This window comes from Indicator indicator, chromosome 1, assembly GCF_027791375.1.
Source record: "Indicator indicator isolate 239-I01 chromosome 1, UM_Iind_1.1, whole genome shotgun sequence".
Classification (NCBI taxonomy): domain Eukaryota; kingdom Metazoa; phylum Chordata; class Aves; order Piciformes; family Indicatoridae; genus Indicator; species Indicator indicator.
The window spans coordinates 72,522,746-73,005,239 of NC_072010.1; the positions used below are offsets into that span (position 1 = coordinate 72,522,746).

The 482,494-nt window shown below is 39.0% G+C and overlaps 1 protein-coding gene across 1 annotated transcript; it reads left to right on the top strand.

Annotated features, from left to right (window-relative positions):
- Positions 1–7,806: 7,806 nt before the first annotated feature.
- GABRG3 (gamma-aminobutyric acid type A receptor subunit gamma3) lies at positions 7,807–315,982 on the top strand. Its single transcript, XM_054399109.1, has 10 exons — positions 7,807–7,859; positions 11,393–11,541; positions 26,483–26,550; positions 171,551–171,771; positions 174,053–174,135; positions 266,351–266,488; positions 301,682–301,834; positions 309,450–309,646; positions 311,119–311,148; positions 315,704–315,982. The coding sequence occupies exons 1-10, from the start codon at positions 7,807–7,809 to the stop codon at positions 315,980–315,982; spliced, it is 1,371 nt and encodes a 456-aa protein (XP_054255084.1).
- Positions 315,983–482,494: the final 166,512 nt, after the last annotated feature.

Here is a 482,494-nt window from a genome sequence, read left to right on the forward strand (position 1 = left end):
TCTTGCTAGGAATCAATCTACCAACAGCTTTCTATTTCTGGTCTTACTGAAATAACAGATGTGATGCAACTCTAGTAACATCAGTGACACAGCATACTGCACCAAATTAACTTTCTCAACCAGGTGTCTGAGGATGATGGGTGGGCTGGTGAGGATGCATCAGCAGATAATCCTCTTGGTGATTTGCTCTTTTTTTTTAATCCTATATGTACACATGCTACCATGTTGTTGGCAGGTATGTATCAGTACCTGTGAGCTCAATTATCTTCTCAACTATTCATACAGCATACAGGTAGCACAGGCTCAAGCTTTTTTATCACACATTATGATATATGCAGTATTTGCAATTGCACATATGGATTCTTGACACTTCCCCTTAGATACCAAATATTCAAGTTACATGAAAAGGATGGTGGATTTAGGTTTGGGGTTTAGTTTGTTGTTTGGGTTTGTTTTCTATGGGAAGATTAAGTACCTGAAACAATTATTGAACAATGACATTCCAAAGATTAAGGAGCTGATTGTATAATCACTGACTGAAACCAGGTTCTGTGAGTTCTAGCTCAATCTAGAACATACAGTCTTTGCACAATTCTCTAAATAGACAGAAACTATATTAGGATCCTGAGATCTGATTGATAGAAGCTAAAGGAGTACTTCGGAAGAATATCATACATATGTGTGTTTTCACTCTCATTCTTCTGAAAAAAAGATCTGCTTCTGGCCACTTTGACAGGATGGATACTGTAGCAGACCATACAGCTATTTAGCAAATGTTCTTCAACAGAAGACTGGAATACATGAATGCCTAATCAGACCCTAAGCCACAGAATACTTGTGAAAAGTGGCATTAAAGTGCTTCGGGGACAATATGGAAGCTGTACTTACTACACTGATGAAAACTATGAACACTCTGCAAATATCCAGAGGACACCCAGCATTGTAAAAGGATGTCTGAATACTCATGAATACCAAAACAAGAAAGATAATCACAAAAAACTGATCTTCACTTTCCTCTGATTTCTCCAAAAAGCCTCCAGTATGAAGAACAATAAACCAGAGGTATCTTTCCAGCTTCTTCTCCAGAGCCATCTTGTCTGCCCGAGAAAGTTTTCTATGCTTTATTTTGTTTGTTTACACCCAAGTGTAACTCTCATCCTGAATAGCTCAGCTTTATTTTTCTGTTCTCTATTGCAGGAATCACAGTCAGGACCTCTAAATCTGACCTATTTTACTTACATGGAAAGTTTCCTTGTCTTCACTGAATTTGGAACTACCTGCAAACAGTGGAGATGAGTGGTTGCAGGATCAGGCTTTTTGCTTTATTTTAGTAAACTATCAGAGTTCTCTTCTATACATAAATCACTTCCAATTATGTTGACTAGGTTTTTTTTTGTGTGTTTGAAGGTAAAGGCAGAAAATAATAATTAGTGCTCATTCATTGTGCATTTGCTAAAACAGATTGACATTTCTGAAGAAAACATCTATCTTATAGTTCTCAAAGAATCCCACTCACTCCTAATCCATGTTGAGGACTGAAATGATAGAAGAAGAAGCAGCAGCAGCCACCTCGCAGTGTATGCTCATGCCTGAATGGCAGGTACTGTCCCAAAGTTTTTGAGATGCTTCAATAAGCCAATCAATTCCATTCTGGAATATTTAAATACCACTGTCTTGCACTACACAGCACCTAACACTTTAAATCTCTCCACAATCAGTGGAACTGTTTGTGTGGGAGACCATTACTCACTGATAGTATCTGAACTGTGGGAGATGGGAGCATTTCCCAGATCCTGACTTAAAGTAAATACCTTGTCTTTGTCCTGCTCCAGCCTGGGGCAGTATCTGGATGGGTACCAATCTCCACTGGTTTCCCTTGGAAGAAGCTCCGGCATTCAGGAGGAGAGTGAGCTGTGTCACTGTCCCCAGTATGGGTGAGTGGGACCCTGCAGGGCACTACTTCATAGCTTAGTCACAGCCAAAGACTAATAATAGGAGTTGCTTGTCATAGGGTTTTTCCTGCATGCTTTCATGAAAAAGAGTTGAAAAGTGAATTACAACAATTCAGCACTGGAGAGTGTGTGCAGTTCTACTGCCAAATTCCCTCTCTTGTGCCCACTAAGAATGAAAGAACAAGTCAAATACAATGGAAAAGGTTTTTTATTTCTGATATTTGAGCTGTACCAGCTTACTCCAAGGATGAATTTAGGTAACAATGTATTTTCTAAAGCTTAGACCTCTTCTGTTACCTTGAATTATGTTCTGCTTTTTTTTCTAAACAGAAAATGTCCTCTGTGGAGTAACTAGACATATTTGTACAAATCAAAAAGGAAATAATTTTATGAAATAATATTCTCTTTCAAAAAAATCTTGCTCAGCATATAAATTAAACTTTCAAGAAAACTGAATGAAATTTCTTTGCTATCCAGTTTATGCAGACAAATGAAAGTAGCACTTGCACATCTATTTGTTTTTTAAATCTGGAATGTTCTTTATAATAAGGATATATTTCCCCTAGCACCCTTACTCCTTGGATTGGAATTGACACTAAAGTGTTCAGAGGAACCTGAATTATTCTAAAAGAGTGTTTGATTGAATTCTTCTAATTCTTTCTGTCTTTTTATAAGTTTTTATGTTAGTATAAACACTTAAATATGACCATCTCATGGTGACATCCTCACCTTACTAATTTCCTGTCTTCTGCTATTTTGTTATGGACATTTGTGCAATTTTGAGAAAGACAGAAAGAATGGAAATTGGATTTTATGAAGCCTGAAGGACTTCTGGAGAATCTTCCTAAGATTACCACTAATTTAGACTCAAGTCTAAGTGTCCCATTCTGTATTGTGTTATTTGCCTTTTCATTGCTATCCTCAAAAGCAATTATCACTTCTCACCATCATCATATCTTAAAACTCACTGTTTAATTTGCCCTAGCTTTTCACAAAGTGAAAAGGAAATTAGGAATAGTATCGGCTAATTTTCATTAGAAGAATTAGGAGAGTTTTTGAGAAATACAAATAGATTGCAATGCACTGAACTGACAATGATAGGTTGCATTTGTAGGTGGTAAAATTTGATGTACTACACATAGGACAATACTGCATAATTTCTCACAAATGTAACAAATACTGGAAACAGCCATCCACAGCAGTCTTGGCCTCAGTGGATGTGAGCTCAGTTCTTCATTCAGTGTAGGCTGGTGTTGCTGACATTGTCAGAACAGCTGCTCAGGGGTTGCCTGGCCCCAGAGGACCAGGCCTGTCTGCCCTCAATGCCTGTGCTTCTGCCAGGAAGCATACACAAAGTTGCTAAAGAGCTTCAGCACAGCAGTGTTGGGAGGGATTCTTCATATCCTTTCTATGGGCCAAAGAAAGCAGTGAGTCCTGTGCTGAAGGACAGAGCTGATAGCGTACAGAAAGTGTCTGGATCTCTGAAGCTCAACTTCCTACCTCAAAGTCAGTTTAGTTATTTCTACAAAACAGAATGTTTCCAGCAGGTGCAACACTTCAGCCAGGATAAATTTGCTCTAATAAATCTCTAATAAGCCTTCAGCTGGAGGACTTCAGGAGCTGTAGGGAGGCAGGATGTAGGAGACAGGATGCAGCCTCCTTTGCTGTTTGTCTTGGAGAAACCCCAGTTCCCTCCTGTGCTGCCTGTGCTGTAGATGGCAACTTCCATCACTGGAATGCCAGGAAAGCCACCAGTGAAGGCTCTCCAACATTTAATCACACAAAAGTTCAGGTGCCAGATTTCAGGAACCTGTTCGAGTGCAAGAAAAGAAGCACACAGTTTCAGCAAGTGAGACATTTGATCTGAGAGCCCCATTCCCTTCCTCTGTATCCACACTCCCTCCTCACACCCCACCCCCCCCCATATATTCTAACCTTGCCCAGCGGCTTTCAGAGGCTCTTGCTTCCTACCCTCTGCACAAGAAATACCACAAAGGTATCCCTTTTGTATCTCTCAGGTTGAATAGTCTTCCTCTGTGAAAATGAAACGAAAGGTAAGTTAAAATGTGGATCCATTTTATTGTACTAGAGAATATAAACAGTTCAGTATCATTACAGGGTACGATAAAACGCTGCTTTGTTAAAACGTGTGCTGGATAATCATGATCCTTACCTGCATACACAATTTGAAAAGACTCATCAAAGGCAGACAGCGTGTTTTTAAAACCCCACGTGAATATGAAAAGTAGAAATAACCAAGGGATGAGGTATAACGAAGAGTGGTGCTGAAGTAACATTTGGCATTAACACATAGCTCACCGAGGAAAACAGAAAGAAAATCTTAAGCTTATCATCTTTTTTTTCCTTACAGCCTGAAGAGATGGTGCCAGTAATTAATTGAACCATAAATCTCCACTTGAGCCTTGGGGCTTGCTATCGCAATGCAAGGGAAGAGGTGGGTAGTCAGCCTAACACTGCGAGGGTTTTCCCGGAGGGCTGGGTGACTTGATGACCACGTACAGCACTGGTAAGGACACACGGTCACCGAAAAAGGGTATCGGGTGGCCGCAGGTGTGACAAGGGGCAATCCGATCCCGCCCCTCCGTCCTTCCCGGAGCAGCCGCCAGAGGACCCCGCCGTCGCGGCAGGAGACGGCGAGGGCGGGAAGGGACCTGCGGGCGGAGGGAAGAGGGGGAGCGGCGCTGGGCGGAGCCGCTGTAGTGGGGAAGCCAGCCCGGCGGGGATGTGAGGGAGCTCGGGATTCCTGAGGTGCTGGGTGGCCTGGAGCGCGGCTCCCCGGGTGGGGGAGACGGCGCTGGATTCAGGCTACCCACCACTCTTTGCAAATCGTCGCCCGGTGTGGTTCTCCTCGGCATATTTCTGCCACAGTATCATCAGGCCTACTTGTGCCGCCCATCCGGGCAGTAGCAGAGGCGGCCCCTGCTGCGGCCCGGCCGCTTCTCTCCCAAAGCCCTGCCGGCAGACCACTCCCGACCGGGATCGTGGCGGCCGCCGCGGCAGCATCTCCCTTGCAGGGCGCCGGGGACGCTTTTATTTATTTGACTTGGATGTGCCTGTGTGTAAATATATGCATTTTCATAAACGTGGCCAGTGCGGGGGTAGCCGGCGATGGCGAAACCACTCTCTGTACGCACGGCGCTAGCTGTCCTTGCTCTCCAAAAGCGCTGGCACTGTGAACCGGGACTTGGGTAGCGCGACCTGGGAGCCCCGAGTGATGTTTCCATAAGCACTACCCTTCAGAAAACTCTTGGTTGCCTCAGAACGGTGGCGGCTCAAGCGAGCTACCGCGCGGCAGTGCCTCGTAGCTGAGAGGCGGTGGCTGCGCTCGCCCCGTCCCGCCTCCCGCAAGACCCCCAGCGCTGGTGATTCTCCAGACTTCAGCGTATCAGCGTGCTGCTCAACAGGCCAGCGCCTGACGAAAGACGCGCTTTCATATAGCTATTTCTGGCGAAATTCAGGCAATAGAGTCCTTCCCCTTCCCCTTCCCCTTTTTCCTTTCCCCTTCCTCCTTTTCCTTTCCCTTTCCCCTTCCCCTTTTTCCTTTCCCCTTTTCCTTTCCCTTTCCCCTTCCTCTTCCCCCTTTTCCTTTCCCTTTCCCCTTCCCGTTTTTCCTTTCCCCTTCCCCTTTTTCTTTTCCCTTCCCTTTTCCTTTCCCCTTCCCCTTTTTCCTTTTCCTTTCCCCTTTTTCCTTTCCCCTTTCCCTTTTTCCTTTTCCTTTCCCCTTTTTCCTTTCCCCTTCCCCTTTTTCATTTTCCTTTCCCCTTCCCCTTTTTCCTTTTCCTTTCCCCTTTTTCCTTTCCCCTTCCCCCTTTTCCTTTCCCCTTCCCCTTTTGCCTTTCCCCTTCCCCTTCCCTTCAGTCTGGAGTCCACCTGCACTTCTCTGCTGGCAATGGAAAAGAACAAGTCTTACAACAAATGATTATTAGCAATTCACAGTAACTGCAATTAGCCAAAGTCAACAAGAGAAAACTACTCTATAATCTACTAAAGAAACGGCTAGGTTGAAAAAAACCCCAAAACTCTAAAGTGCATGACTGGTAATTAATTGCCTGGCTTGTAGCAGATTTTCCCTAAGCTGCCTCATTCCTTCAACAAATAACTTCAGGAACAACTCTCTTTCCAGCCAGCTCTGCTAGGCATCATGTAGGAGTTATTCTAAAAGCAAGACTGCATCTTCCAGCAGATTTAAAAAGAAATATATATATATTATAGTTTAATATTACTCCTTCAGAACTTGGAAATTATGTTTAACAGAGGAAGAAGAAAAGATTTATGCTTCGAGATTTTTGATCACAGTAGTTACTTCTTGTACCTCCAGCAGATCTTTTTTGTTTCCAGATGACTATCATGCAAGTAAAATTTTGTGATTCCCATTCTGAAAGCAAAGGGGAATATTCTTATTATGCTAATGCTTGGTGCAAAGCTCCACGTACCTGGAGAGAATTAAGTCCATAAAAATCACTTCTATGCTGTTCTTAACAGAATAGAAAGAATGATGTCCAAACCTAAACTATTTTTGCCCTGAATACATTTGGCTGCCATCACATTTCTGAGTTCTTACAGCATAAAATCCTCATTTATTCTAAAGTTACCCATATACACATAAATTCATGTAGCACGGTCTACTGCATCTCTCTTCTCTGTGTACACGTTTTACAGGTGTATCTTACACATGTGCATGTGTAGCTGTAGTAGTTTTAGGCTATGCCTTTAAAAACTTCCACATACATCCTAGATCCGGAGGCATACAAACACGCTGTATGGTGTATGTTTGTTTATCTGTCTGTGCTGGACTGTACGGTAAGCCCCTCTCTGTAGCCGCATTGATTACATGGATCTGTGTCTGAATGTACATCGGGATGTCCGTGGTTCCGACCACTTCGAGACCAAAAGCAGAGCGCATCCCGCTCTCTCCGTCTGAAGGGAACACCTCCAGCGTTCTGGAGGGCCCATTTGGCAAGTAAGTGTGGCATTGGGGGGTGGAGGCACCCTTCAAAACATCGGGGGAATGCTGCCACCGGGCGCCGCAGCCCCCTCGGAGCCGCTCCCTCGGGGGCACCGGGCTGGTGAAGGCAGGGAGACATCCCTGCTGCCGGCTGCCGTCTGACTGCGGCGGGAGAGTTGCTGCTCCCCCTCTCTCGTGCGTGTGCGCCCGCCGGGGCGGGGGCAGGGTGCACTTCCCGGCTCCCCGCCTTGTCAGCGAGGCGGGTACCTGTTGGGCAGGGAGCGGGGACAGGGAGCTCCTCGATGCGGAGCAGTCTCCGGCAGCGTTGCGGTGCCACGCTGTGGGGCCGGCCGCGGGCCAGGCGCTCCGCGGGGCGTGGGGGGCGAGGTGCGCCCTTTCCCCCCCGCCCCGGCCCGCCCTCCGCCCGCCCCGGCCCACCCCTCCCCGCGGCTCCCGCGGCCCGGCGGGGCCCCGGCTCCGCCGCGCTGTGTACATCCCGGGGGGCACGGCCAGAGCCATCCGGGGGACCGGGAGAGGCCGCGCCGCTGCTCCCAGCAACTGATTGCCAGGAAGGGGGAAACGCCGCGGCTCCGCTCTCTGAACACCTGTCAGCCTGTGCAGCCTGATTTATACCTGGCCGCGGCAGCCTCTCCGCTGGGGGGTTCCCCCTACGTCCCACTTTTTTTTTTTTTTTTTTCCCTGTCGTCTCCCTCCTCCCTTCCTGGAGCGGTGTGAAAGCGGGTATTTTCTTCAGGATATAAAGCTGAGAATACAGAGGAAGAGAAGCTAAGAGCTTCACCTCATTGCCTCATTTTCTCTTTCATGTGAACATCTGCATCATTTCCTTCGTCCTGCCTTGCCTTTCACCTGGCCAGCGCTGCCCAGATCATGTCCGCTAAGCTCCTGCCGGTTTTCTTCCTTCTCTCAGTGTTTCACGCCTGGTAAGTCCGCACTCCCCTCGCCTGCCCCCCACTCCCTCTCCTCTCCTCTCGCACCGGGGCTTGAAGGATCGAGTCCCGCTCGTCGGAGTTTGCGAAATGTTCGGCGCCCGGGAAGGACAGCGGACTCTTCCCCACCCCGCGCTGGGGCTTTATTCCCAGTCGTGGCTTCCCCCGCTTCTTCACCAGGAACCTCCTGCCTCCCCGGACAGCTGGGACCCCTCTGCGGGCGCGGCAGCGGCCCATGTCCTTCTCGGTCCCCCATGAAACCGGAGGTCTCCCGCCACGCTCCGTCCCGAGCCGCCCCGGCAAAAAGTTTTCGCGCTCCGCGGCTGCCAGGGCCAGGCTCCCGGCGGGACAGTGGCTAACGCTGCCCGGGCGCCCCTCACGGCGCTGGGCTGTCGGCAGCTCCGGTTTCTGTCTCCGTCCCACTGCCGGGAGCACCGCGGACGGAGCCGGCATGACAAGAGGGCAGCCGCGGGCAGCGTGAGCCCAGAGACCGAGACCAGCTGGGGCGCCAGGAGGAGCCTTGGTGCCTGAGCAGTCTGGCGCGGGGCGTCCTATTACCCGCCACGCCCTCGGCCTGACGGGCGTTAAGCGCCGTGGAGGGGTCCAGGATGGGTGCGTGCGGCGGCCCAGGCCGGGGTACCCCTGGTCCTGCCTTAGCGGCATGAAGGGTCTTTCCGACAGGGCTCTGGCAACGACTGGCGGTGGGGGGCTAAAAGGGAACAGTCGGCAGCTGCAGCCGTGGTCTTTCGGACTGGTCTCACCTTTGGTCGCAGTGTCTGTCCAGGGTACTAGGAAGGGCCTCCACTGCATTACCAAGGCAAAGGAGTCAGATCAGTGTCATCCCTTTGTAGGATCCACTGCATCCACTGGGATACAGACATGCTCGGAGACCTTTCCCTTTCCCTTTCCCTTTCCCTTTCCCTTTCCCTTTCCCTTTCCCTTTCCCTTTCCCTTTCCCTTTCCCTTTCCCTTTCCCTTTCCCTTTCCCTTTCCCTTTCCCTTTCCCTTTCCCTTTCCCCTTTTTTCCTTCTTGGCAGCCTGCTCCATACCCAAGTGGCATCTCTCTCCCAAATCCCTACAGGAAATAGACGCTTCTTCATGCCAATGCCCAGAGCAAGTTCCAGACTCACATGCTGCTGGAAATAAACCCTTTCCCCACAGTTTATGCACTGCTTCATCTGTTTCCTCACACAATTAAAACTAATGGCCCCCAAGGAATTTGGAAAAGGTGTGCAACCTTTCTTCCTCCTCAGTTTGAGAATGTCCTGCCATCGTCCTGCACTTGTTTCTGTGGATACAGGAACATACTAGGAACTGACAGTTGCCAGTAGGGCTGTAGGTGAACATACAACCTCAGGTGCCTTTAAGGAGCTTAATTGTGTAGAAGCAATCAAGGGAAGTGAAATAAGAAACACTTTAAACTTCTTGTGTTTTCTTCCTTAAAAATATGTCTGGTATGTTATTCTGATTCACGGTGAAACCTCACTCACCCTCAATCTTGATCTAGAAGCTAGATAGGAATTCACATGGTTTGGAGTTACTTTCTAGGAATCAAGCTGCTAGACAGACCCTGTAAAGGGTCTGTCAGTGCTTAGACTCTTGTTTTAAATAGGTGGCTCTCTGAAACGAGAATCAAGATCTTAGCTGAACTCAGTTCTCATTTTCACATGCAGTCTAAATACTTCCAATAAAGTTGTGATGGGTGTGGCAGAAAAAAGATGTGGTTTGTGCTCTTTTCTTGTCAGAAATTCAGCACCACTGCAGTGTTTCAGCTCCGAAATATCAATCATGTATGTTTGGAGATGCTGCCTCCTTTGAGAGTGGTTCGGTAACTGCAATATGAAAACACAGGACTTGTTATGATCTGAGATAGAAAAACACACTCGCCCCTCCCCCCCAAAAAAACTCCACAAAACCAACCCCCCCCAAAAAAACAACAAACCAACAAAACCCCAACTAAAACCAAACAACAACCCCCCCCCCAAATCCTCTTGGGGTTTTTGAATGCTCATTAGGTGAATCATACAAAAAAGATCAACTCTTTAAAAAATACAGCTCACTAACAGAGGAGGAATAGGTTATCTATTGGAAATTCCCCTTAAGTTTTTCTCTACTTTTGTAACTCAGCTATATGAGCTCTCTTTATAGAACAAAGTTCTCAAGATCTAGGTTTGAAAATTATTTTGATATTGAAATTGTACCCAGAGCACTTGCAATTTCTGAGGACCTGTTAAGCGATTCATGGATAATCCTTAGGGGCATACTAGCTGTAAAGCATTTTAAATGAAAAGTTCATTAAATGCTTGAATGGTGGTCCATGAGCAATTCTGAGGGCTGATGATGCTCTGTAATTAAATTTTTAAACTTGCCTTCGTTTTTTTTTTTTTTCTGTTACTGTAGAATGTCTATCAAGTCTTCTGGACAGCTGAGCTATTACTAGTGTCATTATGGAGAGGAGAGGGAGAAAGAGAAAGGAGGTTGCACTGATGTGTGTAGCACATCTCATGAATAAGCAAAGCTGGTGCTTCTGATCCTCCATTGCTTTGCACCTTGCATAATTATTGACATTTGTGTAAAAAAGTTGTGAAATGATACTGCATCACTAGGGTGATTGCAGGTTGATGCAACAATCTGAATACTTCTGTAGCTTCCACCACTGAGGTTTTCTTTTCTGATGACTTCATCTCAGCTTAACTGTCAGATTTTCTCTAGGGAGAGACATCAAACTGATTTGGTTTCTAAGATACCAAAAGATACATCTTCAAATCAGCAAATTACTGTTTGTGCACATAAAGCCACACAAATTAAACTAGTCTTGTGTGAAAATAGCTTTAGCTGTGATTTCTGGGTGAACTATCTTTTCACCACATTTGTATTAGGACACTTCCAGAAGAAAAAAATTCACCTGTGAAAGAAAGAAGTTGAGCTCTTAGTGTATTATTGTTTTGAATAAAGTGCCATTAAAACTGCAGGGAAATTCATATTAATTTATGCAATGTATTTGTGTGCTTGTGATAATCCGTCTTAAATTCTTGGAGCAAGCTCTTAATTCTAAGCCTTGTAACACATTAAACTGAAATTCAGGCACTGAGAATATAATAATTTATTAATAGGATAAAATGATCAGGAAGTATTAAAAGATCTGAATTTTTAATACTCTTATTAGCCTTTGTGCAAGAGATGAATCAGTTGTCTTGATGTAGTAATAAAGATGTTCAGTCTTTGTAACAGTGTATTGTAAACTAACTAGTTGGCATAGGTTGGTTAAAATACAGAATATAAAATGCTGCTCTGATATTTGTATTAACTTCCAGAGCATAATTTTTTGAGAGACTGGCAGAAGATAAATTCTAGAAAAGTCTCAGTCATAACTGTTAATAGGAACACCCTGTTGCACGAGCAGGATAGATGCAAAGCTAAGTGAGATATCTAAAACTTCTTCAGATGAGTGTGAAGATTTACCCAGAATGTAAATTCCGGTATTACTTATGTAAAATAACATCTATTTGTTTGGTTTCTTATTGCAGTTCTAGAAAGGTTGAAGAAGATGAATATGAAGATGGAACCTCTAACCAAAAATGGGTTTTAGCTCCAAAAACACAAGACACAGATGTGACTCTTATACTAAACAAGCTGTTGAGAGAGTATGACAAAAAGCTACGTCCAGATATTGGAAGTAAGTACTCCTTTCTGCACAAGTGAGGAGAAGCACCTCTAAGTGCAGGAAAGACATTCTGTTTTATTTTGGTTAGTATGCACTGTCAAAGTGGAGATTAAAGAGGTTTTTGGCTGAAATTCTTTCCCAGGTTGATATTTAAAGAATGCTAATTCTCATGGTGAGATACGGTGGCAACTTAGGGTGCTAAACACAGGTTTGCTTGCACAGAGTTTGCTCTGAAGTATTAGGAACATACTTATCCCTTTGGTCATCCAATCCATGTGTATGAAAAACTTACACTCTGAAAAAGTGATCAAACCCCCAGCATATTAAAAACAAAAAGCAGGACAGGACAAGGGAAGACTCTGCATCTGCTCCCTTCAAAATGTGATCACCGAAGTTGTGGTTCCTTTGTACTGAGAAGAAGACAACTGTGATTTGCCCATGTACAGGGCAACTCTAGAGGTTTTCTTCATCAGACCATCAGACATCTCTAAAAGAAATCTAATAGAATGGAAGCATCTTGTGGGTAGTACTACTACAGATAGGTATAAAATTTAGAGAAGAATCATTAGATACCTGCATATGATCATTCTGAGCTATTATCCTTTTTTTTAATTAATTTGTATAATGAGATTGTGTGTTTCAAACGAGTATTTTTTTACCTTTTATGGTTATGCCCCATTTGCCTTGTTTGCATCCTTAGATCAGAATGGCTACAGCACAACTGTTGCTAAGCTTGCTAACAGCAAGGTTCTAACACAGAAATCAGACAATTTGTAATTTACATGTACTGCACCTTGTGTATCACCTTGCATATACTTCAGAATGGACTGGGAAAATGGAGTGCTCAAAATAACCATCTGATATAATTAGCTTGTCCTAAATTTTTGTGGAGATTAGAGGGAGAATTGCTTCCACTGATTATAAGTGAAACTACTGTTTGCTGATGGCCCATGTGTTGATATACTTTGTATGCAATCCCTTTGAGTCATCTCAGAGGGAAATAAGAGCCACCAGCTCTGTGTAGCTATGTGTCTCATAGCTACACAGCAATACAACAGTTCCAGAAAAAAAAACAAACCCTATGTTATTATATGAAAGTGTTTTATTTGTTGTTTGTTTTCTCATAGCTGTTCCTTTGATTTTCCATAGTATTTACAATGCTCATATTTGATAGATGTGTCTGTTTTATCTCTTTCTTTACTTAGTTTGTCATACTGGATTTAGCTGATCTCTAATATTTGATGGAGGAGTGCTTTGATGTGGTTCCCCACCCATGTTGACATCTGGAGGACATTCTTGGACAATTATTTTTTTTTTAATTTTTCACAGAGTGTCCTCAGATCACTAACTTCAGGCAGAGTAAATTATGTTATGCCTATGTGGGGCAAAATAATCATTCAGTGTCCCCATGTCAGCTGCTATAAAATCAGTAGAGGTCAGGCATATCTTACAGCACTGGAAAATCATTGTTACTGAAATAATTCCTTTTGGTTCTCCACAAACTTTCATAAATCCTGTTTTAGGGAAAGGAGTTAAATTATACAGCTGCTCATGTATCGTACTAAACAGAAATTTTATGATTTTCTACTACATCTGTCTATTTCTATCAACTATTTCAGTCCTAGGTCATTTTTCTCTTTGATAGGAATCTGGCTATTTCAGAAATTGAGCTGAGTGTTGCTCAGATGCTAAAGAAGTTAGCTCACCTCTACTTCCTTCCACCTTCCTTCCTTCCACCTCTTCTTCCCTCCTCTTTTACCTTAGATGCAGATAAATAACATTGCCCTTTTGAAACTGAGGAGCTGCTGCATTTGTCAAGGAGAATACAAGGGGAATGTTAGAGAATCAGGCATTATATCTAACTGCCCTGAGTTGCTGGCTCGTGCCTTCACACAAAAGCACATCTTCCTTTCCACCTGGGAGAAGATTATTCTCCAAACCAGATTGTGGACTTGTTCTGAAATGGAACTGTGTTGCTGCCCTGAAGGTCCAGTATTAATACATTTGTGTTCATATGAATCAGTTAATGGATAATGCGTATCAGTTAAAACACTAGGAAATGCAGTAGTGGACCAGGTAACACGGAGCATACGAAAATGGACGGTTTTGATATTTTTAGGAAGTGTGGAATGAACTAGTGGAAGAAGAGGGAAGTAATTCTCAGAATTAAGCAGAAGAGCAATTAAGGAAAGATGCTGAGGGTTAAATCCAGGACTAACATGTAGTCCCCTACTCATCAGGGCCTTTACGTTTGTGCGATACTGCCTCTACAGCAAATAGGCTGCTCCAGAGGGCAGAGGACACTCAGCATTTCATTATGCTCTTCGCTCAGTTTTCCAATACTCCATTGCAAAGCCACTATTCCTAGCAGTGGATAACTTTGGCAGTGCTTGTGAGGAAATGGTCTTCTGTCAGAATGCAGTCAGAAAAGCCTAGGAAAATATTGACTTCTTTGAACTTTTCAAAAGTTAAAATTACAAATTTTAGATCACTTCAGAGCACACTTTTGCAAGCCAAAGACCATGGGGAAAAGGAGAAGGCTGTGGCAAATAGAAGGTAGTGAAGTGCGTGCTGGCCCAGGCAGCGACATTTCTGTGATCTTTCATCCTTTCCAGAACAGCTGGTGTTTTGGTTAACTCAGGTAAGTCCAGGTACTGCCTGGCACTTTACAGGCATATTCTTACCAAACTGTGGGCAATGAGTTCTTGAGTAGTCATGTCACCTCCAGATCAGGAGTATAGCCATCAGTGAATGACCTCCTATGGACAGACACAGCCATTGTCCTTCCTCCCTCCCTGCTCAGCTCAGCTAAACCATCATAAACATGTAGGTTAATGCTGCAAGGCCAGGACTTGCTCTTGCCTTTCTTTTTTTTTCCTCATACTGGCCTATACTCGGCCTAGGCTTTCATGTAAATTATTATTGATCTGATCACATGTTCAGTCTACATGCAGCAGTGCAGGGATAACCTGCCGGATTCCCAGCTGGGGTTTTGAAAGAGTGGATCGAACAACCTCGGTGTCAGGCAAAATAGTTACTACGAAGGCTATAAGCAGTGTGACACCTTAACCGCACCTGTCTAGATGAAAGGGCCTTTGGTCCTTGGAAATAAAGCAGTGTTTTACCAGCAGAGAAACGTTTGACTGCATCCCCTGTGGCAAACACACTTGGCAGTGTTCTGGTATACATAAATATCACAGCTTGTGAGAGTTTTCATTTTAATGGTGGCATCTGGCAGTTTTTCATTATACCACAGAGTGTACACAGCTTTTGGGATGAAAAAAAAACAAGAACAAAGAAAAAGTAGGGACTTCACACTGAACAGCTTATACCATTGTGCTGTTTAGATTTTAAAAAGTATTTTACAGAGACAAAGCATATTTTCCATGGACTTTTTGCCAGCTACAATTATAGAGCTGAGAATGCTTGGTCTGTTGCATGTTATAAAAGGTACAAGTCCCAGATAATAAATAAAGCTGTTTTTAATCATTAAGGTCTTAAAATCTCTTCCATAGGCAGGTACTCTGGGGTTTGTTTCAAAGCCCTTTGAAGTAAAGATTCATTCAATGGATATGCAACATTTTCTACATGCAGTTATACTTACTACCTTGCAAGAGTGGCTTTTTTAATCCCCATGTCACACTGGCTTAAGTCTTGACAATTAGTAGGTCTAAGTTACTTCCCTTTTGATAATAAAAGAACAGAAATAATTGGCAAATCAAGAGGCCACAGAGCAGAACGATCATAGAATCATAGAATGGTCCAGGCCAGAAGGGACCTCCAAGGGTTATCTAGTCTGAACTCCCTATAGTCAGCAGGGACATCCCCAACTAGACCAGGCTGCCCAGGACCTTGTCAAGCCTCACCTTGAATATCTCCAGGGAAGGGCCCTCAACCACTTCCCTGGGCAACCTGTTCCAGTGTTCCATCACCCTAATAGTGAAGAAGGTCTTCCTTATATCCAATCTAAATTTGCCCTTCTCTAGTTTGAAGCCATTGCCCATTGCCCTGTCACTGCAGGCGCTTGTAAACATTCTCTCCCCATCCTTCCTGTAGGCTCCCTTCAGGCACTGGAAGGCTGCTATCAGGTCTCCCCCGAGTCTTCTCTTCTCCAGGCTGAACAACCCCAGCTCCCTCAGCCTATCCTCATAGCAGAGGTGGTCCAACCCCCTGATCATTTTTGTGGCCCTCCTCTAGACCCTCTCCATCATGCCCATGTCCTTCCTATATTGAGGGCTCCAGACCTGTACACAGTACTCCAGGTGAGGTGTCACCAGAGCAGAGCAAAGTGGTAGAATCACCTCTCTTGATCTGCTGGCAATTGAATCTTTTGATGCAGCCCAGGATGTGATTTGCCTTCTGGGCTGCAAGCTCACACTGTCTGCAAGCTCACACTGTCTGCTCATGTCCAGCTTCTCATCCATCAGCACCCCCAAGTCCTTTTCCACAGGGCTGCTTTCTGTCACCTCATCCCCCAGTCTGTGTTGATAGTGAGGATTGTTCTGGCCCAGGTGCAGGACCCTGCACTTGCTCTTGTTGAATGTTGTGAGGTTCATCTGGGCCCACCTCTCCAGTTTGTCCAGGTCCCTCTGGATGATATCCTGTCCCTCTGGTCTATCAACACCACCACTCAGCTTGGTGTCATCTGCAGACTTGATGATGGTGCATTCGGTCTCACTGTCTATGTCATTGATAAAAATATTATGATGACAAATGCAGCTAGAAAAATATCAGTCCTATTTAGGTTTTCTTAATGAACCAGGTTTTTCACACTGCTCTATTTTTGATTAACTGATTAAAATTTAACTTGCTTTTCAGTGGGTAGCTGGTTTGCTTACCTCCAAGAAAATATCTTTTTCCCTTTTGTTCATTAAGAAGCAATAAATAACGTGGGCCAAAATTTCAGTAATGACAAGGCGATTGTAAGGTTAAGATTGTTTCCTAAGCTGAGATAAACTCCAAGCTTCCCTCCTTATCTCAACCTGCTAATGTGAAAAGAACCAAATCAAAGCAAAGCAGAAATTTTTAGAAACAAAACTGTTCCCTGAGCACCTCTAGCAATCAGTCAGGTACCTCAGCACTAATTTCAGTGCAAAGGATATTCTAAAACACACAACCTGCAGGCCACCCAGGTGCCTGTCATTACCTGCCCTTTTCCCCATCTCCTGAAATAAATTCCCCAGAACACAGAAGGATTAGTAGAAGAAATACACACACTTGTTATGTACAAACAGATAGCACTGCTGTTTACTACCTTTCTCCGTGGTGGTCACTGGGCACTGAAACAGGCTGCCCAGGGAAGTGGTGGAGTCACCGTCCCTGGAGGTGTTTAAAAGGGATTTGGATGAAGTGCTTAGGGATGTGATCTAACAGTTGTGTACAAGGAGATGTTAAGTTAAGGATAGACTAGATGGTCTTAAGGTCTTTTCCAATCAGGTGATTCTATGATTCTATGACATCAAATCAGACTTTAGGCAAGAGCATTATGGGAGAAACAGAACAGTTGTGAATAATACTGATTTACTGATACTATTCACTGAAAGGGCAGAAGAAAGCAGGATAATTTGTCTCGCATGTGTGCATCCTCTGTTTCCCAAATGTATCCCTGTGTTAGGGAAGTCTATCAATTGCACATGTTGAAGAAAGCTTCAACAGCTTGTGTTCACTAATGCCTGCTTTTTCCCCTTATGTTACTATACTGCAGTAACAAGATTCCTCTTAGATCTACTAGAGAATTGTACAGCCTCTAGTGGTCCTCTGTATTTATTGTGTGTTTGTAAGCCCAAATAAATTAATTCTGAAGTATGAAAGTCTGTATGTGTATATATATGTGTATGTGTGTATATGTGTGTATATGTATGTGTTTGCACATGCGTATACACCCTGTAATTTAATGGCTATATACTTTCCAACTCTGACAGTTCTAGCTGCCTTGAGACATATTTATTTGTTCCTCAAGTATCTTCATAAGCATTAGACAGTTTTTTGAGAATGTGAGCAATCTCACAAACAGCTGGACAGATCTCAGTACCTTGAGTAGCTTTTTACAAGTGTAACTGGTAGAAATATGTGGGCTTCTTTGTGCATGCAAACACAGGAGAGTAAGTTCTTTCTGACATGCTTCCCATACTGGCTTGGCATAATTTAACAGTTAAAGGTTCTCTCTGTAACTAATTTAGGCAGTTTCTCAGTGTATGCAAGATCTGTTGGGTGAATGAGCACAACTTTGTTGCTTTTTAAAGGAGATGTGTATTTTCAAGCACAATCCTGATGAAAACCTTGAGTTCTGAGCCTGTATCACAACCTTTCTGCTGTTTGACCTGTCTTTCTAGCAGGCCACACAGAAGTGAACCCTGAGGTGCATCACAAGCTGTTACTACTGTGGCTGTCAAGTTATTTTTGCTAGCTATTTGCTATATTTGCTATATATTTGCTATATATTTGCTAGCTTATTGCCACACCTGGTACTCTTTAAATTAGTTCCAGAAAGGTTTCCCCATACGTGGTGACAGAAGGTTGCTTATTGCCTCACGGAGCAAAATATTTCCCAGGTCATAATGCAGAGAAAGCTGTGAACTGTCATGCAAGGTCTAATTACTATGTTCGGCTGTAAACTCTTTTTTGTGCTAGCCTACCAGAGACATTGTCAGACATCTTATAACAGGAAGTAGTGAGAGACAGTCGTCACTTAAGGACTGATTACAGACCAGTGCTTAAACCAGTGCTGTAATCAGTCGTGGTGGGATGGAGACAGGGAGTAACTTCTGTTTGTATTATGGTAGCACTTAGGAGGTGAAAGATTTAGACTTGGATCCAACTTCTGTAGTATTGGGCACTGCAGAAGATTGTGGAGATTAGTCTGATTTAGATTTATATGGAAGAAAAAACTTGAATAACCCAGTGATTATTCACCATTGGTGAGGGGTGTGCCTAAGACTCAACTAGGAAACAGGGCTCAGGAGCTGAAAAAGATCATAGGGAAAAAAATCAGAAATGTTTCAGTTGTTGTCATTGATATTTCCTTTTTCTGGTGAGGGAGGGGAAAGTGGATGATCTTTGTTTCAGAAAGCTTTGGTTCTGATTCAGCCACCAGACTGGTAATCTGTTAACTGTCCATTTCCATGAGCAAGGCAGTAAATATGAAGGCTATTTTTGTGCCAGTAATCTCCCATGCATTATGTGTAAGCACACCTATGCAAGGAGAGGAGTACTCCTGAGGAAAGAGGTGCTATTCAGTGCAAACAAGAACAGCCTCTGTTCTACGTGGGAGGACAGAAGGGATTTCTCAGTTGTCTGCAGGTGTTCTAACACTCTAACATCTTCAGTAACTGATGCTTTCTTCTGCACACTTTGCCATCAACATTTCTAGAATATTAATGCAGGGCTAATAAGTGAGGAATAAAATACTCTATGGCTACTTCAAAGTTCCAGTTTTATATTTTGAAAACTGTGATTTGTGTTTGAGTTTTAAGGCATGACATGAATGCATAGATTCATTGCACCTAATCCTTGTTTAGTGCTAGTATAGTGCATCAAGTATAGGCACTTGCAAAATCTAGCATAGGAACATTTCTAATGGGAATAGGCTATTGATAGTGAGGCTTTTCCAGGCTTACATTCTGCTTTTCTAACTGCTTAATCTTGGAGATGAGTAAAGGGGAATTTCTGACGTTGGTTTTGGACCTGGCTTGATTCACAGCTTCTCAGCTGTTGTAGGGGAAGCACCTGACTTTTTGCTCATCCTTATCTCAGGTAAAACTCTTGCTGTGTCATACTAAAAGTATATATAGAGAAAATTTATTCCAATGTAGTGACCCTGAAGCCCTCCAATTTAATGTTTCTACTTTAAAAAAGAGAATATATATATATAAAAAAATATATAAATATATATATTATATGCAATATATATAAATATATATAAATATATATATGAATATATATATTATATATATATAATTTAACAGGTTGGGGTTTTTTTCTATTTTTGTTGTTTTTTTTTTCTAGAGCACCTATTTTAGATCAAATGCTGGAAAGCAACTCCTTAATTTGAAGCTTACAGTACTTAAATATATAGAAATATTTCAGTAATTCAAACAGTTTTTCTGGAAGTAACCGTAATTTAACCCATGTAATAAGCCACTTGTGTCTCTGCAGTACTTAGGTCTTGGAAGTAGTCAGTTGGATTGACAAAGATGTACTGGTTTTGTGTTGGAGACAGAGGCCATTTTACCCAAATACTTAACACCAAGGTTCCTTACTACGCAACCTTCTCTTTGTGAATATAAATAATTAATTTACACAGATAACTCTTTATTTAAAATTGTATTTCCTGAGAGTGATTACTTGCTGAAATGGCTTGATAGAAACTCAGACTTGAATACTTTTCCTGTGTGGTATTGTATGTAGGAAAGTTTGGTTAACAGTTCGCCAAACTCTTCATCTAAACTGTCAGACCAAAAAAAAAATCAATGTAGCAGCCCCCCTAGTTCTTATTTTCTTTTCTTTTCCAGAGCTTCACCTAAGAGATCTGAGAGGAAGTCTGGACTATAGCATACAGACTTGTGGGATGCAGGGGACTGAAAGTTATGTAAAAGTCAGGAAAATCTGAGATATTAATTGCCTTTCTTTTCTTTCCTTTCTTCTATGTTTACCTAGACTATGGTAGCTCTTCCAAGGGTAGAAGTGTATTAAGAATTTTTGTTGTTGCTGTTTTTTCTTTTTTCTCTTTTTCTTTTTTTTAAATTAAAGACAGTTCTGAGCAAGTATTTGTAAACTGAGAAAATATGCAGTGCTACAGCTGCCATTTTGAAGTTGTGGCATGAACTAATAAATTATTTTGTTGTCTTTGAACAAGGAAAAATTTCTTTACATACTATTGAAAACTATTATTGCGGGAGGCTTTGCTGGCCGGGAGCTGTTTTCTTGTTGCGTAGTGGCGCCTGGTCCTGGAGGCGTAGTCCATGGCTGATTCTGGTTTTGTATATACTCCTTAAACCTTACTGCTTTTGGTACTTTTGTTTACTTTTGTAAATATTACTAATAGTATCTTTCAATTCCTGTGCAAGTGTTTTTATTTACTCTTTTCGGGGTAAATCTACATTCTGTCCTGAGCTGGAAGGTCAAACCAGGACACAGTCTTATGATATCTCATAAGAACTCCCTTCTATGAATATAAGTCTAAAAAGCAAGGAACGTTAAGGCGTTGATTGTAAAACCAGCTTAGTCATTAAGATGTACAGTGTTCATTCCCAAACAACACATTACTGGAAAAACTACAGGTTATGCATTAGGGAAAGGTAAATGAAAGATAGAAGTGCTGAAGGTTGATTGATGGTGATAGTGGGATATGAAGAATGAAAGTGATTTGTAGTTAATTGAGGGAGTCTTGTTTATGTGCACACTGTCATTTGCACTCCTGGACAGAATGGCTACAAAAGTGAATAAAATGCCCTGTTCTGAAGACTGTGTTCTCATCCTAGTATTGCTGTCATCTAAACTTTTTTTCAGGTTTTCACCTAATCTTTGATTATTCTTTTGATTTCCGTTTATGGTCCTGTTTTTCATACTTTGATCCTAAACCACAGGGATGTCAGTCCTTTCAGAGTTTCTCTGGCTCTAGCAGGTGAAGGATTTTGACCTCTATATGCTGTTCAAGCCCATTCTCTTCTGTCCAGGAAGAATGATTTTTTTTTTAATGCTATTTTTAAAATTAGTTTCTTCACTGATACCTCTGTAGAATCATAGAATCATTAAGGTTGGAAAAGACCTCTAACATCATCTAGTCCAACTGTAAACCTTACACTGCCTAGTCTGCTACTAAACCATGCCCCTAAGTGTCACATCTCTCTGTCTTTTAAATACCTCCAGGGTAACACTTCCTATTACTATGTGTTTTTTCATATGTGGCAATTTGTCCTGAAATATAAACATTTTAGCTGAACAGAATTATCCCTGAGAAATGACTTGTTAAGCGTAGCCTTTTTTTTTTTTTACAGGAACAAACAGGTGATTAGGTGTCTCCTATAAGGTCATGATGGAAAATATTAACAGTCGTCACCAGTAATACAAAGTAAACATTAACACTATCATTGCTACTACTGTGGTTACCAATAACTGTGTAATGATTACAGCTATGTCCCAATTTAAGAATAACAATTTATTTGCTAATGAGACAATGTAAAATATCATTATAAAGTAATTAAAAAAAAATCTCATTACTGTAGAGCCAATCTTGTTAGTCTCTTGTGTTCAGAAGTCTTGTGGAACTTAGGCAGAGTTTAAGTGGCCGTATATTTCTGGAACAGAGCTCATATTGTCTTTATTATGTGGCTGCATGCCTTCTAGAAATCTAGTGCTAATTGCATTGCTTGTACAAAAACGTGTATATTGATCCGTAACATTTTTATCACCACTGTTTTGGGTCAAACCAGAATAACTTACACCTAGGAGTTGCTTCAGCAATGTATGAAAGGTTAACTTTCCACAAAAATGAATTTTAATTTTATTTTAAAGCTTATGAGAGCTCAGCTAGTTCTACTGGTGTTTAAATAAGCTTCCAATAAAAATATTTTTAAACAGTACAACTTAAAAAATAATTCTAAATATTTATGATTTGTGCAGGAATATAAATGTTGTCTGGACAGACTTGAAACATAGAGGAAGATTTCTGTAGGAAGCAGATAAAGTGGTTTCATACATGGAATAAGCATCAGTTCTGAATAGTGGAGGTCTATAAAAATTAAGATCTATTTTTAAAAGGATAAGGTAATTTATTGTACTAGTAAGCATAATAAAATGCCAGGAATTTATTGCACATGAGTTGTGAAATTGTATAACAATCCCTTTGTTTATTTCCTCAAAAGTCTTTTACAGTTCTCCTGATTATCTGTCACAGGTTTTACACAAAAGATCAGCCTGCATATTTGCAAGAGTAAAATCTTTACAGGTTTTAGTAGCATTCATTCAAACTTGGGCACTTTTTATTTCACCAGTGTAAATCTATGAAGCAGGACTACACAAATCCTATAGTTGGCCTGCATGGGTATTTGTGATCAGGGAATTATTCTAGCTGTTTCTGTGTTTTGTTGTCCAGACTTACCTGACCTAGCTTTACACTAAATGTCTAAGTGTTCACCTGGCTTGTTATGTGAGCTATGCAGGCAGCATTGAACTCATGACTCCTGTGGTAGGTGTCTTTTGAACTGTCTAAAGTTTTTGGACAAATTTCACTTGGATATGTCTTTGCAATGTAATAGTCCAAAGGCTCACTGGAATATAAACACTCTGTCCATCTCAAAGCCATGGCATTTGGATCAGGTGGCAACTGTTGGGTAAATATTGGCCTAACCTTAGTTTTGCACATATTTTGATTGGTTTGATATATCCCCTCCTCAGTTAAAAGCAACATGTTTGAAGATGAAATGATTTGATAAGCAATTAGCTAACCATAGATAGCACTGTGTAGCAGTGTAACATTGCAATTACTTTTATATGCTTACATTGTCTTTTAGGGGAAGTTAACTACTATGCATTAAAGAATATTTCAAAGAACTTTGAGAAGGTTGGTACATTTGTTAACAAACTTTAATCACTCTCCTGCTTGTGCTATACACATGGCTTTGCCAGTATTTTTTCTGACAGCTCTTTAGAACTATTTTTGGCTGATACTGATATCAAAACAATCCTGGAGCTGAGTTATCCATTTGTAATCTCATTGCTAACTTTTGTTGAGGTATTAACACCTCCATTTTTCAAGCAACAAAACTATGAGGACTTTCTTAGTGCAAGAAGAAAGGCTCCATCCCACAAAGACGATTAAGGGAGTAAAACATCACGCTTATGATGAAAGGCTGAAGAAGCTGGGTCTCTTTAGCTTGGAGAAGAGGAGACTGAGAGGTGACTTCGTTAATATTTATAAATACATAAAGGGCCAGTGTCAGGAGGATGGAGACAAGCTCTTCTCAATGATGTCTAATGATAGGACAAGGGGCAGTGGGTGCAAGCTGGAGCATAGGAAGTTCCACTTGAACATAAAGAAAAACTTTTTCACTATGATGAAACATTGTAACAGGCTGCTCTAAGAGGTTGTGGAGTCTCTTTCTCTGGAGATACTAAAAACCTGCCTGGATGCATTCCCGTGTGAAGTACTCTAGGTTATCCAGCTCTGGTAAGGGGGTTGGACTAGATGATCTTTCAAGGTTCCTTCCGACCCCTAACATTCTGTGTTGCTGTGATTCAAATCAGTGTTTACAAGTGCATGTAATATACAGAAAAACTGAGAAGGCCTTGAAATAATTGTTAATGTAATTCTTAACATTTTTGCATGAAATGAAGTTTATTTTGAAGATTGGTAGAAGACGAGTTCTTTCTAATAAGACACGATAATTTTAAGATTCAGTTATTTTCTTTTTCATAATGCATTATGGATGAAGTAATCTTAACATTTTTGCATCATTATGGTTGGTATTTTGAATTAAAAGCCTATGGTAACAAGTCTGAAATTTATACCTGAAGGTTCTCCCAGTTTATATCTGTGTATATCCATGAGGGACCACATGCAACAGAACTGTACTCTACTGTCTTTTTTTCAAAACCTAACCACATATTTGCCATACAAACATATTACAAATGTATTTTCTCCCTCTGCCAAGGAAATAAAAATATGACTCAAAGGAACCTTCAGTCTTTTTTATCGTAGTAATATAACAGCTTATCTGTATTTTTTATTTATATTTTTTACATTTCAATTTCACTGGAAATGTCTGATTTAATTTCACATAAGATGTGCCTGCTGCTTAATTTTCTCCTGTTTCAAGATTAGAGCTTTAGCGTAAGACCAAATTCTCTTTAGCATTTACAAGCAGTACTTAATTTTAAATTTTTTTTTTTTACCAGAAGAAAATTTGGCCCAGCACACTAAGGAGAAATTACCATCTCATAATCTATTTAAATACTTCAGTGATTAATCAAAAAATGGATTGCAAGCACTGTGTTCTGGTCCTGAACTTTGTCCTTGATTCTATCAAGATTCAATTGCATGCCAATTTGCTTCACTAAGTCTAGTCCTATTAATGTTCACCAGAACTTGTTAGTGTTGAACTTTCAGCTAGGTATATGCATAAGCCCTAAAAAGAGCAGAACTCTTTATTCCATGTATGCTATCTTGGTAAAAGAGCTAGCTGTAATTCTCTGCTACTACCAATTTGTATGTAATGACATTTACTACTGCATTTTGAGGCAAGTCTCATTACCAGAAGCTGGTAGACTCCCATTTAGTTGTTAGCTGGGTACAGTTAGAGTTGCATTAATGAGTTGTGCTTGTTCATCTGAGTGCAGATTTTCTTTTGCTGTAGGGAAGATCAGAGTTAAGTTTACTTCAGATAAGTTGAAACTAAGACCTTAAATAGTCGTGGATGTTCTAACCATATGGAGTGAAAGAAATGTGTAATACTTAATGAATTTGAAAGAATAGCTGTCATCTTTAACCACTGTTTTTACTCACTTTAATACCTGTCTTTTGCAACATTAGATCTAGTCTTCCTAATGATGTGTGCGTACCAAAGTTTTACATGACAGGCCAGCCTGCCTGTTTTTTCACAAACATCTAAATTTTCAGGTACTTTAGAATTACTTGGCATCTCAGGATTTAGCCTGAAATGTGAGGAATGCAGGAAAAGTATTCATATTTACAAGTGAAGTTTCCAATGTATCTTCTTTTTTTCCCTAGAGGCTTCTTAAGCTTTAGACAAATTAACTGTTGTTACTCATCTGAGATAAGCTTCCCACAGAACTGTGGTGTTTCACTGTTCCTCATTTTGCTCTGTAGCTTCCCAGGGAAAGGTCTATGAGTTTTGAGTGGCTGATGTACCTGCATTTCCTCGTTCTGGAGGAGCTTGGAGATTACTGCAAAAATGTTCCAAGTTCAGCATAGTTCCCAGACTTCAGTGGTTTGAATTGCTCTGTGAAAATTTTTGAAGATCATGGAGAGGGAAAGGTGCCTTTGTGGTAAAGGGAGATGTCTAACAGAAACTCTTGGCCTGCTAGGGCCAACCCGTTCTGACTACACAGATTAGAACAGCTTTTATACTCAGTTTTGGGTCAGCTAACCATGGGGAAAGTGAAATACTAATTTAGAGGTTAATGTATACCCTGCAGAGGAGGGCAGCATGTGAAAGAAAGAAAACAATATGCCTTTCAGTGTAAGAGTGACATTATTTTAGAGTTAGGCTATGTCACTAGTAAGCTATCTGAATTATGAAAGCAGTTACATGACACTAAAGATGCTAAAAGGAAGATAAATCCTAGGGGCATCAGCTGAAGAAAGGAGCATAGAGCTTGTCCTGGTCTATTAAATTCTGGAAGTCTGAAAACATGGAAGATCTTGTGAGACACTTGCACTGACTAAACAAAATCTAATTTAAAAAAAGCTTTGGATGAATGAGTGCAAAATCAACATGAACTGAAGAAAACGAGTGCAAATTGAAAGGAGAACAGTTCCTTATGTTTAGCAAAATGGATTTTTTAATGATTTTATTCCATGTTTGGGTGATTTCAGGGCTGACAAGGTAAGAAAATCCAGGAAGATGTGTTGGAACAAACATGATAAAGGACTTGCGTGTTGAGACAACGGGAAAAAGGGAAATGCTGTGTCATTTCTACTTTTGTGTCAGTCATCATAGGTTTTGACTTTGAGCCACTATGCTTAGCACTGAAAGTTTCTTTTATAAATTGCTGATGAAATGAATGGGATCGTGATGGTAAAGTGGTACAGGCTGTAGTATATAGCAATCTTTGTCGGATAGGAGGAAAAGAATCTTTTCTGGTAAATCTCTGACCCATATTTTTCAGGAGTTCTACCTGAAAAGTAGCCTTTATAGTTATTGTGAAGAAAATTTTTAAAGTGGTTACTTATGTTTACTCCAAAATAATACAAAATTATTTCTTTTTTCCACAGTAAAACCAACAGTTATTGATGTTGACATTTACGTCAACAGCATTGGTCCTGTATCATCAATAAATATGGTAAGTGACTGGCCAATGGCATCAATACTAGCTTTTGAAAAAGATAATAAATACCATTGGGATAAGTTGTTTTGATTACTGATTTACTTCTGTTTTCAGCTATAGCTCTGTTTTTCAGATGACTCTTTTGTATGACTTTAAAAAAAGAACAAACCTACAAGGAATATTGTGCTTTTTGTTGTCTGTCACAAAATGCTGGTAGATCTTGAATGGTAAAATATCCAGCTTAGGAAAAAATAAGTATGAATCAAAGCTATTGTCATTAAAATTCTTGAATCAATGTTTTAAGAGCGAGTTGAATATACAGAGCTTCATAATGTGGAGTTAATGAGAGTCATACATATACTATCTATTTATTTGAAATTCAGTATCACTTTGATGGTTATTTTTCTTTCACTGAATTATCAACAATCTTTAGCCTTAAAATATGTTTCAAGAAGCTATATATATATATATATGTACTCCATGTGTAAAGGAAGAGAAACTGAAAGAATCTGTATGTTAGTGTGACAGTAGTGAATCTCACAGGACATAACAATTCATCAGTTGTTTTGGTCTTCCTAGCTCTAGGACTTTGTTTTTCAGTAACACATTCAGATAAATATGAAAGTGAGATGAGTTTGTGTAGCTATGGAGGTATGGATTACTCCAGCTGCTTGTGCAGTTTCAAGTTTTAATTCAGCACAGTAGTTGTCTTTGTAAACTAGATTGAGTATTATACAACTTGAAAACGGAGGACTTTTTAATATCTTAATTTAGTTAAAGCTTTTACACTAACCTCTTCAAAGTGATTACTTTCTCTGATTTACAAGGACATTCAAAGGCTGCTGTGTAGAACGATGATATTAGAATCTAATAAATGCACTGCATGTATGTTTTGTATTTTTGAAGCAAAGGTTCCTGAATTTGGAAGATAGTCGTTCATCCTGTTTGATTTTGCCTATGTATATGGGAGAATGTAAATGACTGTGTGTTGGTTACTGGGTGGTCAGGGACTCCTATGCTCCCTGACAATGGGAAATCTGGCAAGTAAAGACAGAACAAATTATGTACTGGGAACAACTTGGCCACAGACTCAAAGAGTGTGAAATGTATTGGTCATATGTCACGTGAAGTACTGAATGTCAAGCAATGGGAGTACTTGCTCCATTCTGCAACTAATAAATAGCTAATTATCTTGTTCTTCCCCAGCTACTGACCAAAAAGACTTGATGAGGTAATGATTTAAGAAAAGATTTATTCTACTTATGATCCTATGGTTTGCGTCTATCTATCTATCTATCTATCTATCTATCTATCTATCTATCTATCTATCTATCTATCTATCTATCCATCCTCCAAGAAAGGGTATTCTGTTCAAAAGCAATGGTGACAATGGTAAGGATGCTTACTTTTCAAAGTCTTTTTAATCTTCTTGCTCTTTACTCCTCTGAATTAGCTTGTAAGTAGCATTTTGGGATGCTGGAAATAAATGTGGAACAATAATTAAGAAAGTGTTTGATCAGAACACCTTTAGGTAGGAAAGAGATAAAAATAATAGAAGGAACCAGTGGTTCTTGGGAGATTATGATGGCACAGTCAAAACATTACAGTTTACTTATCCCTTAACTTTGAGTTCAGGATATCTTACGGTACCAAGATGGAGAGATGTGCCATCTTGTTTCAGTTTTAAAAATGCATACTATATCTCGTTGATAGTCGATGGTCTTAATAGGATAGTTAACGGATAGGACGGTGCAGAGAGATTTCTTGGTTACAGCTGATAATCTGTAAGGGCTGAATGACAAATAAAATGATGAAATATAAAATGTAGATATGTGAAGTATTAAGGACTCAAGTCTGCTTAAAGCTGTATTTAAACTTTTGAATAGAAGTGGATCTTGTTTCAAATATGCTTATGGACAGTACATCCCACATAAACTGAATCAAAACTATTTATCAATACAAGAGATTTACATTAGGCACTCAAATGTAACAAACTTGTCCAAAAGCTCCATTTCTCCTCTGATACTTTGGAGTTCATTCAAACTTACATGAGACAGCAGAAATGAGCTTGAAGTCTCGATTTTATAGTGAAGATGGGAAGTCCTTTTCACAAACCTACAAGCTGTGTACTAGCTTGACTCTTCAGTGGCAGAACTGATTGAGGAGATACTTTCCCCCCATTTGTGTTATTTCAACTGTTTGACTAGAGTATGCAGTAGCTCTGTGGTGCTCTACAGGAAAAAAACTTTTTTTTAAATAAAAAAATAACTATTGGAAAAATATTTAAATAAGTAGTTTTTCATGTAGCCTGTAAGCTGCTGAAGCATGGCTACACAAACAGCTGAACAGAAACAGCAGCTGAAGCTTACTTGTAGCTGAAGAAGAGGAAGTAAGGGACCATCTTCAGTCTGATTTCTGTCATATAACTGAATTGTCAAAGGAAGAGGAGTGAAGAGTATTCTAGTAGAAAAAAAAAAGGAGTATTCTTGCAAGAATCTGCATATGCTGTATTTCTCATCAGGATAGGATCTTTTAGCTTTTCTCTCCTAAATTATTATTAAAAGCTGAGCTATTTTGTGAAGACAGCTCGGCTAGGTGGTCGTTGATTGAGCAGAAAGAAAGATGATTGCATTGATTTTGATTTCTTCTATTTAAAGTGTGAGATCATCAACATGTACAAGGAGGACTTCCCTGCTGTGTACTTCCGAACTTAGCCCATAGGTCTGTCACTTTTATCTTAATCTGTAGCACTTACGAGAGAAAACCATGTGGAGCTTCTCTAAATATCAAACTATTCAGGTATATTTTCTTATAACTTTTCATCAGCACTTTTCTTCCTGTGGGTGAAACCTAGAAAGTAAAATAATTTTGTTCAATTATCTATTCAATGGGTATTCAATTGAATGTTCAACCCCATTTTGTACAGCAAAGCTTTTCAGATGCCAATAACCTTGTTGTAATTATGATTACTCTTGAGTATGAATATTAATATCTCATTATTTCTTTAACAGTCAGGGAAAAGTTGCTACCAAACGCCTACCTACCGCAAAGATAACCTCAGATGAATTGTATGTGAATACTTGTGGCCTCTTAGACTGAGGCTAGAAATGCCACAAGGGGAAGAAATGTTAGGGATGCCTTCAAAAAGACTTGCAGTCAGGGGAAAGTTAATGTTCTCTGTGACAAAGATGCCATAATCCACAGGAATATAGAACTGACCTTGTATTCCCTGCAGAAGGTTTATGCCACTTATCCTAAAGGCCTTACTAGTGATTCATTTCCTAGTTGCTTTAAAAATACCTGCTTAGAACCTCTGGATTTCTGCAAAAAACAAGAGTGATGGTGAGAAGGTAATGTAGATGCTCTTCTACTAGAGACTTATCATTGTAATATCGTTATGATGCCGGTAGAAACTTCTTTTCTGGATAGGCAGTGATGAATCTTTCTGTGACATGGAAGATGTCTTTGGGGCATGGTCTGAAAAAAGCTAGAGTTAAATAGTGAGAAGTAGTAATTGTGTAAGAATAAAGAAATAAAATGCTGAATAATGAACTGAGGTAGTATAGAGTGGCAGTAGCTTTGAAGAAGAAAGTAATTTCAGCATTTTGAAACCTTTTTGTTATGAAAGGATAAAAATTATTGATGCTAGATGAGTATCATGAAATTTACAAAATTTATCTGTTAAAAACCCTTCTATTGTACAAGTATCTTTATGTCTGTCCTTTATAAAAAACTCCATAGGATGTGAGCTTGGACTGATTTAAAAGAAACATAAACTGGTTGATTTAAAAGTAAATGACACATGGATGTTCTGAGCCAAATTCAATCTTTCTGTGTGTATACTATATCCCTTTGTCTTGGTTTTCATCTCTTCGTATTTCATTTCATATTGCATTTCATAGTATAGTGTCATCAGAGATCCTGACTTGCAGTATTCACCATATTCATATCTATCACAAGATTTTATTTCAGCATTTTCTGTATTTAAAAACTTTGTTATATCTGTAATCACAACAAACATGCTTCAGGTTCTGTTAAGAATATTCTAAGTGGGATTTTTAAATTTGAAAATTCACCTGCAATCTCAATTTCCACCCCCCCATTTTTTTTTTAACAATTCCCATTCAAAATGGTGTCCAGGAAGAATATGTTTTACATTCAAATCCATGCTCCAGTTTTTGTCAACAACCCAGTTCTTGTCAACAACAGCAAACATTTGTAAGTTGCTTCCTAATATGTGGATCTTAACGTGGCTTAAGGTAGCTTTCTACAGGTAAGTAGTACTGGCTTGTGTATAAAAGAACAGAAAGAGTAGAGACCCGTGTCAATATGCAAAGTTTGAAATTCCCTAGAAAAAAAAAATGAGACAGGAATGTGATCACTGGGATTATGTAGGCTATTAAATTTCAGTAGCATGTGTGTTTGTGTGTGCACATGCAGAGTCTTAACTGAGTAGGCATGGGAACCTAAGACCGCAGCACAAGTTGCTGGTGAAGAAAGAATTTGATACTTGTACAGTTCTAGTGACTTGAATCTCATTTTAATGGAGCTGTGCAGGAAGTATGTTGAAAAGAGTTTTTGAGAAACAAGATTATAAACTGTACTTACCTGTTGATAGAACTGTTAATTGGTTATCTGCTGGATATATGTGCATGTCTTTATTCTCAGGTGATCTGAAGAGGTAATTCATACAGTGTTTCTTTTGTGTGTTTCAGCACTTTATTCTTTTTTGTCTGCTCTCCAGGCTATGTCATACATCTTTATGGATGCCGTATTTCCCTTTTATTCATTTAAGTGTTGTAGAATAAAAGCAATCTTTACTCTTTTTTGCCCCTTAATGTACTGATAGACTTTTTTGAACTTCAGGTTTAAAGTCCTCACATGCTCATTTTGCTTTTCCACTAGACATGATAGATATTTTAAACAGTAGACTTGATGTGAAGACTTGTCTAAAATACTGTTTAGAGCTTATAACTAAGTCTGAATTTTTTGCACATTTCTAGTCTTGGTGTCTGTTTATTTGATAATCAAAACTGTTATTGGAGCATCTGCAGTTACAGAAACATAACCTGATGAATCATTCCATAATAAAGCAAAGCTAATTTAAATCCAGATATAAACTGGTTTTCAGTCCACTGTGTGGCCCTATATATTTCCTTTATGGGCTTCTTCTCCAAGGTAATGCAAGCCACTATTTAAGAACAAGCAGTTCATGGCTATTCTTCAGGGACAGTTCCTCATACTTTATCCATTTCCTGATGTAAAGGGCAACGCCTCCACCCCTCCCTCCTCGCCTGTTTCTTCTACCAGGTCATAGTTTTCTCACTGCACAGTAAGTTCCAGCTCCTCCTGTTTGTTGCTCATGCTGCATGTGTTCATGTAGAGGCGCTTCAACTGTATCACTTTCTTAGCAGAGCTCCCCTTGATTCTCTTGAGGTGTCTCATGGGAATTTCCTTGTCAGGAGCCCGGAGCTCACCTCTGCTGGATTTTTACTGCACTGCGGTGTTCCCAGCACGTCTGGTCAACAGGGTCCATGCTAGGACCACTTCCCTCTAAACATTGTAAGCTGACCCTCTGTTTGTCACAGGCAAGCCTGATTTCATCCCCCTTCCTCTTCACATGTAGTTTAAAACCTTATCGATGAGTCCTGCTAGTTCCTGGGCAAAGATCCTCTTTCACTTTTGAAAAAGGTGACTCCCATATGATGCCAGCATGCCTCGTGCTGTGTAGGCTAACCCATTGTGAAAAAAAACAAAATGCTGGATTAAATTTTAGTTTGAGCAGGTCTGTTTGTTTTCAAAGACTAAGACACTAATCATGCATTTAAACATTTTGCTAGATTATGATTGAGTTACTATGCTTGCCTCTAGAGTTTATTTATGTACTGTCATTAAGTTTGGATCACTCATGATGAAAAAGGTATGAATTATAGAAAACTTTAAAGCTGCATGGATTTTTGCTGATAAATCAAAATCACCATTCATACAGACTGATTCTTTTTGCTTCAAGCTCTGACAGCCAATGCCTCACTATGAAAATGTTTCTGGGAGGTAGTAGTAATATGCAGAAACTTAAGTCTATTTATGACCTTTTTCTCCACTGAATTTGTGAGAGGCTAATATAATCTCGAAAGTGATACTAAGTGGAAAGGAGGAAGCTGGAGGGAAAAAGTGAGCATGGACGGATTTTTATTTTTTTTTTCACATATCATCTTGGCAGCTTCTAATTTCAATCTGCTCTACAGCCCCACTTTGTGTAACTGTTATGGGACCTACCTGATAGACACTTGGATAGACACTTGGATAAAGTCCCAGGCAGCCCTAATCTGAGGTGCAATGGGATGAACTAGTGTAATGATAATTTTCTGTGATGAAGCTTGTGTACTGTGATGTGTAGCAGTAAAATATTTACTACTATAATTTACTATGTTGGCAGGAAATCCTGTTTGCTTCTTGGAGAAATTATAGCTTCTATCACAAATCTATGGTAATGAACTGATCTGTCTGCTGGTCTGTAATCTCTGTAATAGTTCAATCAAATTATCAAGTAGGATGATTTAGCCTTAGTGTTGTCTCAAAAGGTGCATAACTAATGAACACTTTCAGTAATATAGGATAATGAAATGTCTTGTCTGCCCAGTAATGAGCATTGAAAAAAGATCTGAAGAACAGCTGGACTGAATGCTTTTACCATAGCTGAATGGTGCTACAGTATCTAACAGGTATCTCGTCTCTGAGCGATTGAATTGGCCTTTTTACGAAGTGTGGAAAGAAACTACCTTCCAGCCTGATCACAGTTCTTAAGCTTTGATTTCTCCCAATTCAATAACCCTTTTCTTGGGCCTGCACGACCTAGGTTTTAGAGTAAGTGTATGCACTGTTAACAATTCCTTTAGACAGGAATAGTTACCCTCCTTGTCTGTCTGGTGCTACAAAGATTCACTTCTTTATTGCCAAGATTTGGGAAAGTTAATTTAGAAAAGCTAAATTGCTTCAAAGGGTATTGAATTACTTTAGGATAAATTGAGGGTCTCTTTGTCTAAATCAGCTTAGTTTTTGAGAGCTTGGTCTTCCTTAGTTCTTTTACTGAGGGATTTACCCAAGAAGCAAATGGACGTTGATGATTTGTTTTGTGAAAAATAGACCAGTTCTAATGACAACTTTTTGTAAAAACTCATGGTATAAAGTTTTGAGAATGCAGACCCAGTAGCTGCGGCAGGCATGGAGGGATTCCAGTGGCATCATAAATGTCCTTGTAGTTAGGAAGGAAAATCTGTTCAGTGTGAACCAATAGAATCCCTAACTGGGTCACAGAAGTCTTCTTGTTTCTCTAAGGTCTTTTTGTGGTTGGTAAAGAATGAATACTATTTATATCAGTGTCATTTAAATATCAGAAAAATGCCTGTCTTTTTTTTCAACCATTCTTACAATGAATAAAACTGTGAAGAACCTATGTAGATTAATTTTTTTTCTACAAGACAGCTTGTCATTAATCTATTTGGATACAATTTCCTTTAATGTCTCAGTGTTGAAAAACAAGTTTTAGCAAGTTTTTTTTAGAGAATTTACAGATCACAGGATCACAGGATGTTAGGGGTTTGAAGAGACCTCTGGAGATCTTTGAGTCTAACCCCCCTGCCGGATCAGGACCATAGAATCTAGCACAGGTTGCACAGGAAAGTATCCAGATGGATCTTAAAAGTCTCCAGAGAAGGAGACTCCACAGGCTCTCTCGGGAGCCTGTTCCAGTGCTCTGTGACTCTCACAGTGAAGAATCTCCTCCTCATGTCGAGGTGGAACTTCTTGTGCTGTAGTTTGCATTCATTGCCCCTTGTCCTATCACAGGGTACAAGTGAGAAGGGGCTGTCCCTTCCTTCCTGATACCCAACCCTCATATATTTGTATACATTTATTAACTCCCCTCTCAGTATTCTCCTCTGCAGACTAAAAAGCCCTAGGTCTCTCAATCACATGCTCCAGTCCCTTAATCATCCTGGTAGCCCTCTGTTGTACTCTCTCAAATAGATCCCTGGGGTGCCCATAACTGGATGCAATATTCCAGGTGGGGCTTCACCAGGGCAGAGCAGAGAGGGAGGAAAACCTCCCTCAGTCTCCTGGACACACTCTTCTTAATGCACCCCAGGATCCCATTGGCCTTCTTGGCCACAAGGGCACATTGCTGTCCCATGGATAACTTGTTATCCACCAGGACTCCCAGATCCTTCTCCATAGGGCTGCTCTCCAGCAGATCACCTCCTAACCTGTACTGGTGCATTTTATTATTCCTTTCTGGATGCAGGACTCTGCACTTATACCTGTTTAACCTAATTAGGTTCCTCTCTTCCCAGCTCTTCAGCCTGTCCAAGTCTTGCTGAACAGCCACACAGCCTTCAGCTGTATCAGCCAAGCCTCCCAGTTTGGTATCATCAGCAAACTTGCTGAGCAGACACTCTGTCCCCTCATCAGTGTCATTGAGGAAGATGTTGAACACGACTGGACCGAGCCCTGATCCCTGTGGGACTCCACTAGTTACAGCTCTCCAGCTGGACTTGGCACCATTGGCCACCACTCTTTGCACTATTCTATTGTGTAACCACTTCCTAATCCATCTCACTGTCTGTTCTTCTATCCCACACTTCCTGAGCTTTCTCACAAGGATGTTATGTGAGACAGTGTCAAAAGCCTTGCCAAGAGCCTGTTTTAGTGAACTTGGTGTCCCTTGGCTTACCAGTACTCTCAGACATTATTTTCCTGGTACTGACACTGCTGAGTGACTACACAGAAATGAAGAACAAAATAAATGCTTGACATCTAAAATGAAAAAAAAAAAAAAAAGTCTGTGTGTTTTCATAGGTTTCTTCCTCAATGCTGCCTCCAACTCTGTCTTCTTGTGTACCTGCTTTTTGTTAGAATTTTAAGATACAGGTAGTCTGCTTCATACTGTGCTGGACAAGCTGTTTTCTAATCTTAAAATTTCTATTTTCTCCAGAAACTTGTGTCTTTCTTCCTACTTCCACAAGTTACATTTACAGCCCTCAAAGGCAGGAGAAATTTGATGAGATGAAGGTGGTTTTGTAACTATTATCAACTCTTTGTATATTATACAGAAGCAGACAATTTTGACCATAGAGTTTTAGATATGTTTTAGTTAAACATCTAAGGTGTTAGTGGAGTCAATCCATTAAAAATAACAACATATATTTCAATGTTAATATAATAATTTTCTTCAGTTATTTTAAGAGTTTTAAATGGTAGAAATAAGAAAACTCTTCAGAGGTCTGGGAGATGAAATTCTCAAGGCTGTTGTAAGATTCTTAAACCAAAGAAACTGCTACCTTCCTCTCTGGGTGTTTTTTTTTGTTCTTACCCCAAGGCTACTTGTGTATGTTCAAAGCTCATCTAGGGAACTCTGTTCCCTGGGAGACCTGGGAGCAAGGATAACTGATTCTAGCTTCCTCTGACTTACTTTGACATATTTTGCAAGGAGAATTTTCAAAAGTGCTTAAGGAACTTAGTCATGGGAGATTTTAAATATCTATCTATAGTAAACTGATGCAATTGTCATACCTATGACTTGACCAATTTAGGGCTGTTTTTACAAAGGTATGAAGGCATCAAGCTTTTACAGTGCCTAACTTGCTATAACTGACCATGGTTGTTAAATACTTGAATCGGTTTGAGTACCACTGATATTGTCCATGCATAGAAAATGAATACTTGATTTAGGTGGAATCAGAACTGTAACAGAGGAGAAAAGACAAAAGTGGTTGGCTACTATTTTGAGAACATTTCATAAGACAGTTATGCTATTTCAGACCTTCCAGTCCTCATTCCTGAGAGAGATTACTAAAAACTTCAAAAAACGAAGTCTGTGAACTAAATTTCGTAATTTTGTTGAATACAGAAATGAACAAGCTCAATAATGGTATGGAGTTTGTCTCTGTACAACTTGTGCTTCCAGTAAACTCTGCAAGTGGTAACTACTTGCCACCTTTCCTGCCTGTTGCACCTTCTCCTATTCATACTAACCTTTAACTTGATTATCAGTTGATTCATGTAACTTATTTTTACCCAGAACATACTCATCTCAACAGGCTTGAGGTTTGCTACGTATCACAGTATCACAGCGTATCAGAGGTTGGAAGGGACCTCAAGAGATTATCAGGTCCAACCCCCCTGCCAGAGCAGGATCACTTAGGATAGTCTACACAGGAACGCATCCAGGTGGGTTTTGAAAGTCTTCAGAGAAGGAGACTCCACAACCCCCCTGGAGAGTCTGTTCCAGTGCTCCATCACCCTCATTGTAAAGAGGTGAAATCTTCTATGTTCTAGTTTGAACCCATTGTTCCTTGTCCTATCACTGTGAGCCACCAAAAAAGAGCCTGGGCCCCTTCTCCTGACACCCACCCCTCAGATATTTATAGACATTGATCAGATCCCCTCTCAGTCTTCTCAAGACTAAACAGCCCCAGGGATCTCAGTCTCTCTTCATAGGGGAGATGCTCAAGTCCCCTAATCATCCTCATGGCTCCCTGTTGGATTCTCTCCAGCAGGTCTCTGTCTCTCTTGAACTGGGGAGCCCAAAACTGGACACAGGATTCCAGGTGTAATCTCACCAGGGCTGAGTAGAGAGGTAGAAGAACTTCCCTAGACCTGCTGGACACACCTTTCTTGATACATCCCAGGATTCCCTTGGCTCTCTTGGCCACAAGAGCACATTGTTTTTCCATGGAGTACTTGCTGTCCACCAGCACTCCAAGGTCTTTCTCTGTGGAGCTGCTTTCCAGCAGGGCAGCCCAGAAAAAGGGCATGTGTTCCCATAATTTTGTAATTTTTTTTCCCAGCTGCATGGTTTAGAGTAAGAATCAATTACCTGTTTTCAGACTTTGCCTCTTAAAATCATTCCTAAAACTGGTAGTTAATGGACTCAACTGATAGTGGAGCTTTGACTAATAGTTCATATTTGGTAAACTGTTAGCTAACTGCAAGAAAGAAGTCACTGCCATCTGCTTACACACACTCCATATATCAGGCTCTGCTAGATCTGTGCTTTGAAATGGCTTTTCATATGGATATTTCTACAAGCTATATTTGCTGCACTGTGTGCATTATCTTTTTATTCGCTACCTGGAATGCCTGTGGATTGAGGATGAATCACAAGACAATCAAAATTGTGAACTGTAGAAAGATGTGACCTTATTCTTTCAATTTATAGAGATTATTATATTGTAATAAAATATGTTTTTGTTTAATGATATCAGTTACTTAATTTTACTGCTTTTAGTAATTGAAGAGTTGTGATCATCAAGCTGTTTGCAGGTATTCCCTGATGCAAATGCAAATGAAAAATTTCCTCCTGTATTCCTTATCTGCTTCAGTCTTGGTCTTTATTTCTCTGGATGAAATTGTTACTTGATGACATACTCACTAAACATCTGGCTATCTTTAAGGCAAAGCAGTTTCAATTTTCCTAAATTGGACTTCATGCATTATGCAAACATCACTTCATTAGACACTGAGATAAGCCATCAAGCTATATTGTTTGGTCAGAATAATGTAGGCTTGCCTTTCCTCTCAACTCTGGTTTGAAATCAGACTAACAGTTTTGGATAAATTCAGTTCATGCAATCATTCTTGCTTGTGATTCAATTAGAACGTACATAGAGATCTAGATGAATATAGTCAATGATTTTGTGTCTGTTCCTGACTTACGATGATACCTATGTGCAATGTGTGAAGCAGCATAAACAATAAGAAACCTAAATTAATCTCTCACCAAGTAAATGTAACTATACCAGGCACAAGTCTGAGCCATATTCTCCTAAATTGTTCCAAACTGAGAGGCTAATGGTCTCCGAAGTAACCTGAAGTTCCTTTTAGCGGTATCACATACTGGATCCTCACTGCGTTCTGTATTTTCTTTTAATTTGCACTATTGTGGAGAGTGCAAAGTGAAACGCCAGTCAGTTCGCCACACCTTGAGTATTGTGTTCAGTTTTCGACACCTCAATACAGGAGATATGTGGAGGTGTTGGAGTGAGTGCAGAGGAGGGCAACAAAGCTGGTGAAGGGTCTGGAGAATAAATCTTATGAAGAGCAACTGAGGGAGCTGGGACTGCTTAGTTTGGAAAAGAGGAGGCTGAGGGGAGACCTCGTTGTTCTCTACAACTACCTGAAAGGATGTTGTAGGGAGGCTAGTGTTGGTCTCTTCTCACAGATAATTAGTGATGAAACAAGAGGCAATGGCCTCAAGCTGCCACTGGGCAGGTATAGACTGGACATTAGGGAAAATATTTTCATGGAAAGAGTGGTCAGGCATTGGAATGTGCTTGAGGTTGAGTCACCAACCCTGGATGTGTTTAAAGGTCATTTGGATGTGGTGCTTGGGGCTATGGTTTAGGGGTGAACCTTGTAGAGTAGGGTTATCAGTTGGACTTGGTGATCCTGACAGTCTTTTCCAACCTGAGTATTTCTGTGACTCTGTGACTCAAGAATTTCTTCTGTGCTCACTGGGGACAAATAAACAGGTGATGTGAGCAACAGTGAAGGATTTGCCTGGTGCCTAACATTGCAGTCTGAATTAACATGGAGTCCCAGGTTCTCACCTGACATAAATGTCTGACTGCATGAATATAAATGGAGATGTGCCCATCTATGCTAGTCCATAGGCTTCTACTTTCATATATATATATCTTTTTCCTTTAATTGTTTCCAGATTGAAAGGTTAGGTATTAGGAGAGGTTTTTTGCATAATACTATAATGTATGATATCATGATTTTGTAGAGTGCGTTTAAAAACACAGGCAATGAAAGAAACCACAGACTGCAAGATTGTACAATTCTACTTACCTGAAAGCTGCTGATTTTTGTCTTAATTATTTTTCCTGCAATGTGTTCTCTGACTCTCTGGAGTCTGAGACTGTATTTATGTAAATACTGATGAGTGTTTCTGTGCCATCTGGATGGTAATGTAAGAATGGTATAAAGAAAGGAAAGTGAAAACAAACATAAGGAGCCTAGGAGAACACCTTAAAAAGATAAAATTAAACCTATATTTTGGGACCTGCCCAACTCGACTAACACACAAAGCTTTAGATAAATTGTAGCACAGCTATGTTAGGCAGCTTCAAAGAGGCAAGTTAAAGGAATTATTTAGGAGTTTCCTTTGGATTTCCAAAAAAGTCAAACAAACCAGTAATAAAAACCTTAATTAAGTAAAAAAAGAGACATGTCAAAATCGCTCAGCTTCTAAACAAATAACCCGATTTATGCCGAGTATCGCATGGAAACCACAATCCGGAACTGTATATATGAAAGTGCTTCTCTTTCATTCTTTTAGTGTCTAATTGAACTTTACAAGGCTCAGCATCCATTTTCATGCAGAATTTGAAGCCCTTTCATGGACTGAATCTCCAACTGTTTTAACTGAGTATTTTCCAGGCTGAGAGGCAGGACAGGATCAGTTTTACTAAGAAAACTGTGGATAATTTTAGCCTTAGTAATTAGTTATCTAATTGAATGTCTGTGCAACATTTTCCTTTATAAATACTGATTTTCAGCTGAGTATTTTAAAGATTTGGGGAAAAACTTTTCAACAGAAGGTATCCATCACAAACTTCTGTTTACCAGAAGCATTCAGACAGTAGTTTGGCTATTTCTGAAACAAAACTAGGAAGAATTATTTTAACATTCAAAAGTGAGTGAGCGTCCACCTTTCCTCAAACATTATTATCTCATGCTTGTTATAAAATGACATTAAGGTTTAATGTTTTGGGGGGGAGGAAAGAGAGACAGAAAACAGTGCATCTCCTGTATGTCAGAGATGCCTTCTGTTGTCACTGAAAATCTGCCTCCAAGGCTGTTTGCACATACTCTGCAGAGAAAAACTATTTTAGCATCTTAAATCTCATATCCACCTGTGTTGCATATGTTTCATTGTGAGAGATTTCCTGGAGAGCTTACATTTGAGCTACTGCAGCTGATGTGAAGGAACTGTGCTGTGAGCTCCTAGTGATCTTACTGCACCATAGCAGCACAGAGGAGAGAGTTACCTGATTGCAATGGACAAGGGACTAGGGGTAGTGATGGGTGGTGGACTGCATGAAATAGATGTGAGAAGAACTGATGGAGACATGGGCATGCTGAAGAGCGTGAAAGACTGAGGAATGGCTGAGTGTAATGAATGAGTGTCCTGAAGATTTGGGGTACAGAGAAATCAGGACTGGACATAAAATGAGAAATGAGAGTGAAAAGACAAGAGGCATGCAAGGGGAATAGATAGGAAAATCTATTAGTAGGGCCTAACTCTACTAAAATCTAAGAGGGAATTCAAGGTCCTGCTTATATTCCTTTTCATACCTATGTTGAAGCTTGGATATAAGCATTTTGTTTGTTGTATTCATATTACCTATGGGGATGGGTATCAACTATGAACTAGTACCCATCTATTTGGCCTTATCTTGGTAGGTAATTGAGTCACTCTGAAGGTGGAGTGAGGAAGCAGGGAAGGCAAGTGTATAGCTGGGAAGATGCCCACAGAATCTAGGTTTAGGCCTGGATATACTTAATCTGTAGCCCCAGATTCTCTACAATTCTTAATATTAAACCTTTGTGAAACACAGTGGCAATCTTTCCTGGTCCTTGAAAGGGATAACAAGCAATAGTTTATACTTACTGAGAGCTGAGATGGTGTTTCATCTCAAACAGAGCTCACTGTGATGGAGCTAATATTTTGGACTCTACTTCCCTACAGAAATTATGATAAGGTGACATCTAATAGGTTATTTTATGTGTAAAAAGCTAGAAGAGTATTCATGAAACATATTTAAAGACTTTTTGAGGTTGAAAAGTCAAAGTTATTGTTGGTTTTTTTACTCACTTGCTCTTAAGCATGATAATACACTCCTTCATGTCTTGATAATCCACCACCTTTCTGCAGAATAGTTCCTTACCCCCCCAGCTGATTTGGAGAATTATCCCCCAAAAATGAAAATTGCCAGATCCCCCTGGACAGATCCAGGGGACCTGTTCACCTCCCCCCCTTCTCCTTCCTGTTACCTCACACAGTAGTCAAAACAGAGATACCTCTGGCAAGGCCACAGGAGAGAGGGAGAAAAGTTGCAAGCGACAGAAGAAATAAAAAGAGAAAGAACTGCTTATACCTCTGATCTATATTCCCATTAGGAATCCAATGAATTATATAGACCTTATAATTATTTTCCTTTTACATCCAATGGTAACTTATTTTATTTCTTTGCAGTCAGGGACTGGAGTAAAGTTCCCCCTTTGAACTGGGAAACTGTAACAAGCATTCACAAAGCTTCTCTGGTCTGAGACTCCTTGCTTGTTAAAGAAGATTTCTCTTTATTGCAATTGCAGTACTAGCAGGTGTTTTCAGCAAGACAACAGGAAGGCTCTGAGGTTGAAGCATCACAATGCTGCTCCAATAGCACTGGATCCTGCCTTCACCAAAGAAAGTTTGGTAGAATGTGGGACATTTTTAGTGAACTTCTCAAAATGGCTGCTAGTTGGATGTTCCTTACTTTATTTGATGTTTTGTGGCCTGATATGCAGCAGTGAACTACATGCTGAGCTGATGAATGTTGAATAAATCCTATGGCATTAACTATTACTTACTAGAAAACACTCAGAAAAATACCCAATAAAACCTTGTTTTGAGCATCAAAAAATTCTGTGAACTTTTGACTTAGTCTTAGAGGTGGAGGTTGTGATGAGACTTTGCTGAAACTCCTTTTCTGAGGAAACACCTTGGAAGGTGTCTGTGTGTTGTAACAGTTCACATGAGTTTCTTGTCGTGTTTCTTGGCATCCACTTAAAAATAAGTGGATGGAGAGGACCTTGGTGACATTCTGGATTTTCCTTATATTTCTCTCTTTGCTATATCCTTAAGTGCCTGTTTTCTTACTATAAATTTACATCAGCTACAAAATTCATGGGCTGTTACAGAAGAACTAGAAAACAGGGGCTTCCACTCAGTGTTACTTTCATACACAACTGAAGACCACTTTGTTTTTTCTTCATTTTGCCCTCTACTTCTTTCTGCAGCTGAGAGGTATAAGTTCTTCTGCAGTGAGGCAAGATTTAAGTAAAGCTTAAAATCCTCCTGCTGTTTAAAAAAGTGATTTTATTTCTTTAGTAGCTCAGTCCTGGATTTCTGTGATGGCCAATGAAAGCAGCTTTGAGACTACAATTTTTTTTGGCTCTGTTTTCCTTCAGATAACCACAGATGATAGATTTATCAATCCACAGCTTAAAGGCAGGACCTGAAATACAATTTGAAATACTGCTTCTTTTCTGCTCATTCTCTCAACAGATTATCAGCAAATCAGTGTTTTTCAGAAAGCTTCTGAAGTAAATATGATGATGTTATTTTTATTTTCTCTAGAGGTCAAGTGTGTGGTAAAGCTACTCTCTCCTTGACGTATCATTCCTTTGCCTCGCTTCACTTTGCCTCACCTCATTTTTTTCATGAGTAGTTTCTCTGTATTAGCCATAGCATTTCAAGCTGTTACATGTAAACAATTGTCTATTTCCTCTTCTGTGGAGGAAAAGGTAGGGATTTCCAAGGTTAGACCATTACTATCTTGCTCTCAAGGAAACGATACCATTTGATCACATTCCCATATGTTTACATGCTATGCTAAACGTGCCAAACAGATTCGCTGCTAAAAGGAGGAAGAGCGATCTGATTGCTCATGAATCTCCCTGCTTCTGCTCTTAATAAAGAAAATTGACATATTTCCTGGAGTTCTTAGGTGGTTTTGAATCTTTAGTGTGTTTGATTTTTTTTTTTTTAATGTGTTTCAACTCTGCAGGCCAGTGGCTTGAATCCAGTTTTTAATGGATCAGGTGCATGGCAACATGGTCTTTTCTGCTTCTATTATGCTGTAATTCTGTTAAGCTAACAGACTCCAAAAGCCCTGCCAAGAGGATTTGTTTCTTTGCCTGTGGATGTTGGAAGGAAATGACAGAATCACTTTGTATCTGCAGTCTTCCATCTCGTGTTGTAACAAGAAATTTTGTGATGCCAATTATTCCCTCTATAGGCTGTGGCCATAAAATTTTGTCAGACCTTTTCTTCAGTAATGCAAAACTCTTGGGAACATTGAGGCTGTTGTTATGTTAGGTACTCAAGACACAGTACAATCTTTTTACATAATTCAGGTAGGGAGGTGCCACTGCTGACTGTGAGAAGTCTGCACACAAAAAGTGTTGCTTGTTGTCCTAGATGATGGAGGGAATAAAAGATGTTTCCTAGAAGAGACAGTATTGCCATTACTGTGGGATTGCTAGATGTGTCTTCAGACCTAAAGGATATTTGTGCACCTGGAATACTCTGATCGTCTCAGCTGGCTTTGTGACCAGAAGGAGCTTTCTATGTCATGCTCTTATAAAGATTGCAAAGCTGTCCTGGCACTTGCTATATAGACATTGGAATCCTATGTTTGTTTGTAGCAGCTGTTTATTCATTTGCTAGATCTTTGTTCTTAGTGAACACTGAGGTGAAAATGCCTGTGCTTTTTGCAGTCCTTGCTACACTGAGAATACAATCCTTGCCTGAGATTGCTTCATTTGAAGAGAATAAAACAACTCTGCTATGGGCAAAGAATAATTTTGAATCTGAGAGGAAGCATTAAGCATGTAATGGCAGAAACTAAAGCAAAATTAGTTAAAGGGAGAAAGAAATCTGCCAAAGAAATCTGGGACAGCTGGATTGTAGACCAGACAAATGGACAAAAAATGGACCAAAGTTATCCTCTATGTCATGGTGGTGTAGCAAGCCATTTAGGCTAGCCTTTTTGTGTATTCTTCTTTAGTCTTCTTACACCTAAACAATTGCCTTTTTGCATCTGTACATTAACTGATCAGATGAGATCTGGACAGGATGGAGAGCTGGGTGAAGGCAAACCTCATGTTAATAAAGATAACTGAGTCCTGCCTCTGGGGAGGAATAACACCAGACACCAGTACAGGTTAGGCGTTGTCCTGTTGGAAAGTAGCTCCATGGAGAAAGGCCTTGGAGTCTTAGTGGACAGCAAGTTATCCATGGGACAGCAAAGGGCCAATGGCATCCTGGGGTGCATCAAGAAAATTGTGTCCAGCAGGTCTAGGGAGGTTCTCCTCCCACTCTGTGCTGCCCTGGTGAGACCACACCTGGAATCCTGTGTCCAGTTTTAGGCTCCCCAGTTCAAGAGAGACAGGGATCTGCTGGAAAGACTCCAACAGAGAGCTGTGAGGATGACTGTGGGACTTGAACATTGCTCCTATGAAGAGAGACTGAGAGTATTTGGGCTATTCAGTCTTGAGAAGAGAAGGCTGAGAGGGGATGTTGTCAACGTTATAAATATCTGAGGGGTGGGTGTCAAGATGAAGCTGATGGTCTCTTTTTGATGGTGACCCACGATAGGACAAGGAACAATGGGTACAAGCTGGAACACAAGAGGTTCCACCTCAACATAAGGAAACCCTTCTTTATGTTGAGGGTGACAGAGCACTGGGAACAGGATGCCCAGAGAGGTTGTGGAGTCTCCTTCTGTGGATACTTTCAAAACCCACCTGGATATCACAGAATCATAGAATCAGTCAGGGTTTGAAGGGACCACAAGTATCATCTAGTTCCAACCCCCCTGCCATGGGCAGGGACACCTCACACTAGATCAGGCTGGCCAGAGCCTCATCCAGCTTGGCCTTAAACACCTCCAGGGATGGGGCCTCAACCACCTCCCTGGGCAACCCATTCCAGGATCTCACCACTTTCATAGGGAAGAACTTCTTATGTGCAGCCTGAATCTCCCCACTTCCAGCTTTGTTCCATTCCCCCTAGTCCTGTCACTGCCTGATATCCTAAAAAGTCCCTCCCCAGCTTTCTTGTAGGTCCCCTTCAGATACTGGAAAGCCACAAAAGGGTCACCTCAGAGCCTTCTCCTCTCCAGAATAAACAACCCCAACTCTCTCAGTCTCCCCCTGAGGCCTGCCCTAGGTGATCTTGCTTTGGCATGGGGTTGGACTTGATCTCTAGAGGTCCCTTCCAACCCCCAACATTCCATGATTCTGTGATTTTTCAGTTAACACCTCCTTCTTTTGCTGGGCTAGTGAAGAAGCACATTATGCACAGTGTAGAACGTAGAATGGCTTTTCTTTATATTTTATGTATTACAGGAGAGTGTGAAATCTAGGATTCCAGATGCAGTGTGCTGAGTACAGTAAATGAACAGAAGAAGAGGTGATCTGTATCCACAAAATAGGTGCGGAGAAGCTGAAGGGATAATTAGTCACTTTCTGAGTTTTAGTTCATATACTCTGTTATTGGCAGAGGTTGGAAATAAAACTCACACAGCCTGGCTATCTATTTTGTCTCTCTTAAAGGTGACTGCTGCAAGCTGCTGGCATTACATGGCTAAATGTAAATATGGTTATATTTAACAGAAGAGAACCACATAATGAGAATACCAAGTAGAAAGAGTGAATGAAAGAGCTGCTGAAATCTATTGCTCATGGCCTATTACAAAGGAAAGGTTCTGCTTTGTGTTCTTCTCTTTCTTTTCCCATCAATGGAATTCCCTTTTACTCCATTTCTTTCTTAATTTCTTACTCTCCTTTCTCTTGAAAAGTTCTCTTTCCTTTTCTTTCCTTCCCCTGTAACTTACCCTTTTAACTTACACCACTCCACATCTTCATAGCCCTGATTTCTCCTTTCTGGCAGAACCATTGCACAATCGACTACTCTTCCATAACTCATTCTGTGTAAGATTTTGTGCCTTCTTTCTGCCCTGGTTCTGTCATACTTGCCAATTCTTTACTACACGGAACATTTATGACAGTGTGTACAGCAGAGCTGTAGTGGATTTTACCCTTTGTATAATTGCTCTCTAATAAATATGATTAATATTAAATGCCTACTGTTAGCCTAATATACAGTCTGTACCGAAATTAAAAATTTAAGGGATACTTGTATAAATGTCAACTCTTACAGTTCTAGTATTTTAAGATTGCAAATGTCAATGTATGCTACGTAATAGTGTTTGCATGTGTGAAGTACATTGTAAGCACTTATGGATGAATCTTGAAATTCTCCAAAGTTCACAGAAGTTAATTTACCTAAAGTTTAGATATTTTTACAGACTCCTGATTTTTTCCAGTGTGAAAATGAAATGGAAATCAAGTTGTATAAGGATTAACTAAGATGCTGAAGCAGTCGGGCTTCAGACTCCAAGGAATCTAGGCAGTAAAGTACAGCTTATGATTTATGACTGAAGAGTCTCATCAGTTTGGATGTCCTTATGTGGTCTTGGAAAAATATTAGCAGCAGAGGCCTCTCATTCATTATACATTTAATTACAAAAATGGTGTGTGAAAGGGATCGGGTCGGGGCGGGTGGGGTGATTTTGATTAATCAGTGAGCTAGCTGAAAAAGGCTGTGATGAAATTCGTGTTTCCCATATTTATCTGCTCAATTTCTTTCTTAAATAGAAATCTTTAAATCATGGTTACATGAGCAGTCCTTTCCACAGGCAATATTTTTTGGTTTTTAATCTTGGGCTTTTCAAGTGATAGACTAAATATAGAAAGCATTGAAAAATCATGGTTAAAGCAAACTATGTATTTAATGATTACTTTAGATTTGAATGGTAAGAATTTCAACACTCAGCTTCTCTTTAGTCAGAAGGAGGGGCCTGACCTGAATCGGCAGAAGTGGACACCTGGGTGGTGTTCCAGTCTAGCATACAGGCTGTTTCAGTTGCAGGGTCAGAATTAACACCTTGCTTGTTGTTTGGCACAATGCCCTCTTTTTTTGGACATTTGATTCAAAGAACGCATGAATGCACATTTATACATGTCCAAAAGCAATTTGTGCTTTTGGTTCTACGTTGAATAGTAACAAGTGATGGTTAAGTTTGAATGGTTGTTATTAAATAAATTGTTGGCATTGTTTTCTTTTTAATTAACCATTAGAAATGATTATGCAGATACTGATATGGAAAAAAAAAGTAAGAAAAAAAGTAAGAAAAGTCATTCTATATTCATGCTTAGAATCGTGGAATAATTTAGGTTGGAAGGGACTTCTGGAAATCTAGTCATCTGATTACCTGTAAATCCAGTCATGTAGTCAAGCCCTCCACTCAAAGCAGACTCAGTTATAGAAGGTGGCTCAAGGCCTCAGCCACTGCACTTTTGAGCATCTGCAAGAATGGAGATTGAAGAGCCTCTCGGTACAACCTGTTTGACAGTATGTTTGACCACTGCTGTGGTCCTGGTGGCCCCCTGCTGGACGTGCTCCGGTATGTCAGTATCTTGTACTGAGGAGCCCCATTATGGCACAATGTTCCAGATGCAGTCTTTCAAATGCTAAACAGAGGGAAACAATAATTTCCTTCAACCCACTGGCTATACTCTTATTAGTGAAGCTCTGTGTGTGGTTGGCCCTTATCTCCATATAGCAGTATACTGCTGATCCATAGTCAACTAGTCCACCAGAGTCCTCAAGTCCTTTCCTGCAAAGGTTTTTCCTATCCCATTAACACCCAGCCTATCATGTTGCATGGAGTTACTTCATCCCAGTTGAAGAACTTTACATTTGTCTATTTTGGTTCATTTCTCCATCTTGTCAAAGCACTTCTTAATAGGAACCCAGTCCTTTGGCATGTTGATCACCTGTCTCAGTATGATGCACGTTTTCTGGGAGTGCTGCATGTCCTGTTGCTGAAGTGATTGATGAAGTCGTAAAAGAAAATTGGATCGAACTATTGATTCCTGAGGGATGACACTAGTGATTGGCTGCTAGTTGAATTCTGTACTGCTGATGGACACCTATATGAGCTCATCCACTTCATAGTCTGTTTGTTGACTATCAATCTCACCAACCTGGCTGTATGCGTATTATGCGACACCCATTCACATGGTGCCTCTTAGAATTTTGTTTTCCCCATTTTGGTTATTCACATTGCTATTAATCAGGGTTTTACTATTCCTTTATTCTATAAGAGACTGACATCAGTCAGATCAATAACACATTCTTAATATGAAAATTGACTATATTTGAGTCAGGCAAGTATGTAATGAAATTTTGTGGCATAGTTTTAATCTAGCAATGTGTGGTTCATTATTGCAGGGTGATATTGACCAAGACATGTAGAACAGATATGGTTTGTCTTTTTTGGACTCTATGCATAGGGGACAAAAAATGGATGGGTGCCTCTTCCTTTCTTGATATTTATAGTGGTTGATTGCTGTTATGGAAGGGCACATGTTTTGATTGATATCCTTTAAAAATTAATTTGAAGTTTGGGAAGAGGAGTGGGAAAGAGCTGCATGACAGGATGTCAGAATCTCTTGCACTAGATGTTATTCAGAATTTTCTTTTCTGTAGCCTCCTAATGTAGTGACTGATCTTGCTTTTTAAGTTGGTAGCAGAAGTGAAATGTTAACTGTGCAATACCTTACTGGTTGAACTAATCTATAGATGAAAGAGTACTTTCCCATTAGGGATATACTGATGTAGCTACCTGTAATTGCAATATTGTCTCAGCTCCGATTGATTTAACTTAGCAATCGGACAAAACAGCAAGAAAGCTTCTTCCCAGCTTTTCTGAGTTTTGAATTATCTTCTCCTGGCTGGCTCAAAGAATGCTGACTATCTAATCCACGTGTTGAGCCTGGTCTATTTTTAAGTCTGTGTCTCTTTGTGTCCAAGGCAACTGTTTGAAGCCAAGGAAATCCTAATATCTGCAGAACATATTCCACATATGCATGAATCCAGCTACAGCAGACTACTTCTCAGGATCTGCCAGTTTATCACCAGAAACATATAGCAATGAAGACATTGGAGATTTGCTGTTTCCATTTGCAATCACTTGTTTAAAAAAAACAATTTTTTTTTTATTTCCTGGGGTTTAGCTTTTATTAATACATTGGCCATATTAATTACAGAGCTATTCCAGCTTTCACAAAATATTTTTATAGTTGAGCAAAATGGAAATGTACATGCATATATTTGGACTAATGTGGCAATTCAGTGCTTCAGTCCTGATGCTAACCATGGCTTCAGATCACCAAAATAATGTCAGTAAGGTGTTCTAAATGCGTGTTTGATACTGGCAAACTATGGCAAGAAAGAATCCACAAACTCCTTGGTGAACTCCTTATAAACATTGTGAAGTACCTGCTCTAACAGGCTAGAAGTCATTCACAGACAAAGCAGTGTGGCAATGTACTTCTCCACCTTTTTTCCACTTTTCATTAAAAAAAAAAGAGAGTGCAGGTATATACTTATGTTAATTAAGGTTCACAGCAATCCTCCATGATGTTAAAAGGTTTTAGAGGTGTGTACACTAGTACTCATGAGAGTTTCATGACAGAAGGATGCCTCAAGATACTTTCCAAACTTAACTGGTGAGATGAAGGGAAAAGACCCCAGCTTGCTTTGTCACTTATTATTATGTACCTTGCAGGTAGATGGTAGGTGACAATCTCCCATTTCTCATTTTCTTCCTCTTACCAGCTGCTCAGAAATGCTAAATATATTAAAATATTTCTAAAGTAAATCCCCCAGGTGCTTTCCGGTTCCAGTTAACACTTTGATCACATCGCTTCAGGTTGGGAGGGAACCTCAGCTTGCATCATCTTCAGCATGCTTTGGTCTTCAAGGGAAGAAGGTGGAGTGCGTGGACAGGAAGGGATCTGAGGAAGACTGCATCTTTGCTTCGTTGTAGGGATGCAGTCTTAGAATCTGTAAATTTGTGTGTGGAATGGTGTTTCCATGTCAAGGGGACTTCAGCTTGGCAATATGCTTGTGTTATGCTAAGGAGCTAAAAAAAGTAATCATTAAACTGTACCTAACCTACAGCAAACAGCTTATTACTCATTGTTGCAAATGTTCTTATTTGCAAAGCTTACTTTAGGTTAGAACTGATGGAATGTTGTAATTAATATCATGAGATGATGAGAGGTCTCATGAAAAATTTATTTCCAGAAATCACCCTGAGATTTTTCTGTTGAATTCAATAGAGCACTGCTAAGTATTGATATGGTAGGGAAAAAACCCAACCCAAACCAAACCAAACCAAAGCTTTTTCCTTTTTATGTTGCTAGGCTGCTTTTCAAACATTGATGGTAGCTTCCAAAGAGGTGATGGCTATCTGCCTGTTTCTATGCAGTCAAACCTCTCTGGAAACATTAGAGACCGCTTTGGGGGATACTGAGTTGTCCTAGTGAAAAGACTGGGAAGTAAATTCAATAAATAATTAGAAAAAGTAGAAGGGCAAGGGTGATGATTACTCAACCTGTTCTGAATTTTTGTTATTCAGATAGCAATTTATTTGAGTTGATTCTTATTTGGATAGAAATTACCTCTTTCAGATACTCTTTTACTTGCATTTGTACAAAAAGAAAGCTTTCTGGTTTGGAAGTGGCTCTTGCATCCATCTAGCGTTTTCTTTTTTTCACTATTAATGACAGCATAGTCAAGAAAGTAGGAATTATATTTGATTAATTATATTTATCTTGTGTTGAATTAATGTTGAAACACGTAGTGTGTGGTATTAATGTTCTTCTATTCCCTCTAGTTTCTGTAAGCAGTTTGTCCACAAGTAGTGTGGGTTTGTTTCATAAATAAATAATAAAAATAATGTTTGATGTCTTACACTCTTTCATAAAAACACATAGCATTTTTATTTTTCTGTATGCTTTTGCCAAAGCAATTGGCTTCTCTCTGAACTTTTGCCACTGCATTGTGTTAAACTGTGAAGATCATAATTTTGTTTAAAGTAATAAGAAATAATAATCCAACATAAGCTCACACCTGCATGCTGCTTGTTAGAAGCTGTTCACGATCCTTGTTCTTTCTGCTACTCTGTAAGCCAAGTCTTCAGCTGAAGATAGATTTTTTTTGTTGTACCTCAGTCCCAGAAGGGTTGTGTCAAGAGGGACCTATCTGAGAAAGTCCTTTCAGTTTAGCTGCCAAATATTAATAGCTTTCTAAAGATTTTAGCATCAAGCTAGTAAAACTAACATATTCTTATAACATTAGGTGTGACTTTCAAGTCACTGCCATACTAAAGTACCAATTTTAGTTAATCAGGAATATTGAAAGGACTATTATTCAAATAAAAATGGTGGAATTTGGCAGATTTGACTTTTATTTCCTTGTCCTGCATACGACTATCCTGAATCACCCTTAATAGTTCATAAAGATCTTACTCTTATTACCATGCAGTGAAAGAAGGAGTTTTAAAAAAGATGGTAGATTTATTTCAGGGTGGGACACAGTGATGTGGCTTATGAATGTATAAGAGTAGCCTGAAATGCTGGCAAAGCCTTCTGGACTGTATCCAAATTTCTTGAAACCTGCTGAAAGCAAGGCTTTTAAAACTTGCTGGATATCTACTGGTATTATTTTAAAGATATGTTCAACTAATGTATGCATATTTCTCTCAGCTCTATTTCCTTTTTATAGTTTCTGTTGCTTGTGTCTGCTCTTGCCTAAGATTACTTTGCTTTTCTTAAAACTTATTTTACACTTGCCTTATCAATCTTTAAGTGGAAAAATTAGTCTTGCTTCTTGTGTGGATTTAGAAAAATCTGCAAGTCTAATAAGAAATTTCACTGAATTATCAGCATAGAAACAAATTGGGTAGATAACGGACTACAAGATACTAAAAGCTGAAATGTTTTTATTTTTCTTTAATGGATTTCTGAGACTTGACTTTCATCTTAAAACATTCTAAAATTTGCAGGTTAGCTTGCAAGTGTTGCTGTACTGCTTTAGCAACATAATTAGGCTTATTTTAACGTAGTAATATTGACTCATGTTCATCAGAATTCCAAAAACTGAGAAGTACTTTATGAAACATGAAACTGTGTTGAAATAACTCACATAAACTGGCTAAAGCTGTGGTATTTTTACTTTGATGTTTGCAAACCCAAGTATTAATATCTGAAAGTGCAAACCCAAGTATTAATATCTGAAAGCTTTTTACTATAATCTTGACCTGAGTGTGGAGAATGTTCAGTCTAGTTTGAAATTTATCACACCAAATTGTGATGTGGAGTTGAGAAGAGAGCATTGGAAAGGGACTTACCTCTCCTTAGAGGTGAGTAGAGACAATAAAGTGTAGTTGTGACAAACTTGTTTCCTGTACATTTACCCAAATGTCCCACCCAGCACATCCTGACACTTGTGCCTGGTACTGTACAGGCAACAGGGCTCTCCCAGGGGCATTATAGTCTACGTGCTTGCTAATTGCTTTTCCCATATTGCTCTCTGGAAAAATCCAGAGAAAGTGTTGCAGAAATGTTTTTCTGTATAAAAGGAGAATATTTATAGGTATTTGCATACACTGAATGCCAACAGATTAGGATAGTGTGTTCTTTGGCAGTTAAACAGATTGATCCATTGGCTGCCAAACGTTTTTTCTCCCTGAGCTGATCTGACCAGCAGTTTCATGTTCAATATTTAATCTTAGCAAATAGGGTTCTAATGGGATTCTATATACTGTATTCTGAAATAAAGAGGTAATTTTGATTCTTGACGTGCTAGCAGGGATCTGTATAAGATTTCTTGGAATATAATGCTGCTGTATTACTTCTGTTAGGAGGAAAGAAAGTGTCTTAAACTGAGAAGCCTGAATGAGAGAGGTCAGCAGATGAAGGACTTGAAGAAGATTGTCTTAAGTTTTTGGATAACTGTGGGACATACTTGTACTTGTGTCTGATGAAAGGATGTCTGATATATTCCTAGGACTGGATTTTATTGTGAATAGAGGTTTTTAGAATGCTGTGGGAATTTTTTCCAGGAATGGTATCAATATGTGAAGTTAAGGTTTTCCATAATCATAATGAAAAACTTGCTGAGAACTTTTCAGTAAGCTTAAATACAGTATTTGGTATAAAACAATACAGGCAATTGCTTGAAGAAACAACTTGAGTGCCAAATCATTGTTTAATACTATTTTTAGTTTTTGTAAAGAGAAGATGGTACGATCGTATTTGATTGCTTTTTTTGAAAGTCAGTTGCCAATTTAGATAAATTAGATAAGATTTCTGCCTGTATATGTAATTTTATTATTAATGTTCTTCGAAATAATGATTACTTTTGATTTTAAAGGTTTATTTTTTAGACTCTTACTTTCATTCTTTTTCTCCACCTTCTTATCAGTGTAATCTGTTATACCTGTTATGGCTCTTTACCATCGCTACCTGCACTGTATAATTAAGTTGTTCATTTAAAATAATTTTATCTTCTTTTACAGAAAAAGTCTGGTCACTTTTGAGCTTGTAATTTTCACAGCTAATGTGTGAAGGTTATTAAGTTCAGTTATTCTTGCATATGATAGCAATCTGATTTCTTTACTAAATAATTATTGAGTCAAAAAATGTGATGTTTGGTTTTGTAAGCACTGGAAAAAAATCCCTCTTAGGTTAAAGCATTACACATCAGTTTAACTTTCACTTCAAACTTGTTTTTCAAACAGTTGATTTATTTTAAAAAGCAAATTTTGAGAAATTTAAGGGAGTTATTTAATCAAGTCAGGTTGATTGCATAGCTCAAAAAACGTAACATTAAACAGTCCTGTGCTTACTTCAAAGTTCTAAGACTGACTTTCATGCCAAGAAAAAGGAGGAGTGGAATGAAGCAGAAAAGGATAATGAAGGAGAGGGCTATGGAACTAGGTAAAATGGACTTAAGAGTCAGGAAAGAGCCTGTGAAGAATGGCAAGCAGATTAATCAATGAAAAGCCAGCCTGTTTATCAAAAGAGCCTGAGGATAAAGTAATTAAGAATGTAAAACATTAAAACTCCTGGTACTTTAGCTGCCAAATACAAATGATTATATGGGGGCTGCCAAATACAAACATGACAGCTGGGGCTGTTCACTGGCAATGTGGTATGATCCCAATACTAAATGAATACCTGCTGAGTTGAATGACAATGTTGTGTAAAGGAAGAGTAGCTGAGAGGAATGAAGGAAGATAACAACTGTGAAGTACAAACATGCAGTTGGATCAAGGGACTAGCCACTTTCTACTCAGTGCATAAACCTACAAATTTAGCACCAGCATGTAGGGCTAGAGATACTGTGCAAGGTGGATGAGACTTTAGCTGAAACTCTTTAAGGAAGAGACCAGAAGATGGAAGAGATACAGAGAAGAGCTACTAAAATCATGAGGTGGTGGGGGGGCGGGTGGGGAGGCTGGGGAGGGATGGTGGTGGTGGTGTAGATTTTACTTTCTAGGAAAAAAAACAACCAACCATAACAGCTATTGTTAGAGAAGCCATTCTGGCTGCAATTGAGTTTGGTTGGGTTCTACACATGTGATGCTTATGTGTCATCTAACCCATTTCTGTCAAAAATCCTCAAGCAGAAGAATAATATAACTGATAAAACTGGGAGAGGAAATGATCTGAAATATGCCTTCTTGTTTGAAGAAGCAAGGAAGATGGAAGACCTCCTCAAGAGAGTCCAGAGGTGGGCTGCAAGATGATCGATAGGCTGGAACACTTCCCCTATGAGTACAGGCTGAGAGAGTTGAGGTTACTTAGCCTTGAGAAGAGAAGGTTCAGGGAGACCTTGCAGCAGCCTTCCACTGCTGACAAGGGACCTTGCAGGGAAGATGAGGAAGGACTCTCCATCAGAGAATGTAGTGACAGGTTGAAAGGTAACAGTTTCAAACTAAGAATGGGGAAATTTAAATTGGATGTAACGGAGAAATGCTTCACTGTGAGGGTGGTGAGGCACTGGAACAGGTTGCCTAGAGAAGTTGTGGACACCCCATCTTTGGAAGTCTTCAAGGCTAGGCTGGATGGGGCTTTGAGCAACCTAATCTAATGGAAGATGTCCTGGCCCATGGCAGTGGGGAGGTTTGGAACTAGATGATCCTTAAAGTTGCATCCAATCCAAACCATTCTGTGATTCTATGATCTGAATTTGATTTTAAAGTTTAAGTTACTGCAACTTCACCAGAACCATACAGCTGAACAATGTAAACAGGTTTGACTAATTTACTAAAATGATGTTTGATTGCTGATCATGCATACTCTCGTGAAGCTAAACCCCAGGGATGAAGAAGTTCAAAGGACAAGGTTAATGCAAATATGCAGTTATAGATATGTAGTAATTATTTTTTGTCAGAACAGTGAAACCAAAATGATCTTCTCTAAGGAGAGGTAAAAGGGTTTCAAGATGAGAATGTTAAGAGATTATATATTGTTGTCTCAAACCACAAAATTGGACTAAATTTGATTACCCAATCCCATCATTCCAGGTGACAAAACCAGTCACAGAATCACTAAATTACTTAAAATAATGCATTCAACTCTATTATCCATTTCCAGATTTACAATGTAATAATGTACAGTATGGTGTAAAAAGGTTCTTTTAACTTCAGATTGTTTCCAATTGAAAAATATGGCTTTTAATTTATTTATTTATTTATTTATACCTCAGCCTATCTGGTCCATTGATGTTGATCTACAGTCATCTGCTAATAAAAGTACTTTGAAGAGAATATTTAGTCTGCTCCTAGAAAAACCTACTTTTCATTGGAGTTGTGACAGATTCTTAGGAATGTTCATACACCTTCAGTAGGATTTTAATCAATATGATTTTCTTTAGTATTTCTTTTGTGACTTTGCAATATAGGTATATCGAAATCACAATAGTAGATAATGAATTTTAATTGTAATTTAATATTGATTTGTAAGGATTTTCAATGTAAAAAAATGAGTGTATAGAAAAATACCATACGGTTGGACTCGATGATCTTAGCGGCCTTTTCCATCCTTAATGATTCTATGGTTCTGTAATTCTAAATTGCTCAGACTAGTCACAACAGAAGTATATGAAGGGTCTCACTGAGAAGTCTTGTAACCATCTGTCAAATCATTCCTGTAAGCATCAACAGTTAACCCCTTGGGTCATCTGCATGACTGAGGTAGTTGCACTGGTCTAAGTTAACAGACAAACCTGGTAGCAGGATTGCTTGAAACTTCAGTGATGACAAGGCTGCTCCCAGACCAGGTCAGGACGTTAACCTGCAGGTCAGGGTCAGGATTGGTGATATCTGTGGCCACATAGGGACATCACTGCAATACAGCTGGAGACTGGCACTCCTGCAAGATTGCTGAGGCAGGGACTGATTGCTTGGCATGGGCTGAAATCAGGCCTCTGGGCGTGTGGGCAGGGATTGAGGGTGTGTTGCCAGGACAAATAAGGTCTACTAGTGCACTTGTGGTGCTGACATTGAGGTATCACGGATTCCTTAGACTAAACATCTATCATATGGTTGAAGAAGTGCTGGAGCAGCACTGAGAACTAAGGCACAATAATCAACATTGGGTTTGTGCTACCGTTAATGATGGCATTTCTAGTACTTGTGATTTGTGGTCTCATTTTATATAGTGCTGTCTTTATAATGGATCTATTCTGAGCCTCCTTACAGTGAAAGCAATGTTCTAATGTAAAAAGTTTCATTCAGGATCTCTGACTGACAATGATAGCTTTTTTTGTTCATTACATGCTACTAAGTTGTGCTTAAGACCTTACCATTTTTACATGGTTGCTAACAGTTGCTCTGATTATGCAACTGTCTTCCCGCTGCATTGTGGATTTCATAACGTCCTATTAGTGCTCTGGATACCCAGCAGATACCTTGCCACCAGCTGTAGGAGAACACTTTCAGAAAAGTGCACTCCCAGTGGAAGTTATTCAGATTTTAATGAGCAGGATGTTTTATGATCTTTGCCAATGAAAATGAAACTGGAAGAGAGCACTCTCTTGCCAGAATGTGTTCTACTCCATATTGCCAGAAATTTAAGGCTATACATAAACTGTTATAATTCCAGGCATATTCTGTCAAAATATGAATATGTATTATTCGGTTAAGTGTTACAGTATGACCATATAAATAGTAATAATACTTTGTACTGAGATGGGAAATCGCATCATGTATAATAATATTGCCAACAAAATAGAATACTAATGCATCTCCTTAAACATTCAGTGAAAAATAGTTATTGACCTCCCTGCTCAGCATCTCTCTTCAGGCAAAAGACCTAAGCTATTTCAGATTTTATACCTTTCTGCCTCAGCCCCTGAATTCCCAGAGGAACAACATATATTAAGACCTAACTGCCTACATTTTGTGGGCTTACAAAATATCACTTCATTTTTTTTCTTCATGACAGACAAAAGTTATTTGAAAGCCTTTGTTCACTTAGAAATAGCCTGAACAGTTAATGGTTCTTTTAAACCATGTTCCTGAATTGACAACCTAAATCAAATGCTAATGTAAAATTTAGTCTGGATGTTGAAAACTATATCCAGCTAATAAAGCAGAAAAACAATGTTTGAGATAGAAATATATTTCTTTTCTGCCTTGCCTTTCCCAACCCCAAGGAAAACATGTTTAAAACAATTCTAATGTATGTGCTAGGGTCATATTCCCAGATTCTTTCTGAACAGTGTTTGATTGATCTTGCTGTTGGAACTGAGACCTGAGTCTGTTTTGTTTCTTTGCCATACTGCATCAGGAAACAGCAAACTGGGATATGGGAGAACAGAGGTCATGGTAGTTAGCCTAGTAAGGTGCTGTGCTATCTTAAATCTTTCTTTACTCTCATTCTATAAAACATAGTATATTATCTGTCCTGGAAAGACATTTTAGCCTGCCATTGGTATTCTTCAGTAATATCTGTCTTCTTGTTTTGATAAATGACAACCTATTATTACCTGGAAGAGTTTTTATGATGTTTAGCGTGCATCAAGATTTTAATAAAATACCTTGCAGCATTTTGTACATTATATGTTTAGGTTAGGACAGTTATACATTTTAGCTCCTTACATTGTTGCCTGGTAGGTACCATGTATTATGCAGCAAGTATCATGTGTTACCTAATAATCAACAAGGCATTTGACACAGTGGATGTAGGATGGGTACAGTTATGGTGAGCTATTCAAACAAGTCATATTACAGTGGTGATCATCATAATCTGCCAATAGTGGAAGAACAAGAGTAAGAATATTTGTAGCTAATGAGATGTGTTATGTCTTCACAAAGGATCTGTTCATAAGGACTCTGGTGTTAGCCTAATGCTTCTTTCAATCTATTTTCCTCTCCATCTGTTAGCTCAACAGTGATAAAGAGAACCAAATTAAGTTTAGGACCTATCATTTGGCCACAATTCATTGATCGATGTCTATAGTACAATGATACACAAGGATTGGCTTCTTAACTGAAGGACTACTCTGGTAACACATTGACTGGATGTATTTTTTAGAGCTTGGTTTGGTTTGGATTAATGTTTCAGTATATCCTTTTCTTAGCAATAGACATTATATTTCAATAGTCCTTATATTTTGTTGTGATATAGTAGTCCATACAATGTTTTCTGGTCATGTGTGAAGGCTGAACTGTTTTATTTTATGGTATCACATAGAAGAAACTTCATATGAAATACCAGGATGTAAGATCTTCATTCTGAGGACACTAATGGTGTGGATTAAAAGAGGTAGCAAACAGATGCATTTTTTTATTACTATGCTTGAACGTAGGACTGAGAGCTGAAGGAGTCTAATATTTAGGCAACCATCATGATGTTAGGATTTACCTCCAACAGTAGAGCTGACCTAAGACTAGAATTTATTTCTGGCTTTGCAGTACTTTTCAGCTGCAGAAATCCCCTGCATTTGGTTTTTCAGGGTTTTTTTTTTTAGTGCAAATACATACCACGTTTCTACATATGGACAGAAGCTTTTATTCCCATCCACAATTTGCTTCCAAGAAGCCAGACCTAGGTAAATGTAACAGATTAGATAATCTAATGTTAGAATAAATGGATATGCAGTCAAACTTTTGTCAAAATCACATCTTACTTGATATGCTTCACCATGGCGGCTCTGGGAACTTAATTGCTTTCAAATGATTTATTACATCTTTGTTTAATTACACTTGTAATCAAAACTGGACTAGTAGCTTGCCCCACATTAATTTTTCCTAGGGACTTCTCTGAGCTGGAAATAGAGAGACAGAACTGTGGAGAAGGTGTTTTGTTGTTTCAGCTCTTGCTTTGATCCTGTACAGAGAAACACACTTCTCTGCAGGTGGGAGTGTTGTAGTCAGGAACTTTGTTCTTTTATTTAGAAATCTTCTCCAGGTGATGTAAAGATAAGTCCAACTGATCACAGGTCTGTGGCTGACTGTGCTTCTGAAGTGGTATTGGTCAAATTATCCCTTTTCAGGGAAGAAACCAACTTCAGTTCTTCACTCAAAATGTACAGTCTGCAGGAATGTGTGTATATGAAAATCACTTTCTCTTACTATCATGATCATGTCTAATTCTAAAGAATAGGGGGTTCAGACTTGAATCCTTTGATGGCAGTCTTTATGTAGACCATCTGTTAGCATCCAAGGAGAAAAAAAACCTGTGGAATATATTTAATAGCGTAAGTCAGGACTTATCTATCCAAAGTGTTAAGCAAGTGAAGGTACAGGCATATTGATCACTTGCTTTAAATTGAAACTCTGTTCCTAATGGAAGTCTTTTAACAATGGCAGCTTCTCTTCACACCAGCACAGATTACAGACATGGGAAGAGAGAAGAGGGAAGGAGTATTGAAGTTTTTCATTGCCACATAAGGCTGAAGCTAAGAATAATGGAATTTCACAGAAATAGAAGAGAGAAGAAAATGTTCTAGATGCAAAAATCATTAAACTATGAAGGAATTGTTTATCACGGAATTAGGACAGAAGAAAGGAGCATGTCATGTAAAAGAAGAATCCAAGCTATAAGGAGGAAGGAAATTGACTGAACAAGAAATGGCTTAATTTATAGAGGTAACAGCTATATGCCTCTCTGCAGAGGAAAAGAATGTGAACATCTTGGAGTACCTCTGAAGACATTATGCTCAAGAATTATTTGGGAAATCCTGCAGTGTTGTTTTCACTTTGCCAAGAGCTACCTTTTAGCTACAACAATAAAACTGGGGAGGAATTTTAATGGAAAAATTCCGTTAGATTTTTGTCTCGTTTAACTTGTGACAGCTACCTCTCAATTACTAGATAGAAAAATAAGTATTTCTGGGATTAGGCATCATGTGGTCAAACAAACATGTAATTTAGGAGAAGACAAGTTGCACACTGCAAACATGTATTTTTCTCTGTTAATTTTCAAGGGAAATAGTCTTTCAGTTCTGTGAGTCTATCTCCTTTTAGAAGCTGTGTGTCCTGGAAGAGTGAATTGTAAACCTAGACTGAGGATGGAGTGGAAAACTAATTAAACTACTGAGCAGTATGGAAGGAGAGTGAGTACTTAGGAAGGTGGGGAACTAGCTGTAGTCCTGGTGGCCTAAAGATTGCATGGGTTCATTTCCATCAAAGAAAAGCACAAGAAATTTGTGCCCTGAAAAATGTATCAGAGAAGCCTATCAGAGTTTGCTTCAGCTTTGCTGGATCTGAACAAAGGAAATAGAAGACTTGATGCATTTCTGTTCTCGGGTTCACATTTGAAGGCTGCTTGTGTGTGTGTATGTGAGTGCATAAATCTCTAGTAGAGGAGAAATCTGCCAGGATCTGCCAGAACAGGTTATTTTAAACCCTTCTCTGAAGACTTAATGCCCTCCACCGCTGAATATTGCCTATACTTACAAGTGGCAGAAATACCTCAATTGTCCAAATCAAGGGTTTCTTCAGATCATTTTGTGGCTCCTCTCCAATTCAATTACCTTGGTCCATTACTGCAGAAGCCAAGACCAAAGGGTTGAGAATTGGTTTGCACCTGAGTCCTCTCTCAGAATGGAGCCAGAAGAAAAGCACCTGTACCTGAACATGGGCGTTGGAATTCAGCGATTCTTGGCCTACCGGTGTCAGCTTAGCCATGGTGACATGAATCCTTGACTAAGTAGGTCAGTAATTCCATAACAGCCATGAAATGCTCTTACATGACTTAACTCACTGTAAGATTTTAGCAAAACTATATACTTACTGTAAATTAAAATGGATAAAAAGGTGTTGATTCAAATGTCTTTTCTCCTACAATTTTTAGCCTTCTAACATCCCTTTGAAACACTGCAGGCTTCATGAACAATTTGTGGTATAAATGATTTCCCAAAGCGATTACAGTAGGTATTTTGCAGTAGGTCCTTTACCCTGCACAAGCAGGCTTGATGTGCCATAGAGACTGCACTGAAGTTGGGGCCATTACAGAACAAGTCCTGCTGAGATACATTAGAGTCTCAAAGCAAAAACTAAATCAATGATTCAGGATCTAGCCAAACAGGAAAAAGTCTGAGTCTTTAGTTGAAGACAGGAACCTAAATGCAACAAAGGGATATTGAAGAGAAGCAAGTTTAGATTTTTTTTTTTTTATTTAAACCCTTATCATTATATTAGTGCACTGTGAGCATTTTCAGGTCATAAGCAGGCTATATAAATGCACCAGATGCTATAAATTAACGAATTTTTACAAATAAATGAAATCGTTTTTGTTAGTGTTATTAGAATGGCCATCAACATAAAGCTCCCTTAAACTGACTTCTTGAGTGTCACTCTTAGGTTGAGAGTCTTGGAACAGTAAACCTGTCAGTGCAAAAGTGAGTAGCTTTCAGTGCAGGTGTGTGCATAAATATTTAAAGATTAAATGGATCAAATAAGCAACAGAGAATTCCTAGAATGGATATATGTGCCTAAAGCAAGAAAGTTATAACACAATAGGTTTTAAAATACATTTTTGAAAAGCCTGCTAACAAGCTACTTCAATAATTTCTTTACACAAATGAAGTAAAGAGCAAGCCCAGGAAAACAGCTTGAGCTACACTATTGTGACATGAAGGACCCAGGAATAATGAGCCCAGGATAGACACCAGATGCCATGACTTCTGCCTTATAGCCACCATGTCAGCAGAATCAGAGGAATGATGAATGTGCAGAGATCTGACATTGCTCTAATAACTGGCCAATTATCCTAGGGAAGTGAGAAGCATGAAGGGGCTATGGGAGAAAAAGGTATTTCAGCACTGCAAAGCTGTATTGAATGTGTATGTTTACAAATCCTGTTTACTTATTTATCAGAAATTCAAACCTTATAATCCACAGTATCCTACATCCATTACATTTGTAGGTCCTGGACATTGCTCATTGTACTCTAAAGCTGTCTTCACAACAGTTGTCATTGTTTGACTGGCTCTGGATAACTGCTAGTGGTGTTAATTTACCTTAACCTTTCTCCATAGTTTAATTACCTTGGAGGCCTGCAGTCTTTCTAGATATCATAGAAGAGGAGTGCACTTGGGTGGCATGATTCTCATCAGATCCAAGCTATTTATAAAACCTTTAGATGTTTGATCTAAACTAGTTATCTTGGTTCTTTGTAGAGTCAGTTCAGAGAGAGAATGAAATTCTCTCAAGGAGTCCATTTTAGACACCTGTCTTTAAGTATTTGCAAAGAACGGTATTTGCTAACCTGTCTCTTATTTCATTCACTAAGAAGCAGATAGGTGCAAAATTATCAGACAGCTGGAAGAAATTCACCCTAGGCTCCTACTGTTTATTTTTGTAAGTAGAACTTGCAACAACAAGCAATTGATTAATATTCTAAGTAATGTCCTTAAAAAGAGCTTCTTTCTTTCCGAAAAGAGGGCCTAAATGTTTTAAGGTGTAAAATATGAAAAGCTCTGTATGCTTTTAAAGGTTTAAACATACTTCAGGTGAACATGATACTAAATACATTGCCATCTCTAATTCTTGGCTAATAAGCATTTTAATTTATGCAGACTTGTACACGTAAACCAGCAGCAATGATGCTGTGGTTTAAGATGAATAATAATTCCTTTGTGTTTGAGTTAATGTTTAATTATATAATAACAGGCTGGGATTTGCTTAACCTTAAACATTTAGGAGTACTACAGCAGACAATGAATGGAAACAGTAATGCACTTCTCTAACTGAAATCAAGACCACGCCCTGTGGCCATATAGGTAATTAGAAAACTATAAATCTAAAAGAGAGATTGAAAACATGATGAGAAATTCAAGCTGAAATCCTGAAACTACAGGGAGACCATGTGAAATATGAACAGTGTTTCTTTCTTAAAATAGATTGTTCTATTAATAGAAGCCTAAAGTGATGCTTCCACACTGAAATGCTTTGGCTTCACATCAAATGTAATTGCTCTTTGACATTGAGAAATATCTCAAATATCTCAATGTGATGGTAATGCTTAGGCTTAGGATGCATTATAAATTTTTTTCACTAAGGTGCTTCTGGTGTATTCTTTTTACTTGTTACCTATGAATCCAGAGAAGAGAGTATTATGAATAATAAGTAAGGCTTTATATTAATTCCTGCATTATTTTCTTCCTACCAAGAATATAAAAATGTATCGTGAGACATCAGACTCCTACAGAACACATTTAATTAATTAATTTGTAAAATTACCTACTACTGTTATGTTGGCTGAATGTATGGCATGTATCTGAAAATACAAACACAGCTGTGTCTGAGTCTTTCTAAAATGATTACCTTAAAGTTTTGTGATGGAAATGATAGATGCAAATGATGTTTTCCTCCACAAACAGAAGTGAGCTTTCACTTTTTTTTCTTTTTACTGACCTCTTCTAAAAGGCTCTTGAAGATAATAGGTTCAAGTCTGACAGTTCTGTTTCTTCTACAGTCCTGCCAATTACAGAGGCATTTTGCTAAATAAACTCCTATTAGGTTGAATTAAACATTTTACTAGAACGAACTTGAGCTTTGGGTGACATACACCACTTTTACATTCTTTCCCATTACTCTCTTTAATGAGGATATTTGTGCCTCTGTAATGTTTTTGTTTTACAGCAAAGAGAAATACTGATTTTTTTTTTTTCTCAGATACTGGAAACCAGTGTTCCAGCCATGTGTTAATTTTCACAGAATCATGGATCACAGAATGATAAGGGTTGTAAGTGATCTCTGGAGATCATCTAGTCTAACCCCCTGCCAGAACAGGTTCACCTAGAGCAGGTTGCACAGGACAGTGTCCAGGAGAGCTTCAAGTGACTCCAGAGACAGACTCCACCACTTCTTTTCCAGTGCTCTACAACCCTCAAAGTAAAGAGGTTACTTCCTAGATGGAACTAGGAATGGATGGAACTTCTTATGTTCAAGTTTGTGCCTGTTACCCCCTGTCCTGTCAGTAGGCACCACTGAAAAAAGACTGGCCTCATCCTCCTGACACTTACCCTTTAAGTATTTATAAACTTTGATAAAAATCTTGGTAACTTTTGATATGTCCAACCAAACCTTTTACATGCTGAGTGTACTGATCTCCATCAAAGGCATGGATTGCTGAAGACAGACTTCAGGATGTTATGCCATGACAGCTGTGTTACAGGTGAAATGTTTAAATAATGTAACTTTTTCACTTCTGAGGGCTTCATTGACAGTGGAATGAGACATACACATTGTAAGTGTGGTGTTCAGGCTGACGATTAATTGAAGAATGCAAATGGTGTGGTTTTGAAGCTCAATTTTACTTTCTATTTATTATGACAGTCATTGTCTGGGGCTACTAATTGAGAGAGGCAGCCCTTTGCTAATTTTCTTAGTGCTATGAAAAGCACTGTGCCAGAAAAATCTCTTGTTGAAGTTTGAATCAAATTTAGAGGTCTTTTAGAAAATGTACTGAAGACTCTAGGCTGTACTGTCTTTTGGTTGTGCCAGGAAAAAACTGTAGATCAAAGTTGACCAAGGGCACAGGTTCTTTGCTACAATGTCCACATCTATTGTCACTTTTTTTGTTCATAATGGTAGAATACTCCCCCTATTCTCGCCATACTTTTTTTTTCCCCTCGAGTAACATGGAGCATCAGAGAATTAGGATGATGATAGGAAATCTTGGCAAATAAGGGTATCAGAAGACACTCAGATACCTGCTTCTTTCAGGACTATTATTCCAAAAATAATCCTTTGGTGATATGTGCCTGTTCATGTCTACTATTAAATCCAGGTCACTCTACCTAGAAGCTATAGGGGATAAAAGATTTACTGCTAACATAAATTAGAAAAAAAAGGCATTAAAAGTGACTTCTAGACCTTTCGCTACCAAATTAATGCTAAGTAATTATGACCAGTAAAGAGAACATAATCCAGATTTATACTACATACTGCCCTGTTTGTGCCTTTTCTAGAAATCTTCACACTGTTAAAGATCTCTAACAGAGAGAATTAGGATTAGATCAAGCATGTTTTCCATTAGCACCAGTGGACTTGGAATGTGTATGTGTTAAATTCTGTGTGCATATCTACAGCACTTATTTACATACTGTGTAAAGCCAGTGTTACGGTGCCATTCTCTAAGCACTACAATGGGAAATACCAGTTATGATACATATTAGTTAAACTCAGTTTAAGCTTGATTGAGCTGTTAATTTCCATGTTAGTGAGAGTTGGATTTTGTGTTATGTTCTTTGATTGCCAAGACTTCTGGCCTTGCAAGACACTGTTACTAAATTGCTTCCTATTTTCTTTTTCAGAGAGTCTAAGTATTGTTGAATTTGGAACTATTATACTTTGACTCCTTGTATTTTCTCTACTTTCTGACTGAAGTGCCACCTGTGTAAGAAACCTGCCTGAAAGTGTAGCCTGTAGAGTTTCCTATTGATTACAAGGGTAAAACTGGATTACCTCACCCTTGTTTTGTCAGCAAAGTTTTTCACTTTTGTCTTTAATCTTTGCATTCTGTTTTCTCTGGCTTGGATTTCCTCTGTTCGAAATCATCTTATTAGGAGGCAGGTGACAGACTATCAAAGCATTTTGTCATGCTTGTTTCCATCTATTAAGCATTTGGTTTGAGTTAAATGATGAAGTATAGATCTCAGTTAGTTGTCAATCACTTCTCATCCCATGTAACTCTCCACAAAGACCTCCGTGATAATCACCAAACCTTAGAGAAATTGACAGTAGGAAAGTGATTGACACAAATCTCATTTTGGAAAGCTGCTTATGTGAATTAGTAACACTTGTGAGCTGTTTAGAGAATTTATGTTCATGTTATTTGTAGGATTGGTATCAAGCATCTTCAGTGTCCAGGAAAACCAAAGTGGTTCTGAGAGATTCAGTTCCTGAGAAGAAAGATGTGTTCCTTTTTAAATTTTTTAATAAAGTTTTTCCTTTCCTGTTACTGTTAGGGATGAATGCATGCAAATTATACCTGATGAAAATGGAAGTCTATGCCATAGGCCAGTAGTCTGTCAGCAGATTAATTACCCATGTTTGATTTTGAGGGTTGAATACTGGTAATTATCGGAACGTAATGGCCAAAGTGTTCACTTGCAAAAATGACCAATAGCCATAATTAGGATCTGAAATGTCTAGCTTATGGCTGTGATATCAAAAAGTCTGAAAACTTCATTGCTTAAAGCTAGGGGTGCTTTAAAAAACTGAGACAAATAGCTCTGTTTTCTTTCCCTTTTAAAAAAATAAAATGCAAGATTTTAATTAAATATTGATGTATTGCTCAAACTGTTTTCTTGTTTGAATTTGAAATCAAGACATTGAAAAGAATTGCACCTCCAAAATGAAATTCTGTATATTAGAACATGAAAGTATGTCAGAAAATAAATGTGTAATATAATACAGAGAGTTGTTTTGAAAGTATTGTTTTCCCAGGCACTGTTATTTTTATTTAGCTTGTGACATTTCTTGGAAATCTGTTTATTAGAATAGGATTGGACTGATATTTATTTTTCAATACCTAGAAGAATATCAACTTTTCTTTCAGATACTGTTCTTTCCTGGTGTGTATAACTCTTGACTTGGGCTGCAAGGAGCATATGATAGTAAGAACAGGTCTGAAGGCCTTGACTTTTCTGATTCTAAGCCCAAAGGGCTTAACATCAATTTGCTGATGAAATATTAGCAGTGAGTCAATATCTTCCCAAGGGCAAAAGAGTGAAAGAAAGAAGAACAATAATGCACACAAGTTAAAGTATTGTAGGATTGGATTTCTTGCTCGTGCATGAAGGACACTGCTTATCAATAAGTTTGAGACCTTAAACTGTCTGAGGCTGGATAAAACCTCAGCCAGTGGGCTACAGCTAGATGAAACAATATTAAGAACAATTCTCATGAAGAATTTAGAATTTTATAAAACATCTACTATATTCTTCCTTTTCTTTCTAGTGGAAAAAAATTCTGATAAGTATGTGGCATAAAAAAATATTGGCATGGGAAAAGACTGAGTGTTTTAGAGAAGTTAAACCATCAAAACTTCCTGGAGAAAAGATAAACTGAGGACAACAAATTATTGAAAGAAAAAAAAAATGAATCAAGCTTTATCCAGGGAAATTCTGAAAAATATGAATGTAGAATGTCACAGAAAATCCACTGGAGAATCCTTATCTCTTCATGGTCTGGCAGCTATTTCTGAAGTCTTACAGCTAAGTGTGAGTACAGACTAGGGAGAAGAAAATTTGCCATCTAAAAGCATGCTTTCATTGTGGAAGCTGGGGATTCTCACTAAAAGGGATCATCCAGTCCTGTAAATGGCTTTGGGGAGAAGGTTCTGCCCTGTCTATTCATTGCAGTTAAGGATTCAAAACAGTTGAATTTCTTTGAATCTTCTGTTATTCAGCCACCAGCCAGCACAGAATACATCACATACCGTCTACCCTGTTGAAAAGAAGATAGAGAACTCATCAGAGAAGTTAATTCTTAACGACTTCACTGTCTAAAAGCAATAAGGGTGTCTGAACTGGGACTCCATCTTTTTCAGCTGATTTGGTCTAAGCCACGCTGTGACTGTGTGCTGTAAAGACCTAATGAAGGCAAGTTATGATTCCTACTCATCCTGTGTGGATGGTTTTCCTTTCACAAGACACCAGGATTTACGCAGAAGACTCTTATTTACTTGAGTCCTGCCCTACTGTGGGTGAAGGTAGGATATATGCCCACAGCCAGAAGTTTGGAAGCATTTCCAAACACTCAAATTTACATCTTGCTTGGATTTATTATCAGACAATCAATAGTTTTTCCCTTCTAAAACCCAAGCCAAAGAAGAACAGAGTAATGAAGATTTTGCACAGCCCATTTTTGGGGAATTTTGGCTATAGTAACATTATTAAAGGAAACAGAGTGGCAGTTTAGCTGAAGTAGAGAATAAGAAAGAGATGAGAGAGAGTCCTTGTTCCAGAAAAGAAGCCATTAGCAGGAAAGGGACCCGAAGATGGAGACCTTGACTGATGGAAGTGTGTGAGCTATATCTTAACATGTTCCAAAAGACATGAAAGAAACTGAGACAAGCAATGGTACACACATTCTGTTCCTTTTCCTAAACTGAAGCCATTCTTCTGCTTCTTGTCACACTTCTGGCAAAGATGTCGAACTGTGTGTGCACCAAGTATGTGTTTCATAGTGCTTACCTGCAAATTTAAAGAGGGAAATGGGGTGGCATCTTAAAATTTTCACATTCACTTTTCAGGCTCTTCCATTTATTTTGCAGAAAATTCAGTGCAGTCTGTTAAAACAGCTCTCACATTCTCCTCTTCCTCTTTCCATTTCAGTTTTTATCCTGAACTTCGTGACAAGTTTAAAAGTCTACCTTGGCAAGACAGTTACAGAATATTCTAGTGATCTGGTGAAAAATCACGCCTTCAAATGTCACTGGTGCCCTAGTATGCTCATCAGCAAGTTTCCGTGTGAAATAAAATAGGGTTTTTTTGTTTTGTTTTATTTTGTTTTGTTTTGTTTTGTTTTGTTTTCAGGAAGTGGGCTTTTTTAAAGCCTAGTTCTTAGGTATTTGCCATATTCAGCACAAATTTGGTATAGGCTGTATTAGTGTACTAGCCCAGAATGTTACTGTGTGAAGGAGATGCTATTTTTAATCTCTAGTCTTAAGTGGTATTTCTGTTCCATTTCTGCTATGGTATACTGTAAGACTTGCTTTAAGAGTGTGTAAAATTGCATCTAACAGACACAACAGTAAAATTTGAGAAACACAATTGTAGGAATTTATCAATACAATCCTATGCTTATAGCAGGAAATATAATCAGTGTACTGTATTTTTCAGTGGCATGTCCAAGGAGATTAGCAAGTTAACTTTGTGTGACATTAAACTGGAGATGAACGTCCTTCCTTGCACAGTGATGCTGTCAACTGCTCTGTGTCACTGAAGTAAGCCTCCTGAACTTAGGCATGTGGAGACATGCACTTATTTAAGTACTTGTGCACTTTTCCACAATAGTGACATTTCTTAAAGTGCTCAATAGAAATATGTTGAGAAACTTCTGTAGGTTGTTTTTTTTTCTCTGCATAAATCTTAGGCTCTGTCTCTCCCTGTGTTAAGGTTTTTTTCTTCTTTCTGTAGATAACAGAAATTGAGATGGTAGAGTATAGTAACTAAACTAATCCAAATAATTTCTGTAACAACATTTGCAGTTAAAAAAAGCTTTTTCATTAAATTAGAGACATTAATTGCTTTTGGCTTTTCAGCTGACAGCAATCTGGAATACAAAATCTGAGATAATTCTTAATATTTATAGCAATGGAATATTTCTCTGGTTGGGGTAAGATCTTCAAAATTTTCTAGCCTTCAGATTCTAAATAGCTGAAAATAAGTTCAAAGGAAGAATTGAAAATTGTTTATAAAAAATTCTGTAAATATCTACAAATGGTTTATCTAACCTCTAGCATAAATAAATAGCCTATATTTTTCCACAGAGAAAAAATATTGACAACTTTGTTGATCTGGTAAAACAAAGCAAACCTGACCCCTCCTACCTCAACCCATTTCAGATCGAGTATTATCTCTTGTCAAGGATTTTGTCCTATCATTTCCATTTTGGTGCCTCCTCCTTTTTCTGATTGATGCATTTATCTAAAAGAATTCTTTGAACTTCCTTTTTTTACCCTGTTCACATAAAATAAAAAGAAACAATGTGTTTCAAATGGGATGGAGATGCATAGTGCTTCTTCTTCCTTCCCAGTATGAGAAAATCTACTAGTGTCACTCAAACATGTTTAATGGAAGTCAACTTTCCAGCAATTTTTTGTCAACTGCCATTCTTCATTGCTTTAGTTTTAAGTTCTCTTTGGTTTACCAGGAGACTAACTGAGTTTCTGTGACAAATATCAGGAGCAAGAACGATTGCCTTGTTCAATATAAAGCTGTAATAAGCAAGAAGAAATCAGATTTGAAATAGAGTTGTGTTTGAAGCTCAAAATGCAGATCTAGGAGTGAAAAATGCAGAAGCCTTGAAAACAGTTCAGCCTGTTTATTGGGGAAACTAAATCCTCCTTTAGTTTGGAAATGTTCCTGCATAATGCATTTAATTGTATTTTGATCAATGCTTGCTAGTTAAAAAAGATTGCTCCTGAACTTCATCTTCTTGCTGAATGTAATTGTAGCTTTGGAACATTTGCATTTTTTATTAGTCGGTGATATATCCAGCAGCATCAAGAATAGCTAAAATTGAAGGAAAATGGCTTAAGAAATAAATATGCTTTTAGCAGCTCTGGTAGTTGAAGCTTTTGAAGTATAGAGTGACTTGAAATTTTTTTGAGCTCCAGAGACTACACTTTATTTATTTGTTTTCCCTTTCTCCCTAAGTGGGTTTTTGAAAGAAGACAATGTTCCAGAATTACATCTTTAACCATTAAACAGACATTTAATGTTTGCACCCTTGTGGTCCAGAATACAACTTTTAGATGCTTTCTTTTATCACTGAAAGTTAATATTGAATGAACCACTGGCAACAAGATTACACTGCTTTTGATTTTTTTTTTTTTTGGTGGGTAGGGCTGTTTTTGATGCTCTGACAGTCTTGTGGCACACTGGAATGTGCTGTGAAAGAGATTTCTTACCTCTCCTAACTGTCTAAGGTCCAAATTCACCTTTCCTAATTTTTACTTACATGTCTTTCCTCATTTATTATCCTTATATTTTTTGTTCTTCATCTGCATGTTCTAGATTTACATACTTGGACACACGTATCATCACTTCAAGTTTACTGGTCCTAGGACACTATGGAGTTAAAAAAAACAAACCTATTTGATTTTTAGCAGAATCCTCCAGAATGTTGTTATTTTAGCGTCAGAAAACAGCTGAATGGTGCATCTAAGTCATCACTAAATCTGAAGTCAAAGAACCCTGCTTTTCTGGGAAGCGAGGGAATTTATCACTGGGAAATGGTTTTGCTCTTCATGTCAGGAGCAGTGCATGTCATTGTGGATAAAAACTGGGCAACTGACATGAGCCAGTGCTAGTCCCTTTACTGCATGAAGATCTTGAAATACCTCATACGATGACCTGGGGTTTGTGTGAAGAGATCCTACTTTTGAACACATTAGAGGTTTTATATGGCTGTTTCTCCCTCTCTTCCTGTGAAATGGGCTCAAAATGCTCATTGCAAATTAATATCCCTGTTAGTTGCTCTGATCATCAAACTGATACTGAAGCCTCGCTTGGGCACGCAAATTTATTAAGGAGCAAGTTGAGATCTCTCAGACTCTCCTACTTCACCAACTGAATATGCAGCTGAATATGCAGTGTGGTGCCACTGGCTTTCAGCAAGGAGAGACAAATGAAGGCTTCTTCCTCCCTCCAAGTGCCCTTACTGTGAGCTAGTGCTACTAGCAATCAGCTCTGCACAGTAGGTGTTTATTCATTAACTTTTACCACAATACTCTGCATAGGACAGAGTGATTAATTCAGCCATAACAGGAGCATGCAAAGAAAAGAATAAAACATGGCACAAAAATGGGAGAAGTATTTAGGTTATTAAAAGTTAAAAATGGGTTATAATTGTGTTATGAAAATAAAAGTGTATTTGGTAATAATAGTTAAGCACTGGTCACGGAAAAGCATTAACAAACTTTGGTGCTTTTTGGTTTTGTTGTTTTTGTTTTTTTTTAAATTGGAATCATAGTTTTCTAGATATTTTTGGTTTCTGATGAAAATACTCTCTTTCTGTATCTAGGTAAAAATCTTTCATAGGTTCCTAGTAGGACTTCTGATACTGTGGTAGATTGACAAATATGTAGACATACCATTCTTTAATTATGAAACTTCAAGAGCTTCTAATCCTCCCAGGACTGTAATCAAGAAGTGTTGCAATCAATTTCTGTTGTTCTTGTAATGATACATGAGATATTAATTTAAACAGGTAACTTGTCCCTCCAATCACTTGAAAGGGAAGCTGGCAGCACGGTCAATTAAATTCAAACTTCTGTAAATGATTTTTATTGCTCAGCATTCATGCAGTAGCACCTTGATGTACACAGGCAATATCCTGCTAGGCTTTGGGGATGTGGATTTTAATCACTGCGAGTAGACAAGGAATTTAATGACTTAATGACAAGTCCACCCATTTTAATGTGGACTTTGTGCTAATTAATTTGCAGAGGTAGTTTCTCAGCTTTTTAAGAAACATTGATAACTATCCTGCATTTGCCCTTTGGAACTGTGAATAACTGACTAAGTTTAACTTCCAAATCAGTTGAATTAAGGGAAGTGGAAAGATTGCTGCAGATTAATGAAATTCTGTGATTTTTCTTTTATTAAAACAAAGCCTCAGAGCTTTATGTTCCGTTGAACAAAAAATCCTTCATTTAGTCAAATTCAAAATGCTTCATTTCAGGTATTAACTTAAAACCAGAAGTGAAGTAATGAGAAACAAAATTTTAAGTTTATTGGACCTTTGGAGAGCAGGAAGCCACCTTCTTATTCTCTTTGTCTAGTAACTGGATTGGAAGTAATACTTGTGGCAATCCTCTTCCAGGATGTAATGGCTTTTGCAAGTGGAATGAGGGAAGATTAACTGCCTGAAATGAAACAGGAAAATTCTGGTCTCTGAACTTCTTCACCAGGATTTAGAAACATAGTTTGCAGTAGGCACAAAACAAAGTAAAATTGTAGCTCTTCAATGAAAAAAAAAAAAAGGATTCACATTTTCGGTTGCCATTTCTACATACAGATGGGTGGAGATCTACAGTTTTATTACTAAATACATTGGATTCTGTACAAGCTCCCTTTGATCTGCTTTGTATGTTTTTCTTCTTTATCCATGTGCTTGATTCCAGCATATCTGAGACTAACATTCTTCATCTTGACTAAGATGTTTTTTTTCTTTCTGGAGTTTTTCTTTCTTTCACAGAATGGTTTGGGTTTGAAGGGATCTTCAAAGACTATCTAGTTCAAGCCTTCCTGCCATGGGCAGAGGTATCTTTCACTAAATCAGGTTGCTCAAAGGCCCATCCAAATGGGTCTCAAATCTCTTCAGCTTTGAGACTTGAATGGGACTTCAAGTTTCCTCAATTTTTTTGGGTTTGTCCATGAATCCATTCATGGATTCATACTTTCCATAAGGATTCCATGGTGTTTGTCTACTGAAAGTAAGGTCAGGGTGAACATACCAGCACTCCAAGGGGTGAAGAACCCTAGCACTTCTGTATATGGTAGGGTTGTTCTATAAAAGGTGCTTTATGTTCGAAGTTTTCATTCTTTACAGTTTTTTCCAAGAGACATATTTTTTACATTGTTGCTATGTTACTCTAATACTGACTTGACTGCAATTGAAATCAGTAGGAAAAAAAATCTTACAATTTAGAAAGACATTACAAGAACAGTAATTGGTTTTAGGGTAAGTTTGGCAAGAGTCTGAAAAGCTGAAAGCTAAAGTCAGTTGTGCTGTGAGCTGTTCTTCAGCTTGTTCTGTTTGTAGCTTATTTCACCGCATCACTTTTAAGATGTGCTTGTTCTTCATGCAAATCTCATGCAAGCATAAATAGTCAATGCTTTAGGCTTACTTCTATAATAGTTTGTCATTCAGTACTGCAACAAATGAGGATATCTATGATGTAGCAAAATATAAGCTGAAGTCATTATTCTTGGAACTATCTCCTATAGTATTTATTAAATATTTGCAAATGGCATCTCGCTTGTGGGTTTTCTTCTTGTTTTTAGATCAGAATGGGAAAGCAGAGGGGAAAAGAATCTGAAGGCTTTTTCAGTACTGATTGTGCATAATGTTTTTGATGGGCAGATAAAGCCTATGTTGTTGAGAGAACTTTCCCTATATCAGGTAACAGGATGCTATTTGCCTTCTGGACTGCAAGCACACGTTGACTGCTCATGCCCAGCTTCTTGTCCATCAGCACCCTCACGTCCTTTTCCACAGGGCTGCATTCTATCCCCTCATCCCCCAGTCTCTATTCATAGCGAGAGTTGTTCTGTCCCAGGTGCAGAACCCTGCACTTACTCTCATTGCTTTCCTTCAGTACATGCTGCAATTTTCAGGTTTGTTCTGAACTCTCATTCTGTCCTTTAGCTGCTTAAAGCTACTCTTAGATTGATGTCTTTTTTTTTTTTTGGGGGGGGGGGTTGGGACGTGGGGTGTGGAGGGGTCAGGGTATTTGTCCTGTGTATTGTTAGTAAAACTATTAGATAATTCTGGATCAAGCTTAGACCCCTATGCAACATTACCTGTTTCAATCAGAATTTTTTTGGTCATAATCTACTAAGAGGCAAATATATTTAGTAGTTTTCCATTAAATATTCTTGTTATCTTGTTCATACACTTCATAATCCACTGTAGCAGAGGAAAAGTAAGTGTGTAAGGGAAGAAGGTTCCTTGATTATGCAATCTATTTCCTTCTCAATTAAACCCTCTTAACTCTCTTCTCTCAAACCTCCTATAGCTAACAGAGGATGCTTAACAGCAAAGCACACTTGTACAATCTTTTAAAAGACTGGAAATGTAAACTAAGGGAAAACATTCTTTTCTCTTTTCAACATGCTAAATCTATCTGGGAATTTTTTTCTTGTAGTAATTTTTTCAGAATAACAAAAAAAGCAAAACTGTGTATTTGTTTTGAGACTTACTAAATGGAAGCTATTTAGCAAAAACATTTCAATGCAGAAGGATTTTCATTTGGCTAACACTTCCACTGAAGTGGAGAAGTCAATACAATGTAGGAAAAGAGACTTTAACGCCTACTGCACCCATTAACTGTTGCTAACAAACTTGTCTGTAAGACTTCTCTCAATGGGTAAATGCATAATAAGCCACTTGCATAATTCTCTGCACTATGTATGGTTAAATTCTATTCATATCATAGTAGTGTGCCAGTTGCCAAAAAATCTGAGATGCTTCCAGGAAAGCAATAGCAATATGATCTGCCATCTGACAGATTTTTGCTTTCTTTTTGTTTTCTTCAGAGGAAGAAAGTTAAATGTGAGATGTATTTTAAGGGAAAAAAGTGTACCGTATGCTGAGTAAAAGCAATTTGTGTCCTCAACGAAGACTAATGCAGTTTAATGCAGTTCTTGCCTAACTTGACTTGTTATAAGTCTGTATATAGCGTTAGGGTAGTACTGAACCTTCATTTATCAAAAGGACAGTGTTTGGCTTGGTTGGACTTAGATCCTTCAAATTTAATAAAATAAGTTTTCTTCTTTACTTGAGCTGAATATCATATGTGCTTCTCGGGCTTAATAATGAAAATCAGTTTTGTATAAGATTCTCAGCAGGGATACATGTGTCCAGGCTAGTCCCTGGACATTCCCAACACTCAAATTCTTTTTCTTTTAATACATCTATGTCCTTGAGCCATACAGTCTGTTTAATTGATGAGTCAACATGCTTCTTCAGATGGTCTAACTGCTTATTTTTACTCAAAGTTTTCAATTATAGCTCTTCTCTACTGATAGAAGGAAGTAATACATGACATTTGTGTTTCTTTAACAGTTTACAAAAGACAATCAACCTTCTAATAGCATCATGTGATAAACTAACTAAGCTAAACCAGGCAAACACAGATACAACAAATGCTTTTTGCTGATGCTACTGTGGACAGATTTTTACCCAGCCTCATTATTCTCTCTCTCCGTTTGCTAGGAAACAGACCAAAATGCAAGCTCACCATTATTTATTTAGTGCCTCAAACGTAGTTGATTTGATCCTGTGTATAAACAGTTGATTTGGGCAGTGTGATCCTGGTTTTGTTCAGATTCATGGGATAGAGTGAGGTTTTAAGAAACTGCACAACCCTCCATACCCCAGCAATGTACTGAACTATGACTTTGTCTTCAAAAATAGAAATATAAGCATGACACCTCTGTTGACCTTGCATTTGTTAGAAAGAAATGCTGAGTAGTTTATAAAACTCTTTCCACATCCCTGATACTGAGAAGAAAGTTTTCGAAGTCATCTCAGCTTCTGTGCTGTTTCTCTACACTAGGGGGAATTTTTACTCCTCTTTTGGTTTTGGGCTAATCATATTAGTTGAGGACAATGGTAGTCTTCTGATAGCCTGGCCTGTAAATGGAACATTACTGAGATTTACATGAAACTGTTGTCTTATGCAACTCAGATTTATGTGTGTTTATTTTAAGGTGTTTTAGTTAAAGCAGGAACACTGCTTGTACAAATGTGGTTTGTTTCAGGGTTGCTACAAAATGGTAAGAGAGAGTGAAAATCAACTTAAACCTGCTCCTGTATTTTATGAATGTATATAGTTCTCAAACTGAAGCAGATCTTTTCCTTTTTATCAATTATCTGTCATTTCCAGATGGCTCACTTGAGCTGCTGGTGGGGTTGCTATGTTCTGCAGTGCTGGGGAGACTTATTTGGTGGAGATTTTTCCACATCTTAGTGACAGTGAGAAGGCAACATAAGACAAGGCAGGCTGTTCCCATGCCACTTTAGTTACAACAGAATTCTGCCTGGAGGAGTTTTGCTATACATAAAACCAGTCGTGTTTTGTGAATGGGGTCAGAATCTGTGGATAGCTAAGGGCTTTGTATCTGCAGGAAAACTAAGTGCACTATATTTATGAAATAAAGCCTCTACAGTGATCCTGAAACAGTAATGTGATCCTGAAACAGTAAAGTGTCCATATAAAGCATATTCATAGAATCATAGAATGATCTGGGCTGGAAGGGACCTCTAAAGGTCATACAGTCTGACCCCCTCTGCAGTAATCAGGGACATCCTCAACTAGATCAGGTTGCCCAGAGCCTTGTCCACCCTCATCTTGAATATGTCCAGGGATGTGGCCCAAACCACCTCCCTGGGCAACCTGTTCCAGTGTTCCACTGCCCTCATGGTAAAGAACTTGTTGCTAACATCCATTCTAAATCTACTCTTCTCTAGTTTAAAGCCATCACCCCTTATCCTATCACTACAGGTCTTTGTAAACAGTCTCTCTTCATACTGCTTGTAGGCCCCCTTCAGGTACTGGAAGGATACTATTAGGACTCCTGGGAGCCTTCTCTTCTCCAGGCTGAACGACCCCAGTTCCCTCAGCCTGTCTTCATAGGAGAGGTGTCCCTGATAATTTTTGTGGCCTGGTTTCTTGTGGATCTTTGTTCATATTTGTTGCGTTCTTGCCTGTAGACTGTCCACCAATCATCTGTGACAGCATTCATCTCCCTTTCTGCTTGCTTGGTAGGGCAAGAGCACTGACCTTTCAGACAGGTCCCTCTCATACAGATTTTGAGATTGATAATGATTTATGTACTAATTCCCAGCAGCTTGACTTGGAATCAGATCAGAAATATAAAACTTGTTTCTTAAAACCCAGGAGTCACTGTCATCGCTCTTGTCAGAAGTAGGACATGGCTATGTGTGGCTGCTGCATTCCCAGGCAAAGGATGAAAAATACTTAAAAAACCCTCACTACGACTGATTGTTCCTCCTTTTCTCATTATCATTCTCATCATAATTTGCCCTTGGTTCTAACTAATATTCCATGCTTATTGATGGATGTTAAATGTGATTCTTGAAAGAAACAGGCTAAAAAGAGTGGCAGGTAGTTGGGTTTATATTGATATAATAAAAGCAATTACACTTTAAAGATCCAAAGCATTGAAACGGCAACTGAAGCAGTAGGAAATTCAAATGCCCTGTTTTGGTTTTAAGGTTTGGATAGAGTTCTTTAGAGGAGTGGATTATAAATGGGTTCTATTGCAAAAGCAATTAGAACGAACTGGTCAAATAATTTGGATGTAATGACATAATTATAAAGCTGATAGTTTTTGTTCCTAATGGTCAGATGCAAGATGAACAATCATGGTTTAGCATGTCTAAAGAAATAAAAGCTATTGCAAATTAAAAGCTGAATTGATGTAACAGGATTTAGTTAGGCATGTAGGTTCAAGAGGGCTGTGCTTCCAGACTGTGAATGTAAATCACTAAGGAAGGGTAAATGCTTTAGATCTTAAGCACTTTGGTTTGTGGTAAGTAGTCTATGACTTGGAGCCAAATTTTAAAGGTCTATGAGTTCAGAAAGCAGAGAAGCACCAAAATGAATGACAGTGTCAGTAGGTTTCCAATTCCTAATGTTTCACTGACAGTTAGGCACTATAGCCTCTGAAAGGATTAGTGTGAATCTGCATCCCTTTTTCAGGATCTAGGTGAGAGCAATTGGTAGACACCAGATCACACTGTGTGTGCAGTATCAAAGGCATCATGCTCTTACCTAATGGCAAATCTTAAGGCTTTATATATATATAAATATGATAATGGCACAAAAGAGGGGTACCAATATCAGGATTTTCCTATTAGTTGTAGCTTGGATGATATTCACAGTGCCTAGAATAGGACAGAAGTTATGACATAGCATATCTTGACTCAGCTGCTTATCAGAGAGTTATGTGTAAAGTAAACCTAGGTAAATGTGCTGAGCTGAAGAGAGTTCCCAACTCAGTTTGTAAGTCTGGCATTGCCCCAATGTGAGTGCTTTTCATTTGCACACTTCTGCTTTTGCAGACACAAGCTTTCAACGCTGAAATCATGAAGTGGTGAAAAAAAGACTATTGGGCAGTGAATCCTGCAGAAAAATCAAACCCCAGCATCCTCACATATACTGCTCTGTTTGGCAAACCCTGTCCCCGGTGGTTTGCAGGTCTGGTTGCGGTATGCCCAGTTTCAACCACGTCAGGTTCCTGTAGGAACATTAGCTGTTCACATGCAAGGGAGAAGAGCATACTGTCACCTTTTGCTGCTCTTGTAGTTTCTGCCTAAATGCTACGAACCAGGACTTTCTCCAATCTTGCTCAAGTAAGTTTTATTTTCTGTCTCAGTACTGTCTGATTTTTTCTTTTCATGTCTCCCACTAATCTTAGCACAGGCTTAAATGCAATGTTTTTGTTTGCTTCATTCTTTTATGGGTATTTTTAGCCCCCGTAGATATTTCTAACTGATTTGTCTCTTGGAATATAGCTGTTAGGAAGAACAAGAGAAGCTTCTTCAATTTGCCTCCCAGTGTCAAGAGAAGCAGAGGCACTCTTGCAGGGGCAGTTGCTCACCAAGAACAGCACTGCTGCCACAGATGATAAGTAAAAGTGAATTCATAGTTACTCCTCAAGGATCACTACGAGATGCAGTTTACCATAAAAATGCCAAATATAGTTCCAATGTTCTTTGAAAAACTCTATTTTGTTTCATTTCACTCCCAGTAGAAATATATATGTGTAATCTTTTGTAAAGTAGCTTTTTTACTGCTTTAATACTAGCATGTGAAATTAGTTGGTTGTATGTGTAATTTATTTTTTTCCCAGTACATTAGTAAATTAGAATGATCCAAAATATTAAGGACTTTTTTTCAAGCTGATCTATAGGTCAATATCTGCAGCAGGGCAGAAAGGAGATTATTGGTGCTTTTATTGGAGGGAAATTGGGTCTTTGTTTGTTTGTTCTTTAATCTGATCTGTTAGAACATCTCACAGAGCAGGTTTATACAGGACGAATGAAAGCATTAAAACCTAGGCAATATCATTCTTGGTGTTATTCCCATGTGATGTTTAACTCCCCAGAGAGTGATGCTGCGAAAAGCAAGCATTTGCTGAAATAGTACTACAGATTGAGGGAGCTGGGACAACTTCTTTTCTCCTGATATTTGGATCAATCAACAATTTAAATGTCTTTTAGGACTTCTCAGTTTTTAGATCTAACAAAAATATTAGACAATTTTTTTCCTAGTGTATACTAGACCTTACACATCAAATCTCAGGGTAATTCTGTGGAACCTATGCCAGTGCAATGGCACTTAGAGCTGCATCAGAGCGTGGTTGTGCTTTGGGGTAGCATAGGGAAACACCCAGTCCTCTCCAGAGCTATCTCTTGTGAATCTGTGACTTCAAAAAGAACAATCCCACTGAAGTAAAATTATGCCTGTGCTTAAGCATTTACTGAATGGAAACTCAGTGTTCTAGACCAGTAACAGTATCCCAGTAAAATGATGACTTTTTCTTTTCAAATGCATTCACTCAGCTCAGTAGGACTGTCTATACCTTTATCTTTGGCAGCCCATTTTTAGAATGACTTTATTGAGCAGTAGATTTTTATGATATGCTCATTGTTGGAGAATATGTGCTGATTAGAAATATGTGATACTGCTTCTGGGCTCTGTTCTAATACAGGGTGTGAATTACACTGAGTTGAATGCATCTGGAGCTCCCAGTTTTCCACTGAAGTAAAATTAACTTTTGGTCTAATTCTTAGGGCCTTTCATCAGTGGATGCCTATGTCCCTATATTTGCTGTCTCCAGAGATAATTTTTGCAACAAACATTTAGGAAGCTTTTGTGTAGATGTACTACTATTATTATTATTATTATTATTATTATTATTATTATTATTATCATCATCATCATCATCATCATCAATATGTTGGTTCTGTAGTACTGTACTTGTTCTTCCAGGTTCTGTTGAACTCCTTGTGTTGACTGGCCAAGTCACATACCAGGGCAATGGCAGTATTTTGTCATCCTCTCTCTTTCCTTGGTAATACAAGCTTCTGGGAGAAGTGTGTCTTCTCCCTGCATGTATTTAAGAAGAAACTAGTGTCTTAATCTAACATGTCTCCAAATTTTGTGGTGGGATTAGTCCAACTTTGACATCCAGAATAACAAACAGTTTTATATATGTAATAATCTCATTTCAGCCCTGGATATTGCACCAATATGCTTTTCTACAAAAGCCTCAGAATTACATTCTTTGTTTCAAGCAAGTGCATGTACTGTCTGAGTCCACTGCCAGTGTTTTCACTTACAAAGCTACAGGAATCTGTTATATTCAAGTTTCACTGACTTTCTCATTTTTTATCTGTATTGAAATACATATAAACTCAAATGAGCAAATTTATGATGTTATTTTTTAAAAAATTAACTCAAAACTTTCCAAGGCTCTTTTAAAACGAGAGAAGTTTGTATTAGTTCGTGATTCTGTGTTTTGCTTTCCTTGTTTTCTGGGAGCCTTTTAGCAGTCTCATTATGAAAAACATTTCCAGCTTGTTTAAAGGAAGAATTTAAAACCAGGAAGAACATAAGCCAAGCCACCAACCGACCAACCAACTAACCAACCAACCTTTTTAACCATAGACTCACTAAGAATGGAAAAAAACCTTTAAGATCATTGAGTCCAGTCCTAGCCCAACTACCATGACCACTAAACCATATGCTGAAGTGCCACATCTACATGCTTCTTGAACACTTACAGGGATGACAACTTCACCACCTCCCTGGGCAGCCTGTTCCAGTACCTCACTACTCTCTCAGTAAAGAATTTTTTCCAAACATCCAATCTAAACCTTCCATGGCAGAATTTAAACCCATTTCCTCTCATCCTGTTGCTAGTTATGTGGGAGAAAAGACCAACACCAGCTTCACTAACACCTCCTTTCAGGTAGTTGTAAAGAGCAGCATAATCTCCCCTTAGCCTTCTCCAGACTGAACAACCCCAGCTCCCTCAGCCCATCCTCGTATGTCATGCCCTCCAAACCCCTCACCAGCCTCATTGCTCTTCTGTGGACACGCTTCAGGGCCTCTACATCTTTCCTATACTGTGGTGCCCAGATATGAACACAGTAGTCAAGATGTGGCCTCACCAGGGCTGAGTACAGGGTCACAACCACTTCCCTAGTCCTGCTGGACACACTGTTTTTGATATAGGCCAGGATGCAGTTGGCCTTCTTGGCCACCTGGTCACAATACTGGCTCATGTTCAGCTGGCTGTCCACCAGCACCCCCAGTAATGTTTCTATTTTTGTTTCTATTGTTGTCATTTTGTTTTAATTGAGTATCTCAAAATCAAAGAATGTTTGAGGTTAGAAGAGACCTCTAGAATTCATTTTGTCCAAACCACCCTGCTCAAGCAGGATCACCCAGAACTGGTGGCTGAAGACCATGTCCAATGACCACTGAGTATCTCCAAAGATGGAGGCTCCACAGTTTTCCTGGGTAACCTGTGCCAGTAATTGGTCACTCTCACAATGAAAAAGTGTTTCCTGATTTTTCAGAGGGATTCTTTTGTCTTTTGGTTTGTGCCCTTTGCCTCTGGTTCTGTCACTGGACACCACTGAGCACAGCCTGGCTGAATTTTCTTTTCACCCAGGTATTTGTATATGCTGATAAGATCCCTCAAGCCTTCTCTTCTGCAGGCTGAGCAGACCCGTCTTTCTCAGCCTTTCCATGTATCATTCATGCTCCAGTTTCCTAACCACCTCAGTGATTCTTCGTTGGCCTCTTTCCAGTATGTCCACGTCTCCTTTGCACTGGAAGCCCGGAACTGGGCACCAGTGGTAAGCAAAGGAGAAGGATCACCTCTCTAGACCTACTGGCAACATCCTCCTGATGCAGCCTGGGATACTATTAGCCTTCTTTGCAAAATGGGCACATTGGTTGGTGCTCATGTTCAACTTGGTTTGCAGGACCCCCATGTCCTTTACTGCAAAGCTGCTTTTCATCTAGCTGGACCCCAGCATATGTTGTTCCACAGAATTGGTCCTTCCCAGATGTAGGAGTCTGCATTTCTCTTTGTTGAGCTTCATGAAGTTCGTGTTGGCCCATTTCACCAGCCTGTTAAGGCCTCTCTGGATGGCAAAACGACTCTCTGGTGTATCTGTCGCTCGCGGCAGTTTTCTGTCATCAGCAAATTTGTTGAGGGTACACTCCACCCATCATCCAGGTAATGAATGAAGATGTACAACAGGATTAGACCCATTACTGACCCATGGAGTACATTGCTAATTACTGGCCTCCAACTAGATCTCATGTCACTGATCAATACCACTTTTCTACTACTAACTACTTCACTGTCTCCTTATCCAGCTCATTCTTCATCAGCTTCTCTTTGAGGATCTTAGGGGAGACAGTGTCAAAAGCTTTTCTGAAGTCTAGATAAACAATATTCATTGTTCTCCCCTCATTTACAAAGCCAGTAATGTCATCATAGAAGATTATGAGGTTGGTCAAACATGACCTCCTCTGTGTGAACCCATGCTGACTGCTTCAAATCACCTTGTCTTTCATATGTCTTGAAATATTTTCCAGTATTAGCTGATGTATCATCTTCCCAGGGATCAAGGTGAGGCGAACTTGTAGTTTCCTGGTTCCATATTTTTGCCCTTCTTGAAGATATGAGTGCCATTTGCTTTCCTCCAGCTCCCAGGCACTTCTTCCAGTTGCCACAGTTGTTCAGAGGTTATTAAGAGTTGCCTCCTGATAGCATCAAGAAGCTCCCTCAGCATTCATTGGTGCATTCCATCAGGGCTCTGTGGGTCCAGTTTTCTTAAGTATTCTCTGACCCTGGCTCTCCTTAGCTCTGAGTCCAACATCTGTGGATGCTTTGCATCAGCTGACAACTCCCTACTTGAAGAATTCAGAAATTTGTTTCATCTGTTCTAAGCCATAAGGCAAAGATTGAAGGGAGTTTATGATACTGTGCTGATATCTGGGCTGTAGTTTGTCCACAGTGTGTCTTAAGTGGGAGAAAACAAACACAGGATTCAAGAAAGGCTATTTTCATGGATAATATTTTGTACTAAAAACCCACACTCTAAATCTGCTGAAGTACAAGCTAGGATTTCAATAGTTTTTATACAGTAGGCAGAAACATATCATCATCACAGAATAGCAGAATTGCCTAGATTGGAAAAGACCTTTAAGTTCATTTAGTCAAATCACTAACCTAACACCAACAAGTCCTTGGCTAAACCATATCCCTAAGCACTATGTCTACATGGCTGTTAAATACCTCCAAGGATGAGGACTCCACTGCTGCCGTGGGCAAGCCATTACAATACCTTTCAGTAAAGAAATTCTTCCAATCTAAATTGGTGCAACTTGAGACCATTTCCTCTTGAAGAAATACCTGAGTTCTAATAATAAAACTGAAAAGCTCTTGAGAAGGCAGTATTACATTTGGAAAACTGAATTTATAAAGCCATAGAATAATATTGGTTAGAAGCAACATCAGGAGGTCTCTAGTTAGCCTTTAACTCAAAGCAGGATCTGCTATGGGAGAAGATGTTGTTCAGGGCATTCCATTCAGTTCTTGGAAACCTCCAAGGACAGAGGTGAAACAACCTGCCTGGGAAATATGCTCCACCTCTTGACTGTCCTCACAATGAAAATGTTTTTCCTTATATCCAGTTGGAAGCTCTCATTTAAACTTATGCTTATTGTCACTTATCCTCGTGCTACATGTTGCTAAAAAGACCTTGGTTCAGTCTGCTTGCTAACCTACTGATAGAACCTGTTAGGTCGTTTTAAAGATGTATCATTTCCAGGCTGAACAAGCTGTTTTCCCAGCCTCTCCTCAAAGGGGAGGTGCTTTAGACCCCTGACAGTCTTGACACCGCACCGTTAAACTTGATTATGTAGATGTGGGGGTTGAAAATTGCCAGACCAGCCCAGTTGAAAGAAAATGAAGCTGTATGCTGGACCTTGTTTTCACCAACAGGGAAGGGTTTGTAACCAATGTGAGGCTCAGGGACAGCCTTGGCTGCAGTGACCATGAAGCAGTTGAATTTAAGATTCTCAGGGCAACCAGGAAGACATATTCTAAGCTTACAACCCTGGACTTTAGGCATGCAGACTTTGATCGCTTCAGGGATCTGTTGGCCAATGTATCATGGGACAAAGCCCTAGAGGGAAGAGGGGCCCAGGACAGCTGGTCAGTGTTCAAGGATCACCTCCACTGTGTCCAGGAGCAATGTATACCAGCAAAGAGGAAAGCACAGAAGAATTCTAGGAGGCGTGCCTGGATGAGCAAGGAGCTGCTGGGCACACTATCACTCTACAAGGAGTGGAGGAAAGGACAGCTAAAATAGGGGCTTATAAGGAAGCTGCCCGAGCAGCAAGAGACCTGGTTAGGAAAGCCAAAGCACAGTTTGAATTGAATCTAGCCATGGAGATCAAAGGGAACACTAAGAATTTCTACAGGTATATTAATGGTAAAAAGAAGACTAGGGAAGGTGTGGGCTCTCTCAGAAAGGAAACAGGTGACATGGTCACAAGTGACATGGAAAAGGCTGAGGTTCTCAACAACTTCTTTACCTCAGCCTTCACTGCAAACACCTCCAGTCATACTCCTGGAATAGTCATGGAAGCTAATGGCAGGGACTGGGAGGAAGAACTGCCCATCGTAAGTGAAGATCAGATTCATGATCACCTGAAGAACCTGAAAGTGTTCAAGTCCATGGGACCTGATGGGGTACATCCACAGGTACTGAGAGAACTGGCAGATGAGGTTGCTAAACCCCTCTCTATTATATTCCAAAAGTCTGGTGAAGTCCCCACTGGCTGGAAAAGGGAAACATAACTACCATTTTCAAAAAGGGTAAGAAGGAAGACCCAGGAAACTACAGGCCAGTCAGTCTCACATCTGTGCCTGGTAAGATCATGGAGCAGATCCTCCTGGAGGCACTACTGAGACAGAAGAATAATGAAGAGGTGATTTGGTACAGTCAGCATGGCTTCACCAAGGGCAAATCCTGCCTGACAAACCTGGTGGCCTTCTATGAACAGGTGACAACATTAATAGATGAGGGGCAAGCAACTGATGTCATTTACCTGGACCTGAGCAAAGCCTTCGACACTGTTCCACACCACATCCTGGCCTCCAAACTGGTGAAATATGGGTTTGATGGGTGGACCATGAGATGGATAAAGAACTGGCTTGATGGCTGCACCAAATGGCTCCATGTCAGCTTTTTCTCGTACCTAGAAATGTACTTCAAGTCTAGTATTTATTTTATCTCAGAATAACTTTCAACCTACTTGCTGACACCTGAAGTAAGAAAACAGTGTAAATGTTTCAAAGATTTAGTCACTCTCATGTATCCCATAAAAAATATGGAAATGCAGAGAGTGTATAGAGTATCCATAGAACTGTCCAGATAAGAAAATAACTTAACTGTATTATTAGCCACTAAAGATTCCTTAATACAAGTATTCAAAAACTCTGCAAGATTATCACCTTGAGATTCCAATCACTGCACATGTGGATTTATAGAGAAAATCAAGCTTCATTAGCAGCACAGGAAACTCTTGGAAATAAGAGGTGAATATTTCTTTGGATAAAAGCTATGAAAGTCTTTCAATATTGTTAAACAGCCTTGTCATGGGTTCAGATAGGATAGGGTTAAGGTTTTGGGTTGGGATTCTTTTTCCTCCTCACAAGAATCTGGGATGGACCACAGCCAAATTGCCACCTGAGCCAGCCAATGGTCATTCGATATCAGGCTGATGTGGTGCCTGCTATATAAGGAAAGGGCTGGCTGAGAGAAATCACAGAATCATAGAATCAATAAGGTTGGAAAAGACCTCAAAGATCATCGCAGTGCAACCTGTCACACAAGACCTCATGACTACTAAACCATGGCACCAAGTGCCACGTCCAATCCCCTCTTGAACACCTCCAGGGATGGTGACTCCACCACCTCCCTGGGCAGCACATTCCAATGTCTAACAACTCTCTCCGTGAAGAACTTTCTCCTCACCTCCAGCCTAAACTTCCCCTGGTGCAGCTTGAGTCTGTGTCCTCTTGTTCTGGTGCTGGCTGCCTGGGAGAAGAGACCAACCCCCTCCTGGCTACAACCTCCCTTCAGGTAGTTGTAGACAGCAATGAGGTGGGTGCTTTGACCAGATGGCTGTGGTGTGGCAGTCAGGATCAGGAGGACAGGCTTGGCTGGGCCAGGCCAGTTCGGGTCATCAAGGTCAGTGCTCTGTGTACTATTTTATTGCTGTTATTGATTTCCCTGGTTCTTGTTGTTATCTCTTTGTGCTATTCTATTAAACTTTTCTTATCCAAACCCACAAGATTTTGACATTTTTCTCCCAATTCTTCTTCCCATTCCACCAGGGGGTGAGGGAGTGGGGACAGCTGTGTGAGTGCTGGTCTCTTCTTCCAGGTCATTAGTGATAGAACAAGAGTGAATGGCCTCAAGCTGTGACTGGGTAGGTTTAGACTGGACATTAGGACATTTTTTTTCATGTAAAGAGTGGTCAGGCACTGGAATGTGCTACTCGGGGAGGTAGTTGTGTCGCCAACCCTGGATGTGTTTAAGGGTCGTTTGGATGTGGTGCTTGGGGCTACGGTTTAGGAGTGAACCTTGTAGAGTAGGGTTATCGGTTGGACTTGGTGATCCTGAGGGTCTTTTTCAACCTGAATGTTTCTGTGATCCTGTGAGTGGCTTCAGAGGGCTCTGCTGCCTGATGGCCCTGAACCATGACAACCCTTTTAATTAGTTGTATGTAAACATTCTTGGGAATGATTTTCCCACAAGAATGGTTCTGAAAAGCAAAAGTTTCTAATTCTTTGGTGTGTTCGTGGAGAGATTAATGATGGGAGTACCTATGCTGCCTCTTCTGATTTTTCCACCTTCTTGTAGAGAATTTACCTGATTTGGAGTCAAAACTAATATGACACATGCAGAAATCTGAGCATTTGGCAAACATGTATAAATAACAAAATCAATGAAAATAAGGCTGTTCTTAGAGGGAAAAAAATCTAAAGTAATTGATTATATACAGGATTACAGTAACACATGTAAAGCAGTAGGAACAGGTTGTTCTGCAGTTACATTAATGATTGTTCTGAAAGTTAGTCTCTCTCTTAGTGGTGGCTTAAAACTCTTGGTCTTATCACTTATTTGTGTGCAGGATTGATGAAATACAAATGACAAAAGGCTATGAAGAGAGCACCTAAAGTGCAGGATAAGGGAGCCCCAGTCAGTAAATGAGCTTCAATGGAGCACTAACTTAAATGTCTCTACACTAACTTAAACGTCTCTACACTAACATATGGAGCATGGGGAACAAGCAAGAAGAGCTGAGACATGCACATGGTGCAGGACTGTGATGTCATTGGAATTACTGGTGGGATGGCTCCCATGACTGAAGTGTAGGATTAGGCAGGTATAAGCTCTTCAGGAAAGACAAGCAGGGCAGAAGGGAAGGCGATGTTGACCTCTACATCAAAGACCAACTGGAGTCTGTGGAGCTCCATCTGGGGACAGATCAAGAGGTGACAGATATCTTGGGTGAGGATTAAAGGTAAGGGAAGGGTGAGTGACATCGTAGTGGGGTTCTGCTTCAGGCCACCTGACCAAGAAGACTGAGTGAATGAGGTGCTCTGTAAACAGGAGCAGCTTTGTGTTCACATGAGAGATTTCAACTGCTCAGATATTTGTTGGAAGGACAACACAGTAGGGAACCATCAATCTTAAGAGGCTCCCAGAGTGCATTGGTGTCCTCCTCCTAATGGTAAAGGAACCCACAAGAAAAAGTCCAATGCTGGACCTTGCTGTCACCAACAAGGAGGGGCTGGTGAGTGTTGTGACACTCAAGGACGGCCTTGGCTGCACCAACCACAAAATGATAGAGTTTAAGATCCTCAGTGCATCAAAGAGGGTGTGAAGCAAGCTCACAACTCTGGATTTCAAGAGAGCAGACTTCATTCTCTTCAGGGATCTTCTTGGCAGAGTGTCATGGGATAAAGCCCTGGAGGGAAGAGGGGCCCAAGAAAACTGGGCAATATTCAAGGACTGTCTTCTCCAAGCCCAGGAGCAGTACATCCCAAGAAGGAAGAAGACAGGCAAGAGTGCCAGGAGGCTGGCATGGATAAATAAGGTGTTCCTGCACTTACCTGGGAAAAAAAAGGAGTCTATAAGCAATAGAAGCAAGAATGTGCCACATGGGAGGATTACAAAGAAGTTACTGAGAACTTCAGTCATTTTCCCATCTGTTGTTACTAGTTGCACTTCTTGCTCATCAGGGAGGGTATGTTTGCTTTAACTTTCCTTTTCTCATTGATATACCTGTAGAAGTCCTTCTTGTTATTCTTCCCATCCTTTGCCAAATTCAGCCCAGACATGTGCTGGCCGCCTTCACCTCATCCCTACACAAATGGGCAGCATCCCTGTACTCTTCCCAAGATACCTGTCCCTGCCTTACATTATTCTGGAAACCTGTTAGCTTTGAGGACACAACAAGGCTTGAAGTGCAAGGACAGAACAAGAGTTGAAGCAAACGACAAACAAGTCAAGGCACAGAAGACTTACCTAATACATAGTGCCATGGACTGAGAAATTTTACAAGAAACACTAGCTTATGTTTCTGTGCCCAGTAATAAATGACCTTAAGTATTTCCAATGTTCTGGTAAAGATCACCAATAGTAGCTTTTGGTAGCTTTTACAGTTTTCAAAATGCAGCTTATACCCAAAGATATTCCATTCCTTGTAGCTTTTTAAAGACCAGTCTGAAATATGGGCTGCAGCCCTTCCTTTTGATCCAAAAAGGTCAGGAAGGGATCCAGGAGTTATCATTAATTTTCTCGAAATACCTCATATTAAATGAGCTGTTAATTAAAGAAGTGTCTGGAGTTACCAAAAACTATCAAATCCTTGAACTATTTGTATAAAAAGTTGCCTTCAAAGATGGATGCATGAAAGCTATTGGTGCTTCTTGTGTTGAAGATGTATTAGATATTTTATTACCTTATTTCTGGTGAAATGCAAGCATGCTTTATATTACAATCTGCTAGTGAAGGAGAAAGAAACTATGTGTGTGAAACTAGATGAAGCTGCTAGATAAATCAAAATGGCAATGCTGGAACTTCTGCCAGGCAAAGAATCGTGAAGTAAGAGGAGAAGATGAGTTCCGTTAAAATAAGCAGTGCCGTACTTTCTGAAATGCCTTCCAAACCCCCTGCTTGTATATACATTTCTCATGCAGATTTCAGGTTTTGAAAAAGCTAAAATTTGCTAAAATTACAGCATAGTAATTTATCGTTGTAGTCGAGGTAAAAAATGCAAGAGCTTTTCGGATTTTTTTTTTCCTTTGAAACTTGTAAACATAGGTTGGTATTGCTTTAAAATGCTTTTGATCTCTCTGAAGGGTTAGCTTACTAATGCTTCTATGTAGTCCATTAAACCTAAGAAAGATTGTTCAGTTGTTATAGGAGACTGGAAATGCAAATAAGTCATGGAAATAGTCTACATTGTGAGAGGAGTGCTTAAAAATTGACGAGAGAACAGGTTTTTGACTGTGTCTTCTAAAGTGAGCAGTCGGAAAGTGCCTCAGCCTCTTGTAGGCAATATGAAATCCATTGATGTGGAAAGCAGCAAAGGCAGAAAATTGAATATGTCATAGATTGTAACAGAGTGAAGTTCAAACACCCTGTTTGGATGATGGACTGCCATAAATACATCAATGACATGGAAAGCATGCCAGCTGAAATTATAGAGGATTTTCTTATTCTAAGAAATGCTTATTCCAAAGATTGTTTCTAGTCTACTGCTTTCTATTCCAGGAAGACTTAGATAGTGAATTTAAAATATATTTGCAGTTCCATCACAAATTTGAGATAGAATATTTAGCATGGGCTATTCAGAGAGATGCTATCTCTTTTTATACCTTACTCTTGTCCTTTCTGTCTTTCTGTTCTTTTCTCTGTCTTTATTTTAAATTATTTTTCTTTATTTTTAATCTGTCTCCTTTATTTTTTGGATTTTTTTAATGTGCTTTTAAAAGGTGAATTGAGGAAGGGTCCTTGTAAAGATGAATTAGGGCATTACCTCTTTATCTAAATGCCAACATTGAAAATTGGAAATGTAAGCTATTTTCAGTTTAAATTATTCATGTTTTCTGTCTATATGAACAATTATTCTCTTCCAAAATCAACTGAATATTGTCACTGACTAAATCAGCAATCTCTCCTTTCACAAGTGAGCCTTTCAGTAGAAATAAAAATTAAAATAGGAACATTTCTGCATACATTAGTATAGTCTTTAATCTTTCTCATCAAACCTTGTGCATGTCTTTGAATTAGCTATGACTTTTCAGTATTGTATTTAAAATACGGGAACAAATTAGTTTTCTTCAGAGACTCAGATGGGGTAACAACAGTTAAATGTCACATGCAGCCTTCCAACAGATATATTTGTATTTTCTAATGGTGAAGGTTGTTGGAAGTAAGTAACACAGCAACCACTGGTGTTTTATGTTCATCCTTTATGTCTGAAGTGACAGCTATTACATTTACTTCTGGGTCTTTTAAGCAATGTTCTTTTTTTAATTTTAACTTAATTTACCTCTTTGCTACAAAAATTGATTTAATGTAACACAGATTTCTATGCTGTGATACATTAGATTTCTACCTTAATTGTGTCTGGGCAAAGAGCAGGACCTGCCTGCAGAATCCTACTCCTGCAGATGTAGTGATATGTCCTCTTCATAAAGTTTTTGCGTTAGCTTGTCCTTCTTTTCACTGACACACTCCTTGAAGAATACTGTACAAGGACAGAGTTAAAGCACAGCCTTGACCATTTGAAATGCAAACATGATTTTTTTTTCCCCAGGGTAATTTTGAATTTCTTTTTGCTATAAAACTCAGCATTTGGATTTAGTTTATTTGTTTTTTGATTCATTAGATGCAAGATGCATTTATTGCCTAGTTTATTAACATATATTACTACCTATATACTGTAACATGGTGGTAAGCAAAACTGAGCTTGGATCTCTAAATACTGCTAGAAGACAAAAATATATTAAATTGATTGCTTTTTAAGAAATCATTGATGGATGACTGTTTTTGTAGTTAAGTAAAGATACTTACCACCAGAAATGTGCATGCACACATATATGAGTTGAGTTGCCTCTTCTAGAAGAAGATTACTTTTCACTCATATGGGTTAAATCTTCAGACAGACTTGGATCATGCAGGGCTTTGTGGAGGACCTCCCTGCACGGGCAGGCCACTCTGTGCTTGAAGCGATGTCCTTTAACTGATACTGCTTTGCAGGGGGCCTGCATGCCTGCCATGAGGAGCCACCAAGTTACAGCTACTGTTAACACATAATGTAACAGAACAGGCTTTTTAGTTTAGGCTGTGACAAATTTAAGGTGCTACTGAAGTGCACAGCAATTAGTTTTACTTTGACTTCAGCCTTCTCTCAGCTAATAATGGCTTTGTCACTAATGATTTGGTGCAAATGATTCTTTTTTAAAATAATACCTGTCATCCAGAAGCATTCCAAAGTTCTCTATAGCCTAATTTACTGATTACTCAGAAAGTGCTTCCTTCACTGGTTAAATACAGATTTCAATAGAAGGTGGAAACTGTGTGCTACAGCTCAAAATCTACTTGCTAGAAATAGATGGGAAACGAGAGTTGTACTTAGTAAGGTCCAAGGATAACTATTTAGTCCTGGTAAGTGAGAGTTTAGCTCCAGCTAATATGTTTGTAATATGTGCTGTACAAACTTCTACATAAGAAGGGAGACTTTAGAAGGGGTATGTGGAGAGACATGACAAAGCTAAGGGAAGATAGATCTGCACATAAGGATATCTGGGTTGTGTAATGGGAAGCTAGGTTGTAAATGCTGCTTTCCGAGGGAGATCATATCCTAGCAATTAAAGAGGTTTTCTCATGAAGGAAGTCATAGAGATTACTGCTCATTTAACTTACAATCGTTTTCAACTTGCAGATTTTCTAATTGGAAGATTCAAAAGTAGAATTGCACAATGTCTGAGGAAGAAAGCCACAATGTAAATATTTAAACTTAAAAATTTCTTCTTTAAAAGAGTGGGAATTTAACTTTTTTGTTCACCAGGATGTGATATTTTGATGCCAGTACCCTCAGGACTCATGGATGCTTCTCACTGGCTCCCATGGACTTGTGCATCTTCAGATTCCTTATATGTTCTGGAACCTGATCTTACTCTACAGTGAGCAGTTCTTCATTCTCCCAGTTCCTACCATTGCCTTTTGCAACTTGGGTGGTGAGGCTGCAGCACTTGTGGGTAAAGATTGAGGCAAAAGAGGCATATAGTATCATGCCCTGGGTTATCAAGACTCATTTCGTTATAGAGAGGGCTGACATTTTTCTTACCCATCCTCTCATCATTGATATACCTATAGAAGCTTGCTTTCTTGCCCTTGATGTCCCTAGTTTAATTTAATTCTGTTAGGGGTTTGGCTTTCCTAAGCTGATTCCTATCTATTTGAACAATTCCTCTGTATTTCTCACAGGGTAACTGTCCTTGTTTTCACCCTCTCTGTCTGAGTTTGTCCAGGAGCTCCTTGTTTATCCATGAGGCCTCTCAGCATTTCTCTCTGTCTCTTTGTTGGTGTGCATTGCTCTTGAGCTTGGAGGTGATCCTTGAATATTAACCAGCTTTCTTGGGGCCTTATTCTCTCCAGGACTTTATCCCATGGTTCTCTACCAAGAAGATCCTTGAAGGGAGCAAAGTCTGTTCTGAAGTCCAAAGCAGTAAGCTAACCGAGCTGTGTGCTCTCCTCACTGCCTAAAAGTCTTGAACTCCACTGATTCATAGTCACTGCAGACAAGGTTGCCTTTGAGCTTCACATTCCCTGCTATCCAGCCTCTCCTTATTGGTGAGAATGTGGTCCAGTGCAGCACCTCTCCTCACTGATTCCTCTGTCACTTGGAGAAAGAAGTTGCCATCAATGCATTCCAGTAACTTCCACTTGATCTAGTGATAACAAGTTATAAAAGAAGTCATTTCAAACCCAGCAACTTGCTAGATATTGATATGATAATAATTTGTGTGTATGTGTTTGTTTTGTATTTTACATACTTATTTTTGTTTCTGGTGTTGTTGGGTTTTGGTTTGGGTTTTTTTTGACAATTTTTTTTTTTTTTTAAATATACTGTCCCTGATGGATGCAGAACCTTGATGTTTCCATTTGGCATGTATTGATAGAATCTTGGGATGGCTGAGGCTGTAAGGACCCTCTTGAGATTGTCTGACCCCAGCCCTTGCACAGGTCATGGTCAGGTAGAGCAGATTGCACAGGACCGTGTCTAGTTGGGCATCTAATATATGCACAGATGGAGACTCCACAGGCTTTCTGGGCAGCCTATTCTGGTGTTTGACAACTACTGCCTTAATAATGTGTTGATGGAATTTCAACAGTAATCTCCATCACAAAGTAAACAAACATATTCTTAAATACAGTATTGCTTGGAAAGATGGAAAGGTCAAGTGAATGCAAAGATTAATTTTTAAAATTTTTACTCAAAACTGAATGACTTTTTTGGATGAAATTGAAAAAGTTGTTCTAGGACATAAACCCCACAAAAAGTATTTTAGACAAGATTTCAATTGCTGAAGAATTGAATTCATATATGAGTAACTTAAAACACTATAGGACAAGACTGAATTCTGGTGTTCTTGGGAAGTAATTAATTCTGCAGGAGGATAGATAATAAAAGACTTTTCAACAGTGTTCATATGTGGAGTCTTCTCTGAGAAATGATAAAATTGTTATTGTTTAGATACTGATGAAATTGTTATTGTTTAGATACTGGCTATGCCCGTTATATAAAAGGAGTGTTTGCAAACCTGCTGAACTGCTTTGGAAAGTACTAGGAACCAAATCAGATATTTGTTTTCTATGAAATGATAGAGCTTTTGCAAAGAAATCCACTCATTTAGTTGCCTGAAAATGCATTATGGATGCTAACTGCAGCTAGCAAGTTTGTTAATATTAGTTTGTGTGAATTTTATTTTTTGACTCATACATTGGTAGAAGATTGTTCGGAGCACAAGTTTTAGTGCCAGTGACGACAACAATGAAAGTAATCTTCAACGAGACCTTGATTTTACCTTGTAAGCAAGTGAAAGAGTTCATGAAAATGTGTGTGGTAAGAAATCATTGGGTGATGGACAAGAGTGTGAGAGATAATTTCATCATAAACTGATTCAATATCAGTGTCAAGGGAAAGATCATATCTGACAAACCTACATCTGAATGAATTTGGAGTGTCAGGGTGATTCTACTTCTTTTCTGTGTCCCTGGACAGCACTCTTTCAAACTGAATTACCCACAGTTAGGCCTATTTAGACAAACACAGAAGATAAGTAGCATGATTGTTTGAAGACTTTGAGCTGTATAACTATTGTAACTGAGTACTTTTCATCATATTCCTCCTGTTCACCCTCATCTGTCCCATAAACAGTTGGTAGAACTCCTCAGACAGGGCATTTATTCAGGGTTCACAAACAGTTTATTTATTTAGTGTTTACCTAGGTTTTGAAATTATGAAAGGGAAGATAGATTTACTTAAAGAGAAACCCAAACCCCCACACCATCTGGACCGAACTAGGAATTTGTCAGTTTTACCCTTCTGGAAAATTATTTTTTATGTCGCTCTTAAAACTTGTTCAAAGAGAAACTGCCCTTTGTAGAGACACCAATTATGTTTAGAAACCTGAGCCAATATTTACATGCTCTAATAGTTCCTATTGTTAAAAAAATATTTTGGAAATATTGACCCTTCTGTAATGCACATCAACTGTGGGATCTCAAAGGCTTCATATTGACTTGTAACAGCTGAAGTTGCACAAGATTATGCATTCTGCTGATTTTCATTATCATATTTTATGTGGGTGTTTTTTCCCCATGAAGAAGACCAAGTAAATGAAACCCAAAATAAGATAGATTTGCACACAAAGTATGGAGTGCTTTGGAGTGGTCATTTTAAGTTCATAAGTAAGTAAAAATTCCTTCTAATTTTTATGCAATACAAAACCCTCCTGAGTTAAAAAGCAAAGTGGATTACACTTTTCTAATGTGTTTTTTTTTGGGTCACATTTAAAACCTGTTTCCTTTCCTGAATGATGCATAAAAACTATCAAAATACATCTTCTAAACCATGAATTTCAATAGCTTTGCAAAGTTTCAATGTTACAGATTCAGATCACCCTTTGCTTTGAATGCAGATTTAGTCAGTGGTCTTGAAGGATGTTGTTACTCTTATAGAGAAAATGATTTTTCAAAACAAGGGTTTAGAGGAATCTTTTGTGATCTCAGCAGTGACATTACTTAAAGACTTGTATTATTAATTCTTCCTTTTGAATTTTGTTTCATGATACTCCAAGTCAGCATGATATAAATGACTGAAATCTGGAAAAAGCATCAGGAGAGTTCCCCAACTAAACCTGTAGCTCTAAACCAATAAGTGTAAGCCCTCTTCATTTTTTCTTCTCTGAGGGTCTGGAATCTGTTTAGGATGGTTCTAGAGAGAAATATTTCCAGTATTCATCGTCAGTGTGTTTTTTACACAAAAGTTTCCATAAACACTGAGAGAAACTAATGAGAGGAAGGACAGTAACTTGCTCATGCAAGCTCCTAGAGAAGGGACCCTGCCATTTTTTTCTTTGGAGTATTATACTTCATCCACTTTCCCCACTTTCCACCCTTGGCAGGAGAGATGGAACCTAAATGAAGAAGCCAGCTTTGGAAATAAAACCTCTTTTAAAATGAGCTATGGATTGTAGTGAAAACGTGATGCATAGCTATCATATAGAAGTTGCAGTGAAATATTGTTTCTCAGGCTGTTGCCTTCACCATACCATCTCCATGCCTTTAGTAATGACTAGCATCTGTCACATGCTTATTCTTTTCTCTAGACCCCATGGGAAAGAGTGTGTGCAGTGAAATATTTTGTTTGTTTTATTTTATTAAATTTATCCTGCATACATTTGTGTGTTATAAGAAACAGGGTCAACAAAATGTTCTTTGATCTCAGAAGCTCAAATTGTTACTGCTTTAGTCCACTGAAAAATCTCTCCATGACCTTCAACCATCTCTAGAGTAAACTCATCTTTATCGAGGACAAACTTTAACCATCAGGGAAGACAGTTCAATTGATTTTTTAAGATAAGAAATACCTGTTTGTATCAAATATTGTAATATTCAGTGAAATGACTGGGAATAGCACAAATGCTCTAGCCAAAAGGATTAAAAAGACTGCATTGCTTGGTAACTCAAATGATATTTATGTAAGTACAACTGTTAATATAAACAAGCTCCAAATTACTCTTAAAAAAAAAGGCAGGAGAAGGAAAAAAATGTATTAATATTGGAAACCATATTCAGCAAAATATTTCAATCAATACTACATAAATATTTTTTCTAAAGTCATGTTTTTGAACAGTATTTGGTATTTAAAAGAAACATTTGTGCATCTGGAAAATTTTCAGCACATAGATACGCAAGTAAATTTATAAACACCACTTTAAATACCTGATTTCAAAGAGTAATTAGATAAAAACAAATAAATCATTATAATTATATTAAGAAAGCAAAACTCCTAGGAATTCTGTTCATAACTCATGCTAGAACGAAGAGCTAGACTTTTCTCAAAATATTAGTATGTGCTGTAATTCTAGTGAAACTGAAAAATATTGCTGCTGAAAAACTAATGGGTACAATTCTGTATAACTCCTAGTAGAGCTGCTAAGATGACAGAATCAGAATAACATCTCCATTTCTCCAGGCTTCATCAAAGAAGCAGTAAAACTGTTTGAACACACACTGTCAGTAATAAAAAATAGTTGCTATTCAAATAAATGTAGTCACATCCTGATAAACCATTAAGGTGCTACAAGGTATGAAGCAAAATGGAGGTTTTCTGATTCCTTTCATGATAGCTAATGATTTATATAGCAATGCTGGTGGTTTAGAAGGTATGGAGTAGAGAGAGATTTTTCTTTTAAATAAGTATGAAATAGGACCTACTCCTAGGAGAAGGAAGAAAGCTGTCCAGTGAACCACAGTAATTAAGTCTCTCACTCAAGTTTCAACTTAGTATCAACAAGATATTAAAAAGCAATGTAAGTCAAAGAGGTTCACACGCAGGCCCTGGTCTTGTGAAAACCTCAGTCAGAGTTGGTGGTTTCTGGACATTAATTGGTGTATTTAATCCAGCTATCAGTAACTTCTAAATAACAGAAGCATGGAGAGGAAAGAAAGGACAATGGTGTTCCCCAGCAATCAGTACTGGGTCCAGTTTTGTTCAATATCTTCATCAGCAACCTGGATGAGGGGATTGAGAGTATCCTCAGCAAGATCACTGATGAAACAAAACTGGGGGTCAGAGGGGGAGGTTGGCTGACACCTGTCAGGCTGTGCAGCCGTCCAACATGACCTGGACAGGCTGGAGAGCTGGGTGAAGGCAAACCTCAGAAGTTCAATAAAGACAAGTTCAGGGTCCTGCATCAGGGGAGGAATAACAACAGGCACCAGTACAGGTTAGGGGCTGCCCTGCTGGAAAGCAGCTCCACAGAGAAAGACCTTGGAGTGCTGGTGGACAGCAAGTTCTCTATGGGACAGCAATGTGCCCTTGTGGCCAAGAGAGCCAATGGTGTCCTAGGGTGCATCAATAAAAGTGTGTCCAACAGGTCTAGGGAGGTTCTCCTGTTCTGCTCTGCCTTTGAGAGACCACACCTGGAACACTGCATCCAGTTTTGGGCTCCTCAGTTCAAGAGAGACAGGGATCTGCTGGAGAGAGTCCAAGAAAGAGCCATGAGGATGATTAGGGGACTTGAGCCTCTCCCCTGTGAAGTGAGACTGAGAGACCTTGGGCTGTTTAGTCTTGAGAGGAGAAGACTGATCAATGTCTATAAATATCTGAGGGATAGGTGTTCAGTGGAGGGGGCCAATCTCTTATTGGTGGTGTGCAGTAATAAGATACAACGGGTACAAGCTTGAGCATAGGAAGGTTTCACCTCAACATGAGGAGAAACTTCTTTACAGTGAGGGTGATGGAGCACTGGAACAGGCTGCCCAGGAAGGTTGTGGAGTCTCCTTCCCTGAAGACTCTCAAAACCCACATGGATGCATCCCTGTGCAGATCACCCTAGGTGATCCTGCTTTGGCAGGGGGGCTGGACTTGATGATCTCTGGCAGTCCCTTTCAACCTCTGACCTTCTATGATTTAAGAGGCTCCAAAGTGCACTTCAAGCATTTCTTTTTGCTATTCATACTGAACAGTTGCTGTTACACTGGTGGAAAAAAATGATAGACAAGATGAGAGAGATTTCTGAACCAAAGTAATTTGCCCTGCCCCAGAAAAAACTCTTGCTGGTTGACTACTTATCCCAAACTGAGCAAAAGCTTCTCCAATAACTCTAAGGCTCTTTGCATGGGACATAAAAAGTACAGAGGATGGGCTGATAGGTTTCTTGCAACATTTTTGGAAACTAAAAACAATTGTTTTTAATATTATTCAATGACTACATTGTCATATGTAAGCATGTAAGTCATGCAGTCATTAGGATGATTTTTTGAATAGAGCTTTGATGTTACTTTGTGACCTCAAGCTTTTAGTCATCCTCAGGCAATGAGCCTGAAGATGTGTGGAACATCAGACCACATTAAGTGGGTGCTACTGTGCCATTGGGATCTGAGGGGTAAGCAGCGCTCTCCTTGCTGACATCTTTAACAGATATGTTAGCTAAGAGCAAGCATGATGTGGACTGAAATGGGGCAGAGAACAAGCTGATACCTTTGGTTAATATTTGATGAAGATAGGGGATAATTTCTATGAGATTATTGGCTGCTTCCTTTGTGTAGCAACATCACCATAATATTACTAGTCCTTCTGGGGATGAGTTTGCATGATTTGGCTTTGCTTTACCAGAATCTCTCACTTCATTTGAATGCAGACAAATTTGCATGCCCTTTGCAGCCAGTGGAGGAAAACAGGCACTTCTAAAACATAAAGCACATTGATGGAAAAACTGGAGACAATAATCAAGAAACTCAGTCACAGTCTTAAGTTTTTTGAGTACAAGAGTTCATATCTTTTTGCTAATGTCAGTGTGTGACTACAGTGATACTTGAAGCTTGCTACCTTACCTGCTTGTGTTAATTAGTCCTATTCCTGCCAGTACCCAATCTGTTTAATTTCTTACTTCTATTTTGCTGGGTATATTAAGAAGCACTTCAAAGAAGCTGTTTCTTTGCTTTCAAAAGATTCCTTTGAACCTGTATAAAACATAAACTTTTAAGTTGAAGACTTTGCACATAAAGCCACATTTATAGAGTGCCTAATCTTTGCTTTTGCACCCTTCAAACTACTTATCTATCATGGTTGTATCATACATAGGCTTCCTTTGATGTGATGTTGTCTCAGGTTATTAACCTTTTCTATTGAATCTCCCTCAGTTTTTTCCTCAGGTTGTTGCATAGCATAATACGTAGAAAACTGTGTGCAAAATATATTGATTGCTGTAGGAAACTAGTTGCACTTATCCTTCAAAACTTAGTTGTCATATGTTTGGAAAGGAAAAGTCTAAAGATTATGTTTGTCTCAAAGTTTTCATCAGATCTCTCTTTGCTGATCTCATTCTTTTATTAGAAATTTTCAATAATGATTTATAACATCAATTCCTATAGTTTTCCCATCAGTGAGGAATTGGTACATAGTGTTTTCCTGCAGATGGACCCATATTAATGTAATTTTTTAAAATATATATCATTGAAATGGGCGTGATTTCAAAGCAGCAATGGTCAACGCAATGAGAGAAAATATTTAGTGAAGAATTGGTTATTTCCATCTGCCCTGCTTCAACCCCTTTCAGCTATGGAAGGGCGTAAGAAATGTGCCTCAATATTTCTTAATTTTCATCTTTTAAGATGATGTTGTGGGTTGAAATTAGGCCCCAACATAAAATTTCCAGACCAGCTCAGTTGGAATCAAATGAATCTGTATTTACAAGCAAAACTACAATCTAGAAATATGGAACGCAATTAATATGTACAAAATATACATTTACATATATGTAAAATTTATAAACAAAAGAACCCTCCTGGACAAAAGCAGGGGGTTACCAACAGCTTCCCACTCTGCAACCCTCCCCTTCTCCCCTGTGCGTGGTACAGGTGAAAGAGAATAGCAGAGCTTGTTAGTACTTAGCCACAGCAGAGAACCTCATCCAAGGTCAGCAACAGCCAAAAGCAAAACCCAGCTAGTATCTGCCAGAGTGAAGGAAGCTGAAAAGAGAAAGAGTTAGTGTACACAACTAATTTTGTGTTAGATATCAGACCAATGGGATCATATAGACCTTATAATTATTTTCCTTTTCACATCCAATGGTAATTTATTTACATTCTGCCACTTTCTGTTCAAGATCTGTGGAAAATTTCCTAGGTGCAGCCTAAAACTGCCACAGATGGGAAAGAAACACATGGAAATCAAAACAACTTCTTTGCTTCCAGGATGGTATGAATTTGCTACACTGTACTTCACTTTTGTGGTACATTCAGTTTCGGATTAGACAAAAGCCAAGACTACCAAGTTTTTGACACAATGATACTCTGCCCCATATCTATTATATGGACTGGCAGAAATGGACAGTTATTGGAAGAGTGGTTGATCTCTCTCCCTCTCTCATTATGCTCTCAAGAAGATCACAGGCTTCTTCTGGGTGCTTTTACTCTGTAAAGAGCTCTTTTTTTCTATGTCCCTCCTGAGAGACAAGGACTTCTTAACTGGACTGTCCCATAGTACTTAGTTCAGTGATGAACTAGTTTTTTAAATTGCCACAGATACAAAATAACACCAACCTTCAGTATCTGCTGCACTACCCTTGTGCCTCTTCTGCTATGCTTCTACCTGGAAATGGCCCTCCTGATGGACCTCTGCTCTCCAGCAGGAAGAAATGGAAAGCAGTTTACAGTTCTCCTCTCTCCTCTGCTTCTGCTCAAGAACGAGCAGATACCCTTGAAGAGAAGTTGAGTGAGGATGTAGTACTCACAACTTCACCCTAAACCACCTGTCTCTTTAGCCTGGAGATTTATTAGTTTTGTGGTATTTAGATCTGGTGTTCTGTTTTGAGAAGGGTACTAGGTCCTAGTTGAGAAGGATACTAGGCTTACTTAGTGATCTTTTCCAGTATGCAAATGAGTGCTGCTACTAAGTGAATTTCAGCCTAACGTGAAGATACAGCAAAAGAAAAGAAAGTAGGGGAATGTCTTTTCATAGCACAGTGAGCCACTGTACATCCAGCAAATATCACTGAAGAGCATTTGTAGGTAGTATGGCCAGATCACCAAGTTCATCACTCTGGTTGCTTTCCAGAAGATGACATGCAGCTGATGTGCTTGTTATAGCCAGAGCTGCCAGAGGAGCTGTTCTTTACTAGCTGCATGTGTATAATACAGGGATAATACTGGGGCATAATTTTGGTCTCTATAACAGTAGATCTTGTGCCAGTACAGTAATTTCCTGGCCAGCTAAAGGAGGTAGGAAGTGCTGCCCATCTCTGTCATTCTGTGGAAGCTTAGGATCAACTGGGAAGCCAGAAGCACCTCCCAGTTGCTGGTTTGGCTGTCCAATACACCAATTTAGGCCCTGTTATTGCCCAAATGAACAGTCTATTGCATCTGAAATAATGGGAATATTGTGGAAGAAGGTATTGCTAGTGATGTAAGGACAGTTGCAGCAGTTTTTTATACTAGTTTCATGCTTGCTTGCTAGTTGCACTTCTCTGTTGAACTATGCATATTCAAATTAAAGTTAATAATCAATTGGAAGCGTTGCTTAGCTTCTTTATTATTGTTTGTTTTGTGGATGTGTATAATAGTAAAAAATCCCTCTAACCTAATGTGCCTACATCACGGTAGAATTCACACTGATTTAAATAATTGATAAACTACTAATTTATCACTTTGCATTTAGTGAAAATCCAGTTTGTGATTTTACTATTACTAATTTTTTCTTTATACCTTGGTTACAAGAGTTGTCAGATGGGGGGAAAGAGGCTGAACTGAGAGAGATAGCTTACAAAATCATAGAAAACTATGATTTTAAAAACAGTTTCTACCACATTTAAAAGATATTAAAGAGGAAAGAAGTGATGATAACTACTTATGCTTCAAAACTATCATAGTGTAATAAAATATTAATGATATATGAATGCCATTTGCACATAAAGGTCTTTATAAATAGATCAGAGATATAGGAAGAAAAAGAAGGAAATGCTGCTAACTCAAGGGAAAAAGCAATGTGGGTTTTTTTTTCTGTTTTGCTTAGCAAGTTCTGGCAAACGTATTTGTTACTCTTTACACACTTTGAAAGATATTTTATCTCCCAACTAAGGCATTCAATTATTTTTGAGTGATGTTGCAAGATGGGGAACAAGCAGAGTGAAACAACAAAGAATAGGGAAGATGTGCCATGAACCAGGCTTGTGGCAAATAAAACAGGTATATGTTCTGTAACGAACTCTGTTTATAAACCATCTGGCACCCAAGAGTTTGGTTGTCTCTGTGCTTTGATCTCCACAGCAGCACAGACTCCAAGCGAAGGGATTTAAGACAAATGAAGGGCATGTTCTGCACACAGCTAATTACTGTTATTTGCAAAGAAATAAATTTAAATGTGTCCAAAGTACAGTTACTTTTAAAAGCACTAGAGAGAAGAAAAATGAACTTCTTAGGATGACAAGGAATAAAATAGTAAACACTAATTATGTTTATACTCATGCACATGTTTCCTAACGACTGGGAAGAGGATATATGTACAACTAGGACAAACTGCACCCCACACTGTGCAAAACAAAAGTGTGTTTTGTTTTCTTGCTTTTCTCAAATGCTGCCTTGCTGCACAATGCCAGAAACTGTACAGGAGGTATGGGCAAATCTTGGCAGGATTTGACCCAGAGGAGAGATTGTGGAATTGCTTTCATTGCAAACTTCTGTATCTAGAATGAGAGGAAAACCCAGTGAAAATGAAAGTTCCTAGCCACAGAAATGGGAACTATTTCACGATAGTTAAGACATTGGCTTTACAAACTGCATAAAAGGCAGGTGTTTTCATAGTAGTTGTATTAAGAAATAAAAAGATTCACTTCTGAGAGAGCTTTTTATTTTTACATTTTATTCTAGCCACCCATGAGAGCTGTAAGGAGACCTCCTGTGCTAGATCTTTTGAAACTGTTTGTAGAAGCAGGTTGTAATTTAAAGAGAATAAACCTGCCAAAATGTTCTGATGCTTTGGCTGCTGAATATTGCCTACTCCTGAGTCCCCTAAGGTCTCTGGGCAGTTGTAAGAACTTCTAATGCTGTTCTTCCATGCTCTTTTGGAAGTAATGCTGTTGATAAGCTATGAATTGCACAGAAAACTCTGGTTCATGTCACATAAAGCCACTGATAGAAATGAGTGACTTGCAGTCTGAGTCTGTAAAGATCTATGCATGCTCTTAGACCTTGAACCACAGTGAGAGTGCTGGCAGTGACTGAGCTGTTTTTTATTTGAAGTTGTGCATTATGTCATATTAGATGCTAACCTCAATACAAGACACACATATTCTTGCTCTGTAGTGTTATATTGGTCTTGAGGTAAAAAAAAAGATGTGAGGAAATGGGCTAATTTTTTCTGTTCCTTTTTCTGATAATAAATGGTCCAGCAGTTTGGGCTGGCAGCTGAGTGTTAAGGTTCACAATCAGTGCCTCCACAGTAAATTTTGTCCTGGCATTTTTGAATTACCCTGCAGCTATTTGAAAAGAGAATATTTTTCATGACTTTTCATTTGGATATTTTTTATTTTCTGGAGGCTGTTTAGTGCAACTTGTGTTTGCATGTTTGCAAAGAAGACATGAATGTATTTAGGAAATTGCAAAAAGCAGAGGAAAGGGAAGGTTGCACTGTAATATGAACAAACTCCATGGCTTTCAACAGGCACTCAGAGAGGGAGAATTTGCTAATGTCAGGGTAATTTTAAGGATAGCATGTAATTTTACAATTCACAATTTGAGGAAAACCAACAAACACAAATATGCCTAGTTCAGAAACCAAACTACAATGACTTAATGGGGCTTCAGAGCCTCTTGACAAAAATGGCTGTGGCAGGACTTGTCAGCTCTGAAAATAAAACAATACAAAAAATGTCTGCTTGAGCATTTTGGCAAAGAGGAAAAGCTGGTGAAAAGAAGTGTATATTCTAAAAATGTTAAAAACCTTTCTAGTTGGCAGGAACAATAATTTAAGCTATGAAGGAGTATCTCCTGGCTTTACTGACCCCAGTTAGAGTTAATTGTAGATTGGACTGTCTGGTTTTGTGCTATGATCCTGACTACAGTCTTGATTAAGGACAGCTGGAAGAAAGCCTGCTTTAAGTCTTGACACCAATTTTTTGAGCTAATATATTCTTCCCTGTTGTTTTTATAGAAATGGGTTGTGTGTTTCAATTTGGCTATCTATTTTACTAGCAGCAGCTTTTTATTAATATGATACAATGTCAGGCATTTCACACTGAATGTGCTTTGCATATGCTATGCCCTTGAATTTAGGCTTCCATCCTTTTCCTAAGAAATAGAAGAAAATCACTACACAGCCCACCTCTTGTTCTGAAAAACTCTTTTCAGGAAACTTGAAAAGCTTTTAATTCTGCATGGGCTCTTTCCTCCCCCCTTTCTTTAATCTCTTCTTTCATAGCTGTTAATGCCACATTGCTCCAATAAGTATTGCTAAAAATAAAATCTCCAAATTACAGGCCTTGGTTTACCACAGTGTTGCAAACTGTCATTAACAAACAGTTTGCAAAACCCACTGGCTTTGCAAGCCATGAGGTAGCTTAAGTCCATGGAACTGTATTGTTCTCTTCCAATGCTCCCAGTCAGTGTTGATTTTTTTTTTGTTGTTGTTGCTTGAAGATGATGTCTTGTTTATCACTCCATTCATATTCCAAAGAATATACTACTTAAAGCATGAATAATCCCCAGGACACACTTTTAATTCAACTTCAATGAAGTTTTGGCATCTTGTGCCTGCTGAGATTTAGTGCTTAGCTTCATATACAGAGTAATGTAGCAATGGTGTGTTCCTCCCCTTGTCCCATACTATGAAATTCAGGGTGGGATGAAGTGTAGTTGGGAAAGAGATCAGAAATATGCTTTTTAATGTGCTTTCCTTCTCCCCACCCTGTATGTCATTCATATGCAAATTGTTTGTAGGCCACTTTTCAAAGCTTCTCTAATAAAGTTGGCTGACTGAACTAATTTTACTTGTCTAGGTAAAAGTCTGGGTGTACTTGAAGAGGTGATGTGGGTTACTTCGAGCTAAAAATGACTTTGTTTTTATAAGAACAGGGTTTAAAACCAGTCCTTCCAAACTTTTCTGTAGGCAGTGCTGGTGAAACTGGTCCTGTATTATAGGAAGTGGGGGTATCTAACTGAAGAAAGTTCAATCCACTAACTGACCAGGTTGCTTCTGGGTATAAAACCAGAGATCTGACACATTCCTCCCAAAATGTATTGGATATCAGATGTGGTATGCTAGACCTGGCACTGACTGCAAAACTTGCCCATGGAAGAAAAGAATACACTTACGTTTTACGGAGATTAAAAAGCACACCCCTAAAGTTTCACTGTTTACATGTCTAATTGTGTTACCTACTGAATCAAAAATGTTAATTAATATTTCCCATCAAAATTATATTCTTCAGTTTACCATGAGTACGGTGCAGTCATGGTCATTGAAATATGGTAGATTTTAATTTTCATTATGATTATTCCTGTACTTTTCTAGCAGTATAAGCAGCAGGATAGTTTGTCTCAATAATTTGAGAGGGTGGAAAAGGCTCACTAGTCCATGTATTCATTGGTAGCTTCCTCATGTGCTCATGGAGGACCGTTTCACTCTGTGGCATTCTGAAATGAACTCAGTTGTTTTTCTGCCTTTCCCAATACAGCTGTCATGCATCTCTCTTAGAACAATAGGTGAGCCAGGCACTTTTGTAGGCAAGTAGCTTGCAAGGCTGTCTAAATCTCTTTGAAAGCAATGAGAATGTTTTGCAAGGGTTTAGGGTAATTCCTAAAAGTATAATTGCATGTGCTCATATACCTAAATACATAATTTACTATATCTGAATTATATGCATATTTTCCAATGATTTGTGCAGTGATGTGAAAAAGGTTTCAGTGATGCAGATTGCTGAAAGTATAGACAGATTCCTTTCTTGTTCACTGATGTTCATTTTCTGGAAAAGTGTATCTACAAACCAGTAGGTACCTAGAGGAAAAAAATATCATGCTAAGTTGAAACAAAAACTCTCGCTACTCTTTTCACATTATTTCCTCCTCGTACCAGTGAATGTAAATTTATAAGCAGCTTTCAAAGCTCGTAGATTTAGTTTTCTAGAACTGATTGCTTTAACAGTGTGGTTTATATCAGTCCAATTTTAATAAAGGCTGCTTACTGTAGTTACAGAAATAAATCTATCAGTGGCATTGTGTTAGTCCTCTCAAGGAGAACAGTATTGTAGTGATAATTCTCCAATTAATGTGTCTGACCTTTGAAATTTCCCTTTATGAGAGAGGAAACTGTTCAAGGTGAGTAATAATTATGATATCATGCATTCTTATGCATTTGTTGCTCACTTGCTAGGAGAGAAATATCCAGCATTCTTATTTTGGTTTTATACTTCATTTTAAAAGAACATAACTTAGGCACTATCAGTGATAACTTCAAATGGTCTATCCTCTCTGCTGTCTTTCAGTTGTTACTTATTTTTTTTTTCTGCAGAGTGGCAGAAAAAGCCACCTTTTGACTAAAAGACTGTTAGAGCAAGGCAAGGGGTTAGCTCTTTTTCTTTTCATTCTCTTTGCAGTTGCTTCAGTCTTTTAGATCACAGTTCCTAGGATCACACTGTGTGACAGGTGGATCTTCATAGTCTTGATCCCCAGGTTATCTGTAACAAGAGACATGGGCCCACTGATGCAATTATACTTGTTTTTGCAGACTTCCTGGAGGTGTTATGTTTTTCATCTCATCTGATGTATAGTTAGGACATTGCCGCAGGTTACTTTTTGAGGCCATGTTCATGCAGTGGATCTTAAGTCCTCTTTACGCTATCCAAGCATATCAAAGCTCATACAGCTCCTTCCCAACCCCTCCGATCTGTGAACATCAATAGAGCTTTTAAAATATTGGAAAATACTTTTTTTTTTTTTGTAGCAGTTTTTCATTGCTTATTTCTGTTCAGAGTGGTTAGTGTGCTGAAGAACTGTGCTGCTGGCAAGGAATTCTGAAACTAGAAACCGGTGGTGGTGGGTGGAAATTTTCCAAGAGGCAAATTGTCAAGTGTTTTCTGGTATAATATTTCAAATCCTAAATAAGGGTAGAAGAAGTTCAGGGTAAGTAATGTCCATATGGTAGTATATACCTATGGAAGTGTATTTACTTATCTGGTTATCTGGATAAAAGAAGAAAAATAAAAAATACAGTGACATAGACTTAAATGTGAAGGCTGTTGATGTGCTGTGTCATGACAGCTCTCAGAGTAGCTGCTTCATGGTTATTCAGATCTTTAGAATTGTTTATCAGAAATTAATTTTGTTAGTACAAAATCCCACAAATGCTGTCTGTATGCTGTAGAACTTGAATGTTTTGGTATCTCCATTTAAATCCATTGAATTACTTATGCCGGAGAAGTTACCCACAGGTATGCATAAGTGGAATCAGGCTAAAGTCTGAATTGCCAAAGGAAAAATCTGTTGACAAAATGTTTTGACTGAGTAGAGACCCAAGAGAAGTTCATTTGAGAGGCAGAGGCTGTCATTAACATGTCAGTGTGGGAAGAGCCTCATCCACAGTGATCCATAATATGGCTTTTACAAGCTAAGCAAATGCAGCATACTCATGAATAAAGGAGACACACTGTGGCTACTGCTTCCAGTAGCAGTTTTAGTTTTGAGATGAATGGTTGGAACAAAACACTTCTGCACTAATGAAGACTTAGATCGCTGGACATCTGTTTCCAAGGTGCACCTTGTGCACAGTGAGAAGGACAGGCGTTCTTGATGAGCAAATGGATGGACATTGCAGGTACTTCATGTGGCCACAGTTCCATGCACTGATGTGGTTTCACAGAAGTTATCCATAAATATATAGGTCTGCATATGCTCACATATCTGTGTGTATAAACATCACAGATGAGTCTTTGTCCTTGCCCTTGCCCTTGCCCTTGCCCTTCCCCTCCTTTATTCTCCCCTCTGACACTTTCAGTATCTGTAAAGGGCTTTGGAAAAAGTAACAGCAATTATATTTTCTTCTATGATACGATTTTGTCTACTACAGTTACTGAAGAAGTTATGCTGGGATTTTGTTTAAGAAATCCAAATCCTTCATAGACTTTAGTGGACATCACTTCATTCAATGTTCTGTGATAAATATATTCAGGATCTCTTAAAACTCATTACAAAAGCAGGTACACTTGACCTATGTTAGTGTCTCTTCATTATGAAGGACAACATGTATTTTTTGCTCCATTTATAATTAGAAAGGGTACAAGTTTTCAACTTCTTGTTTATTTTTTGGTATTACTTATGGAATGTGTCCTTAGGTTTCAACTAGTTCAGCTAATACTTAGAATAATAAAGTTAACCACATCAGTTATACCTACAAAAATGTAAGTGTTGTTTGAAGTGTGGCAGCAAAAATTGAAAGCTTCCTTCTGATGCAGCAGCCCTCTACTGACTTTGAGTTTGTGCTAGAACAAAAGTTTTCTTTTAAGACTTCAGTCCTGCAATATTTAGATACTACAAAAGGGTCCTTTTTTCTTTCTCTTTTAAAAACCTTTTTCTCCTTGTTTACTTTCAGTCTGTGAAGTTGTTCCTTTAACATTTTTGGCAATCAACGCAAATTAAAGTGGTCTCAGTATCTCAAGAAGGTCAATTCAAGCATGTTAAATAATTTAAATCTGTGGAGCTTTTACATTGCTTGGTATGAGTCTGACAATCCTGTTGAGATTGAATATCATAAGCTTTTATCTAGTGGTTAGATTTTAATTTTAATTTTTTTAAGCTATAATATTTCAGATCATGATATTTTCTTGCAAGATTTTCAGCATCTCCTGTCCTGTAGAGCCTGGAAGACACAAATTTGAGGAAGGAAGGAATAAATTCACCTTTTCCTTGTCAGCCTTCTCTCGCATGCTGTTATTGGGCAAATGGCAATAATTTGGCTTTTTTACAGACTTAAAGAAAATATTTCCCAACATGCTTTGAGCTGGGGGTTGTATAACACTGCACATTTTGTTCTAGGTTGCTTAGTATGAATAGATCAATGTCTACAAGCCTTCTGCCAAGTGGCTGCTATCCTTATGTTTTAACGCTGGAAATATTTTTGGTGCTACAATCTGATAGCAATTTCCAGTCAAAATAGCATTGCCTTCTGGATGCTCTTTTGTCTTGTATATGTTGTTCATATTTACAGAACTGGTCCAACAGATCTCAAGCAAGTGCCACCTTCATTCCTCATTTGCAACACGGACCAAAGTGTTATCTTCTGGTTGACTATAGATGTCTGCTTCCTGCTCATATGAAAAAACCGCAACAAACAAACAAACAAACCCCAATTAGCCTGTAGTTAATTTCTGGTCATTTAAATCAGTAAGTTCAGGGTTCTTTTTTCCGTAGAAAATGATAAATGTGAAATGATAGAGTGGTTCTGTATTTTTAGTAGTCACATAGGAGTCCTGGGGTTAATGAATTTTTTTACCTTTTCTCACCCTGACATACACATAACTTCCTTCTGAGAACGCTCTCAAACACTGTTTGGAAATGTAAACCCATCTCAACCTCATTATCTGTGGAAAAGATGTACTGGCTTTCTCAGCGTTATGCTAATATGTCTAGTGCAAGTTTGGATGAGTTTATAAATCTTTCTTTTTATGATATGGATGCTGGCTCTATCCTGGCTAAAACCTGGGTTTCTGTATAGGTCATCAGTCATTTAGCAGTTGCATCTCTTTCATGCCAGTACAACTTTCTTTGATAGTAAAATGCTCTTTTTTTCCTGTTGCTTTATCTTCTCATCAAGATCAAAACATTAAAAAAAGCTCCAATCTGTGCTGTGCTATAGCACTTCTTCATTATGTTACAGGAGCCAGAAAGGGGAATTTGTCCCAAACACTTCATTAATATAAAAGTGTACTCTGGTTTTCTGTTTTTCATTTTATGCACTTTCATTGCATTTGCTGTAGCAGTCATTTCATTTAAGCTTTGTTCCAAGAAATGTCAGTCGCACACAAATTTTTAATCAGTTCAAATCATTGCAAGTAAAGCAAGAGCAGCAAAGTGTATTTCTGTCTTAGTGGTTGGTTAGACAGCTAAGTAAAGCTCCTTAACTTAGCTTTCACTCTCATCTCAAAAATAGGTGACTTGTACAGCTCTGTGGTTATTTTCCTCTTGAGCTAGAATGGAACAGAGTACTCTTAATTCAAACCTCTGGCATGCCTTGTATAAATTCTTCCTAACCACTCTTGTAAATGTAAATTTTATGCTGCTATTCTCTGCTTCTTCCAGAGTGCTTCTGTTTGGAATACGAATTAAGTTCCTACTGACTGTACTCTTAGCTAACTCTAGGTGGAAATAACTAAGCACAAAGTCCCATGAAGCGTATGAATAAATACGAAGGAATAAAAGGCTTTTCCTTCTCTGTTTTAGTAATTTCAGGTATTACAAATGGAACTAACCAGCACACAGTTTTAATCTAACTATGGTTGCTAGTATATAATGCTCTTTTAAACATTGCAGTCTTTATTTTAAAAGAAAAGTAAAAAAAAGTCTTAGAATGCTGGAAAATCTAACTGTTTGGAGGAGCAGTAAAGTGCTTTTTCTCAAAGACACTGAGAGTAAGAGACTGCAAAGCTGTACTTGTAAATATGTAACTTTTCTTAGAACTGCTGCAATGGATGTGAAACTTCATTCTTTAAAGAGTGTGAACAGACAAAACCAATTAGAACTTATTTTTAGAGGAAATAAAGTAGATCCACTCAATAAACTAAAATCGAGTTGAGAACTATATCAGCACTATGTACATTTGCTGTCCAAGTTAAAGACATGAATGGTTGTCCAGGTTGTCCAGGTTGTCCTGGACATCCTGGTTAAAGACAGCCTGCTCTCACAAATAAGCCTCCCACACAAAGATCGGGAGGGAGAGTAACATGAAAGGTCCTAGGTTGAGATAAAGAGTTTAATGGAAATAATACAATGCACAATTACCTTAGCTGTTTCGCAGAAAATCAAAAATAGAAGCAGCAACAGAAGTCAGACATAAAATGAGCATCCCTCAGCCCCCAAGCCCACAGTCAGCCCAGTGGAAAAGACCAACACCCCAAAACCAGAAACCAGAAGCAGCAACCAGAAACAGAAAGCCTCTCATGCTGCAATCTGAACTTCAAGCCTCATGATACTTTGCTCCAGCCAGTGCTTTCATTTTAAAGCTGGCATGGAGGCAGCATGGTATTGAATACTCACCAACAGATTCAATTGCTACAACCGTGACAATAGAGCATATTGGAGAGAGAGGTAGAACAAAAAATATTTGGAAGAACAGAGCACACTCATACTGCATAGAATACGTAACATTAAGAACTATTAGTTAAGGTTTTAAGACTGGAAGAGAACAGGTAAATGTATTTCAGTACTTATTGCCTGGAAACGCTACCATGTAATGTCTGTATCTTACAGGGAAACCTGATACCAACATTGTGTCAATCATGGTGGCAGTTCATTCTCACGTTCAGCCATGTTATTGGATCCTTCATAATGCAAAAACTTCAGTGCTGGTTTTGTCTAGAAACAGTATTATCAACAAACTAGAAAAATGTGTATTTTCCCTTCTTTTTATTTTTTTTTCCTTACTGAGACAGATTTACTTCCTTTCTGACTCCTTTGTCTATATTTTCCCCACAGATATATTAGGAGGAAGGGAGGAAGGTGTTTTGTGATATCCATGCTACGTTGTCCATTTCACATAGAAGATGTCTGTGGAATGGTCTGCTTTTTCAATTTACTAAGGACAAACTTTGTTTTTGCTGAGACAAAATTTTGACCTCACTATATTGATAAACATATGACCCTGAGGATCATGCTTTCCACTATTAAGTGTTGCAAGGCTAGACCGTCTCATTAGACAAATCTTGCTCCACTTTACTCTAGTTAAATTGGCAGAAGGTTAAACCTCTGCAGGTTTAGAATGACCTTGATAAAACATGTCTGTATATCAAGTGCTTGACAATCAATTGGCTATTGCAGTGAGTATGTAGGTTACCTTGAATATAACAAAAAATGCTACCCTGTTCCCTGCAGGATAACATAGTAAAATAGCTGAAACGGCTCAAAATACAGCAAAGGCAAAAAACGCTTATTTGGAATTTGAAGATGACCAAACCAATTACCACAGCCTGAAAGTGAGATGCAGCAAACCTTAAAGGTTATTCTAATTAGTTATTAACAAAACAATACGAATGCCTGCATAGATGCAGTATGCAGAGCTGTTAAGACATATTTTGATGCCAAAGCGTATTTTGGTCTCTGAGAATTATGCAGCATATTTGTATCTCTTCCAAGATATACTTATTAGGAAGATGAAATTCTCCCCCCTCCCCCCCCAAAAAAAACCCCCAAACCCAAAACCAAAACCAAACAAACAACCCCCCCCAAAAAAAAAACCCAAAACAAACAAAAGCAACTTCTCATAATAAATTTAAGATTGTAAAAGTATTTGGCTAAATCTATGAACAAATTCAAAGTGATCCTCTGTATAATACTATGTTTTTCCTCTCATTAGCAACACTATATGCATCCCAGCGAATCATGCGTCTGATTTTTTCCCAAAGATTGCAAGTGTAGATACTGTTGCAGTGCAAATGGTTTTAAAAACTTCTTTTTCTCCAGTGTACTCTAGCTGATGTGTGGACAGATGCTTTGTAAACAGCTAATATTGAATAAGATGAATCCTGAGAAATTTAGTTGCAGAGATTGGTCGTCTTAATCTTCTGATTGAAATCTACCGCTCTTTCTGTCTTGATGGTGTTTCAGTATTCTCCTTTCTTTTGTTACTTTAAATGGCCTTGATTTCTTTGTCCTTTCCCACTTGCTCTCTATACTGTTATCTCTGGTCATTTGGTTGTTCTCTGGGAGCACAAATAATGTCCTTTGCATATTCTTCCTTAGTTGGAAGAAATTCACTGATGTACATTGTTTCTGTGTGTATCTGGGCCACTGTCAGCAGTAGCAGAAGAGCAGCAGCAGGCTAGCTGGTAAAGTTGGATGGAATCAGAGGTCTAGCATAGTAACTTGGGAAATAACCTATGCAGCACATGCCTTTGAACACTCTCTTTTGAATTCTCTTTACCAATAAATTACCTGCTGTTTTCACATTTACCTATGTTGTGTAAGAAAGTATATTGCTAAAACAGAGGCCGAGTCAGATTCCCTGATGGGTGTATTTTCAGGGTGTATTAACTTAGAGTGGAGTCTCATGCACAGAACATCTTTCAAATGACTGGATGCGCATGGATGCTTGGCAATGTGCTATGTGTTGATGAGACATTATTTGGCCTGGGGTAATATTCTGATCCACTTGTGCAGGAGGTTTAATTTTAAACCTTTCTCAGTGTGGTTACATACCAATCATGGCTTTTTGCTGTCATCTGTGATTAACTGCTACTTTGACTGCAAATGTGCACAAAATTGCAATCACAAATATCTGCCTACATTGCTAAGAAGTAGAAGGAGGGTGTTGCTCAAGGAGCTTTCCAGACAGCAGTTAATAGGTTATTGCCCACTGGTGTAACATCAAAATATACTGTCCCAGCATAAAAATCTTTGCTGAGAATTTCTAGATTGTCTTTTCAAGGCACATCTTTCCCTTGGAGGTTTTTCAGGTGTACAAGCTTTTCCACTCTGAATATAAATTAGCCAGCTACTTGCCTTTGTCAGAGATTGACAAGACCTTCGAAGTTCTGTCTAAAAATACCCCTACACTGCAAAGGAATTTTGTCCTACCCTTTGGCTTGCCTTTATACCTAACATTTATATGAATTACATTTTCTCACTGTTGCATGGAAATAATAACATTATTTACTCTGCTCAACAATGTCATAAATTACATCTTGCTTTCATAAATAGTTTTGGGAGGGAAGGGGATGTCTACTCTGGACATAGTTAGTTGGCTTTGGTTTTTGGTTTTTTTTTTTTTTTCCATAAAAAATATGGACAGCTTCAGATACAAAGACATGATAGAAACTGTCATTCAGCATAGTTTTATACTAACTCTTCAATTACAAGTTTCACTTCTCTTTTGCTAGCAAGTCTTTGATATATCAACATCTATGCCAGCAAGTGCTATCACTAACTCACTTTACTATTCTTTTGACAAATACCTAGATATGACCTGCATGTCCTTACCTAGCATTATAATACCATCAACTTCACAATCTGAATTCATGATTCGTAGTCGGGCCTTTTTATGTATGTAGGACATTTTTCAGTTTAACAAAAAGGGTTGTAACTCATAAGTTTAGTGATATATGTGGTTGAGTAAGAATGCTAACCATTTCTACATTGACTTTTAAGCCGCAAGCAAATACTCTTGCTTTAGAGTTTTTTGCTTTTTAAATTAGCTTTTTTTTCTAAAATTCCAAGGACTATCACTTGGGTCTACTCTTCAATTTGCCTTAGTACAGTGTCTCCACTCACATTTGAGATATTCAAATTGGTATTCACTGTGTAGGTGTTGACACAAATGAAAATATTTACATATGAAAGTTGGTACTTGAGTAGACCAAGACCTTCTACTTCAGCATCAACTGACACACTATAGCAAGATAATCAGTGTGTATATATTTGCACTTCATTATATATTCCTCATTTTCATTGCCTGTTGTAACAATATGGTCTTTTATCTGAATGCGTTATGAAGATGCTTGTTTAATTGGTGATACATTGGTAATTTAGGCTTTGGAAGCACTTGGACGCCCAGTTGCTATTCATTGGAGTACACCAGCAAAATGCTGTGGACAGTATCATGTGAAGAAAAAATAGCTCAGATTTTTAATAATTTTTTATTTTATATAGATATACATGGCTAAATACTGATGTAAAAGTGTGTAATATTACAGATGATAACTGCATTTGTTAGAGGTATTAGACATTGTACTAAAATGAGTAACTGCAAACTGTTACACTCTCATTTAGTCTGATTTGTGGTCCTTGCTTGCTTAGATGTGAGATTATGTAATTGACTGAAACACTGGATTAAGCTCCTCATGGATGTGTCTTTTATCTTGTCTCTCCCAAGGAGAGAGTTCGGAAGCCAACAGACACTATGTGTGAATTTTGTAAAGAGAATTTCCATCGCTTTAATAAATAAAAGAAAATAAAATCTCAGTAGGAATTTGGGGTTTTTGAGTCCCACTGTGAGGTGGGACTAATTTATACTCCCAAGCTTTTGAGTTAATTGTGTTGTGATAAAGTACCACACCTTTAATATAATAGTAGTGATTTAGGTGTATGGTAAATGTGAAATGCAAATCACTTACTGTGAATGTTTTGAAACTGTGTTCCATCAGAAGCTTTAGTGAATTGCAGCTATCATCCAATTCATAATCGCTAACGAAGGTTAAATTAAGGTTTGGAGAAGCATGTTCAAAAATCATTCTGCCCATGCTACCACCTCTGCATTTTGTAGCTACATATCATAATGGCTTGGAAAGTGTGGTAGTTTCAGGCTCTACCTTTAACATTTTCCACAGATGTTGAACAGAAAGTGGTAAATTATAAATAAATGACCATTGGGTGTAAAAAGGAAAATAATTACAAGTTCTAAACAATCCATTGGAGAGATAATGGAATCAAACTAGTTGTACAAAAATGATCTCTCTTTTTGCTTCTTCGGCTCTGGCGGATGCTTCTCCTGGTTTTACTGACCTTGGCTGCACTGCTTTTGTTGTGGCTGGTATTAACAACAACAACTCTGCTCTTCGTCTTCTCCCTTTTGTGTACAGGGGAGTAGGGAGAGGAGCAGTTTTTGGCCAGGGGGTTTCTTGTGCTGTTTATCAATTGTAATTACCTGTAAATATTGTAAATACTGTGTATTTTCTACATATTCATTGCATTTCATTGTAGATTGTAGTTTTGCTTGTAAATACAGCTTCATTTGGTTCCAGCTGGGCTGGTCTGGCAAATTTAATGTTGGGGGGAATTTTCAACCCACCACAGAAAGTATTCTGTGAAGGTGGAGGAAGTGGTTAGGTACTAGTAAGGAACTGGGATCTATCTCAAAGCTAGCACAATTTCACACCACTCTTGTCCCCAGTTTTCCTGTTTCTGACATACCAGTAAACTGCTGCTGTAAGGTCTGTGCATTACAAATTCTGTGGAAATGGCTGACTAAGGAAACTTAGGAAGGGTTCTGTAAATCAGGAAAGGCTTAATGGCAAATCTGGGATCTACGTAGGAGGGAATGCTTATGGAAGGGTATATGTTATGCTATTAACCTGTCTATAGTCTGTTTTCACTTTTTAAATTAAACTAACATTTGGAGGCTGCTCGTAGCTCACTGAGTTGCTTTTGTTTTCTAATTGTTATATACATTGTATTTGTTGCCTTGGTTGGACATTCAATCAAATAATGATTCTTACATTAACAGAAGAATTTTTAGATCATCCAGCTGACCTCAGGTGTCACAGTGACCACAGAAGCAATGTGTTTTCCAGCACTTAATTTAAGGAATTAATACAGAAACTACTAGTTCCAGTTTACAAGATATGCCCTGCACTGGGATCCTGAAAACAGGCTTTCTTCTTTCATTGCTAGTTTCTCAAATCAACTCATATGGAATATTTATCGTGTTTAAAGCCAAAGTTTAACTCTCTGGAACACAGATGGACTTGGTTATCACAGTAGATGCTCATAAGTTTTTAAATGTAACATTAAAAATCACATAAAATATTAGTGCCTAGGGTATTATAACGGTGCATCATCTTGCTGTACTTATTTTTAAACCTAGCTGTAAGGAAATATTCAGGGACATCTGCAGTGATAAAAGCACAGTGATAGCCCAGGAGACTGCTCCTTCAAAATAGAAAATATTTTCCTATAAATATTAATCCATTAATAGTAAAAATTGCCAAAATATTTCCAGTCCAACAGCAGCTGTTTGGGGAATTTATTTTGTCATACAGCAGGAAAAATGAAAGACATGCAGGATAGTATTGTTTATCTGAATATTTTTATATCAATTTTAATTATGCTTTTATAATCTGACATTTGGAATAACCTTTATTAAATGTAATTTTTTACTTTTCTCAACAGCAGGTAGTGATTTTATTGTTACTAATAACAAAACTATAATTCAATAATTTCTTTCCCTTACCATGTAATTTGAGTATTTTCATTTCCTTCCCATTACAAAAGATGTAGGCAGATACTCTTACTGGATGGAGAAATAGATACTTATGATTAATTTTCACTCACTAAGGTAGTCAATATTAAACTTAATTCTCAAATGGGCAGCGTTAGTTGTCTGGTTTTGAGTATTAATGTAATCACTTCTCTGTCCTACCCATATAGTTATAAGAGTAAAATGACTGAAGTTATGTGTATATTGTGGTTTGTCTTATTTTTTCATGATGTGAATAAAGATTATATTGCTACCCATTTAAATTTCTAGTTAGACAGTGTAAGTCAAAACAAAATGTTAGATGTCCTGAAACTTGCTAGTGTTATTTTTAAGTCCCTTGGGCAACTTGCATTTGGGTCCAGTACGTGAAGCAAGCTGAGATGAACAATGCATTTAGAGTGTAGGTTTCTCAAAACCCGTGAAAAACCTTCTTAATGGTGTTTGGTGGGGAATGTAGTCCAAAAGCAATAAGGCTTTTGAAAGATATTGATAGTTCTTAGTTGTTTTCATGACTTTGAGCATGTCTTTGAAAATGTTGTCACCTGGCCATGTGTGTGACACAGTATATAATTTCAAATAAGAATGCCCTATCTCCTTCTCCCCAAACACCAGGTTCAATATTTGATCTTTTGAGTAACTGACTTCTGTATGCTCAAGTTTAGCTTTTTTTTTGTTTATTTGTGTGACTATATTTAAAATCATAGAAAAAATTAGACTTGAAGGGAGCTCCAGAGGTCATCTAGTCCAACCACATAGTCAAAGCAGGCAAGTCCATCAGGTTGCTCAGGACCGTGTCCGGTCAGGTCTTTAACACCTACCCAGATAATGGTTCCACAACCTCTCTGAGTCCCTTTCCTAGTATTTGACCAACCTCAGGGTTAAAAATCTCTTTGTATCTAATCATAATTCCCATATTCCAGCTTCAGTCCTTTCTCTCTTGTCCTGTTGCTGTGTACCACCAAGAAGAATCTGGTTCTGTCTTCTGATCAGGCAGTTGTAGACAGGGTCTTTCCCCAACCCTTCTCTTGTTGAGGGTGAACATAATCATCTGTCTCAACCTCTCCCTGTGTATATCATGTGCTCTGGGCTCTGATCAACTCACAGCCCTCTACTGGATTTGCTCCTGTGTGCTAACACCTTTCTTGCATTGCTGAGCCCCAAACTGGACATAGTTTTCCAGACATGGCCCAACAAGACCCAAATATAGGGGAAGAAACGGATCCCTGCCACTGCACCACATTAGAAATCATACTAGTGCAGTTACACATTATTAGAATCTCTTTTTCCAGCTAACCAGATGCATTTATTTCCATGAATTGACTACAGTTCAGTGGAAGAAACAATACATTAGAGCATTTTTGGGGGCACCTTGATGGCTAACAGATGTCTCAACTATTCATCATATGTGCACTCAAAGAAAAAGCCACAACATTCCACACTAAATTAGATTTAAAATTATTTGTTCTCACACTTGCAATGTTATGCCAGGCAATTCAAAACTAGAAGAGAACATGTTCACATCCAGTGTGTTTTGAAGTGATGTTGTTCTATGAAAGTGCAGTGACTGATTTCAAATATTTGTGTCAGATTTTCCAGATAGACTGTCATACTCTTTGTTATCATTATATGTTTAGAGTAACTTAAGAATGTATTTCTTTTGTGCATTGAGCAGAAGTTTTTTTCAGTGGGTTATTTAAAAAAAAAAACATTCTACCATTTGTGAGTGTTCAAATGTGACTTCTAACGGTTTTAAGAGCTTTTAAGATTAAACAATGGCACAAATGTACTGACCGAGTTACTTCTGTCCAATGTGAGCATAAAAGAGTTCCAATTGCAGTAGCAGCTTTGAGCATTGCTGTAATTATACTTCATGCTAGCAGAATAGCAAAAGACATGGCAAACACAGTAATTAAACTAGCCTTATTTTCTACGTGTGAATTATCTACTGTCCGCTGTCAGACATTGCTTTTTTCATGGAGTTGCTGATTATTTTGATCTTTTTTTTTTTTTTACTGTAGACTATTATAAGAGCTTCTAAGTTAACTGAGGAGTAATTTTGCTTGAATACTAATGTGAAGTTTTGTATAAGACTTGATGCTTTCCCTGATCTTCTGTGCATATATGATCACTTCCAGGAAACTGACTGCTGGTTGCTTGTGGCTAAGAAGAGTATTTGTGCTTTCTCAAAGGTTGCATTCAGCTAGGATGTGACTAGAGTGACTAATGTATGATGGTCTCTGGTCTGGGAGATAAGGCATAAGGTGGATGGTGAGAAGAGTGCACGACTTCTTGTAAAATCTCTTCTGGGTCATCCTGAAGAGTGCTGAAGATCCTTTTGTTATTGCGTTATTGTCTTACTTATAAGGGGGAGTCCTTCTTTCCATTCAGCTTGCAGATCCCTAAGGCTCCCAGGAGTCTTGATAATGTATTGTTTGGAATGCAGTGCAACTAATGATCATGCTGTTCTTTTCATAGTTCTATTAATTTTCTCTTCAGTTTTAGTGAACTTACACTACTTGAAACACAGTATTTAAAAAAAATATATTTATTCTTTGAAGACTGAAAAATCCCATCTGTGAAGAGGGTGGCTGAAAATTCATATGCGTCATGTGGATTTTTTCTCATATATTTGCATAGTCTACTTTCAAAGATGTCTTGTAAATTATAATGCATAATAATGAAAAGTTGCATACAAATATCACATATATATGTGTCTGCTTTTGATCTTCATGAATACATTTAAAAATTAGGGTGGATGCATCCTGTAAATTCCAGGAAATTATTATGGACAATAGCTAGATAATGTAATTACCTAGGTCTATAGCTATACTCATGAGTTACCCAAGCAATCTCATAATTGTGGGAATACCTGCAAGTAGGTATCAGTGCTTTTGTATATATACTGTCCTTCTTGATAGGGGAATTGTAATACCCCAAGTAGTAAATTCAGTTATTACTATTAAATTTAGTTGATACACTCAGAGCTTAATTCATATGCTCAACATTGGACTAGATCTTGTAACTTTAATGCTTTTCAAAGTATGATTACATTTTCATCTGTTCTCCAGAGGTGTCCATTACAGTCTGACTCTAGAAACTTATTACTATTTGGCTTTCTGTTGCTTACCTTTGTTGAAATTTACCTTTTTGGTTTGACTACTTTTTATGGCATCTCCCTACCTAAGGAAAAAACGCTATTTAAATTCTATTTTTGACTGAACATACTGGACACCCAAGTGTCCTTTGATTATGCCAATTTTCTCTTTGCCGTGAGATGAGACAGGAAAGCTGAAGCCTCATTTCTCATCTTCAGAGAAGCTACAACTAGAACACCTGTTGAAAGTGAATGAAAATCAGTCTCATCATACTTATTCCAATTTTTAGACTTAGATGTTGTTATGAAGGGGCCATAATATTCCTCACACAAAATGTTGTGGATCAATCTTCTCACATACTGAGTAAGTCTAAGTTGCTTGAGTAGTGCCAAACTCTAATCTCAGTGAAGAATCAATATTGAACTCTTTGGCTTACAGAAATTCAGTGCTGCTTCTGCATCAAAGTCCTTAAGCTGTACAGTCCAACTAACTCACTCTCTTCAAGATCTTAAAGCTTAGTTATGTCTTTCCACTAATACGAAATTGAATTATGATACATAGAATCATAGAATCATAGAATCATGGAATTGTTGCAGCTGGAAGGGACCTCAAGGATCATCTAGTTCCAACTGCCCTGCCATGGGCAGGGACACCTCCCACTAGATTAGGGTGCCCAGAGCTACGTCCAGCCTGGCCTTAAAAACCTCCAGGGATGTGGCTTCTACCACCTCCCTGGACATGCATAGATCTGTGGCTGCTTGGTATGGTGAACTCCAGTGACTATGGAGGTAATCTTAGGCTAGGCACATCATTTTGCATTCAAACTGTACTGTGTTTCAGTCTACCTGCTATAATCAGTATCTTCATGATTAGTACTTTATTGCCTCCACCAAAAGTAAAGCCCAGCATTCTACCCACTGAAAATATTGTATGCATTGTTGTGTCTATTTATGCTATTTTTCATTATCCTAATAGAAATAGGAAGTGAATGTCATGTGTTTCTCCCAGCTTCCTCCCCCAATATACAGCACATAAGATTCAAGTGAGTACAGAAGGTTTCCAGAGGAAGACACAGGGGAGAACACATGAAATTAAAACTTTGCATATTGCTTGTAAGCATTTCCACTTAAGAACTACTTTGGGGTTTTTTTAAGTGGGCAGAAAAGGTAGATAAAACCCGATACTTTTCAGGGTCTGTGTGCTTTACCCTGCGCCCAGCTGTCTCCATAGTGCTGACAGTGAATATTAGCTATGCCTCTAAACTATCCCATGAATAAATTTAGGGCTTTTAATATTTTGCATGATTCATATCTCAATGAAGTGACAAAAAAGTCCATATCCACAGAGGACTAATAAATTTCCTTTAATTCACTCTACACTAAATTCCCATCTTTGTTTCCCAAAAAATACAATCATTGTTTTCTAGGAGGCCATTTTCTCTCTTTTCAGTGATTCCATTACAAGATCAATATCATTAGAGAATATCTGCAATACCCTGTAATTTCTGAGATATTTTCACCCCATTCAAACTTAATGAGAAGTTTTGACACTACTTTTGCACTAAGCTATAAGGAGAATTAGCCTACACTAAATTTTTAAGGGTCTTGTATATGGAAATGAACTTTGCACACATGAATGAAACTAGAGGCATACTAAATCATGAAATTAGCAGAGATAATGGATATCTTTGTATAAAAGAGTAGGTCAACAGGTTGTTATGTTAGCAAGCTTTCTAGATAGAGCCTCTGCTCTAGACTGCTTTTTACACCTCATCTTAAAATTCCATTGATGTTCTCTGATTTCATATTGACTTCATATGGACTGGGTGTCTTCCAGCACCCCAATTTAAAGGCTGACAGGTGGCTACAGATGAGGTCTTTTCCATCTCTGGGGGTTAAAAAAATGCTGTGGTGTGTAGAACACACTGTATCCTGGGTCTGGGAAATAGTTCATTACTGATGTCTCCTGAGCTTTGAAGCAAAGCCTTTGAGCATAATCATCACAACAAGCGTGTATTTGAAGTCAGTGCCAAAAAGATGCAGCTGCAGATGAAGGCAAAGGAGTCTATACTGGCTAATAAGAAAACTAGAGATGACACTTTACTTTCTTTTACTACAGAGAACAAGGTATGACCTTGCTCAGACGTAATATCAATTTGCATTTTATTGAGCATAACATCAGATGAATGAAGCCACTAAGGTCTTCAGTAGTAGCCATAATATCAGCAAGGCATAGCACTCTTCAACAAAACAAACACAGGACCTCTTGAAATAAAATATCTGCACCTAGCCCAAAACTTTAGATACCCTAAATTTAATTTTATCACACTGAACTCTTATCAAGTGTTTTTATATCTGTCTTCAAAATGCCACCATAGTGTTTGAACATTATTTAGTGGTTATTTTGCTGAATACAGTCGTGATCAAATGGCTTATTCCCCCATTCCCACCTGACATTTGCCACAATTCCTTTTCTTGCTTCACATCCTTCTTAATCATGATGCTTTGCTGCTATTCTTGAAATATTCACTTATCCCTTCCTCCCCTCACTTCCAGATGTTGTTTCTTTCAATTGCCTGCTGCAGGGAACTTTCCTTGTGCTTCACATCTGAGGGGCAGCCCTGCCACTACCTGTCATCTCTCTTTTGACATGTCACATTTAAAAAATAAAAGCCACGTACAAAATACTGTGACAAGCGAGTAAAGCATAAAACCAATTTGTCCAATGCACTGTTAGGAGATAGAGGTTTCATTTTATCAGATGCAGTTTGTGATACAGTCTGAAATGTATTTTGAAGAATTTTTATCATTCCCTGTGACAGAGATTTAACTGTTTTACCCAGGCACTTTTTCCTGGAATCAAAAACATTCAAAACAGTCATCAAAAGCATTCAAATAGTAAACAAACTGACAAGGATACACATGTAAATGCATTCAGGTAGTAAGGAAGCAGTAATGTGAGTGAGAGCATTCTCTGAACTCCTAAGGCTCCAAATAATTATTGTGAAACTCCATTTCTTTCACAGCAGACCTTCTGCAGCAAACACAGAATTAATGTAAGGTAGAGTGAATGCTCTCTTTTGGATCAATGAGACTGGAAAAAGTTGCATCCTTATTTTGTTTATGTTTGTCCTTTAATCCTTCGGTTGCTCTTAAAGGAGGGGCAATATTCAGGTGAATAATACTAATTCACCTCCTGTTGAGCTTTCCCTTAGATTCTTAAGTGGACATTTCCTCTCTTTTGGTCAGAAGGATCAATGACACATCATCTAAAGGGAAGGCAGTCATTAAATGCATGTGCAGCTCTTACATTTTTTCTTTCTGTCATCCTGTTTCTGACTCTGTTTTTGCTAAAAATCACAACATGAGATCCAAAATAAAACCCAATTGCTAGCAATCTGAACAACTTGCTTAATTCCCTCACTCAGCCATTCTAGCCTCTTTAAGATGTGGAACATCATGACAGTCTGAAGAAGCAGTCAATGGGAAAGAAATCTTGACCAAGTCATGCCCATGGCAGGGGGGCTGGAACTAGATGATCCTTGAGGTCCCTTCCAACCCTAACAATTCTATGATTCTATGTCATTCATGCAAATTATCAGTTCTGGGAGAAGACTTAGAGTTATGCCTACTTAGAATTCAGATAAAATATTTTATTCTGCCTTAAAAACAGGCAAACACCAGCTATTATTTGTAACTTTCCTTACCTGAGCCTCAAGGACAGAAATTTGATTAACTCATTGATGGCTGGAAAATCTGGAGGGAAATAAAATGCAAAAGTTGTATATTTGGAGAATATCTCTTTCTGTGGTCAGTAGATTGAAGAGAACTTAACGATAGAGGAGATACCCAGTTGTGAAAAGAATTAAAGTTTGAGCAAAGGCAACCTTACCTTAGCAAATGTCCTCCTATGAAATGACAGACCGCCTGAGAAATTCCTGTGTTTCACTTCTCAAAAGTCTACAACCAAAGAGCAGCAGCTCATACCAAGAAGTCTTAGCCACACCTCCTCTCCCCTGCTGACTGTTATGTCAAAAGAGGATATCTCATTAGCTGTGTCATAACATTTATAATACACTTTCTGCCTAATCCTCAGCATTTGAGCTCATGTGGAGGAGGTGTACCTTTCACCAGACCCTTTCTTCTGTCAAGCCAAAGAGAAGCTTACCATAGCTCTCATCCTGACATATACCTGGGTTTCCTTCCAAATGAATTGGGAGTCATGAAGTTATTGCATGGCTATTATGACTATGTCTCATCTTGTTATCCAGTTATAATATGGCCAGCATGAGCTACTAGGGACCAGACAGTGGAAGGCACTATGGATTGTAACTTATGTTAAGTGAGATTTTTCTCACTTATTTTTATTTCATGCTGTTTTACACAGTTTCTGTCATAAAATAAGGCAGAAATTTCTCTCTAGTTCCAGACATGAATAGAATACTGCATAATAAATGCATTCTCCCGAATACATGCTCTGCCATGATATTTAGATGGCTCTCTAATACAGTCCAGTTGGCTAGCAAATAGCCTCATCAGCCAGCACAGAAGAGCTCTGGAGGACTGCAGAGTTTAAGCTCCCTTAGTAAGCACCAATGTCTTGGAATTAACCCACCCTGGATATTATTTCATCTGGTATGCAATATTTCACTCTGAGTTAATTTGTGCAATCACCCCAGGCTCAATTTAGAGAAAGGGAAAAAAAAAAAAAAAGAAAAAAAGAAAAAAGCCCTTTCTATTTCTGGTATCCCAGACTGGCCCAGGCAATATGGTTCCATAACAGTCTGAATCAGATGAGGAACTGCTTTTAGCCTATAGCGAGTATACCTTTTCATGTCTTTATCAGGGATGTTGCAGTAATCTCTCTGCCAAGAACAAACTTGTTACCTTTTTGGCAGAACCAAAGAAGGTGTGTCCATTGCCATCTAAAAGCTGTTTCCCCAGATGGTTAGGAAAGCTCTCATACCAAATTCTGATAACCTAGCAGATGGGTGATATCCATGGATAACTCCAGACTTAGACCTGCTGTCGTGATAAAACGCAGCTACCTCTCATAGTTAGCCAAGACTGGGTAATTTACTTCACTCAAGGCTTCTTTTATACGTCTGGAAATAATGTTACACCAAGAGCAGCTGAAATTCCTCTGCAGATGGCTAATTCTTTTCCTCTCCATTTCATGGTTCCTGTCTTTCTGCTTCAGTGGACAAGTTCTGCAGTATCTGGTCCTGGTCTAGGGCTGGACTTCCATGCTGAAGAGGTGTTGCATGCTTCTCCCCAGACAATCACAGTAATCATGAATGCAGTGCATTTTATTTCTCTTGGTTAAAGATGCATAATTTTCAAATTTCTACCAATCACTGTGAACTAACTAGATGTTTCAATAGGACTGTGTGCAGAGCACTAGCAGAATTTGAATGTTAGACTCCCAACACTATTGTTTTTGCTGGGTTTAAGAGGCTTCTGATGTTTGTGTTGGAAAATACTGTGGGGTAAAAACACATACATTGCAAAATGCCATTCTGAAGAGAACAGGACAGGGATACCCATTCACAGGGCTGACGGCTCACTACTATAAAATCAATGATTTGGACTGAAGTCTGGTTATTTGGGCAAGTGTGTTCCAGAACATCTGATATGTTAGTCTTTCAATCACAGGTTGCTGTGGGGCCACCTGAGCCTAAGGCTTGTAGCTGAACTGTTTTGGCAGTGACTCTTGGAATTTTTCCACATCATGATTCTCCAACCTCTCAAAGGTGATACAAAGCAGACAGAAGAAAATGTGTGTGTTCATTTATGCACAAATATATCTTTTGACTTGCTTTCTCTATAAAGATCTCATAAAAAAAAAAAAGAAAAGAAAAAAGAGGATTTACTTATTAGAATATTGAAAGATCTTTCTCCTAATAAAGTGACTAGTTTGGAAATAATCATGTTGTCTTAGATAATTTTGTACAGAATAAACTTGGTTCATTTCCTGGTTTAGCAGTGCATGCTGTGATTACTGGTGTCACTGTTTTCTGTTGTCATAGCATGCTAACCAGTATTATATAGTAAAAAAAATAATCCTGTATCCCAAAAGCTCTTTCTATTTCTAGTTTCACAGTGAAATGCTGAGAATGAGCTGCATGTTTTAGAAGTCTGCACCGATTTTTACATTTCTTGTGGTATGCTGAGCCTTGTCTCCATTCCTTTTTATTTGCCTTTATTGTCTTCCCAGTGGTACCAGAAGCACTACTCTTTATGTTTCATTGCTGTTCATCTTTATTGTTAGACAAAACCGCAGGCTTACACTTGAAAAAAACCCCAAAGAACACTACAAGTATGATCACATGTACAAGAATAAAGCCAAAGAGTCTGAGAAATTTAAAACTTCAGCACCTCTAAAGAGAGCCAACGTTGCAACAGAGGGTAGAAAGCCAATCTCACTTCTAGAGATCCTGGATGATCCAGTGGCTTCAGCAAGCTGTTCTGAGGGAGTGCAAGTATTAGAATCGACACCACTGAAAATAAATAAAGCATGAATAACGCAGCTGAGCATCACTGTTTGGAGTGAAGCAATCTAGATTTAGCAAGTCTGGCTAGCACGCCTGTAAACCTGGTTGCTTTAATAATGGCTGGAATAACACCAACTATATTGTGATTTGACAAATCACATACTGCATAGCATTTTTGTTTTGAGTCTGTGGGTTTTTTATCTCTTTGCTTAACACCTATTATTTCATTTAATCTTTTGTCTTGACTTCTGTGGGGCAGAATCATAGGACAACTAGGGTCTGCAGGCCATTAGCAATTTCAAGTCAGCTAGGGCAACTGGCCTGATTTGGCTCACAGGTGTATTCCATACCATAAACATCACAGGAGGAAGGTTGCTAAGGCTAAGAGGGCTTTCTGTTTTGGCTCTGACTCTTCCTGTGGACTGCTTTCCCATTTATTATGGCCACTGTACATTTGCTGGGCTGTGTATAACTTTGTATACTTATATTGGCATTAGTTTGGCTGTTTCATTAAATCTGTTTCCATTCCAACCCATGGGTCTTTTCTCCTTTTTTCCTGATTCACCTTCTCTGCTGGAGAGGGGGTCATCAGGTGATGAAACAACTGCTGTAGTTTATCTCCACATAGGGGCTAAATGTAGATGTGTTTCAAGTAATGTGTTCCACAATACAGATGTAGCTTACCTTGAAAGTTTTATCTGATCTTTCAACTTGTGATTCCTTTGTTATTAGACTCAGGATTCTGGCATCTGTTAAAACTAAGTTAGGAGAACAAGTTGTCTGTGGGTTTAACGGAGAGCATGCTGAAAGGGTAAATCTTTTCACTATTGCTAGGCTTTATTAAAAAAAAAAAAAAAGCCAAACTACAAAGCTGCTGTTACCAATTTTAATGATGCACATAAAGAAATTCATCATTCAAGGCATTCATTTGTTGAGAGAAACTTTGAGCTGCAAAATGTTAAAAGCCCTGGAAAGAAAATCTAGCAAAATAAAAGACAAAGAACTTGTCTCACACTGTGGCAGAATGGTAAAGGTCAGGTTTGAATTCAAAGATAAGGAAATGAACAAGCCTCACAGGTAAAGGACAGAGAAATAAAGAGAAGCTTAAAGTTAGGGAAAAAGATTGTAAAGAGCAAGCAACTAGAAAGCTTAACAAACACTGGGTAGAATAATTCCCTAGTAGGCTCAAGATGTAGATAATTACTCCTTTCATCAAATGATGGTTCTTTAGTTGGCGTATGCTGTGATGAAAGCTGCCAACCACCAGAATAAGTGAGTAGCTGGAATCTAAAATTCTTCCTGAAATTCTGATGCTTGCCTGCATTTAAAGTTAGTGAGGAAGATGTGGCTTTGAGTCTGAAGGGGTGTTTCTGAATCTGGAAGAGATCTCACTATTTTCAGGGCTAATAACAACAGCTGCTGGGCTGATCCCTTCCCTGGGGCCATGTTGGCTTCTGTGCACCACGATCCTGCTTGTTCTGCAGTTTGGCCACTTCTGTTTAAAACATTTGATGTAGCTGTACTAGTTAACAGAGAGATCTGTGTAAATTCCTGCAGTTGCCTGCTGCTGTATTTAGTGCTGCATCATCAGTATTGTGAGACTACTGAGTGTAAATTTGCAGTAATCCAAATCCCTATTTTTGGAGATTAGAAGAAAAAGAAATAAATTATGTCAAATCTTTGCAAGCAGCAAATTTCCAGTGTGTGGGTTTTCCTCAAAAATAGCAATAACCCCACAAGTCCCATATGATGCAGTGGGCTTGGTTTCACTTACTTGATTGCATCCTTTTTTAATGCATGGAAATATTTCCTTTCTAATTATGGTTGGAATTGTCAAAATTGTTACTGATTGTCAGCAATTGTCAGAATTGCTGTACTGAAGCAAGGTGTACCTGTTTGTCAGGACAAATGCCAGAGGCAACAGACCTCCCACACTGTGTGTGCTGAGGTAAAGTCACGAGTTCTGATCTTTGCTTTATGTCTCAGGAAATGAAACCGAGTCAGGCTTTAGAAACAAGGACTGTTGCACTGTTATCTATCTTCATGCTTCATTGTAACACTTGCAGTTGAACTTGTTTTATTCTTCACATGAATGAGCAGCTATGCAAATCACTTGCTATGTGTTATTGTCTTCTCTAGTCATTTCTTTTTCAATAGCAATGGTTGATGCAGGCCTGATGTGTCTGTAAATCAGTTGCCTGCCAACAGAGCAGTGGGAAATGACCGCAGAGAGTTTCAAATCTCTGTCAGGAGGATTTCCTCTGAGTACAGAATAGTATTTTGGCCTGTACCTTTGACCTACCATACACAGCTTAATCTCCAAACAGAAGGGATTAATTAACTTTCACATGCTAAATTGTCTTCCCACACACTACAGTAGTGTATTGTTTAAACTGGAGAATGTATTATAAGTTGCCTGAACACAAAGCTGGCTTTAGGCATGTTTTTGAAACTCTTGCTCATATAATAGAGCAGTCTGGAAGCTGGCTAGATGCTTTGCTTATCTCATTCTTTGGTATATTTAATGAAAATAAATTTATTTGCTAAGCAAATGGCAAGTGTTTACTCTTCCATTTAATAGAATTTTCTTCTCTTGCCATACCTCATTGGAGGGGCAGCGAAGGTTGAGGGAATTTTCTGGTGTGTGTTGTTTGGGAAGAAATACAAAGGAAAGGTTAAAAGAACCAAGAATGGATCTTTGCACAGAGATTACTTAATCTTGGGGTGGCAGATGTGAAATGATTTCATTGGCCACTTATAATTAAGTTAGTGCTATGCTGCTTCATTTTTGAGAACCTGAGGGTGCTCAAGGTCAGTGACAGAATAACCAGCAATGTAGTTTTTGGGCACTGACCTGGAACAGGAGGAGATGAGCTCTGTTCATATAGTCTTCCTAATCTTTTTATCTCCCTGAAGCTTTTTGACATGCTGTTGCTGCTGGCTCACAGTAAGTATCCAGATCTCAAAGCTCAAGCCACGCTGTCCTGGAATCGTAAATGTCAGCTACACTTCTGTAATTGGACTATTCCAGTTGCAGTCTTCTCCCTGCCTTGTCCATCCTTATAAGTGATCCAAATTCCTAGCTTTGCTTCCTAGGATTTTCCTGAATTCTGCTGAAGTTATGCCTTGCCTGTAATTAACTTTAGATGATAAGAAAATACTTTTTCATGGATTTAACTACTCAAAGCAGATTTCTGAAAGGCAAAGGTGATCCTTTTCTTACCTTATTTCTATCAATGAACCCATGCAAATTTTGAAGGCTAAACCCAGCTTGTTCTTTGTTAGCATTACCCTATTATACAAGTCCTTGGAGGAACCTGGGACTTTGCTGTTTGTAAAACTTCCCAACTTGGATTTTGAAGGCAAACCATGTGCTTTGATTTTTCATATGCCTTACAGGATGGAGACAAACAATTCTGAGAGTACTTCCCTTGACTGGTGGAGATGTCAGTGATGAGCTGAGCTCAATGTAGATCTCTGTGTGTTCCCAAGGACAAGATCATAGCACACATTAGGAATCTGCTGTCCTTAACTGCACTTTCATGTGTGGTGCAGTCATATGATTCAGAATGAAACATAAGGTATTTGAAAATTTAGTTAAAGCCCAAGAAATGCATATGTTCACACACACAAAGTGTTCAGCTCATTCAGGAGGCATCTTAAACAAATGTCTGAAGCTCAGGGAGCTATGTATTCTGCAGTGAATGGAAGGAGGAATCTTCAAGAAATAAGAAGGAACAGAGAGACACTGTAACAGATGAACATCCTAATGACAGAGTACATGAATCTAGTTTTCCCATATTCTAGTTTGGTACTCTTATAGAATTGTTTCAGTTGGAAAAGACCTCTAAGATCATCAAGTCCAATCATTAACCTAAGAACACCATGGCCATTAAACCATGTCCCAAAGTACTATGTTCCCACATGTTCCTCAGAGAAACGAGCCAAACTTTTTCCAATGTACTAAACATTATACTGTGGGGAAGGAATGGAATTATATATAAAACAAATAGCTCATATTAGGCAGCAATTGTGGTGGATGGATATGACTCACAGGCTATCATCTGTGCTGATGGGCAGCAGAGTACAGTGTGATAGCCTGGCAGGGGGGCATAACGGGGAGTTGCAGCCCTAATCCTGAATTTCTTGCGTTTTGTGGGTTTAAACTGTATGTAGACTCACCAAATTTCTGGCGGGTATTTTACAGTCAAACTATAAGCCCTGAAAACAAGGAACGGATTACCTCATAACCACGGTACACGATTCTTGCTAGCATAGTCACAGGCTTACAGCTGAGTTTCAAATGATAGGCCAATGTAGGCATGTATTTTGCAATTCACTGTCTTTTACACTGGACCTTAGGCAAACTGAAAATGTTGAATGGCTTTCAGGTTTAGAAATAGGAAAGTAACATTATTCCTTTCCTTGTTTTCTGCTAGAATACATGAGGTTTATCCCTAATGTGGGAATAGCATGAACAAGACAACTTTATTATCACAATTCAAATGCTGGTCTTGGTTAAGATTTTGGTGGGTTTTCCTACTTAAAGCCTGTGTTATGTTAGGGCTCAGACTAACTCCTGAACCCAGGCTCCATATTGCGATCATCTGTCTTGCCTCTATCTTGGCTTTTGCACTCTCCCACACAGGCGAGGAGACTGGGTCCAATTTTAGAAATGCTCTGAAGATATCCGAGATGCGACTGGTGTTCTTGGAGGGAAAGGAGAGGAAGTAGGATGAGACTTACTATAATAAATAAACATCCCTTCTTCCCACTCTCTATGGTTCATTACTGAGGACGTTAAACTCTTTTTTGACCTCTCATCGCATAACTCAATTATACTCTTCTGTTGCCTAGAGGCCTCCAGAAAGCCCTCTGTTGTTCTGTGATCCATAATAATTACAAAGCCTGTGGTAAAGACATAGGCTGATAGGTTCAACAGACCAAACTGCTTTGCAGTGTCCTTTTCACAGATTTCATTTGTGAAATGTATATCTCTCATATTCCTGCTGATGTGAAAAATTAAAAGGTACAGGGCAGAAAGTGCAGGGGACTGATTATTTGTTTGCCTCGAGAGTTTTATAAAAGAGAAATATATTAATGGAGAGAAAAAAATAGGACATTTACAACCTTATGAAAAGGAGACAAGCAAAAGAACTGCTCACTAAAAGCAAAGGAACAGGAGGACATAGCAAAAAAAAAAAAAAAAAAAAAAAATCTTATTTGCTATTCTCATTTATAGGTGAGAGAAACATCAACAGAGCAACTGACTGGAAAGACATCCACAATCACCCTTAGTAAATTTACCAGAGCACTTGAAAAAGAGGCATTTTTTAAAATCCTTCTTTTTTATTTTTTTTTTTAAACTGACTAAACAAGTGAACTGGAATTATCTTCAGCTTACTCTCATTATTTTCTAATGAATTATGTTTATGTTTTAATACAGGAGTGATAAACAAATAATAGATTGTTTGGTAAATACTGATTGCTAATGCTGCTATCAAGAGACTGGAAAGCAGGAAATGGGAGGAGTTGGTAAACAGGAGAATTAATTGAACACTCTATGCAAAGCTGGTTTCAGATATGACATTGGGGTGAGGAGACTGTTTTGTTCCTGCAGTTAATCTAGACAATGAATAGTATTTGATTAAGGGCTGGTCTACTGCATATGAGCTGAGGAGCAATGCACCTAGGAGATAATGGGGGAATATGCCAAGACTTCTATCATCTGGGGTCAATGAAATTCATGGCCAAAGAAAATATACCTGGAGACCTAAGCAGGCCTCTTTGTGTCAGCTAGGTGATGTTGAGGCTTTCTTCACTGTCAGATACAGGAAGTATGTGGTGTACTTTGTCTTGTTCTTCCTTCACAGAAGCTCCTTCAAGTCCTAGTCTCCCATATTTTATAATTCTCTACATATTTTTCCCTTCACATGAATGTGGGTCATCGATTGTGCTGATATTCTCTGAGGCCCCAAATGAGAATAAGCTTGGAGCAGAAGAGCATCTGAATAGAGCATAAGATATTGGGAGACCTTACCAAAACTGTGTCTAAAGGCAGCATTGGAACCATGGAGCGAGAGGATATTCCAGATCCAGAGATACGCTGTATAAAAGCTGTAGTAATATTTGGGAATTGTTACTGCTGTACTTCACTGGAAATAGATGCACAAAATGCCTAGAACTATTTAGCTACATGTTATAAAATTGAACTTTACTATTTACAAACAATAAGACTTTCATAAATACTAGTTTGGAGGTCAAAATGTGAGAAATGAGGAAGATGAAAGAAATTAAAAGGTTCTGTTCCTAGACAGCTTTCTGTATTGATATCTCGAGATGCTGACTGTAACCTAGATTCTGGAGAGCAAATGGGTTATCTGGCACTTAAAATGGTAACATTTTTTCCTAGTGTATTAAATTTCTGATGTGTGAAGAAAAGACATTGAGATAGCTCAGACTGAAACTAATCCAATGGTATTGGTTTCCCTAGCAGGACTGCTTATTTTTGCATAGTAGTTGTCAGTAGGACATGCTGTCCTTACATAAACCATGAGTGAAAGACTGGCTTGCTCTAAAGAGTGGAGAGTTAAAGCAAAAGATATTAAGAAACAGAAACTTCAATGCAAATCCGACGTAAACAAGATAGACAAGGTAGATTGCATATTTATATATACATTGAATAAAATTGTCTAAGATATCTAAAATACAATTATCTAAAAAATTTACATGACTGAACTAACTAGAAACAACCCAGCTGAGTCTGAGTAAACTCATAATGGAATTAGAGAAATAGAATGTCATCATAACCCAAACCACATTGAAGAAAGTTGCAGTTGAACTTCTGGAAGAAATGATGATGTTATCAGATGAGAAAGTTGATAAAAACAGTGGCTGTGCCTAATGTTTTTTTCACTTACTTTTGGTTGTCAGGTCTTTGTAGAGTATGCACTGCTTAGCAGGTTGTGCTAGTCCAAAAGTCTTGAAAAATAGTCTAAGCACAGCCTTTGTACCTTTGTCTGTATCAGAGGTAGGATTATTTTCTCCAGCATTATTGTTTGCCACATGGACACCCATGCTCTGTTTCTGAGTGAGGAAAGATGGATAGAGTGACTTCATAGTAGAGAAGTTGGTGGCTTTGGTGCATTGTAAATGTGATTTGTGTTCACACATATCCCAGTTGTGAAATTGGATGGTCTAACAGCATTAATATATTTTTTCCTAGTTTCTATCTGGTTTCTAGGAATTAATTAAACTCCGAGAACCGAATTTGCTAATGCACATAAATCCTGTTCCCAACAAAAGCTTAGCCTATTTGCCTCAGCAAGCTGCTTGGTTTTAAATTGAAATGAGCACACGGCTGGGTCCTCCTGTTTAGCAGGATGGTGCTGACTGGTGTTTTCAGCTAACCAGTTTGACGTTCGTCTGAAATGGGATAGAAACGTTGTTGCATTTGATTACGACAGAGAGGTAATGAGAGAAGCTTCTTGTGTTGTATGTTAGTGTTCTTGCCCACCACTTGTAGCCAGTGTTTGTACTTCCCCATGATAACTACAATGCATTCTCACCATTGCATCCCAGCAGATCCCAGTCTGTGACCTGGGATGGGAAGCAGCCCCAGCTTGGAACGTTGTCAGTGGCTGGTTTCTGTGGTGCAAGAATGTCACCCAAGAGGCTTCTACACCTAAATCAAATCAACCACAGAGGGTCCTCCCCAAGCCCAGCTTTTATTCTCATGCTAACATGGCTTCTGAGGCTATGTGAACAGTGACACTTAGTGGCAACTGCCAGAACTATATCTTCTGGAGTAGAGGCTGTTTGATATGAAAAGTAAATTGCAAAGTTTTAATAATTCTAATTGAGTGATATATCTCATTAGTCAGGTCAAGAGTATCTAGTCAGCTTGTTCACACAGTGAATTCATTTATGCACCAGTTAAACTCTGTCACAAACAGGGAAAAATAAAATGAAGGAAAAGAGAATGCTGACTTCTGAGTCTGAGTAGCATTAACATAGGTGATGATGTATGCAAAGGCTGTTCTCTCTATGCTGCATATTAAAATTATTTGGTATTAGTACCTGAATGAATTGTAACATCCTAATACAGAGACCAGATTCAATTCTAAACTCTTCTGTCTTGTCTGCCCATTTTGGTTCACCTGACCTTTTTCACACTTTATAGCTAGTGTTTTTATTGGCTGCTTTACATAAGATAATGGTTGAACAAGTATATTTGCCTAACTTGCACTTACAGAACTGAGAGGATGAACTTTCAACAAGCCATCTTCCATTATTCCTCTGAAGTCTTGTATTTTTTGTTTTCCTCCTTTCTTCTTTATTTCTCCTGTTGACTCTGTGTTACTCTTTTACTGCAGGTCTTAAAGCAGTGCCACTTATGAACAATTGCTTCCTTCTCTGAGAAAACAAGTCACTTAAATTGATGCCTGTAATGCACCAGTTTGTGCTGTGCAGGTTTTCCAGCTGTTAGTGACCTCTCTTAACTAATAGTAGACAGGTCCATGCAGATTCCTGGCATTTGTTTCATACAGCTCCCCAATGTTCAGGTTCTTCCCCCACTTTCAGGATCTTATCTCCAGTGAGGATCTTCACCTGCTTTTAGACACTGACTTCCAGTTTTCCCAGAATCACAAGGCATGAGCAAACTATTAATTGGTGGTACTGTCTCATGTCTCTGTTAATTGGAGGATTCCAGATACAGCGCTTCTGCTTAGACCTAGAGTTAGGAAAATCTACAACCAGCCCATACCAGCTGCACACAGCAAGTTGCACATGTGGACTTGACTCTTTAAAAGTTCAGTTTTGAACGTTTCTCTCCCCTTCATACATCAAATTATCTATTTTCTTTATGCATTCACAAATTTTTTTTTTTCCTACAGCAGTCTCAAAGCATAATTTGCATTTTGAGATACACCCTCCACTTGCCTTTCAACTGTGGTTAATACAGTTCTTGCCAAATCTTTTTGACTTCGCAGCTTTGGAGTTTGTGAGATGCACAAGAACTTCAAATTCATGTACAAGAATATTTAATCTGTAACTTTCTGGAGATTTCTGGAATTGCTAGGAGAATGTTCTGGTTCAGCTGAGGTGAAAAGATTCAAAATCATAAGGGTTTCCTTCTGGGGCAGGTGAGTGTCTCTGTAATACCAGTACGGACACACAGAAGTGACATAAATGTACATTTTGCGTAACTTGTGTTCTTCTGGGGAAAAGTAAGAGCAAAGCCACATGGAAAGCAGTTATCCAACTTTCTGCAAAAGAGATATTTAATTCCCTACTAACAAAACATGTTTTGCTCTTGGGATTTTACTTCAGGAATAAAAAGGATCTGAGTCCCCAAATCCTGATGACTCATTCACATTACATTGTACTGAATATTCGGACAGACTTGTACAAAATGCTTTTCTGGGGCCTGAAGAATGCCAGTCAAATCTTATATTGGCTGATTGAATGTTATGATTTGTAGTGATCCTAACAAGAAACAGTGAATTAATTCAAATAATTGATTACCATAATAGATATATCTCCAAATAAAACATTTATTATCAGAGGCAAAGAGTTCTGCAAGACAGGAGAAAAGAGTTTACCAGGACTATTAACAAAAAAGACCTCAGAATCCAACACAGAAACACTATGAATTAAGCTTATGTTATGGTTGTGATTTTCTTCATATTGTTTGAAAACCAAATCTTCTTAGGATATCTCTAATAAAAACCACAACATGGAGGTGTCACAAATCAGTAGTTACTTTGAAAAAATGTAGCTTTTAAATTAAATTAATTATTGTTTTAAAGGAAAAACAGTCAAGACAGTAGATCTACTTGAATTCTGAAGGAATAGTATTCTGTAGAATTACAAGTTTTTGTTGTAATCACAAGTAGTAAATTTATTTGGCTTTTGGTATCATAGGAAACTAGAAAACAAATTCCAAGTTCTGTAGAAATGTCACATTTTTTCCTACTGTTTGCTTTTAAAACCCCCATGTACTTTCTTTGTTCTGAAGCCAGCTTCAGTTATAGTTGTGTCTAGCTTGTATGTAATAACCTCATTGTAGAATTACTACGTAGTCTGGAAGGGGCTGCTGGAGGTCATCCAATCCAACCCACCATTCAGAGCAGGGACAATTTATATCAGATTTCTCAAGCTGTTGTCCACTCAGATTTTTTTATTATCTCAAATGTCACTTTGCAGATTGCCAGTGCTTGACACTCTCATGATCATTCTAACATCTAACCAGAAACTTTCTTAAAGCTGCAACTTGTGCTGATTTGTCCTTGTCCTGAAGCTGTACTTCTCTGAGAAAAATCTGGATCCATTTTTTTCCAAACCCTGACATTTCTTTGAAGACATTAGAACACTTCACATTTCCTAAAGAAAATATTTCTGTTAATAAAACAAAAATGGGAAGATTTCTGCTTGCTGTCTATGAGACAGATTTCCTTTTGTCATTCCTCTGGATAAAAATATGCATTCCTGATGGTTTTTTGTGTTGTTTAACCCCAGTGACTGAGGAAGGAACAAACTTAATACAAATCTTGAAGAAAAAAAAAAACAAATTCTGAGCTTGCAGACTTTGTTAAAGACTACCAAATTGGTAGTACAAAGCCATGTTTGAAGGAAGAACTTTAAATGTAAACATTTTGCAACCTGGATAGAGGTATTTTATTTCAGAACATTTCTAAAATTACTCAGTCTTGGAAGGGGTAAAAGTGTAATAATATGAAATTCTTCTTTATTTTTTCTCTCCAAGTTGTATATATTTTTACAGAAGAATGGGTGTGGTTAAATGATTCATCATCCCCCATTCTTTTTTGCTGAGCTTTTCCACAAATGCAGGTTCTTCATAATTTTTGCAAGGCAAAATCTGAGAGCTAGTATATGTTTTGAGTTCCTGACCCTAAAGGATAATCATTAGATTCTTGCTGTTCAACAAAATAGCACTACTTTTCAGCTCCGAACTCACTATCTGTGTTGTCTCTGTGCAGTTTCCCGTGGAACACTGCTTGCTTTCACTTCCAGGTATTCTGGTAATTGTGCCTTCCAAGTGCAGTACCATGGCTTGATGTGATTGCTTCTTGTGATGTTTGATTACAATGGAAGTGTGTTTCCAGCTACATCGCCCCATTACTCTGCATTCAAATTCAACTGCATTTGGAGGGAGCTCGGCCATCCCTTGCCCGTCATTTGCTATTGTCCTCCTTCTGTTGATGTTCTGATTGCTAAAGGCATAACGTTTCATTTTGAAAAGCCTCTTCCTCTGTAAACGCCTCAGGGTATTTTCAGCTCTATTTAGATTTGTGCATTACAGTTTTAAATTGCTACTTTAGGCTCTATTAAAACAGTTTTCAAAAGAAAATATCGGTGTGCACAAACAGGTAATTTTAAATAGCACTGCCTGGGAACAAGTACGATTTTCCTGTGGATTTCCTTAGATTTTGTTTAAAAGCACAGCATTAGTATTATGCTAGTGGGTTTACTTTTTGTTTAGAGCAAGTGCTAACCATGATAAAATGTTGTTGCCTTGGGTAGCTGTACAATGCTTGTTAACGTATCCATTTGTGCATGAACAAATGACCTGTAGGAGTTGTGGTGCACACAAGTAAGGAATCCCCGGTAGCAGTCCATTAACCTTAGGAGTGCAGTTTCCATTAATTTATAAATGTTCATTATTATTTTACAGTATAAAATAATGCATGTAAAAAAAAACTTATAATAGTCTAGTGTTGCCTGTGAGGGGTGAAATAATATTAAGTATCCTATAATAATTTCTTTTTTATTTCTGGACTCACAAAAATAAATCCTTCAACTCTGGCAAACTGTACAGACTGCATAGATAGTATCTTGATGTCTTGTGCCTTTTGAAATAATTTATACCAGTGCAAATCATTGTCATAGACAGCCAGGCTGTAAGGGACCTCAAGGTCCAATGTTCCTTTGGAGAAGTACAGTCTAGAGAAGATAGCCCAGCACACTGTCCAGCTGAATCTTAAAAAATGTGTGATCTTGGGGTCTCCACCTCTTCCCTGCAGAGATTATTCCTATGGTGACTGATTGTCCTTGTTGTGAAAAATGTTCCTCCTGTGTCCAACTGGAATCTCCTCAGAAGTAGCTTGCACTCACTCCCCTTGTCTTTTCCGTGTGACTCCTTGTGAAAAGGGAGTCCGTCTTCTTTATAACCTCCCTTTAAATGCTGGGAAATATATTTTGCTAAGGTCTCTCCTAAGCTGATTTCTTTTCAAACAGCTGAACAAACCCAGTTCTCTCAGCATTTCCTCACATGGCAGCCTTTGCAGTCCTTTGATCATCTGTGGCCTTTCTCTGGATCCATTCTGGCCTCTCCATGTCCTTTTTTTTTGTATAGCAGGGACCAAAACTGAAGACATTATTCCAGGTGTGGCCTGACAAGTACTGAGTACAGTGGGATAATGACTTCTTTATCTCTGCTTGTGACGCCTTTGTTGATGCAACCCAGCATAGTGTTGACTTTCTTTGCTACAGCAGCACATTGTTCACTGATATTGAGCTGGTTGTCCAGGTCCCTTTCCACAGAGCTACTGTTCACAAAAGTAGATCCCAGCCTGTGCTGCACTCCTGGATTGTGTTTTCCCAGGTGCAAGACTTTATACTTGTCTTTTGTTGAACTTCATCAGGTTCACCTTAGCCTGCTCTTCCAGCCTATCCAGGTCTTTCTGCAGAGCGTGTTTTCCAGTCTTGTTCAACATGTTTGTTGGTGACATTGGTTTGTTGGTGGCACTGAGTCTACCCTCAGCAAGTTTGCTGATGACACCAAGCTGTGTGGTACAGCAGACATGCTGGAGGGAAGGGATGCCATCCAGAGGGACCTTGACAGGCTGGAGAGGTGGGCACAAGCCAACCTCATGAGGTTCCACAAGACCAAGTGCAAGACCAAGTGCATCTGGGTTGAGGCAGTCCCAAGCACAAATACAGGCTGGGCAGTGACTGGCTAGAAAGCAGCCCTGAGGAGAGGGACTTGGGGGTGCTGGTGGATGAGAAGCTCAACATGAGCTGTCAGTGTGCACTTGCAGCCCAGAAAGCCAACCAGATCCTGGGCTGCATCAAGAGAAGTGTGGCAAGCAGGTCAAGGGAAGTGATTCTCCCCCTCTACTCAGCTCTGGTGAGACCCCACCTGGAGTACTGCGACCAGTTCTGGAGCCCCTATTACAAGAGGGATATGGACATGCTGGAAGGTGTCCAGAGAAGGGCCACCAGGATGATCAGAGGGCTGGAGCACCTCTCCTATGAGGAGAGACTGAAAGAGTTGGGGCTGTTCAGTCTGGAGAAGAGAAGGCTCTGAGGTGACCTTATTGTGGCCTTCCAGTATCTGAAGAGGGCCTACAAGAAAGCTGGGGAGGGACTTTTTAGGCTATCAGGTAGTGACAGGACTAGGGGGAATGGAATAAAGCCGGAGGTGGGGAGATTCAGACTGGACATGAGGAAGAAGTTCTTCCCCATGAGAGTGGTGAAAGCCTGGAATGGGTTGCCCAGGGAGGTGGTTGAGGCCCCATCCCTGGAGGTGTTTAAGGCCAGGCTGGATGAGGCTCTGTCCAGCCTGATCTAGTGTGAGGTGTCCCTGCCCATGGCAGGGGTGTTGGAACTAGATGATCCTTGTGGTCCCTTCCAACCCTAACTGATTCTATGGTTCTATTCCTTCTGAAGTGTCTGCTTCCCCACTCATCTTGATATCACTGGCAAATTTCTTTAGGGTATACTTGATCCCTTCATCCAGATCACTTATGAAGATATGAAACAGCATTGGTCCAATATAAATTCCTCAGGCACCCCAGTTGTGACATGTTGCCAATTTGAAAAAGAGCTTATTCCAAACACCCTTTGGGTGCAGCTTGTCAGTTGGGAACTGTATAGAAAGCCCTGGAAAAATCCAGGTAGACAGTTGTGATGGTTTGAAACTGTCTTTTTAATTTTTCCTTGCAAAGTTCAGAACAGAGAAAGTGAAAGAGTGTAAATAAGTCACTACTGGGTGTAAGAAAGCAAAATACTGATTGTTCTAAACACTTCCATTGGATAGATAGAAATGTTTAAGAACTATTACCCAAAACAAAGTAGGCATTCTGCACATTCTGCGTTCTGCAGTGGGGGCAGTTGCTGGGCTGTCTGGCTGCTGTTTTCTTCTTCTCTTCTGGCTGAAGATAACACGTACTGACCTTGGCAGCTAAGTTAACAACTTTCTGTTTAACTAACTCTGCTTCTCTGTCCAGGGGGGTCTGGGGGGAAGCTCCTGGGAGAGAGAGAGGCCCCTTTGGGAGGGTGCCCTTGGGGGGAAGCAAAGGGAGATCGGTTGCGCTTTTCTGTTGATTGTATATATTTGTAGATGTTGTGAATTTTGTATATTTGTACATATTCATTGCATTTCATTGTAGATTTTAAACTCTGCTTGTAAATACAGCCTTCATTTGCTTCCAGACTGGGCTAGCCTGGTTACTTGTTGGTGGGGGGCGGAATTTCAGCTCACACCGACACAACAGTGACCACCCTGCATCAACCAAGCAGACTGCTTTGGCATAGAGGTGAAAAAGTTTTCATGCAGAACTTGCTTTGACAAATGTGTCGAGAACCTCTAGCTTTTGAACATTGCTGGTATTATGCATCATTTTATTAACTTAGCCTCACTTTGCCTTCCTGTACCACCTGTGTAAATTCTATACAAAGCCCAAGATATTCATTAGCTTCAGTGAGAGCAGTCTAGCTGAAGGTCATTGAGGGAGCTTATAGAGTTGTCTATGACATTATAGATTAAAGTTTCTTTGATGGATTTTTTTAGTAAAATATTACTACTTTCACCTTCAAAACATTATTACAAAATTGTTACAAAACATTGTTTTTTAAAAAAATCCATTAGGACTGAATTTGTGTTTCATCACTAATTTTGTCCTGGAGCTAAGAAGGCTCTATAATTCTTAGGCTAGCATTTTCTTATTCTACATGTGGTATTGACAGGATGAATAAATAGACATCAGTGCTTTATTTATTAATTTCAATAGGCCATTTTATTTCTTATACAAAGAAATTAAGGTCTACCACAAAGCACTGCAGACATTTAAAGCACTTTATATCAACCAGTGCAATGCAGTTTTCTCTGTTACATAAAATGGCATAACTGCATCATTCTGCAACCTAATATCTTATTTACTCTTGGTCAAATCACCTCCAAGTCTTTGTCTCAGAGCAGATGTATCTGGAAGCAGCAGCGTACTTTGGTAGCTAGTGGCCTGCACTATTTCCTTGAGTTGTCACATTCCTCTGTGAATAAGAAAATTCTGTGTATAGTGAACTTGTAAAATAATAGAAAACAAAGAGCATAATGAAGTAAAAAATGCTGCAGATGGTGCCAGGAAGACTAAAGGAAGATTGAGGGATTTCTATTGACTTAAGCATTTTGGGAACCAAAGTCAAACTGATTACATCATTCTGTGGCATTAAATAGATCAACTCTGAGCTATCTTGATAATATCACCCGTGACAGGCTGAAGGCAAGCACATTCTCAACGGCTCATCATCAGTTTATTACCTTAGAGATTGTTTGATGTTTATATACTGCTGAAGTGTCCCTTCATTGGTTGAAACTCTTGGTCTTAAAATAGTTACTGCTGGTAAGATAGGTTGATCTTTGGAAATCTAAGTAATTGAAATGGCATTCATTTCTCATCAGTCTTCATTCATGGGTGTGTCCCAAAGAAGCAACAGCTACATTTTGGGTGTGTCTGACTCAGGGACCTTGGTTGTTCCTATGTCCAAGCCAATGCCTAGGTAAATATTTTGTCCCTCTCAGCTGGGCTGTGATCATTCAGTTTGTGATGTTCAGTTTACTGCATCCACATGACTAATGGGTTAAGGTCTGTTTGGCTTTGCTGGAGAGCAAATCAGGAGCACTTGTTTGGTCAGGCAGAGCTTAGAGGTAACCAAAGAAGTGATGCTATGTTGCTGTTTTGCCGCTACCATCATCCTTCCTACAGGGCTGACTGCCCAAGTGATGTCCCAGTAGTAGTGCAGGCTCTCCTGGCACCTCTACCCACTCTCAAACCTTCCTCCTGACAGTCTTCTGTGTCAGGTCTGAGGGAGCTGCAGCATCAGAAACAGTCAACACAGTGCTGCATGGAAAAATGGTTCAAAGCACCTTCTTCACAAAGCAGGTAGGCTTTCCTTACAATAGAGGCAGCAAGGTAGAGACAGTGGCTATACTCATATTATAGGTAGTATAAAGTACCCAAAGTGTTCCAAAGTCCTTGTATACTGAAATTATAAACAAATAAATAGAAGCCAGAAATACATTCACAATGTATAGCTATAGACTCTAGTGCAATTAGGGGTACAACATGCAGGGAACAGTCTTGGAGCATCTAGATAGTATTATTCTATGCATAGTAATATCGTAATTTAAGATGTGATTTCCTCAGTTTTATTCTTCTCCTAAGCTATTACTCATCTTGACTGTATTGTGTATTATGTACGAAGACAAACCTAATCTTTGTGGAATGAACATTAGCCTGGGATTTCCAATGTCCAAAAGTGCATATTGTTTAGCAATGTGTTTAGACAACATCAACTTCAGTCTAAGAGGATTTTGTGTTGGATTTTTCTTGTGGTGTCTGCTATTTATGACACAGAAGCACAGTGAAACATGTGTACAAGCAGAGCAACAGCACCTCTGTTTTATTTTTTATATGGAGATAACGAAAGCTTTTTCAAAGGCAATATTATAAAATATAAAAGTGGTTCAAGAGAAGCAGAAGGAAAATATTTAAATGTAACTATATCAGTTTCTACTACCTAATAAGAGAGTATTTTCCTTGCTTTCTTTAGTGGGAAAATAGATCCTGTAACACTTGTTCCTGGTTGTTTCTAGTGACAGAATCCTCAAAATCATCTTTATACTATGAAAAATAACTTGAGAGTACAGTTTAGAATTGGAGCTTAATCAGAGTTTTCTGTCCTGAGGAAAACTGTTAACAATCTTGAGGGATGAGAATTTAAATTGCATGGAACATTGGATTCTTCTAGTTTTGTAATTGAATGTTTGTTTGCTCCTGCTAATGAGGTGAGAAATGGCAAAGGCCATCCTCCCCAGCCTCATAACACCAGTCAAAGTTAATGATGCTCACCATGCATTTATTTGACTCCACAGGTGCTACATCTGCCCATTCCTTAATTTTTCCTTGCTTTAGGTGCAACAGAACTCTGGTTTTCCTTGTGGTCTGTGGTTTTTCTCAGCACAGACACAAGGGAGCTGAGCCTGACTCTGGGGTAGATGAGGAGCGGCACAGCTCCCTTCTGGAGGTAGGAACCCACAACTCTTCCCCTCTACCACCCTGTCAGCATCCCCTTCTGTGCCTGACAGTTCCTGGTAATCATCAGCCCTTTCTTCTTCTACTCTGCAGTCAGTTTCTCTTTCCTCAGCTGCTCCTACAGCCAAATCAGCAATGAAAGCACATCCCTTTTCTTACTTTCTTGCCCCCAGATTCCTTCTTTTTTATTTTTTCTCTCAGCTCTTGTTCTGTAATGTACATTGTTTTCCTCTTTGGGAATTTTTCAAGTGTCTCACACTCTGGTTGTCAGATAAGAACCAAAATGGTCAGACCGTAGGGTTCATCTAAACCCTGAATATTTCTCTTACCTTCTGTCTTTTATCTATGGGCTCATCTTCTGGACAGAGTGGGGATTAATTTACAAAGGACTTGGCTGATTCATTACATGTCGAGATATTAAATATTGAGCAATTTTGCATAATTAACCAGAATTCCTAAATTGCAGGCAAACAGGTTCCTCAGCAATTCACAGCTGATTATGCTTCAGTTACTGATGAACTGAACACTAAAAAAACTGATCAGCTTCTTCCCAGGCTTGTTTTCACAGGCAAGTCTGTCTCTTATGATGCAGCCATTCCAGCAGTGTGCTTATTTAGCTGCTCAACTGATTTTACACTCAGAGCTGCAAGATGTTGTCAGAATAGTTCACTCATTTCCCACAAAGTTTAATTCAAAAGAATGATATTAGTATATTTTAATATCCTCTTGCATAACAGGTTTTATTACTCTTTATGGTTTGTGTTGTTTGTTTTTTAAATGCACAAGTTAATAAATAATTATGAATAATAAAGGTCACTCCCAAAAGCTGAGGGGGAGAAATGATATTGAGTTGTTCTGTTCCTGGAAAATCAGAGAGAAGTGTTTGAGCAGCGAAAGCCTCCAGGGTAAAATATGCCCTCCGCTCAAAATCTCTGACATGCCGCCAGCTATTCAGTGAAAGAAACCTCTGAGGTTGTAACCAGTTCTGAGAGGTCTGTTATCCAGGCATGCTGTTGTCCTCTGTGGTTGGAGCCTGCAGACACTTGTGCAGCCCTAGTGAGGAGCCAAGAGTGATGCTTCCTCCCTGTGCCCTACCTGCTCTGTGTTCAGACCTTGTTCCTAGGGGCCATGTTCCTGGGAGCAGCTGCTGGCAGCTGTACCTGGAGAAAGCTAGGGCATTACTAAATCTGTACATCCCTCCTCTCTGACAGGGCTTGCAAGAAATATAATTCCTGACTGAAAGATTTAAAAACAATCAGAACAAATGCCTCACCTCTGCATCACTGCTTAGAAAATGTTTTTACTTCCAGTGAAACTGCTGCAGGAGGCTTCACTGCAGGATAAGATTACCTTTCATTTTCTTAAGTGTGAGCAGTGTTTTCTACTCAGACTTTACACTTGATAGACAAGGACCAGTCTCCTGAGATGCCCTTCCTGACTTCTGTCATTCAGCAGAGCCAGCTGTGTCCCATTCCCAGGGAATGAATGCATTCCATTGTGATTTGACTAAATATTTGCTGAGGGAGCCATTTGGAGATATGGAAAGCAACCTAAGAAATTCTGATACTGAAGAAAACCCCCACAAAAATCAATCCTCTTGATTGTGCAAATTAGCATGTGATGTAACCACTTGCATTCAGACCTAAATCTGGAATAAGTATTTATTAATTTAGTAATATTTATTAAGCCAGAATTTAGTTTGAAGACAGCTAAGAAAATTTGAATTTGGCTGCTCAGGTTGCTTCTATTGAGTGAACTTATGCTTGTCATCTTTTTAGGAGTGTTGAACTTTAAAGTTTCTGCTGGTGTCTACCATGATACTAGCATGTGTTCAAATCAGAAATAAGTCAGTAGGATAAAAATAAACCAGGCTATTTTCTTGTCTGGAATATTGTAATCACGGTATAATGTTATTCCCATCTCTCTGTTAGAGATCTGAATTATCCATGACCCAAAGGCTTTTTTATCCATTAAAATAATTGGTTTTATCTTTCTGTTCTTTTAAGGCCAGTGAATTTAAAATTCTTGTAATTTTGAGCAAATGAAAACATATATTATGCAGTAGGGGAAAAGATGCATATATGATTAGTCTATGATTATCTTTCTGTTAAAATAAATCTAAACAAATGGGATTTTTATTGTTTCAGTGCAGATTATCTGGATGATAAATTATTCTAAATTGGTCATAAGCCATAGCCCATTCAATTCTGTTCAGAGAGCTTAAGCAAATGCATACATTTTATCATTTAAAATTATAGTTAGGGTTTGTTCATTCTTAATTACTTTTTTTCTGGTTATAGGTGACAAATACAGCTCTATATTACTGCTTTGTGTACCTGTTATGTTGGTATGGATTCCTTTAAAGCACCAATGGTACTATTTGATTTGAATTTTTAATAACTAAACACCTTGCTGAACCCACTGTAAGTAAATGATGACTGAAATTAGATAGACACATAAAATGAACTTGGTGTCAATTTGTCTTTGAACTCCAGGTGCCTACTTTAAAAGGCAGCAGTGCATATCCACAGCATGAATAAACAGTGTACACTCTTTTAATGACAGAGAAAGAGCAATGCATATATATCTGTATATATGTCTATATATCTATCTATCTATTTGCACAGAGAGATTCACTACTACTATTCTGAGAAAATGTGAGTACGGATTTTTCTGAGTTGACTTTGGGACATCTTTTCTGGGAAACGTGAACCAGTGAAGATGCAGTGATATTAATTTCAGCCATCTGAGTTGGATCTGGTACCACTGCTCAGCCTTCCAGTAGCTGCTGTGTCCAGACCTAGCATGGTTCATGCATCATGTGTGAGGCAGTCAGTGTGTGGTGGCCTAGAGTGAATGAGATCTGCATTCTTCCTTTTTGCAGGGACGTAACCTTGTAGGAGCAGCGTTGCTTTTCTGTTAAATGACCTGAACTAACTGGATCCCCTTTATTCAGTTGCCAGTGTAGCAGAGACTTGCTCCTCAGTTAAAAAACCTGAGTGGACACAAAGCAGCAGATCTGAGGTCAGGTGACAGAGGATGTCTAAATGTGACCTAGTCCAGACCTCTGCAGTCTGTTCAATACCTTAACCATATAGTTTAATCTAGTAGAAATGATAACTAGCTGCTTGCTACTAATTGTGCAGGATCTTATGATGCTTCTATGGCCTAAGATAAACATATAACATTGTTTAATAGGTGAATTAAATACGTGTGGGGTTGTTTTCACGGGGAGATGAAAACATAGCATATAGAACTCATACGGTGTTCAACTGGATGGAACACGTTTGTGCATGCATAGAAGCTGGTTAACTTAATGCCTCAAAATGCCCCTCTGCTGTTAGAGGGGTTAAAATAAAGGAAAATAGTTTCCCCAGTGTGGAACTGTGGACCAGTTAGCAAAATATAATAGCTCATATTGTGCTATAGAAGTACAAAACTGGGTATTCAGTGTTAAAATTCCAGGCTTCGGAATTATTGCTTTCTTCACCAGACACTAGGTGGATGGGGTGGAGGCATTGTCTGCTATCAAGTATGAGTGTCACCTGTACAGTCAATCCTGTAAGGTTTGGCATAGTGATTACAATAGGCCATGTTTGTAAATGGGCAATATTTTGTCCTATTATATAGAAGATATTGATCTTTCTCAGTTCTCAGGTTTGCTACAAGTGACATTGTAAGGTTTTGTTTACTGAACAAATAAGTTAATGACTTTACTTCCTAATGCCGTGAAGAAAATTTTCTCATAGAAATGTTTACTACTTGAAAATGCTGATAACTAAATCAAGACCTTATGATGGAATACAATTTAAATTAAAAAATGTTTGTCAATATATTACCAAAGTTATCAGTGTTCTTGACAGATTTTTAGTGTATCAAAATAAGATGCATATGGATAAACTATTTAACTAGTTCTAGAAGGTTGAAAAAAATTAGAACATTTCATTTTGTGAACAATTCTGATATTTTGATTTTTTTCTGATTTCACTGATTCACAATGAATATAGTGTTTAATATCTTAGAGTTTTGAAATACATGGACACTAATTATGAAATGTGATGAAGGTATTTTAGAGGGAGCATTTTTATCACCAGGGTACTACTCTGAGGAAATTTCAAAGTGTGGCACATGGCCTCAGCAGGCCAGACATGTATTGCTGCATATTGCTACAGCTCTAGCAAGTACAGTGAAACTTGGAATTACACTTCAGTGAAAGATTTAATACAGATGTTACCTCTATTGCCTTGGGAATTAATGTGCTATGAAAAATTGTTGGATTAGGCACTAATATAGAACTGCTCTGAGTTGTGTGTTTTGGTTTTGTGGGGGTTTTTTTGTTTTGTTTTGTTTAGGAGGACTTACATCAAGGGCTTGACACAGGTTTCTTTGAGGGCCATTCTATTCTTCTGTGACAGTTAAAATATGATCTTCTCCAAGTAATTTTCTCCCTGCTGTTGTCCTGCAGCCAAAAAAGCTTGGATGGGCTTCCTCCTGCAGCAAATGATCCTGCTGTGAATTAATTCAGCTGTTCCCAGTCATGAGTTAGTGTTGGTGACATCTATGCCAGTGAGCAGGATTTCTCTTGTTTCTAGGCTGTAACAGCTCTCCATTGATTCTCCCACTTTCCCCACAGTGCTGTTGTTCCTTGGAGAGCAAGGGAGCTTCTGGCTTATTATGTTTTATTTCCGTCAGTGGAGTTCTCTCTAGGAATTTTCAGTGTTTTATCATCTGGTCTGTTTCATGTGATTCACTTGCCACCTCTAAAATGTATAGAGTTCTGCACTATTTATTAGTCCAGCTGAGAGCTATAACCCAAGTAGTAAAATGCCTGGATGCTGTCTAGATTTCTGCTTGTATTCCACACAGAGTAAAAACAGTGAAGAAACACTGAGTGACTCCACGTGTTAATTCCATGTTAGACCAAAAAGTATGAAGTTGGGTGCCCAGACTTTGTCACATCACATCATATTTATGCAAACAGATACATGGTCCAATCTTCAAGAGTATTTACCCCTTTTTATCAGTTATCAGCAATTGTTTCTGATGTGATATGTGGATGCCTCACAAGTCTGAGAAGCAAGATTCTTTCATGGTGCATAACATGCTATAGGACTGACATACAGGCAGGAAAGCCTGAAAATCCTGAGTATGGATTTGCACTTAAAGATTTTCCAGGAGCTTGTGGGGAAAATTGTTTGCTTTGAACAACAGTCTTACTCTATAAATACATGAAGAGAATATAAGCATTAACTTAGTTAAGCATTTGTGTAAGGAAATGGCAGCATTTGAAGTGCAACCTCAGTAATCATTCTCTTTTCCTAGTTTCAGTGTGGTAGTACGTGGTTCAACATCTTCTCTTCATGTAACTTTCATACTACTCCAAGGCAATACAAAATACCAATTAGCTCAGTGCCATGAATACTTCCAATAATTTTTCTCTTCCTCTCACATAATGACAATTTCTCCATCTCTATGGACAGAGCTGTGTTTAAATCTGTGAGAATTTCAACACACTGGTCAGGAGATGTGTTTTAGGAATTTTCACTCAAGCAGTGCTTTGCTAAGGCAAAATCTGAGTGTGGGTTTTTTTGTAGACAGAAAAAAAAGTTCTGCTATAATTTAGAAGAGAAGACAGATTGCAATCGAGTTATACAAATCTAAGAATGCATTTGGGTGTCCAGCATGCATGGGAATTTTTAACTGACTTCAGAGAGTTTCAAGGCCTGGCTTGACGGGGTGCTGGGCCATCTCATTTAAACTGTATCCTTACCCTGAAAGGCTGGACTAGATGATCCTTGAGGTTCCTTCCAACCTGATATTCTATGAATTCTGTGATACTCTCATACTATTGGTCTGTGTCACGTTTGAACAAGTAGAATTTTTGTCATACCTGTACGATGGGGAAACAAGAACACATTTGTTCTTGAACACATGAGAAGAACTTGTGATGCTATAAGCAAATATGTTATTGTGTGTGAAAAAAAAGGTAAAATTTTGGAGTTTTGGTCACAAATGTTTTTATAGTAATCCATTTGGATTATATTTCTGTTCGTTTGTCAGAACAAGTAATCACACAGTGTTGTTAGTAATTTTGTAACATTCATCCCTGCTCTCAGCTTTCATCTACCATGCACAGCTGGCAACTAGTGCTCAGGCACTCTATGCAGTGAGGTGCTCTTCAGCCACAGTTTTCAGAAGCATAGCATTGCTATTGAAAAAGTAATCGTGTGCAGAGTAGTATTTCAAGGGCTTCTAACTGAAAAAGAACTAATTTCACTGTGTCATTCATAACCATTGTGAAAGCAAACAGAAGGGAAAAGAATGCTTAGTATATAAAAGACAAAAAAGAATAGCAGCACTGCTGGGGATCACAGATTTTAAACATATTTATAAATTGTATAGCATCTTTCTGCAGTAGTTCAGAGACAGAAAGTGGATATGTCCAGTAAATTTATAGAATAGAGAAATACTCTGATAAAAATAAGAACTGAGCACAAGAGGTTCAGAATGAAAATTCTAAATAGGTATCTTAAATTCTGAACCTCTAGTGATTTATGACTATCGGTTAAGAAAATAAAAATAATATTTAGTTTATGCTGGGAGAATTAAAGGAAAAAATCTGAGTAAATGTGGAAGGTTTATGAATAATGGAAGCATCAATTCAAATTATTTTCATCAAACATGAAGTCTCAATAGGTTTTGCAGATTCAAGAATGCTTTATAAATGTCTTAAGTAACTGTTGCTCTTTTGGTAAAGCTTAAAGAATACACATTTCCTGATTAAAATGCAGGTCTCACTAAATCAAAAATTGCTACCATTTTTCTCAGAAACCTCTTCATGTCCTATCTTTATTCTTCATTTTCTAGCATTTATCAAAATTATGTAAATATTTTATGTAATTTATCAGATTAATCATTTTATTGCTATAAAAGTCAGTAGTTACCTGCAACTGCAGGATGGTATACATATAGTTTGGAATACCTATCCATGCCATATTCCACTGTAAATAGCAGAGTGAATATCCTCTGAAATATGTGGTGCAATGCAATGCTCTCAGTGCAACTGTGTAACTCAAAAGTCAGTGGAAATTCTTTGACTTAAGTTCTTTTCCCCCTTTTCCCTTTATCTGATTGAGAGAGTTGCAGTGAAGTTTTGCTACATTCTACTAAGTTGTAAGTGGGACAAGGGAAGTTCTCTCTACTTTGCTGTAGTGAGGCCACACACCTAGAGTACCATGTCCAGTCCTGGGCTCCCCAGTTCAGGAGAGGCAGAATTACTGGACAGAGTCCAAAGAAAGGCTAGAAAGACAATGTAGAGGCCTGAAGTATTGCTTTTTTGATGAAAGGCTGAGAAAACTGGATCTGTTTAGCCTGGAGAAGAGAAGACTGAAAGGACATGTTATCAATTCTTGTCAATATCTAAACAGTGTCAAGAGGACAGCGCCAGACTCTTTTCAGTAGTGCTCAGTGATAGGTCAAGGGGCAATGGGCAAAAGCTAGAACACAGGAGGTTCCATTTGAACATAAGGAAAAATTTCCTTTACTTTGAGGATCATGGAGCACTGGAAGAAGCTGCCCAGAGAGGTTGTGGAGTCTCCTCCTCTGGAGACTCTCAAAACGTGTCTGGGTATGTTCCCGTGCAACCTGGTCACAGCTAACCTGCTTTAGCAGGAGGGTTGAATACTTTCAGAGAGATTGATCCTCGGAGGTCCCTTCCAACCACTATGATTCTGTGTAATCTGAAAGAACTGTCCTCCACTGCAAGTGGAAGAAATGAATGCACAGATCAGAAAAGACAGGATATTTGCTTTTTTTTTTTGCTCTTGTAGCTAAGGCCACAACAACAACTACAAAGAAATTCTTGTGTACTGCCAGCAAAGTTGGTTATTTTGGAGAGATTCTTTGGGAAAATTAGCTTCAAGGATCTAGAAAATGTCTACCAAGAACATACAGACTGTGATTTGGTTTGTTGTTTTCCTTTTTCATTTAATCACATTTTGGGCAGATTTTCACTGTAGATAAAGTTACATTTTCCATCACAAAGCTAGCCTTCTGCAACTTGAGCTCTTGATCCAGGTCCCAAGAACTTCTCTCAAGTTTACAAGATTTTTTTTATTTTTATTTTTTAAATAGCTAAGTATAATGATGTTGCTATCATAACTTCATATTCAGAAATGGTTGTAATTTTTTAACTGAAAAACAATAATTATGAAGTCAGTCTGAGTCATTTACTTGACGCTGGTACTGTGTGTGACATATTTACTGAAAATAGATTTCTATGATGGGGCATGTCATATCCCGTAACATCTGGTGACATTAAGAATCTGACCTGCAATATACTAAAACTATTTCCATGTAGAAGCTCTTAATCACATAATAGAACTGTGTTTGCTAATTTATCTAAACTAAACCTTCATTCCAATATTTGGGGCTGTTACCATTATAATTCTGGGAGTATAATTTAGACCAAGCTCATACTGACTTGTCCCTGCAGTTTCTAATGTTCTTTATAAGCTTTCCTTATCCATCAGTTTCCTGAATACATGTCACTTCAGCACATAAATGAAAATATTTCTAGCAGGAGTGGGGGATTGTTTGTGATTAATGGACTTAAATATTTGGATCTCTGATAGGAGTGGAGGTGATTCAGATTATTAATATACATAGATAACATAGATGTCACCTATGGCAGCAGGTGTTACACTTCAATCATTTGCTTCCATTTGCCTGCTGTTCATCTTAATCAGTTTAGGCCATTTGACATTTAATTATGTTATCTTTTGATCTACTTTAAAATTCTCACCCGTGTAAATGTATTTTTATGTCACATCAGCTTGGTGCCCGTATTTCTAATCTCTTTAATTTTCTCTGTAGCAATACAATAGAACAGTATTGAATATCAGGTTTTACTCAACTGGCTAGAATGGCTAGGCTTTGCTATAAGAAATAATTGTTTCTAAAATAGTAGGAAAACTTTCAAGGTATGGTGTAAATGTGCCCTTTTCCTGCTATGTTGCCCGATCCATTTCAACACCTGTCAAACTGAAGTGAGAGGTCTTCAATGCTGTGGCATTCATCCCAGACTTGGGCATTCATCACCTGTCTCTGTGAATGTAATCCATATGCTTAACTGCTTCCCAGCCCACCCAAACATCAGGGAAGTTCTGAGATTCATTCCCATCTCAGAGTTTCTAACGGACACTCTTCTGAGTCCTGGGGTATCTAAATTAAGAAAAAGTACATTTGTTGGAAGAGGGTGTGCTTTGAAGCACTGACTTTTGCATGGCCCTAAATACCTCTGTGAATCTGGAAGCTGGGGACAGAAAGTGCTTTCTTAGAGAGTGTTGGAGAACTAAGGTAGAAGACCAAAGCTTTACAATTTTTTTTTTCTTTTTTTTTTTTTTTTAATCCAGTAGTAGTCTAAAATGAAGTGCATAAGCTCTTGCTTGTCTCCCACTCTTCAGATAACTTTTCAAGTAACAGTAGATTGCAAAATGACCTCTTCTCTTGTTCTCCTGGCTCTGTGAAACATTTTTCCGGTGACACAGCTTCAACAGGAGGGATGAAATGTGCAGCCATCCAGAATATTATTCGCGTTCTGCCTGCACCAAACAATATTCTGTTCTGGGATGTGGGAATTCAGTGTTCAAATACTATCTCACTTCAGGCCCCTCCAGCTATCTCCTGAGGTGGTTCACCTGTTGCCTCAGCTAAGAACGACTCCGCTTAGTTTGTGCCATAGCATATCTTTATGCATTTATGATGTCTAAGCACCTCAGCAAATTTAGTAAGCACTTCCCTAAGTTTTTCTCCTGACCATAGGCTTCTTATAGCTGTTAAAAGAATGGTATGTGTATAGAAATTTTTTAAAGAATGTTCATTTGCTTTTGCTTACCCTCATCTAGATAGATTGTCATGCTTTACATAAGACTGTCAGTTGTACATTTAGACTTCATTCTTTAAGACACACTAATGGCCAGTTTTCTTTGATTTTAGATACCTTGATCAGTACAGCACTGGCAATGGTCCAGACTGTTCCCTTAAAAATCAACCAAACAACCCCCCCCAAAACCCATCAAGAAACCCCACAACCCAAAACAACCAAAACTTGTGTAACTTTTTTTCTCACTTTCGGAATAGCGTTGGCTTATTATCAAACAACATAATATCAGGTAGAAAAATTCCCATGTTTGCTGTTGTGATTGCTCAGCCTCAATCTCTGAAGCACTCCTAAGTCTGTATGTCATAATCAGAACAAGGTGAAAAGAATCTCAAATGAAGGTTCAGATGAACAAATTCTTTGGTTTAATATTTGATCACTCATTTCTCCCAGACTGGTAATGTCACTTTAATTAAGAAGGTCACTAAATTCAGATGCGTGAAGTTGCAACAGGTGGGTATTTTTCAGCTGATGAGTGTTCTTCTTTATGGTTTTAGAGACAGGGATAAATTGCATTAGGACTGCTCCTCAAGTTTTGATCACTCTAATGATAGCTGAATTATATGTAGGTATTTATCAACTACAGCTGACGGTTGCTTTTTTAAAAAAATGCATAATTAAAATTTCAGTTTTTCCATGGCTGCTTTCAAGAATTCTTGCGTCCCTGAGTTCATTTTTCACACAGTTATTGCCTCCAAAATAATTTCACACATATTTCACAAGGCTTTCATTACACATTTTAAGAATGAGAAAAATCTGTTTAGAACAATTTGTACTTTGGGTCCCTTGTTTTCATTCTTACTGTTTATGCCAGAACATTAAAAAGTAAGGTTAAAATGCAGGGTTTCATTAGCAAAAAAGTATGTCCACTTCTTTCATGTTGTTCACAATGGACTAGTTTTTGATACTGAAACTGCTCTAGTAACTTTTCCCTTTCATAGGTATAATGGTTTAGCACAAGGGCTAACCTTCCTGCTCCCTCCACACAAAAGTGAGGGGAAAAGTAACACACAAACCTCGGGGTTGAGATGAAGAGATAAGAGTTTAATATAACATATCATAATGCATAATTACCTTAGCTAATAATCTAATTTATAATACAACGTGTGATTACCTTAGCTTAGCCTATTTGCAGGAGAAGTGCAGTGAAATACAGGAAACCATCATAAAGCAGAAAACCAAAACCAATGCTACTCCACTCCCACATGCCTCACTGCCATCCCTTCCAAAGAGAAACCAACACCTAAGAACCCAGAACCCAGAAGCAGCAACCGGAACAGGAAGCCTCCCATGCTGCAATCTGAACTTCAAGCCCCATGACACTTTGCTCGAGTTAGCACTTTCATTTCTGAAGCTGGCATGACTGCAGCATGGTATGAATAACAGCAGCAGGTTCAACTCGATCCATGGCAATAGTCAATTGAAATATATATTATGAATTGCTTAAGGAAACACTTTTAAAGTAAAACTTCATAACTAGGCATTATAGAATATGTTTTGGAGAATAACAGTGAAATAGAAAATTGCCATAGAAAAGAGATACATTTTTTCCCCTGTATTGTCAGAAGTCATATAATTGGAAATGAGTTTTTCTTTCCTGCTACAACAGCAAAAAGGCTGGAGATGCTCAAGTGAAGAAAAGTGTGAATGTGTATTGCTATTAGGTAAAAATGGAAATCAGTGTCAGGCCTTGCACTTCCATATGTCTTTTTACTGGCCTTCCATTTGTCTGCTACTTAGACCAGGAAGTATTTGTCCTATTCTTCTGGGGAAAGGAGCTTTAATAAATGGGGAAATTTTAAAGTGGTTAAGAAAAGAGCAGAAAAATTATGCTGGAAACCTTTCTAAGTTTATATTCTTTGCAATGGAAAATATTCAAGGCTGGAGAATTTTTTGCAAGATTCAGAAAGAAATATGTTAAGACCCTCAGCAAAACACTCATTTTCGTCTTCCTTTTTACTGAAATTGGGAAAAAGAAAAACAAAATAGAAATAAAAATAAAACCTTTACCAATTTAAGAACAGTATTCAGAAATTTAATAAACGCTGATTGAATAAGCCAAAATACTTTGAGGCAGAGAAGTGTGGCTGGGTCAGTATTATGATTTCTCTTCCATACAAGATAAAAAATACTGGCAAAAAAGACTGCTCTGGAGTTAATTACTGGCGGCATTCACTACTGGGCAAAGGATCAGCCTGAGTCCATGTGCCACAGAAAGAGACTTACAAGCATTATACTAACCCTATGACTTTCCTTTATAGTGTATACCTGCAAAAACACATCCAAAGGAAACAAACAGAACCTCCACAGCCTCTTCTGTTCAAAAGATACAACTACTTACCCCATATCTTCCTGGTTAAATTTACAGCTGTGTGGTGCCAGTGACAGTACATGTCCTAAGCCCATGGCCAAAGGATGGATGAATGTCCAAATGGAGATGCAGGGGTGGTAGAAAGGGGACTGATGTCCAGTAGTTACCACAGCAATGGGAAGAAGACCTGCAGAGTTCGGGTGGGGGGAAGAAGGCAGAGGTGGGAGTGTTACCATGGCAATAGATGGAGTGCCTTCCTCACTAGGGTTGGACATATAACTGTCCTAATTACCTAAGTGGTGCTGGGGGATTTAGGCGCAACATATCAAGAATGCCTATGTTATTCCCTACATATATTAACCTCTTTCATTCTAGTTAGAAAAACTGCACTGGAAATAAAGTGCCTACACAGGCTACACCCATTTTAATCTCTTTTGATTGATGACAATAAAACTGGTTCACAAGTAATAGCAAAATTATTTTTTATTCTTTCTAATATAATATAAACATCTCTATATTCCAGTATCAGTTATTAATCCTGCAGTGCTAGAAAAGATGCTGTGTAAGAAAGTGAGCTTTTCTTACACATCATTACATGATAATTTCATTTTCCCTAATGAGCTTTGCAAGATAGATCAACAATTTCTTGTTTAGGTTCTTTCTTTCTTTCCCCCCCCAACAATATTAGATGTTGAAAAATTCTGATAGGCTCCTTTTTAATTTCCCCATCTGGGGAGTGATGGAATTTATGCGTTTAAGAGGAATATGCTCATATAAAACTAATAGGAACATCACAAACTTCTGAAATTGTTATCATTGAATGACCCAGTGAATGGCAGTCAGACATCTGCTATTTCATGTGGTGTCACTTTTCCCACAGACTAGGGAAAATGAAATGAAATTTATGGGGAGCTGGAATTTTATTAACTTTGTCTTGGAAAGTAGGGTCTTAGAGGGAGACAGAGCTATTTCGAGTGCCAAACCACCTAACACAAGAGGGCTCTGAATAGGTGAGCTGTGAACCAGAATATCCTCAGCTTGGAAATAAGGGACAGCTAGGCTTTGCCTGCTGAAGGCAGCCACCTCAGTCTTGGGGGCAACATTTTAATGTTTAGTCTTGGCCTCCCTTCAGTGTCTGCTTGCAGTAATACAGAAGCATAGTGGCCTGGTTTTGTCTGAGCTATTTGTTCAGAGTGATGCAGGGCTTCCCCAGCTCCTCTGGAGCCAAGAACAGGAAGGACCTGAGCACAGCTGAGGCTCTCCCTACAGAATGTCTCTCTGTGCCTGCATGGCAAAACAGTCTTGTTCTCAAGACTGTTTTAAGAGCTTTTACAAATAAGCCTTGTCCATTGCTTTGTGCACAATTGGCTTATTCATGCATTGCTTTGTTTAATGACAAAAACACCTGTTCACATCCTATGGATACAGCATATATAATCATAGAATTCTCCAGGCCAGAAGGGACCACCAAAGGTCATCTAGTCTGACCTCCCTGCAGTCAGCAGACACCCTCAACTAGACCAGGCTGCCCAGGGCCTCCTTGAGCCTTATATAACTCCCCCAGTCACTTCCACTTCATTTACATGATTTCTGTCATCCAGTGCTTTAAGCTCCCTCTTTGGATCTTATCTGTGTTGTGATGAATTTAGTCTTTGTGACCTAAGTATGTCTACTTTGCTAAATCAAAGACATCCAGAGACCAGTACTTGTCCCCAAGACCAAGTGGCACCAGTGGTTCTAAGTCTCCATTTTTCAGTTTTAGCTGCCTCTGTGGCAGTTTTAGCTTGTGTCCTAGTTTAGAGCGGGACAGTTTGCTCTATTGCTCCAAAAGGGGCAAAAGAATAATGCTCACACAAATGGATTGTATAGTAATGGAAAGTTTAAATGGAAAAGCAATTAATATACTACAAAAACTACAAAGCATAGTGGTGAGCATAGCAAAGCATATAAAAGTTCGAAGAAAATTCCCAGTCTAAACTTAACAACTTAACAAACAAGTTCCTTTACGCCAGATCAAAAAAAACCCAAAACTAAAATTCCCCTTCTCCCAACCTAGAGTTCACCAAAAACCCTAGGGTTCACCAAAATTCCCAGGGTTCATTCTTCCCCTGACATTACTAGGATGGTTTCAGGCTGGCCAGGCTTGAACTGCTCCCTGCCTCCCCCCTCACCTCTTCCCCCCCTCCACCTCTCACCCCGCTTTTTACCCTGGCATTAGGACCAAACAGGACAAGATTGCACAGGAAAAAAAATTACTCAGACCAAAGAGGCTTGTGATACTCCCCCATTGTTACCAGATGAGAGAACATCTATCTCCCACAGGAGCAGAGAGGGCAGAACGAGAAAGACTGTAACTTTGCAGCCAGATTCATATGGGTGCAGGATTTATGGGTAGAAATACACTATTTCCTGGGTCCTGTTCCAGTTTCCACTGGGCTGTACACTCTAGACACTGGAGGACTCAACTTTGAGGCTTATTTTTTTGGAGTCACCCAGCCTAAACGACCACATCTTGGAAATAACAATGTAAAGAAGTCAGCTGGTGAATGACTCGGTGTGAGATGCTTAAGCAGTTTGTAGATTCCCTGTGTACTCCAGGTGTAGAATGCATTCGCTGAGCTGTGTTAAGGAATTGCACTTAACTAATAAATGATATGGCAAACAGTTATTAATAAAAATACTAGTAACCCTTTTATTAATATGAAAAATTGCCAAAACTCGTTAAATAGGATCGTTGTATGGTTGGAATATATATTTACAATAGGAATGCACAGTCTTTGGGCAAAATACCACAATAACGCTATGCAAACCAGGAGGAAATAACATGGAAAGAGAAGGTCCCCAGGAGCAGGTAGCGCTCAATCACAGTGGGGTGGAGACTCGATAAGAACCCTTAAGTCAAGAGGCAATTAATTAATTACTCACAGCTGATTTCACCCAAGTGGACAGTGCTCTTGCTGTGTATGATCTGTGGAGGCTTTTGGGGTGCTCTCACACAATGTTGGCACAGCAGGCTGCCGGCAAGAAGAGTGCCACATTGTCCCAGGGCTGATCTGGCTTCAGCGGATGGCAGGCAGTTAACTCCGCTTCTCGTTATGGGCACTTGCTTGTCCTGGGTAAACTGAGGCACAGCACAATTCTGGTGGCAAGGGGAAGCAGGCTAGGCTTGGCTCCAGCTTCTGCGCTCGTGGTTTCTCTGGCTTGCTGTGTGTGGGCTTGTGGCTTTATCCCAGGCTTCAGACCAGGCACTCGAGGCAGGGCAAGGCAACTCAAGGCAGCTTTATGCAAGATGGGTACAAGAAGGCAATTCAAGCACGGCTTAGGCAAGGCAAGGCTTGAAGGCAAGGCAAAGGCAACTACATGTCAGCCTGTATATATGTCTTGCCCAAGATCCATTTGGGCCAATAGGGACAACTAAAGCCAACACAGAGTGATCCAATGGAAAGGTGTTCTGACAGGCTGGAACCATAAAAGGCAGAAACAAAGGCTTTGTTTCTGGGGGAGCAGTGGTCAGCACACCTGCTCTTAACCCAGGTAAACAACTTGTTTACCAGACATGGATGATCCTGTCCCCTTTGTTCCTTTTTCTACGTTGCCCTGACTTTCTGCAGGAAGGAGAGGGAAAAGGACTTCGCCCAGACATCTTAGGGACTGTCTGGGTTTGTGCTGGATCTGTTTTGGCCCTTCCATGACAAGTTGGTGTTTATTTTAAGGAAAAGCACAACAACTGCATTTATTTTGACCCTTGAAAATGTTCGCTGCTAGGTAGCAGGATGGTTTCAAATGGGAGAGAGTTTGAAATTATGGGATTTAAATCACTGGTGAACTGTAGCTTTCCTGTGCTACGCTAGAGTACACATTGATGACTTCAATAGTTTCAGAAAAAGAAAGATAAGGCTATAACTGTGTTTTCCCCATCAGAGTGTTTTAAAGGATAAGATAACTTTTTTTGGACAGTTGGGTACTGTAATAGAGTGGTATGTGGATTCTTAAGCTATAACAGCCTTAGGAGACACTCTAAAAATGATATTGTAGGGGAACAATTGGAAGAGGACTTTTACCCATCTGATTTGCCATGTGCCTCCTTACCATCTTTCCTTTCGTTCATGATTCTGTGTGAGACCTTCACTGTGCCTCTTTTTTTTTTCCCATCACTGCCCTGTCTCCCATTCCTTTACAAGGGTTTTACTGTGCTGAGTGACAAGTACACAGAAAAACATGGTAACCTCTGCTCTTCTAGATTGACAATGGCATAAAAGATGCTTCAAAATATATTTCCACCTTATTTGGCCAAAACACCCTCTCTCCATCATTAAAACAAACTCTTTAATAGAAAGATTATATGTGCATAAATTTGTATCGTGCAGTCTTTGAGAGTGCATTTCTTTTTATGAACATGGTAGTTTAGCTTCTGTTTTGAATAAGCTAGTGCCTCAAGAAGTATGATAATAAAGTTGGTACATCTTTTGTTGTAATATGTGAATGTCTCTAAAAATTGATGTAGACTTTTTTTTCAGATATCAAGTATTCTTATGAAACCTTAATATTGTACTTTATTATATGAAGTACAGCAATTAACAAATGTTCACAGACTTTTAATTTTCTCTTTCTTTGTTCCTTCTCTTCAGTGATTAGTCATTTTTACTTTATTATTTCCACAGGAGTTAAGCTTACCCTTGTGCATTTGTCTTACTAAATTCACAAGCTAACAACCTTGGTTTCTTCCTATATCAAGTTATGCATTTGGCATGTCTCTCTCAAAAGAACCCCAACCTCTCTGCTGTCTTAATAAAACCTTAAATTACAGGTCAGAGTGGTATGTGGATTTTCTCTGTCTGTACCAACAATATTTTTCCTTCCACCAGCAATTATTTCAAGTTACATTATCCACAAGATAACAGGGACCTAAGGTCTGCCCACTGACATGTTATTACCCACCTCTACTTCCCCCATGATTTCCTTGCATGCTTTGGACATGCATTTTTCTAATGAGGCCCAATTTAAGAGCATGTAGTTACGACTCATCCAATATAGAACTTTTCATCAGGCTTTGTCTGCAGCAGGACATAAACCTTAGCCTTCTTGATACACCAAGAAAAGAGGCTATGAAAAGTGCAGTTGTGGCACAATTATAGCAACTGGGATGTCTTTGGGAATGGTCTTAGAGAAACAAACCTACAGAAGGGTCCCAAAATAAGTGGGAAGCAGCACTATTCAGCAAGAAAGAAAAGGTTTCCACCAAAAGGGATGGAAAGAGAACAGATCTACAATTGGTTTTTGAAAATGAGCTGCATCCTTTCTAATTTCATGCTGTGTTTCTGATTATGGAATGGTTGATTCAAACCAGAAGAGATAATTTTTCAGTGCAGAGTGAGAAAAAGACATGAAGGGATCTCGTGGGGTGGGCCAAGATAAACATCTCCAGTCCTTCCTTTAACTGAGTGTGAGAAGTGATCTGGAATACAGCAGGACTGGAGCTAGCCTCCAGGAAGGCAAAGCAGGTGCAGTGAGACAAATAAATATTTTCTTATGGAAAGGAAATGCTACATGATAATTGCATGTTTTCGTTTTAGTGTTTGGTTAGCCGTCTTTCACTCTTTATAATAGCAAGAAATCAGTCTCCTAAAGCAGCCAGTGGGCAAGACTGTAGTGAAGAAGGTAAGCTTCAGTCCTTGTTGCTCTGAAACTCCTGCTGAGGCAGCGATGAGAAGAGCTTTTTATTCTCTGACTCAAAGCATTCAGCTACAGAGACAATTGTGGCTGCTTGCTGAAATATTTTGCCCATGTTAACATGAATAGACATCATATTGGTAACCATAATGCTTGCAACTTTCTGAAAGTATCAAACAAATTCTCACAAAAGATCAAGTTATTCAAAGTATTTCCAGACATAAAAGTTTGGAAAGTTTTCAGAGTTACATATTTTACTACCACACTAAACCTAATCATTCTGTGTTTTGGTTTGTATATTTATTTTGGAAGTCTTCTAAGGTACAGCCTCAGTGATGCTAAAAAAGTAAATTCATGTTAAGAAAAAAGTTAAAGAGTGGGCAAGTGTTTCCTGAGCTCTTTCACCTCTCAAAGACTATTAGAAAGAAGGGTAGGAGCTGGAGGGAGAGTAGGAGTAAGAAGAGTGAAAAGAAAGGAGGCTTGTGGAAAATGGAAAGGTGAGCCACAATATGCCATGGCTTGAGTCCCCAAACCCAGTGGTGTATGTTAGTATGGAATAACTCACGCTGAGAAGCCTTAGAAAACAGGAAGCTCCAGGCTAGCAGAGAGATACTTTAGGGCAAGTTACAGGTAGCCCTAATGCTGCTGCTCCATTCATCCCTTGCTGTGCTGAAAGCAAGACAAACTTTCAGGGCACACATGTGAGAATTACTGTCCTCAGTGAAGGCTTATATTGGTCCTAATGACACTACAAGAGTTTTGAATATACACAGCATACAAAATACATTTCATTTTACCAGATGTCCTCCAGAAGACTTCATTTATTTCATTCTGCATTATTTCCACAATATGATTCAAAATGACTTTGCTGGAAAACTGCATTCAGTTTCTTTCCCATAGGATATCACAGTTTTTTAACCAATTTTTGAAACTAGAATGCAATCTTCACACAGCATGCAAAACCAACCAGTATCTCTCAAGGAGTAGTGCTAAGGTAACTTTTTTAGCCTTCCAGGGATGTCTTGGAATAGCCATAATTCCTGTCTTTTTATACTATATACAACACACAGCATAGGGAACAATCACCACACATCATGCAGCAATTGCTGTGGAAGCATTTATTTCCATTGAGACCAAAACTAGCTATGAGAGTGGCCTGTACCTCTTAAAATGATGTCATGGGTTGAGTTGAATCTCCTGCTGATATTTATTACCATGGTGCCCTAATGCCAGCTCCAAAACAAAAGTCCTGGCTGGAGCAAAGTATCATGGGGCTTGAAGTTCTAGTTGTGATATGGGAGGCTTCCTGTTCCAGTTGTTGCTTTCATTTTCTGGGGTTTGGGTGTTGGTCTTTTCCACTGGGAAGGCTGTGGGTCAAGGGGTGAGGGGAGGTCACTGGCTTCAGCTGCTGCTGCTTCTACATTGTGCTGTGCTTTTCTGCAAATAGGCTAAGATAATTGTGCATTGCATTATCTAATTTCTATTAAAGCTATCTATCTCAACCCAGATTATTTTTTATTTTTTAATGTGTTACATTCCCTCCCTTCTGTGTTTGGGCAGGGGAGGCTTGTGAGGGCGGACTGTGTTAAACCAGGACAAATTATTAAAAGCCTGTTCAGAAGATGTTACAGCACACAAAGGGCAATCCTTCTAGCCCAGTTACCTAGGGTAAGATATGATGAATCAGGGAAGCTAAAGGTAGTCTGTGCTCCCCAGAATTACTCTTGTTTTGTTATCAGGTGTGTGAATGTTGTGGTTCAGGAAGAGGAAACCACTCATCTCACATTTCTGGGATTATTTCTTCTTTCCCTCATTTGTCACACAATTAAAGGGGAGCTGAGTCGATCACAGAGCTCTTTAGAGGATGTTCTTTGGCAATTCAGTTGTTGATTAAACTTTCCTTTGAAAGATGAACTGAACTGGAGAAAATATTCTTTTGTTGAAAATGAACTTCAAACTCTGGAAAGATGCTCCTTTTTAAATATTCTTCAAATGCACCAAATTGCAGACTAAACAGACATCACAGGGTCTCTTTAATGTTTTGGATATTTTCCATGAAAAAAAATAAATTCTCAAAGGCTTCTCTTTGAACTTTTAATTGAAGCATGGCAAGGACATAAAGAAAGAACATTTCTAGATGTGTTCACCTGTGGTCTATGGCTGAGTGCAGAAAGAAGAATAATCCTACTCTGCAGAGATTTTTACTCTCATTTCTCTTCTGTTTCCCAGAAAAGCCCTATCCCATCTCTCAGTCTTCAACCTAATGCTTCACATTTCTGGGATGTTGTTTGTATACAAAAGGTTATATTATTACTGACTTTTTAAAAAGTGTATTTCTACTCAATTGTTTGGGCTGAAATATAAAAGGAAAGTTAAACACTTCCAGAACAATTCAAGGCTTGGGTGAAGTCAAGCCATTTTTTAACTAAAGGAAATTTTATCCCTTACATTGTTTATTAGACTAGTTTTGATCTTATGGAAACAGTATTTGTGGTTTGTTGGTGTGATATAGAAGGGGTGCAGATTACACAGAACATTTATCATCTAAATTGAGCTCTACTGAGGTATTTTCAGTTGATTGAGTACAAATCCCAGTAACAGCTTTAATCAAAGATAGTCTTATTTGATCAACAATCAAGATACGGGCTTTACAATGAAAAGCATTAAGATTTTTGAAGAGTAAGAGAAATAATGCTGAACTGATCACAAAAGATAGCACTCATTGCCCAAAGGCTTGCTACAGTATAGGAAAGTGGAGTCTTAAGGGGATGGTGCGCTTGCTGGTAGTAAGCAGACAATGGTCAAGCATTGTAACAGGCTGCCCAGAGAAGTGAGGGAGTCACCACTGCTGAAGACTTTCAAAACATGTGTAGACATGGCTCTTCTAGACATGGTTTAGTGGGCATGGTGGTGTTGGCATGGCAGTTAGACTCCATGATTTCAGAGATCTTTTCCAACCTCAATGATCCTAAGAATCTGTAACATATCATGCAAAAAATTATTGATTTTTTTTTCTACAGACAAATGTCTTGATGTTGTTGTTACTGTTACTGTTGTTGTGAGGAATGCAGAAAATTAGCAGGCTGCATCAGAAGCATCAAAAGCATACCATACTATTATCCACAGTCATTCAAATAGATCACCCAACAGTGGCAGCCAATTAAATTACATTTTCCAGGATTAACCCACAGCTAAATGATACATAATGGTAGGAGTGAAGTTTCTTGTGTTGCCAACAGTGTGTTAGCTCCTCTTCTGACTGAGAAAATAATGAGAATTGAAAATCATCTATTTTCCTCTGTGACTGCAGATGCCTCAAACAATGGCATTTGCAAGGTGTTTCCAATCATTAATCATTCCTGCACAGCCGAAGGGCAAATAATTCACTGATGGCTTGATTACTTTCAAGGCACTAATGAAACCACTTTAGGAATATTTGAAAATGTAAAAATATATCCTAAAATTAAATAGTTGGAATCCTGATTTTGTACTTGCAGCTAATGCTGTTGTTAACTCTGAGTTATGTCACTTACCCACAAATCAACAGAAAGCAAGAAAGCTTATTGCTCAGTACATAACAGCAAAACAGAAAAATACAATTTAATTAAATAATAATTTGATTACCAAAAAGGAAAAAAACCACCCAAACAAACAGAAAAACAAAGCAAACAGACAAAAAAGCTATCACTCTTTCTCATCTGATTCAGTCATTTTTCTCAGCAAAAGTTCAGATTTATAGGAGAGATTAAAATTTGAACAGGAGGAAATGTTTTCTGTGAGACAATTACTTGCATACTGTACAGGCAAAACCACCATAATGTTTTCTTGTTTTTTATTTGTTACATTTGGAAGTTAAGCAAACGTTGTCAAATACCCATTTTTAACACTGTTTGAGGCAACAGAGAGGTTTTCCGAGACAGAATGATGACAAATTCTTTAGTCATAAGCTAGTCATCATCAGAGGGAAAAAAAGAAAACAGAGACATTTCACTCAGAGGTACACATCAGCTGCCAGAAACAAGGCTTTTCATTTTATGTGATTTGACAAAATGCAAATAAACATTTAATTTTGCTGAAAAGCATTCCAGAAACATTAGAAACTATTGATCATTTGAATGTCTTAAAAGGCCTGATGTTATGTAGTTAGCGATTCAGCTTAGTCCTCATATATGTCAGGGAAACATTCTCATATTCTAATTTCACATTCTTGCTCTTTCAGTTTCTTTTAAAGTGTTCATTAAATAAGCCCATTTTTGTTATGTCATCAGATTTGGACAGATCGTGGAATTCTCAGATTCCATTTCAAAGAAGCCTTTAAGTGTGGGGGATTTAACTTGTAACATGCTTTATGAATCGACTTTTACAACCAAATATTGTGAAATCTTTTAAAATTGATAATAAATTATTCTTCTACCAATCCTTTCAAGTTTATAAGTGAATTGTACATCAGAGAAATTTAATACTTAAGAAATATATGATATACTAAAAGAAGTAACATTTCCCTATAATTTCCCTCCATGTTAATGTGTAGACCTATTTCTCCCTTAGGATTGGCCCTCACTTGATCTCAAGGAGAGTGTCTTTTCTGAAGTACCTCTGGAGTGTAGTTTTACTTAATGTGTCTAAGCACAACATGAATATGTGCTAAAAGAAGAAAGAAATCTTGAGTCTGTTTCAGTAGCATGGCAAATTAGGACCTTGTAAGACAGGAAAACGTAGTGACAGTACATGACCTTGGCATCATTTCATGGAGAACAAAGTTTCACTTTCTGCCACATTTCTGTTGCAGCAGCAAAACAGAACATAAAACCAACCAACCCAAACCCACCAACATTGTAAGGTGAGGCATCTGAGGCATCATTTCACTGGAATTTGGTGTTATGTCTGAACTCTCTAGGTACATAAAGATCTAAAATGGCAGGTATTAGCTACCAAATAAAAACCATTTCTTTCCTATATTATATTGACCCACATATGAGACTGACACAGAAACCTTTCTTCTAGCAGTTTCTTCTTGGATGCTGTGTGCTGGAGATCACTATATCAGGTTTGCACAAAGCAGTATATGGAGGTTGTTGACTACACTGGAAACTGTGTCAGTATCTGTAGTCAGTGAAGATAAAGGTACTTTTCCTGAAGCATGCACACACTTAGCTCCATTAGAAATGGTGAACTGAGTTCCAGTTTCGAAAGTAACTTCTGTTCCTTTCTAACAGAGTGAATATATAGATATCATACCCCATAATCTGGTTGCTTGAGGACTGAAAATGTAAACTGATGTAACATTAACTTCTAAAAAGAATTAACTGCAAGACTAGAAAGCATGACATTTCATTTCAGATATTATATAGAAATGTGCATTTATTTTTACCAGGAGATTTTGTTTTGTAGTTGGTACATTCTGATTGAACACTGTAAATACATTAATAATTAAAAACAGGGATAAAATGTTGGAGTCAGAGCAACTAATTATAAACAGCTTTGACTTCTCTTAAAAATATTACTTTGGTTTTTATAATCTCAGTTTATAAAAAGAAAGGTGTATTTCTTAAAGAACTGAATAACTCAGAAGGTCTGTGAACCATTTAGTTTAAGTTCAAATGCTTTTACTAAGGTGAATGGAGTTTCAATGGCCAACGCAGAGATATTTTAGATAATGATTATTGCTGGCATTTAATAGTTGCAGTAATAAGTAAAGGAGATGCAAAATGGGAATTGGATCATCAAGTCAGCATGGACCTGCTTCTAGGCTAATGTGATCTCTTTCTTAGCCAGAGTTATTTAGCTGATTGGAAGCCACGATGTACTGTTCCTGGTGCACATGTTGCTCAGATCTAGCTGTAGTACCTTCTCAGGATGCTGTATTAAGGAGCTTAAGGTCTTTCCTTCCTTTGGCAAGGTAGATATTCTAAATATCCTAAATCCAAAATATCATTAAATATATAGGGTATGCTAGAAGGGAATTATGACCAGTCCTTAATTTAGTCAAAGCACTCATGAATATCATGCAAAATCTTGTCCAGTAAAAAGACAGCACTGTCATTACCCAGCTGTATACAAATGCTCTTTGATTTTATAAATACTGATTGCCACATGTGAGCTAAAAAAAGTAACTACTCTCTCAATATTTGGAGAAACTCATGGCATGTTCCTCTGTATAGAAGCTGAACGTGCCAAACCGTTGTCACCGGACTTTCAATGACTAAAATGACAAAGCTGATTGTGAAGAAAAAAGATCAACATTCTACCATCTTAAATCTAGTGAATTAAGGATGTTCTTTTTGAATAATAAAAGTACACTGTGTACATTATATTGCATCTTCTACATTTGTGCTCATCTGGATGAAAGAAAAGTCTCTTCAGATTCAAAACTCTCAGCTTCCCTGAGAAGATAAAGATAATGATACAATGAAAAATGGTAGTGAGATGGGCTACAGACAAAAATAGACCTTAATGTCTTTGGTATTTAGGCTTTAATTCCTAAGATGATCAAATTGCCTGGTAATTGGATATGTGCTAGCACCACTTATACACCTATTGATCATTTGCCATCTAGAGATGAGGCCCGGGGTATGTTTTGGGCTAGGATTACAGTGAGTTAGGTTTACTGGTGTTGTAACATTATCCAAAAATGTAATAGTGCAGGAGAACCAGATGGCTCTTTGCAAAATAGTTGCCCTCAGTGTAGACTACAAGCTCTCTGAGTGTTCTGTAAATAAAAAACTATACATTACTGGTTTTACACCTTCCCTTTTAAAACATAGGAATAAAGAAACTAAAATGCAGTGAAAAATCAAGTTTAGAGTGGTCAAAAGCAAAAAACCACCACATTTTCCCCACAGCCTTAGTTCTCTTTTATTCAGACGTACCAAGAGTGTATCTACCAGGAGACCTAAGGAGATGTTTTCCTGTGCATTATCCCCAGCCCCTGTGTTAGCCTGCGTTATAGAGCATGCACTTTGTGTCACACTGGCAAATGCTGTCCCTGTCGTGGATGCAGCCAGCCCTGCAATACTGAGAGCGTCTTTCATGATGCAGTCTGATGGCTGTTTCCACGGTGTTCACAGGTAGAGCAGTCTGGAAACAAGAAAAGGAACATAAGCAAATCAAGTGTGACCTTTCCCAGCCTCTGGTGGCTGAAATTCACATTTCAGATACCGGTTTTAAAACAGTTTCTTCCATGGGGTATGAAATGCATAAATCAACACATTTTTATGTTCACCTATATAATTTTGTCTGTCTATTAATTTCTATAGTTAAACCTACTTCCCTGCAGCAACACAGCAGTAAACATGGAGTGAAAGAAAGGATGAAATTCACATAAATTACGTTAGTCTACTAAAGGTAGTAAGCTAGTGCTCTTAGCATTTAGAGTACATGAGGTGTCTGTAAAAATGCATGAACATGCCTAATTCTGCTGGTTGAGCAATTAATAACAAACAGAACAATTAATTTATTGAATTTACAAAACCCATTCCCCAAAAGGTATTGCCATAATCAGAGGAATTTATCATTCTCCAGCTTACACATGTTGCCTCCATTCATCTTTCACACCTCTTTTACCAGTCTGCCTTATGACAAAGTCTCTGCAGATTGTACCTTGCAGCTGTGACTTTTCAGAGACAATAGGTAGGAGCATGTTATTGCATAAATTATTATGGCACAAGACCAAGGCAATGGAGATGTTTGCTTTCTAAAGCAGCTAGAAGGGAAGAGGAAAAAAAAGTGAAAACAAGGAAAAAAAGTATTTCCCCAGGCAGTGAATGAAGAAAACATGGCTCCATTGGCCTGAACATATCCTGCTGTCCTACACCCAGATAGAACTTATCAAATAGTAATGAGAAGTGTTGAACTGATTTCAATTTGTGTATCATGCTTTCATTGCAGGAATATCAAATTGATATATTTTTTGCCCAGACGTGGACAGATAGCCGTCTTCGCTTCAACAGCACCATGAAAATACTGACTCTGAACAGCAACATGGTTGGTTTGATCTGGATACCAGACACGATATTTCGTAACTCGAAGACTGCAGAGGCTCACTGGATCACCACCCCCAACCAGCTTCTCCGCATATGGAATGATGGCAAGATCTTGTACACCCTCAGGTGAGCACTCAGTGAGGTGCAGGGATGAAAGCTTCTGCCACCTTAGTAGTAATTTTCATCAGTACCTTTGTTCTCCTCTGCTGTTTTCTTCCTGATGCTTACCTGGCTGTGCTTGACAAATGCTAAAATATTCAGCTGTAAGTACTGCTGAGTTTAAATAACAAAGTTTTGTCTTTCTGAAAAAAGGAACCTTGAGAACTGGAAACAGGTCTGTCCATATTGTAGAAGCTGTGCTTTTTAGTGCTTTTAATAAAATCAGGAGCATGTAGTCCCCTAAAACCTATCAGAAACCTTTCTGATTAGAGTTAGATATGTGGCTGGATAAAGTATTTCTAGATTCATGATAATTCCAATATTTGGTTTTTCAGGTAAGTCACAATGAAGACACATCACAAGAGTGAATTGCTAGAGGAAAGGCTTTTAGGATTTTTCTAATCGTTGTGTTACCATCAACTGTATTGTATTAGAAACACTATTTGCATAAAAAAAGAAGCCTGTGGAAATGAAAATAAAATCTGTTTACTTCTGGAAGAGATGAATTGCTGGGGAAGGAGATTTGCCATAAGCCATATTCCACTTATCAAACTGTTTCAGAAACATGACTTTCACACACTACATTTTCTTCAGTGACTGTGTTCAGCCCTCTCAATGCATCAGCATATTCTGATCATACTTGCAGTTGCAGGTGGGCTCCATTAGAAAGTCTTTGGTGAACAAAAGAAAGGAATTAAACAGCTGGAAAAGTGGCTCATATTTTCAGTTTTCTTCCCTCCTTAGGCTTACTTCACTGTGAAGATCTGCTTATTTCAGGCACAGTCTTTAGACTTTGGTGATTAGGATGTTAACCCCCATACCCTTTTTGTTGTTTTGTTTTGTTTTGTTATTGACTCCTATTTCAGTATTTTGTGGCAAGTTAAGCATCTACTTAATAGTAGTTAGATTTTCATACCTATCACTAAAGAAACTATATATTGAATGGTCATCAAAATTTGTCAAAAACAGCTTAAAAGGGGGTAATACTTGACCCCATGGATTGTTTGAATGAGCATTATTAGTTTGTGAAATGTATTTTTGGTCTATTTTGCCCACTCAGGTAAACCTCCTCTTTACATAGGAAGAGCTGTTAGAATTTTTCCTTAATAATACTGTGTGGTTCAAAACCAATTTCTCTGACTAAAGTGAGCACAGAGAATTGGTCTGGCATTAAAGCAATAACTACTGTATGCCGTGGTACTGTCAGGTGTTGATGAGTGTTCCATGTTCAGGAGAAAGTATATGAGGTTCAGTCATGCTCCATGCCTCTCCATCCTCTTCCCCACCTGCTATTGGGTCTGTTACACTGAAATCCTTTTCTAGTGATAGTGTAAAAAAATGCTGTGAAGCTCATCATAGGTGGAGGAACACTGCTAAGTTCCTTTCTGCGCAACCCTAAATCTGAGGAAAAAACTTTTCCCCATCCAGTTGGTTAGCTCTTGAATTAGTTTTAAACACAAAAGAAAAAAGAAGGCAACAAAACCCCCTCATACTCCACATTTGCTGCATAAATTCAGGCATGCAATTAATGTAATGCCTGTTTCCTGAAAAAAAATAAGAAAAAAACCAACCTGTATAATAAACTAGCACTTAATGCAATCTACCTGGGTGAATAGATTTACTTTGTAAACTATCAGACAGAAGATAATCTGAGTTTAATAGTAAAGTCAGTTCCATTTGTAGTGTCCTTTGAGTTAAAGATTTCATGTAACGTAAGCTTTCAATGGGGCTGAAGACATTTCTGCTGATCTCTGTTACATCTGTAAAACTGAGAGTAACGTACAGATGTATGAAGTTCTTGAAAGACAACCCACGATGATTGAAAAGACTTGAAAGTTCATACTATAAATAAATGCAGAGAATGTTCCTTATAAGATTCTTTCTGAGGTTTTAATTTTGTGGAATTGCATACCACCACATCAGCCATATTTCCTGGGTGTTGTTTAAAGTATAGCTATTTCCATCCGATGTCCTTCAGTGATGAATTGTCCAGAGAAAAATGTATGTGCAGATTTCCTGGGATCAAGAAACTATTGATGTGTCTGAAATTGTTTGTGGTTTTAGATAATTGTTATTGGTTTGGATCAGGCCTAAAGAGCCAATGAACAATATGCAAATATAATCCTTTCCTTTCAGCCCTTACTTAAGGATGTCAAGGTGCCCTTGTATGACACCTAAAGCTACTCTGCCTTTTCCTCTGACTGTTCACTGTGCTGATGTGTAGTAACAGATCTTGGTTTCTCCATAGGCTTACCATTAACGCTGAGTGCCAGCTGCAGCTGCACAATTTCCCAATGGATGAGCACTCATGTCCTTTGATATTCTCTAGCTGTAAGTACTGCTTTGATGTCTTATTGTTGCATATGATGAGTATCCAGAGGTAGAAGTTCAATTTTGATTTTTGTTAGGTTGTTCAACCATTCCACAAGACATATAGGGAGTTTAGATTTGCTTACGTATTCAGGGAATTTTTGTTTTCCTCTTTAGCAGTCATGGCGAATGGACTTACACCATGAAAACTCCTGTAGATTTACTCAGCCTTTTCAGCTGACGATATAGTCACACTTTCAGCAGAAGTAGATATTCATACCAGTCTATGCTGTGTTAATCTGTACAAAAATGTGACATGCAAATGAGAATAGAAATTGCCATTTTCTTGTGAAGGTGTACAACTTGAGGACAGGCCTGGCAATCTCTGGACATCTGATTTTATGGCCAGTAGCATGGTAATGCCTCTCTATTCTGTAATAAATAGTGTGACTATTGTAAATCTCATTTTATTGCTCAGCTTGTCCAGTAGTCTTGATGTTCTAATGTATGCACTATCGCTGGTATGTTTAAAACTCACAGAAACAAATGCATTGGTGAAATGGATGGAAAACAAAAGTCAAGTGAGTTAATTTTAAGTTCCATGAGTATTACCATGAGGAAGGTTATCTTCATACTGATTCATTTCAAAAAGCTTGACTGCTGTCTGGTCATGGGTATACTTGCACAGTTTTGTAGTCTGAAGTCATGAAATGCAAGTGTTTTACATTTTTTAAAGGGTGTCTACTAAAGATTTATCCTTTGATAAACTCCAAGTGAAGGGGAAAAGTATTGGTATGTCTTTCTATTTAGATAATACCATTTTATCTATCATTTCTTAAAAAGCAATAGAAGAATAACACTGTTTTTATAACAGATATACTCTTGTAATAGTATTCATTTGCATTTATGAATAGTATACAAACAGCAATTCTCAATCAGAAACTGTATTTGAATTTCAGCTGATCCATGATGGATTACTATTTTTCCACAGGAAGAGATTATTTTATACAACCCACTAGTTTCAACATCTCCCATTCTCCAAAAACATTATCACTGTGTTGCCATTTTTTACGATCTATGTATGTGAGTGAGCCTGAGCAAAAATACATAGTTGTATGTTTGTTTTTGATGTGTAGAATATATACATACTCAACAGAAGAAGCAGATAGCTCCTGAATAAACTTCTCTGCTAACGAAAACTTGTCACTGAACTATATGCACATCAGCTGTCCTTAGTTACTGCACGAAGCAACTTTTACATTGTGACAATCTGCTGTTGATTTATTGAAGTACTGGGAAATGTGTGTGTGATCTCAAAAATGAAATCCCAGCCCAGAGATACTAATAAAATCTACTACATAAATTTGATAGATCCTGCTAGCATCCTGCTAGATCCAAAGAAGGTGAAATCTAAGTAAACAGGGAAGTTGCTTCAAACCTAATAGCTAGGTTTGATTTTTATTGAGAGAGAGGGAGGATATCAGTGGGAATTTTAGAATGCTCCACATCATGGCAAAATTTCAAATACATCTTGATTTTCAGAGGTTCCTCCTAACTTAGATCTATTAGCTCAGAGCTCTTCTGCCCTTGAAAACATACATGTATTACAATCATACACATATTACCATCTATGGAGACAGAGATGGCATAAGATCAAGCAGAAGCTGAATGTGTTACAGTTTCAGTAATTTCTTGCCAGATGGGAAAACCCATGGTGGAATACTAAAATAATGTTTTATAGTTTTGTCAACTTCTTCGGTCATATTCATAATGAGGGTTTATTTCTTTAAGTTCATACTGAGTGGTATTCTTTTCCTTGTACTTCCTTTTAGTGCCACTATCATCATAAGAATGGGACATTTCCTGTGTGATTTGTTTCATAACTTGGTTGTATTTTCAGTGTTGCATATATTCATAGCAGTCTCAAAATATATGGTACTCAATGGGATTCATGAAGTGAATGACTGAATGCCTGAATGATTTATTACTGTCTTCTATGACAAGATTCTGAGGGGACTAGCTGGTTGTGAATCCCAACATGTATATCTTTGAATAAACTAAAAATGGTTGTAGAATTCACAGCACAGCTTTGCTCTGCATCCCTTATGTTTGTTACCTAGCACAAAGAAAAAAACCTTCATAGTTTCCACTGCAGGCAAGCACAAAAAGCCACAAGTTTCAGAGACTGTTCCCTGCGTCTCTGCACACACATGAACAAGGTTAATATTTGAAATCTTTTACTTTGAATATAAATATTCTTTGATATTTCAGAAATGTGAAAATAATCAGAAATTGTTCTGGAGTAATTTCCTTTGGTGTCCACTAATTCGCACCCTAATTCTGTTATTGCAGTTGGGACAGTTGATATTCCTTTGGTGGGAATACTGAACTCTATTTGGTCTGTTGTTAGGATGAACACCGAGAAAACAGTGGCTTATAAAAAAGAGACCATCTCAGTGTGCTAACAGTGGCTACTAAAACCTACCTACCCCTTTCCATGGAAAATCTTGCTCAAAAAAAGTTTCTGGAGCTCTCTATTCTCTTTTATAGGAATTAGAGATTACTGAAATAATTTTAAAGTGATCTGTGATCTCTGTGCAAGTTTTGTACATGCTTCATGTGATATGATGAGGTGAATCATCTGGCATACTAGGGTATGTGGTATGCATATGTCTGTTCTTGCTGTCCTTACACAGAAGGATGCTTAGCACACTGCTTCTGTGAAAAGTTGAGCACAATGGCATAATGCAGGGCTGGTAGGCAATGCAACAGTTCTTTCCCAGTCTATGTGCCAGAGAGGTTGGATCGACCACATGTGGCAAGCAGAATTCCTTAATACATAAATGTCACAAAACTGATATCAATGCCAACGCGTGGTATGAATGTGTGTTTCCATGTGAATATGAAGAAAGAATCAGTGGTGTGACTTGATCCTGGTGTAGCAATCTTTGACAGATTTTGCTGTGCATGATCACATTTTCTTCATATGGTTTTAAAGTACTTTCTATTACTGCATAAAAATATTCTGTCAATATTGGTTTTTATTTGGGTTGACTTATCCTTCTTGAGCCAGTGGAGGCTGCTGTGCTACTTTTGGTATTCAAGTAACACATTAAATTGTCTTGTTTTTATCTATTCAGTGTTGATTTGAGAATTGAGGAAATAATTGCAGGATTCTGCCATAAAGCTTAGTTTATTGAGGTAGTTAGGATTCACATAAACATCTGTAAGGAAGAGGAGATATTCTGTCTGAAGGATGATGTTGGCACAAGAATAAAAAATACACAGGCAGCAAAATGCAGGCTGGAAAGGGAAAGTTAAGCAGAATTCGTTGTGCAACACCTGGCATAGGATACTGTGGGTGCTTAAATTTTATGAAGATTCAAAAGTGTTTAGACAAATCATGACAGTCCTTCAAGTGACAGCATATGAAAGCAAAACCTAAATGAAGCTGACAAACCCATTTCACCTTGTTCAGAGCATTTGGAACTTTACCACAGGAATCTGTGCTAGCTGCACAGCTAAGGTCTGAAACAGTCTCTAAGGCCAGGGTTCAGACTTTACCAGATGCAGTAACAATGAGCTGCAGTTCAAGATGCCAGAATGAAAATCAAATTAATTACTGAGGTTTCATTGCTTTATTTTTCTTGCTGCTCTTCTTGACCTTCAGACACTTTTGTTCATTTTAAAAGTACTTTAGGTTTTGGCAATAGAAATTGTGACATGTTTTGTAGCCCATTAGTTATTTTTTCCCTAAGGAGAAGGTCTACAGTGTCCTGAGTTGCCCATTACAGGAGGATTGCTGCAAGACAGGAAAAGGTGGTCAAACCTGGAATGCCATTCCTTCTGCAAACACAAGAATATGCACACAGGTTCACAAACAATTGAAATGTTTTCAATTCAATTAACAATTTTGGTTAGACAGAGGAAACCAGAATTTGGTCCAGTTTGCATGGTCAGGTCAAGGGGGGGCGGGGATTTACCTTTTTTTTTTTTTTAAGTGATGTACAAAAGCATGCAAAGTATTGCAGGAAAAAAAGTAATGAAAGCTGAAATGCATTTAAATGAAATTAATCCAAGTCTAACATAATGCTCAAAGGAAACAGGTCCTGTCTTTCTAAATATAAACTCAGTTCAATAAAATGTTACTCCTTTGAACATGAAAACTCTTATGGATGTGCAATCAGTACTTTGAGCCTCATATCATTAATTTTCTAACAGAACTAGAAGCCTTCACCAATTGTCATGTTTCTCCTAGCCTAGAAAAGTAAATGCTGGTTTTGTGGAATGAGCTGCGCTTTGTTTCGTCTCATGTATCATCAGCAGAGTCATTAATAAAGTCTGAGGGCAGAATTTTATTTCTGATGAAGAGCAGGCCAGAAGGAACAAAGCTTAATGTTCGTATCTCAAGAGGAGTTTCATTAAAGATGCTGGGAAGGCATTGCAATGTGCAGAAAAAGCTTCCCATCTGTGCTCTCTGTGTAATGGGCTGAACAAGATCATGGGGCATCAATAGAATTCTGGATTCAGATTTTGTAACTGGCATATTTTAGCTATTGTAGCTTTTTCCTCTTCTAGGAAGGTAGAAATTAAGGCAGTGGGAACAATCCATCATTCACTTCAGAAGGCTGTCTTTTTCAGAGAATAGTCAATTTAGAGAGGAAAAAAAGAAATATTTATGGAAAATTTGACCCTTGAAACTTTCCTCCAAACTCTGTATTTAGCATTATTACAATACATGAGACATGACAAATCCCTCCTCCTATTCATCTGCTACTCCCTCTCATACACAGGCATTTCCATATCTTCTTATTTCTGTTCCTTCCTTTTCATTACTGTTTTCATTACAGTAGGTAATTTTTCAAAAACCTTGACTTGTATGCAAGGCAGTATTCAAGGGCAAGTCGATCATTCCAAAGATTTATGAGGAGTATTTCATTCTGTGGGGATACTGCGCTTTTTTTAACCTGTAAGCAGTAATGTTTCTAAGCAATTTTTGCTCCTGAATTACCCACAATGACACCTGTATATAGTGAATTTGAGACATATTTTGATCTTAAGTGAGTAATTTTATTTCTTCATTCCAATAGCCATTCTGTGTGTAATCTGTTACTGCATTACTCAGTTGTTCACTTTCCTCAGTCTTCCCTAAAATTCCCTGTAGGTGTTTCTTTTTTGTCTAACGTAAATAATGCATTCTTTCTTAGAGAGTCAAATATTTATCTAATTCCTGGACTACTCACTACTATCTAATTCACTTCTTTCCTGTGTGTAATTCAATAAATTTCTCAATACACAAAAGACACTGCATTTAGTATCTATTTGATTTTTATGACTCTCTATTTTATAGCCAATTCACTGTGAAGTTACACTTTCTAAATCTAATTTATAGTAGATTTATGCCAAGCTAATGCATACTGCAAGTATTAATGTGGCACTATTCTTTCTGTTAGTCTTCTGTCTCATTGCTTGAGGTAAATCACAGACATCTTTCTAAACATTTACAATACAATTCAGTACTGGTTCCAAATTTGTAAACTGTGTTCTGACATAAGAGTAATAGACTTAAAGCAATCTAGTATTAGATGTGATGTCCACCAATACACAAATTATCTATGTTGAAAAAGCAGCAAAACTTACCTGAGGTTAAGGGTTGTCTGTTGCCTCCCTGGTGACCAGGAAGAGTTGTTGGCAGGGGTTCATTCATGTATTCTGTGTTGCCCTTTGGTTCTTCATGAAGAGCTAAGGTTTTGACCTAGTAGTAGACCAGCTGTCTCTCTCCTGTTATAGTGACTTGAATTTTTTCTCCATGAGATTGAAGGCTCCTCTGGAGAGGCAGCAGCTGCTGTTACTTACAGCAAAATTGGGACCCTAGAGTAAAATTACAGCAAGTGCTAATTAGTGAAGCCTAAAATGCTTAACTCATGATATCTTGGGTCCAGCAAACTCTTTTTGAGACACTCTGGGTTAATAGTAGGCTAATCCAGGCATCTCCTTCAGTTTTGCAGTGAGCTTCCAAGCATACTTGTCTCCATTTACCCTGCACAGTTGCCTGAGGAAGATGGAAGACCCATGTCATGCTGCTAACTCTCTAGGCAATCTGCTGCAGAGTCAAAAAAATGTTCTTATTATGTGATCTGGAGATTAAGATCGGTGACTGATAGGACCCTCCAGTTCTGGATTACATTTAAAAAAGAAAATAGGGAGTCTCAAAAATCCCAAATTCAATCTAGCTTCTCAAAGCAACCAGTCTTATTTTTCTAATTTGCAAGAATATATGTAGCTGTCTAATTATACTTATGGTGTCAGGAGAAAACAAGAGAAAATACTGGAGCAACGCAAGTGTCTGGTTCATGTCTGTCAGCTGAATGTATCAGCAAAAGGCCTTTGTCATGCAACAATTATTGTTAGTTCCCACGATTTCATCAGACATCTCATGATATTCAGTGCTTACTTGAAGCCAACCCCCCTTTAAGCACGTTGTCATATGCCAATGAGAGCTTTCTTTCTTTTTTTAACAAAAAATGTGATAGTGTGACACCTCATGCAGGAACAACATCACTTTCTCCCTCAAATGTAATATAATGCCTACTATATACTACATAGTTGTTGTTAATTGTAAGACATGTGATAATTGATTTGCAAGTGAATCCAATCCTTTTGGAGAAGCTGGCTCATGACTCGTTGCATTTGTACCTTCTGAGATGTAGAATCTGAGATATCTCCCAGAGCATTGGGAGACAGTCACACTCCTGGTGTGACTGGTTTTGGTACTCAGTAACAATTGTCTCACAGAACAATGCAACCAGGTTGTACCAGACAGCTCATAGCCTGGGGACAGGAGTGCAACTGTCCATGTCTACAAAGCTGTTCAGAAGAGATGAGGAAAGAGAGGCAGAAGGGTTGCCCTCTACATCAGGAAATAGATTGAGTGTGAAGAGTTGCTCTGAAGAATACCACTGGCAGATTGAGAGCTTGTGGGTAAGAATTATAGACTGAGGCAAAAAAGTGAACCTTGTGGTTAGTGTCTACTACACGCTGCTCAATCAAGGGGATTTTGTTGACAAAACATTCTTACTTCAGCTACAGAAAGCTTCACATTCAAAGGCTGTTGTCCTGCTGGGGGACTTCAGCCACTCAGACATCTGAAAAAGTAGTAAATCAATCTGTAGGCAATCCAGGAGACTCCTGGAATTCATGGAGGGTAACTTCTTAAGTCAGGTAACAGGCAGCCCTACCAGAAGGTATATGATACTTGATGATCTCCAACACAAGTGAGTGTGATCCCAAGATTAGAGGCAACCTGAGATGCAGCAATCATGCAGTGGTGGAATTTGCAGTCCTGAGGGATGTGGTCAGGTGAAGAGCAGAGTCAGGCCTCTGAATTTTAAGAAAGTGAACTTCCAGCTGTTGAAGGAAATAGTCAGTTTACCCATCGGAAACCGCTCTTAGGGATGAGGGAGCAGAAGAAAGCTGGCAGATCTTTAAGAACATTTTAAGAACACAGAGCACAAGGATCTCTTGATCCTATTGTAAAAAATTGTTAGCCTTACCTTGCCAATTTTATTTACCTTTGATAGAGCCTGAAAAAACAAAGGCAGTTTGGAAACATGAGAGGTTACTATGCTTCTGCTTCTGCAAAATTAATGGAGAATAAAAAAATATATCCCAAGTGCCTGTGGAGCTAAGAAAGGGAAGGAAATACCCAGCTGATTTTCTCACAGAACTTTTCCATCAGTCATAAGAAAGAAAACATAGGGAAGCATTTTGGTTGAATAAAAGGTGCAGGCTATTCTGGGGCAATTGACCAGAGAGCTTTTGCAGAAGACATGGAGGATCCCTTTCTAACTCTACATGAGTTTCTTTCCCAGGGAAACCAGGACAGTATGAGTAGAGTTAGTATGTGACTTTATTATGTCCTGACTTGGTTAGGAGCATCTAGGTGCTCAGCAGTTATTCCAGCTTCACTGGCTGCGATGTAACCTTAATCAGATTACTTGTTTATGTTTGTCTGTTGCTTTTGCTGATACTTGTATTGATGTCATTTGGTGCATTAGTGAGCAAGGTTAGCTTCACTGGTCTCTTCTGCTTGGGCAGCACTGAATTCATCAGTTCAGGGAACATCCCAATTAATGTTTGATTTTTCATTCTGGCAACTTGATTTGATATCTGTGGGTTTTTTCTTTATAAAACCACCAGCAGTGAAACAAACAAGAGCCTCATTAAAACAAATCTGATTACCAGGAACTGCAGTTCACAATATTTAGGTCTTTAATCAGTATCTTTCTATTTTCATCCTTATCAACACAGGTTACTAGAAAATCATATCAGAATTGTTCCATGCTTGACATGGGCCTCTAAGCTCAAGGTATTCCATACTGTGCCTCAATATATATTAAAGCCATTTAAATTCCTAATTGTAACTGTTACTTGACTAGAATAGAAGAAAAAAAAAAAACCAAAAACCAAACCAACGTGTGAAAGATTAGACATCGGTTTGTAGATGAAAACTTAGAACAGATCCATCCTGATCTCACCATCATCTGCTCCCATTTTGTCCTCAGTTAAAATATAGCCAACATAACAACAACAAGCCTACCAAAAGAAACTCTGTTCTCTCTCTCACACAGGCATGGATCCTTCTGCACACACTCACTCATTTCCAGATACACCTAGAAGAATGAGAAAGCATGAGAAAACAGACCTGTGATAGTTTTCAATCTTTCCTTACTGGCAGGTGTTCAGCTACAAAGGCAAAAATAAATATTCATGAAGCTGCATAGAATTAAACAGAATGAGGCAAAAAGAAGAACAAATCCTACTGTAAACCCTCTGAAATGGACAATAACTATCCTTTAACTTTTCTTAATAGAATATATGCCAAATATTTAATTATGGCCTAGAGGCAGTGTGATGATGCTATTCTTAAAATCTTCCCTTTATCTACATTAACAGATTTGACATTCTAATGCACATTTCCCATAATTGTCCTTTAAAAAAAGTCTCTAAATATTATAATCCTCATGGATAATAACATGCTGTGCATATGTCATGCCATTTTAACTGATGAAGGCTGAATGTCAGAACTGCTGAAGAATTTTCAAGGATTTTTTTTCCCTTTGGAAAAAAGATCTTCCTGTGTAATAAACTTTGCTTTTTGAGGACTATACCCTTTAACTTTGTGAAAGATTTTAGGAATTTTTGGTCCTCAGCAGAAGGAAGTATCTGTCCTGTAATGTCCTGAGACAACTGAATCCTGAATATATGATGCTTGTTTTCAAACCTTATCCTAAAAGAACTCTGAGGATTTTCTCACTATACTTCTTCATTTTGTCTTTAAGTAGCCTGATCACTCACTAGATGTTTTACAATGTTTAAATAATTTCTGACTCTCATTTTCTTTCACTGCAGAAGATGAAGAAGATTTTTACTGTAATTCAAATTATAGCACCTAAGAGAAAAGAAGTAGCTATTTTGCACTTAGAGTGTTTCCTATGCATTTATCTGAAAAGGAGAAAAAGTAACAACTCATTTAGGAAAACAAAAAAGGGGTAAAACAGTTAGTGTTGTCCACAGCACAGGAGGTTCCACCTGAACATAAGGAGGAACTTCTTCACTGTGAGGGTCACAGATCACTGGAACAGGCTGCCCAGAGAGGTTGTGGAGTCTCCTTCTCTGGAGACTTTCAAGACCCATCTGGATCTGTTCCTGTGCAACCTGTGTTAGGTTCTATGGTCCTGCTCTGGCAGGGGTGTTGGACTCAATGACCTTTGGAGGCCCCTTCCAACCTCTAACGTCCTGTGACCCTGTGGTTTTATTCTGGAAGGTCAGTTGTTTTTTTTCAAGATAAAAACAAGAAAAACTAGCAAGAATTACAGGCTTGTGTCTTACAAGTGTTTTCTTTGTGTATCGATTAACTTCAAGTGAAACTACTAGACCAGAAGTGTGGGAACCCCAAAAGGGAATGATAACAAAATGTTTAGATGGCCTTCATGTCTGTGAAGCCCTGGGGGTGATAAGAGATGTTGTACCTCCAAACCCTGTGAGAAAAAGATGGGATTGAAAAATAACAAACATGTTACATCTTTGAAATGCATAGGAAGGCAACTGGGGAGCAGGGTGCCTGTTAAAATAAAGAAAAATCAGTGGGCTTGATGAGGCAGGCAGTGGGAAAGTGGAACTGTAACATTCACGTATGTCTCAATAAATAGGCACTGGCTGCAGAGGTCTGGGCCATTTTGCAGTGGTCACCTCCTCACAACTCATCTATCAGTTTGTATTGCTGCTGTCCATGTTGAGACCGGCAGGTCTGGGATCAACATATCACTTGATGAGTTCAGGAAAACCCACAAGAAGAGCATGGAGAAGAGAAGGGAACTTTGAGGTCTGAATAGTGTATTTTTTTCATAGCAGTTGTCTGAAAATTAACATTTCAATAAGACAACATTGCTTGCCTCTGGCAGCCAGAGGTGACAACCACAGATTCTTGGATAAATGTCTGTTATGATTAAAAGGAGACTGAGAGTGTTTCATGACACAGTATTTCCTTTCTTTTCTTTTGTCCCCACCTCCTTTCCCCAAAGTCCATACTTTCAATCTTTAAAGCTTTTCCTGTGTAACCAATGCAAGACTGCAGGGAGGAAGATAAAAGGTTGTTCCTAGCAACCTGCAAACTTCAAAGTTCTTTGAGAGATTTATACTGTGCCTTTCTATTGATTTATGTGCAAAATATGTCAAAGCTTAGCAGAACTAGCAACCAAAAATCCTGCTCTGTAGTGCTATCAGATTTCAAAAATTAAGCAAGCTGAAATTGGTCATCACTTGTGTGAGAGTTTCAAGAGGAAAGCAGGTGTTTCTGTGATTCCAGAATGACAGTTGTACTTTTAGTTATAATAATGTTCACTGTGATTCATTACAGCCATCAAAGGGTGTTCTCTCACTTCTGTCTTATGTAACTGTATGTATCAAAGCCAAACATATTAATAGCCAGTTAGTATTCTATGTTTAGATTAGAAATGCATGGTAGTGTACTTCACTACCTGAAGTAGCGAATATTCTACCTGTTAGGAGGGAAAGAAAAATCATCAATGACACTTTAAGCATTGAAGCAAGTTGTCCAGAGACATTGTAAAGTCCTTGGAAGTTTCAAGACAAAACTGTGTAAAGAGCTGAGACACCTAGTCTGAATTCAGTATCAACCCTACTATGAGGAGGAAGTTGAACTAGACGCATCCTAAAGTCCCTTCCAACCTTACTGATTCTATCACAACATCTTTTTTTGTCCTTTACTCAAACAACTTGAATGGGTTTTGCAGTTCACTAAAAAACCTCCGTATTTGTTTCCAGTAATTTTTCTTGTCATGTATTTTTGATTTAAAAAAAAAAAATAATTAGAACTTGTAGCATAAGTGCTGAAATACTGCAAAAATTATTCTCATAGTATTCTTCCACTAAAAAAAGCAGGACATAGCCTGCCACAAGCTCTGCAGAATTTCTCGAGAACTGTAGTAACTGGATGTGAGACTGAAATATCATTCAGCCACATACATCTCAGTGATGGTCAGAACAAAACCTTTTGCAGTTCTTGAAAGAACTTTCATACAAATACTGTTGAGAATGACTGACTGCAATTCCGAATCTTCTTCATTTTCATCTTAAATTCAGTTTAAAACCATTATCCACTGAAGGTTTAAAACAAATTTGAAACCAGAAGGAAAGTTAATACCTGTAATAGTCAGAAAGTTCATAAAAACTGTTTAAGTTAAAGAACCAAAGGTATAGAAGTCTCTCAAGGAGATTTTTCATTGTTCTTTGAAATGGTATTTCATGATTTCTCAGCTCTCAACTAAGGTGTATAAATTACTACACTTCTGACTATATAAGGCCTTGAGAATTTGATGAAGTTTTTGTTAACTGACTTAAAGTACTTATGCACTCCATTAAAGTGTCAGTATTTTCTAAGTCTTTTCATTAAACCATTCTGTGTGTAGAATATGACATTCCTTTCCATCCTTGAAGGATTTAAAGATATTCAATATTAAGGTTTAAGAAATTTTATACCTGACAAGAATATGCCTTGGAAGGTTATGAAGCAAACCTCCTTGAAGACAGCTCCAATAAAAGGGACTAAAAGTTGATTGGCACCATGGATTTATCCTGGGCACATCATACCTGATGAAACTTACTGCCTTCAGTGATGAGATGATTTGCTTTGTGGATAAAGGGAGAATAGTAGTTGCTTTATGAACCTTTGACATAGTAACCTTATTGAGAAATTAGGGAGATATAGGTCAGATAAATAGATTGTAAATCATGTGGAAAATTATCTGTGCTGTTGACTCAAAGGATTCATGGGACAAAATCTACCTATGGCCAGTTACTAGAGGTATCCCTCAGGGATCAGTGCTGCCTAATACCATTGTTAGTGTTCTGAAAAATCAGACAGTATAACCTCTCAGCAAGCTTAAGGATGATACCAAATTTGAGGAGAGGGAAGTTAGTATGCTGGAGGCAAGGCTGCCACACAAAGGGACTTATACAAGCTGGAGAAATGGGATGACAAGAACTTTAAATGAAGTTTAATACAGGGAAATGAAAACCTCTGTATGTGAGATGGACTTACCAACACCAAATGCTGAGTCCTGAACTTGGGTCACAACCCCATGCAACATGAAAGGCTTGGGGGAGATTATCTGGAAAAAGACCTGGGAGTGCTGGTTGACATATGACTGAACATGAGCCAGTAGTGTGCTCAGGTGACCAAGAGAGCCAGCAGCATACTGGCCTGTATCAGGAATAGTGTGGCCAGCAGGAGGAGGGAAGTGATTGTGCCCCTGTATTCAGGGCTGGTGAGGCCACACCTCGAATACTGTTTTAGGCCCCTCACTATAGGAAAGACATTGAGCTGGTAGAGTATGTCCAGAGAAGGTCAACAAAGCTGGAGAAAGGACTAGAGAACAAGTCTTATGAGGAGCAGCTGAGAGAACTGGGTGTATTTAGTCTGTAGAAGAGGAGGCTGAAGGGAGACCTCATTGACAACTACTTGAAAGGAGGTTGTAGTGAGGTGGGGATCAGTCTCTTCTCTCTAGTGTCAAGTGATAGAACAAGAAGAAATGGCCTGAAATTGTGTCAGGAGGTCAGGCATTGGAACAGGCTGCCCAGGGAGGGTGGTAGAGTCACCATTCCTGGAGGTATTCAAGAAACATACGGACATGGCACTTCAGGACATGGCTTAATGGCTATGGTGGTCTTAGATTGTCAATTGGACATGAAGATCTCAGAGGTCTTTTCCAACAGAAACAATTCTATTATTCTAATACTATAAATCTATGAATAATCCCATGTAACAATGGGCTGCTGGCTGGGGTTGTCTGGCTAGGAAGCAGCTTTGCAAAAAGGGACCTGAGTTTCCTGGTTTGCTTTCTACAGGTGCAGAACCCTTAGTAAAAGATAACATGTGTCAGTGGGAACACAGCAATTAAATAAGTTGAAAGAAATGTCACAGAGTGAGGAAAAAAATCATAAATCTCAGAATTTGTTTAAGAAAGTGTTTATTAGCAAATTTAAATCAAGTAAAGCTATTTCAAGTGCCAGCACATGAATGAAATATTTGACAAGTAATATCAATGAAAGGGCTGGGCAACAGAATCATTGTTTTTGGAAAGTGCCAAAAGCAAGTATAATCTTAGTATGTAGGTTTAAGTTCATTTGTAAATCAAGTACTTGCAATAAAGGCACACGGTATTCAAGCAAGGATTTGAAAACTAGAATTGCTTTCTTTATTGCTTTTTGGCTAGCTTGAATAACATACATCAAAAGGTTACATCAACTATTATTTTTATGGTCTGTACTGAAATTGGATTCCCTATATCTATTCAACAAATCCATTCAGCTACTCAGTCTTCATCAGTTGTATTATCCTCCACCTCATTAACCAAACAAGAGAGTAAAGGAGGGAACTGGAAAAGAAAATGTTCAAAATTTATTCTATTATTTCTAAAGCAAAAAATATTCTTCAGTTTTTCACAATTTCAGTAATGATAGCATTGAGAAAAATACCTACTGGTTAGTGATTACAATAGATAATGTTAAGTTTCACAGAAGTTTTTGCTTCAACGTTAAAGGGGGTTCTACATAATACATTTTTTTCCTCTTTACTGAGAAGAGCATTCTATAACAGTGTACAACCCAGACAAGGTTGCTGACAAGGTAAAGACAACAAGAGTTTGTGAAACAAATAAACAAACCAAACAAAACCGAACCAAAAAATCAATAAACCAATCACAAGACAAACTTACAAAAAAAATTGATGCCCCCTTAAAAAAGACTGGTGGAAATTCTTCCCTATTTCTGTCCCTGAGAAATGTAGACTCTCCCTCAGGACATTACAATCTCATTAGAATCACAACACCTATTTTTGCTTCTTTCTCATTTTCCACGGATTCCATGTCATGTATTTACTGTCATCTCGTGTGTCAGTGTGAGCTGAAATCCCCCCCACACGAACAATAACCAGGCTAGCTCATTCTGGAAAGCAAATGAAAGCTGTATTTACAAGCAAATCTACAATCTATAATGAAATGCAATGAATGTGTACAAATATACACTATTCACAACACTTACAAATATATACAATCAACAGAAAAGCACAACCAAGCTCCCTTTGCTTCCCCCACAAAGGGGCCTTTCCCAGGGGCCTCCTCTCCCCAGGCCCCCCTGGCAGAAAGCAGTAAGTTAAAAGCAGAGAAGCTGTTAACTTAGCTCGCCAAGGTCCGTGTGTTTTCTTCAGCCAGAAGAGAAGAAGAAACAGCAACCAAACAGCCCAGCAAGTTGTCCAGACTGTCCCGACTTTGTTGTGAGTAGTGGTTCTTAAACATTTCTATCTATCCAATGGAAGTGTTTAGAACAATTGTTATTTTGCTTTCTTACACCCAATAGTGACTTATTTACACTTTTACTTTCTCTGCTTGAACTTTGAGAAAAAAAATTAAAAAGTTTCAAGCCATCACATCTCACCCTCTTTATGAACCTTCTTTACATCTGCTTCCTCTTTGTTTTATCAGTTACCCTGTGGTCAGTTTGATATACTAGGTATTACCTTCAGGTTGCTGCCGCCTGGGTGTTTCTGGCTGTTGCCTGTTTCCCTACAGACTCAGTGCTTGTCATGGGTGAAGCATTTTGCCTATAAAGTCAGAACCAGCACAGCAAGCAGATTTAGGAGGATTGGACTATCAGTCTCCATACTAATTACCACCTGTTACCATGGAAGAATCACCTGCTGCTTTCCTACTCTGAATATGGTCCTCTTCTGTGATGAGGCAGGCATCAGAGAATTGGTGCTATGCGTACAATAAGGCTTTGAGTGCTCTACAGCTGCTACTTTTACCGGAGCATTTTCCGCAACAGTCTGTGTGCCTGAGTTAATTTTAGAAAGAGAACTCCCAGACTCCTAATACAGCGTTCATGGTTCTGTCAGTGCTTCTGATTTTCCAGATGTCATATACATTGAGGGTAATTTCATCTTCTCTAAGCCAAAATTCAACATATCAAGAAGCAACTAGCCAGGAAATACTTGTCGCATTAACACCGTCTTGCCACATGTAATCCTTGAGCTTCTGGAATAAGTCAGTGCTCCATAAAACTTTCTGTGTGTCATCTTCTGTAGTGATAAAAATATTTTTATCTAATCAGTGTATTTTCTGTATCTCTAATTCAATCAAGAACCATGAGTATGTGCATGTAAGATAAGCAATGGTTCTTGGCAGAGATGTACTTTCGTTTGCGTAGTATTCTGAATGGCAAGTAGAGGAAATCTCTTCTCAATACAGATCAGAGGACAAAACCCAGAACAAAAAATGTGCATGCATGTTTGTTTATGAAGAAAACACTCTTCTGTCCTAGTCAGAGAAGTACTATCTTACATGTATTCACCTAAATTTTGGGCAATGTTTTTCTCATTTTGTTCCATCTTGAGGAGACCTTAAGCCATGGGATCCATGAAGTCAGTTCTTTAACCATGTTCTGCCTTCAAGTCACTGTTACCTGGCTAGTACAGTTTCTCTTTCTGCCTTAAAGAAGCCTTGAAGACTTAAGTCAGAAGTTGTGGCGGGCAGGATATCAGCTTAGGAAGAACACATCTGAAATGCTACTTCTGTTGTATTTATTCTAAAATAATTTGTCACTTCATTTCCATTTTTTCATGTCTCCTATGCATTTAATTATTTGAAACAAAATAAAAAATGAATGCATAGCAAGATAAAAAATACAACTATTTTGGTTCCTTTGATTGTTATCAGGAAGAATAAGGACAAATGCCATGAACCTGATCTTGAATATCAGTATTTCAACTCTCTTTCAACTCTAAGTCAACACAGGCCATCATAAACTCAATGGCTGCCTCTAGAAGGTGCTTACTATGAGTCCTTGGGAGCAGTCAACAGATGATGAAATGAGCACAATGGCCTGATACTTAAAAGAACCTTTGGTGGTTACACTGTTCTTAATACAGAAACTAGGTTTTTGCAGTGTTTTCAACCCATAATTATCTATGGATCCTGAACTAGTGTACACTTACATGCCAATCACAATTCATTGCACTGAGTGAGGGTGTAAAAGGAAAAAACCTGCTTTGATCACAGAGTCACAGAATCACAGGATCAGAGAATAGCTGAAGTTAGAAGGGTCATCTGGAGGTTATCTGGTTCAATCCGTCATCTCAAGAAGAGCTTACTTTAGCCAGTATATCAATTTGTGATTTTTAAATTCATTGTCTATTGAAAATGTCAAAGTATTACTCAATATCCAATGTTTTTTAGTACCAGTTTCATGATTTTCAAGAAGTTAACCTTATCTCTATCTAGGAATATGTGAGATGAGCCTGACCACTTCCTTCCTATGCTAATAGGAAAAGCTATGTGCAGAAACTTCCATTTTTTTCCTGACCCGTGCAGCTGGTCAGCCACATATGTGACTAGTAACATGGTTATCTTGGTGGGGTTTTTTTAGTCAAAACTTACTTCAGTAAACTAAACTCTTTGATCTTAGTTAGTTATTTATTTTTAGATGTCTCATAACTGACATTTTATTTAGTTGGATGGGAGGCAGTAAATGAAACTTGAGTAGCAGTGATTTGTTCACATTGTTTGGTGTCAACCATATGCTGTGTCTTAATCTAGCCTTGAACAATACTGTGTCTTGATCTGATGTAGAAGTGTTGCTTTTAGAAGAGCACCTTCCCACACACACACATGCACCAGCAAACATAAAAGAGGTAGCAGTTATTTCTTCAGAGAGCTGAAAGGAGAGAAAAATAATTCCTGTTTATTTACATGTAGTGGTGATCTGGTGATAACCACCTATTATCATGAGACTAATGGGGACAACTCAGTTCAAGTCTCCTAAAACCTCACTCTGGTAGTCTGTGGATGAAGAAACTAAAGTAAGGCAGCCTTTGATCAGATTGTATGAATGACTGGAAACTGGCTGTGCACTTAGGTTACTAATACAATTTTTTCCCCCTGTATTTCAGTATTTTTTTATTAAAAAAAGCTTTGTGAGGATTCTATTAGAGGTGTTTGAACAGTATTCAACTTTGCATTAATTAAACTGCCTCAAAAGAGTTCTGTCTTTTCTCTGTTAAAATCAGACAAGGGTTACAATTACATCTTTCTCAGGCATTAGCTAGCTAATCAGAGCCTTGAACTGCAGGGTTCAGAGGACTGTAAGGATGGGGTAACTGGACTGTAAGGATGGGGTAACTGTCCAAAACAAGGTGAAATCTGATCCAGTCTAATCAGTTTGGACTAGCTGCTTCCAGCAGGCAGATCATAAAAAATAAAAAATAGGCTAAATACATTTTGGGCTGATGTGAAGCAATTTGTATTAGTTTAAAAAAAATATATGGAAAAGGTATTTTTAAAATATTCTGGCAAGCAGAGGATGTTCTCATACTATATAATGTCATCTTACTCAGCACTAATCTATTCAGATTTCAGGATAGGGACAACTGGCAAATCCTTTGTCTGTATGTGATCTAATTCAGAGAGAATTAATCAGGTAGCAATTGTGCTTCTACTTAATGTAAAGAAAATTAATCAGGTAGCAATTGTGCTTCTACTTAATGTAAAGAAAATTATATACTGATATAAAAAATAATTCACAGAGCCATCAGGGTTCTTTGCTCCTTCATTGAACTCTATGCTTTATAGATTTAGTAACTTAAATAATAGTGGGGATGTTTAGATTTGTATTTGTAATGTACTTTAGGTCTCTCCCCTGCCATCAGAGAGACATCAAATTTTCTATAGTCTGCATTCATAGAGGGACAGGAGAAACCCTGACCTTGACCAGCAACAGGAAGCAACCTCTGAAGTGAGCATGGAGGTTAAGTCATTGTTCCACTTTGACAGCTGAGATTTTTAGAGTCAGCTGGGACTGTTTTATTTTGTCTTCCACATATAACCTGTACTTACATGCTTCAGTCTGGGAACTTCATTTTTCAGCTGAGCAACCTGCATACTTTTTCATGTGTGACAGTGTGCTGAATAACCCTGGCTGAATTTGATACAGAGACCAGGAAGATTTGGAGAATGGGAAAAAGAATGGGAAGGAATTTGAAGGTCTATTCCATCCTTCCTCCTGTGTCATTGGACATTTTATGTAATGCTGCTGAAACAGTCTGTGTAAGGTCAAACTTCGCTAGGCAAAAGGCCAAATTCTTTAAAAGGGTATTTCAATACATCAGCATGTGGATTTTAATAACCCTGTAGATAAGGGAAAAGTAGTCCTGCTACAAATCAAAACACTGTCAGCCTGTTCCTATTTAGCCATTTATCAAGGGGCTTTTTTGCCTGTGGCTCTCACTTTGATATAATCTCTGGATAGCCTTTTTGTTAATAAAGCACATAAACTGGAGGACTGAAATCTGTCTGGTTTAGGATGTCACAATGAAAACCCACAATAAGAGACAAATGAAAACTGTATTTCCTGTACCTCAAGCAAATTTTTATCATATGAATCTTGGGATTATTTTTTTTTTATTTTAAATTATCCCAATTAGACTACTCGTAATTTCGTATTATTAGCAGAGAAAATATCATTTAATTACTTACAATTGGATTTTACAATTTGGTACAATATGAGTTTTCCAAACTCTGCCAGATAGTAACATGTTAATACTTCTACCCAATGTATACCTATGTCTTCTAAAAGCTTCTCTTTTAGGGTTGCTCCATACCTTCAGCTGTATTAAAAAAAAAAATGTCAAGATTGTTGCTAGTGATGTTATTCTTATTTGCAAAGCATATATTTTTCTAATGACACTGTCTCTTTAACTTAATTCTGTTTATTTTATGCCCTTTGTATGAGAAGAGTGATGTTGTTTGTTTTTTGTTGTTTTTTTTTTTTTTTTCTCAAATCAGACACAATCCATGGCAGGTATCACAGTGACAGTGATTCCTCAAATGTCCCACACCATTTCCCAAAAACATGCATACAAAATAATTAAATTCTCTCTTTATATTACTCGGAGCACATGGATAGTCATATTACCATGCTGTCTTAACTGTGCATAAGTGCATGCATCCTTTTTGATGATTTCACTATTGATGGTAATATCTCTATGTCTTAAACACAGAGAGATATTTTTTTCCAAACCAAATTCACATCTCAAATTTCTAGAAGATGTGCAAACAATTAGTTAAAATGGATAACCAGGATATTCACAAGTTGATCTATGGAAAGATTTTGTAATTTTTTTTTTGAGAGAGAGGCAACCAAAGGTATGATCTCTGCAAAGCTGAAGAGCATGGGGAGAGCACACTGAGAAAAGAACAGGTCGTCTTCAGGATTTGCTCAATAGAATATTTTAGCACCCAAATCTACCAGCTTTCATGCTGGTATAAAAACTCTTGGAAGTGCTTGGCATTGAATGAGTTTGTAGAAGTGCCACTGATACAAGAGGTGAATTTAAGAGAATTTGCTTACCTGATCACTTGTATCAGAGGTACTGCACAAACTGAAGGATGAACTCCAGAGCTGCTTTAGCTAGCCTGGCGCACAGGTAAAATATCTGAGCTAGGAAAATTACCTGTAGTTTCATGCTCATGAAATCTGAGAGGTCAGGAACCCTTTCCCCTTTTTCCTGACTCCTAGGTTAGCACACTAGTCCACTAATTGTTCATTTCTGCTTTGGCTCTATATCTGTAGACTATGGATGCACCTTAACTCTTCTTACTTCCCAACACAAAGCTGACTTACATGTGCATGCTGTAAGAGTTGCATAAATGAAGACTTCATCTAGAAACATGGAGCAAAGATTTATATTATTTCCATTTAGTGTGGATGGAAAGAGCCATTAAAAGTTATTTTAGTCTAATTTTAATTCCAAAACTTTAACATTGTTTAAGTTCTTCACAATGATCACTTTCATTTACAATGGCCTCTGTACTTACTATTAAATTAGTTACACTGATATAAGTACCCCTAACTATTTCTTTTTTGTAAGCTCAGACGCAGAGAGATGTATGATGGATAGACTGATTGTTTCAAACCACAGGTGAGGAAAAAATTATATGTCTGTTAAAACTCTGTAGCAATCCTTTAATTAAATCATAGGGTTTTTTTCTTATGCTTCAGTGCTGCTTTGAGTGTTTAATATGTATCTAACCACTGGATAATATCTGGAGAGAAAAGAAAGATTGAAAGTAGATATGCTTGTTGGCTTCCTGAATTACAGATGGCTTTAGTTTGAGGCACACTGCTATTTTCACTATGCTGAATGTATAACAAGTCAGAAATAGCTTATTTCTACATTAAAAAATAAATTATTAGAGAATACTTTTCACTGCTTTCGAGGAATGACTTAGAGAATATAATCTGAGGTAGAAGGAAGAAAATCCCACTGCATAGCAGTTCATAGAGTGTGCTGCAGTGAAAACATGGGGCATGACCTCAGAAACATAAAGCACATTCAACAGTACCTCAAGCATCATGCTATGAGAATTACCACTAGTTACAGAAAGTCATCTACTCTAAATGTAAACAAACCCTTCCTCTTCTAAAAAGTGTATGCTTTCAAATTAATTTGAGATTAATGCTTTCTTTTGTGGGAGTCTTTGGAAAAGAGAATTTTCTAATTCTACAAAATTGCTTACCTCATTTGCTTATCCTTCTTTGTTTAGGAATGTGCCTTTAAGACTGGTCTGCATACCCCAGTATTTTGTCTCTCACCCAGTTCAATACTGTGCCCTAGTCTGTCATGTGCAGGAGTGAAAAGGTGCAAATGGTGTAGGCATTTGTTCCCTTAAGCAATCTGCTTAAGTACAGTCCTTATATATTTGATATCTCTCAGAGTTCTGAGTGAAAGAGTTCATTATTTTACTTAGCTTCCCTTCAGTTATTAAACTACATTGTATCATTTATTAGTAATGACTAATGTAGATGAAGCAGTAAATGTTGAAAGTGCCCTCTGGGCTCTAAAAAGCATTAGTCTGCTGTCTTCCATTACTGCATCCTCTCTAAAAGTGTAAGGTATAAGATATATGTATATATATGCAAGAGATGGAGGAGGAGAATGGGAAATTTGCATAACCTGAGCAAACCACCAAATATCTTAGCCAGGACCATCAAGGCAGTCAATGGAGAGTTTGGCTCTTCAACAGAATTATTTAGAGCACCTGAGCTGTACAGATTGCTTAGAGAGGCTACAGATCAGACATTTTAAGCTAGGTCATATAAAATCATTCCTTCAACCCCATGTGTTAAATTTGCCATATGGCCAACTATCCAGATTCATATCTGGGTAGTTGTAAGGCAAACTTTTAATGATCTTAGTAATATTTCAACTGATTAAGTACTCGAGTTAGAAACTCAAGTAGTTATCAGTCATCTGTCACCCTTCACTCATATATCTATTTATCTGTTATGTCAAAGAATGCAAATAGGCAGAGGTATTTATAAAAACCATATAAATTTTACTAAAATTTGAATAAATTTCTCTAAAAACTAGCATTTTTCCTTGGGATATTATAAAATTGAACTGATCCCTGTTGAACCCTGTGAAAAGTACTGCTCTACCAAATCCTGCAATCCCATCAAACCCTTAGTTGTACTTTGGTGTTTTTCATGTGTGATTCTCAACAGAATTTGGTCTTGATAATTTTGGTGGCAGTTTTCTCTGTCTCCTTTCTACTGCAATTATATGCATACTTAAATGGGCAGAAAAACTGGATGGAAATCAAGAGTCTGCATTTCTCCACTAAAGTTCTTCCCCTGGAAGTGCTTGAGTATGTGGTCTCACTGAAGAAGCAAAAAAGAACTGCCACTACTTTTGTCAGGATCTTGACTTTATTTTCCAGAGGAAGTGTATGGACCACTATAATATAGAGTCAAATCTATGACTTTTGTTTCCTTAAAGCTTCAGTAAGATGTCTAGCAGGGAGCATTGCAGTGCTTGTTAAATTATTTTCAGTAGAAAGCCATGTTAAATAAATTTAAAGGCTTCCACTGTTACAGCATAATTTCATATAGACTAATGCATTTGAACATAACAAAGAAGATGATTTTACATTTGATGGACATAAGTCCATTAGAGGTATATGGAAGGCTTTAGCAGAGGGCAGGTCAGACTTTGAGTAACATAATTAGAGAGACTCAAATACTGTTTAGATGACCTCACAAGCTTGACTAATTTGAACACCTAATAAGTGTGAGAGGTCACAAAATTGTTGCTAATTTTCAGTGTATATTGGTAGTCTGAATTTTCTATTTCTTCTGCTTCTGTGAACATCAAAATACATGGTTTGTAGGATTATTTGTGCTGTCCTTCAATCTTCTAATGTAAGCGTGTGAGATATTTCATTAAATTGTTTCAAAAGGAGTAAAATAATTCATTTTGAATTTGGATATGCTGCCATTCTTCCATGAAAGATTCTCAATAGAGATATGTGATCTAATAAATTATGCACCTTAGTAGGTTGCATTGCAAGTTGCTTTCAAGTTGCATTATAAATGCAGTTATATACAGTCTTCAAGGTTTGAATGATAATTTACTCTTCATATGCTAGAATATTTTGGGAAAAAATCTGAATTTGAGGAAACCATTTGGTCTCTTAAATCCTGAGACATTACTCCCAAAATCAAAGTACTCCTTACAATTCAGTATGACATATTAATTCAATTTAACACTGTTGTTATATACCTGTTATATCCAAGGCAGTTGAGCTCACATCCTGAAAAGTCTAAGAGGAGATTTCAAGTATAAAACATGATGGTCCTGGAACCAGTTGAAAGAAAGATAGAAGCAAGAGCAAGCTGTTACATGACAATTTAGAGAAGGAAATTTCATTATATGTTCTAGAGAAGAATGATTGTGTGTGTAAATATTGTACAACAAGTAGTTATCAAAAGATTACTTTGTCAAGCTAAATATTTTGATGTTATTTAAAGAATAATTATTTAATTTATTTGTCATTGAGTTATTACTATAGAATGCAATCACCGAGGAAATATGTTCCAGTATTTGCAAACAAAACAAAACAAATAAATGTAAAACTTCATTAATAGGGATACGTTAAGAGAAATTAACAACAGTAGTATATTTTGTGGTACAAATATGTCCCTTTTTGAATTAACTTTGCTGCACTGGGTACTGATTCTCACAAGGGGACATCCTGAGCAAGATTGATTAGATGAGCTAAAATGAATCAAGAACAGATGTCTGATCTTGATTTCTGGCTTTGGAGTTTAGGAGCTGGTCATGTCTATCTTAGCTGTATCACTATCCCCTCATACATGCACCATCAACTCTTTTAACAATGGGGCACTAGTAAAATTAGATTACTTGTAGTATAAAATAATGTGTAGCTCTCTATTAAGGAAAACAGGTTATATTTTTAAATATTTTTGTTGTATTTCATGTGCAGGCTTCCTCTCCCCCCTCCCCCCCCCCCAGCAGTTAGAGATAATCTACTTAGATTTGGCAAATTTTCAGCATCTTTGAAGCAAAATATTTTCTCACAGTAAGGCTGCTGGTAAATGCCGTGCAAATCAGATTTTAAGTGGTTCTTTAGAGAACAAAGCAGAATATTTCATAGGAAAAATTTTTGAACATCATCTGTGCATTTGGCCACAGATTACACACTATTAAGCAATTTAGGTGACAATTAAAGAATGTGTATTTAGAGAAAACTAAATTATTGTAAAATTTCATTGAACTGTGCCAACTCATAAATTAATATTTTGGAAAATTAGGAAAAGCACAATAAGCATGAGTACATAAAATAAACAAGGATAAAACTAATTGGTTTTCTATGTAACTGTAGACTGAGATGATGTAACTCAGAGTACATTTATTATTTAAGTGTAATTGTATTAGCCATATAAGATTTATGTCAAACATATTGTCTTTCATTCCTGCATGACCTTAAAACAATTTACAAACATAGGGGATTGCTCCAGGCATGACTTTAAGATGACTATGAAATGCAGTCAAAATGCCCAAGTAAGGGTTTGTGCAATATTTAAACCAATATAAAATAAAATTAACCCCCACTACTCCCCCCACCCAAAAAACCAACCAAACAAAAAAACCACCCAACAAACAAACTGATTCCTCCAACAGCATTGTGAAAGTTTCAAGGAAAGGAGACAGTATATTTGTTCACTTTTCCAAACAGAGACTTAAAAAGATGCACTTTGTCATTATTTATAGGTAACCCTTAAAAATGTCTATATTTTCTGAATTCATGCCTTATTCATGTCCATGGAAACATAGCAGCAACTAATTCTGTCAGTTTGTTATACTACAGAATTCTAACACCACTGAGCTCAAATCCAGTCGTATTGTGAAACTAGTCTAAGCATATCTTGTCTTTGTACAGGACAAAAAAAAATGTGATCTCTGCATGTAGAGTTGAGTCTTAAATTTAGTCTTCTGCTTCCTGAGCTAGAGCTTCTCTAACCTCACTTCAACCCCATCCATTCTCAAGGAAGTAAGAAGGTGGAAGAGCAGTACAAATAGATCAATCTAATAAAATTTTTATTAGACTTTCATCTGCACAGCTAAAAAAAAAGTTATGGTGGTAGAGTTCAAGCTTATTTGAATAAATATAATTCTGACTCTGAAAGAATAAAATATTTTAGTTCCCCATCATATGGAATGTGTCCCTAGATTTATCTGTATTTCTTCTTTGTGTATCTTGAGTGGTATTTGATAGGAATTTAATAACCGCTCAAGTGGATTTTCCTGCTGAATGTAATACTCGTGCAATCCAAACATTCTCTGATATTTTATCAGCTGCCTCAGAGAAAGATCTTTCACAGAACTAGAATGTCAATTTTAATGTGTGTTTTTGAAAGCTTTTTGAGCTTTACATCTACGGCTAGAGAACTTGTAAGTTCCCCAAGCGTAGAGACTGGTACAGCAAAATGCATTAATCACAGCTTTTTGAGTGTTCTAATTTGCAGAAAGACAATTAGATAACTAATTTCAGTTCCTGTGCCAAATGATGAACTCTAATAAGCTTTAAGTAAACACTAAGTGGAAAAGATTAAGATTTTATGAAGCTGAGCCTTAAGCAATTAAAACTCAGTGAAAGATTGTAGAATTTATAGAAGTCTAATCACTTACTCAAAAGTATGCCATCACTGCAACAAGAAGATAGAACAAGGATAGAGGTCAGATTTGTTTTCCTCTGTCCATGAACCAGCAGTGCTCTGTCTCCTGTTGTACATGGGATGGAGATTCACTAATGCAAGTGATGTTTGAAGCTGTTTAGTCTGGAGAAGACAGAGAGTGGATCTTATTAATGATTACAAATATCTGAAGGGTCAGGTGCTAAGAAGAAGGGGCCAGTCTCTTCTCAGTATTGCCCTGTGATAGGATGAGGGCCAGCAGACAAACAGGAACACAGCAAGTTCCACCTCAACATGAGGAAAAATTTCTTTACTGGGGAGGATGACGGAGCGCTGGAACAGGATGCCCAGAGAGGTTTTGGAGTCTTCTTTTCTAGAGACTTTCAAAACCCTTCTGGATTTGTTCCTGTGTGGCCTGCCCTAGGTGCTTCTGCTTTGGCAGGGGGGTTGGACTTGATGATCTCCAGAGGTCCCTTCCAACCCCTACCATTCTATCATTCGATGCTTCTGTGTGGCAGGGCACTTGTACAGTAGTACATCCACCATGTCACAGTGTTTTGTGTTCTTAAAAACATGGCTTCTTGGTGTATAAATGTTGCAAAAAGAACAGTATCACATCATATCCAGATATGTCAGTAAGATTATAAACACATATACTAAAATAATCTTGCAGTGTTCAGGAACAATAATGATGAAAATAGGATGCTATTTTCCTAACAGTAACTAAGAACTGTCCTGCATTTTTCTGTTTTACAACCTAAATGTGAGAGGAATGTATATTCCTTATCTATACAAAGGTGTTCTCTACATTCAAAACCCACCTTGTTAGGAGAACTGACATGGAAAAGTTACGTTTCAGAGTGTGGGAAACAAAGAAGTAAAGAAACCCTTTTTTCTTTTCTTTTTTTTTTAAGTAAGCAAAATCTGTGTCTGTTTCTGAATAACTGCAAAGTGTGTGTCAAGTTTTTATGAACTGTAATTCAAACATAGCTCATGACAGGAGATGAGAAAAATTTCAGTAGATTGCCTCTACTGAATTTTGGAGATTATATACCAGAAAAGTTTCTGGACTCAGCTGTCACAGTGCTGTCAGAATGGCTACCTGCTGGTTAAGGAATAGTGAAAGATGACAACTCATCAGAGGGCCTTTATTCACTGCAAATGATGAGAAACATACACATGACTTCACCATAACCTTCCAGCTGACAAATGTGACTTGTGGTTTATTCATGCATTTAAATGTGAAGGTGTTCTGAAAGGGCAGTGTTCTTCCCACCCTAGTTTTCAGGGACCTTTTCTCTCAGAAAAGTTTGTCAAAAGAGAAGCGCGGGAAGAATGAAGGAACACCAAATAAAACAATGAGATATTAAACCAATACAGTTTTGTGAGTATAACTGTTTCTTCTGCAGTGATGGCATGCCTGTTGTTGCTGTCTCCCAAGAGAATAAAGAATTGAATCAGTCAAGTTCTGCCCTCCCGTGTTCGTATGGCTCCTCTTGACCTCAATAAGAGATGGTATCACACAGATGCGTTAGCTGAGGCTAATAACTCAGTGAGTGGTTTCTCATCTCTTACACTGAGAGAAAAGGAGAGCCTTCTGAAGTGGGTGTTGGGCATGGGCAAACTATGGCAGTGTGCACATATGTGCCAGAGGTAGTTCTGCTGATGCATTTTGCTGCCTTATGTAATGATGCGTTCAGGTACTTTGTGAAATAGTATTAATAAAATATTAAGCCTTTTACCAGTATATTCAGTATAGTGATGGAAGGCAAATGTTAAGGTTCCTAAGAGGGCATGCCTCTAGCCTGGTATAAATCTAATAGTCTCCATTACTTCATCTGAGCACAGACTTTTAGAAGTACCTGAGGGCCTGCTGCTTTCAGCTTATTTCCCTCCACATTTCTAATTAGAATTGAGATATAAAAAAAATAAATAAGCAGAGATAAACTCTTCACCAAGAGCATCTTGGCAGCTCATAGACACATCATAGTTGCACTTTGTACTATGTGATACAGAGGGTGTGAAAAGACTGTCTTTTGGAAAGGGGTATAATAATTAACTGCAGGAGTTTTCCTCTGATGGCACAGTACCTGCAGTGATGTATATCAACAGCAGCTGGCTCACGTGCCTGCACATATGTCCTGTAGGTGAGCTAGGCAACACCTCATGAGGCCTTGAGCAGGCTAAGAATTTCCACCCTCTCCTACTCCTAAGCTGCCTGTCATATCTCACTTTCTCTGCCACATCTTGCTAGGTCTTGTAAGAAAAAAATCGAGAGGCAAAATCCCATTTAGAACTTTGACTGGCTACTGCTGTAAAGGAGAATAAAAAATATTTCTATAAATATATTAATGGCAAAAGAAGAGGCAAGGACAACCTCCACTCCTTATTGGATGCAGAGGGGAATAGAGTAACAAAAGATGAGGAAAAGGCAGAGGTACTTAAGACTTTCTTTGCCTCAGTCTTCAATAGTGGGACAGGTTGTCTTCAGGACAACTGGCCTCCTGAACTGGCAGATGGAGCCAGGGGCCAGTATAGTCCCCCTGTAATCCAGGAGGAAGCGGTAAGGGACCTGCTGAGCCACTTGGATCTTCACAAGTCCATGGGACCAGGTGGGATCCATCCTAGGGTGCTGAGAGAGCTGGCAGATGAGCTGGCCAAGCTGCTCTCCATCGTTTATCAGCAGTCCTGGCTCACAGGTGAGGTCCCTGATGACTGGAGGCTGGCCACTGTGATGCCCATCCACAAAAAGGGCCAGAAGGAGGAACTGGGAAATTACAGACCTGTCAGCCTGACCTCAGTGCCAGGCAAGGTTATGGAACAGGTCATCTTGAGTGAAATCACACAGAACCTGAAGGATGGCCAAGGGATCAGGCCCAGCCAGCATGGATTCAGGAGGGGCAGATCCTGCCTGACCAACCTGATCTGCTTTTATGATCAGGTTACCTGCCTGGTGAATGCGGGGCAGGCTGTGGATGTAGTCTACCTGGACTTCAGCAAAGCCTTTGATACCGTCTGCCACAAGAAGTTCCTGGCAAAGCTGGTGGCTCCTGGCTTGGACAGATTCACTCTGAAATGGGTCAAGAACTGGCTGCAGGGCCAGGCCCAGAAAATAATGGTGAATGGTGCCACTGCCAGCTGGCAGCCAGTCATGAGTGGTGTCCCTCAGGGATCAGTGCTGGGCCCCATCCTGTTCAATATCTTTATTGATCTGGACAAGGGAATTGAGTCCATCATCAGTAAGTTTGCAGATGACACCAAGTTAGGAGCAGGTGTTGATCTGTTGGAGGGTAGGAGGGCCTTGCAGAGGGACCTGGACAGGCTGGATGGGTGGGCAGAGGCCAATGGGATGAGATTTAACAAGGCTAAGTGCAAGGTTCTACACTTTGGCCACGACAACCTCAAGCAGCACTACAGGCTGGGGACAGAGTGGCTGGAGAGCAGCTAGGCAGAGAGGGACCTGGGGGTGCTGGTTGATAGTAGGCTGAACATTATTATGAAAGAATACAATCCCTGCTTTCTGCTGGGCCTTCTTTATTTATCATTATCTGCAGAAGAGGAGGCTCAGGGGGGACCTCATTGCTGTCTACAACTACCTGAAGGGAGGTTGTAGCCAGGTGGGGGTTGGTCTCTTCTCCCAGGCAACCAGCAGCAGAACTGGGGGACAGAGTCTCAAGTTGTGCCAGGGGAGGTATAGGCTGGATGTTAGGAGGAAGTTCTTCACAGAGAGAGTGATTGTCCATTGGAATGGGTTGCCCAGGGAGGTGGTGGAGTCACTGTCCCGGGAGATGTTCAAGAGGAGACTGGATGAGGCACTTGGTGCCATGGTCTAGTCGATTGGATAGGGCTGGGTGATAGGTTGGACTGGATGATCTTGGAGGTCTCTTCCAACCTGGTTGATTCTCTGATTCTCTGTTTCTTTGTTAGCTCACAACCAGTTTTGATTGTTGGTGTACTCAGACAGGGAGGTGTAAACCATGACAAAGTTGTGAGAGCCAAGGGAAGAAAGGTTTTTTTTTTTTTTCTGTGTAGGAGAAATCGAAGCACGCTCATAACACCCCATAAGTCATAGACATTTTCTACAACTCTCTCTCTGGTACTCCACTGCAGAGTGGGAGCAACCTAAATAAATAGCATATCCTTGAGTTAAATGATGCTCTTTTTTATTTTAGGTAGCTTCTATTTATTCCTGAGTTTGAAGATATTTAAATCATCTTTTCACCAGTCAGTGTAGAGTGTTATGTGTACTGGAAGGAAGCAAAATACTTTGGCAGTTAAGCAGAGAACACATGTTTTGAAGAAGATCAAACCATTCTGGCATTAATTTCACTAAGAGGGAACTTCTAGTTCTGTTGAAGTTTGCAGAAGGTTAAAATTTAACTCTTGTCAGGTGTAACTACTCTTATAACTTCAGAAACAGGTTATCCATCTTTTTCAAGGCAGCTCATGCTTTTAGTCAAAATGAACGAAAGCTGAAGAAAAGAGGAATGTTTATCTCCATCTTAGTAATTTAATAATGCAGTATTTCAATTTGAGATATGAAGAATCTGAATTACTTGCCCTGAAATCTTTAGATGGTCTGATATAAATTGTTCATTTTCTCAGCAGAAAGCTTATGTTCAGAATGAAAAGACTTTTTAATAAAGTTTTTTATTCTACATACATTTTTATTTAAACAACTGTAAATGCTGGCTTTGTTTTCTTTAAATTGATTTGTATTTCCCTTTAAATTCAGCTTGATACAAATCACAAGTGGAATATGGAGTGTGCCCAGTATGTTTACACAAGTTTCATGTTTAGTACACGATACTATACCACACAGCAAAAGACAGTCCTTGCCAATGTACCCTTAAAGTCAACAGACTGGAGACAGATTTGGTCTCACCTGTACAAACAGTGAAAATGGAACAGTGTATGGAAGAATCTTGCTTTCTTTTATCCCACATCAGCTGAACAAAAGCCACAAACAAATCTGGACTTCATACATGCTCTAGAGCAGTTGCCTCCTGGTCTCTGCTTATCTGAAGTCTTTATATCAATTGTGTCAGAGCTTGTCCAGGTGTGGATAGAAGTACAATAAGGTGACAATAATAATGAGACTATTTGATGATTTTTTATTTTACTAATCTCTGGAAAGTCTGTTAGAGTTCTTGTCTCTGAACTGTGGTCCGTTGGCATTATTTCATTCACAGCATCTTGGGGCACTTTACCAATTACATTTCCATGGCAACAACATTCACAGTTATCCTAAACTTACATATTGTCACCAAACATTAAATATACAAAGCTGAAATAATGAATGTTCAGGTTTGGTGTTTTTTAAGTCATGAGATTTAATATTTGTTTGAAAACTCATGTTCAGTCCCCTGATCTAAAGGAATGTAAGCATTAAATCATGAGTGATTTGTGAGCTTTTATGCCTTAGCATTTTCAGCATGTGGAAAAGTGTTGTGTCTCCATTTCAAGTGTGCTTCTCATGTATTGAGAAGAGTTTCAGTGTTCCTGGTGTGTGGGAAAGACGAGCCTAACAAGACAATGGTGTTTATACTTTAAATGCTGGCATGTTGCTCCATACTGAGTCCAGGTTTACAAATAAATTGTTGATACTAGAGAGGCTAGCTATGGTCTGCAACATCAACCCATTCCTTCTTGGGAAGAAGAAGGAAAAGAAGAGATGAGATTTTTTTCAGTCCCGGTTTTAAAGAAAAGAAAGCCAGGCGTTGGGACTGGAGAGAAACCATGTCATGCCTCAGTAGGTCTGCACATCTGAGGATGGGTAATTCCTGTAGACCTTGCACCCACCCAAAGCTCAGATACAGCTGTCTTTATCAGTGCTTTTCCCAGGGCTCAGCCCATGTGTAGATATCAGGAAGAGTGTCTCTCCAGTGTGTAAGGACTCAGCAGTAACACCTGACAATAAGAACACCACTTTGGAGACTTCACCGCATATTGGAGTGTGAAGTACCAATTCATTTTCTGTACTGTAGCTGTCCTAAACATACACCTTTCAGCAAAGAGCTGACAGGAACAATCCTTCAGCTTTTTTCTCTCCCTTTATATTTTAATGAGTTTTGGGCTTTTTTGTTTGTGTTGCTCAAAGTTCTTTTGTTTTTTGAGTACTTATTTCTTAAAAAAACAAGCAAACAAGCAGCTCCCTTCCTTTGAGTGAGGCACTGCAGTGCTGAGTGGGGACCTGACATAAAACTTAAAGCATTGCTTAAGAATCTCCATGGGGGGGATGCATTTCCTTCTTCTAGACAAGAAACAAAACGAGAGGTGCAAACTTACCACAGGTCCTAGATATTGAAGAAAACAGAGGTCCAAAGTCAAGCCCAAGCATGTGTGTGGTGTCTCCATGAACACATCTTCAGTGCTTCTTTCCCTTAGTCGAGGCTGAAACCAGGCTGCCTGAGCAAGCTGTACCCACGGCACAATTTAGGTTTTGTTGTGCCATTTAAAAACATTACACTTTGTTCTGCCCATACAGGAGATCAATTCGTTTGCTTTATACCTGCCTTTTTATGAAGCTGAAAAGATTACCTAGCTCTCTTATGCCTTCTATAATCTTCTCTAAACAAGTTTTTCTAGTTCATATGCTTTAGAGTGTTTTTGTTATTCGACTGTCTCTATTTACTTTTAAGTTCAAGTAAAGCTGGGGTTTTCCACCCAGCTCAGAGTGGAACATCACAGGTTCAGCATCTTTGTTGCTTCCTATTGAAATACGTCCTGTTTTCCTGAAATTATTTCCCCAATTAGTTCTTTTTTTAAATTTTTTTAATTTGATTTTTGAAGTTTTCATTTAGTTTATGTCTTTTCTGCTGGTAAAAATACTGAGTAATACTGGATCCACATTCCTGTGGAACCCTACCTCCTGTTTTAGTAGCAAAACATTGATAAGAGCCATTGAGAGATGCAGGGTGTACTGCCCTTACACTCACTCTTCTGTTGGTGAATAAGCACGTTGCTAGCCTAACACTATTTCAGTTCCCAAGCTTTGCACAGGCAGGCATCTTGCCATATTACAGTGCCTGTTACTCATTGTACCAGCTCAAACTGCTGATCCTGGTGTTGGAATGTAGGATTTTGTAAAGGAAAGTAGATCAGAAAATAATAGGGAAAATATTTTGCAAAGTTCTTTGAAGAAAAGTTCAGTACTGGGACTCAAATGTTTTTTCATGACTGCTACAAAGAAATGAGAACATGCATGAGCCAAGACTAGAATTAACGTAGTTATAATTAAGATGCTCTCAAAGTCATTAGATACTTTATGCTGTTGAACCATTTTTCCATATCATTAACTTTATATATATTTAGACATGTTTATATTTTTTATCATGTTTGTCCAGATGGTGCCTTAATTGTGGTTTTACATACACTACAGTGCAGTTGACATACTGCACAAGGAAGTGGTTTTGGTTTCTGTTTCTGTATGGCCCCAGATGTCTGATGATGAAATGTTGTGGTGGTTTTGGGGAGAAGGGGGGCAGGGAGATGCATTTAGATGGTGGGAGTTTTTTTTGTTATTTGCTATTTTCATTTTTCTCTGCAGTTTTGACACTCCTGTCATGGATGTGATTGCTTCTCAGGTTGTTTTTTCTTTTTCTTTCATGGCTACTGTAATTAAACCTCAGCTGATGTGTCACACTTGGAATCTTGTTTGCCAAAGATGATGGTATTACATGGAACTATTCCAGAATCTTACTGAGTTTGTGGAATTTAAAACTGCTAGTAGCCTGACAAGTATTAAACAAGAAGTTAGAAATTGGCCAAGTAGTTCTCCCAGCACAGAGGTGACCCTCAAACTTCCAACCAGGAGCACCCTTGTTGGGTGGATGGAGATTGATTTATGACTTCAAAATATGTGTCACATTTTAAGGAAAAGTAGCACATTTTGCCATTTAGGAGGATGTTAGGAAATATGCCTGCAAACAGGACTCTCTGAGATATGTTAGGTGCTACATTGGGAGAGATTCAGGGAGACAAAGATTCAGGGACACTTTAATTAATTCTTATCTACTTTGTGAATGTTTTTGATTAGGACAGAGAGAAGTGTTCCCATTCCTTACTGAGGCTCTGCTCTGTTACATAGGCATCTCCAAATTAGTTAAGAAGGCATCTCAAATTGCATAGAATCTGCATTAGATCCATCAATGTACTTCTGAGTTTAGATGAGGCAGCTTATCCTCACAGTGAAGTCTGGAGCACATCCAGGCATGGTCCCCCATGCCAGTGGTGGGGGTAGTTTGGTTCAAGCTGACAGGATACCCAACAAGCTGGTACTCAGAGCTGGAAGCTTCTAGACAAAGTAAGGACAGGCTGTTTAAAGACTGTTTTGAGTCTTTAGGTGGTCTTCACCAGGGTTTCAGAAAAATGTCTGCTACTGTTCCCCTGGAGTCTCTTTTGAATTAGGTCTAAAGAACTTAATATAACATTTTTGCAAGTGGTACAGAACAAAAATATTTTCATCCCTAGCATGTAACAGCTTTTGCCCTAGAGATAAGAGAACTGGGTTTGACTCCTGCTTTGGCTTTAATCTTCCCACACTACAAAATGCTGACAGTGGAAAAATACAAATATAGATGTGAGAACAAAAACCAAGACAGTTCTAACCACAGGCCTGTCCTTACTGAAGGGCATGGAAATCCCTTCAGGACTTTGCAGCATAGGACAATCCTGCGGTTAGTTGTTTGTGGAGACTTTGATCCCAGAAACTGAGGGAGGAATTTTCCAACAAGTTTTCTTATCTGCTAGGCTCATACTAGCTAACTATCACCTCCCTCTAGTTTCACCTAAATGTCATGTTGATCTGACAGTTCCGTTGTTGAGGTGTTACCTAAAAATGTCCACCAAAATAAGCTCTGGGAGGGAAGGAGTTCCCCCATGAAGATTTTGTGCTCTAAGCAGATTCAGGTGTCCAAGCCACCTTTTGGCCACAGACAGTCTTCTACTGTGTATTAAAGTCAAGTAGAGAAGCACCTCATGAATTCAGGTGTTTCTTGCATTACACAGGGATAAGAGAAGGCTTTGGGGAGTTAAGAGTGGAACTGATGCTCTTCCATGCCTCTTAGCATTTTGATGGATTTTGTCCTTTGTGGCTATAGTGAACCAAATAATCTCAATTATAAGAATTGTATGAAGAGGTGAAATTCACTGCTGAAAAGTGGGTAAGCTACAGTATTTAATTAATGGATTTAATTACTGCCTGTAATAATTGTGTTTAGTAAATTACCATGTCTAATTAAGATAACATTAGATATGAATAAGCCATGTTGGTCTTGTTGGAAAACTATCTATCCATTAACAGTCTCCCAGGGAGAATCTGTCATTGCACTTAGAATTGCCATATTCTTTGGACATTTTCCTTCTCTGTGAAGTAAGGAGGCATGCTCAGAAGAGCTGGGGCTTCAGCTGCAGTTATATAAGGCTTGTGCCACTTTACATCCTTGTCCCTCTCTTTTGTTTGTGGATCATAACTTCACTAAGCTGTAACAAATTCACTGCTGGACTTCACAAGTAGCCACATTAACTCTCCCAGGAGTAGGGACTCTGGACTATGTACCTGAAAGCAAGGTATTTTACACATGAAAGGTACTTCAGTCACTTCAATGACTCACAGTATTTTGCTTTTCTTTTTGATCTTTCTAATTTCCTGTATTGTGCTGCTGTGACTGTAAATGCAAGTAATATTTCCTGAAGGGTTTTTCATATCAGGATCAGAAATATTGTGTGTATGTATTCCAGAACACCAAAAAGATATTTGTATAAACTACAATATAGAGTTTCTGTTTCGCGACCTGTGCTTGACATGGGAATGTGTAGGAAGTATCCAAGGACATAGCTAACTGGAAGGGAACTGCTAAACTGTAACGTGGAAAGAGATAGCCCGGGCCTGTATTTATCCTTATTGTTTGCTGCGAGTGTTCCTTGAAGTGAATCAAATCCAGAAAAGTCCTGGACCTTCATCTCAGAAGAAATTAATGGTTTTACTTCAAATGAGACTTACAAAGTAAATACATGAAATGTGGACAAATAGGGGTCTGGGCAGCAGGAGTTAACAATGAGTTAGATGTGTCCTGATGGTAGTGGTGGTAGTTTGTTACTGGGTGCTGGTTCAGTTTTTCATTTGTTCTGTGGCAGCTCCTCCAGCAGCTGCCAGGCAAACAGTCCAGCTGTGTGACAAAAAAAGATAGTGGCTTGTTGTGAACATGAGCATTTGGAAACTCTGTTTAGAGAGCTTTGATTTCTTAGGACCCGTTTCTTTTGTTTGTCTCCCACAGTATTTCCTTCAATGGAGGGCTATATACATCTTAATAAATTGGAGGGGAGGGTTGGTATGGAGGGGGCAAGAGGGGTAGTTAGAATGCATGGTTTGTTCTCAGGATGGCTGTTGTGTTTGCTTTAAGAACCACAGATCTACCCAAAGACCTGCTGTGGGTGTAAACCAAACAACCGGTATAGCACCTCTGCTAGGTAAAATATACACACACATATGAAGTTTTACTATCTCCATCACCTTTGCAATTACAACACTTTTCTTCCCTGCCAAATCCCCAGAAAGAAAATGAGAGTTATGATACTTATCTGTAAACAGATCTTGGGTCAAAGACAGAAGTACACATTGAATAAGCTGTAATAGTGGATTGTGCATTCTTCAGCTAATAAGCTTCATAAGGCAAGGGTATTATTTTCCCCTGTTGCTCCTGAAAAATAAAGATTATTGAATTGCCAAGAGGTCATTTGTTTTCAGATGAAATGACTTTTCTTCTGGTATTTTACAAAGGCTTGAAGACTACCATATTTTTGTCAGAGGGTACTCAGGTGAAGAGCAGCTGACTGAATGAAGTTGGCAGCTGTTATTTGGTGAAATTCTTTAGTATTTCTGCAGTAGATTCTCTTACTCCATTGTTTGATGGAAAGTTTAGGGTAAAGCAGAGCAAATAATGTGAAGAAATAGAATGTGCAGTTTCTCCAAGAAGTTCCTGAGTGAATCCCATGCTTTGAACAAAACAAGTATAAAGAATGCTGAAAAGATTATAGTTCATGGCTCCTGACTTATCTTTGAAAACAAAATTTAAAAATATTTTAAAATTTGCAGTGATTTAGTCTAATAACTGGAACTAATAAAATTGTCATTTATTTCTATAATGACTTGCAGTTTTCACTTACAGCCTTGCAAGTATAAAATTACTGTTTCTATACATAATATTGTCCATAGGGGTTTCTTTGTTTCTACTTTTTTTAATATCTAAAGGATTTCTTAATATTGAATTATTAAGCAAACAAATGAGCAGCTCCAGAGGTGTTATACCTGTCAGCATTTTTCACCTAATGTGCATTCCAAACTAATGCAAAACTTCTTCCTGAAAGCAATCTGCTGGAACACCATGCACAAAACATTCATTAAGAGTCACAGTAGTGACAGGAACCAAATTAGAACAAGTACATTGACATTACTCTTCATGTCCAAACTTGATGGACATGAGAATAAATACAAACACAAATGCAATTTCAGCAAATGTCTTTACTTGCAGAGAAACAGCTAAAGAATAGAAATCATATTTCATTCCCTTGTATTTACATCTGGGAAAGAACAAGTTACTGTCCCTGAGCTTTTATAGTCAGCTGTGCTTTAAGATGAACCAGTACCAATATCGATTGTAACATAAGGTCAGAGATATAGTTGAGGTTATTTCTCAGGAAGGATAAGGAATGGCTTCAGTGCACAATCATTTGTTAGCTGTTGGAGGTGAGGGAGGCAGATACAAGAACATAGCTATCTGGTCAGTACCAGCACAGAGATATCAAATGCTTACAACTGTGTATTTGGGACTTGAATCTTTCATTCCTGTACTTCTTCTCAAATTAAGTTTGAATTTCCAGCTGAAGGCTTAGTTCTCTACTGCTGCATGCAGATGCATAGATATCTAAGGATCTGGTCAGGAGCCTTTCAGGAGGGTGAGGCAGAAATTTTGTTGAGGCAGAAATTACTTATGTGTTACTTGAAAATTTCCTTTTACATTGTTCACATGCTTTTGCCCCTTGGGACTTGCAAAAAAGTGCAGTGTCTACAGAATTTTGGTGGCTTGGTCATCCAGGTGACTTATTCAACAGCATGTCAAAGTCCTCCCTATACCCACGGGTTTTATCGCTCTGAAAACCTGAGTACAAGTAGGACTGATGAGCAACTGCAGCTTGACCTAATACGAATATGTCACATAGTAGCAGCAGCACAGGTGTAGATCTGGGAATCTGAAAGCGTCCCAAATTCTAGTATATAAATAATGTCACAAGGCTGAAGGACTCATCTGTTACCCCATGCAGTGGCTATCAAACAAGACATCAAAAAGCCTCAAGGTGTGGGAGGTTGGTCCATTTTCCCATGGGACCTTGTGAGAGAACCATTCATCCTTACTGTGAGGAGACACGGAACACCTCAACTCTTCTGGCAGAGCTGTGCCTTCCTGCTGGTGGACTCCATCTACTTTTAGACAGGTAGCAAATGCTGGAAATGATCTCTAACCTGGTTTCAGATCAGCATCTTTATGAGATCTGTTTCACAAATTAACAACTGTGTATTTATTATTTGAAAGAGAACAAATGAGTACAGTTATAATTTCTCTTACATGCTGTTAGTAAATAAGACTGGTACAATTCTGTTGTTTGACTTTCTCGCCCTCCCTCAGATTCAGCCACTTGGACTCAGCTAAGAATTACAGTTTAATTTAAGTACAGATGTTCTTTTTTTCAATTATTTTCTGTTCCCTCCCAAAGGTCTGTTTTATCTGGCTATTTATTTTTCAGCTGGATATTGCTGTTACCATCCTTGGATCATCAATTACCTGATGACAGTTCTTGCTGACTTGGTGGAGAGATTGCCAAGGAAAAGTAGTATAATAGTCCTGCTATATTAAAGACTTCAAGCTGTTTTTAATAGAAGTAAGGGAAAGATGTTTTTTGCCTTCCCATTTTAGCAGAGATCAAAACTGAATCCTTTGTTTCCTCCTGAAAGTGAAAAAAACATCTCTTAAAGAAGGTTAAAGTGGAAAGAAACTGCTGTGCTGTATTTCCTGTTCTTGCTCTAAAAATCAACACACTAATTCCAGTTCTTCATTTCCATATCAATTACCTGAGGAATATTATTTGATTATATCTCACTGACATTTTGCCTGTCACATTTCATTATTGGAGATACTGCTTAGATTTTGCAAAGCCAGTCTAACAACTCATGTAATTGTTGCATGAGGCTGGTGAATATATGCTGCTAATTTGTTGAAAGCACATAATGAAGGAAGTGTAATAAAGTATTTGAGCCAGTTAGAGATGAAAATAAATTGAGAATTCAAATCATATTAGCAAGTTTACTTCTTTAAAAAACTACTTTATGGTTACAATAGAGTAATATGTATACCAAACTTGCTTCCAGGAACAGTAGTCAGTTTGTTTATAAGCATGTCATTTATGTGCATTAGAATATCCCCTTATCTTTTGGCAGCCCTTTTACTATTGCTCTTAAGTGATATTTCAGCCAAAAACTTTAGAGCAAACCTCACAGATGGAAAGGAAGAGACTCTTCACTTTTCATTCAGTCCTACCCACTTCCATTTTCCCCTTTTTCCTCTCTGTATGAGTGTGTGAATGTGTGTGTTTTACTACAAAACAAAACACCCAACAAAAGAAGCCAAACCCAACCAGAAAAAACAAACCCTAACCAAGAAAGAGTTGATCGGTTTTTAAGAGAGACTGGTGTTTTTTTCATGCCTTTGATCAAATCTTCTCTGTACTTCTTCTAATAACTTTTATGTAGTTAGACCTAGGGACTTTGCTTGATGGAGTCTTGTGCTCTGTACAGAATTTCAGTGTCAGGAGGACTCTTGCCACTGGCTAGTGCAGAGCTTACAATACAGTTCTGGCAACCTGACTGGTCTTGAATTCAGAGTCACAAGAGTTGCTGTCTAACAGATATTGAGCATTTTAAGTGGGGTGTCAAAGGAAATATCAGTAAAGCACTCTCTGAAGGGCATTCTTTGGTTATTGGTTCTCAACAATCACAATCTGACATTCATAGAGTTCAGAAGTAGAACTATAGTGATTTTTTAATATTAAAGCCATTTGTGAACACAAATATAAAAGCATATGTGCATACATATTCCTGCTTTGGGGGTTACCATCTGCCCGCAGCACATACATTTTGGGAGAAGCTGAATAATCTTTTTCTTTTTTTAAATTTTTTATTAAAATTACATCTTATGTACATATCTTTTGTTATGTACATGTCTTTTGTTATGCTCAACAGTCATCCATTGGCTGATTCTGAAGAGAGTGAATGCATGTAGTCTCTGTCTTCTTCATAATACATTAATATTTCAGGTGTAATTTAATGACAAACAATTGCTTGATTGCTGTTTCTCTCTATAAAATCCCTCTAGGATGTTAATCTGCAGTGTGATAATGAATAAATATTTTAAATTGTCTGTTATTAGTGTTCCACAAATGGTGATTTCCAAGTAAGGTAATCCTGCTGAATAACCAAAGTAACCAGAATAGTAGAATCCACTAGATACCTGCAGTAAACAGCTTTTTTGTTTGCTTGTCTGTTTGGTTTTTTGCTGTTGTTTTTGTTGTGGGGTTTTTTGTTTGGTTGGTTACTTTTTTTTTTTTTTTTCTGAGATAGAACTAAGAGCGGTTGCTCCACTCACTCTCAAAGAGCAAATACTCTTAGTATGTGTACTTGGGGCACGGAATAGCTGCAAATGAACGCACTGGAAGTAGAGAACGTTCATGAGATTAGATAAAGCATTAGAAAACACTGATTCACTACCAACATAAACTAGACTACATAATGGTACTGCCCAGTCTTTCTTCACAAAGAATCACAGGGAATCAAGAGAGTTACAGGATCTTATGACACTGGATCTGGCTGGAATGAAGCTATTTTTTCCCACAGCAGCCCTCATAATGCTGTGCTTTGTATTGGCAGCTAGAAAGGTATTAATAGCACAGTATTGCTTTGGCTACTCCTGAGCAGTGCTCCACAGCATCAAGGCTCTTTCCAGTATTTCCCCCTCACTAGTAGTTTGGAGATGGGCAAGATTTTAGAAGGCAAAATAGCCAGGACAGCTGGATAAACTGACTGCAAGGACGTTCCATACCATATGATACTTGCTCAGCAATAAAAGCTAAGACAAAAGTGGGGAGATCAGTGCAGGGAGAGGAGGCCTCCCTGTAAGAAATGTATATAATACTTTGTTTGCCAGTTACATTTTGGCAACTGTCCAAGCTGTTTAAGTGCAGCCTGTTCTGTCAGCTATGATAACAACTTGTTCTAGTCACAAAGCTAATAAAACTCTATATCCAACACACTTTATTCTTTGTCCCCAACATCTACAGTAACTTTAGGTTGTGCCCCAAATCTTAGGGCACACTCACAACAGGAGACATAGTCTTTATCTGGATGCACAGCTCAGCCAGCCATGGACCTGTAGTTCCAACTGACTCATGAAACCTGTCAAAATTTCATGTTTGCACGTCCTTCTTGCTTTTCTACATTTGACTGAGACTGGTTTGTGGGTCCATAAATCAGTGGAGACAGAGATTACAGAATAGCTGCTGGAAATCAAACTTACATTAGCCCCTGTCCTGGGTTCAGCTAGGATAAGGTTAAGTTTTTGGTTTGCCTTTTTTTTTTCCTTACCCCTTTCACAAGAAGCTGGGAGGGGCCACAGCCAAGATGGGCAGCTGAACTAACCAATGGGTATTTGGTACCATAGTGATGTCATCCACCCACATAAGGGAAGGGCTGGCCAGGGCAGACCCTGCTGGATTGAGCAGGTGGTTGTGATGTATTGGAGGTAGTGGCATAGTCAGGCAGAGGGGCTGGGCTGGGCTGGGCTGTACTGTTTCATGTCACTTTCTGCGTGTACTGCTTCATTAGTGTTACAGTGCTCTGTGATTCTTGTTATTTGTGTTGTTCTTCTGTCTATCTCCTTATCTCAAGGCATGGCATTTTGCCTCTTTCTCCCAATTCTTCTTCCCGTCAGACTTGGGAGATAGAGGTTTGCATGAGCAGCTGCAGAGGGCTTGGTGGCCACCTGGGCCTGAACAACAACAGCCTGTGAAGTTGTCACCTATTTTGTGTCTCACTAATACCATATTTCTCATCCATAGCTTTAAAGGAAAAAGTTTGAGTCCTCAAGTATGTTTTCTTCTATATTTGTATGCCTTTTCAACACAGATGTGAACTCTGCTCTGCTTAATCTGTTTCCATGTAAATTGAAGATCTGACGTTATATAGGTTGTTTATCCACAAATTGAGAGGCTTCAACAAGTTTAAGTACCACAGAATGATAGGGGTTAGAAAGAACCTCTGGAGATCATCTAGTTCAATCCCTCTGCCAGAGCAGGTTCACCTAGAGCAAGTTGCACAGGATGGTGTCCAAGGGGCTTTGGAATGATTGCAGAGATGGAGAGTCTACCACTTCTCTGGGCAGCCTGTTCCAGTGCTCTATCACCCTCAAAGGAAAGAAGTTCCTTCTCATGTTTAGATGGAACTTCCTATGTTCAAGTTTGTACCTGTTACCTCTTGTCCTGTCATTGGGCACTGCTGAAAAAAGACTATCTCCCTGTCCTCCTGACACCTACTCTAGGTATTTATAAGCATTTATAAGATCCCCTCTAAGTCTTCTCTAGGATAAAAAGCCCCAAGTCCCTCAGCCTTTCTTCATAATACAAATGTTCTAGTCCACTAATCGTCAAGTATGTGCTTGTATTAAGCAGCTGAGTAGCCCTGATTACTCCAGTTGTACAAAGAGGAATTTTGCAGCAGTGGTAGGGTGGTAGCTGGGTATAATTGGCTGCTTGTTAGCCGAGCTCAGTCTAGCTGAACTCAGATGTACTCAGAGGGCTTTGGCAAAAATATGGTTGTGACTTAAAATCAGATGGCTGATACTGCTAGTGTCCCTCACCAACCACCATGTGCCTTTGATGCTCTGAGTTAAGGCAATCTGATCTGTGAATCATCTCCAGCACCAATTAACTTTTCATCCAAGTATATTACGATGAATGTAAATCAGGGACAGAAACTGTAATAGCAATGTCAGAACAATTCAAAACTGGGAGTGAGCTTTATTTTCTATTTCATAACAGATTATTGCCACTCATTGGATATATTGAAGTTTGACTGATAAACAGACAATCCCATGACCTTCTGATTAAGTGCCTTGCAAACCTCACTGTCTTCAGTGAGGCTACACTTTTGAAATTAATGGCAACATTAATCTTGGAGGGATGTTTCTCAGAGCAAGATACCACTCAGCATGAACAAGGTTATGCATTGAGGGAAAGCTGGTCCTACAAGGGAGTTAAGCTTAACTCCATCTGTGATTAATCATCTGCCTCGCAGCTGCTGCTCTGATTTTTCTTAATACACTCCAAATACAAAGGCACAAATGTACCTGGAGCCAAAACTAGCTCACAGCTTTTAAAGCTGTTTTTCAAGCAGAAACCCAGACACAGTTTTAAATAGAGATATTCCTGCTGTTATTTGCTACAGTATTTCTCAATCCTTGCCCTATTAGATAATCAACTCACTCACAGGTCAAATTCATTCCTTTATCCCATAGGTAATAGGCTATTTCATTCTACTCCCTTGCACGTTCCTACTTCAATTTTCTCTTAGAGTTGCAAGACCTATCAGAAGAAAATCTTATGGATATTTTTAGGTAAAAGATTCTAGAAGTGTTTACTTGAAATCACTCTAGGGCTAAACTGAAGTATGGGAGGGAATGGGATGAAACCAGAAATATGGCTGTTGCCTGTGACTAAGAAGGAGGAAACAAAGAAAAATGTATTTTAAGGTCTGATGACAGGAGAAGTTAGCTGTGGGATGAGGGAGAGCTACTCTTAAAATATTCATAAATGATCTGGAAAGTGAGATGAAAAATGAGGCTAGAGAATTTGTGGATACTACTACATTATTCAGGGTTATTAAAAAAAAAAACAAAATTGCAAAGAGTTGTGGAAAGATTTAGTGACACTTTTGGATGGATAATATACAGCATATTAAATTATCAGGGACCCAGAGTAAAGAAATCATTACTCTGTGTTTCTTCTGACATAAGAATTCAGGACCATCAAGTGGAGATATTTGGAGGCAGATTTTCAACAAACAGATAGATTTACTTTCCTTTATATTCCATGCAATTTGATTTTCAAACTTTGTCATATGTTTTCTGAAGACTAAAAATATAAATGTTTCAAAAAGCACTTATCTGTATGTCTAGACATTGAGAAAAACCCATCAAGAATTACTAAACATCAAAATAAGTATATAAAAATAGCTATCTCTAGAGAATTGCTTGAACAGCAGAAGACACTCTCACAGAATTCAGATGAACTGAAGTCTAAAGAGAGGAGAAACTATTTGTAAGGAAGAAGAAAGGAGCTTGATATTCTCTTTCACTAATTATTATTCTCTTTCTTGACAGTTCCAGGCCCAAACTGAACCTTCATTACTGCTAAAGCCCTGGTGTTCTAGGTGCCATTTCCTCATGTTTGCTCCACTTGTCTTGCTCATTCCACTCGTCTTCCAAACAGGGAAATGGTAGTCTGCCTTTGGGACCTAATTGCATCCCATTATGACCTGTAACAGGCTGAACTTCTTGGCATATTGATAGCTGAAATATTGAAAATGTCATTAGATGATGAGAGGAGAATTATGTTATCATTAAAATGTGGTGAGTGGCCAACTGACAGTCTGCCTAGAAGAGTATAAGAACCATTAGCCTTGACCCTGCACTGATGCCTAAATGAACAACTTCCTTTGAATATAGAATTTCCCATGCTGAATGAAAATATCCAAACTCCCATGTTTGGTGAGTATGGTTAATTAACATTCTTGTATTTAAAGAATAAAAGGCTTTTTTTAATCCACAAAACACTAAAACTTCCCAGTACCTTTTCCAGCCCAAGCTTCAGATATATAGTACCAGAGGTTCCAATGAATATGAAATGAGCCTGCCTGTCATTATGCTCTGAATAGCAAGCACTGACAAGTCAGTGTGCGTAGCAACTTTAATGTGTTTAGTTAGATGAGAGGCTCTTAGTTGTTCAAGGACGTGTCTTATTCCTATCTTTCTAAACAAGATGGTAATCCCCTTTGTAGGGAGCAGCACACACTGTTTGTTAAATACTCTAGCAAAAAGATTTGGAAGTCATGGGCTTTCTAAGTCTAGAGAAACTTATCTGCTCACAAAGTTGCTTCTCCCAGAGGTGATGAGATTTTCAGACCCAGCAGCCCCTCTAGTATGGTGGTGGCCAAATTTTGCACCTTCTTCACTTCTGACACTGCACGGGGATCAGATTTGATACTCATTTCTCTCACCTGCTCTGTTGGCTTCTCCAAAGTCCTCCAGCAAGAGGCAGTACACCTCACTAGACAAAGTGATCTAGAGAATAGGAGACCATTTACTGTTTAGGAGTTCCCTGGACCCTGACGATGGTGAGGGGTAGTTAAGTAAGCTGTTCCAGGGACTTTTGGTGTCTTGACTGGCATTCTCCCATTTTCTCTCTCTTAATCCAACATTATTGTGAGTGACAAAGAAAAATAAAATACCATAGGTGTAAACTTCCACTTCCAAAAGTTCCATTAGGAAAGTTAGAGAGTTATATGAATTCGTTCATTTGGTCAGACTTCGCTACTTGGTGAATATGGTGCTGGCCTGGAGAACAAAGAACAGCTTTGTCAGCCTGCCACAGGAGGATCTGTCTGTTCAGCCTTGCAGATGAACCCTTGTTTCTCACATCTTCATGGAATAATAGCTCAACAGTAGTCAGTGAACAGAAGCTTCCTTCCAGAAAGCTTTTTTAAAAAGCACTTTTTATCTTAGTTTTTAAGGAAAAAAAAAAAAAACCAAACAAAAAACCCCAAACAAAAACCAAGCAAACAGTGTGGAGACTCCCTTCAGAGAACACTAAATGAAAGGAAGTGGCTTTTCTTATGCCAGAGAAAACTGCCTGAATCCAGGCAGTGCAGGGCTGAAATTGTTGTCCACAGGACCTCTCGTTGTGACTCTTCACTCCCCATTACCTGATTTTCCTATCATGCTGTGACACAATCCCCAGCTGGATCCTTAAAGGTCAAGGATCCCTAAAGGTCTTGGACTGTGGGTCCTATTGTGTTGTCAAAAATTTCTTAGTAAACTCAGGTTTCTTTGTTCTCCCACTGATAGACTTTGACACATTGAGGATAGATACCTTCTCCTACCCAGTACACTGCTGTAGATAGACCAAAATGAAATTTAGCCATAAGAAACCTAGGGCAGAGGATTACTACTAAATCCAGGAAGCTTTGAAACTCATCAGATAGTTCTTATTATAAGTTCTTGCATATTAATGTACTTGTGAGGATGTAGCATCAGAAAAATTAAATTATAGATTTGATTAATCATGTACAGAGGAAATGTTTGTTTTGTTACTCGCATACAGAACACAAAACAAAACAAAACCAAAACAAACAACAGAGAAAACCCAAACAAGAGAAACTCTTGTAGACTTATGGTCAGCAAAAATAGGCAGTTTTAGATACGATTTAAAAGGCCTATTAGAATTATATGGAGAAACCAAATAATTTGTAAGGTATGCCTATATTTTTTTCTTGGATATGCTTCAAACACAAAGGTCAGCATGTTGAAGAAAAGCTGAAAATGCAAGGTAGAGAGATGCACATGGAGTCCTTCATGAAAGGGCAAATATTTTAAGCAATAGGGAAGGCAGTAATACAATATATTCTTCAATGTGCTGCTAAGGCTTGTTGTAAATATTCAGTTTAATTTTTGTAATCACTCAATGAAGATCAGTTTTGGTAATCTGTAGTGAAAGTGTTTTAATTTTAAACAAAAGTGTGATATAACACTGAAACTTGTCATGAGTTTGGTGTTATAGAAATAAATCCTACAATAATACACAGAGTTTGAAGTGTGCAACCAAGAAAATCTACAATCTATTTATGCTGCAATGATGTCCTTCAGACTCATAATTTCCCTAACTGCTGATTTATTGCGGGTGGATGGAGACTGCTTCTTGTTACCTTCTCAGTGAGCCTCTTTTTTTTGTGTACGTGTGTGTGTGTATGTATGGTTAACACAAGTTTATCATAAGACTTTTTTAACCTATCCTGAAGCCTGATGTTGTTGATTTTGATGGGCTGCTGCTCTTATGCTGCTGCATGCTCTTTGTTTAATCATTCAACTGAATTGCTCTCAGCTTTTAAAAAATGATTACAGGGTATGCAATGACACAACACTCTTTTTTAGGCTATAAAGCTGCAGACAAGCCTCTCAAATATACGGCTTCTTATTTAACCTTTTCTTGTAAAAATGTGAAATGATCAAACGCATCACATCCTGGGCCCCAATGCATTTAACGTGGACCCTGAGCTGTAGAACTTCTGAAAGCTTCCTGTGAATTCTTAGCTGCTTTTTAAGTTAATTCTCACCCTTTGAGTATATTTGAGTTGTGACACTCTACCATTGGTACAGCAGATGTGCTGCTGCAGTCTTGCATTTCTAGTGCAAGGAGAGATGAAGGGATGTGGCAGACCCCAAATGATACAGAGTTTAGAAGCATGATGCCAAGAGATGGAACAGCTCAAACACAGTATGGATAGAAAGCGTGAGAAATAACCAAAACAATTATTTCAGAGCATTTTTGAGAGTATGGTGACTTACTGGAAGAGCTTGTTACTACAATGGGAAAGTGAAATTCATTCCATCATTTACTATTAATTATTCACTGAACTCTCATCTCCATTTAATGGGAAATTCCTAGTGACCTTAGGAACAATTTCATTAATGCCTAACTGCTTTGCAAAATGGTTTCAAACCTGATTTACAGAAGTAATATCTCTGTTCTTGTTTATAGAGTGCCTCTGAGGTCTATTTTTTAATACAGGGTTACAGAGCTCTTGAATATAAGACCAGAACATGCAGTATGTGAAAAACTTCCACAGGGAATATTTAGAGTGATTGCATCATGTAGTTGTATTTATAGAAACTTGTCAGTTGATTGCAGTGGTTTTCACTAGTCCTTCACTTACAATCTTTCTTGGAAAAGATGAAAACCTGTCATGCTTAAGTAGAGATATTCCACACAATTTGAAGATTCTGATCCTTCTAAAGGGGTGTATGTTGTCATACTGGTTGTATTCTTCTGGTATGCTTCCCAGGTACTGTGTAGTAGATGTGTTTTGAAATAAATATGTCCCACAGATTCAAGCACAGGAGCTCACAAATTAATCTGGTACCTAAGGAAACAACACAAATGTGTATGCTGTCATTTCTATGGTAAAGTTAAATAGACAGTGCAAATTAAGAAGGTTTGCAAGAACCAAGGGACACAAAAAATAACAAAGGGATGCAAAGAATAACACAAAGAGCTTCTCCAGCAAAGAAAGCTTAAAGAAAGCATGCCTCCTCTAAGGAGTGAGAATGGAGACCTGGTGTCAACAGAAGGCTGTGGTCATCAATAGCTCTATATTATTTCAGTTTTATGCTGCTACAAAGTGATTAAAAATAGCAGAGTTAAACTGGTTGCAGAATTAATATATCACAGTAAGTATGTACATGAGGCTCCAAACTGATTTTTAGCAGTAAAATTTCTGTATTGAAATTTTTTTTCCTGCAACTGTACAAGTTAAATCTGCTTAACAATGACACTAAAACTCAGCTAGAGACCCTGCAGGCTGAATAATACCAACATGTTTATGAGACACAAAATACTTAACAAATGAGCTCACGGTACCACTGGATGCTGGGAGTAAAAAGGTAACTAGTTCCCAAAGTATTATTAGAGCTTTTGTTTATGTGGTTGAAGTTTTGCCACCATGTTCTCCAGTTTCCATGGCAACTTTGCCTGACTGCCAGAGCCCTGTGAGGCATTTTTACACAAAATATGGTTAGCTGGATACAAGGGATGCTGGCACACCAGAACAACGTTGAATAACACAGCCTGAATATCCCTCTGAGGGTTAGTAATCAAAATGGCACCAAACAGTCATTCTTGCCTTGACTGTGATTGTATCACATCTCCTATGAAATAGGAGTTATCCCTAAGATGTTTTGCTCAGGAAAGAAAGGTTTCAGCACGAGGGCAGCCACGGGAAAGCCTCGATAACCGCTAGCTGAGCTTTGCTTTAATTTGGGTTGCTTTGGGGGCTTCCTGGGTTCGCTTTGGGGCTTTCTGAGGGCAGAAGGACCCCAAAGCCTTTTGGCAAGAGAGCTGCTTGGGACTGCTCGAGCTGAGAGGTGCTCTATTTTGGGTTCTTTTTGGGGCTCTTTGGGGCGAGAGGACTTCGGCAGACAGCGAGGACCAGCAGGGTCGTCTTCTCGCGTGCCTGCTCGGGAGGGTGATGTCAGCTGTGGGAAATTTAAACGCGGGACAGCAAAGCCACACCATTGCCATTTGGCAAGAGAGCTAGTCCTCTGGCTGGGTGGCTAGATTGAAGCTAGTGGTGCATGCTGGGTCAACTGACAAAGTACAGAACCTTCTGTGGTAGCTTGGGAAAAATAGAGTAGTCAGGTGGAATATAGGTATTTAAAAACAAGCAATAAAAAACCCCAGACTTAATTTCACCTGCCTGAAGAGATCCAGCCATGGTAACAACTCGGCCAAAGGCTATTAGAAAAACGGTAGATACCCAGACAGAGCCGGAGCACAAGCATGCAGGTGTTCAGGCAGCTAGCTGCAGAGAGTGCTGGAGCCTGGCACTCAGAATGGAGGGTGAAGGAGACAACACCTGTGTGAGATGTGACCAGGTGAATTATCTTCTCAATCTGGTGGCCAAGCTAAAGGATGAAGTATTAAGACTCAGGACTATAAGGGAATGCGAAAGGGAGTTAGATATGTGGGAGCAGGCCTTACAGACCCCCCCCCCCCCACCTCTCCCCCGCAGTTGAGGGAGGCAACCCCGGAAACAGGGGGGAATGGGTACAGGTCGCTGTTAGGAGAAGCATGGGGAGTCCATCCCGGCCCTCTTCACCCTCCCCATTGCACTTGCACAATAAATATGAGGCCCTGCAGGTTGAGGGCAATGTGGATGAGAAGACAGAAGAGGAACCACCTGAGGGGATGCCTAAAGTAAATCAGTCCCCACCAACCATCAGGACCAGTTCCATAAAGAAAAAGAAGAGGGTAATTGTTGGTGACTCTCTCCTGAGGGGAACAGAGGGTCCTATCTGTCATCCTGACTCATCCCATAGGGAAGTCTGCTGCCTCCATGGGGCCTGGGTTAGGGACATCACCAGGAGACTACCAAAACTAATCCAGCCTTCTGACTATTACCCATTGCTGGGAATCCAAGCTGGAAACAATGAGATTGATAAGAAGGGCACCAGGACAATCAAAAAGGAATTCAAGGCTGTCGGACAATTGATTGATGGGGCAGGAGCTCAAGGGGTGTTCTGCTCTGTTCCCTCAGTGGCAGGGGTGTACACTGAGAGGAACAGGAGAACCCACACCACCAACAATTGGCTCAAGGGATGGTGCCAGCAACAGAATTTTGGGTTCTTTGATCAAGGGGCAACTTTTACCACACCTGACCTGCTGGACCTAGATGGGGAGAATCTATCTTGAAAGGACAAGAAGACTCTAGCACAAGGGTTGGCAGGGCTTATTGTGAGGGCTTTAAACTAGGTTTGAAGGGGGTGGGTGATGAAAGCAGTCTCTCTGGAGAGGAGAGAGAGACATAAACTAGAGTTAGTTGAGAAATCAGCAGCCCAGATGAAGTCTTGATTCACCAGGAAAACTATGATGTAGTTGCCATTACACAAGCATGGTGGGACAATTCACACAATTGGAGTACTGCACTGGATGGTTACAAGCTCTTTAGGAGAGACAGGTGAGGGAGGAGGAGGGGTGACCCTGTATGTTAGGGAATCTCTTGACACCACAGAACTTGAGGTAGAGGATGAAAGGATTGAGTGCCTGCGGGTTAAAATCAGAGGAAGGGCTAACAAAACTGACATCCTGGTTGGGGGCTGTTACTGACCAGGTTTCCAAAGTGGCCACCTCTGGTATGCAAACTGGATGCCTGAGGAACGCAACATGCGTCTGCTATCATGGCCTACTTTCCTGCTTAGGTGCTGCACTACAGTAAGTATTTATGGCTGCATCTACGTTAGTGTTTTGGTTCAGATCAGCTGAGTTTTCCCTTTTGAAGTGGATCTTCCAATTGCCTTCCCTTACCGTGTTTTGGTTACACAAAAGACTGGTCTCAGTGCTCAGAAACCAGATTGCTTTCAGATGAAGATGAAATGGAGCTGTGCTCCAGCAATATGCCAGAGGGACACTCCAGCTGCAGAAGGGCACTTAGCCTTCAGGTCAGACTAACAACAACTTAAAATTGCAGAAATGTTCGGATAAAACCAAGAGCTGCTTACTGTAATCCTCATCACTGCTGTATCTCCCAGATCTGTTTCTTGTAATCAAAGAGAAATCCTAGCATATTTTGTGGCTTTCTGCAGGCAAAATGAATTGTCAGAGAGTGGACTCTTTGGTAAAGAAAAAATAGAGTTGGGCATTCTAACACATTATGAAAAAGTCTTTTTTCTGAATTGCCTGTCATAGGAAGGATGAGCTTGTACAAGAAATCCCTAAATTGCATTCAGTCAAGTCATTCTTTTGTCACAGAATGGAAACAAAAAGCAGCTAAAACCCAGAGTGAGTGCAAAGCTCAGAAGTACTTTGTCAGGCTACTGTTGAATCCACTGGAGTGCAACTCTTGATCTGGCATAATTCGAGCACTCAGATCTATGAGATTTTTGTTCTTGACAAGTAGGCTGTTATTTTTCATAAAATAAAACCACAAAAGAAATGCCAATGCTTTATGAAATACACACCCACAAAAATGGGATATTGAATCCCACTAGTTAGCATGTAATAGGGATTTACACAACAAATAATGCATTAGTGGCTAGTCTATCGGCAGATATGTATTAAACTGAGATTTCTAAAGCCAGTAGGAGGCTTTCTGAAAGCAAAGTTTTGAAATAAATGGAGGAAGAAGCAAAATAAAATTCACCTGAAACAAGGCTGCCTGTGCAGGTTTCAAAAATACAATGTAAATCCCAGGAGCACAGCAAATGTTTTCTTATTCTCGTAAAATTAAACTGATTTCAAGTGAAAAACTGACCAAGAGTGAAGGAACTTTTGATTGTCGTGTCGTCCTGTAAACACTTGCAAGCATAAATCAACTTAAGCTTATTTCACAAAAGTTTTGCTGTTCCCAGACCGATACACCCAATAGCCAAAGAAATCAATTCAATTTTTTTCTAAACTGAGTATGGTTTTCTTTTATAACTCTGTAATGGTGGATTTTTTTTTAGTTCAGACTCTTTACTTAACAATCTTCTTTTTGTGCATCTTCATGACTAAAATAAACACATGGTAATTGCACCATATGCCAAAGCACCCTGCTCCACAGTCAGAGTTACTATCAGGCTCTTATTTGGTACCCTTGTTATCCAGCAACATGAATGGCCATCTGATGTTGATGGTCAACTGTAAAAGTTAAAAAAGCTTCAGAACAAAAGATTCTGTGCAGGATCTTAAATTTCACAGATTTCCTATTCATGACATACAGATAATCTATACGGGATTGTCCGTAATATGACATGCACTGGGATTTTCCAAATAGTTTGAGCTGTTGAAATATGGCTTTGTTGTTCCTGGTTTTTGGTGCTATATCATAATTAGCAAGTGGCATGAGAACATAAGAAAGGCCATGAGGGTCAGTCCAGAGTTCTAGTTCTCTATCCTGTTTCTAACTGTAGCCAAGAGAAAATTATCAGAGGAGTGTATAAAATCAGAAAGTTTACTCTATTTTCTGTGCATTATGCTGCCCTCTATATAACACAGAATCACAGAATGGCATGAGTTGGAAGGGACAACTGAAGATCCAAACTCCCTGCCAGAGCAGGATCACCTACACTAAATCACACAGGAACACATCCAGGTGGATTTTGAATGACTTTGGAGAGAAAGACACTACAACCTCTCTGAACAGCCTGTTGCAGTGCTCTACCACCCTCAAAATGAAAATTTTTCCCTTTATGTTTGTGTATAATCTCCTGTTCCAGTTTGTCCTGTCACTGGACGCCACACCGTTGAGAAGATTCTGACTCCATCCTCCTAAAAATATTTTATATATTTATAATAATTCATGAGATCCCCCTTCAGTCTTCTCTTCTCTAGGCCAAACAGACATAGCTCTCAGCCTTTCTTCTTAAGGCAGATGTTTCATTCACCTAATCATCTTACTCACTGGACTCTCATCATTAGTTCCTTGTCCCTCTTGAACTGGGGAGTCCAAAACTGCAAGCATTATTCCTGCTGAGGCCTCACCAGGGCAGAGTAGAGGGAGAAGAGAAGTTCTTTAGGCCTGCAGGCCATACTCTTCTTAATGCACCCCAGGTTGCCACTGGCATTCTTGCATGTGAGGGAACGTTATTGTTTCATGGCCAGCCTGCTGTCCACCAAGACTCCCAAGTTGTTTTCCACAGGAGGTCAACTCCTAACCTGTATTGATACATGGGATTGTTCTTCCTCAGATGCATGCAGAATCACAGAATCAACTAGGTTGGAAAAGACCTCAGAGATCATCAAGTCCAACCTATCACCTAATACCTAACATCTCATGACAACTAAACCATGGCTCCAAGTGCCACATCCAATCTTTTTTTGAACACCTGCAGGGATGGTGCCTCCACCACCTTCCTGGGCAGCCCATTCCACTGGCCAATTACTCTTTCTGTGAAGAACTACACTTGCCTTTGTTGAATTTGATTAAGTTTCTTCCTACCCAACTCTGCAGCCTGTCTTGATCTAAAGATATTTTCTTTGTGTTTAATAGCTTTTATGCATTTTCCTTCCATAATTTTTCTTGTGGCTTTTTAAACTTTATGTAACTTTTTAGCATCTGCGACATCCTGTATCAATAAATTCCCTAGTTTTACCGTGGTTTGGGGAAGCAAGTCTACCACCAGTTTGTTTTGTAACTGTCACTGGCTTGTTTAATTTTAAACCTTCATATATATATATATATATATATATATATATATATGTGATCTATATGTGGGATGGCAATCAGATAAACAATCAGCAGTCACTCCAGCTGCTCCTAGGACATACTTTGAAACCTTGCTGAATTGCAGTTACACCAGCTGCTCTTAGAACATACTTTGAAACCTTACTGAATGTCATTGATAGCTGAGTCCTTGAAGATGCTATTGGAAAAGTGTATCTTGATTCTGTCAGCATATATATATATATATTTATAAAGGAGGCTTTACCTACCACTTGGTGAAAAATGAGTCATGATGCAAATGCACCATCACCCTGGTTCTTCCTGAAACAGAGCTAAGGCAAGGTTAAGGCATCACAAACAACCAACTACTAAAAGTGCAAAGATTCAGACAGCCCAAAATTACAAGGTCTTAGACAAATGCCTTGTGAGTATTTCTGAGACTGTTTTTGTTTCAGTGTCTGCTCCTTTAAAAGCAGTTTATGTTGATGCATTACTGAGAAATTAAGCTTGCTTCTACTTCCCTGTTTCAAGTGTGGCAGTATCCAGGAGAGAGATGATATGGGCAGGTGTGGGGAGGAAAGATTTCAACTCCCTTGCTATGATTGTCCAGTAGATATTTCTTGAGTATCTTTGAAGATTGGAGTTACAGAGTGGCAAGAAATCTTGAACTGACAAGAAGTTTTTAAAAAGATTTTGGGAGGACCTTATTGCTCAACCTGTGATCTTGTTTATCATTGACTCTGCAGACCCAACAAACTTCGTACAGGGTTTGCTTGCAATTTAACTCCAGCAGTGCCTCATACTGATAGGTACAGATGGAAGTTTTAATGGTCAGAGACTTGTTTGATCTTCCCCACATCTTAATGAATATCTGGTCCTATACAAAACATGTTTAAATGTGAGAAGTACTGTGCTAGTTTGAGGCCAAGCAGATCCTCTCTTGACCCAAGAGGGACAAAAGAATGACACTCACACAAACGGATTGAAGAGTGATGGAAAGTTTAAATGGAAAAGCAATTGGTGAAACTACAGAAACTACAAGCATAGTGGCAAAGATATCCCAAAGCGTACAGAGTCCCTTACACAACACCCAAAGACCTCCCAATCCTTCCCTCCTCCCACCTGAGGGTATACCCAAAACCCCCAGGGGTTTTTCTTCCCCCCTACTGCTAGGCAGGTCTCAGGCTGGCCAGGTCTGAGGCTGCCCCCCACCCCCTTTCTCTTCCTGGCATTAGGCCTAGACAGCCCTAAGAGTCCTTGAGATACTCCCCCACTGTTACCTGGTAGGGAAGCATCTCCCATGGGAGCAGAGAGGGAAGAAAGAGGAAGAGAATGACTTTGTAGATGGATTTGTAGGGCACAGGATTTATGGGTGGAAACACGCTGTTCCCTGTGTCCACTTTACTGGGTGGGACACTCGGGACACCAGAGGTGTAACCTATGTGGCAGTAACAGGAGGCACCCAGCCTGAACTGCCACAAGTACATTTATTACACATGTGGTGTGGTGGAATACTAAGGAACATTTAGCAACTGTCAGATTGGGCACAGATTGATTAAATTGCAGATCTGCAGAGAGGATCCAGGATACCTTGGCAGGTGGCAAGTCAAACATGAATTGTCCATCCACTCTTGTGATGGCTGCACTTAGGGCTGTGTTGAGGAAGCAGGACCAGCAGATAAAAGGAAGAGATTATTCCTCTCTCTCCCGCACTGATAAAGGACAATTCTGGAGACCTCAATACAAGGCAGATGTCAGAAAATTGGACAGAGTACAGATGAAGGCCACTAAGGTGGCTGGGGAGAACCTGAGGGAGGCCGGAGGCATTCAGCCCTGAAAAGGAAAGGATAAGGGAGAAAATTTGGCTGGGACCAAACTTTTCTGAGAAACACATAACAAAAGGGCTGAATCAATGATTATAAGCTGCAGTAAAGGTAATCCTGGCTAGGCACAAGGGTAAAAAAGACCTCAAAAAACACATGAGTAGCTAAATACAGAAACAAATGCTGTGGGAGAAGGTGTGGGAACTCAGTTCGTTGGGATTTTCAGAACTCAGCTAGACCTAGTCTGATCTAACTTTGAAGCTAGAAATGCTTTGAAGAGTGAGGGGGCTTGAGCTGAAGGACCTCTAGAAGTCCCTTCCAATATTAATATTTCTGTGACTCTATGAATATGTCTTCTTTGAAGTCACAATTTCTTGTCTTCATTTTATGGCCTGCAGTCATATTGCTTTATTAATATTTAAATAAATTAAATAAAAAGGCAACAGTCTTCATTTTTAGCTCCCAGAATTCTGCTGTAGTTAATGTGAGCTGAGGGAGAATTTCAGAAGGGTCTAAATAAGGAATCTTGGCCACCAAGATAGAATATTTTCCATATAAAAGTGAAAGTATTTTTCTTTTAGCAAAAAGTTTGATATTTTTTGTCTTTCAATATGATGTAACATATGCCATATATGTCAATGTATGTTAACAAGGGAGAAAAATAGTTGCATGTATGGCTTGTGAACCAAAAAATGGCATATGCATTTACTCTGAGACTCCAGCCCTGTTTCGTAGCAGTATTAAACCTTTGGGTTTTTTTTTTTCCCTTGTCAACTATTTTGAAGCATCATTTTTAATACAAAGAGAAAATAAGGTGTCCTCAGAAGCAGCACACCTTCACCATGCATTCCATTATGTGAAGCAACACAACAGTCTATTGCAAAAATTACTTCTGTGTTATCAAAGAGGTGTTTGGAGTGTGGCATAACTCCTCAAATGTAGGAAGCTCAAAGAAAACCCTTGTCTTCCTGTTCCCAGTGAAAGTTAAAAGCATTATCAACTGTGTGGCTATGAATGCCTCCAAAAGAGCTGAGCAGACTGACAGGTCTCTCAGCTGTCAACGTACTGAGTTCATTGCACCATTAACATACAGGATTTAAAACAGGATTTTGGTTGGAGAATTGTCCAGACAAAAATATTGTACGAAGCTGTCAAGTGTACTCAAGTGATGGTAGCTAACCACCAAAGAGTACATAACTTTCAAATTAAGTTATATTTTTTTTCCATTTCAAAGGCTGCAATTTCCTCTTGGCATCAGATCCAAAATATTTCTTTTCTGCCTTTCTTATTCTCTCCATAAATGGATCCTTCAAAAATTCTGTTATGTTTTTGTTTTGGTTTTGGGGCAGGGGTGTGTGTGTGGTTGGTTTTTGGTTTTGTTTTGTTTGTTTGGTTGGTTTGGTTTGTTTTTATTTCCCGTATGATTGAGGAATGAAGCTGGAAAATATTAAATTATTCTTTTACTCATGATAGAAAACTCAGCTGTCCTTTCTGTGTGAGCTTTACTGTGTTGTCAGGAACATACCTTGTTAGAAAGTCATTTATCAGTGGAGCCAATGGAAATGAGTTTGATTTCTCATGAGGCAATAAAGGCCTTTTCATGTCTGGTCTTTTTGCACAGAAGCATCATGTACTGAAACTAGAGAAAAGTGCTACTTACTCTTTTCTAACAGGAGAGTGCTGCCTGTCAAAGGTAACTGTGCACTTCATACAAGGAGAGGCAGATCTTCCCTTAGACAAAGTTCATTTATGAGCAAGGCACTCTGGAGCTTGTTATACAATGAATCCAGGTGCTTCAAAGAGCATCACTTCTAAACACCAGCATACTAACCCACATCCAAACCTCTGCTGTCTTTGGAGTGACTGTTCAAGCTTTCATTTTCCCTCTGAATTCATATTTTCACCGAAGCAGCTCAGTTCATGCAAAAGACCAAACTTTTGTTTCAACTCACATATTCTTTCAGAGTACAGCTGAATGAGCATGTTTTCTGAGGGCTACAAAAAAACACTGCCACTGCAAAATTTGTGTCTTGTGACCTTGCTTTCTCCCACCAAGCATGCACAATTCAAGGAGTATCTGAGTGTTCTTTAAAAATGGTGTCATTTTCTGAAACATCCATAGCTGGTACCTAAGTCACTAACAGAGTAGGCTTGTTGCCTTCAACGGTTGCCAAGTGATGACAGACAGCAATTGAAAAATGCTATAACTTTATATAGTGAACTGATCAAAAAAGTCCCCAGAAGAACAGACTGAGAGAAATTACTACATTAATTTTGTGAAGAAAGCTTGAGCTGTGTTTAAGGGTTACTTGTATGAAACCTTAACTGAAGCTTTTTTTTTCTGCCTCAATATAAGAGTCTAAAACTGTTAATGACTAAATGCAGTCATAGATCGTTTAGGTTATTTTGTGTAGCATATTCATAGATTCAATTTCTTTTTTTTTAAATTATTTTATATTGTAAAAAACATATATAAAAATGTGTATAAAAACAGTGATAATACTCTTGATATTCTTTATATATTTCTAGTGTTTGTTACATTAAATGATGGTTTATGGTGGACATATTCATGTAGACATGTAACTGAAAAATTACCAAATGCATCAACTGTAACAAATTTTGCAAAGTCAGTTTTCATGGAATTTGGGGGTTAGGTTTAGTTTGAATTTTCCTGTCTTTGAGTTGATAATTTAACATTATCACATTTAGCTTGGCGTGTCTTTATATTTTGCAAGTAGGTTTGAATTTTTTCCGTCTTTTAGCTTATTAAAAAGAAAACAAAAGAGAAAATTATTGTACATGATCTGGAAGTACTTTCCTTGGTATTTCATCAAGCCTGATCATGTTCACCAAGAAATACAATGTAAGTAGGAAATTACTACTTTTAATATTTTTGACAGCTTGTATATCAAAATACTGACACTTAAGATTATGACTGATCATTAGTTTAGCATAAATTCAGTTGATTCCAGTGCTAAATTTAGTTGAATATTTATACCGTTCAAAAAGCAATTATTCTGATCGGTTTAACCTTCCTACACATCAGTTCATCTCAATTAAATGTGACCTGTGGGCTCATGTTCATCAGAAACATATCACAGATTGGCAATGTTTTTATGTCTGATACCTTTAAGCTTCAGCTTCCTGATAGTACTAAATAACATGGAGTGTCAAAACCAGTGTCTGACTTACACATGAATTAAAAAGATTTTGTAACGTTTGCAGGGGGCAGATTTATCCGTGCTTCTCCTCAGTTACCTCCTTTGAATACAATGTATCTGCAGTGTGACTGAAAGCCAGATACACTTCTTGATCTGATTCAGAGTAGGAAAAAAAAAAATAAGATCTTAAGCTGGTGAAGAGGAGCCATCTCCCTCCACCAAACAATATTTCTTGTACATATTTTAAGTTTAACTTATAATCAAATTGTCTTTCACTTGTATGAGCCACTGTCAATATTCTCTCTTCTAAACTTTCTTCCTCTGTCTTCCCTGTTGACTGAAAGTATCACATCCTGCTTTCTGGCAGCAAATGTATTGAATGTCTTCCTCTAGTGAGGCATTCCAGTTCTGCAAACTGTACCAGTTCATTTAATCATAACAGATTAGGCACAGTACAAATGTTGGTTGATCAGCAATATGGCAAATTACACATGTTTCTGCCCAAAAGGTAGGCTAAGTATCTTAAGGAAAGAAATACAATGCATGCTGATGTATATCTACATAACATTAGATAGGCAGGTGGATGGTTGAATGGAGGGATGGACACGTTGCTCATGTGAAGTAAAGCCATCCACACCACAAATGCTATTTCATCCTACCTATTATGCAGTAACACTACTACTCCCTGTACAATGGCTGTGATACATGAAGGCAAGTGCTGATAAGTAGGATTACTGAAATAGAACATTAAGTGATGTATTGGAGAACTGAGTATAAAAGGGATCATTCTTCTTTGACTTTTCTACTAAAATCAGACACAACACTAATTAAAAAAAAAAAAGTAGTTGCAGGCAGATTGTTTGTTAACAAAATAAATAGCTGGGGAATAAGGATAGCAGGAGCAAAGAGATGACAGAAAACCCACTGCAAAAGGTAACACAGAACATGCACCTTCTGTCCCTTCTGTTCTCTCTCTAACTAAAAACAGAAGCAGGAAATAAATTTGATGTACCAAGCCTCTGCTATGTGCAGTTCTCGGAGCAGACAAGGCGTGCATGCCTACTGCAAAAAAGTACTTCTGATAGGTGGCATCTAATGGGACTTTAGGTCCTTTTTCATCCTGTTGCTATAAAACTGTGAAGCTAAATAGTGATATAGTAGGTCTGCTGATACTGTCATTATGGTTTGCTCCATTTTGATCCTGGCACTGCTTTCCACGAGGCCTGTATTTACATACGTCAGACTTCAGCCTGGAGTACACCCAGTTGATATAGAAGTGGAACAAAGCCCACAAAAAAACCTCAGGTGATTATTTGCTCTAGGGTTTCTTCTCCCTATTTGCAGTGTTCAATGTGAGACAGGCCATATCAGTTATTCTGCAGACCAAGCTTTGCTTCTTAGCATCAAAACCAGATCCCCTTACTAGTATACCTCTACAGAAATACATCTGAATCACTTTTTTATCCAGTACTGTCTCTTGTTCTAAAAAGTTACAGTGCACATACACCTAGCAACCATTACCTAATTCTGCCAAGTCTGGTGGTAAACCAAGTCTCTTAGCACCACATTTATGCATTTTTAAAACACTTCCAGGAATGGTGATTCTACCACCTCATTGGACAGCCTATTCCAGTGTTTGATAACCCTTTCAGTGAAGAAATTTCGCTTATTATCCATTCTAAACCTATCCTGCCACAACTTGAGGCTATTTCCCCTCATCCTATCACTTGTTACTTAGGAGAGGAAACTAATGCTCACCTCACTACAACCTTCTTTCAGGTAGTTGTAGGGAGCAAGATGTCCCCTCAGCCTTCTCTTCTACAGACTAGCAAACTCCAGTTTCCTCAGCCACTCCTCATAAGACTTGTTCTCCTGACCCTTCACCAGCTCTGTTGCCCTTCTCTGGACATACTGTAGCACCTCAGTGTCCTTCTTGGAGTGAGGGGCCCAAAACTGCGCACAATATTTGAGGTGCAGCTTCACAATTGCTGAATACAGGGGTGTGATCACTTCCCTGTTGCTGCTGGCCACACTATTCCTGATCCAGTCCAAGATGCTCTTGGTCTTCTTGACCAGCTCTGCACACTGCTACCTCATATTCTATCAAGCCCCCCAGGGCTTTCTCTTCTGGGCAGCTTTCCAGCCACTCTTTCCCAAGCTTGTGGCATTCATGGAGTAGTTGTGGATCAAGTGCAGATGTGGCACTTGGCCTTGTTGAATCTCATACAGCTGGCCTTGACTCATCAATCCAGTCTGTCCAGATCCCTCTGAAGAGCCTTCCTACCCTCAAGCAGATTAACATTCCCTCCCAACTCAGTGTCATCTTTAAACTTAATGAGGGAGTGATCAATCACCTTCTCCAGATCATTGACAAATATATTAATTAGAACTGGCCCAAATACTGAGTCCTGGGGAACACCACTTGTGATTGGCTGCCAACTGCATTTAACTCTTTGGGCTCAGCCATCCAGCCAGTCTTTGTACCCACTAAAGCGTCCACTCATCCAAACCATGAGTTTCCCCTTGAGGATGTTGTGGGAGACAGTGTCAAAGGCTTTACTAAAGTCCAGCTAAACAGCATCCTCAGCCTTTCCATCATCTGCTAGGCAGGCCACCTTGTCATAGAAGGAGATTAGGTTTGTCAAGGCAGAATTGTCCCTCATGAACCCACGCTTATAAATGATGGAAACTGGATTGATAAGCATTTCTGCCAGGTCTCTGAGTACTCTCAGGTATATGTCATCCTGCTCTGCATGCTTGTGCATGTCTAAGTGCTGCAGCAGGTTGCTGACCATCTTCTCTTGGATTATGGGGGCTTAATTCTGCTTCCCATCCCTGTCTTCCAGCTCAGGGGGCAGGGTATCTATCAAGCAACCGGTTCTACTAATAAAGACTGAGGCAAAGAAGGTATGGAATACCTCATCCTTTTCCTCATCCTTGATCACTCTGTTTCCGCCTGCATCCAATAAAGTCTGGAAAGCTAGATCTTACCAGTCCTTCTGCAAGTACAAGATCCTATCTTGTTAAAACAAGCCATGTTAGGGCAAGGTAAAGTTGTAGCTATGCCTTTATAATACAAAGTGGGACTAGTTGTCTCTCTCCTTCCGCAAGGCATAGGTGTCAAACCCAGTGAGAGGAAGGGATCAGACCTTTGAAGAGGAAGACTAATGAAATTCATTGTCTAATACCAGTGAGTAAGATATGCAGAAGAAATCTCATTTCTTTGCATACTTGGGAGACCGTCTCTGCAGTTGCAGGAGCCCCTTACTGCAGGCCAGGCATTTATAGCATAGTTGAGTCATAGGCTAAAAAGTTTATAAAGCACATAGCCTGCAGTACTGTAGATTTTACAGTTATGTATGGATCATGTTAATCCATAGAGCATTTCCTCTCTGACTTTCCAGATGGTCTTCCAAATTGTAAATGCAAATGGAGTGTATAAACATCTCTGAATGTTTACAGTTATGATAATTGTGTCAGCTAGCGATGTGCACATCGTTCTCGGCCAATCGAAGTCAAGTGTAAACAAACGATTCACGAATTGGGCACTGTCATTTTCACTGTGCCACTGATGAAGTCATTGCAGGTGTGGTAGTTTAGGGCTATACCTTTAAAATTTTTTCACAGATCTTGAGTAGAAAGTAGTAAAAATGTAAATAAATCACTATTGGGTGTAAAAAGGAAAATAATGATTATTCTAAACAATTCTATTGGAGGGATATCTCCCATAAGATTTCATTCCCAAAACACTCTCTAGTTCTGTTCTGTTCTTCTCTTCTTGCTTCTTCAGTGGGGAGATAATAACTGGCTCATTGACTTTGGCTGCATCGCTTTTATCTTTAGCTAAGTCTAACATACCTCTGCTTCTTTCTCTCTTCCCTTTGTACAGGAGGGTTGGGAAGGGGGAGGCAGGGAGGCAGCTTCCCTGGTCTTTGACCAGGAGGGCCCTTGTGCTGTTTTATTAATTGTAAATACCAATAAATATTGTAAATATTGTATATTTGTACATATTTGTTGCATTTCATTGTAGATTGTAGTTTGACTTGTAAATACAGCTCCATTTGCTTCCAAACTGAGCTAGTCTGGTAAAGTTAATGTTGGGGGGGAGGGGCGGAGGGGAGGGCCAGGGGTGGAATTTTCAACCCACCACAGCAGGTTACAGCGTTCTGGAAAGGAGAAGCTGTTCCTCTGTAATACCAGTAAAAAAAAGGAACCTCATCTGCAGGACAGTGTTAATGTCCAGCATGTGCATGTAGAAACTCAATCCAAATAACTGGTGAAACTAGAAGCTGTAGAAAACTCAGTGTGCTCAGCATGCATATTGCAGAAGTACCTCTGTCCTTGGTTAAATAATAAACAAAATATGAAACAAGAGACATTCATATTTTGAAAGAATCTATTTCATAGCCTTATAATGTGTGGTGGCTTCCATTTTTTACTGTACTGTCTTCAAGCTTCTATCAGGAATGTTGTTGCACATCAGAAAAGTATTAGAAGGTAAATCATCAGGTGTTTCACTGTATTTGCATACATTTGTTGAGCTATTCCATTCCGACTGTAGGTAATGTCTGCCCCAAATAGTGTCTTCTGGAGTGTTTTTTATGGAGTTCAGATCCAGAGCACCCCTTTAGGTGCTAAGCTGGAATTTTGAAACACAGATTCCATAAAGTACAACTAATTATTCTGGTATTGCTGTTTTCCTTTTTGTATGAAGCCCTCTGTATTTCAGTTCCTCAACCCACCTAAAACCAACCTCATACTGATTTAGGAGTGTCAGCTTAAAAGTACAGTTTCCCTATAATTATTTTTGCACTAACCTTTGATTCTTGGCATTATTTTTTTTTTTTCCCTCCAGCAGCAGGTGTCATCTTACAAAAGTCTCTGCAGCAGTTAACGAAAAAGTGGAATATTCTGGGAGTTGTAGTCTTTCAAACAGAGCTTCGCAAGGACATACCTGTATTGGAACACTACAGCTCCCTGAACTTCCTCGCGTCACTGCGTATGAAACGTCTTGCAACATGACTAGTTCGGGGGTGGGGAGGGGATACTCATGGACTACAAATCGCACAGCACCTTGCATCTGTGCATGGGAGTGTTTGGGAGCCAGAATGGACACCTGTGAATCAGTGCATATTTGGGGTGGGGAATGAATAAAGAAGTTAGGTGTGAGGTGACATTGTCATTTGAAATATTTCACTTTAGAAAACTATTCAGTCCAATTTGTGCCTTCACCTCAGAACTCTGTGGCTGCTTAGCCTCTTGAACACTCTTGCCTACATTTTGGTCAAATCGTGTTGCGCTTAGCTGCTTTTAGAATTTGAACTAAATGACTTCCAGCACTGGCTGTTTTCTTCACCTCCTCTGGCCTGTGCCCTGGGCACATATTGTCTATCTGTAGCCCCTGAACAAAAGACTCTGTGACCCATGCTGCACTTATATGCCCAGTTCCTCCATTGTTAAAAACTTTCTGACCCTCTTAGAGCTACTTATTTTGTCTTCTTTTTCTTTCTAACTCTCCATGCTAGTTCACAGACACAGGCTTTGGAAGAATTACCAAAAAATCACTCTACATAGTTGGAGATAGCTAAAGATCTAAATAAAAGTGTTAAATACTTGGATATATTTCTTACCTCTGTTTCTTTTGGTGGTTCCTTGGCTGTGTCTCCAATTTGCCTAATTAACCCAGGTTTAATCAAACTCATGTTACTCCTGATTTGAGAACTTAGGTACAAATTACATATTCCCTGACAGCATGTGGTTGGCTCCAGATGTAGACTATATTCATTGACGGAACAACTGGAGCTTGAATTTTTCAAGTTTTCATAAAATGACAGTCTCTCAAACATCATGCTCTTAGATTTGTAAAGCTGTGCTGCAAGTCTTACAGCAGCATCTGTGCTTGTCCTGTGAGCATTGTTGGTTTCTGCTACTGAGCAGGTGGTATTAGAATAGCCTCTTTCACTGCCTTTTTTGCATTCATGGTCCTAGCTGAAGACCAGAAGGTGGGAAAAATCATAAAACTGTAAAATATAGAGAGATAAATAATGATACTTTCTTTCTTCCCAGTGCTTCAATTTTACTTTAAAGTCTGAGTGATTATTTTGGAAAACCTTATTTTAGCTAACCAGCCCAGTTCTCCATAGAATCATCTAAGTCATAGTTTTGGTTTACCTGTGCTAATACAAACTTCCAGTGGCTGTGATGTAGAAAACTTCACTTCCAGGTCACAACATTCATTCAGACTATCATATCATTTTAAGTCCGTGGAATAGTTGTATTCATGCATTTATATAAGCACCTACATATTTGGAAGAAAAATGGGATTTTAATTTGCAAAAGAAGTATACAAGCCCTGAGGAGAAAGGGAAGAGAAATGGATGCTGAAGGCATCAGCTTTCACAGAGAACATTCACTTCAAAAGAAGGAACTTCAATTAACTGAAAAAACTAAGAAAAGTACATACTGTTCACATTAATGACTAGTTTTATGCTTTACAGTTTTTGCCCTACATGCACAAATAATTTCCATAAACATCCAATACTTAGAGCTGGCAGAAGACATATTCATAATTAATGTTTTGTTGGACTGAGTGATGTTTGTTTGTAGATTTCACTAATGTGTATCGTGTATAATACATTCCTAAAGAATACCAAGAAAATAATGTGAGGGAAAAAAACAGAGAAACTCCAAATGTAAGGTGTTCTTTGATGATGAGGAGGAGATATATTTTCTGATTTTTAATATATGCTACTACCTGGTCCCTAATGACAAAAAAAAAAGCAAACTTTTTTCTTATGAGGTGCAATCATGCAAATAAAAATAAACAGCAACAACAAAAAAGAAGAAAATATAGGGAGAAGGTAGTGGTAGAATAATTTCTTTGGATAATGCATTCCTCCAAGGGACAGAGATGTTTTATCATCTTTATTTTAAAATAATTTCCTAATGTTATGTGCCTTGCAATACTTCAAAAAGCAACAGTCTTGGTATAAACCCCATCAACAAGCAAAAAAGAACAGAAGCTTTTTTGCTTCAGCTGAAATGTAATTCTTTCAAGGTATTCTGCAATAAGGAATACTTGCATGAGCTCAGATGCTTTTGAAGATGAATACATATGTTAAATGCAGGATAATTCATTCAATTAATTAAAATATTTATTTGATTGATTTATTCAATGAATAATTAATCAGTTGTTTACTTTAAAAGGTTCAAGATGTCCTTCAGCAATTCATGGACCAATACATCAGTGTAATTATCTACAAGCTGTACTAAAAATATAGCGAAAGTTTTTAATCTGCTGCTTGGAGTTGATGGTCCTTAATGCTGGTCCTTAATGAGCTGTAGCAGACCTCTTTGGAGAGTGTTGCTATCACTCCACACATTTTGCTGTCTAAACACACAGAGAACAAGGAAATGCATAATCACAGTAACAGCCCCTCCTTCCGTTGTAGGGCAAATGCTGCTCCTCAATGTTGAGTAATGGCCAGTGTTCCAGGAACACTAGGCTCCAAATCTGTCCTTATCCACACCTATATGCCATGGAGTTCAGGACCAAGTTTAATTGTCAGAGTGAAGGAAAGCATATATTTACCCAGTAAAATCAGTGTTAACCCAGAAACATTAATTAGATTAATTATAATATTACCACATGTTATACAACTGGTATCAGTTTTGTCCTTCGAGTTTGCTGCTATCCTTTAAGGTAGCTAGGATTTATATAGCAAATTTGCCCCAGTGTTTGTGTCAATACAGCATTTATTTATGTTTGTTGTATTTTTGGATAGCACTAAGTGCTATTAGCTGGTTGGGCAGCAGACCAGGAAAATGGATATCCATCAAGAAAACTAGGTTAAAGCGTTTGTTAGATCTAAAGTCACAAATTAAGATATTAGCTGTTGAACTAAAGACTCACATTGGCCTTTTGACATTAGAGAGTGAAGATTCTTATGTTTGTTTTTGACTACACCACTAAAGAACTGGACATATGGTGATTATTATGAAAGAGATTCCCTAAATTTTAACATGACTTTTGCTTTTAAAAGTAATTAATTGTAATATATTTTTATCAGAATGCTACTTGTAATCGTCAATGAGTGTTCTGTGTTAATGCACACAAAAAAAATTTTGTTGGGAAAAACTAACTGCACACTTTTTTTGTACATAGCCATCTCAGTATTGTTTTTTTCCTCTTTTTCTTTTTTCCCCTGTGCTGAGTACCTGAAAATCAAATACTACGTGATAAATCTGATGTCTCAGCTACACGCATTCCAGTTTGCATGTGCATTGACATTATGCTCTTATTGTTATAAAAACATTACTTGAATGTAGGTACTTCTGGGAAGCAAACAGATTTTGTTAGAAAAGCAATGGCAGAAAATCTTTTGAAGTAAAACTCCAAACCTGTTTTGTGCTTTATTTTGAAATGTCAGTTAAATGTACTGGTCCAAGTTATTAGGCTGAAACTTTGCTGATAATCAAGTATAATTTATTAATCATAACACATTGAAATATGTTAACATGTTTTTAAAGTATTTATATTAATTTGCATAATTATTATTTATTCATGTAAGTGAATTTGCAACTGATTATATGTAGGAAGCGTAGTGAGCGTGATCAGATCAGTGGTACCTCTGATCAGTAATTCCATTGAGCTCTGTGTGATGGGGAAAAGACCACATCCTGCCGAAGCTGTTTTTTTTCCGTTCCAATGGAAAGTTCTAGCTTTAATTATTCCACAGCTGAATCTATGCAAATCTCTCCCACATGAATTTTGCCTTGTGACCCAGACAAACGTGTCTAAAGTCTTTTGGACTTCTGGTTAACCTTGAGGTATTCCAGGGACCTACCTCCTCTACTAAAAAAAAATGGATAACTGAATTAGGCATGCTGAAGTTTGTCTTTCCTGAGAACTATAATCATGCATACACTTCAGCATGTGTGCTTTCAGTTTTGTCCTTGTTTTTAATCTAATTTAGGACAATTACCAATCAAAACTGATTGGAAAGCAATCATATTTACTTCTTTTTTTTTTTTTTTCCTAAAAAGATTTCCATTAACTCAAAATTAAAAATAGCTATAATTTCCCCAAATATTTTAATAGGCTTCTTTAATTTTTGCTTTGCATTAAAACTAAGGAACACCCTAAGCCTAAATGTAGTTGCTCTGGAAATAATTTGCAAGTAATATTTCTAAAAAATAATGCAGCAGTTTTCTACACATCATAGTAAGTTCCCAAGTATTCCTCATTTACTAGCCTTTTGTTCCTGGAACTCCATAGGGTGCTTGATCTCACTGAAACCTGTGGCATCTCACTGAAACATTAACATCTTATTAAATGTTTTGTTATAATTTTCTATAAAAAATTAAGCTCATTCAGAGAGATACTATATGCCCTCTAATTTCTTCTTCTAAACAGAGTAAGCTCTTTGTATCTGTTGACAGCAGGAGATTAGAAAATTGTAACATTGCTGTGTTTCAGGCAATTCCATTTGCCAAAGCTACAGATTTAATGTTGTTCTTATACTTGATATATCATTCTGATAGGGTAACAGAAGCACACTTCCAAAAGAAGCAGAAAGTAAATAATTGATGTAGGCAGTGTTGCTGGAAAATGTAAATTTAGGCCACAACAGTGATATTTTGACTTTGTGTTGATCTACGCAAAGTTACAATACCACAGAGGCTTACAGTTTGGTGATCTTGTATGAAGGATATGAAAGTCACACATGATAGTAAGAACCTCCCACACCAAGGTGTTGTGCATGTAACCAGTGAGATGGTGACTGTGGCCAGCAGGCTCTGTAGGACAGAAGATTCAGATTGAAGTGGGGACACAAAGGGAGATGAGAATGTATATCCTTTCTCTATTGGAGATGAGAATGTATGTCATCCTTTCTCTATTTCTGCCTTTTCTTTTAGAGTTAAATTTCTTTTCACCTCCTAAGAAGATACACAGCAAACATTCAAATATTTACATTTTATCTTATTTTCCCTTCATGAATAATCAGATCCTGTACAGACCTTCTCACTCTGCACTTATTATGGCTTTAATATGATGCCATTTCATTACCAAAAAGTATAAAACTATGGTGTTTAAAAATACCAGATTTTTTTCAGACTCATAGCAGCACAGTTGAGATAAGTCTTCTCAACATCATATCCTACTTCTGATTTTCAAATATTAGAGTTATTTTCCCCCTCCCACATCAGGTCAGTAGTAAATAATCTACAATTCACTGAAATGACTGATAGCCTCCCTGTAGACCAGAAAGGTGTAAGTATCTTTAGTCATGATTTGGACTGCAGTTTTTTGTATATGTGAAAATGTATTGGGTATGGGGAGGAGAAAAGGGCATTGTTTTTAAACAGATTTTTAGTCTTACTGAAAGCTGTTCAGCAGACAACAGTGGAGAATTACATTCTGTGCCAAATGCAGAAATAGCATACTATGAACAGTGGAGCTTCATTATACTGCCAAGTGCATAACTTCCACCTTGGTCAGAAGGAAGAAGGATAAAAATCCAGCAATGACAAAGAAGTCATTTTCCTCTCCACCACCACTGCCTCCACAGACCTGCAGTATCTGACAAATAAAATAGCTGGGACTGTGCCAGCTGTGAGAATGCATAAAGAGTCTGGGAAGTCCATGATTCATGTCATGGACTAGGTAACCAACAGCCATCAGAGGAGAGCAAAGATCAGTCACAATTTGACCCCTATCTCAACTAGTGATTTACAAAGGCAAAAGACTCTACATGCCATTATCAGTTCCCAGAGCCATCAAATCCTTTCATGGAAATTAAATTTTGTCTTCAATATGACACTCCTAAGCCCTAGTTGAGAGGGTAGAAGAAATCAAGGCTGCAGGAAGATTATAGTCAAATTTGTCTGTCTCCTGCAATATGAAGGAAAGCATTCCTCACTGAAGTTTAAAGACAATTATAATTTGATTTTTCTCTCCAGCAGCTTTATGTGTTTATGTGTGTGAAATATTTTATTGAAAACTAATTTAATACTTTGGTAATAACCATGTTTCTCTAGGAATGTGATGTTGTTATACCAGAGCCCCTGCTGGGTTCTGTAAATTTAGACTTCATTACTGTGGAAAAACTATCAATATTTTTCATTATTACTGCATCCTTTTGCTCCAAACTTGTCACAGAAGCAGGCCAGATGCCTTTTGCTTTCATTGACATTTTATGCGTTCAAAAGTCTCTCATGAAATTCCCATGACAGCACTTATTGTTTGTCTGATTTTGATTCCTTCCAAACTAAAGTGTAGATTTTGCTTTGTCTATCCAGGAAACATGCAGGGAAGGGTTACTCTGAGAGAAAATCTTCCAATTTACCCTGGCAAAAAAAGTAGTAGCAGTAACTGAACTTAAACTACTGTAGGTGGAAACAGCACGAACCAGCAACTCCTGACCCGTGAGCAACCCTAGTGCTAGTGGTGGTTACTGACGTTTCAGTGACGTCTCAAGGCCCTTTCATGTTGATGTGATTAGGATTGTACAGTGTCTTAAAGTATTTGGCCAATACGAAGTAAATGAAGTCATTTAGATAGGTGTCTGGGAAATGGTACTATCCAGAGATGATATCCTAAATAGAGCCCAGAGGTGCCTGTGTCTGCTCTGAATGGTTGTTCTTTCATGCATGGTCCCACCTCAGTGAGTAGTGGAATGTGGCATATAGTTTTAGCTGTCTTGTTTTTTAATAACTTTGTTGGATTGTTAATGAATTATCCAGAAAAACTTGATCAGAAAAAAAATTAGCCTTCAGTTGTTAATGCTTAACCAAAAAAAATACAATTAAAAATAAATAAAATCAGCAAGAAATGCTGCACTGTAGAGGAAGCTATATGTTCAGTTCAGCCAGATTATTTTATGTGCTGCTTTCTCTGAGGAAAGACGATTGATAATGTAACTTATTTTTTATTTATATTTCTTATGAGTGAAGTTTAGCTATGTGTTGCCATTCTGCAAATCCCTCAGATTTAATAATGGATTACAGAAGCCTAAGTTTTCATGACTGTGATACTCCTTGCATTTTGAGATATCCTAAGCAAACAAAACAAAATGAAACAAAACAACAAAAATCAAACAAAAAAAACACCCTACTGTTCTATCAAGAGAAAAGGATATTAGGAAGTTCAGCGATAGCCAACAAAACAAAAATATTCACAGCTATGAGCTTGAATGTCTAGAGACTAGGATAGTGTATGGACCTTAAAAGTAATTTACCCTACCAGTAGGAAGGATTGTCTCAAATATGCATCAGTACTTTCAGAAACCCATTTGGACTAGCAGTGCAATGTACCTGATGTGGTCGGGGACATCAGAACCCTCAGAGTCTTGTGGCTCTATTTTGGTCAATGTTTCTGGCTGTTGTTGGTTTTGCGTGATGATCTGCAGTCAGGTGCTCCTCTGTTCTGTTTCCCCTGCTAGTCTATGTCCAAAACAGGGGAGGACGTCCCAGGCTGGCTTCATATGCAACCAGAGATTGATGTGTTTCTGCTCTGCCCCTCTGCTCAGCCTGTGCTGAACATTACCAGAACAGAAGACAGTGAGTCTAGAAATGCAGTTACTTTGTTGTTGTTGAAGCCTTATTCCTCCACTTTTTGCACCTTTATATTTACAAAGTTGAAATTGGATTCCACTCTTCCATAGCAGATAAGGAATTCAGTCTTGTGGTCCAGCTGTAAATATGAAAATGTGCAGTAAGGAGATACTGAATTGAATTATCTAGGAAGAAGTACATTTATAAGCCAAGATCAACGTTATGTCTGTGAAAGCTTTAATTTTAAAGGCACTTTTCTGGAAATGTTATTGTTTAATTTTAATACCAGAGATGAACAGCTGTTCAGTTTTTTCCTCTCTGAGATCATGCTGTAGAGTGAACACTGGTTAGCTATAGTTTTGTCTGGCACAGAAAATGGGATGGTAGCCACCTCCTACAGTCAGTGCTCAAGGGCACTGTGATTGTCAGCCTCTTTATACATAGCAGCTTTATAGCAATCATCATTTCAGCAGCAATTGACCTTGCAAATGTAAGGTCCTGAGGCAAACAAATGATTTACAGCATAGCTGCTGGAATGGCATCCAGGGTGGAGAGCTCAGCAGAAGTGTAGCAGCATCTACAAGTGATGACAAAAGGGAGTGTATTTGTTCCCCAGACATAAACAAGAAATGCATCATCAGCAAAGTGTGAAGAACATTAAAAGAATGAAGGTGTCTCCAAGCTATTTGGGAAAAGGACTCACCCCTTTAGTTCTGCTTAATATTTCAAGGAAGGAAATGACTTTGGCTCACACCTCATGAGTGTGCAAGGACAGCAGAAATGGAGCATTTTATTAACAGAAGTACACTGTTGTTAAAAGCATAAAAATTGTTAGTCAAACCTGACCCTACATCTAGTCCACCACCATGTCCTAGCAACAGGCCATACCTGAAGTTTCTGAGAAACTCTGCTAGAGAAAGAGAAACTATTTTGTTAATTGAGGAAGCTGTCTATGTGAAATTTGTGGCTTCTGCACAGGTGTGAATCAGATCAAAACTTCAGTCAGATCACAAACTGGTTTGTGCTGGCTCTTTGTCTTGCTTTTACCTTAAGTTACAGTTCCTGAAGAGTCCTGGAAGACAGTGAACTTCTGCTGGTCATTGCTGCCACATAAACACAACAGAAATATCAACAGCAACCTTCCCCTTCGGAAGATTTGGGTTGCCTGTTGGAGCTGCTATGTCAATACTCCCTCCTTTCATCAGGTCTAAATGGTGGGATCCTGCCAGTGCCAGCATCTCACCACCTAGAGCTTTTCAAGGGCACTTTGAGCTGCCAGGCTAGGGCACCTCCAAGCTAAGCTATCTCAAGAACATGAGGGGCTCTTTGGTAGGTGGCTCAGATATCTTTCCAGGGCTGGTGAGCACCACTAGTTTGAGCACTTGTACCTTTCCCCAGATTAGTTCTCCAGGAGTCTAACCAGGTGGTGAAATGGCAAGACCATCAATTTCTGCTATGTTTTGCACCTCAGGCTGAAAGGCAGTACCAAAACTGGCAAACCATCAGCACTGGTAGATTTCCTGGCAGAAGCTGTGATAGTTCTTCTGTCTTCCTTTCCCCATGGGTGACCCCATCACTCCTCCCAAGATGGAAAATTTCACCTCAGTGTTCTCAGGTACAGGTTGAGATGCCCTGAAATGGGGGTTTCTAGCTTTTCCAATCCCTCTTTCATTTTTTAAAAATTCCTAATGTAAGTATCCTGGTATACTTGCCTGTAGGCTTGTTTATTGTTCTGGGAGATGCTTTTAATGATAGCTCTGATAATAAACATCAATAGGTAATAAACTTTATTGTCTGTGTACTTCATTGAGAAATAATTCTACCTTTTTTATTTTTTTTTATATTTTTGCCCTCTGAATTTAATAGCAAGCTCTCTCCATTTTGTATTCTGTGGGGACATATCTAGAAGCACTCATGCAACCTTCTTGATGTCACACACTATTTTGAAATCTGTTGTCAACCTCTCTTTGTCTTTCTTCCTAAAGTGAACTTTTCCAAACTTTTTAATCTCTTCTCATACAAATGTGGTTTCTGATTCCAGCCATTCCCATCATCAATCTCTCAGCTCCCTCTATTCTCAATTTTTAAAAATAGGACAGCTGGGGATGAGCACTGTGTTTCAGGTGACAGTGCACTTTATAATGGAATAGTTATATTTTCAGGCTGATTTTCTCATCCTTGTTGGTTACAGCATTTCATTTGATTTGTATCTGACTGCTGCAGCCCCTTTGATGGTGAGGTTTTCAATTAACTTCTAGAGTTGTTACAGCTTTAATTTAGACACTGAGAAGCTATTTGAATAACTCAAGAGTCTTCCAACCAGTGTGCTTTAAGAAGTAACAAGGATCTATCAGCCAGTTCTCTGAGCTGTTGCAAGGAATCACAAATACCAAATAAGCTTATGGTAAGTGACATGTTTTCAAATTATCACCATTGAGTAGTAGGATAAGTGTGAGATGGATGAAGAAATTGAAGACACTTGACACCAAGGATTTCAAACTACTTCACTTTCTGCTGCACACCTGAAACTCCTGGAAGAAAAAGTCTGGAATAGATGCCTAATTCCCTGTAGCTGAATAGCAACTCTTATATTGGTAATATATGTTCTTTGGGGAAAGAGCACAAGAATGTGAAAAGTTGGAGAGACACACTAGAGCTCAATGGGATTGAAAATGTCTTGGAGAAAAGCTGTTCTGTCCCAAGGAGTGTCATCTTTAGGCACAGCAGGCATGGCATTCTGACACGTGGCTCCCAGGCTCAGCTGCATCTCATCAGTGACTAGACATGAGACATCTAATATAGTGAGGCACCAAGTCCCACTAGAAGTGAGAAAACTCTAGCAAAATCAGACCTTGAGCCATACAGAATATATGCCCCCCAAAATATCATCTTCTCCGTTACAGAGATGTGCTTTCTCCTTAAAAATTGCTTAATCCAATGGGATACTTCAAGGAAAAAAACAACAATAAATCTCTCTCAGATCATCTAGAAACTTTAATGTCTTGAATCACACTTAGCCATAATACTAGGCTATTCATTTCAAACAATATCTGACATCTCATTGAAGCAAGCTGTTATGCAAGCAACTATAATTCCTTCAGTTTAATGGATTTTCTGAATTTAGTACTATGTGTCTGCATTGCCACATCATCATTCTGTTAAAAAAAATATACAGAAAGGAGCACCTTTTTGACTCAGAATACTTACTAATATAGGTGCCAAACTATTTGAGCAAAGTACTACATTTTGAAGATATACAAAAGTGAAGATTTACAAAAAGATTTACAAGTTTTACTGTTATTTAAAACACAGGAGGCCAGATTGAATTCTAGTGAGATGCAAATTAAAGAAAGTAAAAACTTATGTGCAGTGGAAGGGCATAGGGGTATAAAAAAATATTAGAAAAGTCTCTCATGTGCAGTCTATAGACTTTTTTGTTACTATACTAATTTGGTATTATGCAGATCTTCAGTAATGCTGTTCTACTAACTCTCTTCTCTTAAGAATGTTCATCTTATAAAACTATGGAGGAGAATTCAGAAGCCTGTGCTCATGCTGTGTCTAAGTATCAGCTACCATATTGTTTAACTTAGCTGCATTTTTATATGGTATAGGTTTGATGGGTGTGTGGGCTTCCTCTGCATCAAGTACTTGTATCTACTTAGGGGATCTATTACAGCCCCTGGAAATGGAGGCCAGGTGTATAATTTGCATGGTAATCCAAAATGAGATTGATGTCAGGCTCCCTGGGAGAGGGAGTGCAAACTCACCACAGCCGTATTTTTGTATTCCACCCCTAAGGACAGGAAGGGGGTTAGGGCTTTACTTTGTTTTCTCACCACCAACAGAGTTGGTGTGTCAGAAACAGCAGATTTTAATCAGAATCACCCTCAGCCAAAGAGACTGGAGTACTGGATCACAGTGGCTTTTCAGCCCTGCCTATAGTACAACACAATTATGCACTTCCCGGATTCTCATGACAAAGTCATAACTAAGTCTGAAAAATGTCCTGAAGGTGGGCTGCACTGTGTCCTCCAGAGCCCTAAATCTGCCATTAAATGTCTTGTGCTCCACCCATAAAATAGTTTTGGTTTTGCATCTGCACTTTCCTGAAAATACTCTGATTATATACTGGATTTAGAAAGAATGCAAGAAATACACAAGCGACACATTTGCTCTGATACTTAAAAACAGGCAGTGAAGCCAGACACTCTTTGTAGAGCCACCCACCAGGGTTTGTTTTGTTGTTGGTTTCGAGTTGTGTTTTTTTTTTTTTTAATTGAGCTTTAATTGAAAAGCCAGTACTATTTGGCTGACTGGGAAGAGTTCCTCCTTGCAAGCCTTATCTCCTTAAGTTTTGTACAAACTCTTCTATAAGCAGTCTTCATTAAGTGTTCAACTTTGAGGTCCCTTTTCCAGTTGAAATGTACTTCATATGACACTTAGACATAGCACCTAGATGAACCAATTTGCTAGGCAGCCTATGCAGGACCATCAATGTCTGCATCCCCATATGCCATAACTTACTATCAAAATGCAATGAGTTTTGAAGGGCATTGCTTGGCTTCATTATAACATAGATGAGCTGCAGGTGCCAGCTCATTATAAGATGCTGAGTCTGAAAGAGAATCTTCACTCTTAAGATTCTCTTGAAATCTGTGCAGTTATAAAGGAAATATGCCTTATGAAATGATCTTTTCAAAGCACCTGTAGCCATTATAACCTCCTATAAATAACTCTTAACAATGTCTTATCTCATCAAAAAGTAATTCCCCAGAAACTGGGTGACATTTTTAAAGAGAAGCAGATTAAGGGGTCTCCAAGCTCCAGAAGCATCTGAGGCATGAGAAAGAAAAATTATGGTTGCCTTTTTGCATAGAGGCAGGACAGTTGCACAATGTCCTCTCACATGTGCAATCCTGTTCTGAGGTGAGGAGCACTGCAGCTAATTAGCATCTCTGACATACTAATTTACATCTCTGGGAACATGAGAATTATATACTTTTAATAATAGAGTGGCTTAGAAGCTCAAAATACTTGAGTATCACAACAGGAAGCATTGTGGAGCAAATGGCAATATATACAGAGCGAGCAGGAAGAGAGGATTAACTAAAGTTTTGTAATGGTTCAAATAAACACCCATATGTTCTCACCAAGGGAAATGAAACAGTGATCATCCCACCTTCTCCTTACCTCTGCATAGTGGAAGGCAGAAGTAATCCCTCTCTCTCACTTAGTTCCTCAATGTGCCATTTTTCTCATTCCTTGCACCCAGGTATGAGGGTAGTGAAGAGTCAATAGAGGTTATATATGTCTGCTGATTAAAAAAAAAAAAAAAGCCAAGAAAGAAATGTAATGTGGAAGTGATGCTTTCAGGAGATGACACTTTTTCATCCTAGCCTCTTGTGGTTTTTTATGTCAGTCAAAACTGCCTAACTATGCTGCTCACAGGGAGCGTGGACTTCAGCCCCGTTTTCACTCCTTACTTAACACACAGCCTGTCATTCATTGAAGTCTACTGAACCTTACTGACAGAAGCAGGGTTACAGCAGTGCTGTGAGGGTTCTTGCACTGTTTGCTTTGCTGTGTGATAGCATTACAGTTACTTGCTTTGAAAGTTTCTTTTGCCACATCAACTGAAAAGCCAGGACAGTTATTATTCTGTGCATGTGTTTATTTAGGCTGCCAAGTTAGAAGATATGGGAGGCTTTTTTTCAGAAAAGAACAGGATTTGTCACATGAAGAGAGATGCCTTTATTACAGACAGTGTCATTTCTGTGCAGGGTGTGGGGACCCTGTGCAAGCAGACCTGGACTTCCATAACCCCTTTCAAAGGAAACAGTAAATGTGGACAATTAGGAGAGGGAGTTTTGTATAACAAGATGCACTGCTGTAATGAGTGGGTGGAGGAGCTGCTTCCCATTTCTTTGGCTGAGAAATGAGATTTTTATTTTTATTATAGTTGAGCCTGAATGACAACTTCTAGTCTATCACTGAAGAAAGGGTGTTACTGCTTTCACAAAATTTAACCTTTTCTTGATATGGAAACCTTATAACAGGTACTCACACATTTTCAACATATTCAGGTTCCAGTTTGAACCTTATCCTGCTCTCCCAGTGGAGTTCACTTCCAAAGTGATAAGAAATGCTGCCTTCTGTGCTCCTCTCACCTTATATTCTTTTGATTGTTCTGGCATGGAAACTGTAAGTCAAGCATATTTTGGACTGCTCTTGTTTTTCTCTTTCACTGATACATTAATTCTTGTCATATTTATTTCCTAGCTTTAAAAGCTTGCTCCTGGGCAACCAAAGAGAGGTAGCACTAGGACAGAAAAAGTCAGCAGTAGTCTCCTGTCTGTAGCAGAGTGTGCATGTTTCTGCTGACCCTTTTGCTCATGCCAGAGCTTTGGAAAGCTTGTACAAGACTTAAGGACTTATACCAACCCTCTGACCCCCTTGAATTTGAATTGATTTTTGCTGTGTTTCTGCGAGGGTTCTCTTCCCTGAGACACAGGCTGGGTGTTTTGGAGCTGAGCTTCCTGTCCTGGCAACCTGTTGAACCATGGCTGCCTTTAGCATCTTCAGTAGTCTATCCTCAGTGGATGGGCAACCAGAATGAAGATTATTTGCAGTGAGGTTTTAAATACTCAGCGGAAGAAAAAAAAAACAACAAAGTAGACAGATGGGGGAAAAGAAGATAATTAAAACATACTTTTTCAAAAATGCTTTCAAGAAAAGACAATACTACAGGATGGAAATAAAATCCAGGACTAAAATTTAAGGTGATGGTAGAAGCCCAAAAGGGTTAAGGGAATGTGACTGGAGAAGACTTGGTGCCAGCTGTGATCTGGTTGGGGCATATCATATTTTGAATCATCTTCAAATGAATGCAATTGTCATGAAAAATAGCTTACCATGGCAAAGTCAGATATAGCAGCTGAAAAACTTAATGTTGCTGAGAAGCAAAAAGCAGTGTCCAGGAAACTTCTGTGACAACAGATTTCCACATGCTGGAAGGCTGAAGGATGAGATTCCCTACTTGTCAGTATCCTTGGGCAAAGCCATTTGAGCAGTTTAAGGCCCAGTTAAAATTTATCATCTGCCAAATCACTGGGGGGTAATAGGGAAAGATCTTTTGGGAGGAATGCTGAAATGAGTAGTGCTGCTGGAGAAATGTGTGATGAAGGCAACGCAAAGGAGATTATATACTACAGACAACATCAGGAAACCTGCTGAGACTCAAAGGTGAGACTTTGAGCTCTGTAAGGCACGTGACTTTAGTACTGGATGAGCCCACATCTGGAAGGTACTTTCCTACTCTCCCCTTTTTTTGGGGGGCCAGTCCTCTCACCCCTTCAGAGTAGTGAAGTGTTCTCAGCATGAGAAGCATTTTTCATTGCAGGAGCAATGAAACTAATGAAGGCAGATATCCCAAGGGCATACAACTTGAGGATGAATGGCCTTTCTGTAATCCATAATAAGGCTGCACCCCTTTCCTTCTTGGAGGGCATTATTAAGAAATGTCTCCTTTGTTTGGGAGATTCCTTTTACAGAATATATAATATCCAAGACTTACTTTCTTCTGTCAGATTTCAATAAAATTGGTGAGTAGGAGCAAAAGTTACTGAAACAAGGACAGACAGCATGCATGTAAACATAAACAAGGAAAATAATTACAGAAGTTTCATTTCCTAAGCAAAGATAAAAAATATGTAATTACTGAAACTTGGCCCAAAGACACATGAACCAAAAGTTCTGTTGAAGTTTTGATTTCCTGACTGGGATTTTTTTTCTTTTTTTCTATAAATAGTTGTCAGTATGATTTATACAGGGGCTAGAATAGCCATGAAATAGCAGCTATGCACTTTTCAGCAGAACAGTGTTCAAACTTATGCTGGGATATGAGGAGTAACAAGAATGCAGAACACTGGAGAACTTGAGGAAAAAATGAAATTTCCCTTCTTTCAAGAATTCCAAGAAATAAATTTTCACAGAAAGGGTCTTGCATGGTCTCACTGGTTTATAATGATCCCCCCACCCCCTAAACATAAACATGCAAACATCCATTTTTAAAAAGCATTTTCCATGAGCTAGGATGCACAGATAATAGTTTCTTTCAAACACAAAGGCATACATTTTGAAAGAACAAATGGTTCTGACAGAACCTGGCAACCGTTTTGTGAATTGCATCATTGCCATTTCCTCTGCTGCAGGAAAGATGTTAGAATCACACAGAATCACAGAATGTTAGGGGTTGGAAGGGACCTCAAAAGATCCAACCCCCATGTCAGAGCAGGATCACCTATACCAGACCACACAGGAATACATCCAGGTTGGTCTTGAATATCTCTGGAGAGGGAGACTCCACAACCCTCCTGGGCAGCCTGTTCCAGTGTTCTGTCATCCTCACAGTGAAAAAAGTTTTCCTCCTGTTTCCATGGAACTTCCTGTGCCACAACTTCCACCCATTGCCCCTTGTCCTGTCATTGGGCATCACTGAGCAGAGCCTGGCTCCATCCTCTTGGCACTCACCCTTTACATATTTGTAAACATGAATAAGGTCACCCCTCAGTCTCCTCTCCAAACTAAAGAGACTCAGCTCTCTCAGCCTTTCCTCATAAGGGAGATATTCCACTCCCTTAACCATCTTTGTGGCTCTGCACTGGATTCCCTCAAGCAGTTCCCTGTCCTTCTTGAACTGAGGGGCCCAGAACTGGACACAGTATTTCAGATGCAGCCTCACCAGGGCAGAGTAGAGGGGGAGGAGAATCTCTCTCAACCTACTAACCACACCCCTTCTAGTGCACCCCAGAATGGTATTGGCCTTCTTGGCCACAAGAGCACATTGCTGGCCCTTAGGACTATGAATTAGCCAAGGGGCAGAAAGCACACGGTCTCTGGACATGGCTGCCAGGCTCCCAGGGCTGCAGCTTGGAACATGGAATCATAGAATTGTAGAATCAACCAGGTTGGAAGAGACCTCCAAGATCATCCAGTCCAACCTACCACCCAGCCCTATCCAATCAACTAGACCATGGCACTAAGTGCCTCATCCAGTCTCCTCTTCAATGTCTCCAGCAATGGCAACTCCACCACCTCCCTGGGCAGCCCATTCCAATGGGCAATCACTCTCTCTGTGAAGAATTTCCTCCTAATATCCAGCCTATACCTCCCCTGGCACAACTTGAGACTGTGTCCTCTTGTTCTGCTGCTGGTTGCCTGGGAGAAGAGACCAACCCCCACCTGCCTACAACCTCCCCTCAGGTAGTTGTAGACGTCATTGCAGCCATGTCATTTGGGTGTTTTTGATTGGTGGCAATTGCCTGATGCCCTGGAAGGACTCAGGGCAGCAGTAGCCATAGGAAGATTCAGAGCTATTGGAGGCAGTTGTGTTATGCACTTATGCACAGTACTGCTGCTTTAAAGCTTTAGTGGAAAATGAAGCAGCTCAAAACCACATAAGGTTGGTACGTAGACTTATTTTGGATAGTAACTTGCTCCAAAGCAAGGTACTAAAGAACTTGATTTTAATACTTCTCAGCTAACTAACCTAAGAGCTGAGGAATACCATACTAAAAGGAAAACTTAAATGCAAGAGGAATGTTTTATCTGAGCTAAAGTAAAGCTAACCAAGATAAGAGTTTCATTTGCTTCACATACCTGGACAAGAGATTAAGGCGTAGAGATACAAAGACACATCACAGGGGTGCTGCTGTGATCAATACGTATATCTCAAAAGTTATGAAGAATACTGAAACTGGTGTGCTACACAGAAGCATCAGGTCATTTCCATCAGCAGTATCCTGGGAGCAAATGAGACATAAATCATAGAGTCTGGGGAGAAGAAAGGCATTGACTGGAGAAGCTTGGAAAGTAAATGATAAAGGTATTGATAAATGCTTCTAGAGAAGAAGGCGGACAAATTTAGTGAATGCAAAATTAAAATCATAACACTGTTGCTGATGTTTAAATGAAGATAGTGCAGTGCTTTCACTAATTTGAGTGTGACTATAAATATGTCAGACTCAACAAAGTGTCCTGTTCATCTGAAACTTCATTTCATTAGGTAATTTCTAATGAGCTCTTACTAAGGACAGGGAGATTACATCTTAGCCATGAGTCTTTCAGGAAATGTTCTTTTTGTAAAAAAAAGAAAAAAGTATGTTAATATTTTTCTTTGGTTGTCTAGTCTGGACTGCTATGTCAATAAGGTACAGAGAAGTCCTAGCAAGCTAAACATATTTCTGGTGGCTTTGCTGTGTAGCTCCTATGAGGACTGAAATGAGTTTCAAGGCAATCAGAAAAAGAATTCTTGATACTTAAATTTTCACTTTCATGGGTTTGAAAATGTACAGTTCAGTCTAGTCACAAACCCTATGGACTACATAAGGTGAATATATAATTATAACATTTTTTTCTGTATATGGAACGATGTGGAGAGGTTGTAGCATATTTCCAGCCTGAGTAGTTGGATGCTAATACCTCGGTGGATGCTATTACTGTTTCATGTGACAGCTGCCTTCATGGTGTATTTTATGCTTACTTTATTATTATTATTGATGTTCTTGTTGTTGTTATAGTTGATGATGATGATAATAATAATAATAACAACAACAATATAACTTTCTTATGAGAGTGCAAAGTCTTCTTCCATGTCCACAGAGATTCAGGCTACTCCTTGCCAGTTCTTTTTAATAAACTTTTTATAACAAATATCTTTTTTACAGTTACATGTTGGTAGTTGTATACTTCTAATCATAATATTGTATTGTTTACTGCTAATAGATAGGCCTCTTTGAGTTGCACTCAACATGTACATACTAAATATTGTATGTTATGCTAATTATTAAGCAGCAGTTTGATGATAAGGATTAAGCATGTTAGCATAATCTTTAAATACTGTCATAACTGCGCAAGAAACATAAAGTTTTTCAATGTTAAAAATATCTTCATCACGTGTTGAAATAAAAAACGTGGATTGGTTATCAATGAAAGGAAGAAAGCTGTAAGTAAATGATGTTCTTTCCATTTCTTCCCCACTTGCATGGAGTAAAAAAATATACAGATGCGTTTTCTTTAATTTCCTGGGCTATCTATGTCCATGATGTTGGCTTTACTAGAGCTCTGAGTTTCAATTAGAATCTCTGCTTGCTCATTATATGTTGCCAGATGAACCAAAACACATTTTCTCAGTACTTTTTCTTAACAAAGAAATGGATGATGCAAAAAATCTTATCTTTGTTGTCAGGATAGTCTCAAGGAAGTCATACCTTGAAGGTACAGTTAATTATTGTCATTAAACCAATAAAGGCAAGATTATTTTATCTTGCTGTGTTCAATACAGTTGAACTTGATACTGAGCCTTTAATTTAGTTCCTACATTTATGTTAATGATCTTTAATGGAATTTAGTTTACACAGCTATTCTTCCCCTAAATTTGAGGTACCCTATACAGTCAGTAGGGGAAAAAAATAGTTTATGTATTTGTAAAATTCAGTAGAGAATACTATTCCACTCCTGCTGGAAGAGGAAGGCTGCATCCTGGCTGTACAGAATGTCAGCAGATCAAAGAATTGCAGATTTGACAGATATTCCTTTAAGAAAATGAGAAGTTTTTGTTCTGCTTTGTCTGTTTTATAGCTTTTTTTTGTTTTCTTAAACTATCCAAACAATGTTTGCTAGGTCTAGTTTTAAATTCTAATGCCAGGAGCTTTCACTTGCTCTGGTTTATCTAAAGACTCTGCTCTACTGTAATGTTGTTGACTTCCACTCTATCATAAGGCTGAATTAAGAATAAGCTTCTATACTGAAAGTTGTGTTTGCCATCACCTAAACCTGCCTGAAATACTACTTAAGTATTCAGCCATCTAGGCTTTGCAAATTTCAGCAAAAATCCTGGGAAGCACCTCAAAATTTGCCCTCAGAAGATTCAGGACAAAATTAATTTTTAAATAGATATGAGAAAATCTTGCATGCAGCGTAATATTCTTCGACAGTCAGTTACAAAGTGTAAAGTGAACTGATTTTGCTTTTCTCACTTCAGCTCATGCAGTCAGACGAACACAAAGTTTTAGCTGATTAAATATTCATTTGAGCTGTTTGTTTTCTGTCACAGAACTCAGTGTACATATTTAGCAGTACAATAATGAGGCCAATCTCTCAAAAGCGTAACTGTTGAATTCTCAGCACCATTCTGTCATTATTATAGGCCACATGAAGTCTATGTTGTAACAGGTTAACGCACGGTGAACAGGTTAACCTGTTTGCTCTCCTTCCCCTCCCCTCTCCTCTCTCTCTCTCCCACTTATGGGGGGTAACAGAAAGAAAAACAGACAGTTTTAGTTGAGGTACACAAATTATTTACTATGTTGCAGGGATGTCAGATTACACCAAAAGAAAGAGAGGGAAAAAAATACTCAACCGAAATCCATACAGGAACCTGCCCCATGCTACCCACATGAAAATTGAAACTGGAAAGAAAGAGCCCAGCCCCACACCCTGGGACAAAGAATTTTAGAAACTACATAACATCCCTTGATCTCCATAAATCCCAGCAACACCCACTTCTGTAATGCAGCAAGCATTGCTCATAATGGTGCAGGGTAAATACATGATTTTTGGCTCAAACCATTACACGTGTAAAAGAAAGGAGAAGAGATGAGATGATTGAATCTCACCCTAACTCTTCCACAAACCACAACATTCTCTTGTGAAGCTTCCCATTTCTAAGCAGGGCTGACTGTAGTATAAAAGATCTAGGGCATGCCAAAACAGCAATACAGAAGGCCAGTAGGCTCTGAAAGGCCATCTTTTTGCCAGACATTCCTGAAAATTTTATCTTACTTAGAATCATCATCTGCAGTCTCACAGTCAGTAGAAGTGTGTGAGACTCAGCCTATATTACCAAGAGAACTTGAGCTAGGAAAACTGATTTCTGGACTTCCATTTTTTCTCTACAAGGCATTGGTACTGCAGAAAATCAAGAGTAAATTCTTTACATCATTCCATACATAATAGAACAGAAGGTTTGAGTGAAGTCTTTGTTCCATAAAAAGCATGGGAAAAATTGCATATGGCTAGGCGTCACCTTAAAACAATCAGGCCTTATTACTCTGAGCTTACATTCCTCAACCTCACATTTCAGAAGGCTTCAGTCTTGCATTTCAGAAACAAGGTTTTCATAGAATCGTAGAATCATAGAATCAACCAGGTTGGAAGAGACCTCCAAGATCATCCAGTCCAACCTATCACCCAGCCCTATCCAATCAACTACACCATGGCATCAAGTGCTTCATCCAGTCTTTTTTTGAATATCTCCAACGATGGTGACTCCACCACCTCCCTGGGCAGCCCATTCCAATGGGCAATCACTCTCTCTGTGAAGAACTTCCTCCTAATATCCAGCCTATACCTCCCCTGGCACAACTTGAGACTGTCCCCCCTCATTCTGCTGCTGGTTGCCTAGGAGAAGAGACCAACACCCTCCAGGCTAGAACCTCCCTTCAGGTAGTTTTAGACAGCAATGAGGTCACCCCTGAGCCTCCTCTTCTCCAGGCTAAACAGTCCCAGCTCCCAGTTTCCCATGAGCCCACTACCTGTTCTGAAAAATCTAGAAAGATTCTCACAAGCTGTAGAATATATTGCTTTCCTGCACTGTGATGTTTTTGAGCTTTTTCTTTGGTTAGTAATTTAAACATAGATAAGAAAGACAGTTATGGTCTTATGGGTGTGAGAGTGGCCTTGGGAGAGGGGGTTTTGAAGCATCCCAGACTATCTGTGTGGCGGCATGTGTCCAAACACTTTGATGAATATTTAGTAGATAGGAGAAATAATTGTATTAGGTAGGTGTAATTTTGCCTCTGCGCTCCTTGCGCTTTTGGGAGCCGTCCCACAAGGGTGCCTTATCTAGTGCTAAATAAATAGCAATGCCACTTCTTCTCTAAGAACTTTTTCAATTCCAGCATCATAGGTGAGGTTTGCACTGATGTCCTCAGTACACTGATCTGTGTAAGAGCTTGTCATGGGTTGAGTTGAATCTGCTGGTATTGAACATGCTGCCATCATGGCAGCTTCCAAATGAAAGTGCTGGATGGAACAAATTGTTATGGGGCTTGAAGTTCAAATTGTAACATAAAAGGCTTCCTGTTCCAGTTGCTGCTTTTGGTTTCTGGGTTTGGAGTGTCTTTTCTGCTGGGTGGGCTGCATGTCAGGGGGTGGGGGGAGGTAGCTGGCTTCTGCTGCTGCTTCTGCATTTTGCTGTGCCTTTCTGCAATTAAACTAAGGTAACCAGGCTTTGGACCATTTCCAGTAAAACTGCTTATCTCCACACAGAGGGTTTTTTTTAGTGTTATTTCCCCTCAAGTCTGTATGGGGGGGAGGGGGCTCATGAGAGCTGGCTGTGTCAACCCAGGACAGAGCTCTCTTTAGAAAAGACACAATTTATATCCAGTAAACTAGGAGTGAGATGAACCTATTAACCATTAATGATGTTAGGAATGGGGATACATTATAGCTAAATCAGAGGAATCTGAACATTTATCAGGTGTTCTAATTGCCAGCGGAATAATTTGTGAGATCATCTGCAGGCCAAAGCAATGCAAACAAATAAGAAAAAGCAGTTTGCTGCAGATGAGGCTTCTGAAAATTGCCTTGCAGATAGAATTGGTAACAAGAAGTAAAAATAAGTGCGTAAATAAGAACGCATAGCAAAATACCGAGGCAGGTTGTAAGATAAGACTGCAGGGTTTTTTTTTGGTGGTGGTTGGTTGGTTGGTTTGTTTTCAGAAGAGGAGAAGGCAATTGAAAAACAATATAAAACTATAATTGCAAGTGTTTCAAAAGGGAAATTGTTTGGTGAGCATAAAAACAGAGTACAATGGTATGACACAGCAAAATTTCCTTAGTTTCTTAATATAATTTTAAGCTATTCCATCTATTCTGCAGAATCTGATAATCAGAATAGTGATTTCTCTCTATTAGGACTGTGTGTGACAAAAATCATAGCATCCCTATATGAGAAACATCTGCTAGATTGTGAAAGAAAACTCAGAAAGTTAGTACATTGAAAAGCCACATCTTAAAACATCTTCAAGGGAAATCTGTCTTCTGTCATTTCAGTCCAATTCCATTCGTTCTTCTCTGCCTTCCTTCCCTTCTTATTTTCACCTTCTTCTATTTCCCTCCAGCTAAGATTAGAGTTTGAGTAGAAAACAAATGAGGGAAGTTACTACTTCCTACAAGAGCTTATTAACAGAAAATCCTTCTTTGGGGATTTATTTCTCTGTCAGTAACACTTCTCTTTTCCTCCTTTCTGCTTTGAAGCTCTGAAAGATGCATTGATGTTGCAAGTTCCTCCCAAAAGCTAAGCTACCATATAATGTATCAGTAAGTTCTATTGGCATTCTAGCACTTCTCTCACAAAACGGAATCAGTCCCAGCTAAAAGGCTAATTAAGCATTACTGTTGATGATGATGACTGGATCCTCTAGTTCTTAGCCAAAGTGAAATATCATTCATATTAAAGCACATTTTTAGGTAGAAAACCTCTGTTGTCTTCAACGGGAGATGTGTCCTTTAACTTCAGGGCAGTGTTATGTTGGTTGATTTTTTTCCATGATCTAATATGGTGTTAATTAACATGTCAATTACCAATGCAAGCAATTAGGGCAAATAAAAACATTTATAATTCCTGTAGTTATCACCTAAGTGCAATTATCTGTAACTGCTGAAATAAATCACTTCAGGTTTTAAAGCTGTTTTTATAGCATTCACATTTATCTGATTTTATTACAGCTGCCTTTTAAAATGCCATTTTATTATTTTATTTTATTACATTAGTAAGTGTGAAAAAAAGCTAGTTGCCTAAATTTGTTGACAGAGAGAACTCAATATACATTCAAATGCACATGTGAGTATTGTTTTCTTAAGTAAACAATTAAGCCTTAAGTAAACAGTTAAATGTCTCTCTTATCTTTCCCTGCTTCTGCTTCAGAGTACCCTGATATGTTTGCCCTGAAAAGTTATAATTGATTTTCTATATAGCTTAATCTTAATCTTATTTTAAACCAGTTGCACTGAAATATTGTTCTTTCTACCATTCCAGCTGTGATTAAGAACATACAATCATGAAATCTAAAGTAATAATGTTTTAACTAGGAGATCTTCCAGGATTCTTTTAGTTAAAAGCGCACACACTTTCTGAGAACAAACACCAGACAGATACAGGAACAGATTAATGAGAAATCTTTTCCTCTAAAATATTGAGACACTTGTAATGAAAATGTGGTTTGTTTGCTAACAAACAAGCATTTATAAAGACTGCTAATAAGAAAAAGAGTACAGGCAGCTTCTGTGGAAGCATATGTTTTGTCATCCACAACACATACCAGGAAAGGTGCATTTCCAGGCTTAATTATCCTCTTCTGACTGAGGCTGTGTTGACAGAAGTCTCTTGATTAGCCTGAGGAAGAGTTTGCTAGGCAATGTTCAAGGAAGTATAGTGTGCTTGGAAACTGTAAAGGGCTGCTTATTGTCAGCCTTTAATTGCATCACAGCATCCTCCCTCTATAGACCACCTTCACTGGCAGCAACTGAATCACGAACTCCTTCTGTGCTAATGGTGTAAACTGACCACTAACTGATAGCAACAGCTTGTCTTTCATGAAGATCATGTTTTCTCCTGATTTTGAGTGTATAACTAACATTCCTGTGAAAGCAGAATCTTCCCAGGTTGTGTCACAAGCACCATCTCCCAGTGGAAACTTAGCTGATCCTTGCCTGCTTCCCTCATATTTTCAGCTCTGTTGCTTCTTTCATTAACTCATTGCATACCCTGAGCATAAAATTTTTCCAAGTTGAGGAAGGAGACATGAGTTTCCTTGTTGCATTTTTCCTTCTGCTACAGGCTCTATCTGCCAGCTTTACATGTGTACACAAAGTGTGTGGAAACAGCATTAAAATAAACTGATTTCACAAAAGGGAAAAAAGATGTCTGAAGAGATTTGTCTTTCTTGGATACATTTCTAAGGAAAGTTATTTAGACAGAAGCTATTTCTTTAAGTGGTCTCTGTTCTTTTTGACGTGACTCCCTTCCTGCTATCTTCCTCCCTTCCTAAAATAGACCAATTATCACAGAAAATTAGGTGAAACAAAGAAATCAAGCATTGATCTGAGATACTCAGATGTCTGTGCATTGTTGGAAATCAAGATTAGATGCTATATGGCGTTGATGATTTTCTATTGCTGTTGACTCCTGTAGCAGACCTGCTCCAGGGCCACTTGACTCCACTTCTAGCAGCCATCTTGTGGCTGCATATGATTCTCATGCAGCCTGGAGATGTTTCTGACCTTGATCATTTTTCCAGCAGTTTGGGGGAGGCTTCTGCACAAATCACTCTCTTACTAGAAGGTGAAGCAATATGAACATGAATAGTGAAGTTTAAAAATTTTTAACCTGTTGGTTATATGGTGGTGATGTGAGAAGGTGTATAACATGAATTCAATTACTACCATAAAAGCAAAATAAAACTAAATCCACAGACTCACAGCTTGTTGTTGACAGTTTGGCTTTCTGTTATAATAGGTTCATCTCCAAAATGGCAAAAAATGCATTTATTGTTTATCCATGCTTGCATCATTGGGGTACACTTTGAAAATGTATGTGTTTAAGCATATGAATAAAGCAGCAAAAGTACTCATGACACAAAAAGTCAAATGGTCAAGGTGCTCTCTGAAAGTCTTTGACATGGTAGTGTATAAGTCTAAAACTTACAGAAGATGTGAATAGCTACAGCACAATCTACAAAATGATGACCAGGCCAAAACCCAGGAGAATTTAAAGGCGACCAAATAAATTTGTATGAGGGAAAATGAAGATGGTGGCACAGACTTTGGTTGAGAAAGTCCTGAGTTGCAGGGTGCCAGTACTTGAATGGCTGTAACACAGAACACACATTTGGTTGTCATGGTTGTCTTATTCCAATAGCATCCTTCTTGCTATTACCAGCATCTGATGGAAACCTTCTAGGGCCTTCTGGAACCTTGCCCTGCTGCAGTATGGATATTCTTATATAACCTAAAGCAACCTTAGATAATGCACTTGTTATTAATTTGTTCAGTGTGGATGGTTGGAAGCTGCAAGGACAAGAATTTAAGGTAATATGTCTGCTTGTCATGCTTGGGAAATGAAAGAAAAAAAAGACATTTCCTTCTTAGTTGTGTTGTGGGTTGAACAGCAGAAGTTGCATTTTTTGTGGAAGTACTGAAGTCTCCAGTCATGGTATTTTTAAAAATGAAGCATTTAGAGGGCTAGAAGCAATTAGGCTGTATACAAGAAGTATTGGATATCGCTGAGTGAAGAACCATCATGGATAGTCTACTCTCAAAGTTAAATGAATCCTCTGAGTGACATACTGTCCAAGTAAACATGTCATTGTTCCATAAGAATCACTATATCTTTTAAATGAATTAAAAAGTGAAGTCACCTGGCACTGGAGTAGAATACTACAGCATTTTGTTTTACTGATTGAAACAATTCCCACTGAATCACTAGTGCTTATCTCCTTTGATCTAAAGTAACCCAGCCATTATAAGAGTAGATGTCAGTGACTCTGGATTAAAGGGACTACTATTGAAAGGTCACGATGGTCTTCTGAAGTTAGCTTCTTACTATTTAATGAAGATGCATAATACTGAAGGTATTTATTCTGAAATTGAATATGTCTCTTCTTAGTCAAAAATATAGGAAAACTTCTGAAGAATGAGAGTCTCATGAACTTGTTCCTGACTACATGCTGGTCATGCCAAGATAAACAGCGATGCTTTGGATAACATGAGAGCAAGCTTCCAGGCTTACTGACAGTGTAAAGTATTTTTGGTGAGGTGACCATGAGATGAAAAGAAGGCAAAAAAAATCAGAAAGAAATGGAATTCAAGACTAATTGACACAAAGTTAGTTTGTTTGGTTTGTTTGGTGAATTTTTGAAATAAATTTTAAAAGTTCATTTTGAACCAATGTAAAAATCATATATTTTACAAAAATATCTTTATTACTTCCTGGATATTTGATTTGGTTTGGTTTGGTTGTTTGTTGTTTTTTTGTTTGTTTGTTTGTGGGTTTTTTTTTTGTTGGTTTTTGGTTTTGTTTTTTTACTTGCAACAGTTATGGTGAAGTTTACCTGAGAAAAGGGGCACCATCTACTGTTTGTTACAAAATCTATAAATGGGCACTTGGGGCCATAGGTTCTGCAGTGGGAGTTGGTGTAACAGGGCAAGGGTTTCCCTCTACATCAGGAGGCAAATCAGGAGGTAGGATTAGAACTCAGACTGCATGGCAGCTCCCATTGTGTTCCTGATCCTGCTTTGTGGGGAAGTGATGGTTCTGCCACCACCACTTTGGATGATCAGCCACAGCTGATCAAGGAGGCCATCTGATGCTTCTTCACTCCTGAACTGTGGGGAAAAGATATCAGTCTCCAAGGATGAAGCCAATTTGAGAAGGCTCCTGAGGTAAAATGCAGGGCTTTCTGTTAGATGGAGACATCATTCAGTCAGAAATGTGATTAGAGAGCTTTGTTAAATAGAAGGCAGATTTGAGAATATTTCAAAGGTGCAGGGCTAGGGGCTTGGAGGTCCTGCAAAATTTGACTCCTTTCACTGAAACTGCATCCTCTGACATAGTCTGCCAGCCAATAAAATTAACCTTCAGATCAGTCCTTCAGACCACCACAGCAGAACTGGCAGTGAAGTCTGCTTGGCAGCAAGAGTTCTCAAAGAGAATGGCAGGACTTGTGTTTGTTACTCAGTCGAGTCATTTATTTATTTATTTACATTGATGGAAAACAGACAAATATGACATTTTGAATTAACACATAATCATTTCCTACAGATTAGAACTGAGGGACTTGTGGATACTTTTCATGCTTAACACAGAGTGAGAGGGATGAATGAGGCCATGCATACCTTAGAGCAGTGCCCCAGCAGAGTGGAACCTTAAGTAAGTTGAAGAAGAGACTCATAAAAGGAAAACATCAAGGAAATAGCACTGTGACCAGAGAAGTTGTTTTGTACTGGAAGTATAAAAATATTATCAGTATCCAACGGTGGAAAAAAAAATCAGTAATGAGGCAGTTATATTAACTGACTATTGTTGCTGTTGGGCTTTTAATTTTCCTTGTAATCTACATCTGCTATGTTAATTATTAGATGAATAAGAAAAGAAATTCACTAATGAGGCAGTTATATTAACTGACTATTGTTGTTGTTGGGCTTTTAATTTTCCTTGTAATCTACATCTGCTATATTAATTATTAGATGAGTAGGAATTTATTGTATTATACTTTAGAGAACAATCTATATTTAACTAGCATAGGCATGTTGTTGCTTTCTAAATGGTCTATTATTATGGTTTGTGCTGGTTGAAGATTTGGTGTTGGACTTTTATTGGAAAATGCCATTCTCTTTTGGCATGAGTATTAATTATGATAACTGAGTGCTAAATTGGTAAAGGAAGACTTTCAGAAGCTTTTTCAGCTGTAGAGATCAGGTGATAGTCGAATACACACTTCAGCCTTTGAAAGTAATGAATGCATAATCACTTTAAAAAACCTGTACTAATTAAAATTTTCCTGGTTTGCCATGTATTGAAGTACTTCATTTCTGAAGTACAGTAACCCACACCATGTTACTGTCACTTTTAAAATGATCTATCCTTTTCAGTTGTTTACATCTTACACTGACACTCCCCCTTTTCTTACATTCTATTGGTTTGCACAGATTCTTTAGAGCATATGTAGAACAGAACACTGTGTGCCACACAATTCTTTAGCTGGATTATACCACCAAACTCACTGAGATCAGAACTCATCAGATCAGAGATGTAGGTATTCCCAAATAGTTATAAATCAGTGAACAGATACTGTTTTTCAGTACCTTATTTTATGAAATGCAATCTATTTACACATACATATATATATATATATATTAATTTCTAGATGGCTACCCTAAAGAGGAAATGATTTACAGATGGAGGAAAAACTCAGTGGAGGCTGCTGATCAGAAATCTTGGAGACTATATCAGTTTGACTTTATGGGTCTCAGAAATACTTCAGAAATTGTGAAAACCTCTGCAGGTAAGAATGGTACAAATGGTAGTGCTTGTTTTAAAAAAAAATAGTATTTTGAAATATTTGTTCCAAGCTTGCTTTCATTGAAGTGCAGTTTGATTTCAACATGCAACAGTGTTCATATTAAAACCTGTAAAGTTAAGACTTCAAAACTGTTGAATTTGTCTATATTTTTGATTACTTCTTCTCTACTCATTCAGTAAATTCACAAACTGAGAAATAAATGCTAACTTGACACAATTCTTTGTTATATACTCAAAGTTACTATATGATTTGTATTCCTCAGCTAAAATTATTAAGCCAATCCTGCACTGAGATATGTATTCTCATGAAAAGTGTTAAAGAAAGATTTTGAGCACAAGAGTAAGGTTAGTAAAACTAGACACTTTCAATGGTAGTTAATCATCCAGCCACAGATTTAGTATTTTTCCTAATATTTCAGAGATAGGTTTTGTTTCTCAGTTGATAAATACCTTTGTGAGTGACCTTACCAATTGAATGTAATTAAAATGTAATGATAACTATATTAGTTTATCAGAAACCATTCTGTTTCTCATAAAAACAGTGACATAGGGAAAAAATAGACAGATAGATAGATAGATATAATATATTATTTGAACTGGATAAATTCTCATAAAATTCAAAGAACATCTAAACTTTATACACAGCTCTGCTGAAAGCTCCATGATCACCATTTGATAAGTCTTCTCCCAGCTACAAAAGGAACCTTTTAGACACAATCTTCTGCTTAATAGTGGGTGAATTTTTGAATTCTGATTTTTTAATATATGAAAAGGTATGTTGGAAATACTGTGAATAAGAATTTTAAAAAATATTAATCTGTGAAAGTACTGCTGTTGAGTCATGGCCCACCCACTAACATCAGCAACATGTTCTCAGGACTGGATATCAATTCTGATGATGAAGCCTTACTAAAGATTTAGTGCGTATTTTAGGGTGTTAGTTCAGCAGAATAAAATGTCACAAATAGTGCACATGGAGAAGTTCTTCTCTGTTATGGATACAACTCCTTGTAGCATGCAAATTTCTCATAGATTGAACCAGGATTTGGTGGGTAATGGTAAAGTAAAAAATACCAAGTCATTAAAGTATGCAAGGAAGGAACTTACTGGAAGAGAAAGCTCTGGTCTCTCTGCTTTGCTTACACCTGGAGTGATGCCAGGCTCAGTTTGTATCAAGAACTGCTTGCGAAAAGAATTACCAAGTTACAAAACACAATTTTGTATTGCACATGTAGAAACAATTACCAAGTCAGTCGTATTAATATATTGACAGTATCTTGATAAACAGATATATTAAAGTCTACCTTTGCACAGGACAAAACCACTTTTATAGAGGTCTTATACAAGAAAATGCCTGGTTAATGCAGAGCAAGGAAAAATATATTTCCTATGTTCCTTTTTAATATATGTTCAGTTTTTACTAAGATATGTGAGCTGATGTGTTTTTTTTCTATGATTGCTATTGCTTTTTTTCTATTATTGCCCTTGCTTCTTCTGCCCACCTGTGTTCATGCATGAGAAACCAAGTAACAATGTTGAGCAGAACCTTTTGGAGGGATCACCTGATATTTCTGTTTTCCTAAAGGCATCACAATGGGAGCAAGTTGTTAGTAAATTGGAGTTTGTTCAAAGTATTAGCCCCTTTTACCTCCCCTAACCCTATCAGGAGGCTGTGGCCCAACTGACTTGGAAGAAACAATGTAAAATGCGAACGAGTCAGATTGTCATCTGCTCTTAGCAGGCAGAAAAAAATGAACGAGTTGTGCATTTCAGTAGATTATCACAGTATATCAGTATATCAGAGGTTGGAAGGGACCTCCAGAGATCATCAGGTCCAACCTCCCTGCCAGAGCAGGATCACTTAGGATAGTCTGCACAGGAACGCATCCAGGTGGGTTTTGAAAGTCTCTAGAGAAGGAGACTCCCCTGGGCAGCCTGTTCCAGTGCTCCGTAACCCTCATTGTAAAGAAGTTTCTCCTCATGTTGAGGTGAAATCTTCTGTGTTCAAGTTTGAATTCATTATTCCTTGTGTTATTACTTTGAACCACTGAAAAGAGCCTGGGCCCTTCCACTTGACACCCACCCCTCAGATATTTATAGACATTGATCAGATCTCCTCTCAGTCTTCTCTTCTCAAGACTAAACAGCCCCAGGGATCTCAGTCTCTCTTCATAAGGGAGATGCTCAAGTCCCCTAATCATCCTCATTGGATTCTCTCCAGCAGTTCTCTGTCTCTCTTGAACTGGGGAGCCCAAAACTGGACACCATATTCCAGGTGTGGTCTCACCAGGGCAGAGTAGAGAGGTAGAAGAACTTCCCTAGACCTGCTGGACACACCTTTCTTGATACATCCCAGGATCCCATTGGCTCTCTTGGCCACAAGAGCACATTGTTGTTCCATGGAGAACTTGCTGTCCACCAGCACTCCGAGGTCTTTCTCTGTGGAGCTGCTTTCCAGCAGGGCAGCCCCTAACCTGTACTGGTGCCTGGTGTTATTCCTCCCCAGATGTAGGACCCTGCACTTGTCCTTATTAAACTTCATGAGGTTTGCCTGCACCCAGCTCTCCAGCCTGTCCAGGTCACATCGGATGGCTGCACAGCCTGATGGGGTGTCAGCCAACCCCTCCAGTTTTGTATCATCAGCGAACTTGCTGAGGGTACTCTCAATCCCTTCATCCAGGTCATTGATAAAGATATTGAACAAAACTGGACCCCGTACTGATCCCTGGGGGACACCACTTGCCACAGGCCTCCAAGCTGACTCTGTGCCACTGATGACGATCCTCTGAACTCTGTTGTGAAGCCAGTTTGAGATCCACCTCACTGACCAACCATCAATGCCACATCTCCTGAGCTTTTCTATGAGGATGTTGTGGGAGACAGTATCAAAAGCTTTACTGAAGTCAAGATATATGACATCCACTGCTCTTCCCTCATCTACCCACTTGGTCATAACTTCATAGAAGGCTATCAGATTAGTTAGACAGGTCTTAGGAGTGAAGACTGAGGCAAAGAAGATGTTGGAGAAGGGTCTCTCAGTGAACAAATATATGAGAGATGTGAAAAATAAAAACCTCAGTTTGCAGGTGGATCTGAGTTTGAATAGAATAGATACTCTGGCTGCTTTTACACCATAATTTAAAGCACTTTAAATGGCAGATTTACTGAATATCAACAGCATTTGCTGTCAGGAACAAACCTGGGGGCAGAACTTGGGAAAATTAGCAAGTACATAGGAATACCTGGAGTATGCTTCATGCTATAGAGTAAGCATTCCCAAAATGGAGGGAGGGGGGCAGAATACAACTCACCTGCGATTGTGTAATATGTCTCAGAGACAAAATCTGAGGTAATTCTGTGATTACCTGCTGTGAGTGTGTAAGTGTATGTGAATGAGTAGGATAAAGAGGCATCTGTGTTTAATTACTGAAAAAAAAAAAAATCGTCCCTACCCAAAACCCGTGAGAATTAAGGAACTTGCAAGGTTACTGTTTCCGACTGCATGAACACTCTCTGATGAAGCAAAATGGAGCTGATGCCTACAGGTCTCTCAACTCCTTTGCAGTCATGTCATGATGTCTAAAGGAGGTCAAAAAAAAAAGTGCCAGGTTATATGTGGAAGATCTGTCTCGTATTTGCACTAAAGCTAAAGACTGTGCTGAGGTTGCCCCTAGGACACTATGGGCATGGGGGTATAGGACCCTTTCCACTTTGGGCTGCTCCCCAGAGAGACCAGTTCCCACCGACTAGCCCCTGAGTCTGTGTGGGGCTCCCCTGAGCTACGTAGAAGCCTGTAAAGGAGCCACCAGCCACCATCCCTTCACAGACTCAGAACAGAAAGGAAAAGCAGTGTTCAGAATGGTGGGCAGGGAGTCATTCAGAATAATGAGATGGCGTTAGTAGGAAGGAAGCAGGCAGGATACCAACTTCCTGACAAAGAGAGGTACTGAACATCATCTCTTCCTCTCCAGGGAAATTATGGAATCTGCTGTTACACAAAGCATTTAAAAGCAGACTAGGCAAAGTATGAGAAAAATGTACTGTGGGGAGCAGACGAATTTAAAACTCTAGCACCATTTTTGCTCCTGACTTAGACTTTTCTGCTGCTTTATGGCACCATTACTTCTCAGTAAATTGTCTCTTCATCCATAATGCAAGAACTGCTGTGGCATTATCTATCTGTCTTGAGTTCAGGGATGCCCTTTTTAGCTTCTTTTCAGCAGTGCTCTGCGTATAATGAAGAGAGGTTACATTGACCACATGGGAACACACTGCTATTCTTCCAATATTTGCAGAAGTCCTGTCTTGGTAGTCAATTTCACCACAAAACTAGTAGATTTAGTACTCAGCAGAGTTCTACTAAATGTCGTACTTTCAGTCTCTCCAAACCTTTTACAGATATCTAAACAAGATTTATGTTAGTCTAGGGCAATTTCAGCAGTTCATGGGCAAGTAGGAAGCCACCTGTCACAAAAAGTGTATTTCTGAAATCTAAGCAAGGTAAAAAATGTTGTCAACTCTTGCCCTGAACCAGCAGCGGCTTAAAGCATTACCACAACAGTGTGCTTTGCTCTTGCAAGAAGGCTATCCTCTTTCACAATAATCTAGCAGACAAAGAAAGTTTTCCATCTGGAAGAGGTCCTCACCTTTTTCCTGAGGATATATGTATAAATATTTGGATTTAAAGGTGATATTGGAGTCATATATGCTAAGATACAAGCATAACCAGATAAGTATCTGTTGCATATGATGATTACATGGACTACACAGAAGAAACCACTGTGCCAGTGCTGTGGGCATGAACCTTTATCTTCCACCCTAAGTAAGCTTTCACTGCCCGGTCACATGGAGCTAATTCAGGAGTACTGAAGAATTTCCATAATGCCATCTGGCAAGATACTCAGATACTGTAGCAAGAGTGCTTCTTTTGATATAATGTCAAATAAGGCTAGCAAAGTTAATTAAAGTGGGGGGAACTCTAAGCCATCTGGCACTGAGCTGTGAAAAAAAGGAGGAAACCCTGTAAGGAGAAAATTCTCAAATTTTATAACTTGAAATCAACCAAGACAAAGGTGAGCAGTAAAACAGGACAGAGGAGAATGTCATCCTTAAAAATGCTTTGTGTGTATTTGCTGTAAATTGCAGGGTTTTGAGTCCTAGCCCTTGCAAATACACTTGCAGGGGGAGGAAAAGCCCAAAACAGAGTCATGAAGGAATCCATGAGGAAACTCATGAAGCAAGCTGTAGTGTTTCTTGTACTTTTCTGCTGAAAAAATCTCTCCCAGGAAAAGTCTATTCTTCTTTTTAAATGAATCAATTTTTTTTTACACTGCTAGTTAAATAAAAAGACTTTGTACCTACTAAACCTAATTTCCATTTACTTGAAAATTTCTTTCATTATACAAGTCCTATGTCCTTCCTCAGATGCCTTTAGCCTGAGAGATTTTTGGAGTCCAAAGGAGCCTTTGCATAAGTTCAAGATAATTCATCAAAAATAGAAAACACCATGAAAGTGCCCTATTTAAAAACATTAATAGCTGATCATTAAAAATGAAATACACAGAAGCAGACAGAAAGTACCATTCCATACATGCTGAAAAACTCCCAAGCATCAATACCCATATTGCAACTCCAGTGCTGAAGATGTATCTGCCAAAAGTCTTCACACAGGCAGATGTGCAGTGTATGAGCACTTACCGTCTAGTTTTCACTCATCTTTTCTTTCTTATCTACAGCTAATTTGTCAGACCTCATGCAAGAACACAAAATCCCATTTAAAACTTCAAGTCAGTCACTGCTCAGTACTTGAAAATAATGACTGGTATTGACCCCCAGAAATGACCCATGGCATATATAATGAATTCATTTATCTTTTCCTGTTATTTTTACCAAGTTCATTGTGGAATATGACTCCAATATCAACTTTAAATCCAAATATTTATACAGATTAATATTATTTAGTGTGCAGCAGCAAATACGCTGTCTGGATTTGAATTTGCTATCATTTTTTGGCCCCTTTCAAAGGAACAGAATGATACTGAAAATCCTGACCACTGTAGTCATCTCTGTAATGAGGGACTATCATAGGACTTCTTTTCTGACAGTAAATACCAATTTATGTTAAAACAGAAAACTAGCCTGATTTAGCAATAAATTTTTGTTGATGGAGTTTTTATCTCTGATACAGTATGTGCAATAAATCAGATCCCATTTTAACGGTCTCTTTTTGGTGGGCACCACCAAGAAGCGACTGTTACCTTCATCTTACCACCCACCCCTCAGATATTTATAGAGGTTGATAAGGTCACCTCTCAGCCTTCTCTTCTCAAGAGAATGGTCTCAGTTCTCTCAGTTCAAGTCCTGCAAGTATCCTTGTAGCTCTCTGTTGGACTCTCTCCATCAGATCTCTGTATCTCTAGAATTGGGGAGCCCAAAACTGGACACAGTACTCCAGGTGTGGTCTCACCAGGTGTCTGGGACCTGTCTGAGCAGAGTAGAGGGGGAGGAAAACCTTCCTAGACCTGCTGGACACTTTTCTCAATGCACCCCAGGATGCCGTTGGCACTTTTGGCCATCAGGGCACTTGCCGTCCCGTGGAGAACTTGCTGCCCACTAGGACTCCAAGGTCTTTCTCCATGGAGGTGCTTTCCAGCAGGGCAGCCCCTAACCTGTACTGGTGCCTGGTGTTATTCTTCCCCAGATGCAGGACCCTGCACTTGTCCTTATTGAACTTCATGAGGTTTGCCTGCACCCAGCTCTCCAGCCTGTCCAGGTCATGTTGGATGACAGCAGAGCCTGACAGGTGTCAGCCAACCCCCCCCAGTTTTGTATCTGCAGTGAACTTGCTGAGGGTTCACTCAAACCCCTCATCCAGATCACTGATGAAGATACTGAACAAAACTGGATCCTGGGGAACTCCACTGGCCACAGGATTCCAAGTGGACTCTGCATCCCTGATCACAACTCCCCAAACTCTGTTGTTGAGCCGGTTACCAACCCACCTCATGGTCCAATCATCTAACCCACTTTTCTTGATTTTACCTATGAGGATGTTATGGGAGACAGTATCAAAAGCCTTGCTAAGTCAAGATAGGCAATATTGACTGCCCTCCCTTCATCTATCCATTTGGTCATGCCTTTGTAGGTGGCTATCAGATTAGTCAAGCAAGATATCCCCTTAGTGAATCCATGCTGGCTCATCTTAAAAACTCTCTTTCTTTTCATGTGGTTAGAGATGGCCTCTATTAATGTAATTTCCTATGTTGGTTACAAGTTTGGCTGACACTTTACGGGAATTGAAACTTTTATATTGCCCTGAAAATCCATCATTTGCCTGTCTTGCTACAAAATGTCTTACAAGAGTCATAGTGAGACATCTTCTAAAGAGACTGATTTATAACTTGATCAGTAGTCTGCTGCAGATAATGAAGCTTTTCCCTGATGGTGGCCCAGGATCATATCCTGAAAGGTAGGATCCTCAAGCTGTCTGTTTAATGTGAGTAGCTCTTCAGTCATTAGAAACTGGTGCAGGTGATGAGAGTGACCAGAATTAAAGTAAATTTTCATTGTGGTAAAAGAAAAGGTTTAAAAAAAAAAGTGGAAGACTTGGAGGTAGGTCTTCACCTGCCTTTTTTTTTTTTCCTTAAGGGGATTTTTCAGTAGGAAGCAATTTTTCCTTAAGAAAATACCTAGTTGTCCTCAATAAAGGAAATCAAGTTGTCCTTTTTAAAGATTTTTCATATTGTAAGGAAAAAAAACCCCACAGTCTTTTTCTATTAGATTTTTATTCATCTGACTTTTTAATCTCATAGTTCCATATTTTGAAAATTTTTTATGTTTCAAACTTTAAAGAGTTTCCTGAATTAATGTCCTCATTCACTCACTCCTTGGTAGTGTTGCATTTGTCACTCCTTTGTGCATATGGAGTCTTGATCATGGAATCATAGAATCAAGAAGGTTGGAAGAGACCTCAAAGATCATCGAGTCCTGCTTTTTTCTGCTGGAGCTACATAATTTTCTATTCCAGGATAATTCACCAGGACATGAGGACAACAGGGTTGACTCTCTTCGGCAGTAGCCATAACCTGGAAATTGGAGCTGTTGATTGAACATTTAATTGCAATACCAAGAACTAGGTGTGCCCATCTCAGAATCTTATCACGAAGGCTAGCCAAATCAGACTTGAGAGGTAGGGACTTTGATCTCACATCCTGGTGTTTTAACCAGCAGGTCATAAGGCAAAAAGCAGAAGGCTGGCATTGCTTCTATGTTTTTCTAGGAAAAAAGATTTTAGTTTCTTACTTCAAAAGAAGAGAGTTATGAATTCTTCATAGCAACAGAGGCCTTCCTAGCAACCACTCCTCTTCATCTGCACTTTTTCCTGCCCTACTTAGATGACACTATGGTTAGCTGCTGGCTTTCATGGATTCATTCTGAGATGCTCAGCTCCTTACTTGCTGCAGAGAGCCAAGCCAAAACTGGGTCTGTGAGGATGATTGTGCTATTGCCAAATAAAAAATTTTACTGCAGTGTGCATGGTACCCAGGCCCTTACAGGTACAACCCTTGATCTGCTGAGCTGCATTTAAAAAGTCAGTAGTGTGCTGTCTGTGGTGGCAAAAGAGGTAGGAAGAGAGGGAAGTATTTCCACAGAAAAGACACTGCAATGGTCAGAGTGGCTTTATAACTGCCTTTAATACACAAAACACAAAACAGAATTTGATGGATAACTTGTATTCACTTCTAAAAAGGTATACAATATTGACAGATTTTTTTGACTCAAAACATATCTTGAGATTTTCTGGCCTACACTGCACATTAATGGTGCAATTTCTGGTATTAATATCCTGTAATAGGGGTGGAAAGACATATCACATAAGAACTGTGAGACTCTCTGCTTTTATACTATGTATTATGCTTTTATACTTTGCATTATGCTTTTATACTTTGCTTTTCTATCTGAGAATAACATTCTAGACTCTTGCTACTCCAACACTTCTGGCTTTTATTCCTACTTCTGTGTTGTTACACCACTGTACTGGGGATTTATTGTTGGCTCAATCAAAAGTTTTATATTAATCCAAACTGTCTGATTTTGTCCTTTGCCCAGGATTGCTACAATGTTATTTTAAAGTCTTTCACAAGTGGCAGTTGTACTGAATTTAAAACTCACAGTATTGCAGAGCATATTTTGTATTTTACTCACTCCTGAATTTACAATCTTAATGAGTATTTTAATGCAAAGATAGGATGACTATTCACATATTGCTGAAAGGTGCTAAGTGTTTTTTTAGATTTTAATTTTCCATGCCTTAGAAAAAGTGCAGCACAGACTAGTTATGTGCTAGCAGGACCTCTAAATTTAGCCTTTACTCTTTCAAATTGGGGTCATGCTTCCATATTTCTTCCACGCAGTTTTGAAGGCTCTGCCTCTAGGACCCTTTTCTGCAGCTAGTACTCACAATGTTCTGGTCTTGTTCATAATAATAAAATTACCATTTCAGTCGACACCTTCTGCTTCCTAGTAACACTGGCAAGAAACAAAAATCTCTTCAATGATAGTTGCCTGATACTGGATTTATCCATCGCTCACTGAAGCCAGTGTGCATCTTTTCATTACCTGCCAGAGAGTTTGGCAAGTATGAGCTCTGCTGTCAGATAGATAAGGAAATGATACAGTATGAGAATAAATGTTACCAAGTTTCCAAACTTTCAGCAAATGCTGCTGAGGTGATGATGTGAGGTAACGTGAGAGAGCATTCGTGAAACATAGGACGCCTGCCATAATCAGGGCTTCCTCGGTATCCCATGGGGAAACAGAGGTGAACCCTTGGTACTTGGATGTAGCAGTTTGGCAGTGACAGAAGTCTGAGCTGGACTCAGTCCTGATGCATTGCGGTGTTTACAAAACAGTTTTGGCAGAAGACACAAATAGACTATCACATGTTATGTCAGAGAAAGTTAATTATAATCAGCTTGAGACAAACCAAAGGTGTGGGCTGTTGCTTCATGGAAGCAACGTAGAATCCCAAGAGTACAGGAAGGTGGCAATTGGATAATGATCTCAAAACATTCAGGTGACTTGTACTGTGTTCAGCCAATGTCCTTGTGCTGCTGAGCAGATCAGTCGTCTTGAATACATTGCCTTCTTGCAAGTGAGTCTATTTAGTCTTTTAGACTTTATTATATAAAACAATGGTAGAATGATAACAGTAGACAATACCCTTGTGTAGGATGAGTCTGCATGATAGTGGGGTGTATTCTTGTCAGCCTCTCTTTCAACATTTTCACTTTTTCTCAGAATTTACCATCTTATATTTATCTTCAGTGGAGGGGAAGATGAAAATTTTTGTTCTGATGTGATGCATAAAGACTGGCATTGGAAGACTACCTTTAGATATGCTGAAGATTGCCAAGTTGTTCCCAATGCAAGAGTTTGACAGTACCATCTACATTATCTTTCTTTAACTGAAACAATCCACAACTACTTCTGTTCTAGTTGGTTTAAGTGTCTGCGACTGCAGTAATCTCACTTTAGCTTGTACAAATCCCTCAAATCTGTTTCTCTCCAGCAGCCCTTCACCCCCTCAAATGAACAAACCACTGTACAAAAGGAGAACAGTTTATTTTTAGATAAGTATAAAATACAGATATTCATCTGAGAAGTACAGAGCTACCACCTACATTCTAATTCAAGTTAGTATCAAAATTAATTGCACACCTCCTACGAGTAGGAGCAGTTAGAGTGAAAAAAACTTCTGAGGAGTTTTCTGCTCTTCATGTCCACAGTTTCAGGCATGTGTTTTACCTGTGTGCCAAATTATTTCTGCAGTACTATTGGTTCAAAAAGGATTTTCTTAGAATATAAGTAGGAGAATTATAAAAGAATTATAAATCAGCTTGCAGAGAAAAAAAAGATTATCCATCTTATAAATTGTTCACTCGATATAGGTTGCTAATGAATGCATAAAGATGTTAAAAGGGAACTGAAATTCCCATACATCATCCTACTGTATTTATCAAAAGAATGCAAAACTTTAGGCAAAGATGCAGCCAGATTTGCAGATCACAATTTTAATCTACATCTTGGTCTACATTGGTTTGAATTTTACTCCAGGTAAGGATACCTCCCAGTAAAAAATACACTGTTAAGCATGTCTGTTATTATAAAATATTGATTAAATGATGCTCTAATACGAATTTAAACATTCCCATTTCAAACTGTCTGTTTTATCCTTTTTCTTCCATTCCTCCACTGAGAGACAGCATGTCTGTTTTTTTCTAAATGCTTCCTTTGAAAGGAGGAAAACATGGTAAATGTTGCTTGTGTTAACACAGTATATAAAGACAGAAGTACCTTCAAATTTGAAGAAAACATTGTGGCAGCTTATTCTGACTTATGTGAATAGAGAGATTAATTTCTAAGGACACATCCTGAGTACCATAGTCGAAAAATCTTAGTCCTTGAACAGATTTCCACAGTGCCTGCAAGGATCCCCTCAGCAAACTGAACTTCATGTCACCTCTGGCTTATGTACCTCAAATGATTTTTTTTCCTTAACTCAAGCTGCCCCAAGGCTGTGTTGTTCTTGGAACAGGCATCATCAGAAACCTGCAAGGAGCAACCCTGGACTATCTTGTCTGATTGAAATCTCTAGAAACACTGAGGCAGGAAAGTTGCATCATGTAGTGGGACCATTGCCTTTGCAATGAAGTACATACTTGAAAAGTACTCTCAATACTGGGCTAAGGAAAGTTTCTTCCATCACCCTCAGGGACCACTAGCAAGGATGTAGAGCTGACTTTTAGCTTCCTTTAGCAGCAAATAAAGAAGCTGGAGGCTGATTTTGGTCTTGACATTTTACATTGCACCTTATGTACAAAAAGTTTGTTTTTAGGTGTCTGAGATACCAGAAACCCCTTCAGCTCAGCTGCAGCCTCATAACTCATTTCAGGCCAAGGACCACCACAAAGGGTGCTTAATTTCATCCTCTAACATCACATATTTAAAAATTATCTCCATTGTGAGATGTGCAGAGAACAGCATTACAGGTTGCTAATAAATATGCTGTGATCTAAGAACAGGTGCCTTCTTAGAATATAAAGCAAAATTTTCCCAATATCAAAAATCTTAAAATAAAAGTGCACCTTAAATGGATTTAATTTCTTGGTTCAAAATCTGACCTTTTTATAGGGAAAAAAAAAAGAAGTTTCTTAGGACAGAGGACCTTCAGATAAGTTCAGAAACTATAGCAAGCAATAAATTTTTAATTTGTCCTGCTTTCCATAACTTCTGATTACCTCTGGTATTGAACTTCTAGAATACCCCTTTTTTGCCCTTTACTCAAAATAACTTCTAAAACATGAACATTGCTGGCAGTTATTCTATATCCAGACTCAGTCATGCTGAGGAAAGAAGAATGTATTCTCATAATTATACCTGAGATTTAACCAATAATAATATCCTGAAACAGTTTCAATCTTACTAATATTAATATTAAGCATTGCATTATAAGGTAATTTGCAAACATTATTTTTGCAGTTGCCAAATTCGTACATGATGCTGATTTTTCCTTCACTGTTTCTCAAAGTATTTTACAAATTGACAAAAAAGAAAATCAGATCTGAAACATTGCAGTCATAATTTTGAAGAGTATGTTCCACCATTTTATTGAGGTAATATCCTCCTGACTGCAAAATTTTTGTACAACATTCTAATTAGTACTGATAGTGCCCTTCTTATTTTAAGTTTCATGCTGATCCCATAAAGTAGATGCTGATACCATGTTCAGCTTTTCTTCATAAGGCTGCTGTGAAAGGCAGTGACAATTAAGTAACTCTTATCATTATGTATTTGAGAAATGTCTTAATCTCACATTACATCATCTAAAATTATGTTAATAAAAGCCATAAGTCATTCCAGAGCAGAATCAAATAAGAAAATGAAAAGAATAGTGATGAAGATTTTTCTTGCTTTCCAGTTTTTGCTTCATATAGCTCGTAAATCTTTGAGTATGTTACACCTGGATCTGTCGTTTTTGTGCCTTTGATTTTGCCTTGTTCTTAAAGTCATTTGTTGTTCTCCTACTTAGGAAAGCTGTCATCTAGTTAAAGCACAGACAGTACATTTATGGCCAATATATCATAAAGGGCTTTTTAATAATTGTATTGTTAAATTATTTTTGAAACCTATTCCACAAGCGCTAAACAAAGAACATCAAATCCATTTGGCAATAATCAAGGCCAGTTTGAGAGTGGTATGTTCATCAAAAAGGGGATGAAGTCTTCTTTAGCCCATCACATTTCTTAATTAAAATATTAAAAATTTAATCATAGGATGGAGTTCAGCAAAATACAATTTATGGCTCCTGGTATTGGATCAAAACCAGTGCAGACACTGTAAATAATAGCAATCACTTATTATTTCACTGTGCTAGTTTAGTCATGGTCCAAAATGTTGGATTCTCTGCTTTGACCAGTTCTATACCAATTCCACTCCAACATGAAAAAAATCAGCTTACCTTTCCACACCTACCCTTCAGACTTCTTTGCTTATTTCTTTTCTTCCCTTTCTTCTCTTTCCCTTTTCCCTCAGTACTTTCCATTAATGCGGGTTTGGGGCTTTGCTTTCATTTTCATTTGAACACATGCTGGAATTAGACCTTTATTCATCTTGGACCATTTGCCACAGACCTCTTGCCCTGTTCTTGGCTGTGGTTTGTCTCTTTTCAGCTCAGACCTTGCCATTCTTTCCCTACCCAGAGGAAAGGATCATGTCACAAGAGATCCATGCCTGTTCTCCTGATTCTACCTGCCACCCTCCAAACTGGACATGGAGACAGGCAATGGGGCTCTGGACTGTACAGTATCCCTCACTAGCAGCACATCTATATGACTTATTCTGACTTTTCTACACAAATAATCCAACATCCAGAGAGCTGGAGAAATGCAGACCAAAGCTCAGAGGAAGGTCTCAAAGAAAGCTTATTAGTGAACTATTAATGAAAGATTTTCACCATTAGTATTTGGAATTAGGAGTTATGTGAGAATGAGGAAGGTTCTGGAATGCAACAGAAATACAAAATATCTGGCATGCCCTTTTGTAAAATCCTAATTCTGCTATTCTAAGGAGGAAGAGAGATTCACCTGTCATTGGCAGATCTTAGTGAGAGCAGGGACAATTGCAGAGATTAAGTTCCCAGGAACTGGGTCCCTCTAAAGATCAATTCACATCATTATTTCAGGAACAGTGGGATCAACAGATTGACCTCTCTTTTGTGTCTGTCATCCACATACTTATACCAGCCAAGAACCTCAGGAATAACAGATGTCACATTTGAATTGCATAGGTGGCTGTTGTCTTTCCAGATGACATTGGAGTGATGGTATTCAAGCATTACCAGCTTAAAACTCAGAAACGCAGATTTCTTTCCGCAGTTAGTAGTATATTTCCATTGGCCATTTGCTACATCAAACAAGGGGTAAGCTCAGCATGGATCTTCATGAATGTCGCATTCTCATGCCTGAATTCCCCCCTGTTCTTCCCACATACTACAGCATTGCAGTTCACTTACTTTCCCTCCAGAATGACTCTTATCTCTGCCGGAGTCCCTGCCCTGTCCAACATCCACGGTGTATAAGACTACCATGTGCTTCCTTTCTTGTGCCATATATAGGCCTTACATAAACTTGAAACGTTTTTGTCATGACCTGCACTACAAGCATTAATAATATTGCTGTATGGATGTATGACATGTATATACAGTGCAGGAAATAAAGGGTGTTATTCCTGCAATTTCAGCTTCACCTAATAGTGGTATGACATACAGCAGTCTGTGAGACTGTTTCTGGTTTGAAGTCACAACCTCAGGGCTGTCTCTCTTCTGCTTTTCTTCCTCCACTTTGGGTTGATTCCACACTGCACAAATCTGCTACTATAATGATTTAGCAAACTGTAGTGCACAAAATGTCTTAGATCCATTTTTGACCAGTGGTGAATTTTTATCTTGATAAAAACATCTCAGTTGCTTCTGCATTAGAGGCAAAGCAAAATTAAAGGGTAGTGTTAATTCTCAGAGGGTTTATGGGCATGGAGGAAGAAATTCAGTAAGCCTGATTCCTTCTACCTCAGAGAGTTTCTGCTATAGAAGTAAAAGACAAAAGTGGAACAAAGTCAGTATTGCACAAGATCATTGTTATGGTCCAGGGGGGAAATATTATTTATTAATTACCCTCACAACAATAATAAATGATATGGCAAATGGGTATTAATGAAAATATTAACCCTTTATTAATATAAATATGCCAAACCTCATTGAATAGGATTGTTGTATGGTTGGAAGATATGTTTACAATGGGAATATGCAGTCTTAGGGCAAAATACAAACAATTATATGCAAATTAGGAGGCAACAACTTTGAAAGAGAAAGTTCCCGAGAGCAGATAGAACTCGATTATGGTGGGGGTAGGCTCGATAGGAACCTTTAAACCCCAAGGGCAGTGAATTAATCACTCACAGCTAGTCTTACCCACATGGGGGATGCTGCTGCTGCTGCATTAACTTTGGGGCGCTCTCGTAAGGTGCAGCACGGCAGATTGCCGGCAAGGAGAGTTCACTGCATGGTCCCAGGCTGGTCTGGCTTCAGTGGACAGCGGGCAGTTAACAACACTCTTTGCGATGGGCGCTTGTTTGGTTTCTGGGTAAACTGAGACACCGCATGATTCTGGTGGCAGGGGAAAGCAGACTAGGAGACTTCAGCTTCTAGGCTTGTGGCTAGGTTTGTTTTCAGCTGTCTGAGATAACAGAAACCCCTTCAGCTCAGCTGCAGCCTCATAACTCATTTCACATGTCCTGAGCTTTTCTATGAGGATGTTATGGGAGACAGTATCAAAAGCTTTCCTGAAGTCGAGATATATGACATCCACTTCTCTTCCCTCATCTACCCACTTGGTCATAACTTCATAGAAGGCTATCAGATTAGTTAGACAAGATTTCCCCTTACTCCTGATAACCTTCTTGTCTTCCATGTGGTTAGAGATGACCTCCAGGATGAGCTGCTCCATCATCTTTCCAGGGATGGAGGTGAGGCTGACTGGTCTGTAGTTGCCTGGGTCCTCCTTCTTGCCTTTTTTGAAGACTGGAGTGACATTTGCTTTCTTCCAGTCGTCAGGCACCTCTCCTGTTCTCCATGACTTTTCAAAGATGATGGAGAGAGGTTCAGCAACAGTATCAGCCAGCTCTCTCAGCACTCGTGGATGCATCCCATCAGGGCCCATGGATTTGTGTGTCTTCAGATGGTATAAGAGATCTGTAACCCTGTCCTGATTGACCAGCAGAATGTCCACATCTCTCCAGTTTTGCTCCCTTGCTTCTAGAGACTGAGGTTCCTGAGGGCTGGTCTTAGGAGTGAAGACTGAGGCAAAGAAGATGTTCGAGAAGGGTCTCTCAGTCAACAAATACGTGAGAGATGTGAAAAATAAAAACATATATATATATATATATATATATACCCTTGTATATATACATCTTGCCAGAGATCGGTTGGTCCAATGGGGCACTGAAGCTAACATGTAGCTGCCCAATGGAAAGGCGTTCTGGCAGGCTATAACTGTAAAAGGCAGGAGCAAGAACTTGTTTCTTTGGGGAGCAGCTTACATGTTCTCACCCCAGATAAACAACTTGTTCACCGGACAGGCAGGGGTCCTGTCCCCTTTGTTCTTTTTCCCGTGTTGCCCTGTTTTCCTGCAGGAGGGGGGGGAGAGAAAGGGACCCTGTCTGGACATCTTAAGGCCCATCTGAATTTGTACTGGGCCATGTCATGGCCCTGCCATGACAATCATGAAATGTTTGTCAAAGTGAGAAGCAAGGATGAAATGAGTTGTCCATAAATGCAAATGCAAGTATTCAACAAAGTCAGAAACTGACTCCAGCTTTAGTGATCTTTATTTGTGTGCCAGTTTTGTTCTCAAAGCAAGACATCCTAGTGGGGAGTTAAGATTCAGTGTGGTGTTATGCATCTTGAAAGGCTTTCCCTCATCCAATGTCGAAATACTTCTTTTCTTATTTACCTTACCACTCCCCAGTCCTCTTCTGCTGGGGCACTGTGATCATGGGGTTACTGCTATGCTGAAGCAGAACTGACTCAAACTACTTACAGATAAAATAACATTTCAACCTAGTTTAATTCCCTCAGGGTACTTTATTTTTCCCTTACGTGTCCTGTTTCCCACCACTTCATTTGATGAGACATCCAGTCATCAACATGGGAAATTTAAATCATTTTCTATCCAAAAAAGAAAGCTGTCATTATTTTTAAAGGGTCATATTAAAAGTGAATTTTTAGAGGGGGTTTTGGGTGTGTTTTTTTGTTTGATTGGTTTGTTTTTGGTTTGGTTTGGTTTGGTTTTTTTTTTTTATTTTGGTGGGTTTATTTTTGTGTCTTCTGACACTTGCAGGTTTTCATTCTGTAAAATCAGTTTGCCGAACTGCTTAAGAAGTAGCTTTTCTTGTATGTTCACACTACTTGTAGGGACATTTTTGGAGTACAATCTATGGACAGATATATGTTATAGGAAGACCACTAAAATCAGAAAAGCAAGAAGAAATAGAGAAGATGGGGAACCTGTTACCTCTTACCTTGAATCTATTGTGGTAATTTAGATCAGTTTAATGCAGACGTAAATATTTTTTAAATTATTTTGCCAATGTTTACATGAATTCCTAAAAATGAAAAAGAACTTTTTAACCAAATAGGATTTAAATGTTCTGATTTTCTACATATAGATGTATTTATAACATTATTTTACTGCAAAAATTGAACATGATATCATCTACATTACTGGATTTTGAAGGAAGAAACGAGTAGAAGAAATATTTACTTGTTCAGCTGCAGTATGTGAACTTTGGAATTTCCATTTAGTTCCAGCTGAATATGCTTAAAGAAAATAGTAAACTGAAAAACAACACCCAGAAAAACTCTCTGTAACCACATCTGTGTAATTAAACATGTACTTGTTTTTATTGATGATAAAAGATAGTTTACTTTCTCTGTAATTCCATGTGAATGCAGTCTCATGCATGTAGTATTACAGGATCTCTGGTGATTTCCATCTTTGATTTTCCAAATTTTTTTCCAGTTTTTAGAAACCTGACAACCTTAGCTTGAATAATGAAAAGCAGCAGTTTTATTAATCAAATGTATTCAGCTATCCAAACATCATTAAAACTTGATGTAGTCTTATAGTGCAAATCCTTAAAGACCTGGAAATATTCATATGAAATGTTGACTTCACGGTAAGTGAAGTGTTGAGAAGGTATCTAGCCCTCTACTCCATTTTTCTTTAACTACATAATCCAAAAATATAAATCATAAACAGGCCCACCTTGCATTTTTAAAGACTATGGTTCTGTCTCCTGCTCATCCATTTAAACAGCTAAACTCTAAGCTGTCTTGGTAGTTAAGAACTATGTTTAATGCTTTATTGCTTCTTGCTCAAAGCACATGACTAATGAAGGAAATTAAGTTTCCAAAAGTTTTCACTCAGTAAGTAAAGCAAAAAAGAGTTGAAATAATAAAAAGTTGTGGGAATAGAAACTCATTATTTGTGGGAATAAACATTTTTGAGGATGAGGGATAGTTAAGTTTAAAATGTCCTTTCTTACTTCACCTGTGTGGAGGTCACCACATGAGTTAAGACATTCAAAGAAGAATTTGCATCTTAGAGTTAATAAATCCAGAGTGACGACTTTCCAGGGAAAATATCTTGCCTTATTTGGTGTTTGAAAACTCTGCAGACCTGTTTCAGACTCTCTCTGGTCATGAGATCACACTGAAAGAGCTTTGTGAAACACCCTGTGTAGGTCCAGGAGTCAAAAAAATCCTCTCTTCTAGATCTTATTTTTCTCTGAACTTAATTAATATAAAAGCATGCCTCATTTGATGATTTTGCCTCATTACTGTTCACAGTTCATTAATAAATTCATTAAGTTTCCAAGAGAAGTCAGAGCTAAGAAGCAATAAGAAACTGGAAACTCAGATCAGGGGCTGGGACTGGTCTGACAAGGATACTAATACCCAGGGAGAGGCAAAATGGCAAAGGTGGAACTAGCAGCTCATCAGAGGAAGAAAATGGAAAACAGAGAAGTAGCTTGCAAAGGCTGGACAAGAAAACTGTTGTAGGTAATGGAGCCATGCAGTGTAGGGGAGACAGGGACACATGAGAGAAGTGAGATGGCAGGGAGGAGTTGGCTGATGAACTGTTGATGAAACTGCACAGACTATCTAGGAGGTTGGAGATATAAATGAGAAAAGGCTTTGAATGAAGGCAGAATGTATTAAACTTGATGGAAAGACTATATTGCTATTCAGAATCTGGAAGGGGGTCCAAGACCATTAGAACTCATCAGTTCTCCACTGTCAACAAAATGCCTATGAACCTGTGGCAAAATGCCAGTGTTATGTCCGTTTCTGAAGTTGAGTGTTAAAGGCTCAGCATCAGTCCTTGAGCTCAGGTATCAGTAAGACTACAGGATGGCCTATAAATAAAGGAAAGAAAATATTCAGGAGAACCTCTGTTCAATCAGAAAGCAGATAGCTTCGATAGAAGCCACTGAATCCAGCAAAACTTTGGATGAAAATCAAGAAAACTGTCTGCTTTGTTTTGGTCACAAACCAGCAAATAAAAACCATAAATGCAACAACCACAAAGGTCTGACCATTTTGGCTTCTGTTATTCATTTCTATCAGAAAGAAACTGCTGAAAACTTAATGTTCCCTGTTGGCAAAGCTTCAGGCTTTGTGAGATTTGATAACTTGAGACAAACAAGACAACAACAACAAAACCCAAACAAAACAAGAACAACTGAATTATTAAGCCGTTACATAGAAATCCATTCAAGGATAGAGTAGAAATATACTCACAAAGTAAGAATTATCAACTATTGATGAAGCTCATTACTGCAAGGTTGAGAGGATGGGAGGGCAGGGAGCAATATATATATGTACACACCAAGTTTAACAAAACCATAATCACACAGTCTTGACTTGCTAACTTCTCATATTGCTTCAGTCCTAAGAGTTACCATTGATATTTGTGTATTTTCATATCTATGGAACAGTATCAGAAATGTTTTTATAATGCTGTCTGCTACATTAAATCATCCAGGCCCTTATTAAAACCACTTAAAATGAATAATTCATGGATAGTATCATAAAAGATACCATAAGAATGGGAAGATATTTCTGAGTGCTCATGGGAACTAATTATGTTTGCCATGTCTGATAGAGACACATATGTTATCTTGCAAGTGTATATGTCACACTGGCTGGTATTTAGATGACAACATTATTTATTGGTCTCATTGGCTTCATCAAAAAGTTGTGTTTAATGATTATTTTAGACAATGAATTTTCATTTTCTGACATTGAAATTCAATATATACTGAAATCTCGAAGTGATAATTTCAGAACCTATTTGTAGACTAAGAGGGAACATGCTAGAGGGAAAAAAAAAGTGTATGACAGGTTGAGATGGAGCAAAATTGCATTCATACCTTTATCAAAGTAGGAAAATAATCAAAATAAGGAAATAATGGAAAAGAAATGAAGACTGCTTGAGGATAGGTAGCTCCAGCTGAAATAAACCAGGTAGTACAAGGTTGACTCAAGAAGAAAAGCAAGTTAGAGGTTTCATAATTGAAATGATGTGAAGATATTTTCATATTTGTTTTGTTGGGGTTTTTTTAATCTACTGCACTTACATTTAAATGTGTCACGTTTAAATGTGCTCTTTCCAAAACAGCCAAAGCAATTATTTTATAGAAATTATTAATTACAGTACTTGACAAAACCAATCATTTAAATCAAACCAGGTAACAAATTATACTAAGAAAACACATAGAAGAACTTATTTTTCTAGGGTGATCTTTCTGAAAGTAAAAAAATCTCCAGTGCTGCACTATTGTTTGCCTTAATTCAGTTCTAAATATTTTCACAGATGGCCCATTTATCCTTAAAAACTATGTGAAATGCTGATCAAATGCAGCTACACATAAAAATAAATAAAATAAAATAAAATAAAATAAAATAAAATAAAATAAAATAAAATAAAATAAAATAAAATAAAATAAAATAAAATAAAAACTCAAGGCAGTGCTGTGCTCATAGATGATCCATCATTTTCAATCTGGTGATTGTCCATTGGAATGGACTGCCCGGGGAGGTGGAGGAGTCACCATCACTGGAGACATTCAAGAGAAGACTGGATGAGGTACTTAGTGCCATGGTCTAGCTGATTGTTTAGGGCTGGGTGATAGGCTGGACTGGATGATCTTGGAGGTCTCTTCCAACCCGGTTGATTCTATGATTCTATGAAGATTGTTGTCCTTCTCCTAAAATTACACTTAACTATTAATGGAAAAGTAACCTACTTGCATCAACAAGTGATCCTTCAGGCTCTTCCACACACTTCAAATTTAACAGTCTTCCGTGTTCATTTTCTGACAGTTTTTAGGAGGTTACATCTGCCATTAGCATCTTATTGATATTTTATTTATGTACAAAGACTCAAAGTTTTTTTTGTAACTGGTTGGCAGCACCTTAGAAATCTAATTCCAGGGGTTAAACCGTGTAGGATCTTAGCACAACAGCCTTTTACCTGAGCGAGACACAAGTGGATTTATTTCCATTATTACTATTGCACATCTACTGCATGGGCTGGTATAAACTGGAATTAATGACCAGCAGAGGTCTAGGTGTAGACTGAAATTACCAGCAGTCAAGGCTCAAATCATGTGCTCAAAGAAAACACTATGTTAAGGGAAAACCAATATTAATTGCCAAATATCAAATTGTTTAAGGTATTACGTCTCAAGTGGAGCATCTTATCATACTCAGGCTCATTGATAAATGCCACAGTAATTGATCAATGGTAACTTGAAAGGTACTTCTCTTTCTCTAAGGTAGAGTCTGAACACAAGAATTACCTCTCTTTGCAAAGAGCAGTAACAAAAGAAAAAAAAAGGAGAAAAAAATAAAAGGGAGGAAAAGGGATAGGCACAATATCTTGGTTCTTCCCCACGTTTATTCAAAAGCATTTTTATTGGAACAAATGTACACAGCAAATTTTACTTTTTGTTGACAGAAACTTCTCAAGTATCTATTTACACAGTGCCAACATCTACCCTGGCTAATCTAATGCCATTCTTCAATATTGTGTCAAAACCTAGCATTCAGTGAGCAGGTGCCAGATTCAGCCATAGCACTTGGTTACTGCACCTTTCATAGAGAAAAACATAAGACTAGTCTCTCTTGAGCTGACTCTTCTCCTCACGTTGATACTTACTAAGCATCATGAACGTTGTCTTACTGAGAACTCTGTGTAAATAAGGTAATTAATTTTCTAAAATCAGGGGAGAAATACGAAAAACTTGTTTATGGCTTCTTTCCCAGACAAGGCTACTGCTCATGTAACTGTTAGGAAAAGCAGGTCTCAAATGTGATGGCTGTTCTGTATTTGGTCATATTGCAAAGGTGTGTATGATATTTAAATGGGACCCTAACCGTAATTATGTATTCCTGAGTTTCCTTCTCACAGAACTGAATTATATTTCCCCAGTTAGTTATTTCTACCCTGTTAGCCATTCTTTGCATCTGCTGTTTTCTTCTCATGTTGCATTCTGATTAGTCTGTGGAAGAAAAGCACAAGGCAAAGAGACTGCTGGCTGGGAAGCAAAAAAAAAAACATAATTAAAAAAATCGGATGCTTAAATTAAGACTGCTGGTGAAATTTTTTGGTTGCCCCTGAGGGACCTCATTATACACTTTCATTTTGCAGTTCTAAGCCCTTCAGAAATGGAAGCATTCCCACATTTTCTTCTTCAGAAGTCTTAATTTGAGTGGGTCCTATTTACTTACTCCTTGAAAAGTTGGAAGTTTGCTTTAGAGTCCTAACTGCGTTTCTTACGGGCTTCACACTCCTTAGGACAGTGAACTGTCCTAGAACATGAATGAAAATGAATTGGCCCTTTCAATCAAACATGCATGAAAACTTAATGTTTTATGGACATTGGGAAAAAATAACCTTAAATTGTGCACTCTGCTATTTGCTTCTTTGTGCAGATTGGAGCTTCAGCCACCACAAACAGCACAGTCATTAAACAGTGAAAAAGCAAACGTATTCTCCCATATTTAGCCATTCCCAAATTGTTCTCCTCTTAGAAATAGGTGGTTGAAGTTGTTGAATTTTCAGACTCTCTAATCTTGCAGTCAGTTAGAATTAATCTCGTGTTCCCTTTTAATCTGCACATATCTGACATAGAGTCCTCTTCACCTAAACCCTTGTGAGTAGCCAATTAATGGTGACTGGTGCGTTGAAGCACATCAGGCCACTCCACTACCCACAAAACTGTATGAGTATTTATAATTGAGAAGACCTGGAACCTACAAAGTAATAATCAAAGGTATTACCATATGCTCTCCAAAAATTTAGCATACCTAAAAAAAAAAAACCCGACTATAGTTTGGTTTGGCTTTATTACACAAACTGGGTTGTTTTTTTTTTTGTTTGCCAAAAACTAATTAGCTTCTAGCATCAGTAGATATCTCCCTGCACTATAGTTGGTCTATCACTGTATGATTAACTATGAATTGTGAAAGCAACATCATTTTCGTGTCATTGAACCACATATCTTGATCATCCCTTTCTTCAGAACTTTTGAGGAGTCCTTTCTTCTCTTTGTGGTCACTCTTTCTTTTCCTTATCATACAGGGAAGATGTAGAAAGATGTGGACTCTTGCCCAGGAGTGAGGAGAATGAGTAAAAGAGAGAGTCCAATGGAGTACTATAAAGATGATTAGGGGACTGAAGCATCTATCTGAGGAAAGGCTGACAATTTGTGCTGTTCAGCCTGGAGAAGAGAAGGATGGAAGGGGATCTTATAAATGTTTATCAATATCTAAGGGTGAGGTGTAAAGAGGGGCCTCTCTGTTTTTCTCTTGTCTCATCACCTTTTCATAAATTCCTTCTTTTACTTGATATACCCTTCGATAACTTGATAGCAATAGTTTAGAGAGCTGACCATGGAACAGTACTGCCCATTTGTATCAAGTCTTCAAGGAAAACTAGAGGGATTTTTTTTTATTTTCCTTTTTTTTAATCTTTTCCTTCTTCTTTTCCTTTCCCCCTCCCCCTTCTAATTTTTTTTTTTTGGTCTCCTTTTTCTTTTTCCTTATTTTTTTTTTCTTCTCTCTTATTCTTCCTGGTTTTCCTCCTCTCAGTTTCAAAATCTGTAAATGAAATGACTGGAGTTATACAGGCTTTTCATCCTGGCATTAGTCTTACGGAATATCTGATCCTGGAATAGATTAAAAGAAAGATAGAGGATAATATAATCAACACCAATAAACATTCATTCATAGAAACTAAATCCTGTCCAACTAGCTCAATATCACTTTCCAAGCTTATACTTTTCTGCTAATGTATAGACATCTCACTTTATGCAGTATGACATTTTGATTAAGAAGCTGCAGTGATAAGAAAATCATTGTGACACACATCAAATTTTTAAATTTTAGCTACCTGCTAAGATTCACAACATCGATAGAAACTCCATTATTTATCAGGACCTTCCATTGGGTTGTTGTGTCTTCTGTCTTGATGCTATTTAAAACTCTTTGTTAACAATGGAGAGGCAATCGTAACATTAAGATCTATTAAGTTTATAGGTGACACAAAGACTGATAGTGCGGTCAATAACAGGTACAAATCAGGACAGAAAACAGTTCAGATAGCTTTGTAGCCTTTCTGTACTTCAGAAGACGATTTAAACATGGATTTAGGATTGAATCCTGTGCATTTTTCATTCCCAAAATTGCAAATCTGCCATTCCAGGTGCTGCAGGTCTAAAGGTTCTGGGATATTCTTGCCAATTGATATTTATTTAAAAATAAACTCCTTGTCTGAAGGTATGGCCAAAATACCAAGCACTGATTTTGGATATGTATTCAGAGAAAGATTATCCCCTAGAAGAAGGGCATTTATATTGTTTCTGTATGTTATGATTATGAAGTTACTGATAAAATAAGACCTAATTCTCATGGCTGCACTTCAACAATTATTTTGAAAAGTTGTGGAAAGCAGAAAATTTATTAACGTGGAAATAGTTATGTTGAGACCATAAGAGTGCCTCTTGGAGGATAAAGGGTAGTTGCTAAATACCTGAGAAAAAGAAAATTAATTAAAAGAATTCTTCAGTCTAGCAAAGATATACTACAACTCAAAGTCTGAGCTGATGCTAGATAACTGCAAACTAAGAAAAAACTACCTTTCTTTTCTGTGAGAATAGCTAAACATGGAAAGAACTTCAGGGGTTACAGTGCAACTCTATTAAGGAAAATCTTTAAATGAAGATAGGATACCTTTCTAAAAACTGTTCTACTTCATCTATAACTTTTGGGTTTGCAGCAGTGATTACTTCAGAAAAATCTCATACTGTGAAGAAAGTGAACCCAGCTAATCACCCTAGTCTCTTCCAGAATGCAACATGATGAGTGGGGATGGAATTCCAACAGGGAGGCACTAAAGGTTTCAAAAGATTGTAAGGGAAATTAGGCCATAAAAGTGTATATAAGGGACAGTTGAGGTGGACTAGAGATCAATATGGATAAGAAGAAATAGGCTACCCTAGTTCATGATTATATAAAAGATGTAACATTACAGTCACAATGGTGATGTCAAACTCATGAACATTTTAGCTGAACAAAAGGTCAAGGAAAAACGCTTCTTGCTTTTTTCCCCCCCTAAAGTTATAAAATTAAATTCTGAAGAAGAAAAAGAGAACATTCTATTTGAAATAGAATTTGCTGACAACTATTTCAACTGATTTTGGAATTATAACCTCACTGAATCCATTCATAACTAAATTCACTACAAAGGGGCCTTTTCCCACAAACAGTATCTCTTGTGAGTAAGAAATTAAGTCCTCTGGCCAGCCTGATCTAGTGTGAGGTGTCCCTGCCCATGGCAGGGGGTTGGAACTAGATGATCCTTGTGGTCCCTTCCAACCCTGATTCTATGATTCTATGATTCTATGATTCCTAAAAATAAGTTAGAAGTGATCAGTGTTGAGAGATGACATAAACCTGGGGATTCCCAGTCATGATTTGGTGCTTATTCAGAGCAAAGTGAATGCAAGAGTCATTAGTGTTTTATATTTTCAGATCTCCTACAGTATTCAGTGCTCTGTGGAGTATGAACAATATTCTGTACAGAAATCATTGGACAGCTTCCTATCAATAAATCCTATTAAAAACAAATAAAAAAAGATTCTTACATATAACACTAATTTTCAGCCTGATCCTGCATGTACTTTCACTGATATAGGAAGCTATTGTGATTTTTTTACTTCATTTGCTATTGTTATTTCTTCAAATAAAAAGAAAACCTATATATATGGTGAATAGTAACACCTCTTAGGAGCAATGAGTAATGGATCATGCATGCTATTTTATATTTGTATATTGACTTTCTCTCTGATGCATGGATGCAAATGGAGGTTATGTGGGAAATTTTTCTTCTATTAAGGCTGAAATCAAACTGGACTGATAATGCTGGATCGAAGTCTTGCTTATAGCACTATATGTTTTTATTCCCATTATGTGGCTTGATGAGGCTGCATTTTCTGAAGAATTTTCCAATATTACTTACACCTTACAACAGCCAAATTAAAAATCCTTTTTCTTTCATTAGTACTCAGTTTGAAAAACCATATAAAATGATACTTTATGCTGTGAAACAAAATATCACTATGCCTAATGATAATTGGCCTGAATATCTTAAGAGCAATTCTGATGCTTGTAATACCGCATGGATGAATGAAATACTGGAGCTTTGCATGCTTTTGTTGGAAGAGCATATTGCATACAGCAGTAAATCTGGGAAGAAGGAATAGGTGTATTTGGCAGGACTGCTTGTATAAGTACATAAACACTTAAGTATAAAAATAAGCAGCATTTTCTTGATCGTGGCACTGAACTTTATAATAACTAATTTATTTTACTTTATTTTACAAAATTAAGTTTGGAGGTCAACTTCATTCATCTCCTGAGTACATTCAGTGCACTCCAGACACTAAACAGAAGATATGGGATACAGACAATAAAACTACAGCTGAACCAAAAGTAACTGTCTTTGAAAGCACAACTATGACTGTCAAATGTTAGTGCTGATCCAGCCACTAAACAAGTGACAGATGCTCTCTATTAACCCCTCTCCTTTCTCACAAGGGAAGAGAAAGAGAATAATGGAGAGAGATTTACAGGTTGCAAAACAAAATTGAAAATACTTTAATGAAAATAATCATAACAAAAAATATAGATATGTATATGCAAGACCAGTATTGACTCAACTTCAGTTACATCACCATCATCACTGATGCTATGGACAGACACTGGACAAGTCCCAAATTGGACTGAGTGCCAGACAGAACCCGGATTCAGGAGCTGGATTCTAGAACTGAATTCAGGAGCACATGGATCAGGATTGAAGGAAGAACAGAGTCCTCCTTGGACACTGGCCATTGAAGAAGAGAGCTTAACCCTTGTGATCCCTCAGCTTTATACGGAATATGATGTATATGGAATGGATTGCCTTATTCGTCAGTTTAGAGTCAGCTGTTATGTCCATTCCTTCCTGATCTTTACTTTCTGCACCCCCATAGTACACAAGGATTGGAATGCAGACCAACACCACTATTTTGCTTTTCACACTCTATTCTGTCAATATTTGATTTTTATTATGCATGCTTGTGAATATGTTTATATTTATGATTGAACATGATTTCTACAAGCACAAGCAATGCTGTTGGCATTCACTTTCTTTTTTCTCACTGTGTACTGATATAGTAATTTGTCTATGATAAAGAGAAACTTAAGCAATGATATAGCACTCATGGGGTATGTGCATTTTTGGAAAATTTCCTTTTCAAGTGCTGAAAGCCAAATCTGGGTGGGCTACACTGTACTGATACATGGACACACACAGAGAGCCACATGCTGATTATGCTAAAGGTGATTATGATCTCAAAACCAGAGGTCTTTGGGACACAGGAAGGTTTTTTGGTCTCTGTTCATTAAGACTCTTGCTTGTGACTGGTTATCTCATAGCTACTATGGCATAAAAATGACACGCCTGAAGATCTGATGCATTTCTTGTGTTGTTAAATGTATATCTTACCCAGAAGTTATGTGTGCAATGAGTGTCTGTTAACACTCCAAGAACACTCAATTTATTTGTCATGAGGTGCAAACATATTTCTCTGCTGTACACATGCTCCCATCCAAGAATGGTATCTTAGTTACCTAGGTATCACCATGAAGACACCTAAATGCCAGAGAAGCATAGGGGAATCCAAAATAATTGCTTAAGTGACAGCATGACTTTGATTATTTTGTTCTTCATTTGTCTTGGAAACATTTGTTCTAGAGTGTGGCAAAGATTGTTCCTGGAAATTCAAACTGTTGATGCATGTTGATTGACACATTTTGGAGAAGTCAGAATAAGCCTGCAGTAAGGCCTCAGAATTTCATCATTGTTTATAAAGATGCTGAAGAAGATAAAGGCAATTTCAATGATACATTCATGGCTCTCACTCCTTTTACATTTCTCTTCAACAGCATTGTTCTCAGGTGGCCAAAAGGCCAATAGCATCCTGGCCTGTATCAGGAATAATGTGGCCATGAGGAGTCCTCACTCCAAAGTAGGAGTGATTGTGCCCCTGTACCTGGCACAGGGGAGGCTGCATCTCTAATACTGTGATCAGTTTTGGGCCCCTCACTACAAGAAGGACATTCAGTTGGTGGATCATGTCCAGACAAGGGCAGTGGAGCTGGTAAAGGACCTGGAGAACAAGTCTTATGAGGAGCAGCTGAGGGAACTGGATTGCTTAGTCTGGAGAAGAGGGGCCCCTTATTGCTCTCTACATTTACCTGAAAGGAGGTCTCTTCACCTAGTATCAGGTGATAGGATGAAAGGAAATGGCCTGGACTTGTGCCAGGGGAGCTTTAGATTGGATATTAGGAAAAAGTATTTACTGAAAGAGTGGCAGTCAGTGGAATAGACTTCCAGGGAAGTGGTGGAGTCACCATTCCTAGAGGTATTCAAAAACATGTTGACATGCCACTTCAGAGCATGGTTTAGTGGGCTTAATGCTTAGTTGGGTTGATGGTCGGAGGGTTGGATCTTAGAGGTATTTTCAACCTTAATGATTCTGTGAACTCCAAAATTCTGTTTTTACTCATCTTTTTTATTTTAATAATAAGTCCTTTTAGACCTAGGTCCTCCTATATATCCAGATTGGTTGAATACCAAGTATCTAGGAAAGTCATGTTAGGATAGTATCTGGGAAAGTCATGTTAGGATGTATCTGCTCTGCAAACAAACCAGTTGCTGTAATATGAGTAATGGGCAGTGTGGTTTAAGAAATCCTGATCCATCTCTTTTCATTTTAATAATGAAAATAGTTTGAATTTTCATTGGGTATGTCTCTGAGGGGTTGAGAGAGAAAACTAGTTTAGAAAACAAAGATCAGAAAACAGGTTGGGGGAAAATGAAGAGCTAATGGCAGGATTAAGTACAGTCTTCTCTTGGCTTCCAAGCAAAAATATATTTTTAAAATCCAACCAACCAACAACAACAAATCAACAAAAAAACCTCTGAAGACTAGAATTTTCTTATTATTAAGTTGATTTATTACAATAATAAGGAAGTTGCCTCACTGTACCCTCTGTAGACTCACTGATCAATAAAGAAATATTCATGACACAGTGTGAGTCCTCCTTCTAATGGCTACCACTTTTTTTCTGTAATCAAAGTCTCGTAACTACCTGCATATACTCTGCCACTCCTCATTCACTGCTGAAACTGCTCTGCATATGCATGGTAGTTCATATTGCATACTTTGTAAAGTCAATCTTTGTTTAGTTTTTTCTCAGATAATTTGTGTTGTATTGCTTGTTGACCCCATAGAATAATGAGAGGATAAATGAAAATGTGTAGTAAGATAACATAGTATGGTTTAAGTAAATAAATTATTTACAGTATAGAATTTTATATTTTTAAAACATTTTCTTAAAATAATCAGTTGCAGTCTTCTCAAATGTTTCACCTTTAACTTGAAGATCTCTTTAATGAAGAAAGACTCATAGAACTGAGGCTGTTTAGTCTTGAGATGGCTGAGAGGGGATCTTATCAATGTCTGTAAATATCTGAGTGGTGGGTGTCAAGATGAAGGTGGTAGGCTCTTTTCGGTAGTGCCCAGTGATAGCACAAGGAACAACAGGTACAAGCTAGAACACAGGATGTTAAACCTCAACATAAGGAGACACTTCTTTACACTGAGGGTGATGGAACAGGCTGCCCAGAGAGGCTGAGGAGTCTCTTCCTCTGGAGGCTTTCAAAACCTGCCTGGACAAGTTTTTGTGCATCCTGCTCTAGGTGATCCTGCTTTGGCAGGGGAATTGAAGCTGATGATCTCTGGAGGTTGCCTCCAATCCCTAACATTCTGTGATTCTGTGAAAGGAGATGCTCTTGGTGCAATGTGGGCAAAATGCTGGCAATTCAGTCAACCATGCCCTTAGTCTTCAAAGCATAAAGGAAATAGGCCATGGTTTAGCATTATTCATTACAATCCACAATTCCTTTAAAAAGCATCATTGCTCTAATTAGTGTTCTACTTTCAAACTAGAAACTTAAGCTAATGTAAGTTCTATGGGTCACAGAGAACAGTCACCTTAGTTTCATAGGAAGCATTGCTACACTCTTCCTGTTATTCCTATTAGTCCAGATTTGCTGCCTGAAGCTGCATCTTTTGCTCCCATTACAGAAAACTGATCATGCACTATTTTGCCTCCAGGTAATTTTCATTATTTCAGTGAACTGATGGTCTGATGGTTCAGTTAAAAGTTAGTTTTCCTTCCTGTGAAATGATTTAAGCTGTTAAAAATTAGAATTCTTGTCTGGGTTCCAAAGTGAAGGTTTTTTTTGGAATTAGCTATTCCAGTGGTCCTGTTAAGCAATCACTGCGAGAATACTTTTAAATGAAGTACACTGATTTAATGATCTGCAGTCTGGAAGGAGTGTTTTCCCATCTTGCCTTAACTGTGGGGCTTTGTCAGGTAATCAGCCCCATCCTTTCCTCTTACAGTGACAGTAATGGCAGATGGTGATTGGAAGGCTGGTGAAGGAGCAAGAAGGCCCCGCCCAGAGTTCTTGAAAGCTTTTTCTCTCCTTTGGGTTGCTTATGTCCTCAGGGCATACACAATGAATTGTAGGTCAGGTATTTTAGAAGAGAGGAGAGTTACTTTGTGCAAATTATTTTGTGTATAGATAAAGTCAGAAATGTATGTACCAAGGCTACTTTCCTTTAAGCTGCAGACAAGTGCTTTTAGATACATAGAGAACAATTACTTCTGGAAGAAGTAATTTAGACAATGATAATAATGATAATGATAATAATAATGATAATAATAATGATAATAATAATAATAATAACAATAATAATAATAATGATAAAGCAGCAGTTTGGAGTAGTGCAGCAAGGAAAGTAGCCATAGCACATATGTGTTTGTTCTTCTCTATGCAAAGAGACAGTTTAGGAATCTCAACAGAAGTTGACTTGGATGAGGATAGAACTGAAGTGGTAATTTATTTGAAAATTGTAATTTGCCATGGCTATTAAAAAATGCATTCAGTGCGTGTTGTACAGAAACATGCTCAACTCTGACAGCAGTCACCACGTTGGTGCTTCCGGTCAGGACTCTGCATTTCAACAGTGGTAATTTCCTCTTCCCACTAAGCATTGTCATCAGCATTCATTGTCTCCGAGCCACATCTTCTCTAGACATGGTTAGAATACTGTAGAGAAAGCAGCAAATTGTCCTCCTACTTCCACTTTCCATCAGTAATCTCACTGAACCAAAGTGTCCTCCCAGTCTATAGGTATAGTATCTGTAAATGTGTTTCTGTAAGTTAGAGTACAACTCAGAGGGTGCAGTATATGAATCCATATGCACAGCTGCTGCCTGCATGACTGGGTGCACTTCCTGGGTCCTTGTGAGAACTTTTGTAGGGAACTCAGACCTAAGAAAATAAGTTAGTGGCAAAAGGAGTGCAGCCACTCCTTACATTAGGATTTCATCTTCATTAGGTGCTTGTTAGCTATCTATGAGTCCTTGTTGGATACTTGGAAGTTTGTAGATCTTTGTGAAATTTGACCACGACACAGTTCCTTTATTTAACTTGCTGGAAGGATGTTCTGTAGATGGTGGGTATGAAGGAAGGAATTAGGGAAGGAAGGAAATCATTCAGGATGGAAGGAATTTGGGGATGAAGGAAGGAAGGAAAACATCAAGTTTAACTGTGAAAAAGGAGTAAAATAAAATACCTTTTAAAAGGTTAAGGGGATTATTATATTTAGGTAAAATAATCTTAGCATCATCACAGAAGCAGACCGGTTTAGCTTTCACTATGGAATCAAGGGATGAGATTGACTCCTTGGATCATCTTCAAGTCTCTAGAATGTCTTTGTCTACATCTGAGCTAATCACTTTTTTAATCACAGGAGAGAAATGCAAATGTTCTAGGCACATCAGTCTCTTTCTAAAGTGCACCTCTAAAGCAGATTGAACAAACCATATACTAAAACTACCAATTCTCTTAATTAAGTATAGAAAGTAGACCTCAGTGTGCAGGTCATCTGTAGAATTTACCTTGCAGATTTCTAAAATTAAGGGAAATAAATCCTGTTTGAAAGACACTGAATCAGTTTGTGACTAAATGTGTTGATAGATTCAGATTGTCATTTAATCTCTGCCTCAGTTCCTGCCCACAAAACAGTTGAAATGCACCATGATTGTCTCCTACTCTGAGCTTATCACATTTACTTCAGCTAAAGACCTTGGGGGTCTTGCGGACTCTGCCCTACTTGCTCAGTGGCTCACTGTCCAGTAACAGCTAGCCCTGCTCTCATTAGCTGTGCTGGGTATTGTGGCCATGCAATTCAGAGCAGTAGTGACATGTGTGTGTACTTGAATTTTATGTACACAGTGAGAAGTCTGCAGGTTGCTCTGCTGAATACCATACTCAACAGACATGCAATTCTGAGTACAGTAATTACTAAGGAAATGTTTCCTGTAGAATCTGATTTCTTTTTTTGCTCATCCTTCTGCCTTAACAGACAGTGTTTGAAACATTATCATAACTTTTTTTCCCATGATTTTTGGGTTGGATGCTGTTGGTAGAAGCACTGTAAAGGTTACACAGCCTCTGACTCCTTACACCTATTTCTATGAAATCATCTCAGTTGCTGTGATGTCTTTCTTCAGTGTGGGAAATCAGATTAGATACCTGATGTATTCTAACAATAAACCAGCAGAACCAAGGGTTATTAACTCACGTTAGGTTCCTGCTGCCATTCCCTGAACAGAAAAAAAAAGTGATGGAGATTAGTAGAATGAAAACAGCCTCTAGCCTGTGAAAAAACAGCAAGTCGCTATGTCATCATCTACTGCAGTACTTCCTACTTGTAATAGCAGTGAGCTCTTTCTTTACAGCTCTCTCTGATAATGCCCAAATATGCAAGGCTTCTGAAATGACTGTCCTACTTCGTGAGGTCACACACTTTTTATTGATACAGCAGTTGTGAAAATGTGTGCATTCATCTAACATGCATGACGCAACCACCCACAGGCTTATCGAATGCTTCCAAATATATCTGTCTCAAACCAATGTACTTAACACATAGAAACTTTCCCTTTTGGCTCACTAAGTTTCTCTCCCCATATCCCATGCTCAGATTTTTATTTCTGACTGTATTTTATGGTAGCTGACTCATTGTACAGTGACCTTCAGGAATTCTTTTGGTAGAAGTTATTCTTGCTGAATTAATTTATTTTCTATGTAGTATTTAAATGTGTTTGTTAATATGTTCTCTGTTACTAGAAAATTAAGCTTCAATTTATCTCAACTAATGAATCCATTTTGCCTCTACCCATATTCATTGGAAGAATAACCTCTCTGTACTACCAGTTCTTCAGTCTTCTGATGGTTTGCTGTAACTGGACAGACTTATTGCAAATTATGTCTTCTGCAACTACAAGATTCAAAAAAGTCAAGATTTGTAGCAAGAAGCAATATAATTTAACTCAAATCTGACACAGGCAGAAATTTGCAGACATATAAACTCTTCTTCACATCTGAAATGGAAGCAACATACTTCAAGCAAAGTACAGAAATTAATCTCAGTTTAGTTTCATTACTGTTAACCAGTGTGACTGAGAGAAAAGGATAGTTAACTTCAACAAAGCTAAGGGAGCTGTCAGTAAGGGCAAAGGTGATAGGGTCAGTAGTCCCTACTGAGCAGAGAGAGAAAGAGAGATCATTAACCCCTGTGGAGTCACAAGGGTTAGCAGAGGAGATACTGTAAAGAAAATCATATAAAGTGATATAAACCAGCCTTTGTACTGAGCTCTTGATTTTATGATTTTTACTATCCAGCAGAAAAGTAAACTTTATAATCAAACTCACCTTCTGAAGGTTTGCAGATGCAAATGACCACAACTGCTTTGAAGCAGAGAAATGATTACAAAACCCCTTGATTTTCAATGAGTCCTTTTAAAGCATGCAGTCTAACCTTTCTAGCCAGCATTAAGGCTCTAGTGTCTATAAATGACTTCTTACATAAAGAATACTTATGTGCATGTTACACTTGTCATAAAGACTCCTAGTGCCAGATTCACATCTCAGAAGAAGGTAACAGAAGTCACTCAAACCTGAAATTGTGGAAGACACAACTTGCCGAAGGAGGAATTTTGTGTGGCTTATTTAAAAAAACATGGTGAATGATAGGAGCTTCAGAATTGTGGCCATGGAGTCATGCAGAAATACAAAGTCTGGAAATTCAATGTGCCTTTCAAAAGTTTTCTCATCCAGAATGATTGCCAAGTCTTTCCTCCTGTCCAAATAAATCAATAAATCAATGTTTCCAGAGTCCAGTTTTAGGACTAAAGGGTATCAGAAAGGGAAAATTTTATTTAAACCAAATAAAACTTAAAAAATGGCAGGTCAGTGAATAATTTTCTGTATCTAACCACAATGTCAAATTGTTTTCTGTGTTATTATTGCAGGTGATTATGTAGTCATGACTATATACTTCGACTTAAGTAGAAGAATGGGGTACTTTACTATTCAAACATACATTCCCTGTATATTAACAGTTGTTCTTTCCTGGGTATCCTTTTGGATTAAAAAAGATGCCACACCAGCAAGAACAGCATTAGGTAAGTTGTCAATAATTCCTTTTTCTGCTCTATTTGTGTAGCCCCTACACTGTAACTTGAAAAGGTCAGTTGCTTTTCAAAGAGACCACTGGCTTTATGCTTTGGATTATTGCTACCACAACTTGCAGACCCAGGTTACTCTAGCCCCAGGTTTTCTGCCTTTAACAGATTAATTAAAAGTAAACTACCCTGACCCTTTGGAATGACACTGACACCTATTTTGCATAATACTCTAGAATTAATGTCTGTTTCCTTGTTCTCGCTATGATAATTTAGTGACATTTTTGACGAATAAATTAATTACACTGCTGGCTACCTTCCCTTCTGAAACTCTCTCCCACAGGGCATCATGTCTTATGTATACAGAAAACTGTGGGGTATAATCATATCAATTTATGCAAAGTGTTTTAGCTTGCATGCCTGAAGTTATGCTCCACACTAGGTATATAGATATTTTTCATAGTTTTTGGAGATGTATGCTGTTACAGGTTTTCCAGCAGCTCATTTATGTCAGGGACAGTGCTTACATTTTGGCATTGTGTTTTGGGAAACATTTAGAAATGTTGACCATTTATTCTTATGACTATAGGACAACTTGCAGGTTTTGCTAGCAACAAGGGAATAGGGCTATATAATAGCCAATTCAGTTCTGTACATCAGAACTGAAGGAAAACCATTTTAGTCCAGGTTGTGGTTGCTAGGGCTGCCCATACTAACTGGTTCAGAATTTTACTAGTCAAGAATAAAGGGGAGGCTATGTCAAGGTTTACATGGTTTTTTTTCAAGCATAGAAATTATGATTCCCAAATATTCATCATTCCTTCTGCTGGAGTTTGTTGCCATGTCCAGTTAACCAGCTGGACTCTTTAAATCATTTCAGTATGACAGAATAAATTATTAAAAACTGACCTGCATGATTTCTTGGGCTGGAATCAGACAGGAAGCAATCATGGGAGGAAATGGGGCCACAGATTTGAGACAGTGATACTGCTGCAAGGAAGGACTGAAGGATAAGTGTTGTGAATAGGTTGAACCTCCTTAGAGGACATGTGAAGGCAGCCTTCAGTAGACACAATGTTCTCGAATGCTGCTGTGTGGTGACAAGCCTTCATTCAACCACAGTACAGAAGAAGCCATTTGTACAAAACACCTTCCTTTTGCACTCAGATGAACAGCTGATCAAAAGTCATCAGTATTCCTTCATCACTTGCCATTCAGGTAACTGAGAATTTACCAGAAATGGTGGTTACTTATATGTGAATCTATTTCTGTTAGCTCTCTTTCAAACACCATGTAGAGGTGTTTGACAAAGTAGCCTTTATAGCTGTTCAAATGACTTGTCCTGTTTCAGTCTTTCTCCTGCTCTAATGACTCTGAGCAACCAGTAATTCTGAGGATGATGTCATTTCAAGCATAAACCTTCTTAAGACACTGAAGAGGAAAAGAAAAATGAAGTGCTAAAAAGACTTTGAATGAAGTTTTAGCCTCTAAGTTTCTTAAATTCATCCATGTGATCTCACTTTTAAAGTCCTTCACTCATGCAATAAACATTCAGTCATGTATTCAGGGCGCACTGAGGCCTGGGTTACAAACATTCTTCCTCCTAACATTTCTAAAGCTTCAACAGATTATTAACTTTCAGCTGAATGATATTGAAATATGTAAGAATAAGAAATATGCTACGAAAAATATCTTCTAAGTGTAACACCCTCATTAGCCATGGCTTTATTTAAGCAATGAAGCTCTATGTCAGATGTTCCTGCTATCATTACTTAGGGGAGGTTGTATCAGTTTTAATTTGTAGTGAATGTCAAGGGGCATCCTTCCAAACAAAGAGTCAGTGACATAGAGCTATGGAAAAGGATCAGTAAATAGAGAAGTCTCAGAGAACCTATAATAAAACAACTACAAGCAGCCAGCAATGGTTCACACTTTGCAGATAATTCTGTATTAAACCCCATTTTGTGTGAGGTCAGCACAAGACCATAACCTGATGAATTTGCTCCAGGAATTGATAAAATTAACAAGCATAGCACTTCTGACCATTATGTCATGTGACAACATGTGGGTCCATGTTTCTGAGGTTACTTTCCAAGAATGGAATATTCTCATTCCTTTCATTGTGAGTGCCAAAGTAACTTTATGTTTTAGTTCAAGCAACATGACTGACCCTAAGGCTTATAGTTATTCAGCGACCCCCTCTACCTCCAGCTCAATGTGAAAAGGATATATAGATGAGGACAGAGCAGCTGTGAAACTGTCTGTTCCTGGCCATGTAGACTTGCCTCTGATTGCTAGAAAACTGAGGAATAGCCCTTTAGCATACTTCTCTGCTGTACTCCTTTCCTCTTAAATTGGGTGACTGAGTGGAGACAGAGAAAGATTGGCCATGCCTTGTTTTTCTAAAGAGGAGTCTGAAATCCCATGTGTGTGCAGACGGTCACACAGCATTTGGGTAATCCTTCCTTAATGCATAACAGAAAAAGGAGAAAGGGCATCTTACAGTTTGCATTACTGATTTTCTATAAGCAGCATTCATACCTTGTCCCTGAGGGTGATCCCCACACTACAGAGATCTGTTTGCCAATTAATTAGACACAGAGGTAGATTGCATTGCTAGTCACAACGGTGTGATTTTCCATGCCTTGCCCTCTCAGCCAGCAGAGACTTCAGACAAAAATTGTATTCAGATACTGAGGTCAAGAGTTTGAAGTAAGAACATAAAAATTGAGACATTCTAAGGCTATATTCAATGGCTATCATGACGAACTCCTAAAACCGATGAAGAATTAAATTACTGGGCTAAAATACAACTTTTTCATAAATAAAGTCAAATGACAAGAAAATAATACATACATGGTCACCTCTTTCTGTGCACAGGGTCCTTTTGCTTTCAAATTGACAATGGTTAATTGACTCTTGAGATGCAGTAAGCAGATGTTTCCAGTTTCCTGTAGGCCTGCTTGTATAACACAGCTTATAAATCCAAGCACCAGCAGGCATCCACATTTGGACAGTGGCACGTAGTGAAATTTTGAATAACACAGCCAAAGGCAAACCACTGAAAGTGTCCTGCTAATTAGTTGAAATGAACTGTAGACTCAGCACACCAAACCTATTCTGATTATAGCTGAAGCATTAATGCAATGGGTTAGCACGAGGGAAATATTTCACTCACTGAAATTAATGAGTAATGTCCTAAGATATTGGCAACTACTTACGGTTACATGAAGGACAGGTTTTACCCCTTTCTGAATGAAAGTAAGAAAAAAACCTCTTTCTCTGCTGGAAAAAAAAAATGCAAACAGGTTACTTGGCTGAAAAGAAAAAATGGTACCATAAGTATGCTTTCAGCAGCACTGTCCAGAGGAATCCAAGTGCTCTTTAAAAGCTTGGCATTGTAGTTCCTTTTTTAAATGCACTTTGAAGGGCTGAGGTCCAGAGTGGCAATGTGATTCACTCCAGGCGATCCGAAGAGTCAGTGGGGAGCTGGAAATAGACTTTGAGTGCTGGATAAGAACTGTGTTTTGTGATCCCAGGCTATTCTTTCCTTTATTCAAGGAGAAATAAAATGATGCTGCTATTTCTGCTTGTTTCTGGTAATCAAAATTATCTTCTTACAATGTGTATAGTCAAGAATAGCCAGAAAGTGTCTGAAGAAAAGTTATAATCTGGAAGAAAAATGTGTTGTTTTCATTGAAGATGAAGGGATTTGTGTTAAGCTGAAGCTTTCATCCCACTTTCCCTCTTTTTCAAAATGGTTCTAACATGCAATAGGAGTAGGCAATTACTACAGAGCAAATTCAAGCTGCAGTTTAAAAAAATATGGTGGGTATCAAGGCTGGCAATGTGTTGATGAAAAAGAAGATAGAGATGATGATAAAAAAATTGCTTTATTTGCTATTCCATCTTCAACTTATTCACTAGAAAACTGAGCAAGTGTTCTAACCATGTGCCAGATCAAAAAGGCAGAGAAAAATAGGTGTGTGAACAAATAATAGCACAGGTAAAAGCAGTACACCTTTCCTCCAGTGTCCTGCCAACATATCCTTAGAGAAATAAGAAAATATAAGCCTTGCTGACCAAAGAGTTTCTAACACTGACCTTCCTACTAAGTCACTTTGCTGAAGATTGTCTAGTAAGCAGCTTTCAAACAGTAATAATTTTAAATAACTGTTTAAGCCAATGATCCAAAGGTTGAAGTGTTCTCATGCATTATATATCCCTGCATCGTTCGATCTTCCAGACAATCCTTTTTGATTTGTCAAACAGCATCTTTGGTATGGAATTTTCTGTCTTTCAAGCTTCTGCTTATGCTCATCTAGCTGACAATTTTGAAGCCAGATTACCTCAAAGTTATTCTCAGATGATACTAAAATTCTGTTGAATTAGACAGTTCATGAGCACTGCAAACTTCAATAACAGACACAAAGCTCATTTTGCTGTATGGACCTCCACAAAGTGAGAGACTTAACGATTTGATCTGGTAAAGTTTATGGCACTTGTAACTACCCAACAAACTGAATTTTAGTAGCACAAGAGATAAAATGAACTAAGAATATGGAGTCTAGATATTATCTTTGGAAATAATGATTGCTGTGTTTTATTCATATATGTATATCTATATTCAAACTTGTCGATGCATAGAAATATGAAACTGTATCATCTGGTGCACCACCTTTCTCTTTGCTCTCTGTATGTATCCTCATAAGACTCATTTTAATATTTTAAAGTTTGTGTCAATGAGTTAGGTGTAAAATTGATACACTAGATAGAATTTTTATCATTTCAAAACCTCATTGCTTGCTTATTACCTGAGCTGAAATCCAAGACTGAGTTAGATGAAGAATGATGCTTTTCTGTTGGATTTCATATTATAAAATCATTTTATATAAACAATAGAACTAAAAATATGTTTGTTTTACCTTTGGATATTTCAGTCTATGCTCTCAGCAATCTTGTTTCATGCCCTCACTGTAATTTGAAATGTGACATGCACTCCAGAAAATATGATGGCTTGTGATAATGCTAAACTTTACTTTCCCCGAGGTTTTATATTCTGGTAGCAAAATCTGATTTGCTGTCAAACAGACTGAGGATACACACCATTAATAATTTAAAACCAAAATAAATCTTACACCATTGCTGTGTCTATAAATTTTATCAAAATTTGTTTCAATCAGCTAAAATTAGTCCAGAGCCACCGAAAACTCTTAGGTTCTTTATCAGTGAGACATACTTGCAGCATGATTTACTGTGCTGGTTTTGCTTGGTTTTCATCTAGAGTTTATACATTTTAACAGTCTCAAGCATGATTTGGACAGGCATTTCACATTCAAGCCTAAGGCACAGATACATGATTTGAGTTGAATTGAGGACTTCTGCACTAAGCACAGAGGTTAATGATAATTTTTCTTCCACTTCTCTTGTCTGCCAGTCCATAGTCACTTTGGAAACTAGTTCTCACTAAAGATACTTGCACACTTGTCACAAATAATAAAATTATACCTGCATTTCTGTAAAAATAAAAGAAAAATATTGCATTGTAAATACAACATTCAGTAGAAAAAATGCAGACTTTTGTAAAAAAAGGGGAATCGAGTATGGCAAGCTTTCTCCCCCTTCCCTTTTTATTTCTTTTTAGTCTTTTAATTTAAAAAAAAGTCCTAAAGGAATTTGAGATTCTATCACAGGATGAGTGAGAAATAAAATCTTTCCCCAGAAGAAGATGCTGTAAGAACACTATAGATTTTGAGGATGGGTTTTTTTTTGTTTAAGCTAAGTAAAAACCTGAGAGCAAGCACATGTACCTGTGGCTCTGAAAAGGACAGATTTGTGTTAGAAACTGAACATGGGTTAGAAAGTGTTAAAGAACTTCATTTCATATTGTACATTATGTCATAGACTGAATGTAGTTCTTCCAGTCTTAGTGACTCCCAAGGCCTGAGCAGGGTCACACAGAAAGGCTAATTAACCTCTAGTCAGCAAGGGCCAAATCAAGGCTGATGAGTCAACGTCTGTTGCAGTTGGACATCTTTGCTGCTGACTGTTGTGGTGAATAGCTAAGTATATATTTTGTCTTTGGAGCTTTTTCAAAGCATCAGCTAGCTGCTGATGCTGGTTTTGAGGGGTCTGGAGAGTCCGCTGGACTGTGGCTGGACATGGGCTTGTATTGAGAGCTGGAACAGATGACAGAAAATAAAAATATTTTCCCAATAGCCTTTAGATGTCCAAGGTACACAGAAAGTCCACATTTGCCACGTCCTATTAGCATTGCTTTCATCTTCATTACTGAGTTGTGTTTTTTTCAGCAACTTTTTTAGTTGTTTCTAGGTAGTGGGTATAATCATTATTCCTTGCAGAAGAAAGTTGAGGTCCAGGCAATAACCTGCTTTCTGGCTCTTCCAGGGACTTTCTGATGGTTTGAATGGGAGGGGTTATTCTTGGGAATTGCTGTAGTTTCTACCAAACATTGCAAATCATGGGCATTCCTTCATAACCAGAAGGAAGTCAAAAGTAATCCATAGAATGCTTCTTTCTTTTCAGAGTATTGTTTGTGGAAAGTAATTTTACCATAAGGCATAATTTCAGTCATTTCTGCCATTTCAAATACTGTGTGCCATTGCAAAATATCCCTTTAACTATAAAAAGAAAGATTATCTTATGGTTATGTTGTTTTTAGAGCCGATTCTCTCTTGAGACTTATTTGAGTGAGAGGTTTTTTTTTTCCTAAGACACCAAGATTTTTTTTTTTTTCTATCAGAAGGCTTGCAGTTCATAACGAATTATTAAACGTATCAGTCTAAAGTGGGAGTGAACAGACTTCTATTACTCAGGAATGAAGAGAAATTATATTAATTACCAGCAGCCAAATAACTAACACCCCATAGATTCCAGGATTGTTTTTATTGTTTCAACCTAAGTAATTCCCATTGTATTTATTATTACTAAATCAATCTAAACTGTGATGCTTTGTATGTATTAAAAAGGCCACTTCCATTCAGGTTGCATCTGAAGTTTGTATGAGAACCTATTTTCCCATACATGGAAAGAAAATAGCAGTGGAGGACTTGCAAAGAAGCAGAAACATGAAAATAAATTTGCAGCCCAACCTCTTGTCCACTCCCCACCTTTTTTCCTTTTTTGAGCACAAGGTTTTTCATGAGAGAAATACTGCTGTGAAAAAGACCATGTTCCTTTTTTTTTTTCTTTTTCCCCTAGGCTTCTTTCTTCCCCCCCCGCCCCCCCCGCCCCCCCCCCTCGCCCCTTCTTCTTTTTCCTGCATTTAGTATCATTTCTTCAAAAATTTCTTTATTCTCTGTTTCTCCCTTACCCCCATCTCCAACATACTGGGGAGCAGAGAAATGAATAGATGAGGAAAAACATACTGAGAGGCATTTTGCAACAACAAGCATAAACTGAGGAAATCTTGGTTTACAAAATACCACTGGCTATATCAATATTATTTTTATTGATGTTTTATACTGCCAAATGAAATAAATGAATTATTTGGGCACACTTTGGAGTTCTCTTTTGTACATTGGTTTCCAAAGATTCTTCTAAGACATGGAAAAATTATGTTGCATATAATTAAATTTAAAGTTTCTCTTTGCAGGCATCACCACAGTACTGACCATGACAACTTTGAGTACCATTGCGAGGAAGTCATTACCCCGTGTCTCCTATGTCACTGCTATGGATTTGTTTGTGACTGTATGCTTTCTATTTGTCTTTGCTGCTCTGATGGAGTACGCAACCCTTAACTACTACTCAAGCTGCAGAAAGCCAAACTGTACTAAGAAGAAAAAGTCGGTAAGATGGAAATATTTAATTTCCTTTTAACATGTGTGTGGCTCAGAGAGCAAAGAATCAGTCAATGGCAGCCTATAATCCCATGACATTCTGATCCTCTGAGGTCTTCCCAGTTTATGATGTGACCTGCTGTGATGGAAAATAGACATCCACAGTAACACTAAAGCAGTTGTGTGTCTGTTGAGTAAGGTCTGTTCATAACAGAAGCAGCCTGATGACCATGAGGCAAGCAGCCCTTCCTATGTCCTCCAATTTCTGTGCTGGTTGTCATAAAGAGATCCCACTTAAATAGATTGCATAAGTTGTTATACAAATACAGGCACATCAATGTGTATTAAAAGGCATCTGCTATTTCATGGCTTAACATGTCTAGAAATATTGATGAACTTTCCAAATGGGATTTCAATGTCTTCACGGGGCACCAGCATTTGTTTTTAGCCCTACGCACAAAGAGGTTTATTCCTCAGTACAAAACCAGAGGCCGTTTACATTTTTGTGTACTGTAAGATGCATTTTTGACAAAAAGGCTCTTCTCACACCCACACCCACACAAAAGCTTGTTATCTAGAATAAATTAAAACAATCACACTGAAAGAATTACCTGGAATACTTCATAACTGATACGAAAATGAGAGAAAGCAGTATAATGAAAAAGAGAGAGGGCAGTATAATGAAAAACAAAATCCTACTGCAAACATAGGGAAGGGGAAGTGGTTTTTTCCCTTCAAGATCAGTAGAAAATCTTATGTGCTTGAAATCAGTAATTGGAGATGTTGGATGCTGTCTTGCATACTGGGGGAAATAAAGACATTTGAAATCAGAAATGCAAAACCAAACAGGAAAAATGTGAAGAAGTTGAAGAGCAGGGAATAATAGGTCTTGAGGTAAAAAGGGAAGAGCTGTGGAAAATGAATCAATGAAAAACTAATGAAGGAAAAGCTGAAACAAATACAGAATTAGAGAAAGCCTAAAAAGCCATAGTCAATGAAAACTCCATTAAAACTCTAGTAAGTTCTTGTAAAAATGCATTGCATACAAGAGCAAAAGCATTACCAAAAGAAAACCACGAGACATCCAAAACGAACTTGCTAACGATCAGACTAAAATTGCCATCCTATAGAAAGACCGGATGAAAAAGCCATGAGTGCCTGTGTGAGTAGGATGTATTTCTAGACATGTGAATGAAGAAGAAAGGCATGCAGCATTGACACATGAACAAATGCTCAGTTTTTGTTTGCTAAATAAATAAACGTAATGGGTTGAATAAAGGTTTAAAGTGGATGGAAACTAGGTGTGCGTTTTGTCAAAGTTTCATGGAGTTTTAAAGTGTATAAAATATTATGCTAAATATATAGAATAAACAGCAATAAACATTTTATGGAAAGACGCATATAAAGTCTAGTTTTAAGGAATGCATACAAAGCAGTAAGTATGTTTTCTTCTGAATAACTCCTTTGTTGTCTTCATTTAAGCTACCTGATGTCAGTTTTGGTCATGTGATGGTAAGTAAACTATTTTATTCAGTGAAAGCAATGGAGGCATGAATGTGTGGTTGACATTTACTTGTAATAATTCCTGAGAAAGCTGTAACGGTGTGCTATGCTTTACCCTGTCTATACTATAAATACGGGTTTGCTTTTTTCTTAAAAGGTCAGTTTGTTTTCAGCTGTGGCAGAGGAACATGGCTGCCTCTTTCTATAAAGGCTTGTCAAAATATTTGGGAGGGAGAAGGGCCAAGTGTAGAATATTGTGGTAGAATATTGTGTGTTATTTTTGCCTCAGAAATGTCATATGCCTGCTTCACATAATAGTGCAGTTTCTCATTACTTTTTATAAAAAAGTAAAAAGCATGAGTTTCATAGAAGATAATTCATTTGCACATCTGCAAAATCTTTAGTGAGCTTTTGGGTGGATTTTCAAATAATTTTAGGCCACAAGTTTAACAGTTAGTTGTATTATATCTACAAAGGGGGAAAAAATATATATATTTCCCAAACCTCTAGGTAAATATTTATTTATGTACAACAACAATAAAGTTGAAACTGAGAAAAGGATTGTTTCTCTAACTTGTATGAAATCTGAAACTGAAATGTATACTATAACATATGTGTCTAAGGCATACAAACAGCCGTTTAATCAGCTGGTTGTGTGACCTGCTTTTGGATCCGAATAAGAATGGGGGAAGAACTAAAACATTTCTCTTGCATTTCATTTTTTGGATACACTGAAGTTTATTATTTACAACTGCTCACTCCATGTTACCTGCTCACCTTTTACAAATAGCGTTGCACTCTTCTTTAGTTTTTGTTTTATTTTTACATGAGTTTTCTCATGAATTTAAAGAGCTTTTATGGCATTGAAGCTCTCCTGATGGACAATGAGTGGTTTACAGCAAGCATTGCATTTATACACTTGCAACTGCTGTTACTTTGTGGATAGATTTTTCTGGAAGATGAAGTTAATGAGGCACATTGAATGAGTAGCAGTGTTTTTCTTTTTCAATTAAAAGAAAAGAGGAAAAGGGTATACAATTAAAATGCCAGTAGGGTTTAACTTGTCTAGAACTAGTCAGTCAGATCTGCTTGGGAAATATCTGCAGCCTTTTCAAGTATTTTATTCTTTCCTTTTCCTTTTCCTTTTCCTTTTCCTTTTCCTTTTCCTTTTCCTTTTCCTTTTCCTTTTCCTTTTCCTTTTCCTTTTCCTTTTCCTTTTCCTTTTCCTTTTCCTTTTCCTTTTCCTTTTCCTTTTCCTTTCCCTTTTCCTTTTCCTTTTCCTTTCCCTTTTCCTTTCCCTTTTCCTTTCCCTTTCCCTTTTCCTTTTCCTTTCCCTTTTCCTTTTTTGCCTTTGCCTTTTCTTTTGCCTTTCCCTCTCCTTTTTTCATTGTAAGACAGATATTGAGCATGGCATTGCTCTACACATAAACAACTTCCATGGTCAAATTATAGCATGAGCTGCCTAAAATCAGCAGTGTCTCTGACTCTCAATACATCATCTTGTCTTTTCTAGCCTTGTAGTGATGATGCCTAAAAGGCGAAATTTATTAATCTTAATAAATCCATGTTCATGTAATCCCACTCAATGTTTTTCCTCCTAGAGAACATATACCTTGCCTGAAATAATTCTATTAAGCATGTTTCGCAATGCATCTGAACTTCCTTGTCCAAGGCACCTGAGAATTGCCTTGTGAGACCTCTCAGGTGGTGCTAAGCTGGCACCCACTGAGCATGCATTCCCCTCCTCCCACTTCCAGCCCATCAGGATGCAGAGGACACAGTGGATACCATACACCTTCACCTGATATCTAGTCTCTTCATGATCACTCCTACCTAGCAGAGATTAAAGCAGTCAGACTAATATTTCTGTATTATCTAGGGATTTATTTTGTCTTCTGTTCTGAGCAGATAGTTGATATAACAAAACAACAAAAAAACCCCAGGCTATTGATAGATGAAAAAGTTTACATTGCAGAACCAGGACACGTATTTATCTTCACTTAAGAAAATCATCTGGACAGATCTAATTTAGCCTTTCTACTTTTTTAACATAAATCTTGTAGCTAGGCATAGAAAATTTCACTTTCTGGGCCAGAAACTTACATAAAGTCCTGCAATAAATAAACAATTTGTGACATGGTGGTATAGCAGAATTCCATGGGTACTTTAGTCATGGCTTTTTCTCTCCAAAGTGCAACAGTCAAAAAATAATTGCTTGTACAATAATCTTAGTCCTTTTCCATGTGGCAGCACATTGTAAAACTCTGAAACTAAAGTGGGATAGGGAGAAGAAAACACATCAAAAGGGTAGAGACCTAGGACAGGCAGGGGTCACTCACCAATTGTAGCTGCAAGCAAAAGACAAACTCAACTTAGAAAAACAAAAGTGATTTAATGTAAATAAAACCACCAGCAACTCACCACTTGGATCAGAGTAAAGCAGTGATAAATAAACCAGATCTTATATACGCCTTCCCCAATCCTCTTTTTCCTGGGTGGAGCTCTGCTACCTCCTCCCCCGCATAGTGCAAGAAGGCAGGGAATGGGAGTTGAGATTAGTCACAGCTCACTTCATGTTGTCTGCCATTCCTTCCTCCTCAAGAGGAAAATTCCTCACAGTCCTCCCCCGCTGCAGCCTGGCATCTCTCCCAATGAGAGACAGTCCTTCATGAATTTCCCCAGCTTGTGGGTCCTGTTTGAGGGTTGTGATCCTCCCAGCACGAAACTGCTCTATCATGGGCTTCCCTCGGAGTCACAAACTTCTTGGGGATCAGTCCCCTTCACCAGCATGGGATTCTTCTGAACTATTCATCAAAACAGGTTGCAAGGGCTCAGCCTTCCAACTCACCACGGGCTGAATGGAAAAGGTTGCTCTGCTGTGCCAGCCCTGTTCTTTCCTCCATAACCTTCATGTCCACATGGTTGCTTGTACCATGTCTCTCTCCTCTAAAACACTGGTTTCCTCTATTTAAATATGTTGTAACAGAGATGCTGATCGGCTTAGCCTTGGTCAGAGACAGGTCCGACTTTGGAGCTGAGGGAGTTTCTCAAAACTTCTTACAGAAGCCATGCCAGTAGCCCCCTCCCCTGCTACCAAAACTCCCTCCGGACACAAATCCAACACAGTGTAATCTCTGTCATCTAATCTCAGAAATAAAGTGATTCACAACAAATAGATTTGTAATAATCTGCTTCTAAACTGCAGTCTGTTCACAGTCCACAGCACAATGCACCTGGGAGATTTTCGCTATTTACTTATGATGGGATGAACTTTGTTGTAAGGTTAATTGGCTGGATACCATAGGGTAGTTTTCAGGTGTAGTTAGCTGTGTTGGAGACACTCACACCTAAGCAGAGGGGTGCCACATCAAGTTCTTAGCTCAGGGACCAGCATTTTTAATGAGATAGGTAATATTATCATGTGCAAAACCGAAGGATTTCCAGGAGGAAAATCAAGTCAATAGACACCAGAAAATCTCCACTGAGTCACATCTGTCATATCACTGAACTGCTTCACACCCAGAGTGAAAATCTCCAGATACAGCCCAATGCCTTCAACAGGAAGCACAAAGCATGTTGTATAGTAAGTGTGGAAGTAGGGGCCCAGAGTAACTTCCAGCTTGACTAGCTTGTTAGTGCATACCCAGCATACTCCAGGCAAAGACAATGCTCAGTGCAACCACAGAGAGGGCAGAGCCCCAAGGTAGAGAAAACCTCACTGACAGGGCTGAAGTCTGCCTTGTGAGGGCAATGCAGACAGGCAGTAAGCTGATTAGGACCTTTCCTAGTAATGCCAGTGGAGGTGGTGGCATTTGTGAGGATGGAACAAGCATCTTGATGAGAAAGGAGGTTATTGTGAGAAAGCACCTGTCACAAAAAGGAAATGGTGTGACAAAAAAGAGGACAAAGTGTAAACAGGGAGTACATCAAAGAATGAGAGGTCTCTAGGTGTGAGTAGTACTGCAAGGATGAATATCAAAGTGCCCTGTTTCTGAACATGGTTAGTGTGATAAGTAGTATAGGGACATGCCTAGGGGTGGAATTTTGAAATCCTGTACTAAAATTGTCGCTATGTATTGCAAAACATAGCTGTTTTATAAATCAGGGTAAAGAGGCAGTGAATACAGCTATGCTAAGTGGAGATCTTTCTATAATTAAATGGATGGGGGGGGGGAGGCATCTTCCTTATGTTTCAGAATCCATTCTTAAATGTAGTAGCTGCAAGTGTTTAAAGCAGCTTGCAAATAATATTCTAACAGACAAATGAACTCCTAAGTGTGAAAATGTTATTAGGAAGGAATGTATGTTTGAGTTACCCAATTAGAAAACACACCTAGAATTAATTTGCCACTCCACAGCGTCTCTATGGAAATTCACTGAAAAGCCATCTTTTGAAGGAAAGATGCTTCCTAAATCTAGAATCCCTATATATAACTCTAGAATTCCTGTATCTAAATCTAGAATTCCTATAGTGTCAGCCGCTCAGCTCCTGTGATTTTTTTTCACGATTATTAATAGTGACCTGTATCATTGTCAAACTGTCTGTTTCTTTTTCTTTTCCCAGAATTATTCTGTACTTGACATGAGGCCACCAACAACAGTCATCACATTGAACAATGCCATGTATTGGCAAGAATTTGAAGATGCATGCGTCTATGAATGTCTGGATGGTAAAGACTGCCAGAGCTTTTTCTGTTGTTATGAAGAGTGTAAATCAGGCTCATGGAGGAGAGGAAGGATTCACATAGACATCTTAGAACTGGACTCTTACTCTAGGGTCTTTTTTCCTACATCCTTCCTGCTGTTTAACCTGGTCTACTGGGTTGGATACCTCTATCTTTAAATGTTGCCTGTAGTGATGAAGACTGCTGGGTTTTCACATTGAGGAGGGCTGGTGAAAGTGCAGAAAAAGTAAAAGACATGGTCAGTTTCATCTCAAATTTTAAAGGCCACATGAAACTTCACCATCACAGAGCCTAATGAAGAATTTTAAAGTGCAGTTGCCTGAAAAAGAAAAACACAGAAGAATTTTCTCCTTACTGTAATTCATTTAAAAGAAAAGATTCTTACAAAATTCCACTGAATTTCTAGTGTAAGCAATGTTTATGAAGAACTATTGTATATTAGAATCTCTACTATTGTCCCTTGGCATAGAAGCTATACACAATTCAGGCAAAGGTTAAATATGTCATTTTTTGTTTTTCATTCCCATACTTTCTTCAAAATGCTGCCATGTCCCTGAGGCTCAGAGCAACATACACTGGCATTGGTAAATAAGTCAAAGCCAATGAAACCACTCATATGTATTTAAACTTGCTTGTGCTATGTCCCATAGGTTTTGATAAATCTTTCACTGTTGATCTCCTTGTTGTAGAAAAACCACCAAAAGACAGTAAAATATCTCTGGTGGGATCAAAACATGGACACTACTTTCTGTAAAGGTTTGAGAGTCATGGAGTTAGACACTTACTGACAGGTACTGGTTTTAATTTCAGGTGAAAAGGCAGAATTACAAGAAAGCTATTCATTTTGATATAAATAAAAGACTTGCAGCTCTGAGGCAGCTGTAGGCATACCTTCTGCAGTTTTTCAAGCTTTTAACTCTCTTTTTTTAAATAACTGGTTAAACACAGGATGGTCATTGATTTCTGAAGTACTCTACTTAAAGCAGGACAAGATTCCTGGGTTTTTCTGTGTCATTGCAGCATACTGTAGTCGATAGGCCATGATTAAAAAATCACTATATAATCACGAGGAACACGTGACTTTTTTCAGATTGCAATTTATTAAAAAGTGCTCTCATCCATTCTTATTTTTTCTCTGGAGAAATTGAGAAGCATGGTGCCAAAGGACAGCTTTCTTTGTTCCTTCCATAAAGTTAAATATCATAGTCCTTACTCAGAGCAGTTGTTCCCTGGGTCCAAACTGAAGACTGAACACTTTTGTCTTGGATAGGGCATTACAGGAACTCAACTGTCGCACTTGGAATAAACATGGAGTAGTTGCCACATGTAGAAAAGAGCTATCTTCTTTTTTTTTTTTTTTTCTCTCTGAAGTTACCAACAGTATTTTACCCTAAAAAGCTCTTTTGTATTTCAAGCTTTTGCCAGTTAAATTCTTAAACTACTCATTTTTTCAAAAATCAGTTTTACATTGTTAAACTAGATTGGATCTTTTGCATATTGTTTCAATAGTTGTTATTAAGCAAACAAAACAGATTCAAAACTAAATAGCAAGGGTTTTTTTCACTACCCTTTGGATGGCAAATAGTTACAAATTATTAAAACTAAAATATCCCTGCAAAAGAATTCATTTTTTTTTCTCTGTTGGAGGACCTGATAATTTATTAATCAACTCATAATATGTATCTCTCCCACACAGAGTTTGATAAAAAAATGAGTAGTAGATGTGATTGAACAGCAGTTCCTTTCTTCTCCAGAAAGAAAATATTGCAAACAAGCAAAAACTAATGCAATGATAATTCTAAAGGAACAGAAATGCTGTCATGTTCTTTGAAACATCACTGTCATCACTGTTGCTCTGTGCTTTCAGTGAGTTTTCAATTGAAAAAAAACATTAAAACAAAAGTTAACTGTAGTTATCGAAAATACTTTTTTCCCTGGTTTTCAGTTGTCAGAATAAAAATAGAGTTTGGTTTCAGTGGAGGAGGGGAACTACTTCTCTAAGAACTGCTAAAATTCCAAGTAGAAGCACAGAGAAGAAATATTTTAAGCAAAATTTGTCCAATTTAATGTATTTTAAGCCAATGTTAACCTTCTGATTTCAAAATATATGTTGATGTTTTTGCTAATGTCTCTCTTCTGCTTGTGGCTACCCATTTCTGCTAAAAACTGCAAAGGTCAGAGAAGATAAGCTTTCTAGGCTCTGCATCATTCAAAATGCAATTATTTTTAACTCCTAGATAATGTGGTCTGCATATAGCTATGTGCCATATCCTTCTGTAGTAGTAAGAATATCCTCATTAACCTCCAGAACTAACAATTGTGTACACTGTCACATGAGAAATTAAGAACCACCTTTTAGCATTTTAGATTTTCTTTTCAGATGATTTCTTACTCTTACTTGCATTTATTCACCTATTTAATTTTGTTATTTAGTACTTCTTTTTACCCTTCCAAGGAAGAGGGGGGAACAGAGGAAGGCAAAAACTAAGTCACTAGTGAAATGAATGCATTTGTATGTGTATGTAAAAACCACAAACCCAATTAAGTTCACATTACATTCCTTCTTTTGTGAAGTTATATAAAAGACTGGGAAGGCATGTTTAGATAACCAGCTTTCCCAAGGAGACTCTAAATTCAAATTTCTTATTCTCCCCATTCAGTTAAAAGTGGATAGAGAATACTTTATTGCATTTAGGAAAGCACTATCAAGGCAATTAAGAATGTGTAAAAATGCTGGTCTGCTTAATTCAGTCTTCTCAGTTCTTGCGCTGATGCCTATCAGGCTCACATCTCCTTCTTTTACAGACATGCTTCCAAGAATAAGTGTACAAAACCTAGCTAACAGTTTCTGCTATCTCCATGTCCAGCAGTAATGTGGAACTGAAGTGCAGTGCACACAACACAATTTTAGTATAAATTTCTAATCAAAAAGTACAGCTGTAAATTAAAACACCTCAGGCACTTTGATAACCTTTTATCTCTTTCAGGTGTTTATTTTCTCTTTCATCAGCTCTCAACTGTATATTGGTATCTTATACATACCAATAAAAATGATAAAAATATAGCAGCAGGAAGAATCAAAGAGCTAGAACTGTCTTCACAGAGATGAATAGTGAAGCTAAAAGAGAAGGAAGAATTAATTTTTTTATTGCTGTGTAGTTCTTATCTGTCTCACTCCTCTTATTCAGTTCTTCCCACCAACTACCCACAGTTAATTCCAAATCATCCACCTCATAGTTTGCACATTCATCAGCTGGAACAGCAGTGACACATGAGCCTTTAGCTGATAGGAAATTACATTTCTGGAACTGGAGGCAGCCTGCAAATAACTCAGATTGATAGCTATCTCAAACACTTTTGCAGCCCTAATGCATCTCAGAGTCTAGCACCTTATGTTGCTGCATGAATCTGTCACAGCTCACCTTAGTTGGTCATGTCATGAAGGGAAGGATGTTTGCCTCCTTTTCATACCAATTTTCATTATATAGCTGGAAAAATTACTCTGCCCTGCCCATACTCCGAGCAACCTGGTGCAAGAGTTCTGGAAAGACCAGAGTGGCTAACTTCATGGGAAGGAAGATTCAATATTTTCAGAAGGATTTGATTAGCCTCAAAATCTTGGGGGTTGGTATTATCTTCTAAACTTTAGAACAAAACTCCCACTGCAACTTGTAAGGGATGTCCATAACAGACTGTACTGTGCCCATTGGTTGCTCTTCCTGGATTTCCATAGAGCACTAAGAAAAGGCAAGGCATATCCCAAAATCTGATCTGTCTACACAATGAGATGATTTTTTTCCCCCAGGTATGTTCTTCTTGCTTGCAGTGAAATCATGGCGCCTCTTACATTGCTGCCTTTAGCATTTCTCAATATTCCTGGCCTGAGAGTTGGACAGAGGGATAATGACTTTGCTGAGAACCACAGTGTGTGATCAATAGTCTAGATATCTTCGACCTACATGTTGAGCATTTGTCTAATTCTTTGGTTTTTAAGCAGACTGTAGATTTATTAATACCTGAGTAGCAAGAAAATTGAAGTGAGGTTTCAGCAGATTAGGAGAATCCTTCCTTCTTCTCTCAGCAACTTCATTTTGCCAAGAGGTGCAAAGCATAAACTCAAGGCTAATCTTTGCCTCATCCAGGTTGCTTCCCAGGAGATTGTGTAAAATAGGTGAAAACCAAAACATGCATTAGGAATTCATTTCCACATCTGAAAGGTGAGGTTCCTTTCCCTTTAGAGCTTTTACTTTTTTTTCTGAGTTCATCATTTCCCTTCCTGACTCCTTTCACCTGTACAATTAGCAAGCACAAAATCAGCTCAGTTTATGCTTACCTATGAAAACTTCCACTGAAATTTACAACCTGAAAGAAAAATCATAATGTCACTAATCTTATGCTATAATTAAATACCCACATGCTTCTTATGTTTAGTCATATTTTCTTCTTGAAAGCTTCTAGTATATATGCAAAAAATGAAGGCCTTATTTCAAGACTCAGTGGCCTTAGTAGTGTTACATTTTCCCCTGGGATCTATGGTTTGAAAAAAGAATCTACTTTCCTCATCATTTAGACCAGTGTTTTAGGTACTAACCTCAAAACTATATTTTATATCTAAGGTGAAATGATGTTTTAACTGAAAAAAAAAAATCTTTGCTGAATTGCATTGCTTTGACAATTTAAACAGTACATTCTTGTACACCGTGTCTGTGGTGGGTAACTCAAAGAGATACCCTATAACCCTGTCAAGGTCTAAATCCTGAATTAGGGATAAATTCTGTTCTAGTCATCACAATTACCTTTAACTAGCAGCTGTTTCTGTAAGTGGCCTTGGACTGTGTCTGACTGAGCACTTGGTTGGTGACCAATGACATTCCTCAAGGGAGATATCGAGTATCCGTGAGGACATATTCCCTTCTATGAACTTTACTTTTATTTTTTTTCACTTTTGTTTTGGGTCCTCAGGTCAGTGTATTTATGTATCTGAATTCCTCAAGGCTTTTCCTAGACTATATGGGACAACAAAATTCATCATAAAGTTCAGTGCCTCAGAGTTCCACCTGAGAATTCTCTACTTTCTAATTAAAATGTGCATTTTGATCTTCTAATAATTTGCTATTTATCAAGGACAAAGACAAGAATATGTGGTTATGTTTATTCACGTCTGAGGGTAGCCTTTCTCAAGAATTGAGCCAGGCAAACCAGATACTGATACAGTCAATTATTTGCCAAGTATTCTTCTATCTAGATAATGAATTACACTAGCCTGAGGAGCCACAATAGCTGCTTTGCTATCATGGAAGTGCTCATGTAACTCAGCTTTACTTTGAGGCCCAAGCCAGCCTATAGAACTTCTTATAGGGGAACTGAGGTGCTCCCTTTAGGGTTTAAGACATCACTTAATACTCTCCTGAAGTCTCTTTACCTTCTTGCAGACTCCAGTAGTGCTTGGGATAGATGAAGCTGTACTGACACAACATATTATAAAATATAAAGAAGGAAATATTCACAGTGAAGCTGGTGATGGCTTCTTATTGAGACTGTTATGATTAAAATTTTTTAAGAAAAGGCCTCTAAGTCTGAACCAAAAAGTTCCTCATCGATCAAGACCATTTGACCAGAAGAGAGATTTAAGTTTGAATATTTTCACAAGAAAACAGAAAGAGCTTTGTATCTGGAAAGGTTTACTATCCATTGGCTGACATCAAAGTTTGTGGAGATAAATTTGTAAACTGAGTACTTAAAGTGAGATTTGAGATTTACATACTTAAAGTGAGGCCTAAAGTAGATAAATATCAAAACTTCTGAAGTGCACATTAACACAAAATGAAAAAATAACAATATTAATGACATATTTGAAATGGATGTGGAACAGAGCATGCTACAGAGTCTATTCCATACCTACAGACAACATGAGATCCTTAAAGTGTGAGCTGCTGTTGAACTCATGGAAAGCTGGCAAAATAATTGCATCTGACAGTATCATGCAGGCAGACCAAGTAAGTATGCCACTGCCAGATAAGAGCACTCCAAAAGAAACAAAATTTCAGAGTAAGGTTCCACAAAATAATGCTGCTCTGAACAACAAGGAAGACCTTGTGCAGATTACAGTATCAGTCTCCCATATTGTCTTTTGCAGTCATTAAGGAGTCCTGTGACTTTATTATCATCCATGCTTATGTGCAATACCAATCATAAATAATGGGCCAACCACCTGACTGCCACAAGCAGGAACGCTACACTGGAGGGAACCTGAGCCCAGTCTGTGGCTATCACAGGCAGTCATTACACACCTCACACACACCTGCTTTAAACTGTCGGTATACTGATTTCAAAACATTTCTTCCAACCATGACAACATATGGATTTTTATTTTTTTAAATGAGTGCAGTTTTAGGAATCACATAAAAACTGCCAACAATGTGCCAATTCAAACTTTCTTATAGAACACAAATCAAGTTTTAGATTTCTAATTATCCTTCCTTCCTAAGGTTTTCTTAGGAGTATGTGATTTCTTTGCTAGCAGTGCAGCTTGTGATGTCATAGTGAAATGAAAGTACAATTATGTGCCCAATGTGCCTTGAATAATACAGGTAGCACTAGTACCAGTATGTCATTCTAAGTTAGATAGCCATCCTAGTGATCCCCCAGATTGACCTAACCAGATAAGCCAAACACCCATGTGCTCTATCTCTTCAAGTTCTCAGACAATAACTTTTCCTTATTGACCATATCCATCCCAGTTTACTTTGTGTTAAGGAGTAGGGCTGTGCGTCTAGAATACTATTTATATTCGTATTTTGATCCCAACATTTGTATTTCTGGATACAAATAAATACACATTATCAGAAAATGCAAGTATCGTGTGCATGTATTTGTGGCTGTATTTTCTTATGGAGGCTGGGAACTTAACAAAGTTCAAATAGACATCTGAAAATTTGCCTAAGAGGCATGGTGTGTTACCTTTCTGTTCTTGAAAGATATCTCAAAAGAGTCTTTAAAAATGTTTTCAGTAGTCAGCATGAACAGCCAGTAAACTAAAAGGTTTGAGACTGAGGTTTGCCAGTGGGGCTAACATAAATGGAAAGAACATCCTACAAAATCCAAAGAGAAATCCAGAAATGAGCTGTGTCTTTTGCATAAATTGCTTGAATGTAAAAACTTCGAAATTCAAAAACCTCAAACAAATCAGTTTTCAAAGCTTGCCCAATCCCAACTTTTTCAGTACACTGAAAACTAGTTCTTTGAATGTGTTTACACAATGAAATTTACTGGTTAAAACATACTCTGCGCTTTTAAAAGTATGATTTCTTTATGAAGTAAAGAATGTCTTTGTGATTTATCCTACTCAAATACAATTTAGTGCCCAACTTTGTACAGTCCTGACTACATCGTTGCCAATCTTGACCCACTCTGACTATGAAATACCTACACCTTTTTGGGATTGTAGTTCAGAGTAATAATGGAGCTGACAGAAGCATTGTTATCCAAAAGTATTTCTATAGTATTTCATGAAGCTTTTACTAAGAAATCTCTTTTTCCCTTTCAGAAACTCTATTATTTTCACCAAATAGTTTGACACACAATTCATTTTACTCCAATTTGTGTTTTGATATACTTACTTACTAGTAGTGACCTGTCAACTCAAAATTAAACTGGATTCTGGACTTCCTTAACAGCAGCTGGCACTTGTTATAACAGCATTTGACACGCAGTCACAAAGTAGATATGGTTATGCCCCACTCCCCAGAACAGCAGGTAAGCATAATTGTCCTCATGACTGTCTGCCTTCTACATATTAGTTCTTAACACATTCCTTTTATCACGGTGTGAACACAATGCCAGCTGATCTTGCTGGCAGTGCTTAACCTGGAACACAGTCTATATTCTTTCAACCATTCAGAGGGACTGAATGTGAGCTTTCAGAGATTCAGGGTGCTCATCTTGCCAGATTCAGAAGGCTCTGATACATCTTCCAGTTTAATAACATTTCTTGCCCTGTAGGCTTAAGTGTGCGATAAAGTATGATGATGAATCACACCAATAAGTTCTACCTTTTTTTGTTATCCTCTGTATCACCACCACAAATCTAGTTAAGAACTGAATTACTGCTTGACAGTTTCAGTTAAAGTAAACTGTGAAATGGAAAATGAGCAAAGCTGAACATCAGAGAGCTATTCAGAAAGTAAGGAATAAACAGAATATATGTTTTCCTAGTGACCTATTAGAAGACCACTGTCACTTAATAGCTGTAGTAAGAAAACTTCACATTTTAAAATTTAGTTTATAAATGGAAGGTTCTGCATTATCAATGCAAAATTATTAATATATGGTAACATTTCACATGCAGCAAAGTGTGCCAGTGTTTTTTTTATTATACATTCCTTCAAACTGCTACAGTACAGGCCTTGAAAGAAAGAATTTTCCATGTAAGTAAAATATGGGCCAATGTTTCATTACCCCATCCTCTAGTTTTGTGCAAGAAATCCACATCATAGACACATGTTTTTATATACTGAAGTGGCTTTACGTTCTAGGTTGTCAGAAGTTGTATTATTTTTTATAGATCAAGTGTTAGTCTAACAGCACCATGGATCACAACAGAGCTGAAAAGGTACCATTTGATGAGGTACAGCTAAGTTATTTGGGGTCACGTACTTGACATGTGATGGTCACCTGAAATACATTATGGAGCAGACCATAAGACACACAGGAGTGGAGATTGACAGTCAATCCATAAGACCTCCTCAGTGAAAGCAACCATTAACACATTAATGAAAGTTAACATTTTATGAGAAAGTATTAGACTTGAATACATCTAACTTGGTCAAGGCGCTAAAGAACCCAGAAGAAACTGAATTGGCAAAATTCACACACAGTCAAAACCTGACCCTTCCCAAATCCTGAGACATTCTGTTACTGATATATTTTTACTAAGAAAAGTTTTTGTTTTAAGGGTTTTCAGGCATTTTCTTAAATAAATAAATAAATAAATAAATAGGTGAATGTCAGGCCAAGTGCTTTGACCAACATTGACCAACATAAACAAATAAATAAATAAACAGTCAAATAAATAAATAAATAGCTAAATGTCAGGCCAAGTGCTTTGACCAACATTTTGATCGAATTCTCCACTCAGAACAATACAAGTTAAATGCAAAATTCCCCCTACACTCTAGCGTCCATGCCAGCTGAAATACAGATGAAAGCTGTAATGCTTCTTAATTGATTATACAGAATTACCCAAAGACTCATAAGATTTCTACTACACGTACGCTGTCATTAGTACGTGTTGACAATTGCATCAACAGCATATTGCTGAATAGCTTTCAAATCCAGAGAACTATAAATCATTCAATGGCCCATTCCTGGCACGTATGCTGAAGATTAAACAGACAGAAACCTCATGGAGTTCAGTAAGAAGTGTGACACTCTGTATTCAACCAAACAAACACCATGGTTGTAACTACTAGCTGGCAACTGCTGGCAGAGCAGCATGAGAGACCAGAGAAGAGCGATACAGTTGCCAGGCTGACTGCAAGGTAAGAGTGTGTTCTCCTTACAGTCCATGGAACGTTATCATTTGCTATGCTAGGGCTGTGTCCTGCAGAGCAAAGGAATTTAGTACTGTCCTGTGCTCAGCACTGGTAAGTAGTGCAGTAATATATATACTGGTTTTGGCAAGCCTTTCCCAACTACAAGGTCAAGGGGGATGTTGAAAAACCAGTGGGGTTCTGTTAGGCAACGACTAAGACAGGGGTGCAGAGTAGATGAACTGGCTGGGCAAACAGGCTCAGAGTGGTGGTCAATGGAGTTACATCCAGCTGGCAGCCAGTCAAGAGCACTGTTCCTCAGGGCTCAGTGTTGGGAACACTTATGTTTAACACCTCTATTGATGACCTTGATGAAGACGTAGAGTGTGTCATCAGTAAATGTGCATATGACACCAAGTTAGGTGGAAGTCTGCACGAGGGTAGGGAGGCTCTACAGAGGCCCTTGGATAGATTGGATCAATGGGCCAACGTTAATGGGATGAGCTTCAACAAGGCCAAGTGCCAGGTCCTGCACTTGGGTCACAACAACCCCAAGCAATGCTACAGGCTTAGGGAAGTGTGGCTGGAAAGCCCTCTGGCAGAAAGGGACCTGAGGGTTCTAATTGACAGGCAACTGAATATGAGCAAGCAGTGTGCCAAGGTGGCCAAGAAAGCCAATGGCATCCTGGCTTTATCAGAAATGCTGCATCCAGCAGAAGTAGGGAGGTGATTATCCCCTTGTACTCAGGTCTGGTGAGGCCACATCTTGAGTACTGTATCCAGTTTTGGGCACCTCAATACAAGAGAGATGTGGAGTTGCTGGAGTGAATGCAGAGGAGGGCAACAAAGCTGGTGAAGGGCCTGGAGAATAAGTCTTATGAAGAGTGACTGAAGGAGCTGGGGTTGTTTAGTTTGGAAAAGATGAGGCTGAGGAGAGACCTCATTGCTCTCTACAACTACCTGAAAGGACATTGTGGAGAGGCAGGTGCTGGTCTCTTCTCACAGGTAATTAGTGATAGAACAGGAGGGAATGGCCTCAAGCTGCAACTGGGTAGGTTTAGACTGGACATTAGGAAAAAATATTTTCACAGAAAGAGTGGTCAGGCATTGCAATGTGCTGCCCAGGGAGGTGTTTGAGTCGCCAACCCTGGATGTGTTTAAGGGTCATTTGGATGTGGTGTTTTTGGGGATAAGTTTTAGGGGTGAACCCTGTAGAGAGTAGGGTTATCAGTTGGACTTGGTGATCCTGAGGGTCTTCTCCAACCTGAATGTTTCTACGAACAGTACGAAGTTGAGGGAACTGAGTTCATTTATAGATGAGGCTAAGGAACATTCCAGTTCCAAACTACAACTACTTGAAGGACAGTTACAAAGGTGTTGAAACTAAACTCTCAATCTCTTCTCAGTGTTGATACAATATAGCAGGGGGTGCATGTGCTTCACCTGGATTGGCTCACATTGGAGAACAGGAACAGATTTTCCACAATGCAGTGCCACAAGAGACGGGCTGCCTGGATGGGCTGTGGGATCTTCTTCCACAGAGGCTTTTGAGATCTGGCTAGACAGAGCATGACCTAGCATGTTGGTAGTCAAGCACAAGGCTGAGATATGTGAGCTCAAAAAAAAAAAAAAAAAGAAAAATTGCCTCTGCTTCTATAAAAGGAATTTTTTTTCACCAGGTACCCCTTCCATAAATATTAAACTAGAACAATATTCAACTAGTGAACAATGACATAACTAAAATCAAAACACAAGCTATCTGCTTTGGCATTGCTGCTATTGTTCATTCTCTGAACAATTTATCTTTTGATATAGCACATAAGCCACGTCAGCAATCACATTATGCTTTCCTGGTGAGTCCTCTCATTACCATCTGGAGAAAATATTTTTTTCTTGACTGTGCAAAGTCTCAGTTTGAACATGCTGTTTATGTCAATAAATCTTTTTTAAATCTATATTGGTGCTCCAGTTTTGTCAAATAAAAAAATATGTTTATTATACAACTTAAAAGAAGCATCTGATACAATCCTAATTTTCTTTGCAGACTGGTAAATTATTCTATTTACATATTATATTGGATGAAGGAAACTCCCTAGCTGCTTTTAGTGGGCAACCTACATGCTACATTTTTATACAAGTGTAAGCTGCAATGGACAAAAGCATTAACTTTGAATATTGAAGTATGTGAGTAACAGGTTCACTGTTACAGAAGATCTGTTTTGTGGTTCAACTGTGTTTGTGAATGTAGGAAAATATTTCAGTGTCCAAAAAAATAAACAGACAAAAAAAAAAACCCTACAACAAACAACCCCTCTAATAAATTAATGACATTTCTACCCTTATTGTTATGTAATGTGGACTAGATTTTTTCAAAGGCATAACTGCAGATAATTTTTTTTACCTCTTTTTATGTGTTACATATACAAATTATATAGCCTCTACCTGCTTGTGTTTTGCAACTACTGTGCAGTAAACAGTTATATCCAACAGGGAGGAAAAAAAAGTTCTGCACAAGGTTCTTTTCAGTTTCCTCTCCTTTGGCTGTGTATAGTGCTATCAATTCTCAAGTGGGAGACTGTAAGGGTAGGTGAATATGGAAAGCTTAGAAGAAGGTTAAAATGGGCTGAATTAGTGAGTACTTTCCTAGCCTTTGTCCCAAAGGGTGCTGCAGTGTCTGTTTTACATGCATACACTCATTTGCTTAAAGGAGACACTAAAGTGCACATGTTGAGCAAAGCTAGGTTGAAACTGATGACTACATGAAGATCTGTTAGTACATCTGTTAATTCATGCATCTGTGGAGAAAAAAATATCAAAACAGACGATCTCAGCTTTGTGCAAATCAAATCACAGGAGTGAGCAATGCAGCTGATTTTAGAAGGAGGTTGGTCTACATAGTTCATTCCAGGGAAGAGGTATTGGAAATATCAGGGTGCAGAGCTTTTGGCAGTAGAACTCTTCATTGTTGTCATTTAATGGCACTGAGTCTCAGATGAGGCAGTGAAGAGTAGCTTTTGAATAAAGATGGTAAAGAGTATATCACAAAGAAAGCTGAATTCCCAGCATGAGCTCACAAAATCACAGAATCAAACAGGTTGGAAAAGACCGCAGAGATCACCAAGTCCAACCTATTACCCAATACCTAACACCTCCTGGCAACTAAACCATGGCTCCAAGTGCCACATCCAATCTTTTTTTTTTTTTTAACACCTCCAGGGATGGTGACTCTACCACCTGCCTGGGCAGCACATTCCAATGGCAGATCACTCTTTCTGTGAAGAACTTTCTCCTCACCTCCAGCCTAAGCTTCCCCTGGCACAGCTTGAGACTGTGTCCTCTCATTCTGTCACTGGTTGCCTGGGAGAAGAGACCAACCCCCACCTGGCTACAACCTCCCTTCAGGTAGTTGTAGACAGCAATGAGGTCACCCCTGAGCCTCCTCTTCTCCAGGCTAAACAACCCCAGCTCCCTCAACCTCTCCTCACAGGGCTTGTGCTCCAGACCTCTCACCAGCTTCTTTGCCCTTCTCTGGACACGTTCAAGTATCTCAATGTCTTTCTTAAACTGGGGAGCCCAGAACTGGACACAGTACTCAGGGTGTGGTCTGACCAGTGCTGAGTACAGGGGCAGAACGACTTCCCTGCTCCTGCTGGCCACACAATTTCTGATGCAGGCCAGGATGCCATTGGCCTTCTTGGCTACCTGGGCACACTGCTGGCTCAAGTTCAGCTCATCTACATCTATCTAAGGTACTGAAATGTAGCTTAGAGTGAGAGTAGATTTCAGCACTTTACACATGACAACACTCCAAAAAGTGCAAAAGCAAAAGAGCTCCAACTATAGGCTGTTGGCGCTTGGGTGATCTATGAAATGCTATCAGCATTTTCACATCAGTGTTCAGTACAGGAGATAATTACTCACTACAGCTCCACACAGGCAACTGGGAGCACAGTTCTCCCACCACTCCAAGTTGCAGGTGATAGAGAGTAATAAACCCCAGACAGAAAGGGAAGCCTGCAGGTTTAAAAGTATTAAATTTCCAAAACATTGGCAATCCTGGGAGGTGACCTGCATATTCAGGCTTTGCTTGCTATTCTCACAGGTATTACTACCACTTCAGCCCTCCCCCACAAAAAATTGAAACCTCACCTCAAATCTTTCCATAGTGAGAGAGTAGATCCATGAGAACAAGAAAAGAAAGGACCCTTGCAAGAAATTTGTTGCCTGAATTACTTTTACTGAAGGTGGCTGTCAGGCAGGATTAGATCCCTGTTTCTGTATTGCAAACGTCTGGTCAAATCTAATCTCAAAGTAAAAACAAGCAAATAAACAAAACCCAACCAAACAAAAAACGATGACAACAAAGAAAAACAAAACCAAAAAAACCCTACAACATAATGCAGCAATATACACAAAGCAAAGTTCATCTTTCTGATTTTGGATATAAACATTACAGACATTGTCACTGCAGTTTGTAATCTAAATTCCTTTCACAGCTGACAGAGGCACAGACACTTCTGGAGCACAACTCACGTTATCTTAAAGTAGACATCTGAAATTGAAATCATATAAACCACCCTTTAAAAGACTTCATTTATCTTTTGGCACCTATAAAAAGAGTCTAAAGGAAGTCTAGTCCAGTCATAAACATTTACTATTTTGGAAGATGAATCTCACCCCCATTCTCTCTTAAACAGCAGAAAAAGGAATGCTGCACCAAGGATCACAGAACAATAGTGACATAAGAAAGATGTGTAAACAACTGTGGAGTTACAAGGAACAGAGATGGATGTGAGGATTTCCACATCCTTTCTAGAATTAGAGGAAAATACCAACACAAACATGTTTACAGTATCTGATATATTGTGCATATTGTGCACCTTCAATATCACATCACAAGCTGCTTACAAGGAGCCTTCTTTGCTCTGAAAGCAGGAAGCTGTGCATGAGATCACTCACTCTACTGTGCAGGGACCTCTGGCCTTAAGGTTTGACTATTTCTCCAGCTCAAGCCATTTAGAGATTTCATCTCAACACACAATAATTTCATAACAAGAGGAACCTATAGGAAGAAATATATACCACAGAAGTCTCAAGTCATAGTCAATTCTCTGTAACACAGCAATCAAGTGTCCCAACTCTCTTTCCAGTTAGGTTCTAAATTATCTCAAACCTTTTTAAAGAGAGTGAGAATCAAAAGAGAAAGTAAGAAAGCAAGATGATGTAGAACAGGAAATAATTGTATGCTGAAGAATATACACAGCCTTGTTCCTTTGATGTTGCTGATATTGGACTTGCAATGAGCTCTTCTATGTGAAGAACACTCAAATAGCATGAGATGCTGCATGTTATACATAGTAGACTACAATTAAGTAATTTAAATGTTTTACTGCTATGTTTGTGTATCACTGTAATGGTATAAACCAGAACAAAATGGGTTAAACCAAACCAGAGGGTCAGCCTTTCTATTTTCCCAACACAGAAGTGAGGGAAAAGTAACACATAAAAACTTGAGATTAAGAAAAATTAAAAAAAAAAAAGTGAAATAAGAATAGAATTCACTGAGCAAAATCAGATAATCATAGTAAAAAATGCAGCCTATTTGCAGAAAAAGCACAGTGCAGAGCAGAGGCAGGCAGAAGCAAGCGAGAAAAAAGCCCAAGTCAGAAAACTACTCCCCCATCCCTCTTTGCCCCGCTGCCATCCTAGCAGAAGAGCAAAAACCCAGAACCCAAAAGCAGCAACTGGAACGGGAAGCCTCACATGTTACAGTCTGAACTTCAAGCCCCACAATAGTTTGCTCCAGTTAGCACTTTCGTTTTTGAAGCTGGTATGTGCATAATGGTATGAATAACAGCAATCAGTTCAACTCAACTCATGACAATCATCCAAACACTAGCAGAAGTATGCTGAAAGCCTTGTGTGTGGCTACAAGACACTGAGTTGCTGGACTGTGTCCAAAGAAGGGCAACAAAGGTGGCAAAGGGTCTAGAGCACAAGTTCTATAAGAAGTGGCTGAGGAAACTGGGTTTGTTTTGCCTGGAGAAGAGAAGGCTGACATATGACCTTATCTCTCTCTCTACAACTAACTGAGAGGTTACAGTGAGGTCTGTTCTCTCAAGTAACAAGACATCACATCAAGTTGTGATGTGGCGAGGTTTAAACTGGGTATTAGGAAAAATTTCTTTACTGAAAGGGTGGTTAGGAATTGGAACAGGATGATCAGGGAGGTGGTGAAATCTCTCTCCCTAGAAGTAATCAAAACATGTAGATGCAGCACTTAGTGACATGGTTTAGTGGTGACTTGGCAGTGTTAGGTTAACAGTTGGACTTGATGATCTTGGAGGTCTTTTCCAGCTTTAATGACTCTATGGTCACTCTTGTCTTTGTTCTTCAGTCATGCCATCCACACATATCTTTTTTGAGTAGTATTAGTGGAATGAGAGGAAAACCCTGATTGTCACAACTTACTGACACACTCTCCTTTTGTGTAACTGTTCTCAAATCTGTGCATGCAGTCTCCCCTCATACTGAACAGCTCACCATATAACAGGCTATGCCTGTGAATTTTGAATATACTGTCATGTAAGAATAGCATTTGCCCATGATGTACATAGGCAAATTAGCATGCACAGCCACAGAATGTGCAGATTCTTCAGATCATATGATCTACGGCAAGAGGTAAGCTACCCTCCCTTTTTGACTTGCATTTCATCTCATATTTGGCACCGTAAGGAACAACTGGGAGCAGGGAGAGCCACATGAATGTAAATCCTGGCTGGAATGATTCTTCATAATTCTCTCACAAACCATCCAACAGTCTTTTGACAGAGACTGGCCTCTGTTCACAAGCAGAGACGTGGTCATTGTTATCAGCATAAGAGGGATCAGGGCTGCTCTTCTGTCTGGCCGTAATTGCTGCAGAAATTGTATGAGATAGACAATGGCTGTTGCTACTTAAATTCTGGTTCAACATGACTTGCCAGAGGCAATTGGCTGCTGAAAGCATGGCCCTGCTGTGCCTGTTCTCCAGCTCCAGTGTAACTGTTCCCCCCGACCAGCTGCAGTAGGGCTGTTTTTTACTTTTCTACTTTCTGCTTCATAATGCAAGAAGACTATGGCACCTAATTTGACAGTCCTTTGGAGTAAACAACAGAAGCTACACCCCTCTTTTTGGAAACTGTTTAAGTAGCACTCTTCAAGGATTAATAAACTATTTTTCAATCATTTCATGTTTTTCTCATTACTATTTGTCCACTGTCAACATGAAATTAAGCTGATAGAGAAAGATGAGGGAGTGTAAGTACTTATTTCTGCAGCTGAAGCAGAAGGTGGGTGCTCCTTGGCTGAGTCAACAGAGATACTCAGGCCTCTTACCTTTCTCAAGTCAGACTTGAGACACATGGTTAGAGCTATATGGAGCATTTTCACCGTTGTTCTTCGTCTTGTACGCTATTAATGGTTAAGTAAATATAAATCCAACACTTCAAGTAGTATCAAAAGTCATTTGAAAAGAATATACTGAAAGGCACAGTGGTTATTTTCCACATAAATCCTCCACAAAAATTCTAAGTACTTCAGCAATTAGCAACATTTCTCAAAACAACGTATATGCATTTCAGTGAGAATGTTCCTGGAAGTCAAGTGTTGCAACTCTGTTGAGAGGGCTTCTCCATTCTCTTTGAGAATTTCACATTTCTTAGTCAATAGCGTAATTTCATTATTCTCTAAATTACTGGACCGATTTTTAAGGCAAAGCACTGTACTGAAAGGATGTTGTTTTGTTTGGTTTATGTATTTTTTTTTCATGTTGTGACATTCTTCTGAGGCCATGGGGCTTTTAAATGATGCATTGAGAGTACAAAAATTTATCATAGCCTTGTCACAGAGCATTTCAAATATTGAAGCATTTTGCATATTAATAAGTAGTAAAGGGGTTTTAATGCTGCATACATTATTACAGATTTAGCCTACACTTTATAATCACATTGGCTTAATATATAAACAGAGAAAGAACAATGTATGTAACAAAGATGCATATTGCATATAACAGCCCATCACAGATAATTACATAGCAATATTGCATATATTGTTTATTTGTAAGCCTCAAGAGGTTTTTGTTCAATTTAAGCAATTGTTGGTTTTTTTTTTTGTTTTGTTTTGTTTTACAACTAAATACCAAGCTTGATTTATAAAACAACTATGTGCTTCAGTATTCTTAGGACAGGAAGCATTTGCAGATGGAGTTATCTGATATTTTTTAAAAATTACTACTGTCAACCTAACTTTACTGGACTGTTTCAAATGGCTAAATCAAATCAAGACATAACTCTCTTCTTAATTAATTAACGTAAGCAAGAATAAGCTTCCTCTGGAGGTTTTATTCTTTTGCTTGGGTGTAGCATATAGCTCCTTTACTCACATGTAAGCACCCTGTGCCAGTGTGGGCCTTGCCCCCATAGTTCTCCAGTAGGACCTGTGTCGTATCTGGCAGACCAAAGAAAACCCTAGACAGCCCAAGGAGTCTCAAATGACTTTAGGTATGTATGTATGAACAACTATATCAAGCCGTAGACATTCACCTTGGAACGAGGTGCCCTAGAAATACCTTCTTCTCTCACCTCTTACAAACGGAATCAAGACCTAGACTGAGTACCCAGAGAATCCACATCAATAACAGACATGACAGGATATAAGGGATGCTTGTGTCCACTGAAATAAAAAGTGCATTGAGACTCGTTATTCTATGGCAAGTCCTTTATCTCAGGAAAGATCTGCTCAGGGCTCTTGACAGAGACCAGCAAGAGAAGCTAATAATTTGGGCACAGAAATGGCTCCAGTCACAGTGCTCCAGTTTCACAAGGTGGCATTTGTCTGTGAACAGCAAGAGTTTAAGGTAAAGGCTGTCATGAAATCCATCTCAGGTGCAAAAACCTTTCCTATTTGTCATATAAGGACCTTTGTTACTCAAGTCACTGATTGAACAGGACTCACAAAACAATTGTTTTCAGACATGCCTGTTATTCAATTATTTGTGGAATTAGGGCCATCAGGTTACAAACCTGTGCATTTAGCAAACTGCTTCAGCCTTTCATGTGCAAAATGAAAATAATGTCATTTCCTTAGTTCAAAAGCAGTGTGAGAAACATTACAATGAAAGGTGTGAGGAAATACAGTAATAAGGCTGTTTTAAGTACTATAGATGAAATCTGTTTTTTTTTTTTTTTGAGTTATAAAGAATTCAACACCCTCACACTACATTTCTTTCACGATGTTAACCACAGACTGCAAAAAAAGAAGAAGGTGGAATCTTAAATAAGAAGTTAAACATAGCTCTATTTCTTTAGGTCTAAATAATCCGTAGGCACACTAACATTTATTTGAAAAGAAAAAAAGAAACATATAAAATATAGGGGAATTTGTAAAGAGCTATTTAATATAAATTAATTTTGGACAAGAGATGCTTAGTTTTTGCTCTGTTATTCATTTAAACAAATGTCCCATACTATATGTTGTAAAAATTAATAAATGTACTGTAAGTATCCTTCACACACTTCAAACATTCACACAGCATGTGTACTTCTTTCTCTGAAGTGTTTGGATAACATGGAAATTAATACCAAAGAAATGCCTATAAAAAATACTAGTCCAGCTTCTTAGACAAGCTGAATTCTGAACCATTATTGTGATGTAAATTTGAATAACACTGTAAGTAGTTCTCTGAAATGTCAGCCTTAGTATATCAGAACTGTTTATTAATGAACAGTCTTCTATTTATGCATTTCCCCTTTCATACTTCATCTGTAATTACCTGTAGTGCTGCTGCAAGGTTGCTGGCTGATGACTCAGGGATCAAAAAATTACCTACCTACCTACTGAAATGTGGTCAGAATGCTGAGGAAATCTTTGAACATCTTAGCAGAAGAAGAATGGACAGAGAAGTTATAGCACAGGTTACCTGTGCCAGAGAACAGTCTTTACTGTAATAAGTTACAGGACAGGGAGAAACCTTCTTGAGCGTGATCAAATTTATTATAATCTGCCATCTTCATCCACCTCAGAAGCCAGCCATGATCCATCTTAAAATCAGGTATTTTCCACTTCATACTGGTGGAAGGTGGTTCCAGAACATTTGATTTTTTTTCCAGTACCCACTCTAAATTCGCTTAAGACCACTCAACCATTTGGTCTGAAAATTCTGTATCAAATTCTGTTACTTGTAATTAAATACAACGCAAAAACATTGGAGAAAAAAACCCAAACAATTAGATTGGCCAAAAGATTGAAATGTGCTTCTGTGTACCAAGATGGGATCTACTGAAAAAAAACACAAGCAAAAAACCCACAACCAACATGGTGAGATCACTTGCAAACAATTCTGTAGAGATGTTTCACTAGATGAATAACGGAGATGAATCTCTTTACCTTACCAATGAGAAGTAAGGAGAAAGCTGTGTGGGGAAGTGTGTCGGTGTGAGCTGAAATTCCCCCCCCCCCCACCGACAATAACCAGGCTAGCCCAGTCTGGAAGCAAATAAAAAGCTGTATTTACAAGCAGAGTCTAAAATCTACAATGAAATGCAATGAATATGTACAAATATACAAAATTCACAACATTCACAAATATATACAATCAACAGAAAAAGCACAACCGATCTCCCTTTGCTTCCCCCCAAGGGGACCCTCCCAAAGGGGCCTCTCTCTCTCCCAGGAGCTTCCCCCCAGACTCCCCTGGACAGAGAAGCAGAGTTTAGTTAGAGCAGAAAGTTGTTAACTTAGCTGCCAAGGTCAGTGTGTTATCTTCAGCCAGAAGAGAAGAAGAAACAGCAGCCAGACAGCCCAGCAACTGCCCCCACTGCCGAACGCAGAATGTGCAGAGTGCCTACTTTGTTTTGGGTAATAGTTCTTAAACATTTCTATCTATCCAATGGAAGTGTTTAGAACAATCGTTATTTTGCTTTCTTACACCCAATAGTGACTTATTTACATTCTTTCACTTTCTCTGTTCTGAACTTTGCAAGGAAAAATTAAAAAGACAGTTTCAAACCACCACAGGAAGGTCATTTGAACAAGCGAGTCAGGGACAGAGCAAGAAAGTGAATGGTGCAGCAGCTGTCAGAGTGGGGCTACAGCTGAGTTCTTATTGTTGGTGTCCAGATACATGTCTCTGTATTTTCTTCTGTTAGATTTCATCCTGCCTCTGTCAGATCAGATGATAAAATGATCCAAATCTTCTAGATTGTAGTCAGGTCCTCTGCTGCTTCAGCAATACCTCTCTAAGTTTGTATCTCATCATCAACTTTTTCTAATTTTACCTAGAGGTCAAATATCATTAGCTGCAGCAGGAATAATTTCAAGTGTGATCTTTAATGAGTACTTTTTCTATGTTGTTTTTTTTTAATCCTGATAACTATGCTTTAATCAACTCTGTTAAATTTGGACTCTCTTTTATTGCCACCTAGGATTTCTTATGAGCATCGGATAAAGTACTTTATTTAAATACAACTGGATTAACTCACTGCATTACCAGTCTCTGAAAAAAAATGTGTTATCAGTAAAAAGGTATTTCAGCAGACTAACAGCTCTACCTTTAGTATTCAAATTCTAATTAGACTCCACATCTATTTCTGTGTTGCTTTTCTTTGAAAATTCTTCAAAAGTTTGTAATATACTGATGTTAAAGCAAGCCATCTCTGCCTCCAAAAATCACTGCCTTTACTCCCACACTTTTATTTCCACTTGCTTCCACCCTCCAGGCATCAAAATATGCTTGAAATAAAAGATTCAGGAAAAGGAAAAAAACCAACAAAACAAACAAAACCATTCCAAAACCATTCATTTTGTTGTCTTTGCAACTTCTTGTGCCAGCTTTCTTCACAGTCTAGGAGAGAAGTTAGTAAAACAATCTGGTATTATATGTTTTGCAATGCTAACTGAAGTAAGCTTTGCTATTAATATGACCATGGTTATTTGAACTATTTTTATGTTCTATTTTTTCCCTATAGTTAGGAAGTAATTAAAAAAAGGGTATCCTATTTTTTTTTCTAGGAAGATTCCATAAAAATTATTCTTGTGAGGCTTGGAAAAATCGATTCTTTCTCACGAGCCTGAATTCTATAATTTTATTCATCCTTTTTTCCCCCCATACATGTAGTTTCTGCATCTGTGTCTTTAATTATCTGGCTCAGTCTTTCTTTTTTTTTCTGCCTCCCTTGCAGACTCAGTCTATTTTCTCTCCAAACTTCTTGGCATAAGTTGGCAATACTTTTTAAATGGTCACAATCTGAGAGGAACTGTTCTAAAATGCAATTCAGTTGATTGTTAATAGTAGTCATCAGAATACTTGGTAATTATTCCTGTGAGAATACTTGTATAGATTACATGAAAGGATGATTGCAGAGGAAAATAGAGGCTGTCTTGAGTGCCTGTTATTTATCTGGAAAGCATTTTTTAATAAAGGAAAAGTTCTGGCATATGTTACGTAAATGTTGCATTGTTTCAAGTCCTTATTCTTAGCTTCTCTCCTCTCCAATTTTCTAAAATACTTGCATTATTTTTGAGTGCCATTACATCCAGAAATGGAGAACTCTAGCAAGTGATTACAACTAATGCTACTGGAGAAAGCATAACTGTGTGATCTGTGAACTTGTCCTGTGTATGCTGTTTACTTGTCTCTTGCCATAAATGCAAAATTAAATTAATTTCTTCTGATATATGAAAAAAGAAACATGAAAAAAGAACATATTTCCCTTAGCACTGACGTGACTGTTGGGTGGCAAAATGAGTTAATGAGCTAGTACAGAAAATATTTGGTAATTTTTTTAAAAACTCAATGAATACTAGAAAATGAAAATATGTATTGCTTATTTTGTTCCTCTTGCAACATGACCTAATAATACCTTCCTTTTCAGAGAAGTTCTAGAGCAATTACATAATCCTAGTGGGAGTCCTACATAGTGCCTCATCTCTATTATTATCTGACTAGGGCTTTTCATAATATGTCACGCAGGAAATTTCATGCTGGCAGTGCAGACTGGGAGAATGGATGGTCTGGGATGATAGATCTGTATGTGAATGATGGTGGTGCCTTCAGCACAAAAAGGAAGTTTCTCACCTGCTTTTTCACTGGGTTAAATGGTCTGGGCTTTTTGGGGGTGCTTGAATTTGTGAAAGACTTTCTAGTATACGGTGAGCATTATCAGAACAGAAGGAAAGATGAGCTTTCCACTCTACTGTCCTACAGGTCCTAAGCTGCTTTGAGACTCGACTCCTTCATAGGTTGCCAGGCAGCAAAAAAGAAGCTGATGTGTCACTTGGATTCCTTTACTCCACCGGTACTCCCCAAGGAGCACATTTGTCTGGATTGCTGTAATATCTGAAGATGTACAATGGAGATTTACAGTGATGACAGATAAGTTGAACTATTTCCACATTCATCCAGTTTCATTTAAAGAACTCAGCTCAGGTGAACATTGCTTTTTTGGCCTATTTGATAATACCAGCCCTAGTATATTTGCATGTGCCATCACAATGACACCATGTAACTGCTTTAATGACACCATCTTCCTGCTCACTGTTGACTTCTATAGGTGGCTCTGTTTTCTTATTGTTTTTCTCCTGTTTTCTGAAACATGAACAAAGTTAGTTCTGACCTGAGATGTGAAGGATCCCCAGCAGGAAAAAAAAAAACAAAACCAAAAAACAAACAAAACACCCCACCACCCCACCACCCCCCCCCCCAAAAAAAAAAAAAAAATCAAATGTGTCCATACAATTTGAAGATGAATAATCATTTAATCTATTCTGGACTTCTCACCAATTGCAAATAAATTATCAGTTAAAAAGTTAACCTAGTAAGAAGTGCTCTGCAATGTTCTGTATTGTTCTTCTATCTAGTTCTCTTTGATTTAATGGAAGTTCATCAACAGCTCTCTCACTCTGGACAGAGATATGTTTATTTACATCAAACTTTGCCAGCTCTTACTTCTATAACTGATTACACTCAGGTATTTGCCAAGGGTCAACAACCTACACTATTTTTTTTCCAGAGAGAAAGAAATACTGTATTTAAGTTACCCAAAATGTGGGACTAACAATTCTATTCTAACTTGGTTTATGAGCTTTTCAAAGAGGTGACAATTTACAGATGGCATTTATAATATACAAGGTAGGAAAATCAAAGTCTAAGTGCAAGAAATTGCTGGAAGACCTTGCAACTAGGGAGTATTTAAGGAGGAAGTAAAAAAAAACCTAACCAAACAAAAGAAAAGGCAGATAAAATCGAACCTAGCAAATCATAGAATCATAGAATCACAGAATGGTAGAGGTTGGAAGGGACCTGTGAACCTCAGGGATTCAACTTGCCTGCTAAGACAGCTATGTCTAGATCAAGTTGCACCGGAATGTGTCCAGATGGGTTCTGAAAAACTCTAGAGGAGACTCCACAAGTTCTCTGGAAGCCTGTTCCAGTGCTCTGCCACCCTCAAAGTAAAGAAGTTTCTTCTGAAATTTGACTGAAACCACTTCTGTTCTAGTCTGTATCCATTGTTCCTTGTCCTATCACTGGCCACTGCTGAAAAGAGGCCAGCTCCATCCTCTTGACCTCCACTCTTTAGATATGTATATGTATTCATAGTAACCCCTCACAATCTTCTCTTTCCAGGCTAAAAAGCTGCAGGTATCTCAGTGTCTCCTTGTAAGAAATATCCTCCAGCCCCTAATCATCCATGTGGCTCTTTCTTGGACTGTCTCCAGTAGTTCCCTGTCCTTTTTGAACTGGGGAGCCCAGAAGTAACTGGACACAATCCTCCAGGTGCTGCCTCCTGAGGGCAGAGTAGAAGGGAAGGTGAACTTCTCTTGATCTGCTGGCCACACTCTTCTTAATGCACCTCAGAATATTATTGGCCTTGTTGCCCATGAGGGCACATTATTGGCTCATGGTGAACTTGCTGTCTACCAGCATTCCAAGGTCCTTCTCCACAGAGAAGCTTTGCAGTAGGTCAGTCTTTAACCTTTATTAATGTATGGGGTTATTCCTCCCCAGCTGCAGGACTCTACATTTTTCCTTGTGGAACTTCATGAAGTTCACCTCTGCCCAGCTCTCCATCCCGTCCAGGTCTTGTTGAATTGCATCACAGCCTGCTGATGTGTCAGCCACTCTTCATAGCTTTGTATCATCAGCAAACTTGCTGTTGATGAAGGAACATCATATGATGCACAGGTTGGACAATACTGGATCCAATACTGATCACTTGTTGCAGACCTCTAACTAGACTCTGTGCCACTGAAATAGCTCTGCCTTCCTCTGAGCTCTATCTTTCAGCAAGTTACACTGTCCATTCCACTCCACTGTCCATTCATCTAATTCACACTTCCTAATCTTACCTATGAGGATGTTAGGGAAGAGACTATCAATAGCCTTGCTGAAGTTGTGGTAGACAACAGCTACTGCTTTCCTTTCATCTACCCAGCTGGTCACACTGTCGTAGAAGACTATCTCATTGGTCAAGCATGATTTACCCTTCATGAATCCATGCTGACTATTCCTAATAACATTCTTTTCCTTCACATGCTTACAGATGACCTCCAGAATTTCTGTTCCATTAATTTTCCAGGGATGGAGGTGTGGTTTACTGGCCTGTAGTTCCCTGGGTGTTCCTTCTTGCCCTTTTTGAAGATTGTAGTGACATTGGCTTTCCTCAAATTCTCAGGCACCTCCCCTGCTTTCCATGACCATTCAAAAATGATGGAGAGTGGATTAACAATAACTTTATCCAGCTCCTTCATCACTCGTTGGGGTATCCCATCAGGATCCGTGGATTCGTGGGTGATCTCTAACCTGGACCTCCTGGAGGGAGAGTCTTCCTCCAGTCGTTCTCTGTTACTTTGACGGACTAAGGACTGACTTTAGTTGCAGAGAAGCAAAGAAAGCATTCAGGAACTCTGTCTTCTTTGTATCCTCACTCACCTCATTCACCAGCTGGCCCACATTTTGCCTGATGTTCCTTTTCCTGCTAATGTACCTGATGAAGCTTATCTTCTTATTTTTTACATCCTTTACCAGATTTAATTCCAATTAATCTGGGCTTTATGTACAAAATTATGGACTCTGAGCAGACCATTACTGTGCAGAGGATTAACATAAAATCTTTATTTAAAAATGTCAGAAATTATCCAGCTCAACAGAACTATTATCATCTCAATCTGTGGCTAATTATCCATTTAAGTTTTTTTAAGCTTGCTTTCTGGATATGTACACTTCCAGCTCTAGGTGATGAGATTTTTTTTTCCCCTCTGTTTGCCTCTGTTGCAAAGTACTTCCTTCCCACTTTGTTATCTATATGAGCAGTGATCAAATAACCACTTTGCAAGGCCCTCATTGAGGAGAGAATGGTCCCAGAACCCATCAGCCAGTGGGCTCCTGCCTCCTTCTGCCACCACTCAAGGCCCTCAAGGATCACCCCCAAGGGCGCCTTCACCCAGCTGCGGGGAGTGAGTTGACTAAGTAAAAATGAGAACAAAGTGTTACTTGAGCAGGGGCAGAGAGGAAGTGCAACTGTAAAAGTGATTTTGTCCAGAGGAAAAAAACATGCTGCATTTTTTCTTCAAACTCCACTACCCCCTTACATTAATTTTGCTTACTTTGTCTGCTGCAAACCCAGGCAGGAATGGGAGAAATCATGGCACACTCTGTTTTCTTCCTCCTCACTGAGGCACACAGGAATTTCTGACACTTTCCAGAAGTCCATCAATGGCCCAAGCATAAGGAAACACATTTAGCACCATTTTGTACACTGTATAATGGTCTCACAGGCAGCTGTAAGCATCGCAGCAGCCACAGGCGAAGGGAGCTCCCCCTCCTTAACCTCCACATGAAACTTTCCTCAAAACCGAGTTTCCAATTCATGGACCCATCGATCAGTTTTTCTGGTGCAGGTGATCATTTCCAGGAGCTTCTTGTGCTTTTCTTCATTGTCCCCAGACACCTTTTATTCTGAAGTTGGCATTTTATTCTGGTTTTCAACTTGTTTGTTTACCATGCAGCTTTCCAGCTGTCTGATGAAGTTGTCATTTGTGATCAGGAAGATTGTATTAACCAAGAAAAGCCTTGCAAACAGGCAGAAAGCTTTGAGAGATTTTGAAAAACAGGATAAAAGCTGCTTTCAACATCTGTACGTTTATTTGCTATTTCCTTCTGCAGCTTATCCAAGGTGGTAATAACTGAACCCAGGAACCTGGTAGTAATACAACCTTAAATGAAGAGGAAGCCACAAAGCAGAAATTTGTGTATGAATCATGTATTTAATGCAGGAATTTGTGTATGAATCATGTATTTAATATCCACAATGTATTTAATATCTTATTTCCATAAGGATGATTTAACGGTTTTACAGGTCTGATAAAGATGCATCAATAAATAAGAAGGACAACTGAGGCCATTCTGAACTGGTGATGTGTCATATACTTTGTGGTGGGTGCAGTCTTATTCCATTTCTTCCTTATCTGAACTGTCCATAACATGATTTAAACAGACTGATGCTAAATGATATTTTTTTCTTTTAGGCCAAAAACAATTTTCCCAACATTTTTCTGCTTGAGATCTCAAAATAAGGAGACATAAGGAAATGAAAAAGAATATGTTTTGCCTTGCAATTCACAGAATCCTTATTTAAGAAAAGTTTTCTTTTTTTTATTTTGAGTCATATGTTTAAATCTGTTTCAGGAACTGGAGACTGTAACCAAACATTTGTTCTTTACAGCATTACTCTTTGAGGAGCTAAAGATCCAAATTCAGCTTGGCATCCCCTGTCCATTTCAGGAGTCTTATCAGTGACATTCAGATGCATTAAAATGCTGGCCTTGGTCGATCTTGGCAGTGATATAGCCGTGTCAAATAGCTAGTCATTACCAAATGAACATGATGAGAAATTATAAACCAAACAAATAGTAAAATAAACAGATGAGGAGAAAATTAAAAAGGTAAAAGATATAAGGAGTTTATCTAATGATAATGACTGTGAACTGCTGATATTGGTCCAAGGAGCATGTAACAGTGCTACAGAGTCATTGACAAGCCAGCAGAGGCAGATAAAAATAAATGAGACTGAAAATAGATAAACATAAAGTATTATGTTTATGGAGAAAAAATAATTGGCAGAGATAGAGAACTGAAAATTGCTGCTTAGAAAAGCAGTAATGCAGAAAGCCAAACCCAGAACTATAATAAATACATTAAAAAGGAGCTCACAGTGAATTGCCATTGCAGTTTAAATAAATGCCAATCTGTGCTGCAAACAAATGGAAAGGATCTCTTCTAAGACAAAAGTGGTAATTGCAGTTCTGCTAGGTCCATCTCTGACTGGAAGTGACTTATAATATAGTGTCATTATATACCTATTAGGCTCTGGAGAATAACATATAAACTAACGACAGCTTTTTTTAAAGACACTCTAGTGCCATATATATTTATATATTTCTCTCTCTCTGTATATATATGCTAAGCAATACAGCAGGAAATAAAAGCATTTATAGAACTGTAAATATCTCTTCAGCAATACTTACAGGTGACTTTGTGATAAACTGATTCTTTGCTGCAAAACTTCAGCTAGAACCAGAGTACTAAATTCTTGTTTAGCATATAAGCCTGTAGCAGACAGTCACAGCACTAATGATGTTTAAGCTTTCTCCCTGGTAGCTCTGTTTCAATGGCCCCATAAACTGAGTAGAATCAGTCAGTCAGTCAGTTAGCAGAATATATTGTTCTTTGTTTTCATAAAGAAAAAAGGAAAAGAGATATTTCCAGTAAGCTCCTGAGATTTTATACCTTCCATGTGGTATCTAAGATGGGACTGACAAGCTTTGTAATCACAGTGGGCAATCCTGTCAAAAAAACTTGTGAAACACATTCTGAAGAAAAGGTGTCTGATATTCTTGCAGTCACAAGATTATTAGAACTTGGATGGGGATCAGCATGAGTGCAGACATTTGTAGATGAGGACCCAAGGTCTCTTTGCTTCTTCTGAATTATCCAGTCTGATCACAAAAAGTGTTTGGGATCTGTTCCCAGAGGATTTCTTCCCAGGGAAGGTCCATCTTGCTTTGAGGAGCAGGACTGCCATCAGAGATATTGTCTCCTTCTGAGGTTGTGTATGCACAACTGCTTGGTGCTTTGCATGGAAGTAAGATGAGTGCTGTCACTAGAGGAGGGAGAAAGGAAGAGTGCAAACTCTACTTTCCCTCACCTTTGTAAGTAAAAGTCTTCACAGGGGCAGCACCACCTCAATGGATGGGTATGGGGAGAAAGTAGGGAAGAAGGAGAGCTGCAGTGCACCGTCATCAGGAGGTATGTCACAAGTGCGGGAATACCGATATTACCAGTGGTACCAGGTACATGAATCTCCATTATATTTTCATGCTTTTATAAATATCAGTGAAGACAGCCAAAACTCAGTTTAAAAAAAAAAAAAAAAAGCTAAAATAAAAGCTTTGACAATATAAATTGACACACATAACAAGACACATCATCCCAAATGGAACCTGGGTGATGTAAAACCATTACAGCCCAAGTTTAACTCACCAGGTTTTGAGCGCTTTTCTTCTCTAGTCTCAAGTGTTTGCACTTGATTCTGCTCATGCGACCCATGACTCTCCTATCTCAGATTACTCCATACATCATCTGCAACTATCACAGCCAATCTGTGATGCTTTCTCCACTCTGAAAGCAGTGGCAATGAAATTCTTTCTAAAGGGCTTTTCAAAAGCAACATCTGGGGAACCACATCAAACACCCTGAAACTGAAGCATTTTTGAGAAAGGAAGCAGACTGAAAAAACGCCCCTGGGTAACTACATGCCCATACCTTATCCCATCAAAGTTCCCTTTAAAAACATAATTTCTATGTTTTGGCTGATCCAGTCAGTATCTGTAGATGAAAGAACTTTGCCTTGAGAGCAAATGAAATACACAGCTTCACAGAGATGGGGTATGAAAGATAAGAAACTGGTATTTTCTTCATTGATGTTGATAAACTTATATGTATGTGTGTATGTATGTCTACTTCTGGATGATTTTTCTGGATCTTATCATATTGCTTCCTTGCTTATTCTACCAAAACAACAGTTAAACAAAAGTAAAGCAGACATAGAATAAATATTCTTCTAACTGCAGCATGAATATATAGTCTATTTCTGTAAAAGAATGAAGTATTAATACAGAGTTATTGCAACATCTCATGACCATTACCTTAAAGTTAACTTAATTTTCCAGAAGATATTTATAATTTCCTATTATTATTCAAATTATTTAATATACAATGGCACAGATTTTCTCCTCTCAGTCATGGCATCTAAAGTTTGAATTTCTATTTTTTCAATGGTTGAGCACAGTTCTCACATTTTTAAATTTTTTTTCACATGGTAGGATTTCAGTGAGATGCAGAGGAAGCATAAAAGCATGCAGAGGAAGCATAAAAGCATGAAGAGATCTTTGACAAGTGAGGGGCTTTGTATCTTTTTTTCTTTGCTGTGCCTCCATCTGAACACAAAGGATTTCCTCTGACTTTCCTTGCAAACATTACCATCAGTGTCTTACTTACATAGGTAGGCACACCTATATATAGATAAGTAGATATCAGAGACCAGTAAATTCATATCAGTAGTTTCAGAAGAGAGGTGCAGCCAAGGAATTAACTGAGCTGCAGAGATGTGACTCCCAAGCAAACATAAGCATTTGTATTCGAGGTCTCAGTCAAGTGCCTAAGTTCCAGGAAGAGCAGGAGTTCAAATGCCATTCAGTGTGAGGATGTTTCAGACTGACCATATGGGATGGATGCCTGATCCATACTGTGCCCTCAGTGGGGAATCTCTCATCATCTTGCTTCAGGCTTCAGTTTTTATCCTGAATGCCAACCACTCTTCAGTGTAGTATTGCAACAACTGCCTAGGAAGATACAGGCTCACAAAAAGTAGCTTTGTCATCACCATTATCAGTGGATATTTGTTGTTTTTTTTTGTTTGTTTTTTTTTTTTTTAAGAGAGCCTGCTTCCAAAGGCATCCTTTCAGATGCACAAATTGTTTCTTTTCCTGCATATCTTAGCACTTGCTGCAGTTTTGACATCAGCCTCTCCTGAGCTATTCACCCCCAGGTCTCTTTATAGTCAGTGTTAGCACTGAAAAAGGCCATACTGTGTCATGATTTATCTGCCTTATTTACATGGCTACTTTAGAAGGAAATTTATAGCAGTCCAGAAACACTCATTTCTCTTCTTTGCCTGTGACAGAAGCCTAGATACCTCAATTTAGCTGGAGACACACACATTAGGTCAGATGAATCTCACTTCATGACATGTTTCTGCTTATTTTATACAGACATAATCACAACTCCGTGACTGATAGTTTATATATGTAGACTCAGGAAACAAAGGATTAGCAATATATTTTTCTTTTTAACGTCACGTGCACTTAAAGTTTGCTCACATGGCTCCTTAAAACTGAATTATGCTTTGTGTAGGTGATGACATTTTCAGTGGCAGAAGAATGTCCATATCAGATGACAAATTTTATGTTGTTACTCTGTAATATATTCAGAATTATGATTGTGTGAACTTACCCTTTTTAAACAGAACTTGGAAAATTGCTATAACAATGCTGTATGTCAACTCCTAAAATTAAGATTTCCATTTTATTTCTTCTGTTTTCCTCTATTTTGTGCCTTCCTTGTGAAAGCATATTCAACGTTTATTCTTCATTAGAGTGTATTGGACTTATTATTTTATCAGAGCCTGATTTTTAACCTGATTTCTTTTTTTCAAATGGTAATCGTTATGCTGAGTACAGTAGAACTGACAGGAGTAAACCGTGCTCTGTAGATGTAGGTCCCAGAAAGCTGAAGCATTTTATTAGGCCTGAATAATTTATTGAATTAAAAATATATCTCTCACCTTCACAACAGAGCATACATTCCAAATGAATACAAACATGTGGAATAGGAAGATGTGAGCACATTTTGGGCAGAAGCATTTAATATGCTCAGAGAAAATATACAGCTCCAGTATCAAAATTCTACTTAAGGCATAGTGGTTAGGGATTCCAGATCCTTTTTTTTTTTTTTTTTCCCCAAAATGCATTCCCTTTTCTCCAAATTTGAGTGTTTATCTATTATTTCCTTATGTATAAGATAAATATTCCACTTTGAAAGTAGCACCTGTAGAGCAAATGGAATTCTGGGTATGGTCATCTCAATTTTTATAATTTAAAATTTCTGACTGTATTTATAAAATGCATTAATACTGTGATATATCTGTTGGCATTTCCTTTCTCCAACATGGAATAATGGAAATAAACTTCTAATGCTATATTAATTAACTTTCCACTGGCATCAGCTGTTTCTCAATATTTTTTTGATAAAATCTTAACTATTAATTATTTTTTGAACAGTAATTCGTGTCCCCTTTTTGCTACAGAGGGGAGTCTGATTCTTCTGAGTACATTCTCACAAATTAATAAATAAATAATAACAATATTTTATTTCTATCTGTAATGAGGAAAAATTCTTTCCAAACGTCTCCAGTACAATGGTCAGTTTTTACAGTCAGTTTGTACATTATATAACTATATGGTTGCAAGCTGCAGTGAGGGTTAGCAATGCAGCAAGGGTATGCAAGCAGATGTGTTGGTGAGGTGAGTTGCTTTTTCTCTTGTGCAGAAATTACAAAACTAAGACATGTCTTAGAAAGTAGGTACTTTAAACTTTTATACTTTCAAAACAGTAGGCTTCTTTAAGACTCTATTACCAAGCATCTGGGCATTGAAATACATTTGATGCAAATTTCAGTTAGATTAAGTATAAGAAAATGTACTTTCAGAGTGCTTCATATCATTAACAAAATACATAACCCTAAAAAGACACCAGGATTTTTGTAATTACAAACCATTTTCTGATATTCAATCAGACCCATTTGTTTTAATCACTACTTCATTCATGTCCTTGAAATTGCAAATCTTCTCTCCTGCCACTGTCTGTATATTTGCATGGTATGAAGCACTATATTACCTCTCCTCTCCACTAAGAATATTTAATAATAATATTTCACTTCAACCATCTGAGATTTGCTGTCCATGTACTGTAGTTGCTCAGAGCCTTTCTGCAATCAGGTGAGAGAGCTGGTGCCTGCAGGGTTAAGGCTTTTTAGATGCCTTTTTCAGTCTGAGAGGAATTGTGTCCTGAAAGTGCCTCCACTGACTGTGGAAGAAGGCAAAGCCTGACTGAAACTATGTGGGGGGACACCCCTTCCACTGAATCGAGTGTGGATTTTACAGGTAATAAAGCTCATGCTTAGGAGCTCATTGTAAATTCAGAGGAAGGCTTACTGGTAACTGAGAGCAAAGTCAGATACAGAATATCTTTCTTGATTTCCTTCTGGTCATGTCTATACTGCAGGTACAGAAGCAAGCAGTCAGGACTGCAGAACCACTCACTTCAGTGATTAACATTCATACATATAGCATCAAATTTCACTTTGCAAAAAAAGCATAGATCAGGAGTGAAATATTCTACAATCCTAAAGTTATTGTAAATAGTCTTTTCTGAACATGTCTTCACCTGGGATACTTTGCAGCAGGATGAGTTTGTGTAGACCTGGAGCTGCTGGAACTTGTGCCGAATTTCCAGTCAAATTTTTTAACTGTTTTCCCCTCCAGTAAGTCAGTTCTCAAGCAATTTAGTTTGGTTTCCACTATGGCAAGACCAGTCCTGTTCACACCAATGATTAATCTGATGTTCCGAGTTTCTTGTTCTTTTTTTCTGTTTTACTGCACTTAAAATGGAAGTAAAAAGCAGAGTTGAAGATAGACTCGGGGGAATACTTGTTCCTCACACCCATCCAAGGTATGCCCTGCATTCTCAATGAGTCCAAGGGATGTTCTCATTATTTGGAGTCCAGGGCAATAGCCCTTGCTGCTGTCCTGGAGAAAAGCACACCAAAGAGAGTTCAAGATCCATTACTAATGAACATTAGTTCCCCACCTAAGATTTCTGATGCCACTTCAGGAAAAGTTTTGCAATCATTTAACAATAATTAGCATGAGGAAAAATTGCCATATGTAAGGATGACTGAGCTCAGGAATGTGATATTTGCCAGCGTGTGACTGAAAAGTCATAAAACTGAAAAGAAGATGATGAGGATGAGTGGAGGTGAAGCAGGACAAGCAGATACTGAGGTTGAAAGGCACTACCATACTCTCTGAGAAAGAACTGGAAATATTTTACAAGTTGTTGAGAATAGAGAGCCTGTGTCCTCCATGGACTTCTTAATCCTTTGAACTTAAAGAAGCAGAATCTGTGGGAGGCTTGATGTACAGCAGGTACCCAAGAGCCCAAGGACATCTCATGAAATCTTGTTTATGAGGCCTACAAATCATTGCTTTGTTCTGCACAGTAGTGTATGTATACAGAGGAGCTTTTCTACTAGAGGACAGACTGTCTTTGTCTCAGCTGCTGGCTGCTCAGCTGCTCACTACCTAGATTTATCACTTTGGCAACAGTGTGTGTTGGAGAGTTATCCAAGCATTGGTTATGTGCTCCCAGTTCCTATTTTCCCTTCCCTCATTTAATTTACAGGAACCACTTGAAATAGCTTAACTCAGCTGGATAATGGTATTTTTTTTCTGTCTTTCGGTGTAATGTATGGGCCAGTTCTAGTCCTAAAAGTTTCCCCAATAAGCACTGGCAGTGCCCCAAATCCTTTTTTGTATTTAGATCCTTCAGGTCTCTGGACCTGTTTTGTCTCCTCCCAAAATTACATACCAGTGAGCCAAAGACCATAAATTATCTCTAGCCTGAATCCTCGTCAGGCAAAGTGCACAGTATGGAGGGAGACAGTGCTTGCTTAAAGAATATACAGGCCTTTTGGATCTACATAGATTCTGAGAATCATGCAATTTTCTTCACTAGTTCTGACAGACTGGTTTGCAGTGTTCTCTGATTAAAGAATTATTGTAAGCAGGGTAATCATAAAAAGAAGATAATTTAAATACGTTGTGGAGAGGTTTTTCTGGGGGTTTGTTTGGGTTTTTTTTTTTGTTTGTTTTTAAGGTGGAACTGAACTTTATATACTCTGAAAAGCTTCAAACCAATTAGCATGTGCTGTTTTATTTTCCCTAATAATTTTCCTACCTTTGCCTTATGTCTGAATTAAAATACACACTTTTCTTTTCTTTCTGTTACATGCCTTAAATTGCCTTAATTAGCATGAGGAATTGCCTTAAAATGCAGTGTTCCATCTTTTAGTTTACAAGGTAGATTTCAAATTCAAAGAAAATTTCTCATTCAGGTCTCAAAGCTATCACATTTCAAGTAGGCCATTACCTGGGCTTCAAGATGCCATTTGATATTTTTTATTCCCTCAGAGTTCAGAATTTGGAGTTAAATAAATTACAAATTACATAGGCAAGAAGTCACTGGGGACTTGACTAAAAATTAGCTTATATTATGTTATCACCAGTTGTATCACCTGTTGCATGGAAATATGGATAGCATACTTTTGCAAATGCAGTCTATAGGGTTTTTTTCAACCCATGAGAATGAATTGAAAGTGGAAAGTAAAAGCTTATTCTACACGCTGATACATTAGCATAGTATGCCCAAATCTATATTCTTCCAGAGCTGAAGTAGGTGAATTCACATGAATTAACGCATTTGTTGAGCTGCATACAATTATGTAATTAACAGTTAAATTACATCTTGCCATCTCTCAAATACTTTAATTAATCTATCCAGCTTGCATGAAATGCTAGTTTTATCCTTGCAGGTGATATTTTGAAAGGAAATAGGAGTGGGGATACTTTGGCTGGGAATCAGCTGAAATGGGTATCTGCATCTGAGCAAGTCACCTTAAGCTCCTGTATCAGACTGGGATGAAAGCCTATAATGCTCACGGGTGAACCTTTAAACTGTATCTGCTTTGAGGATTTATGCTTCTGGGTGCCAATTTCCCTCCCTTGTGGAGGATATAAGATGTAGATGTTTACAATGGATGAACCCTACAGTGTGTTGATGACACACAGGTCAAACATCAGTGAGTTCTAACTCTGACAGAGTTTGTGCTCAGTTACCTAGTGGGAAGACATATCCTTGACCACCAATTCTGGATATAATGGTCTTTGAAAACTCTATGTATGCCAAGCTAACTGCTAGAAAAAGATACTTGTCTTTTTTATACTTATTACTTAAATTTTAGACTGTTTTTAATTTTTCCTAGCAAACGATTGCAAGGAATAAGTTTAGGAACAATGTGAGCAATGTCCCGGAAAAAAGTTAATGTAAATCAGTACCAACTAATACTCCACTGTATTCTACACTTTCATAGAATCATAGAATGTTAGAGGTTGGAAAGGACCTCCAGAGATCATTGAGTCCAACCCCCCTGCCAAAGCAGGATCACTTAGGGTATTCTGCACAGGAATGTATCCAGGCAGGTTTTGAAAGTCTCCAGAGAAGGAGACTCCACAGCTTCTCTGGACAGACTGCTCCAGTGCTCTGTCATCCTCACTGTAAAGAAGTTTCTCCTCATGTTGAGGTGAAACCTTCTATGTTCAAGTTTGCATCCATTGTTCCTTGTCTTATTACTGTGAACCACCCAAAAGAGGTCAGCCTCCTCCACTTGACATTCACCCCTCAGGTGTTTGTAGACATTGATCAGATCCCATCTCAGTCTTCTCTTCTCCAGACTAAAGAGCCCCAGGGATCTCAGTCTCTCTTCGTAGGGGAGATGCTCAAGTCCCCTAATCATCCTCATGGCTCTCTATTGGATTCTCCCCAGCAGGTCTCTGTCTCTCTTGAACTGGGGAGCCCAAAATTGGACACAGTACTCTAGGTGTGGTGTCACCAGGACAGTTTTGTATTTGTTAATTTACTGTGCAATAATAACCTGTTGAGAACTAGGAACATCTGTGATTCTCTGTTAGGACAGAACTGTGGATTCCCTCTTTTCATACTGAGCAGTATGGAGGATAATTGAATCATAGAATGATAATGGGTTGGAGGAGACTGCTGGAGATGAGTTCAACATCTCTGCTAAAGCAGGTTCACCTAGGGTAGGCCACAGAGGAACGCATCGGGCAGGTTTTGAAAGTCTCTAGAGAAGAAGACTCCATAACCTTTCTGGGCAGCCTGTTCCAGTGCTCCATGACCTTTACAAAAAAAAAAAAAAAAAAAAAAAAAGGAGTTTTTTCCACATGTTGAGGTAGAACTTCTGGTGCTCCAGTTTGTGTCCTGCCCCTCATCCTATCACAGGACACCACTGGAAAGAGACTGACTTCTTCTGATAAGATTCCCTCTCAGTTATCTCTTCTCTAAAAATTTGATTTATTTTAACTCAGAGTGCTTTATATTGTTATTGCATATTTAGATTTTTACTTGTATTTTTGGGGTGAAAGAGAAATTTCACAGCTCAACCAGAGCTCAAATGTTAACACTTTTCTCCCTTCAGTGATTCACTTCTCCCTGACCCTGGTCTTATTTAAACTTTCATTAAAAAAAAAAAACAAAAAACAAACAACCACAAAAAAAAAAAACAACAAAACAAAACAAAAACAAAACAAAACAAACATTACTATTAACCTTTTTGACTTCTCTTTAGGAAAAACAAAATTGAAAGTCAGTGTTGTAATGGTTTGAGAATATCTTATTTTCCAAAATCTCGCCCAATCCTGTGAGCTTGCAATCAGAAGCTACGTTTAGAGAGCCAAGACTTCACATTTGGGTAGCTTCTGAAAAGTGCCTCCACATTCACAACTCATTTCCAGAACCAGCATTACCTCTGCCTGTCTCATGGCAGCGTGCCTAACAACCTTCATGCGTATGCAAGCTTTTCCCTCACAGATGACCGACAAACAGAGCACCCAATAATCTCTGCCTAACCATATAACTGTCTTATTCTGAGCTTTTAAAACATGGGCTCTCTGTCTTCTTAAACAGTCACTTGAGTCACAAGAAAGAATCATATATGAGAGAGTGTATCTGTGAGACTGCCACCGAGCTGAGACAGTTTCACTTCATGCTCCAGAAAACCCTGACCACTCTGTACCACACGGAAGTAGTTCTTAGAACCAGAGGATATCTGAGGTTGGAAGGGACATGGATCTGGTGATCATCCTATCTCCTGAATGAGCAATGTCATCTAGAGCAGATGGAACAGTTTGTTCCCTAGTTTCTCTTTCAGAAGGAGTAATCTTTGTTTGGAATATATATATGAATATATACAAAATACACAGTATTTACAATATTTACAGATGTCTACAATTAACAAAAACAGCACAAAACCCCCCTGGCCAAAGCCAGGAAAACTGTCTCTCTCTGCCTCCCCCTTCTCTCCCTTCCCCAGACCCCCCTGGCCAAAGGAAAGAGAGAGAAAAAACAGAGATTTATGTTAGACTTAGCGTTCAAGGTCAGGATATTATCTTCAGCAAAGCAAGCAAGAAGAGAAACTCAGAAGCACCCTGCTAGAGTGCCCAGCAGGAACACACACCAGACAGACTGAACTTTGTTTTGAGTACTAAATCTTAAAGGTTGCTATCTCTCCAATGGAATAGTTTAGAATAATCATTATTTTTCTTTTTTACACCCAATAGTGATTTATTTACATTCTTATTACTTTCTGCTCAAGACCTGTGAAAAATTTTAAAGGCATAGCCCTAAAACCATCACAGTAGTAATGACATTATCAGTTGGAAATTAAGACTTTTTTCCCCCGAGATTTGTTCTAAATTTTCCTTTTGGTTATGCTGTGACAAATACTGATTAATTCCAGCCAGCTGTCTTGCTTCTAATTTAGTGCACTGACACATTAGCAAATACAAATTTTTTGTACCTGGTGTATACCACATACATCTATACAAATTTGGTTCACAATGAGTTGCTAATGTTCATATTATGTCTCCTGATATGCTTCTGGAGTTTTAAAATTCTTATCTTCTGTTGTTTGTGGGAGACCTCTATCTATGCTGGCATTCCATCAAATGCATAAAAATCCACTAATGTGAATCATCTTTTGATGATTGGCAGCCTGCTGTTTTCACATCTACAAAAAAAAAAAAAGTTTTTATTTAGTAAAAACAATTACAGTAGTGAAAGTTTTTGTGTTTCGTTTTGCTGATATGAAGTTGGATCTGCAATATTTAGTAGAGGTTTTAGACTGCAGCTCTTGAATGAATAGTGTTTATTGTCATTTCAGTGAGAGAGCAGTATTTGTATCATATTTATCACTTAGTGATACAATGAATATGTATATCCCTAGTCCAGTTCTTAATTCCAAGAATGGACATGCTAATAAAAATGCTTGAAAAGCAGCAACAGAAAGAGAGATCTACTTCTGCTGCAAAAAAAGGTCGATATTTACCGGAAATTTTCCCTTCCAAATTTGTTTCTAGTGTAAAATCTGCTTACCTGGAACATGCATAAGAAGCATATTATTTGCTGAAAATCACCATCTAAGGACATAATACTGAAGCAAAACAAATTATTAATAAACCACATGTAGTCAGAAGTTGAAATTTCCACAACATAATGAACTTTAGTTATAGCAGTCTAAGATCATAGCAGTCTAATCTTTTGCCACACACTAAAAGAACACAATGGAGCTTCCAGGAAAGGCTCTCTTGACATTTAAGGACAAATAATATGCATACAACAAAGCACAGTTTGAATTCAATGGACAAATCATTTATCCCAAAAAGGATTTGAACAGAGAGCTTGTAAAACTGTAATTGACCCTTCCATGAGACTTCAGAGGTATTCATGATTTAATTAATTGTCTAAAATAGTGCATGCATACTATCACTGTATGACTGACTAGTTGCATTTTTTTCTATTCCTAACTGTTGTTGTTGTTATTTTCAATGAGTACTTGGCACAAAAATGCTGAATATGAAAAGCTGCTCCCAGAACAGGATTTCCTGTCCTAGGACCCAGAGTGCTGAGGTCTCCAGAGGGAGCAGGGTCATGCCAAATGCCTGGGCAAGCAGAGTGATGGGGCTTCATGTGACTGGGCAGAAGTGGTTCATTATGAATATCTGCAGCACCAGTGGCTGTTACGGTTTTACTGCTCCCCTCCTTCCCCCTCCCACCTCTTCCCTCCCCTCTCACCAAGATAAGACAGGGAGGGAAAAAAAGACAGGGATTTTTTTGTAGTTGACTTAGAATATTTACTTCTCCACTACAAAAGTACCAGGTTACAACAGTGTATATGTAAAACTGAAAGAAAGGGAAAGGAGAAAATACCATTCAGAAATCCTGAAAACAAGCAACAGACACCTGCACACTTGGGACCTGGAAAGTAAGACAGCAACCCAGAATCCCCTGTCCAGGATGGTAACGCGCTACAGTCATAAAAAGGCTGTAAATTCATGATTTCTGGTAATGGGGAATATCAGTCTTCTTTTTTTTTTTTTTTTCCCCAAACCACTACAGTGGCCTAATCTTAAATGGGTGGGAGGAATTCTTTCACAAAGATGAGTATGACAAGATTATACATTGTCTTTTACAGCTGGAAATACAATAGAGAGATATACTGGAGTTCTGATGCAGTTCAGTCTTAAGGATTTGTTCCTGTTCTGTTTAAAACATTGTACACAACAATAATCAGCAATTTAGCACCTTCTGGAGCTAAGCAATAAGAGAAAAGTCACTATCATAGAATCATAGAATGGTTGGGGTTGGAAGGGACCTTAGAGACCATCTAGTTCCAACACCCCTCTCACAGGCAGGGACACTTCTTTCTAGAACATGTTGTTCAAAGCACCATTCTATCTGGCTTTGAACACTTCTTGGACTGGAGCCTTCACAACTTCTCTGCACAACCTATTCCAGTACCTCACCACCCTCATAGCAAAGAATTTCTTCCTAGTGCCTAATCGAACTCTTACTTCATCCAGTTTAAAGTCATTGCTCTTCATCCTGTCACAACATGCTTTTGTAAAAAGTCCCTCTCCAACTTGCCATAATATAGCATTCCTAATGTGGAAATGAGGAGAAAAAAACCCCAACACAATTTTTTATTTTTTTCTAATTAAGAAACATACCTAAATCAGGGTTTGCAGTCTGTCTCTCCCATGTTAAAATTTCAGCTTTCTTTGCCTCTTTTAGAGCCTTTATATGCTTCTGGTACAGTTTAAAGAATCAGTACATGGTCCTTTTCCTTCATCCTCTGTGTATGCTTTATGCCAAAAAAGTTTATTTGGCAGAAAGCCACAGATACAAAGAGGAAACTTCCTCAGTGCACATCATGAGATACAAACCAGCAAGTCTAATTGATTCACTTGCCCTGTGAAATGCCATGGGGTGCACAATTCCTTTCAGCAACATACCTTCCCTGCATCAGGATGGCTTTATGCCATCAGGTGCTCAAGGTATAGGATGCACAACAGCATAGACTTTGTGCTAGTAACCATCTACATTATCTAAAAAAGACTAATTCAAAGCATGATAACTCCACCACTAATCATAGAAACTTCAAGAGAAAAAATGCAGATGAAGTGGCTTGTTGCCACGACTGGCATATTTTCAGGATGCTGCAGCACTCGAATGTCTCTTGGAGTATAATAACATGATTTTGCTGTTTTGACACTGTGCTGCTTGAAGCTAGTAGAAATATTTGAGTGATGCCACCCCAGTATGAGATCTACCTGACACCCCCTTCGTTTTGCAATAGCAGAAATATTGGATTTTTTTTGTTGTTTGCTCTTAGCAAGTAACAATTGAAACGTTCTGAAAATTTTATAATATTGTACAGGCTTCCTTGAATATAGAGGAAGCCTGCATGACATGCCTCAGACGGTTTGTGAATCTTAACATGGCTCAGATGAACCTAAATAACCCACTGACATTTCAATTTTCTTTAAATTCATGTTATGCCTTACTTTTCTGTGTTTCTTGGCTAAATGATTAAGGTCAGCCACTTTTCAGCCCCAAAGACTCAAAGCAATGTTTTTGCTATTGTGCAATTAATGGCGTGTTGTTTTTTTTCAGTTCATTGACTCAGTTTTTTGGGTTTTGTTGCACTATTAACACTTCTCCTGCCACAGCAGACTAGTCATGTGTATTAGGACAGGTTAACATGTATTAGGACAGATTAGTTTGGAAATGATCCGTTGGTGGCCCAATAATATTTTTGACTGTGTAGGCAGAAAACACTGCTCTGAGATAAGGAACTGGCAGGAGGGAGTCTTGACAGCAAGGCTGATTAGGAAAGCATGCAAAGATAATTGGGTAAACAAAAGCTGGAACTTTAATAACGACCCCCATCAGTGCCTGTGGACTCCCCTCAAACCTAGCAGATGCGCAGGAACCTTTGCTCTTATGTATGTGGAGGTCAGGTTTGGCACCTCTCCCCACATGTTTTGGCCCAATGTGCAGGGACAGGGACTGGACCACCATACATAAAAGGAGAGACTTCTCCCCAGGAGCTTGGGCAGCTGTGACAGAGGGACATCTTACCCCCACATGGATGCCTGTGAAGAATCACACCTGCTGGCCTCTGATCAGGCACAGCTGCAATGAGGAAAAGCAGTAGCACCTGGACCCTCACTTCTATAATTACATCCATGCTGGTACGTATTTGGGAATCAGTAAAGGCACATGCTGCATGCTTTGCTTATTTTAATGTGTCTGCATGGAGTGCTTTTGTCTGTAGGTCTTGCAGGGGGGCAGACCCACTTCAGAATCTAGAACAACACGCTGAGTAAGTCTAAGCACAAAGTCTATTTCTTTTGTCTAGGGCAAACCGAAAAAAAATAACATTGCAAACATCCTTTCTGTTAGTTTCTATCTAGAATAAATTTCTCTTATCAGGTGCTGATTCATAGAAATTTTAGCCCAGACTGAGAAATCTCAGCAAAGTCTTGCTTTCTGAAATGTGATGCTCAGTGCTTCCTCAAGATACGGACTGTCAGATTCTCCCTTTGAGGAATCTTGTATTTTGAAACTGAAATCAACAGATCTATTATGAAAAAGTACAATCCCTGCTTTCTGCTGGGCCTTCTTTATTTATCAGTATCTGCAGAAGAGGAGGCTCAGAGGGTACCTCATTGCTGTTTACAACTTCCTGAAAGGAGGTTGTAGCCAGGTAGGGGTTGGTCTCTTCTCCCAGGCAACCAGCAACAGAATGAGGGGACACAGTCTCAAGTTGTGCCGGGGGAGCTATAGGCTGGATATTAGGAGGAAGTTCTTCACAGAAAGAGTGACTGCTCATTGGAATGGGCTGCCTGGGGAGGTGGCAGAGTTGCCATCCCTGGAGATGTTCAAGAAAAGACTGGATGAGGCACTTAATGACACGGTCTAGTTGATTGGATAGAGCTGGGTGATAGGTTGGACTGGATGATCTTGGAGGTCTCACCCAACCTTGTTGATTGATTCTATGATTCCTCAAGCTCCCTGAAAAGGTAGTGTAATCACAAGAGTTCGCTTTGGATGCTCACAGTATTCTGTACCTGCAGTAATCTACAGATGGTTTCTCAATGTTGACATAACATTACATCAAACACTACAAAAAGATTGAGTACCAGCTAGTTGGGCTTTTTAACTGGCCTTAGCACTACAAGTTTAATTTTCTGCAAAGTGATAGGTATAGGTAACCTAGACAAGCATATTACATTTTACCTATCTAATTTTTAGTTAAATAATAATAATACTGTTCAGTTTCAAGTGTATCTTAAATGTGGAAGTTTTTCCCTAAGAGTATTTCTGTAGGAAGCCTCACAGAAACATCCATCCTTCAAGTATACAAAACAGAAAAAATACAGGATTATCAAGGCAAAAATAAAAATCAGAGTCCGCTTGAAAGTCACCAGTACTCAGCAGGACAGTCTCCAACAGATCAGTCACACTTCAAGATTATTGTATAGCAGGCTGAGGGAGTTGTGGTTGTTCAGCCTGGAGAAGAGGATGCTCCCGGAAGACATAACAGCAACCTTCCAGCACATGAAGGGGGTCTACAAGAAGGATGGAGAGAGACTGTTTACAGAGGCCTGTGGGGGTAGGACAAGGGGCAATGGCTTCAAACTGGAGAAGAGCAGATTTAGATTGGATGTTAGGAACAGGATCTTTACTATGAGGGTGGTGGAATACTGGAACAGGTTGCCCAGGGAGACAGTTGGGGCTCTCTCCCTGGAGATATTCAAAGTGAGGTTCGACAGAGTTCTTGGCAACCTGGCCTAGTTGGGGATGCCTCTGCTGACTGCAGAGGGGGTTGGACTAGATGACCTTTGGAGGTCCCTTCCAGCCCTGATCATTTTATGATTCTATGAAAGAGCTTATAGGGAGAGAAATACCATTCACATGAGCTTTTACTGAAGTTAGTCTGATGTTCTGTGGGACTGATGGTTAGATAGACTGGTGTCTGTCGATTATGCTATCCTTTCAAGTGTGTGAAACCAATTCACTTGCAAGCAGTCTATATTTCATTAGCATAATAAGCGCTACAAGAAAATAATTAGCTCCTAACATGCTGTATAGCTAAACCAGTGGAGCAGAAGTGATCAATAAAACAGTCAATAGCATTTGGTCCCGTTTTATTGATGCTGTTTGACTATATGCACTTTCCAATCCGGGGTTTATAAGCATATCATGAGAGACAGTTCGTGTCATGCTAGAAGTTTCATCACAAGAACAGATCACATACCTATGCAATATAGCTGATAAAAACCACCAGCTGTCTAAATCAGTAGCTGTCCAGAAAATTAGTGATTTTTTTGCATATGTCAAATTTAATCATGAAGTGTTGCCTGGATGCAGATTACTTTATAATGGGGGTGATTGTATCAAGAACTGAGGAATGTCTCAACAAAAATAAGATCACCTCTGCCCACTGAGACAGCAGCTGCCTGGGGTTGGGGGGGAGGTGGGGGAAAGACCCGCTGGAATGTGCAACAGAACACATCCTGGTCTGATAAGCCCCGGGGTTTGTGGTGAACAGGTGGGAGGCAAAGTGGGGGGTGGGGAGGGGATGGCAGGCAGAGGTCCATTCTGGTGCCTGACTCCTGCAAGCACAAAGGAATCCCCCGGAGGTAACACCTGGAAGATAATGTGACTAAGGTGAGGGGCTAAGGGAGCTGTGATTAATAAACCGTATAAAAGCCCTAAGTTTTGCCTGCTGTAAGAGAAAAAAGACCTCCTCTGAAAAACACTACACACTGGAGGCTGCTCAGAGGAGGGAAAAAACATCACAGAACTCACTCAGACCTCTCTATATCTTCTCCTCTGGCTGAAGACAGTGCAAGCTGAAAATGACCTGGGCAGTACAAGCAATGAAACACGAACCCTGGGATGTTTCTCTCTCCCTCCCCTCCTCTGGTTGAGGACAGACAGGCACTTTGGAGTGGTAATCTAATTTCTTTCTCTCTCTCTCTGTGTCACCAATTTTCCCTCCCTCTCTCTCTTTCTTTTCTCCCTTCCTCTGTTTCATTTACTTTATTTAATAAATAGCCTTGCTTTTGATATTTGACCTCATTTGTGCCTTAATTTTACACAGGGGAATGTTTTAAAAAGAACTGAGTCTCTTTCCCAAATTCTGGACTGAAACAGGTGTCTGAGACTTTACTAACAGAACTGGTCAGAGGAAAGTTAAATGAAGGAAGAGAATTTCAAACCAGGAGCCAGAGGCCTTATCAGATATGACAGAATAAATGGCATATCTCAGGATTTCTATAAGGCGTGAAGGCTCTGCAATCAGCAATCCTGCAACACCCAGAATTACTGCCTTCACGTTTCATATTTGTCAGCACTGTGGAGGTCAGATGTGTTAGTGACCCTGTTTTCTCTATGATTAATGGCTCCAGTTTTCATGATTTTCATCCAGCAAAATAACGTTAATTGGAATTGCAGCAAACAAGATTGCACATGAAAGTCTGCACATAGCCTCTATGTGTATAAATTTGTATTTACATTATATTTGCATCTGGGGAGAGCCCACATTCTTTTTCACAGTGCAGCTGCAATGTCTTCAGAGCTTGGATGCAGTGGTTGAACATGTCACTCAGTACCAGACTGGTTTAGATCTTTTAAAATATGTAAGGAACTTATTAATAGATTAATTACTACTGCGTTTATTTGTAACTCTAGCGCTTCCTCTACTTCTTGTTAAGCCATCATTTCATATTAGGATTTAAATCCTAAATCTGGGCACATTTACAGTTGTATTTACAAAGCACCGACTTAGGAAGACAGATTCTAGAAGTCTAAATATGACTGGGGAAAAAGGGTGACAGAAGAGTTAGGAAAAAGCAGCAGAAGATAAATCTCATGAGTGTACGATGAGTATTTCAGGAGCTAGAAGATACTATTATGTAAGGACATAATATCACTTCTTCCATGATGAAAAGAGAAAACTAGCGAAAGGCAGATGAAATGTAACAGAAACCAACTTGAAAAAAGGCTAAAGCAGGCAGGGCACATGTTTAAAATAGCCACTGAATGGTTCTAAAAGATTTAAAAGACCAGAAGACTGTGTCTGTGAAAGTAATTGTTTTGTGGAAATGAGTGGTAGGAGGATTCAGGCAGTCACAACAGGGAGCTGCTGGAGCTTTTATTCCACCCATGAGCATTGGAAGATTTAGTTTAACTATTAACACCTAGCTCATAAAATCACTTAGTCTTTGGCCTGGCTTTTCAGAAAAAAAATACGTGAAAAAAATCATTCTTGGCATCACTGGAAGCTAAACCAGATAAATCTGCAGAAAATGTACTATTACAGAACAAAGAGTTTAACAGATAAACCCAAAGGTTTTTGTTGTCCATTCACTTCCCAGAACTAGATGAAAAGGGATTTTCATTATACACTCCAGATTGGTAATTTTTGCAAATAGGAGCAATCAATAGGAGCAACATTGTATTTCTTTTCTCTGATGCCTAAAATGAAATGCTGAAATCTAATAAAAATGTAGTCTTTTATAGTAAATGTCTTTAAGTTTTGACCTATCTTTACTGAGGGCTTTCTGAAGGTGATTGTTATCTATGAAGGGGCAGCAGTTTCTCTTTTATCCATCAAAGGATCTCAGTTTTTGTTAATTTCAATTGAAAGTGTCACTCTTCATTCTAGTTTATGTCAGCTATTAAACATGAAACAGCACTGTGTTCTTAACTGCAAAACAGTCTGAGAAACAGGGATCTATAACATATTAGACTTCGTAGAAACAAATTCAGAGCTCAACAAAATGCTAATCTACCAAATGCTGGTGCAACAGTATAGTAGCTTGCATTTCTGGAATTATTAAGGTGTCATTGCAGCTACTTATCTGAATTTTCGTTTATTGGTGTTATGTACAGTTTCAAGTTATTCATTACTTCTACACATTGCATCACATGATGCAGGCTGGTCAACACCTTCCAAGAGTTCCTGAGGCCCCCTGTGTTTACTCCTCCTCTCTGATTACCCAGTGCCTTGCTCAGGAGGAAAGCACTGTGAGGCTGGGAGAAGATCTGAACTCCTACTCCAGGTCTACTTCTGCTTCATTCCCTTCTCTCATTTCTGATTGTTTATTTTGTAAAAACCAAACAGTTTATTTTGTAAAAACCAAACAGTGACTGACAAAAAACACCTTGGCCAAGAATAAGCTGAAGCATCTCATGTCATGGGACTTTTTCATTGAACCTTCCTGCCCGTGAATCAGTGATTCGAGCATCATCAAAAGGAATTGTGGTATTTTCTCCTATAACTTTGTTTGGTAATTCTTTGAAGACCTGTAAACTGGTCCCCTTTATTAATCTTAGGTTTAACCATGTCTTAGCTGGAAAGTTACTTCCTTTTCAAGGTTTCAAATTTCCATCTGCTTGTTCACTCTTAGGCTAATTCTTATACTGATACTGTTTCCCACACTCCTGCCCCATGCTAGCAAAGATTTTATAGACCTGTATCATATGTACCTTGGCATCTCTTTTTCAGGCTGAACAGTCTACATTAAATTTATTCCTTGCGCAGAAGTTGTCCTAAAGTTTTTATCATGTTTTTTGTGTATTGAGTTTCATCTGTTCTTTTATCATGTGTCATGTCATCAGTGCCTTCTGCAGTTATGATCTGTATACCTTATCTTTACCCTTATCCATATTATCCTGAATAACTTCCTTCACTGACTACTTCCTTCAGCTTGAATTCTGAGCATTTGTTTATTTATTTATTCCCCTTTCTCTTTATCAATATGGTGACACGTCCGATTGTTTCATGATACCATCTTTAAGAGCTTTTGGTGAGGAATCTTGTCAAAATGCTTTTATAAAACCAAACACGTGCATCAATCAGATCTTCTTTGTCCATCATCTTTGTTCCCAGCATAAGGGCAAGATAGAGGACCCTGATAACTATAGACTGGTAAGCCCTACCTCCATTGCTGCAAAAGGGATAGAGCAACTTCCTCATAACCTCTTATGAGGACATCACCAGGTGGATAGATGATGGTAGTGCAGTGGATGTCATTTATCTTGATCTCAGGAAAGTATTTGACATTGTCTTCCACAGTGTCCTTGTAGCTAAACTGAGTAAGTGTAGTCTGGACAATCAGGTAGTGAGGTGAATTGTGAACTGATTGAAGGAAAGAAGTCAGAAAATTATGGTCAGTGGGACAGTCTAGTTGGAGGCCTGTATCTAATGGAGTTCCTCAGGGGTCAGTACTGGGACCAGTGCTGCTCAATATATTCATCAGTGACCTGGATGAGGGAACAGAGAGCACTGTCAGCAAGTTTGCTGATGACACAAAACCAGGAGTGGCTGACACACCTGAAGGCTCTGCTGCCATTCAGTGGGACCTGGACAGGCTGGAGAAATGAAATGAGATAAAACAAGGGCAAGTCTTGCATCTGGGAAAGTACAATACCATATACCGGTATAGAATGGGGACTGACCTGTGGGAGAGCAGTCAAGGGGAAAAGGACATGGGAGTCCTGGTGGACAACAAGGTGACCATAAGCCAGCAATATGCCCTTGTGGACACAGTCTCAAGCTGTGCCAGGTGAGGTTTAGGCTGGAGGTGAGGAGAAAGTTCTTCACAGAGAGAGTGGTTGGCCATTGGAATGGGCTGCCCAGGGAGGTGGTGGAGTCACCATCCCTGGAGGTGTTCAAGAGGGGATTGGACGTGGCACTTGGTGCCATGGTTTAGATAGTCATGAGGTTTAGGGTGACAGGTTGGACTCGATGATCTTTGAGGTCTCTTCCAGCCTTCTTGATTCTATGATTCTATGATTCTATTCTGACATGTATTAAAAGGGTTATGGCTAGTAGGTCAAGAGAGGTTCTCCTCCCCATCTACTCTGCCCTGGTGAGGTTAGATCTAGGATATTGTGTCCAGTTCAAGAAGAACCTCAGGGAACTCCTTGAAAGAGTCCATGTTTTGAGAGCTCTTGGGTGAATACCATCAAGATCTTACAATTTATTGGTAATAATTTTGTGATTTGCTCCCTGATCTCTTCTACTGACCTTCTGTTCTGGGTCAGAGCCTCCACTGTGTTTCCCAATGAATCCTGGTCTGGAAACCTTCCCAAGTTCCTCTGTAATAAAGGTAACTTTTAAAAAATTATTTCAGCTTGTTTGATACCTAGACCAGAGAAATAATGTGGTCACAGTATGGCCTCTGATTATTATTTTACAAGGAACACACATCATCTATTACAGGTCTGAGACACAAGAACTCTAGAAAGCCAGGTTTGAGGACCAGCAATAATTTATACATCTTCTGTCCACCTGCTCCTTTTTAATATGAACCTCTGTACAGCACAGGTGGAATCTAGGTATTGTGATTTACTTATTAGACAACATCGTCTTCCTCAGCTCTCGTCTTTACTGATAAAAACTAACTCAGGATATGTTCCTAACTTTTAAACTGTCTCCCTCTTCTGTACTAAGGTGAGTGTCAAACTAGTTCTATTATTCTTATTACTCTAATGTAACAAAATATATATGCCTGTAAATATCAGTCAGATAAATGATAGCAAACATCGTGGTGGCCCAAAATTCATTGGCAAACCACCAAAACTGGATTTTTTTACCTTCCTTTCTTTCTGTTTCATCTCCACAGGAAAACTGCTTAAAGACATTTTAAAGGCTAGATGAGAAGTAATGTTGTAAGGAAATGGTGGCTTAAAATGGAGCAATACTAAATGAACATTTTCTAATTGTTTTTCTGCAGAAAACTGTGGTCAAAGTTTAAAACTGATTGAAATCATGATGGAAGTTTCTAATAGTTAGTAATGAACTTCATACTGTAGTAATTTTTCTTGCAGCAATAATATTTTCAAACCCACCCTGACTGGCATGTCCTTTCTTGTTGCCATCACTGACATAATTGAGTTTTCTTTCTAACCTAGAAGAAGATTGTGCTATTTAGTTTTATTTATACTTTTAAATATTATGACTTAATATGGCAAGGAACACTACCCTTAGCAGTGATGCCATTGACAGGCAATGATTGTAAAAACAAGACAAACAATACTTACTGGTAATTGAAGACCTTAATAACGTTTTAAATTCTAGGACAATATGTTGTTTAAACATTGCAGTAAAACTACTCAAAATGCCTGCCTTCTATTCAGGTTATACCTGGAGTCATTGCTGTTCTAATGAGTGTCACCAGTCTTTCAATTAAATCTGACAAATATAAAGGGCTTTGCCTCATAGCTTAAAAAAAAAAAAAAAAAAAAAGCATTGATTGTAGAGCCTAAGGTAATCCAGAATTTTCAGTCTGCATCCTGGTTCAGCTGGTAGCTGCATCACTACTAAGCTTCTGTTGAGACATGACAGGAGAAAAGAATTACAGGATTGTTTGCATCTGGGATATTTGCCTTCCAGGCATTAAATATTAACCAAAAGGATTTACAGCACCTCCTTATTGTGTGAAGTAAGCCCAACATCAGGAACATCTTCTGGATGTGGCCCAGTTTGGCTGAAGAATGAGGAGGAGCACCTCACTAAGTGTCTACCACTGGGAATTGCAGCTCCTCTGAGGATTCATAAACATTGAGTGAGCTGGAGCTTCACTTGGGTGACAGATCATGACAGGGAGAACATACTGGAGACATGACCTGAAGCAATATTACTGTGAGTGTGTCAGGTCCTGGTGCAGTGCTTTATCAGCTAAAAACTAGGAACAGTTATGCAACGTTCGTTAGAACACCTTCTGGGGAAGCTGAATGTGCTGCAATTGCCTCTCTGCCCATCTGTGCTAGCACATGTTCCAGCTCAGATGACAGGGAAGTGTCTGGTCTTCGGCAAAGCATCCTCACTTCTCTCAGCGCTGCAGAGGTATCTATCCTGCCTGTCTTCTGCTTCAGATCACTGTAATTTGAGAATAGCACCCTAGCACTGAGGACTGATAGCTGTGAATGGATAAGTACTAGAGATCAAGGCTGAAACGGAAGTACAGCTAAATTAAGAAATGTTTGCAGTCAGAAAGGTCTGCCTCACACCTTGAAGTCTGCTATTTTTCTCATCATTTTCCACCAATTATCTTTCCTAGGTAAGTACTTGCAGTTCAGAGTTAAGATAGATATTAACCTTTCAGGTAAATGCTAAGTGATTCCTTTGCCTTATGACTACTGATGCTTTTTAAAAAGTCAGGAACAATCAGATGTGTTTAAATGAACATCTGCAGAGAGAACAGTTTACTTTTATGTTTTATGTGCATCAGAACCAGACACAAACCCACAGTACAACTGCTTTGATTTCTTTATGATTATTTTTCTCTTAAAATATAAACTCATACAAGTATTTGAACATAGCTTATATCACTTTCTCTGGTGCCTTTAAGTTACCTAGTTTATATATTCATGTGCCTGAGCTGTATTGCAAAGCACCTACTATTCCTAGTGAGTATACAGAGAGCACATTAGATTGGAGGTACTCCAAAATTATTTTGTGGGAATCAAGGAAAAACCTATAGCTAAATGCTAAATCCTGGAATGGGTCAAAAATGTTTACTCCACTCTAGATCTTAGGTAAGTGAATTAGAACTGAAAGTTGCCCTTCCCATGCCATTCAAAACCCAGAGCTGAAAACATACTGCTAAAGATTCCTGGTTAAACTAACAAGATGCTGTTTCCTCATAAAGCAGAAAAGTTCAAAATTCTCAGCCCACAGAGCAGATAACTCCCATAATTCACTTCCACTACAAAACTAGAAAGAAATTAAGAGGTTTAATGAAGGAACCTCAGTGACCCCACCTATTAGCAACTGGCCATTGTTCAACTAAAAATAATGGAATTCTCAGGGTTAGGAATTCTGGGAATTGCCAGGAAAGCATACAAAATAATGTGTCCACTGATTAGAGCATATGGTAATGGAAAGAGAGGGTGAATGGCAGGTGTCCATTTGCAGAGCTTGACTATGTTTCAGATTGCATTATTCATTCCATAATTAAAAATTACATACTGTAAAGTCAGGGTAGCTAAACAAAACCTGGACCAGCTGTGCTCTCAAAAACAAATTTGTGAGAGAGAAAGATTTGGATACACATCCCTGCTTCTGGCACATCATTTCACCTGTTAGCTGCACTCATACTAGAAAACTGCAAGTTCTTTGCAGACATCAGTAGCCAGACCTCACCACTGTGGGTTTTGCAAAGTAGGAGCTAAGCATCTAAAGTTGAAATGCTAAAATCAAATTAATTTAGATATCAAAAATTCTTCTGTTTGAGAAATTACAAACCATGTAGAGAAGAAGAGATTAAGAGAGAAGGAAAAATAATATAGTCTACTTAGAATAAGTGAAAAATAGTCTTTATATGCATGTAGATTTATATAAATTTAAATGACTTTAGTTTAATTAGCACTTTTTAATTGTGCTGTGGTTCTAAAAGGGAGAACTACAGACCAAGTTCCTGTGAGCCTTGATCATAGAATTGGTTTGATTGGAAAAGGCCTCTAAGATCATTGAGTCCAACTGCTGACCTAACATCACCATGCCTACTAAAACATGTCCCAGAGTGTCATGTCCATACATTTCTTGAACACTTCCAGGGATGATGACTCCACCACCTCCCTGGGCAGCCTGTTCCAATGACTGACCACTCTTTTAGTAAAGAAAATTTTCCTGGCAATCCAATTAAACCTTCCCTGGCCCTAATGTACTTTTCCAGGCACCAACTATCACTTTGCACCCTTCCCTACCCAAATCCCTGATAGTACTGATTCCTCATCCTGAAATGGGCACAAAATCAATCTAAAGACACTTTTCAGTTCAGAAAATAAACATCAGGAATGTCTAACTACAATGACAGTAGGGCCAAAGGCTACAAGAACTGAGCTGTTCAAATATCTTTATATTAAACTTCTTTTTTGGTGGAGTACATTTTGGAATCCCTATAGCTGCATAGGAAAGCACTGGGCAATATTCCAATACCAAACTAGATTACATTCCCTTCTAATCAAACATTGTGGTTTTCCTAGCGTTTTGTCAGTTACAAAACACCCTGTAACATTTATATTCCCTGGGAGAGAGGAGAGAAATAGCTGGCTGATTAGCATCTGTACTTGATGAACTTCCAAGAAGAACATGTTAACTGGCTTCTGAGATCGTAATGTAGATTTATGCTTATAAGCTTTTTATGCTAAAATATTTACTCAGATAAAGATTTATGCTATGGCTGTAATCAGTTGTGTTTTGGAACTAAACAAATGCTTCCTTCCCTAAACTTTTTGCTTTAGGATTTAGGAGTGATTTGCAGTGTTCATTTTATGGTTTTGACTAATCTGAGGATTTACTGCTGGTGTTGTTGATAAATTGCCACAGGATTTTATTTTGACCATAATTTTGTATTTGTACTGATTAAATTCTAAATTACTGAGAAGTACTTATAGCAGGCTTAACTATTTTGTCCTCTTTAAACTGATCCCTGCTTATTTATTATTTTTAATAAAATTCATGAAAAGCATATTCAATCACTTTGTCTTCAAGAGATGGTTTAGAAAAGCCACTGAGACTGAACCAATTATTTTCGTATACCTTCAGCTGACTCTCTGTGATTCAATAAGACTAACAGGAGGGAATTATCAGGGAGTGAATGCACACTGGTTCTAAGTGCTTGGTAGCTATAGACATGGCTTGGTGAAAGTAGAGATACCATTAATTTCAATTATACTCAGACTGCCCTTTTCCAGTATGCTTTCCTGCCTCAGAATGGTCAATAAAACAGAAGTCTCAGTGCACAAGGAAGTTTTTTTACATGTGATCTTAATTCAAATCGGACTGAAACCAACTTTATAAAAATTGCCTATGAAGCAGAAATTCTCTAGCAGCTATTACCTGAAAATGCTATTCTCCTAAGTTTGACCAAAAATAGCTGTAGCATTGATTTATGAAAGCAGTTGCAGGGGGTCTCCTGCCCATAGCAGATGTGCTGGCAGGATGCCAAGATGTTGACCCCAGTGGTCTCGGAATCTATAGCTCCTTGACAGGCACAAGCCTGTTTCAGCTCCAGAAGAAACATGCTGAATTTGAGATGTTGTGAACTAAGTGGTTCCAAGTAGAAGTTTTGCTATTCACAAAGTGCCTGAAAGTTCTGCCAATAGTTCTGAGTTGCTAAAATGCCCTGATTTGTCTTGCAATCAATTGAAACAGCAAAGTTTGCAATAATTTTCCATTGCGTATCTCACCCTTTGACTGACTCAATTACATTGCAGCCTCGTTAGTTGTAGGCTTCATTTTGAAAATTAAGTTTCAAAATGTGCCCCACATGCTTTCAAGGACTGTTTTGTTTTTTTTTTTCTCCCAACTAAGTCTGCAAAGACACTAAAACAAGAACTCCAAGAGCTAAAGTTACCCTTCTGATCTCATTTGGAGGATTAACTGAAAGAGGTTGAAGTTCACCAAACCACAAGTTTTCTGGAGTACATAACCATCACAGTAGATAATATCCTGCAGTAAGAGAAAAGAGATGCAGTGTCAGCTGGTTCCTCTGTTCCCAGCTGTCCTGGTACCTCAACAGAGATGAAAACTCCAGCTACTGATTACTCCCTCCTATTTAAAATGTCAGTATATACTGTATTGTAAGGTACAAATCTATCCAATCTCTGAAGCAGTGGATACTATCACTATACATCAGCAGAGCATGGAGAACATGGGAACAGAGAAAACAAATACTAAACCTTTTAAAAATGGGGGAAAAATTTGTCTTCCGGAGCAATAACCTGCATTGAGAGGAGCAGAGACAGCAGGTGAACAGAAGTGGAGGAGAAGTCAGAAGTCACAGTCTGTTCGTGGGAGATCCCCACTGGTGTTTCTGCCAACCAAAAAAAAAAAAAAAAGCTGAAAGTGGGAGTCAGCAGCTCACTGCACATGAAACAAGATCAGAGGTCGTGCTTAAACATAGAAACTTAGTACCATATGACATGCTTTAGATCATCAGAAATGCATGTGGGTGGTGGATATGACAAAGGGCTGGAGCCTTTGGGATGACATTTAGAGATCCACTGGGATTTCCAATTATTTCCTAGAAAGGTGCTAGGTGACTGTTTTGAAGTACACAACTGATTTACATCTTGGCTGTTTAAGCTCCCATGATAGCCAACAGAGATTAAGTTATTTGCCCACATTTGGTGTCAGAGGTGCTCTGAAACGGGTGCCTGAGACAGTTGAAGTGTACAGGCAGATATCACACAGTACTGTTGAGTGTCACACACGTCCTGGAATGGCATCTGCAGTTCAAGCAGGATGCCTCAGAGCTGCCCAGGTGGCACTGGTCATATGCAAGTGACCGAGTGATTCCAGTTTGGAAGTAAATTACACTTCATTGAAGTACAAAGACTTACCTCACTAAAGTCACAGCTTTCTATATGCATTGCCTGTGCAGAGATTAAAGATCTTGTTCACAAGGTGTATTTTGTAGGATCACCTAGATGTTTAGGGCCTAAATGTAGCATGATACTTAGTATCTTCTACTTCAAAAAGATCTTGGCTTATATGTTAGGTGCCAGCAAGATTTGAGGTTTACAGCTTAAAAAAAGAAATAAATCTCTGGGGCTCCTACAGAAAGTGCCTATAGTTGCAAACAGGGCTGATTTATCCAGGCACACTCAACCTCTCTGTTTTACTTATGAATGCTGGATACCTCAGCTGAATAACTGCTTCTAGGAAGACTGGCACCTGAAGGGTTAGAGGCTGCGATGTGCTGCACTGGTGGATCTGAATATCTCTCTGTCTCTAGGACTCTCAGCATCTTTGTAATTTCTTCCCTGATGGATTTAAAGGACTAGACAAAAGGTAAGGCTGAGCATCTTTTTTCCCAAATTGTGTAAACCACAGATGTTTCATATTTAATAGAAGGTACCACTTGATGTTGGCTTCCTGTGGTCCTTTTTATTAAGTGCTACTTTTCAACGCACCCTATGAGGGAATAATAATAAGCTCTGCCACACTTGCTGCACAGAACCCATTAAAAAAACATCATTTGTCCTTGTCCTCTTGTCTTGTGACAACATGCCCCCTGAGAGGTGGTAACACTGATTTTCAGGAAATAAAGAAAACTACCAGCCAAAAAAGCTTCATACTTTACCTTATGTTAAAAAAAAAAATTACATTTCAGAGGTCACATGCACCACTGTGGTTTTTTTGCTTATTGTAAAGTTTAGTGATAACTGGAGTAACCTGACTGATACTTGTCAAACTGAAAATTCAAATGCTTATTTGAATGAATGCTCTCTGATCTCATAAAATTAGACCCAAAGTTGTCTTCCCTCGTGTGACCAGAAACTCTGAAAGTTTCCAGAGTTTTAAAAAAATTTAGTCCAGAGCACATCCAATGCCACCATTTAGTGACTCTAAATTGGCCTAGGACAATGGCAGAAGTCTTTGCTTCTGTAACTGATTAGTGAATGACAGCGGGAAAATCCTCCTACTCTTGGTGCTCCTCTGTCCATGACTACAGTGAATAGTGCTGTGTTTGGTTGCAAAGTACCATGAAAGCTGCACTTTTAGCTCCAAGAATCACAAACACTGATAGATTACTTTATTTCCAAGAGAAATAATGGAATCAGAGTCACAGCAGAGCTAACATGACAGCTAGATAGAATAGCAAAGAGGTAAAAAAGGTGCAGAGTTTTGAACAGTGGTTTTGGTCTGCTTTGTTCCATGACAATGACTACCACTAAAAATCTGGAAAAGTCCTATTAATAATGCAGGGAATGAAAAAAAAATGTTTAAGGGTACATTGATATAAGGTATTAAGGAAGACTTCAATGATATCCTTAATCCTTTTTTACTGATAAGTTTTATTACAAAAGCTTATATGGTTATATTTTAGACCATATTTGAAAATACTAATTCTTTACTTTCAGAGAGAAAACTTAATTGAGAGAGTAGAGCTCGTTGCTGCTGCTAAACCTACCTTGTTTGGAGCCAAGTAAGATCAATACACAACATAAGAGAGAGTGGCAAAGCTGCAGCTCGTGTCAAATAATGCCTGTTGCTTGCAAGCCACCTGCTGGAGGCAGCTCGCTGCAAGCGATTCCTCAGTTACCATGCCAGCGGCAATGCTGTCCCTGTACCAACAGCTCTCTATAGCACTGCCCCACTCTGGGTCTCTCTCGATGCGCTTGACCCTAGTGGCGCTGCTGCCTGTGACCACATTGCTCTGCAGGACTGTGCTGCCTAAGTCGAGATTGCTCTGGTGGCACTGAAGAAAGTTACAGGCTGGCATTAAGTTGCTGCCTTTTGAAGGATATTATTGAAACCTGTAATAGTGCTCCATGCAAAGATCCCAGGATGGGCTTTGAACAAGCTTCTTCCAGGACCAGAGGCAAAACCACCACTTGACTAAGTTCAGTTTACAAGTCGGTTAATTAACTCAGATGAGGCTTTTTAGCACAGCACCACAATGCCATGCTCATGCTCCTTGTAGGGCTTATAAGAATTTATTTGTCCAGCTGTATACCCTGCGGTGCTTCCTCACTACAGCTCTACACTAAAGCTTGAGAATGTCTCCCTATGTGGCAGGGACTATGGAACTTTGGGAACCCATGCTACAGGCAGGTACCTACAGCACTCAGAGCGTGAGAGCTCACACTTCTCCTACACCCCAGATCAGTGACACCCACTTGAGTTATATCCAGTTTGATGTAAAAAACAAGATGAATTTTGCTGCCTTGAAAACTGTTAAGTACAGACCATTCACAGAAGAGCTTAGACCTCTCAAATCAATCCTTCCCCTTAGGTGTACAAGGCAAGGACCAATAAGCACAGGCCATATTGTCCTGGGCTGAAAGAGTTAACTACTTTTCAGATGATTCTAGTTTCTCCATTTATAGGTGGTGACTTACATTACCCTGAGTTGTCAGGCAGTGTGTCATTCTTGTATTAGTCATAATTTAGTTATATATCTGTGTAATTTTAATGCATGTCAAACATGATTCATCTGGAATGCTGCTTCTACTATCACACAGATTTACCCAGCTGATATTTCAGGATAATACAGACCCTTAGGAAATGCATTAAAGCACCAAAAGATAAAAAACAGTGGAAAAAAGTCATAACAGGACTGTGAAGGTGAGGGCTGTGATTTAAAAAAAAAAAAAAAAAAAAAAAAAAGGATGAAAAGGTATAAATGAGCAGGTGCTATTTGTGCAGCTCAAGAATTTTAGCCAGCAGAGCTAGTCTTCTGGCATCCTTCAATATTAACCTGTGGATACCTGCACAGAAGAATCACTGCAACTCAGGACAGACGTCTAAAATAAATAGGAAAAACTGCTGTCTTCAGACACCTATTTTATTTCTTTCTTTTTTTTCCCCTCTCCAATAAAATGAGTCCAGACAATTAGTCACAGTTTCAGAAGTCAAGATCTAAGGTAACTCAAAATGGAGAGAGAAGACATTGGTTAAATCCCATTCCTACCTCAGTCTTTCTTGAATGTTCAGAAGTGATGAACAAATAACACATTACTCAAACACCCTTTGCTTCTCCCACTAAATAGCATAGCCAGTATGCTCCTACTGAACAAACCAAGTCTGAATACTCCAGATGATGCATGTGGTGGAAAGGACATGAAGTTGAATGACACCAAGTCAAGGTCCTGCACCTCGGTCAGGATAATCTCCAGTATTAAAATGGAATGAGGGAGGGATGAATGGATTGAGAGTAGATGAAAAATTGGATATGAACAACTGAAAGAGGGTACATTTAGACTGAAAATAAAGAAAATACATTTACAATAAGGGTGAGAAGGCACTGGTCATGTTGCCTAGAGAATTTGTGGATGCCCTGTCTCTTAAAGTGTTCAAGTTCAGGTAGGATAGGACTTTGAGCAGCCTGACCTAATGAAGGATGTCTCTGCCTATCTAGATGGTCTTTAGCGGTTCCTTCCAACCAGAACTGCTCTGCGATTTTATGAAGAAATAGAGAGTCCGAAGCTTCTGACTTTGTCTATGTACAACTGATGTCAAAGAGAAACCAGGAATTCCTGAAGATTCAAATTCCCTGCTTCACCAGCAGAACAAGGGGCTAGCCATTTCAAGCATTGCTAATCATCTCAAACCATCACTTAGTAATTATCTTATGCAGCAAATTCTTCAGTTGTACTACATAGTGTGTACAAAGCAACCAGAAAGCAGGCATTGGCCAACAGTTTAATATGCAAGTTTTTGAAAGCCAAGCAGACACAGCTTCTGAAATTTGCAACTACTATTAAGCCTTCCTCTGTCTGTGCTGCCACAGAGATGAACTTTCTCCGGGAACAGCCAGAACACACCCCAGTCAGGGATATTCTACCCACAGACAGAAAACCCTATCCATATAAACAAATGGCAAAGAAGCAAAATAAATGTCTGTCTAGATAGATTAGTAAACAGAACTCAGTTCAAAAGAAACTTTTTTTTTAATTTGGTGGAGGGACTTTAGCATCCCTGTAAGTGAAAAGAATGGGATTACAGATGGCCATCTTTTTCTGTCCAAGTGAAAGCTGAATTCCTGATGTCACACATGATGCTCCAGAAGGAGATCTGGAAAAAGCCCCATTCCTAGTATTCTGTAATCAAACACCTAAACACCATGGATTCAAGTTCCCATTTTGAATCCAACACAGAGATTTCAAACCCTCAATCTGGGACTTCACCAACAGGGCATAATGGGTTTGTAAGGGTAAGAATAGAGGCACAAACACCCAAAGAGATAATAATACCCTTCCCTTTCAATGGGAAGCTTTGGTGGGCAAATGCACGTGGAAACATTAACAGTACAGAGCTAATTTTTTTCTTGGTTGGTCAGCTCTGCCATTGTTCTCTAAAATAAAGCCTAAAGGCTTTCCTTAAAAATGGACTGTCTGTGACAGCTCAGCTGAAAAACTGATCCATGGCTAGAGCCATTAATCACTGCTTGACTGTAACACCTTAAAATGAAATCAATCTAAAATAATTGAAGCCTCTCTAAAGATTTGACTCAGGTTCTTGCATTGATTCTGGTCATGTCCAGCTGAGATCAGATGAAGGAATGATTACTTACTCCATTCATCTGCAGTCATCTTATTTAAAAAAAGAAAACACAAACATGTTGCCACTTATTTGTGTTTGAAAATCCTTCTTTTAAATAGAAGTACCTAAAAATTGCACCAACAAAAAAAAAATAAAATCTTGGCTTTACTTAATACAGGGGTATGGGAGGGGAGTAGGCCAGACGGGTAGCGAGGGGTCCCAACGCGTGGGGGGGGGGCGGCTGGCCGCGGGCATGGGTGGTGGTTGGGCTGGTCTTAAATGGCGCCTAAGACACGGGTGTGACACGGGTATGGTGACGGCGGGCAATAGTCTGCGCTCGTGGGGGTGTGTGGGGGGGGGGGGGGCGGGGCCCGCGGAAGTTCAGGTTGACGGCTGGGGGGAGGTGACCTGTACGTTTAGCCGCATCTGCGTAGTGAGGTAAAGATACGCAAGAACCTCCGGGGGCTGGCTGGGCGTCGGTTTCGGATTCCGGAGTCTCCCCGGTGCCCGAGCGCATTGCAGGCGAAGCCACTGGTCGACCAGAGGAGGGGGTATAGGGGGGCGGGGCTAAAGAACATCGTGCGGAGGGCGGGACGGCGGGAGAGGTGTAGCAGCTGCGAGGCGGAGGCGGGGTCAGGGACCTGCGACCCAGAGCAAGAAGACAGACCAAACCGGCTTTGAGGGATTTTTGGCATTCCGGCGGACAGGGGGATACACTAAATTCAGCACGACAAACACGAAATGGGAGGGTCGGCAAAGGAGGGGATGCAGTGTTAGTTCCCTGGATCCATTCAGGCCCGCTACGGATGCGCCTGGACCCTTCTGCGCGCGGCCTCCCTTGTCCGGTGTCTTGTCGCTAGCCGGGTGTGCGCGGCTTCCGGGGCCCAGCCCCAGGGGCCGGGCCGCCATGACGGGGCTGAGGGGCAGCGCCGGCCCGGCGGCGTAGTGCTCCGGCATGTCAGCGAACCACGGTCGCGGGGCGGTGAGGTTGGTGCCGGTGTGGGCTCTGGGGGGGGGACTGGTGGCGTCGGCATGGGCCGTGGCGGTGTGGATGGCGGGTGGGGGGAGGGCCTTGGCGGGGGGTGCGTGGCGTTCTCGCTTGCAGGGGAGAGGCATGAGTGCCCTATCATTTGGTTTCAACCCCGTCATGGAGCGCGTGGTGCGCCACATATGGTAATCTAGGTGCTTACGCGGAGGGGGTGAGTGGGGCCGCAAGGGTTATCATCCTGGGGGTAGGGCCCCCCTGTGCTGTGGTTCGCGCGGATGCCATGGGTTGGGCGTCGGGGGCGAAATTACCTGCCCCGGAGGAACGGTAGTACCGGGGGCGGGTTGGGGGGCGAGACAGGGGGGGGGCAACCACACCTAAACCATCAGCCATATAATAATATATGTAAATAGGCCTTTGTTACATAGAGCTTGCTACTGCATTGTGTTAGATTGCTTTGATACAAACTTCACAAAACATATTTGCTGAATTTCTTTCTCTTATCTTCTAGGTGTTTGTACAAGGTTTGCTTCATTATATTTTCATTTCCTTCCAGAAATTGAAGGTATCCAAGCTCGTAATTCCATGGTTTGTTGGGTGGGAGGCTTCCGATTTTAAGAAGTATGCATTTTTGTTGTCTTTTCCAAGTCTTCTAAAAGCTTAACTCAGCTCCAGCTCCTTCAGTTTTTCAAAAGTAACTATATGCAGTTTTAAAGTCTTCCAGTCATGCAGATGATTTAGAGTAAATTTTTGTATTCCCCAACCTCTATTATTTAAGCTAGCCTCCTGACTTGTCAGTGCAGACTGCCACCAAAAAGCCAATGAGAATGCTGATCCGCTTACTATGATCTGCTGATAGTTTTTTGTTTCTTTTGAGTGGTAGTCTGATGTTTTACTTCCTTTTTTTCTCCCCAGCTAGCATTCAAAAAAAATCTTCATTCTCTGCTTATGTTTTGCATTTATTCCTTTATAATGTGGTCATCTATTCATATTTTGATTAAGTTTCTTTTATTTGGCAGGCGAGGGGGGAAGGAGAGAGAAGAGAGATACTTTCTTCCTGTGCTTGTGGCCACTGAAGAGCAGTCAAGCTCCTCCCCTAAACCACTTCTAGGCTGTGTACAAAGTAGCTGATTCCGTGTAGCATCAATTGAATATTTTTGTTGCTTTTTCTTTTATCACTAGAAAAAAGCACAATTCTCCAACACACTGTGCATGCAACCAAAAACTGCACTGAGAACCAATGGGATAAAACACATAGGTATAATGAACAATAGAGACAAGGGAGCAATGCCAGTACAAAACAGCATGTGTGTCACAGAGGTATAGGTCTCACCTCGGAAGTTGCAACCAACAGCTGAGTCAATTCAGTGATTTAATGCACTTTATAATTCCATCATCATTGTGTACTGATTCCATCCATCATTGTGTACTGATGCATCACCCAGACAAACATTGTTGGCCTGATGAAAATAAATAGATACATAAATAAACAAAATACCTAATTACAGGTCCTTTTAATTATCTGGAGTACGCAATCTAGAGGTTCATTGTGGGCAGCAGAAAGATGAATGTTACAGACATCATGTGAGTTAACATAGTCAGTAAATGCATTTAACATGTTCTTGGCTATTACTCCAGAAGAGCTCAGCTCTGTGGCTTATTTGCAAGCCTGGCAGGCTGAGATACCCAAGTGCATGTCAAGTTGTACTAGATGCCCTTGGCTGAGTAAGCAAACCCCACCTCTAGATCTCAATTAGAGGAATCTCATCCCAATTTCTAAAATGTGATTTAGTTCCAAATAAAAATCAAAAGCTGGATGAACATTTGCACGTGGGAACTGAAACTGTAAAAGACATTATAAAACTCTTAGAACATATGAAAGTAAAAATTCTGCTTGAAGAACTGCTGCCTAACTGTTTCAAAATTCACCCTGAAAACCTTGTTTTGCAGCCAAAACAAGAGCCATGTCCCCACAGGACTCATAGGATTCCTAAGTATGCCCATGAGGTGAGCAAATTGCATTTTTTGAGTACCACTGTTGAGAACATAGGAGGCTACTCCTCTCTGCAGTGATTTTAAGTCTACAAAATAGGTAGGTTTTTTTTGAACAACCTATACTTGAGAGTGATTTTGTTCTGTCAGTCTGTGGATAACAGGTCTGTAAGAATGATGCAGTCCAAAGACATATGCAAGGCAAGAAGGATGATAATGAATGAAGAGGTCTCTGATGCTAAAACAGAGAAAACAAGTGATATAAGGAAGTGGAGTCCAGCATGTACACACTCCCTAGTCACCAGCTGCTTTCCAAAGGAATTAATGAAAAACACCGAGACACCTGGCCCTGGGACAACTCCTGCAGAGCCAGTTGTACTCAGTGCATCCTTCCCATTCAACTGCACTCTCAAGGGGGACATTTTACTGGGACAAGGCAATGCTTTTTGAAATTTTTGAAGGGATGGGTGGATGTGCATGTGTATAGTGATACATGCTTCTCTGCCTATATCTGCTCTGAAATGTCCAGATGCAAATCAGCACTGACACAGATGTCATGTGGTGTTATGCAGGATCCACTTCAGTAAGACTGAATGGCTTAGGCTAAAAACTGTGTGCAGCATCTAGATTGGATCCGATTCCTTCTTGGATAGCTCAATGTGTCATCTCAGGCTACAGTGAGCTGTAGGCCTTCCTACTATGTTTTGAGACTAAATGCTGTCCTTTGAAGTGTGCAGGAGCTCTTCATCACCAATCCCTCTTCCTTAGTCACATGGGCAACCTGATTCAGGTAACTGACATCATGCCTTTGTACAAAAGCAAAAATCACAGGCCCCTGGAATCCCACTCTGCAAGGACAGGCTCCTAATATTCTTCATATTTCATGAACATCAAAGGTGCAGCCCTCAGGTAAAGGCAAACATGCAGTATTGTTCCTATTCATATTTATGATAATCCAGTTAACTTTTGTTGATGCCATTGCCCCATATTAACCTCTTTTAAATGAAGAGGCAAACAGATGGAGAGCTTCCATTTTGATGCCTGTTTCTTGTATCTGTGTTTCCACATTCATCATTGCCACAGAATAGTTGTCATGTTAAACAATTGTTGCTTCTGTTTGTTCATTTGAGCATAAAGACACAGTTCTGTGGCCCTATACAGCTCTTTAATTATTTTGAATAAAAACAATAAACATGAATATAACTGAAAAGAAGTCTTTCAAGCCATATAATTTCATGCTCTTCATTGCTTGATTAACAGTGCATTGGGACAGGGTATAGTGGATATACCAGATAAGCTTCAGACTTATTTTGATCTTGAAAATTTCCTTCCCATCACTCTTTTTTTTCCCGCAGCACTAGTAGGTACACATCATTTATTTTAATTCTTGAGCTGCATCACAATGAAAACAGGAAAACAGACTACGAGAGGTCCAAGGTATCTCACAGAGGGTGTCAGTCATTTGTAAGGACTTAAGAAACACCTTCCAGCTGCACAGTGTCTTGCCAGTCTTGTCTCCCTTCCATCTGTACCTGCATTGTCCACATAATATGTACCCTCCTTTATCAGGCTGAGACAGACCTGCTCAGAGAGATGCTAGACTGACCCAGGAAAAGCACTTGCCAGGTGAATCCTCATGGATTCTGCATAGGTACACATAAATATTTCTTATATGTGTGAATTACCTACACTTTTACAAATAATGGTGACTAGAAAGCCAACCTGTAACTGGTGCTTCTCCTGTGATGTACTACAGGTCAGAATGGGTGACCTGGGAATCCTCTGTGGCTTTAAATCCAGAATAAAATCTCAGTATAACAGAGTATCCTCTGCTGGCCTTCTGTATTGCCTTGAACTTCAAGTCACCTTGCCCATTTTTATTTCACATAGGCTATTATTAAACAGACAGACATAAAATCACAGAACATACAAAACCCTCAGAAGGAAAATATTTAAACAGGGTATTCTCTTCTGAAATGTATTGTATAGGTTCTCATTACTTCTTAAGGATGTCATTATTCTTTAATAAGAAAACATGTCTTAGACGACATAAAACTCAAGGGTGACTAAACTGTATCACGGGTCCAGAAGAATATGACTTTTTCTACCCAAATTTGTCATTGATGGAAGAATACATTAGACTTGAGTCAAAAAGCAAGCCCCTCCTATTTCTGTTGCTGGCATTCTAGGATTTATGAAGCAACAAATGTTTTGGGTTGTTGGTGTTTCCTTTGTTGGCATACACTTAAAAAATAATTCTTCAGTGCAAGACAAGAAATGAAAAGAAGTTATATTCTGAAATTACTTCATTTTACATTTTAAATATCATTATTCTACAATGACTAAGGTTACACTTGAAATACAGTAGCAGGAGTTGGTTTCCTACCAACCTAGTGTGATCAGTGAAATCATCACCTGGAGAAACTGTCATAAATTATATTTCTCTGGAACTTGAATTTTAAATGAGTTGATTTGACCTGTGAAGGCAATGACTGTATTTATTATGATGTCTTTCATATAGTTAGTTCTTTTTATACGCTGATAGTTTTGCTGATGAATGTGTTTAGTATGTTTGCCACATAGCCATAACTGAAGCCATGACAAGGAGGTTCTGTCCAAGCGACAATTTTCTTTCTGAAAATGTGATTTTAAACGATACTGCATGGAGATTTTTTGTTCTTCTTGGGAAAACTCTTTACCTCTCTAAGCCTTCTTAATCTAGGGGGGAAAAAAACTACAGCAAAAAAGTTGTATGTTTTTTTATTCTCCCAGATTGTATGTTATTTTCCTATAAATCTTAAATTCTGGAAAAACAACACATCTATACATTTTTGAAAGATTCAAGAGATTTCTAAGTGTCCAGTGTGAAAAAACTATACTGCTTCTGATTTATGTATTTAAAAATCTGTTTCTTGCACAGTCTATGTAAAATGGAGTTCCTTTGAAGTAGCTTCAATGCGTTCTCACAGACTGAGGTACTCATCATTTTAGAAAGCTTGGACTACAGACACCTCTATTTATTAAGGAAAAGTAGATTTATGCTCCTAAGAAAGATCTCAGGCCTAATCTTTCAAAACCTTCCACACAAAAATTAATATTAACACTTGCTACCACATGTGTACTATATGGATTAGAGTTTCATATCTGTACAAGTTAATTCAAAGACCTTTTTCCCTTCCCACAACAGAGAATCACTGTTATGCTGGAATTAGTGATGACCAATGAGATACTAAGTGCTGAATCGTTTGCACTTGGAGTGATCACACTGATGTACTTGACCTTGTACTTGTACAGCTGAACCAAGACATGCAATGTTTGTTAAGTTCAAATGTAAGTTTTCCTGAATGCTGTATCTGAAAAACATCTCTCAATTGCAGAATGTGTCATCCAAAATAAGAACATTAGAAATAAAATTAACTACAATGTACTTATACAGGAAGATACAGACAGCAAAGTTTTTCATGGGAGAGTAGTGATGTAGTGAGCTAGTACTTGAATGGAGTCCACTGAGTATTAAGGCTTCTGTCCTGGAAAGACTTAATGCCCACAGCCAGCTGCAAGCACAAGACACAGCCCTGTGGAATGTACATTCCATGCACTTAGAGATAGGCCCCTGTACATGCTTTGCGTGATTACAGGCAGAAAAACACTATTTTGTTGTCAGGTTGTCTGAGACTCCAAAGTCATATATCACTTCCCAACTTTGCCACTAATTTAATTCTGATGTTTCTTCTCCTTGGTACCAATCTATAAAATAAGAGTAATGTAACTTCCTTAATACATGAGCCTGCTGTGACAAAAAAAATAATGATAGTAAAGTAGCTGGCATGAAGCAGTAAACATTAAAATGAATTTTTAAAGCAGGTGAGAGAGAAAACTAGAGTCTGAATTCTAGGCTATCTTACATTTTTTCTTTTGATAACATAATAGTCATCAAAACTGGATTTAATTTTACTACATGATATGCTTTAAGAGAAGAGCTAATAATATAAGTAATCTACTTTGCAAAACAAATCTTACCTCAAACTAGTGCTACAAAGAGTTGCAAATACATCTCCTATTTTTCTTTAAAAGTATGTTGATCCTGCAGAACTTCTTAGTATATGCTCAAATTGGGATTAACTAGACACAAATAATAATAAATGGCATTAATTATATTGACTTCATATTCAATACAATTAGTAAACTTACAAAGCTTCAGATGAAATTGACAATACAGAGATTGTGATCCTAAGTGGAATGAGTGGCTGAAATGGCTTTGTATGCACATACATGTTAGGTATGCCATAAGTGTGTGCCAAGCTGGAATTTGAAACAGAAATGCCACAATTTTGCTATTTATATGTAACTTGACAGTCATGGCATACTAGGATTTTTTTTTCACTTTGTAGGAACTTCCATGTAGTATCCAGTAAGTACCCCTAAAGACTGGCTTCATTCACTACTGAGGCGGTGATTCACTTTAATGGGATTTTCCTGGATGTATAAATTAGTCACACACACACAAGGAATAAAGAATGGGCTATTATATGAAGAAGAGCTTGTCCTGTAGGGTCAATCCTCAGAGCATGCCCCAGCCCAGACAATGGGCTAAGCACCTGTGAATGTGCTAACCTAGTCAGTTCCTGGGGTCCAGATAAACATGTACCACGTGTAATTAACTTTGTGACACAGCCGTGAACTGTGTGTGCCCCTGGCCATGTTTGGGTATGCCCCAACCTAGAGGTCCAGAGGACCAAAGGGCATTGATTGTCTTGGGATAGTATTTAAACCAAAAGTTAGGCAACTTGCCCTGTTCTCACCCAGACAGCAACAAGAGCCAAATGCCACTAGAGTTGCAGCTGAAGGGCCTGCCTTAGCAGACCAACTACACCCAGGCCTTGCACCTGGACCAAGGAAGAAAGGGGAAAGCTCCAAGAGAATTGAATCCCAGAAGAGCCATGGAAAGACTATAGCCCAGTGATGGAGCACACAATAGAGAAAGGCCCTTTAGCCCTCTCTGAGCCAAGGGCAACTCGAATTATAATCACAGTATCTGGGAAGATACTGGACAGAGAAGCAAACTGTGAGTCCCCAGCTAATCTGCCACAGAATCTCATTTGTGGGAAACTACAGATGACAGAACCTTTATTTCCAATTTGAATCACTGTTTGGAAATTCCTAGATCTGTGCTTGAATCATTAACTCTCTTTATATGTGGAATGTAATACCCACAACTGAATAATTGAACCTGTAAATATACTTTGTAAATAAGTTACAGCAGTGTTTGAAGATACCACTGCCCAAGATATTAAATAGTAAAATATATAAAATATGCATTTTATTACAGAGGTTTTGTTGATCTTTTCCCTACTCTATATCGCTGTAGCTACAGAAGTCCAGTGGTGGTAACCACTTTTAGACACGTCTCCTGTTTACCCTAGTACTGATCGAAAGCACCAGCTGAGTGATCTACAGTCTGTGTTAGACTGTGCTGTGTGGCTTAACTTTCTACAGGCTTGCAGTGTCAGGACATCCAGCGTGTCCCAATGTAGGCTCATTTCCAGGGAGGCACTGCTGAAACAAAACAATAAAAAAGAGGTGAATTGGTACAATGAACACGGCTTCATTGAGGGCAAATTGTGCCTGACAAACCTGGTGGCCTTCTATGACAAGGTCACAACATTAATAGATGCAGATCAAGCAACTGACATCATTTACCTGGACCTGAGCAAAGCCTTTGACATTGTCCTGCATGACATCCTGGCCTCCAAGCTGGTGCAGTCTGGGTTTGATGGATGGACCACTCAACAGATAAAGAACTGGCTTGATGGCTGCACTCAAAGAGTGGCTTTCAATGGGTTCATGTCCAGGTGGAGGCCAGTGACAAGTGGAGTCCCTCAGGGATCAGTATTGGGAGCAGTCTTGTTCAACATCTTTGTTGGTGACGTGGACAGTGGCATTGAATGCACCCTCAGCGAGTTTGCTGATGACACCAAGCTGTGTGGTGCAGCAGACATGCTGGAGGGAAGGGATCCATCCAGAGGGACCTTGACAGGCTGGAGAGGTGGGGCCATGACAACCTCATGAAGTTCAACAGGACCAAGTACAAGGTCCTGTATCTGGGTAGGGGCAATCCCGAGTACTGATACAGGCTGGGCAGTGACTGGCTTGACAACAGCCCTGAAGAAAAGGACTTGGGCTGCTGGTGGATAAGAAGCTCAACATGAGCCACCAGTGTGCACTTGCATCCCAGAAACCAATCATATCCTGGGCTGCATCAAGACAAGTGTGGCCAGCAGGTTGAGGGAGGTGATTCTCCCCCTCTACTCCACTCTGGTGAGACCCCACCTGGAGTACTGTGTCCTTTTCTGGAGCCCTTATTACAAGAAGGATCTGGAGGTGCTGGAACATGTCCAGAGGAGGGTCACAAGGACAATCAGAGGGCTGGAGCACCTCTCCTATGGAGACAGACTGAGAGAGTTGGGGCTATTCAGTCTGGAGAAGAGGTGGCTCTAAGGAGACCTTATTGTGGCCTTCCAGTATCTGAAGGGGGCCTACAAGAAAGCTGGGGAGGGACTTTTTAGGGTGTCAGGTAGTGACAGAACTAGGGGGAATGGAGCAAAACCAGAAATGGGTAGATTCAGACTGGATGTTGGGAAGAAATTCTTCACCATGAAGGTGGTGAGACACCAGAACAGGTTGCCCAGGGAGGTGATGGAAGCCCCATCCCTGGAGGTTTTTAAGGCCAGGCTGGATGAGGCTCTGGCCAGCCTGATCTAGTGTGAGGTGTCCCTGTCCATGGCAGGGGTGTTAGAACTAGATGATCCTTGAGGACCCTTCCAACCCTAACATTTTGGCTAGTGAGCTGATCAGGATCGACACCGGGACCGCTGTGCCTGCTTTGGGTTCTCTCTCTTTTCGTTTCTTTTCGGGGTTTGCAGGGCGGAAAGACCCCTGGCAGGGAGCGACAACCAGCGGTCGTCCTCTCGCGTGCCTGCTCGGGATTGTGACGTCAGCTGCGGGAATTTTTAAAACCCGGCGGAGCTGGTGAGCTATAGGCTTCTTGCCTGGTTGCACGTGCCAGGTCAGCTGACAGGGTACAGGGGAAAAAAAAAAAAAAAACAAAAAAACACAAAACCCTCAATAAAATCTCTGATCTTAAGATCTCTTGTCTGCAGGTACCTACCATGGTAACAACTCGGACAAAGGGTGTTAAACATGCAGTAGGTTCTCAGACTGAGTTTCTCTGCAAGCATACTGGTGTTCAGGCTTCTGGCTGCAGTGAGTGTTCAAGCCTGGCACTTGGTGTGGAGGGTGAAGGAGACACCTGTGTCAGGTGTGACCAGGTGAATTGTCTCTTAAATTTGGTAGCTGAGCTGAAGGATGAAGTGGCTGAGCTGAAAGCAGAAGTAGCAAGGCTCAGGACCATACGAGAATGTGAAAGGGAGTTGGATATGTGGAAACAGGCTTTGAAACCCTCTCCAGTTGAGGGGAGCAGTGGAGGATGGATACAGGTCCCTGTCAGGGGAAGCAAAGGGAATGCACCCCGACCCTCTTCCCCTCCCTCGCTGCCCTTGAGCAATAACTATGAGACTCTGCAGGCTGAGGGCAATGTGGACAAGAGTATTGTAGAGGAACTGATCAAGGAGATACCAAAGACGAAGCAGCCCCCCCAAACCTTAAGGACCAGTGCTACAAAGAAAAAGAGAAAGGCTATAGTTATTGGAGACTCTCTCTTGAGGGGAACAGAGGGACCCATATGCCGTCCTGACCATCCCATAGGGAGGTGTGCTGCCTACCTGGGGCCCGGGTGAAGGACATCACCCAGAGGTTACCTAAACTAATCCAGCCCTCTGACTATTACCCATTGCTGGTAATTCAGGCTGGAAGTGAAGAAATTGAAAAGAGCAGCACCAGGAAGATTAAAAAGGAAATTAAGGCCCTTGGGAAATCAATTGACGGGGCAGGAGCTCAAGTGGTGTTCTGCTCAGTTCCCTCAGCAGCTGTGGTGTACACTGAGAGGAACAGGAAAACCCACACCATCAACAGTTGGCTTAGGAGATGGTGCCAGCAGCGGAATTTTGGCTTCTTTGATCACGGGGCAACTCTTACTGCACCTGACCTGCTGGACCAAAATGGGTTGAATTTATCTAGAAAGGGTAAGAGGGTGCTGGCACTGGGGTTGGCAGGACTCATTGGGAGGGCTTTAAACTAGGTCTGAAGGGGGTGGGTGTGGAAACCAGTCTCCCTGGAGAGGAGGGAGGACCACATAAACTGGTGAAATCAGCAGCCCAGCTGAAGTGCATGTACACCAATGCACGCAGTATGGGCAACAAACAAGAGGAACTGGAACTCTTGGTTCACCAGGAAGACTATGATGTAGTTGCCATTACAGAAACGTGGTGGGACGATTCTCACAATTGGAGTACTGCACTGGGGGGTTATAAGCTCTTTAGGAGAGACAGGCAAGGGAGAAGAGGAGGAGGGGTGGCCCTGTATATTAGGGAATCTTTTGATGCCTCAGAACTCGAGGTTGCAGATGAAAGGATTGAATGCTTATGGGTTAAAATCAGAGGGAGGCCACACAAAACTGACATCCTGGTTGGAGTCTGTTATAGACCACCCAACCAGGATGAGGAGGCCGATGAGATATTCTATAAGCAGATGGAAGCTGTCTCAAGATCATCAGACCTTGTCCTTGTGGGGGACTTTAACCTACCAGACATCTGCTGGGAACTTAATTCAGCAGAGAGGAGACATCCAGAAGGTTCCTAGAGTGCATGGATGACAACTTCCTGATGCAGCTCTTAGGTGAACCTACCAGGGGCAAGGCTCTGCTTGATCTGCTGTTCTCAAATAGAGAAGGGCTGGTGGGAGATGTGATGGTTGGAGGCTGTCTAGAGTGCAGCGACCATGAGATGGTGGAGTTTTCAATATGCAGGGAAATAGGGAGGAGCAGTAACAGAACCCTCACTTTGGACTTTCGGAGGGCAAACTTCAGGTTGTTCAGGCAACTTATTCAGAAAGTTCCCTGGGTAATAGCCCTTAAGAACAAAGGGGTCCAGGATGGTTGGACCTACTTCAAACAGGAGCTCCTAAAGGCACAGGAACTGGCAGTTCCCACATGCCGTAAGACGAGCCGGCGGGGAAGACGACCGGCCTGGATGAGCAAGCAGCTCCTGAAGGATTTAAGGGAAAAAAAGAGGGTTTATCACCTTTGGAAAGGGGGGAGGCAACTAGTGATATGTTTAAGGATGTTGTTAGATCATGTAGAAGAAAAATTAGAGAGGCAAAAGCACAGTTAGAAATTAAACTGGCCGCTTCTGTGAAAGACAACAAAAAGCATTTTTATAAATATATTAATGCTAAAAAGAGGGGCAAGAGGAGCCTCCACTCTTTATTGGACGTGGAGGGTAACATTGTAACTAAGGATGAGGAGAAGGCTGAGATTCTAAATACCTTCTTTGCCTCCATTTTCAACAGTAAGGCAGGAGGACTTCAGGATAACTGGCCTCCTGAGCTGGTTGATGGGGTCAAGGAGCAGTGTTGTACTCCTGAAATCCATGTGGAATTAATTCGAGACTTGTTGAGTCACTTGGATATTCACAAGTCCATGGGACCTGATGGGATTCATCCTAGGGTGCTGAAAGAGCTGGCAGATGAGCTGGCCAAGCCTCTGTCCATCATTTTCCACCAGTCCTGGCTCACTGGAGAGGTCCCAGAAGACTGGAAACTGGCCAATGTGACACCCATCCACAAGAAGGGACGGACAGAAGAACCTGGGAACTACAGGCCTGTCAGCCTGACCTCAGTGCCAGGGAAAATCATGGAGCAGATTGTCTTGGGGGCAATCACTGCATACCTGAAGGATAGCCAAGGAATCAGGCCCAGCCAACATGGATTTAGGAAGGGCAGGTCCTGCCTCACCAACCTGATCTCCTTCTATGATCAGGTGACCCGCCTGGTGGACGTGGGATAGGCTGTGGATGTAGTCTACCTGGACTTCAGCAAGGCCTTTGACACTGTCCCCCACAGCAAACTCTTGGCCAAACTGGCAGCTTGTGGCTTGGACAGCAGCACTCTGCGCTGGGTTAGGAACTGGCTGGAGGGCGAGCCCAGAGAGTGGTGGTGAATGGTGCCACTGCCAGCTGGCAGCCTGTCACTAGTGGTGTCCCCCAGGGATCAGTGCTGGGCCCCATCCTGTTCAATATCTTTATTGATGATCTGGATGAGGGGATTGAGTCCATCATCAGTAAATTTGCAGATGACACCAAGCTGGGAGCAGGTGTTGATCTGTTAGAAGGTAGAAGGGCTCTGCAGAGGGACCTTGACAGGCTGGACAGATGGGCAGAGTCCAACATGATGGCATTCAACAAGTCCAAGTGCTGGGTGCTGCACTTTGGCCACAACAACCCCATGCAGAGCTACAGGCTGGGGTCAGAGTGGCTGGAGAGCAGCCAGCTGGAAAGGGACCTGGGGGTACTGGTTGACAGTAGGCTGAACATGAGCCAGCAGTGTGCCCAGGTGGCCAAGAGAGCCAATGGCATCCTGGCCTGCATCAGGCATAGTTTGGCCAGCAGGAGCAGGGAGGTCATTGTACCCCTGTACACAGCACTGGTTAGGCCACACCTTGAGTACTGTGTCCAGTTCTGGGCCCCTCAGTTTAGGAAAGATGTTGAATTGCTGGAGCATGTCCAGAGAAGGGCAACGAGGCTGGTGAGAGGCCTTGAGCAGAAGCCCTATGAGGAGAGGCTGAGGGAGCTGGGACTGTTTAGCCTGGAGAAGAGGAAGCTCAGGGGTGACCTCATTGCTGTGTACAACTACCTGAAGGGAGGTTGTAGCCAGGAGGGGTTTGGTCTCTTCTCCCAGGCAACCAGCACCAGAACAAGAGGACACAGTCTCAAGCTGCGTCAGGGGAGGTTTAGGCTGGAGGTGAGGAGAAAGTTCTTCACAGAGAGAGTGGTTGGCCATTGGAATGGGCTGCCCAGGGAGGTGGTGGAGTCACCATCCCTGGAGGTGTTCAAGAGGGGATTGGACGTGGCACTTGGTGCCATGGTTTAGATAAGCATGAGGTGTAGGGTGACAGGTTGGACTCGATGATCCTTGAGGTCTCTTCCAACCTTCTTGATTCTTGATTCTTCTTGATTCTTAATTCTATGATTCTGTGAATTTTAATCCACAATGTTTGAAACACTTTTTTTTTGCAGCTTTCCCAATATTGCACCTGTTTGCTGTACAGCTCTGGTCTTATTAATCAGTCAGTTACAGTAGCTTTAACACCTTCTGTCTCAGCAAAAGTGTGTCTGGTCAAACACTTGTGAAAACCCTGGGTGGTGCTTACATTGTTTAGCTCAGTGGTAGATTTTCTCTTTCATATGGAAGTGGAAATATGAACAAAAAAGGACTCAAAATGTGAGGAGAAACCTGAGCACAATTTTAAAAAAGTTAAGCATTGTAAGGATAAAATAAAGTGTTACGGGCTATGTATTCTAGTGGGAAATGACTACAGAGTATAAATCATCTACAAAGACAGTTTGCATAGCATTTTGTACACCAAGCTGCTTCTATTTTTCTTAGAAGTGTGGGGTTTTTTTCAGTGTTTTGTATTTTTCTTTTCCCTTGCTTAACTAACAGGAAACATCTTTGTGGTCATTACTTGAGTTACAACTATGATGGTGACCCAGGCAGGTTGTAAGCCATTTATGAATGTGCAACACTGAATATTTTACAAAGTTCATTAATCTTCACTGCTAAGTAATTAATGTCAATGAGACAGCAAAATTTTATGTGTGTAAGTAATGTAATTATAAATAGAGGGAGTAAGGGAAGGAAAATGCAGCAAACAAAGTAAATTAGTTCTGCAGAGGTCTAAAGGATTAAACAGTAACCTTTTATTGCTTGTTCAGGAATATATGAAGCTTCTTTCTTCAACAGAACATGAACACAGAATTTAATGAAAGGATAGGAGGTCTTGATAAACTCTAGGGGAAGTTTATGGACTCCAAAGCAGTTTGCCAAGTAGAGCACCAAAATAAAAGTTTCTTTAGTTTTGAAGGAATATAGAAAGCAGGGCTCAACACAATCCTTTGTTGTATTTCAAATACAACTGCTCTCAACAGTGAATTTGCATTTTAAAACTAATGAGTATACTTTATCAGACTGTCCTTGTTATTTTCCCAGTGTTGGCCCAATGAAATATAGGGAATAGTCCCAGCACAAACAGCAAAGAGTTCTCAGGGGGAATCTCCATAAATGTGGAGATAAAAACAGCCCTCATATGCCTTCCCTTTAGCCATTAGTCTATGGAGGAAATATCTGAGTAACAAGACAGTCTAAAATGCACACACAATATACAATCACTTATAAAGGATTAATGTCTCATTGCTGCAGCTAGATGATATTTTAGAACCGATCTAAACACAAATTCTGCAGACTTTCAAGGTTTTAACGATCTTGTGAGGAAATTTATATAGCATTAAGCATCACTTGGCTTTTAAACTGGAGTGCTCAGCTGAAGAAAAGGATGCAGGTTGTAAACAGAACCACAGTTGCCTGCAGAGTTTTGTATGTCTTTCCTCATCACCTAAAAATAATTGTCCTACTCCTATTGTGTCATATTCTTAGCTAGCTGTCAGTATGACACAGAAGAAATCAGAAGGACACTGCAGAGCGATATCCACATATCCTCTGAGACTCAGATGGTATTAACTGAATAAAATTCATCTTCCATGAGCGAAGGGTATGTTAACAGTGAGTTGATCTTGAGTTTGGACATACCTACATTGTGACTTAGTTTACCCAAACTATTTGTATCGTGTTATCTTTCTTTGAAACATGATTATTTTGAGAATTTCTCTGAATTATCTGTGCAAGGAACTATTTCCTATTTTCTCAGTGATACCTATGATGTAAGGCAGTGAAAAAAAAAAAGAAGAAGAAGAAAAAAGGTAATTAGAAGCAGCAGAAGCTTTAGTGTTTGGCACATTTGAAGGAAGATATAAATCACAGTAGCAGATCTGAAATAATGAGCAATGCTTCTGTGACACAAAAATGAATAAGAAAACACAGTAGGAATTTTTTATTGCTAAAGTTTGTGATTTTCTGCTCAGAACACTAATCACCACTGGTTTTAAGTTCCATTTTTTAAACCCATTTGATGGAGATAGAATTTCTTATGAGAAAATTCCATTCTGCAGTGTTGCCAAGACAAAGAGCTCAGAAGTATCAAAAGTGGTTTAAAAATTGTAAGTACTTTGAAAAAAATAGCCTTTTATATTAAGGTCAGTTTAATTTCTCCACATTATGTGAAAAAAATTAAAATAAAAAAAAAGCAGAGCTTTCTAGAAAAACATTGCATTAACCTTGAAATATCACTCCCTAAAAGTTTTTTTTTTGTGACATTCAGGTCATTATTTGAGGTTAGCTTTAAAGGCTGATCATTTTATTCAGCCTTGGAGTTTCATCAGAGATATCTGAAGGTTTCCCACTGTGAGACTAAGATAAATGTCCTTGCTGTAGAGAAAAAAAAAGTATATTCAGATCCATACCTGTATCAAAACCCCTGTATGACACATTTCTAATATACACAGACTAGAAATATCAAGACAACCCAGTAGCACTGCCACATGCCACTGTCTTGAGGACACAAAGTATAGAAAAAAATACAGCTTGATTCATGATCCAGACTCCCAGTCATATTAATAATTATTAATTATGATTTTAAGCTTTCATTGTTTTGTTGCATAGATTGGTATATTGACCCATTATTTTATCATTTTGTGAATTCTTAATGGTAAAAACATTTAAATATTGACTGTAAATGAGAATTGTAAATTATCAAAAAAGCATCAAGATCACAAATATCTAGTTTAATCAGCAAAGGGCATAACATAAAAAAGCAATGGGAAACACAGGGACTGATGATGAGATAAGCAGCTCACCAGAATAACTTTCCCTATATAAATAACGCTATTGTTCCAAGCTGTATTATGTGGAATGGGCTCCATTATTTTGCTAATGAAGATTAATTATCTTAACATTGGTCAACTTTCTCTGGGATAAACAGGTTATGAAGAGGTTGATTGCATTCTTTCTGAAGATAATAGAAACCCTTTCTTTCCCTGCAAGATGTATAGAACCAAACTCCAAAAGCCTAGTTGATGAATCAAGAGATATCTTGAAGACTGAAGTAGGGTGGGGGGAGTGCTGGTGGGGGGAAAGGGCCAAAAAATTGCATGAAATGCAATAGAGCCAATTCCAAAGTACTCCACCTGGACTGAAGGGTGAGGGACTATTAGGTAAGTGGCATCTTTGCAAAAGAGGCTCTGTTGATGATGGATATCCCAGTCTGAGCAGAAGTCAATAATTACACAGTGTTAATTAACTAGGTCACCACACACTGAGCATATCTGGTCCTTTTTTAATTTAGGAGTTGAGTTGTCCACTCTACAATAGCTGAGTCAGCCACCATGATTTCTGTTTTACATTAACTCCTATTTCAGTTATTGCCCAGCCTGTATCATGTCCTTACAGTGTATGTTCACAGAGAAACTGAAGCAGCCCAACCTGCACGTTACACATCTGTCTAGTGAAGTTTCTGCAGGACACCTGAATGTCATTGCACACTCTTCACTGGAGTGTTCTTCTCTGGTTCATACAGAAAAATACTCTTTGCTCTCCTTTCTGGCTCCTCCTTTCACTGCTCTGCAAGAGTTATGAACTGGGCTCTACCTTCAGTGAATTGAGTTATATCTAGTTGGTGGCCAGCGTGTGGTGTTCCCATAGTGTGAGAGACACACCAAGGTGCTGGAGTGTGTCCGGAAAAGGGCAATGAAGCTGGTGAAGTATTGAGAATAAGTTTTATGAGGAGTGGCTGAAGGAGGTGGCGTTGTTTAGTCTGAAGATAACCAAGCTGAGGGGAGACCTTATTGCTCTTTACAACTTCCTTTCAGGGTGTTGGTCTCTTCTCACATATCACAACTGATATAGGTAATGTCATCAAGTTACACAGAGGGAATTTTAGGCTAGACATTAGGAAAAAAAAATACCAAAAGGGTTATCAAAAACTGAAACAGGTTGCCTAGGGAGGTGGAGTCTCCATCCCTGGGCATATTTTAACAGCCATTTGGGTATGGTGCTCCATGATATGGTTTAGTTGAGTCCCTGGCAGAGTTGGATAATGGTTGGACTTGATGATCTTAGATGTCTTTTCCAACCACAGAGATTCTGTGATTCATCTTCTCATTTTCAATGACTCACATCATCAGCCCTTTGCATTTTTCATTTGAGAATACCTGCAACCTTTTCTATAGTATCTTGTAGAGAAAAAATGTACTTCATTACATGTTAGTTACAAAAGAGGTCCTTATACAGTATTAAAAGAACTAGAACTTCAGTTCTCAGTGCTCATTCTTGCTTGGACTTTTCATCATTGTCTTGAAGCCTTCCCTTATAATTTTCAGATATTTAGAAGTAAGAAGATTGGTTTTGCCCCAGCTGTGCAGCCATGGTATCATGGTCGAGTCTAGAATTTTGACTAAGTGTTGTTTGTGTCAAATGACAGTGGACACAGTATAAAAAATATCATCTTCAGTTAGGCCATGCATTTAACAGCACCAGTGAAAAGACCAAACAATGGCATGTGTGTAATTTAAAACATCAAAATTTTCATTTGACCTAAAATGCAATATTTCTTTAATAACCAAGAATGGTCAATCATTTATCTGTACATCACCTCACAGAGAAAATGGTACCAGGCAGCACAGCTTGTGGACATATCCCGAGGCCAGAATTAATATTAGTGCCTACAAAGATTATTACCTGCTCTACCGAGTTATGCTGTTTCCTGAGGCGCACAAATATTCTTCTGCAGAGAATCCCTCCAGGTGAAGTAGGCAGCCCCAACAGCACATTGCAGGACAACCAGAGATCACAGCAACAGATGAAAAGGTGCAACAAACTCAGGAGGAGTTGAGGAATTTAGGAGAGAAGCAGCAAAGCTGAGTACAGAGCAGTAACAAAGGAAACCAGACAGAGAATACAGCAGCTGCTAGGGAGGATGTAGAAGAAGACAGATGAATAAGAACTAAGTGAGGAGTCTTGAAAGCAAAAGTGCACAAATTGCTATTCCCTCTGCCTTTGAAAAGTTATCTGTTATCAAAAGTTATGATAGAGTCATCTTTCTGTAGTAAACGGAATTGGTGAGCAGCATGTAGTGTGGTCGGGTAAGTATTTAGTCTTTAGTAAACTCCTGCAGAGGAATAAATGCACTGCAGGCAACAGCATCTACTTTGTTCAACTCTGTGAAGAAACGTGTGTTTTCCTGTGGCTGTACACAGCACTGAGAATTTCTCAGCTGTATGAGACAGAAATATCAGTGTAGTTACTTCTCTTCAAGTGTATTGCTTGACTCAAACTTCAAGGGGAGTGCTTTGGCAGACTTGCTCTCAGAAAAAGCAGACTCCACAAAGTGTCCTGGCACATCACAGAAGAAAAGCAGGATGTGTCAGTGCAGTTATTGTGGTGCTCTCAACCCACATGCAATTGATGTGAGTACCTAAAGAAGATCAAAGCTGCCACTCTATCTCATCTTGTTTCCCTCAATCTTTCAACTCCTTACCTTCACTTGGCAGAGGCAGCTTCAGTAGTTAATTTTAGAGCAGCAATGGTCTGTTTTGAAAAGGGTTTTGAACCTGCCCTTTGTCATGCTGCTGACAGTATTGGTAATAAAAAGGATCAGTGCATCCTGAGACCTCTCAGAGAACACTGTGGAGCTGAGACTTCCATAGTTTCTAGGGGGATGATGTTCAAAAGCCTTTGTTCCGGGTAAAACAATTGTACCTTTAAACCTATGACACTAATGAAGTCTATTCTTCCCAGCTTCCATGAAATAGGTGTTTAATCAGAGGCAATTTAATTTCTCCTCATCTGTTAGCATGGGTACCTGTAAATATGTACAACAGGATTTGTAAATGTCCAACAGCTTTTAAGTGTAGAGTAAGATCTGGCCTGATGGGCATAGGGTAGGAGGAGTGACACCAGCACTGCTGGAGCATTACTTGTGCTGAACAGATTTTATATTTGATAGATAATACATTTAAATTGATGGATTTTCTGAGATGCTAAGAACAAAGGCAAGGAAGTCAGTTGTATCCCAAGTACCCACTGATTCTTTACTTCTGACTCCAGGAGGTCCAGAGCATTATGGACTAAATTAATCAGGAGGCTATGGGGAGGGTTTATTTAAATTAACAAGTTAATAAGTTTCCTATCCATATTAATCTTTTTATTCACTCTGAAAGACAAACTTCTGATAATCACTATATTTTTCTGTGCATATGTATTACTGCAATCATATGATAACAGCATAGTTTGATTATCTTAAAATACAAATTTTGCTTTCAAAATGAATCAGAATTACTAGGGGGAAAGTACAAATGAGAACACATACAAATGTTAATTAAAAAGTATAGCTTACCTCGTCAGGAGAGATACAGCTACTGTCGATTTCAGTGTCTGAACAAATATTCTACTGCTGCAGATTTTTGTTTAAAGAAATGTTGGAATTACCACTGCCAATGTGGGCATAATGCTCATCAATACAAGGACATGGTTGCTCCTCTACTGACTTGGGGCTTTTTTTTTGTTATGGTGAAAAGAGAGATCTTTTGGATCATTTTCTTTGGCTGCTTCATAAAGCTACCTGGCTTTCCCAAAGAAGTGAGGCAGCTCTGCTTGTTGGGTCACAGAAGGAAAGGAAGGCAGAAATAGTTCCTGTGGAGGAAACTAGACTGACAAGTTAGCATTCGTCTGAGCACATTGCAGAAATCTTCCTGAGAGGTGTCTAAAATGGTATCTTGATCAGGCATTAGAAGTGCCTGTTCCTCTTCATCAGCTAGATTGTGAATGAACATTAGAGTAAATGGCCCAGAGACAATTTGTAGTGTCAAAGCACAAGAATTCCTATGATCCTTGGTGCTTTCACTTGCCCACGATGAATCTAATGTTCTCCCTCTCATAGGGAACAATGCTTACCCCTGTGTTATAAAACACAGACTCGTATTCTATGATGATATGGCTTGTCTCTACAGAGGTATGTGTAGATCTGTAGAGATCAGACAAAACCTTTGAGGGATTCAGGAAAAATACAGTGGATACCTCCTTTAAGAGAAGAGACGAAAACGGGAGAATCCAAGTCTTCAACTGAAGAAAATTCTTAGTTGAACTTTTTCTCAAATTTAAATAAAAGACAACTTTTATTTCAGTACAGCAACTTTGTTGCTACTTTCAGCAGTCTGAAGCTTGGTGCAACTAGAGACAATTATTTTACTATTCAAAAATTACTGTTGTATTAGAAGGAAAATTTGATGAAACTCCCATCCCATCCAGCTGTCTTCCCCTGTGCCATCCTATTACACATGAAGATCTACAGCCCTTCTCTATTTATACAAAGCAGGGAATAAATAAGTATTGGTAAACACTAGCTTTTACATAAATCAGTAGAAAATAAATAACTCTCTGTCACTGTATACCAAACAAATAGTTTGAAATCATGGTTCTGAACAAAGGTAGTTGTCATTATCTGCTGAACAAAACCATATGACTCAGAGACCACAGCAATTTTTTTCCCTGTAGGAATTCCTATCAAACTTGAATATATCTACTAGGAAACCTACAGAAAGATCCTACTTCAAATATATCATGAACATCCCTAGGGTATACCAAAATCTAAACAAATCCCTCTTTTCCATCTAAGAAGGAGGGAGAAAGATACAGAGCACATACAACTCATGGGAAGAGCTGTGTGGAGTCAGACTGAAGTTCCACCTAGCCCTGTACCAAGCAGTAGAAGGAAAGAACAATTTATTTCTTTTTACTTATGAGAAGAGACATTTTCCCAGAATAGTTTCACCATCTCCAGTTATTTGTGGCTCAGGAACATCCTGAAGCACAGCTAATCACAATGGAATCTTCTATCCAGAGTTTGTCAGATTAATCTTTGAATCCACCTGAATTTTGCAACCCACTGGTCTGAGGCAAGGAGTTCCTTAGCACTTTGTAAAGACGTAGCATCAAATATGAAAAAAGTTGTCTGTTTTTCACCTGATTTGATTTCAAGTGTTCTCTTTTAATACGCCCCTGAAAGCTGTCTTAGTTAGGAAGATACTATCAGAAGGTAAAAGGACCTTTTTGCTAGCATGAATAAGCTTTCCAACAAAAGCAACTTCCTTGCAGAATGAACTTTTCTGTTTCTTTCCTTTCCAGATAATTTTTAAACCACCAAATCCATATCATCTTTTTTAAGTAGAAAGAAATAATTTCTGAGAGAGGTCTTCAGCACCCTTCAATCTAAACAGAAGTGTTTTTCTCAGGCACTTGGCATTGTAATTGCAAAGTGAATTATTTCCTTTGATTCTGAAGTTGAAGGAACTCCATGCATCCTACTTGTGTACAGCTTTGGGAACATGATACAATAACTGCATCTTACACCTTTTTCTCTTTAAGTTTAATGACCTTTCAGCTGCTGACATCATTCTTTTCATTCCATTCCACAAATTCATAGAAGTTTGTCTCTTTCATTAGAAGTGTCAAAACCAGCTCTGTGCAGTGGTCCCCAATCTTAACTTTATAAACCATACTTTCAAATATGGTTTCAGAATCCATTTCTACCTACACAAAATTGCGTGCAAAAATCATTTACTTTTGCGCAACTCGGCACACTTAATTGTACATACACAAAAGGAATTCAAAGCCCTAAGCTATTTTTGCCTTTTGTGTTTTGTAAGCTATTTTGCCTACTTGTGAGGCATGTGCTCCCCCTTGGCTGCATTTAGTTTTAAAGACCTCATGTAAAACCTGATTTCACTGAAATCAGTAACAAATTTTTTTCTAATCAACAGAATCAGAAAAAGAATTATGCCTTCTCTTTTTATTATGTTCATGTACAATCATTTGATTGAATGTGATGAAAAATTATGCTTAAATTCTACCAATTTGAGCCAGTAACTTTATATTAAGATATTTTCCTTCCTCAATACAGCTTAGAACAAGAAAAAAAAAAGTTTAAAATTGCAAAAATTTTCCCAGAGACTCCATTTCATCTCTAAACTTCACAGGATCACAGGATCACAGGATTGCAGGATGTTAGGGGTTGGAAGGAACCTCCGAAGATCGTCGTGTACAACCCCCTGCCAGAGCAGGAACATAGAATCTGGCGTTTGCACAGGAATGCACCCAGATGAGTCCTGAACGTCTTCAGAGGAGACTCCACAAGCCCTCTGGGGAGCCTGTTCCAGTGCTCTGTGACCTGACCCCCACAGTGAAGGAGTTCCTCTTCATGTTGAGGTGGAATCTCCTGTGCTGTAGTTTATATCCATTACCCCTTGTCCTATCACAGGGTGCAATGGAGAAGAGCCTGTCCCTTCCCTCTTGACACCCAGCCCTCAGGTATTAAATCCCTTTTCAGTCTTCTCTTCTTCAGACTAAAAAGTCCCAGGGCTCTCAGTCTCCCCCTGTAGGGCACATGCTCCAGTCCCTTAATCATCCTGATAGCTCCCTATTGGACTCTCTTGAGCAGATCCCTCTCCCACTTCTACCCATTCCACACTTTACCTATTCCATACTCCTTTCTTACTTAGTGACATTTTCAACGATCTTTTCTCCCAGGTACACGTCATACTGACTGTCATGTGTTCATTCAATCAGAAAGAAGGAAGATTACACACAGCTTTGACCAGAATGAGTCTGATTTCAAATGCTGTGATCTCATTACCTGCCACAAACCATTCACAGAAAATCACACAGTAGGGAAAGTGGAGGAAATGCCTGAAAAATAGTCAGGTAATAATAAGTAAATTATTGTGTCATAAATTACTTGCTGAAATGAACATAAAGAAAAAATTGTTGTTTTGCCATTGACATGATAGAAGCATGATGATTTTTTTTTTTTTTGCTCCTATGGGATTGACTCTAATTATAAAGAATATCTAACTAGAAATGGAACTTTTATGATTTTTAGTGAAGTCAAAACTGAGTTTTCTTCTATGTTATTGCAGTACTTACACAGTACATTAACTCCTGCCATTCCAAAGTTGAGGGTTCTGCTACAATGTGACTGTATTAGCTGATGTCACTTGACTAAACTAATCAGATTAATGTGTTGGTGCTTTGAGATATGAAAGATCTCTGCGCACTAACCACTGGAACCACCAACTGGAGATAGCATGTTTAATTTCCCATGACCCAGGTATCCTGCAGTCTTATGTGTGTATCTGTGTGTAAGAGATGTAGAAGATGATTCAGGAATCAGGATTCCTTTTCCCTTCCTGAAATTTTGCAGCTACAGTCAGGGTCCTTGGAATATGACTTTTTCATATACCAAAAATACTCAGAGGAATTGCATATAAACCTAATAAATAGAAACATGAGGCAGGATCAACTAAGAGCTCCTAATCCTTCTGTAAGCAGGAGTAATTTGGAATTTGTCATTCAGATAGTAGGATTATGGTACTAATCGCAATGTCAGTTCCTAGTATTTCTCCTTCTTTCCCTCACAGAAGTATTAAGCCTTGAAAAATGAGCTGTCATCTACTGAATATAAAGCAGGGGAAAGGGGAGATTATTCCCATCTGATTCATGCTATGACGACAATTATGAGAGAATTGTCATTTGTGTTATCAAGCTGAAAATGCATCTGAAGCTCTGTCAGCCATTTGTGATTTCTGTACAACGAACAAAGTACTTTTTTCCCCCAAAAAATCATGCTAATCTTGAATTATTCCCACAGGGCTTCACATGCCACCACCTGCAAAGGCAAAGGATCTCAGGAGCTAGTTGGTTTCAGTCTCAGTGTATGGATCAGATAGAAAATGTGGTGGATAGTTGCAGACACTTCATGTAAGAATGATCTCATTTAATTCTGTGCATATCTGGGCAACTGCATATTACAGACAGCTACAACTGAGCTATTCACCTAGACTTCCCATATAGCCAGTGGATAGAATCATTTTTATGCATGATCCAGACATGTTATTTTAGATACCTGTCTTCAGATGAGATTAATGTCCTCCCTAAAATGTCTCTTTCTCTCTAGCAGTTACAATGGGAATCTAGAAAAGAACTCAGATGTAGGGATATATATGCTGTACATCTTAACAGTCAGGTGATTTCACCTCCACATTTTATTCTTCATCTAATAACAGGAGACACTTTACTTCATGAAGAATGATAGAGACAAACTATCTGAATTAAAGGACCTTTCTGGACAACCTGCTTCACCACCTGACTGTAATCTTACAAACAAGTTTCTCTTTTCTTTGTTCAGCTTGTTCCCATGCACTATTGTGAGGAGCCTGGCTCCATTACCTTAAGGACCCCTCAAGTACCAAGGAAATCTTAGAACAAAAGAAATGTCAGTCCTATCACTACCTGACACCTAAAAAGTCTCTCACCAGCTTTCTTGTAGGTCCCCTTAAGGTATTGGAAGGCCTCAATAAGGTCTCCTTGGAGCCATCTCCTCTCCAGACTGAATAGCCCCAACTCTCTGAGTCTGTCCTCATAGGAGAGGTGCTCCAGCCCTCTGAGCATCTCATGGCTCTTCTCTGGATACCTTCCAGCATGTCCATATACTTCTTGTATATATGGGCTCCAGAACTGGATGCAGTACTCCAGGTGGGGTCTCCCCAGAGTGGAGTAGAGGGGGAGAATCCCCTCCCTTGACCTGCTGGCCACACTTTTCTTGATGCAGCCCAGGATGTGATTGGCTTTCTGAGCTGCAAGTGCACACTGGTGGCTCATGTTGAGCTTCTCATCCACCAGCAGCCCAAGTCCTTTTCTTCAGGGCTGTTCTCAAGCCACTCACTGACCAGCCTATATCAGTGCCTGGGATTGCCCCTACCCAGATGCAAGACCTTGTACTTAGTCCTGTTGACCAGGTGTTAGGTCTTAGGAGTTGTTGTGTTAGGTGTTAGGTGTCCCCAGATCCATCTCTTCTTCAGGTTGTACAGGATCAGCTCTCCACATGACGAAAGCACTCCTACCCCACCATCTTTGGGGTCCTCCATTGAGCTTTTTCCAATTTTTCAATGTCTTTCCTACTTTGGAAGCCCAAAACTGGACACATTATCTAGATGTGGTCTTTGCTTATGTATCTGTTATGCCTATGGATCTTTGTTATGTATTTGTTGGCACATTCCTCTAACTGTCTAGGTCTCTCACATGGCAGCCCTACCCTTGAGCATATCGACTGCTCCCCCAACTTGCTGTCATCTGCAAACTTAACTACACATCACTCTGCTGTGCCTGCCAAATCATTGATAAAAATATTAGACAGGACAAGTCCCAGGACAGATATCTGCAGTACTCTTCAGTCATCCATGCAGGGCACAACCCATTAACCACTGATAGCATGATCAGCTTTTTACCCATATATTTGCCCACCCATCCTGACCATTAAGTACCGAATACCCATAACAATTTCTCCTTTATGTTCTTAGCTACAGAAGCATTACCTGATTGACTAGACAAGAAATAGTGTCATCCTAGAGTCCTATTTGGGTGTTAATTTCATCAAAACATTTCCTCAGTGTTCTCCCAATGAAAGATCTGGGGGTTGTGTGAGATCGCTCCCTGGGTGAGTGTGTCAGGGACCATGTAATTGACTACTCTGTATGGAAGAGGAGATTTAGCTAAGCTACCTTCCATGGACCTACATAGTCTTGCTCCCAAATCTTCTCTGCATATAAAAACGTGTTACCAGGGGCTCCCCCTTCCAGGTGCATATGAGCATTCAGCTCTTCCAGGATCAAGATTGAATGTGATCTTTGAGGAGGCCTGGAAAAATCCTTCACAGTCTTTCTGCATCCATAAATTATCCTGGAAGATGAAATACAAAGAGTCAGGACAGATGATATATGTGTATATACACAACTTATCGATAAACATCTCTGCTGTATACAGTTGGCTCCAGTGAAGACAAGAGGCTTTATGGTTCCTGATCTCAAACAAGAAAGCAAAGGGGACATTGTTAGATTGAGAAGTTAAAGATTATGCTTTGTCCAAAACTACTGGTCATCTGTCTGCATCTTCACTTGCCAACGAAAGACGATAAAATTTAGCTTTGGCCTGACTGGAGAACTGTGAATCAGGAGGTTGAGCATGAAAACTTCAGTTATTTCACATGTATTACCCAAGACCCTGCAGATTCGCAGGAAGACACCAGTTTCTTCTGTAGATTTAAGATACGGGAGCAAAAGCTACAAACACAATAATATTTCTACAGGGAAGTATGGCTCTGTTCAGCTGTATATCATGAATCACATACTTTGGTTAATCCAGCACCTTCTGTGAATCAGCAAAGCAAGCAAAACATCACTTGTACTGTGGAAGTAATCACCTCCTACAAGTACATAACCACTTTCTCAAGGGGTTATCCAAAGTCCATGGTATCACAGACAGAAGATTTAAGTTAGTTTTATGACAGACATTTTCTCCTTCAAGAAATTCTACACTACCCTTGCACAGCAGAGAAAAATAAGAAAAAAGATCAATGCACAATAAACAGAACGAAAAAGAACAAACAATTTAGCAGAGTTGATGGTTAAATAAGTACTAAAGGTAAATATTTTTCCTATTTTCCACTGATGTGAAAAATCACCACCACAACTATTGGATACCATCCCAGGCTTCCCAAGACATTCAGCCAGTTTCTCATGGAATAACAGAAGGCTGACAAACAGGCTTTGTGTGCATGACCTGGAAACCCAAACTCATCCAAAGTAAAAGAAAACATAAGAGTTACAAATTTAACACAGAACAACCTTCACTAACCTTGGAAGTATAAGGAAACAGCATAAATGTTGATTTGCATAGAGCTCCCAAAACTCTTTACTCCCCAAGCTTTCGTGTCAAGGTTTTCTGTTTCAGAGAAAATCTATTGGTATAGCCACCATCTGATTTGCAGAACACAGATCTTCTTACTAGAAGATGAGGAGAGAGAATGGAAGTTCACCCAAAAGAAAGGAATGATGGGATGTTTCCTTTGTTTTGGGAGGATTGTGGGAACACTTATGCAGGAAATGTGTGCATCTTATTACAAAAAAAGGGAAGTTCTATATGACACAGTAATTTTTCCCTAAATATAACCTTTTACAAGTTTTTTTTCTGCAAATTGTTACGATTTCCCCTCATTAAAAGCAAAAAAAAAAAAAAAAAAATTGCATGTATATTAATTAGAAAGTGTTTGATTACTTACAAAAAAATCCCGAAGAAGCAAAATCCTAACCAATTATATGATGAGGGATATCTTTAACTTCATGGTTTGAATGATATTGGTACCATATCCAAAGAGTTATTGTCTATATAGAAAAGATCAATTGCATATGCTTACAGCTTTAATGTAGATTAAAGACTTTCCAAGTACATATCAGAAATATCTCTTATTTAAAATTCTTTTTATGCATCCCATCCTAAAGAAGAAATGTATAGCACTACATTATATGGAGCTTTTGTGTTATAAATATTATTTTGTCAACAGGGCATGTTTATATCATATTTACAGATGAAGGTTCCTTCAAGAGCTATCTGTCCCTTTTCCTCTTCACAACTGTAATCAATAGATACAAATTTTGTAGATGCCTAATTTTACACTCGAGTTAAAACAGTAATTGCTAGGAAAGAGCTAGATTCAAAAATCAAGCACCACATAATCCTTGGCACAGAAGCTAGGAAGTCACTCCAGTTTTGGAGATTTGTAATATCCAAGCAAAATTCTAAGGGTGGGCTCATTTTGAACTCTTTCTAACAGAGCTTCAGATGTCTGTAACAAAATAACACTTGCAGAGCTTTCCAACATAGCACCATCCTTTATTAAAACGGGAGGAGGCAGGGTTGCTGATTTCACTTCAAATTAAAAAGAGCAGACTGGGTATTTTAAGCTATTTCTTAGCAGAAGTCATAACTTGTCATAGCTTCCAGGAGGATCTGTTCCATTATTTTCCCAGGCACAGAGGTGAGGCTGACAGGTTGATAGTTACTAGTGTCCTCCTTTCTACTTTTTAAAAAACTAGTGTAATGTCTCCCTTCATCCAGTCACCAAGGGCTTCATTTAACTGCCATGACTTTTCAAAATCACAGAGAATGCAGAGGCAACTACAGCAGCCAGCTCTCTCAGAACTCTGGGATGCATCTCATCAGGTTCCATGGACTTATGAATGTTCATGTTCCTGAGGTGGTCACTAATCCCTGCCTTGTAGTCCATTCACTTAAGGGGTGTGGGAATAGATGTTGTCAGTGAAAACTGAGGCCAAAATGTTGACTACCTCAGCCTCTCCTCATCTGTTGTGGCCACCTTGTCATTCTTGCCTGACAGAGGGGGTATGCTTTCTTTGATCGTCCTTTTCTAGTTGACATGCCTATAGAAGATGTTCTTATTGTTCTTGCACCTCTTTCCAATTTCAGCTGCACTGTGGCCTTCCAAACTGCATCTCTACACAACCAGGTTGCATGCCTATGCTCCTCCCAGGACACCTCTCCCTTCTTCCACTGCCTGTGAAGTTTCTTCTTGCCTTTTAGTTTGACTAGGTCTTGACTCAGCCTTGCCAGTCTCTTGTCTTCTTTGCCTGATTTCTTACACCTGGTGATCTGGAGCTCTTGTGCTCTGTTGAAAGCATCCTTAAAGGTCTGGCAGCTCCAGAAGACTGCTGCCAGCTTTTCTATGTCTGATACCTATACTGCACCACAAAATGTGCAAAACTTACTTTTTTTTTTTTTTTTCCCAGCAAAGATGGGCTGTGGAACAGCTCATCATCCACGTAAGTAAATAGTACATGGCACCTAGCATCTCTCTGAGATAACAAAGCCTGAGGACTAAGGAGGAAGAAAATAAGCACACATCATGGTGTTCCTCTGTATGTGCATTCTGGGTAAGAAGAAGTGATTTAGGTTTTGCCAGTTCCTTGATTTCAGTCCTCAAATGGAATGAGGTAGGAGTGATGTAGTCCTGATTCACCCAGAGTGACTCACCCTGTTAAGGATATTTCTTAGCTGCAGGCTGGCCAGTACCAGGGAAGCTGGAAAATTTGAGCAATGCAAATAACTGCAAACCAAACTGTTTAGAACTTCTAAAGTTGTATTTTCAGCAAGAGATACCACTTCTCAGTCACAGCTGCTTTTTGGGGTACCACATAGAAGACAAAATGGTCCAGGGTAGTTCAGGCACCTGAACAGTGCTTTGAGAGGGGCAGGGAGGGAGAATAGCAGATGCTGAACATTTTGACAGGATTGCTTTAGGAGGGAACTGCCTATACAAAAATATGTGGAAAATCTCAATTTTATATATTCTGTCTAGTGGAAAGGGTGAAGAGGGTGGAGGATGGTGAGGGTGACAGCCTTTTAATCTGGCTGATTATCAGCAAGAAGACAGTTGTCTGCCTATAGCTTTGGCAAGCACACAGAGCACCCACCTTGACAAGTGACTCATTCAAGGAGCAAGCATGACATAGCACTATGATAGCCTTATCATGCAGTTGTCTCATTTCCTTCAGGGTTAGATGCATGGGGTTTTGTTTCTCATAGTGACAGATTTTAAAGCTTTTGAATTTCTCAATTAAATTTAATTAAGGTTTTATTAAGCTCAACAACTCAGAGAGCCCTTGTACTATTAATTCTGCAACCTGCTTGTATTTTTTTTTTTTTTTACTTACCACTTCATTTTTAAAGAATTCATTACAGGGATTAAGTAGAATTTTTTTCCTGTGCAGGTCCTCTTTTTTTTAGAGAAAACATTCTTCCACCTCTTTTCAGATCACAGCCAGTTTTCCTTGGTAGGAAAGGATTTTTCCTTAAAATAACAAATCTTTCCTACTTTGTCACATGAACAGAACATTCAAGGTAGCAATACACACAAAGTTACGTCAATAATCTAGAAAATGAGGAATGAGCATCATAGTAATCTGACCACAGATTGATTTATATATTAAAAAATTGACCTTTTCACAGCACCAGTTCAGAATCAACATTAGGTGTTCACCATTTTTATTTGGCTAAATTAAAAAAAAAAAAAAAAAAGAAAAAAGAGGGTAAAGTCAAAAGAGAAAAAAAATAACAGCTGGTATAATCCAGTAATTTATTTATGTAATAAAAGGCTGGGTGTGATTTTTGTTTTGTAAAGACATTTGTTTTCTGCTGGTAGCATATGTATTGTACAGTTTGCAACACCAATGACATTAGCAAAATCTTGAAAGTCATAAAACTTCTGTTCTGCCTGCTGTTGCTTGCCTATTGTTCTGTCAGAGAGAAGAATGTATTACCCACTTCCCTGTGAAAGAGCAGCAGTTGTTTGCACATGGAAGATGAGCGTTGCATGGGGTGCTTCCCTGCTGGAATGCAGAAGGTGTTAATAATCCAAAGAGTATGAACAGATGTTATCTTTAGAATAATTAGCACAATATTTCCTGATAGACTACACTGTGCATTTTTTTGAATTGAAACTGCTATCAGAGTAATCCATTTATTAATTTTCTGGGTTTGTTTCCTAGTTATAGACTGAGGAAGTTCATAAAATGAATATAAAAATCAGAAAATAGATGTAATGACTGAGTTCTGTTTTCTACAGTTCTGTATGTATTATCTTAATGTGAACAGTGTGGATCATAACATTGAAATATAAAGGACTACATTCACAGAAGACCTGATGAAAGGATGAGTGCTGAAAAGAAAACATTTTTTTTTTGAGCCTCCCACTTACTTGTGGAAACATAAGTACAAAGTTTGAGAGTCCAGGTTCTCTAGACAGTACAAGAAAGATATTGAACAACTTCCCAGATGCTCACATTACCTAGCAAAAACTAATGAAGAGACAAGTCAATTCAGTTAGACATCCCTGAGGTAGTTAGGTGTCAAGTTTCAAGCCCAAGGGTCTCAATTTTGCATCTCTTTTTCTTGCACAAACTCCAGTTTACTATTTTCTCGAGTGACAAATTTTAAAATAAGGAAAAAACTACTGAAAAGACTTCTTTATATTTATTCTCATTAAAAAGCATTCATAAAAGGGTTCAATTAATTTAGGTTATTTTCCCAAACTTTAACTAAGTGTTATATAGCTAGGGTGCATCTACACTAACGTTTATTATGGGTTGAGGGAGAACTTTTGAGTAAAATCTAATTGCCTTGAGGTTCATCCAGAAATGTCTAACTGAGAGGTGGAGAAAGAAGATTATCACTGGTCTCATGGGGAAGAGCAAAATTATTATGGTTATTTAAGCAAAGGTGGGAATACACAGAAATCTAGAAGGGTCAAAGTCAGTAAAGGGGGTAATAAAGGTGGACCAGAAGCATAAGAAAATGGAGAGGAGGGAGCATAAAAAGGGCCAGCTGATGGTCAGCACGTTCACCTGGCAAACCCTGCCTCAGATCACGACAGTATGTCCTACAAAAATCCTATTCCCAACTATTTGCAGTGTTACCCTGCTCTCCCTTCTGTGTGCATGTTATTTATGTGGTGCACATGCAATTCCCTAGGGATCTTCAATTTGGACAAGTTGGTGAGTAGAAAATATTTTTAGATCAGTGTCTATTCCTTTCTCTACCAAAAAGAAGCAACTGGATTTGTTTCCTTAAAGTATTATTGAAACACTATCGTATTATTAAGATACTTAAGTGTATGTGTATATAAATGTACTTTAAAAATTGTATTATCAAGACGCTTACTCAAACATATATCGACAAAACAGAGAGTCTAAAGTGATCAGCCTAGTTATGGGCATCTGCACAGGAGTTGTCTAATGTGAGCGATAGTTTAATCTTCCCATTTACCAATCAACTGCCATGGTCAGGTATCCCCTGTGTAGGGCCCACAGGAACAGGCTTCCCAGCAACTTAGAATTATAAAATCATTTTGGTTGGAAAAGACCTGCAAGATCATCTAATCCAACCATCAACCCAACACCACTATGCCCACTAAACTATGTACCAAAGTTCGACCACTCCTTCAGTAAAGAAATCCTTCCTCATATCCAATCTTAACCCCCAAATTCCTGAGGCAATTTTCTCTCATTTGATAACTTCGTAATAAGGAGAAGAGATAAACAGCATCCATAGCCTTCCACTCATCCACTGAGGAGAGCTTGTCACAGAAGGAGATCAGGTTTGTCAGCAGTATGGTGCCTTCCCTAGTAGTTCCACTCACCAGCTGCATAAGGAAGCTATCTTCAACACACTGTAAGAACACCTGGGACTGTTCTCTCTCTGCTCTGTTCCCTCTCTGCTCTGTTTCCTCTCTATGGTAATATGAATAATAACAAGAATAGTAAAAATGGTGGTGATTTTATTTGGAGGGCACATAAGTTGTTTTTATTGTTGGTTTGGTTTAGGTTTTTGCTGGTTTTGTTTTTTTTTCAATACAATTTTCTCTGAAGTATTGTGAAGTGTAGTGGATGCTTTTCTTTTTATATCTGAAATTACACGTAATTTCATTGGGATCAGTGCAAGGACTAGATAATTAACTTATAAAGAAGACATCCTGTAATTCCTTTTTATGATGGGTTTGCTTAAATCTATTCCAAAGCTGTAGTGGAAACACAACTTTCAGCTAGTTTGAACGTGTGATATTTTGAATAAATCATCAAGAAGCTGAGCAAATATAAATGTAAAGTTAATTCTAAGATTAGATGAAGCATTTTAATGTCAGTTGTAAGAGATATGATTTGGAAATATCCTTTTGTTAAAGCTAAGAGGTTAACACATTTTGTCTCCAGATTGTGCCTATATAAATGATTTTTTAAAATCAATAATTTTTTTACATTTGTGCAGGTTTGTTATATTTTTATATGAGCAATTATATTACTGATACTGCTGCAATAATGAAAAATCAAATAGACTTTTGTTCTGTACATTTAATGGAAACAGATGCTGTTCGAGCCAGTGAAAATGCTGAGATGTACAAGGGTGCACAGAGAGTTTGAAAGCTGAATAGTTTGTCCTTGAAAGGCAAAGAAGGTTGTGAAAAATAATAGTCCTTCTTTCATTATCTCTGCTGATCTAGCTCCTATTGAAATCAAAGGAAAGGCTCCTGTTGGCTTCAGTGAGAGTAGACTGGAGCTTTGCAATACCTGTGAAACTCTGAAACAGAATAAATCGTCCTCTCTCATTACTTTAGATCTGGTTGATTTGCAAGTGCTGAGTTCTCCTGTGGTCTTCCACGCTGTGCAATTCAAAATATCACCAAAGAAACTGACAGCTCCTCCAAGCTCAGCCTCTCAAGTTATGGGTGAGATGCCAGATGGGATGCAATGGACAGGATTTATGGTACTGCTTAGTTCAATTCAAGGCACAGCTACCAAGAACTTAGAGGGAGGAGACAGAGTGAGCTGATGGCAGGGTAAGCAACAGATTAATGTTTTGTGAAATAGAAGAGTTGAATTAAAGTAAAAACAAGAACCAGAGTGGGAATACAGTGTTACTGACAGATAAGCTAAAAATAAAAAAAATGGCTGATTTTTACACAGAGATACTACTTCTTACCAGTTCCAGCAAAGCACTTAAAATACACACTGTATGTTCAGTCACTTCCAGCAATATTCTCAGCTTCACAAACCTAACCTGATTTTTAGTTCTTTGTTGAATTTGATGTTAAAGAGGAAACATTTTCAGGACAATGAGACTCAAAGACTGCATAGAAGCAAAAGAGAATATTGCAAATTAAAATCTATCTATTTAGAGCAAGAAACAGTAACAGGAACCACTGGGAGGGAAGTAATGATTGCAATCCTCCAACTTATTGCAACAATACAATACTAATTCAGCATTAGATTTAAATCCATTGAGAAAAGATATGTGGAGTGGAAAACGTAATGTATTCACTAGAATTTCTGGCGTGTATTATTTCTGCATGATATTGTCAACTATGCTACAGTGCTTACTGTAAAAAGTAGTTTACATTACTTCCTCAAGCATTACTCAAAACCAGTAGTGCCCTACAGATCAGTAGTTTGTAACAAGGGTATCTATTTTGATGGAAATACACTTTGTGCGGTGGTGTGTTCAGACAAAATTAGCTGGGTCAATATCCAGAGGGACAGTAGATACCTTGTAGCCATATCACAAAGTAAATGTTTAGTGTAATCAGTGTATTTCAGCACAATGACTTTCACAGATTTTCCTCCACCTCCTTCCCTGTTGATGTCTCTCAGTCTTAACACAGGAAACTTAAGCCTGTAGACTGCACAGGAAATGTTGTGTATTTAAAGCAGGTTTCCTGATTTGTCCATCTAGGGAGTAGGGTCTGGGGTCACTTTTTTCCCCTTAGGGACAGAAATGTTTCTTTTTTTCTGTGTAATCTGTTTGTGTAGATGGGAGTCTTTAAGGTACCTTAAAGAAAATCAAGAAACACAGCGTTTGATGATTTGGTAAATGGTATTAGATTTAGTTAGATATGACACTTTTCAGGATGAAAATGAAATGGTTAATGTGAAAAGGCTTTTTAAAGAGGGACCTTGACAGGCTGGAGAGGTGGGCACAAGCCAACCTCATGAGGTTCAACAAGACCAAGTGCAGGGTCCTGCATCTGGGTCGAGGCAATCCCAAGCACAAATACAGGCTGGGCAGTGACTGGCTGGAGAGCAGCCCTGAGGAGAGGGACTTGGGGGTGCTGGTGGACGAGAAGCTCAACATGAGCTGTCAGTGTGCACTTGCAGCCCAGAAAGCCAACCAGATCCTGGGCTGCATCAAGAGAAGTGTGGCCAGCAGGTCAAGGGAGGTGATTCTCCCCCTCTACTCAGCTCTGGTGAGACCCCACCTGGAGTACTGTGTCCAGTTCTGGAGCCCCTATTACAAGAGGGATATGGACATGCTGGAAGGTGTCCAGAGAAGGGCCACCAGGATGAGCAGAGGGCTGGAGAACCTCTCCTATGAGGACAGACTGAAAGAGTTGGGGCTGTTCAGTCTGGAGAAAAGAAGGCTCCAAGGTGACCTTATTGTGGCCTTTCAATATCTGAAGGGGGCCTAAGAGAAAGCTGGGGAGGGACTTTTTAGGATCTCAGGTAGTGACAGGACTAGGGGGAATGGAATAAAGCTGGAAGTGGAGAGATTCAGGCTGGACGTGAGGAAGAAGTTCTTCAGCATGAGAGTGGTGAGAGCCTGGAATGGGTTGTCCAGGGAGGTGGTTGAGGCCCCATCCCTGGAGGTGTTTAAGGCCAGGCTGGATGAGGCTCTGGCCAGCCTGATCTAGTGTGAGGTGTCCCTGCCCATGGCAGGGGGGTTGGAACTAGATGATCCTTGTGGTCCCTTCCAACCCTGACTGATTCTACGATTCTATGATTCTAAAAACATAAATAAAAGGAAAGCTAGAAGCCATCAACAACAATTTATGTTGCTCCATAGTCTTTACAGAAAATGAGGTAAATGTTTAAATAAGCACCCAGGCAAAAGCCCCTACTCACCTCAACAGAAGGTTATGATTAAATGACCTCTCCAGTTTAAGCGAGTTGTATATATCAATGTGCAATTTGATGTGACACATTCAGTGTCCATCCATTCAGTAAATACAGAGCAGGTATATGAGAACTACCTATTCAAAGGACAGCAAATTTGTCAACTGACAAACTTAGTACCACAGAAGTCTCCGTTCGGTAAAGTGTTTAAAGATTAGGTTAATTGTCAACATGCAAATAGACTGCCTCTGGATTTTCAACCACACAGCCAAATGAAGACATTTCCATTTGAAATAATATAAATTATTTGTTTTGCCACTGAAAATTTGATAAACTATATGAAGAAACGTAGTGAAAGAGAAAGCAAGCCCAGGAGTCTTCTGCTGTGAGACACATCACACATTTTATGTTTTGCTTAAAAGTCTGGCTAACAGATAATGGTAGTATGGCTTACTCTAAAGGTATTTCTATACAAGTCCTCATGACTACCTGAAATCCAATCAGTAAAACATGAAAGTAACAGGCTTTTCAACCTACCAGATGGAGCCAACACAAGATCTGCATATGAATTTCATCTCATCAAAGCCCTATTTCCATTCAAGAGGGAGGAACTAAAAAGCTTTTATATTTCATGTGTATTTCCATTTTATCTCTAGTGAATACCCAGAAGACTTTAAACACTGGAGGATTTAAATTGAGGTGTCTCATTTCAAGGTTCTGTCAGTTTGGAGTTACAAATCTGCCAGCTGTGGGTTATGTACTGATCTGAGTGTAAGCAACACTATAAAAACAAGGTAAACTCACACTCATCTGTGGCTGAAAAGAGCTGCCCAAGTCTTGTAGGACTGGCCTCATCCAGGCAAATTTGATAAGCCCAAACTAATTTTTTAAAAGAAATCCAGCCATGGTATCAAGAATTCATACTCATATAGGATAAACCTGGCTGCTGTCCTGGCTGAAATCGTGTTGAATGCTCGTATTAACTTGTTGAAATCAAGTCTGGCAATCTTGCCCTAACAATCTATCCTCCTGTGTAACTTTGGAACAAAATCATTTGTCACAGGTTACAGCCCACTCTCACAAGAACCCCTTCCCTCACACAGGATGGAGGGAAAATAACACAAGAAAACCTCTGCGTTGAGATAATTAACTTAATGAGATGATACCTTGCACAAATACCTTTGCCTATTTGCAGAGAAAGACAGGGGGAGGGGAGGTGGGGGGTGGGGGGAGGGGGGGAGAAAAAAGAAAGTAAAAAAATAAAAAAGAGCAGCAGAAGTAAGAGATAAAACAGTTCCTGCCACCCAAACACATAGCAGCCAGCCAGGCAAAAAGATCAACACCCCTAAAACCAGAAACCAGAAGCAGCAACTGGAACAGAAAGCCTTCTCTGTTACAGTCTGAAATTCAAACCCCATGATACTTTGCTCCAGCCAACACTTTCATTTTTAAGCTGGCACGAATGCAGCATTGCATTGAATGCTCCTCAGCAAATTCAATTCAACCCATGACATTCTCCACCCCTTATTCTATACCATCTACATCATGCCCAACAGCAATTAATATCATACAATGTATAACATACATCAATCACTGTCCACTCTCACTCAAAATAAGATCACCTTGCAGTGCACAACAGACTTCACATTTTCATAGTATCACAGTATATCAGAGGTTGGAAGGGACCTCAAGAGATCATCAAGTCCAACCCCCCTGCCAGAGCAGGATCACTTAGGGTAGTCTGCACAGGAACGTATCCAGGTGGGTTTTGAAAGTCTCCAGAGAAGGAGACTACACAACACCTCTGGGGAGCCTGTTCCAGTGCTCCATCACCCTCACTGTAAAGAAGTTTCTCCTCATATTGAGGTGAAATCATCTATGTTCAAGTTTGAACCCACTGTTCCTTGTCTTATCACTGTGTACCACCGAAAAGAGCCTGGCCCCCTCCACTTGACACCCACCCCTCAGATATTTATAGACATCGATCAGATCTCCTCTCAGTCTTCTCTTCTCAAGACTAAACAGCCCCAGGGATCTCAGTCTCTCTTCATAAGGGAGGTACTCAAGTCACCTAATCATCCTCATGGCTCTCCATTGGATTCTCTCCGGCAGGTCTTACTGCAAATGCTCTGGAGCTCCACCCTGTTCCAGTATAGTCTGGATTAGTCCATGACCAGTCCAAATGGTGGGGCTGTGTGTCCATCCCTGGGGCATTTGGCTCCAGTAACTTCTTCCACCCCTCCAAATGAAAGCAAACTGTGGCTTGAATTCCAGTGTTCTGCTCCCAACACACTCAGCTGTTGGGATTCCCCTGTTATATCAGAAATACAGATGGGTTCCACCCCTTTTAGTTTTGATGACATCAGAGTCTGCACCTGTATCTTCTAAAGCTTTATACTCTCATGGGTTCAACTTGCCAAGCCATTGGATCCATGCAGTCTAGTAAACTCATTTGTCCCACTCCTCCATCTGGTTGGAGGCAGGGCCACTCTGATTCTGGATAGAATCACTTGCGTCTTGAGAAGATGCTTTGGATGTCCCTTCAGGAGGATCAGAAGATCAGTTCTTCTTCTCTTTTGGGGTGATATTCCACTGGAAACCGAGGCAGCATTTATCTGGAGGGAATTTCTTGTAATTCACATACTTGTGCAGCTAGGGCTAAAGTGGGTTTTACATCTCACTTCTTCATGCCTTCCCCATGATCATGTAAGTAAAACCCAAGGGTACGTCATCATGTGTACCTCCCAGATTCTCTCTCTTGGACAGAGAAGTGACTGCTCCTAATAGCTGATGCACAGAACCATACAGGAAGGGAATAGGACATGTTCTTTTTGAGTCTATGGATCTCCCAGTTTCTTCACAGCTGAAACCCAGGTCAGTACAGAGCAAGAGAGACATCCCTTGCATTGCTAGGGCCTGCCACTAATTTCATCCACCATTTGTCCTTGGCCATCTTCCAAGGCCAGAGATAAAGGCCAACTGACCACCTCTAGCTCTTCCTCCTGCTGCCCTGATGATCTTGATTCATCTTCATCCTTTGCCAGAGGAGCTGCTTCTTTTTCTCTACAGAAGAAACTGATATTGATACAGGTTGGCTCTCCAGTTCAGCTGCCATGTTTCTTGGTCTGTCTATAGGCTCAGAGGCCCCCTCTTAACCTGAAGTATGCTAAACAGTGATGAGAAGGGCTCACTAGGCATGGACCAGGCCCCAACACATCACAATGATTTGCATCTCTCAGGCATTTCCAGGCTGACAATACACTTTTTCCAAACATTTTACCAGTTTGTCAAGATTTTGCACTTGCTCAGGGGTGAAATTCCACAACACTGGAGGTGACCACAGTCCTAGGCACTTGCCCATACTCTCCCAGATACCTTGCCACTCATAATTATCCAGGCTTGGAGCAGATCTCAAAGTGATATGCTTGGGAGAAATTCATATTACTCTGGGCAAGATGATGCGCAGATCTGGGAGACATGACAACAGATGCAGGCTGGTGTTGGTGTCCCAAGAATATTTGAAACCCTCAAAAACTGAAAGAGCTTTCCGTTCATCAGCTGGGTGAGATTACTGATAAATGATGACACCACACATGAGTACCAGTTTAACTGAACAAACAGTGGAATAACCAAACCATAACATGCCAACCCCACAAAGGACACCATAAGGAGTACAAATGCATGAAAGGCATAAGATCTGAAGTAGTGTAGCCAGAAAAACAAACACCTTAAACGCCTTATCACAGTGATACTAAAGCAAATATAAGGTAAACAAAATTTGATAGGACTAATCCATTCCCCTGAACTGATAAGAACCACCACAGAGAGCACAAACAGTACAAGTGCACAAGATTTTATGCCACCCCTGGATAGCACATACCACAGACATATATCCATATATAGAACTCTTTTAACAATCCTCTTTTTATGTCACTTCTTGTGATCCTTACCCTTTCATCTCCTGCCAAAATCAATGGTCTTGGTTAAGACAGACCACTTTTTGAGCCCCATGTTGGGCACCAAATAATGGACTGACCTGGGGTTAACACAGCCCCCTCTCCCAAGCATTTCTCCCCCAACACAGATGGGAGGGAAAGTAACATAGAAAAACTCCTGGGTTAAGATAAGCAATTTAATGAAATGATAAAATGCACAATTACCTTAGCCTATTTGCAGAGAAATGTAAAGGGGGGGGGGGGGGGGGGGGGGGGGAGAGGGAAGCAGAAGCAGCAGCTGCAGCCAGTGATAAAACTGTTCCTCCCAACCAAGCATGTAGCAGCCCAGCAGAAAATGACCAACCCCCTCAAAACCCAAAAACTAGAAATAGCAGCTGGAATAGGAAGCCTCTCATGTTACAATCTGAACTTTAAGACCCCTTATACTTTGCTCCAGCTAGCACTTTCGTTTTGAAGCTGTCATGATGTCAGCATTGTATTGAATACTCATCAGCTGCTCCAACTCAACCCATGACACCACTGCCAAGAGGAATTTCATGTCACCAAGGAGCACAAAGACAAGGCACACAGCCCCTTCTTTTTGCACCCTTTTTAGCACTCACCAATTCAGATACCCTGTGTGTGAGTCCTGTTACTCAATCTGACCTAAGAATGTGCTTATTGATGAAGTGTGCTGAATAATATCTACACAAATCCATTCAAGGACTGACAGGCATAGGATAAACAAATCATGTGGAAAAACCACACTGGAATAAAATTGTGGACAAGTGATACAGCAAAGCATATATTGATTCTGATGAGAAAACAAAGGTGATGCCTTCTTTGGCCTTCCTCCCACAAGAAAACGAATTAAGATCTCTCTATTCTCCACATGAATTTCTATTTTAATAGCTCTAAGAACTCTTCTGATCTGTTAGTGTGAATGAATTTGATCCATAGTTGAAGAACTGTCCAGATAACACACAAACACATGATTATTTTGTAAGCCACATTTCCTTACGAAATCCAGCTAAAAATGAAGAGGTCATTACAGAAGTGAGACATCATTTTATAAAAGTAGACTTTTTTGCTTTGAACAGCACCAAAAATCTTATTTCAGAACAATTCCTGCTCTGAATGAAGTGAGTGGCAGCATTTTCAAATTTGTGTTATAATTTTATTGATAACAAGAATACATAAACTTATGTGGTTTCAGAACTGGCTTTACAACCTCATTTGTTGCTGAAACTAAAGAACAGAATATATGCCTGAAACATTTGTTTCTTCTCCACTTAAACAGAGATATTAATTCTTATATACTTACAGTATCTGAGTGTTGTAATCAGTTGATGCCTCAGATAACAAAGTATTGCAAAGAATTGTCAGCAAATTTTACTTATGAATCCCTGAAGCCATTTCCCAGTTGTATATGAAAGGGTTAAAGGCATAGCTCTATACTTACATTGTTTTTCTTTCTGTTTTCCTATTTGTCCATAAAGATAGCTTTAATTAGTACTTGGCTGGAAACAATTTTTGTATATATTAACTAAAAAGTGTAATCAGTATGAAGAGAAGCTGATGAATAGTTACAAAAATAGCATCCAAACATCTAAGTCCCTTTCATAAGAAAAATATTTTTAATCTTTAAATGAGATAGTGCAGAAGTGTTGCCATGTCACTATGAAGTTCTCTATCTTCATGCCACATTGGCATGGCAGCTGGAGCAATGGTCACTTCTTATTCACGACACATTTGAGAGATGCACAGAGGGCAATTAGAACTAAGCCTTGCGTCTTAGATAAAATTTCTCTCCATCTTAAATATGTGAACTATTTCAATTAGACTCATCCTGCTTCCTAAGCAAAGAAAAAAAAAAAAGTTACATTTGCTCAATCCTTTAGCTACATTTTGCCAAATTTTGACATCATCGTAACTTTTATGATACTGGGGATTGTCTTTAAGTCCAGATCTTATAGATCAGTGATCACACAAGAATCTACCTTTTTTTTTTTTTTTAGCACATATTTAAATATGTGAAGTTGTATTGTGGAAAGAAAAAAGGTAAAGAGTAAGAGTGTGCATATGTAAAGAAAATCTTAAATGTATATAGGAACTGGGGGAGGGAGATGCTAATATGGGAGACTGGGAAGATTGTATGTGTCAACAAATACTAGTCTCACAGTATTAAAGCATCAGTAAGGGCAACATCTAAGTTTACACCCATTTTGGCCTCTTTTTTTAGTAAGCAGGAATGTGTAGCAGACAACCAGGAGTGACAGTGAACAGGAAACTGAACTAAGATAAAGTGGGAGGTGAGCAGAGCAGAAGAGCAGGATGAACTGACAGCTTAGAAAACAAGGAGGAATGTGGTGGGCTGGAAGGAGACAAGGAAAACCATGTGCTCAGTTAGCAGAAGGAAGGTGAAAGTCAAAGTGGGAGTAACAGATGGTTACAAGACTTTCCTATAAGAGCAGCTCACGAAAGGGTCTGTGGTAAAAGGTTTGGATACAAATATGACTCTCAATATTGGTAACTATAAGCAGCTGACAAGTGTCAGAATGCCAAAGCAAGCTCCCTGACCCTCTCCAAAAAGCAAAGCACAAAACTTCAAAGCGCTGATACCTTTTAACTCGACTCATAAAATAGCAAATATATAATACCCACTTAAAACAGTGTATGAATTATTAGCACCTTGTGGGAGATGTGGGGAGGAAGTTGCAAGAAAATGTAAAGTGGCTTAGAATATCAATATACCATTGAATTGTATCTTATAATTCTTCTGTGAAGTGTGAATTCAGTACAAACTTGCATGACCAGGAAGGCCAGTTGCGAAAGAAGAGTGGCCAGCAGATCAGGAGAGGTGATTCTGCCACTCTGCTCTGATGAGACCTCACCTGGATTACTATGTCCAGTGACTGGATCTCAACTCAAGAGAGACATAGACCTGCTGGAGGGGGTCCAGAGGACAGTCCAGAGGTCCAGGGCTGGAGCAACTTTCCTACAAAGACAAGCTGAAAAATTTTTGGCTGTTCATCCTAGAGAAGAAAAGGTTCCAGGCAGACTTTATAACTACATTTCAATATCTGAAGGGGACATACAGGAAGGCTGGGGAAGGACTGTCTGGAAGGGATTGTAGCAATAGGACAAGGAGCAATGGTTTTAAACTGGATCAGGGTAGATTTAGATTGGACATAAGGAGGAAGTTCTTTACAATGAGAGTAGCAAAATGCAGGCACATGTGGCACAGGGATGCAGCTGAGGCCTCATTCCTAGAGACATTCAAGATCAGACTTGACGTGGCCCTGGGCAGCTTGATCTGGTTGAAGGTGTCCCTGCTCACTGCAGGGTGGTTGGACAAGATGACCTTTGAGTGTCCCTTCCAACCAAATACAATCCATGAATCTGTGAAGACTAAGTGCAGAAAGACACTAATATAGAGCTAGAAAACAATGATTCAGGTTTTTTTACAAGAAATCTAGTACTGATGAAGGGATACAGAGGTTCTATGAGGCAGAGACATCTGCCTCTTTCCACAGAAAGTCTAGGCTCATTAATGGTTCAAACCATGCCAGAAGAAGATGGGAGGGGGCCAAAATTGTCTGATTCCAACTACTTACTTTTCACAAAGGCAAGTTTCCCAGGGAGATGGACTGAGGTTTGGTAGTGGTTCTGGTCTGAGAGCTGCATCACCGTGTTAATGCAGCACTGTGCTTGAGCTAGTAGCCTGGGGAGAATGCATGCTGTTAATTCTCAACTCCAGTCCAAAGTTAAGGATCGAATGTATATTCACAAGATGCTCTGACCAAGCTAGTAAGAAAGGTCTGATTCTGTGTAGAGCCAGCTTTGGTGCTTAGTCCCCAGTACCTGTGGGAGCGCCTGCGTTGTACAAAAGTTGCAAACTTTAAGGAGACTTAAATTCTTAAAGTCCCATGTGAGAGTGGACTTATTTTGATCAGCTTCTTCTTAAGCTAATCACACTGAAATATTTTGTGTTGCTAAGGGTAACAAGTTTCTTCCTGGAGATCAGGCAGAGCTCAGGCCCAGGCACTGGTCACTCACTCGTAACCCTAAGCTCTTATCTGTTCTCTCTTCAACCCCTTGTGACTGACACTGCCCTACAGGTGGGTAGTGTTTAGCCAAGATAGTGTGAACTCTCTGTGTTCAAACAAACATTGCCTATCATACCTTTTGCTGTATCTGCAAAACTTTCTTCAGTTCTATTTTGTCTGAGGAACTCAGTTCCTCATGTAAATATGCTCAAAATGGGATATCCTCTTGACCAGTAGGCATATCTGGCAGGATGAAACCATGCTCAGCCATTTTAGGTTTTTAACCTATTGACATTCACGAGTTGTGCTATAACTTGACTTAAATTTGGTTTAGTTATTTGTTTCAGTTTCTTTTTAATTTAAACCCCTTTCATTCAACACAAAAAGCCTTTCTACTCTTACAGAACAGCTATTCAACCTCCCACTTCAACCAAACAAGATTCATGTTGTTTAACATCTCATACTTTTAATTTTGGGGGGTACTTTCATTGAATCAAGTGCATAACAGACTTTGATACACTAAAACTTTAGGAAACCTCCAGTGGTTGCTTCTTTTTCTTCTTACTCATCCTTGGCCTCATTGCTTCATTAACAAGCAATGCAGTGCAGTAGGATGGGATATATAGAGAGACAGCTGACACTGAGCACTTGACAACTCCACAATATCCATTTCAGAAGGGGTTCCTTCAGACTAGTTTAAACTCTTCCACTGAGATACTGGCACATTAACATTTAGCAGCTTTTCCTTTAGTTTCACTGGAAAGGAATCCAGTTTGCATGTTTGCCTTGTTCCAGGACATGAATGAAATCAAAGTGAAAAGGGACAACATAGAGATTTTCTTGGAAAACACATTCTGATCCAAAGTAACTACTATAAATGTTTCTTACAGTTTTTGCCCACTACAGAGATACAATGGACAAGCCCTACTAAGTCTTGTGCCTTTAGGAGCAAGTTAGGAGTAAAATGAGGAAAAGTATAGTTTTCTTTTGAAATGTCTGATAAAAGGTACTGCAATGCAGGGTGTATTAAGCATGATGAACCAATTAGATGATGCAACAGGATGATGAGTTGTGTGATAGTTGTTCTTTTGGAATAACAATTTTTAATTGATCTTACAATTTTATTTGAACAAAGTCATTGAGAACTAGTGAAAAATTAGGAAAGTAGTATAAGAAAGTATGTGAATGTGGTGATTCTCATAAGACTCAAACTAATCAAATCAGTCCCTTAAGCTTCTTTGTAGGTTCTTGACAGTATAATTGGAACTTACTTTACTGCCATATTTCAGATATGATGGACATCTGTTTCAAAATTTTAAATAAACACAGAACAAAACACAGATGCAAATTTCAGAGCACTGTGTTGTTTGGAGTAACTTGGTTTTCCCAGCACAGGTCCCCTTACCCCTTGTCCTGGTTTTAACTCAGTTGGCAGGTGAGCCCAAGCAGTGTGGTTATGACAGACTTTCTGCACCATCCCACCCCACTGGCCTTCTCCTCTGGGTGGGCAAGGAAGAAAAGACCTGGGAGGAAGAGATGTTGGTTGAGATAAGGACAATTTAGTATTCTATTGCAGGGATATCCGTTTGCACAAAAGAGAACAGAAAAGAATGCCAGCATACAAAGCAGAAGGGGAACTAGCAGAATGCAAAACTGCACAAACTGAAACCCAGGAAAGAAAAGAAAAAAGGATGCACTCCAGCCTGGAAGCCAGGGGGAGAAAAAAACAAACCAACCAAACAAAAAAACCCCAATCCAACCCAAACCAAACCCAACCAAACAAAAAAACACACACACACACAAAACCAAACAATCAAACAAACAAAAACCCCACAAAACCCCCAGAACAGGAAACTTTACAAGCTACAGAATATATTTCAAGTCCCATAAGCTCTGTCCAACCCCTTCCTGTCACGCAGTGAGCATGATATTAGCACAGTGTAGAATAACAGCTTGTAGCCCTGTCCTTCCATTCCCTGTTCCTTGTCCCTCCTAGTAAGGCCAGACAGCTTAAACCAATACACCACTTGAGATTACAAGAGTACTATCTTCGTATGAAAGTATAAAATCACTTTAAGTTTTCTTAGCAGAGGAACAGTGAGCAGCTAAAAAGCACGTTCTAATTGCAGCTCATTTGATTTGGTGTGGAAGCCAGAAATATGAATCAAGGCATGCTGCAGACTGCAATTTATGATGTCCTAAGCAGAATTTGTTAAAACCAGCACATTGCTTGCATCAACAGTTTTTAAAACTCGGTGCTGAACAGGTCCTATGGCTCTTGGGGATGTTTCCTACCCTTGCCTTGGTGCTAACTGTTCTGAAACTGTGGTCTCATCCCAGCTGAAGAATACATTGTATTTCATTAAGGTGCTCAGTATGTGCTTCATAAATGTTAAGAGCAGCCTTTTCTAGCTTTTGAGCTAAGGAACTGGCTCAACCACCTTCAGCACAGCCATCTTGCACAGCTTCTTCATTGACAGTCAAATAAAAATCTGTACTTTGAATTATTACTGATCTTTTGCAGTTTGTTCTGTTTCTTTACTTGTGGGCACTGGAGCATGTGTACTAATCCATTTGAGAGGAGTGAGATTTCCCATAATTTTTACCATTGTCTTCTGATTCACCATTGTTCTGAGGTTGAATGACACTTCACCAGGATTGTGAGAGATTCATTGCCACAGTCAGCTCCACTGCAGTAGATAGCTGTAGCACTTCCAGCCAAGCTTCTTAGCTTTCCTCCATAACACTGTCACATTTTGCAGTCTCTCTGAGACCTATATCACTGGTTTCCAGTTCTTTCCTCACAAGGCATACCTATAGATACAGCAAAGGCTCTTGCTTGTAAGATCCAAAAAGTTAATTTTACTAGCCATGACCCTGCTAGTTGCTGCTTACCCCGTTGCTCTGGGGAGTCACCTGTATATAAAGCAATCTTTTTGGAAGGGTCTCAGTGACGCAGATTTCATTGCCTCTTTGATAGGGATATCCCTATGCAGAATTTTTTCTCTTCCTCTGAAGTAAGAAAGCAGTTGAACCTGCTTTGCTGACAGCTTCCTCATACCGGCTCCGTAAAATGCAGCTCATATAAGAAACCATTCAAATTGGATGCAATTTAATTACTCAGGCTTTTCAACTCTTGAGCATAATCGTTACCTTCATTTCAGAGGCAAAAGAAAGCTGTTTGCTTTTCTAAAGTGCTGCAATATGCTACAAAATGTATAATGTAAATTGGTGTGCTTAGACTTGATCTATTCCAAGCAATTCTGCATTTTCTCCATGAACCGATGGACTTTACTCCTTTGGAAAACAGAGTGTTCTGTGTGCCTGTTTTCCTTTTTCATTACTGGATATCACAAGGAAACCCTAAAGCTTGAAATGTAGTGGAACTAAGTCACACCACTTAACAGGTAGAACTAAAAGTCACTGCTTAATCAAACTAAAAACCAACCAAACCAACCAAACAAAGCCCTGAATAAAAGTCAAAGTGCTTTTAGGGGGACAGTTCATAGATTTTGCATTCTTTCTGAATTTAATATTTCGACTCAGTATGCTCATGGCAGATTCCTGGAAATGGTTGTTCCCCAAAATTTTCTTTGCATCACAGCAGTGAGATGCTGGAATTTTTCAAGGACAGACATTAGATATAATTAGTGTGACGTAGCAATATATATATATATATATATATTTAGCAAATTTCCTTTCCGAATTTATCCAGAGCCATCTTGGTAAGTGTCATAAATATGCTAGCCAAAAAATGTCCTTTAAAATTTTATTGGGAATAAGGGCACGAAAAGCAGTGTGCTGGGCTGAGAAAATGGATGAAAACACAGCAACAGCAATAGCTTTTTTTTCTTATTATATAGCTATCTCATTTACATAAACAGGCTTGTGTTAAATAGAAGGCAGGGATATGACAATGAATTCTTAGAATGTTCTGGGGTGCTCAGGAGGAGGATAGGATCAAAGGATGAAATAATCTTTCTCACAGTGTTTGCTGAGAGGCCTTCCACCTTAAACATGCACCATTCCAAGGTCTCTTACATGAAATCCACACATTCCAAGGCAGAGCCAGCACTGCTTTTATCTTTGGTCTGTCTGGTTAGAAATCAGTTCGAGCTTTTCAAAAACGGCTCTTGCAATCTTTTTAAAACAAGCTCCTTGAACTTCACTCCTAACTCACCTTTTGACACAAATCACGTATTCTTATGAACATTAGTAACAATATTCATAACAGTAAGAGTCATCCCTAGTTCCACCAGCTCATATTCTCATGAAGGACCATTTTTTCTGGATGGGGGATGGGGAAAAGCGGCAGGGGTTTTGGCCCTCAAAACCTTTGAGGTAAACTTCATTGAATTTTTTCATTCCAAGCCCCAGTCCAACCTGGGTATGGTATGATGAAATTTTATGCAGCTAACAGACTGTGATTAATACATCAAAAGCAAGGTCTGTGTCTTCCTCTTGATTCTTTATTCTTCATTATCTAACTGATAAATTCTTAAAAAGAATGTTAGATTGAACAGAAACACAACTGCTAAGAAGAAACTATGCAAGAAGTTCGTGAGTAAGTCCTCTAAAACAGTCACTCAGGGGTTAGGAAATGCACATCACTACATCCATCAGTCTTTTTAAATCTTCCTTTGTTCTGTTTTTCAGGCATAAGAGAGTATGAACTGTTGGGAACCCAAGAATTCTGAACTATAATCTTGTCCTGCCCAGCCAATGTCCTGTGCTGGTGTCCTGGGTCACCTCTACTCTGTTTCTCTCTGTGTAAATTACAGATGACAGTTACCTTTTGTGTTTTTAAAGTATCTCAGGGGCTTAATTAGGATAATTATTTTACAGTAGCATGAATGTGAATGGTATCTGAGACAATCTCTGCTTTTATTGGCACTTCGGTTATGCATTATTTCCCTAAATTTATTTGCTTTCTTTCCAACGTTGGTTCTGTGTCATGATTTTTGTTACTCCATTGTGCTGAATGACAGGTTCCTGCATGTTCCTTCATGCTTGCTGCTCTCCAGTGTTTCATTTGCATTTATTTCTCCACCATCTGGCAGACATTCTTGAGCATTAAACTGCAAAAGCTCTTACATCTCACAGTCCTCTTCCAGCAAGTTCACATTGATAGCAACACTGTAGTATATTGATCAGAAGGAAGCCATAGAAATTGCTTTTCCCTCAGCATGTCAACAGTTCTTCTTGTCTCTCTAGGTATTCAACAGTGACTGTCCTGTAAAAGGTCTGTGATTTGTAGTATTGTCTGTTAAAAATACTACTACATAGAGTTTGTCCTAATCAGCAGCTTTGTGTCGGTGGTGCTTCGCTCTAGAAAGTCAGAATCACCTTTGCAGCCCAAGAAATGTCTTTGATGCACCCAGAGAAGTTTGGTCTCTTTCTCTACAGCCCATAGAAGTGACTATTTTGTTTATGTCCACTCCTGAGCATCTCAGGATGGAGAAGACAAATCTTACTGTGGTACTGTCAGAGAGATTTAAATAAAAATAAGGAAAAGTAGATTTAGAAACAGGAGAAAGCTGTAATTTTCTTTTTAGTAAAAATAAACCATAATCTAACTGCCAAACCTGCCCTTGTATTTAAATTAAAATTCATGAAAACCAAGTGAAAAAAACCTACAGTATTTGGAAGAAATAATTGAAGAAGACAGGTGAACTTTAAATGCATGTTTCTGTAAGATTAATCAACAGGAGTTATGGTGAAGGAGAAGGTACCCTGTATTCCATGACAATCAGCAGAACAGTGCATCCGTTGTTCATAGGTGATACCTGTTCTTAAGCTGTAAGTGGAAAGGCGAAGTTGCTTTTCATTCTTCTAATATTCAGTCAAGCCAATGACAATATACAGGATCTCCAGAGATTTTTATTCAACTGGCATTTACAAATGTCATACATTTAGTATCTCTACTGGGCACATAACTGTTTCATTAAAGTCATGAAGACAAGTATGACAACAAAAAAGTAAAGAAAAAAACAAAACCAAAACCCCAAGCCAGGTACATAAAAATAAAATACAAGGGAGCTGTCCATCTCACAATGTTTCTAAAAGAGATTCAGGGATATTCATTACGACTCAAGGTCCCATCTCAACTCAAAGAATGTGGTGCATTGTTTAAATCAGACTGAGAAGATATTTCAAATAAGTTGAAAGACAATCAGTAGTATGCATCAGTCTTCTTTTTTGTAGTAAAAGAAAAAATTTTGAGAGGTTTATATGTTGTTAGCAGATAGAAACTTTCTTAGAAATATTAAATGCACTCTCCCCTGTATTAGCTGCGTTGTGATGGTACCTTTCAACTTTTGGTACACTAGTACTCATTTCCCCCCACTTTACTCTTTTAGGACCATGTTCTCAATTGGAATGTATGAGTTTTCCTTTCAGCTGTATGGGAAATAAAATGTGGTAATGATCTTCAGCTTATAATCAGAGCAGGTCATGAAAGTTCCCCATTAACATTTCTAGAAGAGTAGAAATGTTCTCTTAGCTTCACAAATAAAAAGGGCTTAACCTCAGATTTGTTTGTATAGGGCTTTGAAGAAAACTGTCTGAATTTTAAAGTTATTATGGAAAGTTACCTCCACTCATACAGTTATGGCTGCGTTGTTTGTATCTAAGAAAAAATGAGAGTGGGCAGTCATGGGAACAGGATCTTCAGAAAAGTGGCCACAGCACGAGCCTTTCAGAATTCAAGGAGGGAGCATCTGGATGAGACTCTTATTAGTCATATGGTTTAGTTTTAGGTAGTCCCATGAGGAGCAGGGAGCTGGATTCAATAATCCTTATGGGTCTCTTCCAGTTTAAGATATTCCGTGATTCTCTGGCATTCAGGCAATACAATCCTTTCACACCTGTAAATCCTGCCTTCTGCTATGTAAATACACACTGCTTTATGGTTTCACACCTCATACCTCACTCATCACAGAAACAATCTTTAGATAAATGAGACCACAGATATGTTACACCTTTACCAACAGTGCAAGCAACACAATGGATCAGAAAGCATGACATAGTGTCAGTATAAGAAATGTCACTCTGTCTTAGACTATTAAGATTGATTACCTCATTGCTTTGGATGTTTATTGACCTGTCCAGTGCACATTTCGCACAACAGTAGTATTTGTAGTCATTAAAACCATAGGTGACTCATGTTATCACTTCTTCAGGCATCTTTATTCCTCTTTACCAAACTAAATAGCTCTAGTGCTACATTCAAAAACATCCTGTGCTGGTTCTTTGTCCATGCTTTGCATGAACCGAAGCCAGTTAAAAAACCTTCATGTGGAAATATTCCTGGTTTGAACAAGCTACAGGTACTAATATTATCAGAAGAATATACTCTGTATGTTTGCTTTTCTTAAGTAGTCTTTCCTCAGATAAAAGATCTATGCAGAATAGGCTTTTATACTGGGATAAGACACCACTCTTCTAGAGGGCCTTTTGTGGACTATAAAAGAAGTAGGGGAGGGGGGGGGGCTAGCCTAGATAGAGACACCTAGGATGCAATTCAGATACCTAAACACAGATGCCTGATAGCATTTTGAATCTACCAAGTTATTTCACTTTGTTTCTAGATACATCCTTCTGTAGGTCCTGTATCATACTTAACTGGCCTGTGTAGAAATCTCAGGCAACACTGGGTGTCTGAATGGCTGTGGGCAGCTATTGGTGGCAACTGAAACCTGCTCCTGCCCTTGAACCTCTGAAAGGTGTTGAGATTAATCCCACTATGTGCTTTACAATTGTATTTGCAATATTCAGGTGACAAAACTGGCATTTGAGCCATCCTTGAAGAATGAGATGGATAGCTCCATCCGGGAAGCTTAGGCATTTCATATGTGGACACCTAACATAACTGGAATTTAGTGTCTCAATCCGGAGCTGAATCCAGCCCCTTGCTTTGGGAATTTGTTTTGAGATCTCTTTCTAGTTTTGTGTCTCTAGAAGTGGATAAGTGATCAACTTTCTACTTCCAAACATTATTGTCAGCACTCCTGAATCTCTTCCGAATTTCTTGTGCAGTCCCTCTTTCTCTAAAGCCAAGAAAATATCTCTCTTCAAGATCTGTCAGACTAAATGCATCACATATCCTTTTCTGGGAAATCTGAAAACCAGTACCTCTCAGCCACAGTATGGAAAATAATAGAGTATCTTCCTTTCTTGGAGAAAGGGAGTCTCTTTTCAGTGGTCCACAAGTAACAATGAGCACAAACTAGAACACAGAAAGTTCCACCTAAACATAAAGAAATAATTTCTTCACTTTGAGGGCTATGCAGTATGGGAACAGGCTGTGGAGTCTTCTCTGGAGGCTTTCAAAACCCACCTGGACAGGTTTCTGTGCGACCCAATCTAGGCAACCCTGCTTTAGTAGAGGGGTTGGACTAGATGATTCTGATCCTTCCAATCCCTAACACTCTGTTTCCTAACAGAAACAGTTGATGTTTCTGTTGCAACTCCCAGTTCTGTTTAAGCTTTCACCATGCAGAGCTCTCTACATTCTCCTTCCTCATGCAGCTGTGGGAAAGTCTCCTTATATCTCTACTTCCCAGGGTACTAGGTGACTTCTCCCTAGTTTTCAAATACAGAACACTCATCCAACTAACTTCATTAGTTGATTTCTTTGGGTAACACTGTGAAAGAGCAGGTTCTCTAAACTGCAGCTGGTGTCTTATGATGCCAGTAAGAGGTGATCATCTGCTCCTGTCTTCGCTTTGTTAGCCACCTCCTATCAACACTTTAAATCCCTGTCCATCATGACATATATGATAGAAAGATAACTGCGTTAACACAGAACTGTTTGGTGATTACAAAACTAATAAACAAACAAAACGCCAAACAAACAAAATCAGAATTTGCAATTTGATTTATCTACACAGAAATGCTGGTGTGTTACATTTGATATACACACCTGCTCACACACTATGGTGATGGCCACAATAAATTAATCTTTGTGCTACAGAACAGGAATGTTCATACGTCAGTCAATTACACAGGCAGTAAGTAACCAAGCAGAGTTGTGGCTCTTGTTTTCACTTGAAGAGCTTGTGTGTCCCCTCCATTTCAACCCCATTGCTCTGCAAAATCAAAGAGAAATCATTTTAATTTTAAGAATGCAAGATAAGTGTTGCTTGGCAACACCACAGTCCCTGTTCAGCCTAGACTATGTCCCTTCAGGAACACTTTATGTAGAGATATCCCTTTATTATTACCAAGCTCAGTTATTGAGATTTTTTTTCTTGGCCATTTAATTGAGTAAGTTTTCTTTCAAAAGCAACACCATTAGAGGGTTTATTTTTTTTTTTTCTTGACTTCAGGAAGCTGTACATCACGTAGAACTAATTAGGGGCAAAATTTGTGGTAACTTTCGAATGCACAGTTATTAGCACAACTGCTGCAGCATACAAAGCATCCCCAAGTTAAGAATCTTTGCAGGGTTATGTGTCCTGACTTCTAAAACCAATACGAATTTTTTCATACCACTAATTATTAATATTACATGTTCCACACAAAGCAGAGGACCTATTGTGTCTTTTGTCTCACTGATAACAGGACCATTTGTTCATTCTTCAACAATTTGTTAAAAAAATGGAAATGTTTGCAGTGTTTTCTGTGATAAAGTTGTCGTATTTCTTTCAGGGTTTTGATGGAATTCTATCAAGCATATGTGAAATCCAGGCAGGTATTTTGTAGGATCATTTTTAAGATTATTAACTTTGTAGAACAGCTCCAGCTGAAAAAGATTATAGAGAGTAACTGGTCTAGAGATCTAGACAGAAGCTCTTAATAAAAATGTTAGCCAGAAGGTGTTTTTTTTTCCATAAATATTAAAGATGTTTTAGATTTAACCTCATCTAGGGAAAGTGAGTCCTCAGAGAGTGGATATTCACTCTATCTAATGTGGCATGCATGCATATGTTAAGGAAGCTTGATCAAGGAATTTGTCTTCCTTGTTAATGTAGGAATAGATTAAACTAAACAAGCAGCTCTGCAGGTACTACAGCAAATATCTTGAGAGGGACAGACTGTCACAAACAGTTAACGATCAATCATTCTAAACAACTGTATTCCAAAAATGGTTAATTTTCAGCCCAAGACCTAAACTTATTAAGTATGACATTGAGAAGCTAATATTAACCCGAGAACAACTTTACTGAGTCTCTCCTTAGTCTTTTGAGAAACCCTCCTCAGCAAATCATATCCGAGTGAGGAAGTTGGAGATATATTGCCACAGTTTATAGCCTGAAATATTTTTTTTCTTCTTGAGTATCATTTTGCTAATCCCATACTTCAGTTCATCACTCCTACTACAGGATCAGGTTTGAAATAAACTGAGCCTAGAAAAACTTTGTAGTGTGCATTTTATTCTTTATTCACAGAAACAAAAAGAAACAGATCAACCCTTAACACAAAATTCTATGGGCATATTGCTTCACTGTTCAAAAGGGTTTATTTTTACTGGACTACAATCTTTTTTTTTACAAGTTCATTATAGAATAGATATTGCTGAATATAGTCGTAATAACATGTTCTCCAGCTTACAAACTACACACAGCTGGAAACTGTGGACTTTGAGTAAAGTGGAATATCATTCTAAAGAAAAGGCTAGATTAAAATACCAGGTTTCCACCAGCCTCTGCGGAAATATCCTTAAACGGCACAATAACCTGCAGTTATTCTGCAGTTTTGGATAAAAAGCCTTGACTATGAAAGAAAAATGAACTCTTGAAAGACAGTTATAGCTTTTTTCACTGTCCATATGTTTCACTCAGAATCTCAGATAATCTCCACGTGGAAGTCCAGCATAACATTATTTGCAAGTCATAACATAACTAGTTAAGGTGGCATTATTTTGCTTGTGCAACACACAACTAACAATTAAATGGGCAAGGAAATAAGGCATAAAACTCCTTTGACAAAAATATATTTTACTGGTTATCAAAGAATTCAAACATTACCCAGTAAAGCCTACTAAAAATAGCAATGTAAGAAACCACTGGTCTTCTTAGCTATTACGACATACAATGCATGGTGATTAACACAGAGGAATATGCACAGGGTCAATTAGCCAGTGGGATGAGTAACCAAGATTAGCAAGTGATCATTATACCATTTTTAGTGCATCCTCTTTTCCCCATTTCCCCCTGCAATTATTATTCAAGTCTCTATGAAGTGTTTGTGAGATTTTTGGAAGCTATTAAGATGCACTCTTTTTTTCAACAGATTTTTTGTTACTTCTATCACCACAACTTTATAAGAATGTTTGCCAGGAAAACTACAGACTGCAGTTCTCTTTAATAATTTAATCCTTTCTCTTTGACAAGATAAATACTGCAAGGCATAGGACAGTTTCACCTCTTCATCCTTCACAAAAAGATTGACTTTGTAGTAGAAAGGGAAACACTCTAATTATGAGCAATCAATGTAAGTTTACATGTAATAAAGAGAAATCATATCAGAAGGGGGCCTACAAGAAAGCTTGGGAGGGACATTTTAGGATATCATGCAGTGATAGGACTAGGGGTAATGGAATAAACCTGTAAGTGGGGAGATTCAGGCTGGACATGAGGAAGAAGTTCTTCACCGTGAGAGTGGTGAGAGCCTGGAATGGGTTGTCCAGGGAGGTGGTTGAAGCCTCATCCCTGGAGGTGTTTAAGGCCAGGCTGGATGAGGCTCTGGCCAGCCTGATGTAGTGTGAGGTGTCCCTGCCCATGGCAGGGGGGTTGGAACTAGATGATCCTTGTGGTCCCTTCCAACCCTGACTGATTCTATGATTCTATGATCTTATGTTTGAGGAGATAAAGAAATCTAAGTGCTATTGCAATGCCAGTTATACAATTCATTAAATGCTTACATTTCTTTGTCATCTATAATTAAAAAAGATAATTGACTTTGCAAAAGGTGCAGAAGATGCTAAGATAGTAGGAGAATGAAGGTTGTATTACTCTAGAGATTAGAATAATTGATTGATCTGATCTGAAGAAGTCTAGGCCAGAAGAAATGATGGTGAAAGCTCTCCAGAGAGGAAGAAGGACATGTAAGGAAGAATGAAAAACAATGCTGGAACGAGGAACAGATGAGTTTAAACTGGCCATAAGCAGAGGGAGAATGATCCTAAATATGGGAACAGTAATACTCTGGAACAATCTGTCAGGAGGGAAAGGTGGCAGGAAGGCCCTGAATAAATTTCAGATTGAGCAGATTAATGGGAGAAAATGACAGGGTGATCTCTGCTTACTCTGTATGGGAAAAGAGCCAGAAGGTACCAGCCCTACTTCCCTCCTGTATTTCTAGGCTGGTTGGGGACACAGGCCAGCCACTCTGACTGGCACAAAATCACTGTGTTATGCCCTCACTAAGGGCAGGGTTACAGTGAGGTGAGGGTGAGAAGGACCAAGACTGCAGGACGTGGTCCCACATCTCTATCTGGCTCAGACACAGCATAGCCCTCTTGCTAGCTCTGCAGGGGGGATGTAGTATGGGATGTCACTTCTGAGGTTTGCAGGAAGAAGTGAAGTAATGCAAGGGATTAATGAGATGGGAGCATCCCCCTGTAGCAGCAAATTGGGAAGGTTAGTCTTTCATGGACAAGATAGAAATTACTTTCTACCAAATGCTATATAAATTAAAAATTTTCTGCAAGCAAAAAAAGGTGAGTCAGTAATATATTTTCATTGACATCATTGGGACAGGTGAAGTGAGTTTACACAAACAGGTAAGCACATTATTGTCAGCTTAAAACAGAAAAAAAACTTCATCTGACCTCATTCAAGTAGTAAGTTCAGCCATCCAGAATGACACAGAAAAGCTTTTTACAACAGTAAATATGAAAAAAATAGATGTGTACCAAAAATGAGCCACAAATAATATTGCACATTGCTATCAATGCAGCTCTATTCAGTGTCTTGGTCACATTGAAACCTGCTCAAATGCTAATGTGATTAGAAAATCTCCTTGTGGGAGTGACAAACTGTTGTGGGTTAATGGAAGTTAAGGGTTAATTGGTATAACCATAGAGTAGACCTCCCAAGGATGTGGAAAAGTCTGTCCCAAGAGGGAGGCACAGGATATTGTAATATTGTTATTCCATGCCCTCTCCTACATCTCCCTATATAAGGAGCAGACCTTCTGGTCAATGCTTTTGCTCTGCTTGCAGTGTGGGGGAGGTTTGGCCTGCTGGAGGATACTTCTGATGCATAATTGAGGCCTAGCTTAAAGCCTAGCTGAGGCTTAGTTTGAGTCCTGGCCTTTCAGGCTTTTTCTTAAAGACTCGATTTATGATTTTAGAAAATTTTGTCTTCCTAATAAAACTGATTGATAAATATGTCTTATGAGGAAAGGCTGAGAGACCTGGAGCTGTTTAGTCTGGAGAAGAGAAGACTGAGGAAGGATCATATTAATGTTTGCAAATATCTGAAGGGTGGGTGTCAAGAAAAGGGGGCCAGTCTCTTTTCAGTAGTGTCCTGTGATAGGGTGAGAGGGAATGGACATGGACTGGAACACAAGTTCCACCTCAACAGGAGGAAAAGCTTCTTTACTGTGAAGGTGATGGAACACTGGAACAGGCTGCCCAGAGACACTGTGGAGTCTCCTTCTCTAGAGACTTTCAAGACCCCTCTGGGTGCATTCTTATGTGGCTTGCCCTGGGTGATCGTGCTCTGGTGGGGGGATTTAACTCAATGAAATCCACAGGTGCCTTCCAACCCATTTCATTACATGATTCTATAATATGTCTTAGAACTAATTTTATAGTTCTTACCATCATCTCCCACCATTACAAATCAGACACAAGTTGTCTCATTCTTTAATGAATCAGTTGCTGAAATAAGAGTCCCTAAGTAGCATACATCTCCACAGACACCTTAGGAAATCTTCATGTATACATGTTTGTCAGTGCAATAATAACCCACCCAAAGAGGTTTCAGCATGACTCATAGTAGCTTCCAGAAGTTCATGAAAAAATAATCTGTCCAGTGACATTACTTCTGCCCTCTATGTAACTGTTCATAACACCCTAAGAGCAAAGAAAAATAAATTGTTGCTTTATTGGCATAACACGCTTTTCAACAGATTTTTAGAAATCCTTCAGTGAGTTCTTTAGAGACCTCACCTCTTTCCACTTTCTATGAACAAGATTGATTTGTGTATCTCTAACAGAGAAGTATCAACAGTTAGGTCCTCTGTTGCCTTGTATATTCAGATGCAAAATCAACACACACCCCCTCATTTTTATTTAATTTTTTTCCTTCTTTGTCAGAGAGCGTGAACATCTTAGAAAGACTCCAGGTAATCAAATGCTATATATTATTTACTTAGAGGTTTTTCAGTTCTCTTCATTCTTACGTCACAAACCAGGAATCAAGAGGCAAAAATGTATAATCACACTCCTGCTTCAAGTCTAGACTTTCTCTCCAAAGCTGAACCAGAACTCATTTAAGCAGCCATGGGGATACCTGACTTTCTAAAAATGTCATCATGTCACTGCCCATGCTATAGGTTTTCCCTCTCAGAGATAGGTCATAAAGTCTGAATTACTGACTGTTCTTTAAACTTCCACTGGACACATCTTTGTCAGAAATAACTTTTCATAGTTACTCTTATTTTTAAACGTTTGCAAGGTCATTATTATTATAACAATGAAGACAGTGTAAGATGGGGACATCTAGACAGATGCTACAGAATATACTATGATGTAAAGCTAAAACATTCAGAGAAATTTAATTAGTGTGTAATTTGATCTTACTTCATATACTATTATTTCACAGATTTCCTCTATTCAGTTGTGACCTGTTTTGTCTTTCTTCTATCCTTTTTCTTTTTTCCTCTCTCCCTGACCCAGATGTCCACCAAACCACAGCACAAACAATGACAACAAACAGAAGGAACAAGCAGAGCTCTCTCAAGCATGCAGAGGAAAGGTTAGAAGCACAAGCAGTGAGCACTGGCAACAATTCTCTGAGCTTGTTGCCCTGATTTCTAGCATTTTAATGAAGTAAGAAAATCTTAGTCACTAAATAATTCTGGAAATAGCTGAAGCAGGCATAATCTATGCAAAATGTGTCTTCAACAATCTGTGAAGAATCTTGCACTATACCTCTGAAAATATGAAAAATGTCCCTTTCTGTGAGATGCTGAATCCATTGTCCTTACATGGACACTTTACTGTCAGTGTTGTAGAAAGCTGCATTAGTCTTGCAGGATGGAAGGGAACTTTAAAGTCTGTCTTGTATATTATGATTTATATCTCATTTTAATGTCAGAACTCTAGTATTTGCACAAAAATAGGAACTTTTCTCTGAAGGAAGATGACAAACTTAAATCTAACATGGTCCCCGAGCATCCTCATGCCTCTGGAAACAGAACCATTAGGAAGAAAGTAAGTAAATCTACAATGTCATATTTTTTTTAACATTTATGTAGTCTTCCAAGGCTAGTATTTGATTTTAGCAACTTTCTCAAAGCTCATTGTGTGCATGTAAATCTTGTAGGATAACCAATGCCCTTTTCCAGGTTTGAAGGCTATAGACTTTTAAATCAGAGAGAAAAAAAATAGGTTTAGTACCGTGTCCTCCTTATGGATTTAGAGTTGTGGGATTTTTTTTTTACTTTAACTCATACAAAACCCATATAAGACAGACTTACAAGGCACCTCAAGGGCTCACTCAGCCCATCTGTTTCTTCCTATAGTTAAGCTCACTAAATCTATGATGTTCCTATGTTGGAAACACAGACTCTATGTCCAAATTACATCCTCTATAAGGATAAGACACAAACACAGGGAGCAAAGAGGGCAAAAGGCCTTGTTGCATACAGAACATGTCACAGCCTGGATTCAACTGCTGTTTCCTTGTTGACACTGGAGCTGGCCAGGGTCTTTCAACTCAAGTTCAACTCAAATCAACTGAGTACCATAGCACATGTCAACTCCAACACCACAGCAGATGCTCAAAACACAGCTGTAGGTTCTACAGACACTTAGGAGTTAAAACATCACTTGCAATAGATCAACACATGTAACTTATTTGAGTGCACTGAGTATGGCCCAAAGGAATACAATCAGAATGAAACACGTGAAGGGAGTAAAGTCAGCTGGACCCCGGTTGCACAGATAATTAAAAGGAGCTCCCAGCATTCCCTGAGGATACGACTCATTCCATTATCAGGATATGGCTGTCATAAACCTGCCCCCTCTATTTTTTAATAAACATTTAGTATTGAATTCTTTGAAACATGTGACAGAAAAAAATAATTAGGCTCTGAAATGCTGGAAGACAATGATAAATGAACAAAGTAACTGCAGAATTACTAGTGCCTTTTAATAGCCAGCAGGGACATACTCAGCAAATCTCAAAAACGTGACTCTTGACACATCATGGACTTGCAAATAAAAGAAAGGAAATGTCTGTGTGATTTTTATCCTGGTTTTACTTCAGTCTTTACTTTAGTCTTTTCCACCATGTAATGAATCTTGCTCCAAGCACACTAAAATAAATACGGCAGTCAATAGAATATGTAAGATAATTGCCACCACCTTGCTTAGCCCTTAAATTGTGGCTTAAACATTGCCTGTATGTGATCTCCACTATTTTTTTTTTTTTTAAGATACAGTAGTTGATTTTAAAGATAGAAGGAGAAAGTATGGAGTCTTTTGTTGGTCATCATGTTAAGACATATCGAGATGATTTTCATGCAAAAATACAGCAAACCGTGTTCAAAGAGTATGGATATTGCTATGCTAGTGAATTAGGAAGCACAAACCTCTATGTAGGTGAACAGGTCGATTCTGGGACTGGTCTAACCCAGCATGCTACAAAGGATTCCTAGGCATGATTCAGGGGTCAGTACATGGCAGGGATCATCTTCCCCATACATGCAGTTTGCAGATAGGCAAACTGTTTAGAAAGAATGAGACAGTTCCTTTGCAGAGACTCACATCACTCAGTACCAACTGACATCAATGCCCATACTAGACATCTCAGGAGGTTCTTAAGACAGTTGCTCTTTAGTGTTTATGTCACTGAACTTGGGAAGTCAAACTCCTTATCACCAATGTAGCATTGTGAAGCAGGCAATTCTTCATGGTGGTGCACCCTGGTGCATTGGGGATTCCTCTTACAAAGCAATACACCCCATCCCTCTACCCCCTCCACCCCCATCACCCCCTCCACCCCCACCCCCACCCACCCCTCAAAGATTTCGTGTGGCTATTTATACACAAACTTTTACAAACTAACACCTATCTAATACAATTATTCCTCCTATCTATTACATATACATGGGGCATAATTTAGGGAAATATTTCTGTGTCGCTGCTTTCATGAGTGGTCTGGGCTCTCCCTAGCCCCTTTCTCAAATTACCTTTTATGGCATCCAGGACATTCTTGATGTTTTCCTTATGGGCCTTTAGTTCCTGACAAATAAATCACACCATAAACATTATTTCTTATCTATGCTTAGTTTACATATGTGAGCTCTCTGAATTGATTAGGAGGCTAAGGAAAACCTTCTAAACCAACTGATGACAAAACTAGTACGTCTCATGGCAAATAGAATGTATTCAAAACTAGTAGTAAAATATGAAAAAAAACCCACCAAACCCACACAAACGTCTCATGACTGAATGATATAATGAGAAACTCCAGGTCTCCAGGAAACTAAAGGAGAGGGGAAAAAAGCTAAATTCTTGCTCACTATTGCTCTTTGAAATGCAGACAAGCTCAAGGCCTGGCCTTTGGTGACATTTACACAAGTTTTTCACTTCATCTCTTGCTGCAACTTTGCTCTACCCTGAAGAGAGACCTACGAACAGCTTCCACCTGTCCACATAACTCTGTATTTAGTTGCTATTACGTACCCCAAGCTGCAAAGACAAGTTAGTGACTCACCTTATACACACACAGAACATTGCTCTTCCACAGAAAGAATACTTGTATGCTATATAATTTGGGAGTGTCTTCTAGGGATTAAAATTCCTTGACATGCTCTGTAGCACATTAAAATAAGACCTGTACACAGGACCCGTGGGGGAACTGTGGTGTACAGTGTCAGTCCAAATAAACAGCAGATTGAGATTGAAGCAATTTACAATAAAACTAAAGAAGAGATCTAAGGGGATGCACTTTATTCCTTTTTTTTTTTTCATTTGGGGGTCTCTTTGTGTGGCCATATTTAGAAGGAAATTAGAACTACAACAGACTGACGATTTTAAAGGCCATAGAAACTCATGGAAGGCAAATTATATTGCCTGAAAATGTTAAAATCATCTCCTTTTATTTTACATGAAAGCATGGGCATAAAAATGGAAATAATCCCATCAGGACACAATCCAGGGAGAAACAACAACATGACCCTGAGTTATAAACAGGAAGAGATTTTCAGTGTACTGCAGGGGATTTAGTGAAGGGATCCCCATTAACGTTAATAGTAGGCAGAGGGATGAATCCCACACACTGAAGTAGAAATTTAGCCCTTCTTATCAAGTGTTCTGAAAACCAGGAAGCTTGCTACTGCCTGTGTGTCCAACCAGAAGCAAGGGATGAAAACATTTAAGTGCCTTCTGGTATCTGAGTTGAACTGAGGACACAGTATATGCATAAGGCATCTGGAAATAATGTTCCTTTTGAGAAATCTGGGAGGTAAGTGCCTACTTCCCTGCACAGACATGGGATCCGTCTCTGCATCTCTCTGGAGAAATCTAAAGTGAGCATCATTTAGATTAGATGAGATGAGATTAACCTTAAACTTCATTGCCCGTACAAAAAAGATAATCTAAGTGCACTAACATATATGTTAACTGTTCTTATCAAAGCATAAATGCTTCTCTCTGTAGGGCTTTTAAGCAAATTACAAGCCGAAATGAACATAAAGTGTACAAGTGTACAATGAGCTTTTCTACTGTAAAGGTGTTGTATTTTTTTATATAATTTCTGAAGCTTTTTATGCTTTGTTAAGTTTAGTAATGTAAACTATAAAATGTTCTGGTGCATTCTACATTCATTATATTTTATGAATCGAAGTTTTTCTTTTTTTTTTTTTTTTTTCAAAAGCTGAAACATTGAAGGGAGCACTGATCTCCTGAAGTAAGTAATAGATGTCTCACTGTTTTGAAAGATGTTTGAATTTCATTCACTTCCTTCTTGTGCATCCGAAAGTGACAGTAGACAAATAATGGAAAATAAAAATTAAAACCAGTGGACGAAATACTGGCACTGGATAACAACTGGAGATCTCACCCAGTGCTTAATTGTGTGAATGCACAGTTGTAAAATATGGCACAAGCTCCAAGACTGTTTTTCCTCCCTTGTGACTAAGGAGTACTACCTACTCTTACTTACATTAGTTGAGGAAAGGAAGCAGATTAAGTGCACCATTTATGCAGATTATTATGATTTACAAACTGGGAGGTGGGTGAGTGCCTGATAAACTGGAGTATGGGGCTGCCATGACATGCTGGAGAAATGGGCTGATGGAAGAATCTCATGAAGTTCAGCAAAGACAAGTGCAAAGTCCTGCAGCAGTTTGCCCAATACCAATACCTGCTAGGGACCTACTGGCTGGAAAGAAATAGCCTTTCAGAGAAGACCCAGTGATGCTGCTAGGCACCAACATGAACACAGGTCAGCAATATGTCCAGAGATGAAGACCAACTTCATCCTGGGCTGTACTGACAATATCACAGTCAGCAGATCAAGGGATGTTATTCTGCTTCCTGATCATCTGTGGGTCCACTTCTGGAGCAATATGTCTAGTGTGGGCTCCCAGCTGCAAGAGAGATCTTGTCAAACTCGAGAGTCCAGAGATGCATGGGGGGGCGGGAGCAGGAATATATGCATCAAATACAAAGTTAAAGGAGTTGAGCTCATTTAGGCTGAAAAAAACCCCAACAAACCAGACAAGGCAGGGACTTAACAATCACCTTCCACTATTAAAGAGGGGCTGCAGAGAAGATGGAGCCAGACACTTCACAGGTATACTACAAAGAACAAAAGGTAACAGACACAAGTCATCACACAAACTCTGACTCGACACAAGGAAAATGGTGTTCATGGTGACAACTGTCAAACATTGGAATATCCTGCCAAGACCTTTTATGCAATCTCCATCCATGCAGATTTTCAAAACTAGATTGGAGAAGGCTTGGAGCAGCTTGATATGTCTTTGAAGTCAGTACTGTCTTGAGAAGGATGTGAACTAGAGATTTCCAGAGCTCTCTTCTAATCTAAATGAGTCTGGTTTTATGTGAGGTTTAAAATATTGCTCAATTCCATAAACAGTTCTGCAGAAGAAAGTGACATTGCTATAATCTTTATAAATGTGTAGCCAGAGCCAGGATGGCACAAAAAGCCACTGTGTTCGTAAGTGGTTGATATTCATTCAGAAAGGAGCTCAAATCCACATGCAGAGATATCTCATTATCTTTTAACTCACATTGCACTTATACTTCAGAATCACATTACTAGTGCAAAGTAATATGTGTGAGAGCTAATTACCTTATTTTGAAAGTGGCCAGGAAAAAAAAAAAAAACCTTTTCTAATGTGAAATTTGAGCATATAGGAAAATGTTTGATGTAATTTCTGTTCTTTGTTTCACTGACCTTTTCCTGGTGGGGAATATAAAATGCAAAGTGGTGTAGGTTTCCCTCCCTGTATCCCTCTGTAACTAGTTCCAGGTGTGCCAGTAATGGGAAGCCCCATACTGACATGTCCCAGCTGCATAACCTTTTCTCAGACTTCTGAAGTAATTGCTCAGTCTGAGAAAGAAGCTTGGAAAAATCTGTAGAGCAGAGATAAAATAAAATTGCAGACAAGTAATTCTGAGACAGGATCATTAGTAGCTCAAGGATTCAAGAAGGAAAGGACATGGAAGGATATAAAAATGTGTAAAATCCTAAAAAGTAAAAAAACAAAGGTTGATACCAGAAGGTCTTGTGTCTTCAGGTATTTGTGCAAGAGACTGTTTTAAGATAGTACCATGTCTAGCAGAATGCTGCACAAGGTCAAACAGGAGATTACACAAGGATGAAGAATCTGAAGGGCAATGGATTTGTCAAAGGAATTTAACTTGGGTGATAGAGGGACTCCTCTCAGGAGGTTGATCAGAACTTGGTAAATGAGAAAGGAAGTTAATCAATAAGGAAGGAGAGACCATCCAGAAGACAGCTGTATTCCATCAGGGGTCTCCATGACACCTCAATTACCACCAGAGACCACCAGAGAGATGCACCAGTATTGCTAGTAGATATGCAAATACGGTGATTAGTTCTGGGAAGTCTAATGTATGCAGATGTGTTTAAGAAATAAAAAGCTGCTGCTTTGTCTTCTTGTTGGTGTGCAAGATCTGAGACATGAGTCTCCTTGCACCCAAACTTGTGCAACTTTGTAACAAAGAATATCTGCCTTCTAGTACTTAAAATATTTAAAACTTAGGGGGTTTCCTTAAATAGATAAATTTTAAGGTATCAAGGTGATGATGAAGGATAACTTACAACGAAGCAGTTCTATCCCTCTCTTCCTGAATAATGCCTGCCTGGCCTGCAGCCTTTCTTTGGGCATCTTACTGGGGTAGAGAGCATAACAAATTATTTGGCTTGTTAAATACAAGCTATCTTTTGTGTCTGTGGGCTAAGACATAATTGTCTTAGATTCATAGTTTCATAGAATGGTTTAGGTTGGAAGGAACAACAAAGAACACCCAGTTCAAATCCCCTTGCCATGGGCAGGCTCAATTTCCATAAGACCAAGTTGCTCAAGGCCTCATACAACCTGGCCTTGGACACCTCCAGGAAAGGGGTATCCATGACCTCCTTGGGTAATCTATTCCAGTGTCTGACTGCCCCTACTGTAAAGAATTTCTTGTCATTTAAAGCTGCATGTGTCCTGCTCAGAGGGTCTCTATGCAGGGCTAAACATACTGAACAAGTGGCCCAAAGAGACACTATCACAGGAATACAATTTTCAGGTTTGTACTTTTGCTTGGGTTTGCATTTTGGGATTGGAAAAAAGAAACTTTTAATCTCTCATCTTATTATTTGTTTTGAACTGATGCAAAAGCATGCAGGTTGTGTGGACGAAGCCCTTAGGAGTATTTATGCTATTATCACTGACAACTTTCTGTGTGGTTCCTCTGCCTGGGTATTTTGTAATTAGTGTCTTTCCCAAATAAGCAATTGAAGATTAACATTTCTCAAGGGTTTTCAATGCAGAACCACTTTCCTTTTTACAAACTTTGAGCACTGAGCCATGAAACAGAGTAGTAACACGGGTTTAGGCAATTTATGCATGGTTGTTTTATGCAGTTTTAAAATTATTACCCTTAAGTAAATTTCCTGCATTCAGCTGATAGTAGTGGAACTCCTAGAACTTGAAAATATTTACAAGAAGGAAGCAGTAGCAATGTGGCTTTAATTACCAGAGACTGAAAAAAACACCGATATCTACTGCACACTTTTAAGGACCACTGCAGTCTACTAAGGGCATCATATTTTTCTTCAGAGAAACCACTGCATATCTGCTACCACGTTCCTCTTATGCAAGAAATATCTGGCAGGTGTTTGTTCTTTGTTTGTTGAGAAAGCAGCATTAGAAAGAGACTCCTGGCTGTTGTTGCTTTTACTCTATCTTTTTTAACTTTCCAGATTTTGGTTTGTATACACATTAAAACTGTTGATGTTAATCAACTGAACATGAAGTTCTTGTGAGAAATTTGTTTCAAAAAACCTGGACAGGTTAAGCAAAATTGTTCTGACTTGTTAAGAAATTCTCCCAGAAATGCTTCGTTTCTTCAGTGTGTTCTCTGACGGTCAAAGTAATGGAGTCTTCACAAGAGATGGCCTGCGATTAATCACAGTTAAATTCTTGATTGACCAATGTCCTGGGTTTGGCTAGGATAAGGTTTGGTTTTGTTTGTTTGTTTGTTTTTCACAAGACACTGGGAGGGGCCCACAACCAAGATAGCTATTTTCCTCCCTATTTCAGCAAGGTGTTGGGGGCAGTTGTGTGAGCATCTCGGGGTGGGGGGGGGGTTTGGCAGCTAGCTGGGCCTGACCCACAACAACTAAGCAGCTGGGACCCTCACTTAGGGAGGGAGATACCTTTGCATGACAGCAGATGATACTCATGAAAGCATCACAGGCTCAGCAAGCCCTAGAAAGTATAGAATTATTCCAGTTCCAAATCTCCTCAAAGAGGCTGCACTTCCACATCTGCAAACCATAGCTGTTAGTATATTTGCCATACACCTAATATTTCCCTGCTTTCCTGCAGCAGTGTGTTGCCCCTGGTAGGGAACTGAGATAAAATCTAAATTCCTCAGCTGAACTTGTCAAGCTGGCTTCTTAGCAGTGTCTTATAGAAGCAAGTATCATTACTGTTCTGAAAATGTAAAGGGAGGAAACTGAGCAATTAAGGAAGCTTGTAAAACCCTGTCAAGCTGCAGAATGGTCTATTTATTTTCTTATTGATCTTGCCTTTCTTTCTTTGAGAAATAATGACTGTCTCATCAAATTCCTCAAGCTGCCCTTGTCGCACTGTGCCTTAACCTTTGTAATGTTAAAAATCTCGTATTTGCAATTCTGTAGCCTGTCTTTCACTCTGTAATCTTCCACCTAAACCACTGTGATCGTATTTGTCCTGCATTGTTCTCCTAACTGTCATCCTTGTGCTATTATTCTCATGCCCTTCCACCTCTACACTCAGATATCAGATTTCTGGTAGGAGATGATTGCCCCGGCATAACAATTTCCCCTTCTAGCCTGCTTGTCCCTCTACAGGGTCGTTTACATTTTAGTTTAGTTATATAACTGACAAGTATTATCCACTAATATACAGGGTCAGTGCTCAGCCAATAACTTACCCTTCTGTGATGTCCCAGAAATAACCCTGAAGTAGGCTACTAAATAAACACCTGCTTTAAGTTTGTGCTATGTGATGCCTGAGGATTTAATTTTAAAGGGAGTTACAGGATATGCTGAAGCACTTTGAAATAGGAATGATGTTTTCCCATGCATTTGATTGTCCAACACACACATGTCATGAGCTCTTTATGTATGTAACCATAATCTTGTCATCCCATCACTAATGCACCAATCTGAGCATCATTGACTGCCTATTTATCTATTAATCTTAGGTTAAAAGTATTGTTTTACTTTTATATCCTTAGGTTTGTAAATACTGAAAAACTTCAGAGTGTTTCAAACCTGAATCTGGAGAAATAAATTTTAGCATACATACTATCTTACTGTTACCTCTTTCCTGGCTGTGAGGACTCTGGCAACTGACATGTTGTATCTGTCTCTGCTGTGAGAAACCCCAGCACAGGAAGACCTCTGCTCTCCCAGGACAGCTGTACTCCGTTAAGCATGTGGGATACTTATTCCAGGGTACTTATTCCTACTATATACTTTGTGAACCTTGCTGAGGACATTTTGTCAGAGCACATAAATCAAAAGTAGGTTGAATAAGTGGACTAACCTGATTACTTACAGTCCTTACAAATGTTCCAGGACAGGAAATCACATGAACAATGTCAGTGACTAGCACAGTGCACTGCAGTACGTAAAGCCCTGCCTCTGGGATACTGGGGCTTGAGTCAAATGCATTTGCAGGAAGACTGTGTCTTGCAGGCATGAAGAGGTGGAGAACAACCTGATACAGACATAAACAAGTCTCACTGGGAGTCATAAAGGAAGAGAGATCAGGAAGCCTGTCTAGCCTTTCCCTAGGTCAGATCAGCTGGGATATTGCCACTCTTCACAAGTATGTGTCTAGCACCACAAACCAAGCTTTGATCTACCAGTACTTTCTAAACTTTTTTTCTTATGTATATACTTTGGAAGGGCATGACTTAATTCCACCTTAGTAGATCAACAATAGGGAGGGAGGAAATCTGAGAATCTATAGATTTTGTGTTTCATTTGAAAAGTGAGGTCACATAGATGGATTAAATATGCTTGGCAGGCAACATTTTAGATGACCTCAAGCCATGGACTGATGCCAGAGAGGAGTGGTTTAAAAAAAGTGAATAAACAAATATTTAACTCTAGAGATAAAGAAAGTAAATCATTCTCCCCCTGTAAATACTGATGATGATGATGATGACAATGATAGCAATAAACAACAATAATAAAATCCAACCAAACAAAACCTCCTTTGATTTATGTTGGAGTAAACAATTCTGACAGACTTGCAATTATTTTTTTTTCTGTGTAACCTGAGGAGAGGGGAGTGTATGTCTAAATAGAATTTAAAAGACTAAATAAATAAATATCTATCTTCTTTGAGAATCAGACTTTTCTTAATTTGTTATTCAGTTACCACAATAAGATGTTTATTATTTGTCAAGCTAAATTTCTTAGTACAATAACTTTTTCTGAGAAAGGAAATCTATCCTGAAGTGGTCAACTCTTTCTCTAAAATTATATCCATGACGAAAAGAGTTTATACTAAAAATCTTGTTTGCTTTCCTGAATTTTTTTCATTCATTGATGCCTTACTTTCTTAACAGCCATCCTGGATCAAGACAGCTACAGTACCATAGCCAAGCTTTTTTGCAGTTCTACATAATGATCCAGAATAAACCCAAAACTCCTTTCTCTTTGCATGTACACATACGTTAAATAACAGATGCCTTGTTGCAACATGAAGAACTATCACTCACTGCACAAAATGGACCACATTCTCTGATCTGATATAATTTCTTTGCACTACATTACTAATATAATCCAGATCTAAAGCCTTGTTAGCTGACACACTGAAGATTATCTCATTGCAAAGATAATCCTTTTGAACACAGACCAAGTCTAGAGTTCTCCTGGGACTTCTTCCTTTTCCATACATCACAGAATCACAGAATTAATCAGGTTGGAAAAGACCTTTGAGATCATCAAGTCCAACCTATCACCCAACACCATCTAATCAACTAAACCTTGGCACTAAGTGCCTCATCCAGTCTTATTTTAAACACTTTCAGGGATGATGACTCCACCACCTCCCTGGGCAGCCCATTCCAATGGGCAGTCACTCTTTCTGTGAAGAATTTCTTCCTAACATCCATCCTAAACCTCCCCTGGTGCAGCTTGAGACTGTCCTCTTGTTCTGACACTGGATGTCTGGGAGAAGAGACCAACCCCCACATGGCTACAACCTCCCTTCGGGTTGTTGTAGACAGCAGTAAGGTCTCTCCTGAGCCTCCTCTTCTCCAGGCTAAACACCCCCAGCTCCCTCAGCTGCTCCTCACAGGGTTTGTGCTCCAGACCCCTCGCCAGCTTTGTTGCCCTTCTCTGGATGTGTTCCAGCAACTCAACATCTTTCTTAAACTGAGGAGCCCAGAACTGGACACAGCACTCAAGGTGTGGTCTAACCAGTGCTGAGCACAGGGGCACAATGACTTCCCTGTTCCTGCTGGCCACACTATTCCTGATACAGGCCAGGATGCCATTGGCCTTCTTGGCCACCTGGGCACACTGCTGGCTCATGTTCAGCTGGCTGTCAATCAGTACCCCCAGGTCCCTTTCTGCCTGGCCACTCTCCAGCCACTCTGTCCCCAGCCTGTAGCGCCACATGGGGTTGTTGTGGCCAATGTGTAGAACCCAGCACTTAGATGTGTTGAATCTCATGCCCTTGGACTCTGCCCACCTGACCAGCCTGTCAAGGTCCCTCTGCAGAGCCATCCTACCCTCTAACAGATCAACACTTAGTCCCAAATTGGTGTCATCTGCAAATTTACTGATGATGGACTCATCCCCCTTGTCCAGATCATCAATAGGGATGTTGTTAAACAACATGAAAAAATAACTGTCACCTTACCATGTCATGCCAGGCAAACCCTTATGACAGTTTGTAACCTGTTTGTAATAGGACTGACAGAAGAACTTCCCCCAAATCTAGCAATGTGTTTTTTCAATGAGATGGAGAATATTGAGCTTGATAACATAAGCCTTCTCAGCTGACTGTTTTCATTGCTTAAGGGTATCATTTTTAACTTGATTCTAGATCTTGACTGAATGCCCACAACCAATCTACAAAGTACCTGTATGGTACTACTTACACTAAAAATGCAGTCTACAGAAAGGACTTCAGTTTTCAGATGCTTTAAATGTTTTCAGTATTTGTAACCTGTAAGCAATAAGTATGTGTCATGGGTCACTCAGATAAAATGGAGATCTATCAAAAAGTCCATGTAGCCAACAATCTCTAGAAGATTTTGCTAGCACATGTTCAAGACACTGTAGCAGAAATCAAGAAATGGCAGCGAAAAATTATTAGGTAAAATATATTGAATTAAGAAGGAAAACAAAAAGGGTAACAAGAGATTCCTTAAAACCCAAGGCAGTGTTCTTGTATCCAGTCGGAAGACAACCAAGCCTGGAAAGAGGCTTGGTGTGGTACTGCCTCAAATCCTGGGTTGCAAATTCCTTTTAATTTTCTCTTTGGAGATGGATAGACTTGTGGATAGGAGACCACAATGGTGTTGTGACAGTGTGTGGACTCTGTGTGAGCTCAAGCAAGTCACCCAGTCTGTCTGTTGGCCAGTACTTTTATCTGTAACACAGCAAGGGTAATCTTTTGTTTCCCACATCCTGTGAGCATGTATTGTTACATTTTCTAAAAGCATCCTAACTGGGAGCTGCACTGAAAATAAGAACCTTTTGGTTCTATTTATTGGCAACCAAATAAAAGCAGTAACAGCAACTGACTGGACACCCTAAGGTAGTTTAAAGCAGGTAAGGAGAGGCCGCTTGAACCACTTTTCGGTTTAGACTGTAATATATCCCATCATAAACTGATACATCGATTATCCCTACTATGGAAGAAAAAACCCATAATCTAAAAGATATGCATAATCCAAGAGATCCTCCTAGACCAAGGACTTCAGCAGTATGGAGGATTCTTTAGGTTTTAAATGGAACTGTAATTCACAGACAACAGCTGACATGTATGTCTCTGGCTTCCTTGACTAAAGGGAAAACCATATCAATCTTTCTAACACATCAGATTTCTTCAAGCTTGTATAAAACATATGATGCTGTTCTCTTTAATACAATGGAATAATGTTCACATGGGTCCTGGCTTCCATGAAGGTTAAGCAAAGTTTTGTGTTCAATGACCCACATGCCTACCATCTGAACGCTAACATCTGCTCTGGGCATATACCACTGCTAAGATCATTCTGTCTGAGGAGATAATAAAAGCAGTGTGAGCAGGCATTTTTGTTTAGACAGTCCATGTGAAGACAGCAGCAGTGTTCTTGGGCATTGTAGCATCTGAACTCTGCTGTCAGTGGGCACTTCACCAGAAGGAAGTGTGCAGAGCCCTGAAAAAAAAAATTCCTGTAAACAACCTGCCTGTTGTATGAAAAACAGAATGTTCCCTATTGTAAGGGTAATTAAATTCATTAAATTAATTTTCAAGCATTAAAACTATGGATTACACACACACACATTTCTTAGGTAACTACAGCTGAAAGAAATTGCACTAAAAAGTAGTTTTAAGTTGAAAGTATCTAGGCATATATTTTCAGGGAGGTTGTGGCAATATGCCTGAGCTCCTATATGCATAACAGCATGAGGCTGAATTAAAGAAGGAAATAGGAATTGTTGAATGAAACCCAAATGGTACACGATCTGTGTTGACAGGCAAATTCCAACTACCTTCTCAAATGTGATTTTGTGCTTTCACCAAGTCCATGTTTAGGAAAGCCCAATGTAGTACACATTGCAAAACCTGGGCTGATGCTGCATCACTCTGGTTGCCACAGAGATGTTATGGGGTTTTTTTACCACTTGTAGGAGGAGTTTTCTGCTCTGTGCTACCACTTAATTTTACTTAGACACTGAAGAGCTCCATAAGGTCAAATGTAACTCCTGTTATATTTGAAGGATTTCTATTCATGTGCTTGATTCCTAGAGAGGTATCTGTGAGTGAAACCCCGGGGCAGAAACACCTCTTTTGTCCTTTATAACAATGTCCTAAGAGTGATCTCAGCAATTTGTTCTTCATTTTCACATGAATAGCACCTGTTATCAGATAAAACTGGAAGATTACTGGGGAATGTAGTTTGTTTGATAAACATTCAGTTTTGACAAATAAGGAAAAACAAATCTTGTTTTTATATTTCTGAAACTAAGACTGAGGTTCCATTACCTTAGTGTAGGTACCTAGAGCGTCTGAATACCCCCTGAATATCCTTCTTGGTCTGCACTGTAGAGTAGACTCTTTCTCCCAGTTCTGTGTAAATAGTCCATCTGCCCTAGGACAGAATCATAGAATCATAGAATCAGTCAGGGTCAGAAGGGACCACAAGGATCGTCAGGGCAGGGACACCTCACAGATCAAACGGCATTAGACACTTCTGTTTATGCATCTGCATCCCATCTTCAGTGTTTTGCTTTTAAGGCCCAGGGCTTTGATTCCATGCACAAAAATAAGGGAAATGTGGTTTCTCCCACCCTGCCAGTAATGGTTTGAATCAGAACAAAACAGGTCAAACCAAACCAGTGGGTTGACCTATTTTCCCAACACAGAAGTGAGAAAAAAGTAGCACACAAAGGCTCAGGACTGAGAACAAAAAACAAAAGGTGAGATAATAATAGAGTTTATTGATCAAAATCAGACAAATGTAGTACAAAATGCATAATTACCTTAACCTGTTTGCAGAAAAAGCACGGCACAAAGCAGCAGCAAGCAGAAGCAAGCAAGCCAAAAGCCCAAGCCAGAAAACTACTCCCCCATCCCTCCTTGTCCAGCTGTCATCCCAGCAAAAAAGATCAATACCCAACAACCCAGAAACCAGAAGGAACAACTGGAACAGGAAGCCTCCCATATTGCAATCTGAACTACAAGTCCCATAATACTTTGCTCCAGTTAGAATTTTCATTTTCTTGAAGCTGGCTTGAGTGCAGCATGCTATGAATAATAGCAGCAGCTTCCTTACCTGCCAAGACTCACTGTGCATTCCACAGAACTCCAGGCACAGCTGGGTCAGGAGCTCGCTGCTCCTCACAGGGCTCAGGGAAGCCCGAGACTGTGGGCTTGCCTGTCTTACTGTGAGTGACACAAATGGTTTTGAGAGCAGTAGAAAATACTGCCATCATCTTCTGAGCTCCTAAATAGTTGCAAATTCCTTAATTTGGGCCTAGATTGAAAGTTTGACTTTGCTTACTTCTTCCTACACAAATGTATGGCACCATGTATGGATGAAATGCCTGCCACATCAGCTGAGAACAACCTGTTACATATGTCCAGTGTCACCCATTCCATCATTGCTGCCTGTGATGGTGCTGTGACTCCTGGACTGTGCACCTCTCAGTGTAGTCCAGGAGAGGTATATCCAGCCATATCCAGCTGACACTGAAATCTAGTTTTTGGAGCTATACACGTACATGGAACTAAAATTAGTTTTTTTAAAAAAAATCTGTTCTGCATAGGAATGAGGTAGGAAAGTGCTAGCATGTGGTAAAATCACACTACTTTCCTTGTTTTCCTTTTTTTGCTCTTCCATAAGTGGGGATGGTACTTGCAGCTTCTCAGATAAGGAAAATCATGTAATTAGTTCATTGTGTAGAATACATTAAAACTGAACAAGTGTCCTCATCTTTACTAGCAATAGAGAAAATTAGATATCTTCATTCTTTATGTTTTTAAAAGCTCTTTTTATCAGCTGAAAGAAATACCCATCCACTATGTATTTTTTTCTCCTGATATTAGTTGTCTGCCAAATAGCAACTGCTCGTTGATGGCCACATTTAGATGTGGGAGAAATCTTTATTTAGACATAGGGAAGCCCCAAAGTAGGAGGACAGTAGATAACTATCCAAATATCAAAAGATGTGTGGCCAGCAGAGAAGCTCCAGGAAGACCTAATAGTGACCTTCCAGTATTTGAAGGACACCTACAAGAAGGATGGAGAGAGACTGTTTACAGAGGCCTGCAGAGACAGAACAAGGGGCAACGGCTTCAAACTAGAGAAGAATAGATTTAGATTGGATGTTAGGAACAGGTTCTTTACTATGAGGGTCGTGGAACTCTGCAACAGGTTGCACAGGGCCATAGGGCTCTGGGCAACCTGATCTAGTTGAGGATGCTCCAGCTTACTGCAGAGGGGGCTGGATTAGATGACTTTTGTAGGTCCCTTCCAACCCAGACCATTCTGTGATTCTGTGATACTTTCACTAAATAGGAGACTTCTGAAATAACACACATCCCGTATGTGCCAGTGGGAATTCAATAGGTTGAAAAATGTGTCCAGTAATAAATTTCTTCTATAAACTGAAGAGCAATCTTACAGGGAGCAATTGCAGAATTGAAGAAAAAAGTTACATCTAATCATATTTTTCTACTCCTTTGGAAAACTGCAGCAGATAACTACAGAAAAACAGAGAAAAAAAGTTATGTATTCTAATTAGAGGTTATTTCAACTCAAAGTAAGAAATTTCCATGCATTAAAAAAAAAATAAAGGAAAAATAAAGTATACATCAATTAATTAACAAACAAAAGGAAAGAACTAAGCAGCACAATGCCTTGGATCTTTCTAATCAGTCTCCAGCTGCATGGCGCCAATTGTGTGGTGTAAGCTGCAATCTGCCACTGACAGATGTATTCACGTTTGGAAGCTGTTACTTAACCTAAAGGCAGTGACAGTGTTTGGATAATTCTAATGTTATTCTGAGAGGATTAGGATACGAACCCAAATTTAAACTCTCTCCTCCAATGCGTATTTGAATATGATGTACATTTGCAGGGGACTGGCTGTCACAAAACTCATTTGGCCTATGTTTTTATTTGAACATATGTGGATTTTCAAAGGAAGTGGATTGCAAGCAGAGATGAAAGCAATTCAGTGCTTCTAATCTCTGAGACTGTCACTTCCAAACAAGATCACCTTCATTGTACATTTTCCTTTTCTAATACCACTCTGGGGAAATTTAGAGAATTACATACAAACTCTTATTTTCAGAGTTTGGTTTTTTTTTAATGGACTAGATACTTATTCATTTATTTTTCTTCAATGTATAATGCATCTGAGGCTTTGTTGTTTCCAGGGTATTGCAATTTCCTGACAATTGAAGTAAATGATATTTTCTAAAGATGGACACAAATGATACCACTAAAAAAGCTTCTGTTTCCTCCTCAAATTCACAACACAAAATGTGTCTAGAAGCCTTTTGAACTCTTTTTATTGTCCTCAAAGAAAAACAGCAATGCAAGGAATCTGTAGTTTGAGTTGTAAGAGCATCACCACTTTTCAGAGGTCATATGTAAAAGCTAGGCTTGTATATTTATACACAGTACATCAAGAAATCTTTATGCACTGAAAACAGTGAATGTGAGAGAATTTTTTTCCATATCAGAAATGTCAAAAGACCTAATGATACTCTTATTAGGGATATGACAAAATTGTCAGTTTCTAATTAATCTTCTGTTTGTTGGTAGTACCATTTAATAAGAAACACCACAGTAAGATCCACCTTTCAAATGACAAGTTGAGATGTGAAATATCACCTGTGTGGCTACATTGGCATTTCAGTAGATATCCCAATTGTTAATTGCTTGATTTCTTACATCTAGCAAATGTATCATGATAGCTTCATACATCTAATCTACCCATATCCTTAAGTGGGAGGGGGAAATGTACTTATGAAAAGAAGATCAGAAAAAAAAGAGATGGTATTAAACCTGTTTGATGGAATTCGTCACCCGTAGTGGTCTGCCTTGTAGAAATGAATATTGGTTACATATAGACAGACAGCACACAAAAAGTGTTAAATAACACCATGCATTTCCATACCTCCAGACTGTGAATAAAAGTTTTAGAAAACAGGGAGCTTACTAATACAGTAGTTTTTTCCTGGTATGATTCTTATAAACTCATGCTGAGGGAGCTGAGGTTGTTTAGCCTGGAGGAGGCTCAGGGGAGACCTTATTGCCATCTACAACTACCTGAAAGGAGGCTGTAGCCAGGTGGGGGTTGGTCTCTTCTCCCAGGTAAGCAGCAACAGAACAAGAGGACACAGTCTCAAGCTGTGCAGGGGGAAGTTTAGGCTTGATCTTAGAAAGAAGTTCTTCACAGAAAGAGAGATTGCCCTTGGAATGGGCTGCCCAGGGAGGTGGTGGGCTCGACATCCCTGGAGGTGTTTAAGAAAAAAGGCTGGATGAGGCACTTAGTGCCATGGTTTTGATGATTAGATAGGGTTAGATGATTGGTTGGACTTGATGATCTTGGAGGTCTCTTCCAACCTGGTTGATTCTGTGATTCTGTGATTCTATGTAGTTTTCAATTTTATTTTCAGTAGTTACTACAAATAAAACAAAGAAAGATCAATGTCACAAGCATTTGCAATAAAACATGTATTTTCTAAAAAGGTAAGGTATTAGCAAACAGCATTTAAAGTACATTCTGTGCCTCCAAGTCAAATGATCACTAGGCACCACTGCCATTCAAAAGAAAAAAAAAATGTAAAGATATTCTTAAAAGTTTGTAGAAACACAAGCAATGGCTTGAGTGTAAAGAGCTGCTTAGTATTTACAGGGTTTTGAAAATGCTCTGATTTTACTGCTCTGTGTTCTGTCTCGAAATGTTATTTCCGTATGTTAGACAAAAATACTGATTATACATTTCCACTGAGGACTGTAACTACAAAACACTGAACTGGAAGCATGAGAGGATTTGGGGCTTAGGATTACATGTTCTAAAGTGAATTATGAGAACAGCTACTTTTTTTTTTTTTTTTTTTTTTTTTTTTTTTTGCTTCCCTATCACTCTCTCTTTATTTCCAGGTGAAATGAACTGTTATTTTTGTATCTCATTGTAAGATTGTTTTCATAGCTTTTGAATTGCTTGTCCTTGGAGCTTTCTGCAATTTGAAATAATAATCCACATTAAAATTTTCTTATATTGCCTCTCTACAACACTCTTGTGTCTATTCAGACTTCATGCATTATACCAGGGAAAAACAACGAAAGAGGTGAATGTAAAAATATTTTTTTAAAATAATCTATGTTTTTGTTCATTTTATTCTTACTCAAGTTGCCACATTTCTAGATTTGACATTTTAAAGTTTCCCTCTGCAATGGTGAATATTAAAAAATGAGAACCAAGACTCTGGGGCTTTAAGACAAAGGTCAATGTGAAGAAAGTTGGCAATTTTGCTTACAAGGACACAAGAACAATTTCACATAGAGGGCCTTTTGCATTGTGCAGATGACCTCTGAATTTCCAGGGATTCTTTTTAAGCCTACACAGAGCCCACTGAAGTTGATACAGTCCTGTTCAGACATAAAACTTCAACTTTGCTGATCATTTCTGGAATCAGATTTGTACTCAGTCTGTACTCAGTTTGCAGAAACCTGCAGGAAGAATAATTCTCCTAGAATACTGAGATTAAATCATGAACCTGGGAACACTTACTAAATTTCATGCTGATTTTTAGAAGGTTTATCTTTAAACTGTTTAGCTTGTCTGTTGTAAAATTCAGCTTATGGTATTGCCTGAAAAGAAAAATTACAGTTACAAAGAAGTCCATTTGTCACAAGAAGAGTTAATAAAGTTAAAGGTGGTTTCATATTAAGAATAATAAGAACCTATTTTTTGTTAGGTTCTGTAATGAAAGGTTGTCTGCAAACCCACAAAGATCACAGTCTGGAAGGTGAAATAACACCCTGCTCCAGCATCTCACAGAGGACATTCGCCCATCAAAAGCCCTTCTCCACAAATCTTGAGGAGCACAGGGCACCAAGGCAGGTAGAAACTAAAATTAAGAACTCAGAGGAAGGGACTCTGTTCAGACCCTTCTCAGGGCTGCCCCAGAAGACTCTCAGCCCCACATCTAAAATTGAAACTCAGCAAGCTAGAGTCAACCTCAAGGCATCTTTTGGACTAAAGGAGGTTGCTGTCTAGGGGTGTTGAACACATGATGGGATTGCACAAAACAAATGAGATATTTAGGGAAGAAACCAAAAGACAATTTGGGGAGGAACAGGTGTAGAAAAATATAAGGATAAGAGATAAAAGAGGCTGGTCACCTGTAAGTAGTTGACCAGTTGGTAACCTTATCTGGCCATGCCCTCTGTGTGTGGGAGGGTCTGAGCTTAGCAATTGTAGTGAGTGTGGGTCTTGAATGCCTAAATGTGAGTCTTATGTCTCTGTGCATGTGCACAAGGATCTGTACCAGCAGCTGGAGGGTTATGTGGCCTTGGGGACAGTGTGTTATCTTCAGCCAGAAAAGAAGCAGCAGGCAGACAGAAGCTGAGCAAGCTGAGACTGCCCAACTCCCCAACCTTGTTTTGAGTAGAGATTCTTAAACATTTCTATCTCTCCAATGGAACTGTTTAGAATAATCATTATTTTGCTTTCTTACGCCCAATGGTGATTTATTTACATTCTTTCACTTTCTCTGCTCGACCTTTGTGCAGAAAAATTAAAAAGACAGTCTTAAAACCATTACAACATGTTAAAGGCTACTCAGAGAAGGACTTGGACTTGGACTTTGGGATCTCTCCCTCCCCTCCTCCAGTGGAGGACAGCACAGCCAACAAGGATGACATCTCCACAGACCCAAACCATATTGGGGTGGGGGGGGTGCGGTAGTATAATTCCTTTCCTCTTCTCTATCTCTCTATTTTCTCCCTTTCTCTCTCCCTTCTTCTGTTCCCTCCACTTTATTCCGTTAATATATAGCCTCATTGTTGATATGTTGGCCTCGTTTGTGCCTCTAATTTCATAACATGGGAATATTAAAAAAGAACTGAGTCTCTTTCCCTCTCCAAATGGAGACACCACCCTGGTCAATCAGAGATAGAGACAGGATGATACTTTTGGTGCTGTCTGCTGTGCTCATGTGAGTGTTGTGTGTTTATGACCTATGTGGCCAGCCATTTATATACATGTATGCACTATGGTGCATGCATGTCCTCTGTGTGTGTCTACTGGGAATGCATCTTCAACCTCACTACTGCTTGGATGTGGGGACATGGAGCTTCTGCATCCTTCCCTCTCTCAGGCAATCAGATCCAGTGCATTATGTTTTCCTCTCAAATGTATGTACCACCGCGTACAGGCACAAAATCAAGCCCATTTTTCCTTCATTATTAAACAGAGAAATATTAGATTAATTAAAACCAGACACTAAATCTTAATTTTCAGTTGTTCTTTAGGATGTCTAATAAAACTATTGCCTGATTATTCCCAGATGAAATGCTTAAAGTTCGTATGTGAAAATTAAATGTGATAGCATTAAAAGGAAATTAATTGCAAGGTTCCAGAAGGATGCAGTAAATCTTTATACAAATGTATTCAGAATCTCATGGCAGAGCTGCTTGCAGCTTCGGTGCAGCTCTCCCCTCCTCGTGTTTGTTTGCTGTGAGGTGACCTGGTAGCATTGCAAAGGCCCCCTGCTCACTAACTGGGGCTCAGGAGTGCAAAACTCTTCATATAGCCAGCATGATTCAAGTCTCGTACAGCTCAAGACCTGCGAGTCTGCTCTGCCTATTGTTAGTTCAGATCACTGCAGCAATGAAGCACACTCTTCTATTACCATATGATGTGTGCCAACAAGTGGCCAAAGGAAAGATTTTTCCAGATTTGCCTCAGTAGCATCTGCTGGTTGCACTCTCATTGCCCAAGGAGGTTTTTTTGACAAAACTAAAAAGGAATAGATGAAAGGGGGAGAGAACAACTTCTACTGATGGTAGGTGATATAGCTTTGTGTAGCAGCAGAAGTTACTCCTAGTACTAAATTCTCTCTTGCGTTTTGATGATACAAAATTGGGATGAGTGTCTGATGCACCATCAGGCTGTGCTTCAACTCAGCAAGACCTAAATAGGATGGAGAGTTGGGCAGAGGTGAACCTCATAAGGTTTAATGAGGACAAGTGTAGAGTCTTGCATAGAAGGAGGAATAACCTCATGCATCAGCACAGGTTAGGGGTTGACCTGCTGGAAAGCAGCACTGCAGAGAAGGACCTGGGCAACAAGTTCACCATGAGCCAGCAATGTGGCCTCATGGCCAAAAAGCCCAATAGTATTCTGGGGTGCGTTAAGAAGAGTGTGGCCACCAGGTTGAGGAAGGTTTTCCTTCCCCTCTACTCTTCCCTTGTGAGGGCACAGAGTATCTCCAGTTCTGAGCTCCCCAGTTCAAAAGGGACCAGGAACTGCTGAAGAGAGTCCAACAGAGGGCCACAAGGATGATTATGGAACTGGAGCATGTCTCTTACAAGGAGAGGCTGAGAGAGCTGGGGCTCTTTAGCCTAGAAAAGAGAAGACTGAGAGGAGTAATTATAAACACAGATAAATATCTAAGAGGTCATCTAAAGTCATGAGGAAAGGGTTGGGCTCTTTTCAGTGTGGCCAGTAATAGGATAAAGGGCAAAGAGTACAAACTACAACACAGGAAGTTTCACCTCAACTGAAGGAGAAACTTCTTTACTTTGAGGGTGACGGAGCACCAGGCTGTCTGGAGAGGCTGTGAAGTCTCCTTCTCTGGAAACTTTCAGAATCCATCTGGACATGTTCCTGTGCAACCTGATCTAGGCATACCTGCATTAGCAGCGGGTTTGTTCTAGATGATCTCAGAAGGTCCCTTCCAACCCCTACCATTCTATGAAACTCAGAAAGGACTTCATATTCCCTATTCAAGAGCTAAAAAAGAAAAAAAGAAACAAGAAAACTTGTGCAGGACTTCTCATCCATCTATATGAAAATGTATCAAGCATAGAATCATGGAATAGTTCAAGTTGGGAAACACCTTTAAAAGTCAGCTAGTCCAACCTCCCTGCAGTGATCAGGGACATCTTAACTAGATTGGGTTACTCAAAGCCCTGTCCAACCTGACCTTGAATATTTCCAGAGATCAGGGTCTATCATCTGAGTGGGCAACCTCTTCCAGTGTTTTACCACACTAATTATAAAAAATTCTTCCTTAAATATAGCGTGAATCTACCCTCTTCTACTTTAAAACCATTACCCCTTGTCCTGTTGGAACAGGTCTTGCTAAAAATATTGTCCCCATCTTTCTTATAGGCCCTTTTTAGGTATTGAAAGGATGCAATAGGCTGTCCCTGGAGCCTTCTCTTCTCCAGACTGAACAACCCTAACTCTCTCAGTGTGTTCTACAGAAGAGGTGTTCCAGCCCTCTGATCGTTAGTAGACCCTCTCCAACAGGGCCATGTCTTTTCTGTGCTGAAGACTCCAGAGCTGGACACAGTGCTCCAGGTGAGGTCTCACCAGAGCAGAGTAGAGCATGGTAGCATACACGCTTTTTACACACACAGAAAACAAGGCAGAGGTTATGTACTTCCCCTGTAACTGCCTATTGCTGTGAACCAGAAAAAAGAAAGGAGAATAAAAGTTAAATCTACACAAAAAAATTATCACAGATAATTGCTCAAAGGCTGAAGACTGATTGCAGTGCAAAATGTTTTTTAAATTCGGTTTGGTATGGTTTTTTTGGTTCAGGCTAAATACAGGCCCTATCTGATTATGTGTATTATTTCACTATTTCACATTCTTAACCACTCTCTGGTTTTTGATGTTCCGGATGGAAATGAATACAATAATAATGGGGTTACACAATAAACTCTTTAAAATATTTTGATTTTCATAGAATAATTTTGTTATGAAATACCATACAACATGATATAATATGGTAAGCAACACACTGAGGTATGATAAAGACTAGAGGAAAAGCAACAGTCCCAATATGCAATTACATGAAATCTTCTTAAGGAAGACAATAACGTAACGTCATGGGTTAAGCTGAATATTTGCTGCTGTTATTTAAAACCATCTTGCCCCATGACATCTTCAAAATGAAAATGCTGGCTGGAGCCAAGTATTGTGGGGCTTGGAGTTCAGGTTGTATTGTGGGAGCCTTCCCGTTCCCGTTACTTTTAGGTTCCGGGGGTTTGGGTGTTGGCTCTCTTCCACTGAGATGGCAGCAGGACAGGGAGGAAGAGGTGAGTAGCTTCCTGCCTTGTTTATTTTATCTCACTTGCTTCTACTTTCTGCTTTCTGCTGCTTACTGCTGTGCTTTTTCTGCAAATAGGCTAACATGATTGTGCATTTATGTTGTCTCATTTCTGATAAACCCTTACCTTACCTCACTCTCTTTGTCTCAACCTGGAGGCTTTTTGTATGTTGCTTGTCCTTCACTTCTGTGTTGGGGAAAACAGACAAGTTAACCCATTTGTATTCGCTTTCACCCGTTACATGTGATATTTCTATGCAGTTGAGAGAAACTGCAAATGTCTGTGTGCAACTTAAAGAAACTTGAATCAGGAGAAGTACATAAGAGGCAAGTCCATCACGTATTTCTTCCTGTTTTAAATATTCAGTCCTAGCTATATAAACTCAAGTGAAATTCTCACTTAGATTCTGCCTGCTATTTTTTTTTCACTTTTAAAATTTCAGGCTCACAGTAGTAACATGCTGGTGGTCTGGGAGAGTGACAGCCCAGCAGAGTATCAGAATGTGTGCACATCATCATTTGAATAATCCTTTAACCAATTTAGTGACTATGTAACACTGTCAAAATTTTGACTGAGTTTGGCTCTGCTTTTAAACACCTGACAGGGTGACAGAATCTGTTGTTTCATCTGCAATAGCACCTGCTATCTCCCAAAAGTCTGAGAGATACTATTTGTCATTTCAAAAGCTATGATTTCCAGCATGAATTTGTCTCCACTCTTTTCAGCTAATAAAATTAGTATAAATTTATAGTTAATTTCTTTTCAGTTATTTTGGGTTTATTTCCAGTAGTGATCTTGACTGAATCCCTGTTTGGCAAGATATAATCAGTTGCTTATCATTTACAATAGGATCAGTCCTTTATCTTCAGGAGGTTATTAGAAATTTAGGATGACATTTGTATTCTTTTGATGGAGATTAAATTCTCCAGATTTTGAGAGTGTTAGTGTCTGTCTCAAGCATTTATTATGTTAGGTAATCCAGACTGTATGAATACTTCCATATATCCCCAGTCAGATACATCTTGTCTCTAAATGCTATGCAACATTAAACCAGCTGTTATCAGCTGATGTCACTGATACCATCATGATGGAGCCACCTGATCCAATTTCTACACTGATTTACATGGAAAGGCATGACACACTTAGTGAATCAGAAAAGTGAAGTTACTTTCTGGAAACAAAGCTTTTTTTAAAAAAGAGAAGTTATTTTTCTTTCTTTTTCTTTGTCTTCTTTTCAGTCAGGCACGATTTAAACTATTTTGTTTTAACACCTCGTAATATTTCATCTTCTTTGTACCCCACTCCATCACTACTCTGTCAGCAGAACTTGTGAAGACTTGAAAGACAGGAACAGACAACACTCTGAAAAATGAAAAACTGTACCTGGCCTCTAGGTTTTGCAACTTTTTGTTTTCCCTTTTCTTTGAAGAACTTAAAATTAAGGAATATTCTAGACTGCAACACTGGGAGGAGATAGAGTAGCATAAGCATGATGCAGTGATAATTTGGGATAACTGCTGTTTTCATGATTCTCCTAAGTAAAAGTCCTCTGTCAAAAAATGCTCTAACAAAGAAATGATTGAAGTTTGACTAAGCGACATCACAGCCAAGTCAAAGACATCTCAGGCTTTGGGTCTTCAATAGTGTCTGGCATTTTTTTTCTAGGTGAAAGAACAGCCTGGAGTCAAAAGGAAGAGGGAATAAAAATCAGTGGGGAGACTTGAAGGCAGACTCAGAAAAACAGCAAGGTAACCTCAGATGTTCCCTCATATGAGAGTACTGCCACACAGAGTGATGAAAACAAGAAACAAAATTTACGAGAGAAGGAAAGAAAGAGTTTGCTATGCTTCAGAAAAGCACAGAAGGGTGGAGGGCAGGGAGTAAGCAGAGACAGAGGAAGAAAGTCCTAACCAGAGACAAATGGGCTTATTGGGGAGTGATTTTGCAGCCAGAGAGAATAGGAAAGTTTCCCAGGCAGACCAGTCTTTATCCCTGTCAGTAGCAGTCACACGTGAATCTGTTCCTCCAGGTACCTCATAAGATATCATTTCTTCCACCAGAGATAGAGAGTTTAAAAAGCTGTTCTTTTTCACGTCTGTTCTCCTATTTCCCTAAATTAGTAAAAAAAAAAAAACCAAAAAAAAAACAAACAAAAAAAAAGTTATGTTTCTTTATCTACCTTCCTTTACAGTCATTTCTTCTTTTTAACAGAGGTTTAATACAATATTACCTACAAAACACCAGTGCTAAAGATAAACTTTATTGTGCTCCTATGATTTCTTAACTACCTCTTGTTCCCTGCTTTTCTAAATTGTTTCAGTTTCCTCTAAGATTTTTATAAGGCTTGTGAAGAGCCCAAATATTGATGTCCTCTATGTGAATAAAGAGTATTTAGCAGTTAATAGGAGCAGAGCAAGGCGACCTGACTGCTAAATATGCCTTTGGATAGAATTAGTCTTTCAGGTACCTGAATCTTTCAGTAGTGAGCAGTAATGACCTAAAGTGTAGAATAATAATAATAATTAAAAAAAAAAAAAAAAAAGAGAAGAAGAAATCCACTGGTCTTTGACAGATGTTATATGCTGTGGAAAGAGAAAGGCAAAAAGCCAGTTTTCTGCTTTCCAGTCCACCTTTAAAATATTTCAGCTACAGATTTTGCTGGGTCTCCAGCTGCTCTCCTGACATGCCATGGAACAGTTACTTGTAATTCAACTATCCTTAGGGGCAGTCATGATTTTTTCCTGAAAATCACAGGCCTCCCTTCGGTACTGAATGCCTCTATAGCATTCTCCACTTTATGGCAGGTCAGCAATTATAATTCTTGCAAACTATTATTTAAAAAGCTCCAGCTTGTTCCTGAAGCTGTTAAAGGATATCAATTATAGGACCTGCAACCAGAGTGTATCAGAGAACATTTCTGTCACTATGTGGATAATTGTGAATCATGTTTCAGCTCAATGGAAATGCTCATACATTGCTCTATAGTCAAATGATGACTTTGCCTCTTGCTATTTAAGATTTTTCTTTTCTGAACAGTTTTGCCTTTTAAAACTATGACCTGGCTTTACAAGAAATCAAGACAGAATAAGGGAAAATACATTTTACTTTCTTTTTCTCTTGTGAGGGGTACAGGAAGATAAAAATAAGAATGGCTCCAACCTGTGAAAACTTAATTAAAGGGAGGTGTTGCAAAAGAGTAGATCATTCTTTCCAATGAAAAATTTAAATGTGATTTTCAGGTATGGAAGAGGTATGTAAGATCCACTCCAGGACACCACTATGCTGATAACGTAAAAATTCTCTCAGCACAACTCATGTTCTACAGAAAAGAAACACAGATGAAGCAAAAATGCAAAAACAATTACCTGGCATGAAGAAATATAGAAATCAAAGAAAGTAATGAAGAGTCTTAATGTCAACAATGATTTGGTGCAATGAAAAGTGAGAGCAAAGTCTTAGAGACTTGAAGAACAGAGAGAAGTCAACGGAAAGCAAGCAGTACTTGAATATATCATTAAGATTCAGAAGTCTGCATTCCCCATCACCTCTGTTCCTTTTGTTCCTTCTAACAGACTTCCAAACCACTTTGTTGATTCAAAGGCCAAAGAATCTTCTCTTAGAAAATACAGATGCTCCCTTGTTGCTAACAAATAGCTACACCCATGAGAAGCTTAAATGTCAAATGCCCTTGCCTGATCCTTTTGGACACATCTGGAATTACTTCAGAAAAGTGGTGGAAGGCTTTGTAAGTAGGTTTCCAGATGACCCTATAAACTTTCGTGCTCCTATCCCAAAATTATTCTCTAAAACTTACCTGACAATAAGTTTAGAACAGTGTATGACTAAAATATGAAGAAAGAAAATTACTTTTCCTCTTGTAATACCCAGTTACAGCAGGTATATGAATCACTGAGGAGCGCTCAGGAAGATATATGGCTGAAAAGTAGAAGCTGAGATCTATTGACCCCAGCTGATACGCCTTGCAAAGCACAATTCCAGCTGAGCAGAGAGATGCTACTCAAAGGTAGCTGATAAAAGGTAGCACAGTGTCATGCAGGGACCACACTTGTGAGCAAAGACAGCAGTTATGCTGAATTAATTACTATCTTTAATCAAGCAGAGAAGATGCAAGGTTCAAAACACTGATTTTATTCCTTTTATTGAAGAGAAAGGAGCTGTTCTTTTATCATAAACACTGTATCAGCTCTATGTTCATACTGCCACAAGTTGCAAAGCTCTTATTTCTCACAGTCTGCTCTGAACACGCCAAGCTGTGCACAGCACGAACTGATAAATCTTGACTAGACTATTTTTTTTCTGCATATAAATTGCCATAAGCTTCAAAGGATTCCAGATCACCCTGAAGTAGGTACAAACTATTTTAAAAAATGGATTTGATACGATGTCTGTTTTAAAAGTCAAGTCAAACCAGAATATATCTGTCTGTTAATGGGAGTAAATGGGATCATGAAACATATGCTGCAATCCTTTTTTTTTAATTAAAAAAAAAGGAAGAAGAGGAATGCAAGAACATAAGCACACAAATAATAAAAATAACAGAAATTATAATTTCTTGGGTATTCCTGTCACTCTTCATACACATCCAAGTGTATTGACTTTGTTACAGAGATATAGCAGGCAGCTATAGGTAAGTCATGCAAACCACAGCTGGATTCCACACAAACAGCAGCCAGTGCATACAACAGAATGGGTGCAAAGAGGATTGCCATATGGAAAAGGTTCTAAAAATTATTTTATATGCAGATATACATATATGTACATACTTTACATATATACACAAACACACATATAGATATGCATATATATATGCACATATATACATACACATGCACACATTTTTTTTGACAAGATGTCTACAGAACCTTTTGAGTTACCACCAAGTTATAAAAATATCAGTTGTAGCTCAGCCATTGATGTGTTCCCATCTTGAAATGTCTCTTCTCTCATCTGAGCTCCCAGAGGGCATTAAGTGTCCCCTGGGGTAAACAGATGTATCTAACAGGGAAGTTTCTCATCTCTGAGTGAGACAGAAACTCTCTGAGGGAACTCAGTACATACAGAAGAGAGCAGTGAAAGAACTCCAGCCTGTCTGTCCTGTGACATTCTGTAGAAGCATCTATTTGCAAGAGAAATCTTTGGAAAGAGCAAACAAATGAAAAGAAAATACGTCTGTGCATTTATAATCTAGTAGAAAAACTTTCATTATTTTTAATAGCTATAAGGATTTACCACGTTTAAAAAAGAAATGTCTAACATATTCCCTCACAGACTGCCTCAGCACAGTGGTGGATGCAAGAGCAAACAGCAATCTCCCACTCATATTATCTTTCTGCCCTTGCACAGGAACCGGGATGTGTGGAAACTGTAATTTTTGTTGGTGACTGCCTCTGGCTGCAATATCATCCAGGGGTTCTTTCTCTGCCAGCATCTTCAATCACGGTCTGTCAAACTCAATTCTCCCTCACATGAAAAAAAAAGTGAGAAAGAAAGAAATTGAGAAAGAAAGAAATTGAGAAATTGAGAAAGAAATTGAGAAAGATAGAGAAAGAGAAAGAGAAAAGAAAAGGGAAGGGAAGGGAAGGGAAGGGAAGGGAAGGGAAGGGAAGGGAAGGGAAGGGAAGGGAAGGGAAGGGAAGGGAAGGGAAGGGAAGGGAAGGGAAGGGAAGGGAAGGGAAGGGAAGGGAAGGGAAGGAAGGGAAGGGAAGGGGAAGGGAAGGGAAGGGAAGGGAAGGGAAGGGAAGGGAAGGGAAGGGAAGGGAAGGGAAGGGAAGGGAAGGGAAGGGAAGGGAAGGGAAGGGAAGGGAAGGGAAGGGAAGGGAAGGGAAGGGAAGGGAAGGGAAGGGAAGGGAAGGGAAGGGAAGGGAAGGGAAGGGAAGGGAAGGGAAGGGAAGGGAAGGGAAGGGAAGGGAAGGGAAGGGAAGGGAAGGGAAGGGAAAGGGAAAGGAAAGGAAGGGAAAGGAAAAGGAAAGGGAAGGAAGGAAAGGAAAGGAAAGGAAAGGAAAGGAAAGGAAAGGAAAGGAAAGGAAAGGAAAGGAAAGGAAAGGAAAGGAAAGGAAAGGAAAGGAAAGGAAAGGAAAGGAAAGGAAAGGAAAGGAAAGGAAAGGAAAGGAAAGGAAAGGAAAGGAAAGGAAAGGAAAGGAAAGGGAGCATCATCACGCTTTCTCAAAGAAAAAAAATAGAATAAAGAAAAGGGCACTTTGGAATATCTTAGAGAATTAAATTGTCACCTTTACACTGAATCACTTATCTAATAGAAAATACCTACCTGTACTCACCAGTTTGTTCTTTATCCTTTATGCTAGTTCTACAAAGCTATGCTACAAAACAGTGGGCGTAAAATGGTGGTTTCAGTCATGTTTTATGAAACTGCATGAAGTAGTCAGTCCATCTGGGTTTAAAAAAAAGAAAAAAGAAAAAAGAAAAAAGAAAAAAAAAAAAGAGACACCATGCCATTTTCTTAGAAGAAAAAGGCAAAATAAAGCTAAGATTTTTGTCATTTCTTTTTCTCCTTAAGTGCTCTAAATATCTGTGGTAGAGGTAGGATTAACATGTCAAAAGCATTATTTCTATCCTTTGTGATGAATTCTTGGTAAGTCTGTAGACCCTGCACCTCCTTAGGCACTTCCCAACTTGACTAGGAAATTCCTAGAGAGCTTGTTTTGACTTGCTTACAGTTTCTTGGAATTGCTCATTTTGCAAAGATGGACATCTATTCCTAGTTTAAACCTTCATTGCAGTGTAGGCTGAGATGAACAGGAACCTGAATACAGCCTAAGTTTGTCACAAAAGTATTAGAAGTGATCAGAGCAGCAGTTGCAGCGTTCAGGTTGTAACAGGAACATCTCTCTAAGCAACCAAACTCATCTTTTCTTCCCTGACACAGAATTTAAATCAAAACTGTGGTGCTGAGACTTCAGTGTCATAGTGCCATGTGATAGTTCCAGTATCACATGCTCCACCAGAGAGCATCAATGGTTTGACCTTAAAAATTCCTCCACTTCTGAAGAACTCAAAACTGGCAGCACCCCAAAATGCAGACTAGTACCACGAGTTGCCATTTACTGTCAATACAGGAGAATTATCAAAAAATTAATTATTAAAGAGTTAATTAATAGATAATTAATTATTAAAGAACTAAATAATCTGATCTCAGCAGAACAGATGAGTGGCTATGAAATTGTATGGTAAAACAGGAAAACATCCCTGTAGGCAAAGCTGTCACGATGACAAAAATCTGAAAGTAAAATTGGTATATATATAATTATCTGAAACCAATGAGCCAAGAAAGACAAGACAAATACAGTCAAGAGACAGGAAAATACAAATATAGCCCAACCTTCAACAAGTGAGATACATGAAAGCCAACCATTGCTATAAAGTACAAGATAAGAGGGATCCTGAGATTCTGGAATTCTGTTCCAGTAGAAAAATGGTACTCCTTAAAATAGTTATCAAACACAGAATATTCATATATTGCTAGTTAATCTAACTTTACTACTCAAGTGGTTTTGTGTTTCACTTTGAACACAACTGAACTGTAATTAATTTTCATCGTAACTGCTGAGTATTTGTACAGAAATTCCCTGTTGTTGAAATGCACCCTACACTTTTAATTTAATTCTATGAGTCTGTGAATGCCTCTTTGGACTGAACAAGTGGAAACTTTTAAAAAGTTATACTCTGACGTCAAGAGATACACAACTGTTTCCAAAGGAAATGCAAGAATCACCAAAGTGGGGTTATCCATGCTTCACATTCTTATTTTTGCTGGCTTATGAAACCTTTGCTGTAGCACAAGACTTTGGGACTGTGGTTAGCCTTTGCCTAACAGGGCCCAGCCTTTTAACTTTGTTCTTCCTGCCCTGGCAAGCTGTTCTTCCTGTCCCTTCCTCACAGACACACTAGTTAGTCAATACAAAATTTCCACACTCACTTTATTTTACATCTCTCCTTCCTTCTCCACCTGAGACGGAGCCTTTTTTCCTAACACCTGAACCCTTGTGCAGGTCTGTGGCAGTTTAGGCTGCGTGCCCCCTGCCACTGCTGCATGAGATACACCTCTGGTGTCCCGGGTGCCCGCCCAATAGGGGTGGACACAGGAAGTGGCGTATTTCTACACATAAATCCTGCACCATATAAAGCCATCTGCAAAGTCATTCTCTTCCTCTTTCTTCCCTCTCTGCTCCCATGGGAGATGTCCTCTCTTAACAGGTAATGCCGGGGGAGTATCTCAGGCCTCTCAGGCCTGTCTAGGCCTAATGCCAGGAGGAGAATGGAGGGGGGGGGGAGGGCAGTCTCAGACCTGGCCAGCCTGAGACTTGCCTAGCAGTAGGGGGGAAGAAAGAGCCCTGGCGGTTTGGGTAGACCCTCAGGTGGGAGAAGGGAAGGATTGGGAAGCCTCTGGGTACTATGTAAGGGACTGTGTATGCTTTAGGATGTTCTTTGCCACTATGCTGTGTAGTTTTTCTGTAGTTTCACCAACTGCCTTTCCATTTAAACTTTCCATTACTCTCCCATCCGTTTGTGTGAGTGTCATTCTTTTTGTCCCTTTCGGGGCAAGAGATGTTCTGGCTGGCCTCAAACCAGCACAAGGTCCCAGCTGGCTATTTCTGATGAGCCACTTGCCCATCATGGGGCTCCTTACCACCTCGCTCCCAGGCTGCCTTTCCTAGGTTCTTAGCCACAGACCAAGCACAGTGACCACCACCTCCCTGAGACTGCGGACATCTTCAGCTGCTGTCACCTCTCAACATTTGCTAATTTTGTGCTTGAAAGATTTTGGCCCCTGCAATGAGATGGATGTCAAACAATAATAACTTCTCAGATTTGTTGTTATACTCCAAGTCACCCATACCAACTGCTATGGAAAGGAGATACTCATGGAGCTGGGGGGGCAGGGCCTTTAGTGTCCAGGAATTAAAGCAAATGGAGAAGAAAAACATCTCTTCCTCCTCACCAAGACCTCCTGGGCAGGAAAGGCAAACAATGAATATTTTTCTCTCAGCACGACATTGCTGAAGGCATTTAGCTTTTGAGAATAACCAAGTTTAGAAGAACAAAACTGGACGTCACAGCTATTTCTCATACCCCTGGGGACAACATCTCCACCAAGGAAAGCAAGTCTCAGACTTCTCAGTTGGCCAGTGAAACTTTAACACTGTACCTTACTTCCATGGTGATGGTTTTGGTTTCAACTTTGAGGCAGTAACTTAGACCTACCCCACAATATGCTATGTTGCACTGCAACTTCATATACATCTATACACAGTCACTGTGATGGGAATGTTCAGGAGACTGACAAACTAGACCAGAGTTTAACTTAAAAATTAACATTGCCAAGTTTATTCATTAATACCTTTCCTGATAATGTTATTTTCCTTACATTTTTTTTTCCCCATGCCTCCTATCTGTAACTACACAAGCCTCCCTTTGTCCCTTTAGTGGTCAAATTACTCACACATATCTGTAAAATGCTTAAATATTGTGTTCTTCCACCACATTGTCACAAAATACTTATATGCTGTTGTGGATCACATTGTTTTAGAACACTCATATTTGGGTTTAAAGCAAGCTATTATTATTAATTATATCCTAATTTGACCATTTATAATCCATAAACATGAAGACCTCTGCTGGGACTGCAGCTGCATTGTTTACCTATTCTCAAGACTGTTTTTTTGCTGGCACTTCTTTGATTTTGTACTATTGTGAAACACAAAGGCTTTCTCATTTAAAGTATCACTGGGATAATTTATAGTTTATAGTGTACTGTTGCATGTGTTTCTTATACCGTGTATGTCCTGCTGCAAATAGATTTTCCAATTTTTGAGACTCTCTTTGAAAGAAGACAACAGTCACATGAAAATAATGATGTAAGAAATCCGCTTCTATAGACAATGAGATGGTTGTGATTAATGGTTTTATAAACATAGCTGCCACCACTCAACAATCAGAACGTGGCACATTGGATTGTGAGATGCAAGATCCTCACTTTTCTGTCTGAGATTTCTTGTATGGAAATGTGTGCCGTGGCTGTACTGTGCACAAAACTTAGAGCTGAAAAGACCATAGCAGACATGTGGCCAAAATCTTCTTTTGCCTCAAAGTTAGGTGAGAAATAGGAAAAAAATGGCAGGGTGATAAATAGGTTTTAAAGGTAGCAGCATCTTTTCACTTCCCTTCTCCAAAAGGAAAAAGAGGTATCAAATACATATACCTTTTGATAAAATTAACCCTGAGTGGATACCTGAATGAGGCAAAAATTAAGAAAATAACAAAATGGGCCAATTTCTACTCTCAAGAAGTCTATAAATATATGGGAGAAGAGAAGAAGGGGAGTAGCTGCAAGAAAGAGAATAGAAAGAGAGAAGTGAAATGACAGATGGAAAAAGAATGGCAAGGAGCTAGATGAAGTTAAGCAAAAATAGATGTCTAGGAGATAAAAGAAACTGAAATAAAAATGAAAGGCAGAAGTCTAGGAAATAAAGCAAGAGGAGAAAAAAAAAGGAAGGTAAGAATGGGAAATGTACATATTTTACAAGGGAAATGTGCACATCTTAGAAAGGAAGATAAAAATAAATAAATAAGGAAAAACAGGAAAATTCTAGTGAGACTGAATGATTGTGTATCTGAGGCAAAATAGCCTCAGGGAAAGAATAAGGATGCAAAAGTCATATTGCTTTAATCATGCTATGTAGTTACACTAGTAAAACCCCCGAGCATAGAATCAGCTGTGCAGATCTACCTGTGTTTGTATCAGTAGAGCATACTTGCAAAAGAGATGGAAACTGCAGAGCAGGAATCAGCTAACAGCAGCAAAGACACATCAAGGGTCGGGTTGGAAAAAAGAGATAAGGAATTGCACATTCTACTCAGCAGTAACAGCAGAATGGCAATTAAACAGTTTTCTGGCAGAAAGGTTTCACTTCTGGAATCAAACAATAAATTCACCTTTCAAAAGAACATTTCAAAGCCTTGTATGGTTCACTTTCATGTCAGGATACTTCAGACACAGAATTAGACTGCACACTTTCAAGTGTACTTGCTTTGCAGAGAACAATCTCATCAGCTTAGGCAACTGTATTTTCCCCTCATACAGAGAGTCAAGGCTGTGGAGTAAGATTTAAAGTTTTGGGCTTCTTACTTCATTACTCTTCACTACAAATAAACTATAGGCCAAAGATAGATGGCAGGAATACTCACCTGTACCTCATGCCTGGATCTACTGCAGTCAGCACTGGATTCTGGGGAGCTAACCCAATATTTATACATTCAAACACGGTTTCAAATGCAGTTAAGAATCACATCAAAAAGAATAAGACTTGTTATAACCTAGTCCTCTTTGTCTTGAGTTTCAGAGCAATTACACTGCACTTGAGGAACTGTGGACTTCAGCTGACTGGACCAGTGTCTGGGCACTAAGGGCATCATGGTAGATCTGGTATTTTTGAGGCTGGCTTGCTTTCTTAGATAGAGGATAATACAGATTCACATGCTACTGAGCAGGATCTCTATTATTAGTATGCAAAAACAATCTTCATTAGTGTCTACTGACAGTGTGACTACTGAAGTGATTCAGTCTGGTGTCCTTTAGTCATAGCCACTTGAGGGCTGAGGCTTTCTATACAGCAGCAGGGACCACTTCCACACTAAATACTGATGCTTAGTTAATCCAAGTTCTAATTAATTGCTTTTCTTTTGCTGTGTATTCATGTCTAAAAGGGATTTTTATATCAATTTATCACATATAATGATCCAGCATAAAGCAGAGTTAGAGCTATTGTAATTATTGTATTCTTTTTCATACCAAGGGAATACAGAGCATCTATTTTAATTCTAGTGTGAGTAGGCACATCATCACAGAAGCCCATCTTGATGTAGGCATCTGGAGTGGGATCCTGGGTGGGTCAGTCTTAAAGGTGACAGTCCTCCACTTCACTGCACTATGCCTTAATAAACCCAGTCCAACAGAGCCAGAGACATTCCTATATTACAGATTTTTTCATTATAAATCATAATGAAGTTAAACTCATTAACATCAGAGCTAAGTAACAGGCAAGCTAATTATTATTAGAGAAAACATACTGCTAGAGTGGCAGTGGATTTGTGCCTCTATCAGACTACTAACCAGCTGTTGTCTCAGAGATATGGATAGAGGGAGAGTTAAGTCTCATTTGCTTTCTCTCAAAGGGACAAGTGCTTTATAACACCGACACAACAGATTTGCTAGCCAGCGTTTCTCTGGGCAGAAAACACAGGTTGATCTTTTTTACATTTTGAGACACAAAAGCATTACCCTCAAATGTGACAAAGGTAATCTCTAAACAGATCTTTATGTGACAGCTTTCTCTGACCCCTCCTATGAACTGCCTACAAATGTAAGAGCAGTCAGTCACTTTATATAATATGCTGGCTTGCATATCCCATTATAAGAGCTCCTAGGTTTCCATAACATTTCAGTTTGGGTTGATTCCTTAGGTTTCAAAGTACAATTTCATTTAACACTAGCAACAATCTACAGTATTTCCAAAACTACCAGCTTACAGGACGAGATAATCTATTTAGGAGACATTAAAGAGCTACCTATTTATAATGTAGTGGTGAGAAAGCTGCTGGGAGACTTGGGAAGGTTTCTTCTCTTCAGAATTAAACAAGAGAAATCAAAAAGCCCATGCTACATGAGGATAAAATGAGTATTTAACAAGAATTTTCCACAGCAAGACTTCAGATCTTTAGATATTTACCTAATCCAGGTTTAAAGGGTCAGGACATAAAGTTATTCTGAAAAAAAAAAAAATCTAGTTTGATCAGAAGAGTTAGAATTAGAATTAATAGTGGCCAAAATATCTCCTGAATGGAGAAGGCCACGGAGGGAGGGATTTCACTAAGCTCTGTGCATGCTTAATCACTGCCCTAAAATTATTTGCCCAATTCAGTCATTTGTGTGTATTACACATACTTGATTTCATTTCCCACTTGAGATGGACATAGACTTTGAGCCAAGGGAATTCTTCTCCTTTGCACAACTATTTATTCCTGCACAAAACTAGTATTGAAAACCTCCTAACAGCATTTGCAATTACATAAACTACTATGTAACTGTTAGGGTACCCTGCAGGCATTTTTATCATGTCTCAGTTACCCTTTCCCTTCCATAGCTGTTGTGGCATGAGAGAAACTGCCTAAAGAGACACTAGTGTTGGCAGTTGCTTACAGCCATGAAACCTCACTCCATCTGCTATGGCTTCTGCAACCACAACAGCAACAGAAATCCTTCCAGTGGCCCAAATGAGTCAAATAATTTCTTTCTAGGAAGCAGAGAAAGCTACCCAGCCATGACTTTGTTGGCCATTACTCTTGCATACATCTTCTTCAGGGAGCTTTTTTGTGTTTGCTGTTTTTTTCCTCTTGGCTGTCCTGAGCAGATGTTTTGAGCTGTCAGATGTTTTGAGCTGGCAATGACTGACTATAAAGTTCCAGCAAAATAGAATAACTCAGTGTGAAATGAAGCTGCTCTCAGGAGCTGCTGGCATCTGTAACCCTCAGGATGGTTTAGAGTGTGGTATTATCATGCTAACAGTCAGAATTGGTTCCTGAGAAGCCTACTGATGACAAAGTCCTACTTCTTGCTCCATTACAACCTTGGAGAATCCATTGCAGAGCTCTAAATGAGGTCTCTTATGGAAGGGGAGACACAAAGCCCACCAAAATGCAAGTGCAAGCATGTCTCATTTCAGAAATGGTGGCTCCATTTTCAGGAGTTAGTTGGGCTTGTAAATAAGGCTGAAGAAATCCTCCCTCCTTTCATTGTCTCCTTTGAGTTTTGTCATCCTTCAGTTACCAAAACAAATGTCACGGCTGTGCTGTCTGAAGTAGCTCTAATTAATTCATCTCCCCTATATATAATAATGATGTTAAAACCAATAGAAGCTAAAAGCTTACAAGAGGCTGCTAGGCACTGACTAACCAGAAATGTGAAAAGAGGAGGTCTGACTAAGCTCCCCAACCCCCCACCCTGCCTCGGTACAAGGTATGGAAACTGCAAACTGACCATACATTTCTCATTTGCTGTATAAACCCTCATCACCCATTTCCACTTCCATCTTCCAAACTGTAGTAAGACACAGTGCCTTCATTATTGCTTACCTCTTACAATTATGAGATTCATCAATTCATAGATTCATAGAATGGTTTAAGTTGAAAGGGACCTTAAAGATCATCTATGCCTCATGCAACCTGGACTAGAACACCACCAGGGAGGGGGCATTCACTCCCTGGGCAATATGTTCCAATATGTTCTTGCAATGCTCATTGTAAAGAACGTCTTCCTAGTATCCAGTCTAAATCTACCCTCCTCAAGCTTAAAGCTGTTCCCTATCATCCTATCACTACAAGCCCTTGTGAAAAGTTCCTTCCCTGCTTTCTTGTAGGCCCCTTTCATGTACTGGCAGGTCTCCCCAGAGCCTTCTCCAGGCTGAACAGATCAAATTCTCTCAGCCTGTTCTCATAGAGGGGGTGTTCCAACCTTCTGATCATCTTTGTGATCCTCCTCTGGAGCCACTCCAGCAGTTTGATGTCCCCGTTGTGTGGGGTGCACCAGAACTAGATGCAGTACTCCAGGTTGGGTCCCATGAGAGCAGAGTAGAGGGGTAGAATCACCTCCCTCATCCTTCTGGTCACACTTCTTTTGTTACAGCCCAGAACATGGCTGGCATTCTGGGCTGAAAGAACACATTGCTGGAACAAGTTGAGTTTTTTCATCCTCCCTTTGTTTCCTGCGTGTCTTTCCTAAAGAGTTTATACCTATATAATCTCACACTCCAGTCATAGGAGCCTTCACAGCATGTTTCAGTAATGTCAATGACATCATAGCCCTACAGGCATGTGCATGTTTATAATTCCTCTTGCTTGTTCCCCATGTTCCCTGAGTTAACATTTAAGCCGGGGCTCAATTAAAGCTGGTTTTTGGCTGGGGTTCCCTTATTCTGCTCTTCAGGTTCTCTCTTCATAGCCTGCTGTCCAACTCCAGGCCCAGGATGCTTATTATGGTCATTGGCTGTGGGATGGATTGATCACCTCTTCCTCCAGCAACTTTCTTTTAAAGCCCTCCTCAGTAGATTAGAAATGATTCGTCAAAGATGTTCTTCACTTTCTCTGAATGGTCCCCATCAGTCCCCAGAAGACCAGATTTCTGAACATGAGTTTCATGGCTTAGATAGTCAAAGCCCTGTCTATGACACCACTCTATTCTGTCAGACCTTTCAAACCCCTTCCCCTTAACTAGGAGGATTGATGAGAAGACTCTCTGAGCTCCAAAATTCTTTGTTGCTGCTCACAGTGCCTTGTAGTTCCTCTTGATAGTCTTTAGGTTGCTCATTGCTGTCTTATTGATGCCCACGTGAAACAGGAGAAATGTATAATAGTCTGTGGTACAAGTGGTATGACAGTACAAGGTCAGGCAACCCCTCCGTTACATCCCTTATGCAATCCCCTGGTAAGCAGCACACCTCTCTAGCTTGTGGGTCAGGATGGCAAATGGGTGCCTTTGTGACACTCGAGTCACCCACTGCTGTCACTCATTGCATTTTCTTTGTGGCTGAAGTAGTTACATGACAGGAAACCCATCTGGACATCTGGCTTGGGTCTGCAGACCTACCAGTTGCAGGCTCCTTGTACTTCTCTGAATTGGTTCCGCATGGTCACCATGGGCTTTGATGGAGGATTCTTCTTCCAGCTATTTCTAGTCCTTGCAGTGTGCCATTCCCCACCCTTGCTGGCTTTCCCTGTTTCTGGCTGTGCTGGTGGGGGAGTTTGGGTCTGTTTGGCCACAGGCTGTTCGTTCGGTGCAGATTGCACTTGAATCCAGTTGTCTATCTGCATTTCTGCCTCCATCATACTACAAAACCTTTTGACTGTCTCCCTCAGCTCAGCCACCTGCTGCAGGAGGCCTTCTACCTGAGCACACCTTTTGCAGGCAACATTGTTCTCCATCTGCACCCCAACAGAAGGGTTGAGGCACTGCCCACAGCTCAAGAGTTAGGGTTAAGGTTAGAGTTAGGCTTGGGCTAGGATATAGTTAGGGTTAGGATTACGGTTAGGGTTAGTGTTTAAGGTTAGGTTTAGGGATAGGGTTAGGGTTTTGGTTAGATTTAGGGGCTAGGAGTAGGGTTAGAATTAGGTGTCTTGTTAGGTTTAGGGTTGGTCTTAGGTGTTAGTATTAGGACTTAGAGTTAAGCTAGAGTTATGGGGCTAGTGTTATGTCTGGGGTTAGGGCTATTCAAATTAAAAATTATTCATTCAGATTGTAGACATCTTTTTTATTTATCTGCTTTATCACACAATGTTCACTTTCATGATTACATATTTTTTTCATTAAAAAAATTTCAGCCATCTTTAAACAACAATTGCTATGAATATCTGTTCCTTGTGTTGTTTTACATCCAGTAATGATGTAGCCCTGTGTTATTCACCAAATGTTGTGCAAGATTTTGTTCTCAGAATTGCCTCAGAATCTGCATCAGTATTGTCGATTTACCTCATTCACATCTTGGAGCCTTTCACAAACCTATTTCAACTAGTGGGGATAGGTGAAATAAGACAAAATTTAAGTGTAGGTCTTCAGGCTACCATTGACTTTACAATTTGCAGCAGTGACTAATCGTGAGGTCTGAAAACTCAGGTAAATTTCTTGGGTGAAAGCCTTGTTCAGTTTTCAGTGTCTCCCAGATACACTATATGCACTGCAGATACTGTCTTGAAGTTTTTAACTGCTATCCTAAGCAGGCAGGATTTTTCAAAGGCTTATGACATGGTCAACTTGTAAGATTTTTCTTACAGAACACTTAAAACTATGTGTATGGCTGCATTTCAGTCTCTGACAAATATTGAACCCTTAACTGTCTCTGAAACATGAGAGCATTAGACCTCTTCAATAGAAAGGATTGTGTGATAATGTGTTCAGTATTCATCCTTAACCTTGTTCTTGACAAATAACTCGAACTGTCAAGTGCCCTTATTTAGTGGCAGTGCTGTATTTGCAGACATTGCATATAATGACAATGTTTGTTATCTGGAATATATCTTTCAAGATTTCACTGGAACTCACCATGCATGTTCATGTGTTCCCTTCCCAAGGGGGAAGAGAAAGGGAATAAGGGGCATAGATTTATGGAGTATAAACTAAAACTGAAACTAAACCAGCTTTAATGGAAAAAAAAAGATAGATAGATAGATAGATAGATAGATAGATAGATAGATAGATAGATAGATAGATAGATAGATAGATAGATATGCCACTATGTATAAAACCAATATCAAACCATTTCCTCTGGTGACAGCTACATCACCATCACCATGGATGCTGTGGCAGACACTGGGGAAGCTCCAGACTGGATTGAGTGGCAGAAGACAACTGGATTCAAGAGCTGGATTCTGCAGCTGGATACAGGATCTCATGGATTGTGATCAAAGGCAGAAAGGACAAAGTCCTTCTCAGTTGCCAGCTGTTAAAGGAATGAGCTTGACCCTTGTGATCCCTCAGCTTTATAATGAATATGACATATATAGAATGGATTACCTCATTGGTCAGTTTAGGGTCACCTTTCCTGTCTGCATCTCCCCACAGGTATGACATTTTACTTTACATCACCTCAGTGTGGCACACGAGATTTATCAGTGACCTTGGTCTCCATATAAACAAGTATATGCAAGAACTTTTCTTACAATCCTTGGCAGTAACTATAAACATCAAGCACTTCTAGAAGCAGATGCTGACAGCAAAAATACATCATTAACTTCAGAAAGTGCAGTCACTTAGTGAGCTGAAAAGTGAAATCACTGAACAGAATTAGTTCTGTTCTAGCTCGAATCAGGACTTCATGCCTTACGTTATATGTAGCGGTTTAACAGAGGTCTTTGAGATCAAGCAAATTATATTCAGACTCTTCACTGACTTCAGCTGGTAAGGCATAAAACTTCAGTGTGTTACTCAATTCTTCTTCAGTCTTACGTTACTATTTCTGCCCATTTTCACACAGTCAAGACAGAAAAATATGTTCCTCACATACATTTTGACTAATTAAAGTCATTCTGACTGGGCTCAGAGCTGGGTTTAGCACAAGGGCGCAAGCTCCCTCACTTCCTACCATTGCCCCTCCCATCTCCTCTCTCTCCTTACCAGGAGATAAGAAAGGGAGGGGGCAAAAAAAAGGTGGAGGGTGAGTTTTCAGTTGATTTACACAGAATATTTTACTTGCCTGCTACAAAGACACCAGATTACACTAGTATATATAGAGAACAGAAAGAAAAGGGAAAGGAATACCTGTCTGAATCCCGTAACAGGCAAAGATGCATCCACCCACTCGATGAGGGAAAAGCCAGAGAGAGTCCTTCCTTTCCAGGACCGTAACACCGCACATCTGTAAATGCTGTAGTCGTAAATTCATGATTCTGATAGTGGGGAATATTATGTGGTTCAAACCACTACAATCTACAAGCAAACATTTTCCTCAAATGTCAGGCTGTATGCCCACATGAACACCCAAAACTGATTTTCTAGCCAACTCTTTAAAAAAAATATTCAGTCGTGTGTATCGTGAGATCATGGAATAATCTTTGGCTATGGAGATGCACATATCTTTGAAATGGAGAATGTATGTAATAGGTTACATTACCCACGGCTTTAACTGCCACTAAAAATCTGGAATAATTTGCATGGTATAATCAAACTAGTAGCACAAAGTTTGTTACATTTCCATCTAGAAGGCAAGTTACTCCTACTCTATAATGCTTTATAAAAAGAAAAATAAAATAATTATACTTACAGGTTTCCTTTTGTTAAGCAGCCTAGGAGCTTAATAAGTTAATTCGCTGGCTATAACCTGTAATCATCTGAGCTCAAAAAGTGAATGCAGGGAAGGCAATGAGTACCAAACATCCTGAAGCATTGCCACTCCTGAGTCAATTTAAAGAGATTCTTAAGTTTTTAGTTTACATTCATGAGCTCCAGCACTATCAGATTTGCTGTGATTTTTTTACTTCACATCAGTGTCTGCAGCTGTTTTCATGACCAATCCATAAAACGCACAGGAGAAATTGTAAGTTGCAAAGTGCAAGAGCTGAATGTATTAAACAGGAGGATGGATTTAAAAAGGGAGACTACATATCACTGACATTAGGATATTTAGGAAAAAATAATTGTTCTCTATTCACCTTAACATTGTTTTTAAGCTAAGAGAGGTTTGGGTTTTTTTCCTTCCTATTAAATTTTATTAAGGATAAGTAGGTTCAGGTTGTCTGGAGAGGGACTGGAGGCAAAACGAATGAGTTAAGGATTCATTTGGTATCTGATGGACTGGAGGAACAGAATGTGAATGAACAACGAATAAGGTTAAAAATAGCAGGTGTCTATAAAGGGAAGATAGCAGTTGGGCAATAAATTTGAGAGGGAAGGGAAAAACATAGGAGGAAGCTGGAAAAAGAAAAATCTGTAAATCCGCATGGTTTGTGCCTCTTATTTATAGCACTTTGCAGTTCCCTTCCTCATATTATCTTCTACATTTAGGGTAGATAATGAACAAACTGATGTGTGTTGATTTTCTTTAAAATAGTAGTAGCTCTTTTCCTCCAGCCAGGATCACAGTAATGATGGCAAAGACCACATCTTGAGAGAGCTTTCTTTCCATTACTGATTCATTAGGCAAAGGACTAATTGAAACTACTGCTAACAAACTATTGTTGCTTATCAAAGTAGCAACAGCAACCTGGAAAAATGAAGAGAACAGCATGTGATCAACTTTAAACAACCTTAACCCTTTTTGCTTATTATTTTGAGTAACACTAGGGTGTTGCTAATCCTGTAATATTTTCACTAATAAGAAATGTGTGAGAAAAGGTTTATTCTCTTATCCTCTCCCTCTGGAACATCTATTGAGGGAAATTTTAATTCTTCCCTTGATAAATATCCAACATTGTTGATTTTCAGTTTGTCTTTAACAAATCACTCCGATTTTTATAGGCTCAGGTGGTTAGCACTTATTCTGGATTGCTAGGATTTTGTAAATTCACTTCAGAAATATTAATTTAACGCTTGGGCTATTTCATTATTTTTTCTGACTTGGTTCCAAACAATTTTCTTAGCATCAAACCTCGAGGCTCATGCTTAGTAAATTTATTCTATATTTCAGGTGCCACTGATTTTCTGTCATTTAGAACCTATGAATTCTTTAATGATGGTTAACATAGTCAGCCATCTGATAGATGTTACACTGATAATTTCCACAGTTTTTATTCAGATCTTTTAACTAAAAGATGGTATTTGCATATAGTTCCCTACTATTTGATCAGTAATATGTGTTTCTTTTACAAAGCCCAATGCATCCACACAGAAAATGTACCATTTTAAAGCACTTCAGAAAGTTGGGTAAAATCTGGAAAAAATACGTAAACAAATCCATTGAATGTAAGAAGCTACACAGAAGTCTAGCAACACAGCAGGCAACAGAAGCCTTTTCTCTATTCCCACATATTAAAGTCAATCTGAGTCACTGGGGGAATTCTGCAGTGCAAGTTGTCTGAAGACAGGTTTTACAAATACTTTGGTTCCTTAGATGAGGTCTTCTTTCTGGGTGGGTGAACAACTTTCATTTCTAACTGTACCTTTCTTAGAAACTGTACATTTATTTGATTTTTGCTTTAAAAAAAAAAGTTTCTAGGACTACATTTGGTGGTAATCAAAACATGGTATAAGAAGATTTAGTATGGTCTGAAATAAGATTTTGTGAATAGCTGTAGAATGTTCCGTTCAATTCCTTTTATATACCTGCAATCTGGAGTTGATTTGTTCCCCAAATAATTAATAATTATATATTTTTCAAGGCAATTGGGTGTTTCTAAATCCTACATTTTTAATTCAAATATCCTCTTATAAATGAGATTATTTTTTCAATCATACCTCAGTAATACCTGCTATAAAGATATTTACAAAGCCTAGTGTGTAATATGGGAAAACATTTCCATTTTTTTAACCTATTTTGATTTGATCTGTAGTTGCAATAGACTGCAAATATATCAGTCCAATAGCACGAAAGAAATTAAACTACCACAGAATAAGGGGTGCCCTTTCCATAATGCTCTAGAAGGAGTCAGGCCAGCTCTGTGATGGTTGGCATATTTTTAATGGTCTAGATTTTTAAGTAAAAGGCTAAATATGAATAACTAAAGGTTATTCAGGGCACCTAAGACAATGTTTAAGAGTAAAGAATTATAGAAAACTCTTACCAGAACAAGCAACTGGGAAACATTGGCCTGTGACATTCACTGTGGACAGTTGTGATTTAATGTAGATATAGTAAAAACAACCTTAACTTTACATGATAAATAATGTGAACTAATAATTATTGCTCAGGAAATGTAGCTTCTTAGTACAATGTGTTCTTCCATAAAAAATACATTCCTCAACTTATTTGTCAGTAACAATCCAAGAACTTAATTAGATCTCAAATACTTCTAGGAATAAAAATGGAAAAGCAGAAAAATCAGCAGGCTGCTGTCTAAATCTGTGGTCTGTGTCTTAGATAGTGTTTATTCTTATGCTTTCAACTCAAAAAGTCTACAGTGCAACTGTGGTGAAAAAAGGGATGAGCAAAGATACAAGAGTGCTCCCATATGACAAAAGAGCAAATAGACTGTGATTTCCAGACTGGAAGTAGGTCTATAAAATCATAATGTAGAAAAAGGATGTCTGTTCATTATCCCTCCCAAACCGAAAGGATTGGGAAAGGTGTCGAAACAGCTGAAATATTTTCCCCATCGTTTATAGTTTATCTGTGAAACATCTTGTGACAGATGTTAAATTTGCACAGGTTCAGCAAGGAGCTGGCTAAGTTTGTGGAATAACAATCCATCAGGAGAAATGCAATATAAAAATGCCATCTCTCATTCAAGAAGAGTCTGAGTCACCCAAGTCTTTGAAAGTTTAAACATTCTGGCAAAACATAATTTTATGCAAATTTTCCTCTTGTGTTCACATGCATTCACTATGCCTTGTTGACAGAGACAGATGATGGGCTGTTCTTTGCTAGATAACTCAGTATTTGGTGGAGTTCTAGTCTGTCCCTGATTCTTTCCTTGTTTTCAGTAATTACCCTGCTTTATCTCCTGGAGATGGTTTCTTTTAATGGTCTTTGTGTACATTGCTTTGTAGCACTATATTTCATACATTGCTCTCCTACTGCATTTTGTGCCATTCAGAAAAGGTAACTGGATCTCAGAGTAATCATATGTTTATATTTATTTATGGCTTAAAAAAAAAAATCACCTAAAAGGATGTGAATGAAAATAAGAATCCCATCCTCTGAGATCAGCCACAAGCATAATAAAGATAATACACATCTACATAATTTATTACTTAAGTAATATTTTGTTCAGACTTTAGAGAGAATTTCATTGTGTAAATAAATTCCACCCACTCTTCAAATTCACTCCATTTTTATGGGATCCTATACATTACTTTTGTCATGGATACAGTCACGTAATTTGTGCCCTTCTGATGTGCGGGTTACACTGATAACTATAATGGAAGTCAATGAAAAATATACCTCATTACTTTAAAATGATCTGAAGTACCTGGGTAATTTTCATTTTAGCAGATTGTCTGGTAATGTGAGGAACAACAGCAAGAGGCCAGAAAAACACGTCTATCACCATTATTTTTCTGGTTATTGAACATTAGATTACATTCACGTAAAGCGCTCTGCAAGCAAACAACTTTATCTTCTTTTTAAAATGTGCTTTGTTGCATGAGCTCTCACTGAGCTCTTCTTGGCTATGCAAAAGAAGGCACAAGGTTGTTTAATGAAGAATAGCTGGCTTACTTGAAAGAAATCCTCAGGAAAACAGTACATCATAAAAAAGAAATCTCAGAAGCAGAATGAATTTAGCCCTCAGTTTGGTTGCCTGAAAGTGATTTTGTACTCCTCATGCACTACTTGCCTTCTTTTCACAGAACAAGTAATATAAGAGAAAGAAAATCTCATTTGGGTCCTGCTGATGTATCATTTCTGAAGCCAAGGAGATCTCTCTCACACTAAACTGTTCAAGAGAATTTGATAAGATGAATGAGTGGAAATGAATTACTGCACTTCAGTCTTGTTCCATCCAACAAATGGTTCATGCAGATATGCATTTTCATGTCAGCTAATGTGATCACATTATGAGAATGAGTTTGTTTAAGATTGGCAGATGAATTTCAAGGCGCCAGAAGCAAGACTAGCTTTTTTTTCCTTTTTTGTTTTTTTAAATCTCTTAAAAATAGCTATAAAAAAAGAACTGTCTCATTTTTATAATTCTTCATGTGGCGATGT

Coding starts and splice junctions, on each gene's coding strand:
- GABRG3 (XM_054399109.1), top strand. CDS start 7,807: ATGTCCGCTAAGCTCCTGCCGGTTTTCTTCCTTCTCTCAGTGTTTCAC. Junction 266,489..301,681: donor AATTGTGAAAACCTCTGCAG/GTAAGAATGGTA, acceptor TTATTATTGCAG/GTGATTATGTAGTCATGACT. Junction 311,149..315,703: donor TCAGTTTTGGTCATGTGATG/GTAAGTAAACTA, acceptor TTCTTTTCCCAG/AATTATTCTGTACTTGACAT.